The sequence below is a fragment of the Zootoca vivipara genome, chromosome 8, assembly GCF_965207765.1.
Source record: "Zootoca vivipara chromosome 8, rZooViv2.hap1.1, whole genome shotgun sequence".
Taxonomy (NCBI): Eukaryota; Metazoa; Chordata; class Lepidosauria; order Squamata; family Lacertidae; genus Zootoca; species Zootoca vivipara.
Window position 1 is genome coordinate 39,310,600 of NC_142591.1, and position 539,424 is coordinate 39,850,023.

Consider the following 539,424-nt stretch of genomic DNA (forward strand, 5'->3'; position numbering starts at 1 on the left):
TAAGGGTGCTGATACAAATGTGGAAGCTTGATTTGCAACCTGATCACTTGAAAAATCCTTGTATAGCATCGACGCCTCTCAGTTTAGAGTGAGTCCTGGCCCAAGTTCTGTCACAACAGCAACTAACCAGGCTGCTAGGCCAGCTTGGTAACCCATTCCAGGCAGAAGTCTGTTGGTCATTATTCATTGGTCCTGCAGCCAAGATTGGTGGTAGATTATAGTCTTTGTGACTAATAGCCATCAATAGCCTTCTGTACAACTGGAATGTCCAATGGACATATTGAGTCATGCTTGGAAGCTCAAACTGGAGATTAATATTTCCAACTAGGGTTCTTAGGTAGCTAATTTCAGGAGTGTGGTTCCAATAAAAGCACCAAATATCATAAGATTCATGACAGAACCTTCCTTAAAATTGTAGTAGTTTTCACTGACAAACATGTTGGGAGCATTAAAAAATAAATAAATAAATAAATAAATAAATAATTTGTACATGAACTGTTGAGGAAGACTTTTTAAAATCTAAAAACCCAAATTCAATATCTCAACAGACTTTTCATGATTAAATTAGTAACGTACAAGAGGCTAAGACAGACTATGATTCATTGAGGTATATTCTAATTAACTTACAGAAATTCAAGTTAACTTGCACTGCCTTTTCTTAACCAGAATTTTTTAAGCTAGCCAACAAATTATTTGATTTCCTCCTTGTGTAAAAATGCCTGCAGCTTCCTTTTGAACTGATTAATTGTGTGTGCGTCTACACATTTATTCAATTATGTGTAAAGCGATCCCACTTATTTCTGATATTTGAATCGGCTTACACAGCTTTTTCTGGTAGTATGGTGAGATGCAATGGGCCACTGATATAATCATATCTGAGTGCCCTTTCAATGCTGCAGAGATCAAGCTGCACCTGACCTGCAGGCAATGAAACAGATATAGGATTTCTTGTGAAGGTGACCATACGCTAGAGCACATAATCATGCCTAGTGTATGATGGTGAAGACAGGTTTTCAGCCTCACAAGTAGCCATCCAACAGAGTTTTTTGGGGCAGTCCAGAAATTGTTGACATAATTTCAGCACATGATACTGTACAACCCACAGAGGCCTGCTGTGACAAAATTGCATTGTATTATGGGGTGAGTCAGGTGACTATATATTACACCCAGTGCTATTTTACATCAATATGAAGTCATTGGGTTACAGTCTTTAGGGGATTTGGAGCAGTGTATCCTTAATGTGCTGATGTTGCCCAGCTCTTTTCCCAGTTATGTCTGAATCAGATGAGCCTGTATAGACCATGAACCAGTGTCTGGATGCAATAACGGGCTAGATGAAGGCCAATCAACTGAAATTGAATCCTGGCAAGACAGAGGTGTTTCCAAAGTCTGGGAGCTGAGTTGCATGCCTGTCTTGAATGGTGTTGCAGTCCCAAGGAACAGACACACTGTATGGGAGTGCTCCTTGATTTGTCTTTGTTCCTGGAAGTCCCAATACCTAGGATCACCTTTTGCCAGCTTTGGCTTGCACACCACTTATACCCATACCTGGAGTGGAAAAGCCTGGCCATGGGATCCACACACTGGTAACTTCTAGAATGGACTACTGTGAGGCTTCCCTGAAGGGTGAACTGGAAGCTGCAGCTGGTACAGCATGCTACAGTGATTTTGCTTAGTGGAGTGTCCCATCAGACATTGCACCTCTCTAAAGAAACTACACTGTCTGTCAGTATGCTACCAGGAAAATTAAAGTTGTTGGTTTTAACCTATGAATTTCCCACACAACTTAGTACCAGGATACCTGCAGGAGTGCCTTTCTCCCTGCTGCCCTGCCTGAGCTGTAGAGGCCCTCTTGGTTGTGCTGCAATATTTGTTTGTGGAAACCAGGGAGAGGGCCTTCTCTGTGGGTGGCCCCCTTCCTATTGAATCACATCTCCTAGGAGCTCCAGCAAGTGCCAAAGCTGATGACATTTCAGTACTTGTTTAAACCTCAAGCATTTTCTTTTATGGTTATCAGTTGCATTTTATTTCCTTTCTTGTAATTTTACTCTTTTATTGTTTTATCATCTTAATTTGTGACATATTATATAATAGGTGCTATACAAATAAAAACAGAAAATAAAGACAACAGTTATTTTGCTGTAATTTCTTTTCTTCAAAATATGACTATACGGTTTACTATGTCTCTACCTACTTGCACATGCTGGCTACTACTGTTCAGGGAGGCTTTTAATGTTTAATAGATTATTGTGTTGTATTTTTCTGTTGGAAGCCGCCCAGAGTGGCTGGGGAGACCCGGCCAGATGGGCGGGGTATAAATAATAAATTATTATTATTATTATTATTATTATTATTATTATTATTATTATTATTACTTGATATCGGAACTGAGCTCTATGTATTGTCTCTCAGCTTTCTGGGATGAGGTATTCAAAACCTAATGTGTCCATTATTCTCTTTCACTTAACATAATGGGGTTGTGGTTTTGCTACACGTTTCTACATCTATGGAGCATCATTATGTGACCATGGATGAGAGAGAGAAATATTCAAAATTATGCCTCAAGACTCTCAGCAGAAGTACTGCAATTCTCAAAATGGGACGGGCTGGATTAAGAAATAGTAACCATTTCAATAAGGATGCAGGTGGTGCTGTGGTGTAAACCATTGAGCCTTAGGATTGCCGATCGGAAGGTCAGCGCTTCAAATCCCCACGACAGGGTGAAGTCCCATTGCTCGGTCCCAGCTCCTGCCAACCTAGCAGTTCGAAAGCACGTCAAAGTTCAAGTAGATAAATAGGTACTGCTCTGATGGGAAGGTAAACGGCGTTTCCGCGTGATGCTCTGGTTCGCCAGAAGCGATTTAGTCATGCTGGCCACATGACCCGGACAAACTGTCTGCGGACAAACATCGGCTCCCTTGGTCAGTAAAGCGAGATGAGCGCCGCAACCCGAGAGTCGTTCGCTACTGGACTTAACTGTCAGGGGTCCTTTACCTTTACCTTTAACCATTTCAATAAAGTCAACAATTGCACCCTGATCTGACTTCTCCCTCATACAAAAATGGCATTCAAATATAGAGAAGGCTCGACTACTACCTTAACTCTAACATAGTAACGTAAGGTGTACTAGCAGATGCATGTGCCATCTTCCTTTTGTCTCAGATAGCAAAATGTCCTGAGCTGTTCATGTCCAGAATTGGCATGCAAACTTTTCCAATAACCCATTCTAAATGTCAGGCTAGCACATGAAGTAGATGCTACGGGAATGCGGCTTCCTGTGCCCTCCAAAAAGATGCTCTAGATTAGAGGTAGGAAGAACCATAAGGTCCACCAACTTGAGCAAAGTAATATCAGACTTGGGGCCCTTCCTGGTTTTGGGTGGGATTCAATCACATACAAGCAAATTCAGGCTGCACATTTAAAGTTGATTTCTAGCTCTTGTGGGCAAGCCTCCTTCCCCAAAAGACTGAAGTTTTTGCAATAAAGAAGCATGAGAGAAAAGTGCACCGGGAAGTGTGGGAAAACACTTGCTTGATCCAATATCACCTAATCTCTCCATAAACAAATCAGGATGAATATTCAATAAACAGCCAATTTAATCTAATCTCTTCATAAATGAATCAGGATATTTTTTTTAAACATACTTTTTATTAATTTTACAAACAGCAAAAAAAAGGAAACGGTAGATACATAAACACCTTTTCCACCTCCTTCCCACCCACCCACATGGATCCTCCCCTGCCACAGAAGTATCTCATGTAGGTGAACAGTCAGAGAAGGTCCATTTTATGCTTGGATTTCTGTCCTCCTCCCCCTCCCCTGACCCCAAAGCCCCCCCCTGCCACCAGGGAGCTCCAGCAAACCAGGGCAGTACGCAGGAGGACATCCATCCAACCATCTATTGTCATACCAAAAAAAGAAAAAAATTAAAATAGGAAAAAAGAGAAAAAAGAAAGAGCAAAAAAAGAGAAAAAGAACAGTACAAAACAGAAAAAAAATTTCTTACATTCATAATTGTAAAACCATATTTTGTGGGCTTCCCCTCCCCCCCTCCCCGGTTTTCATCCCTTTTTTATCATCTTTAACAGTTTCTTACTTTATAAAAATACACCTTTATATCTTATACAACTTATAAATCAATTATTATCATTTTCACCTAATATTCAAATCACTGAAAAATCAAACTCCCATTTTATCTTCCCGTGCCTAATTTTTACTCCCTCTATAAGCCTCCATATTTTCACATTTTTCCAAAATCCATTCACTTTTAAAACTATAACTATTCTCAATTTAACCTTACATCCCCGATTACCGGCTCCACCCCCCCAATCCAGCAAATTCCATAATCAGCAGACCAGTTATAAACCTGTTAATCCATCCTTATAATCACAACATCACTTTCCCTTCACCCCACTCCCTGTTTATAGTCTTTTGCCATCCAGGCCACCATACAAGACCCCTGAATTTCTTCTCTTCTCTGCATATTTTTTCCTTCTTCCCTGTGGGTGTTCTGGAGTTCCAGTAATACCAATCGTGCCCCCCTCAAATGCAGGGCACTCCATCCAACTTTTTGTAGAGTAAAGTCATCATTTTTTTCGTGGTGTGCTTCATTTTGTGTTGAATCATCACAGTCCTCATCTTCATCTTTTTCTTCCAAATCACAGTCACCATCATTGTCATTCTCACATTCATCTTTTTCAGTTTCAAAAGCTTCATCTTCTAGAAAATCATATTCTGCCATCACCATCTGAAATTGTTGCTGTAACTCTTGCCGTTTTGTCTCCTCTTGACATAGTTCTATTCTTGTTTCCCACATTAAGGTCAAAACAGACCGCTGGAACTCAGGGGAACACTTTTTTGTTGACATAGTTCAATCCTGCCAAGGTCAAAACTTGTCACGTGGGGTGGAATATGATCACAGTTTATTTTCTCGACTCCATTTTAACAAGCTGGCTGCATTCTTCAAGTCTTATTGACAATAAAGTTCGAACTCACATTTCACAAACATTTAAACCAAAAAAGAATTTCCACAAAGTTCAGAAATACAGTGAAATAAAAATTGACTTATAAATCCTGATCAACTCACTGGGTTGTCTGGGCTGCCGGCTCCCGAGGAAAAGAAAGGTTTTTCTTAGTCTTTACCTCTTGCTGCAGGGCACTCACAACCACAGTCTCTCTCCCCTTTCACCCTGCATTTAGGGGAGATTCTCTTTGATGCCTTTGAGGGATCCTTTTAAGTTAAGATCTTCTGTTTACGGCTTCGGGTTTCTGTTTACTGTCTCTTATGTTACCGTGGGGGGGGTGGCTTCCTCTTTCCCCCCTCTCTCCCAAATCCAAATTGCCTTAATTTAAATTCCAAACAATCCAAATTACTCACAGTCTATTCATTTGCTAATTATTCTTGGAAGAATTGGCCGCCTCCACTTCCCAGACTCGCAGCTTCGCGCTCTCAGAGCAGCAGTGTCAGCCTGTCCGCCGCGGTTCACCTCCTCGCTCTCGGGGGCTTAAACAAAGCCGATCCGGGGAGGAGAGAGCTTGCTTTTGGCGCCGCCAGGCAAAATCCGTCCCCAAAAAGCTCGATTTGGGGCTTTTAAGGAGGTTTTGCTTCGCTGGAGCAATTCCCTCCACCTCTGAAGCGCCGAGGTCCGATTCGCTGATCGGACCCCCGTCTGAGCAAAGATGGCGCGGTCAACCGGAAGCCTCCATAAATGAATCAGGATAAATGCTTATTAAATACAGGTAGGTCATTTGGAGCTGACCTTGGACTTGCACCTTTGAAATTAAAGAACAAAGTTCTTATGAGCACAGGCTTAGCACAGTAAATTGTTTTCAGTGCCGAAATGAAGCTCCATTTAAAAATCCACTACTGGTTTCCTCCCCAAGTTTTATTTGTTTAGCACCCTAAACTTTGTTGTTGTTGTTGCTATTATTATTATTATTATTATTTAAAAGAAGTCACAAACTTGTCTTTTGGCAATCAACACCAAATCATCAAAGTAGATCCTGAAAAAAGTAGATTCACTGAAGAAGAAGAAAGACATGAAAAACTCTATATCAACCCAAAATTAATCACAGAATTGGCAAAGGAGGTTTGAATGGTATTATAACTTTTTCTCAGAGCAACAAAATTATCTTCCTGTTTCCCTGGAAGCCTCTCTAATATGTGTGTATGCTACAATTTTTAGCTGTTTCTAAACAAAAAAGAAGACATAAATTGTAATTTTATCTTCAAATACTTTGATATGATAATCTCCCTAAACCGATTAAATTGGTTATATATACACTCACTCTGATTGCAACCTCATCATAACATCTATTACAAAGTCTACATTGCTTTTATTTTTGTTGGTGGTTCACATATTGAATTATAAAGCAATCATGAAACCAGGCAGAAACACAATCAGCTTTATTTCCTCTGTCTAATATGATATAATGTTCTTCTAGGTAACTTAAACTGCCAATTACACCTTCTCTTTGGACTTTGTGGTATTTTTATTTTTCTATATTATTTGCAGTTCATAATCTTTCCTCTAAGCTGACCAGATACCCATTTGACTCAGGTTTAAATTCTGGAAACATCCATACCATTAAGTTATAGCCACATAACAATACTTCATATACCTCTTTCCCTTTTTAAAAGTGGATAATAGGTCCCCTACCAGACTGTCTACTCAAAACTATATGCTTGAATCTTCTCACATCCCAGTCCACAGTTTTGGATTATAATGACTAGCATTACATACACTTTGCATTTGTGGCCACTCATAGATAGATGAACAAAGTTATTCAAATATGGTTACATGTAAAATTATTTTACCTAAATCCATAATAAAGACCACCCTCCCACACCCTTTTGCAGATATTTTTTGGATTTCTGAAAGAGCAACTGCTGAATTTATCAGCTATCTATGTGGCACTTAAATTGAGTTGTTGGCAAATAAAATCACTTCCACATCTTCCTCAAAGGATCTCTCTCTTAGTTCAGGACCTGATAATGTTCTTTTCAGTCCTTTTGATAAAGTTGCTGTGAATATTTTTATAGAACAATTTATTTTTCTTTCTCTGCCAACACTTGAGCAAAGACAATGAATGAAAATCAGGAGCAGCTTTCATTTCTCTCCCCGTTCCCCCAAATGCATGTACTTCTTAGAGCTGTGAACATGGAACAGGATCTTCAGAGGAGAGCCATTTCAGCTTCTACAACCAGCCACAAATTATTCTGGGCAAACTGGCATATGGCTGGCTTTGATCTTGAATGGGAAATTTGTCCTCTTCTCTCTCAGAGTGAGCCAAATTCAAAATCAAACAATACTGCTAATACCAATACTACTTATCACCATCATTATCCCACATTTTATGGTAATGTGGTTTAACAATGGACATATTTAAACAATTTCTATAAGTAAAACAACTTGGAACCACAAAAGCAAATGTGTACAATTCACACCAAGATACAACAGAAAAATGCAACATATTGAAATATGAAAAACTGGTTAATATTACAAAAAGAAACACATAATATAAACAACAAAATCATTCACATTCACATTATACTATAAAAAACCAGTCTAAACACACCATTCCGACATACCAAATCACTCAACAATCACTCTCCATATACCCACAACATCATGCCATCCACTCAATTTTCACTTCAATAAAACACAAAGAAGGGAATGCCTTGAACGCTCGATCAGGGATGGGGAACCTCTAGACTAGATTACAGCTCCACTTATATTTGACCAATGGCTATGCTGGCTGGCATTGATGAAATTAGACTCCCAAGAACATATGGACAGCCAAAGCTTTCCCACCCTTGACTTTTGTTTTAAGGACTGTCTGTCTGGTGAAGCAGCAGGTATACTTTTGGTATCAACAGCAGTAAAGATACTTTCATGTGTTCACTATATCTCAATTTATTTAATACAAGTTCAATCTTGCATCATGAATATATTTCAGATATTACTGTTCTGTGCTGAGGTGTCCTTCTCTTGGAAAGGATTACTAACTGCATGCAAGAGTCACCTAAATTAATCTGTTTGGCGAAAATAAGATTTGAGCTGAAATCAATTATTTCACAGTAGGACACACAACAATGGCAATAGTAGATGCTTAATGAGGGACAGTATTAAGCTAATGACCAAGGAACTTACTTGGTGACCCAATGCTTCAGTACTAATGAGTCTTAGAGCATCATAGGTTCCTAAGTGCTCCCCATCAAAACGGAGAGATAGCAATTTTACACACAGCATATTTTTATGAGCTTTGTACACTATGTTCCATTGGGCAGAAGGCAACCTCAGCCTTATGATAACTGTAATGAAATAGATAAAGGTAAAGGGACCCCTGACCATTAGGTCCAGTCGTGACCGACTCTGGGGTTGTGGCGCTTATCTCGTGTTATTGGCCAAGGGAGCCAGCGTACAGCTTCCAGGTCATGTGGCCAGCATGACAAAGTCGCTTCTGGAGAACCAGAGCAGCACACGGAAACACCGTTTACCTTTCCGCTGTAGCAGTACTATTTATCTACTTGCACTTTGACGTGCTTTCGAACTGCTAGGTTGGCAGGAGCAGGGACCGAGCAATGGGAGCACACCCCGTCGCGGGAATTCGAACCGCCCACCTTCTGATCAGCAAGCCCTAGGCTCTGTGGTTTAACCCACAGCGCTACCCGCATCCTAATGAAATACTTCTTTGCAAATGCACTTAACCATCAGCTGCCTTCTCTGCATGTACACAACTTAGCTTAGTCCTTCCTTTGCATCCCTGTGTGCTGTTTACCTACCTTCCCTATAACTGGGTATTTTATCAAGTCATTATTGCCTGAATGTTCTCCTTTTCAGCATCAGAAATTTAAGGGATTCAATGGCTGCTGAATCTGAAGAGGCAAAACCTGGATGGTTTTATTCAGCTTTTATTTATAAAGTGTGTAAAATCTTTTAAAAAGCAGAGACTCGACACTTAATTTTTATTGCCCCTTGTCTCCAACCTCTGCCAGTTTTTTCATCACCATACAGAGAGTTCTTTGTAGCCTAATGAGGTTGAAAAACACCCCAGTATATAACTAAATCTATTTATACATTCATTTAAATGTACATTATAACCAATGTTAATTAACCCCAAAGCCCACACCCTCCTATTTCTGATAAGATATAACATTACCATTTCGTGAAACTTAGATTCCACTGTCCTTTTCTCAAGAATGTGCATGTTACTTTGCTGCACTGGTAATTTTCTAGTTAGGTAACTAGTTTTGTTAGCCTTGTTTTGCTTGCCTAAAAATTTCCATTTTATACATGAGCAACAACAACAAAAACCTATGTCGAAGAGGATCAGGTTCTGTAGCAACAGAGAAAGCATACTGTCTGTTTGCAGGCTCACTACTTGTCTGCTTTTAAAAAACTGGATAAGGATGAAAGCCTTCTTTCGTTTATGTCAGCTGACAGGCTGGAGAAGTGGTGGAAACTTCACTATGGAGGAGCCTATCAATTTCAACTTCTCATTGTTTCAATCTTAAGTTCAGTGCACTGCATTTCTGCATCATTATACAATTACAAAAAAAGTCCTCACAAATATTTGTCAGAATTTTAGTGTGCATTTCTAATAACAGACACATTTTAAAATGCCATGGTGCCTAATGCACACCTTTTTATAGGCATTTTCCCACCAATAAAATGCATTTTTGTAAGTTATTTTCACTAATAATCACATTTTTATGCACACTTTACCCTAATGCACACATTTCTTTGTGGGGGTACTGCATCACAAAATTTGGAGATGTGCATATTGTGAAGAGTAGCTGAGTATTGGTTTGCTTATTGCTTCACAAAGTGTAAATCAGCTTGGCTCACATTAAAACCCAAACCAAACTGAGTGTCTCTCCATCCCTACTTGCTATACTAGCAGAATGTCAGATATGCCACCATGGCAAATACAAATTTGCTGCTGGTGGCACCATTGCACTGGCAAAGATATGGCATTGGAACAGCAGAAGCAAAGCACTGAGGAAGTGGGTGGCACAGGGAAACACTTACTGTGTATCCAGTATCCCTTTATTCTACAGCCACACACTTGTCAATGGTGCAGTGATGGCTGTTCATAATCATGTGGCCTTGGCACATAACGGCACTTATATCCATTATATCAACTCAGGAGACATTTGATCCATATCTGCTCCCAAAAAGTAAGCATCTTTGCCGAGGTAAATGCCACATGGCGTCATGGCCTAACATGCCTTATTGCTTTCTTTTTGCTCTCTTTTTACAGAATGTAAGTTAAACTCACATTAGCTGCTGGTTAAAGTGTTAGTGACATTCACATTCCCCTGAACATTGGGAGAGATTTTGAAAAGCATTTGGTCCAGGGTTCATGCAGTGCATTCTCAGCATAGTATTCCAACTAACATCTGTTTGAAATCAGTGGGAGTACTTGCTTTTGGAAGAAGCAGCAGAGAGGATTTGTTTAAACCAAGACTTGAAAAGGTTGATATATACTTTTTGATATATATCAACAAAAGGCTGATATACACTTCTACCAGATAAAAACATGTGCATCCCTTCTTAAGATTCCTTTAAACCCACATAACTAAAAATATGTGGCCCAGGTGTTTGTAGAGAGAAAAAATACAACTATGCAATGTGTCAACAAGGGGATGGAGGAAACCTAGCAAATGGGCTCAGGGGAAGAAAAACCCAGTTCTAGTCCTCCACCTATCTTAGATTTCAATCTTATACAAAGTCACCAGGGAGTAGGTCCCATTCAATGTATGTTTGAGTAGACATGTAAAATTGCACTGTTATGTTTCTATGCATTTTGCACCTTAAAACAGAGACAAAAATACTTGAGATCATCATGTGTACGGAAACTTTATCCCACCAAATGTTGCTGAACTACAATTCCCATAATCCCTGGCCATTGGCCATGCTTGTTGGGCCTGATGGGAGTTGTTGTTCAACAACATCTGGACGGTCAAAGGTTTCTCATACCTGCTTTATGTCAAAAGACATTATTGCTCCAATCCAGTGGTGGAGCCATCCATGAGTGGAAACAGTCCCATCCCCCCAAATGTATCTCATCTATGGTTTGTGTAGAGACTATGATCTATGTCATTGACTCCACAATCTCAGTCTTGTAATGAAATCTGTCACAGGGACATCAAATTGCTCCCAAAGGTTGAGAGTTCATTCCCTTCATCTTTCCCAACAGCGACAAGTTGTTGGGTTTTCATTGGTGTTTCTTTCTTTTTTCCTTTGCTATTAATGTTTGCATACTTTGCAGTACTGCCCAACCGCCAGTGTTTTTCCATCTGCATACCATATTTCGCCTTCAGAATTTATAGTCATGCCCTGAAAGAGACAGCAAAAATCTTTAAATGATTCAAACTTCATAGAAACGGGCAACACAAACAATAACACTCCGAAAGATTTTGATCACATAAGTAATTTACATCTTTTAAGCATTTCATATTCAAAGCACCCCAGGGACCAGATTCAAAGTATATCAAAGTAAAGGATTCCGTAACTTCATTTGGCCTGCACTGAACCTACATTTCATATAAGCATTTCTTGCAGGTAGAAAAAAAAACAGACAGGCGGATAGTTTATGTTTTTACTTCTACAACTTTTGCCAACTCAGGAAAGTAATTTCTACATGGGAGCAATGGGCATGATGCTGATATTATTCCACCAAAAGCCTTTCAAAGGAGAAATCCATCCAGTCCCAACATATAGTGTAGTATGCTGAAGGGAAATCAGGGTACTCAAACATTACTTTGTTTTTCTACAACAGCTTCTGCAATTGAAGCTTCTCAATAATTTCCTTACAAAAGTGAGAATGGAAATGAAAATCATGAGTATCTAATCTTGCATGGCGAGAATGTGTTAAGAATGAATGAATGAGTTTGTTTGTTTGTTTGTTTGTTTGAAAGGTTCATACTCAGAATTTCAGTCAAGTGATTCTCAAGGTTGCTTATAGGAATCAGAACATAGAACAAAAAACTCAGCAAACCAAAGTCACACATAGGCATACATGCATAACCCACCACCCCTTAGTGCTCTGGGTGATGAATGGAGCCAGAGCATGCTTCCCTTCAGATCCGCAGTCCTAGGGCAACTAGCAGTTGGATGGAAGTGTTATTTCTTGTAGAGAGTGGGGAAAGCAAATGCCTTCTCTGGATGGTGGGCTGAACTGGGCTAATCTTCTTGCAATGATGTCCTTCCTGGGAGGGAGGCTGTGTGGCCCCATTGATCCAGCGACAGAGGCCAGAGTGTACTTCCATTCTGCTCTCCAGTTCTAGCACAACTCATTACTCATTGTTGCATTATACCCCTCTTTTCCATAAAACAAAACAAAACAATAAACAAGTTCTATTTTGGGGGTAGGGGAATGCCTTTTCTTGCAATTCTGTTTGTTTGTATCAGATGCATCTGAAGCCCACGGCTTCCTGCTTTCTTGTGGTTGTATTTTATCCTATTGTGAATGTGGGAAGCAATTTCCATTTTCTCTCCACTACCACCCATGATCCTGTGTCTCACACATTTTTTCCGGTTGTTGACTATATTTACAAGCGGCCATGTGTCCTTACTGAGAGATAGTGCATTTGATATATGAAGCAGTGCATGTCCTAAGAGATTTAGCAAACTTCTTTTCCTTCTCCTTAAAGAGTAATATGCGAATAAATTGTTAACAGGACTGTTTGCTATTTTGTCAATTAATCCAGGCTGTCTGTTCTGAAAGCACATCGTTGATCTTGCTTGTGCAATCTCATTATTGCAGAAATGCTTCTTCTGCTATCCCCCAGGACACAAGCCAATGAGGGGTAAAGATACTCATATTCTCATGGAGGATAACCTTTCTTGGCATGTCATTCTAACCTCCCTTGGTTCTCAGCAATGACTACAAGATCTTTTCGTTACACCACAGAGGTTTTAATTATGCAGTCAGACAAAGCATGTCCACCAGCTTTCTGATCCCCACTGGTTCTCCTCTTATTTCCTTATGTCATCTGTTGCCAGGAGCCTAACATGATTTTTAATTCATCCTAAGCATCTTCTTTAAAAGGCATTTAAGATCTGGTCCTGATAGTTTATTTATGTGTTTGCTTGTTCCAGAATTTCTAAACTGCTCTACATTTACATGATATACAGAAATAAAATATAACACAAATAAGAAAACAATATTAAAAACATTGTGTGTATTTGTAAATAAAAAGTGAACAAAATATAGTAATAGGCTGTGCTATTTTTCTAGGAAAAGAGGTGCCAGAGCTCACTACGAACACCTCCCTTGTTCTCTTATAATGGCAGTGGTGCCTACCTGAGAGGTGCCGGAACTGAGCTTCAGTGAGTTCTGGCTGAAAACCCCCTGCTGGTAATGGGTTCCTCTCCATGCACCCCAAGCATGTACAGTGGTACCTCGGTTTAAGTACACAATTGGTTCCGGAAGTCTGTACTTAACCTGAAGCATACTTAACCTGAAGTGAACTTTCCAATTGAAAGTAATGGAAAGTGGATTAATCCGTTCCAGACGGTCCGTGGAGTACTCAACCTGAAGCGTACTTAACCCGAAGTATGAGTATAATTGGTTCTGGAAGTCTGTACTTAACCTGAAGCGAACTTTCCCATTGAAAGTAATGGAAAGTGGATTAATCCATTCCAGACGGGTCCGCGGAGTACTTAAACTGAAAGTACTCAAACCGAAGCATACTTAAACCGAGGTATGACTGTATTTTAGTCTTTGGTCTACCTACAACAAGTGTTGTGATCCTGGGGCCTTCCAGATGTTGATAGACTACCATTCTCACGTCACTGGCAAGGCATGTTGGAGTTGATGGGAGTAGGAGTACAATATCTGAGAGCCACCAAAAACAAAAAAAGTAGAAGAAGGTTGGGGAGGGGAGCAGTCTGAAACATGTCTAGGCTAGGCAAAAGGCCTGACCTAATATGAACTACCGTACCTATTAACCAATTATATGATCAAAAAGGAAGGGAAATACATTGCATCCCAAAGTATTACATTTTCTTCTAATAATCACACAATGGCTGTATTCACACTTAATGAGAAGCCATGGTTTGTACAACCATGTTTTCCAGCTTTCCTTGCCTCGTGTCTCAGTAGTGTGGGGAGCATGTGGGATAGAATGGGGTAGTTAAGGGAGACTGTTGAGTTTGGATATATCACCAAACCATGGTTTTAAAAAGCCATAGTTCATACAGCAAAAACAAACCATGGCTTCACATTGCAGTATTTTAACAGAAAACAAAGCATGGTTAGTCTCTTGGGCTGGGTACCAATATTCAGAAAACCACTTTTGGTTAAACAAACCATGGTTTAGGGTTTCTGTGTGAACCAGGCCAATTTATAACACTTGAACAAAGGTCTATAGATTAAAGCTCCTATGCACACTTACCTGTGAGTCAAGTCCATTAAATACAGTTTATTTTATTTTAAATATTCTTTAAACCATGGCAATTTTACAAAAATAAAGTAAAAGAAAATAAAAGAAATTGTCTCAAATCAAATACATATAAATCATATAAATCATATATATACAGCATATAAAAAAGAAACAACAACAACAACAACAACAACAACATAAAAAGAAAAGCACAAAAAGAAGAAAGAAAGAAAGAAAGAAAGAAAGAAAGAAAGAAAGAAAGAAAGAAAGAAAGAAAGATTATTTTCAAGTAAACAGGCATGGGATCAGTTACTTTTGTGTGAATCATGAATTTGCCAGAAAGATCATCCAGATAATTCTTTATTCATGATTTAAAGGATATTATTATTTCTCCACTGATGGGTCTCAGCTTTATAGATCGGGTGGTGATACTTTTTCAGCCCATACTTTCCAGAAGCTGTACTCTTGATGAGTAATAACTCACTCTACTTTATTGCCAGAGTAATAAAACTAGAGCTCACTTCCCTCTTTTACAAACAAAATTAGACAACAGTTTTCCCAGGCTACTAAAAATAAACCATTAGTATTAAGCAGCAGCGTCAGGGACCCAGGTGGCGCTGTGGTTAAACCACTGAGCCTAGGGCTTGCCGATCAGAAGGTCGGCGGTTCGAATCCCTGTGACGGGGTGAGCTCCCGTTGCTTGGTCCCAGCTCCTGCCAACCTAGCAGTTCGAAAGCATGTCAAAATGCAAGTAGATAAATAGGAACCGCTACAGCGGGAAGGTAAACGGCGTTTCCATGTGCTGCTCTGGTTTGCCAGAAGCGGCTTTGTCATGCTGGCCACATGACCTGGAAGCTATACGCCGGCTCCCTCGGCCAATAATGCGAGATGAGCGCGCAACCCCAGAGTCGGTCACGACTGGACCTAATGGTCAGGGGTCCCTTTACCTTTACCTTTATTAAGCAGCAGCACTATGCTAGCTGTGCAGACAAAAGAGGAATGCCTTTTGATTAGTGCTGTTTGAAATCACTAACTAGAAAACTTTGTTAAGACTGGTTCCTCTGAAAACAGTAGAATGACAAGCTCTGAGGGCTGTGTTCTGCTGCTGCACTCAGTGTTTCTTGTAATACGGTAACTGGCTGCACCTTGTGACAACAAGGGAGCAAGTGTGTGGGTGGTAGGTGGGAGGATGTTGTCATGGTCTTCATTCTCAAGATGCTTCTTCAGTATTGCAGGACCTCTTAAATATTACTGTGTAGAAGATGTGCATTTTAGTCTTAAACTTGTTCAAGTGGCATGGATCCTAGTCAAGAGTACAGTATTTCTGGGGCTGAGAATCTTGAACAATAAGTTGTTCTCACCATCAAATTCCCAGGATTTGTGGGAGAATATTATTGCACCTAAACATAGTCACGTGACTTCTATTATTTCAATGAAATGAAAGAGATGCACTACATAAAATTTTATTAAGGACAGTGTAAGTGTCAGACACAGAATCTCAGCAAAGGGTATTAAAACTTACAATTTTGTTAGCAGCAAATCACTTTCAAAGCCATTTTCAAAGAAAGAAGTTTGCTGAAGTGTAGCGCAGTGGCAGTCCTTACCACCAGTTATTGCTAGGCCAAAAGATGACAAGATATGGTAGTCGAGGTATCCCTTAACTGGCAGCTTGTGCTTCAGACACATGTTTTCAGATGATAGTGCGTAACTGAGCAACAAGTAGAGAGTACACAATGCATTTTCAGTGGATTAATATTAATGAGGATTCTGAGAATGTCCAAACAATACTATTTAATGTTGTGTTCTTATTACTGATGTACCCAGAATGAGTTGCGCATTCCTCACTTGGTACTCATCAGCCTTCTATTTTTGGCTTTGGCCTAAAGGAAGTGCTACTGTAATAATGGAGAATGTCTGTTATTCAGGTACCAGTTAGCCAAAGGCTTTTGAACATAAATCTCTTCTAACGTAAGAGAAAGATGAGAGGTTCAGGAAATATGGGTACAGACAGAGACATATCTCTCCAGCCCCAACCCCATAATAGAGAGCTTTTTATGGTCCTTTAAAAAAGTTAAGAACTGGTGTGTTTCAGAAGACAGTCTTTGCATTCTTTATTTTTTTATATATATTTCAAAATGTATGTACTTCTGCTTAAATCACTGTGGAAGACAATGAAATATAACTGAATTAGCTTTCTCATTGGCTCTTCCACACATGACACCAAAGTTCCTGCATATTCATGGCAAGGTATTTTCAGTGGTGGTTACCTGTTTGTGAAATGTCTTCCCTAGTGAGGTACTTCAGTCTCCCTCATCACTGACTTTTTGGAGGAGGAAGGAAGAAACATTACTGTTTAACTAGCCTTTGATAGTTGAAAGACATTGTTCCTAGCAACTCTAAAATCACTGGCTGAATGTTATTTAAAAAATAAATAAAGCTAAACTGTTATTATGGTTTGAAAATCATAGAATCATAGAGTTGGAAGGCACCCAAGGGTCATCAAGTCCAACCCTCTGCAATGCAAGAACCTAAGTTAAAGCATGCACAACAAATTGTTTTATATATGTTTGCTACCCGGACTTCCTCAGGTGAAATGGTAGACTATAACTGTAATAAGTGAGAAATAAATAAATAAAGTGTAAGTTGAAGAAGGAATGTTGAAAATGGAGATAGGCTTGGTGACAATTAACCAACACTGAAGTGAAGGAGTCAAGATTTGATTCACAGGCTAGTGGAAAGGTATTTTATTTTTCACTTTGACATACTTCATTCATATACACAAGTAAAATTGATTACACACTGGAAGCCTTAGTAATAAATGAAATCCAAATAGAATTATCCATAGTACAAAGTGGTGGGGTTTTTTTGGGGGGGGGTTAGGTTAGGAAGAAAAGGGGGAAAGAGCGGGAGGGGGGAATGACTTTCTAACTCCATTTGTCTCTGGGTTTTGAATTTTCTGTCAGACCTCTCCTAGAGGGTTAGAGTAGGGTAATATATGTCCACAGCCCTTAGCCTTAAAACCGGCTCCCCACAGGGTTGTGTGTTGAGTCTCCTGCTCTATACCCTCTACACGTATGACTGTACAGCTATCCACTCTAGCAACAAAATCATCAAGTTTGCTGATGACACCACAGTGGTGGGGCTCATTTCTGGGGGGGATGAGTCCGCCTATCGGGACGAGGTGGAGCGGCTCTATGGTTGGTGTGGAGATAATAATCTGGTCCTTAATACTGGCAAGACCAAGGAACTGGTGGTGGACTACAGGAAGAAGAAGGCGTACATTCAGCCCGTGTATATTGGCGGGGACCAGGTGGAGAGGGTGACTGTATTTAAGTTCTTGGGTGTTACCATCGAGCAGAGTATGACCTGGAGCACGAATACCACTGCTCTGGTGAAGAAGGCCCAGCAGAGAATATATTTCCTCAGACTTTTTAAAAAGAACAAGCTGAGTGAGAGACTACTGGTGTCCTTCTACCGAGGCTCCATAGAGAGCATTCTTACATACTGTGTCTGTGCTTGGTTTTCCAGCTGCACAGTCATGGATAGGAAAGTGCTCCAGAAGGTCATAACCACAGCCCGAAAGATTATCGGTCATCCTCTCCCATCTCTGGAAGAACTATACAACTCCCGTTGCCTTAAAAAAGCAAATAATATTTTACAGGATCCATCTCATCCTGGGTATAGTCTTTTTGCACCGTTGCGTTTCTATCTAAGAGCTATAACCATCTTAAATGCTGTAACTAAATAATATGCTCCCGGGGAGTTGGAATGGGTGTGTATGTATGTGTGTGTGGGGGGGGCTGTAATTGTGTTTTTATTTTGTTTTTTATGGGATGGCATTCAATTTCGTTGTACTATGTAAAGTATCTATTCTATTCTATTCTATTCTGTTCTATTCTGAGTGGGGTGGGGTTGGGTGGCAATGCTTCTATTCTTCTACTTAGTGTATGTGTGGGGTTTTGTGTCATGGAAAGGTATTTTATTTAAACAAAATGGTATTAAGAACTGGCTAGGCAAGATTGGTAGCAAATCACCAGGGCAATGAGGACAAGTAGAAAGCTTTGGTAGAGGAATATTTGGGCTGGAAACTATGGATAATCCAAGTCATACCTTTAGGGATTCCAGCAGTGTAAAGCATTTTTGCAATAAACACTTAAATTGGGAATTGGGAATGGTACTCGCTCCCTGCAGCACTGGTTGATGATCAATAAAAGCACTTGTACACTCTTGGGTCATTCTGATAGGCTTTGATATAATTGATCATAAAGTGTATGTGATATAACTGGGTGCTTGCAAGAGCTCACAAAATTTCTCTTAAGTGCCTCTAGTCACTCCTGAAATGAAAACTATGAGAGAGAGATTTCCGAAGTCATCAAGGCTTGCTACAGAGGTTCATTCTGCCACATCCAGTTAAGTCTACACATGTAGGCATTAAGCAAAGCAATGCAGAAAATTGCACCTCTTGCTTTTCACCTGACCTAGCTCCTGCAGATGCTGAGCTGGTTTACACATGGGTCTCTTTGTTTGCTTTTAAGCAATTCTAGCCCACCTTTTTTATCAAGATACTCAAATTGGCTAAAGAGGGTACACGGATAAGGGAGTGTGTATAATAGGACTGTGTAATTAAGAACATTGGCTTCTTAATGATAATTCATCCTGATTTGTTTGTGGGGAAGCTAGATTACATTGTGTCAAAGCACATCTCCCACACTTTCTACTGTGTTTCCCCAATGCTTTCCTTATTGCAAAAAGCCCAATCTTTGGGGAAAGTAGGTTTGTTGTGCAAGAGCTCTGTCAGCTTTAATTGTTCAACCTGAATTTACCAGTATATTATTGAATCTTCCCCCTCCCAAAGAACAAACCCCAGCACATAGCAACAGTCTGGAAGCACCCACTGATATGCTGAGGATATGGAGAAATGCAATAAACACAAAGTTTACACATTCCAAAGGGCACTTAGTTGAGTTAGACTGACAACTGAAGCTCCATTTTAATTATTCATGACACTTCATTTACTGAAACGTTCTGTGGCATATTTTGTAAATATAATGAAGTCTTTATAATTCACAATCTTACCACAAACACAGCTACCATTTCTTTCCTAAAAGGATTAGAGGCATAATAAATTGCGCACATCAGCAGTTCAACTTCAATAGTTTCTCAGTGAAACCTCAAAATGATCTGCTAGATCTATGATACATAGAAGGGGAGAGTCCAAGGTTTTCATGTTGTCTTGTGTGATGTCAGGGTTGAGCCGGACGAGGAGGAGTGGTGGCAAGCCCCCCCTGGGGAGGATGCCCCCACGGGAGAATCTGGGGAAATGGAGGAATTCATACCTTGAGAAGACTGGTGCTGGCATTCCTCAGAAGAGGAATAATAAGATAGGGAAGAGGGAAGACCAGAACAGAAGGAGGAAGGAGTTGAGTCCCAACTTTGGCTGGGGAGGACGGGATACAAATAAAATATTATTATTAGGTTTTTATATATGTTGGAAGCTGCCCAGAGTGGCTGAGGCAACCCAGTAAGATGTGTGGGGTATAAATAGTAAAATTATCATTATGGAATGGGACATCCCTGTTTTCATTGGATAAATGTTGGAGCGTATGGGAGGATGGAGGCACATGCATAAAGCCCCACACATACGGGGGAGCCTCTCCTGGGGAGAGTGCAGGAGACCCATACAACCCTATAACTCTGTGAAGACTAAGGTGATCGGGAACCATGTTATCACCTTTGTATCCCCACCCTGTAACCCCTCACTTCTCAGCTAACCCCAGTACTGTTTTCCTGAAAATAAGACATACCCATAAAATAAGCAGTAGCAGGATTTCTAAGCATTTGCACGATATACGGTAAGCCATACCCCCAAAATAAGACATAGTGATAGGCGCAGTTCTGGAGGGCGCCAAGGAAGAGGCGAGGCTGGACGCGTAATAAAAAATAAGACATCCCCTGAAAATAAGCCATAGTGTGTCTTCTTGAGAAAAAATAAATATAAGACAGTGTCTTATTTTCGGGGAAACACGGTATTAGTACCATCCAAATGGTGCCATTTGGAAATCCAGGAAAGCAGAATACTGTACAGTGGTACCTCGGTTTACGAACTTAATCCATTCCGGAAGTCCTTTCTTAAACCAAAACCGTTCTTAAACCAAAACCGTTATTAAACCGAGGCCTCCTGCCACTGGTGTCCTTCCACCGTTTGGATTCCATTCTTAGACCAAGGTAAAGTTCTCAAACCGGGACTCTATTTCTGGTTTTGCGGAGTTTGTAAACCAAATCGTTCTTAAACCGGACTGTTCTTAAACCGAGGTACCACTGTATTGGTAATACTAGGTTTAACTGCAGGAATTATTTCTCTCTCTCTCTCATATCCTGTTCTTCTAAAAACAAGAAGAAATCAAAGCTTGCAGAGCAGTTTACAAATGTCAGTGATGAAACAATCCCTGCCCTCAGGCTTAAAATCCAAAGCCATGACTCATGACACAAAAGGAAACTCGGGAGCTGCTTCTTAGTGACCAGCTGGGATCAAAAGACTGAAAGATGGGACACATACAAGCAGAACCTGAACACATGAGCACCTCCCTCCATGGTTTCCAGCAAGTGGTATTCAGAAGCATTGCTGCTCCTGACCATGGACCTGAGCCCCATTTGAGCCCCATTGGTAGAATGATAAGATACAAATGTAACAAATAAATATAGTTGTCTCTTTGGACATTCCTGTCCCTACCCCCTCAGGTCTCTTTGTTCCATTCTGAAATTGGAAATGGTGCCTTATTCCCATAGTCAGTAGTGAAGCACCCTAGCTACATGTGGCCCAAACTGCCAACCTCCTATAACTCCAACCTCCAGCTTTTTTAAAAAAAATATATGATGAGTTTTCAACATATTGTTTTAATTTATTTATATGTGAATAGTGATAACATAATCTACATTCCTTGGTAGCATATGGCACTAGTATCTAACAGTACATGGCTTTAAGATTGGTGTCACTGTACTGTATTTAAAGCAAATTTGGTAAGATCTTGATGTTCGCTACAGCAGAGGGTTTTTTTTAGAAATGTACTTGGATGACTGGATGACAAAGACTTCAGACCATGACCACTTTCATGCATCTACTCAGACATGAACAGACTGGTCTAAAAAGCTTAGTTAATCCCAAATACTTGGCTTTAGTCCACTAGCTTCATTGGGATCAACGGATTTAAAAGAAAGTGCCTCATAGAGGTGCTGAATGGTCTGCTTGTGAGTTTTCAAGACAAGGCCAAATCTCATAGGTCATCATAGCCAAACCACTTAAAACATTCTGTGTGTATATGTGATGGGCAAAGGGTGCGTCCTTAATGCTTGAATTCTAAACATTAATAGACTTACATAGCATATGTACCATGTGTATTGATAATTGTATATAAACAACAACATGATTTCAGCCAAGAAAAAATGATTATTTTTTTCCAAGCTATTGATTTCCACTTTCCCAAGGCTCACTACAAGGCTGTGTTAAAGGAATGAGGTTTTTTTAAAAAAGGGAAAGACAGAAAATATGACAGTCCATCAATGCTTGCCTTACTGAAAGTGCTTGAGTTGTATCCTGTTTATTCTTCCTTTCAGTAATTCTAAGCCATTGGGTTGACCTTTGCTTATAATTGCAAGCACTGATCTTAATGCCAAGTGAAAGAAATAATTCCTGGTTAACATCTTAGCAAGAATTTGCGGTCAACTGGTTTGAATGTGTTTTTCGAAGATCTGCAGTGGAGCTCACGTGGCTTTGTTTTAGGCAGGTGGAATGCTAAGCAAGGCTGCCTCTGCTTTGTGGCAGGTGCAGTGCAGAGATAGAAGAAGGTAGCAAGAGCATATTGGTCACCACCCTGGGGTACCACTGTGGTGAAGCGAGGAATGCTTAGAGCCTTAGACCAATATTTGAAGTGGACTGGTCAAAAAGGTGGCCCTGTGTCCTACTTTAAAGAGCCAGTCCACTAACTCAGAGGGCTGTCAGAGGGCAGTCCTCTATTGAAAGGTGTTCTCTGTTTGGAGGGCTGTCCAGTCCAAGTCTCTTTTAAAGATAAGAAAGAAGGAAGGTGACCTTGAAGAAGGTAGAGTGGGAGCCTTGAACAGCACTAGAAAGCAGACTGAGTTGGAACACAAGTCACCTGGTCAGTCACAGTCTGGCCACAGTCTGGCCACCCTCCTTCCCTGTGGCTTCTTCCCACATTGCTCTGTTTGGATGCAGGAGTCATGGGCACAAAGCAATGGCTCAGTGGTTCTGTTAGGGCAGGACTTTCAGGCAGAAGTCCAGGGGACGACACAGTGGAATGAGCAGGAGGCTTCCCAAATACAGCTGGGCTTGTTTCCAACATTTATGAAATAAGCAAAGTAATACATGTAAAGTATGCCATTTGGGGCATTTCACTTCATAAGGAAGTTGAAGAGCCTAAGAAAGGGTTCTGGGTGTCAAGGCATAAAAGTTTCATTCTAGGCCCAGATGCTGTTGGAGCAAGTTGCCCACTAGATTCTCTCATCCTTGCTCTGCTGCCCTGTGGACTCTTTCCTTAGGACTGGACCATGACATGAAAGCTGGCTCTGAAGAGCAGGGATTTTTAAAATGCTTGACTTTGTGTGTGTGCTGAGTGTACCTAACAATGATGGTGAAAGGACGTACCTATTCTTGTTATCATATAAAAAAACAATACCCATACTGGGAGAGTGAAAGATCCTGGAGGAGCACTTAATCCCCACTGCAGATCACTTTCAATGACCTGTCACCCTAGTTCAGTCTATTTGCAATTGGGCATCAGGACAAAGTGTTTCTGACTATTAAAAACAAGGAGCAGCAATGAAGATTGTTGTAATCAGCTCAGTTGGTGCTTCCAGTGAGCATAGCCTAGGTCAGGCATCCCCAAACTTCGGCCCTCCAGATGTTTTCGACTACAATTCCCAGCTTCCCTGACCACTGGTCCTGTTATCTAGGAATCATGGGAGTTGTAGGCCAAAACATCTGGAGGGCCGAAGTTTGGGGATGCCTGGCCTAGGTACTACCGGTAAGGGCTTAGGCAGGAGCAAGCTGTTGGAAGAGTCCTATGTTAGAAATAGAAAGGCCTCTGCTTGATGTTAATTGCCTAGCCATGGTGCACAGTCATTGCAACAGTTTGCTTACTGCTGCGGTGACACAGAAAGGGAACAGAGGCTTATGTTTGGCTCCCATGAGAAGCTGTTCCCCAACTTGCTGTCTGTGTACATCTCTTATAAACAAGACTACAACCCACATTTCTAAACTGTGAGGAAGATGTTCAAACCTTTCACATGTATGTAATTTCTTCCTCACAGCTGAATGCAAGTCAATGTTTTTAAAAATGCCAGGATATGTTTGAAATGCTTGGCTGTCATAACATTTTAGTTGGCGGCCATGTAGTATTTCATTTGGCTTTGACTCACAGCTCTCCAGAACCAGTAAATGCATCTCAGATAAAATGGGGGGGAGGGCATGGAGAGGGAATAAGTTCCTTCTTTAGGGTGCAATATATAAGAGAGGGATTTTTTAGCCTGGCATTAATAATTTTGAAAAAAACCCATAATTTAATGTACGCATTCTCAGACCATCTTGAATGGGACAAGTGTGAAAGTTATTGCTGGAACTAGTATTGCTTGCAAATTTTGTATGCTGGATCAAGGAGATAACAGAACAGTTGGGTTAGATCCCAACTAGCTGTTGGGAGGTGTTATTCAAATCATGAGGAGGGCACAAGATTGTGTGAAGGCTGCCCAATCCCATTCCATCCTTTATAGTGAGATATGGTCAGTCCATATTTGCACCTGCCTCCATGGCTTTTATGTGTTTCTAGCAAACACAAAATGAAGGACCACCCAGACAGTGCAAAGAAATGTGATAGACAATTAGTTGACAATATAGTGGATGATTCCAATGCACCTAAAAGAAAATATGCAGGGAAATTGTATAGCAGTTAAAAGAACACAGCATCATATTTCCTTCATTTGTGGAGTGGTTTCTCCAGTGGTTTTGTTTCTCAAATGGGTTTTATCTGACAGTTCTTGAAACAGCTGAAGCTTCACCTAACAGGATGGAATTCTATAACTGTGAAGCAATCACCAGTATATCACTTCTATGTACTATGACTATATGAATATGGAATGGGAAGCAAGGCATTCAAGAGTCTAGACCAGGCATGTCCAAAGTCCAGCCTGTGGCCTGCCCTGACACAGGACCACCTGTGAATCATCCATGCTGTTGATTATCATAAAACAAAACAAAGACTCCAGAAGCTCAAACTCCCGCTGCACCAATTGGTCACACAGATATTTCATCTGTGTGGGGTGTCCAAAGTCTGACCCAGGGGCTACTTGCGGCCCACAGGCTGGTTTCAAATGCCCCTCCCGCCAATTTCGAAAAAACAATCTCTTGCGGCCCCCAGGCGCCTGCCCACCAAAGCCATTTCCTTTTGCAGGCTCATCAGGAGCTCTCTGTGTGTGGGGGGGGGCATAGTTAGCCCCCGCGCCATTAGAGAATCTCTGGCTGCGTCACTCCTTGGGTCGACCCTGCCATGCAGATAATGGAGAAAGCTCATAAATTGTATCCCTTCTGGCACTGTTGCACTGTTGATTGAAACCCCCCTGCTGTGCAGATAATGGAGAAATTGTACCCCTTCTAGCATCCTGGCCAACTCTATTGCGCTGGTTACAGGTAGGTAGCCGTGTTGGTCTGAGTCGAAGCAAAATAAAAAAATTCCTTCAGTAGCACCTTAAAGACCAACTAAGTTTATATTTTGGTATGAGCTTTCGTGTGCATGCACACTTCTTCAGATTCTATTGCGCTGGTGTAAACCCTGGTGCAACAGAAGCCCAGAATAGCAGCAAATAAAATCCGCTCATATGTCAGCGACTGATAAGACTTGTCAACCAGTTCTTCCAAAGTCTTACTAAATTATAAAGCTCCAAAATACAGGCCAAAATAGAGCAGGTCTGGGAAGAGTGAGGCATACAATGGGCACCACCAGTGAAAAGGCCCTGCTCTGTGTAGCTCCTGCCCTGTCATTTGATAGGGTGCCCACTTGCCCTCCTTCTTGACATGGAATGCTCTCTATTGGAGTCTCCAGGTCCAGTACAAAGACCATAAGAAGGGAGAGCAGGGAGCTTGAAGTTCTCAACAGTTGTTAATCAAGCAAGCAAGCAAGCAAGCAAGCAAGCAAGCACACAAGTCATCTTTGTTACAGTCAGGATGCCTATGTCCTGGCCAGGTCTGCACCCAATCTTGTCTTTGTACAATTCTTGTTTGTCCTCAGTAACCAAAATTAGACTATCAACATATATAAGCAGAAAAGCTTTTTTCCTTCATTTGCAAGGAATCGTACAAAACAAAGTGGCACCAATAAAGAAAAGTTTCAGGGTGGCAACAGAAGCAAACCAAAAATGCTTTTGTAGTTCATCAAAACTATCCAGCAATATCAAGTTATAGGGAAACTGGTGCTATTAACAGTAATCCTTCTAGCTGGTTAATTGGTTTGGTAACTTCCATGCACATGACGTGTGATGCTAATCCCTCCCCCCAAGAGTTAACTGATAACTAATCAGAGGCAGCTACAGTTGCAAATGGCAACAAAATTTCTGTGAAAGGAAGAGGAGCAGGTTTGCTCAAGTGTGTTGCAGGTAGAAATAATGTTTGTAAGGTGGCTGTCTCTCAATTATGCAGGAACTCCGAACATACATTACTTACCTAAGCCTAGACCAGCACCTTGAGTTATGCCTGAAAGTGTCAGTAAAGACTCTGGAACAGCTGGTGGAGTAAGTACAAAGCTGTTTAGCGCCATCCAGTTTCATCAGGAACACTGCTGCTTTGTTAGCGAATGCATGTGGAACTACAAAAGAGGGTTAAGATAGCAGTAAGGGAGAAAAACTTAAAGACTCACAGGGAAGGCTCAGATTAAGGGAACAGCTACCAGGAAGTGTCTCAGGACAAACAGTATACAGTTGGTACCTCGGTTTGCGAACGCAATCCATTCCGCGGAGGCATTCACTCGCCGAGGCATTCATTTGCTGAAGGCATGCTTCTGCGCGTGCGCAAAGTGCCGATAAAGCGCTCCTTGTGCATGCGCGTGCTGTGCAGATCGCGTCTGCGCATCTGACGCCGCAGAACCCGGATGCAAATACTTCCGGGTCCGCAGCGTTTGTAAACGGAAGTGTCCATAAACGGAGGTAGTCGTAAACCAAGGTTCCACTGTAGAGTGAACAGGAGGGTCAGAGGGAATTGAATACAAGCTTGTTTAAATGAAGTTCTTTGTTTTATAATACTCTTGCTTGATTATTAATATCTGCTTTTAAGGTTTTTTGTACACTTTATGGTGTATTTTATGGTATCATTTTTAAAATTGTTATGACCCACTCTTGGATCTCTTGGCAATGAAGGACTGGATATAAATTTCAGAAATAAATACAGTGGCCAGCTCTTCACAGCATTTTCACCAGGTGGAAGTGACAGTAGTGTCTGCCCTTTTCTAACCTAGGTAAGTTCCGGACAAACTGGTGGCTCCAAGACCATCTTGAACAACAAAATCTCTGTGACTATATTAGGTGAACTGTGTCATTGATGTGCTCTTTTTTCTGTCTGCCTCTGCAGATTATTATTACTTCAGTCTTGTGTGGGCTGAGCCCTACATCATAGCTAGACACAGAGGAAGCTCTGAGATTGCACAACCCAAGGCAGATTAATAGGGAAGGTTATGGCAATGCCCCCTCTCCCTGAGCAAAATAGGTAGCAGATTCACCATGGAAAGCGTAGGAGGATGGCTCAGTTCTCCGGAAGAGACAAAGCAGACTTAGCAAGTCTGGTTGCACTAAGCACAAGCTGAATAGGCTGCCTAAAGTGTTAAGAGCATAAATGCAAAACTTACTTAGGACATTTGAGTGTGGAGTGCCAAACTCTGATTTCTGTTCATGATTAATCATTCAGATGAGCCAGTGGTCTTCTTCTTGTTGTTGTTTAGTCGTTTAGTCATGTCCGACTCTTCGTGACCCCATGGACCATAGCACGCCAGTGGTCTTCTACATGCATGATATAATCCAGGCTGGAAAACAAACCAACTAGTTGCCAATAGATTGCCCATGCGAAACAGCCTTTATCCACCATCACAAATTCAGATTTAAGGATTCCAATGTTACATATAATCTTGTTTAAGGCTGTTGGATTTGTATAAAGAAGAAGAAAAATACAAAATGTAGTGGGGTTTTTTTTTTAAGTCTAGGCATTTGTCTGTATGTTAAATGCTGCTTTAGACAGTGCTCCCAAGTGGTTTCTAATAAAACATTTTCACAGTTTATTTTAAACCTTTGAATAGCTGGAACCCATGCAATAAGAGCAATGTGAATAATTTATACAAGAGGCTTTAAGTCTCACTGTGTGTGAATGAAAGAGTGGGATGGGGAGACTTATTGGTCAGCTTTATGCCAGTGTTTAAACCTAGATTAGGGCTGCTTCCAGACTGAGACTATTTTCTGGGTGGAATTCAATTGCATACTGGGAAATCCAGGTTGTACAGTCAACTGAGTGTAGGCTGAGGTGTGGCAAGCCAATATTTTATTGCCATTTGCAACTGGGAAAGGCTTAGCAGTGAGTCATTGGTATTTCAATATTGCTAATGTATTTATAGTCACCATTATAGCTGAAACATGTTTGTTCTGGGGTATAGATCCTTGTTTGTCACATGTTGATCAGGCATCACGATGCAGAAGTGATTAGTGTTTACATTTATTTCTTGATTTCACTTGACTTGCAGCACAATGCAACAGCAGCCCTGTCAGCCGACAAGTATATGGTAGAAAAATTTTGGTTGCCCTAAAGCTTGTTTGAGTTGAAGGCGGGTCCCAGGTTTGAAAAGGCTGAAGACTACCGCATTAGAATACTGAAAATAGAACAAGAAGTACCGGTAATATGCTTCAGTGTCCTCTTGGACATTTTACCACATCACAGAATCAAAGGGTTTGGCAAAAGATTACGATGTCTAGTTATGAAAGAGTCTGGAGCAAAGCGTCCAGGCTTAACTGATCAGAGGGAAGGTTACATATGTACACAGATTACTTATGTCTGCAAAAAAGGGTTAGACTCTGGTGTAGTCCTGCATTTCTTTATGCTAAACTCAACCACAGATTAGAACAAGAACCCAACAACAACAAATCATCTTGAATGTATTACTCTACTGCACTGAGCAGAAGTTGAATCAAATGAACTTGGCATTAAGCTTTCCCTAACAATGCAACAATATCAACAAAATACATAATGACAACACTTTTGATCATTCTTGCCCACTAAATATTTACAACAGAATCCTTCTGTTCAAAGGGAGACATCAAGTAGTTCAAGGATATTGGCAACATCTCGACAATCCATTGCATGGCTGTTTGTTTATTCTAAAGATGTAGATCGGGTTAGGCTGAGCCAGGGACCTCTGAACGAAAAACAGGTAAATGTGTGTTTTATTTCTTTTTATTGGCACATGGGATGGTATCGTGTAAATAACATTGATTTTCAAGAAACATTTGCATGAATTGATGCACATCAATTCACCTTCGCAACCTTTTTGGGGAAAGAGAATATTCTCAACCCCAAATGTGTGTTTTTTGTAATGCATGATTTTGCAAGGCCTTTGACAAGGTGCCCCATGATATTCTTGTAAAGAAGCTGGTAAAATGCGGGCTAGACAATGCTACCATTCAGTGGATTTGTAACTGGCTTACTGACCGAACCCAAAGGGTGCTCATCAATGGCTCCTCCTCATCCTGGAGAGTAGTGACTAGTGGGGTGCCACAGGGTTCTGTCTTGGGCCCAGTCTTATTCAACATCTTTATCAATGACTTGGATGATGGGTTTGAGGGCATCCTGAGCAAGTTTGCAGACAACACCAAATTGGGAGGGGTGGCTAACACCCCAGAGGACAGGATCACACTTCAAAATGACCTTGACAGATTAGACAACTGGGCCAAAGCAAACAAGATGAATTTTAACAAGGAGAAATGTAAAGTACTACACTTGGGCAAAAAAAAAGGCACAAACACAGGATGGGAGACACCTGGCTTGAGAGCAGTACATGTGAAAAGGATCTAGGAGTCTTGGTGGACCACAAACTTGACATGAGTCAACAGTGTGATGCAGTAGCTAAAAAAGCCAATGCAATTCTGGGCTGCATCAATAGGAGTATAGCATCTAGATCTAGGGAAGTAATAGTACCACTGTATTCTGCTCTGGTCAGACCTCACCTGGAGTACTGTGTCCAGTTCTGGGCACCACAGTTCAAGAAGGATACTGACAAGCTGGAACGTGTCCAGAAGAGGGCAACCAAAATGGTCAAAGGCCTGGAAACGATGCCTTATGAGGAATGGCTTAGGGAGCTGGGTATGTTTAGCCTGGAGAAGAGAAGGTTAAGGGGTGATATGATAGCCATGTTCAAATATATAAAAGGATGTCATATAGAGGAGGGAGAAAGGTTGTTTTCTGCTGCTCCAGAGAAGCGGACACGGAGCAATGGATTCAAACTACAAGAAAGAAGATTCCACCTAAACATTAGGAAGAACTTCCTGACTGTAAGAGCTGTTCAACAGTGGAATTTGCTGCCAAGAAGTGTGGTGGAGTCTCCTTCTTTGGAGGTCTTTAAGCAGAGGCTTGACAGCCATCTGTCAGGAATGCTTTGATAGTGTTTCCTGCTTGGCAGGGAGTTGGACTGGATGGCCCTTGTGGTCTCTTCCAACTCTATGATTCTATGAGGCATCCACAATGATAAAAGTGGGCAGTCCATGGCTACAAGCTGCATGCGGCCCTTGGAAGCCTTCAATTGAAGCCCCTGCAGATGCCCAAACCACTCCTGCTGCTGAACTATATTGGGAAAGATGGCAAATTGGGAGGGTCATCCCTGAGTATCTTCCTGCACAGGTAAAATCACATTATCTATTGTCTGCCAAACTGATGTTTGCAGGCTGGAGGAGGGGACATGATTGTGTTGGTTCTGTGTGTGTGTGTGTGTGTGTGTGTGTGAACAAGTATGCTTGTGAATGTGAATGTCTGTGTGGAAATGACTGACTTTTGGGGGGGAGATAAAAAAAAGAAACTTCCAATATTGTGATGCCTTTTAACAGTGTGGAAAATGTTAGACAGTTCTGGTTGCCATATTTTGAAAAGGATTTTGTAGAGCTGGAAAAAGGAGCAAAAAGGGAACAAAAATAAAGGACAAACTTCCTAAGAGGAAATATGACAATGTTTGGAGCTTTCTAGTTTATAAGAAAGGGAAGTAAGGGGGAGTATAATAGAGAAGTATAATTGCACATGGAGCAAAGAGAGTTTCTGTCCCACTCCCACTGTACTAGTGAAGCTGAATGTTGGGAGATTCAGGACAAAGAAGAATAAGTGCATAGATGTGGTGGCGGCCACCAAATTAGACAGCTTTAGAAAGTGATCAGACTTCGGTGGGGAGAAAAAACTATCAACATCTCCTTGTCATGATGGCTTTTTTTGTGCCTCCAGGATCAGAGGTAGCTGACTGAACACTTTTAAGAACCTCTGCTTTCATTTAAAAAATAAAATGTACCTCAAAGAATGAAAAGTTAAGTTTGGGAGCATATAAGCAATACCTGGTGAGCGTGGCTATTGCCTGGTGAAACCTAAGAAGCTTCGGGCTGGGGGGTGATGAAGCACTTAGTAGGCTTTCCAGCACTTAGTGAGTATGAGCATAGCTTCATTGCCCTAAATAGCTCTTTACTGCTGCCCATGACCAGCATGAGCAAAATCAATAATTCAAACTAGAAAGCCCCATGCAAATTTGTTGGATTTTCATAATTTATAAGGTTGCAAAACTCTCATTTTGTTAAGGTGGCCCTGCTTATGGATCAGTGTGGAACATGGAATATATGAGTCAATCACTTAAGCTGTTGCTCAGGGGGCTGTCATGCAAAGCATAGCTGTTACTTTACAGCCTCATCTATCCATGCTTCGTGGCAGCTCAGTGTATTCTGGGGGGGGGGAACCCTAATAACACAATCCTGTGCATGTCTGCATAGAAGTCTCCCTGAGATCAGAGAGGCTTACTCCCAGGTAAACACATGCATGAGGGAGAAATCTGGCTTGGTTTGTATTTAATGTTCCTACCAAATTTGCAGTTCCTGAAATAATAGGTGAACTGAAATACAGCTATTTTTTGAAATTTGCAGTGCTCTGAATTTTGTGACACAAAAAATGGTGCATTTAAAAATCACATATTTGTGAAAATAGCATCAAACAGGAACAACATTAGGGAGAAATACTTGCAAAATGTGTATAAGGAGAAACACATGGAAATAATGGTGAGTTTTAGTGAGGACTTTTTTTTAAAAAAAATGCAAACTGCTGTGTGTGGTGAACTGATTTTAATATAAGAAAAATGATAAACAGAGAAGTCAGAATAGATATATCTGCCCATGTCTAGGTAGTTGTGCAGGACTGTACCTTTAAAGTTTTAGGACTCTTGTATTGCCTATATACTTCCCTCTCTTTCTGCCTGCTCCCCAGAACATCATAAGCTTATGTGAAACATGATAGGTATTGCCAGATACCAGAATCAAAAGTGGTGCGGCATAAAGAATATAAGGCATGCACTGTTTAACACACAATGGGAAACTGTTATTATAACAACACTAGATTTATTTTGCACAGATATAGGAATTCAGTTCCTTCTCATTAAATTTTTATGATTTCCCAGGGTAAAAAGGAACAGCTTTCACATTTCATTATTCCTTTGTAAGTATATTCAACATTGCAACCCACTTCATCACTTAACAATAACTGTGGGGGAACAGCCTATTTTCAGATGAACAATGTAAATCTATGCTTCAGTCAGTGCTTTGGTCCATTTTAGTTTATGTTGTTGTTTGGTCTAATGAAGAGAGAATAAACCCACAAAAAGTCAGCGTGGCTAAAGAAGACAGATTGTCAACTGTTGGCACAAGAGCAACACACTCAGCTTGGTTACTACCCTCCCTTGCCCAGGTAAGCAGCAGCGATGCTGATGCTGGGAGGTTGGCTCCATGCTGTTGCCCTGCAGGCTACTCCTGCCTCTCACGACAAACCAGTTCCCAAAATATGCATTACGAGGAGAGAAATCTTCTTGGAAACTTCAACCTCAACAAATTGTAAGGAGGGGGGGAAGCCGTCAAAATGCTGAACTCACTTGTAAATGGTTTAACTCATTCAATATAAGCCATTTTAAAAAATCTATTCTACCCCAGATTCAACCTGGACCATTCCCTCCTACACTGCCAAGTTTATTGAGCAGTAAATCAAGCTGTTGAGCTATTTTACAACTATAAGCCATAAAGCCTACTCTCTCACCTTGTTATACAGTATTGGCAGAATGTGTTCACCACATAGGGCCACAACTGTGAACCACTAATTCACTACCCATGAGCACCAGATGTGGCAATGTCCACCAACTTGACTAACTTGAGAAGGTAATTGGATAAACCCATGGTGGATAGTTTGTTTTTTTTTAAGTGGCTATAATTCTATTATTCTGTGTACCCTCCAGGTTCAGAGGCCAGATAAAGAATGAACAGATTCATTGCTTCATCTCAAAATGGACATGACAACTTCTAATTGTTTTTTATTTGTTTTTGTTTCTGCACTGCCTTACTGCTTTCTGCATAGAGGCAACACTTTTAGTAATGCCCCTTCACTTTCTAGTTCCTATGTCTAGACTGAAATTATCCATAAAGCAGTATCAATATTGCATATTCTGCTTATTAAGAGCTCTTCTTTGGCATCCAAGAACTCTGAACATTTTAATGACTACATCAGTGGCATTGTTATGTTGTACGTGCTTACTGTAAACCCAAAACATGCTGGCTGATGAAAATCTCTCTATTTTCACTTAATTTCTGCCAGATAAACAAAATCTTCCTCAGATAATAGAGCTATTAGACTGTAACATTATTGAGATAGAGATGTTATACATTCTCAAAACATTTGTTTGCAGACTTTGCAGAGTCCTAGCATATATATATATTTTAAAAAATGGCTAGCTTCTTTTACTGAGCAAAAGCAATATATTTTTATATATTGGCTTTTGTGAACTGTAATCTATATGTACTGTGTATCACAGTGACCTTTACAACTGCAACGTGAACATAAAACTGGGTTTGTACTTTGCGGTTATCTTTTGCTTTCTAATAAGACTTCAGGAAAGCAATTCTATACTCCCTTTATGCTGGGTATAGAGATATGCTGCTGCTGTGCTGGTGGAACGGCGACTGTATTCAATCCATGCTCCGTCTAGGAGAGGGAGAGGGAAATGCACAAAACAGAAAATACAAAAATACACAGTATATATTCCAACTCACAAAAAACGATACATAAAAATTATCAATTTACTGCATTTATACCCCACCTTTTCCTCCAAGGAGCTCAAGCTGGTGTACATGGTTCTTCTCATTTAATTCCTGTAAAAACCCTGTGATGTATGTGATGTATGTTAGGCTGAGAGGAAATGTGCCCTGGGGGCAGGGGGACTGGAGTCTGACTCCGGAGAGGGGAGCAGTAGTTTGTAGAGACCTGTACCAGCCAGGAGGCAATAATCAGAGGCAGGGGAACCTTCAGAGCTGGCAGGTGGGGCAGGGCCGGCTCTAAGGAAAGGCTGGGTGGCGCAGGGAGCCAGGCAGGTGCTGTGTGGCGCTGCCCGCTGCAGTGGTGCTGCGTGCTGCGCCCACCAGACAGCTGCGGTGGGAAACGGGGTGGGGGGGGCGCCGGAGCGATCTTTGCACCGTGGCGCCCGGGCGCCCGATATGCTTAAGACGGCCCTGAAGTGGAGCACAGGATGTGTCAGAAGAAGAGGAAGAGGCAGGTCATGCAAGGGAAGGGCCATGTGCTTCCTATCCTTTCCTGCACCACTGTCTCCCAGAACCAGGGGGGGAATTGAAAAGGGAGGAGTAGAAGACGTTTTAGGCAGGTGCAGTCTCTGACTGTGTGCACACAGTTCATTGGGGGAAGGTACAGACTCTGGTAGAGGAGGAGCGGTCCCCTGTTGCTGCAACTGCTCCATAGAGCACAGACCTGGGAATAGCTGCCTAGCCATTAGATTGGTGTGCAGAGATACCTAGAGCTGTAAAAGCAACTGTAAGTGTTATCTTTGACCATAAATACCCAAGTGTCTGCCATGTGCATTCCTTGTCTGGGAAGCGCCCTTTACACAAACATAACCTCAGCATCTCTGGCGGGGTCAACTTCGTGGAGTATTTGCTGAGAGACTACATCCCAATAACGTCTCACTTCCAAGAGTGACCTGCTTCTCCTCTTTTCATCACTGCAACCTCCTTGGTCAGCTACCTCTTGTTGTCAGCCCAAACAGTAGTGGTGGTGAGAAGGAGTAGCAGTAGATTACACTGTCTGCTTCCTTCTTGGTTCTCTGCCTGGCAAGCTAGCAGGTGCCAGCAATGATGAGGGAGATGAGGGGCAGTGGGAGAAGGTAATGGTAGTGAGGAGGTAGACTTACTGAGGGGTTATGTGGAGGCTGTCTCACCCAAGGGCCCTCAAAAACCTTTAGTCAGCCCTGGGTCTTTGAAAGACAGTATCATAACACTTGGGACGTGGGTGGTGCTGTGGGTTAAACCACAGAGCCTAGGGCTTGCTGATCAGAAGGTTGGAGGTTTGAATCCCTGCGACGGGGTGAGCTTCCGTTGTTCGGTTCCAGCTCCTGCCAACCTAGCAGTTCGGAAGCACGTCAAAGTGCAAGTAGATAAATAGGTACTATTCAAAGCGGGGAGGTAAACGGCATTTCCATGTGCTGCTCTGGTTCACCAGAAGTGGCTTTGTCATACTGGCCACATGACCTGGAAGCTGTACTCCGGCTCCCTCGGCCAATAACGCGAGATGAGCGCCGCAACCCCAGAGTCGGTCACGACTGGACCTAATGGTCAGGGGTGCCTTTACCTTTACCATAACACTTCCCAGGCCATCAGGCTCAGCGGCACAACTACCAGTGGTCCTGCTACTGGCAGTCCCCAACCATACCTGCTAACAGGGGTCTAAATACTTATAACTCAACTGTTTTTGAAGTACAACATAAAAAGGAGATGAAGGAGAAGGCACACTGCATGGTACCCATATGGGGTGCCTGAAGAGACTCTTGTGGAGTGCCTGAGGAGAACCCCTGGAAAGTGGGTTCAAGGTCCACCTGGGCAGGGGAAAAACTCTTCTGCAGAATGGCCAAGAGGAGAGGACAGAACATGAAACAGGGCCAGCCACCATATAGCAACAACCTCTAGTGGCTTACTGCATAGGGTTGAGTAGCAGGAGATGGGGGTTTGATCCCCATCAGTGGAAGCAGTGAAGATGTCGATTCACCATTAGCATGCCTCAAAAAATGTTTTGTACAGGGTAGGAGAGAGGCCATTTCTGGAATTAAAATCAACATAGCTGTTTCCTAACCACTCAGTCATAGCAGCAGGTGCATTGTGGGGCAACAATGTGGAAGAGAGAGTGCTTCCTCTGCAGTGTCAGAAGAGTTTTTCTCAGGACTGCTGTGAGACAGGAAAGGGTTAAATCTACCCTCCATGCATGCTGAATACAATTTCACACATGCATACATGCATGCACACACGTACATGCACACACACAAAAAACACACCATACAGATAGGTAAAAAGGTAAAGGGACCCCTGACCTTTAGGTCCAGTCACGGATGACTCTGGGGTTGCGGCGCTCATTACGCTTTATTGGCTGAGGGAGCCAGCGTACAGCTTCTGGGTCATGTGGCCAACATGACTAAGCCGCTTCTGGCAAACCAGAGCAGAACACTGAAACAACGTTTACCTTCCCGCCAGATTCCCTATTTATCTACTTGCACTTTGACATGCTTTCAAACTGCTAGGTTGGCAGGAGCAGGGACCGAGCAATGGGAACTTCTGATCAGCAAGCCTTAGGCTCAGTGGTTTAGACCACAGTGCCACCCGTGTCCTGGTATACAGATAGGTAGGTATAGATAAAAATATGGATGATGTATAATTTCTCCCTAAGTCCCTGACAGAACTGGTACGGTGACTTAGGAGCAGCCTATTGACACATGCACTCTGTTTCTATAACCTGCTGATGGGTCCTTTCTCTCCATCTGAAAATGACTAGCACTGCAGCTTTGAACATTTTGCAGTAGTTACCGTTATATTGAAGGTAATGGGCATATTTCTACTGCTGTATTTCTATTGATTTACTTTCATGATGCTGCATTCATCACCATGTTATCTGAGTTCTTTGCAATGTTTTCTCTTGGCTCCTAATTCTGCAAATGATTTTGTCTGTGCATCACTTCCTAAATGCTGAGTTAACTGTTTGTATATTAAGCCCACAAGTGCTGTGGAAGTGGCTTCGAGCATTATGGTCCTGACTGTGTGATTTGTCACCAGGCCAGTACCAGGGATGATCCATTGGCTCAATGGAGACTACTGAATCAGTAGCAGACCTTGGAGTCTCAAATTTCAGCAGCTCCCTGTGCAAGGCCAAAATTGGTCACCCCCACCTCTCGCCTTCCATTTTACATCATAGTTGCAGCACTCCTGAAGTGCCCCCGAGGCTCCACATCCAGTGTGACTGAACCAGTTTTGCTCCCTTAAATCTGCTTCTGACTGAAGTGAGGTATGAATCAAATTTGATAGCACAGGACATGCCACTGTAGATACCGTGTTAGTTCTCGCATTGAGAGAAATTTGTGACATAACTGCTGCACTTGCTGCTTCCGTGCAATTTGCAGATTTAAAATGACTATTATGTACTGGTAGTGTATCTCAAGTGCTTCTTTACCATGAGCTCTGTGGACACAGATTGTTATACCTTTATACAGTAAAAATGCAAACATGATAAAGATCACAAATGACTTTGAGAATTAAAAGTTGGGCTATTTATGGATCAAAATTGTGAAAAGATGTTTAGTTTGTAGTACAAAAATGCAGTTTTGCTCAATCTGGAATTATTCATGCTCTTTGTCAACATTTCAATTCAAAGTGATTCCTGGTCCTGCCATCCACAACGGTGGCTGTAGTTACTTGATAGGTTTTTGAAAGCCCTCCTCTTGATTAGGTTATTCATGCCTTTTGCTCCCTGCAGATAACCCAATAGAGTAAAGAAGGAAGTGGTGATTACAATCTTGGTATATATGAAGCCAAGGATGATGATGGGTATTTAAAATTCTTCAGTTCACAATTTCTCCTTTAAAGAACATAAGATATGATTGTTAAATACCATGGTGATTTTAAAAAATGCATGACATTAACATTGAAAATTTTTTGCAATAACTGAGCCTTGTAAACCTTTTGTGGCCAGCAGGTATATAACAGGGCAGGCCGCAGGCCAGGTTTTCCTGTTATATACCTGCTGGGATTGACAAGGCATCTGACCATCACCTGAATCTCATAGCTCTCCTGATGAGTGCTTTGGTCTGCCCACCAGATACCAGGCACTCTACTATTCAATTTAGGCCCCAGTGTTTTTGTTACAATCCCCTTCTCAATTAAGTAATCAATTTTAATCTAGAATTTAAATTCTCAAAACTTTCTTATTTGTTAATTCGTGCAAGTAAACTACTACTCTCACTTCATTACAAACAGTATTTCTACCTGCAACACACTTGAGCAAATCTGCTCCTCTTCCTTTCACAGAAATTTTGTTGCCATTTGCAACTGTAGCTGCCTCTGATTAGTTATCAGTTAACTCTTGGGGGAAATAATTAGCATCACACGTCCTGTGCATGGAAGTTGCCGAACCAATTAACCAGCTAGAAGGATTACTGTTAACAGCACCAGTTTTCCTACAACTTGATATTGCTGGATAGTTTTGATGAACTGCGAAGGCATTTTTAGTTTTGATGAGCTGCAAACCAATTAAATATGTTTTTTAACTGAATACACTATGAGGTGATGCCGGATCAATCTGCAATTAGCTTTTATTTTCAGAATGAAACCAGTGCTCAAGAAGTGCTTTTCAGGGGCAAAAATAAAAATAAAAAACCATATATATATAAATGTAGAAGGTCCATGTTTGTTAATGCCCACTTTTCTCCAAAACCGCTTTCCCGATCGCGTTCCAATTTAGCCACAATGTCATATGCGAATATGCGAGTGTTTGCATGCATTTAGATTGGACAGAGGTCAGACCTATGGCAGGTAAAGTAGGTAAAACCCACTATTCCCGAACACAAAACTCAGACAGCCGGGGAAGCTGGGAGCACATGAGAGGTTGCAACACAGTGCCCTCTAGTGACGGCTACACTAGTACTGCAGCCAGGAAAGCTTCTCTCTCCACAGCATCTCGCCTTGGCTTTGCAGACTGGGCCGAGTGCAGGTTGGGGCTCACCTGGGTAGGGGATGGGGGGGGAGGGAGTGGGGTAGGTCATGAGTCGGGACAGGGTGGGGCCAATCACAGGGATGAGCCAGGGGTGGGGGGAGGAGAGGGCAGGATAAGTCATGGGTCGGGACAGGGTATGGGTAGACATAGGGATAAGCCAGGGGGTGGGGGGAGGCGGCGGCTTAGCTCATAGGTTGGGACAAACACAGGGATGAGCTGGGGGTGGGGGGAGGAGGGAGTGGGATAGCTCATGGGTCGGGTCAGGGTGGGCGGAGTCACAGGGATGAGCCTGTGTAAACAGAACATGTGTAAAACATTTCAAAAAAAATGAATGGGGACTCTGAAGGTGTCTGAAGGGGGACTCTGAGGGTCCATTTAACAGACTGAGCCACAGCAACGCATGGCCAGGCCAGCTAGTATGTAATAGATTTAGATTGTGTGTGTACTGCAATGTAGAAAAACTAGTACTGGTACTCAGTTTCCATTGATTCAAGATCAATAATAAAATGCCATGTGTATGTAACCACTATTCAGAAGTAACATCACCGAGTTCAATAGGAGTTAATTTGAGGTGTGTATAGAACTGCAGTTGTAAAATCATGCAAATAAAATATGTGTAGTTATAAATATTAATTTTATGCAAATTGAACATACCTAAGAGGAATCCTAGATCTGGTGTGTATATGTGTGTTTGAATATTTCTCATCAGTATGCACTTATATCTTACTAAACCATAATGAGTATGAGAAGTTTGTTTTGTATTATACAAATGCCAGTTATTTTTTTCCTAAGTTTGAGCATGGCATTCTTAAGGCATCTGCTAAATTAAAAGCAAATTGAACTGCATTTAATTTTTATTACAATGCCACCACTCATTTCTCCTCCTCCTCCTAATATAAATTTCATTTCCCTTCCTCTTAAAAGCAGTTTTTTAGTAGGCTGCATTCTGTAAATTTGTTGCCTCTCCAAGATGTGGCTAAAAGTAGAAAACAGCTTTGTGTGTATAATAATAAACTAAAAGTTTGCTACAGTAGTGTTCAACGATTTATTCCAGGCAATTAATGTGCACATTGCATTACAACAGTAATTGCTTTACAAACCAGTATATTTGGCTGCTGAGAAACACAGCTTTTACCTAGCTCCAAGTATTTATGACATTTTAAATTTTAAAAGGGTCACATTTAACAGCAGCACACAAGAAACACATTAAAAAATGAAATGTTTGAAGGATGTTATATGATTTTATTAAATGTGCATAATTCCAGAGAAATACAAGAATTAAATTATTTCATGACAGAAATGTCCCAGCTTAAAATATGGTTGGCCATATGATATTCATATTTCATATTTCATAATTCATAAAACCAGATCTGAAATCGCAGCTCTTCATGAGCACTGAGCATACAGGCTTGTCTTTGGTTAGTCAAGTGTCTGTGGAATTGTTCACAAATGCATGTTCATCATCTCATGAGCTGTATATGAAAGAACTATCACAGATCAAACACCACAGTTAGAATACTCCAATTGCCCAGGGGCACATCATGTGCAATATGCACATTCAACTGCTAGAAATTGGGATGAAAAAGTATGGGCTTGTTTCCCAAGGTAATGCAAACTGAAAGTCTCACACAGTTGGGAATTTTGGCCTGTCATTCCTCACTATAGTTTCTCTGAAAGTGTCTCCTGGGATCCAAGGAATCTTCAAGAAAGGTCTGGTATAGGGACAAGTGGCAGAGGAGAGGGGTGGTGGTGCAATGGAATAGAAGCATTGGAGGAGGATGGTCACATGAGCTTGAGTTGCACTGACAAAATGTTCCTCCACTTGATTGTTGGCAATCCTGCCCTCCCAGTGCAGTTCTCCCAGACTGGAAAAGACTTCTTTCTATTCCGAAAACAGCTGGCTGCAGAGAGGGATAATTCGGTCATTTTAGCACTATAGATTTTTTTTTGTTTGTTCTAATTTGCTCTTTGGTTGCTTCAGTTTAATCAATTTTTGTCTTCTTGTATTTTGTTACATTTATATTTGGGCTTAAATTGTATTTCTGGGTTGTGTGTGAATTAGTTTTTATTCACACTTTTGTACACAGTCCTAGAATTTTTCGATGAAGGCTGGTTAATAGTAACAAAAAATTATAACTGTACATTATGGAGAGAAAGTCTAATGCTTTGCACCTATACAGTGACACTGGTCCATGTCCCTTCCAACCTACTATTAGCTGAGGTGGGGATTTCTGTTCTCATCCTGAAGCAAAGTTCTTAACCCGAGGTACTATTTCTGGGTTAGCAGAGTTTGTAATCTGAAGCGTCTGTAACCTGAAGCGTCTGTAACCCGAGGCGCGCGCACACACACACGTAGATTTATGTTAGCTCCTGAGAGTTAAGGCAGTTCTTCCCAGTTTGCAAATGTGTGTGTATTTTTGTGCATGGAGGGGGGGGTAGCAGAGAAGGCTGTGCATCTTTTCCAGTCCAATCCAAGCATTCCCCCAAATAGACCCTGGCAGACCTCCTTTTTGGCCTTATATTGGAGCTCCAACGTCAGCAGGACCTCAGGCATTGCCACAGTGGTAGAAAGGAGAAGCCATCATTGGATCCGCCTCCTCCAGTGTTGGAGTGGGAGATCAGATATACCTGATCTGAGATCTTCTGAGACACCCTCCCAGGGACCATAGGTTTGCTAGCATGATAGCGGAGAAGTGGGAATATGACAACAGATCTCCCCTCCTAATGTCTGGAAAAGGGTTCTGATGTATGCCGATCCCCCTGGCATGTCCTCTCAGAGGGCATAATTCCCACATGACTCATAGCAGCTTAGTGTTGGGGTGTGTACTAGGTCACAACACTGGGGGCAAGAAGATAGTGTCCCATTCCCTAATGCTGTGTTCTGATCCCACTAACACCTTGTGTCTGTTAGTTGTTATAAAAAAAAGATGTGTGGGGCTCCAACCACAGAATGTATGTGCTGTGTGTAGTTTGACCCTCAATTAATGCTAGAGTAGAAAACAAGAACTATCATCAGCACTCATTCAAAGGTGGTAACATGGTATCCGAATCTATGTCCTGATTTTGTAGCAAGTAACACTGATTAAATGTGCACTGCTCATGTTTTAGTTCAGCTTTGGTGCCCAGTACATGCAATTGCAGACAATGCCAAAGTTCTGTTACAGCAAACTAGCTACATAAGAGAGTTTATTTTGGGAAATATCCATGCTTTTCTTTTTCAGCGTTATAGTTCAGATAAGTCTGGGAACCACTTCTTGCTCCGAGGATTATGTAATTTCATGCAATATTGGATAGAATAATATTTACTTCATTTACTTTATTTCCTAAGAATCTGAAAAACAAACTCACACTGAAGTCAGTGGGTGTTAAATATATTATGTATGCTATTTCTTGGGAAGCAGCCCTCAGATCTGAAAGGTATTTTTAAAAGGAAAGAGAAACAAAAAGTTGCTTAAACATGGTCCATCAGAAAATGAACTGAAAATGGGTTTGTTAAAGGGAGAGGAAAAGGTCATTTACAACCATTTTTAAAAAATTACATTTATATCCCACCTCTCTTTCAACTGCCAACCTAGCCAAAGTGCAAGTAGATAAATAGGTACCGCTCCGGCGGCAAGGGAAACGGCGTTTGTGTGCTCTGCTCTGGTTTGCTAGAAGCGGCTTAGTCATGCTGGCCACATGACCTGGAAGCTGTACGCCGGCTCCCTCGGCCAATAAAGCGAGATGAGCACCGCAACCCCAGAGTCGTCCGCGACTGGACCTAAAGGTCAGTGGCCCCTTTACCTTTACCTTTCAAGGAACTCAAGGGGCCAGACATGGCTCTCCTCTTTCTCACTTTATCCTCGCAACAACCCTATTAGGTATGTTAGCCTGAGAGACAGTGACTGACCCATAGTCACCCGGTGAACTTTATCGCTGAGTGGGAATTTGAAAACAGGTCTCTCAGGTCCTAGCCCAACACTCTGACAAAGGCTTTTCAGTCATGGCATCTAAACTGTGAAATTTCATACATGAGAGGCCCATCCAGCCTCACCACTGTTTGTTTTTGGTGAGCAGATTTGACCATTTCAGCATCCATTTGGGCTGCCTGTTAATTGATTGGGGATTCTGCTGCTCCTTCATGATTTTAAAACATGTGCTTTGGGTTATGAAAGGGCAGCAAATTGTTAATTTTAAAATGTTTTAATACTGTGGAGGTTTTCTGCTGGGACTCTGAGGTGAGATACCCACTCAGTGGAATTTGCCACCTGTTCCAACCACCACACAGAGGCACCTTAAGCTCCAAATAGTTAACTGTTGCAGAAGAAAAGGCTTCAGTAAAACAGTTCCAGATGGAGATGCATACATATCGGCCTTTGTAGATACAGATACTTACAAGTACAAAGTATCTCAGTTGCTCCAGCAACTGCTTCAGTAACTCCAGGACAGACTGACATGGCTTAATCACTTATATAGTCAGCACTGGGCTGTTGCCATAGCAACTGGTTTGGCTGACCATGTGCCTGTTGGCTTAGAACTATCCATGGGATTATTTATCCTCACGAGCGAAATTAATGTCTAGTTGCTGCAACATTTTCTAGCCATTTTCTAGCCCTAGATACCAATATAATCTGGCAACCTTGGGTACTAAATACATTGATTTTGGGGAGGCACCACTTGCTCTTCAACCTGAAAACGTATTGGGCAGCCTCTGGCCTCATCTTACAAACCAGGACTCTGGTTGAAATCAAAACAGACATTGCATTCAACTGAGTAGGCAGGTAGCATTTTGAGCTCATTAATTTCTTCAGTATTTCACGTGTATTTTTAAGGCTTATTTTCAACCTATAGTGACTTTTTTCATTCATGCCCTGTGAGGATAACTAGAAATGAAAAGCAACAACAACAACAACAACAAAAACCCCTAAATGGATTCCAGGTGTCATTCAATAATGAAACTGGAAATGAGGGGTATCTGGAGGATGGTTTTCTGAGACGGTAAGAACTGAGATAGAAACTGTGACTGATGCTGATCAGTTTAACAAGTTTGTGGAACAGAATCACAACTCCAATTTCCTCAGGAATCTATTCTCCCAGACACTGGAACAAATCAAACCAGATTTCGCCAACCTAGTGCCCTCCAGGTGTTTTGGACTACAACTCCCACCAACTGCTAGCTAGCACAACTGCCTGCAGGCTGGTTGCAGTTGTTGTCCAAAACATTTGGAAGGAACCAGGTTGGCAATGCATACATTGAACTATGGGATTAGTGGGAAATCACTATGCAACAATGTCTTTGCTTCTCAGGAAAGTGGTTCAGCTGGAAATTTATTGCCAAGAGCACCTTTCCTCACTGTCTAAGGAAATATATCTGTCTCCCCACTCCTCTCTTTGTCACCCCATCCTTGGTTGGAATACCCTTTTTCTTTTAAGTGTTTTGCTGTTCTTCCATTAGTTCCCTTTAGCTTTTTGTCCTCTTTCCCACAGAGTTTTTAATAACGCTTGTTTGACTATAGATTTCAATGCTATTTATTTCATTGTATAACTGGAATGATGGGAGCATATAAAAGCTATATTATGAGGGCAGCTTGTAGATGTGCTTCTGGCTGCAGATTGCTTCTGCCCTGAATTGTCTTCCATTCCTATACAGATTTGTGGAGTACATGCCACAGCAGCCTGTGAGAAGATTACTTCTCTACCATGAAAACAGCTGGCTTTTATTTCATGTGGGAGGAAAAGGTATTTGCACTGGACTCGGGAGCATGATCAGGGCCTCTGCACTAATTATATTTTTCTCCTCTTTGTTGTGCTTTGTAAGGGCAAGGATGACATGAGGATCAGAGCTGTGGGAAAGAGGAGGAGGCTTATCCTCGCGACATCCTGTACGTCACCACAATATGTGATCATTTGTTCCTTCACTTATTAGAAATAGAAAACTACATGCAGGACACAGGACCTTCCCTGGGTCTCTTTCCCCTAATTTGTGACTTGAGAATGAATTCTGAAGTTGCAGCACTAGCACTGTTTATTTTCATGCCTTTATCACTGTTGATACAAAACTTATCAGATTAGTTATATCCATTACAGTATTCTCATTCTGGTCAAATACATATGCAAACCCCTGAATGGCTGTGTTGGAGGTGTCCCTCTGCCTAGTCTTGCTGGCCTCTGCAAGCCTCTACTGTCAGGCGAGCTCTACTGTTGATGGAAAAACTTTGCCATTGGTAGGCGATCTCACTGACAAGAACCAATCCAATATGCTCACCCAAATGACAAGTGGAAGCTACCAGCAGCTGCAGCCTACAGAAAGCTCTCAAACGGTGTTTTGGGGGTGGGCAGGGCAGGGCAGGGCACATCATTGCATTCTGGAAGCAAAAGCACCAGTAAAGAATTATGGCATCCCTATTTGCCATAGTCCATTGGCCTGCTACATATCATACAAATTACATCTCACATGTAATGTGCTTATGGCTTTCCAATGCATAATACATTAGATCCTTGATAAGTTTTAGGGCCAAATAGATCCAGAATGAATAAGACACACAACTATGGATAAAAGTCACATTAACAACTCCATCTGAAAAGTCATTTTTTACTTCCTTTGGTGGGAAAAGGTCCAATAAATGTAATCTATGCAAGTCTTTTTGTATAGCATTTAAAAATAAGATGGTGAGGTATGCAATTCAAGAAATGCTGATAAAGTCACAAGGATGAAAACTGTGGGTGCTGGGTGTGTGTGGAAAGAGCAGGGAGTTGTTATCATTGTGATTGTGTGATATGCTGTAGGTCAGGGTTGAGGAACCCTTTTCAACCCAAAGGTTATATTCCCATGTCAGTGGTGGGCAGGGCCAGAGGCAAAAGTGGGTGGAGCAACAGATTTAAAATCCACCTTGGTACAATTGTATTTTAATATTTTGTTGGAAGCCGCCCAGAGTGGCTGGGGAAACCCAGTCAGATGGGCGGGGTATAAATAAGTTGTTGTTGTTGTTGTTGTTGTTGTTGTTGTTGTTGTTGTTACACACACTGCTCTCTGTCCATCTAGGCAAGCAAGGGCATTACTGGAGTTCTACCCAGGTAAAATATTTGGGGGCATGAAGCAGGACCAGTGAACGGTGTGGCCTGGGGAGAACTCTTAGAGCCTGACAGGGAGGTCTGGGATGCTATATTCAGTCTCTGGGTCTGAGGTTGTAGATAAATGCTCAGATGTAATCACACACAGAATAATAATAAATGGAGAAAAGCTACTCCTCTTCTGTAGGTAAGACCCATTACATTTATATACCTTGTACAGATATCTAGTAGCACATAGATTTCTTATAGCACAGAGACTTATTCTATCGTTGTTTATTTGAATTAATACCCTACATCTAGAGTGCCTCGAGGCATGAGTGATTAATTGAAAATAGCCATAGCTGTACAAGTACCACATGTATTGGAGGTACTTCAACTTTGCTGAATTTGGGGAAGGAAATGCCATTTCTGTCTCCACTCAGAATTTGATGTATGTGAACTTAATTCACTTTATTATGGTTTCATATGATGAAAATATGTTTGCGTTGTACTATGTCAAAGAACCAATGTCTTGTTTGCATCAGAGTTTCTTTCTGATTCATAAAACCAGATATGTTTGGTGGGTTGCAGCTGCAATCCTACACATCCTTAAATGGGAGTAAGTCCTGCTGAACTCAGTGGGACTTACTTCAGAGTAGACACTTCCAGGATTGCAGTGCTACGTTATAAACTGAAACACACTGGGCTGTAAACTCCCTTGAATACATTGGGACTTGCTTATGAAAAAAAAACTATTCATTTATTCATTTATTGGTAATAGCTTCCAACCACACTGCCCATCCCTAATCCTCACTCCTGGATTCTTACTTTAAGCCACCAGGGACTTGAACAGGTCACTTCCCTCTCTTTTCCTGCCCTCCAGTTTCCCCTTTTTTTCAGAGACAGAAGAGGGACAGCTGTTTTCAGCTGACACATGAATATTCTGCGTCTCCTACTGCTCCCAACTGTTTATTTAACAGTCTGTCCCTATAGATGTTGTTGGACTCCAGCTTCAATAAGTCCCTAGCCATCATGACCAATGTTAGGAATAATGACACCATTGCTTTAGGAAACCTCCCCTCCCTGTGTCGCCAGTCTGTGCATTCAACAGCCATCAACCTTCTGTAAATTCACTGGTTCTTGTAAAGCAGTTCTTGCCATTAACCCCCCCCCCAATTTTCTTTTAAATTACGCACTTTGTACCATGGATAGGAAATCTTTGGCCCTCCAGGTGTTGCTGATCTCCAACTCCCACCAGCCCAAGCGTGCAAGGTCAATGGTCAGGGATGACAGGAATTGTTCAGAAACATCCAGATGGACAAAGGTTCCCCATACATTCTTTATATTTTGACATGTTCAATGAGTCCCCAGGTATGTAGAAACCATTTCCTTGTTTTTTGGTGTGGACTCCTCACTTCCAAATGGATCAGCAACACTTAATTACTCAAGTTTGCTGCTAGACAGAGTGAGGATCTGTGAACCTACATGAAAGTATTCCTGTCAGTAAATAAATATTGTATTTAAAAATCATTGTAAATACACTAATGATCTATTCTCAATAAAGAAAGAAAATGAAGTTAAGGAGGCAGTGTGCAGTGTTTGCATAGATTTCTTAGCTTTACTAGGGCTGTGTTAGTCATCAGTACCTTTGCATACAAGCTGTAAAAATTAGAAGCAGAGTCCTCCACCCCTTTTGAACTATGTGGTCATTTTAGAAAAATTAATATGAAGCTATGTACTGTAATTAAAACCTTTTATTGACCTCCTGTTCTGCTAAAGTATGCCCAAAGGAGGAGGATAGGAATGTAAAATGATAACACAGACTGGAGAAAGAAAGTGTCTCTGAAAGAGGACAGAGGAAATATTAAGGTCTGTTGTTAGCCTGTGTGTGTGTGTGTGTGTGTGTGTGTGTGTGTGTGTGTGTGTGTGTTTCTTAAAAGTAAGTCTGTAATACTGTGGCATTATTCTACCTGAACTCATATTCTGGTGAGAAGTTGTCATCACTATTAATCATTTTGCATGCTTGGTTTCTGAACACCAGCAAATTCCCAGTTTGAACAATGTGCCTTTGGTGTTTTTATCCTAGGCCAAGTTTAAAGTCAAATAATATATAAGCTGTTCCAAATCTACAGAACTAATGTCATGGGTGGTTGGTACCAATATACAAAATGTTTAATTAACTGAGTCGGATGAGAATTGTTTGTGTGTGCTTTTGCTCATAACTTTAACAACTATTATAGTCAGCCTCTTATTTAACCCCTTTGTTTCAGAAACAAACTGGTGAAATATGATGTCTGCAGTAGATCATGTCAATTATGTGTTCAGTCAGACCCTAACTAATAACAACAAATGATAAGTCCAGATGATGGCACTAATTTGGATGCATTTGTATTTATACAGTGCTCCTTTATGCAACATTTTGCAAGTTATAAAGGTCAGTCACCTTTAGGGCAATCACAGATCTGAATGCTCCCAGGTGTTCAAACCCCCAGTTCCTGAAAACAAAAATATCAGCGTGAAAATCTAGTTTGCCTTTCTTCTTGACATGTTGACTTTTTATGTGCAGATTTTTTTGGCATGTGTTTTAGCACCTTCTTTCCATTTATTCTTGCGACCCCGCCGAAACCAGGCCCCCTGGTTTACTGAGGAGCTTCGGAAAATGAAGCGGGATCTCAGACAGCTAGAGCAAGTATGGTGGCGTGCCTGCGACAGAGCCTCAAGAACATCTTATAGGATGCTTATGAAAGCCTATGAGATGGCAGTGAAAGCTTCTCAGCTTCCATTGCATCCGCTAGCTCTCACCCGGCGCAACTTTTTAGAATAATTAGGTCTCTAACAACCGTAGAGGAACAGCCAAATTTAAACACGAATTTGACCCATAGCTGTGAGGCATATGCAAGCTTTTTTGCAGAGAAAGTCTTGCTGCTCCGCCGCGACCTCCCTGCCAATTTGGATACAATAACATAACTAGAGGCCCTTCGACCGTCTTTGAGTCCAGTATTGGACCACTTCAATTGGATACTCCCTGCTGATGTAGACAGATTCCTCCGAGCTGGAAGGCCCACCACTTGCTCCCTTGACCCGTGCCCATCATGGCTGATTAGTGTGTGTCCAGACGAGGTATGGGCACCCCTGGGTGAGATCATTAACTTGTCCCTTGGCACGGGGACTTTCCCAAGGGAGTTGAAGGAAGCAGTGGTGCATCCACTCTTAAAGAAAACATCTTTAGATGCTTTAGATCTATCCAATTACTGCCCGGTTTTGAATCTTCCATACCTGGGTAAGGTATTTGAGAGAGCAGTTGCCAAACAGCAGGGTAGGTTTCTGGATGAAACATTGGCTCTGATCCATTTCAGTCTGGCTTTCGCCCTGGTTATGGGACTGAGACGGCTCTGGTCACCCTAACAGATGATCTCTGTAGACAGCTGGATCAAGGCGGGTCAGGACTGCTGATTCTTTTAGATCTGTCAGCAGCCTTCGACATGGCCAATCACGAACTTTTAGACCACCGCCTTGCCGACGTGGGGATTCAGGGCACAGTCTGACAATGGCTGCGCTCCTTTATCTCAGGTCGGGGACAGAGGGTGGCGCTAGGGAAGGAGTTGTCGCCACGGCACTCCTTGGTGTGTGGAGTCCTGCAGGGCGCAATCCTTTCCCCAATGCTTTTTAATATCTTTATGCGTCCCCTTGACCAGATTGTCTGGAATTTTGGGCTGGGTTGTCATCAATATGCTGATGACACCCAGATTTATCTGCTGATGGACGGCCGCCCTGCCTCGGCCCCGGACACACTGACCAGGTGCATGGAAGCTGTGGCTGGATGGTTACGTGGGAGCCGGTTGAAGTTAAGTCCTTCAAAGACAGAGGTCCTCTGGCTGGGTTGGGACGACATGGGGTTGGGGGGGCCAACTCCCATCTCTTGCGGGGGCTCAATTAGTGCCAGCGCCTTCTGTCAAGAGTTTGGGTGTAACTTTCGACACCTCCCTTTCCATGGAGGCGCAGGTGGCAGCCACAGCTAAGGTGGCATTTTTCCATCTCCGCCGTATTAAGCAGTTGGTCCCTTACCTTTCTCGCCCTGATCTGGCCACAGTGATCCATGTGACGGTCACCTCCAGGCTTGATTATTGTAACTCGCTTTACGCAGGGCTGCCCTTGAAGCTGACCCAGAAACTCCAGCGGGTGCAGAATGCCACGGCGAGGCTCCTTACGGGATCTCTGCTGTGGGACCACATTCATCCAGTGCTTCACCAGCTGCACTGGCTCCCGGTGGAGTACAGGATCAGATTTAAGGTGCTGATTTTGACCTTTAAAGCCCTATGTGGCTTAGGACCCTCGTACCTACGGGACTGCCTCTCCGCCTCCCGCAGAGGACCTTAAGGTCCACAAATAACAACATTTTGCAGATCCCGAGCCATAAGGTGGTTAGACTGGTCTCAACTAGGGCCAGGGCCTTTTCAGTATTGGCTCCAACTTGGGGGAACACTCTCTCACAGGAGACCAGGGCCCTGCGGGATTTGACATCTTTCCGCAGGGCCTGCAAGACGGAGCTGTTCTGCCTGGCCTTTGGCCTGGACTCTGACCCCTATGCTCTCCTCCCTTATGGTTATGATTTGGGCCATTTTAAAATGAGGCTGCATTTTAAAAAATTTAAAATTTTAAAATTAAATTTTATTTTAACCTGTATTTTAACTGTTTTTCTTTTTTACGTTTTGTTGTGGTTTTGTTGGTGTCAGCCGCCCTGAGCCCGGTTTTGACTGGGGAGGGCGGGGTATAAATAAAAATTTATTATTTTTATTATTATTTTGATAGTATAGGTTGGCTCTTTTATGTGCTTGTGCTTATCAAGTCTTCTCACTTGGCCTCTGTCTGTCAAAATAGTTTTCATAAGAAATAATAACAAAATGGCAATTTAATAGTAGTTAAATTGTGAAGGCTACCCCCAGAAAAAGAGGGAGAGAGGATAAAGACAGAATTTGCTGACCACAGAGGGCTGCAGCTTCTGGGGCAGGGCTGAGATGGATGATAAGCTGCATTAGAAATTGAAAGAGTGGGTTTTATGGGGGACAGCAGTGGGACAAAGGCAAAACTGCTTGGACCCATGCTTTCTAGGCATGGGACATGTGGAAGTGTGAATGAGCCTGAAGAGAGTTATTTCTTTATATATATATTTTTGGACTGCAGGGTAGTGGATGCAGGGTATCTTTAGCACTAGGAAGAATCTAAAAAGGGTTATTTTCACCCATGCTGACTGTACTATTAGATTGTTAAGGGCACCTACTGCTGGTGGCACAACATTTAACCAAATAATACAATATTCCTGGCTTGCTGTTATCAATGCTTTCGGCTGTCATCAGATGAAGCAGCCTTGTAATTGCCAGATGATGCATGCCATGGACTGTATACCATTCTACACAAAGCCAAATTGGTTTTTCTGGTTCTCTGCCAAGGGATTGGTCTCCCATGCACCCTTAGATATATATGCAGAATTCTAACATGTTTCCTTACAGGAGACCAAAGGAAACTCTGGTTACAAGCTGGCCATCAGGAGAAAATGTGAACAAAAACCAGTTTGACTGAGTAAATGAGACATAAAATAGAAATGCCAAAAACCTGAAAGCAGAAAGGAGGCAGTAGGTCTCTAGAGAATTGTTCTCTATATTTTTTATGGAAGAAAAATGTTTTCTAGCTTACAATGAGCACTGGAGTCAAGGCTACATTGTTCCATTCTTACTCATGTTTCTTAAGTGTAAGGAATAATCCAGTCTCATAAACAATGTCTTTCAGTTTTTTCATGGAATGAACATGACTGGACAGCAAATACTGTATTGCATTTGCTGCTTATGTGACTTAGAGAAAATTATTTTAGTTTTTTTGTCTACATTCATTGATTTACCTGAAAACTGAACTCTGTTAGAAGCATGCTATCGTTTTAGCCTAGATGTTGGTGGACTCCAACTCCCATCAGCCCCTGGCAGGATGGCCAATGGTCAGGGATGATACAAGTTGTAGTCCAATAACATTTGGAGACCACAAATTCCCATTGTATTTACCAGCATCTGGAGAGTAGCACTCTGAACTGCTCCTTAAGTTTATATTCAAAAGATATGTCACTCTCCCCCAAACCACCCCTCCTTTCCCCCAGCTGGGGACATTTCTCATATCAGAGCTTTGGTACTGGCTGAGATGAAACTCCTCTGAGCCATGGGATGGAGGCAGGAGAAGGAAGAGAATGTCCATTTTGTTTTAAAAATCATATCTCCTTCCAAGAGTCACTTAACATGAGGATGACCAAATACAGTGATGCTACCAATCATTATTCTGAATAGATCTGGAATGCATGTGCTTTGACCATGCATACAAAATTATGACCTCCTATTCCTTCTTACAATTCCCACAATGTAGTCTGTGGGAAATGGTACACTCCCCAGTGGTTTTGAATGAGCATTGTGATTTGGATACTCATCTGCAGAAACAAAAAGTGGATCATTCAACCAACTCCTTTCAGATTTCATAGATCTTGGGCTGGATTCCTAGAAAAATCTGTAACTTCTTTGGTTGCCTAGAATTACTTGAAGATGATGATGATGATGATTTTGCAAAAACAATATTGTGTGTAGTGTTGTGTGTCACTTGGGTAATAATCCATTATGCTAGAGTTCTTTTAGGTTTTTTTGGGGGGGATGTGTTCTGCATGCCCATTTTGTTTTTGGCTGCTATTGTCAACAAATGTGAATACATGTTTCTCTTCTGATGATATTCTTTTGTCCTTTAACATGAAAGGGTAATCCTTATATGGCTCTTCAGAGTCTTCAAAGTCACAACAGAAGCACTCTGCCTTTATTCATCATAGCTTGGCTTATGAACTGCATTTGTGCTTGATTTTCATGGCATTAGAAATGTTTTGGGGCAACTTTATTTTTTACATTGTAGCTATGGTATCATGTGATTAGCTAGCACCATGCCAATAATCCCACTTAAAACATAGTGCAGCAGTAATGATGTATCCAATTTTCGTTGCTGTTTCAGAATATGATTATTTACATGGGTACTATTCAATCGATGAAATGCTGATAATGTCACAATAATTCATGCTTATTGTATTTTTAAATATAAATCGATTTCTATGCCATTTTTTTGTCTTGTTTCTGAAAGGGACAACTTATCACCATTTCTGCCACAAAGACCTTCTAAGGTTCCTTTGGAAATTTGAAATCCAAAATGTGGAAATGTGATACTACCTCTTTCTCCCAAAAAGGTGAAAAGGTTGGACTAAAACTAAAATTCAGAATCCCAAATCTTCATTCTGACATTGGCCATAGTTCTTCGTAAGAGAATTCAGGCCTCATCATGGGACTGAAACTGCCTTGGTCGCACTGGTTGATGATCTCTGGCGGGCTAGGGACAAAGGTGAGAGCTGTTTCCTAGTTCTGCTGGATCTCTCAGCGGCTTTTGACACCATCGACCATAACATCCTTCTGGACGGCCTAGAGGGATTGGGAGCTGGGGGCACTGTCATACAGTGGTTCCACTCCTTCCTCCTGGGCCATGTTCAGAAAGTGGTGGTGGGGGATGAGTGCTCAGACCCCAGGGCTCTCACTTGAGGGGTGCCTCAGGGTTCTGTCCTCTCCCCCATGCTTTTTAACATCTATATGCAGCCATTGGGAGAGATCATCAGGGGGTTTGGGCTGGGTGTTCATCAGTATGCGGATGATACCCAGCTCTACCTCTCTTTCAAATCAGAATCAGTTAAGGCGGTGAAGTGGTTGGAGGTTGGATGGCAGCTAACAGATTGAGGTTGAATCCTGACAAGACAGAAGTATTGTTTGTGGGGGACAGGAGGTGGGCAGGTGTGGGGGACTCCCTGGTCCTGAATGGGGTAACTGTACCCCTGAAGGACCAGGTACGCAGCCTGGGAGTCATTTTGGACTCACAGCTGTCCATGGAGGTGCAGGTTAATTCTGTATCCAGGGCAGCTGTTTATCAGTTCCATCTGGTACGCAGGCTGAGACCCTACCTGCCCGTGGACTGTCTTGCCAGAGTGCTGCATGCTCTAGTCATCTCTCACTTGGACTACTGCAATGCGCACCTTTGAAGGTGGCCCAGAAACTACAATTAATCCAGAATGTGGCAGCTAGACTGGTGACTGGGAGCAGCCGCTGAGACCACATAACACCGGTCTTGAAAGACCTGCATTAGCTCCCAGTACGTTTCTGAGCACAATTCAAAGTGTTGGTGCTGACCTTTAAAGCCCTAAACGGCCTCGGTCAAGTATACCTGAAGGAGCATCTTCACCTCCATCGCTCTGCCCGGACACTGAGGTCCAGTGCCGAGGGCCTTCTGGCGGTTCCCTCACTGCGAGAAGCCAAGTTACAGGGAACCAGGCAGAGGGCGTTCTCGGTAGTGGCACCCGCCCTGTGGAATGCCCTCCCACCAGATGTCAAAAAGAAAAACAACTAACAGACTCTTAGAGGACATCTGAAGGCAGCCCTGTTTAGGGAGGCTTTTAATGTTTAATTGATTATTTTATTTTTCTGTTGGAAGCCGCCCAGAGTGGCTGGGGAAACCCAGCAAGATGGGCGGGGTATAAATAATAAATTATTATAATAATATTATTGTTATTATAAGAGAAATTTAGCCATGTCCTCGTTCAGCATGGACCATTTCATTTGTAGTTGTTGTTGTTGTTTTAAGAGGATTCTTCCAGATTGAACTGAAGCGTCTCTTGCCCCATAATTTGTCGTGACTATTTTCTAGTGAAGTTGCACACCACACAAACTGGGTGCTGGTATGCTTTTTTCAAAAATTCAGGTTGAATGAAGGGGACCTGTGGTCCACTACAACTCCCATCATCCCCAACCACTGTTCATTTTAGCTGGGGCTGATGGGAGTAACATTTGGAGTCCTCTGGTAACATTTGGGGTCCTGTGGCTTCCATACTGCTGGTTTAATATAAGCATTTCTGCTGTCACATGCAAATGATCAGGAAGGAGCTAGACATAGCACCCCCTAAAGGCAGCCATATTTAACCACTTGCTTCTGTATTCTGACTCATGCCAAGTAAGTAGTTTGAAGACTGCAATTTAAATGGGTGTAGGATTATTGCCTAAGGGACTGACCTGCAGTGATGTAGTTTACATTCCAACACAATCAAATTAAAATTAGTATGTTTGTTACCTGTTCTTGGAAGGTAAACCTCAAGAAGCCATAGTCATTAAGTTCATAGGTCTCCGACATTTTGAAATGCTTTCACATTTCAGGTGGGTTTTTAAAAAAACAACCAGTATGAATTTGATTAATCTGCTGTTGGGCAGAGATTAAATAAAGCCTCCTGCCTGTGAATGTATGAGATCAAGGCACCATTCTACAGCAGGGCAAAGAAAAGCTTGTCAGATTCAACAGCAAGGAAAACAAAGTTCATCAAAGGTGATCACACTGGAACCAACAAAACCAGAATGGAGAACAATAGCTTGCAGTGTAAATATAGCCTATATCTGAATATGAAATTATGTGTTTCTCAATTTTAAAATTAATTCATCTGATTGTGAAACATGGAATTAGATAATAAGGTTGCAGCATAATAATTAAATGACTTGTTTCTCCTGCTGCACTTTGAGGGTGGGGTTCACCTAACCAGCCCTGCTACCATAAGCCCTGTGTAAGGACTTCTGCTTGCCCAATGGGACTTCTCATCATCTCCCTGAAATTGGTGTGTGTGTGTGTGTGTGTGTGTGTTAGAAGAACCCCCAGAACAGTGCATAAAGGGAGGAGAAAGAGTATTGTTCCACCTGCAAGCTGGAATCCTTGTGCAGATGGAACAATTGGAAGAGTGCAATGTTGATTTTTTAAAAAAATGTATCTAATGCTAGTTCTACTCAGAGTAGGCCCACTGAAGTTAATGAACATGACTAACTTGGATCCACTGATTTCAGTGGGTCTACTCAGAGTAAAATGTAGTTGAATACAACCCATATTTAGATACATTCCTCATTTCTATTTTATAGGTAGGTAGCACTACTAATTCCAACATGTATCATAATTTTTACTCCACATGAATTCACTTATAAATACATCGTGTTCTCTCCTTTGGATATGAATAATGGAGTACCTTTCTTCTTGTCATAAATAGGGCTTGAAAAGTTAATTTAAACTAAAAAAATGCAATTAGGTAATTTAATTAGAAGAAAACTCGGGTAGGTACCAGACTTTTCTAATAACTCATTTTGGTTATAATTTAAGAAACAGTGCATATCAAGTCCATATGATTGGCAGTTCTCCACAGAATTAAACGAAACCATCTCATTTCAAAGCAGATCTCTCTGTTGTTTCCAGTAGGGAGTTTGGCGTAAGAGTCTATAGAATGTTTACGCTCAAAGATCTCAACATTTAAAATGGCAAAGTTCATCTGCTCATAGAAATTAAACAGAGGCTAGAATCAGAAAAGAAAACAGCTGCTGTTAAAATAAATGCTCTGTCATTTGTTTTTTTTTAATAAAAATGTATAGCTAAAGCATATTAATGTCTAAATGCTAGCACCTTCCAAACATAGTTGCATAGATGGCCTGTTTAGGGAGGTGCCTTTATATATATATATAAAGTATTGTAATCCTTGAATGAGGTGAATAGAGATTAGAGACTAAGAATGCCCAGTCCTTATTAGCTTCTTGTTAGGCTTTTATTAAAATGAGAAGGCTGGGAAATTTTTTACACAAGCCCCAGGTCAGCTTCTGAGCCAGTAAACATATACATGTGTGTACAATGAAATCATTAAGGGCCCATATTGTATACTAAATATATTGCTTAGTTTTAAGGAGTCTTGTCAAAATTACCAAGGTTAAGCTAGGGCAACAACATGTTTACTGACTGGTTTGGTCCGTTTAGGATGGCATAATTGTTTAGGCAGTTGAGTGTGAGCAGAATATTATGTGGGTGGGAATAAGATGGTCAGGCTGATTTCTAAACCACCTTTTGGTGTTTCCCTCCCTCCTCTTTCCTTAGAACAATAGAATAACCTGAGTGAGTCAGAGCAAAGGCAGTGACATGTATCTGACAGCAGCAAGAGCTAAGTGCTACAGGAAGTAAGTATAGTACAGGAAGGATTCTATGTAGCTCGTCTCAAGCTTTGATTGTTTAAAGATGTGTGGATTTCTTATACATAACAAAACTTTGACCTGGAGATGTTCCCATCAACATCTTTCACAGATTTGTCTCTTTCTTTCTTTTTATTGTTGATCTACTTAGCTCTGCTGGTCATCATAATTTCTTATAGCAGTGTGTTCCAAAGGTGGATCTGTGCTTTTGTATTTTCTTTCTCTTTTTAAAAAAATTCTGCATGGTTAACTTAATTAGCCATCCACTGGTCTTGGGTCTATCTGCTAGGAAAAATGTTTGCCAATACTGAGAGTGTTGCATGTGCGTAACAGTGTATAGAATTGTATACAGTACTGCAACATGACAGAGTCAAAGGTTAAAGCCTTCGAGCTCACAGGCTTATGCATTTTAAAAGTGAATTATTATTCATTTGCTTTTCAAATCCATCTTGCTTAGCTTCCTTATCGGAGATAGCCATTATACCTTTCAGTATTTCAGAAGTTCTGAGAGCCTAGCAGAATAAATTAAGGAGGAGCAGAGAATCCAACACTGTCAGACCCTTATGTCATCCCAGAGCTTTGCAAAGAGATCTATATCCACCCATCTTCTTTTCATGTGAACATAACTGGGTCTAGCTTCCTTTCCCCACTCTTGCTTTGAAGCTTTCTTCCCATGTGCTTGAGTACTATCCCACTTCTTCATTCCATCTCCATAGCGGCGATGTACTGTATCTCCAGCCCTGGTATAATTCCAGGATAGGATGTTCTGTTTGTTTAGAGGAGGAAGCTAAATGTCCCTGTTTTGGTTTGTTGGATTTGTATGGTCCTTTTTGGCCTCTGCATTTCCTGTTGGTTTATAGTCTTCATTTTTGGCTTTCTTTAAGTTTGAAACATATCATTATTTCTGGCAGTAGATCTGAAAGGGAACTGTGGGAACGGAGTATTTATTGAAGTTGTGTTTGGGGGAAATGCTCTTATGGCCCCCAACCCCAAACACTGTCCTACAGGTGTTCCATTAGCCCATGAAATGTTAAGATAAACAGGTTTTCCTTAAATTCTGCTATAAAAACGTTACCTTAGTTAAAAAGATGATTTGGCCAAAAGATGGCACTGCAACAACATTCCTTCTGCTTTAGGTGTAAGTAAGCTGATTCCATTCTTGCACTCCCATTCTTTTCCTACTCTTTCAGTTACTGGGTAGTTGTAAGTGAGGATCATATGCACTGCATGTAAACTTTCATGTCTGAAGCAGCTGCACACATCTGCTCCACTGCGTGATAGGGATCCATGTTTGGCTGCAGTTTCCAACATATTTTTACAGTAAAATTGTGTGTGTGTGCTTTATTAAATATGGTCCTGTATGCATGCTTATATGCACAGCACACAATCTTAATTCATAGTGTATGAAGTCTTGTAACTGGAAATTAAAGTAGTTTATAATTTCTAAAATATTGTAAAAGTAACTATGCAGGCATAAACACTTCAAAAACATTTCAGAAATGGAGAGAGGGGTCATCAAAGCAAATAAGTGGTATTGTCTGCCTGCCAAAATGTACATATGTTAATAGGAGATGCTGACAGCATTTTTTTTTTTGCTCCTGAATGGTTTGTTTAAAGCAATCTCGAAACTGAATTTCCTTGATATGAGGGGGGGGGGGGTTGTTGTAGGGTCTGGCCTTGCAACATTGAAAGAATACCGGTAAGTGATCTGACTTTCAAAAGTGCTTAGCATAAGCAGCTACTAGAGAAGTTAATGGAAGTCTCAGATGTTGAAAACCTCTGAAAATCTCAAATCATAGCAGTTTTTGATATTGATTTTAGTGGAAGCTGGATTGAGGCTTAGCTGCTTCAATAACCTTATGTAATGGAATTGCTTCTAAACCATTGTGGAAGAGGTTTGATAATTTCCTTCTTTATCTGTGCTAGCGAAAAGCAAACCTTCCAAATCAAAATGACACATTTGATCATTTTTTACTAAAATACCCTACCAGATGGAGCTGCTAGTAATTCACTTCTAATTAGAAAATGTGAAGTTGCACAAAGTGTATTTTAGTATGAAATATCTATTGATCACTATGCAACAGAGAATAGATTGCTAGTAGCATAATCTATGTCAGTGATCTATGTCTTCCACAAGTATCTTCCACATTCATTTGAGCCACAAACAGATCCACAGATTCACTTTTACAAAGTGCGCTATCATGTTCTTTCACCACTTACGTGCATCTACCCAACTAGCTTTTATATATCCGGCAGGGGATTAATCCCCACAGATGTAGAGTGCTTCCTACCTACATCTCCCAGAAGGCTACATTTTTACTGGGATGTGACCACAGAGATGAATCAGTCCTCCATAATAGTGGGAAATACTAGGCCTTCCAGATATTGCTGGACTCCAACTCCCACCATCCCTGATCATTAGTCATGCTGGCTGGGGCTGATGGGAACTGGAGTTAACAACATCTGAAGGACCCCATGTTTCCCACCCCTGATCTACAGACTGCATATTCAACAAATTACAATGGAAGGAGCAATTTTTTTTGTTTCCTACATTTGCATGACAATGCTATACAAGACTACTAACAAGAAAATCCCTCTGAGTTAATTAGGACTTACCCCCTGGTGTGTGTATAGGATTGCAGCCTTCGGTACTACATTTCTAACACACTTCGCCCAAGTATATCAGAATGTCAACCCTGTGAAGAAGATGACCCCAAGCCCACACTCACATAGCTCAATCAGGATTTTAACTTCGCTTCCCTGCACCTAAAACCAAGAAATTGGTTTTTAGGTAAATTAGTAGCTACTTCTTATACCAGCCTTCACCAACCAGGTGCCCTCCAGATATGTTGGACTACAATTCCCACCATAGCCGTGCTGGATGGGACTGATGGGAGTTGTAGTACAAACCATCTGAAGGGCACCAGATTGGTGAAGTCCACCTTGTAATATTTTGTTTACTAGGGTGCACATGTCCAGGTACAAAATGTACTTAGCCCTTGGGAGGAAATGGTGGGATAAAATGTAATAAGCAAATAATTGATTTAAAAATATGAATGGTGCATTAACATATTATTTTCAGCTTTCCTCTCCCGAGTCCATCTGAATTTCAGGTTTGTTGGGGGTGGGGTGGGTTGATGATTGCGCTCACAAGCAACCATTTGAAAAGAAATGGTGACTAATATAAATGTAAAGGTAAGGTAAAGGGACCCCTGACCATTAGGTCCAGTCGTGACCGACTCTGGGGTTGCGCGCTCATCTCGCATTATTGGCCAAGGGAGCCGGCGTATAGCTTCCAGGTCATGTGGCCAGCATGACAAAGCCGCTTCTGGCAAACCAGAGCAGCACATGGAAACACCGTTTACCTTCCCGCTGTAGCGGTTCCTATTTATCTACTTGCATTTTGACGTGCTTTCGAACTGCTAGGTTGGCAGGAGCTGGGACCAAGCAACGGGAGCTCACCCCGTCACAGGGATTCGAACCGCCGACCTTCATATTTGCTACACTTTGTACTCATGTTAGCTATGCACAAAAAGTAGCATGGTAAGTGATTGAGTATCTGTTAGCATGAGTCCCTTGCTATGCTTCTCAAGGTAGATAGTGATTTTCCTTAAAGTATAAGTGAATGGGAAGCACAAAGTATTCCTTGATTCAGTTTTGGCATTTATCTAGACCTAGCTCCAGCATGCCAACCTTTCCCTTGCAGTTACTGATATAAAAATAAGTGTATACACAGCCCTGGATTAGTGGTAGCCTCCAGATGGTGCTAGACTACAATTCCCATAATTCCTCACCACCGGCCATGCTGGCTGGAGCTGATGGGAGTTGGAGTTCAACAACATCTGAAGGGTGGCAGGTTGATGAAGGCTACCCTAGATGATCCAACCACCTTTTCCTAGGAGCAGTTTTTTGGTTCCAGGTAGGACAGAATAACTCAATTGTTTCCTGTTCTTCCCAGTAGGGATTGGCTTACAACATGTGTCCACAGCATGGGAATACCTGATGCTAGGTAAAGGTAAAGGACCCTTGGACGGTTAAGTCCAGTCAAAGGTGACTATGGGGCACAGCGCTCATCTTACTTTCAGGCCAAGAGAGCTGGCGTTTGTCCACAGATAGCTATCTGGGTCATGTGGCCAGCATGACTAAACTGCCTCTGGTGCAACAGAGCACCGTGACAGAAGCCAGAGCGCACAGAAATGCTGTTTACCTTCCCACTGCAGTGGTACCTATTTATATACTTGCACTGGTATGCTTTCGAACTGCCAGGTTGGCAGAAACTGGGACAGAGCAACGGGGCGCTCATCCTGTCACGCGGATTCGAACTGCCAACCTTCCAATCAGCAAGCCCAAGATGCTCATTGGTTTAGACCTCAGCGCCACCGCGTCCCATGTATACCTGTGTATAACCAGAGCAAAGCAGAGTTTTTCAGTGTAGTCAGAATGCTGGATCCCAACAGAGTTTCTCAAAAACACAAATTCTATTCTGTGCTTTTAGTTCCTACCAGCTTGTTTTTAGGAATTAAAAAACCTACAGCAAACACCTTTTTCATTGAGCACAAACAACTGCCAAACTTTGTCTAGTTACAGAGGATAGCTTAAGTGAAGTCTATTGCCAATGTATTATTTCAGCTTCCAGTTTTGGCCAGCCAGACATGTGAATTCTTCATACTTTAAAAAAAAATAAAAAAAAAAATAGTATCTAAATAGTTAAAAAAAACTAAGCACATATTACATATTATACCAACACTCACTTTAAAATTATATTTTACAATGCTTCTCTAAAGACCACAATTCAACTGTGCAATCCTAGGTACATTTACTTGGGAGTAAGAATGAGCCGGCCGTGCCCTGCAGGAGCGGCTGCCGCCGCCTGGCCACTTGCACACCTGCCCTCTCCAGCTGCGAGGACGGAAGCGCGGGCAGAGGCTGAAGCTCCCTCGGCAACGCGGCGGCAGGGCGCGAGCTACACTCCACTAGGAGAGAAAGCGCGCGCAATTCGCGGCCTCAGCCCACTCGCGGGCTCCTTTCTCTAGCGGCGGCCAGGCGCGGAGGAATGCGCGGGCGACGACAGGAGACAATACACCCGCTCTCCTGACCGGGAGCAAGCCGCTCTCTCTGGACAACACCTGGCTCGTAATTAGTCCCGTCAGGGAATCTCCTGCGAGCGTTCTGGGCGAAGGCGGAGCTGCTGGAGAAGGCGGGCTTGCCGCCTCCTCAGCCGCCTGAAACTCCGGCCTTCCTCGGCGTCTTTTCCGCGATTGGTTCGGGGCCGCTCCATCCCGCCCCGTCTGGCCCGCCCCGCCGAGGGGGCTGGGTCACTCCAAGTTTCATTGAGGTGGTGTAGGCAAAGCCCCGGGCTGTGGCGGCTGGACGGGAGCTTCGCGGCTGAGAAGACGCGGTGTTCTCGCCTGAGACCAAGCGAGCGCACAAGGGAGAGCTGGCCGCTGGGCAGCTTTCGACGCTCCCGCGATGCCTCCCGCCTAGACGCTCGGGACAGTTTGGTGGCGCCTCGCTCGGAGCGCCCGAAGTTCTGCTGGTCCCCGACGGGGCGGCTCTTGTTATGTCTGGGAATCTCGCGCGTGAACTGTGAGGATCCGGGACAGACTCAGCCATGCGCGAAAGAGACGGCTCGGTTTGAGCTAATCTAAGGCAGCGCTCAAGGCGATAACCCCCACCCCCACCCCCACCTCACGTCCGCCCCGATGAGGGCTGGAGCAAAATGTTCTCAAGTGAACAAACTAAAGACTTTCCTCTGCAAGAGAAACGGTGCGCCTTGAGTTGGAAGCCTTAAGAAGCTGATCTTGCTAGCCTCACTTCGGAGTTGTTGGGCTTTTTGTTGCTTTTTGGACGGGCTGCTCCGGAGATGTCGAAGGGCTCTTGAGAAGAAGCCTGCAGGACTCGCAGAGAGAATGCTCGTTTGCTCCAGCCCCGGACAAGGGTGGCCCTCGAAGATAGGAGCTGGCGCCTGGTGACATTGCAAGTGATCCTGTCCTCCTTTGTTTCGCCAAGACTCGAATTGGTCCCATCTCCCAGCGATGGCAACAGAAGTGGTGTGTGGATTGATCTTCAGACTACTACTTCCCATCTGTCTAGTCACTGGTATGCGGAGTTTTTTCTTGCTGGGACAGAGGGGGTGATAGTGGGGTGCGGGTAATGTAAGACCGTTATTCTGGAAGTAGGTGGTCTTAAAGTCTCTTTCTTGAATGTAATACACATATTGGATATTTTTTTCCTCTAAAACTGAGGCACCTTTTGTTTTACAGGGATGAATACTATATCACTTACGCCATACATATTATTTAAGAATAGCCTTATTTTAATGCAGTGGCCTCTGCCTTTTCTCTTCAAACTTTTCAGTTTTACTCCACCTGATCTGAAAGAAGCATTGCACCCAATGTATGTCAAATTAAATAGAAACTTACGCACTTTCAAAACTGATTTGTAGTGCAACCCTTTCCATGTCTACTCAGAAGTAAGTCTCCTTGAATTTAGTTGGATTTACTCCCAGGTTAGTATGTAAAGAATTGTAGCATTAGTATTTAAATAGTTGGCAGGGTGAAAAGATCTGTTCAACTTAATAAAATCCTACACATGCACAGACAGGAGTAAGTCCCATTCAGTATAATGGGACATTCGCCAGTGTATAAGGCTGCAGCCTAAACCTGTACAGAATTTAACCCGATTTGCTGCATACTCTCCTACAGCTTAAAGCACAGTTGCATATTAAGAAGTGAAAAAATACATTTTTTTGCATTTTCTGGGAAGTATGCATGCACCATTGATTCCTAAAGATCATAGTTCTGTTTTAAGGCCACACCTTAAAAAATGGCCTTTACATGAAAAGCATATTTTACATATGTTTGGGTTTTTTCTTACCTGAAAACAAAATCTAGTTTAAAAAAAACCCAAAAAACCCCAAGTTGGTTATGTTTCAAGCAGAGGAAAAGTTGGTTCTAGTTCCCTTGTATGACCAAAGGGAAATTATTTTAGACTGTCACCAGCAATTAATATTAATCTACGTCCACCTTATTGACAAAACAAGAATCTGAATAAATAAATGTTCATCTTTTAGGTTGAAGTCCCTAGCACACTTACTGTGGAGTAAGACCCATTGAACTCAGTGAGTTGAGTTTAGGATCACACTTCATATATTACAGGACAGAAATACTGCATGCAAGAGAATGAATCAAATAACAGCTGGTGAATGAACTTTGCCTAAAATTGAAATACCACCAGGATTATTGTGGTCTGTTAGTACAATGCAGAAAAAGAATTAAGAATTGTGTCCAGGATTTAAGATCATGCCTAGTCTAAATATTCAGATGGAGAGTAACACATGGAGCACTGATATTTGTTACAGATTAAGCTTTTGGTAACTCTTGGTTCCTTATTTACTGTTTATGGACCTGGTAATGCCTGTGACTTAAAGTCTGTGGGAGCACATTCCATTCACCTGGCACTCTGTAATTATAAATCCAGTTTAGATACTCCGTTCTGTTTCAAAGTATTGGTGTCTCAAACACATTGCCCACATAATTAGGTGGTGCCACTGATTTCCCTGTTGGTTGGGAAATCTGCAAAGGGATGCATCTATGCTGAGTAACTTCTAACTTTCTGGATAACCTCCTCCAAGAGTTGAGTCCTTTGAGGCATGTAGAAGCTGCCCCCTCACACCCAGTCATCAGATGCTGCTTCACCTTTCTAAACTATTTTGTTTTGACACATAGGAAGAGAGCATGAAAAATTATGTGCCCTCACTGAATTTCACAGTAGTTCCAGTAAATGGGCAAATATTCTTCAATGGATGATACTAAAACCAGCTAAATGTCACATCTTTAATAGAAAAAACACCCCAGTGCCCCAAAATCTTGTGGTTTCCATGAGCTGGATCACAAAGTTGAGGCCAAGCTGCCTGCAAAACTAAAGCATTCTATAACGGTGTAGCTGGTCAAGGCACAATTAAAATCATGAAAGTTTTGGGGTGGGTTTGTTTTCCCCCGGCTTTTAAACATTTGCTTTCGTATCTCTGTGGCGCAGAGGGGTGGGGACCAGAGTGTATGTGCTGTGCTGATAAGCTCTCAATCCTCTCCTTTAGAAAATGGTGCTCCCAGTGTCTTCAGAACAAGTGTAGATGAATAGATACTATTAACCCAGGAATCCGTTTTTCTAGTTAAATAATCAACCGTATTCATTAACAGGCTAAAAACTACTGTGATATGCCTGCTGTTATTATCATCTGGACTCACTTGCAACTTAACACCAGTGTCCTGAACTGCCAATCTTTTCTTTTTTTTACAGATTGTGTGAATTGCTATCTAGCGAGGTTAGCATCTGAATATTGCCTAGTTTAGAACCCTGTTAAAGGCCATTGTAATATTAAGGAGGGTGGATCAGACTAGTTTAGCAGCATAGTTTCATGGCACTAGCATGGAGAGTTGGCTCTAATAAAATGAGCCAAACACTTCTCAGGAGTGACTTGGCGAAATGCACCCTTGAGGTGGAGCTCCTGCCACAAGAGCCATGTTTCCTGTGCCTGAAGTGGGAAGTGCAACCTTGCCTTCCTCTGACCACGGGATTGCAAATCCTGATGATCTGGATCTCATTAAAACGCCTTCCTAATTATTTCTGTTCACTTGTGGAAACCATCCCAAATATTACAGGCTTTCAGCAGCTGAAGCAGCTGGATGAGGTTGTCAAGGCTGTTGCCCAGGTTTCAGTGCTTTTATTCTCCCCAAGTACCTTCTAAATCAAGTCTCCAGGATTCCCCATAACTCATACATAAACCTTGGAGGCTACCCAAAGCTGCTTGCTATTAGCCTTGGACTTAATTGTAATTGTTGTTTTATTCATTTGTTATCTGGGAAATGCCATTGCCTGAAGTACTCCTGAAGAAATCATTCATCTCCAAAAGGCACTTTGTCTTGCATTTGCTTCCTTTATAGAAAAATGATTTGTAACATCTACACAGACACATTCCTCCATTTGATCCCTTTTGCCTTTTCCATTTCTGTATGAAACACACCAATTGTTTTCATGTCTGTTCTGATTTCTGAGCCAGGCAATCTTTTACATCTCAGTTCTGTCATCTCCAAAATGCATAATATTTCAATTTCCCCCATCTACCTTTCAGGTGTGAAATGTGAACTTTATGTAAACACACATGACCACCTATGAAGTTAGGGTAGCTGATGTGGTTCCATAGTCTTCTGACAGTTATCTCCCAGTGAAAGAGACCACATTCACACAATACATTTAAAGCATTATTTCCTAGCTCTGTATTCTTTCCTAGCTCTGTTTCCTTGCAGTTATCTCAGTCTTGCAGTAGACCATTTATCTGGACATGAGCAACAACTGCTTCCATTTCCACCACCGTTTTGAGTAATACCCCTCTCACTATATATAAGGGTCTGGTGACTTCTGTTTCAGTGTATCTGAAGAAGTGTGCATGCACACGAAAGCTCACACTAATGACAAACTTAGTTGGTCTCTATGGTGCTACTGGAAGGAATCTTTTTATTTTGCTTCCAGGTAAGTAGCTTGCCAGGTCCATCATTTGAGCTATGTTGTGCTACATTTGTGCTTTTTCTTGAGGACTAATTTACTTGTGATTACCTGATCACAATAGTAGTTAACATAAGCACCTGCCTTTGTTAGTTGCTCTGGGGGGCATAGAAGTTCGAGGTGCTTATGTCTCATTGGAATGAATGCAAGAAAGCATGTTCAGATCAGCTTCTCGAGAGATGTACAGTGGCAAAGCTGTTCTGCATAAACTGGCTCCTTGTGAGCCTGTAAATAAGTTCTCTTAAGGACCCTTCTGATCCCAATTGCTCTTTCTTTGTGTCTGTAATTCCTTTTTCACGTGATATTGCACATTTGGATTTTATCCGAATGCAATGGGGATGGGCCCCATTTCTATATAGAAATTGGTAATGAGAGGCAGCTGGCTACTCTGTGGAATAATGTATGTATCCAAGAGATTTAAACTGCATTTTTTGTTTATGCAGTAGGCCTGTAAACAATTCTCAGCTTGTGAAAGCAAACTCCAAGTTGATGGCAGTCCAATGTACAACCCAGTTAAAGCCAAACTCTTTGGACTGGCACCAGTTTAGTCCCACTATTATAATGGAGACTGATAGGCTTTAAGACTTGCTGTACAAGAATAAAAGCAGGTAACATGTGGCATATAATTTAGAACTGGCCTTCTAAAGTGTGCACACTGTCTGGTCCCATGTTTTGGGTGCTGCCATCCTCCCCCACCCCCAGAAAATGAAGCTCTTTGTTTTACCAAGAGCCTGAAAGGAAGCTGCAGGAGGCATGGACAAACATAAAAGTAGAGACTGATTTATGGACAGAAGCCTCGGCCCTGGGTCCTAGATGCTGAAGATATGCTGTGGTGCAGATCAATGATTTATTAGTTCAATTTATTGTTAATGGTTTATTTAGTTAACAGTTGCCTTATAAAATAGCTTGCTTTTTTCCTTCCAGGATACAGGGTTTGCATTTTCTTTGGTTGTTTTAGGAGGGAGTATAGCTTAGTAAAACAGGTACTTGATTTGACGAACATCTGGTCTTTCATTAAATGTATTAGAGTTGCTGTCAATTTTTGTGGCAATATTGGAGGTTCATGCTCAGTCAAAACACTTGAGAAATTTAGAAGTAAAAGAAGTGTTGTTGAAAAGAGAAAAAATATAATGGGATTACTGCACACCTGATCTTACTATAGTGCTGAAGATAGCCCTCAGCTGAGCCACTGATTTCCAGGCTATGTGTTTTAAATGTTGTGAATAAAGGCCAATTTTGGGTGTGTCTTCCCTATGTGGACATACAGGAATGTTGGAGGTGGGAAGGGTGCATTGAGTGGGTGGTATGCACAGGTGTGCTCTCATTCCAGTTCCCGTTTGGGGCTGGGTTGACCTGATGACGTTGTCTGCACCTGCTCAAGCTGTTTTGTTGGTATCATTATCTGCCTCTCATTAGCACTGGATTGCCTCTACACATTTGGATCTCATCAATAAATTCCATATGCAGTGGTAGTTATTAATACATGGGAACTAAGTTTTACCTAAAGTTTGGAGTGACTATTAAAGTTTCTACATCAGAGAGGTATCCAAGGAATTTTGAGAGAAGTAAAACAATTTGATAAGACCAGCAACACTTCTCATCATGGAGGTAAATATTTCTATTTAATCCCTTCTTTTTACATTCAGTTCATCCCTTTGGGAGAGTCTTAATTAGTCTTCTTTCTGACATCCCAGTCTTCTTTTTGTTCTAATATGTAACCCACCTATCTGCATTCCGCAGCAGTGATGTCTTGCTGTAAGAGCGGTTTCATATGATGGGTCTGAACGTGCATCTAGGACAGGCTTCCTCAAACTCGGGCCTCCAGATGTTTTTGGCCTACAACTCCCATGATCCCTAGCTAGCAGGACCAGTGGTCAGGGATGATGGGAATTGTAGACTCAAAACATCTGGAGGGCCGAGTTTGTGGAAGCCTGACCTAGGATATTAGCTAATTTGGTTAGGTGCCATTTTCTTTGTGAACTAGACAGTGAGATTGATCATCATTGACTAGCAATTAGCAGTGAATCCTGCAGTTAGTATGGGATTTAAATCAGTGTTTTAAAGTGCTTTACTTGACTATTGACCTATCATGTCTATTTTTATCTAGGATAGACTAATTTGAAGTCCGTCCCCCCTAATGAGAGAACAATCCAAATTAAATTTTCTTGGTTTAATGCATATACTTCCCAAACAAGGATGCATATTATTTAGTTGCTATAAAACAGCTAAAACTAATGGTAAACAGAACATTTCTGCTGTTTTCATCAGGCCGTTTGTCCCCTCTGTAAAGGGCTATTCTTCAATAAGTTTCAGGGAAGGTGAAATTTCTGTGAATTTTGAGCTTGAGTTTCACTTTCATTTAAGATGAGGTGGGCATGGCTTGGTGGTTCTTCCCTACACATCCATTTTTTACACTTAAAAACCCCCATTAATATTGCTTTTGGTTGTTGCTGTTGAGACTCTCAAGTTTTTCCACCATGTTCCTTTTCCCTGTTTATCCCTGTGGATCTGACACAGGCAGGAAAGGGAGAGGCAGCAGGGAAACCTGGAAAAGTCTCAGTCTTGGACTGGCAGCCAAAGATGGCTTTTCTGAAAGCATAAAAACCAGGGGTGGGTAGAAACCAAATCTCAGCCATCTCGATGGTTCTAGGTAACTTACACCCTCACATTTCCAGGTTGGGCTTGGAGAGATCCCTCTGTGAAACTCTGGAAAGCTGCTGCCCGTCAGACTTGTAAACCATCCCACCAAGTGAGATTTTAAAAAGAGCAGGGATGACAGTCATCCCAGGTGAGCCCTGGAGCATACTATGCTTGAGGAAACTCATTGAGCTGCTGGAGTGTATATTCTGAAGATGGATTGCCGAGCTGTTGAGTTGAGTATTGTTCAGAGAGCATTTTCCCCCTGGATGTAATGGCATATGGGAAGGTGGAGTGGGTTTGTGCTGTCCCTATGACCGTGGAGAGGAATCAGTGACAGAACTGGGAGATCCTGCTTTTAATTGAATGTGGAATCTTCCCAGGCTTTGTGAGGCAATAAAACATACTTTGTGTAATAGTTAAGAAGGCCCAATGTAGAATATGTTTTGGGTGAGAGCCAAGGAATGGGATAAGTTGTTAATTTGATCTGTGCTTTGGGAGGAAATGATGGGGGCTAATAAGGGTTGTGGGATGATCTACATGTTCTTTAAGGATCTAGGGATGGTAATTCTATATGGGGAATAGGCTGAGAAACATTAACTCAACTATCATTATGTAGCACGAGTTATATTAGGAAGGAAAAAAATGGCAGGTGAGAGCAGAGAGAGGAAGGTTAAATGCCCCCAGATGTTCAGAGAAGTGGCTTTTTCATTAATACTCTAAACCTCACTCTTGGGCTTTTCTTCTAATAGCTATAAAAGGTATTATTGTCTTTTGTACCAAGCCATTTTTAAGAGGAAATAGACATGAAACTCATTTGCTATTTAAAAATGTTTACCTAGCTGAACTCCCCTTTTGATAATAGGCTGAAGGCGTGCATTATTCTTAATATCATTATTATGATGATTAATTATTTACCACCCTTCGCCCTAAGGTCCCAGGATGGATGATAACAATTAAAACACATTGGCACATTATTGACAAAATATAAACTCCAGAATGTGAGATAGCAAGTCCGAACTAGAAGTAAGTTTTGCATTTTAGATGTCCGTAATAGTATAAATGCCACTGAAATGAGATGAAGCTATTTGTTCTCATTTGTGTTCATGGAAATGAAGCTCTGGTGTGCATACACATACCTCACTACCTGAGTTTTCCTGCTCTGTGTACCTGCCCAGTCTCTTGAATTTGAATAACTGTTCCAAATACTGTAGTGAAGCAGGAAATCTGTTATCAGACTCATTAGAAGAGATTACTGTATGTATCATTTCTTTGATGGATGAATTGGGCACATAAGCCAATGTTGCATCTGTCGGAGTGATACACAAGACTTCAAAGCTTATTGCTCAGGAAAGAAGGTGGCCATAGAAAAACAGCTTGGAGCAAAAGCCCCTGCTGTCTAAAAAAACTCCCCAAAACATTGAAGGTAAAGGTACCCCTGACTGTTAGGTCCAGTTGCAGACGACTCTGGGGTTGCGGCGCTCATCTCGCTCTATAGGCTGAGGGAGCCAGTGTTTGTCCGCAGACAGCTTCCGGGTCATGTGGCCAGCATGACTAAGGCGCTTCTGGCGAACCAGAGCAGCGCATAGAAATGCCGTTTACCTTCCCGCCAGAGCGGTACCTACAGTGGTACCTCAGTTTAAGTACACAATTGGTTCCGGAAGTCTGTACTTAACCTGAAGCGTACTTGACCTGAAGTGAACTTTCCATTGAAAGTAATGGAAAGTGGATTAATCCGTTCCAGACGGGTCCGCGGAGTACTTAAACTGAAAGTACTCAAACCGAGGCGTACTGAGGCATGACTGTATTTATCTACTTGCACTTTGACGTGCTTTCAAACTGCTAGGTGGGCAGGAGCTGGGACCGAGCAACGGGAGCTCACCCTGTTGCGGGGATTCGAACCGCCGCCCTTCTGATCGGCAAGCCCTAGGCTCTGTGGTTTAGACCACAGTGCCACCCCCGTCCTCCACAGCGCTACCAGAGACGGGAACAAAAGGATTCAGAAAAGCTGAAAATAAAAGACTTCACACAGTTCTTCCTGCCTGGAAATAGAAGGCTCACTTCAACATGGACACTAATGTAGGCCACAAGCTAGATGGCACCCCTCTCGAATGAGGTCCTTTCTTGTTGGAAAAAGAAAATTGTAACAATATCTTAAGAAAAGAATTTGTAGCACAAGCATACATAAAGGAGCTTGGTAAAAACAACAACTTGGAAATAACTAATGCTTCCAATGAAACATGAGGCTTGACTCTTTAACATAAACAATACAGCAACAAAAGAAGTACAGTATGCTGTATCCATGACAAAAAGAGCAAAAATTACAAAAAAGAAAATTTAGATATACACAACAAGTTTGAAGATGCAGGAAATCGAAATAGGAGAAATAATTTAGGTTTTCTTTTCTTTTCTGTTCTTTTTTGGAGGCAATGGAATAGAATGTTCCTGTGCAATTTATTGCCTTGTGGCTTAAATCACTGTTTCCAGACCTGATAATCTCTGCTGATGATTTTGAATGGGCATACAGAGTACTTGGACCCAAACTGGGGGAGGGAACTCTTTCCCTCAGCCCCAGTAATATAATTGTCTGCTTTGCCCATTGGGGGAAGGAGGAAATGTGGAACAAACTGAGGAACCTAATTAATAATAATAATAATAATAATAATAATAATAATAATTTATTTATACCCCGCCCTCCCCAGTCAAAACGGGCTCAGGGCGGCTCACACCAATAAAATTACAATAAAACATAAAAAGCAATTGATTAAAATACAGATTAAAATACAGTATTGAATTTTAAAATGCAGCCTCATTTTAAGTAGTCCATAAATCCAAGCCATGAGGGAGGAAAAAAACAGGGGTCAGACTAAGTTCAACCCAAAGGCCATATGGAACAGCTCTGTCTTGCAGGCCCTGCGGAAAGATGAAAAATCCCACAGGGCCCTGGTCTCCTGTGAAAGAGCGTTTCACCAAGTTGGGGCCAATACTGAAAAGGCCCTGGCCCTAATAGAGGCCAATCTAGCCACCTTATGGCTCGGGATCTCCAGAATATTGTTGTTTGTGGACCTTAAGGTCCTCCACGGGGCATACCAGGAGAGGCGGTCCCGTAGGTACAAGGGTCCCAAAACAAAATAAGAAAATTCCTTCCAGTAGCACCTTAGAGACCAACTAAGTTTGTCATTGGTATGAGCTTTTGTGTGCATGCACACTTATATCCATAACATATAAAAACAGCCCTGTTATGGTGATCTTGGTTTTGAAACACACACACACACACACACACACACACACACACACACACACACACACACAAACAATATGTGCTTGTACAATTAAATGGCAAGTAGCAGGAATTAAATATTATTGGGGCTTCCCCTTCCATCTTATCTTCATGAGAGGATTAACATAGCTCATACCGTAGCAACAAATGGCATGAGAAGACGTGGTCTATTTATTTGTATCATTTATTGTTCCTTTGATCCTTGTTTATAAAATAGTTATTAAAAAAAGATTGTCATAATCTTTAGAAGGCTCTTTAGCTGGGTTTAAGCATTTCTGTCTTGTTTGATTATACACTGTTGTCATGTTCCATTGAAGCATAGGAGCCAGCTCCTAGGGCCAAGGGGGCTTTGCCCTCCCCAATAAAATATTTGAGGGAGCTGGTACCCCCAAAGTTGATGAGCTTTGCCATTCAGATGGTGTTTATGTGTGCAGAATCATGTGATCAATTATGTGGGATGGGGTGGGGCTTACATGGGCTCTGACAATAGTTTATTCAAGTTGGCACCCCTGCATTGAAGCAGCAATAATGTTACCAATTTTTAACTGAAGTGGCTTGCATTTGTACACCTGAGTGCAGATGTTTGGTGTCATGTATCAATAATTTGCATGTGTGAAACCAGCCTCATAGATCAGTCATCAGTTGCTGTCTCTTACCATACTGTCCAATTACCTAACAATGGCAAGCAAATTGGTAGGTGATAAAGCTATTGTGTTTGTATTCAGGCTCAATGCCAGAAATGCTATCATGTTAAGTGGAAGCAATCTCTCTGCATGTTTTGGTTAAAACTAAATGAGCAGAGATGCGGTGGGACAACTGATACTTCTGTTGCTGCTGTTTCTTCTGCTTTTCTTCTGCTTGGTATAAATGAGTGGAAAACCTGATGATTACTTAAGTAGTCAGCTTCTATGGAAAAGTGAAGGTAGGTATGGTAGAATTTAAAACTACCATGTGTCCTAATGGTAGCATTTCTTATACCCATTTGATTTACTTTAATTTATTTACAGTATTATATTTTTTATACCGGCCTTTATCAGTAGATCTTGGCAGTTCACAACATAAAAGACAACATAAAAACACAAAATACATGATAAAAACGAGAACAAAAAAACACAAACCTCCTCTCCTCCCCCAAACACATTTTTAAAAGGGTATTGGATGTTAATCAGCCCAAGGCCTGGTTGAACATTTTCACCTGGCACTTAAAGATGAGTAATGAAGGGGCCACCTGAACCTCCCTGGGGAGAGCATTCCACAAGCCACTGCAGAAAAAGCCTGTTCTCTTGTTGCTTCTCTCTGGACCTCGGGGAGGGGGGCACATGAAGAAGGGCCCCAGATGATGATCTCAGAGGCTTGTGTGTATGTGTTACTACGTTCTGTAGCCCTCTTAAGGCATTACGCCTGGATATGCCATAGGTAGGGACATTTTTGAGCCCAAAGGCCCTATTTTTGCACAGGTTGCTGCATCCATCTGTGAGGTGCATCCATGTAGTGGGCAGGGTCAAAAGCAAAAGCGGGCAAAGTAATCTGGCCTTTGTACAGTAGGCTACATTCCAGCCATACAAAAGTCAGAGGTTTCTAGTCACACACACACACACACACACACACACACACACACACACACACACACACCCTCTTCATCCTCTATCCAGACAAGGAAGAAGCACAATCCATCTGGGTGAAAGCACTTGGGGTGGGTGCAGAGAAGCCTGGAGGCCACATTATTTCTCCAGGCCTGAGGTACTCCGCTTCTGGTGTAAAGGGAGGAGCTGCTCGTGTTGGCCTAACCTGGAGTGTCTCTGAGGTTGCCTACTCCACCTCAACTTTTGTGTGTTTAACAACCATAATTTGCTAAAAACTTTTATTTGTCCAACAAGCAGGAACACACAGTTTAGGGAAATGCTGCAACAGTAGACCAAAACCCCTATGGAATAGTTCTGTGTAGTTGCTGAATAATGCAGGGGACAAGATGGAATCCTGCAGATCCCCAGAGACCAGATCTCATGGGGCTGAGCTATAGTTACCCCTTCTACAATTGTAAAACAGTATCTCTAGCCCCGTCCTGCTTAGCTGAGGTGGAGGTGTGGGAAGGAAAGTGTGAGTGCTGAAAAAGAAAAGGAGCAGGTTGTGTTGTATGTGAAAGAGGTGCTAGCAAAGGAGTAGGATGGATTGCACCTCTTGTGGCTTTTAGCCCTTGAGTGTTTGGTTTTTAGGGCCATGATGTATTGATGATATGCGGAAGCAGATTATGAAGGTCTGTGAGCTTTTGCTGTTGTACACTGCTCTTCTGTCAGCTTTTTGCCTTTGTGCAATGTTGCCAATTGATTTTCTAGATGCATGTAAGTGCATCTGCTGACATGCTCACTTTTGACATCCTCTTTTATGCCTTCCGTATCCTTCTCTTTGACATTTACAACTAGAATTTCTTACACCTCCCACACTGATATGTAGTTCAATGTACCTTTTGTTCTGATGAGAGCAGATGAATAATTCATGACTTAAACCCATCCTGCCTGCTTTCTCGGAGACCACATGTGAGATGTAGTCTGGTCTATGGATTAAAGTGCATAAGCAATCCGTCTCTAGAGAGCAATACACTTTTAACCATAGCAGGCGACTTACAATACTGTTTGTAAACTGCTTATATAGCACATAAGGCAGTGTGTGCCACTTTGGAGGCCTGTCTATTTTATAACTATAAATAAAAGTTTGTTTTCATATAATAGATAGAACATGTTTTCACTACTGCCAATGTGTGTTTGTTTAAAAGTTGAAGCACTTTCAGACAGTTGCATGATTTTGAAGCTTCTGTTAGAGAAACAAGGTAGGCTGCATGCAGACTACCAAATAAGTCTATCACTGACTAAAGCTTTTGAATAATCTGAAGGTAGTTTCTCCCATCCTCTTCTTCCCAATTTCTTTCAAATATTTCGTTTGAAGTTCCTGAGAAATTGAAATGGCAAGGAGAAATTGAAATGGCAAGGTTTCTTCTTTTGTTGTTGTTAATTGCAGTCCTGCTGTGCTTTGCTATTTGATTAAATTAATAATTAGTAGCTGATATGTGAGGGTGCAATCCACATTGAAGCCCGTTTTTGTCTGCAAGGCATCACTGTACTAATATTTTTCACGAATGTAGTTGCTGCTCATGGGAAACCCTGTAAGGATTGCCTTTGTTCATAATGCGATTCCCTGCTACATATTGCTGTGAAGGATACTGTGACATTTTTCTTTATCTTGCAATGTGGGAAGTAGGTGGCACTTGAAAGGTCACTTTTTTAAAATCGCATACATGAATGCATAGACAGTTAATGCTAGTTAATGGAGACTGTGATCTCTGCATCGTCCTACATAGGGAGAGGTTGGATCTGCAGATATGGCTGTATGTACAGTGGTACCTTGGGTTACAGACGCTTCAGGTTTGACTCCACTAACCCAGATATAGTACCTCAGGTTAAGAACTTGGCTTCAGGATGAGAACAGAAATCACGTGGCGGCGGCAGTGGGAGGCCATCATTAGCTAAAGTGTTACCTCAGGTTTAGAACAGTTTCAGGTTAAGAACGGACCTCCGGAACGAATTAAGTTCTTAAGCAGAGGTACCACTGTATATGGATGGGCAGCTCCTTCCCCCGCCATGCAATTACTTTGCTGAGGGGGTGGGATGTTTGTGGAGACTCATACTATCCTACCTCTGAAGTTAAAAATGAAGTGGGGAGGAAGGTGGGTAAAAGGCTACTGAACTAGTACAGTACTGAACGACCCATCATCTTACCTTCCAAGTTCCGGACTGCAGAATCCGGGACCGGCAGCCATTTTACACCGGAAGTTGCGTCAACGAAACTTCCGGTGTCGCTTCGCCCATCTATGGGCACCAAAATGGCCGTCGCCAACACCGGAGGTCACGTCTGTGCACTTCCGGACATGCGTAGATGTGACTTTTGAAGCTGGCGGCAGCCATTTTTGGTGCCCATAGTAGGGCAAATCGGAAAGAAAAAAATGGCCGCCAGCAGGAGAAAATAATGGAGAAAAACGGGAGACGAAGTGATACGGGGGACCACCGGGAAAAGGTAAGAAAAAACGGGTTTTCCCGGTGAAAACGGGAGACTTGGCATCTATGCCCATCATCACTACTACTACTATTACGTACTAATAGCAGCATGTGTGTGGTTCACATGGAAATTGACAGAGAAAGATTGGGGCATGCAGTGCGAGCCTAATATAAAAGCAAGAAACAGCAATACTGCGAAAAAGTGTTCATGTGGGTTGGTCCAAAGTCTTCACAAATTGTTAGGGTTAGACAAAGAGGAGGAAATCCTTTTCAGTCCTCACACTTTATAACTCAGTCCAACAAAGGAGATTTGTGTGGAGAAGTGGTGTTACACAAACCTGCAGGAATTGCAGGCCGAATTTGGATAGGCCTTCCAATGAGTCCATGCTGCACAAACTATTGGAGAACAATGCAGTATCCTGGGTTGAAATAAAAATCAGGTATAGGGGCTCTGCTGCTCCTTTTTTAAAAACAACAACAACAAATAATTTATTCAAAAGTCACAATATAATATATTTTCAATAAATATACCCCCTCCACAGACACCTCTGTGATGATGGTGGCAATAAAATGCCCTGTTCTTCTTCAATAAAAGAGAAAAAGGGAGACCAGATCGTGTCAAAGGTATCTTTTTTGGAGATGCCTTTGATTAGTCGCCCGTGGTATGTAAGGCATTCCGATAGAGCAGTGCTCCAGATGTTATTAACCCAAGCCTCTGTTGGTATATTAGAAGTTTCCTTCCATCATTGGGCAATAACTAATCTAGCTGCTGTGAACAGGAAAGAAATTAATTATTTATATTTAAGGGTAGAATTTGGGGTCAGATCTAATAATAAGGCAAGTGCCAAATTAGGAGGGATAGATTATTTTGTGATTTTGGAGGTCAGTTTTAAAACTTTTCCCCCAAAGGCATGGACCTAACTAAACTACCAGTCCTTAGTTGGGGAGTTTAGAAGGTGCTGGATTTATTTATGTATGCATTTTAATAATTTATATTCTGCCTTTCTACATAGCCACCTTGATCACTATTCTGATAACTTTTTTATTTAAAAAAACCTAATTAAAAGTTTAAAAGTATTAATATTTAAACAATTAAGAAAATTGGAAATTAAAGAAAAGAAATCATCTTGAAGGTAATTAAAACACCCAAATTTACCCTAAGAAAAGCAATAAAAATCTCACTTGAACAAAATTATGTGGATCAGGCAGATCATCACTGGGAAGCAACCACATCACAACATCCTTCTTTGGGTCAGCAAGACATACTTCCTATGATCTGCGCATCCCACATGATTCCTTTGGAGAATTGTTACAAAGACAGTATGGGCTCCACTCTTTAAAAAGCAACTGTCTTACTGTGCCAGGAAACTATGAATTGCACTTTGCTTGAGTCAGCAAAGTTGCAGTTAGTCCTCATTGTTGGAGGGAAACAACTTAATCACCTACTAAACACTGTTCCTAGCACGATCTAATTTTTAATCATATTGCATGTGTCATAAAATGGCCCAGCTGGCAAAGTAAAAAAAACTGAAATAGCTCAATATTTAGCAGGACAGTAGGTGCTGTTAAAGTTCTTGCCACTGGTTGTGGTTCTCATAGGAAGAGATTCTCTAGCTGGCTTCTCTTTCCTTTTTTCTGTTCAGCACTCATACAGGATGCTGCCCACTTTCTCCATCTCACTGATTATTTGGCATGACTATGATGCTAACCCATGTTAATCGCATATCAGTGCAACAATTACATTGGTTGAATTAAACATTGTGTTAAGTGGAGTAAGTGCAAGCACAACAAGATCTGATAACAACAACAACAACAACAACAACACTTTATTATTTATACCCTGCCCATCTGGCTGGGTTTCCCCAGCCACTCTGGGCGGCTTCCAACCAAATATTAAAAACAATACAGCATCAAACATTAAAAACTTCCCTAAACAGGGCCGCCTTCAGTTGTCTTTTAAAAGTAAAATACTGTAGTGGCTTATTACCTTGACATCTGCTGGAAGGGTGTTCCACAGGGCAGGCGCCACTCCCGAGAAGGCCCTCTGTCTGGTTCCCTGTAACCTCACTTCTCGCAGCGAGGGAACTGCCAGAAGGCCCTCAGCGCTGGATCTCAGTGTTCGGGCTGAACAATGGGGGTGGAGATGCTCCTTCAGGTATACAGGACCGAGGCCGTTTGAGCAATGAGCCCTTCCTTCCTTCCTTCCTTCCTTCCTTCCTTCCTTCCTTCCTTCCTTCCTTCCTTCACCCATTCTCTTTATAAATTCTGCAGATCAGAAGTGCTGCTGATACTTTAGTTGTGGACAACAATCCAAATGATGGAAGTTATGTACCATTTTGTGTTTGTTAAATCAGACATGTGCTGATTTTAGCATATACACTTTGCAAAGCTATGTGGAGTATTTGGAGGTGATTTCCTGTCTGTATATAGTTGTTTTATCTTTGCTTAATTAAAAAACCTTAACACACAGCATAACAATACATCATAAATATAAAATAATAAAATAATCATATTCCCCCACATTTAACAAGCCATGGGTTATTTAACGGCCAAAAGCCTGGATAAAGAGGAATGTATTCATCTGATGCCTAAAGATATGTAATGATGCTTCCAGGCGAGCCTCTCTCTCTATTTACTACTTGATCAGAAGACACAGTGCCCAGCAAACTTTTTGGGGTGGGAAGCATAACATGATAGCGCAGAAGAGCCTTTCAGGGAGGCTTCAGCTGACTATGACAGTCAGCACAAAATAAACAGGTTTTAAAGGTTTCATTTATGTGACCTTTGTGTGGGTTGACTGACCAAGTCATGTCCTTTGTTTAAGTAGTAAGTAAATGCTTATGGGTGGGAGTTAACATCATATAACTGTTTTGTAACCTTGCTTGTGTCACCTCATTTATCATATAACTGTCACTGCGGCTGCATTTTGCATGGATGGCTGATCTGTTTGCTTAGCATCTAGGAAGAAACAAATGTATGTAGTAAATCTGTCCTGGATATATAATGATTGCATTGGATTGGGGCTTATCAAAAAGTTGAATGCATATTTGTTTTTTTGTTTTTTGTTTTTAAAAACCAAGATACAATTGGATGATAACACTATCATGGCTTATTAAGCTGGTTACAAAAATAAAATAAAAAGCCTCTATTGGTCATTGAAATTATTAGTGTATAAAGCACCTCTGAGAGATAAAATCAGGAGAAAGGGCCCCTTTCAGCAATTGTTTTCACTTACTGCAGATTTGCTAGGGAAAATACATGAGTGCTATGACACTGTAGAAACTGGCTGGTTTATTCTGACAGGAGCTTTCAGAGACCAATCTCTAAATAGAATTACCAGTTTGGAAGTTCAGGGGCAGTTCATTCAACTATCATGAAATTAGATTTTCCACTCTTGGGCAAGTAGAAAGCAACAACTAAGTTTTCTTCTGGATAGGCCTAACCTAGACATGAACATCTTAATATTAGGCAGGCAACTTCATTTAACTGTTTTTTATGTCAGTAAAAGTTTTTTGGGGGCAAGCCTACCCAGACATGTAATTTTGTCGTGTATATTTGTTCTTAAAAACTGTTGATTTTATCTCTATTTTGATCTATTTTATTATGTCTGCTTTTTAAAAAGCCTGCTTTTAAAAAAAAGATGAATATTTTATACCATTTTATGTAAACCTCTTGGAGATTTATTTTGATTAAGGGATATGTAAATCTTGCTAAATAAAATAAACAGAACAAAAGCAAAACATTGATGACAAAGAAATATCATCAACACAACTTAACCTCTCTCTACGATCTTGGCAGTCTTACACTACCATTAAATTATTTTTATTTATTTATAATATAATATAATATAATATAATATAATATAATATAATATAATATAATATAATATAATATAATAAATAAATAAATAAAACTGGTGATTTTCTGAATAGTTGGCATTGACATCTACTATTGACTTTGTTACAAAATAAATAATGTATGTGGAATGACACCCCCCCCCCCAAATGAGCTAGCTGGCCACTAAATTCTTTCTTTTAAAAAAAAACCAGCTCAATTTAAGCAAACATTTAATTAGATGGCAGGATTCACAAAACAGATGACTGAGATGGCAGGCTGCTGAAACAATTTGCGTTAATTAAAGACCAAAAAAGATAGAGATGGCTTTGAAATGTATAGTTTCTCCCCACCATGTATAGTTTCTCCCCACCCTCCTAGTTCTGCAGAGTACTTGCTTCTTGCAAAAATCATGACTAGCATAACTGAAAGGTTTCCTCTGCATTTGCAGGAACTAATGGCCAAATACCAAATACATGCAAAGAGCATAGTTCACAAATGGAGCAGAAGTTTATAAATTACAGGGTTTCCAGCAAAGTGCAACATGTGGCCTCCTACATGTTCATTTTCCCAGAGAAAGCGTCGGTGTATGTATAAATGCATGCACCATTTATGTTCACACTGTGCATATTTTGTGCTCGGGAATAGCTTCCAAGAGTAAAATAAATAACCCAACTGATTTGGTATTAGTCTCTTAAAATAGACTCCCAGAGATACAGCTTTAAAGCAGCATACACATGTCCTGTCAGATTCCTCTGGAAGAATTTCTGATTAGGAATGCAGGAAGATTGTGAAAAAAGATTGTACAAAGTTATTGGAAAGTCATAGGTTATCGAGAGAGGGGTCTAGGGAGGGAAATTCCTTTGTTTTGTTCATATCTGCATTACCTTTAGACTTACTTTAAATAAGTAAAACCAATTTCCTGCACTTATTGAAGCGTTGAAGTGTTGTTGTTGTTTTTTTAAAGTAAAGCTTCTGTGTCCTACAACAAACACTGCAACTCAAAGGAAATTCGCAATGCTGTGTTTGAAGAAAATGGTGAAAAATACTGCAGGGAACATACAGTCTCCCCAAGAACATCTAAGAGTGCAGTCCTATACTGAACAGCAGTAGAGCTTCTGCTTTACAGAAGGTCCCAGGTTCCGTTTCCAGCATCACCAAGTAAGACAGGGAGAGATCCCAGTCTGAAACACTGGAGAGCCATTGCCAGTCTCTGAGCTGCATACTTCCAAGGAAGGCTTGAATTGATTTGTTTCATTAGCACTATAATGTTATTGGGTTTGTGTGAAATAATTGATTTTTAAGACCAAACTAAAGAGAACCTTTGTAACGTAGGTATTGTTGTAAGTGCAGCTTCCACGCATATTTCGGGAGAGCATTCGGGGAAGCCACACTTGGTTATGATTGTATAGGCAGAGTTCCACAGGATGCCTCTTAGTGTAGCTATGTGCTTAGAGTATCAGGGGAGTACAAAAGTAAACTCCAGTTTGGGCTGTAGTTAAATATATCTGTTTAGTTTGTTGTATTGCACTTCGGGGGGGGGGAGCTTTCATTGCTGCCTGATCCCATGCATGTTTTTTTATTATCATCAAGAAGTAGATTCTACTGAGTTCAGAGGGATTTACTCTGATGTAATAATAATAATAATAATAATAATAATAATAATAATAATAATAATAAATAATTTTATTTATACCCCGCCCTTCCCAGTCAAGACCGGGCTCAGGGCAGCTAACAACGAAAATATAAACACAAGTATAGAAAAAAACAATTCAGTTAAAATGCAGATTAATACAATGTTAAAATTCAATTTTAAAATTAAAAATCTACAAATAAGATAAAACCATTATGAGATAAAACCTTAGGGGAGGGTAATCCCGGGGTCAGACTGCGTCAGTCCAAAGGCCAAACGGAACAGCTCTGTCTTGCAGGCCCTACGAAAAGATGACAAATCCCGCAGGGCCCTAGTCTCCTGAGACAGAGCGTTCCACCAGGTCGGGGCCAGTACTGAGAAGGCCCTGGTCCTGGTCGAGGCCAGCCTAACCACCTTATGACTCGGGATCTCCAGTATGTTGTTATTTGTGGACCTTAATGGCCTCTGCAGGTCATACTGGGAGAGGCGGTCCCGTAAGTGTGTATAGACTAGCATCCTTGGTCTTGCTGGTGTTTAGTTAGAGCTTGTGTAAAGTCTTCTGCCCGTGTAACATTATTTGGTCAGTTTGCTAGCTTTCTGAGACATTTTGGTAATAGAATATATATAAAGAGATATTGCCTCTGCCCATTCACATATGAATGGTATAATGCTGGTGAGATTTGAAACAACTTCTCTTTTATTCAAAACCACAGGGTATTTTTGGGTGTGTGTGTGTGTGTGTGTTTTGGTAACAATACCATTACATTCATGCCCTCAATATTATAAATTTTGCAGCAATTTTGTTACCTTGGGCTCATTAATTTTCAAACCATCTCATTTCCCAAATGTCACAGTTTGCTGACTAGCTGGTCATGAGTGTTGACCCAAACCTGCTATTCTGGTATTGTAGTGAGCAGAATGTTGGAGTCCAGTTCTTGGAAATATCTGACAAGTACCCTATGCAATCTGTGATCCCAAGAAGCTTACCCTAAAGCTAGGGAGCAGTCCTGATGTCTTCCAACTGCAGTTGCTTCTGGTCTGCCCCAGAGGGCCTCCAAATTACAGGAGAATCATTTTGGTGGCATAAGAAGCCTGTGATAGCCTCAGAGGGACTTGGATGTCTGTGGAAGTTTCCCCCAAAGTCCTTTTGGATTTTGGCCTTGGCAAAGGCTGCAGACATATTTTTTTTCACTTCTTAATAGGGTGTAACAGCAATTTGTGTTGTGAGCTAAACAGAGACATGTTTATGCATTAATAAGCTTTTCATGTTTTTCAGGAAGTTTGCTTGTTTTTGACAACATTTTATTTAACCAATCTAGTTTTTCTGTAGTAATGACATTTTTATGTTAATGCAGAAGTTATTTTCCTATAACTTACTTAGGAGTGGAAAATTATCTTCTTTATGTAACTTTATATTCCTTTAGCAAACATTGCGTTTCATATTGTATAAAAGTCAGATATGGGTATGGAAGAAAAACAGTTCTATAACACTGAAATTTGATATCTCTATAATTTTATTTTAGAGTGTTTGAATATGGAAACAAAGTGATATTTTTATTGTTTAATAAATCTAGATAAATAAAAACTGTGTGATTCATATCCAAGGTTTGTATCAAAACTAAGTCGTACTCAGAGCAGACTGAAATTAGTGGACATTGCTAATTTAGGTCCATTAATTTCAGTGGGTCTACCCTGATTAAAATTTAGTTGGCTTAAATCACCTCCTTTTGGAGGTGAGGAGACTAGAACCCTACACAGTGTTCCAAATGTGGTTGTACCACAGATTTGTATAACAGTCTTATATTTTTAATTTTAATGCCTTTCCTAATGATCCCTGGCATGGAATTTGCCTTTTTCACATCTGCTGCACACTGAGTCAACATCTCTATTGAGCTGTCCACTATAAGCCCAAGCCAGGGCTCCGCAAGGTTCATCTTGCCTGGGCCAGATCAGTCCCGCAGAGATTCCTCTGTGGGCCGGATCACGTGTGCGATTTTCGGCATCTGCGTAGACGCGATTTTCGGCGCTGCGGAAGCGAGTCCCCGCACCATGCTGGTTTAGCGCAGCTCACGAGTGGGCTGCTCTGTTTGGGGGTGGCTCGTGGGCCAGTCAAACAACCTCTGCGGGCCGTTTCTGGCCCATGGCTCTTAGGTTGCTGACCCCTGGCCTAAGCTCTCCTTTCTAGTCCATACAGACCCCATAAGCGGATATGTGAAATTGATATTTTTTTGCCCCAACATGCATCACTTTATACTTTTTCTTGATAGGTCTCTGCATTTTAGAGGTGCCTTGGTTTATCATAGAAACACTTTGATTTCTGGGGCAGCAGTTACATAAAAGCTTTATTACTTCATTTCAGACAGATTGTCTGATTCTCCCCCCCACCCCGCAAAAGTTGACACGACTATCATTATTTTTGTATTTCAACTATAGTAACACACCCTGGTATGGTATAATGCTAAATAATGCCATTTAGTTGTATTTAAAATTAAAGAATCCAAATGTTGTTTAGTATTTACAACTAAGTGCATCACTTTTTGCAAGCTCTCAGAGGAACAAATATATATTAACAAACAGCCATGAAAAATGAATGAAGTGCCAGGAACCACTGCAAGCAGAGTATGTGATAACATTCTGCAATAAGAACAAGGATTTAGATTGTCTTTTAGAGTCTTATAATTTCTTTTATTCACTAAAAAGAGGCTTTTTCTTTGCACACCTGAGTGGCAGTTATAACTGAATGTCTACACACAAACATCTTGTAAACATAGGAAGAAAGATTGGTCAGAAAAAAGTGTCCTATTTTTTAAATCTTCCAATGGCATACACCTTTCAGGATATTCAAGCAACTCCCTCCAAATGTACATTCACTGTGTGCGGATGAATTCTAACCTTACATTGTACCCACCCACCATGTTGTTAAGTTGAATGCAAGTTGTATGATGAACATGATCAGAAGCATCTCTGTGCTCTTTCTTTGTCTTTCTGTCTTTCTTTCGCTGTTCCCTGATTGAATCTGGGTACTGAAACCAGTTGCTGCAGCTGAGTGTAAATGTAAGCCCTGATCAGCCATGCCAGGGCAGGGATTTTTTTCCTACCTATCTGGAACCTTTTCACATATTAGTTGTCCCTGCAATGCACTTTCTTTTAAGGACAAGGACAAAATGGGCAAGCTCAGCAACAGCTATGATTTCATATCTGTCTATGTATTACCTTTTTGGGTTGATTCTGTTTTTGTTTTGAAAGCTGAGAGATTGTTGTATTGATGGAGTAAAAAAGTGAGTGCATTAAAGTGCATCCAAGTGATCCCCCCCCATAGTTGCTTGCTATGCCGTGGCTAATTCAGTCCTGTCTCATCTTTTTAGGCAGAGAAACTTTTTAAAATAAATAAATAAATACTATGCTTAAATTATTGGGTTGGCAGTATAAATACTAATACAGTTCATTGCTGCATATCTGCTGAGTAACAGTAACAGTCATCAGAGCTGTCATTATCTTTCATTATGTAGCATATGTATTTTGCTGTCATAGCTAATTGACAACATTGCTTGGGTACCAGCTTCTTTGTAAAAAAAAAAAAAGCAAACAGTAACGCTATAGCACTTGTACAAGCTGGTGTGCCAACAGTTTGCTGAAAATACTAGAGGTGTAAGCAGCTATAAAGCCCCTTCAACTGGGACACAAATTAATGGTGAAATACTGGAACACATAGTATTATACAGAGGAGCCCGCAAGCTTCCTCAGTATCTCCTGTTTTATTTCAAATATATTTTGAAAATCTGTCCATCATAAGTAAGGAAAATAAATAAATTGTAGCTGAAGAAGTGTGCATGCACACGAAAGCTCATACCTATGACAAACTTAGTTGGTCTCTAAGGTGCTACTGGAAGCAATTTTTTTATTTTTCCCCCCGACTACGTCAGACCAACACGGCTACCTACCTGTAAGGAAAATAAAGTTATTCATGATGTTCTGGTTATAAAGAAAATTTAAAGATTACACAATAAGCTGCTTCTATTGGCCCCCACAGTCACTTATGGACTCATTGTTAAAAGCGTGTTTATGGAAGACAATCTTACTCAGCTACAAGTGATTGCTAAAAAAGAATAAGAATAAGAATTGCATTACTGTTAATTGAACTTCTTATGGTCACTAAGAATGGTTACACTGCATATTATAGGTAGGTAGGAAACTGGTTCTTCAGATGTCATTGGACTCCCAACTTCTGATTGTCATTGGTTATGCTGGCTGAGGATGAGACTGATGGGAATTGGTACCCAACAACATAATAGAGGACCACAGGTTCCCACCTACAACATAAACTGGGTGGGTGGGTGGGTGCCCCTGTGTGCATGTACTCACATGTGCACAGATGCAACATATATTTATACATGCAGTATGAATGACAACAATAAATTATGGCAATTTGTGCATAAAAGAAATAACCAATTGACTGCTATGTAGTGGGCATTGAGTGTTGCATGGAAAATCCAAACAATTATGGAACTTGGAGATTTTAACAATATTTTTGAACATAATGTTTTTCAAGGGATGCCATGTTTTCTTTTCAATTTGTCGTTGATAAAATGGAATGGTAGAAAACATCTGCCTCCCATTACTTCAAATCAGCCATTTTATAAAAGTTTTAAGTCATCTTTCCACAGGGCCTGCAGGACAGATCTGTTCCGCCTGGCCTTTGGGTTGGATTCAGTCTGACCCCTGTGTTTTCCTCCCTCATGGTTTGGATTTATGGACTACTTAAAATGAGGCTGCATTTTAAATTTTAATATTGTATTTTAATCTGTATTATCTGTATAGAAGTGTATTATCAAAAATGAACAGCATTATTTGTGTAACCAGACCCAAAGTATACAGTACATACACATATACTTATAAATACCTTATATACATATAAATACCTTAGGTATTTAATTTAAATATCCAAATGTTACAGGATTTTTGGATTTATTTACAAAAGAGGGCTTGTCTCGTCAATCAACCTATTTGGTTTTTTTTATTTTTTGAACTGCTTAGGAGCCTATTTTGGCATTAAGTGGTACATAAATCAATAAGTTTATTAATGAGTACCAGATCATATTATGCAAATGCAGTAAGAAATAAGAAGCTCAGGAGAATGTTAGAAATTACATGTACCAGCTGCTAAAATTTCTTATTTATTTGTTGTGATTAGTTTATCCACTGGTGATTTATTAGCTGTCCTAAGCATGACAATGGAGAGTCAGTCAATCAATGTTAGGTTTTAGATACGGAATTTCCCCCAAGGTGTATGGGATATTTTTCCTTCTGATGTATTGTCTCAGCAAGTTACTGGAAATTGTTCTCTCTTAAATATTGTTCTGTTTGGTTTATAGAGGTGCTGCATTTGTAGGTAACCTAATCACCTTTCTGAACATGTTCACACATGGGTGCATAGCTCTCTAAGGCTATAAGAATGTTATTTCTACTGTATGACATTAACAAATGTTTGCTTAGAAAGAAATGTGTTGACAAACTGCATTTTGACACTTCTGTCTAAGTGTGAATGGAGCATGTAGGACAGCTTCGTGTGGTTGTAATAGTTTCTGATAGGGTTGCCAAACATCTGGACTTTCCTGGACACAGCTGGGATTCGGCCATTGGAAACAGTGTCCGGGCAGAAATCACTGAAATGTCCGTGAAAATCTATATGTGGAAGTGTAGATTTTGGTGAATTTCCTTAAAACAGCTCAACTTTGGCAACCCTAGTTTCTTAACATTGTATAGTTCTCCAAGAGATTTCGGACTGAAGCAGGCCTTCATAATTGTTGAAAGAAAAGTGTATTTTATCTCCAGATTGTGTATATTGAACGGACTAGGAGACAGAGTGCTGAAAATGTGCTACCTGTTCCTCCTCACTCAGATAGTACATAACTTGAAGTGTGTGTGTGGTTGTATGAGAAAGGAGACATGCACACCTCAGTGGTAGAGCTGGGTGCTCCAGTACCCGGAGCGGCACACATGCTGTGTGGGCAATCTGCCCACAGGCCGATCGGCACAAGTGTGCAATCCTCCCTGGGAACCGATCTCGATGCTGGGGGCACTGAATGTCACCCTCCTTAAGGCTGAAGGGGGGGTGACATTCAGCATGCCCCCCACGACTCCCAAGCCTACAGCGAGCTGGGGGAAGGGGGAGAGCCACAGCAGCTGCTTTGCCCGCTCGCTGGGCTTGGGGGAGTCACGGGCGGGGCGCGCACACTGAATGTCACCCCCTTCAGGATATTACACCCATGGCAGCCCTGCAGCCCCCTTTCTACACCCCTGGCACTCCTTGCAAAAACAAAGATTTTGTGCCTATAGGCTAACATGTACTGCTGCCAGACCTCGTGCCTGTTTTCCTTCCTTCCCATGGAAGAAACCTTTCCTTTCTTTCCTTTTTACCTGCCCCAAGGCAAGGGAAACTGCCTGTCTTGGCTTTGTTTAAGTTAAAACAACCACAACAACTAAAGCAGGTGTGTGTTTGATTTAGTGAAACATGCCATGGTGAAGTTGGAGAGCCTGTATGATCAAGTCTTTTTGATTGCCATTGTTACTGGTATTAGGAGCTAGGAAAGGCTTGCACAGCATGGCATTCCTGTGTTCCTGTGGCATGCCTGGCTTGTATTGTGGCCTGTTGTGTGCTTGATAAACAAAACAGACCAGTGTACTTTCTAAGCAATAATACATGGTTATTGAGCTGCATGTGGTTTGGGGTGGGGGTGGGGGGTGGCACGAGCTGTATGAGATTGAAATGGGTCTCAAACATGTACTTAAAAAGGCACATAGACTTCAAAAATCTGGAGAAATCCACCTTTCTTTAAAGCATTAAGAAAGACTAATTGCTTAGTGAGATTGCCTTGAACCTCACCTGCTTAATGTAAGTAGAGGTTTATACTTGGAGTTCCATATCCAAATCAACACTCTATCCAGTTTTCAGTAATGATGTCATTTTTTTAGAGGGTGTGTGTAACGATTGCTCTTAATTTCATGTTAAAACTCTCTTGCATTTTGCTCTTGTATGAATTCTGTTTTATTTTAAAACTGTTACTGAGTAGTTAAGTGGCTTTCTGCAATTCTTTAGTAATCTCTCTCTCATTCTCTAGTGTATGTGAATTATATGACCCAGTTTATTCTTGGTTGTGGGTCATACAATTATGGTGTAAAGTGAAAATAGAGTAAAACATACAACATTAACAGAGAATAGTTGCTGTAGCCCTAAAGGTTCCTTGTTTAGTCCATGTCACATTAATAGCAAGGACATATCTAAGTCTTGGTAATTAGACTAAAGTTGTTGAGAATATGCAATGACGGTATTTCTAGGTATATGCTGAGAGAAATCCATATTGTCTCTTGAAGCAGCATGCAAGCTTATCAGACAGAACTTTTACACTTGTTTACACATCATTCTACAAGGCTGAGATATGACATATACTTCTGAACATGAGTCACACGTTTTCCTGGCTTGTTAATTTTGATGTAACGAGCTATATTATGGGCCTAAATTAGAAAGTGATGACAAAGTAATGTTTTTTAATCAAAGTTTACCCTATAGCTTAGGTTTTTTAAAAAAATGCTTTCTGTCAGTTGGTGTTGTTCAGCAAATTAACAGTTACTGATGTAATATTCTTCAAGCTTCAGTTGAATATCTAAGTTAAATACTCAGAGCTTCTCAATATATTTTTGCATAGAGATGTGATTGTGATGACTTGTATGCTTATCTGATTCAATATTAGTTTTCCGATTTTATAGGCTAGGTGGCATCATTAATGCAAAATCCAATTAACATATATGCAGAAAGCTATGGTTGTTGTTGTTGTTTTGCATTAAAAAGTGCTGTGGAACCTTAGATATTGATGTATCATTTGGTACATTGATACACTATTATACACTATTATTTATTGACATATATGCATGAGCAGAAGTGATCTGCAGACTTTCGTGGTAACAAGGGTGAGATAAGAAGCATCTGCTTCTATCTGAACTGGGAGAACCCTGGCTATGATTTGAGCAAACAAGTCTAGCATGTTGGCACAACACATAGTTTAAACTAGCCATAGTTCCCCGTGTTTGTAATTAAACTATGGTGTAACATTCTTTGAGAAACTGCCACAAGCTTTTCTGACCATCTTTGTCATTTGTACAAAATGGATTGATAAAGATATTAATTGGGAGAGCTGAAGAGACTACACACCAATATAGGATTGCCAGAGCACTAAACATAACATGTATTCAATATGTAGCTGATAATGTGGCTACAATATGTAGCTGAGGCAATTACTTTTGTAGTGAAAACCATATTTTACATAAAGTCTATAAATTTTAATATTTGTAATCAATGGGCTCTCTCACAGGTGTCTATTAGTTTTTAACATATGATTTATGTATGCTTATTATTATATATTTGTACCAGTACACTTGCTAATTTACGTTAGACCACAGTTTAGGTTGGGATTATGTGTGAACCAAGACAATGTACCAATTGGATCTAATCCTATTTTTGTAACTGCACCAGGCTGTGTTGTCCTTGTGTCTTTCTTCCTTGTCATGCCTATCTTTGAAATCCCACTCGCATATGCCTGAAATGTGTTGCTTTCACAGTTCCTCTATATGCTGTAACCTGTTTAAATTCCATTAGAAGTAGGCTTTTCCTTTTGATGTAGATTAGGGCAGATCTACTAAACCAATGTTAAATTATTTAGAGCGTATGATTTCTAAATGTTTAGTAGTTTGCCACTGAGACTTTATTGACTGACAGAATCTGCCACATCAATCATGCTGACATACTGATGTTTCTGTCTAGGAATCCATGAAATAGCATAATTTTCCTTTTAGAGCTTATTGTAGATTTAGCAGTCAAAAAATAGGCAAAACCAATCCGATAATCCAATATGTCTTTGCTGCTGATGCAAGCCTTTTTAATTCCCCTACAGTACATTTTCTGGTGCTGTGTCTTGTCTAGTTATAAAAGCCTCAGGGAATATGACTTCCACCGAGCTGCCAGGATGTTGTTAGTAATAATCAATCTCTATTTTGTGTCTCTCCTTTTTATACCTCAGGCCGTACCTCTACTCTCTCTCTCTCTCTCCCTCTCTCCCTCTCTCCCTCTCTCTCTCTCTCTCTCTCTATATATATATATATGTGAGTATTTTGGGCTCTTGCTGAATATACTTATTTTTGAACCAGTTCTGCCCTTCTTTATAAACCAACAGATGAGCTACTGGTACTTCTTTTGGTTTCAGTCCACTAAGCTTAGTCATTTATGTTTTTTAAAGAAGTATTGAAGGTGGTATGTTGTACTATGCAGAAGTATCTGGTTGTCCACATGGAAATTAAACTGCCACTGTTTATCCAGCTTAAAATTTCATGGGGACAAACAATGGAAAATACATAGCAGTCACAGTGGATTATTACAGTGAACAATGGTGGACAGTGAACAGAGGTGGTTTAGTTAGTATTGAAATAGATTAAACAATTGCATGTTTGTTTTTCATTGTTTAGCACTTTGAAGAAGCATGTAAGCTTAGTCAATAAAGTATAGTGTGTGTGTATGCCTGTGCCTGCTGCAATTTTCATTGTGATATTGTAAAGTTAGTGTTGTGTATTAAAGTAATAGCACAGCCAAGTATGTATTGTAATATAATATATAGAGTTTATTGTATTGTATTGCAGAGTTTATTTGAATGCATAAGTTCCAGCGGGAACGTATATCATTTGCTGGTTCAGAGTGCAGGATTTGGATCCGCTGCTGGATTGGTTTACGCTGGAGGGAATCCTTCCCATTGGTTCCCAACAAAATGTATCTTTCCCCTGCTAGTTCTGTTACTATATAAGTACCAGTTTTCCCCATTCCCTGTGTTCTGGCTCTTACTTGTTCTTTGAAGTAAAGAGATGTTGTACCAGATCCTCGCTTCCTGTTCTTATTTGCACTGAGCTGAAATCACTGAAGACCCACTACACAACAGTTAGCAACACTTCATTAGACAGCCTTCCTTCCACAGCACAAAGATGTTTCACATGTTTTTACACAACATGGTTTTTATTTCTACTTGACAGAAGTTCAGTATTCCTTTCCTTGTGTTGTATTATTGAGATTTAGTGCTGCTCCAAATGTTTAGGGGGCTGTGGACAAAGTGGTGGGCCATCTCTTCTGCTGTTGGATGCATGCAAGCTTTCCTGGTGGTGGTGCAGAATCTCGGGATCTTTTCAGTTTGCAACAGTACCTTTGACAATGCTACATTGAGAGCATTGTGAAAATCCAATACAGTACTGCTTGGTGTGGCAGGCCATCCGGTCTTATTGATGAGCAGTGCTGGGGCTCTGACATCTGTCTACGGATGCCTAGTGCTGATACTGGCCTTGATAAAACCAATTAGGACAGTTTGCTCTTCAGTGTTATGATTGCACTTTCTTTCTTGTTGTGCTTTAGCACATTATTCAGCTAGAAAGCAAACATGATACAGTATTGGAATGCTTACATACACATTCACAAAATTAAAATTCGATCTATTACAGTATTTACAACATTATCTTAGATATATGCACTCGGAAGTAAATTCAAAGGGACAGATTTGCCTTAGTCTCATTTACTATTGTTTTCAAAATACTAATCCATAACTTACCTTGACTTTAGAAATAAGGATAGTTCTTCCAGCACATTCCAGGAATAATTTAAGTGCTGAGATTGATTTTGCCTATTTATAAACTTGATGATGTGCCTTTTTCACATTTTAAAAAAACCACCACTTAAAAAAAGAGCACATGGTTTTGTTTTCATTCTCCTGCATAAACAAGATACTGCATATACTTGTGTGAAGGTTCAGAAAATTGTCTGAGTGAAAAAGCAGTGCTCTCTGTCTATTGACCCCCACATCTATATAGTCACCATGATATATTCATGTAAGCATCACAGCTGACTCGTCAGAGATTAGGTATGTGTTTCATGAAGCCATAGTCTGGATGGAGCCTTTGGTTGTGTTTCTTTTCATGCATGGATCCTTTTGAGTAGATGTGCAGTAGACACTTGGATATAAATGACAGAGGATAAAAATAGAGCTCTAGAAGCTGCTATTTTCTGACCTTCCTGTCAATATTCTTTGCCTAACTATTGGAAGTGAGAGATGGTTGGATCTCAGGAGCATGCTCTTGGTATCTTTTTAAATAGGGGAAATTTTGTGTGTGTCAGTTTTCCACAATTCCCATGTTCTACAACATCTCCATGATGAGGTGTGAATTGCAGTGTGGTATCTCACGACCCCCCACCCCCACCCCCCAGTTTGCTCTTAAAACAGTTCCTTAATTTTGTGACAAATTATTATTTTTGCTCTTACAATTTTTGGACTCAATTCTATCCTGAGTAGGAATGACTAAGAGAACTGAAAAACCATAAATTGACCTTGCAAGATTCTGTTTAAGGTTGTTTGTTATTTCTCTGTTTGTTATGTCCCTTTCCTGTGAGAAAGGCATATACTGTAGAGGGTAGAAAACTAATGTTTTGTGTATTATTCTAATACCTTATCATATACCTCCCTCATCATTACCACAAGCAGCATCAAGGATCAATAGTATTCCCCAGATTTACAACAAAGAAAAAAGAAAACCCTGTATGGATCTGAATTGGGTGAACATATTGTCCCTGTTGAAATCTTCCTTGTTACTAAGCAAGACTGTGTTTTTTCATCATACCTATGCAGTACTCTGGAAAGTTTGCTAATCCTGCTTTTGGGGTCATCGAGACCCAATTGCATCTGCAAATGTTTGCAACCAACCCGCTGGCATCAGCAATTGGCCACACTTAATGGCTACTTTAAGTAAATGATACTTTGCTGACATTTTTCTTTGTTCATTGAAATCTGCAAAATGTGTTGGGGCACAGTGTCACAGGCCTTGTTCAAAATAATCAGGTCCTCATTTTGTCACCCTTTGCGAGTGGATTAGCGGTTTATATTGAGCCAACTTAAACTGAAGCGTGTATTCACTAATTATATAAAATACAGCATCTCTTGCTATTAGGCCTTGGAGAACAACAACTATATAGTACTATTGATGTGAAGATTTGGATGTATCTGCAAAGTATTGTATCAACATCACTTAACCACGAAATAACGAACACCACTGAATTCTACATGTTGATCATAGACCAGTAAGCAAAACACACCTGCTGTATAAAAACCATAGCATTTCAATTAGCAGCATTGGGTTAAAGTCTATGCATTTCTAAAATAGTGGGATAAAAAGTTATTTTTCATGGGTTTCACAGCAGTATCATGTCCAAACTATGACTTTGCTTATATTAGGCTGGAATGTTTTCCCTCTGAATGTTTCCTCAAAGCCATTGGAACTGGGGGCCTTAATTCCACAATTTTTGTTGTCTAGCAAAACAGATGCGTGTCATTGCCTACGTGCTCATGCTGGAAAGCAGCCAGGAGAGCCATGGGTCTGGCAGCTTGGCTGCTATTGCTTGTGGCTGTCACACTGTGCACAGTGAAATTTAAAACCTCAAGTGCTCCTGGGAAACTAGTGTCTGCTTCCAGGACTATCATACAGAAAACAAAAAGGCATTGCCTATGAGCCCAGAGGGGTCAGCCATTTTTTCACATGCAGTCCCCCTGGCAATGGGAATGATGAATTTTCAGGGGCATTTGAGGTGTCAATTCAGAGGATGATGTGGTAGCAGGCTGGCAGTGACAGATGAGCTGATGGCTTGCTTTCAAAAGCTTTTTTAAAAAGACTCATCTCTCTTCCCTATATCTATCATCTGCTGGTTTCTAGGTAGTTTGTGGACATATGAACTAGGGGCTCTGGGTTTGGGCCCCAAACTCAAGTCCAATTGGAGTTACTGCCTCAGAGCAATTTTGTATCTTGGCTCCCCCATGAGTGGACATGGACTGCCTATGTTGTTGGCCCCGAACTTAAAAATTGAAAGCGTAATGCTGGTGGTCAACAGACCCTGATGTTGGGAAAGATGGAGGGCACAAGGAGAAGGGGACGACAGAGGACGAGATGGCTGAACAGTGTTCTTGAAGCTACAAACATGAGTTTGACTGCGGGAGGCAGTGGAAGACAGGAGTGCCTGGCGTGCTATGGTCCATGGGGTCACGAAGAGTCGGACACGACTAAACGACTAAACAACAACAGCCGCTCTGAGCCCGGCTCTGGCCGGGGAGGGCGGGGTACAAATATAAAATTAAAAATAAAATTCCCCCCTCCATATCATTAAAAGTTGTATGACTGGCAGAAGTGCATCAGATGCATCTTTCCCCATCACTGCATCTCTGTGTTGGGAAAAGATGCACCTGTTACTTTCCAAATAAACCTTTGTATTCAACCTCAAACTTGCTAGTCAGTTATAAGAAAGAATGCATTGCTGTGTTCTTGTTCATCTTATAAATCTCTAGCGTCTTTCAGGTTTGCCGCTGATTAGATGTCCACAACCTTTTTTTTATTATTTAAAAAGTCAGGTATTGTTTGGTATAATGCACTCCTTCTGTAGGTTGTATTCCTGTTAACAACCCATCCCTTTCTCAGTGTTTGAAACTCCCATTCTAGGTTCATTTTGCGACAGGGAATTTCATTAGGGCGAGCAGTTTCTGAGCTCTGGGCGCCTAAGATTTCAGAGTAGAACAGCAGAGTGGAAGGAAAGGAGAACCTTTTTCTGCCTCCCCACTTCCAGCTACCCTCTGAAGACTGGAGAAGAGACCCTCTTAAGAATATTAGGGGGGTGGGCAGGGGAAGGACTAGACCATGTGAAAAATGAACATAATATTTTAGCTGTAGTTATTGTATTCTTATAAAAATATGTGCCTAGACATTCTGTTGTTGCACCCATAACCTAGGTTTAATATCTCCTAGCTTTAATATCTCAGTTTCTAACACTGCCCTTTCTTTACACTGAGCAGGAAAGGGTCATGAGTTTAAAAACTTATGCCCATATCAATTTATCTCTAGTGGTTTTGGAATCATAACAGAGTTGTTCTTATGCATTTTAGGTGAGCTGCACAAGTATTTGGCAAGAAAATTCTTTGACGTCTTTCTCCTTTTCTGACTTGACTGAAATAGCAAATACAACAAGAGAGAAGGTGGAAATGACTATTGTGTGAAGAATTAATTAATCCAGAGCTCTTCTGGTTTGTGTATACCATAGTTCACTTTAAAGTCCAAACTAGCTGATCTTACTAATTAGTAGGCTGATTGCATGTTGAGTTATCATCTTTGCTCAAGTCATGACCACCTGTTTCCTAAACTGATGGACCCATGTTAGGATTTGTGCTGCTTAGAAAGGAGTACACCATTTTAATGACAAATGCAAACCTACATTTGAGTTTACATAAGGAATACCTTGGCAGATCATTGTGAAAAAGTAATGTGGTTTTATTTTTTTTGATAAACTATATACCACAAAACTTAACACTGACAAACATTTGGGGAAACGTTCATATAAAATGTAAGGCTGTCATTGTGCAACCCCTGTTGGAAGATTCGTAGTGCCTCATAACAATCATGGATTTACATGAAGTCAGAGTGGTGTCATGTATTGGGTAGCAAACAAAGAAGGCAGGTTGCAAACACCAGTGACCATGGCATGGGAGTGAGAAGAGAGGAATATTGATGGGAAAAGTGGAGGTTTAAACAGCAAAAGTTTTAGTAAATCAGGGAGGAGGGACACAGAGGAAAATGGCAGTTTTAAACAACAGCAGAGGTTGGAGTAAATCAGGGATGGAGTAAAACTGAGAGGAAAAAAGTGACGATTTTAAAATTTTGAGTAGAGGCAGTATGGGGTGATGCTGAGGAGGTGGAATAAGTGTTTTTGGATATAAATAATATTCTATTCAGATTCAGCTTATTGCCAGTTACTTAAAAAACAGCCATAAAAAAATTATTGCTTCATTTCTGAATCGTGCAAGGGCTGAACTGAGTGCATCAGAACTTAAACTCTATGGAACATTTCTGAGTGAACCTTTCATACTGAATTAAATAATTAGCAAAGTATGACATCTTGAAGAAAGCAGTCTCCTCCCTGTTTCTTGTTAAATGCAGATATTGGGATTGTGATGATAGCATGTTACTGAAGCTCTTCATTGTGGTAGTACTCTTTGAAGCACAGTAAGTGGGTTTAGTTAAAGATCTACAGAGTCAGCTGGTATACATGAGCATGTTTGTCTTGGCACCTGTGGAGTCTGATTTACAGTTGCTGCCAGTGCCATGAGGCTACTTTTAATTTATACCAGCTGGTTATCCAGCATTCTGAACTCAAAACGAGTAATGGCCATTTCAGTAAAAAGGTCAGAATTTATGCATGGACGAAATCTGTGTAAAGGTATAGTTGCCCCCACTGAGATTACTTGGTGGCATTTTTTCACTAATCTCATTTTTCAAAAGTGTTAAATATGTTACCACATAGAATAATATATTGCTTTAATATTAAAGGACATTTTTTTTGCAAGGAGATGATGAAAAATTTGCAGTGATTCTTTTGTTTTTAAGGGCATGGGGGTTTATTTTTTGTTTTTTAAAATGATCATGGGCGCTCCCTTGTGAGAGCTGCGAGCTCTGTGGGTGGGCTGTGTGTAATTTTGCCCTACTTTTTGATGTGAGCTTCAGTTGGGGAGATAGAAGCAGCATTCTCCTCTCTGCTACCTGTAAATACATGCTTGTATATTTGGTGGGTAGGGTACTGATCCTGGAAATAGCACATAGTTATTGGAACTAGTAGCCATTGATAGCATTATTCTCCATGAATTTGCCCAACCCTTGCTTTAAAGTTATATGAATTGATGGCCACCACCATATATTGTGGAAGAATTCCATAATTTAACTCTGTGCTAGGTGAAAAAGCGAAATTTCCTAAAACAGCAAGTGATTAATGTTAATCTTTTCTTTTTATTGTTTCTCAGCCCTCTTAATGGGATATATCAGTTAGATCAGGGGTTGTCAGCCTGGTCCTGACCACCCACTAGTGGGCGTTTCAGGATTTCAAGGTGGGCGGTAGGGAGTTTCACAATCTCAGAAAATTAGAATATTAAATGGAATCAATAAAACAAGGATTGCAAATAGAACAATATTGGACCTCTGAAAAGTAGAAGCATGCATATGTACTCAGTACTTGGTTTGGGCCCCTTTTGCAGCAATTACTGCCTCAATGTGGTGTGGCATGGATGCTATCAGCCTGTGGCACTGCTGAGGTGTTATGGAATACCAGGATGCTTCAATAGCGGCCTTCAGCTCTTCTGCATTGCTCGGTCTCATGTCTTTCATCTTTCTCTTGGCAATGCCCCATAGATTCTCAGTAGGCTTCAGGTCAGGCGAGTTCGCTAGCCAATCAAGCACAGTAATCCCATGGGCACTGAATCAGGTTTTGGTACTTTTGGCAGTGTGGGCAGGTGCCAAATCCTGCTGGAAAATGAAGTCAGCATCCCCATAAAGCTCGTCTGCAGAAGGAAGCATGAAGTGCTCCAAAATCTCCTGGTAGACGGCTGCGTTGACCCTGGCATCAATGAAGCACAGTGGACCAACACCAGCAGATGACATGGCTCCCCAAATCAACACAGACTGTGGGAACTTAACACTGGACTTCAAGCATCTGGCATTGTATGCCTCTGCATTCTTCCTGCAGACTCTGGGTCCTCGGTTTCCATATGAGATGCAAAAGTTGCTCTCATCAGAAAAGAGGACTTGGGACCCCTGAACAACAGAGCAGTTCTTTTTTTCCCTTTAGCCCAGGTAAGACACTTCTGACGTTGTTTCTTGTTCAGGAGCGGCTTGACAAGAGGAATACGGCATTTGAAGCCCATCTCCAGGATCTGTCTGTGTGTGGTGGCTCTTGATGCATTAACTCCAGCCTCAGTCCACTCCTTGTGGAAGTCCCCAACACGTTTGAATGCTATTTTCCTGACAATCCTCTGCAGGCTGCGGTCATCCCTGCTGCTTGTGCACCTTTTTCTTCCACACTTTTCCCTTCCACATAACTTTCCATTAATGTGCTTTGATACAGCACTTTGGGAACATCCAACTTCTTTTGCAATTACCTTTTGAGGCTTTCCCTCCTTATGAAGGGTCTCAATGATGGCTTTCTGCACAACTGTCAGGTCAGCAGCCTTTCCCATGATTGTGATTCCTACTGAAGCAGACTGAGAGACCATTTAAAGGCTCAGGAACTCTTTGCAGGTGTTACGAATTGAGTAGTTAAACACTATTCTAATTTTCTGAGATTGTGAATTTGGGGTTTTCTTCACCTGTACGCCACAATAATCACAATTACAACAAATAAAGGCTTGACATATCTCGCTTTGCATGTCAAGAGTCTATCTCCTAGATTGGTTTCACCTTTTAAGTTGCATTACTGAAATAAATGAACTTTTCGACAATATTCTAATTTTTTGAGTTTCACCTGTACTTACATAATTCTATGTGGGTTAAGCTGTGTGTGGTGTGTTTTGATTAAATGAATGTTGCTTCCCAGCATGTAGATTTTTTTGTTGATAAAGCCTGATTTGTGTTCATATGTTTGCATGATTTTGTGAGTATTTGCACAACTTTTGACTACAGCTAACACTTTGGCCTCAATCCCAAGACCTCCTCGCATGTGCAGAGGATGTTTGCAAATGAAAGAAGCTTGTTTTGGATTTCTTCATTCCAGTTGTAACCCCATCACACACACTTGATGAAAAGTTTCTACAGAGAGCTGTGTAGCAGCACTGAGCACTGCAGTCGGTAGAGAGATAAAAGGATGATCCTGTTGTGCATACGGCCTTTAGATTAAAAGCTTTGAGTATTAATAATGTGTTAAATGCATTTTGAGCACAAATCACTTTAGGAAAAAGCTTTATTTAATTATCTTGGTGGGTGATTCAGTTTTCCAAATTCTAATAAGCCAAAGGGCTTAATAACAACTCTTCTGAATTCATACAATAAATTCATGATATAGCTCACTGTGAAGTCATAGCATATTTTCTCCAAATCATAATGCCATCCTTACGTATGGTTTGGTCGCTTCTGTTCTTTGGACTACAACCTAGCATTGATTATTGACCTGCTAGGCATTGAGCATAATTGAATGTTCCTAGACATAGAAGAGTATCTTCAATGGTTAGTGTAAATTTTTCGTCATTAGAAATTATGGAAGGTCTGTTTACAGGGCTGCTCTGACACTTGAAAATTTGTCCTTGCAAAAACGGCTCAATCAAAATGTTATCTTCCCAGTACTTTGTTTACACTTCACTTGGTGAACTCAGATGAATTTTCTTATAGCAAATCTTAATAGCAAATTCCAACCCTACGATTACAGAAAATACAGTCAGCTTCTTGCTCTAGCCCAGGGGCCAGCAAACTTATTCAGCAGGGGGCCGGTCCACTGTCCCTCAGACCTTGTGGGGGGCTAGACTGGTATATTTTGAAGGGAAAAAATGAACAAATTCCTATGCCCCACAAATAACCCAGAGATGCATTTTAAATAAAAGCACGCATTCTACTCATGTAAAAACACGCTGATTCCCGGACCGTCTGTGGGCTGGATTTAGAAGGTGATTGGGTCGGATCTGGCCCCCAGGCCTTAGTTTGCCTACCCATGCTCTAGCCATTAATTATTAAATGCGAGATGAGTTCCGAGTCAATATTACCTGTGTTTTTAACTGGTTGTTTGTGGATTTTGTTATATTCTCATTTTAAAAGGCATAATCTGTGTGCAGGTATATTGGCTTTTTCTTTTGCTGCAGTCACCTTGATAACCCTGCAGTGTGGATGATGATGATGATAAATCAGTTTATTAATTACTTCTATATTAAGAATGTCTAATAAATTTACAAAATGTAAGAGCATAAGTATAAAAGAAAAGAAAAATACATTTCAATGTACCATATTTTCCGGCATTTAAGACGACTTTTTAACCCAGGAAAATCTTCTCAAAAGTCGGGAGTCATCTTATATGCTGGGTATAACCAGACTGGAGAATCTGCAGTCGCCGCATACGGTGGGGGGAGCTCAAAAACGGCCGCAGTCGCATCCCCGTGTTATGTGGCGACCATGTGAAAGCAGCAAGGGTGGCGCTGTACAAGTACGGTAAATCCACTCACCAGGAGCAGCGCTGTGCCTACAGAGGCTGTTTATTCGGCCACAAGCCGCCAGTCACCGAGCTGCCCGCTTGGCAAGTCCCCGCGCTGTGCCGCGCTAAACCGGCGCGGCACAGCACGGGGACTCACCGAGTGGTTCTGAAAATGGCATCTGCGCATGCGCAGAAGCGATTTCCAGCTTCTGGGCATGCCCAGATGCCATAAATCGCTTCTGTGCATATCCGAGCAGAAGCGATTTCTCGCCCCCAGAAATGGGCAGTGCAGCACCGGGAATCGTTTCTGCATAGTCTTATACGGCGAGTATATCCCAAACCCTATATTTTAACTGGAAAAGTGGGGGGTCGCCTTATATGCCCAGTCGTCTTGTACGCCGGAACATACGGTGTATGTGTGTGTGTGTGTATGGTCTGTAGACCAAATTAATGTAATGAAAATGCAACATATGTCAATACACTGGTCAGCTGAATGTGCAAATCATTTCCCTGAAATATTAGCATTAATCCACTTTTCTTCTGCATTTCTCTCTTCCTCTGTACAGCATGTGCATTCCGCTACAATGGACTCTCATTTGTCTACCTCATCTACCTGCTACTCATTCCTCTTTTTTCGGAACCTACAAAAACAACAATGCAAGGTAAGCCTGTTTCTGGCTTTTAAAAAAGGTACAGATAGATGCAACTGATGTGAAAAATTAAGTTGCTACAGAAACCCTTTTTTAAAATAGTGGGCTATATATTGGAGAGAGAAATGAAATTATGGACAAACCAAACACTTCAGTAAGTAATTAGTGTGACTAATCCAGTTTCTTTGGATGGTATTCAATTAAGTGTTACTCATAGTATATCTATTGAAATGAATGAACAAGACTTATTTAAATGGCACTTTTTGTCTTTAATTTCTGTTGAATAAGCAAAATATTCATGTATTTTTGAACTAAAGGGCAGGATTCACCGGAGAAGACTTATCAGCAGAAGTCCTGAGTAATGACTTCTGTTCGTGCAATGAAATTTCCCCCTCTCCTCCTTCCACACCCCTGAAATTGGCTTGTGGTGGGAGGCTGGGAGAACCCTCAGAACTGTGCAGGGAGGGGGAGGACAGTTCTGTCTGGCAAGCTGAAATACATGGCATTGAATTATACCCACAGTTTCATTTTCCGCAGTTTATGTTGTGTGTGCTGCCTTTCACTAAGAATCAAGATACAAATGCTGTTTCTAAAACTTAATTTGTTTAGTTCTTGTACTTTTTAAACCCCCCATTGGCTTAACTCTGCATGTTCATGTATAAGGTAGAAAATAATAATTGTCTGTCAGCATAACACTGGATTAAACAAATAAACAAAACTTATTAAGGTCTTTGTTTAAATCACATGCACTCTTTGAGAAAGTATTGGAAGCTGACAGGCATTGCATACTGTATGTGTTTGCATACAGTCTACTATAGTAGTGAAGATTTGCTCAATTTCTTTTAATAACCTGTGTGAGACAGGTCCTGTCCTACAACATTCCCCACACTGCCAAACTCGGAAGCAGCAGCAAGAGAATTCAGCCTTGAGAGATACGGGATAGGATCATGCAGTCCACCCATGATATTTCATTTATGGTGGAAACCTTTACTTTTACTTTTTTGACAATACAGTGGCACCTCTGGTTAAGAACTTCATTCATTCCGGAGGTCTGTTCTTAACCTGAAACTGTTCTTAACCTGAAGCACCACTTTAGCTAATGGGGCCTCCTGCTGCCGCCGCGCTGCCGAAGCACGATTTCTGTTCTCATCCTGAAGCAAAGTTCTTAACCTGAGGTACTATTTCTGGGTTAGCGGAGTCTTTAACCTGAAGCGTTTGTAACCAGAGGTACCGCTGTACATTTAAGAAGACCGATGTGAAGGGGGAAACAGTGTGTTATTCTTTGTGTGCTCTGAAAAGTTCCTATTATAAATGTGTGGACTTAGTTCCTGGTGAGCTTTTGCAACAAAATACAGAAGCGAAAAATGAAAGCTTCTATGTGTTAGAAATTCACAATGTTGCTAAATCTGTCAGGCACTTTTTATTACAAAAAAATTATAAGAACGGAGCAAAAAACAAAACAAAAACCCAACAGTAAATGTCTAGATGTGGGCTAAAGTGTCTCTTAAAATGGTAAATATGACAGATGAGTGGCTAGATTGAGCACCTTAAGGGGAATATGGGTGCAGTTTTCTGATTCATAATCTTTTTATGATCTTCATTTTATGTGATTTCTTTTCTTGCCCTTTCTGTGCAGGAAGGATGATTGACATCCTAAACACCGCAGTTCTCTGTAAGCAAAACACTACTAATGTTTGACAGCCATCCTTAATCTTTTAGCTCAGAATTTTAATACAGTACTATTTTCTTTTAATGTTTTATACTGGCTAACTTTACTTTCAGATAATCCATCTGGGCAATGCTCATCAGTGTTGAGGGACAGCTTTCATTTCTCTAGAAAGCTGTGGGCCAGATATCACTCATTAGTTACCCTAGTAACTTGGCGTCCACTCTTAACAGGAAGTTGGTTGCAGCACCAATTTTAGTTTTTGCCATAGAAGGAATATGCGCCACCCAAGCTTTCTGGTTCCTAATACCCCTTCAAGGGGAAGGTATTCAAAATCCAGTTTCAGCCCGTTGTACCAAATTGTCTAGTGAAAACTACTAGATCTGGACTTTTGTGCAACTGACTTGGCTATTTTCAGTGTCTTCTGTAGTGCCACATTTTGGGTGGGAAATAAGCATTCTTACTACTGTATATTCAAAGTAGCTCTGGAGTCTAGCCAGAGGTGAATTGTACCCAATTACCTGCCCAATCCTAGGCAAGCCCATGCAGAGCTGGTCTGAGGTTCAGGGTGGGAGTCTAGTTAGAATAAAGTTATAAACTGAAACAAAAAAAGCAGCTGGTTCCTGGCGGGGGCCCCTGACCACCGTAATCCTCAGAGGCAAGAATATCCTACTCCCCCCCCCCCCCTGCACATGCCTGTTCCTAGATACACGGCCAGTGTTTTCACATACTGTACTTTCTTTGCAGAAGCTCAAAGCTATTTTAACCTAATAACAATCCTGTGGATAGGATTACACTGGAAGTTAGTGACTTGCCTAAGGTAACCTAGTAAACTTTTTAGCTAAGGTTTCAACCTGAGTTTATTGCATCCAAATTAATACTACAGTCACTATTATCTCACTCCTTGTGTGATGAACTGTGATATGTTCCTGGTTTTATTCTGCAGACTGTGTCAGAGATACCCGTGTGAAATCTGTTATTGTGAAGTCTTCCTATACATGTGTGTGCATTTATAAACACATGAGCACACACATTCTGTCTGTCTCAAAGGGAACAGGAAGTGGGGTTATTTGTTGTTATTTCTGAAGTTGCCATACCTCAGTGGTGAATCACAGTCAAATGTTCACAAAGCACACTTGCTATAAAATAAATGAGGGAGGAAACACTGCTTTCTACCTTCCTGTCTTTCTGTGCTTTTCTGCATGCTTCTGTTTAGCCTTTGCACTATTTTTATTCCCATCACTCACTAGTTTATTCGGGTAACTAGGCTTTATACAGTTCACTTAATTTAATTCTTCCTTAAGTTATTTCTTTTCCCCCCAGTCTTATGTAGATTTTGGAAGGCGATGATTTTCCTGGTCTACATAATGTTAAAACTGTACTGTACTTCGTTGATCTTCACTTTTTCTCTTCCTTCCTGTGCCATTTTGTTCTTCTACAAACAGCTGTTTCTCCTCTTATTTTCCATTGCACCTGGATTTCTCATTTGCGTGCATGAATTTCCCTGTCTTCCTATTTACTTGCAACACTTCTCACATATGAAAACTACAGATCTGGCTAATTTAAAGAGTTTAAATACTCTGAGTTCTGTATTTTAATAGTAGTATTTGAAACTGCTATTTCACTAATATTATAAAGGTAATAAGCAGTAAAACATACTGTTATTAATCTCAATATGATCAAAGGAAAGTATCCCTTCCTGTAAAACGTTGTTCCTAAAAGTCCCCTAGGCTGAGTTTTTGTGAATATGTTCTAGTGAAGGGCTCTTTGTATTTCATTTATCTAAAAAAGCAAATAAAAGGAAGACTATCACTTGCATTTCAGTTAATTAGTTAATTGTGCTGTGTTGGAGGGAGTCTGGATTGTGTGCAGGGGATGGTAGCATACTCAAGGGTGAGCAAAGGGGGAAGTTAATGTGGCTTGTTGACATTTTTAGATATTGAAAAATAAAATGGTAGCAGACACAGAGCTACATACATCTGTTTTTCATTAGAACACTTTGTTGGGCCTCCCCTTTAAATAGTACTATAGTTTAAACAATTGTGTTTTATTATGTCATCATAAAAAGCGGGGAGGGTGATCCACTACATCATTAGGTATATATTTTTGCTATTACGGTATGCTCAACATAAAGGCAAGATGCATTCCACTGTAAACTTTGCCAGGTTTTTAGTTCTTTCAAAAAAGTAGTTGCAGCCGTTTCCCATTATCTGGCTGTTGATGCAACCTTGCTGAAGAATATGCAGGAGAGTCTGGATTGACCATGTAGACAGTACTGCAGCTAGCCAGGAACATGTCTGAAGGAGCTCTTTAAGAGGGCTCAGTACACTATTGGCAAGCAAGCTGTACTGTGACAATGCCACCATTTGTTGTCGCACTGCTTTCAGTGCCATAAATCTCTTCACTGTTAGAAGACTGTCTAGTTGGTGCTAGCTGAAATTTGTCTGCTGTGGTAAAACTTCCTTCCTCTTAAATAAATAAATAGACTATATTTATTCACAGCTTATTTCTCTCGCTTGAAGGCTCACCTCTCCCATACTTTGTTGCAAACAACATTGATCTTGTTCTACATCTGAAGTGGGCAATGAAGAAAATGGCTGTGGTCACACCTTTATATTTCTCAGATGAGAAACTGCTCCTCTCACTCTCTGAAATGGTTCAGACATTATACCCTAGTGAAAATTCCTAACCAGTATTTAGTTTTTGCCGTGAACCTCTCCTAGTTAGTTCAGAAGGGAACAATAATGAATGAAAGCTGCACTTTATATATTTCTTGGTGCCACACTAGGCATTTGATTTTAAGCACTCCCCTCCATTTCCCCCGGGTAGCTAGGGAGATACAGCATTTAGATGAAATTTGGATATTCTAGTTAATTTGCTTCTTTTCAATCACACTGAGGAGGAAAACTAAGGCTGGATTGAAAGTTGTCTGCAGAATAGAATGCCCCCTAACCCTATTTAAAACCCCAAATTGTTACATGCTCAAGGCTAAAATAAATAAATAATAGGTTTTGTTGTATTCAACTAAATTTCACTCAGAGTAGACCCACTGAAATTAATGGTTTGAAGTGAGTGATGGCTATTAATATCAATGGGTCTACTCTGAGTAAAAGTTCATTTAATACAGCCTAAAGTTTGGATGTTGAAGTGCATGCTTGCATTTTGTGAACTGGGCCCACCAGCCATGTATTGTGTTCTGCTATGTGCTTAGTGATCACCCTGTTCTTAAGTGTACCAGGGAAGCAAGAAAATTGAGAAGTTTAATGAGACCTTTTGATTGGCTGCCATACACAGCTGGTGGGCTGCATTCTGCTTGGTGAGTTGCAGGTTGTACAGGCTTGACTTGATGCGGAACAATTTCCCTGTTTTTAAGATATAGATATATAAAACCAAAAAACGTAGGCTACAATCCTAAATGCACTTTGAAGTACTGGTAGCACTGATCATATAAATGGTGTGTATGTGCATTTCACACACATACCGTATTTGATACAAGAGGCATATGCTGTATTGCATCATGTTTAATTTCCATGGATCTGCTCTGGAATTCACCATTTATATCCCACTTCTAATTATGAAGATGCTTTTAAAATTGTCGTGTTCATCCACCTGCCAACTCTGTGAGATAGATCACTATTATTCCTGTCTCATAGAAACTCTCTAGAATGTTTGGAATCCTGAATACAAGTGTAACAATTTTCAGCAGTTTAGTTTCTGTTGAAGTTGTATAACTTGCAATAAGTTTGGGGAAATCTGGTGATCTTTGAAGTTCGAATAAGAGTCCTCTTGAAAGTCATCTGAGAACAGAAGTTGCTTACATGCTGCAAAATACTTTTGAAGGTTGAGATTGGCTTCCTCAGAGGTGGTAGCTGTCCAATTCCAAGGCTGTAGTGGAGAATGGCATTTAAGGCTGTGGTCCTTTCTTCTTCAGCCTAGCATGACTTCTGCTTCCTTCAGTGCTATGTGGAAATTGCATTGATCACAGAGACGGGTGTTGTGCCCTGAAGCACCAGAGGACAGAGACTTCTTGTGTGGGCTGTTCTGATTTCAAACATATCTATTTAGAGTCAGACCTAAGTTGGACCAAATCTCAGTACATACACACAGTATGTGTGCAATTTTTTGACTCTTCAACAAGTCTCCTTTATAAGGCTGAATATAAATTTAATATAAATAAATAAATCAGAGTGCTTATGTTTTGCACTGTTAAAGTATAAAAACAAAGCAAAAAATAAACAAAACCAGAACTTGTTATTAAGAGTTTTTGTAATGGTGCAGATCCATTAATCAATTCTGGGTAATAGTTACTAAAACAGTAATTGTTCTTCACAATCTGGATCTTCCAGAAATGTTTGAATTAATTGTCCTTGCCTTCATTGCTAAACTGATTGTTAAATGGTACATTTTCCGCAGCTTTTCTGATTTTGGTGAGAGTTTCTTGAACTTTTAGCAAAACCAAGAATCGTCTAATCTAGAAGTTGTCAGAGCATAGATGATAGCAGCTGTGTCTGTCTTCCAGCCCTGAGTGCAGCTGACAACCCAGCAGAAATTGGTTAAAGGCATTCTAGGTCACAGCTGCCTTGTAGCATTGCTGGAGACATGAATAGTCCCATACTGCAGACCTGACCCTTCAGGGTGAATGTGTCCATACCAAAGGCCAACTGACTGTTTTATCAAACCCCCTCTGCACCAATCACTGTATTGTTTAGATTAAACTTTGTTCAAACTTATCCAGTCTGATCTTAATAAACAGCCTACTGAAGCCTCACAGAATTTCTGCTGGATGGCTGAGACTGCTCCTTCTATCACTGCTGTTACCAGATCCCTTTCCACTTACTTCCTTTTCAGACCAATCTGGCAATTGCACTCCCCCCTGGGCGCAGTGGATTGGCAGCAGCACTTGCTACAGATCCGCCTCTCTGCCTGGCTTCCATTGCCATCCTATTGGGCTCAAGAGAGTGAGTGGGCAAATGAGCAAATGATAGTGCCTGTTCATCATCCAGAAGAGAAGCAAGTGGAGAGCACTGGTAATAGTAGTGGTATGGAACTGAAACTGCCACAGGTCTTGTGTTTGTACATGTGTGCGTGTGTGACAAAATTGAGCTACTGCCAGCCCAACTTTCCTCATTTCCATAAACGTATTTTGGGATGAAGACACTGAAAGTCTCTTGCTCAGGTGTCTGAAACACCTAATTAGTCTTGGGTGAGATGGAATAGTGTTTCCTTTAAGTCACAGCAGTGGTGTGAATTTATGGTTGGGAATGGAATCTATAGTTAGAAATCCAATTGATTAAAAGCAACGTGAGAATAGGATCAAATTATTGTGTGTGTGTGTGTGTGTGTGTGTGTGTGTGTGTGTGTGTGTAACTCTGGTGGTTATGCAATTTTATGGCAAAGTACTAGTAGTTCTTGAGAAGTGAGAACATGCTAAGAGTTCAGTAGGCTGGCTTATCTTGTTTGTGCATGAGAGAGCATTGGGAAGATGGTTAAAGGTGCTGATTTATGTCTTTTCATTTGAATGGTGGTAAATGATCTGTCATCAGCTCGGATGTTGTCCATAAAATATCAAGCATGTAGTCCATCCAGAAGGCTTTTAGTGGTCATGCATGCACTGACAATTAAGCAAGCAGACAAGATTGAGTAGTATTCCCCCCCCCAAAAAAAATACTTGTTTGAGACCCTAATAGATTTTATTGCTGTTATATTGACAAAGTATTTCTACCATGCTGGAGCAGGATGGTAAAGTTCTTTTTTTTATAATTAATAACTGCATCAGAGAGCAAAGGCTCTTCTCAGTGGTGCTGTTGCAATACCCTTAAGGTGAAGTGCAAACAAGCCAATTTTAACAATATTACATGGAAGCATTGTTTGCTAGATTACATTAATCAATTAGTATTCTGTTTATTTAACAAATGTGTCCTTTGATCTTTGTATTACACCAGCAGACAGATGAACCATCCAAGCACACATTAAGAAACAGCTAAACATATCACATGAATGAAAGACAGAGAATATTAATAGGCTATAATCTGCAGTCATTCTAGAATTGTTTCTGCCCCTTCTTCAGTGTCCTATATGTAAAAAGTGGGTGGCATGAGATTAAGAGGACTGTTTTCGCTCTGCAAAGGATAGATAAACTAAGTACAGTTCCACACACCTCTAAACCTGTACCATATAGTGTAACACTTGCAACATAGGTTCAGTACCCACACATGGAGGATTCCCACAGGGCTTGATATGGCACTGTTTTCACTTCACTGTACCTTGTTGTTGGCATCTGTCTGTCTTGAGAGACAGTGGAGTGTGTCTCTGGCAGTGAAGGCAAACACCTGCATTAGCAGCACCACAGTGACCCTCTCCTGGGGTGCAAGCCTGAGCAATGTGTATGGAGTTCCTGGGCTGCCAAGACGACAAGGCCCACTTTTTGGCCTTGCTGATGTGGTCCAAAGGGTAGCAAAGCAATACGTTTGGCATCAGTCTGGCTGCAGGAGTTGCATGAAGGAAGCGTACAAGGTGCCACCCAACCGTCTTAGGGACACTACTCTGAATTTGTGTAGGGTTTACTCCTTAGCCTCATCCCACAAGATGTCCCATAAGACAGCAGAAATTTAGAATCAGAGTTGTCCTTCTCCTAGATGGGTTATCTTCCAAGGTTGACTAACCCATCTGCCCCTCACTTTCCTCTACAGCACGTGTAGAAATCACCTTCTTGACTTTTGGATACGCTATTGGTTTCATCTGCTCAATTTTTAGACAGGAGCCTGTCTGAAACCACTGTGAATTGGTGTAGCAAATCCTGAAACAGATTGTATGACTGAAAGACAAAACAAACAAAACAAAACAAAAACCAACTCTAGACAATATTTTGTGCCAGAAGAGTATAAACGTTATTTGAATGTTGGTGTTTTTTAGGGCAAGGGGTAAAATTCTGATGTTACTGTGCTTAATTGTAAATTCATAATTTGTGATAAACTTCTCTCGTCTTGTACTTCACCGGGAAGTCTTAAGAACCATGGGCTATGTTTGCCCCACAGGATGATCTTGAGTTGGTAAAGTGAAGTCACTCTGGTCCTGAAAGTTTTGTCGGTAGGAGATGACATGGGCTTTGTATGTAAGCCCCTTTTGACTCTTTGAGGAAGGGAGGGTATAAGTGCCGTAAATAAATACAGATCTGGCATACAAAATTGTACTCCATTTCCCAGCTAGCAGTAGCCCAAATTGTTATACCTTGTGCTAACTCACTGCAGAAAGTACTCACATCCGTGTATAAAATCAGTAAACAGTAGCAAACAATATACAGTGGTCCCTCTGGTTAAGAACTTAATTCATTCCGGAGGTCCGTTCTTAACCTGAAACTGTTCTTAACCTGAGACACCACTTTGGCTAATGGGGCTCCTGCTGTCGCCGCACTGCCACAGCACGATTTCTGTTCTCATCCTGAAGCAAAGTTCTTAATCCGAGGTACTATTTCTGAGTTAGTGGAGTCTGTAACCTGAAGCATTTGTAACCTGAAGCGTTTGTAACCCGAGGTACCACTGTATTCTCAGAGTCCAATAGCTCACTTAAAAACCTTAGTTGCTACTCAGAATTACAAGCCTGGTAGATGAAGGGAACGCTGTAGATGTAGCCTATCTTGATTTCAGCAAGGCCTTTGACAAGGTGCCCCATGATATTCTTGTAAAGAAGCTGGTAAAATGCGGGCTAGACAATGCTACCATTCAGTGGATTTGTAACTGGCTTACTGACTGAACCCAAAGGGTGCTCATCAATGGCTCATCCTCATCCTGGAGAGTAGTGACTAGTGGGGTGCCACAGGGTTCTGTCTTGGGCCCAGTCTTATTCAACATCTTTATCAATGACTTGGATGATGGGCTTGAGGGCATCCTGAGCAAGTTTGCAGACGACACCTGTGAGGGACAGGGGATATCGCGAAGTCCCTCCCCTCCTGAGTTCAAGCCAATCCCCGAGCACAGGGGAAAGCAGAGAGAGTTCCGATTCCAGTGGGGAAGCAGGAAGTCGTGTCCGAGGCTCAGGCAAGGTAGAGGAGCCAGGGTCCCAGGTGGGACAGGAAGGGGCGAATAAGGGGGGGAGACCCATCCCCCCAACTCCGGAATTACGCAGAAAGAGGAGGGGAAAGAGGATGGGTCTGCCAAAGCTTTTGTGTTGGAGAAAGACGCGCCAAAAGCCATTAGGAGGTTCTGAAACCGACTGACCACATCACTCCGTGTAAATAGCAATGACTTCAGCACTGTAAATACGCAGCACCAATAAAAGAATAAAATGCAGAGCTGCGTAGCGTCGTTACTCTGAAGTAGTCCACTCCGGCCACTGTGACAACACCAAATTGGGAGGGGTGGCTAATACCCCAGAGGACAGGATCACATTTCAAAATGACCTTAACAGATTAGACAACTGGGCCAAAGCAAACAAGATGAATTTTAACAAGGAAAATGAAAGGCACAAATACAGGATGGGTGACACCTGGCTTGAGAGCAGTACATGTGAAAAGGATCTAGGAGTCTTGGTAGACCACAAACTTGACATGAGTCAACAGTGTGATGCAGCAGCTAAAAAAGCCAATGCAATTCTGGGCTGCATCAATAGGAGTATAGCATCTAGACCAAGGGAAGTAATAGTACCACTGTATTCTGCTCTGGTCAGACCTCACTTGGAGTACTGTGTCCAGTTCTGGGCACCACAGTTCAAGAAGGATACTGACAAGCTGGAACGTGTCCAGAAGAGGGCAACCAAGATGGTCAAAGGCCTGGAAACGATGCCTTATGAGGAACGTCTTAGGGAGCTGGGTATGTTTAGCCTGGAGAAGAGAAGGTTAGGGGGTGATATGATAGCCATGTTCAAATATATAAAAGGATGTCATATAGAGGAGGGAGAAAGATTGTTTTCTGCTGCTCCAGAGAAGCAGACACTGATTCAAACTACAAGAAAGAAGATTCCACCTAAACATTAGGAAGAACTTCCTGACAGTAAGAGCTGTTTGGCAATGGAATTTGCTACCAAGGAGTGTGGTGGAGTCTCCTCCTCTGGAGGTCTTTAAGCAGAGGCTCAAGAATGCTTTGATGGTGTTTCCTGCTTGGCAGGGGGTTGGACTGGATGGCCCTTGTGGTCTCTTCCAACTCTATGATTCTGTGAAATGAATCTTGCCTTTATCATTAAAAATCCTTTCTTTGTTCATTCATAAAATTCTCTGGTGAACTTACTGAGATCATTGTTTTGCCCCATGCTACACAGGGCTTTAACAAATTCTGAGGCTGTTTTTTAATTGATCTTTTTGGGTGCACTGTGATTAAATTCTAGGAAATTGCTAAGCTGTGACTCACATCATAAAATCCAATTAGTGGTTGGTTGACAGTTTGTCTCCCAGTTCAAGCGTCCAAGTTTCTTTTAATACCACATCAGTATATAGGTTATTGCTGGCAAAAGTCTTGAGTTTATTTTGTAAAAGAATGTTACGCATAGTCAAAAGTTTACTTTGGACACTGCTAAAACTAAGGCATTTTTGTTTTAGCAAAGCATGCTTTGGTTTTTGTCACTTTTGGCTTCGTTTTATGGGTTCAAGTGCATATTTAAGTGTTGGGGTGAAAAGGTTTTCTGTAACAAATAAATAAATAAATAAATGTGTCTTAAAAAATGAACTGTTGTTAAAAATGTTAGCCCCCAAAGAACCCAGGGCAGCAAACAGATACGCAATTTAAAAATAAAACAAAACAAACACATTCTAAAACAGTCAAAACATTTTATAAACAAATACAATTAAAACATCTAAAAGCAGTTACATTAAATACCCATTGCTATTATAAAGATTCATAAAATATGGGTGGGGAGGGGCGTTCAGTCATGAATTGCCAAAGCAGATATTGTATAGCCCAGGGGTTGGGAACCTAAGGCCCATGGGTCACGAGTGGCCCACGGGGGTTGTTTAACCGGCCCATGAGCTGCCCCTGAACCAAGCCGCCTGCTCGGTGAGTCCCTGCGTGCTGCACTAAACCGGCACAACGCGGCACAGGGACTTGCTTCCGTGGTGCTGAAAATAATGTATGTGCAGATGCTGGAGATCACACACGCGCACGATCTGGCCCACGGAGGGATCTCTGCTGGAGTGAACCAGCCCAGGCGAGGTAAACCTTGCCAACCCCTGGTATAGCCCAAGAGGCTGATTTTTCAGGGAACACAGTTACATGTTCCCATTTTTCATTGCTAAAGTATAGACAATCATACTCAGGTGTGTTTCCCCAACCTCTTTGGGTGAAAAAAGTACACAATAATGTTTGGGGGTGTTTCCCCATCATATTTGGACAAGTACTTAAAGTTAACGTACCCAATATCTCATCACTTTGACTTTGTTTTTAGTGTGGCTGTCGGTGAGAACTACAAGTTATAATCAACCTCAGAAAAGTAGATGTGTGTGTGCCTTCATTTTTTATTATTCTTTATTGCCTGGGAAGAGAATATCCTGAAGTAGTGTCCCCAAAAAGTCAAATTTAGTCTACTCCAAATCTCTATATTCCTTTTTACTTTGGACCATGTACAGTGGTACCTCAACTTACGAAGGCGATCCGTTCTGCGGTGCTCTTCGGAAGTCGACTCCTTCGTAAGCCGAAGCGTCCATTTTGTGCATGCAACAAAGCGCAATTTTGCGCTTTGCGCATGTACAGACCGTGCACGCCACGAAAATACTTCCGGGTTTGCGGACTTCGGAAGTCGAAACCTTCGTAAGTCGAGGCATTCATAAGTCGAGGTACCACTGTATTAATATAATTGTCTTGATAAAATCAAAATCCAGAAAGATTTTCAGACTACTTTATGTTTGTGCATAAATCTTTCAAACAATCAAACACAAGATGTAAAACATTCCATTCTTCTGACATACATTAGGAACAATATTGTTATATTGGCATATTCTTGATCATCTATACTGCAGCCCCCTTCAGCCCTTGTTGTGTTCAGCAAGGCTGGGAGTGGAGTGAGTCAATGCACATGCTGGCATTACAACAAATTCCAAATGCCTGAAGAGGGATTAAGTCTATCAATATTATTTGTTTCCCTTCTAGTGAGGGATGAATTTGAATTGATGGTAAAGGCAGTTGGAATAAAGGAAACCATGAAGAAAGAGCTGAAGAGGAGAACATTATTTGAGACTTGAGAATGAAACATTTAATGCAAGATACAGCTGTCACAAAAATAGCAAAACAGTAATCCAAAAACGAATGCTTTGGATTGAAAGTTGTCAAACTGAAGCTACTGTGAATATTGTAGAATGCTGCCTTTGGATTATGCTATCTGCCAATGGTCCACAAATAATGAAGATAATAGTAACCCATGTCCTTAGCACTATTTTCTCAAATCAGGCTCCTCTGTGGATTAGACAACAGCGCCACCCGTGTCCCAGGTGGGGATGTAGTCTTTTACAAATATTCTGTGTACCTTGTTCTGTACTTCAGTGTATAATTTGAAAATGGCAGCTTAGTTCCAGTGAATTATGTTTATTTTGACATTTGGATTGATAGAAGCAAAGTAATACAAACACCAAAGGTAGTGATTATGACTCAGTGTCTTGCTGCAGACTTCTGCTGGTAAATTTGCAGCTTTTACAGTTCAAAATACTGTTTCACAGTTTGTTCAAAATTGTACTGCCAAGTACATATTGAACAAGGAAGGTATATTACAGACTCGTAAATTATCTCCTTGATATTTCTTTTGCCCTTTTTGTGACAAGGCAAACAGAACCATAAACAGTATTCCACAACATAGGTTTATAGAATGCCATTATGATATCGGTGGTTTTATTTTGCAATTCCAGGTAACCACAAATGTTCAGTGTATATATGAAACCAACATGCCTTTCACACAGGAAGGACTCAACAAGCAACTCTTCCTTTCCCGGCTCTTATTCAGTGAAGATCTATAGTAATGCAACAAAGAGAGTGCCCTCATTGCTTTCCCAAGGGCCCCTGCTAGAAGTGCCCCACCACCCATTAAAGAACCTCTTTTTTCTGTGACTAAAACATCCAGTGCCTTCCCAAGGAAGCACCCAGAAATGGCTCATGGTTCAGGAAATCAAGCCAGAAAGGGTGCCATTTCAAAATGAATAGCAATATCTCATTTCTTACTCCTATGCTACCCTGGTTTCTTACATAATGACAAGTACCGAATTAGCAGCAAGGGAGAAGTCTTTCTGTTGATATTATTCAATATAATTTGATAGGTGCACAAAGAAATTATAAAACATGGTAATTATGTAAAGTAGTGCTGTGCTGGCATCCTTAGTGGAATATGGAATTACATTTTAGGAAATCACAGTTTGAAAGTCTAGAGATTCATTTCACCCTAGCTATGTCGTGCTTCCCCCAGGCATCAGGTAGATATGAAATAAGAGCAATGTGTGGTCTAAACCACTGAGCCTAGGGCTTGCCATCAGAAGGTTGGCGGTTCGAATCCCTGCAGCGGGGTGAGCTCCTGTTGCTCGGTCCCAGCTCCTGCCAACCTAGCAGTTCGAAAGCACGTCAAAGTGCAAGTAGATAAATAGGTACCGCTCCAGCGGGAAGGTAAATGGCATTTCTGTGCGCCGCTCTAGTTTCGCCAGAAGCGGCTTAATCATGCTGGCCACATGACCCATAAAAACTGTCTGTGGACAAACGTCGGCTCCCTCGGCCAGTAAAGCGAAATGAGCGCCGCAACCCCAGAGTCGTTTGCGACTGGACTTAACTGTCAGGAGTCCCTTTACCTTTACCTTTTAAAGTTGAAATGAAACCAGTTTTGGTGTGTGTCATGCCATTATGAAAGTGTGCTCAGAATCATGGAACTTCATTGTGTGTGTGTGTGTGTGTGTGTGTGTGTGTGTGTGTGTGTGTGTATGTTTGTAGGTATTAGTATCAGATGGCTTTTAAATATGTTAATTCTGGAAAGATAGCTAATAAATATCTGTCTGAAACAAATCAATGTGTAATGCCCAAATGAGCTTTAAATGCAATTTGCGGCACAATCCTGTGCATGTCTCCTCATAATTAAATTTCACTGAGCCCTGTGGGGCATCCTCCTAAGTAGGTAGGTATAGGATTGCAACCTTAATCTACTTTTCCTGCAGATATTTAATAAAATGCTAAGTAAATAAAATGCTAAGTAAATACAAAGATAAATGGATAAGATGTAAACTTAAAAAACCTCTTATTCATTTTTATGTAGCTGCGGATAAAACACTGAAATAAAAATTGTGGTCAGCTATTTATTTTTGCCACACTTGATCTCATGTGTTTATTCAGGCCTGTGCCATTGCAGTACTGGTATTTTTCTTCTACTGGATATTTGTTTTTGGATTAATAGTGAAGTAAGCTTTACTTTATTAACAATATTGTTAACTTGGTATGTTGTTTTAGGACCAATGTAGTGCTGCATCCCAAAAATTCTCTTTTCCATTGAGCTGTGGGACTTTGCATATTTTATGACCTGTTCCTCATATCCTGTTAAATGGGAAATGGATGTTATTTCAAAGGTGAGCTTGTGCTAACCACCCTTGTTGTTCAGAGACTGAGACAACCAAGCTGTCAGTCATAAGAATACATAAGAATGTACAGTACACTGAATTTTGGATTTGTGGTGAATATGTGTATGTAATGATATTGCATTCCTCTCCTTATCATGAGTTGCAATGTGGGATTTTCTCATTGAGCTTTAGAGCATCTTATACTTGTTTTAGGTGTAAGATGCCTAAACTTTTAGAAATCTATCTACCAATTGTCATGTGCTTATATGAATATGTTCATTGGTACTTCTTCAGTCCAAGCTATTATAGCCTGGCCATATGATCTAAGATGGACCCAAAGCATGACTTCCAAAAAGCAGGAAAGCATGCACCTAACCCAAATAAATTGACAGATAGTTGCATGTTTTGGGAACATAAACTAATTTCAAATATTCTCTTCATATGGTATGATATTTCCTCTGTGTACCAGTCTTCTCTTTGTATTGTATACTTCAGTAATCCCTTTGAAATTTGCTGTTCTTTAAGAGCACAATCCATCATTCTTCGTTTGTCTATCCATGCTGGCCACATGACCTGGAAGCTATACACCGGCTCCCTCGGCCAATAACGCGAGATGAGCGCCGCAACCCCAGAGTCGGTCACGACTGGACCTAATGGTCAGGGGTCCCTTTACCTTTATCGTATACCTTGCTTTTTCCTGTAGGACTAATTGCAGTCGTTAACAGTCGTCAACAGGGTTACCATACCCATTGAGTCAATCACCTATCTCCTACTACCCTTCTGAGAAAAACCCCACCCCACTTTCCCACTATATATAAGGGTCTAGTGACTTCTATTTCAGTGTATCTGAAGAAGTGTGCATGCACATGAAAGCTTATACCCAGAATAAACTTAGTTGGTCTCTAAGGTGCTACTGGACTATTTTTTTATTTATTGCTTCAGCAGCTTATCAAAATGTGGCTCTTGAGGAACAACTTTAAAGTTGATTGAAGGTTTTTATTTTTAAATTTAATTTTATCTTAAACTTTTTAGGGCTGGTTTTAAGTGCATTTATTTTTTTGATTTTTAGAAATGATATTAATGTTTGTTGATGTGGCCTTTATTGTGTTATGTGATGTGATGTGCTGTGCTGTGCATCACTTGAGTGCTCTTTTGATGGCAGAGAATCAGTATAGAAATGCTAAACAAATATTTTTCCGGAGAAAAAGCAGGTAGTGAAAGTAATTGCAGGGAGTAGGGAGGAGCCCACTAACCTTTCTAAAACATGGCTGTCGATTAATTTATCCCTTGACTTATCAGGAACTCTGCCACTTTGTAAAAAGATGTAATAATTTGAAAATATTGTTTTTTAAAATGCTAGGCATTGTCTTAAAAATAAAAGTGAAAGAAGCTTTGCCCATACACTTGAAATTTAATCAAATAATAATATTGTTCAAATATTATTCTATGGTGCTAGGTTACCGTAGTCAAAGGACTAAAACAATGTAATCAAAAATCTTTTCTAACGAAGGTTTGGGATTGTCACAATAGGGAGAAATGTTAGAATGTCTATTTATATAAATATTTTAAACCACTTTCCAGTTCAAATGCCTCTTGAACTGGTATACAACAAAAATCAATAGTAAAACATTTGGCCACCAACTTAGATAGCTTAAAAAGAGGATTAGGCAAATTAATGGAAGAGACTGATGGCTACTAACCATGATGGCTATGGTCTGTCTCCACAGTCAATGGCTCCTGAATACCAGTTGCTGGGAGTACTCTTGTGCTTGAGTCCTGCTTGGAGGCCTCCCACAGGCATCTGGGTGGCTACTGTGAGGACAGGATGCTGGACTGGATGGGCCTTTGGCTGGGTCCCACAGGCTCTGTATTTTTTCAAATACAGATTTTCATGATGTGGACAGGCAGGCGGGGTGGGTGGGGGATCAGTGGGCAGGAAAACAATTTTTTAGGGTAAATATATCCAAGTAGGACAGGGAATGACTCCAGTCTGAAACCCTGGGGAGGCAAGACTAAGCTACATATGGGCCAATGTAATACAGGACGGCTTTCTGTGTTCCTAATAAGATGACTCCTTGATCACAGCAGTCACAAAATTAAAAGACGCCTGCTTCTTGGGAGAAAAGCTATGACAAACCTAGACAACATCTTAAAAAGCAGAGACACCACCTTGCCAACAAAGGTCCATATAGTTAAAGCTATGGTTTGCCCAGTAGTGATGTATGGAAGTGAGAGCTGGACCATAAAGAAGGCTGATCGCTTTTGAATTATGGTGCTGGAGGAGACTCTTGAGAGTCCCATGGACTGCAAGAACACCAAACTTATCCATTCTGAAGGAAATCAGCCCTGAGCGCTCACTGGAAGGACAGATCCTGAAGCTGAGGCTATAATACTTTGGCCACCTCATGAGAAGAGAAGACACCCTGGAAAAGACCCTGATGTTGGGAAAGATGGAGGGCATAAGGAGAAGGGGATGACAGAGGACGAGATGGCTGGTCAGTGTTCTTGAAGCTACAAACATGAGTTTGACCAAACTGTGGGAGGCAATGGAAGACAGGAGTCCCTGGTGTGCTATGATCCATAGGGTCACGAAGAGTCGGACACGACTAAACAACAACAACAATAAGATGGCAATATGCTGCTTATTTTACATGCTATAAAGCAACACAATTTGATATGCAGGCAGAAAGAATATTCAAACCAACAGTGGCTCTTGATGTAACCTCTAAATCCACCAAGCCACTGCTAACTCACTGACATGCATTTTCCAGTCAATAGCCAGTATGCATGCTAGTTCAGGAAATAAAATCAGAGGGGTTGATATTGAATCAATGGTTCCAAATCAGCCTGTTTTTCTTGGGTAATTTAACACATTTATTTAAATCACCCGGATGTCAGATCAATCCACTCTCAACCGTATTAAGTGTAGGACCAAAATAGAAATTGGTACAACATTGGATATGTAATCTAATACTTGAGTAAATATTGGAACATGTGTTGCTGGCATGGTAGAAGCAGTGGTATTGTAATTCTTCATACCAGAATAAAGAACAAATGTATAGAAACCACAGAATATTAGCTTGGCTTCCCAAATTGCTTTGACATGCTTACTTCTTCCAAAATAAGTATGGCACAGCTCAATTCAAGATTTAGATTTTTGTCTTTTTCAGTAGCTGCCTGGACCTACTCCTAACTTGTAGCCGTTTTTGTTGGAGTCAAAAGATCAGGTGCCATGACTGAGGCCTTGGTGCTTGTAGGTTTGATAATAGTGTCATAGTACAATATATATTATCAGGGCTTTATACCAAACTTTCAGTAACACATTTCATATTAAATATTCTTAATAAAGTATGTTACCTCCAGAGGAAAATCACCAGGCCAAAATTGGATTATTCAGACACATTCAAACAACAGTGAATGAAGCAGACATCAGAGTTTCTGTAAGAAGGAAAGCTGGTGTAGCATCAGAATATTATTCAAATAGTATTCATTTGTAGCTGATGTAGTCCATTTGAGGGATAGCAAGAAGCCTAGGGTCAAATATTTTTATTTATTTATTTGAATTTCTTGAATTCCTGTTTTGTCTTGTCTTTGCTTTTATTCTGTTTTACTGGCTTTATGTTGTATTTTTTATTATATTGTTCATTGCTCTTGTGCTGTACATTGATTAGATGTTTTTAAAAAATTCATTTATAAGTGGTTTTTAATAAATATATATTGCATGAAGGCTTTTTCTCGAGTTCCCAGCATAGCCCTTGATGCCAAGATGCCCTCCCACAAACACACCATTATACATTTTCAGCTCCTTTCTCTCAGCTAAGATTTAGGCTGTGTACACATTACTGTTTACCCTGGCTGCAGTGCACTCCCACTGCTGGACTTTGAATCCTTGTACACATGTTGCCTATGAATGCAGAGCTATCCTGTGATTTCTTGAGAAATACTGGTGTTTGGTGCACTTTCTCTCAAACCAGCTGCAATCTGAAAGGAAAACGTAAACCACATTCAATTTGCAGTAGAAGCAGCAACATCATCATAACAGAGGTAGCAGTGAAGTTAATCTGCATTTGTCAGAGGCCAGTCAGGATGGCAGAAGTCAGATTATCTTGTGTTTCAGGAGAACTCTGCTCTCTGCAGAGTCCAGCCAGCAACCACATATGGTCTGAAGTGGTCTTTTCCAATCTGATGCCTTCTGTAATCTCTGATTAAATAGGAATACCAACCATGACCTATTGCCTCCACAGGAATCTTATTGGGAACCATTGGATCTTGTAGTTTTAACCCAAATTTTCAATAGCTTTGCTTGTAAGGTAGATAAGAAGTTCCTGTGTAGACAAGACAATATCTCCTTGAATTTTTCATTGTGGTATTCCAGCTATGTTGGAGCCATGAAGTCAGTAGTCTCAGTAAACATTAACATTCATTGGGTTTATGTGACTCCCTCCTATCCTCTCTTCTGGTGTTGCCATAAGAAAATAGGTTTTGTTTCAATTTTTGATTAATCACAGTTTATCATTATCATTATTGTTTTTCTAAGTCATAGTTACATATAAACCTAAACTTAGGTTAATACAAAGCTTGTGATCTGTTTGCAGCTGTGTCTAGAGTTGCGTCAGAAACAGAGTGTCAATTTTGTTATAGAACCCTCCTAATTGTTTTCAGGTGGCCAAATACATTACTGGCCCTTTACCAATGACTGGAGAATAGTTGGCTGGTGGTGGATACTGTGCTCACACTTCAAGTCTGACTACCTGTGATATGTGAACAGGCTTTTTGTTTCCACTCTATATTGCACACCAAGAGCTGCAAAAGGGTAATGATAGACTTCATTTGAAATCTGAATGACTTATCATTGCTATATAGGTGAAACTTGGAAAATTAGACTATCTTCGAAAAGTCCATTTATTTCAGTAATACAACTTAAAAGGTGAAACCAATATATGAGATAGATGCATGACATGCAAAGCAAGATAGGCCAAGCCTTTATTTGTTGTAGTTATTTGTCATTAGGCGGGTCAATTATAAATGGAATGTAATTAATGAAATGTAATTGTTGTTTAGTCGTTTAGTCGTGTCCGACTCTTCGTGACCCCATGGACCATAGCACGCCAGGCACTCCTGTCTTCCACTGCCTCCCGCAGTTTGGTCAAACTCATTTTCGTAGCTTCGAGAACACTGTCCAACCATCTCGTCCTCTGTCGTCCCCTTCTCCTAGTGCCCTCCATCTTTCCCAACATCAAGGTCTTTTCCAAGGATTCTTCTCTTCTCATGAGGTGGCCAAAGTATTGGAGCCTCAGCTTCACGATCTGTCCTTCCAGTGAGCACTCAGGGCTGATTTCCTTAAGAATGGATAGGTTTGATCTTCTTGCAGTCCATGGGACTCTCAAGAGTCTCCTCCAGCACCATAATTCAAAAGCATCAATTCTTCGGCGATCAGCCTTCTTTATGGTCCAGCTCTCACTTCCATACATCACTACTGGGAAAACCATAGCTTTAACTATACTTTGTCGGCAAGGTGATGTCTCTGCTTTTTAAGATGCTGTCTAGGTTTGTCATTGCTTTTCTCCCAAGAAGCAGGCGTCTTTTAATTTCGTGACTGCTGTCACCATCTGCAGTGATCAAGGAGCCCAAGAAAGTAAAATCTCTCACTGCCTCCATTTCTTCCCCTTCTATTTGCCAGGAGGTGATGGGACCAGTGGCCATGATCTTGGTTTTTTTGATGTTGAGCTTCAGACCATATTTTGCGCTCTCCTCTTTCACCCTCATTAAAAGGTTCTTTAATTCCTCCTCACTTTCTGCCATCAAGGTTGTGTCATCTGCATATCTGAGGTTGTTGATATTTCTTCCGGCAATCTTAATTCCGTCTTGGGATTCATCTAGTCCAGCCTTTTGCATGATGAATTCTGCATATAAGTTAAAAAAGCAGGGAGACAATATACAACCTTGTCATACTCCTTTCCCAATTTTGAACCAATCAGTTGTTCCATATCCAGTTCTAACTGTAGCTTCTTGTCCCACATAGAGATTTCTCAGGAGACAGATGAGGTGATCAGGCACTCCCATTTCTTTAAGAACTTGCCATAGTTTGCTGTGGTCGACACAGTCAAAGGCTTTTGCATAGTCAATGAAGCAGAAGTAGACGTTTTTGTGGAACTCTCTAGCTTTCTCCATAATCCAGCGCATGTTTGCTATTTGGTCTCTGGTTCCTCTGCCCCTTCGAAATCCAGCTTGCACTTCTGGGAGTTCTCGGTCCACATACTGCCTAAGCCTGCCTTGTAGAATTTTAAGCATAACCTTGCTAGCGTGTGAAATGAGCGCAATTGTGCGGTAGTTGGAGCATTCTTTGGCACTGCCCTTCTTTGGAATTGGGATGTAGACTGATCTTCTCCAATCCTCTGGCCATTGCTGAGTTTTCCAAACTTGCTGGCATATTGGGTGTAGCACCTTAACAGCATCATCTTTTAAAATTTTAAATAGTTCAGCTGGAATATCATCACTTCCACTGGCCTTGTTATTAGCAATGCTTTCTAAGGCCCATTTGACTTCACTCTCCAAGATGTCTGGTTCAAGGTCAGCAATCACACTACCTGAGGTGTACGAGACCTCCATATCTTTCTGGTATAATTCCTCTGTGTATTCTTGCCACCTCTTCTTGATGTCTTCTGCTTCTGTTAGGTCCTTACCACTTTTGTCCTTTATTATGGTAATCTTTGTACGAAATGTTCCTTTCATATCTCCAATTTTCTTGAACAGATCTCTGGTTTTCCCCATTCTATTGTTTTCCTCTATTTCTTTGCATTGCTCATTTAAGAAGACCCTCTTGTCTCTCCTTGCTATTTTTTGAAAATCTGCATTCAGTTTCCTATATCCTTCCCTATCTCCCTTGCATTTTGCTTGCCTCCTCTCCTCCGCTATTTGTAAGGCCTCGTTGGACAGCCATTTTGCTTTCTTGCATTTCCTTTTCCTTGGGATGGTTTTCGTTGCTGCCTCCTGTATAATGTTACGAGCCTCCATCCATAGTTCTTCAGGCATTCTGTCCACCAAATCTAAATCCTTAAACCTGTTCCTCACTTCCACTGTGTATTCATAAGGGATTTGATTTAGATTGTATTTTACTGGCCCAGTAGTTTTTCCTACTTTCTTCAGTTTAAGCTGGAATTTTGCTATAAGAAGCTGATGATCTGAGTTACAGTCAGCTCCAGGTCTTGTTTTTGCTGACTGTATAGAGCTTCTCCATCTTTGGCTGCAGAGAATATAATCAATCTGATTTAATGAAATGTAATAGCGATGCTTAATTTTTGTTTATTTTTTGTATTTTTGTAATTATTTGTTTTATTACTGTGGAATTTCCAAAAGAAAGCATTTGTAAAAATTAAAAGAAGAATAAAAAATAATAAGTTGCATTACTGAAATAAATGCACTTTTCGATGATCTTCTAATTTTCGAGTTTCACCTGTAGTTTTCTTACAACTTCAGTCATTAGAGAACATGATAAAATGAGATAAAACAGCAGAGCCTTGCACTGTGGCATTTAAAGACCTAACACATATACTGTTGCACAAGCTTTCCTGGGCCAAAACCCAATGAATAACACGCACGATGATATGTATTGTATTAATTGTGATTATACACCTTTGGGAAAATATCTAAATACTGTATGTGGATCCTCCTCATTCCATAATTGATAAGTAAGGTGTTCTCAGATGTTCATAGGAATGGGTTTTATTTGTTATGGAAAGAGTCTGGGATTTTATTGGTGTATGTGACAGGGAAGCTTAAATCTTTACAGCAATTCTTGGAAGTTGGAAAATGGGAACCACAGTAAAAATTCCTTTTATTTTTGTCATCCTTTCCACAGATCTCTTAAGTTAAATTACTTTCTCTTTCAGTTTTTATATATGTGCTTGATGATATTTTTCCTGTTGTCTTTTTTTTTTTGCTTTGAATTTGAGTAATACTAAAGCAGTTAATTATGGTCCAGAGAACTGATTTCTTTTTTAATACACTTAGTCATGGGCAACTAATGGCCTGACCTGTGGACTCTTGTACAAGTCAGTAATGTGTGTCGCTGTGGTTAGACTCAATGAGGAAAGGACTCTAAAGAACCATGAACATTGTATTTACATATCAAGATGCTCTGTGCATTTAGCATCATGCATATCCTGTTACACAGTTTGATTAATATTATACATTGGCAGTATATCACAAGGAAATCAGCATATCATAAAGAACTTGATAACCCATTTTATGGTCAGGCTTTGTATATGGTAAAACCATCAGACTAGGTACAGTAACTGCACTGTTAGTGCAATTATTACTGGTTTTTGGCTTCATAGTTAGAATTTTACTCCAAATTCTGACTTCGTAGTTTGAAAAAATGAGTAGAGTTTGTATTACTGGTATTTAGCAAACTATCATTTTAGAAGTGTATGTGGTTAGCACAGATTTAAAAGCCCTCTTTTCTACCAACATATATTTACTTAACAGTAGCACTTACTTTTATACTTTTCTTTGGGGGGGGGGGAAATCCCTTTCTTTTTCTGTAGTGTCTTCTCTTTTTAGATTGTTAAACCCTTTTTTAGATTGTTAAAGCTCTTCCTTTCAGCTCAATTGTTTTATAAAACCTGTTCTTTGGAGGTGCTTTATAGATAACAAATATTATTTAGAATGATTTAATTTTTAAACTGGAGATATAGAAAATATGAATGGATTGGTATGTAGCATATGGAAAGATAGATTAGATGCTGCTATTTCTGCCCAAGAAACACCATCTTTATTGTCTGTGGCTGCATTGTTGGGGGAAACTGGAGGCGCTTCCTGTTGGCCAAAAATTGTTGTTTTTTGTTTAAAGTGTATTTCTGCTGATACTCTAATCAACATTTTTTAGTCTTATCCATGCTGCTCTGGAATATTTGGCTGGTATGAGAGTAGGAATATTCTGCTGCAGTACTTTTGTCCTTTATGGTAGGACATTCCAGAAGGTGGCACTGGGAGACTATAGTTTCAACCCTGCAGGGTTCTGCTCTTTCCCTCATGGCACTTAACATCTACATGAAACTCCTGGGTCATCTAGTGTTCTGGAATGCTATGTCAGTAATATACTAATGGCACCCAACTCTGTTTCTTTTTTTCCAACTAATGCCAATAAATCTGTCCTTAATCAGTGTCTGGATGCAGTGATGGATTGGATGTGAGGTAACAAACTAAGACGTAATTCAGAAAGGACAGAAGTACTGATGACCAGTTCTGTGGGTTCTCCTCAGTCCCAACCCTCTGGAGCAGATTTGGGGAGGGTGTGAGAAACACATGGGGAGAGAAGAAATCTTGTGCAGCTGTAATAAGTTAATTGGATAACATCCTATATTATTAAGGTAATTTAAAATACTAAATAGAAAATAAATGGTTGGAGAAAGCAGGAGCAAATGTAGCATATTTATTTATTCAAATCCTCTTCTCAAACAAAATATGGCTAATGTTTGACATCCTGGAAGGCAAAAAAAAAAAATCTTATTGAGTTATGTCCATCCTCTGTTTCTTGACTACCTGTCAACTATTCCCTCAGTGATTCTGCTTGTTAAAATGCAGAGAGCTCCTGAAAACTTACTTCATGTCTGAAACTCTTCTGTAGGTTGCCCATGTCATTGTTCTTCTGGTCCTTCACGTTAATGTAAAGCAGGGGTCAGCAACCTTTTTCAGCCGTGGGCCAGTCCACCGTCCCTCAGAGCATGTGGTGGGCCGGACTATATTTTTGTGGGGGGGAATAAGATTATAGGGTCATAAAATACTGAACAAATGACCAGCACTGACTCAAGTGAAGGTTGAAGCAAAATTTAAAAAATCCTTCCAGTAGCACCTTAGACACCAACTAAGTTTGTCATTAGCTTTCGTATGCATGCACACTTCTTTGGATACCTTCTTCAGATATGCACACTTCTTCAGATACCTTCTTCAGGTATCTGAAGAAGTGTGCATGCACACAAAAGTTCATACCAAAGACAAACTTAGTTGGTCTCTAAGGTGCTACTGGAAGGATTTTTAAAATTTTGTTTCGACTATGGCAGACCAACATGGCTACCTACCTGTAACTAGAACTCTTTTTTTATAATCTATTTTTATTAATTTTCCAATTAAAAAACAACTATATCACATTCATTATTCCAAATTATACAAATCCATATCAATTAAACCGAATATTATGCCAAATCATATTAAATTTTGGAGTTCCCATGCTTCAAAAATTGGGGTTTTCTCGCAACTGTCTACTGCCGTCTTTGTTCTAAAGTCCAAATAGTCACTCAAAATCCATGATAATCCTGATCTTCCCCTGCAGTCACTAAAATATTTTCTTCTTTCATCCAATTTTTCCACCGCTGCTGAAATAAGCATCAAACGAGATTTCCCATATATTCATTCTCCTGTGTGAGTTTTAGTCAGTCCGGCCTCCCCATAAATCCCCATGAATCCTCTTTGTCTGGAGTGCTTTCCTCTTGCGTCAGTCTTTCAACACCAAACAGCGCCATCTTAAAAAGCTCAGATCACTTTCGTTTTCTTCTCAACGTTTTTTTTACAAACGATCATAGTAAAATTTACAGCTTTTCCAGGCATAGGCACAGCTGTCACATTATGTACAGACTCTTAATAAATTTATAGTTCTCCTTGCCCTATAGCTGAACTTAACTTCAGATCGCTGTTCAAATTCCAAGTGCGTCACACCTCATAAATCCAAACGCTTCCAGCCGCACTCCGATTGTCCAGTTGGAGGGGGGGCCCTCTCTTCAACAATTTTACAGCTTCTGACCATATAATATCAATAGTTTTATAAAGTCCAACTCACACAGTTAGGTTCCATTTCTCATTTGTTCCAAACAAACAGGACATCACGTCCGGGAAGGTATGAAATAACTCGTAGAGTGTATGGAAAAAATAAAAAAGACTCACTTCCCTTCTTGTGGCGTCCCAATCAATCTTTCTTGCCGATGATATACTCCCTCACTCCTCACGCTCAGCAGCGAAAATTCCTTGGCAATAAACAGAGCTTCTGCCCTTCCTTTTTGAAGCGAGTCCATGAATTTAAGCCCAATTATCTTCTTTAATCATGGAGATCCCGCTACACAGGTAGGCGTCCGGGAAGTTCCGCTCCTCCATAAGTGCTTTCAGCCCTGCCCCCCCCTTGAACATTCGGGGTGGGTTTAGGGGCATCTGCGGGCCTGCGGCCCCTCTCCGTAACCCCCGGAGAGGTGGGGAGGTTGCCATTTACTCCCCTAGCAACCGCCAAGTTCCTCATGAAGGTCGGAGGGATGGAAAAAGGGTCAGCCATTCCTGCGAGCGGAAGCGGAACTCTCACCTGTAACTAGAACTCAAGTGAAGGTTGTAGTTCATCACCAAAATCTTGTGTGATTGACTAGTGCATGAGCCGGATTGTAACTTGTTGTGTCTGGCTCCATACAAGGGTAAGATGCCATAGATTAGTTATTCTGGGAGAACTGATCACACACAGATGGTAAATTATTGACCAAAGTATTCAGGTTAATTTGTGGTCTTTGTTTCCTTGCATTGGTAGGTTTAGAGAATATTCTGCATTGTCTCAATACACCACGCTGTGTTTAGCATGCACAGGGCCTGAATAGGTATAATTAATTATTGTTGGGAAAACATGTCTTGCATATTTTGCATCTGCTGCCCTGCTGGGCCTTTCATGAACTGGTGTTTCCTGCTCTATTAGAAACCTTCTCCTGATTATGAGTTCAAAGAAGTTAATGTGCATTGTGTATTGAATATATTCTCTCTTTGACCCATTTAAAAGATTCTGGGTCCCTTGCTTCCTGATACAGACACATCTTGGTGATGCCAAATATCCTGAAATCTGATGGCATTTGATCCAGATCCCATGGTCGTATGTTCTGGCATATGCAATTATTCTGTTTGCTGTCTTGGTCATATTCTTTTGTGAGTGTTGTGTTGTTGGGTGGGAGTAGTGTATGTGCTTAATCACTGCTGTTCTCTAAGCATTATGTCCAGAAATTCAGTTTGGCTGTACAGCTATCTCCATTAGAATCTGAAGATCCCCTGGGGACAGGATATAGCACCACCCACTTCTGTGTCTGCTGGGAAGCAAGCTGTCTACAAGGCATTGATTCTTTACTCATTGTAGTAAAACCCAGTGAAGCAGGCCATCGAGATAGAAATGTGGCAGTGCCAGGATTTCCCAGAATGCCCATGGGATACTTTTTATTAGCAGAAAAAGTTTTCTTGCCAATTCATTTGTGTCTGCGGAGGCAACCAGCAGGAATACTTAATAGTGCTTTTACCACATTGAGTTCTTCTGCTTCATCTGTTCCTTTGAAATAGAAAGCATAATGCCAGTCTTGTTTGCTCTTCTTACCTCCAGCCATCTCACTGCTTTCCTTAATTTAGCATTTAATGTCTATGTTCAGAGTTGAATGCCAAGCAATAGTATGACCATACTGTGGTAACTGGTTATTTTATAATTAAAGCAGGAGACAACAAGGTCATCAAGCCCAGTAACTTCCAAGAGATTTATGTCTTTGTGCATCTATCCCATGAAGCCTATTCTATATAATTCAAATTTTAAATTCAAACATGTAAGTCATTCGTTCTTCTCCTTTTTGCCATTCTGTACACCAGTTTTTCTTTTCCATCTGAAAACTATGGATCCAGAAGTTCATTGACCTTTTTTCCTGAGATTTTGATTTGTTGTCTTGTGTGAGTTTTTAAAACAAAATATTTTGTACTTCTGTGTAACACAATAGTTTTCCTGAATATGTTGATAGGCACCTTTTGTTTCTTAGTGGCCCTGTTTTGACTCGAATCCTGTCAGCACTCAACCTCCTGAGTTTGCTGTTAGAGGGAACATGTGGTATCTCCACCAAAATGTTGGTGGGGGAGGAGTTGTTTCCAAGAGGGGGATCTTATTATCCCAGGACCTCCATAGACACTGCTCAGGCTTGTGTTCCAGAGAAGTCACTCTGCTGCTGCAAAAGTAGTGGTTTGACTTCACTCCCGGAGGCACACTCGATTGTCTCTCAGAACAGACGGATGCCAACAATTCTAGCAGTGCTTTTGTTTTTATGTGTCAAGGTTCTGACACGTGTTTAGAATTACCGCGAGCTTTTATTCTGTCAAACATTGTTATGTTTATCTTTAAGTGTTGAAAGTATGAATACTTTGTGAATATAGAATGCCAATGTAGCAGCTCCTCAACAGACTGATGAATTAACAACAATAATGAATAAAGACATAATTAGCAAGGGTGGGAGTTTTATGTTGACACTGTTCTGCTTATATGTAGGCCCCACTTATTTTCTTCATATGATCATCTATGCATCTAAATAATGGCACAGTAAAAAACCACAGAATTTACAGAGGCAGTTGGCACCCATTCATATGATCATATCTGCAGTTTCTCCAGCTGCTACAATCATGATCATAATTGCTTTATCCCAGGTAAGGGGCTTTATCTCAGGCAAGAGTTCATAGGATTGCAAGCCACATTATGTAAGTATATATATCATTTCCCGTCTTACATTATGTAGAATAAAGTATGATATCCTTTGTGAGTGCCAGTAAGAGCCTGTCTATTGTTGTTCGAAACATAGCATCAGTGAAGAATATGGCACCGTCTGCTGAACTTTTACTTCCTGTTTATAATGTTAACTAATATTTGAACTGAAAACGTTGGTTGTCATCTGTAGCAATGTCATGTACTTCCATGTTGACTTTACACACATTTCTGGAGTTTGTCTGCTTGGTTCGGCCCAGGGTGGATAAAAATCAATGATTTTTTTAAAAAAATCAAAAAAATCGGATTTTTTTGATTTAAATCGGATTTTTTTTGATTTAAATCGGATTTTTTTGATTTAAATCGATTTTTTTGATTTAAATTGGATTTTTTTTAAATAAAATGCTTTTTGAGGAAAACATATTACCATCCAAAGGTTATTCCATCATGAAATAAAGATTAGTTTTTTTAATTATGTAGTATAAGGTTGTACTGTATATGTTTAATTTTGGGGGTAAATAAATTCCATTAATCCATTCACCTCTTCCAGAGGTTTTTGTAAGATTATTGGGCAGTTTCTCTGCCTACAAGATATTATCACAGGTGCTTGGTTTACTTTTGCAGTTCTCAAAACTGAATTTGACTCAACAGAGATCACATGCCTCTTCTTCACAGCAAAAATGTTAAAACATGAACAGAGTTGAGAAAAAGACCTTAATCCTATTGTTCTACAAACCTATGAATACAGAAACAACCCCTTCAGTGCTAAGTTTCAAGAAGTTCAGTGAATAGAATAGAAACAATATTTTTCTGATTGTTTGGACAGTATTTAAGTTTTTCATGTGTAGACTGGGCTGACAGTCTAAGTTTCTTAAAATATATATATATTGTTTTTGTTTAGCCAAATTAGTTAACAAACATGGATGTTTGTTTAAGCAAATAACATTTGCTGAAATGTTATTGTTTCAGTTGAATAAATCTATTTAACTTGTTATTATTAAGGTAATGATTATTTTTCTCCTTCCTAAGTACAACAGTAAAGTTGTCCAAATATGAATGATTAACCTATTAAACTGGGGATAAAAAAACTAATATGAAAAGTTGTTATTCTAAAAATCTTCATCTACTTGCATAATAATGTTATACCAGCAAGAATTAGTCTTTATGATTTAAATCAACTATGATTTAAATCAAGCCTTACTGACTAGTGATTTAAATCGTGATTTAAATCGTGATTTAAATCAGTTTGATTTAAATCAAATCCACCCTGGTTCGGCCTGAAGAAGAGAGGCAAATCTGCTATCATTGAAGGCATAGAGAATAATCTATAAGGAAGCTAAACAACTATTGTCTCTCTACAACGAAAGCAGAACAGTAACTGGATACCCCTGATTCTGCACAGATGCAATTTAGCCCATTGTTACCTTTGTGACTAAGCGATATAATGACACTACACACCCAGTGACTATATCGGACATCATCAAGGGTTAGGTTTAAGAATACCATATTGGATCTAACAGCAATGCTTCTTTATTCTAAAATTTCCTCGTCAGTCTTTGCTAGGTGGTAGCAGGATTCCAGGGATTCCAGGCACTCACCCAGGGTCATGTTTCCATTGTGAATTCAGGGCACAGCAGAGGTTGTAGCTTTTTAAAATATATGATTTATTTTACATCTCTATACACTTGGAATTACATGGAGAGGAATAGATTTCACAGAATTACATCTCCAGGGTGTCTTTCCTTGCTTCTCTCACAGCTTCTGCCAACTTGTGTCAAGAGCAGTCAGCCATGCTGCCCAGTCTCTAGGTTGCAGCCTCTCCAGTCAGCAGCACCAAACCACAGAGCATGGGCCTAGAGTAAAGTTCTCTGTGTTATCCACCATATTTTGTTTCTGGCCTGTACCTGCCTGCCTCCACCTGCTCTGGTGGAGGTAGAAAGGCTTTGGGGGCCCTAAATGATTGAGACATAGGGCTGTGAGGTTTGCAGGAAAACCAATTTTGCAGTTCACATACTAATGGGTTCATGCTATGATGTCATCCAGTGATAATCATGCATTATACAGTGGTACCTCGACTTACGAAGATGATCCGTTCCGCGGCCATTTTCATAAGTCGAAGTCTTTGGATGTTGAAGTGCTGCTTCTGCGCATGCGCCAACAGCACGCGCCGCTTGGCGCAGAACGCATGTGCGGGGGAAAGACTTCTGGGGTTGTCGACTTCGGAAGTCAAAACCTTTGGAAGGCGAATCGTTCGGATGTCGAGGTATGACTGTACAGTGGTTCCTCTGGTTAAGGACTTAATTCATTCTGGAGGTCCGTTCTTAACCTGAAACTGTTCTTAACCTGTGGTACCACTTTAGCTAATGGAGCCTCCTGCCGCCGTCGTGGTGTGGTGCCGTGATTTCTGTTCTCATCCTGAGGTAAAGTTCTTAACCCGAGGTACTGCTTACAGGTTAGCGGAGTCTGTAACCCGAGGTGTCTGTAACCCAAGGTACCACTGTATTACCCCTAGATTTTATTTCATTCATGTGCCTTACTTGATTAGAAGTAGATACATGACAAGTTTGCTGTTTTTATGTTTTGAATTTTGAAAACAGTCCTCTGGAAATAATGAGAATGGTTATGCTGCAAGTCCTGTCTGACATAATATTTTGTTAACAAAATGGGTAATTTGCTTAGGCCAACTTATGAGTTAGAGAGTGTAACTGGCTTGAAGGGTGGAATTGTCTATTGATGCAGAGGATGCAGCTTCTAATACTATTCTGGGCACGAAAAGCTCTAAAAAAACAGGAAGTCCTGCAAAAGGTTTAGAGTGAATAGGCTTTTTCCTCTTATTTAGCTCCTGTTCTGTTTGGATTTCTGAATCTAGTTGTTTTTTTAAATCGTGCGTTTTTTGCTACAAATTTTATCCGAGCTTCCTTCTCAAGAAAGAAAGAAGATACCTCTTAGATTCATATTAATTATTCTTTTTTGAATCAGTACATTATCATAAGGAATGGGAAAAGGCAGGCTTAAAGATTTGTTATCATGTATTATCTGCAGAAAGGAAAAATAAATGTATGTGTAATCACATTTTTATTAACATATAGAAACAAATGTGTGTTTTGTGTATCATCAAAATAAATGTTTTACTCAATATTTAATTGAATTTGAAGAAGGCATGATACTCATATAGCCTAAATTTATCCCATTATATATATATATATATATATATATATATATATATATATATATATATAATGTTTAACTTTGGTGGAACAGGGTGCTAGAACTGTGAAGACCACACTGATTGGAACGTTGTTGGAAGTATTTCTTGTTTGTGCTTTTTTTTTTGCTTCATCCACTTTTACAATACATTTTATATGCATAAATATTTTAGCACTTCTTGCAGTTTTATGTATGCCAATGTTTTTTGTCACATTAACTAGTGTTGAATTGTGTTTTGTGTCTTTTAGGGCATACAGGCCGGTTACTAAAATCCTTGTGCTTCATGAGTCTAACATTTCTGCTTCTGCACATCATATTTCAAATCACAATAAACAGCCTTGAAGCTGGTAAAAGTATTAAACCTGATTATAACTGTGAGTATCCTTTTTATTTTTCCAATGTTCTTCACAGCTCTTTATGTAGGAAGGATATTGTGACTATTAGCAATAGTGGTTTTGTTGTCATGGTTGCTAGGATTTGTCGTAATTCTGCTTCAGGAAAGTGCTTTCTTTAGGATTACGGCTATGTAATTTGTAAACAAAATTAAGTTTTTCAAAGCTCTCAAGATGCATTTCTTTCACTTCCTTGTTTTATTTTGTTTTCTACTATGTGTAGAAAATAGCTATGTGTAGTTGGAGACTTCTTCTACAGAACCTGTTGAAACTGAGCATAACTGCTTTCCTTTTGGTAGACAGGGGCCACACTTCTGCAGTAAGTTCCATGACAACATGTTCTAGGGGGACAGTCATTTAGGGTGCCTATAATATTTGCCTCTTTGTCATGACTAGAATATGCATTTATCCAGTGTATGGTTATTGGAAGTTACCTGCTATTAAAGCATAATTACCTTTGATATTCCTCTGATTCCTTTCTCCATAGAAAGATCACCTGATAGTGTATTCTCCATATGAAATTTTACATAGCTGCCAAGTCTCCCGTTTCCCCTGGGAAAACCCCTTTTTTACTTACCTTTTCCCGGTGGTCCCCCGTATCACTTCGTCTCCCGTTTTTCTCCGTTATTTTCTCCTGCCGGTGGCCATTTTTTTCCTTTCCGATTTCTATGGGCACCAAAAATGGCCGCTGCCAGCTTCAAAAGTCGCATCTACGCATGTCCGGAAGTGCATAGACGTGACTTCCGGTGTTGGCGGCGGCCATTTTGGTGCCCATAGATGGGTGGAGTGACACCGGAAGTTGCGTCGGCGGACTTCCTGACATGCGTACAAGCGACTTTCGGAGCCGGCGGCGGCCATTTTGGGTGCCCATAGAAGGGCAAAGCGACACCGGAAGTTACATTGACGCAACATCCGGTGTCAAATGGCTGCCGGTCCCGGATTCTGCAGTCCGGAACATGGAAGGTAAGAATTTTAGGGTCTGTTGTTGCCACTTACAACAATTGTTTTGAGATTTCCAGTTTGTTTGACTCCATGCCTTCACTGTATGTTCGTCCCTGCTGTTTCTGTAGAGTTTATGTCAAGACATAATCATATGTTTGGCTTGCAGTTTTCTACCATTGTCAGATAAACACCAGCACATGGTATTTCTTCCCAAAAGTCTCTAGGTTGTGCATGGTGCCCTTTGGCCTCTTCTACAAGTTGCCTTGCCCTATTTTACATTTGTTGCCTAGTTCCTGTCTTCGCTGCTTTGTGCCCTCCGGTTTTTTAAAAATTTATCCCAGTGTTAAGACATGATGATAACTGTAGTCCAAAACATATGGAAGATGACATGCTGGGGAAGGCTGACCGAGTGTTACCCCATCGCCATTTGGATGATCAGATACAATTTCACTCTTGTTCTAGAGGAATGATTAATTCTGAAACAGATGTTTCCCAGCTCCTGTTGACATTGACCCTCAAAAAGTTGTTTTGTAACCTTTTGGATATTAAGGTACATTGTAGACTGCATGGTCTCTTAGCTAATAGAATGGAAGATGGAAGTGCAGAAAGAATGGGAAACATGCTGTCTAGTTACCACTGAAATTTTAAATCTGTTTTTAAAAAGGTAAATGTAAACATAAATAGAGCTTGACTGCATTCAGTTTTAACATTTGGTTAACTAGCAAGGAAAACATGAACTATTGGTGCCCTACTCTTCTGACAGTTGAGTAAACTCAGTCCAGCTATTTAGAAATATAGATTCCTTTGAAGGAAATCTTGTTTTCTTTTAAACCATTAAGGATTATCCATCAACAGAAAAAAAGTAATGTGTCTCAAAATGCTTAGATTTGTAACACATCTCTGGCTTTCTAAATTATATATTGTTTGGATTTAATATTAAGCATCATTCTTATAAACTAAGTGGATTGAAAACTTTATAGGTAAGTACAGAATAATGAATCATACAAAATCTTTCAAAGCTGCAGTCTATTTCAAAAATTTTCTTAGAAGAAAAGAAAGCTGTCCAATCTAAAATTAGCCTGATTTTGTTTTGACAGTTAAATAGACCTATATAAAACTTGTTATATTATTTTTTAAAATATACTAAAAGGATGTAACCATTAAAATCGTTTTTCAGTTTATAAACAGTCAACCAGCAAATTCCTAAATAAATGACCCGTCACTATATATATTTTTATGCAAACACATTTTTTAAAAAGATTATCAATATGTACTATGAATGGCTTCTATGTATACTTATTTATCTTACAAATAAGAAAATGAACATAATTTTCCTTTCTTTACATCATTGCTGTTATAGGGATATCATTTCAATCACATTATAAGAAATAATTTGGAGATAAGCTTTTCCTTTTGTCAAGTGTTAATATAATGGGTGATGTGTCCAACTAAGTGATACTCTGAGTAGACCCTTGAAATCAATGGACAGGTCCATTTCTTTTAGTGGATCTCCTCTGACAAACATGAAATATCACCCAATGTAAATGTCAGTCAAAGTTTATTTAGGGGTAAGATGCATGTGTGTGTGTGTGTGTGTGTGTGTGTGTGTGTGTGTGTGTGTACATTTGCCAGTATACTGTATTCCATTTGCATGTCAGTCTTGCAAAGGAATGAATAATAATTGCAACACTTGGATTCCTTGGTTAATATATAGTTTTAAGGATAGTGTGTGAACTACAGAAAGGAGAGAATATTGAAAGCAGAGGAAAATTAAAGGGTTACATGTTGAATGACAAATCAGGGAAATGGATAAAATGAGTGGTGAACAAAAGCATGAAAGTTGTGTGGAAAGAGATAATCGGAAAAAGAGATACTGAACAGTTCTGCTAGTGCAAGGAGTTTTTGCTGTGCAATAGAACTTCCTCACCTTCTCCTCTGTCCATGTGCACTGTAAATCTGCTCTGGAGGGTTAGGAGAATCCCCAGAAGTGATAAGAGGAGGAGGAGGAGGAGGAGGAGGAGGAGGAGGAGGAGGAGAAGGAGGAGGAGGAGGAGGAGGAGGAGGAGGAGGAGGAGGAGGAGGAGTTTGGATATGATATCGCGCTTTATCACTACCCTAAGGAATCTCAAAGCGGCTAACATTCTCCTTTCCCTTCCTCCCCCACAACAAACACTCTGTGAGGTGAGTGAGGCTGAGAGACTTCAAAGAAGTGTGACTAGCCCAAGGTCACCCAGCAGCTGCATGTGGAGAAGCAGAGAAGTGAACCCGGTTCACCAGATTACTATGAGGCTTATTCTGTCCTAAAATCTATGTTTAGTATTCAATTTAAAGTGTAAAATAATATTTTAGGACTGAGTGGGTAGACAACACAGCGGTTCTTCAAGAAGCTCTTTATTCGGAAGCCAGAACAGAACTGAACTGCATTGCCGAGCCAGCCTGCTTTTATAGAGGCTGGCTCAAACAATGTATCAAACATAATTCAAAGTTCCCTCCTAAAGTTCCCTCCTAAAACAACTGTCAAGGACCTGAGGACCTGAGGGAAAACTATATACATTAATACATAACACCCCTCCCCACCGAGAAAAGGTATTAGTTACATTCGTAATGGTTTCAATTAGGTACAAGAGCATAACAGTTTCAAGGTACATAGCTTCTATTTACAATGCAACGTTTCAAGTGCAGTTACTGACATAGTCCCGTAAGTAGAATGGCCGCTTGGTGACCCTGGTGGAACGCCGAGGGCCAGTACCAGTGTCCAGGGGGTTGGCCGATTCCTGCTGAGCCTGTGGCACCACCGATGTTGGTGGTGAGTCCAAGTTTCCTGTCTACGTGACTGCCGAAGGAACCACCATGTGCGGACTCGGTGTATGGTCAGGCACAGCAGTGGCTCTAGTCTCTGGGGGGCCCTGCTGAACCTCTGATGTGGCTTGGCTAGGATCCATTTCTGCCGCTTGTGAGGGAGGAGTAGATTGAGCCTTGCCTTCTGTTAGAGCTGGCTTCTTAGTGGAGTGTGGGCTGCTGGCCTTGTGGATCTCCTGGGCGGAGAGTTCAGCAGCTTCTGTGGCTGCGGCCTCCTCCATGGCCTTCTGTAGCGTGAGGTCTGGCTTGGCGAGGAGGCGCTGCTACAGACGGATGTTCCGGATTCCGCAGACGACTCGATCCATCAGGGCGTTGGCAAGGTCCCGGAACTCACAATGTAGAGCGGCCTTCCTGTGAGCAGCGATGTAATTGCTGATGGACTCCCCCTCGGCCTGGTTCCTGTGGTAGAAGGCATGGTGGGCAGCATTTTTAGACGGCTTGGGTGCGTAGTGGGTACGGAGCTTCTCTTGGAGCATGTCCCGTGATTCAGAGGCTGGTGCGAACAGCGGTAGAGGCACAAATGAAGCCATGATTCCGATGCTGACGTGGAGGGCGATGGATGGAACACAGTGCTCTAAGCCGGAACGGTCAGCTCTGAATTGGTTCTGCTCAGTGATTCAGCTCAGTGATTTAGCTCAGTGATCAGCTCATTGCATGTCCGATTCTGTCTGTGCTCTGCTGTCCTTCAATCCCATCCTCGTCGCCAGTGTTAAATAGTGGGTAGACAACACAGCGGTTCTTCAAGAAGCTCTTTATTCGGAAGCCAGAACAGAACTGAACTGCATTGCCGAGCTGGCCTGCTTTTATAGAGGCTGGCTCAAACAATGTATCAAACATAATTCAAAGTTCCCTCCTAAAGTTCCCTCCTAAAACAACTGTCAAGGACCTGAGGACCTGAGGGAAAACTATATACACTAATACATAACATTCTCCTTTCCCTTCCTCCCCCACAACAAACACTCTGTGAGGTGAGTGAGGCTGAGAGACTTCAAAGAAGTGTGACTAGCCCAAGGTCACCCAGCAGCTGCATGTGGAGAAGCAGAGAAGTGAACCCGGTTTACCAGATTACTATGAGGCTTATTCTGTCCTAAAATCTATGTTTAGTATTCAATTTAAAGTGTAAAATAATATTTTAGGACTGAGATGCTATTGCAAAATCAGGAAGTACATAATCCGACTGATAGATCCTCAGAGCAAGTTGAGGAATGCCTAATTAGGCTGGTCTGGTGCAAAAAAAATAACAAATTTCTTTTCCATTATTACACTTTGCTCAGAACCAACAATCAGAACACCCAAAAAACTATCTGAAAGAAAGCTGCTTTAAACTGCCAACTGTCTAAAACAAGGAGCAGTGGATGTTTCCTGCATAAAAGGAAGGAGGAGTATCTTCTTGTAACGCATTTCTGTTGCCACTGGAATGTAACCAGATACTATAAGGTCTGCTCTGTTGCTTATAGAAATGTTTATTCCCTTTGGGGGATTTCTTGCAGACTGTTTTTATATAAGTGTTGTATTACAACTGTTAACAGGAAGTGTGGTTTTACCTGCTCTTGATCCTATATTTGTGTGCTCCGTGGTTGCTGGTGAGGACTAATTTCATCGAAGTGTGCTTTCCCCAAAACCTCCTGTTTAGAGATAAAGAATGCGTGCTTCCACACTCTGCTTTAGTATAAGAAACCATTACTGAAACAATATGATATCTTCTATAAGGAGTGATATGTCTTGTACTGGGAAACAAGCACAGATATTTATCCTTGCCACACTGTTAGAGAATATTAAACCATACGGAAATTTTATACTTTTGGATTTGTACATTAACCAAATTTCTGTTTATATGTGATGCCAATAAAAGGTTTGATAATGATGCTGATTAACCAAATATCATGAATTTTAATTAAAGGGCAGAAACTCCAAAAGTTCAAACATTTAAAAAACAATATTTGAAACTCCTGGAGGGGTGGGAAGAGTTCCATATAAGAATTTGTAACTGGATTTTTCAAACATTCCTTTCAAGGGTAGCCTCACGTACATTATGGTAGTAGTCCAATATAGTGGTCTCTAATACAGAGCTCAAAATACTTTTACTACTGTCTCATTACTCTTTGGCAGAGAGTCCTCGTCAAATTCTGCAACTACAACAGCATTATTGACTCTCTTCTCAGAAGACAACTCAGAGAAATTGTAAACACTTATTGCCTCATAGGCAGCAATTATTATTATTTAATTGATTTCTGCTGGCTTAGTGAGTTACTCAGAAACAAGTGCATTTGTTGTTAGTCAAACTGCTGTGTTAGCAGCAACTAATTGACCTCCCTGGGGTGGAAGCCTAGACAGTGTGTATGGAGGTCCTGGGCCGCCCAGATAACAAGACCTCGCCCCCCCTCGGCATCACTGATGTGGTCCAAAGGCAAGCAGAGCAATATGTTTGGCACCAGCTTGGATGTAGGAGTTCCCAGAAGAATAACGTATCAAACTATTGTAATTCATCTGGCAGCAGAAAAAGTGTCTCGTTAGGGTTTAAGGGGAAAAATTAATACAGTGGTACTTTGACTTCCGAATGCCTCAACTTCCGAAGGTTTTGACTTCTGAAGTCGGCAAACCCGGAAGTATTTTTGCCCCGCGCGCGTTCTGCGCCGAAGCGGCACGCGTGGTCTGCGCATGCGCAAAGCGCAAAATGGGCGCTTCGACATCCAAAGGTTTCGACTTATGAAGAGCGCTGCGGAACGGATCGCCTTCGTAAGTCGAGGTACCACTGTACTAGCAAAACTCAAGGGCCGTTATTTTGACATGTAATGAATAGCTCACTATTTGCAGACTGTGTTTGCTTCTGCTTGTTCAGTAGCGACAATACTAATATTGATGGTACAATACAACTGTGGTGTCGGTATCCATCTGTCTCAGGAGACTATGGAAGAATGTGCCTTCAGGGGTAAAGTCAAACTGTTGGAGAGTTATAGCGCCTGTTATATAGCACCTGCTATAAAGACTGATGCAGGAGATACATGTTTTATTGCAGGTGGGGCAGACGAAGGTATATAAGTTTGCATCATGGCATTTCTTCTCTCTGCAGTCCTCCCAGAGGTCATTCCTCCTCTGGTCACTGCTGTAGATATACAACCTGACCTTCTCCAGGCACTCTAGGCACTGTTGCTATCCTTCATGTCACATTTGCAGACATCTTTGTAATATAGAGTTGGTCTGCCAACAGGCCTAGTGCCTGAAACCAGCTCCCCATAGACCATGTCCTTGGGGGTCCTACCTTCTTCCATTCTGTGCACATGACCAAGCCAGTGTAGATGTCACAGAGCCAGAAGTATGAACTTGCTGGGAGTATGGGCTTGGGAATGTGATGTATGCCTTTTAAATAAATGCTAATAGTCTAGCAGTTGAGGCTGTTTGTACTCAGTGCAGATAATAAACTTACCTAGGGACCCAGGTGACGCTGTGGGTTAAACTACAGAGTCTAGGGCTTGCTGATCAGAAGGTCGGCGGTTCGAATCCCTGCAACAGGGTGAGCTCCCGTTGCTCGGTCCCAGCTCCTGCCCACCTAGCAGTTCGAAAGCACATCAAAGTGCAAGTAGATAAATAGGGACCGCTCCGGCGGGAAGGTAAACGGCGTTTCCGTGCGCTGCTCTGGTTCGGCAGAAGCAGCTTTGTCATGCTGGCCACATGACCCGGAAGCTGTCTGCGGACAAACGCTGGCTCCCTCGGCCTATAGAGCGAGATGAGCGCCGCAACCCTAGAGTCAGACACGACTGGACCTGATGGTCAGGGGCCCCTTTACCTTTACCTTTAAGCCCATTGCGGGCATTCCCCTTATGCAATTGCAGTCGCATCCAGGGAAAAAACACTGCTGCCAGGCGACAACAGGTTGTGGTACTATCAGCTAGGCCTCATCTAATTATCTTAGCCCTCCATTGGGCCTATATGAGGAAAGCCAATCCTTTAGCACCCCAGGCATCCTGATAAATATACTGCATATCCCAGGACTCCTTGGGCATGCATGCTACAGCAATGCTGATTGCACCATAGAGAGAGGCCTCACTCTGAAACCTCTAGTGAAAATGTCATGCCAGAACTGACCCACCGCCAGGAAAGCTTGGAGGAAGAAAAGCAGAGTGGGTTAGGGTTTAGGAGGTCGCAGTGAGATTGCTTGGATTTGCAGGGGATGGTAGCAGGTGTTCAGACCCTACCATCATCACCATGATTGGGATATGCTGTAAGTACAAGATATGTAAACATGACAAATGTAAGAGGTGAGGCTGGTGGAAAGAATATCTAAACACATCCCCTAAATGCTTGAAAACTCAGCTAAGTCTCTCATCTTGTTTGTCATGTTTACCTTGTGGAAGATGTAAACAGTATACAGCAGATGTTTCAGAACATGTTGTTGTGCCTGACCACTGGCTAGCTGTTGTTGTTTTGGGTGCTATTTGTATGCCTTTCGTTAACCAAATACACAAGGTTTTTCAAGAAGAGAGTGAATGCTCTTTAAAAAGTCATTTTACTACTAGGACTACCTATGCATCCTCCAGATTCCATTTGTGTGTCGAGGCTTCCCAGAAAATTACCTTAAATAACTCACAACTGACAACAGAATTATGGTTTGGTTTTTGGCAAATAATTTAGGGCCACAACTTTATTAAATACACAATTTTAATCCGAGTGTTGGCTTAGGCTTTTGGTTATTCACTCGTCCTTCCTAAAGAAGGACTATCCCCATCTGTCCATCCAGGACAGGACTCAATCAGCTGTCCCCTTAGGACAGGACTCACCTCATCTGCCCCACGTGGCAGGACTCACATCAGCTGTCACCATTGGACAGGACTCACCTCATCTGCCCACGTGGCAGGACTCACATCAGCTGTCACCATAGGACAGGACTCACCACTGTCCGCTTGGACAGTTCCTGCTCCGACTTCCGCATGGAAGTCAAGTAAACATACCTGGGAGTGAGGAGGTGGCTGCGCCCAGTCATTCCCTCCTCACCTTCACCAAGAATGTTCCTCAAGGCTCTTGCTCTTAAAATTGGGCCCACCATTCCCACCAATGGCGGGATGGTAAGGACAAGAGTGTAAGCCCCGAGATTCCTTTAACGGAATACTTCTATATGGAGCAAACGGAGGTGAGGGTAGGCATCCGTGTGCCACCCCCTCTACCAACCGATTAACCAACCAAAAGCCTAACCGCCAACCTAACAAGTTGTGACAATTTGCTAGCGCAGTAGGCGAAAACCAAGAGGCACAGCCAATCAGCCAATTGGAAAAATTCCTACTGACCCCTGAATACAGGCGGCCCCGAAGGCAATAGCAATGTCGTGCTAACCTGCAAGAAAGAAAGGGCGGGTGGGAGGGGTTCAAACGCCAGGCAAAAATGTGACCAGAAAATGGTGGACGCAGCTTTAAGAGGGGCCCCAACGACCAATCAGATCCAAGGAATTTGCATACACACGCCCCCCATAACTCAGCATGAGCTGTGGCCTTACACAAACCAAACCCTAAGCTAAATTTCTTAACAGCCCTACCACAATCCGCTTTATATTATATGATATAAAGCGCTTTGTGTGTCGAGGCTTCCCAGAAAATTACCTTAAATAACTCACAACTGACAACAGAATTATGGTTTGGTTTTTGGCAAATAATTTAGGGCCACAACTTTATTAAATACACAATTTTAATCCGAGTGTTGGCTTAGGCTTTTGGTTATTCACTCGTCCTTCCTAAAGAAGGACTATCCCCATCTGTCCATCCAGGACAGGACTCAATCAGCTGTCCCCTTAGGACAGGACTCACCTCATCTGCCCCACGTGGCAGGACTCACATCAGCTGTCACCATTGGACAGGACTCACCTCATCTGCCCACGTGGCAGGACTCACATCAGCTGTCACCATAGGACAGGACTCACCACTGTCCGCTTGGACAGTTCCTGCTCCGACTTCCGCATGGAAGTCAAGTAAACATACCTGGGAGTGAGGAGGTGGCTGCGCCCAGTCATTCCCTCCTCACCTTCACCAAGAATGTTCCTCAAGGCTCTTGCTCTTAAAATTGGGCCCACCATTCCCACCAATGGCGGGATGGTAAGGACAAGAGTGTAAGCCCCGAGATTCCTTTAACGGAATACTTCTATATGGAGCAAACGGAGGTGAGGGTAGGCATCCGTGTGCCACCCCCTCTACCAACCGATTAACCAACCAAAAGCCTAACCGCCAATCAAGCCAGCCCTGGCTTGCCGCCAACACTCAGAGACCTAACCAACTTTTTAAACCCTCAGACACATCACGCAGCCAAATGTCATACCCATCAGGGGATAAGTGAACCCCATCATCCCGATATAAAAGCGGGGCTCTAACATTAATTTCGGGATGACGAATCAAACTCCCCCCGATTTCGTACACCCGTTTGGATGCTGCGCTGTTAACCCTCTTCCTAGCTCTTTCCCCAGCCAGAGGAGGAATATCACCCCGCCATTGCATCCTCTGCAACATTTGGGACCAAAAAACGACGGTATCAGGGAACCAAGTCCTTATCTCCAACAAATCTCGTAGGATAGCCAGGCGAAGAGATAACGGGTCCACAGCGGGGATGTCATTTTCTCCCAGCTGGATCACCAGGGCGGACGGGCACCCGAGCAAGAGGGCTTTGCGCCGCAGCAAAGGGAGAAGCTCCCCCCAGCGCATGCCCCTCTTGCCCATCCAGGTCACTTGGATGTTGGATGGAAGGCCAAGTCGAGGACCCAATGGCGTTTGGCCAGCGCGAAGGCCTGCCCAATGGACTATGGAATGTCCCACCATCCATATGTGCACGTCCGCGAGCCCTGGAAAAACATTGGAAAACAAACGACAAAGTTAGGAGCGCTTCCGAACATAAGATCTATACGCTGCAGATTTCCACCTGCCCAAATCCTTAATAGCATCAACCGAAAGACCCCAGTGGGCCGCCGTAGTGGCGGCCCCAATGCGAAAGGAATGAGGAGCGTAATTAGCGGCCACGCAACCGCATGCCGCTATCACCTTCCTCATAACTCTAGTAAATTGCAGCCTAGTCATCGGGTTACCATCCTGATGCACAAACAAGGGGCCCTCCCCAGCTGGCCTTTCCGCCAAGAATTTGGCTACGTCCTTAACCGGGCAGGGGCCCGTCTGCCCCGTAGCAGGCAGTCGCATTACTGCTCCTTTACCAGCCTGGTCGGTCTTGGAACTCCGAATCGTGATTAACAATTCCGTTGGTGACAGACGTATGTCCTGGAGTAGCAAACCCCCTGGCACCCCCTGACGCATCTGACCCCCTACAATTTCACCAATTCTCAAAGCGCCAAAAAAGGCCACTGAGAAGGCGGCCGAAAACAAACGGGCCTCATATTTAGACCAACACACCACCCTAAGCTTCAATCTCATTTTAGTGAGAAGGTCAAAAGAAATCGGGTTCCTGGTAGGGGAACGGGGAGGACAAAGCCTGCCCCATCCCTCCATGGCCTTACGCACCACAAATTTGGCGCAAGGGTCCCTATTAAAAAACAATTTCGAGAAAAATGAAATGGCCGCAGACTGGAGCTTTATGGTCCTGGCAGCCCTTCCCAGGTGAAACAGGTGTGCCAAATATTGAAGCACCTGGGAAGAAGAGGGGCGGGCCGCTCCCTCCACCGCGAGCGACTGACTGCGAAAAGTTAAAAAGTCAGTCCAAGCTTTTTGATAAGCCCGCAGGGTAGAGGGGGAAACAGAAGCAGCTACTCCCTGCAAGACTAGCAGCTGCCAAGGTTCCAAAGACGATCTGGGAAAATCTCCGGCTGATGTTGTGCGTCTGGAACCAGGGACCTGAAGCGCTCCATCTGAAATCGTGACAAAGCGTCAGCTATATCGTTGGCCACGCCCGGGACAAAACGCGCAGAGAAAATAATGTTAAAACGCAGGCACTGCAGCACGAATGCCCGCAGCAGAGCCGATACCCGAGTTGACTTAGAAGATTGTTTCGCAAGGACAGTCACCACAGCCTGGTTATCTGACCAAAAGCATACGCGGCGGTCCTTGAAGTCGTCAACCCAAATATGGACTGCAACTGCTATAGGAAAGAACTCAAGAAAAGTTAAATCCCGCGTGATTTCAGTGTCCCGCCAAGCAGGGGGCCATCTTTGAGCGCACCACCTGCCATTCCAAAACAAACCAAATCCCAGGGAACCCGCCGCATCGGAGTGCACTTGGAAATCGTTGTGCAGGTTTAAAACATCCTGCCACAAGGATACCCCATTGTATTCCTCCAGGAATACCAGCCACATCCTCATGTCAGCCTTCTCACCCTGCGATAAGCGCACCCGGTGATGAGGCCGACGCAGGCCAACGGTGCGTTTGTTCAAACGCGCACAAAAGGGGCGACCGGGTGACACAACTTTACAGGCAAAATTAAAGTGACCCAGCAACGATTGCAGCTGGCGAAGCGTCACTTTTTCCGGCACCAGCATTTCCTCTATCACCCGTCGAAGCGTGGTGATCTTCTCCATAGGTAAGCTGGAAGTCTGGTTAACGGTATCCAGAAGGATACCCAGGTACGTGAGCCTGGTAGCTGGGCCTTCAGTCTTATCCGCTGCGAGGGGCACGCCCAGCTCATTGGTAAGGTCGTTAAAGGCCTGTAGCAGGGTGACGCAGTCACCCGTATCGGCCGCAGAAACCATTAAAAAATCATCCAAATAATGAGTGACCCCTGTTAATCCGGTCTTCGTGCGAAGGGCCCATTCCAAAAACGTACTAAAGCACTCGAAGGCCGCACAGGCTACGGAGCAGCCCATTGGCATGGCCTTATCAAAATAATAGGCGCCTTCAAACTGAAAGCCCAGCAACCAAAAATCATGTGGATGAATTGGTAATAATCGGAAAGCCGATTCGATATCACATTTTGCCAACAAGGCCCCCGGCCCAAACTTTCTGATCATTTTAATTGCCTGGTCGAGAGAAGCGTATTTGACCGTACAAAGCTCCGGAGGGATCACGTCGTTCACGGACGTGTCCCTAGGGTGAGACAAATTATGAATGAGCCGAAACTCACCCGGAGCCTTCTTGGGGACGATTCCCAAGGGAGAGAGATGCAGATTGGGAAAAGGCGGAGACGCAAAAGGACCAGCCATGCGCTGGAGGGCTATTTCTTTATTAACCTTCCGCCTTGCGACCTCGTGCATCTCTCTCACCGACTTCTGGTTCCTAGGATTCCTAGCCAGGGGAACCGAACCTATCGGAATCCGGAACCCGAAGGAGAAACCATCCCGAAGATATGCAGCCGCCTCAATATTGGGATAGGAGGCTAACCAGTGTTTAAGGGCCGGTAACTTAATGGGAGAAAAAGCTAACCGAAGCAATTCACTTTGATGTGGAAGCTGCGGGGGGAGCGGGGAGGGCAGGGGCGGAACCCCTTGGTGCCTGCCTGAATCCTCCCCGACCCCCACGAAAGGGCCGCCGGCCCGCATAGCAGTTAACAGCCGGGTGGCTACCGCCACACCGGTCACAAGTGTGCGCATAAATACACCGCGGGCGCTGACACAGTCCTTTATTGAAATCCCAGCAGCGCAATTTAGGTGCCGCCTTAAAAGGCTGGGTCTTAGCCTTTTGCTGCTCGGCGGGTTTTCGTGGTCCAAAGGTCCAAGTCTTTCCTGTCAAAGCGGGCGGTGTCAATGTTTGACGCCCGCCTACGAAATCGTTCATCATAAGCAATTGCGGCTGCTTCCCCTGCCATGTTATAAGCTGACCTTACGATGGACTGGTACACGATAAGGTGTAGAGCCCTGCGGGGATATGCCGCTACGACCACCCCGGAAAAAACTTGATAACAATCGAGCCAACGCTCGAAAGTCCGCTCCACCTTTCTCTCCCTGCCTTTCTTCTTAGTGCTAACGAGGGCCTTTTCCTGTTCAGGGACCACTTCCTCTGGTGGAGCTAAATCAAAAATGTCTACATATTTACCATCCAATATCCTAGACCTCAATTTAGAGGTCAGGTGACCTCTAATTCAAACGCCAGGCAAAAATGTGACCAGAAAATGGTGGACGCAGCTTTAAGAGGGGCCCCAACGACCAATCAGATCCAAGGAATTTGCATACACACGCCCCCCATTACTCAGCATGAGCTGTGGCCTTACACAAACCAAACCCTAAGCTAAATTTCTTAACAGCCCTACCACAATCCGCTTTATATTATATGATATAAAGCGCTTTAATGCTAAGAAATTCAGTCTTCAGTCTGCAGAGGTACTTCACATTCTTTCTCTCCCAACCTTCTTTTTTCTTCAAGGCAACCATTCTCCAGCTATTTCCAAAGCTTAATAGCTGCATGGTGGTGGTAGGAAACTCCATCAGAATTGTGGAAGAGCGAGGGAAGCTTTACAAGAGAACCCTGAGCACATATAGTTTACTTGGATCACTGCCTAAGAATCTCCTTGAACAAACCTTTCAGAGCTGCCATTTCCCTTGTACTTGCTCAACCATAGCAGTTCGGGTATGGCTAAGTATGTCTGCCAATATGGCTGGATTCCTTCTGTGATGTTTGAAAACCATACAAATGAGACTCAGCACATTTGGGACATCCATAGCTTGCATGCTTGTAAATATACGGGAAAGCTAAACCATGTGGGCAGTCTATCAGTGTACCTGGGCTGGTATGGGAGCTAGGGGCCATATTTCCCTTAAGTGACACTGATCACCAGCACTTGAGTGTTTCATTTCCGCATTTTTCTCTGAACATTCCCACTCAGCTAAATGTAAAATTGTTTATAGCATAAAAGTAATGCAAGGCATGGAAACTGTGACCCAGATCTAGTTTTAGTTCATTAACAATAAGTTTTATACAGAAAATACATGTTTCTGCTATACAGTGTATATTTCTTTGCATTTTTAAGACTTGCTTAAATTCTCTTCCCCACCCCACTTATTTTTGCCTCTCAGAAAGTTGTACAAACATTAGTATGACAGGAGTAGAGGGAAGTTGTGAAAAGGATGTATGATGTCATTCGTATTGTTATCTGGAATGACACAAAATACATGTGCCGACACATCTTTGACATTTGCCAGAAGGTGGGGGAACTAATTTGGCATTCTAGCTTTGTTTTATGCAGCTGTATATCTGATTAACTTCCTTTCTTAGGTATCTTTCACAGATGAGAGGTTTCAGCCAACATTTCAGACAGCACACCATGATTAATAAAAACATGTTTGAAAGCTCTCATCATAGTGCTTTTTAGGAAGATGATATGAGATAGCAGAATGGGCAGGTGTGGCACTAGGCAATATGCTAACAGGAAGGTAGATTTCTTTTACTATTGAAAAGTGATTGAGAAGTTTTGTTCTGATAGAACAAATCTTTGAATGCCCAATGCTTTTTTAGTAGAAATATTTAGAGACAGTGGGAAGTGACATCCTTTTTTAAACAGAGATTTTATTTTACTTACTAAAATATTTATATACCATTCTTAATCTAGGCAAGGTCACACAGGGCTTTACATAGCCATAGCCATTAAAACAAATTTCAAAAAGTGATTAAAATATAACTTGCCATCAAAATATTATCACTTTTAGATAAATCTCTCAGAGAGGTCTCTTGTAAAGAATGTTTTAGTCTGAAGTTTCATGTACAAGAATTTCACATGCATCTTACATTTGGAACTGTCTTGGCTGCTTAAGCATTGTGTTTATATTAATATTGGTTTGTGGTCATGATTTTTTTTTTTTTAAAAAAAACTAGCATCTGCTTTGTACACATTTACTTTAACAAAATGTGTCCCCATATTTATATCTGTGGAGAGTTGCAACAGAAGGGCAATTTTCTCAACTTGACACAACAAGTGAAAGCCCCTACCTTAGTTTTTCTTTTTTAATTAAATATTTTCTTTAGTTATTAGTACTAATTGGGTAATCGGATCTGCTTCAAACTGGAAATGGGGTGTAGGCTGGTGTTCAAAGAAGCAGTGAAATAATGTGAAAAAGTTCGTTTTGTAATGAATGAAGGCATTCATCAACTGCTGAGGCATATTTTTGATACAGCTTTAGAAGATATTCTTGGCCACTCAGTATGTCACCTTGAAGTTGATTATTAAACTGAATTATTTCAGATGTTGATGAGTACAAAATGCTCATATTCATGCCTTATGCAACTACATGAGTAATTGCAAAATAAATATAAATCACCCAAATGATTCTTCTTAAAAAAACCACGCAGTAGATTAAAACAAACCCTATCAGGGTACCTCCAAGTACAAATATTTGCTCCTGTTCTCTTACTTGTACACACATAGGGATACCATTGCAACATTGGAGAGCCCTTTTTTCCACATTGGGTTGTATAAAATCTACTTTGACACACACATATATATATTAAAAAACTCCTTTATATAAACACTGAGGCAAAGAAGCCCAGACATGGAAATAAAATGTATAATAGTATGTCTTGTGGAAATGTAAGTTTTATGTCACAGCTGTGTGTAGTTAAACACTAGACCACCACGCCCTACAGGTGGAAATAAGAAATTGAAAGGCTATTAAAAACCAACTTTGACTCATTAACTGTAGTCTATGTTTTAAAGAATGATGGCAGGTCACTTTACTCTTTGACTGAATCTCTTATTCGTGAAATTTGAGTCTCTGCACTAGTGAAAGGATCATGGTTGTGTGTTATGAAACTTTAGATTTGTCTTAAACCACCACCAACCTGTGGGGTCTTGAAAAGCAGGAATATTAATCCGGGAGTTCTGTAACCTGTGTCTGTCTTTTTCTAACAGTAGCTTTGCCCAACAAACCCCAAATATGCATTCCATGGTAACAAGACCATGTGAGTGCATGAAGAAAATATAATGATTTTATATCCATATGTTACTTGCTGCATACTTGAGCAGGCATTTTCCACTCTAGCATGATTAAGTGATTGATCGTTAGTGCAAAATAAAAGAAACTAGAAAGGTGTGTCCATGTTTTATGGAGTTTAATAACCTGTTATAAAGAATAAAATGATGATTCAGGTTAACACATCTGTGTTTGTAACGGAGAACTTTCCTGAACCTATATTGGGTCATTTGGACCGCCCAAATCAGCAATGAACTATAAAAATATTAACTTGTACATATTAATAATTGATGGGGACTATAATGATTTTTTGTTGATTCTCATGGGGTCTCACATTTTCTCATTTATAGTAGGTTGCTAAGCACCTGGTCTAAACCACTGAGCCTCTTGCGCTTGCCAATCGTAAGGTCGGCAGTTCGAATCCATGTGATGGGATGAGCCCCTGTTGCTCTGTCCCAGCTCCTGCCAACCCAGCAGTTTGAAAGCATACCAGCATGAGTACTGAGTAATAGATACTGCTGTGGCGGAAAGGTAAATAGCCTTTCCATGTGCTCTGGCACTCATCAGAGTGTTCCATGCACCAGAAGCGGTTCAGTCATGCTGCCCACATGACCCATAAAAGGTGTCTGCAGACAAACACTACTCCCTTGGCCTGAAAGCGCCACACCCCATAGTCAAATTTGACTGTCCAGGAGTCTGCTACCTTTACCTTACCTATGTTAAAAAGTGCATTGAGCATAGTCTCATCAGCCCTCTTGGGTTGAAACACCACAGTTAATATACTATGAAGTGGTACAGGACAAGGGGACAAAACTTTACATTTTTAACCCCCTTTGGGGTTAGTTATGACATCTGTGTGTATAGGAACTTGCACGCAAACAGTCAGGAAGAGCGGCTGTTTTATTTTGTACCTTGCAATCACTGTCACATTGAAATCACTGCCTGCAATCTTATCCTAAATGCTGGAGGGGGGGTGCACTTCTGAATTTCCAGGGGAATTATTTTAATTGCCCCTCATAGTCAACTGCTTCACTCAATCATTTTTGAGGAGTTGAAATGGGCTTCAGTTAGTGAAATGCTCTGCATGTGAAGTATTACAACCTGAACAGCTAATGCTCAGTTATTCATTGTCTGAACCACTGCCTGGAACTATGATGCAGCTGCTCACTATTACTCAATTGCTTTCACTTTGAAAAATATATCGCTAGTAGCAGTTTTTCAGAAACCTTTGGCAACTGAAAATGAAGTTCAGCCACTGGTCACATTCAACATGCAGCATATTTTATTCCTTTTGTTTTCAGAGTATTGAATTGATGAAACACACTTCAGTGTTTAAAACAGCATTTGATTTGGTGGTGTTGAAAACTTCGTTTTGCTTTAGATGACTGCAGTTCCTTTGAATAAGCATTTAGAAACAACAACATATTATTATATTAGTGCAAAAGGCCAGATTAAAGATATAGAAGCCGCTTTTGTTGTTTAGTCATTTAGTCGTGTCCGACTCTTCGTGATCCCATGGACCATAGCACGCCAGGCACTCCTGTCTTGCACTGCCTCCCGCAGTTTGGTCAAACTCATGTTCGTAGCTTCGAGAACACTGTCCAACCATCTTGTCCTCTGTCGTCCCATTCTCCTAGTGCCCTCAATCTTTCCCAACATCAGGGTCTTTTCCAAGGATTCTTCTCTTCTCATGAGGTGGCCAAAGTATTGGAGCCTCAGCTTCACGATCTGTCCTTCCAGGGAGCACTCAGGGCTGATTTCCTTAAGAATGGATAGGTTTGATCTTCTTGCAGTCCATGGGACTCTCAAGAGTCTCCTCCAGCACCATAATTCAAAAGCATCAATTCTTCGGCGATCAGCCTTCTTGATGGTCCAGCTCTCACTTCCATACATCACTACTGGGAAAACCATAGCTTTAACTATACGGACCTTTGTCGGCAAGGTGATGTCTCTGCTTTTTAAGATGCTGTCTAGGTTTGTCATTGCTTTTCTCCCAAGAAGCAGGCGTCTTTTAATTTCGTGACTGCTGTCACCATCTGCAGTGATCAAGGAGCCCAAGAAAGTAAAATCTCTCACTGCCTCCATTTCTTCCCCTTCTATTTGCCAGGAGGTGATGGGACCAGTGGCCATGATCTTGGTTTTTTTGATGTTGAGCTTCAGACCATATTTTGCGCTCTCCTCTTTCACCCTAGAAGCCGCTAGGTTGACGCAATATCTTAAAAGCAAAGGCAGCCAATGTGGTTTCACCCATGTGTTGTTGGACTCCAGCTACCACCATCCCTTACCATTAGTCATGCTGGCTGGGGCTGATGGGAATTGTAGCCCAGCAACCTCTGGAAAGCACTATCTTGGCTACCCCTGTCTTAAAGCTTCAGCCCCGAACAGCAAGTCATAAAATTCTCATTTGAGAAGTCTTTACTGAGGAATTGCAAAGATTATATTGCTTCATTTTCATAGTCCAGACCTGAATATTCTAAACATTCTTTTAACTTGAAAACACAGGCAGATATTGCATGTTCTTGAATCCAGCCACTTATGCTTAGGATATAAAGTTCAGAATTGTTTTGCTGCTTTAGTCAAAGACTTTTCCAATGCAGCATATTGTTTCCAATAAATGCACCTGATTCACAAGCAGTGTGATAGTGGTGGTGGTACTGTTTGTTGGCTTGCTATAATAAGTGTCTATTCCCTCTGAACATATAGATCCCATGTGTGCAGTGTAGATATTAATGAACTTGTGCCATCAACTGTGCTCTGAACTGCAGAGAATAACTAATGGTGAGAGCATTATGATGCAGATTTGAGCTAGAAAAATAAACCCTTAAGAGGTTCTCTGTGGAATTGTTGCCACACCCTGTGTAATCAAGCCCTGAAAAGATAGCTCCTTGTGTGACAGTTTTTAGAGCCTCTGCCTTTTTCTCTGCTTCTAAAATACTGTATTTAAAGAGAAATACTAAAGCTTGTTTATAAAAACATTTTTTTAAAAAAATATCAGTACAGTTTCTTCCTCTTTTCCTGAAGTTCATGATGCTACATTCTGGAGTATTAATATTAAAATTGAAATTTGCTGCATTGTCTATGTTAAAGGGGCAAGCATAAGTTAAAAAACTCATATCCTGCTTTAGTATTGATTTAGACTTTTAAACATCTGGCAGGAACTAAAAATCTTGGGATTTTTTTCTATTTGGTTATTTTTCTCAATTGGAAGCCAAGTTCTTAAGTGTGCAGTACATTTCCTGGAATAAATTCATTTGAACCCGATATAAAACCACCTTCCTTCCTAGCTGACTTGATTTACCTCTGTAGTTATTATTACATAGATAATGATAATTTTTTCATTATTAGCAATAAAATATAAGGAAATACGGTGCACAGTGCAGTTGAAGTTCATATTTATTTAAATAGTTGCAAGTGGGATACAAAAGTAGAGCATAAAACGCCCAATATCAATTTAAAAACAGAGATACAACATAAAAACCAGTAGAACAATATCATAAAAACAAATCAAAGTAGGAATTTGGGGATCACTGTTTTGATGTTCTGTAGGATGTAGTACCACAAGTAAATTTCCCCCAATGATCTTAATTCTTACAGGTTTATACAGGGAAAAAGTAGGCTTTCAGGTACCTTAGTCCTGAGTTACTGTCTTAGTAACAAGATAATTGAACATGACCCAGTAGTTCATCTCAGGTCAGCGCAGTTCCATCATCACAACTGGTGTGTGTGTGTGTCCAGATACTCCTCTCGACAATCTGGCTGCAGCATTCTGCACCTCCTCAAATTTCAAACACGTTCAGATATTGACTGGGATAAAAATCTCTACTTAGAAGGCTTGTTGAAAGACAAATTTATTTAACAGGCACTGGAAAGACAATAAGGATAGAACTTACCTAATATTTAATGGGCGGGGGTTCCAAAGACTAGATGCCACCACACTAAAGACCTGGTTCCAATACCATGCAGAATGGACCTACTGATAAGATAATTTCTGTAGGCTGCCCTCTGCTGCAGATTGCAGGGATTGCTCAGGTATATAAAGGATGAGATAATATTTGAGGTATTTTTATCCCAAACTCAAGGACGTGGGTGGCGCTGTGGGTTAAACCACTGAGCCTAGGGCTTGCCGACAGAAGGTCAGCAGTTCGAATCCCCACGACGGGGTGAGCTCCCATTGCTCGGTCCCAGCTCCTACCATAGCCGTTTGAAAGCACGTCAAAGTGCAAGTAGATAAATAGGTACCGCTACAGCGGGAAGGTAAACGGCATTTCTGTGTGCTGCTCTGGTCTGCCAGAAGCAGCTTTGTCATGCTGGCCACATGACCTGGAAGCTGTACGCCGGCTCCCTCGGCCAATAACGCGAGATGAGCGCCGCAACCCCAGAGTCGGTCACGACTGGACCTAATGGTCAGGGGTCCCTTTACCTTAACCTTTAATCCCAAACTCTATCGGGATTTGTACACCAGTGAGTACCTTGAATTTAGCCCAGTAGCTAATTGGCAGCCAGAAAAACTCTTTGAACAGTGACTTAATATTCAGACTGATGCATGCTTCGTACATGGGTTTGATAGGGCCCCGACTTTTCTTCCTTCTGCCATCAGTGAGCAGTCAAGCTGCTGCATTTTACAGCTTCATGTAGATGTTAAATAACATTGGAGACAAGATAGTCTTTGTGGGACTCCACAGCACAGCTGCAAGAGGACCAAGAGATTTAACACTGATTAACCACCCCTAGCAGGCCGGCTCTAGGTAGAGTCCCGGTGGCACAGGGCGCCAGGGAGCCGGGCTGGTAGGTGGGGTGCTGCGCGGCAAAGCCGCGCGGAAGCCATGCTGCGCCCTGCAAGGGCGGGGGCGCCGGAGCGATCTTCGCCCCTCAGCGCCAGGGCACCCCACCTGCTCGAGACTGCCCTGACCCCTAGAGACAGAATCAGAATCACTGTAAAACATTGGCCTCAATGCTCATCTCACAAGCGGCAATAGCACCAAAAGCCACTGTGCAGCTTGGCAGCTGAGCTGAAAAGTTAGCATTTTTCAATAAGATTGTGGGGAAAGGGATCTGTCACCAGACAGCAGAAAGAGAGACATTGTGTGAAAGCATCAGTGGGAGACTCTTGGAAGTGAGTCTCGATTATTTCAATGGAGGTTATTTGCAAGTATCTGTTATCTGGATCACAGAGAGGGGATATGAAACAACTGTAGTTCTGCTTGCAGATTTCCATGATTTAAGTGTAGTTACAACCTAAAACAATGGAAACTGAGAAAAAAAGTACTATTTTTATCCTTCAGTGTAGTTTCCTGTATTGGTTTTGTTGCATTTTGCAGTGATGGCTTATATAGAAGTAACTGTATTCATCATTGGTTTTTATTTGTCCAATTACTCAACTTGCTTCTATGACCCAAAAATCAGCCACTGTGGTAAAGATTCTCTTTCACTGGACTGCAGTAGCTTACAAAATGCTAGAGCGTCTGCAGCAGAAATGTGACTTATTTTCTGCTCCCACAAGTGTGTTTTTCACACATCTATTAAATATTTCCTTGGAAAAACAGTGGGCCACCCTTGTGCTTTTTGTTGATCCCTGATTGATAATGTCTGTATTGGGTCTCAAATGTATTGTCTTTCATATGAGACTGGCTTCTGTAGGTTCATAGGACTTTTTCTTTCCATTAAAAATATTACTAAAATCATCCCAGGAGAACAGGATGCAGTAGACATTCCAAAGAGAGCCCCTCTGTTATAAATCTACCAATAGTTTATGAGCTGTAAAGTTTGCATTATGAAAAGGGAATTGGTGCTCTTGCAATTTCCAACTCCTGATGCAAAATCCATCTATATGTAAAGAAATAAACCTGCCAAAAGGACTTCAGCCTATAAAACAGCAGTTCCCCAAGTGTTTTAATAAATAGTCCAGCAATTTGAAAGTTCTCCTTTTCTTTTACCCTGATAGCTTCCTCCTCCCTCCCTTTCTTCTTCTTCCTTACGATGACCATGGTCCTAGTAACTTCTGAATTACAAATGCTTAATCTGCATGTATTCCAGGCTTTGCCAGTGCATTCTAATTCAGTATTTGCAAGTCATGGGGTCTAACTAGATGTGACATTAATTGTGCTATATAAATGTCATCTGGGGTGATGCCTGAGCAGCTACCAGCGCATGGGGGTGGGAAAGTTTATTTGGTTTGTTTCTGACCCCAGTGAGAGGAATGTCATGGAGGTATGACATTTTAAAAAGAACATTTGGTCCAGAGTTATGTATCTCTTTGACCCAATGCAGCCATTAACATCCATATCTTGTAAGATGGGAGTAGAGGGGCTGAGGTGAAGAGTTAAATGGGCAGGTGTCTTATCTTTGCCGTGTGCTCTTTTGGAAGGAAGGGCAGTATATATGGTAAACTTAATAAACAAAAACTGACAACCTGTCAAGTTTCCATGGAAGAATAACTTTATGATTTCAAGCAGTGTACTGTCACTTTCTCTTGAATGCTTGTGGAAAGGCACGGCAATGCACAGCTTACTGAAGTTTTGATAATGATAAAGGTCACACTGCCTTTAAGTCTTCCTGTTTTGAGCCTTGCTTTGTATTCTCTTTACTAAATGGGAAGAATGGCAGTGTACTTGAAGCATGAGGGTGGATGGCATTTGTTAGTGTGTTTATAGACATTTTGAGGGACTTTAGAGAAAAGTTAATGTTTCTCTTTTGCTAATGTTCATTTGGAGAAATGTGGAAGTGTTGCCTAAATTAGAAAAGGGGCATAGGATTGTATATCCAGTGCATGAGTTGTTTGGGTTATTTCAGGGATATTTCACAAACATATGGACAGTACAGACTAGCCACCCCTAACCTGATGCCCCCCCAGGTGCTTTGGACTAAAACTCCCAGCAGCAGCAGCCAACATGGCAAATCTTCAGTGGTGATGGGAGTTGTAGTCCAGTAACTTTAAGGGAGCACCCACTTGGGAATGACTAAATATGCAGAAACTATTGGGCTACGTCTGACCAATGGATTGACTCTGTGCTGGCTGGGGTTTGTGGGAGTTGTTGTTGTTGTTGTTTAGTCGTTTAGTCGTGTCCGACTCTTCGTGACCCCATGGACCATAGCACGCCAGGCACTCCTGTCTTGCACTGCCTCCCGTAGTTTGGTCAAACTCATGTTCGTAGCTTCGAGAACACTGTCCAACCATCTTGTCCTCTGTCGTCCCCTTCTCCTAGTGCCCTCCATCTTTCCCAACATCAGGGTCTTTTCCAAGGATTCTTCTCTTCTCATGAGGTGGCCAAAGTATTGGAGCCTCAGCTTCACGATCTGTCCTTCCAGGGAGCACTCAGGGCTGATTTCCTTAAGAATTGATAGGTTTGATCTTCTTGCAGTCCATGGGACTCTCAAGAGTCTCTTCCAGCACCATAATTCAAAAGCATCCATTCTTCGGCGATCAGCCTTCTTTATGGTCCAGCTCTCACTTCCATACATCACTACTGGGAAAACCATAGCTTTAACTATACGGACCTTTGTCGGCAAGGTGATGTCTCTGCTTTTTAAGATGCTGTCTAGGTTTGTCATTGCTTTTCTCCCAAGAAGCAGGCGTCTTTTAATTTCGTGACTGCTGTCACCATCTGCAGTGATCAAGGAGCCCAAGAAAGTAAAATCTCTCACTGCCTCCATTTCTTCCCCTTCTATTTGCCAGGAGGTGATGGGACCAGTGGCCATGATCTTGGTTTTTTTGATGTTGAGCTTCAGACCATATTTTGCGCTCTCCTCTTTCACCCTCATTAAAAGGTTCTTTAATTCCTCCTCACTTTCTGCCATCAAGGTTGTGTCATCTGCATATCTGAGGTTGTTGATATTTCTTCCGGCAATCTTAATTCCTGCTTGGGATTCATCTAGTCCAGCCTTTCGCATGATGAATTCTGCATATAAGTTAAATAAGCAGGGAGACAATATACAACCTTGTCGTACTCCTTTCCCAATTTTGAACCAATCAGTTGTTCCATATCCAGTTCTAACTGTAGCTTCTTGTCCCACATAGAGATTTCTCAGGAGACAGATGAGGTGATCAGGCACTCCCATTTCTTTAAGAACTTGCCATAGTTTGCTGTGGTCGACACAGTCAAAGGCTTTTGCATAGTCAATGAAGCAGAAGTAGACGTTTTTCTGGAACTCTCTAGCTTTCTCCATAATCCAGCGCATGTTTGCTATTTGGTCTCTGGTTCCTCTGCCCTTTCGAAATCCAGCTTGCACTTCTGGGAGTTCTTGGTCCACATACTGCCTAAGCCTGCCTTGTAGAATTTTAAGCATAACCTTGCTAGCGTGTGAAATGAGCGCAATTGTGCGGTAGTTGGAGCATTCTTTGGCACTGCCCTTCTTTGGAATTGGGATGTAGACTGATCTTCTCCAATCCTCTGGCCATTGCTGAGTTTTCCAAACTTGCTGGCATATTGGGTGTAGCACCTTAACAGCAGCATCTTTTAAAATTTTAAATAGTTCAGCTGGAATATCATCACTTCCACTGGCTTTGTTATTAGCAGTGCTTTCTAAGGCCCATTTGACTTCACTCTCCAAGATGTCTGGCTCAAGGTCAGCAACCACACTACCTGGGGTGTACGAGACCTCCATATCTTTCTGGTATAATTCCTCTGTGTATTCTTGCCACCTCTTCTTGATGTCTTCTGCTTCTGTTAGGTCCTTACCACTTTTGTCCTTGATTGTGGGAGTTAAGGCTGATTAAAGACTGTCACATCAATGTAGGCCAGGACTCAGGTGGAATACCATTATAACAGGAAATACTTTTACGATGAGGTTTTAGGGGTGACTAAGACAGGACAGTTTTGCTTCTCTTACCGTATCTGGGTCAGCTTGCTGCTTTACCTGTTAGTGTATGTCTACACTAGTCGTGTAGCAAATAAGGCAGGAAAAGGGTTATATGACCCATTGCTTTACAGATACCGATTTGCTTAAAATATATCCTTTTAAAAGTTTATGCCTCTGATTTTCCCAGTGCATGCTGAAACACTGTCATTTAGAGATATATAGTCAATATTTTAAACAATATGAAATACATTTTAATGGGTTGTAGCTGGCATTAGCTAGAACCTGAGAAGTTGTACCGTATGCATTTCAGGAGGTATTGCCAAATTTTAGGCAGAGAGTACAATGGAAATAGTGTTCAAAAACCTAATATGAAGAGAGAATATTTGATATACAAAACTATTCCCCATAAGCTCTGCATACTTTCTTCACACAGATCTTGTGGAACCAAATAATTTGGGGTTCCTTTCTCTTGCCTTTTGTAAATTGTTTTTGTTTAGTGTTTCTAATTTGAAATAAACCAGGACTGGGATCATGTATGTAGTTAACTATTCATTATCCATGCTTTTCTTCACTACCGAATGCATTTATTATTTATTGTTCTAATTGTTACTGTCAGGGTTTGTTGTGACTACTCTTGAGTAACGACCGTCCACATGCTTGTCTTTCAGACATTTTTATTGGTGCACATTATTTACAGTGTAACGGATTGCTCATTTCATGTCTACCCGCTCGAGTCAGATTCCTGCACTAAATCCTTCTGCGTTCTCGACCAGCATAAAAGCCTCGGAACTGAGAAGCGCCTCCCTTTCCTCCTTTTTCTCAGTTCCGGCGTCGGAGGGACGGGTCTTCTGTCTGCCCTATTCCTGTCCACTCTTTCCGCCTCCCTCTCTTCCTGCCTATGGAGCAGGGGCTCTTTAGTGTTGCCAGAGCCCTGGCACTCCCTCTTCGTTTCCTGACTCACCCCTTCAGACCCCTCGCTCTCATGACTACTTGGAGACGGGCTGCTTCTGATGGGGGGGGGGGTTCCTCTGTAATCCTTCCCCCTTACAGTTACCATGACAGTTCTCATGATCTTCATGCTCGCAGTCAAGAGAGCTGCCTATTCTTAAAGTAGCCAACCTGATGACCTAGTAGTTTATAAGAAAAGGAAGTCATCCCACTGTGGTTATGCACAGCCATGTAGACAATGGTATATTAACCCTGTAGTACACTGACTGTTTTGAAAATGGAATAGTTATACTTGTTCTACATCAGCTGACATTTTATTAAGTTGGCAGATTAATTTTAGTTACAGAAAATGGTGTCATCCCCTCTTCATTTTGGCTAGGCTCTTCACTAATTTCAGTTCCTTTCTGAAGAGTGTAAATTGAAGTGTTTGCAGTTTCTCATTGGTATTCCGATTCTTATTGGTATCTGTCTGTTTTCTTATGTTCTAGAAGTTAGTTTTAAAACTTCTTATATGTCTGCTTCTGGCAATCTAGTTCCTATACTAGTTCAAATAAGGCTATGCTTTTCTTTTCTTTTTCTTTTCTTTCCCCCCCTTTCCTTTACCATTCTTTTCTTTTATACAAGACCTCCCCCTTTTATTTCAAGCTAGTGGTATCTTTATCTTTCTTGCATCTTTTTGTGCAGAAGTCTGATGATCAAACAGGCTCTGTGTAAGAGATCAGATGCATTTCCTGGATTTCATCTGTTACCCATACCAGCAGTATTTTTCCTCTCTACCGGTTGAGTTCTGTGTAGCATTTCAAAATGTACTGAGGTATACACCATTCCCAGATGCATAGGCAGATATGATCTTTTCAAAATCAGGAGTGGAGAACGTGTTATCTTCCAGATGTTGCTGAACCATTGGCTATGCTGGCGGTGGCTGATGGGATTTGGAAGTCCAACAACATCTGAAAGCTTAGAGGTTCTTTATCCCCAGAAAGGATTAGTATCATACTAGAAGGTTGGATTAGGGACCCAGGTGCCGCTGTGGTTAAACCACTGAGCCTAGGGCTTGCTGATCAGAAGGTCGACGGTTCGCATCCCTGTGACGGGGTGAGCTCCTGTTGCTTGGTCCCAGCTCCTGCCAACCTAGCAGTTCAAAAGCACGTCAAAATGCAAGTAGATAAATAGGAACCGCTACAGCGGGAAGGTAAACGGCGTTTCCATGTGCTGCTCTGGTTTGCCAGAAGCAGCTTTGTCATGCTGGCCACATGACCTGGAAGCTATATGCCGGCTCCCTCGGCCAATAATGCGAGATGAGCGCACAACCCCAGAGTCGGTCACGACTGGACCTAATGGTCTGGGGTCCCTTTACCTTTACCTAGAAGGTTGGGTTAGGTTGGGTTGTTAGGAGATGGATCTGTTTAAAGGCTTTTGCTATTTAATTTTTCTTCAAGTCTCATGAAATGTGGAAGACACTTGAAATTATTCTTTTCCTGGCTGTTAAGGGCATGCAAGATGAGATTCCTAGATAATTTTAGATATGCCTGTTAATTTATCTCCAGATATTCTACTGATATAACAGCAATAAAACTTTTCCCCCTGACAAGCGCATACAGGATGAGATTCCTAGGCAGTTTAATGTGCTTGGCTGCGGTTAAATGTTGTTTGTTGTATACTAGTAGAAGTTATGATCCATTCTGATCTTAATATTTAATCATTTTATCAAGACATTTTTGTTCTGGCAAACATTTAGCTTGTTGGCTAAAATACTTTAAATAGGCTGATCCCTTGTTATTTTTCTTATCATTAGCTGCTCCTGTCTTTGTTGTTTAAGGTTTTATGGTATCATTAACTACTGTTTTTCCTGGGTGTTTTTAAAATTTTCACTGTGGCTACTACAATGGAAGACTGTCATGTGCAGGGTCTGGAGTTACCATCTATGGTCTGTTTTGGCTGCCAATGTGGTAAATACATATTAGCAAAAAAGTGCTGCGCCGGATATATTTTGGAAAGTAGGCATAATATCAAGTGCTATTATTCAATTGTTGCTATATATACTAAGTATAAACTGAGATATACTAAATACTGTAAATCTAGTAAATACTGAAATCTTATGTGATTTAGCCTCTCTTTGTCAATATATGTGCCCAACTTAATGCAAAACAGAGCATGGAAAACAGATGGGAATTATTTAGGAGCTAAACAGTCTGCAGCAAGTTTCTGAAACAAAACTTTAATCATAGGAACCTTATATTTTAAGTACAGCAACCAAACAATTGATGATATCATGCTTCTATATGAGGAGCTTGAAGTGAAAAGTTAAACCAATGCCCACCAAAATACAGACTCTAAACGTCTATAGAGAAAATGGCAAGGGTTAAAGCAGAGATGTTGACTGGAGGAGGCCCAAAATGATTTGTTATTTGAAAAGTATACAGGCAGGTTTAACTAATGCAGTTTGCTTCAGGATTTTTAAAAATCAATGTTCTGCAGCTTGTTAGCAACATTCTCCCAATGTTATTCCTTTAATTTGGAGCTGGGAATGGATTATAACTGGAGAAGAGGGAGATATACTCCTCGAGGGTAGGGAACCTTTGGCCATCCAGATGGTGCTGGACTTCCAGCTTCCATCAGCCCTGACCATTGGTCATGCTAGCTGTGGCTGATGGGAGTTCAGTAAAACCTGGAAGGCCATAAGTTTCCCACCCCTGCTTTAAGGAATAGTTTTCCAAAGCAGATTTCTGCAGATACCTTGTCTGCATTGGACATACACATGCAGTGTTATGTGCATCAGTCCCCTGAATGCAAGCCTGCTAAATCAGGTTGTGCAGTATGTGCAGTGGTACAAACCTTGACAATTTTTCCAGGTTGATTGATAGCCTGGCTGGGGTATCAACTCCATGTGTCCACCCCCACCCCCCAAATAGGTGAGGCTGTTGTCATATCCAACATCATTGGTCAGGATTGACCTAGCCATTAAGCAGAGTGAGGCAGCTGCTTCAGGCAGTAAATGGTGGTGAGCAGCAAGAAGGTATTGGGCAACAGAGCTGTGTGTGCCACATGCGCTATACTATGTCGCCTTTTACGCTTGCCTGCTGCTCCCAGGTGTGGTGGAGGGTGCTGCCCCATCATCAGTGTTAAATTAAGATTCAGTTGCTAGTACAGTGCAGTGTGTGGAATTGGGGGCGGGGTGGAGGGCATGGCATCTTAACCTTCACCTCATGCAACCCACCGTTTTGGATCAACCTCAGATTAGTCATCAGTTGGGCAGATTCATGCATGCAGAGTTTTAGATTAAATGTAATTGAGGAAATGAAGAGAAAGGAGACCCCGAGGGTCCACTGTAAAATGATAAATTGTGGAAACATATTTAAACTATTCAAAGGATAACTAAAGCACCCTGCTCTTCAGAGAAACTATGTTGGGTCTAATCATTTTCATTTGAGGTTTCATATTTTTTCATTTATAATTGCACATGCTGTAGAATATTATGAACACCAATTTGCACATAATGCAGAAAACTACGAGCACCAACACTCTCATTATACATGAGGCATGTTTATTTTCTAGCTTTAACTGAAACCAGGGTATCTGCTTGTGATATGATTATCCTTGCTGCACTCACTTTCGATTACTGATTATTTAAAGTATTTTCTTATTAATATAGACAAATATGTCTATTAGTCATAATAGCATTATAGTTTATATTCCAACGTTGTATTCCTTTTCTCAACCATCGGCGTCAGCTATCTAATTTTGTCCCTGCAATAGATCCAGGGTGGATTTGATTTAAATCAAACTGATTTAAATCACGATTTAAATCACGATTTAAATCACTAGTCAGTAAGGCTTGATTTAAATCATAGTTGATTTAAATCATAAAGACTAATTCTTGCTGGTATAACTTTAATATGCAAGTAGATGAAGATTTTTAGAATAACAACTTTTCATATTAGTTTTTTTATCCCCAGTTTAATAGGTTAATCATTCATATTTGGACAACTTTACTGTTGTACTTAGGAAGGAGAAAAATAATCATTACCTTAATAATAACAATTTAAATAGATTTATTCAACTGAAACAATAACATTTCAGCAAATGTTATTTGCTTAAACAAACATCCATGTTTGTTAACTAATTTGGCTAAACAAAAACAAAATATATATATTTTAAGAAACTTAGACTGTCAGCCCAGCCTACACATGAAAAACTTAAATATTGTCCACTCCAAACAATCAGAAAAATATTGTTTCTATTCTATTCACTGAACTTCTTGAAACTTAGCACTGAAGGGGTTGATTCTGTATTCATAGGTTTGTAGAACAATAGGATTAAGGTCTTTTTCTCAACTCTGTTCATGTTATAACATTTTTGCTGTGAAGAAGAGGCATGTGATCTCTGCTGAGTCAAATTCAGTTTTGAGAACTGCAAAAGTAAACCAAGCATCTGTGATAATATCTTGTAGGCAGAGAAACTGCCCAATAATCTTACAAAAACCTCTGGAAGAGCATGACATTGTGAATGGATTAATGGAATTTATTTACCCCCAAAATTAAACATATACAACCTTATACTACAAAATTAAAAAACTAATCTTTATTTCATGATGGAATAACCTTTGGATGGTAATATGTTTTCCTCAAAAAGCATTTTATTAAAAAAAATCCAATTTAAATCAAAAAAATCGATTTAAATCAAAAAAATCCGATTTAAATCAAAAAAATCCGATTTTTTTGATTTTTTTAAAAAAATCATTGATTTTTATCCACCCTGAATAGATCTTATCTGTTGACTGTATCTAATATTTAAATTAGATATCCCTTAAGAAAGACTGCAGATTTACAATGTCTTGCATGTGCAAGTTTTCGCAGTCAAGTACAAGGCCAGCAATTATCCTCCACATAATTAATTAAGACTAGGGTTCCCCAGACTATGGCCTGGGGACCACATACGGCCCCCAATGCTCTTTTATGCGGCCCCTGGGGACCCCCGCCGCCCACTCTTACCAGCGCGGTGCAGCACAGCTGCCGACCTCCGACCCAGGAAAGCGCTGGAAATAGCTTGTGCGCACGCGCAAGCGTCATTTTCGGTGTACTTCTGGGTCGGAGGAGCCTTCTGCACATGCCCACAAGCTATTTCCAGCGCTTTCCAGGTCAGGAGTGTGCCAGAAATAGCATATGTGCATGGGTGCGCATAGCCGCGCGCTCACGCGCGCCCCCCCCACTCCCACACCCTCCGACCCAAAGCCGGGTAAGTTTGGGGACCCCTGATTAAGACTGTCAGAGGAACCATTCTAAAGTTAACCCCAGTTGCTTGATAAACAACAGTTTGAAACAGTAAATTTGAGCAGGATTGAATGAATGTTTATTATTACGGCCTAACAGCCAGCATACTTCAAGCAGGATTTTGTACTCACTGAAACGGCATCATTCTGCTAAGCAATTCTATAACTTGATTCTATCTCTGACAAAAATACTGCTTTTTTAAAAAAAAAATTGGCTTGAGTAACATACCTGTGATATATCATTTTGTAATGGACTTCCTGTATGCTATAACGAATTGAGAACATTGTAATGGAACAAATGCAGTAAAATGGTAATTCCTAAAAAAAACCTCCCCCCCCTTATATTTTAGTTTGTTTAACATTAAAGGAGTGCTCATTTTCCTATTATTATTTTTAGACTCCTATGCAAAGTTTAGTTCCAGTGTAGTTAGTACAAAATATTTTACCTGAAATCTTTTGAATCTGGGGGTGAGAGGGAGGAGAAGCAGTCATCCGCTCATGCTTTTATTTCTTCATGGGTAAGAAAATCTGTGAATGTAACATTTCTATTTTCCCAATCAGAAAAATAACCTATAATCTAAAAAATATATTCAAATTAAACATGGAGGGCGGGAAAGTTACATCTGTTCTTACTAGATTACTAGTAAAATATATGGTTTTTTTCTTCAGTTTTGTTGTCTCAGGACTTGTTCCACAGTTATCCTAACTTTGGACTTAACCCATTTGTTTTAATATTACCAAAGCAAAATTTGGTTTATGAACCACATCTATCCATATACCCAGCTCCGGGACTGTATAAGGCTATAATCCTAAACAGTTACAGAGCAGGAGTATAGCTAACCTGCCAGCCAGTGGTGAGTGTGGCCATTCCACCCTCTTGCACACAGTCACATCCCCGTCCTCAGCATCTCTGTGCATATCACCCGCTTCTGGCTTGTTGAATGTTTGGTCTGATGATTTGGAGAAGGGGTGAGTTGCATCCCCATCAGGGTGCTGGGCTATGTGTCTGCCTTATTTCTTCTTTTTTTCTTTTTGCTGCTTCCACCAAAATCAGGGGGGTTGGGGACGTCTGGGAAATATTGTTTGGAAGCTGGATCAGGCTTCCAGATTTGGGGTGGGGTGGGGGTTAGCCACTCCTGTGCTAGGGAATAATCCTTGTGTGGCGATACCCAGATCCCTCCCGGAGTAAATAAAGACACAGGACACGTTGAATAAGGTTAATGGGCATAAAAGGCCACAACTTTATTGGTTAAAGATGTAGAGAGGTATTGGCTTAGGCATTGGATCTAACCGACTATATCCGACTCCAGCCCGATGTGCTGGCAGTCTGGGAAGGGTTAACCACCGTTGGGTGAGCCCTGCGATGCAGATCAACTAGGGACTCACCCTGGGGCCACTGATAAGGGGCATGCCTTAGGTGCTCAAATTCCACGGCTTCGGACATGGCAATGCCCCCGGACTCCTTAAGGGAGTGCCCCTCAGCATTTTGGGGGAGGTGATGGCAGCAACCTCCCCCCCCCCCAGCTGTACCCTTTCAGAGATAATCCAATGCCTAACCACCAGAACCAAAGTTGTGACGAGTTGCTACGAGGTAGGCGAAAACCACCAGGCCAGAGCCAATTTGCCAAGTGGGAAAATTCCTACCAGGCCCCTCAACGGTGACTGTCCGAGGTCCATAGCAATGTCAAAAGGAAAGCCCTGCCTAAAGGGAGGCTGGGGGCAGGAACCAAAGAGACTGAGCCCCGGCCGCACGCTCACTTAAGTCCGTGAGCCACGCCCCCCGGGACGTCCGGGTTGGACGCGCCAGGGAGCGCTGCGCCCGGGGCATGGCCAATGGTGCCCGCAACCTTCCCTCCTGCTAAGATTTCACTGTAATAAACTGCTAGTAAGTTGGTATGAATGTAAGAGAGCTGCTATTAGGAAAACAAGTAGAAGCCGGGGGTGTTAAATGAAAAATGGATGAATTCAGAATGCAAGGGTACTCATTTGTGTTTGAGCAGTGACGCCACACCTTGTTAAATAACAATTGGTGGAATGGTATCCTCCTGCTGTGCTGTTGGGTTACCATATTGTAAACTGGTGTATTGAAAAGCCATGTAATTTGGGCTGTTTACCACAGAACCCCGTGTTGCTGCTTCTACAGTGTTATGGGTGTTGCTCCTGTACCACATGGATAAAATGAGAAGCCCAGGATCAAGCAAGAGAAGCCCATGCTGTGGCTCTTTCCTATGCCTATGGTAATACTGATTAAACTGGATTAACACTGGCATGGTCATGGGCCCATCACTGAATGGGCCTTGGCTTTTCCAGTTACCAAGCCACTTGAGGACTAGTACTGTACACTCTCCATTCTAGCAACTGTGGCATAAGTATCAGGCTAAAGGTGCAGCTGCCAAATAATAGTAATAAATGAATGGAAAACAATTAAATGAAAAATGAAAAAGAATGTTAATGAATCCCCTTCCTTTATGTTTTTCTATAGGCTTGACCTGGGAAAAAACACTCCGGCAAATTGGATTTGAAAGGTAAGCATTGGGTGTTGATTTTCTTCTGTACACACAACCAAATTTTGAAACTGAGAGAAAGAATAAATAGAAAAATTAGCAAATGCTCATGTTCAGCAACTGAGATTTACTCTTGACACTATTTGTAATATTTGAATATTTAATTATATTCACACACATTGGGAGCCAGTGTGGTATAGTGATTAGTGTGTCAGATTTGGACTTTGGAAACCAAGGTGCAAATCCCCGCTCAGCCACGGAGCTCACTGGGTGATCTTGAGCCAGTCTTTGCATCTCAGCCTAATCTACATCACAGAGTTATTGTGAGGCTCACCATTTTGTAATTAGATAATTCATTCTTATTTTGGACACTATTGTTGTTATTTCTAACCCTGGAGAATAGTAACACTGGCCATTTTGATTTTCTATTTCACATGAGATAATCTTACAAAATGTTGTAGCTTGAGCAAAGTAGTTTAATATTCAGGAAATGTCTTGGGTAAAGAGCATTTTAGTTAAATGGAAGGTACCTATGTTTCATAGATTTAAATGGAGGTTGTATATGTATTGATTTTTGAGACAGTAAAAGATGACTGTAACATGATGTACTGTAATAGGAATCACTCTTAACAGAATCTCTTACATGAATTTTCTTGGTGCCAGTAGAGCACATGCCCCCTATGCCTGGCACCTAATTTTAAAATAAAAAAACAGAATTTGCTAATCACTCTTTTAAATTTACATCTGGTTGGCCCTGAGTGCACTCCTGAAATGCGTTGACAATCCAATTCAACATAAATATTGCTTCAGACTAGCTTATGGCATGCAAGTATGTACCTAAAATTGTGAATGTTTGACTTCTCTTTCTCCCGCTTCTGAAGTTAGATATAAATTTTAAGAGCCCCAAGCATATGTCACTGTATGACCTAAAATTAAAAATGTATGTGTGAAAATGATATGCAGACTGTTGTGTCTGTATCTGCTAAGAGTTTGAAGATGGGGTGTGGGGGGAGTTAGCAGGTATTCAAATGAGACTCTGCCAGATTCTCTGCAAGTTTCTGGTTGCCACAAGACTTATTGGGAAGGTGGAATAATCCATTGCTTGTCTCCCATCTCTAGAAGCACAACAATTCTAGATTTTGTGCGAGTCTAGGTTTTGGAGGGGCCCACAGTGCTACTTTTTGTTTGATTGCCAAGCAGCAAGCCAATGAACAAGCAGGCAACGGCATCTACCAATACTTTTAGTTTATTGCTTCACCATTGTCAGGACCAGAATGAAAGGCAGCAAACTAGTAGGTTGCAATGGTGAAAGAGGAATTGCAGGTCTGGGGGCTGTGGTCAGTGTGTGGCATGGATGTGAGCCCTCAGCAGATGCCTGCCCAGATCCTTGATGCTGGCCCTGATCTTAAGATGGTACAGTCAAACCTCGGTTTACGACTACCTCGGGGAACAACCGCTTCGGCGAGTGACCGCCGTGGCCCGGAAGTGTTTACATCCGGGTTCCGCGGTGTCGGATACACAGACACGATCAGCGCAGCTCGCACATGCGCAGATGCAATCTGCGCAGCTCACGCGTGCAGGGAAGCGCTCTATCGACGCTTCGCGCATGCGCAGAAGCATGCCTTCGGGGAACGACCACTTCGGCGAGCGACCGCCTCCACGGAACGGATTGCGGTCGCAAACTGAGGTACCACTGTACTTAACCTGGGCAGACTGGCTCTTCTACTGGGAGTGGTAATTGAACATCCCACGAAGCTCTGGCCGTTTTATACCTGATCATGGGATGGTGGGGCCTGAGGCTGCTGAGGTGTTGTTGGGGAGGGAGTTGTTGCTCTTGTTGCTGTTGAAGGGTTTTCTCTTTTTTGTATCTTTTGCTGTGATTTATGTGGAAATTGTTCAGTTTGGTTTTGTATTTTCTATTTTGTATTTACTATTGATGGCTACTTTTGTTATGTTGTAGTTACGTAATTTTTCATAATGTAAGGTGCATTGAGCATGGCTTGAACTGTTGAAAGGCGGCATACAAATAAAATTATTTAATGTATGTTAAGGGATGCTGGATTGCTACATCTAGTCTAAATTTACCATCTATGATGAAGAGCTCTGTAGAACTCAAAAGCTTAGAGTATTATATTTCACCATATTTTCTGCATATCGTTTTGTATGAAACATATACAATCTAAGCCAGGCATCCCCAAACTTTGGCCCTCCAGATGTTTTGGACTACAATTCCCATCATCCCTGACCACTGGTCCTGTTAGCTAGGGATCATGGGAGTTGTAGGCCAAAACATCTGAAGGGCCGCAGTTTGGGGGTGCCTGATCTAACCTAAAACGCCTGTGGCTTTTAGCATAATAAAATAATGAATCCGGTTATTTTTGTATGGCAAGTAAAGCACAACAGCATCACAGGACACCACATATTTAGAGTGTATGGGTTGCTGAAAGTAGTACACAGACCCCAGTGCATCTTCACACTTGTTTGTTTAGGATAATAGCTGGTGACGTGTACACTGACTTTCCTTGTTTAAATGAAGATGTTTCTAAACTGATTTAGTGATGTTCTGGCAAGTTTATACACAGATGAGTCATAAGACTATTCACTGTTAGAGATGCTGCATAATCATAGGATAATTAAAAGGGACATGTGAAGCACTCATACAGACAAATATGTGTGTGTGTGTTGGCAATCAACAACTTCTGCATGCAATATAATGTTTATATCAAGTGGGATTATAGGAATATAAACAGGAAGGTCATCAGAACTCCTCTACAATTCTCATCTAGAAAAGTCTTTTCCCCCAATTTAGATTTTGCAGAATGTGTTGCTCTGCCTACAGGCCTCTCTTTTCTCTACACTCCTGCAAAAATGCTGCAAAATATTGCAGTATTGTTTCTGTGAAAGGACAGGACAGAGTGAAGCACAGGGGTTTGTTTGTACACCTGTGATTTGTGAACCAGTTCACACTGACAGCAAGTAAAGGTGCAACTTATTTGTACACACATTCCTTCTTTGAGACTCCTATGCACCTGCCCTAGGCCAACCCCAACCTTTCTCACCACCAAAGGAAAGCGAATAGCAAAGAGAACCTGCACAAGCAACGCTGACACAAAACCCCCCACATATATTAAGTAAAATAGAGACATCGCCACCCAACCCCACTCCCACTCACTATTCCCCCTCCACCTCTTTCCCCCTTTTCTTCCTAATGTAACACTAATGTCGCAACAAATGAACTGATCTGTAGAAAATGTAACTTGAAAAAAGAGACATTGCACATACTTTTGTAAATCAAGAAATCTTTAATAAAAAACACATTTAATAAATAAATAAATATAAAAAACACCGCAATACTGCATTTCATCCTCATAAAGCCAATAGTTTAGCAGTAGTGTATGTGTGAATGCATGCTTGTTATATCTGTGGCCCAGGGGAGTAGGGAGAGAAGCAACTAGGCAACAAAAAGATGCATCTGAAAATTTTATATTTGCATAATAAGGATATCATTCTGGACAATTCAGTGAATTTTCTGTGTTCTTCCACTAAAGTAAGTTTTTTGTGATTAGCATTTTAAACACAACTGATAAGTTGCCAAGTGAAACATAAGTAATAGCTCTTGAGAAACTCTGATTTAACAGCCCAGATTCATGATGCATCGTTTTAGATGACATAAAGAAACACTTTTGCCAAGAGAGCTGCAGCATGTCTCATAACAAAAAATAATAATTCTTGGCATTTAACATGTGTCACTTGTGTTGTGCATGTCACTGTGGTTGTAGATGTTGCAAAACAGCTCATAACCTTTTTCTCTGACAGCCAAACTCTTGTTACAATACGCTGTATTTTGTGGGATCAGATCTATGAAGACCATTTTTACCCCCTTACGGGGGGAAACTCAATTCTTTAATTGTGGGAGCTTACCCTTTATTGAAATATATTGATATTGACTTGATATTGTTTGTGCATGAAGCTCATACTGTATTTGTGGAGGTGCAGCAGTGGAGTTGAGTATAACAGTCAATGCCCCAGAGGAAACCATTCACTTGTTTGCTATGGGTTTTTGCTAAACTGGGTTAATAATACACTGTCTTTAATTACTTAAATCTGTCAGCTGCATCTTATGATATATGCACTAAATGTTTGTGGTGGAACTACCGATTCACTTTTACTTCACTAATGCTGGTCACATTATGGTCTTGCTATTTTACTAAGTATCACTTTGGTGCCTTGTCACACCAGGGCTGGCTCTGGTAAACTGAAAAGGGCAAGTCACCTGCCTCAGAAGCATTGTGGCAGATGATAGGATTTGGTGGGGAAGGCTTTCACATTGCTTTTTAATTACTGACCTAACTTAACAGGTTTACAGCTGACACTCTGCATCCACTGTAGCTACATTTATTTTTAAGCTAATTTATACCTCCACCAGGACGACTGGTGATCCCAGCACTAAAAGCTTTTGTTGGAAAAGTGATTCCCCAGATGCTATATGGGATAGAACTCTGGGGGTGGAATCAGAAGCTGCTACAACGGTTTGAAATCTTCCAAAAAAATTATCCCAGAAGAATTCTAGGCCTCCCTCAGCAGGGTACTCCGGCAGCTTTCCTACCGTGTTTCTCATATTTTAAGACACGTCTTATATTAATTTTAACTCAAGAAAATAAGCCTATGGCTTATTTTCGGGGGTGTCTTATTTTTTGCCGAGCCCCGACTGAGCGGGAACCAGCAAAGGCAGCAGCCCGCTGGGCTGGGGTTTGCCTTCCTTGTGAGTCTGTTCTTTTACCTCTTGGCGTCGCTATCACTCACTCACGTCAGTCTCTCTTTCTCCTCCTCTCTCTCCTCCCGCTTTGCGTCGGAGATCTAGGGTTCAGGGGCTTCTCCTCCAGCCGCGCTGCAGGCTATTGTTTCGCCCTGGTTCACCCCAGGGCTTTTAGGGGGTCACTTAGCCTCGCGTTGCCCCTAGACCCCTTAGGCAGCAGCTTTGTGCACGGAGCTTTTCTCGGAGCTCCCGCAGAGCGCGTCCGATGCGAGTGCGAGGAAACCGGAAGTCGGCTCCCGCGCGCTTTGCCGAGCTCCAACAGAGCGGGAACCAGCGAAGGCAGCAGGCCGCCGCCGGCTTGGAGCTCGGCAAAGCGCGCGCTGCTGCCTTTGCCGGCTCGAGCTCCAAGCCGGCGGCGGGCTGCTGCCTTTGCTGGTTCCCACTCAGTCCCGCTCAGTCGGGGCTCGGCAAAGGCAGCAGCACGCGCTTTGCTGAGCCCCGACTTAGCGGGAACCAGCAAAAGCACAGCCCGCCGCCGGCTTGGAGCTCGGCAAAGCGCGCACTGCTGCCCTTGCCGGGTCCAGCATGTCTTATTTTGGGGGGATGCCTTATATTTTTTAGGCTTCAGAAAATCGTGCCATGGCTTATTTTATAGGCACGTCTTAAAATATGAGAAACACAGTAAGAGTGGAAGTAAGATTACCTTCTGTGTCTGCCAGGGCCCACTTAAGATTTCTGCGTTTTTTCACCAACCTCGCAGATGTCTCGAACACCTTATTGGCTAAACAAGCCTTTGTATCTTTACAACATAATACTACTTGGTGTCAAAACCTATTAGATATTCTATCCAGGTACAATCTACCCGAGTTTAATACTCTCAAACTGTGGAGCCCTGATAAAGTTCGGGAATGGGTCTTTGAAAAAGACGCCTTTTTGGACACCATGAAGATAAAAAATTCTGGGTTTTCCTACTGGTTTCCCCGAGTAAAAGCAGTCAAAACCTGTGCCAACTACTTGGTGGAGATCACTGATCCCACCCTTTAGAGAGCTTTCACTATGGCCCGGTTTCAAACATTGCCAACTGCATATCTGACCGGTAGATTCACAAAAACCCCAGTAGAACATCGTTTATGCCCTTGCTTTATGAAAATTAAAGAGGATCTTATACATTACCTCCTCTATTGCCCCATTTACTCGGGCTTTAGAGATGCGATGCTGCAAATTATACCCAACTCTATAATCAATCCTGAAGATAGAGTAAAATTTTTGTTAGTTGATGCTAACCCACGAATTACCCATGTGGTAGCGGTGATGAAGGCCATGAAAGCCAGTGAAACATTTATGGATGATAAAGTAAAGACCCCTTCATCGTCTGTTTAACTCGTCGCTTGTTTCCCTTCTCTTCCTGTTTTGTGGGATGAAGGTTTTGTTGGGATAGTATGCAATGAATTTTAATATTTTTAATTATTGTTGTGTTGATATTTGTGTACAGGCATGGTCCTCACAATAAACGGATTTCTAGTGTATACCTCCACCACTTTTTTTTTTAAAAAAATGCTCTTTTCTGCCACCATCTCAGTCACCCATGGCTCTGTCCAAATCCATTTGTCCAAATCCATTTGCCAACATTTTGCCGTTTTCTCTGATGCTAAACTTCTACTTTAAGCAATGTGTGAGACAGATTGTGTGTATATATATATCACATCAGAGCAGCCAAACAATGTGGAAGCTGAAACATTTTGTTATAAGAATTCATTATCTTAGGTTTTGTTAGTCACAGAAATAAACATACAGCTTTAATGATTGCCTTCATCCTACCAGAATCCAGAGTAAACGTGTCTGAAGTGCTGTTTGATGCTTTACAAACAATCTCTCTCTGTGTCTCTGTGTGTAGAATTTACCCACAGAGAGATACAGCTGTGTAACACAAGCCCCTGCACCAAATGGCAGCAACAAAAATGCTACATCATATGAGGCTCTTGCTTGTCATCCACTGAGGTATATATATATGCCATGCTTCATTCATAGATCTCAGGGCGGTTCACAACATAAATACTCAATCTAAATTATTTTGGAAGTCAATTATGCAAGCTTTGCTAGTAACGAAAATCATTTTAAGTACAAAAGTTAAATGCTTTCATGACCTACACATTTTCTAACCTTATTATGAGTTTCTAAGGAACTTAAAAACCATTAGATGATTGTTTCTGCCAGATGCCTCAGTACAAAGAAGTTCTACTACGAAACATTTGCCCATCTTCATTTGCTTGTAGAGCATTTGGCAAAATATTTGCATATGATTTCTTAAGTGATTCTGGTCCTGCTGTTACTTGTGCTTATTTTCCTTTCAGCTATATTAATTTCTGGAGGGGTGGGGGGTGGGTTCTGCCGTTTAATTCAGGTCTTGGACAGAATCAAGTATCTGATACATGCTACTTTATTGCTGGTGTTGTTTTGACCAGTGAATTGTTTGACTGTTGCCAATGTTTTTCTTGGCATCACCTAACCTCCTGTGGACACCAATAGCTAGGGAATGTATAGTGATTAACCACCAGCAGCATATGAACTGGTCTTTGTTGGAATCTGGAGAGCAATTTGGCGTTAGAGTTTGTCCAAAGAGCTACAGCTTGCATGCTATAATAATTTGCCTTTGTCTTTTTAATTTTGTTCTTTATCTTTTGTTCATGAATAAATAATAAAAAGACTTCAAAGAAAAACTGGAGCACAAACGAGCAATGATGATCATGTCTATTGGTATACTGTGGTTACATAATATGTCCAGGGTTTCTGAAAAACGACACTGCTCCATGTATTTATATATGTCTGTGGTATAAGTTATTATTGCAAATGATTCATATTTCATTTATGCCTCAACAATATAAACTTGCTTGGCCCTCTCCAGCAACACATCAGTCTCCCAAACTCCTATGCTTGCTTCCCCAGAAAAGTTGCTTTTAGCACACCCATGCCTGCTGTTAATTTCTCTAGAAGCTGAGAGTTCTCTGTCAGAGATTAGTGATCCAGCAACATAGATCAGTGATGCCTGAGGAAGCTGATGTTTATGAACTCTTATATGAACTTACCTCATCTGCATTTCCCAGAGTAATGTGTGAATCAGAACTTAATTACAAGCTAGCTTTTACAGCTCAATAGAGTTTTCAGCTAAAACAAAACAAAAAAAAATCACTAAAATGCATACCTGTATTTCACTGCATCCTGTCACCAGCGTGCAATACTGGCAAAAAGGGATGCAGGTGGCACTGTGGGTTAAACCACTGAGCCTAGGGCTTGCCGATCAGAAGGTCGGAGGTTCGAATCCCTGCAACGGGGTGAGCTCCCGTTTCTCGGTCCCAGCTCCTGCCCACCTAGCAGTTCGAAAGCACGTCAAAGTGCAAGTAGATAAATAGGTACCGCTACAGCGGGAAGGTAAACAGCATTTCCATTTTCTGCTCTGGTTCGCCAGAAGCAACTAAGTCATGCTGGCCACATGACCTGGAAGCTGTACACCGGCTCCCTCGGCCAATAGAGCGAGATGAGTGCCGCAACCCCAGAGTCGGTCACAACTGGACCTAATGGTCAGGGGTCCTTTTACCTTTACCTATTTCACTGCATCCTGTCACCAGCGTGCGATACTGGCACCCCCTTTTTCGTACCCCAAAAGTGGTCCCAGAGCATTCCCTGCTAGGGGGCTCTGCTGAGGCTCCGCTAGGCCTCAGGCTCATTCCTTTCCTCCTCCAGCCCCTGCCACCCCTGCTCCCCTCACACCTCGCCATCTTGGCCATGAGCTCCTAGGCTGAGCGCAGTGGGGGGGGGAATATATCTCCTCATCCTCCAGCTGCTGCTTTTTAATTGCTGTTTCAGCTGGAACTGATGCCAGGGACAGCTTGGCCATGTAGGCTAAGGGGAGATGCAGCGGGCATCGGCAAGGTGCAGGTGCTGCTGTCAGTGCTTGTTTACTGTTCCCACGGCATTCATTGCTGGAACTTCAGTCCAAATTTGAATGGCTGTTCTGCTCTTGCAATGCAAAGTATAGATCAGTTTCGTTCACCATAGAGATTCTGATAAATGAGTGGTGCCACTGCATGTAAGTAGACTGGACAAGAGATCATATTTACAAGGGAGGCTTCATTTTTACAGAAAGGTATGCGAGTGTCTTTCCATTTTATCTCACTATGGTCCCAGTAACAACAATTACTTGTCTCTGGCTTGCGCTCTCCCAGCTCCTCTGATCCACTTGTTGTTGTCCCCACTTTCCCCCCTTGCATAATGGTTGCACTTTCATATTTACCCGCATAATAGTTGCATCCCCCCCCTTTTGGAAAGGGAAAAATGGACACAAAAATATGACCATTATGTAGTGAAATACAGTATTTTCAGCAAACATGGGACAGATATCGAAATATATTATAAAATGTCTTTTATGCAGCCTTTTAGGCAACCTTTCTGCAGGGCCGGCTCTAAGGCAAGCCCGGGTGGTGCCAGCCCGCCACCGCGGTGAGAAACGGGGCAGGGGCGTCGGAGCAATCATCGCACCGCGGCGCCCGGGCGCTCGATATGCTTAAGACGGCCCTGCCTTTCTGCTAACCATAACTGTATGTTTATTGGTTATGAGAGTAGAGTGATCCAGAACCTTTGCAGGCATAATAAATGAATGTACATTAATACCAGTGGCTGAATTGCTTGGTAAAATGGGAGAAAGAAGCCATTTGTGATCTCACTATTGCTGGTTAAATAGTTTCTGGTCTAAAAATTCAAAGCATGGAAATGCTGATGAAATATTGATTTTGTTGTGTGTAGGTTAATTAGCCAAGGATTAGTTATTAATTACAGGAGAGGAAAGTAAAGTAAACCAATTGAAAATGGAGGAAGATGCTAGGTGTAAAAATTTCAGATGATCAGTAGAAATGCATTTTTTGTTGATGGTTCAAACATCTCCCATATCCATCTCTACAGCCACAGCAGGTGCTGCAACCTTCCAACAGCTTGACCTCAGCCCCCAAAGGCTCACTCCTCAATTGTCTCTCGAGACAGATGCCAACAACAAGTGGTATTCAGTGATAGTCCTATTCAGAGAAGAATTACAACAAATAACTGAGGTCCATTAATTTCATTGGGTCTACTCTGAGTAAAAGTTAGTTGAATACAATGTACACCTTGGGTGAAGAGATACTTTTGTGGTAGACTTTGCCTCAGGACTTCCCAGAAACCACCAGCAACTACCACATGGTCCAGCCTAGGTCCTTGAATTCACAAATTTAAAATTGCTGCCAATATTTCAAAGACCAGGCATGCTTATCGGCAGATAAAAGAGTTTGATTCCACATTAGTAGAATCTGAACAAATGTCTCCTTGTCAACCAAGTCCAAGTCTTTAAATGCTTCTGTCATAAATAGCTTCCCATGTTGGCTTGCTCTTGCCGTAAATTTGTAAGAACTGGCATACAGTAGACCATAAATCTCAGTAGGAATGCACTTCTCACTCTTTCTGTTTGTTAGTACTCTCCAAGATTTGAATGTTCTTTCCTCCGACATGACCATACCCTTTGCCCTTTCCAGCTGGAGGTTTGGGCTCTTCTTAGAGTGATGGTGGCAATGGTGGCTTGTTCATACCAAGTGTTAGTGCTTGTCATTTTTATCTCCTTCCTACTCCTTCATCTTGGAACTGCTTTTCAAGTTACAGCAGTCCCCCTCAATATAAGTTTCCAAATTTATTGTTAAAACTATTGCTCCTTCTTTTCCATAGCTCCTTCCCCCCAAGGTTACTCAGGAACTTTTGCTGTAATGATAAATGTGTTCATCGGACTCTGCCAGTTTCAGTTTCTCTGTCTACCCTCTCTTTTGTATATCGTGGATCCCCCCACTTTTTGGGCAGGTTTTATTTGCAATTTTGCATTTTTACCACTCCAGGTGCACTGCTGGTACATGAAGAATAAATAGGTATAGAAACAAATGCACAGCTGCAGGTGTTGCACAGAATATAGTATTGGCATTGAATTATCCAGGATTGTGATGGTCAGGAAATCAATGCTCAGCATGAGATCTACCATTAAAAAAATAATCTGGGCAGTGCAATGAACACCTAATTTGGCTTGTATGGGGAAACAGATGAGGCATAAGAAATAGCATGGAGGGGAGTGTCCGAATTTACATTTGGCACAAGTCTGCTTTTTGTATGCAGCACAGTCCTATAAATGTTGCATGCTTTATGTCAGTAATGAGGCTGCCAACCTTGGCACGTGCATTCAAGTTGTTAAATAGCATAATGATGTTTGGAAAGCAAACATTTGGCAAATGTTTGGTTGATATGTGGGTGAACACTTTTGCCAAACAGCCCCCCCCCAACCCCATTTCACAATATAGCTGTCTAGAGAGAGTGAGATGTGCATTTGGTTTGAAAATATATGAGTAATTATTAAGGCTTTGCATATTTCTCAAGAAACTTGGAAGTTTTATGCTTGCTAAAGTCTGCGCCAATTTTTTTTTTTAATGTTATGCATTTTATACTTCTCTGATTTCTCCCTATATTTTACTTCAGAACACAAAACTTTTTCTATATTAAAATATCAGGAGTTAAAATATATTGCTATGATGCATCAAAAAGTTTTTGTCACTGTCCCAGTACTATATTATGTGTGATGGTGGTATGGCTTTTTTTTTTTGCAAGGGAGAGGGGGGAGCATTTGCTTATTCTTGTGTTCATGTTTTGGGACTGTCTTGCAGACAAATGCAGAGCACAATGTAGTTAGGTGGCGGATCCTTACTTTCTTATTTCACCCAATTAATTGTGTTCAAAATGTAACACAACAAGAACAACAACAACAACAACAACAAGGTTGTAGGACAACATGGGGTACGCATGGGGAGAGGATGAGCCAAATCCTTTTGTGTTAGGGTTAATCCTTGTGCTAGCAGAACCAGAATAGCACGCAAGAGTTCTGTTGTCCTACATCTGCTTCCCCTGCATATCACTCTGCAATAGCTGATGCCAGAGTGTCATTGCACTGGCAACACATTTTTTTTCTGCTGATGAAGCACTGTGCTTCATTGGCACAGGAAATGTAACTTGAGCACAAGATTACAAATGGCTGTAACTCTGGAAAGATATGTGCATGAACCTTGAGTGCAGCTTGAGGCATCTTTGAAGATTCTGCTGAACCCATTCATATGGCTGAAGGGGAATGCAGCCTGCCAATTCAGCAGTATGACTGTAGCATGAAGTCCAGACGGATCTCCAGCTACATGTACAATTCTACCCTGTGTGCATGCACTGGAATTGCAAATGAATTAGAAGAAGAGTAATTACAGCTGAAGACAAAGGAGTCTTTCTCTCACTCCTTTGTAGATCTGAATATGTCTAGCTCAACAATCTTAGGAATACGTTAATGGTGTTAACTGAACCCAAGTGAACAAATAGCTTTATACTATATGGTGAACAGTTATAGTATCCAGTTCTTAATACAATTATTAAAATATCCACATTGCCTAGAACAGTGTTTCTTAAACAGTAAACTGGGATCTGCTAGTGCGCCTTGGATCCTTTTCAGTGCCACAGCCTGCCCAGTGCTTCCTTACTTGCCTGTCCCTCTCTACCCTAGCCAGGCCACAGCACTTTAGTCGGACCACTTACCAGCAACAGCAGCGCCTTGCATGCCGAGTGAAGGTGGCTGAGAGAAAGAAAACTTCACAAATGGGGGAACGAAGGAAAGTGGGTCTCGTTTGGGGAAAGAGATGTTGAAAAATAAGATAGATTACTATTTATTTGTGTATTTATTATATATAAACTAGGAATAAAAATGAGGGGGAAAGGATATCCTTGTTTTGCCCTGCTTTGTTCAAGAAGCTTGCTCACTCCCCAAGCAGTGAAGTGTGCAGGATGGCAGCGGAAGCAGCCTGATCAGTTGGCAGGGGGGAGATGAACAGCGAGTGGCGAGCCTGGCATTTTGTCATGTTATTTTAGTTTCAAGATGGCATTAGTGTCTGGGTTGGCCACTAAGGTGGTGAGTTCCCCACCATTTTTCTTAGCAAAAAAAAGCACTGAGGAAAGGTATAGGATTAAGAAGGGAATGTAAATGGAAGAGAGATGAAAGAAACTGGCAGTTGGGGGGAGGGAGATAAAGTACAAGTTAAGTATGAAAGGTGTATGGAACTTTAAGAGAACTCTGAGGCAAAGAATTTAGAAATTTCCAAAGATAAAGATAAAGATAAATTAGATATCAGTACAAAATGAACTGATTTTGATTTGTAGCTCAAAGGGCCAGGGGTGTATGGATTTTTGCCTAAATCAGTCTAAAACAACCTGTGGGCCAATCTCCCCCTCCAGATGTCCCACGAGGCCCACTTGTCAATCAGCTGATATCCCATATGACATCAGCCAATGGAAAGAAGTACAGGGTGCAAGGAACTTTCATACATCCCACCTCTTCTGTTTGAGCCTCAAAAAGGAGCATTGGGGGATGCTTGAAAGCCATTTCAAGAAGGTACCCATTGCAAAAATTGGCTACTTGCATCCAGGCAATGTTTTCAAAATACAACTCTCTTTTCTTTTTCTCCCGTTCCGACTGGGGAGTGGAGGGGTGGGGTGCATGCTGGATGTCTCCCTTTTGTGCAGAGTTTTCAGACATCCCCTTGACAAATTAGGCTCCTAGGGGAAGGGAAATAAGGTTCTGGCCTGCCATCCAGAAAAGATTCCCCACCCTTGCTCTGAAATCCACTTTGTAATAAATGATTTGAAACTAAGAGCTAATCTAAAAAGGCCATAGAACAGATGGTGTGTGTGTGTGTGTGTGTGTGTCACACACTCTCTCTCACACACACGAGCACTTGGATGCACATGCATAAAACTGATTTCTACAATAATTTTACAGATTGTGTGAACTGACCCTTACCTTAAAGGTTCTATTCTGTCTAACTGTAGTCATTGACAGTAAATCAAACCACATATGTCAGCTGCTGCAAGAGCAAAATTTATGCTCTGTTACTTATTAAATAAAGTGTAAGGCATCACCCAAGATCATAAAGATATGAATTGCAAAGAATACCACAGTATATTGCAATAAATTTCCCAAGCCCTCCAGGTAGTTTGGGATGAGATTTGTACCTAGTCAGTATTTAACTATTAATTGCTACAGAAGTTATACACAGAAGGTGTATAACAAACTATGATTTGTATGATTTGTATGAAGGTGTATGACAAACACGGAGCCTTGGTATGAAACTGGTTTTCACACTTAGGGTTGGATCCAGACTAAGCTAGTCACACTTGCTCCCATTTAAATCAGTGGGGACCAAAGTGTAACTAACTTGCTCTTCATCACCCTCGTGGTTTCTGTAAACCATGGCTTGGTGTGACATCTGAGTTGACAAACAGCGGTATTCCCAATGCAAGGCAAATAACAACTTGGAGGGAAGTTGGAGTGGTATTCACACAGTGCCTGACAATACGGCCCTCTCCTACATAAATCCCCATGTTCATCCTTTCTCCCCAGCCTGTCACCCCACCCCACCCTTCCACTCCCTCCGCAACATGTTTCTGTTGTGGCAGAGCTCTAATCTCCCTTTAGGTGGTTTTCCTTCTCTTTAGAAGGTGTGGGGTTTTTGTTTTTTGTTTTTTGCTGCAGCTCTTAAAAGCATAGTGGTGGGGAACCTCCATCCCATGGGCCAATCTTACTTCTAGCATCAGTAGCACACCTCTTATTCCACTGGTTTCTGGCTGCCATGCCGGTTTCTTCATAATGTGCCAGTCTCAGTGGAGAGGAAAACAAGTTAGGCAGTTGGAAGCCTGTATAATGAAAGTTGCTGCCGTTTCACAGCAGCAAAAAAACTTTTTAAAATAAAGGTTCCTGGTGATAGTTAAGAACTCTGCTGCCCCCTTATGAGGTAGTGAGGGCAGGTAGCATCAGGCATCAGTGGTGGCGCTGAAAGTAGTGATAGCTCCAACCACCTGGCTCTTTTCTCAGCTTTACCCAGGCAATGAGAGGGTAAACCAGGTGACCAGAGTTGCCACCATATAAATTTCCCAACAACGCTGCTTGACCCTGACATAGACTCACCCTACAATGCCATTGTTATTGCCCAGCCCAGAGGCATTCTGGGGGAATTAAGATGATGGTGACTCCTCTTATTTCCATCAATGTGGCACGTTAAAATAAATAAATTGAAGAAATGCCAGGGTCAGCTATGGTTGGCTGTCTCGGGTATTTGGAACTTTTTATTTGCCCTACATATACTGGTTCTGTGCCTGATCAAATAAAAGCATGGCAAAGTGGTTTGGTAATATTATCCAGGATTTGTGGAGGGAGGGGTGAGGAGAGTGGACAATGGTTTTCAGGTTTGTTTGGAACACATTTTATTTCATTTCTAAGTGAAGATTATTGAAAACAATGGTGGCTCATTTCTGATTCTTGTGATTCTTGGTACCATTTCTGGTTTCTTTTTTATGTGGCTTCTAAATTGTGAAATCATGGTTAGGACTAATGGCGAAATCATGGTTTTCAGACTCTCTTCAAACTGTGGTTTCAATTACAGTTTGGAAAAATGAAATGTGGCCTCTGCACTAGTGAACCAGGTGACCATAGGTATTGTGACAGCATTTGTCACAATAAATTATTATTATTATTATTGTAGGACCTCAAAGGCTGGAAATTATCTCTGAAGTTAGACATTGCTGCAAGCCAGTATCACTTGTGTTACACTTTGATCACATTACTGTGCACTCAGAAGTGGTGGGGTGCACCTGTGAGAGTAAGCCAGGTAGTATGTGCACCACAGCCTTCTCCACTACATACTGTATTCCACTGGAAGAAACAAAGCCCCGCTAGTTCAGGTACAAAATCATGAAGATTAATGCAAAAAACGTATCAAGATTTTCCTTTTAATAAAATGTCAAGCTAGGTTTGAGTAATGGAATAAGAACTAACATGCATTTTCCCCCTCTTTTAATTCTATACAGTGTCAAAGGGGCAGATGCTGGCAATGGGATCCGAATTTTTGTTCCTGATATTGGCATGTTCATTGCCAGCCTTACCATATGGCTTGTCTGCAGAAACATTGTTCAAAAAGCAGCGCAAGAGGATGCAGGACAGTATAACACACAGTTTGAAAATGAAGACATGGTATGTTTGTATATGCTCTATCCTATATTTTTAAATACCTCTTTTTCTTGGAGTGCAATTAAATTACAATTAAATGAAAGTTTTTCAAACTTTGATTCTCCAAGAAAACCCAAGGGACAAAATATATACAGTGGTACCTCTACTTACGAATGGAGCTCCGTCCACCATCTTGGATGCGGTTTAGATAGGATTTTTTCTACTTGCGAATCTTTAGATAGGGTTGCTTCTACTTACATTTTTTTTCTCCCAATGCATTCCTATGGGATTCGACTTACAGTACACATTTTTTCGACTTATGAATGTGCGTTTGGAACGCATTAAATTCGTAAGTAGAGGTACCACTGTAGTGTATTGGTAGAGGACTTCCTAGCATCACCGAAGGATCAGGTTGCCATGATGTGAAAGATCTAACCTAAAGAGTTGCTTTGGTCAATTTAGACTTACTCAGCTAGATAGTCCAGTGATCTGACTCTGTATCATTCAGCTTCTCATATTCCAGTGGTTCACATTGCCTGGCAATCATACTTCTCCACATGGTGCAAGGGTGGAGAAGGAACATATGAAGAGCAGGAGAGTATGCTATGTAGTCAATGACGCTCTTAGTTGAGGGTGTAATACTTTATCCCTAAGGTTTTTGAAGAGATGGATGATGAGACCAGCTCCCAACCTAATCATTGGGAGCCTTTAAAGTTTGAAAAGGCCAAAAATGACAGTTGTGGTGTGCAATGTACGTTAAGTATAATTAATTGGAAAATACTGCCTAAAGTAGGAGAGATTGTGGTTTTAAGGGGGATCTTTTATTTCTAAAGTAGCTCAAAGCAATCTGCAGTGCAACTGGCTGTACCAGGATTCATGTGGTTTTACATGAGGTGGTTCATATATAAATGCCTTAAGAATTTATTAAAATGGCAGGATATTGTTTAATGGAATCATTGCATTTTGACTTAGAATAAAGTTTACCTTTAAAATACTTTTTTGTGTCACAGTGGAGTTTAATTCAGTTTTACATATCCATTTTTAATAGGTGATTTAGGCAGTATTTCAATTTATGGAACTCTGTTCTACTATAGTGTGGCATTTCAGTGAATGTGGGGAAAGCAGTTGTGTAAATAGAAAGATCTTCACATACTTCCATAAAACTCCTCAGTGTAAGTATTTTTAAACAGGATTACATAAGCATGTTTCCTGGCTCCTGGGCAAACAAATAGCCCATAAAATGGAGCTTAAGGGGGCAGTCGCTAGCCTCATCCCTTCTGTGTGTGCTGCAGCTGTGCTCCCTATGAGAAGCTCTTATGCAGTTGAGGAAATGGCATGAGCTGGTCATGTGGAATGCAGGGTAGCTGCCTTATGCCTGGTCCAACAACCTGTTATCTCATGACAGAAACTCAGCTGGACTCTTAAAACATATGCAGTTATAATTCAGGCACAGGAAACCTTCCAGCTATGGTCCAATTAGCCCTGCTGGAGGTCTATGTTTTTCTCCACAATAGCCACCTGCCCCACAAGCTGAATTTAAGGTGGAATGTAGTATGCTTAACCCTTTATATCTCTGTGGGAAGAGAGTATCATAGGAAGGAGAATCATAATAGGTGAAGGAGGAAATGGCCCACAAGATTGTCACAGGTAGCAGATAGGAGAGCTGGGGAAAGACAATAGGGAAGTCAAGAAGGAAGAGGAAGCATAGTGCAAAAGTAGGCCTAGTGCTTTGTATCCACTAAGCCTACCTTAGCAAAGCCCTTTCATTCAATTTTATGAAAACCTATGTATGCTATATTAAACATTTAATTTTAAAAAACCCCAGCATTTTTACCCCTGTGTGTGTGTGTGTGTGTGTGTGTGTGTGTGTGTGTGTGTGTTTGGAATTGCAGCCACTGTGACTGATTTAGCACAGCTTGAAAGCTATAAAACCATCAACACAAACACAGTATAATCAGTGAAGTAATTAGGCACATTTACACTTTGTTTTAAAGCAATTGTCCAGTATATATAGCATATCACTACAGTTCCCACATTATAATACTGTACTTGTTTTAGCTTTAAGGAGGGAAGAGAGTACGGATAAGAGGAAAGAGTGAGACTGGAGTGGTGGGAAGGAAACAAAGGTGTGTGTTGTTAAAGGGGTGAGGGGTGGTGCCAAAGGAAGGCACTGTATCTCTGTTGTCCAAGGGTTATTGTCCATCATTGGCTTCTTCAGGTGCCTCAGAAAGAGATTTGGGTTTTGGCAAGGCTTTGGGTGAAAAGGCTCTTCACTTATAGACAGCTATCAATAACCCCTTAGTAGATCTCATAACATAGCTGACAAGACACGATGGTGCTAGTCCCAAGCTCTCTGGTGAATGTTCAGTGGGAATATGTAGGTTTTCATCCCTAGTGCTTCATTGTAACCACAAGGAAAACATAGAACATATATGAGCTGGACTAATGGGAGTGGGGAAATTAGTGGACAGATGAAATGCAGGCCTGCAATGAGCCAAGGGTGTGTTTTTAATTAGTATTGAATTATAAAGTTTTAAAATTCTACATGATCCTAGGCTGCTATCCAGTTCATTACCACTCTTAAATGGTTGCACATTTAGAGCAAGCTTGTCTGCAGGCCCTTTTTATTAGGGCTTAGACAATTTAAAGCAGGTGAATTCAGCTGGAGAAATGCCCAGACTGCAGGCTCTGTGAAGTACAATGCGATTCAAAAGGTGAAAAAGGTGAAAAAAGCAAGAGAGAGAACATTTAACTTCACAGCTGCAAGCAAGAATTAAGATACTGATTTGGTGCAGATGTAGTATTAACTGTTGAAGGGGTTTTGGAACAAAATTAGCTTTCTTTTACAGCCATATGGATAAATAGCCCAAATTAGTAAGAACCTTGAAATGAAGACAATCGGAAAAGATTTCATATCTTTAACTTTCTGTTGATCTTAACCAGTGCTTTGTTTTGTATTGTGCAGTTTTGCTCATTATTATTTAGTCTTCTTAAGCTTACTCCTTAAAAGTTCCACTCAGGGCAAAGTAGATATTTTAGCAGCACAACACATTATCGGAATATGAATCTTGCATATTTCCTTTAAAGTTAAAGCACAACATGGATAGGTGGGAGAAGGCAGTGAATCATTCCTTTGCTTGCATGCTTCATCCCACTTCTTTTTCTGTTGAGAGTTTCAGTCTTGCCAAGGGAGACTAGGGGAGCAGACTTATTCATCAGCTGTGCTGAGAGACAAACTCTTCAACTTTTCCTCAACAGTCCCCTAGCAGCAGCAAATCTACCAAGCAGTCCAAACTATTTCCATCTTAGCTGGTCTTACTATGAACTGTATAGTGACCCTGGCCTATTGCAGGCCATGTATATAGGTGTGTTCTTTCCTTATGCTCCTAGATTTTTTTTATTCGGCACCTAATTTGGGCTGCATTCCTGAATCCTTGCTGTTATCATTGTGATTAGCATAGTTGCCTCACAGGTTCCTGGTTTCCTCTTGGTCTGTATACTATTTATTTCATTTCGGAGTGGGCTACGTACTCCTCTTTGGTATTGAAACCATCAGTACAGCTCCACTGAATTCCATACATACCATTACAGCTTGAAAGCAGTAGAGTGGGCAGTTACCCAGTTCTGAAATACACAGTTGTGTTATCATCATGTCTAGACTGCTTCTTAGAAAGAGAGCAATCTGTGAACAGGTCCAGATGTCATCTCAGTTTCACATCTTGGTGTAATTGTCACATACAATATTCCAAATCCATTGCACTTTCTTTTTTCCCTAAGGTTTTTCCTCCTGTTGCTGCAAGTGGCAACAGCAGCAACTGTGCTGGCAGATCAGCTGCCATTTTGCATCCTTCATGCCTGGGCTGTAGTGTAATTGCAGCGTGGTGGCTGGTTAGGAAGGGAATAACGAAGGCCTCACACACATAAAAATGTGTTAAGATTATACAAAGTGGCTGCCTTCTCCCAGGAAGCTAACTAATTGAAAAATCTCAGAAATTTCCCCCCAAAAGTATATTCCAAGAAATTTCAACTCAGCTATACATACTCTTGTGCAGATAAGATGGTGAGGAAGTTCATATAATGCTCTTCACCACACACAATAATTTAGGTCAATAATATTTCAAAAAACAAAGATTTAAAAATTGTAGATAGGCACCAATCAAACTTTGCTGTAAGGAAAGAAATAAAATACTGAAATACTTTAATATTGAAATTCTATTTTCCGCCCCCCCCCTGCAATATATTAATGAGTTTCAAAAGAGTGTAGTTTTGTTTTGTTTTTTGTTTTCACTTTGCCCTTCAGAAGCTGTTCGACTGAGTAAGGATGTGGAACTGATAAATATTGCATTTAGGTTTGGCATTGATGTATGCCCAGCATCCTATGGTTGCCCTTAATTGATTTGGGTTCTGAAATGAACATGCATTAGAGGCTCCTAATGCAGCATGCTGTTTGGGAGACTGCTCCTTCATTTGTGATTTACAACATTGCTGCTAAATTTGGGAGGAGAGGCGGGAATCAGCAAACAAAGCTGCGCATGGAGCTAGTATAAAAGGGCCTTTATGCTGGTTTAGAAATATCATATTCACTTCCATTCCTTATTATTTCAGTACAGTCAAAAAGTGATGTGGGGAGAAACACTGCCATGCTTGTGTCAAGCTTCTTTGGGAGTTATTTGGAGAGAGCCAAAGATTCTTTAAATATTCTTCCTTTTTCAAGAGGGAGCTGATTATTCTCCTGCACTCGAAGGGCAGTGCTCGTCTGAGTCTGACAGTTTAGAATTTAAAAAGAGCTGTGGATGGAAAAAGAGCAATCTTAATCTCTTTTTATTTAAATGGATGGTTAACCAAAGACAATAGCACACTGCTTTTTAAAGCATTTTCATTTACTGACTTTTCTGAAAATGTGAACCATTCGTCTTGATGCCCAGAGCTGTTAAACTGTCTGCTGTTCAAGGCACTGCGCATCCTGTTGAAACACTTGCATGTCAGTCATCACCGTCCTGCAGAATTCTACACCATGCATACAATTTTCTGTTGAATTCTGCCGCTTTGTAAAACATTGTTATTATATAACAATTTAATAGAAAACGTTGCTTTCTATTAAAACAGTGTATCAATCTGGTGATTTGTTTAAAGCCATTTGTTTCAAATGCATTTTTATATAGAATTCTTAAATGCATTTTAAAACCACCAGTTCAGCTGTCCAACCATAGGTGGACAGTAAGTACAAACTGTGCCTGAATTATTCTTTGGTCTTGTGGCTATTTTTTAAAAATTTATAAACAGAAAAACAGAAACCTAAAACCCATTATCAAGGGTCGAGAATAATTTGCAAAGATTCAATGCTCAACTTGTATCTGGAAGGAAATGCAATATCTTCAAAGAAGGCAATTTGTCTAACATGAATAAAGCAGATATCTTAAGGAAGCACCTGTATCCCTGAGAGAGCCTGTTGTGTAAGCTTACCAGTCCAGCTGTGAAAGCTCATGGAGTTAAAACAATTAGTATACTATGTTAAACTTTTTTGTTTGATTGATTCATTGCAGACTGTAGTGGTTCAACTGATTCCAACAATAGCATTGTTGACTCATTAAAATGTTAATGTTGATAACAACATATTTCTATTTCTTCCAGACAATCCAAGTTTTATTGTATGGTATGTTTATGGATGTCCTACTCATAGCACTCAGTACAACACAAGAATGGATTGCATGAATGGATTTTAATTCTCACCAGGGCAGCTTGCTTGTGCATGTGTCAATGAGATCTGAGAGGCTATCTCAGCACATCAATGTTTATACTGTATCAGAGGAAACATTAAAAGCTGGATGTTAATAAAGCAGCCTCAAACATAACTAATGGACATTCTGGCTCTGAGCACAGTAGTAGCAGTCACAGCTGCTATAGAAGTAGTGCTGCTTCCTGTCTGTATTTTATCTGCATTTGACAGGTTTTTTATTTATTTATTAATGTTGAGTTTCTAGGCTTACCCCAATGATTGAAGAACCAAATAATACATTTAATGTTCTTTTTGCCATCTTGTACCCCAGTGCTGTGTAGAAATACATATTTTTACCATTTTAATTCAAAGAGCAACACTTCTACATATAGGCGAAATGAATCCATGTTGTTATAATATCACTTAATAACTCTATAAAACAAGTGAAGGGTTTTGTTAATACTGTATCAAACAATGTTTCTGATCTACTTCATGGGAGGCTTGGGACTTAGCTGCACAATAGAATTTTGAGTCACCCAGAAAGATCCTTCTTTGCGGCATTGTTCACAGCCAGATGCACTTGCCTTATACCCCTCTTTTTTATTTCTATGCGCTCTAGATAATGTGGCCTAAGGTAGTAGTATCCATATGGCATGGACTACATAACAGCTCAGTATATTAGGCTCAGAATTAAGAGGTTCTTCCTACTGTAAGAGAAACTGTGGGACATCTAATAGGTGAAAGGAGAGGCAAAGAGAAGAAGGATTTGGGTAGGAGACAGACATGTAAGATGGGTTTAGAAAGTGTCCCAAACAGAAGTGGGAAATAGATGCCTATTACACACACATATGCATACATACACACTGAATCAATTTCACATTTATGTTTTGTGTTTTTGTGGGTATACATTTACCATTTACATGTCTTTGTACAATTTTGAGGAGTGATATATAGAATGATTAATTATGTGTTTCCCTGCTGGGCAACCCCTGAGTAGCTATTTGGGGCAGCACTAATGAGAGAGGTTTCTGCAGCCCTGGGTGTTGCAAGGGTCAAAGCATGGACGGAGGAAGGCTGTTGCGTTCTAAAGGCGCCTCAAAGAAAAAACTAACTGAGCATCTCAATAGCAGAACATACTAGCAAGTACCAGTAGTGATGATGCCATGATACTTGGATGGTGGAATTGCAACAAACTTGGGTTTTTTGACAAACATGAAATTTGGTAGGCCAGCCTGGAACCCCAGCAGCAGACTAGGAGAATGAGACAGAATGGTGAAATGAAACAGAATGGATTTTTAGGAGTGAGGATATCTCCTGGATTCAGTTGAATTTGAAATGAATCCTTATACAAACCTGCTGAAGCTCCAGTCCTTGGAGTCTGACAGCAGTAGTACAATTTCTTTAGGTTGCTATGATTTAAGTGACTTTAAAATACAATATTGCACATGCTCAGAGCTTTCATTTTTAAATCTGGGTTCGTAAACTGTATTTAGTTTGTCTTTTCCTCTAACATATCAAATGTAGAAGCATTTATGAAACAACGTGTGGCAGTTACAGGATGGGAACAAAGAAACAAAACAACTTTATTTTGTGCTGAAATAATAATAATAATAATAATAATAATAATAATAATATCTCTCTCTCTCTCTCTCTCTCTCTCTCTCTCTCTCTCTCTGTGTGTGTGTGTGTGTGTGTGTGTGTGTGTTTGTAGCATTAAACCATTAAGTCCAGGGTCCAGGGTCTACAATTACCTTGCACCACTGGAGTGCTCCTGGCATGTTGGTGACTTTAGCTGTCTGGGTAGTACATAGAAAGGACTAAAGCTGCAAGCCAGTGTTGAGATTTGAAAACAGGAAGTATAGCAAAAGAACATCTTTCCTCATTTGTAATATTCTCTTATTTCCAGAATGAAGGGGAGAGACTAGAGGCAGATGATGCATTAATATATGAAGACTTAGATGATGCAGAACATGGGGAAGAAGAATCTGAAGAAACCACAAAAATAAAACTGCTGCGTAGAATTGCCTCAATAGCTTCAAAAGTGAAGGAGATTATTGGCAACATTATAACCACAGCTGGAAAAGTTGTTATTACAATTTTACTTGGTACAACAGGTGGGTTTTCCTCTTTTGAACAATTTCTCAAATCCCACAGGGATTTTAGCCCTTCCATAGTTAAGGTTGATTTTATTTACTGGTACATGAAAAAAAAAGTTGCTTAATTTGTTACATTACATACAGTTGTAGAGCCATTACTTCTAGCATTTTTTAAGAACCTATTATAGACAGATTAAGTATTTAAGAAGTGAAATGTCATTAGATGCTGCGGTTTTTTTATTTAACTTGGTGTTCACCTCATAGAGTGTATGTCTTTAAAAACAAAGGATACCCATTAGAATATTTAATTTAAAAACGAAAGATACCCATTAGAATATTTAATCTTTAAACTCAAGTGGTAGTGACAGAACTGAATGCATATGTGCAGATATTCAAACCCCCGACCCCCAATTTTCCTTTCTGAAAACTCCCCAGAAATGCAAGCTAGGTATGGTTGACACATATAAATCATCCATATAAATGCATTGGGGATTTTGTGGTGATGGGGGGGGGGAACCTATTGATATCAGTCCACAATCATGTTCTTTAGATGATTAGATAATCAGTTCACATTTTGAGATGCAATGAAATGTACTTACCATGAATAATTTTATCCAGCTACTTGCAGGGCTCCCAAAAACTTCAATTAAAGTGGAAAAATGTATTTGATTTTAGTTAAAGTGACCTTAGGGATTTTTTTAAACAACTGAATTTTCAAAGAAGTTGATTTTTAGTCATCTTGTTTAGCTTTCACATTGTAGACATATCATGAGTACAAAAGAGAATAATTGCCCTCCATTCATTTTTTTCTGTAGGAATGATGTTGCCATCACTGACTTCAGCTGTGTATTTCTTTTTATTCTTGGGTTTGTGTACATGGTGGTCCTGTTGCCGAGTGTTTGATCCGCTGATATTCAGCTGTCTCTGTGTGTTAATGGCTATATTCAGTGCAGGCCACTTAATTGGACTTTACCTGTACCAGTTACAGTTTTTCCAGGAAATTATTCCACCAGATGACTTTTATGCCAGGTAGGATATTATTATTATTGTTATTATTATTATTATTTATTTGCATCTTTCAGTAAATGGGACTGTGACAGAAAAGCCGCAAAAAGATTGAGTCACATTGTGTGAGATATGCAAAATGTATAAATGAAGCAGTACTGTATACAGTGAAATATTTGAAATTTATATGTCAAATGCTGGGGTAAAGAGACATACCGTACTTGGTTGTATCCAGTGGTTGTGTGAACGAGAGGCAGCTCCTGCAACTGATCTTCCCCTTCTTTCCCTGCAGCTGCCTGGACCCTCCTGAAAAGCATCTTTAGAGGGTCAGGGGTGCCTATGAAGCATTGTGGGCTGTGCTTTACAGGACTGCAGTGGGAGGGGGGAATTGCCTGAAAGTGAGGAGCAAGGTTTATTACAGGAATTAGAAAATGTGTCTCTCATAGGAAAGGATGGTGTCACCTGGACAGATTCTTTGTGTTCAGCTACTGTTGAATTCTTCCTTACTTTCTTTGATTTTTCATGTTTTACATTTGTTGACACTTATCTGTCAAATTTGCTGTTTCTGTACTGTGGAAGTTGGCATTCTCAGCAGCAAGAAAGTGCTTTCATCTGTGAATTTGAGAAGGTGTGTGAAGATATAAGTGCTTTTCTGCCATCTACAGGCCAGAAATATATATATATATTTATAAACACCCATTGAAAATAGCACATATTTTAAAGTTGATTATTGTTCAATGGTCATTTATATTTCACTTTTCAAAAAACAGCAGAAATCAATATGCAGAGAATATATCCTACTCTTTCAATGAGGTTTTTAAAAAGTACTTAATTTGTTTATATAAGAATGCATGGTGCAGTTTGTTCAATAATCTACATCTAGCATAAATGCCATTTAAAGCAACAGTAATGCTGCTAGTCTGCCTGTGTGTGTGCTTTAGCTAGTATTTCGTAGGAAAAAGTAAGGTTTACTTTAATAACAAGGAAGAGACAAAGAGATTTGCCAACTTCAATCCACAAACCAATGTCATAAGTACATTATAGTATAATGAAAATATAGAAGTCATTTTTGCTCTGATAGTACTATTGAAATTTATATATTTTATTTAACAAAATGTATTTGATTTAATGAAAAAATGTGCAGCAGTGTTGCTAGAAGGTCATGGTATCCAGGAAGCAGGAAGGCACCAGCAATGGTGTCTCACAAGTGGGAGAAGAGGCACCTTTGCAAGGTGAGCTGATGGCTCAAAGAAGATTAGAAGTCCCAGATTTTGGCAGAGGGCAGGCGAGCTGCTCCAAGTGGTGTCACAGGCCAGATGTATGTAGCTTGTGAGTTCACCACTGGTTTCATTTATCTGAATATGCCAAAACCATGGGATTAGGATTCTGCTTTGTGGCTGGCATATGTCAGTCCATTAGCTCTGGCTTAGTCGCCCTTAAAATCAACAAGATACTGTAATTCCCTAATAAGTTGATGGTGACTTTTCCATCTCTATTTTTAAATAGTGTAATCCATCTGGGACGTGACTTTTGAAATTATGTTTGGAATAAATAATAAAGCTTTGAATCTGTACAAAGTGAAATTAGTTTACCTTGCCTACCTGAAGAAATTGTCAATCCCCGTGCTTTGTGGAGTTGCTGAAAAAAAATAGTTTTTTTAGTAATGCACTCCAGAGTATGAAACTACTTACAATAATCCTAGTTTGCTGTGTAGGGTAAGACTGCTGTCTTCTTAATTGGCTCAGCTACTGAGAACCTGTAACAAAACATCTTGAAAGAATCCCACCTTTCAGAACAGCACATGCCTGAGGCCATTGAATATTTTTTTGAAAATAAAAGCAAAAAGTAAAGGCAAGAGATTAACATAATAGTGAGGATAAATGCTTTCTTTTGTTAACAAAGGGATAAACTTACATTTCCAACTACCAGTACACTGTCTTAACCAGTTTCCAAAAATTTAGCTGTACAAATCTCCTAGGCACCCTTAACATATATATAGAAATGCTGGTCACCATTTTTTAATATAATGATATAAGTGAGTTTCAAACAGATTTTCAAGATCCTAGTATTCTTACAGATTAGTTCAGCAAACATGAAATATACTGCCATTAAGTCCAGCAAATGACTGCACACTTCTGAGAAGACACAATATTTTACTGCTTGGCTCTGAATACATATTCCATAAGCTGCAGAATAGGTTTCCATCATTGTGCCTGCAATATTTTCTGCTGTTCTGACTTGTACTTTAAATACTAGTGTCTGAGTTTAATACAAATTACTTAAGTTATTGGATGAAATTATATTTGCATAATTTATTTTATATTTGATGAACTTGCAGAATTTGGCTTTCGGTGTTATGGAATATTTGTTTAACTATTGACAGAGCAGAAGCAGCACTGCCAACCTAATGAGAAGCTGGTGGAAAGTATGCAAGGAAAGAAAGGTTGTTGGAAATTTGGAACTGATGCTGAAACGTTTAAACTTGACTGATGGAAAGCAATCCTCTTCATTTTGTCAAACTATAATGAAAAGAGGAAAACAATATGCATTTAATTATTTGTATAACTAGATGTCTTGTATGAAGACCAACACTTCTTGGCTGAAGCACTGAATGAAATTTCATTATAAAAATGCTATTGCAAGATTAGGATGATCTTGTTCACCTATACTAACTTTTTTTAAAAAAAAGAAAGGTATTTTTTATTTTTGAGAATATAGATATAAAAGGTCAGAAATAAATGAAGATAAAATAAAAAACCTGTGAGTGAACTACAGAGGGTCTTTACATCATCTTCAATATTAAGAAATAAATATGGAGAGATGATTTTACATCAGAATGAAATCAGATCAGAAACAGAATATTGTTGGCTATTGACAATCATACACACAATTTTATTTACTTTTTTTAAAAAAATAAAAATAAGCTGCTTTTGCAGCAATATAAACATTAAATTAGAGTAATATAAAAATATATTACTATACAGTGGTACCTCAGGTTAAGAACTTAATTCATTCTGGAGGTCCGTTCTTAACCTAAAATTGTTCTTAACCTGAGGTACCACTTTAACCAGGGCCGTCTCAACCATGTCGGGCGCCGGGGCGCCATGGTGCGGAGATCGCTCCGCCGCCCCCGCTCCGCCCCGTTTCTTATTGCGGCTGGTGGGCGGGCGCAGGGCACAGCATGGCTTCCGTGTGGCTCTGTCGCGCGATGCCCCCCTGCCGGGCTGGCGCCCTGGCGCCCTGCGCCACCCAGCCTACCCCTAGAGCCGGCCCTGACTTTAACTAATGGGGCCTCCAGAGCATGATTTCTGTTCTCATCCTGAAGCAAAGTTCTTAACCCGAGGTACTATTTCTGGGATAGCAGAGTCTGTAACCTGAAGCGTCTGTAACCTGAGGTACCACTGTATTAAAATTTTGAAAATACAAGGTGGGGAACAAAAGTCACCACAGTTACTCAAATCAGAATCTACTGCCAGGGGAGGGAGGTTCAGTCTAGCTGTTACAGGTTTTTTCATTAGAAAAACTGCAGGTTTTTTCATTAGAAAAACTGCAGGTTTGGAAACTGCTGAAAACTGCAGGTTTGGAAAGAGACTGAGGATGCCTTCAATAGGTTGTCAGCACTCAGCTCCCTAGCAACTGCTCAATAACTGCAACTATTCAATTGGAGTATCTCTTCACCTTTTTTGATAGCTCTATCCTCATCTGACCAGTCCCAAAATCCTGTCCAACACTTAAACTGAGCATTGTAGATGAGAAAAAAGAACCCTGTGCAGATGTTTATCTCTGGCACTTGTTGAAGGCAATGAGCAAACGTAAAGAAAGCAAGTGGGAATTCTTATATTAACAAAACTGGAAATTAATGATAAATGATGCAATAGGTATGGAACTAGTAAAAGCCAAGTTAGGTAGTATCAGCTAATGACTGAAAGGCTTTCCTTGCCCCCAGTCTCTTGCTCATGTTTCCCAGGATTATTTCAGAACTAGAATAGTCCCACATAGTCTCAGACTACATCATGAAGATCCACAGTTGACCCTGTCTAGTTGAACCTCAATTTGTGATGCTAAAGTATTTGAACTAAACACATATTTCTCTTGACTGTTGTAGAAACTTTTTAAGTCACTTCCCTGAGATGTACCAGAAATCGGGATATTTTGCTCTGAAATAGATTGGAATTAGATAAATGTTCTGTGGTATGTAGCCACCTGCCCTAATAAAGGAAAAATACCACTCACATTTGCAGATGCCTCAGAGCTTCAACCTATTTGACTTGTTTGTACAATTAATAGCAAAGCGGACAAACCCTCCCGTGTGCCATGTACTGGTGTACCTTTTCTTCTAAAACAAATTGGCTATAGATCATGGACATTATTTTGCAATGTACAAAGAACACTGACCCAATGAGATTAATGTCTGTAGCTGAAGAGTTTAATTTGCTATGCAGCCTTGAAATTTGATGCCTCTAGCTCCAGTTTCTTTTGGTTGACAGTTGCTAGGCTCTTCAGTTGATTTTGATTCATTATTCTAGGACACACCAGGATGTACCTCTTAATTCCAAAATACACCTCCTAATATAGCTTCCCTGCACTCTTCATTTGTGTTCTTTCTCATAGTCTCTCCTGTGTTTGAGGTTTATTGTAGGAACTGCCTGTTCATCATTTTGTAGAGCAGAAATAATGCTCTTTGACACTTCTCAAACATCTCAAAATAGTATTTTACACCAGCTTAGTGGGCTTTCTGAGTTAACCATGTAAGGCTCTGAACTACTTTTCCTAAAGGCACATAATTTGCACCGTTTTTTAATTTGCCCACAACCTGATGCTGCAGACAGGTTTCTAGAGATGTATTGAGTCATACTTGGAAGTAATTCAAAGAAGAAGAAAAAAGCTCTTTCAACTCGCCACTTTTTTGTAGCAACCTTTTGGCTCTTAAAAGAATATGTGCCTTCAATCAGTTTCTGCTGATACAACAGATGTGGCCATTACTGGGTGGGGATAGCTTACCCACAATAGTCCATGCATTGGTAACTTCAAGACTGGATTGCTGCAGTACATTGTATCTGGGGCCTTTCTTGTAATTGATCCATGAACTGCAGTTAGCATAATTGCTGATGGGAAGTATATTTTTCATGATCCTGAACCAGATCTAATCTGGGTTTTTTTTTTAAGATTGTCCTGAATGTTAAGCGGTATTGAAGCAGCCATTATACTGAGGCTGCTCATAGTTGCCACCTCTGCCCCTCCACTGCCTTTTCCTCTCACCTCCTCCAGCTAGAATGTTTGTTTGCTACAATTGCAACAAAATGGTGCAGACACAGCCAGCTGAGCCACATTGCCTTCCTTCCTCAGTATGCAACATTAATGGGTGAGAATGGTACTGCATTGGAGGTGGTGATAAAGAGGTGTAGCAGTAGTGAGGCAACAGCAGGGAGGAGGAGGGAGGCAAAGGCATCCCAACCACAATGTCTCTATCTATCTACAACACTTACATAGCATAAATTAGGCTGGCATGAGGCAAGACACCTAAGATACAGTGCTTGACTGCTGCCTATCAATTAATTTGGAAAAGCAAATAGCTCCGAATTGGGCTAGCACTGTACGGTGAAACCGTGTCTCCTGCAGCAGTACCCTTGGAGTCTTGTTAAGCAAGATTTTTTTCTGATGTGTGTTGGGTGCTTCTAAACCAGGAGTGAGAAACCACACTCAGAGACCAATACAGCCTTCTACTTTTCTCCATCTGGCACTTGAGACCCGAGGCCAAGCCACATCTCCTCCTCAGGTGACATCTCTTGCTGACTTTCCTCTTAATAGTAAAAATCATATCTCATCCAACCCATTCTGATGAGTATATTTATAGAAGCTGAAAGATTAAGACCAGCTTGCACATAGTTCTGTTAGCTCTTCCTTTTTCTTTCTCTTTGTGTAGGCTTTAAAAAATAAATAAATAAAATAAAATAAATGTGGAGCCCGCTGCTTACAAGAATCATCAACACATTTCTGATCAAAAAGAAAGTGGATGAAAACATGAATAATAGTAGAAACTATTCCCATTATCCTAAAATCTGTTGAAGTTTGAAAGCCAGATTTTCATTGTTATTATTTTTTATAGAACATCTGGAAGGTGCTTTCAAGTCATTGTAATGGTATAGCCCCTCGTCGATCACTTTATTCATCACTTCCTCACTAAGTTAAAATAGCTTTGTAGAACAAATTTTGAAAATATTAAAAATTCTAGATTGGTTCTTATTACCACTTTTCGGAGTTTTACTTAAGAGCCTCAGGGAACGTAAGATGGCATTTCCCTAATGGCATGATTTGATATAAAATATATTTTGTGTTGTTAGTGCCTATGCATCTAGGTAGCAATAAAATGCTAGTAATGTCTTAAGATAGCCCTTTGCAATCTATATAGATCCTTGTGGTTGCATGTTTTAATCTGGGTGGTCTTCTCTCTAGATGATAGCAGGGAATATTGTTCCTTGTGCTTAATATTTCCTGCAGGATATAGCAATAGTGGGAGCACCTCCCATCACTATGTCTACTCAGAGCCAGAACTGGAGGCCAGTGTGCATAGCTGCAGGAGATACGGTAACTTGCTGTGCTTCTGGGTCAGAAGCAGGTGGTGACACAACCTGGTTTGGCTAAGCAGGAAGGAAATAGGGTATGCAATGTGCTTACATTGCAACAAAACTACTTAGGATTATTTGACAGTATAGATCTTTAGTAGGTGTCAGAATCTAAGAAGAGAACTTTTTTGTTGTTGTTGGCAGATTAATACTGCTTGAATGAAATGCGACAGCCAGAAAGTTAATTCAAGAAATATGCTGTTTTGATATCCTGCATCTACACAGCCAAAAAACCCTATTATCTTTTTAAAAAGTTGAATATTGAAATCTTGTTCTAAGCATAGCAGGTTTGATGGCAAATAAAGGTTCATGGTTGATTCTAGGTCATATTAAATAAATAAGCCTTGTGTGTTATTGTTGCCTGCCACCAAGTTTGTTAAAAACATGTCATAAAAAGTTAACAATGAATAAATGCATAAAGCAGCACTACCCTCTATAGAAAACATACAAAGAAAACAAACTGATAAGTAACACTAGATAAGTTTGTGACTGAGCAACACTTGGTTTGGTTAATGTTTATGTTTTGCGGCATTTTCAGGATGTAACAGCTTTTCTTTTGCAGTTATCTCTGAAATAATGGTTCATAATTTTTTCCACTTAACTTCAAAACATTACACAACTACATAACTAACTACTTGCAATGCCCCCCGCACCCTGCTAACTTCAAATTTCAAAAACAAATGTCCTGTAGAAAATGAAAAGCACAAAACTTGAAACTGCTAAAAAATTAAATTGTAATAATAAGTAATACAGCAATATTTGATTCAAATACAAAAGAAAAATTAATAAAGATGTGCCCGTCAAAGGTCAATACAAGGGATGGCGCTGTGGTCTAAACCACTTACACTCTTGGGCTTGCTGATCAGAAGGTCGGTGGTTTGAATCCCCGTGATGAGTTGAGCTCCCATTGTTCTGTCCCAGCTTCTGCCAACTTAGCAGTTCGAAAGCATGCCAGTGCAAGTAGATAAATAGATGCCGCTGTGGCGGGAAGGTAAACAATGTTACCATGCACTCTGGCACTCGTCACGGTCCTCTGTACGCCAGTAGCAGTTTAGCCATGCTGGCCACATGACCCAGAAAGCTAGCTGTGGACAAACGCAGGCTCCCTCGGCCTGAAAGCAAGATGAGTGCTGCACCCCATAATCGCCTTTGACTGGTCTTAATCATCCAGGGCTCCTTTCCCTTTACCCTTACTGTGGTGCCCCTCTGGGGTCTGCGCCCTAGGCGGCTGCCTAGTTGGCCTAATGATAGCATTCGCCCTGATTACACGGTTGACATTTACCCACAGGCTTAAAATTATTCAGAGTTTTATGTTCAGCCCCTCTGCATTTCAGATTAGTTCTGTATAATAGAAAAAGTGTTGCCAGAAGGAATGTTATAATAGTGCTGGTTTTGCCATTGCCAGAAAAACTTTGATTCAGTTAAAGCAATGGAAACTAGGACTCAGTAGAAAAGAGGTATAGAGGAATCTGGGAATGAGCAATAAAAAACATGATATTAAATCAAAAGAGTGTGTGTGTGTGTGCGCGCGCGCACGCGCACACACGCACACACTGTATTTTCTTGACTGTAACAGTGTATTTGTATAGTGTAACTATTTACACTGTAGCAGGCACCCCCAAACTCAGCCCTCCTGATGCTTTGGGACTACAACTCCCATCATCCCTAGCTAACAGGACCAGTGGTCAGGGATGATGGGAATTGTAGTCCCAAAACATCTGGAGGGCCGAGTTTGGGGATGCCTGTACTATAGTTACAAGAGGGATAGGACTTTTGATTTTTAAAGTACAAGCACTGTCACAGCGACCTTCTTTGGAGGTCTTTAAGCAGAGGTTTGACAGCCATATGTCAAGAATGCTTTGATGGTGTTTCCTGCTTGGCAGGGGGTTGGACTGGATGGCCCTTGTGGTCTCTTCCAACTCTATGATTCTATGAGCAAGAGCTCTTTAGTTACAGCAGTGATTTCACAAGTGAGTGAATAAAACCTTTGTACACACCCCAACATAGGGGTTTTTGTAACCTGTGGGTATGCTTTGCTTAGTATGTAATGTAGACGAAAGTCAATAGAGGTTTCTGGATTGCTGCTGTTTAATTATGGTTTCCAGCTTTTGTGGACGAATGCAGTCATGATGTTGCATATGTTTTATAACAAAATGCATTTTTTTATCATAGATAAACATTGTATCCATACAATGTCATGGAGATTTAGAGTTTGTGGCTTTTTATTAGTGTAAAGTGGTGATACTTGTCAGAGCATAATGGTTAACAACATTGGATGACCTCAGTCATTAAGTAATAATGTACTCAAGTGACTTGTGATGGATGTTTGTGTATGGAGACAGTCATTCTGTTTTGTGAAGATAAATTCTGATGAAAGAAATGTATCAGTAGTTAATAAGAGAATTATACTGACATTGCCTTACAGGATTGTTCTGTATATATTGACGTAATAACCTATGTATGTGTGTGAAATCTTTTGCATACTTACATTACAAATATATTTATATACAGTACCTGAAACATACGATGTCATTTAGAAAGCATGCAATCCAGGTGTCAGAAATGCTTGCACAAATTTAGAAAACTGAAAATTGAATGCATCTTCTTGAAGTAAAGCTGTGCTGCTTTTCATGCATTAGAACAGTTAATAATTTCTTCAGTGTCACCATTTCTTATTAAAATGTTTATAATTATTGCATTTGAGTATTTGACATAGAGGATACATAGCAGGTGTTATATGGGAAGAAATAAGGCAGTGCTAACTAGATTATTCTCGACCAGGATTTGCAAATCTTCAACCTCTTGGTTAAGATATAAAGTATGGTTAGCATTGATACGTGTGATCCCAAAGCTGGTTCCCCCCAATCTGCAAATGATAGTTGTTGTCTGAAGCTTTTAAAGTAAGATTTCTATGTGAACCTTTAATCAAAATTAAAATTCTAGGCTGTACAATCAAACAGTAATTATACACTACAAGAATAAGACAGCAGAAGCAGCATAGATAAATAAATAAATAAATAAATAAATAAATAAATAAATGGTGTGTGGGGTTGGTACAGGTGGGCACCTGGTGAAATCCACATTCCTGTAGACGGCCCTCTGCCAATAAGCCACAGCAAACGTGAGACCCACAAATGCATATTGTGTGTGGGAGCAAGCCTTCTTTTCTGTCTGTTATCCCCCGCCACCTCTTCTCTCCCCAGTTTAAGACTTTTTGGGGGATGGAACCTGCAGGGAGACATGAATATTAGCAAAAGTAGTGTGCATGCCTCCATTTTCAGATGAACTCATCATAAAGTAGTCTGGTATTTGTGATGATAGCTATATCCACAGTTGGCTACTCTGCCATAGATGGAAGTAGAAGAAAAACGTTTTTCCTGTTTTGTTTTTTTAGAGAACAGCAATATTTCCACGCTTACATCATTATGCACTTTAATGTTAAGTCAGTATCTTGCATTTATCAAGGTCATAGGCTGTGAATGTGTCAGGAAGAGCAGATCACAGCACATATACACCAGAGACATGATTGCATTAATTCAGTAAGCTTTTGCTGGGGAAATGAATTGACAGAGCAAAAATGTGTCAGCCATCTGTTTTTTTTGTTTTGTCTTTACTATTTTCCAGTTTGATGTTTGTTTAATGTTCCTCAGAACAGTAATAAAGTTATTCATGGCTTGTATAACCTGAAATACTGCTCATGTTATGGCCGCTCTGTAGATTGGTTATGAATATTCATTTACCATTGGAAAACACGAACTTTTCTTTTTCTGCAAACATATAGAGATAATTGCACAAGCAGACTAATTGGGGAAGGGCAGGAGGTCTTTGCTCAGCCAGCTCCCTTAATTGGGTCCTGCAAGCAGCCATCTTATTGAGAAATGCACAACTCTTTCAAAAGTTTAATGCAGCTGCATGAACATACATAGGGGATGCCAACACTGAAGTGACTGCAGAAGCCAACTGGTTATATGGTGGCTTTGCATCGTCATTGAATCTCTCATAGGCATGAACCTATTGGATCAGAGTGCAGCTGGTAAGAACTTATGCCCACGACTGAGGGCAGAGGCTCACCATACAGTTAAAGCATATCCAACACGTTTAAAGCACATAACTTCCCCAAAGAATCCTGGCAATTACAGCTTGTTAATACTGCTGGGAATTGTGGCTCTGTAAGAGGGAAGACTACTGTTTAGAGCAGGCTTCCTCAACCTACGCCCTCCAGATGTTTTGAGACTATAATTCCCATCATCCCTGACCCACTGGTCCTGCTAGCTAGGGATCATGGAAGTTGTAGGCCAAAAACATCTGGAGGGCCGAGGTTGAGGAAGCCTGGTTTAGTGGGTTCTTTGTTGGAAGTCATGGGTTTAAAATCTGCATTGGATTTGCTTTAAATGTAAGGTGTGGACGAGCTGTTATATGCAGCAGCTTTGCAGCACTACATACCCATCAAAACGGCTTGCACATAGGCACCAGTGATTTAAATCTAATTGAGACTAGAATTGGTAAAATTACTCAGAGGCATCTCTTTGTAGATTGGCAAACTCTCGTTTCTTTAGTACACCAAATAAAACAAAGTTTTAGACAAAGAAACTAAAGAGAAATGTTTCCCAAGAAAAGAAGACAAAGCAGATAATATCTTCATGCTTAATTATATTCACACACAAAAATATAGAAGTTGAATGAGGTCTCAGTTACCAAAGGCAATAGCCAGAATGATTTGATAATCCGAATTCCTTATACAAATGTAGGGACTTTCTGCTGACTGAATAAGAAGCCATGAATTCAGACAGTCAAAATGTCTTGATAATGATAATCTGTATTGTTTATGTAATGTCTCCTGTTTTATCATTTCAACAGATTATTTGGTGTCACTTCAGTTATTCAGACCAACTGTTCAAGCACTTGGAAAATTATAACTAACCAAAATCTGTCTTGGTATCATCATACTAGCCCCATCTTGGTGCTGCTATTATACTATACCCTAGCAACTCTCATTCGACTTTGGCTCCATGAACCTATTGTGCAGGTAAAACGACTCTCTTCTTCCTATATAGTAATGAGAAAATTTTCAGGAAAAGAGTGTAGACATCATTTCAGGATGTGGCAATATTTGTGCACAAAATTTAACAAATGTGCATTGTGAATTACTAAAAAGAGATGACCTGTTGTATGTAATTCAGGGCAGAACTACATGTTAGTAGAAAAGTTATTAACCCAGTAATTTCCTTATAATGTAAATGCCAGGGGTGGGCGCTTCAGGGAAGACAGAGTAGGCTAGAGAGAGTGCTTTGCACAATGGAGGGCTTGCTCAGATGCTCACTAGCTCAGTAATAGCTTACCGTATATGTGAAACAATTTTTAAAAAATTGTCCAGTAGCACCTTAAAGACCAACTAAATTTGTTCTGGGTATAAGCTTTCGTGTGCATGCACACTTCTTCAGATACCTTATATGTGGTGTGACATAACATGGCATTTATGAGTGCATGCTCTACTTAATCATTATTGTGATGTGTGCTCTGGATAAATACTCTTACACACTCATGTGTCATTTGTCTGACCCTTGTAACCTCCCTATTTTCTCCATGCCCAGGGGTGAAAGGGAAGTAAACATGTAGTATATTGTGCTGAGCTGGTCTGCCCATGAGGCAAGCAGCCTCAGGCAGCAGGATCCACAGGGGCGGCAGGTCCAGGCTCCAAGGAGCTCATTGTCCACCACTTCTGGCCCTGATAATGTGTACCGTATATATTTTCAGGCTTCTTCGGCCTCTACGTTGTTTCCTCTGCACAGTGACTAGTGAATCTGCAAGCCATGTCATAACGCTTGCAGGATTTTAGTGGTCCAATCTGAATCTAAACTAGCCTAATTAGCCTTTTTCAATATGCTGCTGAAAAATTGTTTGAAATGAGCAGATAAATTAGCACAAATGGATCTTTCCATTTGTACACAATTCACATATGAAAAATGCCTCAACTTGCACACGGTACTGCTTAAAGGCAAGTTTTATCTTGTAATGGATTTATAAATAAGTCCCCTCCAGTAGTTTCTTTGCCTGTTCATATAGTTCAGGGATTTAGTTCATGCCATAGTCACAGAAACATGAATTGTGGGATTTGATTACTAATTCACTATCTGTGGAGCTGGCATAATAAGTAGACATGGCCCTCTTGGTTGCCTTAGTGTTACAACATTGTTTTTATATTGTACATAATGAACACGTCTTAGAGATTGTAAAAGTCTTAAGCAGTTTAGGTATGCTTTTAAATAAAATGAAAACTTACATGAGCCCAGCCACTTCTGAAGATAGGTACATTTGTAACATGAGGACAGCAGTTCATGCATCTAGACTGGAAGAATACCTGTGAAACTCCTGTTTGCTTCATGGGTCTCTTGCCTGCACTGATTGCATGAATTATTCTTGCATAAATGGATGTGGCTTCCATTTTAAAGATATGGAGTGAAATCCAACCGTGTCTAGATATTAGCAAAATCCTGCCTTGGATGAAAGGTGGTATATAATATCCTATTTATCTTGGCAAGAAAATATCCCCCCCCCATTTTTAAAGTGAAAATTAGCAGCTAAATAACTGATTATTCTGGAGTTAACATAGCCATTTGTTCTTTAGCATATACCTGATGATGATGATGATGATAAATCTGGTAACAGGGAAGAGGAAACAGACTGCACCCATGTCCAAATGACTGCAGAGAGAAGGCGCAGTTTGTGGTATACAAGCCGCTACACAACTGATGAAAGAAAAGTAAGGTCAAATATAAAGTAGTCGGATTATAATTACCCAGTTAATGATCAGGAGTGCCATGTTTCATGTTTCTGACTTTGTACGGTGATACAATTTGTACAATTTTAAGCACAACATAGGAGTGAATGTTGTTACAACCACTAAAAACACAAATATTGCAGTATAAATGTACCACTTAGCATCTCCTAATTTTAACTAGTCTCTTGGTTTTCAAACATTTGACATAAAAGCTGCATAAAAGAGTTGTTTTAGGTGGACTTGCATGCATCTAGTGGGAATTTTTACTGCTTTTCTTTTTAACGATAGCCGCCTATGATGGTATGTAGCATTGCAGGATTTATCAAAAGTAGTTAGCATCATAATTGTGTTTCAACTCATTTGAACCTTCAACTAGAAACGATGTTGTAGCCTGGAAAATAGATGTTAATAATAATAATAATAATAATAATAATAATAATAATAATAATAATGGTAAGTGGCAGTGGCGGTGGCAGAATAGTAGTAGAAGAGATGCATGCAGTGATTAACACATTCCTCAAAGCAAATGGTCCATTCGGAACCAAAGCCTAAAGCTATTAAGAATATTTAACGCTTCAGCTATAATTCTTAACTAATAAGCTATTCTTGCCTTGCTTCTGCAGCTTCTGTCAATGACTCAAGATGATCACAAGCCATCTGAAGTTAGTACATTGTCTCATTTTTGGAGTTAATTTGCACTGTGAATTTTGATTATATTGTTTAGAGATAAGCCTTGTTCACACATTACTCACACAAAGGGACAGAGGTACAGTCCAAAGGGACTGTGGGGCCATGCAGTTCACCCCATCCCCAAGGCCATGCTCCTCCCAGTCCTCATCTGTTGAGCAGCAACATCTAAAGCGAGGAGACTTTTATATCCTTTTAGTCCCCCAGCACATCTTCTAAACACCTGCTGGGGAAAAATAGCTTCCATTTGGCTTATGAGGCTTAATAACATGCTGCTGCTGCTGTTTGCTGTTGTATCACTATGTATTGTACTACTCAATTATTCTTATGATATTGTGATTATATTACTGATTTTTATTTTGTATTTTATTAACAGTTGTTTGCTTCCCTGAGACGTTTTGTTAATGGGAAGGCTACAAATTCTGAGTTGTATCCAATACTGCTCCAGCAGAGTTTCACTAGCACAAAAGGAGTTCAGTTTCCTTTCCTCCCCCTGCACATCCCCAAATCTGGCCCTAATGGTCTCCCAAACAGTACAGGGGTTAGAGGAAACAGGAAGTCCCATTGTGTGCATTGAAGTATGTTGTACCAGCAGAGCTGCAGTGTTGGATACAGCCCATAATTAATAATAACAGGCGCAACAACAGCACCATCTGGCTCTATAGAAGATCCTAGCCTTTCAAGTTATCTGCCTGTAAACAGCATAGAAGCAGAAGTAGGTGTGTGACTTCCTGCCAGACTTTGAGATATTTTGAAATACCTGGGTGCCCACAACCACTCTTTCTATTATTTACAGATCATGGGCAGCATCCAAATAAACAGTGCAAAGGCTTTTGACTATGCAACAGAACTGCCTCTCTCTCTCCTATCTCTGTATTTATCTCCTAAATTTATTCTGGGGGTTACTGCAACCCTCTGGAGAAGATATGGGGACAAGAGGGGGTCATCTACCTTTACCTTTAGGGCAGTAGTGTTAGACCAATTTGGATGTTGAATTTTGTCATGTGTTAGAATTCTTTGGAGTTCTGATTGGCTGTTAATAATGTAATAGTTGATATTTAATGTGTATGGCAACTGTGGATAGATTACTATGCATCATTGATATTTTTGACAATAAACGTGATAAAAATGTCTAGCATAGTGTTTATTTTAAAAGGATTCATGTTCTCTAACTTTCATTCAACAGGTCCTTCTAGTGACAGTGAATGGTACACCTGTAGACTATCAGAGCATACACCCCTTGTGTCCCATGGAGAATGGGCCTGCGAGGGTAGATATGTATTCAAGACCGCAGTACAAATGGGACCCAACAGTTGATGACTTAGGTAGTAGTGAAAATTGTTTGGGAATAAACACTTGTTCTTTTTGTGTCCATTTTGTTCTGTCCCACATGCATAACAGGAATACATTATTATTAAGAAGTGTGGTTGGCTTGGCTATGAGCAATGAATACATGATTGTGGTGGGCAGAAGAAGGTCCTGTTGTGTGATTCAGTGATGATCCAAACATATGACAGTTAGCACCTGCTTGAATTAATTCTGGGATCTACTGGGAATAAATGAATACCCACCAGCAAGCATACCCTGCTAACACTAAAGTGCCCTTTCTGATTTCCTGAGAAGTCCAAGCCCGTCCCCTTTTCAGCAAGGGGAAGAACACATTGCTAATAGATTATGTAGAGAATATCAAGAGTGTTCCTTTTGGACATTTCCTGAGAACTTCCAAGCTCACTCACTTTAGGATTGGCAAAAGTGCCTTGCTGAAAGCAGAAACACCCCAATAGCTGTTTGTTCACCATGTGACATGACAGTTCATTAACTCCGTATGCCCTAGAAACTCCCCATCCATGTCTTTTGTTATGAAATTGTCCCCCATGTCCTTGTGAAAGGGCCTCTTTCACATTTAGAGTGAGACAGTAAGATAAGTTATATACACAGTACTACAAATTTACATATCCAATTTAAATTACCAATCACCTGAATATTCTATACTATGATGGCCACTTCTACTATTATCCTTATGAGAAAATGATGATTAGGAGCCTCATGGTCATACCATGAATAGATCCAAAAGTTCTCTTCAATGAGCTTCAGTTAACAGAAATCTAACATAAATAGAAATCTTCTATGAATGAGACAATGCCCAAATGTTGAGTTTTGCAACTCATGCAGTTCTTTTTGTCCCCTCAGAAAAGAAAGAGGAAGAAGAAGAGGAAGAAGAGGATGAGGAAGAAAATGTCGAGGAAGAAGTGAATCCCAAAGTTCATGCAATGGTCACAGTTTTCCATTTTATCATGAAGCAAAGTTATGTTTGTGCTCTGATTGCCATGATGGTAGGTTTTATGACATCTTTGTTTCAGCTCTGATAACAAATGTCCATTTGGTACCTGGACAGTGTTACCAAAATGTCCATTTTGTCCATTTTGGTAACAAGACTATTTTGTGGTCAAAGTCCTACAATTGATCATTATAATTGTTATTCCTTTTAAATTTGTAATTCTTCACTCAGCAATAGAAACAAACATGCTTAATCTAATGAAATATTTCCCTCATGTTACTGCTCTGATTCTTCAACCTTTTGTATATTGTCCCTTGGAACCCTTAATCTGCTGTAATGTAGAAATATTACTTTTATTACAACTTCCATTTGGTTCTTAGGTAGTAAAGAGCAGGAGTTTAAATTTGTTGTTAAATATGTTGTAGTCCTAAACAATCCAAATAAAAGTTACCATGATTCATGCTTAGCGTTGTGCTCAATTATGTCTTTGTACAAACCAAGAAACATGGTTTAAAGCAAACACTGATTATAATTCATGGTTTTAAGTTATCTTATTTTGAAATTGTTAAACCTTGATCTCTAGATAGTATGGCACAGCAATCTGTGATTCTGTAAGAATAGGATGCTGAAGTAACAGGGCTCTTCTTCTAAAAATGAAACTAAATGATGCAGAAGTTCTCCTGGCCCTGTGGAAGAAGGATGGTGGGGAGCTCACGAGCCTGAGGCTTCCTGATTATGTAAAACTCATAACTCAAACTAGGTCATCTTTTTTTAGCAATTGATCAATTTTAAGCTAACAGTAAATCATGGTGGTTTTTTTAAAATAAAAAGCCATATAAATTCCAGTTATTAGCTATTTATGCCATTGTCTATATTAATATGAAAACACATGTACATTGTTCATCTTTGCTGGATGACTTCAGATGACTGGAGTGTTTCTGCTGTTGCAATATAAAGACATAAAATAAAGGAGAAAAGTGCCTCAGTGTTAACTGTAATTCTCCTAGAAAAACTTCTCAGTTGTGAAAGTTTATGTCAGCTTTACAAACAGCAGGTTCCCAGTTCTCGATAACTAATGGGAATAGGATACAACTCTGACTTAGAAACTTAGCACTGTTAAGAAAACCATATGCTTTCATGTTTTCCTTATAATGGACATAATGCTTCCATTTCTTTTTCTTTTCTCTTAAGGCCTGGAGTATTACTTACCATAGCTGGTTGACATTTGTGATGCTGATCTGGTCCTGCATACTTTGGATGCTGCGTGACCGAAGGAAATATGCTATGATCAGTTCACCTTTTATGGTGGTATATGGAAACTTGTTATTAACATTCCAGTACATATGGAGTATTGATCTGAATGAGAATGAACTGCCAACGGTTTCAGGATTTCTAGAACGGAAAGCTCCTACAGAATTAGCATCAAAGGTAAATAATGTTTTAAAATGGAATCAATATGAAGTCAATGAGATCCTCAGTTTATGCAGGATTTTACATTAGAAGTAAAAGAAGTGAAATGATTGTTGTTGTTGTTGTTGAAAAAATACAATGTGCAAGTTATGAGCAGGATCTAAAACTCCTGTTTGTGTATACCTAAAGCTCCTCTTTATGGGTATACCTGGGGTGCATTCAGATGTGGGGAATATTGCATTCGTTTCCTTGATTTTAATGCTGCTGTTTCTGTCCCATCTTCTAAAATTCCTTTCACATTATTGTACCCGTTGCGTTATGGAACTGTGACTTCTTGACCGATATAACGGCATGTCACACTAAATTTAATTTACACTAGTGGGAGTAGAATGGCAGAAGAATGGCACCATCATTGGACAATGTCACTATAGCCCCACTCTTTCCGCACATACATGCTTCTGTTCTCCCATTATTTATCTATGAAAACAGCAGGAAATAAATTTATACTAGTATACCACCCAAATTTCATAACTTTACTCCTACAATGTTTTGGCTTAACCCATGTCATTAATTAACATGGGAACGAATGCTAAACTTTCACTGTATTATACTAGATTTCAAAAAGTGGCTTTTATGTTGTGTGAAAGCTCAAATATAATATCACATTTAATAGTCTTTTTTTCTGAAGCAAAGTAGGTACAAAATGTTTCATGAATCCCACCAATAAAATGTGTATTGCATTTCATTACTCCTTTGTCTCACTAGCCTAAGCACCTTCATTATGATGCACTAGATTCTCTCTCAAAGTGAATTCTGTGCTACTTATTCCCTGCTGGCTACTCCTTAATTTATAATGAATGTGAAAATGAGCAAACACTATATTATCTTCTCTCAAAGGCAGCATTAGTGCTCTTAAAACAGATTAAATGGTCCAGAGGTTCTGTTGGATATGTTGTACACTTTCTCTCATTGATGCTATAAATTTCTCTCAAGAGATTTAACTGCTTTAATATGTTGCCAGCAACTTTGCCATAAACTTTGATTGGCTGCTTTGTAAAATGTCTTATCTAAAAGTAGTGGCTATCAGAAAAATGAAATTATGGTATCAACAAAAAAGATAAATTTATACACCATAGTAAGTGAGGGACATACCCTATATATATTTCACTGAATAAAAGACACTCTGTGGGTTTAGACATAAATTTAATTTTGCTTTCAATAGAAAATGACAGATAAATAGACCATAATGCTCTCCGTTTCGTTTTTCAAAGTATGTGCTCTTAAATAGAAAATGAGTTGCTTTGTAGAAGAGACTGCTCTCCAGAGAGATTTTGAAAATGGAAGCACAGTGAATATTCTGTGTAGGCATTTGTACGTGTTAGAAAATGCAAAAGAGAAAAAGGAGGAACCATGAGATATAGAACCTAGTCAGTCGCAGAGTAAATGTGCTTATCGCTGTCTTCAAGAAAGGAGAATAAAGTGCTGTTTCACTTACTCTTTATACATGAAGGCACCACCTAAGCCTCTGAAGATAAGGTTGTACAATGCTCTATTCTATTCTATTCTATTTTTATTTTATTTTATTGTTTATATACTGCTTTGTTATTGTTGTTGTTGTCGTTTAGTCGTGTCCGACTCTTCGTGACCCCATGGACCAGAGCACGCCAGGCACTCCTGTCAACAACAACAACAACAATTTTTTAAAAACAAATTCAACAATAACAAACTGGCACTCCTGTCTTCCACTGCCTCCTGCAGTTTGGTCAAACTCATGTTTGTAGCTTCAAGAACACTGTCCAGCCATCTCGTCCTCTGCTGTCCCCTTCTCCTTGTGCCCTCCATCTTTCCCAACATCAGGGTCTTTTCCAGGGAGTCTTCTCCTCTCATGAGGTGGCCAAAGTATTGGAGCCTCAGCTTCAGGATCTGTCCTTCTAGTGAGCACTCGGGGCTGATTTCCTTCAGAATGGATAGGTTTGATCTTCTTGCAGCCCATGGGACTCTCAAGAGTCTCCTCCAGCACCATAATTCAAAAGCATCAATTCTTCGGCGATCAGCCTTCTTTATGGTCCAGCTCTCACTTCCATACATCACTACTGGGAAAACCATAGCTTTAATTATACAGACCTTTGTCGGCAAGGTGATGTCTCTGCTTTTTAAGATGTTGTCTAGGTTTGTCATTGCTTTTCTCCCAAGAAGCAGGCGTCTTTTAATTAACTGCCTCCATTTCTTCCCCTTCTATTTGCCAGGAGGTGATGGGACCAGTGCCCATGATCTTAGTTTTTTTGATGTTAAGCTTCAGACCATATTTTGCGCTCTCCTCTTTCACCCTCATCAAAAGGTTCTTTAATTCCTCCTCACTTTCTGCCATTAAGGTTGTGTCATCTGCATAACTGCTTAACTACATTAATTTCTAAATGTTGTAACCACCTTAAAAGTACATAATCCTACATTTTTAAATAAAAAAAACTGTTGGCAATCAGTGATGAATTAAGATAATGCATTCTAAAGGCAAAGTTGTGTAGGAATTTGGCATGGGTGGTATGGTTCTCACTGTCTATGCAAGGCACAAAACAACCAGGGAATGACAATATTTTTAAAACACTGCCTTTTTCCTAAGTAGGTGAGAGTGCTGCTGGCTCAACAATCCAGGGAATTAAGGGGAACTGACTACAAATCAATTCTCAAAGGACAGGACACAACATAACATGAGGGAGAGTGCAGGCAGTGGATAGATGTGTAGTCTGTTATCAAAACCATAAGTAGAACCTGCAAATCACTGAAAATAAAGATTGTGTTTTCATATGAAGTACATCAAGGATATAAAAGTATCTCAACATAACTGGAAGAAGATGAGGACCTATTTTGCACCCATCAGCAAGCACAATCCTGCCCCCTTTGTCTCAGTCTCTCTGCCTCTCTTTCTGTCTCTCATAAAGAAAAGGAAACTAAATTAGAAGCAAAGTAGAGGACTGGAGAGTTATCTACATTTCTCTTCTTCCACCAGAGGCAGCCATGCCCAGTTGTCTGGCAAACTGAAGCTAAAAGGCACAAACAGCACTGAATAAGGAGTTGTTCACTGAGAGTCATTTGTGTCCATTGGTCATGTCTTGTCACTGGAGCTGAGCTGAAATTTCTTGTGGAAAAAAGGGTAATTTTGCAAAATTTTCTCTAAATTTAGTGACCATCACAAAAAAATAGTGGGGAATACTTAGAGAAAATTCTGTAAAATTAAACTAGATCTAGAGCTTTGTGCGTAATGGTGGCCAGGCCACCAACATAGTCGTTGCAACATCAAAACAACAACAAATCAAATCCTTTTAAAATGACAAAGCAGCTGTGCTATTGCTACTACTAATGGTTCTAGCAAATTCTTTGCCCACAAATCAGGTGGAGAGTTCTTGGAATGAAAGTTATATAGTTTTACCATTCACTCCCAAATAAAAGCAGTCTTAGCATCAAGATGGCTCTAGAGACATTTGGGGGCCAGATTATGTTGGCAAATATCTGGAAGATGTTCAGCAATATCATCCAGTTCTCACAAATTATTAACAGCAGGAATGGAAACCTGTGGCTCTCCATATATTCATAAACTCTAAGTGCCATCATCCTCAAGCAGCATAGAATAGCATGCTGGGAGCTGTAATCAAACATCTATAGAGGCACTGTTGCCCCATCCTTGAATTACAGTGTCAACCAGAGTGTGTCCATCTCTAAGTACAATGTCGTAGGTAACTCTATTAGATAATGAATATTAAACATAATAGGTGTTCTAACTTTCCCCCTCTGTCCTCCTCCTCCCCATCTCTCCTTGCAGATTCTTTTTGCAATTACATTTTGGCTACTGCTCAGACAACATCTCACTGAGCGGAAAGCTTTTCAGTTAAAAGAAGCTGTTTTATCAGAGGTAAAAGTTGAAGAAGAAGAGAGTGAAGAAAAAGGTAAATACATATTTCATTTAAAAGATATCTGAGTGCTTAATGCAGATTATACTGTGCATTCTGAACGCAATCTGTGAGCCCAAAAAGGACAAATGTGAGAAAGTGTGACAGAGAGGGAAGTGAGACAAAGAGGAAAGTGAAGCGGTAGTAGAAGGCACAAAGGGCAAAGTGACTTTGTGTGTGGAAATGACATTGTGTGGGGAGTTCGGCTGATAGGAAAGTGCAACAGGGCAAATGAGGAAAAGACAGTGTGACATAACAAGGTGGGACATACAGGCAACAACTGTTTTGCACGGGGGTTACGTTCAGTGTTCGAAACTCCCATTGTTCTAGGCTCATTTTGTGGCAGAATTTCATTAGCGTGAGCAGTTTCTAAGCTCTGGGTGCAGTACTATGCCTAAGATTTCAGATTAAAACTGCAGAGTTGAAGGAAAGGATGAGCTTTTTCTGGCTCCCCACTTCCAGGTACTCTCTGAAGACTGGAGAAGAGACCCTGTTAAGAATATTAGGAGGGTGGGCAGGGGAAGGACTAGACCATGTGAAAAATGAACATAATATTTTAGCTGCAGTTCACTCATTTTCAGCTTTGTATTCTTGTTATAAAAAAGTGCACCTAGACATTCTGTTGTTAGGCCTATAACCTAGGTTTAAGGTGCCATTTAGCTCTTAGCTTTCATATCTCAGTTTCTAACACTGGTTACGTTCCTGGATCCTACGCGTGTCGGCAGAGTGTGCATAAGTCTGCTCTGCCCTGTTATGTCCCTTCTCTCCACCTCTTTCCTGGCCACTTCCAGGTTGTGGTGATGCACACGTGTGTGGTCGCGCACATATTGGACAAGCATAAAACGGCTATTGCCTTACTAAGTGAGGAATGTAACTGAAATTTAGCAGGGAGAATTAGAGAAATTCTCGGTCATTTTGCATGGCGTGCTTCTGTTTCTTTTCTCAAGTGTAAAATGCCATTTTGAAGAACTTTTGCCAAATACAGTAATGAAATTTTACCAGATGATATTTAAAATGATATAGAACATATTAGCTATATATGAAAATGAAAAATAAGTCTACAGGTTCGTGTTTTCATTGAATCACCCAACTCATATGTAGATCGGATGATTCAAGTGAGGCAGGCTATAGAGGTCAAATCCCATATACATGCATCTTATAGTAAAAGTCATCAGAATCTAGAAAACAATGACTCAGTTTCAGTTGATTAGCACTGAAGCTAAGACAAAGTTGGTGAATGTTTCCATGGCATAAAATGCAAATATAGGGAATTCAAACATCATGTGAATCAGATCCCGATAATGCAAGCCTTCCATTCTATATCATTGTTGCGGTGTCCCCTGCAGTGCTCAGTCTGGGCGAACCAGTTGCGCTCCCCTAAACTACCCCTGGTAACTTCCAAGCTGCTACTCATCCTCTCCTTTACCATGGGATGAGAAGGAGGCTGGCAGGTACTGGCCTAGCATTAGCTCACCTCACATGAGTAGTTTAACAGCCAAGTCTACCTTTCTTCCTCAAAAGGAACTCTTCTCTCTCTGCTCCCTTTCCTGCTTTAGCTTTTCTTGTGCTATGTGTCCTGCCCATGTAATATGAACTAAGCAAACATAAAGTTCATTTAACATTTTGTATTTACAGAAGAGGAATCCCAAAAAGATGAAGAAGAATCCCAAAAGGATGAAGTGGAGCAATTGGAGGGAGAGGAGGAAAGAGGGGAGGAGGAGGTGGAGGAGGAAGAGGAGGAAGAAGAAGATGTAATGAAGGTCCTGGGAAACCTGGTGATGGCTATGTTCATTAAATACTGGATTTATGTCTGTGGAGGAATGTTCTTTTTTGTCAGCTTTGAAGGGAAAATTGTCATGTACAAAATCATCTATATGATGCTCTTCTTGTTCTGTGTAGTCCTATATCAGGTAAGTTAAACAAAATGTAGGGTTTTTTCAGCTTGTTACTTTTCAATTAATGTAACCAGGATATATGTTTAATTACCCTTACTATATTTTTAAAACAGCAATTGTTTGTTCTAAGCAATAGAAACAATTTAATAATTTAGTTTAGTGTGGATTACTCTTTAGTGTGGATTTAACCATCTATTCAGTGTTCTTGTGATTCTAAGAGTAAGGGTACCGCACAAGACAATGGCAAGCACACATTTCCTAACCACCAAGGGCCTATCGGGTCTGGAGTTTGCTGGCCATTAGGGTGAACGTTGCCTCATACATTCTCCTGGCACCTGTACATTCTCCTGGGCATTGCGGCAATGAGAAACTTCTTTTTATACTTCCCCCCCTGCACACATGTGACCCTCTATTAGCTGCCCCTTTTAATTATTTTACATCAAAGCCAGTTTTTACAGAGGGTTGCCACTCCCCATGTTTTCCTGCAATAGTGAGGTTATGTAGCAATGTCAGCAAAACAATACAGAATTCAGTAGAAAAACTGTGAGTCCTAGGACCCTCGTACCTTCGGGACTGCCTCTCTTGGTATGCCCCACGGAGGACCTTAAGGCCCACAAATAACATTTTGGAGATCCCGAGCTATAAGGGCTTTTTCAGCACTGGCCCCGACTTGGTGGAATGCTCTCTCACAGGAGACCAGGGCCCTGTGGGATTTGACATCTTTCTGCAGGGCCTGCAAGATGGAGCTCTTCCGCCTGGCCTTTGGGCTGGACTCAGTCTGACCCCTATGTTTTCCTCCCTTATGGTTTAGATTTGGGCTACTTTAAAATGAGGCTGCATTTTAAAATTTAAAATTTAAATTGTATTTTAACCCGTATTTTGATTAATTGTTTTTCTTTCTTTTACATCTTATTGTAATTTTACTGGTGTCAGCCACCCTGAGCCCGGTTTTGACTGCAGAGGGCGGGGTATAAATAAAATTTTATTATTATTATTATTAATCAACGGGGATTATAAAGGTTCAGCAACATGTCCTTTGCCGACAATCTGTTTAGCTCTCAGGCAATGTCTTATGCCGAATCTCCCCTATTAGCAATGCTTAGCTCCAGTTCCTCTTTTATGAATTTTGGTCTCCATGCCCCTTCTTACCTAGACCATGTCTACTTGACAATGTCCTTGGCAGTTAACATAAACTGGGTGGCATCACCTACTGAAGATGATGTCTGAAGACCTGACCTATTGACAAAGTCAATGAAGTTTTGTTTACCAAACTCTATGTAAAGAACTTTTGGCAGACTGTAGCTATGCACCCACTTACATATTCTAGTATAGGCTCAGCCTTCAATGGAATAGAGACAGATTTCTTAGATTACTGCTGTAGTTTTTCAGTAACCTCATAGTGTTGTAACTGAAAAATAGTAATGGTTCTTCATATCTCCCCCCCCCCCCCGGATATAAAAATTTAATAAACTTCCTAGTTACTTATCTACTAAAAGAAGGTAATAGATCAAAGTAAAGATAAAATTTTAAAATTCTGTGAATATATATAAAAAATAAAATTGATGGTGGCAACACCAACCATAGCCAAGAAAAGCTCTTACATTGGTGGTTAGAAAGAACAGGAAGTAGTTTGACGGACCTTTGGGGGCAGATAGTTCTGAGTGCCCCCATGGAAATAATCTTCTCCAAATGCTAACCAATTTCATGTCAAGCAAAGGGAACTGTAATCAAGAAGTTTTTATCCTCTCCCTCTCCCCCCCCCTCCTCTTTCTACTCACCTATGCAGCAATTAAAATGGTGCATAGTGGAGTTCAGGAGGGTTACTGCATGCAGGGAGAATTAACTATGCTACTTTAAAGACCAGACAAATTGCAACTTGTGTTCACAGTCTTGGCAATTTTCATTTAGTGCAGGAAAAGTTAATTATGAACCTTCAGAATTTGGGCTACAACTTCCATTACCTCTGAGCACTGGCCATGCTGACTAGGGCTGATGAGAATTGCAGTCCAACTAAACTGTGTATTCCCTATCCCTAGTTTAGTGTCATATTTATCACTGCAGTTAATAATTACTCTAACAGGCCTTCATATGCCAGGCAAACAAGAGGCAGACCACATCCCTTCAAACAATATTATCGACCTCCTCAGTAAACAAGAAATCCAACCACAATCCATTGAAATTGTCATGTCCAAATTGAGTTGAATATAAGCAATTCTATTTATAAAAAGCTAACAATTTGCTTTACAACATGAATTTCTGGTTCCCAGGTGCACTATGAATGGTGGCGGCGAATTCTGAAATATTTTTGGATGTCAGTGGTTGTTTACACGATGCTAGTACTTGTTTTCATCTACACGTATCAGTTTAAATCATTTCCTGGGTTGTGGAAAAACATGACAGGGATGAATGAGAAACAGTGAGTATTTTCTGTTAACTTAGTCTCACCTTCTATTAACAAATGCATTGTGGATTTGGGTGTTGCCAGTCCTGCACAGAAGCCCCACTGATATGAATGCAGGTTAAACTGGATGGTGATGGATTTTTCTTATTCATGTATATGTTCAACCACACATATGAGATGTCTGCAAACCAATATTTATTTTATATTTTATTTTAGTTTAAAGCATTTCTGAACTGCTTTTTATTTTAAAGATCTCTTAAGCAGTGTCCACTATATACAATGTGAAAACAAAAATATGTCTATCATTCTAATCCTAGCCCTAAAGTGGGGAAGTCCCATGTTATGCACGTGAGTCAAAGTTGGGAAGAACAGTGTTTCCTCTGTGAAATTGGTTGCTTGTTTTCTTCTCAGCCATATTTATTTAATTTTTATATTTATCTCCCCTTTCTTTTTCTCACCATCCATTAGCTACAGTTTCGTTCATTTTTCTGCATCATAAACAATGCTGTTTCACTGTTACCTAATTTTGAGCGGCTGATCATTTTAAAAGTGCTGCAGTTGTGAGGCTAAGTTTCCTGGCTGGTTGTATTTTATTCATTACACTGTATTGTATTTCAAGACAAGCTTTCTTTGCACATGATGGTAATACACAAACAATAGCTTCCCATGCACAATAGACTTCATATCTGCTAGCACTGGGAGGAAACAAGCCATGATCCCTGGCTTAACTTAGGGATAGTGATGAACCAAGGTTAGTTATTAGCTTACCAGCTGTGGTTTGTTTAAGCAAACTTCACATCCTGGCTGGGTGGGTGCACTTCACTCAGACACAGTAAGCCATGGTTTAATCTTATCATGATCTGAACTACCCCTCTGCCCCAAAGAGAGGTGCCTCTTCACACTGCCCCACAGGGGCCTGGGAAGAGGATGTCCCCAGTGTTAGTGGCCCAAAGGAGGCTGGCCGAAGGTGAACATGAGGCCAGCATCTTACCTTGGTGGCAGCAACAGGCACTGCCAGAACTGCATGGTGGAAAGGCTCCCCTTCAGTGCCAGGCACTCAGCAGTGCCTCCCAGGCAGGCCTTGCACACAGTAAGTGCAAGAAAGGCCAGCGTGGTGCCTGCCTGCCTGCCCACTTGTCTGTTCCCAACAGAAAGGGCTGGCGGGCTGGCTGGCTGGGCCCTCTCATGTGCTTGCCTGCTTACTCCAAGGCTGCCTCAGCTCCTGGCACCCAGCACCTCCTGGCCAGCCGAAGAGGCATAATTCACCTGCAGAGCTCAGAGCCAGGGCTGCTGCAACAAACAGCTGTGCAAGCCTCTGAAGGGGAGGCAAAGACGCGAGAGGGCATCAGAGGAGGGAGGGAAGGAAAGAGGGACCTGCAGCACCCTGACCATCATTCAAGGCACCCCAGGGTGCCATGGCACACTGGTTGAAAACCACTGGCATAATGCATTTTAAGAACAAGAAAGAAGAAAGAAGACTACTTATAAAAGTTCTTTTTGCAAGCCTCTTGTAGCTATAATTGATATGAATGAATGAATGAATGAATGAATGAATGAATGAATGAATGAATTATTCTGGCCATAGACCAATACAGTGGATATGTATATTATTAGTTTTCTGTTGTATGTGGAACATGATTCCCAAAACTGCACCAAATAGTCTTTATAGCTGCTCTGTTTTACAACCAGTTAAGAATGTGCTTTCTGACAAATAATAAACATTGTCAAATTCATTCTGACCATTAACTTAGCTGTATCATGTACTGCTTTATATTTCAGACTAGAAGATCTTGGCTTAAAGCAGTTTTCTGTAGCAGAGTTGTTTACCCGCATCTTTATTCCAACCTCCTTTTTGTTAGTGTGCATCTTACACCTACATTATTTCCATGACCGTTTCCTTGAACTCACGGATTTGAAAGCCATAATCAGCAAACAGGATAGTGCCATTTACAGGTAAAGCAAGCAGAGAAATGTTATTTCTTTCATTGTCACCAGGTTCTTAGCTTCTACTTCCCCAACCACCATATGGTTGGTTATATAGCTCTGATGTCAAAGCATGAACCTTATGTTGAAAGCTAAACTGGCTTGCAGTCACCAAGGAATTGGGGATTAATATTATTGGATCATTATACTGATGCTGATGCTGCTTATTTTTATGCTATTCTGCTTCTGCTTTAGTCTTTGCTGTCCTCTTTATTAATCTGCACTACATCACTTTAAAGGGGGAAATGGCCTATTACAAAATATTTAAAAACTACCTGCCTGCCACATAAGTAAGCACAGAAATAATAGTTGTCCTTTTCAGTCTCTTTCTGCACATATGAAATACTCAAGAGCATTAGTATTTGGGGCTTGGATTTAAGTGAAATTCAAGTCTTTCCAGATGAGTTGAACTCCCATGTTTAGGTACTATCTTAAATGAAGATCTTCACTATAAATCAGTGGTTTCAGCCAACTTGCTTGGTGCTATTTGGTTGCTCCAGAATAATATTTCACAATGACATTTGCAGAACTCGAAACAGTTAAAGTAACATATCCTTTATAAGCTTAAACGATCCTGTATGAATTTTACTTGGAAGTAAGTCATTCATTTTAATGAAAGAGCATGGCTTGTTCTCTCATGATGTATTTCACTCTCTGGCCCTTTTAATCCAAGTAGCTGGAAGTCTAGTGGTACAATGGGAACCTATATGCTGACAAGTGTTTGTTACTGAATGTTTTATAATAATCCTTCAATAATCTTACTATTTCATTGTGACTGTTGGCAATATGTTCTTCCTCTGGTAAGACAGCTATGTACCTTCATTCCTGTTTAACACTATTCTTTTCTCTCTCTTTCTCTAACTAATTTTCCTGCTGCCATCCCATGCATTCTTGTGCTTTCATCTTTCTCACCAAAGCCATGCCAAAGTCAATGGTCGTGTTTATCTAATAATAAATAGGTGGGTATTCCAATCTTTCCTTTCCTAACAAAATGTTTCTTTTACTTGCTTGCTTACATTTTCACTCGGAAGTGATGGTGGGGGCGGGGGCAGAGAGGAATATCAGGCTATATATTAACCTCAAATAAAACAATCCTAGTGCTCAATTTTTCCAGTGAACAAAGAGCTTATTGGTCAACACAATGGAGTTCTAGGTCTGAGAGTTCTCCTGTTTTTAAAAGCTGTGAGTACAATGATTGACTTTAAATGTTATCCAAGTTGAAAAAATTCAAATAAATTTTATTTGCATCTAGACATGTAAAACACAATTGTCCGAGTAAACTAGTTCATTAGCACACAGTAGTGTCTGTGCACACTTTTGCTCATCTCAGTTGGCGCCAGACTTCAGTAAGCCCTTAGAACAGTGCTGTTGATGGGTTCCTGGCCAATGTAAACCTGGCTCCCCATGTTTCTATCCCTGCATCCCCCTCAGCATTGTTGCAACAGGTGCTACTGCCACCCACCATTCACCTCCACTTGTCCACACACGAAAGAGGTGGACAAGTAAAGAGGTGGACAAGTAGATTTGAAAGCTACAGCAGCAGTAAATGATAGCAAGACATTAAATGAGACACTCATCTTTTATCAAAGACTACAATTTCCAGAGTACTTTAACCATCCTTCTTCCCAGCCAGCTCTGGAAATTGTAGCTCTGGGAGAAGAATAAAGGTAAAGGGACCCCTGACCATTAGGTCCAGTTGTGACCGACTCTGGGGTTGCGCGCTCATCTCGCATTATTGGCCGAGGGAGCCGGCGTATAGCTTCCAGGTCATGTGGCCAGTATGACAAAGCCGCTTCTGGCAAACCAGAGCAGCACATGGAAACGCCGTTTACCTTCCCGCTGTAGCGGTCCCTATTTATCTACTTGCACTTTGACGTGCTTTCGAACTGCTAGGTTGGCAGGAGCTGGGACCAAGCAACGGGAGCTCACCCCGTCACAGGGATTCGAACCGCCGACCTTCTGATCAGCAAGCCCTAGGCTCAGTGGCTCATCTTTTATCAAAGACTACAATTTCCAGAGTAGTTTAACAATCCTTCTTCCCAGCCAGCTCTGGAAATTGTAGCTCTGGGAGAAGAATAGAGGCAACCTAATAACTCTCAGCATCCTTAACAAACTACAGCTCTTATAATTCTTTGGGGGGATCCATAACTGTTAAAAGTAATAGCATAGTGCTTTAAGTTGTCCTAATACACTGTGAAGAAGCAATGAGAAGTATCAGGTTTGGTATGGGCATCTAGGAATTTGTTTAACGCTGAATGGTTCCTGTTTGGGGTAATTCGGGAAATGGACCTTGAGGTGTTATATGACTGCCCATGTCCATTGGCCAGTGATCCAGCAGGTGCATTATGCACAAGCTGTAATCTCCAGTCACCCCCCTCTAGCTAACGTTTGGAAGCAACAGTAGGCAAGGTTCTAAAAAACAGATAGTTGGTTGCATTCCTGCATGTGTCTTCTCCACACCTCGAAGCCCCAATGATAATAATGGATCCCAAACAATATGACATGATGGTGTGCTAGACATCTCATCAGACAACTGAGGTTTAAAGATTGGAGCAAAAGCGAGTGACTTTATCTTCAAAGTGCCTTGTAAATTTGTCACAGCAGGCCTGTGTGGGTATGAGAGTTAGGAAGTGGTGTTCCTTTGTATACAGTGGCATCTCAGGAACCTGAAAAAACCTGCTGGTTATGGATGCAAGTCTCTTCTAAATAAAAGTGACATTGGTTCTGATGTTGGCATGTATATCAGTATAACAATAGAGCACAATATGATGGGCTGATGCTCATATTGGAATAAAATACTTTTAATATCCATGTCATAATCAGACATGAATTGAAAAACCTGAAAATAGTTGAACATATGTTGACAGCTACTTTAGGACAGCATTTTTTATTGCTAATGATTTTGGCTCATATATAGAACAGATGGAGGTTTTTTTCCCTTCTGTAATTTGCATAGTAATTGTACAGATTTGCTGAAACTTATTTGTCTGCCAATTACCTTGCTTAGTTATATGCCTCCTTCCCATTGCAATACCTCTAATCCATGGCCCCCCCTCCCACTGCCCTGAATGTTAGCAGTAGCGGAGGAAGAGGAGTGCGGGGGGAGCGCACCACCCCCGGCAGCACGATCCTGGTGGAGTGCCATCGCAGGTGCTACCCCACCCTTGCTGGGTGCAACGCCCCCACAGGCGGTGTGCCACACCTCCAGGACGCATGCCAGCCCCTCCTCTGCCTGCTCTCCGCCCCCCAATGCAAGAGTATGAAGCTCCACCACTGAATATTAGGGACCCTCCAAAGTGGAATTCAACATGACTGAAAAGTTAGCAAACCTCCTCCCCTTTAGAGGAGAAGCATTTGGGGGGGCATTTTTTACTCTTTATCAGCCTGTATGCTTAACATCTCTCGTCATGATCATTGGTCAGAGATAGAAGAAAGAGAAGCTTGGACTTCTAAGGGAAAGACATATAATTGTGAATTATTAATACTTCAGAACTCTGTTACAACTCATATATATAAAATTACAAATGCAAGGATAGAAAACCAAATAGGAGTTCTTTAAACATCTGCTTTCTTAAACCATCTTTACTCTCCCTCAAATATTTTATGTGTTGCATTCAAGAGAAAATGATGTTATATCTTGGCTACAAGAGTGCATCAAAGCAACACCATTATGATAAGCTTACCCTAGGAATACTGAAGAATTGTGGAAGGGGACAGTTATCATGAAATATCAAGTGTAAAATCTCTTATGAACTGAACCTGACTTCCTCTGAATTTGTACTTGGTACCAGCATTTTCATATGCCAGTTTCTCCTTTCCCCCATTCCCATATGTGTATGTTCACACACACACACACACACACACACACACACACACACACACACACACACTGAACCAAAGGCAGCATCTTTTAAACAGTTCCTCACTCTACATGGTGTGTACTTACATCTAAGCATGCTTGAGTCTGGTTTGCTGACTCTGGGAAATATAATACTTTATAAGTCTCCTGGCTTATTTTCTGTGATTAAGAAACTGCAGTTCACAGACTTCCTGTCGACAGTGGAGGGGGTCAAGGATTTCCAGAATCATTTATTGTAGGAGGGAAGATTCCTTGTTTTGGTTTGGTTTTTGGAAATACAGCTGCTGTCTCTTCTCTACCACCCCACCCCACAACTTTTGACTTTAGGAAAAGGGGTAGGAGGGAAACTAGTAAATGAGTGGCAGTGAAGAAGATTTTCCAGGTTGGGTTTTCCAAACTTTGGGGAGATTTTTTTGGGGGGGGGGGAATCCAGGATTTTATTAAGAATTCTTGAGAAAGATTTGGAAAGACCTAGTTCATTTTGAATTAAGATGGGTGGACTTCACCTAATGCAGTACTGAAAATTTCTCCAGTAGTTGTTTTTTTTAAAAAAACTGTCCACCATCAATTAATGAGAAAATAAATGGCATTTAAAAATTATGTAGCTAGGGCAAGAGAGGAGAGAGGTTTGGTGAAATGCTCACGGGTTGGTTCTGGGTTTTTGCTTACCTTAATTTTGAGATGGCCAAGGGATTATGAGAGTGTCCTTTCTTTCTACAATGCATCTCCCTGGCAGGTTGCAGCTTTTCCAAGTGCCTGTGTTTCCTTTAAAAACGCCATGATGTCCTCAACAGGGCTTTCCTGTAAGTGTGGGAAGCTGAGCGGGCTGTTGACAGTGCTCCTAACAGTTGTTTATTGCTGATTTTTAAATGGCATGTGTGTTTGCTTGATGTAGTTTTTTGTTTAATCGTCAAAATGACATCTCTTAAAAACAAAGGCAGTGAGCACACCAATCCAGGGGCACTTGGTAGCCAACCTTCCCGGCTTCCCGCACTTTAGTTTAAGCTCAGGGGAAGGTGTTGTAAGGTAACTCCTCCCACGGTGCCTTTTCAGATCAGGAAACGCAGGCAGCCAGGGATGCTCCAGAGAACTGGAGAAGTGTTTAATGGAAAGGAAATTACACACACCACTCTCGGATACCTCACAAGGATAAGGTAAGCTCAATCCCACAGCCAACAAAATTATAAAGACATTTTAAAGGACTCTGAGAATGAGACAGGGTAAGAAAGGTTTTGAGAAGGTGGGGGATAGGTAGTGGCGCAGCACTAGTCTCTCCTAACAAGCTCCAAAAGAAAATAGTGCATTCCACACTTTAGACAGTAAGCAAGTTACATAAAACAGTCCCTTAAATTATTTGTATTTCACTAAATTTACTTAGGTCTACCTCCTTGTTGGATACTGTTAATGTGGTGGAAGTTTTGCCTTGGAGCCTAGCACTCTGTTGTTTCTCAATCATTTCATACAAAGCAAACTGCCAGTGGTGGTGGTGGATGGGACATATGAGGTCTTTAGGGGCAAGGATGCTGCTTCATCAGTGTGCTGCAATCTCTGAAGTTCCTAGCTCAGGAGATTTGGTGTGTCTCTGATTCTGTTGTTCCTTGGTTGCTGGGCTCTAGCTCAGTGTTGGGGCCCAGATCTGGCGATTCTGTGAGTGGTCCTACTGACTCAGCAAACCCCTTATCTTCCTGGGTCAGTGTCCAAGCCACTATTGGTAGTCTGGGCAACAGTGCTCTCTATAAATCCAGGTCACTAGCACTTGTGTTTTACATCTTGCTAGATCAGTGCAACAGCTTTTGCTCAGTAATTACAACCCTTTCTTGTGTGTGTGCAGGGTAGTCTTAAGCGGGTCAGGCGCCCGGGCGCCGTGGTGCGCGGATCGCTCCGGTGCCCCCGCCCCGCCCCCTTTCTTCCTGCGGCTGGTGGGCGGGCGCAGCGTGGTTTCCACGCGGCTTTGCCGTGCAGCGCCCCCCTGCCGACCCGGCGCCCTGCGCCACCCAGCCTACCCCTAGAGCCGGCCCTGTGTGTGTGTGTGTGTTCCTGTTGCCCTGAAATTAAGATATTTACATAATATTTGCTTAAGTAGGCAGTGTAGTTAGCATGCTGTTCTCTAGGATCCTGAGCACATGTGGCAGTAAGTGGCACAGAAATCATTCAATTGCTTTTGTGTAACATGCTTAAGATCAAAGTGTGACCTTTAGAATATTGACAGTGCCAACTTTTGGAATTAGGAGAATTGGGGAAAGAAGTCACCAAGCCATTATGAGCTACTCATGACATTCTGGCCCAGCTCATAATAGGCTTTCTATGGCACCCCATTCTCTGCCTTCAGACAGTCTTTTCATTACTGGCCCTACCATTCTTACAGAGAAGGGAGGTCCAATGGGAGGAAAGGCAGGCAGCAGCAACAAATGGCTCAACATTAAGAACTGAAGACTCATGCACAGTTTTGTCTATGGGAAACCTGAGCAATGGTGTTTTCAGTACCTTTCTGGCCCATCCTTTGAGCCAGGAACCCTTGGGAGTCGTTCCCAAGGTCTCTGGGGCACATTGAATAATATTTAGCAGGGTTTTTTTTTAATCTCTTGAAAATAGTTGTCATAGAAAATTACTTTTATGAGAATGATTACTAAAATTCTGAATACATTGTATGATCTTATGTACCTTGACAAGCTGAATAAATAGAGATTAATTTAATGTCTTGATTCATTCAATTGGTGTTTCCTGTTTTCGACTCTTTATATTGATTTTTAACCATAGAATTATTGAAAGTGTAGCTGAGACGATATGAAGAGCTGGTTCAAGATTATATGCTACCTGAATTTTGAACTGAATAAACAGACTTGCTTACTTGCAAATAGAAGATTTTGCCATGTGAATCTTAACACATTAGCTTTTGTTTTTTACAAATATGTAAATATATTTCGAGTCGGACTAGTGTAACTTATGTGAAAGAATTCGCTTGCATAATGTAAGAATGGTTAATGAAAAGGTTCTTTGAAAATGTAGTAAGCGCTTTCCATCTTGTTAGAAGCACTCTTTTAATGCCAGGATGGCATGCTCCTGGCATCTGAAGGCTGACACAGATGGATTAAGAGAATGCTAGTGAGTTATATAGCATGATATCTTTATCTCTGACCTTCTTCTGTAACTCCTGTGTTCTCATTTCCTTTTTTCTTTCTGTTTCAATTACTTTGAGCAGCATCAAGAAAAAATTACCAATCCGCCAAAATGAGTAAGTCCCCATGTGAAGTCATGAAATGCTTGCTGTTAAAACATGTCATTTCATGCTTCTACATCTTAAACTTTGACCATTTTTTCCTCTGCGGGGGAAATGTCAAGTTTAGGTGGCAATATCACTAATTACTAAAGCAAATAATTAGCATCAAAGTGACAGATAATTGCTTCTATGGTATGATACCATGTGGAGTTTCCTAAGCAGTGTTTGACCCATTTATTCGTGCGCTCCTTGTTTGTTTTGCTGTATGAAATCAGAAGATTGTTTCTTGTATTGCAACTGCTTGGTTTGTTGACATGCCTACTTTATCTACCAATAGGCTGGTTCATCAAGATGGAAGCCTTCCTGATATCACAATGATGAATTTAAATGCCAATTTTGGAAAGGAACAGGAGAACATTTTACGAGAGCAGGAAAATGTGTTACAAGAGCAGGGGAAAAATGAGCAGGAAAATGTTTTACAAGGGCAAGAAAACATTTTACAAGGGCCGGAAAAAATGTTCCAAGAGCAGGAAAACATGTTCCAAGAACCGGAACAACGCATAATGGAAAGGAGGGAGAAAAGAGATGAGGAAGAAGGGCATGAAAAAGAAGAGGAGGAGGAGGAAGAAGAAGAAGATGATGATGAATCGGAGACAGAAGATATATCAGGTAGTCTGTGGAGAGAGTCTCACCTTGGTCTATTTTGTTTTACTATTGATTGAAGGTGATTCATCTGGGATACATGTACTGTAAATCATTCCCTCTATTTCTATACAAATGGGGAGAGGGGGGGAATAAGCAGACTTGGGTTCACCCTGACGTTTACATGTGCTCAAAAAGTCTTTTTAAAAACCTTGAGACGGAGACAAAACAACATTAGAGACCCGTAAGGACTCAAAGGTTATCCCAACATGATTAAGTTGAAACTTGGCTCAATATACTTTGGTTGCTAGTGCCTTTTTCATTGCAGGAGTGAATGGCAACTCTTCAAACCTACTTCTTGTCTTATGCTCTGGAATTCTGTTTCTGAGGAATGTCAATTGCATTCTGTAATACAGGGGTGGCCAACTACCAAGAGACTGCGATCTACTTTCAAAATTAAAATCTGGCAGTGATCTACCCCTGTTTTTTAGGGGTTCAGGCCAAAGTTGTTGACCGTGGGGAAATGACCGTTTTTTTAGGGGTTGAGGCCAAAGTTGTTGACCTTTTTTTAGGGAGGGGGAGGAACAGAAGCAGCCACTAACCTTACGATCGCTGGCCATATAACAGCCTCCGTTTCTAAGCTCCTGCTTCCCTTCTGCAACAATAGACGCCAACACAGGGAGAGGGCTGGAAGGGGGGCAGCGATTGTCCACAATCTACAAAAACATTGCAGGTATCGACCAGTAGATCGTGATCGACATGTTGGACATCCCTGCTGAAATACAATTAGGAATAAACACATTTGGCAGGAAAAATTGACACTTTGGGGATCTATGAATGATTTCAAATGAATCACAATCACATTTTCTCTTAATTAAGAATTATAGCTGGTTTTAATATTGTTTTATTCTGGGGAAGAAAAGTTATATTTAGAGGGGAAAATTGCCTCCCCCTTCATATTTCAAACAGAAGATAAAAGTAGCCCTGTTCACAAATCCAAAAATAAGTTTCATCATTATGTTTGACTTGTCTTTGCAGATTTAAGAAACAAATGGCATTTGGTAATTGATCGCCTCACCGTACTTTTCTTGAAATTTCTCGAATGCTTTCATAAACTGCAAGTTTTTGTGTGGTGGCTTTTGGAACTGCACATTATCAAAATTGTCTCATCATATATTATCTGGGTCACAGTCAAAGAGGCAAGTAAATAATGGATGTGTCATCAGTTTCTCTTTCAGTATCAACTGAATTCAAAAACAAGGATGTTTTTGAATTTCTGAAATGTTGGCTTGGTTGGTTTATTAAATGTGTATTCCTCCTGTCCACTAAGTGATATAAAACACTAGGCTTGTCCCTAAAAGGTACACATGAAACATTCAAACTTCAAAATGTAAACTTCTAAACTATATTTGATATTTTGAAGTTTTGCATGCAATTGAAATTCAGTTTGTTCCAGCTCTATCAGATTCAGTAAACCAAGCTACCCAAATTGCTTAACTACTTTAATATACTATTGCAGAAATCCACCCCTTCTCCTAATCATCTTGGTCTTGTGCTCTTGCCATAGCCACCCTTTGACTACTGCACCTTTTCCCTTGCTTTCCTTTCTTGCATCTTAGCAACGTTCAGCTTTCCCCCCCAAATTCCACTGATCACATAGAATATTCCCTTCAACATCTAGCACAAGTAGCTTGTCCTTACTTCAGAAAGCTCTCCACACCCTTTCTCATCATTATCTTTATGCTATTGTTTCACATTAAGCCCCAGCCTATAATTCTTCATTCTTCCAAGACTACTCCTGCTATCTTGAATGTTTCAATGCTCTCTCTTTTGCTGCTTCCTTATGCTTTGAATTCCTTCTCACAATGTTCCTTCTCAGAGTAATAAAACCTTTCAAAATGTTGTCAAGTAATTAATATATTTTCTCATTTTGTGCTTACAGGTTTCCCTCCTTAACTATGTGTTTGTGATTGCCTGGGCTTTTGCTTTGCCATATTCTCAGTTCCGCCCACTGGCATCCAGTGTCTGCACTGTTTGGACCTGTGTAATTATCATCTGCAAAATGTTGTATCAGCTTGGAACTATTAACCCTGAAATGTTTTCTGTCAACTGTACAATGGCAAGTAGTAGCTATCTAATATTTTAAAAAGTAAAATAGAGTTGTTTTAAATAAATAATTTAGCAATTTGTGGATATTGTGGATCAACAAGAATGGAGACAGGCCCTCTCTCACGTGAGAAATTAGTCAAGTTATCCCTGCCCCCCATCAGGAAATATCTCAGTGAATTTCTGAATCACATGTCCTGCCAAGTATTCAATTTGTTCGCTGTATGTATATTTGATGACACTGGTGCTTCCTGTAGCATGGAGAGGCCCCAGTTGAACCTCTCCTAGCACTGATGGAGCCACTTCATTGTCTGCTTCTTTTCAGTTTCAGCTATTAGTGGTAGGTGCCTTAATGGGGCTTTATAAAGTCTATGATGAAGCCTTTCTCAGGTGCCTGTGTTGTTCAGCCCTGTTCAGTGGCAAACTTACATTTTGGGGGCCATTCACAGCCAGCAAAGAGGTCTGGATAACCACTGTTACCTTCCTCAGTGGAGTCGTTCCATGACATATCACTACAATTTTATTTTTAAAAAATTAACTACTACATCTCATATTTTGAATAAAATTGCTGCCCTGGATTATCACTGGTTTGAATAAAAAAATTCCTATGCCTTATAGTTTTCAAGTTATTGAGAAGGAGATGAAAATTATGGGAATGTTATATACATGCATGCTGCATCATAGAATGATTTGTGTCATGTGACTCAAGTTGGGTCTACTAGATCTGAACCTTTTCAGCAATGTGGACAGGGCCGTCTTAAGCATGCCCGGCGCCCTGGCGCCGTGGTGCACCGGATCCCTCTGGCGTCCCCCCCACCCCATTTGCCAGCGAGGCAGGCGGGCGCCGCGGACAGGGGGGTGGGCACAGCTGCACTGCGTCACCCAGCCTGCCGTAGGGCCAGCCCTGGGTCAGGGGGCGCTGCCCGCCCCCTGTTGCGATGCCCCTGCGTGTGCCAGAGGCGGCCCCAGGCCCGCACACCTCCGGAGAGCCGCCTGAAGTCGCTGAACAGCGGAGGCGTGCCTGCGGCAGCCTCAGCCACGCCTCTTAGCGGGCGCAGCGGCACCCCTGGTGGCCTGGCGCCCTGCGCCACCGGGAGGGGCCTAGAGCCGGCCCTGAATGTGGACTAAAGTTGCTTCTGGGGCTCCTTTTGGATTAGGGCCCTGAAACTAAAGCTTCATAGTAGTTTCATAGTAGATCTGACCCTGGCTCTGTTCAATCAAAGCATCCACCTTGAAAAAGTCAAACTAAAATTTATCTCTCTTTTTTCATTTTAGCCTAATACAACTAAGCCTCTAGAAGACATAAATGAATCACTACTTTACAGAAAGCCCATTGATCCAACTGAGTGGGTTGGATTGAGAAAGTCTTATCCACTTCTTGTATATTTGAGGGTAATTATTATTACTTGTTCTCTGTTGAATTTATTTTCACTCTCAATAAATTATTTTCAGACAGTACAGTCACTGAGATGTCAATATTTTTAGGGAGCATATTGCAAGTTGCAGTATGCTTGCTTTCAAAATAATATTGGCTGATTCTTTGTAGCTCATATGGTTTCCTTCTCTTGCAGAATAACCTGCTGATGTTGGCAATTCTGGCCTTTGAAGTAACCATTTACCGGCATCAGGAATACTACAGATGTCGAAACAATCTCACAGCTCCTGAGACGAAAACAATTTTTCATGATATTACCAGATTACATTTAGATGATGGAGTACTTAGCTGTCTTAAGTACTTTGTCAACTACTTCTTCTATAAGTTTGGTTTAGAGGTAAATTTAGTGCCAGCATGTTTAAAACAAGATTTCCTATGGTGATTCCAACTTGATATTATTTATTACTTATTTATCTGTTTTAGGGAATTATATATTTAAGGATTACTTGTTTCTCTATTTGGGGATTAATGCCCTACTCTACAAAATAATATCTTTGTATTTTAAAGGTCTATACAGTTAAAGGCCTATACAATTCTACAACCCCCATCATCCTTGAACATTGGTCCTAGTAGCTGGGAATGATGGAAGCTGTAGTTCAACAACATCTGAGGACCCAAGGCTGAGAAAGGCTGCTACAGAGTGTAGACTCCAAACATTTATCAGTGACACTATGATAACTTCTTTTTGCAAGAAGAGGAACTTTTATCCAATTATATATTAGAATCATAGAATCATAATTAGAAGGGACCCTGAGGATCATCAACTCCCTTCAATGCAAGAATATGCAGCTGTCCCTTACGGGGATCAAAACTGTGACTGTGGCGTTATCAGCGCCACACTCTAACCAACTGAGCTATCAAAGTAATCCAGAGATGGCCAATGTGGTGCCCTCGGATGTTGTTGGATTGCATCTCCCATTAGTTCTAACCAGCCTGGCCAATGGTCAGGCATGATGAGCAACATCCGAACGGCACCACATTGGCTACTCGGAAGTACTCACTACTGGTAAGCTAAGTATGAAATACTGATTGAGAGAGAACCTGTTATATGCCAGTAAGCAAAGTGTTACATTGATTTTCAGCCATGGAGGACGTTGCAGACAGCTGGGTTGGCGCCTCTTACACAAACGTTGAAGCAGAGCCTAGAACTTTCAACTGGAGGAGCAGCTGTCCCCTGACTCAGAGTTGAGGCTTGTTTTGTCATCCAGATTTATATGTCTACTAGACTGGTCTGGGAGTCAGGGACATAGCTGTCAAGTTCTCCCTTTTTTTAAGGGAAATTCCCTTATGCTGAATAGGCTTCCTCGCAAGAAAAAGGAAAACTTGACAGCTATGGTATGGTCAGGGAGCAGCTATTCCTGCTGTTGAATGTTCATGGGGCACCTCTGACTGTTTCTGTAGGAGGTGTCAACCAAATAGTCTGCCCTGCCCTCCAGGATCCCTAGTGAACAGAAGCTCACAAAGTAAGAGACTTCAATTTTCTAAGAGTGAAGCAATATATCTGTTAGTCATGGGCTATCTAAGAGGATGTAAATTCTGATTTTCTTTTCCTTGTCATAGAGCTGTTTCCTCTTGTCAGTAAATGTCATTGGTCAACGAATGGATTTCTATGCTATGGTTCATGCCTTTGCGTTAATTGCTGTGTTATATCGACGCAGAAGAAAAGCCATTGCAGAGATCTGGCCAAAGTACTGCTGTTTTCTATCATGCATCATTACATTCCAGTACTTTATTTGTATTGGCATCCCACCTTCTCCTTGTATAGGTAAGGGTACTTCTTGCTTTCCGCTGATTGCAATTATCTTTTATTTTCACAGTAACCATTGAAAAATAGCCATGGTGATATTAATTACTTCCTGTAATTGTTCTTCCTTCTACCTTCATAGATTATCCATGGAGACATCCTAATGCCAACTTCAACTCTAATATCATCAAATGGCTATACTTTCCAGATTTTATTAAGGAACCCAATCCAGTCTTTCTTGTCTGTAAGTATTCTAGTGCATTCCTAATAGTAGCTTGTCCTCTAGTCTCATTTCTTGTAGCACATGTTGAAATTAACGTTCTGAAGCACAATGGCGCATACAAATGGATAACAGTATCTTATTGCTAAACTTGGTCGTTCTGCATTTTCCAAGTCTCTCAGATTGGCTTTGAATCTGAACCAGTTTTGAGTCTTTGAGAAGCACACCTGCTCATTTCCAGATTAGTCCACGGCTTATGGTGTTCACCCACCTCTAAAATTCAGGCACTGGACCCTGAAGTATAGCCTGGCCTCTCCCACGACCACTCACCACCTCCTAAACCCTTAGATAGGAAAAACCCTTTCCTGGGAACCCTGCTAAAGAGTTGGAGGGGGGGGGATCCATTGAATTAACAACACCTGTGTGGAACCTGAATTCAGTAGTCGAAAGTTGGAGAGCATGCACCCCACATAGGTCTACATGGCTCGTATTTTAATGGTTTCCCTACCTGTGTGTGTTTATGTGCATGTGTGTGCTGCTGCCCTATTTAATTAGTTGTTTGTAGTCCTTATCTTTGTTATCATAGGTTTTTTAAAAATTGATAAGGGTATGTCTAACCAAAGTTATTGGCTTGCATTTTAATTTGAGTGTCTAATTCCTGCCAGATGATTTCATGTTGCTGCTATGTGCATCCTTACAAAGGCAAACATTTGAAGATGAGAACAAGGCTGCTGTACGTATCATGGCTGGAGACAATGTGGAAATTTGCATGAACCTTGAGGCAGCATCATTTAGCCAACACAACCCTGTCCCTGATTTCATCCATTGTCGGTAAGGACTGGATCTTAAATATTTCTAAAGGTCATACAACTTTCTAAAGATCTGGTTCATTTGTCCTCTTCCCAGACATTTAGACAACAGGTGCTCTTTTCTTTTTATGGCTACTGAATTATGCTGTTCAAAATTGCAGAGCAACACTGATGGAATCAGACATGTAATATGTTTTCTCATATCATTATTACCCAAGATAAAAAGTTGGTGTACATTGCAACAGCCATGTAGATCAGCATAAGCAGTGGAAAATTTGCACCGTACATTAGCTGGTGCTGTTGCAATCGAGGAATAGAAGCAGGTCACACAGTGTTGCATTATATCTCGAAGGAGAAATGAATATATTAAGTTTATAGGTCGTTGGAGAGAAGCACACACAAACACATTATGTATGAATGACAAGCCTATTGTATGGGATTGTTTGCATTTTGATTTTGTTGCTTTCTAAACAAAACTAGATAGTGTATAGTACACATGATCTTCTCATAGAGGAAGAAACCAGAGGAAATGACAAGAGCCAGAGTTCCTGCATTAGTGTCACTGAGTCATCAGTTTATTGATAAATTATACTATGCCATTTGGGAACTCGTATAAGGTATATGTTTATTCTGTTGCCACTTGGCTGCAAAATAAAAGCTGTGCAGAAACACATTGATTAGAATGATGCTCATGGAAAGACTTACCATTTTTTACTAATAAGCTTTAATAAGTTATGATAAAAGGAAAAGAGTTGTGTTTTCCATGGAAAGCTTTAAAAGGGCTATAGCTCAGTAGTAGAGTATGCAGAAGGTCCCAGATTCTGTTCCCAAGCATCTCTAAGTAGGGCTGGGAATACCGTCCATTTGCAACCCTAGAGAGCTTCAGCCTGTCAATGTAGACAACACTGAGTTAAGTGAACCAATTAATCTGCCTCAGTATAAGGCAGCTTCCTATGTTTCCGTAAAGAAGACAGTGACTTGAGTACTTTTGAGGTTTTATTGCAGTCAAGCAGTATATAGATCTTGTGAAATAAATACTTTGTTGTCCTTCCACAAATAGGAGGGCTCCTTTTGCTTGGAGAAAGGACTCTGATCTAGGGGAGGCTTCAGCTGGTGAAAGAAAGTGAGGCAGGCAATTTTCATTGATTTCCCTTCCTTCTGCAGTCTAGCACCACCTCCCATGCTGTTCCTGATTTTTAGGGAGGATGGGGCTGCAGTGGCAAAAAAACAAAAAAACAAAACCTCTCCTTGTCCCCGCACTTTCCTCCAGTGGGAGCATCCTGTGAGCAGACTTTGGGCAATGGGCAGTTAGGATCCAAGCCAATCAAGATTTGCCACCATAGTATGATGCCTAATTTCTCACACAGGTAGTCATTTAAGCAAAATGAAAGGCATGCCAAATAGTTGACAACAACAACTCTCTCTCTCTCTCTCTCTCTCTCTCACACACACACACACACACACACACACACACACACACACAAACCCTATGAGCGGAACAAATAGATGCTTAACATTTTCCACTCCTGTATTCTCTTGTTGCAGATCTTACCTAGATATGGGTAAAGTGATAACATTCAGTTACCTCTTCTGGTTTGTCCTAACCATCATCTTCATAACAGGAACCACTCGGATCAGTATATTTTGTATGGGCTACTTGGTAGCTTGTTTCTATTTCCTGCTCTTTGGAGGAGATTTGCTACTCAAGCCTATCAGAAGCATTCTTCGGTATTGGGATTGGCTGATAGCATATAATGTCTTTGTGATTACAATGAAAAACATATTGTCGGTAAGTGTCTCATTATTAAGTCCAAAGCCTATTAATATTTACCTCTGGATTGGAGGCACTGTTTTTCTAGCCCTTTGTGGTTTCAGCGGGAGAAATGTAAAAAAATAAAATAAAAATCAAATCAAAGAAATGTATTCAGTATTTAGATATTGTTTTAAATGCTGCTGTAAACACTGTTCTTATTTGCCACAGCCAGAACAGAAGAGCTCTTATTAGGGGCTGTTAATGCACTGCAGCATTTTGTTGCAAGGATCCCACTTGCTCCCAGATATTTACCATACAAGATAGTAGAGGTCAGCTATGCATTGTATGTGCCTTCGATGGGCACTATTTCATGCACAAGAGAGAAGGGAAAGCTTGTAGAATGGACCATGGAATGAGGTTTGATTATTATTATTTTTAATCTTGTTTTATCTTTTATATCAGAGAAAAAAGAAGTGGTAAACTATTGCAGTGGAAAACGCTAGTAAGGCAGTTATAGCAGAATGCATTGCATAGTGCTTATACTTTTCAAGGAAGACCATCCCTGGGGAAATGTCATTCAATCTCCTTTTCAGCGGGGTGGAGTGGGATGTGGTGGGGTGGTGCGGAGGCACTTTCTTTAACTTTACATTGATCAATCTAGCAGTGGGCTAGACCAATGGACTTTCACTTTAATTGTAACATTGTTTTTGTTTTGTCATCCTGAGATTTAATATATCCATCTATGTATTGCAGATAGGCGCATGTGGCTACATCGAGTCATTAATTCAGAACAGTTGTTGGGTGATTCAGACATTTAGCCTGGCCTGTACAGTTAAGGGTTACAAAATTCGTAAGTACAGACATCTAAATTCCTTTGCAATAATTTTAAAAACTTACTGAAACTTAAATAGCTTTTAAATAGCTATTGTTTCAAAAGCAATGGCCATTTATTTTGTTTTTCCTTTGTTGCTTTGATGCTGAGAAATGAATATCTGAATACATTAATTAAGCATAGATATAATTCAACTTAAATTAAAATAGATAGAATTGGAGTTTTTTGAAAACTATAATGAGAAACATTTGATGGGAAATGACTTTTTTCTTAAAAGATAGCACAATGGTAATAGTGATCTCTAATTACAATAAGATGGCTATACTGTAGTTCATTGTATTTTTGATAGTAGTACTCATGAAGCAGAAGATGGTACCAAAGCCAATATGTGTTGGTGATGTTTGCTAGGGTCAGATCTCTGGGTTCCCTACCTGTTTCACCAACTGTCTGTATTCCCCATTATTCCTGTGGCATCTTAGGTGGCATTCTATATGTCATTCTTTTTTTTCTGCATCTTGTTTTGATTGCTGCATAACACTTTTAGTTTTGCATGTTGTTCCTTTCACAAAATACTGATCAGTTCAGTACAACTAGAGTTGTTAGTCTTACAGCCACCATAGGCTGCTGGCCTCATAAATATCAGTGTATACATGAACTGGTGAGGAATAAAGCAGAAAAATAAGTGTTTTAGCCACAAATGCTTTGAAACCTAAAGGGTTTAAAATGTAGGGGCACACTAAGAAGAAAATTCCCTTCTTCCTACACACCTCTGTGAAGTATACTTACTCGGTAGCATATAAATTTTGCAACACGTAATAAATGATAAAGTTTTCTAGGTGGTTTACAATATTAATAAAACAATAAAATATTAAACAGGTAACAACATCACTATAACTGCTACTCAGTTACTCCAAGAAATAAATTCCACAAATTTTAGAATGAAAAGATTAAGTGTTGTATATCCAACTAAGTTCTACTCAAAGTAGTAGATACATTGAAATAATGAAGCTAAATTAGTCATATTCCTTAACGTCAATGCGTCTACTCTGATTAGGACTATCATTGAATGCAGCCCTAAGAGTTTAAAAGACCTGGGACATTTTTTAATAAAGTAATTACTTAGTTCTGAAAACTGAGTGAGTGCCAGGCTAGCCTCTCTGGAGCGAGCATTCTATAGCCTAAAATACTTTTTACCCAATGACCATCTGCCACACCTCACTTGGGGAAACCTGGAGAAGGGAAGAAATCGAGCCCAACTTTTCATTAACCATTTTGCACCCTTTACCCTTTTCAGACAATTATTGCAGAATATAAATACAATACTGCTTACTATTCAGGAATTTTGTTTACTCTCATCAGCTTTAGATAAAAATCCAGACTGCAAACTACCCAGTGGGGAGGCAGGAATAATTTGGGATAGCATTTGCTTTGCCTTTCTCTTGCTGCAAAGAAGAGTCTTCATGAGTTACTACTTCCTTCATGTGGTTGCAGATATTAAAGCTTCACAGATTCTGGCATCCAGGTAAACTGAAGCATTTTGTTTAAATCTTTACACAGATCCATATAATATAGCAACTCTAGCTACATTCTGGGGCAAGCTGTCTGGCCTGCATCTTACTAGAAAGCAGTGAAAAGCATTGTGCATGCATAACTGGAACTCAGACATTTTGGCTCCCGAACGCCGCAAACCCAGAAGTGATTGTTCTGGTTTGTGAACGTTCTTTTGGAACCCAAACGTCTGAGAGGGCTTCCGCGGCTTCTGGTTGGCTGCAGGAGCCTCCTGCAGCCAACCAGAAGCCGTGATTTGGTTTCTGAATCTTTCAGACGTTTAATGGACTTCTGGAACAGATTCTGTTTGATTTCCAAGGTACAGCTGTACTTGAGTGCTCCCCACCCCTTGCTCTTCTCCCTTGTAGCCAAGAGAAGGAGCTCAGAAGCTTTTGCTTCTATTTTAAGTCGACTTGTTGTGTGGATCCAGAATTGTAGTTAACAATAACTATGATTAGGTTTTGTTGTCATTGGTTGTTGTTGTTGTTGTTGTTGTTGTTGTTGTTGTTGTTTTAAAAAACACTTTCAGAAACCATTGATTTTTCAAAATTAATTCCAGTTCACTTGGCTATAAGAAGTTGGCTTTTGTAAAAAAGTTAACTATAGTTAGTTAACCTCTGATTGCTACTTCAGACACATGATAAACTGAAGTTAGCCAAAAGCAAAAAGCTTCTAAACACTTCCTCCCAGCTGCGTGCAAGGAAAAGGAAAGGGGAAGGGATGGCTGTGAGGCTCCCTACAGCTCATGCACGACATGCTGAACTATGACAAGTGAACATACATGTTTTGTGTTGCATTGTTTTGACCCACATTTGGGGAATTGGTGGATTGTTTTCTTTTTTACAGAGGTGCTGAACTTTTCCAGGCCACAATTGTGAAAGCTGTAAAGGCAAGAATTGAGGAAGAGAAAAAATCAATGGATCAGCTCAAGAGACAGTACGCCTTTCTTTCTTCTTAGAATCTTAGAGTTGGAAAGGACAAGGCCCAAGGGTCATCTAGTCCAACCCCCTGCAATGCCATTTCACTTTTATGAGGGATTAACTATTAACTCTAGTGAATTTGCTACTAGATTAGTTGGTTAGAGTATAGTACCACTTCATTAATCTTATAAAATGTACTTTAAATTTACACGGTAGGCATTTATGTCCTTTGTATGTGGTTTAAACTGCTAGTTAGTAAACTAACTCACAGTTCTCCATTTCAAGAACTAAGCACATTTAGCCGGTAGACAAAGGAAGAATGCAAGGAAGGAAGTTGATAAGCTCAATGCTCATTCCTGGCTTGCTAATCTGTGATTTGGAAACTGGGAATGTTGCATCTGACTTGGGACAGTATCTTTAACATTTTAGGGCCAACTTATGTTGTGTAAATGCATGGTTTGAACATACTTCATCTCTTTTCTTTTTCTTTAATGTAGGAGTAATGGGGGAAACCCAATCACTATTCAGATCACAGTAGGTCTTTATGTCCTGGTCCTGATAAGATTCCCTGTTCCCCTAAAACTGTTATTGACTTCAGGAAAGAAACTACTGTATTTTACATCACATATAGGTGCACAGATGTATATTTATGGAGTTCCCTCTGTGGTAACAGAATCCTGGTCATGATTCCAATCCTCGTGGAGAGAGCCCTGTATAATTACATCTATACTAACATACAGACTAATGTTGAAGTGTTGGGTGTGGTCAGTGCACATATCCATGTCTAGGGGGCATAACTAGCCCACTTCATCTTGCTAACCCCGTCATGGATTCAGCATTTACTGGTATCCAAAGCCTGAATATGGCTATAGTTTAGCCCTTAAAGATGTTTTTATGTGCTCATTACTTTACTTACCCCAACTGATGCACAACACTTCACCCCTTCCAGCTGATGTACATGGTGGGAGACAGCTAGAGTGGAAGGGGGAGGCCTTGCATGATCCATGGAATTGGTCTCTCCTCCAGGATTGATTCCACATTGCTCCCATGACAAGACAAAGGGCCTGGTCAACTTGATCTGCATTGCCTCACCCATCTCTAACGAGCATAAACAAGAGGCACTATGCCTTTTGCGTATGTGATGCAAATGTGTGTGTTTGCTGCAATTAAAAATCCATTTTGCTGTCCAGAGTAAATTACATAAGCTGAGAAAATTATACAAGATAAGGAAAGAAACATAATTCCAAGGACTTGATTTTCAAAGAATTTTGGAAGATTAGTTTTGGTTTTGCTCTTGCTCTGGAAATGTGGGTGGCACAGGAGAAGTGGATCAGAAGAGGGAAACAGTGTGTAGGGGGATTGTTTAAGATAAGTAACAAGAACAAATGAATTAGTTAATGAAAAATTAATTGTGTATTGTTGCAATGAATATATAGCGTCTAGGGAACATACGAGCATAAGGTATTTTTGTTCTGCTTATCATTTAGGGAGACCAACCCCACTCTTCTTTTCGTAATAAAATTTAGTGTAGTGTTGATATGCAGATTATCAATATAAAGAACTGGGAGGTGGCATGGTTTAAAGAACAGTTCTGGCATACACAACCCCATTGTATACACTTATACATAGCCTCTCTATATAACTAGCCTTTGTGACAAGGAGTGGGGTGGGGAATAATGCAGTAAGAATACATTGTGATGGTTTTGAAAGCATTTGCACTGCATTTGCACAAAGATTGTTCTGTGACTCTGACAATGTAAAATTTGCTGTTTCAGAATGGATCGTATCAAGGCCAGGCAACAAAAATATAAAAAGGGTAAAGAAAGGGTGTTGAGCATGAACCAAGAAACCTCAGATGGGCAAGCAATTGAAAAGGCTGCTGCTGAAGAAGAAGATGATGATGGTACTATTCCTTCAATATATCCAGTGTTGGTATTAAGTGCTTGGACCTTGGCAATATCAACAAGAATGTGTATAGGGAACTATTATATGCAATCCAACCATTCAAAGAAGGGGCCTGATCACAGCCCGATCTTATGCATACTTACACAGAAGTAAATCTCACTGTGTTCAATGGGACTTATTCCAAAATTATGCATACGATTGATGTCTTAGGGCACATATGCTGCTCACTAACCCTTCCCATTTACTTTAGTGGAAGAACAACCTGAGATCTGCAGTCACATGATTGTCCCTTTCAGTGAAGTAAATGTGAGACAATCCAGGATTTTGGATTAGAGTACAGTGGTACCTCGGGTTACAAACGCTTCAGGTTACAAACTCTGCTAACCCAGAAATAGTACGTCAGGTTAAGAACTTTGCTTCAGGGTGAGAACAGAAATTGTGCTCCGGCGGCAGCAGGAGGCCCCATTAGCTAAAGTGGTGCTTCAGGTTAAGCACAGTTTCAGTTTAAGAACAGACCTCCAGAACGAATTAAGTTCTTTTTTTATATAATATTTTTATTGGTTTTCCAAAAAAGATTGACAAAACATTTAAAACAATAAGAAAAAAGCAAAATAGCAAAAGAAATACAAATACAAAAAGAAAACAAGAAACAAAAACATATAAAGCATTATGTCTTATCTCCCTCACAATGTAAATTGGGACCTCCTCGGGTTCCCGTCCCTGTGGTTCTTATATACATTTCCAAATAGCAAATTCTATATCAAAGTGATCACGTTTTAAAAACCTCTTTTCCCCCCCTCTAAATAACATCTTCACATATTCCACAGTTTTATTTACAACTTAATTTCTAATCTAGAATATTACTTTAGCATACTTTTTAAAATAGAATTTAAAATCTTTCCATTCTTCTTCCATCGCTTCTTCTCCCTGGTTGCGGATTCGTCCGGTCATCTCAGCCAGTTCCATAAATTCCATCATCTGGAACAAATTAAGTTCTTAACCAGAGGTACCACTGTACTAAAGTACAGTATAGAAACAAATTCAAAATGAATGAATTATATTTTTGGAATTCAGAAAAAAATGGTTGCTACTGTTTTCAATCACCCTTATATTTCAGTTTATATGCAATAAAATTTAATTCATTGCAGGTTTATATTTGAATTCATATTTGCTATTAAGTAACTATCAAATAGTGATTGTTTTTTTTAAAAAAAACACCCTAAATTTACTCCCCACAACCACAGATGACACAATTTCTCTCCAATAAATTGGGTTACATCCAATTTAGTTGTACTCATTGTCCAACCAATGACATCAATGCGCCTGACTAATTTAGGTCCATTAATTTATAAACGGCTCTACTCTGAATAGAACTTACTTAGATACAACCCATTGTCAGTGTGTGTGTTTTTCTCTTTGCCCAGAGTTCACACAGTGATACTGCACAGTGTCTCCTCAAAGCCTTTACGGGATCCACACACACACACACACACACACACACACACACACACCCTGCAGAAAGTCTTAAATCTGTGGAATCTATTCAAGTATCTTATATCAGTATATATATTTTTAGCGGGGGGTTCACTGCACAACAAAGTACTGTGTCTCTTATTTTAAAAAACAAAAAAGGCAGCCATGTTTCTGAATGTGGCATGTGAAAAGCCTCTGTAGGGAGGAAAAAAGTTAGTATTCCCGGAATTTCTTCTAATTTCCACGAATTTCTTGAAGTAAAATTCTAGTTTAACAGCATATAAAAATGACCATAGAATCATAGAGTTGGAAGAGACCACAAGGGCCATCCAGTCCAACCCCCTGCAGAGCAGGAAACACCATCAAAGCATTCTTGACATATGCCTGTCAAGCCTCTGCTTAAAGACCTCCAAAGAAGGAGACTCCACCACACTCCTTGTAAGCAAATTCCACTGTCGAACAGCTCTTACTGTCAGGAAGTTCTTCCTAATGTTTAGGTGGAATCTTTTTTCTTGTAGTTTGAATCCACGTTGACCATGTGGTATTGATCAGCTAATTAACAACAATAAATAAATGCCTGATTTGTGGTGGTGTTTTTCTTGAGTTTATTAGAATTGGATCAATTCTTACAAAGTGTGCAGCTACTAGAAAGAGAAAATATAAGTAGTAATGTGTTTCTCACTTTCTAAAATTAATTTTTGGACATATTTCATTTTAGGAGAAGCAGACAAAGAGAAAGCCAAGGGCAAAAAAAAGCAGTGGTGGCGGCCTTGGGTTGATCATGCTTCTAGTAGGTTTTTCAATAATTTTTAAAATACACGAATTTAACCCTTATATCCTTGACCAGAATGAAGGCATTCCCAAGACCTGTTTGTTTTATGCATGGTTTTATAATTGTGACTTGATAGTTATATGAATGCTATGGCACACAAGATAAGTAGTTTTGAGTGTTGCTAAATGCTATATGTTTTAATGGAATTGGTTGAAGTGCAAAGTTAAAATGTCCAAAACATATATATGGTTTTCTGTCTTTCAACCCAGCTTTAAAATACATTTTGCCCTTCCAGCCGTATATGTACTGGTAGTTTCTATGCATGCATATCTATGCATCTGTGTATCTGTAGAATCTGTTTGTGTATCTATGCTTATGTGTATCTATCTATCCAACTATCCAGCATTTTGAATATTGATTTCTGTCAAGTCACAAGTAAACTGTGCCTATAGATATACAGTTAAATATTTCTTTTTACAAAGGGCAGGATGAAAATGTAGAGACCTATGCTTTTTTCAAAAGTTTCTGAAGAGAAATTAATTATTACTGAAGACAAATTACTTTTGTCTTCAGAGGAAATCATTGCAAATAATGTGTTTTAAGGGTATAGCTTTTCAGAATGGATATGGTCTGTTAATTCTAATTAGTTTTGATGCTACAGAATAATTGTTGAAATTAACGTGATGAGAATGACTCGGAGACTAGCAGGCTCCCAGGTTATCTTCTGCAGTGGATCAGTTGAGGCAGAAAATAGAGAATAGCACAATTCCACTGTTTTCTGCTATAATCCACTGTGTGAGACAGACCTATATCCATGCAACTTTTGTTAAATTATTCCAATTCTAATTCAGTATTTCCTACACATTTTACTCTCATTATATGTTTTAGGAAATAAATGCACAGTACCTATTATTGCAATAATGCACACACTTGTTGTGAACAGCACCATACAGCCAAGCCCTGAAAATGATTGCTACCCGCTAGCTCTATCCTTCTAAAATAATTGTTCCGTTTCAGGACAGTAGCTTGTGTAGTTGAATGAGTCATGTATTTTTTTATAGCTCAATGTTGTAATATACTATCCAAAGTTTCCTGTACTGTCACATTGACATCTAAAATGTATTTTATCTACATCGCTATCTTTTACTTCTGTGCCTCCATGGAATTCTCAGGGCTTCACTTCTTCCAAGGAAGGCATGGGGCTAGAAACATGCTTTCTCACACAGTTGTCTCTACCTGATAGTTTATAAAATAACATCAAAAATCAGTGTGGTGAGAAGAAAATAATATTGTGCTTTCCTCCTCATTGTGCTTCCACCATTCTGATTAATCTGTTAAACTGATGTGAAGAACTGTTAACTTTCTTCTGGAGGAAGTGTGGGCTGTGGGTGGAGAGGTCTGATCCTCTTGAAAAAAGGGCTACTGTTTTCAATTGGTTCATTACTTCACCCCCATCCTAATTCATACCTGCAAGGGTGCATTATTGCAGTTTAATCATGCCACATGCCTTCATATCTCAGCAATTAAATGTTAATATAGGGTTCACTAGTGGTAATGCCAGGGCCTGCTGTTTTGAAAACAAACACCCAAGAAAAAGCATTGATCTGCATTGCTTTCCCCTAGTATAAAGTAACTGTCCTGGGAGACACTATTCTGTGGCAGATTATATTAAATAATAAAATTTTTATGTTGTGAATTGTCCTGAGATCTACGGATGAAGGGCAGTTTACTACTACTACTACTACTACTACTAATAATAATAATAATAATAATAATAATAAAGTATTCTATTTTATTTTTTGCTGTTAGTGCTTATACCAGAGCAAGTGGAGAGTGTCACTATTAGCTTTAAAACTTATTTTTATCATCATTATTTATACTCCGCCTTTTCCTCTAACGGGAAAGTTGGTGCCTGTGGCTCAGAACTAGGGCAAGTCATCATCTCAAATAGTGGCAAGTAACATGACCTTCCACACTGTAACTTTTCTCCAGTGTAGGTAAGATAGGGGAGAATTCATAACTCTCACTTTACTCCTGCCTTAAGATAAAGTGCTAATATGAAAATGGCTTCAGTATATATTTGAGATAAAACAGAGGGTCAGGTATGATTGAACAAGAATGTTATATAATGAGGGTAAAATGTATTGCTGAATGTAATTCTATCTATTGCTAGGTAAGTGTATTATTATAACTATACTAAGGGCTTTTAATTTACTTACAGATATTATGTTAATAGCCTCCTCTGGCAAATGTAATGCTGGCTTTTATTTTATCTTGCTTATTATTTTTCTTTTCATGTCCTTTGTTTCCCTTGTTTGATCAAGTTAGGCCTGTTAGCTTATTTGAAGTTTTTAAAAACTGTGCTTCTGTTCAAGGATATAAGGCCCAGTTCATTCACAGCACATCTTGAACATATGGAGGCCTCGGAACTGTTTTAAATCTACAGGGGAAAATCAATGTGTAGTTATGATCATTCATACACACTGTTTCTATTTTCTCTGTTTAAACTTGAAGAATATGGTAAAAGAAAAGCTAATGTGATGAGATGCCTCAACACTTCTAACAGCATTATATTTTGATTTTGATTTTCCTTCACTGATACAATTTTAAATTTAGCTTACTCCCTGGATACCCAATAGAATTAGAATTTCTCAAACTGGCAAAATGGAAACTTTTTTATAAAAAAAATAAAGAAAGAATAATACTGCACATTTTTAGTAATACCTTGCCAACTCTTTTTGCATTCTATCTGTCCAGTTTCTTCTTACAGTATTTTTTTTATATTTTCCCTGCGAAAAATGTACACTTTTTCGTGCCTCCAAACACCAAATGATTTTCCTGCCACAAATTCTCTTTATCTCTTGCTTTCTCTCCACTTCTACCTGTCCTTCATTGAGTCCCACAATCACAGAATGCATCTCTGTATTTTTGTGGTGGCTCAGGATAGAGCTAATGAGGGATCTCCCGGCCTCCTGCAAGAAATAAAAAAACAAATATTTTATTTTGCTTAGTGGTCAGAAGTGGAGATTATTATTTGTTTGAGACGGACAGTGAAGAAGAGGAAGATGAAGAAAAAGAAGAAGAGGAAGCAGCTCCAAAAAGATCTGCATTCCAGGTACTGTGTTTTTGCATATGCTGTGCCTCCTACAAAAGTATGATAACAAGCTAATTTTGTTGCTTGCTTATACTGTTGTCACATTTATGCAATGCAAGAGTGATACTGGAGATGGATTTTCATTCACTTGCACCTGTAGCATGTTTTTTAAAAAAATAAAGTTTCATATCCTGAACTCTATTTTTCTGATGTTGCATTGGAGACAAGTGAATAAAACATCTTTCCACTGGCATTGCTTGATATTGCTTAGAAGCTTTTCTGTTTTGTAAATCAACAATCTGTTTATTGTAATAAAAACTGTGTTTTATATATGGTGTTGTCCCAACAAGTAGTTTTTTATTCAGTGTAATAGTCAAAGGGGGGGGGTCATGAGGTAATCAAAAGAAATTTATTATCATAGGTAGTGAAAGGTAAGTATTTAGCTGCACCAGCATCCGGCAACTTGATTCATGCATGCATATCCTGATTCAGAGTGAAGCATCTTGGTCTTCCTTTAGTTCCTCTGGATTAAGGCAATAGAAGTGAATCTGATTTAATGTTATATTCTTGTGGGTTTCCTTTTTTCGGAGTGCTGCTACAAACATGTACATATAGAAAAACAATGTCACAATTATTAAGTTCTTTCACAACGATGCAACTATCTGTCAATAATAATAGCCATGAGCTATATCAGATTTTTCATCTAGACTCACATAGTATATTGAGCTGTCTAAATCCCTCTGCCATACAATGTGGTATTTACATGCATGGTGTCGCAATCCAAGATTGCAACTTCATTCTTTACGAGGCTTGTGCATAAATGAGCAGAAACATTCTTTTCAAAAGCACACCACCTCAAGTAGCTCCCGTGCAATGCTGTCATATATAGAAAGTACAGGTTTTACCAAAGTGTTATGTTGAATCATATTCATTTGTTTATATTCACGAGATCTAGATGCAAAAATAGGTTTCCACATGAACTTCAGAGACTAGATAGTGGCTGGTCTATATGTCATGGGAAACCAAACTGTAGCTTACCAGGCGTATGTGAACATGCTGGCTCCCAGAGAGGAGCTTGCACCCACTTTCCTCTTCCCCAGTCCTTTCAGCTCGGCACAGAAATGTTTGACTTACTGTGTCATCAGGATTGTATCTCCTTCACCATGCTTGTAGCACCAAAAAACTTTTAACCTAGCTGTCATGCTACACCAAACTAAAAAGACAGAGAGGTTTGCACTGAAACCTAGTTTGGCTCAGTGTCATTTGTGAACAGGGTCAATGTATTTTTTTGTTCTACCATAGATGTCAATTTGGTTGTTTATGTGTTGCAAATAAGTTCTGTATTTGGAATCTAAAAAATTGTGTCAATATTTTCTGTTTATGTTGATCTTCCCTGGTGTCTTCTGTTCAGGGGTCGTCAATTTTAGTCCTTGCATCAGTGTTTTGTAGCATATACATTTCTGGTAAAAGACATCAATTGAAAATCCAAGCAGCAAAACTATTATAAAAATGTTTTTGGTGGCATAAGTATTATTTGTTCATAAGAACAGTAATAGGGGTAGGGATGGGAATCTGTAATTACTACTGTCTGTCATGTACTAAAAATTAACTTTCACTTAGCATGTGTTCTTCTAATAAATATTACTAATTAGTATGTTTACATGTGTAGTTAATAACCATTATACTATTATGTTATCACTAGTCCACTATTAAGTTGATTATTAACAGTTCACATTTATGAGCCCATGGTAAATTAATGTTTCTAATAGTGTCATGCAATATATTTCTTACAACAATAACAGTTATGTTTTCACTAATTTGTCTTGCTTTGTCCTTCTTTATAGAGAGCTATTGCGAAATTTGCTTCTGCCATTTTAGCCTTGCCAAAGTCTATTATTAAACTGCCCAAAACTATTCTTCAGTATTTAATCAGAGCTGCAAAGGTATTTGATGTTCCATACAATGTAGAATGTGATCTCATCCCATACTATTCTGGCATAGGGTATCCCTTTTCTGCATTTTCACTCTTAATAGGAACTTTGTGAGGACTTAATGAGAGTCAAGGATTTGGTATGTGTAAGATTAAAAAAAACTAAATCATACAAGGAAATATAATTCATTTTAACGGTGATCCCAGAGAGAAAATGCAGACACATCTTGGCATAATCTTGGCATTTCTGCCTAAGCTGTGTTGAGAGGATTCCATGGGTTGCATGCATTTATAGGTAGTGGGTCAAATGCTGACCCTGTTTAAATTGCTGAATTGTAAAAGAGAGAGAGAGAGAGAGAGAGAGAGAGAGAGAGAGAGAGAGAGAGAGAGCAGGATTTCCTGTGGCATGGTAATCTTTCTCAGAAAGCTGGCAAAACCTTAAAATATTGCAGCTAAGGATGCTTACCCTTCACACTTCCTGTCCATGTGCATCATCATTCTGGTATCAGTAATCCATTAGCCTGTCTTGGGACTTCCTTTAGTAGTATTTGTGATGCTATGCATAATGTATACAGTATGTCACTTATGTGCAAGAAGCACTAAAAACATTTTGGATTAACTATAACAGTTCAAATCCAATGAGCTTGCTTGTAGACTTTAGTGCTGAAATACAGATCAGGAAGAAGTTAATGTACCTTAATGTTTAAATTTAACTGTTGACAGATAAAAGTAGCATTTTTTTCAACATTTTCATTACTAGTTGCAACTAGTCTTCCTTAAAACTATCTACAGTAACAAAATCTCAGAATCAATTGAACAAATGCTTGGAATTTCTGTAGCAACTGCTGACTATATAACAGCTGTTGAACTGCACCAGATGCAATGAATATTGATATTCAAAATTATATTTCTCCATATTTGTTTTCACTAGAGCAATGTTTGGCAAAATTTATGAATTTTATTTATTATCGGCTTTTTTCCTGCTCTCACAGGAACTCAGTGAATCTCAAACTTTAGCTATTGGTTTGGATCCAAAGAATCATGAGCAGCAAAACAGCCCATTCTGATCTGTTCATGGAATGGTGTTTTCCTGCCTGATCTGCCTCAGTACAGCCCCTAGCAGTCCCCAAAAGTCAATTATGAAGATCAGGGAACCCACAGGAATGGTGTGGGTGATACCACAAAGGTTGCAGATAGGGCAAGAAATCGTCTGGCATCATGAATCTGACTTACATGAGCAGGTTTTCCTGATTGCAAAAGACATCTATGGATTTAGGAATTAATATATTTTAGTACAGCAATAACAGCTGTATTACGCATTACTAATTACCATAAACCAAGTTAGTGCCTCAAACAGATAGGAGACAGGCACTCTCTCTACCATCTGTTAGTAACCTTCCATATTCACTGATAAAAAGCAGGAGGCTTAATGTTTTACAGACAAATATCTTAATAAAGTACCAAGGTGATTTCTGTACTTCAGAACTGTGAGAAACAGATGAAATAAAAGCTTTTCCAATAATGGCCCATTCCAGCTTCCCTGAGACAGTTTGTGCATGCTTGTGTTGGTAGTAGTATCTCTTTGAATCTATCTGTTTCTCTCTCCCCTACCCTTTGCATGTGTATGTTTGCTTGTTCCTTGGCTGTAGCTATTCTTTAATGAATGAAATGCTTCAATGATGCAGTGCCAGCAAAACATGGTTTTCATTTTGTGATGAAAATCATACAGACAAAATCACAACATCTTTTGTCTCAAACTGCTATCATACAGTAAAAATTTTTGTTCTTTTCAGCCATATCTTTGGGTGTTGGGGGGAAATGCATAATATGTGATGGTATAGCATTATGAATTCTCATTGTGTTCCTACTTTAAAAGATGCCATCAACCAATTTGCTAAGAGAGAGTGAAACATTTTACAATGTTTAACAATGGATAAAGTCTAATGTTCTTATTGTATTGGAATACTGATAATTATATTAGGCTAGTTGCAGGAAATGGTTCATATGTAAATTATATTTGCATTACCAGAGTTCAGAACATAGCTTTTGTGTATTCCTATGAAACTCGCATGAATCCATCGTTCTGTTCAAATGTTTTAGTTTGTTTAGCAAACAAAAATAGCACAAAAAATCTCAAACTTCCATTGAAATGTTTGGATAGCAATTAAGAATGTTTGCTTAAACTCACAAACCTACATTTTTTTCATCAAATATATATTGCATTCCTATTTACTTACTGAGGAGCTTGGAATAAATTGGTTTTTCCCTCCAGTTCGTTTATCAGGCCTGGATTACTGATCCTAAAACTGCCCTCCGACAGAGGCGCAAAGAGAAAAAAAAGTTTGGGAAAGAAAGGAGACAAAGGCGGAAAGGATCTGGGGAAGGTACGTATGCTTCTGTAATTTTGTCAGTTACCGTATTTTCTGGCGTATAAGACGACTTTTTAACCCAGGAAACTTCTCAAAAGTCAAGGGTCGTCTTATACGCCGGGTGTCTTCTTATACTCCAGGACTTGCCGAGTGGCGCCAGAAATCGCGTCTGCGCAGCCACAGAAGCGATTTCTGGCGCTGCAGACATTTTGGAAATGGGCAGCACGGTGCCGGAAATCGCTTCTGCGCATGTCCAGACGCGATTTTCAGCTTCCGGACATGTGCAGAAGCGATTTCTGGCACTGCAGACATTTGGGATATAGGCAGCACGGCGCCGGAAATCACTTCTGTGCATGTCCAGACGCGATTTTTGGCTTCCAGACATGTGCAGAAGCGATTTCTGGTGCTGCGGACATTTTGGGGAAGGGCAAGCTGGTGAAGAGCAAGCTGCAGGCATCTGGGATGCCCGGGGTAGGAAGAGGGGTAGTCTTATATGACGAGTATATCCCAAACTATATTTTAAATGGAAAAGTTGGGGGTTGTCTTATACGCCCAGTCGTCTTGTATGCCAGGACATACTTATTTCTTGTAAACACAAATCTTTCCTCTGTTTATTGGGTGAAGACACCACAGCTCAGTGATTCAGCTACATGCCTTGCATGTGGAAGGTCCCAGGTAAATTCCATAACATCTGCAGTCACAAAAGAACCAGATAGTGGGTAATGAAAAAGACCTCTACCTGAGTAGCCATATTAACACAACAATTACCCTTTCATGTGTGGCAGGAGAAAGGAAACAGTGATTTATTTTTACCTAGTTCCTCCTTGCTGGCTTACTACTATAGGCAGATATAATAGACAAAACATTGGTCCAGTTCAGACGCAACCATTTCAGTTCATCAAACCATGTTTTCTTGGACCAGGAACAAGGTGTTTGCTTGCATACTCTCTCCTCCCTTAACTCAGTACCTCCTAATTTGTTGAACCATAGTTTCAGCTGAAGTCCAAACGAAAAATCTGTTATTCGAGTTACTGCTAAAAACCAGGACATCAAACTGGAGATATTAGGGATGAGGTGCACCTCACATGACCCTTCAGTGTGAGCCATGCATGAGGGTTTCCATTTCCACAAAGGGCTTCTCCCCCTGCACTCATGGGGTCTTAAAGGTGCTTGATGACCATTTCTAAAGACCACAGAGACTGTTGCTAATGCCAGCCTCATAAGTGGCCCCAGTCAAATACTCCCACAACAGCTACTATGGGCAATCTGCCCTCTGAACTCCGAAGCTGCTCTGGTTGCACTTATGGCTGCTTGGACAGTTTAGTCAACTTTAAAAACTTGCTTGTGTCACTTTCTTCTGGTAAGACCTTTACACAGGGCAGCCTCTCCTACTAACTCAATCACCATCTCACTTTCTCTGCTCTTCACCAGGCAAGTATGAGTAAGGCTGGTTGGCACAGACATATAAAGGCTATAAAATGAGAATTCCCTGGATGTCAATATCCAGATTTGGGGCAAGTACTCATTTGTGAGAGAGCCCCAGCAGAAATTTAAAATCACAAAATATTCAGCAAGGTAAAGCATGGAAATATAGGCTGTTAGACCTTTAAAATTTGCCCTTCTAGGTGCCTTCCAAACTTCCCATCTTCCCTTAGCATAGAAAAAGACCACACATTTGGTAAGCAAGAAATTGTTTACTTACAAACTCTCCAAAGGTCAGATTCATATGCTTTTCCATACAACAATTAGAAAACACAGGCAGTGAAACTTGACTTAGTTACAGTGGTGAAAGTTCCTAAATTATTGATATAGGAACACAAGAAATGCATGCTAGAAACATGCGGCTCAGCTGCAGCAACTAGCTTAGCCAGTTTAGCCTTTTCACATGCTGAGCTTCTTAGGTAAACTGAGGTACAACAATGGGCTAGATCAGTGTTTCCCAACCTTGTGCCTCCAGCTGTTTTCGGACTACAATTCCCATCCCTGACCACTGGTCTTGCTAGCTAGGGATGATGGGAGTTGTAGTCCCAAAACATCTGGAGGCACAAGGTTGGGAAACACTGGGCTAGATTACCTTTCTTCCAAAGTAAGGGGGAGTGACATAGCTAAGCCTGGCAGGGCAGCTTACTCTATGGCATCAACTCCTTCATGCATTAATTAATCTTAAGCATATTGGTTATATGAGTTTGGTTATCCCACAAATAACAAAGTATTAATATTCAGACCTCAGCTTTCCACTCATTCCCCCCCCCCCGTCTTGTCCTCATTCTTCCTTCATCCATTATCTTATCAACTTCACAACCGACCATTTTCAACTCTCTTCCTGACAGTTAACTCCCCAATGACAAAAACCTCCATGCAGAGTCTGCTGTCCCACACAAATCATAATGAATTAACCTGATCCAGGTCCCACCTAATAAATTCTGGAAGTTATACAGTGGTACCTCAGTTTACAAACACAATTGGTTCCGGAAGTCTGTACTTAAACTGAAGCGTACTTAACCTGAAGCGAACTTTCCCATTGAAAGTAATAGAAAGTGGATTAATCCGTTCTAGAAGGGTCCGCGGAGTACTTAAACTGAAAATACTCAAACCGAGGCGTACTTAAACCGAGGTATGACTGTAATCTCTCTCCTTCACAGTCCCCAAACAGCTACTGCTAAAAGGGCTTGCAACATAGTAACAGGACAAGGCTTCAAACCTTGACAGTTACAAAGAAATCACAAAATATTTTTCCCCTTCAAACACACATTACTGTTGTAGGGAAAGATACAGTGGAGGGTGACAGGAAAATGGGTTACTATATTTTTAATTTGAGAAGGAGAGAGGTGGTAAATAATAAACCCAAATGCTAGTTGGCCAAGCAATATTAAGGTCCACATCATTGTCTCAATTAAAGCAGAATATAATCACTCAGGGGCTATATCTCCAGTTAATTTGAATATAATTATTAGAGAACACTGTAAAATTTGAGGTTACTAAGCTGCAGCTCACTATATATTTCCATCATTTTTGGCTGAATAATTCAGATCTGTGAAAAGCTTTTGCTCATTTCTTTAATATTGATTTGCCAGTTGGTATAGATGTGGAGTGTGAAGAAAGAGAGGAACCTGTCAAAAAGAAGTCCTCAGATGGACCCGGTAAGCAAAGACGCAAGAAAGGTATTCTTTTATTTTCTGGTTAGACGGTGCAACAGTGTGTTAAATAAAGGCAAGCCAACAAATTCTGTATAATTTATTTACAATTATATATCAACATTCACCACTCTACTAGCACAAGTGATACTATTAAAGCCAGAAGGACGCAGAGGTCAGCAAACAATTACACTGACTGGTAATGAAGCAGAATAATTCTGGTTCAAATGATCAGCCAATAATTTGGCACCTTAAACTAGAAATGCCAGGAAAGTGCTATCTTTTATAAGTCTACTCAAAAGAAAGTTGTATGAAGGTCAGCGGATATTACTTTCAGGTAATTGAATAGAGGTAGCAGTCAGAGAGTAACAATGATTCCTAAGGGGCTAGATTTTCTTGATTCATTCAAAATAATTTGTTACTGTGGTGGTTGCTTATGTACTAAATCTCTCTTTTTTTCTTGTTTCCTGCCCCCAGATAACATTATCAAAAGAATATATAATATTTTGAAGTTTACCTGGGTTCTGTTTCTGGCAACAATAGACAGCTTTACAGCTTGGCTCAATTCGATTTCAAGAGAACACATTGATATTTCCACTGTGCTAAGAATCGAGAGGTGCATGCTTACTAGAGAAATCAAAAAGGTAATAGGACATGCTCATATTATGTAGTTGATGCCATTAGTAAGGCTTCAAATTCGGGCCCACCCTTGGCCAAAACTATTGTTCTAGATACTTGTCAGGAGCTGGAGTCAGGTGTAGATCAGCAATTTAAAAACCCCTGGTGTCAGTGAAGTTCACTCTTTATTTAAGAAACCAAAACAGCACAGGACTAGCGATCCCAGCCACTCTTCCAAGTAGGTCTTGCCCCAATGAAGCAGTTGTGAGGACTGAAGGTTCCCACCTTCCCACAGCTGCCTAAGTCCTCTGTTCTCCAAGGTTTCCCCCCCCCCCAAGCAATCAGATACTGCATCTGCACACAACCCATCTCTCCTCTGCTCTTTTCATTTCTCTGTGTGTTCTGGGAGACGGGGGGGGAGGGGAGCTGGTCGCAGCAGGAGGGAGAGACTCCCTGGATTCTTCAACAGCCTGTCTCATCTGTCTCCCACCCCACTCCTCTCCTCCTCTGAATTAGGACTGCTCTCTGCCACAGCCTCATCCTGCTCACCTAAACCCTGTTGCCTCTTCAGCTACTGACACCTCCTCCTCCTCCCAGTCTGCTCCCTCTTCTCCCTCTGACCACTCATCATCATTATCATCCCACCCCCAGTCCCCTGGCTCAGCCTCCTTCCTCTGGGGGTTCCATGAGGGGTTCCCCAGCTGGTGCCTCCCACCATTCCGCTGCATCCAGCCAGTCCTTGAAAATATTTGTAGGAGCAGGTTTAGATTTTAGCAACTGTGGTTTTTCCTTAATTTTAAATGTTTTGGACACATGATGTATATTAACAAAGACCTGCTAATTTTAGCTTATTGTTATAATTGAGGATGGAAGAAACCTTATGAATAGCATGGTAAGGGAGAAAGAATGAAACACCTCTATGGTATAGTTCTGAGACTCCTCAATTTTTGATATGCTGCACAATTCTCACTAGTTTGCACCAGATAATCGCCAGATCTCAGAGATTATTGGCAGGCCCTACTTAGACTTCTAAATTCTATCCCTTCCTTTTTAGGGGAATGTTCCAACTCGAGAGAGTATCCATATGTATTATCAGAACCATATAATGAAACTTTCTAGGGAATCAGGATTGGATGAAATTTATGAACCTGGACAGGCTGAAAGGACAGAAAGTCTAGAATCGGCAGTCTCTCGTGACAGCGAATCCAGGTATTTTGTTTAAATTCAATCAATGCATATAGGATGATATCCAACATTATTCAAGTGGAGGGCCAATGGATTTCCTATTCTTCTGTGCCTCCCACCCCATTCCCAAGTCTGTGCCAGATGGTCCGGCCAGATTTTGGAGGTGCACAGAGATGGCATAGTGGGTAGAGAGGAGAGAAAGAAGCCCTGCTTTTCTAAAAGTAGTCTGACCTAGTAGCTATCTTCTATGGGTGATAATATGTGACAAGGGTAGTATAAGCAGCACCTCTGTTTGAGCTATTCGTTTTCCTTATGTTAAAGATTTATGAAAGCAGAAAAACAGTTGCACATCATCAACATTTTTTTAACAGTAGACCCATTGAAATTAAGGGACCTAACTTTGTCATGTTTATTAATTTCACTGGGTCTACTCTGAGTAAAACATAGTTTACTGCCACTCCAGGGCTTTTCCAGATATCATACATATAGTAAGAAGCTGCACATTGGTTTACATATTTTGAAAATAAGAAAACTTTCCTTTTAAGTAAAAGTAAAAAGGCTTGCATTTTGTTTAATGAATAAAATAAACATTTGTGTTCTAACCTATACAGTCTGGATTTCTCTGAAAGCAGATTGATTGATTAATAAATAACAGGTCTTGTAGATCTTGTGGGAAGAAGTTTGCCTCTTAGTTATATTAACAAAAAAGTTCCAAACAGTTCCAAAACAGCCATCTTCAACCAAATGGAAACTGTCTAGTCTGTCAGACAAAAGGGAGACCTTTCCTAAAGTTACAACAACTAATACCCATTGTATCCAAGAAGCATTTGAGAGTCTGACAGTGCAATCCTAAGTAGGTTTACTCACGAGTACACTTGAGTACTCACTTGAGTTAGTGATCAGATTGTCTGAAAACATTGATATTGAGCTTATGCATATTGATTTTTTCTAATTCCCATCTCACACGTTGAATCTTGACAAGAAGCATGCTCTGCTAAAGATAAGAACAATCCCCATATGTGCTGGAACATATAAATATGCATATATACTCCAGGTTTCCTGAAGTGACCATTACATTAACAGTTATATACAACAATGCATATAACTGCATAAAAATATTTATACAATTACTTTGCAGAAATGCTGCACTGCATTGGGCTGTTATACATATTATATATGTATTTATTCCAGACAATTTTCATATAATTAGCCGAGCTTCTTTAAAAATAATAATACACAAGCCAGTTAGACGCAAGAAATTCCAGCAAAGCTTGGTAGGGTTGGAACCCTAAAATTCTGGGTATAAATCTGTTTTTCAAACTCAGTTGTTCATCTGAGTTACTCCCTAGCAAATGAATTTAGGATTGCAACCTGAGCCACTCTATGTGCTTTTGCAGGCTGTAACCTGTAACTGTGTGCCAAAATGGCTGAAAGCCCTATGCCTTCACACCATGGTTGCCCATTTAACTACTATTGATTTTGTGTGATTATCAAAACATCTTTTTGAATAAGAACCAGTGCATACTGGTAGCCCAGTATCGCCACTCAAAACCTTGTCTATGTGTCTCTGTATAGTGCATGGCTAGCCTGCATGGTTACTATTGAACCACTTCAGGATGCTGTTGGTATATAACACTGTTTTTGTAACTGTTTGCACTGCTAGCTGCTGCACTGAAGCAACCACACTGTTGTTGTCAAGGCAGTCAACCCTTGATGATTTAGATGGACCAGACCCTATTCCTAAAACAAGTGAGCGTGCGCGTCCTAGGCTTCGTAAAATGTACAGCATGGATATGTCCTCCTCATCTGCTGACAGTGGCAGTATGGTGTCAAGGTGCTTAACCCATGCATGCTTTGTTCATTCATTTACCCTGACCATTGTAAATTATGGCACTGTGGATTTTGCCAGCGCAGGTGTGTTTTGTGTGTGTTTTGTATGTATGTAGGTGTGCATGAGTACTTAATAGAAGCATATTTGTCTTGTTTAGGCTCATACCAATATCTCTAATTTTGGGCGGGGCTTTCTGTCTTTTTAGTAGCCCCCGTTTGATCCTTATACATTTGGTCTCAAGTTTCTAAATTAGATACCTATTTATTGATCCGTTCATTTTAGCTGAGAGCTTAGAGTGCTGCCTTCAGCTCCTGGTTCAGATAAAATCCTGATTAGCCTTAGCCACAGCAGCTAATATCATTGCTGGCCAAACACACGCACACACGCACACACACACTAAAAACCATAGGTAAGGCAGAAAGAGGCAATTCATTCTTAAGAGGAAAAAAGATGGGGAGGATATGACACATAACGCCATGGCCTGTTCCCAGTCTTTTAACTGTGATTGAGTTTGTCTTCACTGGCTCAACATTAAAATTTAGCAATAGAACATACCTTGAACACATCAGTGTTTCATTTGTGAAATAAGAAATTGACAAAATAATATTGTTCCCCCTGTTCTTGACAGTGAGGCTACCCAAATCACCATGCTGTATTCTCGTCAGGGGACAGCAGAAACTATTGAAGAAGTTGAAGGGGAGGAGCACGAAGGAGGAGGAGGAGGAGGAGAAGAAGAAGAGGGGGTAGATACTGCATCGAGGCAGGAGCATGACATGGAAGTTTATTGCATAGATTCTGAAGGAGCTGCATATACTTCTGATACAGATATACCATCCTATTCTGGTTTGGATGGCATTGCTGAACCCCCTCCTTCCTACAGCAAAGCTGTGAGCTTGGAGCTTTTCCCCTTAGATTGTTCCCAAGATGGTTCCTCTGTCAAAAACCATATGATGGTGAGCCCAGATGAAAATCAGTCTGACAAACCAGAAGATTCTATACTTCCTCCTTTGACGCATGAGCTTACTGCAAGTGAACTACTTCTGAACAAGTAAGAATCATAAAATAATTTCCCCACAGGCATGTAAAATAATGCAAATTCATTATGTTACAAAACATCATATTTTAATGGTGCTCAAGTTATTTAAATGAATTGCAGTAAATTCACTGATGTCCAGATCATTATGATTACATTAGTTTTGTGCTGCTTCATGTGATGAATTCAGTTTACGGCACTTGTACCCTGGTCTCCCTTTCAGCAGATTACAATAGCAGGCATGTGGTACTCAGTAGTCTCTCACTGGGGCACTGGCCATACCTTCAAAAATAGAACTATGTCATGTGCTTTCAGATGAAGAAACTTTTGATAAGATTTCCTTTACTTTTCACAAATGTAAGACAGAATTAGACTGATTTGCAATGGGATGCAATGATTTTGCATGCCATGAACATTGAGCAAGAACTTTATTAGAATTATTTACTGGGGGGGGGTCATTTGCACATCGCAAAATTGTTACATGAAAGGTACAGTGATGGCCACACATGTGTTTCACCATATGTGCCCATAGTGTATACCTGATGGGAAACTGCGGCTAATTATGACATTTTATGACAAGTACACACCCCAAGAAACACAGTAGAAATAAATAAATTGTCCAGTACTGTATCACCTTAGAGACCAACTAAGTTTGTTCTGGGTATAAGCTTGGACATTTTTTTATTTATTTTGACTGTGTCAAACCAACACGGCTACTTACCTGACCCAAGAAAAACAGATTGCATTTTAAAGGAAAAAAATGATTTGTAACTCTTTACGTATATGCAAATATTCTAACTTTGGAAAAGGCCTGGATGCTGAACTTCATTTCTCAAAAATGGGTGAGATTCTGAAACTTACTTTACATGTGCCCAAGGCTTTCTGCACCAGGCGATATTTTGTTTCTTTTGAAACACCCCACCCCACTGAGAAATACGGTAACACATTCTTTTGAAATAAATGTGTGGTTAATGAAACGCTATGCCTGACTTTTGATAGCCTGCACTTCAGTTGCAAAGCAGGGCTTGTGAAGTGTCTGGCCTTATGAGATTTCTGAGAGCCAAGTACAGAGGCTCCATTGGAGGGCTACATTCAGCCACCCAGTCCTGAAATGCTTCACCTCTCTAGTGTGGCTGGTAAAGAAACACATCTAAAACTGGGTATTGGAAACTTGTTTACATGGTTCTTTGTTAAGTAGAAATATATTATTTGTTGTTACTTACAGATTATTCTGCAGTAGTTAAAATATTGGAACATCAAGTTATGTGATCTAACTTTGTCCCCACAGAATGTTTCAAGATGAGGAGCTGGATGAGTCAGAAAAATTCTACTCTACTCAGCCTCGTTTTTTGCTGCTAATTTATGCTTTGTATAATACCCTTGTGGCCCGTTCAGAAATGGTGTGTTTTTTTGTAATTATTCTTAATCACATGATCTCTGCCTCCATGATTACCCTTGTGCTTCCTATTCTTATATTCCTTTGGGCCATGCTTTCTGTCCCGAGGCCTAGCAAACGTTTTTGGATGACAGCTATAGTCTACACTGAGGTATGTTGATATTTTAATGATAATTTCTCATTTTTATGGAATGTTACCAAATTTTCAGTGATTAACATGAAGCTAATTTTCATCTTTCTCTTTTCTCTCTCTCTCTCTTTTTGCACAGGTAACAATTGTTATAAAATATTTTTTCCAGTTTGGCTTCTTCCCTTGGAATAAGCAACTAGAACTAAACAAGGACAAGCCTTACCATCCTCCCAATATTATTGGTGTTGAGAAGAAAGAGGGTTATGTTCACTATGACCTTGTTCAACTACTTGCTTTGTTTTTTCATCGATCCATTTTAAAGGTATTTTGGAATTTAAAAATGTATTTTATTGTTTTTAAACTTAGATTTTTGTATATAATGATGTGGTTGGCAGCATGCTGACTTCCCATCATATCTGAATTGCTGTTTCCAAATTATAAATATTAAGAGTCATGGAGACACTTAATTAGACTAAATGAAATGTTTTCACTAAAAAATCATATCTGAATATGATTAGTTAGCTGTCTTAATTTCTTAAAGTTATAGCATGGATTGCTTATAACCTTTTGTGAGCAAACAGATCCACAGGAACATCTGTTTGTGCCCTTAAACCAACTTGAAAGAACCAAGACTTTAAAACTGATCTTTGTCAACCAGGGTTTGGCCCTAAAACTTGTTTACAATGCTGTTGCATGCCTTTTCAACCATAACTAGCTCCACAAATCTTGATTAAGGCTGTGGTATTGGAAGAATGCCTGAATTTTAGAAGTTAAGTAATGAACCAGCACACAAAGTTAAAATGAAGTATTTCAGTAGCTTTATTCTTTAAATATGGTGCACAAGAGGTTAGGTGACTTGAAGATAAGAATACCATTAGCATGTGTATTTTATAAAGAGAATGAATCCCAACAATAGCCAATTTAAAAATATAACATAATTTTAAATATAATTACTTAACTTTATTTTTCAGTGTCATGGATTGTGGGATGAAGATGATGGAGTAGAAAACTGCACCAGTAAAGACGACTCTGATGATGAGTCAGTTGAGTCGGACAGGAGAGGTTCTGCTGGCTCTTTGACATCAGTCAATTTGGCAGCATCTGTTGAATCCATACATGTTCATTTCCCAGAGCAGCAGACTGCCATCCGTAGGAAAAGTTCAAGTAGTGGCTCACAGCTTTCTCACAGATCCAGCTTCTCCTCACACCGTTCAAAAAGAGGTATGCATTTGGTCCACAACTAAGACTCTAAAACAGAATGTGGCATTACACATTGTACTTGCTTAGTCATTGATTTCTTGCCAATGGCAGGAAACACATTCTACTCTGCTTCCACCCTCCACTGAAGCAGCCACAGGGGAGACAGGAGAAGGAGACAGGGGCAAGGCAAGCAGAGAAGGCAAGTGAGGATTCTTTAAATTAAAGGCTAGAACAAGTGAGAGAGGCTACAGTGGGCGGAAAGCACAGTGAGGCAAGAGACAAGCGGAGAGAGATGAGGAGGTTGGTCAGAAGGGGAAATGGAAGGACTGCCAAGCTGCACAAGAGGGAGGGGGAAATGGGGAAGCTGGAAGACTCACAGAGGAAAAGAAAACTCACAAATACTGGAGGGAAAGATATATGAACTGGCCCAAGGATAAGAAATAATGGGAGCTTAAGAAATACATGACTGTTTGGATGGAGGCAGGAGTGAACTGAACTATGGGAGCTAAGATAGAGATGTTACCCAACCTGATGACTTCTACAGGCAATGGAAAACTACCTTTCAGATAAGTATCAATGGAACTTTGTAGATCCTGCCTGTTCTTGCCCACCATTGTTTCAGCATGCCACAGTCTTCAAAGTTAAGACATCACAAGGAACTGTGGTTTATTTAAAATCAGAATTTGATCTCCTCTTTACCAGGTACAAAGGAGGAGAGGGATTATATTTGAACCATGCCAAAACTCTGTGAATTGCATGTACTTACCATAATCCAGGGTAAATGGAGGTTTAAGATTGATGTATCAGTTTGTAATTTCTCCTCCCTACTGTATTCTCAGGAAGTACCAGCACACGGAACAGCAGTCAAAAAGGAAGCAGTGTGCTGAGCATAAAACAAAAATCAAGAAAAGAACTTCTCATGGACAAGCTGCGGGAACAACTTATCATAGCTAAGGCATTTACCATTAAAAAGTGAGCAATTAAAGTTTGTATCAGTTTAAATGAAATGAGGAATTGATTCTGCAATGCTCTGGGTAGGATTTTTAGAAGATTGCAATTCCATAAAAGCAGGGCTGTCCTTTCCATTTGGCTTAGTGGCGCGGTGCGCCAGGGCGCCTCCCCATCAGGGGCGCTGGGCTGGGTGCCCAGCAGCCCCGCGCGCTGCTCATGTTCGGGGCGGCGGGAGCAGAGCCCAAAAGGGCTCCTTTCGGTGCACTGTTCCCACCACGTCTCCTCCAACAGCAGGCTTGCTAGCCGCTGTTCCAATGGTGCCTAGCAAGCCCGCCTAGGTGAGGGGGTCGGCAGGAGCAGTGCCCGAAAGGACTCCTTTCGGTATGCTGTTCCGCCAATCCCCCTCGCAACAGCAGGCTTGCTAGCCGCCGTTCCAATGGCGCCTAGCAAGTGGGGGTGCTGGAGGGATTTTGCACCACGGCGCTGGATACCCTTAAGATGACCCTGCATAAAAGGCTAATCTGAAGGTTTAGTAACAGAGCACTATGCAGTCTTGAGGCTCTAAGTACTTTTACCAGTGCACTGATTCTCTCATTGTTCATCTTCATATTCTCCCACATTGTGTCTTGTGTGCTTTTTCACTTGTCCTAAATGTTCTAGAGCAGGAGAGGGGAACCTTTTTCAGCTTGAGGGCCACAGTCCCTTCTGAGCAACCTTCCAAAGGGCCACATGTCAGCGGTGGGAAAGACCAGAAACAATATTTGGCAGAGCAAAACAATGGGCTTTCTACACACACATACACTCTGTTCTCCATCTGAACAATCAAATTGCATTATAAAAGTTCAAGGACACACCCAAGTCAATCGAAAACACTCAATGAGGGTGTGAAGTACAATGGCTGAGGGGTGTGGCCTGGGGAGAATACCAAGGACCAGAGAGAGAGAGGCCTGAGTCGTTATCAGCATTCTCTACACCTAGGAATGGGCAAGAGCGCAATGCAAGCCAGACCTTCGGCTCACTTGCTTTTCTCCTTCATATGGGACTGAAGGGCCATCATGGGTCCCATGTCTGACTTCATGCATTTTGTAGTTATCCCTAACCAAATGTATACATTCTTGGGAGTAGTAAATTTTAAACTGCATAGTTCTTTACATAAAGTTATTTGTAAGACTGTATTTTCTGTTATTTCAGGACCCTTCAGGTATATGTGCCCATCAAACAGTTTTTCTACAATCTTATCCACCCAGATTACAGTGCTGTGACTGATGTTTATGTCCTGATGTTCCTTGCTGATACTGTCGACTTCATTATCATTGTGTTTGGATTCTGGGCTTTTGGGGTATGTTATAATGAATTTGCTGTACTTGGATTTTTGTGTGTGTGTGTGTCATAAATGACTATCTTTTATGACAAATTCTCCCTGTACCTTATTGCTCCTGTTTTTCTTTGCAGAAACACTCTGCAGCAGCAGATATCACCTCTTCGTTATCAGAGGACCAGGTGCCAAGTGCATTCTTAGTGATGGTGCTAATTCAATTTGGAACCATGGTAGTAGATCGGGCGCTGTATCTAAGAAAGACTGTCATGGGAAAAGTCATCTTCCAGGTCATACTTGTTTTTGGTATACACTTTTGGATGTTCTTTATCTTGCCTGGAGTGACAGAAAGGTACATGTTTGGTTTTTTTTAATTAAAAAATATTAATATTATGCTTTTCTAATTTTAATATTCTAATATTTCTGTTGGAAGCCGCCCAGAGTGGCTGGGGAAAACCAGCCAGATGGGTGGGGTATTAATAATAATAAATTATTATTATTATTATTATTATTATTATTATTATTTTAATTTAATTTAGCAGTGATTTAGTCTACTCCCTTAAAAATGTGATCAAAGTATGTGTGTTTATCTATATTAATTTTCTCCCATCTATTTTATGTCGCAGGAAATTTAGCCAAAATATTGTTGCACAACTTTGGTATTTTGTGAAATGTGTTTATTTTGGCTTATCGGCATATCAGATACGTTGTGGCTACCCAACTCGTGTACTTGGCAATTTCCTCACAAAAAGTTACAATTATGTAAACCTCTTCTTATTTCAGGGGTGAGTATGGATATTTCTTTTCAGTCACACATTTATTTAGCTATAGTGACATTCATAGGCTGCCTTTACACCCCCCAAAAAAATAGGGTCTTCAAGAGTAGCAAGGGGGGGCGGTCCGACCGGGTTCCACTCTGGGGGGGGGTGACAGTTGGCGCCCCACCCCGCGACTCCCAAGCCGAGCCCCTCCAGCCTCCCGGTAAAAAGCCTGCTCTGCGTGGCGCGCTGTGCCGAGCGGGCTTTTTACCTGGAGGCTCAGGAGTTGGGGGCGCCGACTGACACCCCCCTCCAGCTCGAGGGTGGCACCTGCCCACTGCGCCGAGCGTGGCTTTCTACCTGGAGGCTCCGTTTAGGCTCCGTTTTGAAGTCACAGGGGGATGTGACCCCCCTCTACGTTGTACACATGTGCAGCATCCCGCTGCACATGCGTGCTTCGTGGAGGGGATCACACCCCCTGCAACTTCAAAATGGAGCCTAAACGGAGCGTCCAGCCTCCAGGTAGAAAGCCCGCTGGCGGAGCAGGCGCGCTGCACCGAGCAACACTTTCTACCAGGAGGCTGGAGGCTCCATTTTGAAGTTGCGGAGGGGGGCAATCCCCCTCTACGTTGTATGCATGCGCAGCTTCGTTGCGTAACGATGCATGTGTCATTACATAGCGACGCATGCGTCATTAGGTAGCGACGCCCTGCTCCCCCCCCCAGGCACGGCAATTTGCCGCCCCGGGTGACACAGTGACTTCCTCCGCCACTGGAGTTATTCAGTATGATTTGATAATCATCAGTGGCCACAGAGCTGCTGCATGATAGAAAAATTTTAATCTCCTTTGTGCAGTCAAAGCAACTAGTCATTTTGGGTTAGAACCCATGAATGATCAGAAACATAACTAATCTTTTAGAACTCCCAAAAGTTAACGAAAACAATTAAAAATCAGCACATAAATCACCTGAAATCTTAAATGCTACAACATACTGGATTTAATATTTTTCAGTTAAAACAGAACCTTCACCTGTGATTATTTCTCTTTGTCTAGATTCCGCTTGGTACCATTCTTAACTGAGCTGAGGGCAGTAATGGACTGGGTGTGGACAGATACCACATTAAGTCTCTCTAGCTGGATCTGTGTTGAAGATATTTATGCTCATATATTCATCCTAAAGTGCTGGCGAGAGTCTGAAAAAGTAAGATTTTTTTTTTAAAAAAAAACATTTATTTTCATTGAATGTTTTATGAGGGCATAGATCATAGTGTAAGATCTTGAAGAAGCACAAGATAGAAAATTCATATCTGAAAATCATGCCTTTATACAAATCTATGATGGTATTGCTCTGCACAGTTATATTCACCACATCTCACGAGAGAGATTGTGTAAGGTGGAAAAGATTCAGAAAACGGCAATCAAAAATGATTACAGGACTGGAGCAACTTCCTTATGAAAAGTTATAATAAGAACCTAAGAACTTTGGGTTCTTAGATTCTTATTATATGAAGAGCCTGCTGGATTAGGCCAATGACCCATGTAGTCCACCATACTGTTATCACAGTGGCCAGCCAGATGTCTGGGGGAAACCCAAAAGCAGGATCCAAGCACAAGAGCACTCTCCCTTCCTGGGGTATTCAGAAGCATAAAGGCTCCAATCATGCAAGCAGAGCATAGCTATCTTGGCTAGTAGCCATTGATAGCCATGGATTTATTATTAGCCACTGATAGCAATTTTTGGAGTTTTTTGCTTTGAAAAGAGGCAGGTAAAGACCGACAAGATGAAAGTGTAAAAACATGTATGGTGCAGAGAAAGTGAATAGGGAGAAATGCTTTCTCTCTCTCTCATAATATTAGATCCTGGGGTCATCTAGTGAAGCTGCGTGTTGGGATTTTAGAAGATTCAAGATAGATAAAAAGTACTGTACTTCTTCACCCAGCACATAGCTAAGCTATGGAATTCACTACCACAAGATGTAGTGACGACTACCAACCATGTCCTGCTGTAAAAGGGATTAGATTAGATAAGGTTGTCAATGGTTACTAGTCATGATGGCTAGAGAAAGCCTCTGGGGGTCACAAATGGGAAGTTCTGTTGCATTCCTGTCCTTCTGGTGGACTTTCCATAGGCATCTGGTTGGTTACTGCGAGAACAAGATGTTGGACTAGATGGGCCTTTGGCTTGATCCAATAGGGGTCTTTTCTTTAAGAAAATTAAAATTACTTGCTTTTCTGTTTTATCATATCATCAATGCATACTGTGTTGCAAGTCATACACAAATATATTAATATCAATGGTAACATAATTTATTTCTCTAATTTGTTTCTCTATTATAAACCTTAACCTTTACTCCCCTTCCATTCTTTCCCTGGTTTCCTATCTGCTATCTTTTCAGTTGTGTTTTCATTACCTTACTTACACTATCCCACGTTATAACCTCTACTGCTGAGTATTTTTTGTCAGCCTGTTACAATTATTTTCTTATTGCAATATCTTTACATATAATCTATATACAATGTCCAAACCTCTTTTAAATCCTTATCATCTTTATATCTCAATCTGTTTGTCATGCTGGCAAATTCTATATATTCTAATATTTTAATGTGTCATTCTTCTCGTGATCGCACCAGTACGATCCAATAGGAATCTCATGTTCTTACACTGATGGTGTTTCAAGTAGTTTTGTGCTCATCTAATTTTCTTTCAGGTACCTTCACATATAAATAGACAATTGTGTCTGCAAATGTAAACCTCGAATTGTATACACATATTCCAGAGGTGGTTTAAAAGCCTGAGAAGAATTAAAACTGAAGGGTCCCAGAAAACGTTATTTCAGCTCTTCTTTTCAGAAGTCTTAAATTTAACAGTAGTTTAAAAAAAACAGCTAAGAATTTAGGACCAGGGCATAAAAAGTTATAACAGCTGAACCTGGTTCAAATGCAATGGTCCAAAAAGTTCCTTATTTACTTACCTGAAACAGGAACTCTTAACCAAAAGCAGAACTGTTCAACATAAATTCATGTGAACTGCAGGAAATAGCTTCTAAATGGACCACTGCAACATTTCAACTATGGGTGCACTCCAGATCCATTAAAAGCATTTGAAATGTTGCCACTGACTTCAGTAGGAATTAGTTTGCAACTCTAATTTATTATTTTTGGCATGCCATCAGTATTTTGCATGCATTGTTAGCTTTTTTGAGCCAGTATAGGCCAATACTGTAAATTCCTGTATGTCCAGTTATTTCCTTTTCGCTTTCTTTCATTTTAAAGATTACAGTAACCCCACCATCACCTTTTTATGAGTTATGGTGTCTAATTTAATAACTCCTCTTCCTCAACTGATAGACCCAGGGACTGTCTAAAGGCCTATTCTCACAACTGCTTCTGGGCTTGATGCCCAAAAAACAGCCTGTGTTGAATATCATCTGAGATCGGTGCATGCTGAAGTAGTAATATACTACCATTGCCCTGTACTACCTTAGACTTTAGTATGCCACTGCAAACTCCAACATGTGGGTGGAATGCCAAAAGCTGAATTCACTGCATGACAGAATATATTCAAGATGCACAAATGGTTGTTTCCTGTGGCTGCCATATGCTGAAGTGATTCTGAAAATAAGACCCAAAGCAATCACTGAAGGAAGAGCCCTAAAAACCTGGCTAGAAATCTACTCAGATAGATTAAGACAAGGTATACTGCAAAGGGCTTTTTACATCAAACTAATTGCTATCCTATGCAAAACAAGTTGTGGTTTATGATGCCTCATGTTATTATACTAGGTTTAAGATGTTTCCAGCTCACTGTCCACCCCCGTCCTTGGATGATAATGGTTTTCTTAAGGGTGACCAACCTATCCTGCAAGTTGCAGCCTTCTAATAACAGTTAAATGATTAACTGTGGATGGCAAGACAGGGGCTTATGGCTCCTTGAAATAAGTATACACTAAATTTTGGAAGATGCTTGTAACATATAGCACATTTTTTAAAAAAAATGCTGAAATAAGGTTCTGAGTTTAGAAGAGTGCTCATAAAATCCAAAAGTAAAATAATGTTTAAAAACTCTAGAAAAGCGCAATATAGTCTCCTAATGTTTTATATTGCTAATTACAGAGATATCCACAGCCAAGGGGCCAGAAGAAGAAGAAGGTTGTGAAATACGGAATGGGTGGCATGATTATCGTCTTGCTGATTTGCATCGTTTGGTTCCCTCTGCTCTTCATGTCTCTAATTAAATCTGTTGCAGGCGTCACAAATAAACCTCTTGATGTATCCATCACAATAACTTTAGGAGGTTATCAGGTATGAACAAGAAACTAAAATGTCATCTTTCTCTTCATCGGTTTCTTTTAAATACTAAACATTCCTTATATAAATGTATGTCAGGAGTTGCCAGCCCAGTACCCATGGCTATGAAGGCTCTTACTTCTGCCCCTGGGCAGGTGCCCCAGACTCAAAGTTTTCATTTTAAAAAACAAACACCCAAGGCAAGATACGTGATTTCTGTGAAATAGGAGTGAGTGTGGAGTGCCTACCTTGTATATTTTTCCTGGCACTGAGGAATTCTCCCAGTTGCTTCAGTGTGTGTAAAATCAATGTTCTGTGAGCTCCACAATCTGGACCAGCAAGGACATAGCTGGTCCAGAGAAGGTTGGCTGCCTTGATAAATGCCTTGAATTCTGATTTTTAAAAAATAAATAAATCCTAATTCTGTTATTAAACTTTGTGTTCTTACTCTCCAGCCTATTTTTACTATGAGTGCTCAGCAGAGTCAACTAAAAAATATGACATCAGCAGAATATAGAAGTTTCCTAAACAGTTTTCGCTCTAATACGGTAAGTAATTTTATTTCTTTTAAGTGCCTGTTGAACTTTTAAGGTATCAAGTAATTTAGAAGTGCTTTGAAACAAACAATAGTGAAGGCTGTAGTTCACAGCAACTGTGTTTTAGTTGTAGTTTTAAAGCGCCAAGAGCTGAGACATTCTTTGTGAGCGTTCTGTGAGGTAAATTCTCCATTTCATATTTCCAACTGATTTTATTATTAATAGAATTTTCATACTTTGTAATGGCAAAAGCACTGGCATCAACTGTAGAGTTATTTCCATCTGTCTTTAATGCCATAATCTTTGTCATGGCATAAAACCTGCAAAGTTTTAGGATGCTGCACTGACAAAAATGTATTGCAATTGTTTGCTTTGCCGATTCAGCACTTCCCCCTGCATTCAGCTATGGCCCTAGTCATAGTACATAATATTTTCTCCAAACTGCCTCTCCCTCCATCTTTCTGTAGGCTACTAAATAATGACACCAGCAACAAGTACCAAAAAGAATTTGAAGGCAAAGGGATAAAAGCTTCATCTTCCTCCTTTTCTTTTTTAGGCTGCTCTACAGTTTCTAGAAAACTATGGTAATGAAGATATAACAGTTGCACAGCTAGAAGGCAATTCAAATTCATTATGGACCATCAGCCCTCCCAGCAGGAAAAAAATGATTGATGAGCTCAATGCAGAGAATGCTGAATTTTCTGTAGTTATTTCATGGAGTATTCAAAGGTATGGCCTCATTGCTAATATTGCTAGTGTTATTGCTGTTTGTCTAGTGACTGACACAATCCCTACATATCATTGTTTAGGGATCACTTTGTCTAAGGTTCCCTGGCACTAGGAGCCAGCTATAAGCCCCCTGCCAAATCCATGAGCTCCCTGCAGAACACATACATTCTGGTACAATTGTGGTAAATCTGGATCACTTGTTTGTCATCTCTTAGAAAATGGAAAGAAGCAAGGACAAAAGTCTCCCACCATGACATTCTAGGTGCAGCAAAATTATTAGCATCAAATAAAAAGACAGTTGGGTTTTCTGATAGTACTTGGATGTAGATGTTGCTTCAACAGGGGGCAGAGCAATTATTTTTGAAACATTGCAGTTATGGGTCCTGTGTACGTGAAGGAGCGTCTCCACCCCCATTGTCCAGCCCGGACACTGAGGTCCAGTGCCAAGGGCCTTCTGGCGGTTCCCTCACTGTGAGAAGTGAGGTTACAGGGAACCAGGCAGAGGGCCTTCTTGGTAGTGGCGCCTCCCATCAGATGTCAAGGCAATAAGCAATTAACTTACAGTACTTTTAAAAGACATCTGAAGGCAGCCCTGTTCAGGGAAGTTTTTAATGTTTAATGCTGTATTGTGTTTTTAATATTCAGTTGGGTGCCACCCAGAGTGGCTGGGGAAACCCAGTCAAGACATAAATAATAATCCTATAATAATAATAAAATAATAATAATTTATTGAGTTGTCTATGGTAATGAAGCGGTAATTTGCCCAAGAGCAAATCTAATGCAGATTCACCCAATCTGAACTATCCTGACCAATGTGCGGATTGGATTTGGTTCTGCTCTTGAATCTGCACATTGCTGGATCCTCCACTCATACCTCATACAGCTCTCATATGTTAAAAGGAGGTGCAGATGCCTTGTGGCTATTTGGCCAGCATTCGGGGCTCCTGCAATTCCCTACATTGAAAAGAAAGCAAGTCCCCTAGGAGTGAAGGGTCTTGATTACATTCTGTCCCTCTCGGGGGCGGGGGAGGCATTCCCAATGGATTCCCACCCCATCATATTCCTGTCTGTTGCAGAACTGGGATCTGCCAGAATTGGGTCTTGGCCTTCATTCCTAGTTCTCAATGAAATATAACATAGTCAATCGCCCAGTGAGAATGGCATTTTGAATACATTTTCTTATAGAAACCTCTCCCTTGGAGCAAAAGCAGAAATAGCATCCGATAAACAGAGTCACAACCTACAAAAGAAAGCAAGAAAAAGTATTGCTGAAATGATGGACGACCAAAAGCAAGTTGCTACTGTGTAAGTCATTTTCTATGCTTATTATATGTTGATTTTTCTTATAAGCAGAGCTACAAATTACTGACTTGGGGAAAGAAAATTGCAATATTGCAACTCCTGTAAAATGTGTTGAAACTGTTGACTTATTTCCAAAACTGCATTTTGTAGTTCTTTCAATTTTCAGTAAGATCACCTCATTTAACTCTATTTATCCTTCTGCACTTTCTTGTAATGAAGTTCAGGGAGGCTTTTAATGTTTAATAGTTTAATAGATTACTGTGTTTTATTTTTCTGTTGGAAGCCGCCCAGAGTGGCTGGGGTAACCCAGCCAGATGGGCAGGGTATAAATAATAATAATAATATATTATTATTATTATTAAGTGGGGGGGAGTCGTATCTACCATCTGCTGTGTGCAACCAAACGAAGATGTTGACGTTGTCAGCTTTGGCAATTAGCTATTGGAAAAAGGCTGAATTGTTGCAGGCCAGAGGCACCTGATGAGGTGCTGAAGGGAAAAGTAGAAATGCATACAATAAGATTGGGCAACCTGAAGCTCTCATGTGGCCCTCATTCTACCCTAAGTGGAGAATATTTAGTGGAGGCAGGGCTAGCTACTGACAGAAAAATACTGTAAATTCCATTAAAACAGAGCTTTCTAAACTGTGTCACGACACACTAGTTTGTTTGCGTGTCATGTGAACACTTCTCCTGGGGCTGGAAAGGGGTTAGTTTAACCTCCGGTTTGCTAGTAAAGCTGAATTACTGTGTTGTGAATTTATTTTTCTTCTGCAGAATACTGCATGAAGTGTATCCACGCTATATCAAGGCACCTAGTGATTCTGTTGCAAAACCCATAAAGCAGCTATTGACAGGTATGGAGTGATCCACTGCTCGTTTCTAACAAGAACATATTTCATAATGCACCCTTGATTCAGACACTTCATTGTCTAGATTGCATGTATATGGTGGTTATAGGAGCTGAGGCAAAATTCCTCAGATAACAGCTGAAATTAAGATAATTTGCACATAAGCCAAGAGGCATTGACAAAATGGTTTGTTTGGTTTTTGCAGATGGAAAAAATGAAGACATCACTGTTTCACTGTCCAGGCATAATGAAACTGAGTGGTGGGTTCTAAACCAGACTAAAAAAACTCTGGGAACAGGAAATACAAGTCTGGAACTTATTGTGTTCAGTGACAAAGTTAGCCCTCCTAGCCTCGGATTCTTGGCAGGCTATGGGTAAGCAACCATCTTCTACAAATATCATGTGGGGGGTTTTGCAGAGAAGCAGTTTAAAGAAGCCAGCTTGCACATGGTGACCTCTATCTCCTGGGAGGAAGAGGTGGCTTGGGCTGCCCTTGCCTTATGAGGAGCTCTCTCCCCTCCCAAAGATGGGCTCTAGGGTGGGTCTTCTGAGGGTGGTGCTTTCGGGCACTTTTTGGTGTAGAAAAAAAGCACTGGGTAGCAATATATTGGCCAAAATGGGGGGCAGACCATGCTGATGACTTCACTTGGTGGCATATTGTGTGCGAAAGTGCCACTGAGTCCCTCTGCCTCTAGCACGCCAAGGGACAAACAAGGTGCATCTGAGTGAAACTGCAATACAGCTTGTTCCTCCCTTCACTTCCTTTAAAGCAGCCTGGCTGAGGAGCGTGCAGCTTTCCTTGCCTCAGCCAAGCAGTTTTATGGAGCCCCTGAGCCAGCAGGGGGGTGAGGGCTCTGTTAAAGTGCTCCCGCTCACCAGCTGAGGGAGCCCTGATCCTTCTCCTGCTTGCTTGCCGGGGAGCAGGAGGCTTCACACTACCCAGATGAAGTCTAACATCGCCTCTGGCTTGCGCAAGCTGGAGATTGGGGGGGGGGTCCGTTAGACTTCTCCCACCTGTGCCAAGACGGCAGAGCAGGCCTAGTGGGCTACCTCTTTTCCTTGGAGAAAGAGGCAGCCTCTCCATGTGCTTGTGTGCCTTCGCCTGGGAGGGTGGGCTGCATCTTTCCTCCCGGGGTGAACAAGGAAAGTGGCACTGCACCCACACAAGTAAAGGCAGCTACCACCGCCTAGTCCACCTTCAGGGGGCAAGCGGGCTGCCTCTTTCTCGCCCACTCCCTGCACTAGCAAAGGCAGAGAAAGCACTGCAAACAGAGCTGTCCAGCTCAGTCAGCAGTGCCTCCTCCATCTTTGGGCAGTGAGGGGTGGGCGAGCTGCCTCTTGCCTGGGAGAAAGAAGTAGCTCGCCTGCCTCAATGCAGCAAAGACAACTCCCTCAAGTGTAACAGAGCCCCCCACCTCGCCTCATGAGAACTGGAGGCACCTTTAAACTTCTCCATTGAGCTTCCGGTTTTGACCGCGGATCGTGATCGGGCTAAAAACGGGAGCTCTGCGGCCCCGAATCTTTCGCTGGGGGAACGGGGCGCTTGCAAGGCTAGGCAGCACCCCAAAAAAGGACTGGAAGGTGATTCCTGTCTGAGGCGTCGGTGGTTCCCTAAAGTTTCTCCCGGAAACCTTCGCAGACTGCAGAAGGAGGGGGAGAAGCTGGGCACTGCGACAGCGTGAGAACAGAGACCATAACCAGCAAGAGCCGCAACCCGACGCGATCGTGCACGGTAAAATTCCTTTTAATTAAACCCTTTTAACAAGACACCCCCGGGGCGTGAAAGAGAGACAATACGGTGATTTAAAGAAATCTGAGAAGAATCCCCCCCACCGAATCGGACTCAAAAACCGGAGAAGCTAAAGAGGAAAGTGGGGTGTGGGAAGGACTGCGTTAAGACGTAGAGCGCTAAGCAGAAGACGCCGCCGGGGCTTTAATTCATAATCGCCAAACTGGGGACAAACTAAATTATAAAGAAGCAAGGAACCGGCTGAACTCTGACTTGATTTGGAGTACATACATTACAGATAGAACGTGTGTTTTTTTTATTGTAAGAACGGAGTTTGGAGGGGGTGAAAGAAAGACTTGTTTTGATTCTCCTATGAGTGGTGGCTCTCTGGGAATTTTTTTATAAGCTACCTTTTAGAAGCAGTTGCAACCCCCTATATTAAAGAAACTTGAAATAAAATGGCGACGATCCTCTAAACAAACTCATGACTAAGCAGACAAGGATACAAAGAAACCAGAAGTGATGCAATCTGAGTGAGAAGAATTTAAAGCACACGCCGATTCACGGAAAATCTATAAGAGACTATACTATAGTGACCCCTAGTGGCGACATAAATTTTTGACAAAGTACTCACTCAAAAGAGATATTGAAGCAAAGGGCAACCGTGTGGATAAGAGAAATATAGCAGGGCAATATATCAAAATGGAAAACCTAGTAGGACAACATAATAAATTGGATAAGCCATCATGTAAGTCACCTAAATTGGATAAGCAAAAGAGAATAAACATAGGAAGCTCTAACCAGAGAAGGACTTCAACAGCAGAGTATGAGCTGGATCTCAAAGAACTGATTCTAAGTCTTAAAAATGATATAGGAGAAATTAAACAGGACTTTAAAAACGATATAGGAAAGATTAGACAAGATTTAACAGAGATCAAAAAGGAAATGGGTGAAAGGATCAAGAACATGGAAGACAAAATGGAAAATTTGGAAGGAAAATGGAGATTAATGAAAAGGATAAACAAGAAATTAAAGAACAAATAAATAGGACAGAAGAAAATACTAAGAAAGCAATGGAATTGATCCAGGAGACACAAGACAAGAATCAAACACTGGAATCATTATTGAAAAATATATCAAAAGAAAGGAGAGAGGGGAAGAAAGAGTTTGAAAAATTAAAAAAAGACATGGAAGATCAGAAAGCAGCATTGGAAGCGTCACAAGATGCCCTTGCGATGATGCAGATGAAAATCAAGGAGAAGACTCTCAGATTTAGAAATATCCCAGAAACACCTAATGAAGAAATTGAAAAACGACTTGTAAGCGCACTAGCAAAATGGTTAGACCTTGAAGAATTGGATGTCGAAACGCGAATAGAGGAAGCCTTTAGAGTTAATTCAAAAAAGGCGAAAGAAAATAACTGGCCAGGAGACTGTCTTGTGACATTTACAAATATGTGGCTGAGAAATAAAATCTTGAAAATGAAAGGAAAAAAGAAACTAATTATGAATGAAACTGAGATATACATTATGAAAGAAATTCCACCACGGCTGGTCCACAAGAGGAAGAAATACCAGTTCCTAGCCAAGCCTCTAAAAGCAAAAAAAATACCCTTTAAATGGGAATATCCAGAAGGAATAGCTTTTTCCTTCAAAGGAAGGTGGAGAAGATTCGACACACAAGAAGCAGCGGACAGATTTTTAAGAACTTATTCTCAGGAACTGGGAGGAGATAAAGCAAGGACAATTAAAGATAAGACCCCTTTAAATGAAGAAAACTTGGAAGATTCCAGCGCTGATGAACTTGATGGTGAAATAGAAGAGGGAGAGGTAGACGAAGAAAGAGAAGAAAATTAATTGGAAGTTTGATTGACATCGGTAAATAAAATTTGATCTAGACTGCTAATGTTGTAAACTATAACTGAGTGCCTGACCAGACAAGTCACTTCAAGAGAAATATTGATAAATGAATTTCCTTGAGCCTGCTTAGTCTAAACATTTGGTTGTTTTTCCTTTTTTTTTCTTTCTTTTTTCTTCTTTTGCCTTCCTTTTTTTCTCCCTTTTTTATTCTTTCTCCCCTTTCCTTTTTTTCTCTCTCTCCTTCCCTTTTTCCCCCTTTTTCCCCCTCCCTCCCGTCCCTCCCCCCTCCTTTTTTTTTTCTCTTTCTTCTCTTTTTTTTTTCTTTTCTAAATTGATCTATAATATCTAATAAATAAACATGAATTTAAGAACAATTTCATGGAATGTAAATGGCCTGAATAATAAAAGGAAACGGAATAGGGTGGGACATATATTAAGAAAACAGAATTGGGATGTGGTTTGTCTCCAAGAGACGCACATTAACAAAAAACATGTGAGAATTTTGAAAAACGAGAAATTAGGATCAGAATTTGTGGCGGCAGATACAAAAAAGAAGAGAGGAGTCGTGATGTATATTAAAAATAAATGGAATCCGGAATTAATCTGGACAGACAGAGAGGGAAGGAGTGTTATAGTCAAAACTACGATTGAAGGAGAACAATGGTTTTGGGTGGGAATTTATGCCCCCAATGGGAGTAAAACGACCTTTTTGGAAAATTTGGAGACCCAGCTAATGGACTATATGAGTGAAAAAGTAATTGTAATGGGAGATATGAATGGAGTCGTTGATGTAGAATTAGATAAAAATGGAGGCCACAAAGGAAATAAGACAAAATTACCAAAAAAGTTTATGGATATTATGGAGAATTTAAACCTACTAGACGCATGGAGATATAAAAATCCCATCAAAAAAGAATATACACATATTTCGGCGCGCCACCAAACAGCCAGCAGATTAGATATTATATGGATTCCCAAAGAATTGGCACTAAGAATACATAAAATAGAAATAAGACCCCAGACCCTCTCGGATCATAATCCAGTGACCCTCTCATTAAAAAACGAACAAACACAAAAAAACTGGAGGCTTAACGTCTTCATGTTAAACAATAATAAGAATATTCAGGGGGCCAAGAAAGTCCTAAAAGAATATTTTGAGTTAAACCATAAGGATGAGGTGGATCCCCTAACGGTATGGGACGCGGGCAAAGCTGTGGTACGTGGTTATTTTATTTCATTAAATTCAAAAGTAAGGAAAGATAGAGAACAAAGGAAAGAAAAACTCCTACAGGAGATAAAATATAAAGAGAAAATATTTTATAAAAACCATAACAAGTCAGTGGAACAAGACCTTAAAATATTGAGATTGGAATTCGAAAAATTAATTGATAAAGAAATGGAACAACAGATACAATTTTGGAGATATAAAAATTTCGAATGGGCTAATAAACCTAGTAAACTGCTGACTTGGCAAATTAAAAAAAGGAAAAATGAAAAAATGATTAATAGAATACGATCGGAAGGGAAATATTATTATAAAACGGAGGAAATTATGAAAATCTTCCAAAAGTTCTATGAAAAATTATATCAAAAGGAAGAAATACCCACAGAACAGATTGACGAATTCTTAGCAAAACACCACCTACCAAAGATACCAACGGAAAAACTAAAAATATTAAACAAAGAAATAACGCCCCTGGAAATTTTAGATACAATTAAAAATATGAAGAAAGGGAAGGCCCCGGGCCCTGATGGGTTACCAATAGAGTTTTATAGAGAATTACAGGACGTACTCTTAGCCCCCCTCACTGACCTAATGAATATAATTTTGAAAAAGGGAAGGACACCCCAAACCTGGAATGAAGCCCAGATGATATTAATTTCTAAATCACAAGCAGATGCAGACAATCCAGGCAATTACAGGCCAATTTCGCTATTAAATAGCGACTACAAAATTTTTGCAAAAATCCTGGCTAAAAGACTAAGTAACATCTTAGAGGATATAATACATAGAGACCAGGCGGGATTCATAAAAGGAAGATATGCAAAGGACAATATAAGGACCATTGTAAACATTCTGGAATGCCTCGAGAATCGAAGAGACAAGCGAGCAGCTCTTCTCTCTATCGATGCCGAGAAGGCCTTCGACAGGGTCTCCTGGCCCTTTATGATAAAAACATTGGAAAATTTAAATTTAGGGGAGACATTGGTGAATGCAATCAAAGCAATTTATAATATCCAAGAAGCAAAAATTCTAATAAATGGGAAAGTATCAAGCAAATTAGATATTACGAGAGGCACCAGACAGGGGTGCCCTCTATCTCCCATACTTTTTATAATCACGCTAGAAATTTTGTTAAAAAATATTAGGGAAGAAGAAAATATTAAAGGAATATTAATTGGCAATAAAAAAATCAAAATTAAAGCATTCGCTGATGATATAATAATAATGACAGAGGACCCTGTCGAAGGCATTCCAGTTGCAATTGAAAAGATAAAAGAGTATGGACATCTAGCTGGTTTGAAAATTAACTATGAGAAGACCAATATGCTAGTTAAAAATTTAGAGATAGATGAGAGAACAGCTCTCCAGGAAAATACAGGCTTGAAAATTGTCAAAAAAATCAAATACCTGGGCATCCAAACCACTATAAAGGGGATTGATTTAATACAAGAAAATTATAAGACAACTTGGAAAAAAATTAAAAAAGATTTAGAAACGTGGGATAAATTAAAATTATCAATATTGGGGAGAATTTCTTTAGTGAAAATGTGCGTACTCTCGAGGATGAACTACCTATTTCAAAACCTCCCGTTATTAGGGCAAGAAAAAATCTTTAAAGAATGGAAAAAAGATCTTACCAAATTCATATGGAATGGGAAGCGCCCCAGAGTTAAATATAAGGTTATGATAGATCAGAGACAAAGGGGAGGATTTGGGATGCCAGATCTTGAAGCGTACCATGATGCGGCAGCGCTCTGGTGGATAAAGGAATGGATGGCTTTGAAAGACACTGATTTATTAGATTTAGAGGGATATGGGATGGCATTTGGGTGGCACCACTACCTGATGAAGGAGAAAATAGAAAAAAGGAGCACCTTTTTGTTAAATACTATTCGGAAATCTCTATATGCAGTTTGGCAAAAATATAAAAGATATTTTGAGCCTAAAATCCCTTGGTGGATCTCCCCTCTAGAGATAGTTGCGGTTAAAAGGAAAAATATGGAAGCAAATTGGCCAACATATAAACATTTATTAGAAAATAAAAATGGAATTTGGCAATTAAAAGAATATATGGCAGTAAAAGGATATTTTAATACATGGCTTGAATATTTTCAAGTGAATCAGAGATTTCAAATCGATAAAAAAATTGGCTTTGATAAAGAAGTATCTAAATTAGAGGAGATACTGTTGGTAAATAAAGATAAATATATAAAAAATTTATATCAAATTATATTACAATGGAAAACCGAAGAAGAATTAACAAAAGATTATATGATTAAATGGAGTCAGGATTTAGGCAAACCTATCTCAATGAAAGAATGGGGAAATCTGTGGAGGAGAGATTCAAATTTTACGCCAAACTATGATATAAAAGAAAATATAATGAAAATGCAAAATAGATGGCACTTAACACCAGCTAAATTGGCCAAAATTTACCCAGAATCGAGCAACATCTGTTGGAGATGTAATCAGGAAATTGGAACCCACATACATATGTGGTGGAGTTGCAAACAAATAAAGGTTTTCTGGGAAATAATTTATAACGAATTAAAGAAAATTCTGAGATACCCAATTAAGAAGTGCCCCAAAATGCTCCTGTTAGGAATGGTGCCCGATGATGTCAAACCCAGAGATAGATGCTGCATAAGTTATGCCGTAACTGCCGCAAGAGTGTTAATTGCAAAAAATTGGAAAACTGCCTCTGTCCCAACAAAAGAAGATTGGCAAAAAAAACTCTATAATTATTACATTCTGGCCACAAAATATGAAGAAGTCAAAGGAATGAAAGAGGATGATTCAAAATCTAATTGGAAAGCATTTATAGATTATATGCAAACTAAGGTAGATAATTTAAGCCTTACCTCCAATGTTTAAAGGTTCTATCTTTTTCTTTCTCTCTTTAGAAATATAATGGGTTAATTGTAGTAGGATAAGAGAGATCGAGCTAGGAAATTTGATAGATGAGAAAAATGATATGAACTTATTGTAAATATTGAAATAAGGTATGTATATTAAGAATAAAAAGGAAGATAAAGGGGATTAGTTCAGGCCAGGTTGTGAAGTCGCTGGGGAAGGGGGTGGAAGGGGGGGAGGGTGGGTGGGAAAACAAGACATTTGCAACATTGTTATGGTTGTAAATTGTTTTTATTTTATTGTTGATTGTCATTGATTGTGTTTGTTGTGATATAAAATAAAGTTTGTTTTTTAAAAAAAAAAAAAACTTCTCCATTGAGGGGCACGCAGCTGCCTGTCCCTCAATGGAGACATTGGGGCTTGCTCAGCTGGAGGGTGGGAGCTTTTCTGCCCCCCAGCTGAGTGGCAGGCCGGTAGCAGGTGCCTTGGCCCTGGCCTGCGAGGCACTGGGGTAAAAGCTCCTCAGCTTCCACAGTGAGAGCTGAGGCAGTTTCACCCCACACCTTGCCAGCCCGCAATGTTTAGATGGTGATACACCGTGAGGTTGAAATCCTAATCAAGGGTGTAGCAAGGGGGACATAGGGGCGATCCGCCCCTGGTGGCACCCTGGAGGTGGGTGACATTCAGTGCCCCCCCCCGTGAGCGAGCAGCCAGCCGCCACCCAGTAAAAAGCCTTGCTCGGTGGCTGGCTGCTGACGCCCCCGCCCTGGAACAAGCAAAGCGCGCACTGAGCAGGTGAATGAGCGAGCTACAGAGCGAGGCTTTTTACAGGGCGGCAGGGCAATGGCGCCTCCCAAGCCGCCCGGTAAAAAACCTCAATCCGCGGTTTGGCGGCTGCGCTCGAGCGCTGGAATCCTCAGCCGCAAGCAGAGGATCACGGCGCTCGAGCGCCAGCAACACGCTCTGTACGGCACATGCACAGTGTCGCTCCATACGGAGCAACGCTGGCATGCACCGTATGGAGTGGGTTGCCGCTCCGGGTGCCCAAGCGGCTAGCTACACCGCTGATCCTAATATCGCCCAGCCCTACTCCTAATCATTCAGCTTGCTAAGCCTTCATTTGATGAAACCATGTTGATACAGGCAGGCTAACACAATCCCAGATCTTAATGACTTTGTAAACATCTGGCTCCTTACCTTTACAGAAACTACATTCTAGCATGTGTCACAGTACTTGCATATTCTTCCCCTGTTACTTGTGCCCTATCTTCCCTCCTCTTTCCTATGTCTTTCTTTATGTTGTATACTTCACTCAGGACAGGGCCATTTCTTTTTTGTGAGGTAGGAAAGAAAAGTAATTTGGAGGAATTAATCTATTAAATATACACCCAATTTATAATTCACTTTAATTTTATGTTTTAATTTCTTCTCAGTATCCACATTTCATAATTTTGCGATTACGTTTTAAATCTTTTCACATTTTTAAATATTATTACCTTTTTTCCCCTTGTTTTGCAGCATCATGGGATTATATGCTTCAGTCGTCCTGGTAATAGGAAAATTTGTCCGTGAGTTCTTCAGTGGGATTTCCCACTCCATAATGTTTGAAGAGCTTCCCAATGTAGATCGCATCCTCAAATTGTGCACTGACATCTTCTTAGTGCGGGAGACTGGTGAACTGGAATTGGAAGAAGATTTATATGCCAAATTAATATTCCTGTACCGCTCCCCAGAGACTATGATCAAATGGACTAGAGAAAAAACAAATTGATCTTTTCAGGATTTGCATTGAAATTCAAGATGACTTCAACTGGTTGTCATTTTTTAAAAAAACGAAACAAAGCACAAAATTCTCTTAAGAGGGAAGCCTTTTATAATTAGGTAGCAATGAATTTTCTGTTTGTGGAGTCCATTTAGCTCCATAGAAATATATGCTGCCTTTCAAATCAAAGATGAAGAAAGCTAGCCTTTGTTTTCAAATACTACAACTCTAACATCAGAGAAATCTGCTTTTCATTTTCATGAACAAAATATTCTGCATCCATGTCTGACTTGGGCTTCAGCTCTCATTCTCAAGGGGGAAAGAAGGATATCACAGCTGAATTAATCAGATCCTCAGTTATTCTGGAGTGATGTGCAATATGCTGCTTTGCATCACTTTCAAGGGGGAGCAGCGATCTGAGTTGTTCTAGAAAATCCAAGACAATGGATTACAGTGGGTGCTGAAAGCAACTTTGTTATGTGCATTTCTAGAAAACCAGATCTGCAGATGTACTTCTGGAAGGAAAAAAAAACTTCACTGACATTATCTTTAACTGCCTTATTTTATTTGAACAATTAACAGGAGGCATTGAAAACATCAGTGACTTTACTCAGGAAAATAAAAACTGTCAAAAGTTTAACTAGCGAATAATGATTATGGTGAAACGTTGTAATATTTTGCTGGGCCAATTGCTCCTAAGTAGGCAGGTATTTTTTAAAATAAGCCAATTGAACTTTATGATGCCTTTGGCTTGTTCAGATATAATACGTTTGGCAAAACAAATTATGATTTGTTTTAATATCTGAACTCAAGCCTCTCCAAAAACAATGGTTCGTTGGAAGCTGACAAACTAGCACCTGAAACCACAGTTTAGAGCTGGTTTACAAACCACAGTGTGTGCCGACTGTGGTTTGCTGTTATGTCTGAATTCACAGACCATTGACAAACCACAGTTAGGGGCCATTGCTCTGCTTTAAGAGGCTGCTGCACCATGGAAATTAGAGTGAATTTAAGAAGCTGAGTCTTGGCCAGCTGGGAAAGGACAAGAAGCTTTAAACTGTTGTATTACTGTTGTACTTTGGAAAGGTCAAAACCATGGTGTGGTGTTTTTTTTAAAATGATGAATAACATTAATCATGGTTTTGCATTTCATTTGAACCCAGCCTTTGATTTCTTGGAAACATTTAAAGACAAAATAGGGGAAAGCATGTTGTAGGAAGAAAAAGAAAAAGATCACCCTATATTGATGTTTAAATGTAAACCATCTGACTTCTACCTAGTATTTCCTCCCAGTGTTTCAGGTATACAAAAATATTAACATATGCAAATTCTCATTTTTATGTCCAAGATGTGTTTTTAAAGTTCCTAATTATGATAAAACATATATATAATGAGCTTGAAAAAGGGGCTTTTCTTAAATTATTACTATTGGTGAACAGCGGCTATTTAGCAGAGGACAGTGTAGCATGAACATTTATGTGTTGCAATGTAATTTGCATTACGTGGTTTAGAAAATGCAATTTCTCAACAATAGAAAAATCACTGAATGGATAAGGTATGCTAAGGGGGTTTTACTGTGCAGTTTTCACTCCATACTGACAAATAAAGCACATGCTGCAAAGTCATTTCAGAAGTATTTTTTCATATGCTTGTTTACATTGAATGAATTTTTTTTATAAACTAAAAGTGTCTACGTAGTGAGACTGTCAGTAATCATTGAAATATCATAACTATTTGTTGTATTTGATAATGTTACAAGTCACTAGAAGGTAGATGAACTGAACAGGAAGCTGTAAAATTACTTGCACATTTTAGTTTAGGGTGTATGTTAGCTACAAGAAGATTGTGACATGACATGCCCACACAGTTGATCTGTTTCCATCAAAAACATTGCTGGTATATTTCAATACTGTGAAAATTAACATATTGACACTAGGAAGTGCACACCAAAATAAACCACTTTGGGATATTGCACCAATAAAACGCATGGTGACTCAACACATATTCAAATGTTATTATAATTTCCTAACAAAGCATAGTTAGATCCAAGAGATTATTCATTTATGATGAGAGATTTATTACTAAAAGTCTAGCTCTACTTTTAAAAATGCCATTGACGGAAGCAACATAAACAACCAAGTCCTTTAAAGACTTACATGAAGTGTTTACAAAAATATGCAGACCCTAAACTTACACAAGATGAAAACTGGTATACATTAGGCTCCACTTAGAAATCAGATGTTTCAAGGCCCTTTACTCCCATTTTTTACACATGTTTATCCCTTTACCTATTTAGTTAAATGTGCCTACTTCTTAAGGAGAACTCTTCATGTATCTGACAACGGCTGCAGTCCATAAAAGCTTGTGCCAGAAAGCTAACAAAAAAATCATTTTACTGTTTTACTGCAAGAGATTTAGAATCATAGAATCATAGTTGGAAGAGACCACAAGGGCCATCCAGTCCAACCCCCTGCCAAGCAGGAAACACAATCAAAGCATTCCTGACAGATGGCTGTCAAGCCTCTGCTTAAAGACCTCCAAAGGAAGAGACTCCACCACACTCCTTGGCAGCAAATTCCACTGGCTCCCCTATGGCATTTGAATCAAATTAGTAAGAGAGAGCCAATAGAGAAGCTGGCTGGTATAGAATGGCCCTGCTAGATTTAGACAAAAGTCAGGCATCCCGTTTCCCCATTGCAGCCTACCTCATGTTTCCAGGAATCTTGCAAGTAGGCCATGGAGGGAGCAGTTTGTCCCTGTTTTTTGCCCATCAGCAGCTAGTACCCAGGAGCACCTTGCTTCAGAATTGGGCAGTTACGTTTAGCTATCAAGAATTTGTCTAAATACTCCATTTTAAAGTTATCCAGAATCAGTGGCCATCACCTCATATTGGGGCAGCAAATTCTATGTGTTAATTATGTGTTATATATGGCTGTCCTATTTCCATTCAATTTCATTGAATGGCTTCATGTTCTAGTACTAGGAAAGAGACGAAAACTTCTCTGTCTACTTTCTGCACACTATGCATGACTTTATAAGCCTCTCAAAACTTTCCCACATTAGACATCTTTTTTCTAAAGTATAATGCCCCAGACATATTAGCCCTTAGTGCTGCAGTTCCTGCTGACTTTGTAATTGTTAATATGTCTCTGCCTTCTTGACCTCTGCTAGTTATTTATTACTCCTCCATTCTCAAGCCATACTTGTCACTTTGGGCCAGTAATCATCATTTTAAAGGAAATGCTTCCCACTGAAATTGTAACAATACATGAGGATTTGTACAGTCCTCAAATGCTATCTGCTAGGAAATAAAAGTCCTTTGTACATGTCCCGTGTCCTCAGGGTGCTGTGGACTTCAGTACAGGACTGGACATAGGAAACAGCAGATTATTTGAATCTTCCAAAACTCTACTGCCTTTTTCTGATCAAAGCTATATAGGGCTCTAAGTAGCATGGTTGAGCTCTACACAACCACCAAAGCAGATTAAAGTCTTTAATCACATTTAAATCCTTACTGAAGGAAAACTGTGTGTCTGATTATCTCTCCTGTACATGCATGTTATTTATAAAGCATAACTTTTTTCAAAGAATTAATTGTATGTATCTTCTCATTTTTTTAGAACAACGTTGTGATACATTACACCTAGGGATCGACCTTGGTTTGTACCAGGACCATGTCCTGGAACATGTGAAATAATAAAGTACCTCCAGTTTTGTGCAGAATGCTTTTCTCTTGCCACTGAGTAACTTAACTGCAGTCTTTCCCATCACATTAGGATTAAAACTCTAATGACCAGGCAAATGGCATAGCACCCAAGTATGCCTGAGCCCTGGTGACTATTTCTTGAAGATAAGCACTATCCAATAATGGCAGTGTTTTTCTGTTAGAGCAAGAAGTTCTAGAAAGATGGCCCCAAGAATGGCTTAAGCTCATTTCCATGGTAAGGTTAAACACCATGAATGTCTTTGGGGGGGGGTCATTGCAAATCAGTCAGCAACAGTGATGAAGTGTGCTTTCTATCTGATACTATGAACCTTGGGGTGGAAGTATAGCTATCAATCTAATGTACCTCTAGGCCCCAGCCTCTCGTTTAAACAAAAATCATGTACAGGGGAATTCCCACATGCACAGGGTGAGCACAAGTGGGGATTCCCCTGTTCCGCCCCCTTTGGTGATGAAAAAGGTGCACGCAAATGGCACACATGCAAGTGAGGAGGTGTCTGTACTTGAGCTGTGTAGGCACACCAAATAAGGCTAAGTGGAAAAGAGAATGTTGCACAGAATAGATTTTTAAGAAAGCGGGAATGCCATGGTGTCTCAATTCTGGTTATTGATCCATCCCACTTTCAACATCTTTCCTTGCAGCTAAAACTGTAAATACATGTAAAAAGCTATGAATGCACTATGTCAAGCTATGGTTTAGTGTTTGATTTTGTTGGCTGAGATGCAGTGTGAAAAAACAGTGGCAATGTGACTAGCAAAAAAAGATGTTAAAATACTAAAACCCTTTGTATAATGTAATTATGATATGAAAAGGCCTTTTTCTTGATTAAAGTTTCTTTTAACAATAATACTTCTCTGTTGCCATTTTTCAATCACTGATGTGATCAGCGGAGCAACCAAAATTTATGAGCACCAAAATTTGTTTTTCCCATGATCCCACCACTATGTCCAGACAGTGTCTCCTGTCATTATGCTGAGCTTGAGACCCAAAATAGGTGTGTTAAGTGAGGTCCTTCCCTCCTCAAAAGCTCAGAAAAGGGATATGAACTTATACCCAATGCACTAAGGGTACTTATAGATGGCTGATACGGTAGTTTTGGGTGGAATTCAATAAGATATTCAGCAGATTTAGGACATGCAACTAAAGTTGATTTAGAGGTCTTGTGCAACAAATGTGCTTCCTCAAAAGATTGTACTTTTTATCTATTTCATTAAATTTATATATTGCTTAACTGTAGTAAAAAACAAACAAACCTCCTAGTGCAACCTAAGGCCCGTGGGCCGAATGCGGCCCAATCGCCTTCTCAATCCTGCGCACAGACAGTCCGGCAATCTGTGTTTTTACATGAGTAGAATGTGTGTTTTTATTTAAAACTAGTGGAATTCAGCCCGTTTAAAAACGGGCGCTAGAACGCTGCTCTGTGCAGCGCCGGCATGGGACGGAGCTTCGGAGGTCTCCGAAGCCCCGTCTCATGCTGGCGCTGCGTGCTGAGGCGGCGGGGGGGAGGAGCGCTTTTCCCCCCCACCGCCTCGCCGTGCACCTCCCGCATGAGACGGGGCTTCGGAGAAGGTCTCCGAAGCCCCGTCCCATGTCGGCGCTGCGTGCCGAGGCGGCGCGGGGGAGGAGCGCTTCTCCCCCCCCCCGCCTCGTCGCGCACCTCCCGCATGAGACGGGGCTTTGGAGAAGGTCTCCGAAGTCCCGTCCCATGTCGGCGCTGCGTGGTGAGGCGGCGGGGGGGAGGAGCGCTTCTCCTCCCCCCCCCCGCCGCCTCGCCGCACCTCCCGCATGAGACGGGGCTTCGGAGAAGGTTTCCGAAGCCCCGTCCCATGTCAGCGCTGCGTGGTGCGGCAGGGGGGGAGGAGCACTTCTACCCCCCCCGCCGCGCACGCCAAGCCAGTCCCCGAGCCGAAGTGCGGCACAGCGGGTGCTTTTCGCCGTTTGCCTCCCCCTTCGCTCCGGGAAGGCAAATGGCGAAAAGCCCCCGCCGCGCCGCACTTCGGCTCGGGGACTGGCTTAGTGGCGGCGGGAAAAAGGGGAGGAAAAAGCCCGCTTCCCTCTGCGCCCGCTGCCGCTTCGGCTTCCTCGGGGAAGGCAAGCAGGCGGGCTGTCTGCCTGCTTGTGTTCGCCGAGGAAGCGCAGTCCCATGCCGGCGGTGCGCGGCAAGGCTGCCGGGGGGAGCGCTTCTTTCCCCCGCCGCCTCACCGCGCACCTCCAGCATGAGACTGGGCTTCGGAGTGGCGGTTGGCAGAGCGGCGGTTGGCCGTTGTCCCTCCGTCCAATCCCTGTGTCTCTGGGGGACATGCGCAGTGACCCAGGGACACACGGGACAGCTTGGACGCAGGGACAACTTGCATATTATTATATAGGATGCACCTCTGGGTTATTTGTGGGGCATAGGAATTTGTTCATTATTTTATTTCAAAATATAGTCCAGCCCACCACATGGTCCAGCCCACGGCTGAAAAAGGTTGCTGACCCCTGTCCTAGTGGTTTAGTTTTTGTGGTAAGGGAAGTATGGCATAACACGTAATTTGTTGCTTCTTCCTTTTCAACCAGGGAGTCCCTGACTCTCCACCTTCATTCACCTTGTCCTTGCTCTCGCCAAAGATTTTCCAAGCTCCCAGCACTTTTGCAACTATAGAACATATAGGCAAGCGGAGGCAGGGATCAAGTGAGGGAATGGGTGGCCAAGGAAGTAGTAGGAGGTGGGCAAGGTGGAAGAGGAAGCTATTGCCCCACTGCTGCTTTACAAATTGGCAGTGGCAGGGCAGCAGCTTGCTGCTCTCCAGGCAGCTTTGAATAGGTTTGGTGCTCTCATACATAGTATATGAAAGCAGCATGCCTATTCACCTATTCTGCATTTTTTAAAAAAAATCAGCGAACAAAGAATGACAATTCAAAAGTGGCTAGCAGATCAATCAAAACCATGGCTACTCAGAAGTAAGTTTCACTGAGTTCAATGGGGCTTACTCCAAGGTGACTGGTTGCAGCATAGAAATGGTTGGGATATGCTGTCGGTGACGTAAGTAGCTCGCGTGGAAGCACCTGCAGTCACTGTTGCTTGGTTATCAACAAATGCAGACCTTCCATTGTTTTGTTTAATTTATCCCACAATACACGTGGAAGCCTAAATTATACTTGCTGGAGTGGGGCATATGTTCCAAAAAGATGCCCTTGTAGCAGTTTACTGTGCTGCATCTGTGGAAATTTCAGGAAGTGAAAGCCAAACCTATCAGCAGAAAAAATTGGACATACCTCGCTTAAACCAAACCTAGGGAGTTATCTGTTGGCCTAATGGACTGAAAAGAATGATGACATTGCTGTGCACAATTGTGGGACACAATCAAGACCTGCTTCATTTGCTTCGAGACTATTAAGAATATACTCTTTTTGGTAAAAGTGATCACTGTAAGATATTCAAGGCAGCAGGCAATCGATGCAGCAAAAGTCAGACATTCACAGGTTAAGGGAGTCTTAGAAGTGAATTGAATACCACATGCATTGTATGTTAATATGGCCAGTATGCCCACTGGTGATGGTTGTGAGAACTGTAGACTATGGGAGTACTATTCAGCACATTCCTCAGAGAGGAGCAGCCCAGCTTTCTTTTCATAAAGTACATATTTCTGGAATGTTGGGCTTTTGATTTCCTTTTATCAGAAACTAAAATGTGAGGGATGTTGGCAGAAAAAGAGCTATGTCAATGCCCCACCCCAGTCAGCCAAATGATTGTTGAATTTCTGGCTCCCTGAGGTATGAGTGCTGCTTTCTGCACTGTGCAGTGTTAGTGTATAACTAAAGGGAGAGGGGAAAGTTATCTACCACCTCACTTGCAGAATTAGATAATGAAGGAATGCTTCTGAGAGGTCATCTGGAAACTTCCCATAGAACTTTGCCTGGCTCCATCTTTGTGGTCTTTTTGGTGCCAGATGAAGACCTTTTTATTCACCATTTAAATAACTCAGTAATATCATGGAATTGTAGAGTTGGAAGGGACCCTGAGGATCATCTAGTCCAACCCCCTGGAATGCAGGAATATGCAGCTGTCCCATGAGGATCAAACCTGCAACCTTGGCATTATCAGCACCATGCTCTAACCAACTGGGCTCCAGCTGGTGGGTACAATTCCCTGAGTGTGACTTAACAGTCAATCCCTTTTCCCAGTATACTTTGGAATTGTAGGTCTGGGAGGGGGATAGGGATCTCCTAACAACTCCCAGCATCCGTAACAGACAACAGCGTAGCTATGATTGTACAAATGGTATAATAATGCTTTAAATGTCTGGTGCAAATGTGACCTTAGTTATAAATAACAATTGTACTTCACTTGTTGGGAGTTTAGAACAAGGGCAAGTGAAAAAGTGCATTTTTAAGAAGTCGGCTGTGTCAAACTGATGTTAGGAATGCTTGCTGCTGCTAAAATAGAAAAGCTATTGAAGTGAAACACCTGGGGTGCTGTTTTCCTGTGTCCTGACCAGAATGGGCTTTCTGCTCTCAGCTCAATTAATTTAGACACTGCTATAAACCACTCAAAGGATCTGGTGAGCCTCCAGACGCCAATGAAAGACTGAAAGCTGTTAACATTTTGTCCATTACAGTTAAAATCCAGCTTTACTCCTTCAAGTGAGAACAGAACCCCAAATTCCTCCTGCTTCCTGACAATTTATAATGTTGTGGATGCATTTCCTTCTTCTGTTAACATTTGAAATCATGGGAAACTACTCAACTGTTGTCATTTACTGCAAGAAATCTTAACTGCTCTGATGAAATGTTAACATGGCTGTTGGCATACAGTGGTACCTCGGGTTACAAACGCTTCAGGTTACAGACTCCGCTAACCCAGAAATAGTACCTCAGGTTAAGAACGTTGCTTCAGGATGAGAACAGAAATTGTGTTCCAGCGGCGCAGCGGCAGCAGGAGGCCCCATTAGCTAAAGTAGTGCTTCAGGTTAAGAACAGTTTCAGCTTAAGAACGGACCTCCGGAATGAATTAAGTTCTTAACCACTGTATGTGGATGTGGATCCGAGTGAAGCAGGGGCTGTTGATTTTTCCCTAAGAAAAAAGTAGCTACTTGTGCTTGAAAGGTTGGGGACAAGAAAATGAGAAAAAAATCATGTTCATTAAGGGAGATTCTCGCCATCCCTTTCTTTTCTAATGTTCAGCCTTTGCTTATGTAGCCAAAATAGCAATAGCCATGCAAAAGAGGGAGGCACCACCAGACTCTGGGACCCCAACGCTTGCATAAACACAAAAGAAAGCAACACAACACCCTAATGAATGAGTGATCCCAAAAAATCAGCCCAATGACCACACTCAGTGGCCACAGGCTGACTGTCAGGAGAGGGAAACTGAATGGTGTAGCTCACCATGGCTGGCTGGAACAGTGCAAACTTTTTTGTTGCAGGTCCTACTTGCCTCTTATTAATAACTGTAACCAAATCAATATATCAGACAGCATTAATGGGCCCTCTGGAGATTACAGAACTATTTAAAAACTTCAGCCAGGACTTGTTCTCTCACAACAGTATGATGTCTGCTCTGAGAACAGAGCTTCAGTATGCAGGCATATATCAGCCAAAACAGCAGATGACCCTGAGCATCTACATTTGCCATCTCCATTGCTCTATAAAAAGGAGTGGACAGAAAAGCATAAATTGGCTAGAGGCACAATTGTAAAGCAGCCAAGCCAGACAGACTGCAGGTGCTAGGCATATGAATTGAATTTACTCATCAGTGAGTGTGGTATGCATAATTATTTCATTATATATTTTCAAGGCAACGTTCATAGCTCACGTTTGACTTGCACTGTCTTCAGGACCACGTCTCCTTTAAGAAAAGGGAAATACAGTGGTACCTCGGTTTACGAACACAATTGGTTCCGGAAGTCTGTTCATAAACTGAAGCGTTCATAAACTGAAGTGAACTTTCCCATTGAAAGTAATCGAAAGTGAATTAATCCGTTCCAGATGGGTCTGTGGCGTTCGTAAACCGAAAATTCGTAAACCGAGGTGTTCATAAACCGAGGTTCCACTGTATCTGTGATAGGGTGGTGTCACTGCCACCATCACTCGAGGAAAGAAACCATAGCCCCCAGATCATATATAGGAGTTGCAAGCGTAGATCTGTGTGAGATAACCATAGATATGGTTGCAAAATGTAACCAGTGCCTGGTCCAAAGGCAACACCAGATTCAAGGAGTAGATGTCTGTCTGAAACAGGACCAGCTTCAGACTAGTGAGGGGCAGGTCAAGTAACCCCCATTGGCATACTCTTCAACCCCCCCCCCGGCAAGTCTACCAGTGGTAAACAGGAACACCATGATCTAAGTCAAGCCACCTGCCATTCTCACATTCCTACAGTGACTCAACAGAGCATTGTGGGAACAACCCTATGGCAGTTCACTCATCTTCTGCTGCCGTTCCATAAATCCATGCCAGGGAAGATGGATTGACAGGAGAGCCTGATTCATGTAGCAGCATGTCTGCCCCAACTCCTGCCCCCACGGAGGACCCTGCTTAACAGCCAATCTGAGGTTACATTGTCACTTCCCTAGTTTTATATTACAAAGCATCAGATATGTAAAACCAGAAATTTTTAAAAATACTACTGTGATTAAATTATATTGAGGACTTCCTTTAAGGCAGGCATAGGCAAACTCCAGCCCTCCAGATGTTTGGGACTACAATTCCCATCAACCCTAGCTAATAGGACCAGTGGTAAGGCATGATGGGAATTGTAGTCCCAAACATCTGGAGGGCCGGAGTGTGCCTATGCCTGATTTAAGGGAATAGTCAATCCTTCTAAGGCAAGGATGGTGACTCTGTGGCCCTCCAAATATCTCAGATGGTAACTCTCAGCTGACTGAACTCTCAAGCAGCATGACCAGACATCAGGAATGAGAGGACTTGTAGACCAGCCACATCTGGAGAGCCACAGGTACCTCTTTGCCTTCTCCCATTGTTAAAATCTCACATCATGGCAACAAGGCTTGTAACTATGGCCCAATCTGATCAATGATTTCTTAATGTTCTTAAATAGTTTTAGGCTTTTATGCCTAAATGTACACTGCTATGGGTCTCCATCATATCTGACTTCAATAATCTTATCAGCAATCATACCCACAAGCCCCCTAATTCCTTACAGAATGAAGTGTGACTAACTGTGCATCACAGCATCCAGACTACTGTCTACAAGAGAGTATTGTGGGGCCTTAACAACTATCAGACTTGTTTATAGCTTAACCTTTTGTGGACAAGAGCTCACTTGTACTATAAATGAAGCCAACCCTATTCCCTGGACGCTGATGCCACAATAAATTGGTTAACTTAGACTAATTTTGCATAGGATTGGCTGCTACTTTGAAATCAGTGGGCCCTACTTTCAAGTAAAGCTTCACAGGGTTGGGTTCTTACTCTGCAATACCGTTCTGCCCTTTCCCACTGGTTCTTAACATAGCCTCTTGAAGAAAATATCAACTGCCAGGATTGTTGAATGGTAAAATTAAAATTTGCTTGCTATGAAAATCAACATCTTTTCACTCTGCACAGCAGCACAGGAAAGAAAGCTACTATGTCTTCTTTTCAAGAAAGAAGAATGTGTACATGGGGGGAGGAAGAAGAATCTACTATCCCTGAGCAGCCAAAATTTAGAAGGCCCATAGACAATAAGTAGTCAGCACCTTGATGAGTTAAGGTATATTGCATAGCAACAAAACAGAAAAATTGGAAATGGTTAGACACCCACTGTGGTGCTCCTCCTGACCCAAGGATGAATAGCGATTCCAAGCAGTTAAAAAATATTTATGAAAGAACAAAAGCCAGCAAAAGGCTAAACCCATGAGCTTTGACTCCTAGACCTTTGTTCTAATGGATCTAGTAATCTACTCCTGGTTGCTTTTTTTGCCAATATCTTACTAAAGTTTTGGCAGCGTTTACAAACTTCTCTATACAATTTGATGAGTCTGAGAATCCAACATGAAACTTGGTGTATTGTTCTGGCTCAAAATGCATCTGTCTCCGATTCTGTGTGTGTACATTACATGTGAACCTGAACAGAGATTAGAGTACTTACAGAATTGGAGGTGAGTGAATGCAAGTTTGTCCAGATTGCCTGGCAGTAAATTCAGCTCTTGGCTTAAAGAAAGCAATCCTTCTTTGCAGGAGATGTTACAGTTAGTTGAATAGTTCAAGATAAATGTACTGTCTGTATTTAGTTGGGGGAGAGATTCACAATGTGTCTCATATAAGAATCACAATACAAACCACAAAGGGGGGGGTGCCATAATGCCTGTAACTCCCTAAGGAAGTGTCCACTTTCCTACTGTTCTTGATCTAGGTAGCATTCTATCAACAGCCCTCTCTTTCTAGTTTTTAGGAACAGGCCTCAGACTATCATAAAAGTATAGACCAATGGTAGGCTTCCCTCTGCCCAGTCAATAAATAGGCGACACAAAAATCAAACACAGGTTCACATCTTCTAGTTTGTAGTAAATGTGTATCCCATGAAGTGTGTCTATTCAGGCAAACTGGTAATCCATGGTTTAGATACCATTAGCAAGTCCCGATGCTGGTTTAGCAGCAAACCACTGTCTGCAAACCCTTCTAGCCAAAACCACAAACTATAGTTTGTGCAAACCAAAGTTTGTCCACAAACCAGGCTCAAATAACAGTCTGCAATCCTGGTTTGCCACGAACTCAGAATCATAAGTTTCTACTTATCATGCACAGGGCACAGGGAAGGGAAGGGAGGAGTATACAATGGAACTCCCTCCCCCTGGAGGCACAGAGAGCGTCTACAAATTCTACCACGGGGGATGGGGGGGGACAAGCTTACCTAGCTTGTGCATAAATCAGGCACTAACTAATCTTGTTTACTTGGTGCAAATCCCAAACTAAAACAAATTTTGATTAGCCCAGACTTTTTTGCTTGACCAAAACTTCCAGTTTCCTTTATTGTGAGCCTTTCAGCAAAGAAGACAAGAAATTGTTGACTTTAGGTCAGAAGGGTGCCTAGAGGTTACAGGCCATGAATATCCAATATAACTATTTGGTAAAGGGATATAAATACATTCTTCTGGAGCATGGTCACACTTTTCCAGTATTGAAGGCCAAGCCAGAAAGGCAACAAAAGAGTTATAAAAACCCAAATGTTTGCTAACAATTAATCTACTCCCAAAGGTAGTAGCTATGCTATTGCAGGAAACCCCTGTGAATTTTATTTTTATATTTTAAAGTTATTTAATTTTAAAGTTAAACAACTGTTCTCTGTAGCATGAGGACAGCAGCCAAAGTAGTGTACAACACAATAAAAAGAGTGTTAGGAAAAACACATCTCAACAATAAAAAACACTTGACCAAAATACATTAAAACATTAAAACTTGACAACCAGCGTGGAAGACAGTTGTTTCACCAAATAAAAGGGCTTTTTTGGATTCAATGGCAATCACAACACAAATGGAAGTTTAGTGCTTCTATTAAACAGTATAAAAAGCTGTGAAAACAGTACAGTATTTAAGCAAAATCACACAGCACGAGGAAGATAATAAGAACAAGATAATGTACCTCACCGTTCAGTTATTGGGAGCACCAGGAATCAACCGAGAGACTCCAGCTAGCCAGTAGAGTCAGGCCCCACACTGAAGCTCAGAGGTCAGGCCCCATCTGAGAGATGCATATGCTCCAGCCCCCTGCTGGCCTCTTGCTGGCTGACCTATTATGTCAATCCCTCCCACCTGGTAATCTACTGGTCAATCTACTGAGGCAGCATAATTAATTAGTCCTGCAGCTGCATTGCTGCCTGCAGGCACTCAGCCTACAGCTGGCCCACAAGTGAATCTTCCACCAATCTGCTGCCCACACAGTAAATCCCTGGAGCCCACACAGTAAATAAAACCAAAAAACCTTGCCAAGGTACCAATAAGGGAGGAAGAATCGTTCAAACCGGTTTCTTCAGGATACAAAAGTCTTCTTGCATAGGTTTTATCTGCAACAGTGAACCAAGTTCCACATAAGCCCTTGCCAAAGATTTAATCTTTCTGTCTTGCATCCACAATAGCCTACAAAGAGCCAACCTAGTACTACTAGGAGCAGAGTTAACAAGCGGTCATGACTCTGCTATCCATAATTCATGAGCCAATGATCCCTCACAAATTGCACGACTGGAAAGCATTGAATTTGGCCTTCTTGTCCGTTTGAAATTACAGAACTTTTAATAGCTGCAGGCATCAAACTTCCATGTTTTAGTCCTTGACAAGCCAACATTTCTCACAGCCGCTTGACTCCTAACAAGCCCTTTTTACTGCAGTGCCAAGCCAAGTCAAGGTTAGTGAGGAATGGAGAGAGCTTAAGCATGAACCTGTGTTAGGATGACACACTAAGATTGGCTTAGCTCAGGGCAGTGAGGCAACAAAAAGGACAAGGGAGGGGCAAAATGGCCATGAATTCCTCTCTAGGTAAGCCATAGTTTGGGCTTACCATGAAATACAAACCAGGCCACAGTCTTGCTACATATTAGAGTTTAGGTTTCCAAGTTTCATATTCTGAAGTCATCAATCCCCAATCACAAATTGCTTGGAGATGCAATTAGTCATCTTACACTCTGTCCTCTACAAACACATTGTTCATTTTACTACTGCTTCTCTTCTGCTCCCCAGCAGAGCAACACAATTCTTCATATCTATTTTTGTTTAGTCTCTGATTTCATACATCTCCTTCCTATACTGGCCTATACTGAAGGCAGCTGACTATGATAAAAAAATACAGTAAGGATAAAACAAAACAAATCAGAAGCAGTAGCAGGGTAGAACAGACTTCAAAATGTACACTGAAACAAAATAGGATTGTGGCTTATATATGGCTCATTCAAATACACACCCCTAGCCCTTAGGGTAGGAACATATCTTGCTATAACACCATCTGCTTATGCCCAAACACACACAAGCCACTATTTTTTTATGTGATGGTGCAAGTCTCTTTGTAATACCAATATAGGATGGCATGTATTCTCTATGTCCCACTTAGAAACCTCAAATCAGCAGAATGGGATTCTTTCAATGAAGGAAGGTAAGTGTTCTCGTGGTAAAGGCTTGACATCAAACACACCGAGAGGGCTCTGCAAGGAACGGGTTTGGTGGGCTCCTACCCAATTTGCAATTTCAAAACAGATGCAACAGAGAAAGCAGAGGGAGGAAAGAGGGGAGGCAGGGGTAGAATATGCAATTATTTCAATTAATCATACTTGAACTTACATTATAGTAGGATATTTGGACTAGGGGGCCATTCCCAAAGTTTCACAGAGAAACCCCTCTAACAGGGAGGTTTAATATATTTACTATCAAAGGTTTATAAATATGCTGTTCTGCTCTTGCACACAGGCTTGAGGAATTCACAATCAAAGGGCATGTGGAGGTTAACCGCTCTCGCGTGACCTCTAATAAAATGTGTCGTGCGCTCCAGCACAGTGTGCAAGTCACCATAATTCTTTCTTCGGAGCTGTTCCATTTGGAAGCACAGTTACTTGGAGAGGACCGGGGGGGGGGGACTGGAGTCAGTAAACTGTTAAGGCACTTGGCATATCCATGAGCTGTGAAGCTCTGTAGGTGTTTTAAGCTGAAGAATTTTCTCATACAGTACTCCTAAGGGTCAATGTACGTTTTAAGCACTCATACTTCATTTATGGCCAAAATACATGTGATGTGGAAGATCTGTGATTGGGATCTTTCATGAAATGAAAGGTTAAACAGGCACCATAAGGAAAGACCAGGATCCCCTGCAACGTTTTCCCAGTTTGAAGCTCCCCCTAAGCTGTTTGCACAAGCAAAAGTAAAAACTAAAAGTATCCTTATGGATAACTGTTTTTGTTCCATGTTTCACCCTGTGTGGGGTTCGAGGCGATTTTAAAGTGTGCCTACCTTTGGCCACCCATAATTGTCATCCCTCTGAGCAAAGAAGTCAACCTTGTCTCTCAAAAAACATGTAGTGCAGTGTGCCCAATATTTCTTCATGCTACGTACCTAAATCTGTGAGGTGCAGGTCATTGGCCAAGGTGTTGAATATCTTATTCATGTCACATCTGATGGTCACCGTCAATGCTGAGCTTTCCTTTGAAGACGTTGACAGGCAATTCATGTACTTCCACTTTCAAGAGCCCCCAAGTTGCAAATGTTCTTGTTTTCTCCTGCTCCAGAGGGTATGATCTAAACCAATGGCTTCAAAATACAAGGAGATTCCGACTAATTCAGGAAGAACTTTATGATGATAAGAATTGTTTGACAGTAGAACCTTGGAAGGTAGTGGACTCTCCTTCCTTGGAGGTTTTTGAGCAGAGGTTGAATCTGTCACGGATGCTTTAGTGGAGATTCCTGCACTGCAGAGGGTCGCACTTAGATGATTCTGTGATTCTATGAAATTGGACTATGACTTGTATCTAGGGACTCATACCTAGCTACTTCAAGAATCTCAATATTGACTCAGTTTCAGGTCACTTTGAAATTAAGGAAACACACTTGATTGTAACCATTTTGGCAATTCAAGCCACATAGCTATTTTATTCTCTGATGTGATGTTGGTGCTGTATAATACACACATTTCTTTGGAGTTTGAATGGAGACTGATCTTCTGCTAATTGAAGTGCAATGCAACATCCCAGTGGGAGATCTCCATGGCAACATGTGTTTATATACATGCCATCATGTAACCTATGAACATATATAGGATAAGTTGCAGATGGAGGGGTAGTTCTTCATTACTGCAATCTGTTAGAAGCAGATATTGAGGATCTTTTGATCCAAAGACAAGGTATAAATCTTGATTTAAGATAGTTTTTCATGTTCATTGCATTCACAGAGAAGGGGAGAGTAAAAACAACACTTTTGTCTAAACCACAGCACCATCTTGTGGCAATAATTATACTACACTGCAAATCTAAATCCAGACTGCCAAACAGAAGCCCCAAACGTTTTCTTCTAAAAGCACCACGGGTCAACTCAGTTATTAGAACAAACAAACACACACCAAAGCATTCTTAAAGTCAATTGGTCATACCCAAGAACCAGTACAATTTTGTGTAGCCTATTACAAAGTGTTCATTCTAGGCCATTCAGTTTATAGTTTGTATGTGACCTTCCAGATACAGAAACAACAAACTTCTCATTATTTACAAGACCCCTTAAAAGAGAAACAGTTGAGAAATGCCTGATCTAGCTAGTGACTGCCAATATTCAAATTACTTCTCACTTGGAAGATTTAAAGATTACACCGTAAACGCATTTGAGAAATTCTAGTGACAGGATAACAGATACTGTACTGTATTGTAAACAGCCTAAGTAACTTCTGTTCATTGAGGAACACTAGTTTTTCACCTCAACCACTGAGGTTTGATGCTTTAAGTTCCATTAACATTTCGGCACCCCAATGGATCAAACTGATCACATTCATCATAAAAGCACACACAGAAACTTATTGTTTTTAAGGTTTTTTTACAGCTGAATTACAGAGGAGGCTGGATCTTGTAGAGAATGTACATTTTTCATACTCTACTGCATCCCACGGAAAGGCCAGGCAGAATTACAATTAAAGTACAGGTTTCACATTGCATAAAACACAGTTTACACAACATCTGGGTGTACAAATGAGCAGTTTTCAATAATTTATAGTTATTTACTTTCATAGTATTGGACTACATTTTAGCATCTTCATGCAAACTAACACATGCTTTGGCTCTTGAAAAGTTGGCATTATTCCCCAAAACCTTCCTTCTTGCTGCATTTTCCTTCTTAATCAAAGGAAGTGTGTACAGTGCTTTGGGAAACAAACACTAAAACATGTATTATCAGAAAGTGCTGATTACTGTTTAACATTTAATAAAGATACTAGGGTTTCCATTACATTTTTGCCAGCTAAAATAAAGGTCAGTAGGTCAAAAAATATAGACATTACGCATTTTAAGTTACACTCAACTTCACAAATTTCAATTCTGAAAGTGTCATTGCAATCCTTTGTAAAAATAATGTTTCATTGCACACAAATTCATTTTATATCCCTGAAGATTTCCATGCACCATGAAAATAGGAAGTGGGCCTAGTTCAAAACTGTTATACTCACTGGGTTACAAACATCTCTCCATAAACGTCTGAATGTGTGATTTAAGAATTTACTGTCTCTTCCCCCCCTCCTTACACCTCAGAAAACAGCAGTGTTTTACAGCCATGTTCCTTTCCTCACACAATATGTAATAGTGCAAGTCTACACTTGACAAAAACAGCAGTATTTGAATTACCCATGAAAGTAAACATTACCCTATGGCAAGGGATGCAATTAACAGGGAATTGTGTTCATGATGTTGAATCAACACAACTGAAAGCTACTAGGAATGTTATTGAACACATTTCAAGATCCTTCTCCTGTGGCAAGTTCTCCCTGGAAAATCTGCAAGTTCATAATGTTATGAACCACACCAAACAGGTTAAAGAACAGTTTCTACCCATGGGCCGTGAGGCTGCTGAATGGAAGATAGCAACATTGCAGCTGACGTTCGGGGTTGGTGGTCGTACAACAGCACACACGAGTATAACAAGGACTGAGAGATTGTGGGGGGGGGCTCATACAATCTCACTGTAAACAAGTGGTACAGTAACAATAAAGTATTTCTATTCTATTTCTATTTCTAGATATTCTCTGAATATGGAAAGCATATCATTTGCATACCAATGAGTGTGGGGTCCTATTTTGCCCAGAAATGCTGAAGATTCCATAGCTAAAGTATGTGATATCCAAAAGAAAACAAGGTTTGTTTCCAATTTATCTATAGAGGTGTTGTGTTACTCAGAAAACTAGTTTTCACTATTTCCGCTTCTAAAGAACTGATTATGCCTTCTCGACACTGGCCCATAAACCTTCTATATATATTATGCATACATTATGTTTCAGAAAATATTAGGGTCATATGGGAAAAGGGATAGCCAACATAGTTTAAGGTGTTCCACACTGTTTAGTGAGTGTTGTTCAAAAAAATGCTTAACACTCCTTGGCCTGAACTCCAACCTTGCCCAGGAATATCAGAGCATGAAGCAATAGGCCCTGAAACTAGACATCTAGAGAGAATTATCTGAAGGTAAATGCCATCATCCAAACCCACTTCCCCTTTTGAAGGGAAGACTGTAATACTCAAAATTCTTTATTAAAGCAGATGCACTGCAAAGATGTAGGACTGTAACTCAAGAAGACTTCGAGATGTACAACCATGCTTTCTGTACAAGTTTCTCAGAAGCAGACAAATTGTTATATTTCCAATTTACTGATTACAATGAAGTGATGGCAATTCGGCAGCTTCCAGAATTGCTCATTGCCAGAAACAGCTATGTTGATATTTAAGAGTAGAGTTGTAGTGGAGTTACAGCAGTCCACTTGCATAATCGTCATCTTCCTCATTTCCACGGGAAGCTGCTTCACCTGGTTCACCCACTTTGTCCTGTGGAGTAACTGGGGATTTCTTCTTCACACCTCCTCCTGGGACAGCCAATGAGAGGCCAAGCTTGGCATACTGGCAGAGAGCAAGAACAAGATGTTGAGCACACACCCTGTTTAACTTACTCTGCTGCAGTCAATGTGAGTATTTACATAAAGTAACAGAATGGTTAATTAGAAAATGCCAGCACCCCACTCTAAGGGAAAGTAACAGAATACAAACCAGTGGACACATTCATCTGTGTCCCAGGTCATGGTGATTATTTCTCACTATTTTATCTCTATTTTTTTAATCTACAAAGCCGTTAACAATTGCAATAATATAATCATAAGACACAAGTCATTAAAAACACAAGCAAGGTAAAGGAAGGCCCATCTCTGCAATCTGAAATCAGGATTTACAAACCTATGTTACAGCCAATCTTTCTAGAAGGAAAAGGCTCTCTGGAAAATAAGTTGTATGACAAGATACTACCCACAGCCCATTTGGACTTTAGCTTTGGCAGTGACTTGAATACTCATGTATCACAGGAAATGCCACATTCATGCATAGCATTGCAACTTAGTATTTGTCAGCACAAAACACTCCGTGGATCAAAATAACCAGTTAATATATTCTGCTTAAGAAAATAAACCGAGACACCAACTTACATCATTGTCCATGTATTTAAAGAGTGGTGAATTGCACACATCTGATACTTGGTCCTGGTCTTGCTGATCGTACCCCTCTAGGAGCTGCTCCAATGCGGCACAGTCTTCACTTTCACTGAAGCCTGGTATGCTGAAGCAATTGCAGTATTATTTAAATTACTCCAAAGAACTCCAAAGTAAAGAAACTAAATTTCCATATAAGGTACAAACAAGAAAACAAGATGCGAGAATCAGGACCTGAGAAGTACCTAAACGACCACTTCCTACAATATGACTCTGCCTAGATTCTGCGTTCTTAATCAGAAGCCCTACCCTGGTTTCCCTCACCATCTGAAGTTAGATGGGAAGTGACCAGGAAGACAGCCTTTTAGGTGGTGGCACCCTATCTTTGAGATGTTCTCCCTAAGGAGATTTGATTAGTGCCAACTGTACCATTTGTAGACCCAGATATACCAGCATGCACTGACTGGTTTTAACACTGCTTTTATCTGTTCTGTCAAATTTTTACTCCCCCCCCCCTTGATCAATCTTTGCAAGTTTTAATTATGATTAAACCACTGGGATCTTGGGAATTAGAGCATAGTGTCATCTGTATGGTGCACACAGGTTTATCTCTCCATTCCCATCTGATTCCGGAGAGGCTATGGAGGTACATTGACGCAGAGAAGGCGTGAATGGGGGCTAATAAACTGAGGCTCAATTCTAGTAAGAAGGAAATGCTGTAGGTGGACAGGTTCCCATTATCTAAGAACTAGGTGTTCCACCTGTAATGGAAGGAGTTGATCTCAAGTGGTTCCTGTGGCTAGGAGTGCTTAGGCCTCGTGTAGGCAAGTTTGCCAGCTGTGGCTGTTCCTGTAACAGAATGGCTTGGCCCCACTTAGACTAACGTAATAGATTCTATTACCCCCCCCAGACAGAGGGCCTTCTCGGTGGTGGCGCCTGCCCTGTGGAACACCCTCCCATCAGATGTCAAAGAGAAAAACAGCTACCAGATTTTTAGAAGACATCTGAAGGCAGCCCTGTTTAGGGAGGCTTTTAATGTTTAATTATTTTATTTCATTTTTCTGTTGTAAGCTGGCCCAGAGTGGCTGGGGGAACCCAGCCAGATGGGCAGGGTATAAATAAATAAATAAATAAATAAATAAATAAATAAATAAATAATAATTCTTGAAGTGGTCCAGCTAATGCAGAATGAAGCTGCTAATTTAGTAAGTGGGGCAAACCCAATGGAATCATGCATCGCCTGGTTCTGAAAGCTCTGCTCTGGCTACCAGGCAATGTGTTAGTACTATCATATAAAGCCTTAAATTGTTTGGGACCCAAATGCCTAAGAGAGTATCAAATGAATGAATGAATAAGCAGCTTACTTTCTAAACCAACAAATGAGTTTTATAGATGTAACAATTTGATATTAAAACAAGGAACAAATTGATTGTCACTCTTTTATAAGTAAGGAGCATTTCTCAAAAAGATGGCGTGCCAATGAACCCTGCATTCAGCACTTATGCCAGTAACAGAAATAGAGTGGCTCCATTTCTACATAAGATAATGAAGAACACAACTATGCTTTTAAAAATTAAAAACAAATCAGGCAAACAGATGACTTACCTACAACTTTCCCTGACACATTTTTCTGCAGCAACATAGTCATTTCTGTGAAGATGAACTAGGACCTGAGCAATAGTTTTCTAAAAGGAAAAAAAATTGACTGATTCACTCTCTAATAACAAAGCATTATTAATTTCTCAGTTTAACAGATTCAATAGGAAAAAATATAAATGTCAGCATCTCAAAAAAAGAAAAACAGAGGTACTTCGAAGAATCAAGGGTGATTTTTTTCTTTCTGAAAAATGACCAGATCTTTGGCAACAGATCTTTGGCCTGCCATTTTTTTTAGCCAAAATTTAGAGGTTTAGCATTAAATAACTCTCCACAACTGTTTCAATTATACAAAGACATAAAATAAATACACCTTTTGCTATTTAAGAGGACTTGGATCATTACAGATTATGTACTTTGGCCATTAGGCTACTTTGCCTCTTCTTCACCAAACTAAGGATGTAATTTTTAAGATGCTCCTCATACATTTAGCAGCCAGCATTGAACACAATGATCACATCAGTACACGAAAGATGCTTGTAGCTGAAAATACACAGGGTCTCATGAAAGCTGAACCTGAAACCCTGATAGCACCCAACAACAGACTCTTCTAGTCACACCCAAGTGAATTAAATAACCAAAGGCATGGCACAAAAGATATGCAGGATAAAATAGGACTTACTCCACCAAATCCACAGATATTCGGGATTTTCAAAGCTGTGTCAGATTTTACAATTATAACACTACATAAAATATGGAGCAGGCCAATTTTTTTATTTTTAAATCACCTTCCAAGTTTGATTTTTTTTAAAGTACCTTAAAACATGAACCCTTTTTAACATTTCCAACTGTTTTAAGACTAGATATTAGTACATGTATGATTTCTAGTGAGGAATAATACATCCAACACTGTTCAATTAGATGTGAGCTTACAAATTAGAGTAATTCAAAAGAGAGCACTTTTTCAGAAATAGATAGACCACCTAGCTTTATACCTTGTAACAAGTTGGATAGTTTTCAATATCTTTATAAAGACTCTTTTCCTTCTGAATAGATACTGCAGCCTCATCTAGTCTGAAAGACAATGAGAAAGATTGGCACATTTAAAGAAAGGAGCAGCAGGAATCAGGAGAGAAAATCACTCCTTAAGTGTCCATTTTCCAAAAAGGCAGCTCAACACCCAAGCAAAACATGGACAGTGAGCCCATACTGAACGTAAAGCTGAAGAAACCACTTCCTTACAAAACACATGCTGGAGTGTAAGGAAATGGTGAAAAGCCAGGACAGATTTATACTACCTGCAATGCATTTGGACGACTGTGTCTAATACAGCCACATGAGCACTGGGACATGGGATGTGTGGCTGAAACCATTACAGATGTACAGGAAGAAATGGTTATGATCTGCATGTTTTAGTTGTGCTAGCCCCAATTGAGTGCCAGTAACAATGAGAATGACCTTTATCCCCCAAACCAGGACTAGTTTTGCTGCTGGGGAGATGGGATTCAATGGTCATATATAGCTCTAAAGAAAAGGTAGTAGAATCTTAGAATTGTAGAGTTGGAAGGGACGAGGAGTCCAAACTCCTGCAACGCAGGGATCTTTTTGCCCAACATGGGACTCAAACCCTCAATCTTAAGATTAAGAGTCTCATGTTCTAGCAACTGAGCTAAATGAAACATTACTGAGATAGGGATAACTTTGCCCATTTTCAATGTTCGTTGTATTTTTTGAAAGAATGGTAAGTGGACACGAAAGGAATGAGTTTGTCTCCTTTGGCTTCAGTGACTTCGCAGTTACCAGCCAATAGATGCCCACAACTTTTTAATTCTTAAATGAAATATCCGTTTCATTTGAAAAACAGTTATAGTAGATGCCATTCTACAGGAAGAATCTATTTCCCAAGAAGACAATTTAAAAGTTTGCAAGCTAGGAAACTGTAATCCCCCCCCTCAAAAAATGGGGCTTTCTAAATGAATGTCATCTAGATATCATACAAGAATTTAATGATGAACTGTGAATTTATGCAAAAGCTACATCAGCTGGCAGTACCATAAAAATGATATCATTTTTAAAAAGGAATACAAAAATTAGGGTGCCCACCTGCGACCTCTGACTAAAAGCCTTGAAGCTTTTCCATACATTTCAACTGCTTGTCGTAAACGTTCTTCATTCTAGATAAGAAACCAAAATCATATGAGAACATTAATGATTTAATTGCCAGGTAACATTCTCTCCAATTTTACTTGCCTTTAAGGTTCTCCCCCAGTTTAATACACAGCTCTATCAGCTGGGTAACCCAAACCTCTTTTGAGTAAGCTTAACTGGAACATGAAATTCCAGGAAAGTTGCAGCATTTAATGGAATAAATGCAGGCAATGCAAGGTAAACATTGTGTTTTAAAAACTGTTTGTCATGAGTTGAGAAGGTGAAGACAGATAGCTTGCCTGTTTACCTGCTTGCCAAGCTTGGCCCCAAATTTCTAGCCCCCATTTATGCTTTGCTATCTACTCTTATGGCATATATACTATACAAAGCAAATGGCATTTGCTGATGAAAGTAGTAAGACTCATGTAAAAAAGAATTCAGCAACACCAGTTAGTCTACTCAGTAGTGCTGTCAGAAAGACCAGAGACAAGAAGACATTTAATAAGCACATCTGAAGTTTCACCCTTTTGCAATAGGACTTGACTGCTGTTCACATTTTAAATTTTATTCTCTGCTATTCTCAACACATTTCCTGGGGAACATACTATATTGGTTTCAGGTGACTTACTTCAAACACTGCTGCTGTCTGCTGATAAAGTTGTATAGCCTTGTCTGGACTGATATTTTCTATTACTCTGAAATAAAAAGTCAACATTATTATTTAGCTTGATGGCTAACTAGATAAATCAAACTTCTTTTCCAGAAAAGAAACCAATGCTTTGAGTTTGCAGTCTTACTTCCCAGCCCGATCCAGGGCTATAGCTGCTGTGTCAGGTGTTCCATTCTCCAGGTACATCATGCTGGCTCTCTGAATCATTTCCACTGCATCATGATGTTGTTTCATCTCCTAAAGGAGAAAGAAAGACATTCACGTTTGTCAGGAAAAATGGCAAATCAAGGTCTACCTAATACTTTCATTTAGTTTTATCACATCATTGCATATTTGAAACTATTAAAAGTTTTGTTAAACCCTTTGATCAAAATCAGTACAACAATCTTTAGTAGATGGAAACATTAAAAAGGCAAAGGAATTCCTGCAAGAACCGTATCGTTTGCAAAGAGTAAATCACTGGGGCAACTGCAAACACGCATTTATACAATTTTATTTCATCACTTTATGATTTAAATCTAAATGTATGAATTTCACTAAGATGCACTGTATTTGAGGCTATATGAAAACTTCCTATGTTGTTGATCTGCGATGGTTCAAGCGTTGGCTATGCGTGTGAGAATCACCTGGAAAAGGTTATTTAATGGGTTAGCTAAATGTCCTTCCCCAACTTCTATCCTAACCAAACAGTGTACATTTCTTCATGCTGAAAAGATACAGCTTTTAAATACAGATTAGCTGACTTCCATGTCAACAAAGGTTGAAATTCCTTACCAGGAACCACCTTCCTATTAAAATTACTTTGAAATAAACAGGGCAATTGTTAAGATGTTAGGAGTCCTTGAATTTAAGTCATACCTCGGGTATGAATTTAAGTCATACCTCAGGTCATACCTCAGGTTGTGAACGTGATCCGTGCGGGAGGTAGGTTCACAACCCGCAGCGCCTCGTCTGCGCACGTGCGGGACATGATTCGGCACTTCTGTGCATGACATCATTTTGTGTTTTTGCACATGCGCGAGTGCCAAAACCCGGAAGTAACCCATTCTGGTACTTCCAGGTTCGACGCAGAGCGCAACCTGAAAACACGTAACCTACAGGATTAGCATTGCACAGGACAAACACCCAATAATTAGTTGTAACCAAATCAAATATAGATAGTTTGACTGGAAATGGCCATACCTTTAACATCATGCCGACTTGTTCATAAGCTCTGAAAAGCAAAGCAAAATTAAATCAGTGCTGAAAGTGAATGAATTTAAAGTGTATCATACCAAAAAATATAGGACAGACAATCGTAAGATGCAGGCATCTTGGAGCCTATTCACTCCACTGCAATATGCAGCACAGAACCAGACATCCATATTACATGTGCTTTGATTTTTGCTCCATGACTTGGCTTGAAATGGGAATTCACAGCTCTCTCCCATGAGGAGATGTGTGGGGAGCTCACTGGCTGTCCAGGGGGGGGGGGAGTAAGTCCCTTTTTTTAAAGAGTAAAATAAAAAGCAGATGCCTAACTGTACATCTCTTTTTTACTACCTAATTTTGTAATACTGTATGTGCGAAAACTCACAAGTAAGGTAATTAGTATTTGGGGGGGGGGAGTATTAAAAACAACCCTGTGCTTTTTTATTATTTGTATTGTAACTGCTCTAGAAACAGGTTTTGCCTTTAAATCTTAATTTATTTTGTTTGCCCAGGCTTAGGCAGAGCAACCACCTCACTGCTGAATGGGCTTTGGCTCTGGTGCAACTTTACACTGGCTTAACTTCCATCAGCTTGCTTTGTGCCAGCTTCCTGTGCACTGGATTGCTGAATTATATTTTGATGAGTGTCAACCTCAATTACATTTTCCATATACATACTGAAGAGCGCTCAACAAATTAAAACTGCATTCATACTTACTTTGCAGCATGGAAGAGCCTGGAAGTAAATCATTTTGAGTCAAGGATACAAATTATACCATGTCTTCCTGAAATAAATACTATATTCAATCTTGACTTGAACTGTTTTTAAAGAGGGTATATACTTGAATGCTAGCGGTACAAGTTAACATTCATATATGGACCAAATAATTACACAAAGATAAGACAATCCAGATCATTTCAAAACTACTACTTTTGGTTGTGGAGCAACAGACCCTTCTGCATCGTGACAAGCAGCTTTTCTAGCTCAAACTTTTTGATTGAAAAAGGCGAAAGATCCAATGGAGATGCGAAAGCTAGTGTCTCAAGAAGCACTTCTCAAGAGTCATGGTCACGAGTCATGTGGTAAATAGAGTATCAGTCCAATAGTCATGTTTTCAAACCGTTAAGCAAAGCAAGAATTAATGAAAGGATACGCTTTATTGTTTTCCTGGCAGAGAGCTTCTTTATAATAGGCTTCTTTTGCCTGATCAAATTGTTTAGCATTTTTAAAAGCAACAGCTGAAAAGAAATAGAAAAGAAACCATTAAAAATATATTACTGTATGTTCTGTGTTTGCATGTACATAGTATTATCCATTTACTGCACCTCGGAAAGAATATTTAGAAGGGAACTTTTAAGAGACGATTTGGATTTTTACTTCAGCAAAGTGGTTTCCCCCAGATCCCATCAAGTTTATTATCACATTCCTAAATCGAATAATGCCATACAATTCTTGCAATTTTTAAGAAATGTGAATTACTTTTTATTATTTGTAATAATCCTGAATAATGATATGAATCTTAAAGAAAATCACATTTTACCATCAAAGGCTTTCACAATGTTAATGGCTTCAATCTTTATGCACACATACTTGAAATTAAGCTTCCTTTAACACAGCAGAGCTTACTTCCAAGTAAATAGGCACAGCATTAGGCTGCAAGAGACATACTTTGGCCTAAGAAGATTAGACAACACGCCAACCTCTAGCCACTAGGAAATACTGTGCAACCTGGCATCCATCAATAGTCTAAGGCAGGCATCCCCAAACTTCGGCCCTCCAGATGTTTTGGACTACAATTCCCATCTTCCCCGACCACCGGTCCTGTTAGCTAGGGATCATGGGAGTTGTAGGCCAAAACATCTGGAGGGCTGCAGTTTGGAGATGCTTGGTCTAAGGTAACATCTGGTTTTCTTAATATGAGTGCTGGGGTTCCCCCCCCCCAGAAATGATGACTCCCATGAATGTAGAAATATAATTTTCCTAGATATTCTGAAGTGTTTTGCTCCTGAAAAGCCTTTATGAATTAAACCAATCTATCATTTCAAACAAACCCCCGAATATATCACCTGTCTATTTTTACCCTATGTATTTATTCAGAAATGCAGCACAATGGCATGTAGTCAGTTAGCTACTGCTGCAAGAATACAACACTGTGGGTTAGTTAGAGGATTTTCAACAAGTTAATCCACAAACTGCTTTAACTGCCAATAGAACTTAGCTTTCCAGGGGACATATGAAACATATTTAAGGTTGCAAAAATGAACTGCCAATGTTTTACAGAACATACCTGCTTTTGAATATTCAGTTGCTGCACTATCATAGTCTGGCTTCCATTTCAATAATCCAGTTTTCAAACTGAAATGTAGAATAAGCCAAGAAAATAATAACAATTTATTTTATATTTAAAAATATACTTCTTTATTGTAAACTGCTTACTTTTCTTACAAATAGTAATACTGTAACACCAGTGATATGCTACATCCTTAAGGAATTTGATGCAGGAACTGTCATACCAGTGATTGCCTATTGCCTAATAATTTCACTAGATGTGTCAAAAGGGTGACCAGGTATCAGGTCTTACAGTCAAACCTTTTTAATTCTACAAAGAAAAAAAGATTTATCTGGTTCAAACATAGCTGGGTTAGGGTGAGCATGTATGATATTTGCAGCTTACTGGTGCCAGAGCACAGGCCTCTAGTTTCAATCTCTGACGTAGTAGCATAACAGGATCTAGGAACAGTGGTGATGACCTCTACCTAGTAAGTACTGCAACCAGTATCGGTCGGGTGGCCCAGTGGCGCGACTTTGTATTAAGGTAGAGTCCATACACCGTAGGTTTGGGGGGGCGGGAGAGAAAGAAAGGAAGTACGCAACACTTCAGGGCTGGAACAGTCTGGGTCAAGCAAGCCTCATACATAAGGGGACGACGCACTGATGACGAGGGTATGCCTGAGGGATGCAAAGTGCTGTCTGCGCATAAGTGCAAAATCCAAAACAAGAAACCGCCCCCCTCTTTTCTGACAGGGGAGTTCAAGGCAGAGGCGCCTGGAGTTGCTCTCAAGAGACAAGCGCGGGCCCGAGGGGGGCTCCCTCCCCCCACAGCCACACCGTTCCTCCCCGGGGGAAACCCTGGGCGTCCAGGCGGCTGTTTGGGCTAAAAGGCGGCCCGTCTCCGGGACTGCTCCATGGGGAGCTGGAGCTGCGTAGTCAGCCACAGCCCCCGGGTAGAGCCTCCCCACTCGCCACACTGGCCCGCCTGTTCCCCAAGGACTGGCAAGCCAGCTTCCCTTGTCCCTCGCCGGCTTCCTTCGCCCTCCCTCCCGCCCCCGCCCCCTTTTGCTCACTATTTCTCCGCTTTAGCGATGTGCTCCAAGCCTTCGTTGATCTTCTGGGCAGCCATGTCGCCCTGCAGTACCCGCAGGGATTCAAGGCCGTGACGTTAGCGGAGGGAAGGACCGCCGCTGCACCCAAACAACTGCGAAGGGCGGAGTCTCCGCGAACTGCGCTTGCGCGAAGAGAGGGTGTTCTGCCCAGGGGCGGATCTGATTCCGTTGCTTTGCACTCCTGCGAAGTCAATGCGGATTCTGCCAGCGTTCCACAAATGAATCTCTTGAACAACAGCTTCAATAAAAATAAGATTAAAAATACATGAAAAAGGCACTCAATTTTTCAATAAAATGGTTGTGACGTTGCCTTTCTTCCCATACCCTGACAATGCTAGGTAATTTTATCATTTGATCTGCTTCCCAAACCTTTGATATCCAATCCTCCGGCTCCAGTGATAGTGCATTAGTTTCCCCAGTTATATTAGATTGCCATGCTTACTGCTGTTATAGAGGTATAGCCATTTTTCTGTCTTCTTATAATACATTAATCTTTAACATTACAAAAGATTATAACAGATCTTTATCTACCATCTACCAAATGTAGGTGACCTACATTTTGGGGGCGTGTCTGCTCTTGTCATCTATTGCTAACAGAATGGAAATATAATTTGATTTGTGTTTATATGACTGAACTGGTCAAATGAAGTGGAGCATTCTTTTACTTAATATGCACCATAGCAGGTTATCTTGCAAGCACTTTATATTTTCCTAGTGACAAGCAAACTGTAGGAACAAACCAGTACTTTATATGCACTACTGTATGTACTTACATACTTGAAACAGAATCACAAAAGGTCATGCTAGAAGAATTGGTAAATAGACTTATTTGGTAACATGGGTTGTGGAGAGATACAATGGGTCATGGTTCAGTTCCTACCTTAGTTGATAATCATTGTTTTGAGCATGGGCACCACCAGGATTTATGTTGGGGGGCAGGCTTCATGTTGGGGGAGCAGACTTCATGTTAGCTTAGATTTCTGGCTACAAATGGGTATAGTACAATCAGAAGTCTTGCACAAATACTAGGAAATTAGTATTGTAAGAATCATCAAGGGGTTTGATTATTGAAAGTGGGATATAAACTCTTGCACAAGTTTGTGATTGAGATGTATTGACAGTGAAAACCTTTAAGAATTGACTGTGTTACAAAGGATGGAAGAGACTGTGGCCTGGAACCTTTAGGATGAAACAACAAAAATTATCTAAAACAGAAACAGGTGCAAAAATACCGGTATATGGATACCGCTTTCTAGCCCAACAGTGTTAAAAAATAATACAGTATATATCCTGTGATTTCTGCATTAGCACTACACTAAAACTTCTCTTATGTAGAGATCAAGTATCAGAATACTTTTGCTCAATGCTCTACTACTTTATACTTGTACACACATACCCAGATATTTGGGACAAATTACAGGTCCTGGGATAACAAGGGTTCTATTGTAAAGGTTTTTAAAATAGAATTCTGGTTTAACTTACATCGTAACAAATGCTGTCCAGCAGAGGGCTGTATATGAACATATATTGAGCAGTTCCTAGGTGTCATTAAACAAGATGGCTCTCAAAACTGAATTTATTTACAGAGTAATTCACTGCATCCTGTTTCTTTCTCTTTATATTTATTGTTTTTATACTAGACAATCTATGGAATCAAGCAATGTCCTACAAAAGGTACAAGATTTTGCTTTTGTGTGTGTGTGCTATTGCAGTGTAAACATATGCTTGTTTACTAGGGCTGTGCATTCAGGATGCACAATTTATGTCTAGGAATCCTCCAATTCCAAAAGTCTGCCCTGGGTCACCTGGCAGTAGTTCCACATCACATCCTGATCCTTCTCTGCTTGGGATAGGAATGGGACAACTCAAGAAAACTGCAATGAGAGGTGAGGGCTGGGGAAGGTGATCATTAGTTTACTGTATATTCCTGTGTATAAGACTACTTTTTAACCCAGGAAAATCTTCTCAAAAGTCAGGGGTCATCTTATACACCAGGTCGTATTTCTTATACGGCGAGTATATCCCAAACTCTATATTTTAACTGGAAAAGTTGGGGGTCGTCATATGCCCAGTCATCTTATACGCCAGAATATACGGTATCTTGTTCCCTCCCAGTGGCGTTAATGGGAAGGGAATTACTTATGTCTTGCCCTGGCATAGATTTCTATTATGTTTGTGGGTGTGTCTGCAGTTGGAAGCAGTGTCCAGGTGGAAATCTGGACTTATGGCAACTCATGTTGGGTTTGTCAAAAGCGTCAGTTTTGGGCAAAACTAAAAAAAGCTTTGCCAACAAAAGCTCAACAACTTTTGTGTCCAGATTTTCACATTTTAAAATATGGCTAAGATATGGCTAAGATTTTAGCTCATTGTTTCACTGCTCTCAACAGGAATTTAGTTATAGTTTCTGTAACAATGTCATTTATGTCAGACGAAGAAAAACATAATATGCAGATGATTTTTCAGTGTAGGTATGTTCCTACTGGTGCTTCTCACATCATCTACCACAACCCCTCCCTATTTTGGAGAATTTGGGCAGAACTTCACTAGTGGAGTAGCTTGGCCCATTTAACCTTTTCACAGCAGATGAAGCGTTTCTTCAGGCATATTTGAGGTGGAGGTGGTGGTAGACGTACATCAGAAGACTTCTGATCCGTCCTAGCAGTCTTCAGTGATGAACTGTGTGTTTAGGAACACACGTAAGCCATAAATCTTTAAGGAATTATACAGTGATACCTCTGGTTGCGAACGGGATCCGTTCCGGAGGCCCGTTTGCAAAATGAAAAGGCTGCATCCGGAAGCACCGCATTTGCGTACGCGTGCGATGCAATTCAGCACTTCTGCACATGCGCAAAGCGCGATTTAGCACTTCTGAGCATGTGTGCGCGCCGAACCCGGAAGTAACCTGTTCCGGGATTTCTGGGTTCGGCGCGTCCGCAACCTGAAAGGACGTAATCCGCAGCGGACATAACATGACGTATGGCTGTATTGTATTAGCATACATTATATAGCAACTCAGTCAGCTTTTAAACAAATAAGAATAAATTTTATCCCATTTGCATTCCCATGGAAACATTTTTTCTCTCTTTTCCACAGACATAGAATTTGGGAGGGTTCACTCATTTCTCCAGGTTTTTAATAGCAGCTATGATTCCATTATCTGTCTGAAGTCTCACAATATTGGGTATTCAGCAGTGCAGGGAAGAACAGTGTCTTTGATGTAGAGAAGAAGATAAAAATATAGTCATCGTTTTGCAAAGAATTATAGGATCTATCACATGGGAACAACTACCTGAACCAACGGCATTCATTTTTTACAGCAAACTGAAATAAATGAGTTGTTTATATTAGATACATGATATAAAACCAATGCAATATGTTAGAAGAGAGTTATCTCATTATAAAACCTGCTGCATGAAAATGCCTGGGGAACTTCATTTGACCTCCACTGGTTTATTAGGTCCCCAAGATATGCAAGATAATTTTGTTTGATATTTATTTAATGACCAGCTTTGATATGCAACATTCGCTTGGCCAATGGGTTATAAATTGCTTTTGGAACACTTGTGGGAATTTACTTTTGTTAAGAGGCATACACAATTGAAGATAATATATTCATTACTAGAAACTCAAGATCATAAAGCTACAGAGAGATAGAAAGCAACATTTTCATCTCAAGGCCTTTGGGGAAGAAAAAAAATAACAAGGAAATGTCTTTGTCACTATTGCAGACTATTGTTTCACCATCCTTTAAAGGGAACTGCAGTCAATTACTCCACTCAAGCTCTTTCTCAATCTCCTCCTATAACTTCATGAACTGAGAGGAAGACATCAGAATGCTGCTGGAAGGAGATAAAAAAGTTCTCATTCAGGTCAAAGCTGCAAGATGCAGTGAAAGAGCAAGAGAAATTAATGTGTTATGCCACCTTACAAGTGATGCTTGTCTGGAGGGTTATGATTAATTTATAATCATTTGCCATGATAAAAACACATGTCACATGTAAATGCATAGAAAGATAATAACAAGGCTGCAGTTCTTTAATCATAAATACTGTGATCTGGATTATTTTCTAATATCCACAGTGAAAGTGGTAGAAAGGAGGAAGAGGGGCAGATCTTGGATTACAATTAAAGATCTTTAGGAGTGGTGCATGCTAAGCTTTTTCTTTTTAGCTTCCCAGACTAATGTACCTCAAACCATGTGTTATAACAAGATAACAGAGTGCATCTGTTTACAGTAATCAATTTGCACAAGTTATTCTGAATGTGGTATTTGGTCTTCTGCAGAATTCTGAATAGTATGTTAAGGACTGGAAGGAGGGATAAACCACAGGGAGAGGGTACAATTGGTAGACAAAGCATCTAGGATATGGATGCAGGATTTCAAACATACCAATACAATTTGTACAATTTGGTTGGCACCGTCTGCTTCTCAGGGCTTCAAGCTAGACGAGCTCAAACAAAGCTGTTGGGCAGGACTAGTGAGGATTAGAGGGTATGCTTGAAATCCTGCTTTTGTATCCTTAAATTGCCTTGCCTACCAACAGTGCTTTGTATGTGTCTCAACTGTATAAGATCTTCTTCATTTAGTCAATTATATTGCCTCTTTCCCTCCACATGATTGTCTTAGGCACATGTGAACCTACAACTGTGTAAAGAAAGCACCATAGGAAAGCACCAGAAGTAAGAGCCAAAGTAGATGTGAAATAAAATACATCATTGCATTTAATGCACAAGATTTTGTTTTGTTTTTTTAAAGGAAAAAAAGGAGCAGGTGTGTATGGAGAGGGAATGTAATACTTTCTTCCCTGCTGTCCTGCCAAAAATCCCTCCAATGATGCTGGCATTTGCCTTGGGAGGAAATCCCCCTGCTGGCACCCCCCACCTAGTTAATATAATTTAAATATTAGATTACTGCAATGTGTTTTGCGTGTTTAGACCTTTAAACCTCCCCCTATAGATAAATTCAGACAAGACTCAAATTTTGGTTTGTTTTTGGCAGAATTTAGGCCAAAACTTTATTGATTGCATCAGGTGAGTGGTTGCATAGGCTCTGGCTTTTCTAGCTCCTGCACCATTGCAGGTAGCGCTGACCCAGGGCACCAGCCGTGTTTCCCACATTTTAAGACACCGTCTTATATTTATTTTACCCAAGAAAATAAGCCTATGGCTTATTTTCGGGGGGGGGTCTTTTTAATTTTTTTTAAACTGTAATTACGGCAGCCAGCGTTGCTGCTGCTGGGTTCCGGAGGCAGCCTGCAGGGTCGGTGCCCAGCTGCGCCGGTGCTGGACACTGGAGAGAGCAGGAGACTGAGCAGCCACTGCGGCATCGCGCTGCCAGAGGAGGCGGTGCTTCGTGCGGAGCTGCTGGATTGAGGAGGCGGTGCTTCGTGCGGAGCTGCTGGGCGCCGACCCGGCAGGCCGCTTCCTCGATCCGGCGGCCTCCCGGGTTGGCGCCCAGCAGCGCCGCGCGGAGCACCGCCTCCTCAATCCAGCGCCGCGCTGCTGGGCGCTGACTCTGCAGACCGGCTCCTCGATCCGGCACTCTGCAGGACAGCTTTCTTTTGGGCAAGGAGTTTGCAAAGAGTTTAACAGCGCAGCCCTGTCCCTGCGCATTCGGAAGCAAGCCCTGGACCGCTCGGGGGGCCTTACTCCACTTCGGGCGAGGAGTGGGGGGCCCTAAGCATTGCCGTTTTCGGCGGCACGTGGGATCCGTGGGCGGGGGGTGCCTCAGCTCTGGCGTCTCTCCCCCGGGCTGTTTCCTTGGCAATGGGGAATAGAAGCCACGTCTCCCCCGGGAGCAGGAGAAAGGGCGGCAAGGCGAGAGCCGCCTGCAAGCCCCGGCGCCGCAAGCTCCTCAGTGGCTGCGAGTCTCTGGCAGCGCAATGCCACAGTGGCTGCTCAGTCTCCTCTCTCCCATGCCCAGCGCTGCTGGGCGCCGACCCTGCAGGCATGGCTTATTTTCGGGGTATGTCTTATATTTTACAAAGGCTTTAAAATCCTGCCATGGCTTATATTATGACTCCGTCTTAAAAAGGGGGAAACACGGTAGGTCAGCCTAGGGTGAACACCTGGAATGGCAGAAAGCTGGGGACATGCTATGTCCACCACCCAGATGTCCCCCTGGACTCAGGAATGGGCACAACCCCTCTCAGGGTTGACCAAACCATTGAGTCCCTGGATTCCTTTAACGGAATACCCTTCACATATGGATGGTGAGAGCGTTCCCCCATCCCTATCACCTGAACCAGAGCCTATCTGCAACCTTACAAGTTATGAAGATATGCTACGCGGCAGGCGAAACCCAAGTGGCACCAGCCAATCAGCCAAGTGGGGAAATTTCCTGCTGTGCCCCTGTCCCAACAACAGATGACAAACGAAGGCGTAGCAAGATCAAGCACGCAAGCCCTAAAAGTAGGGAGAGGTGGGTGGGTGTTCCAATGCACTGACCAAAAGAGGAAGCTCTGAGTCATGTGCATGGGCATATATAGATTGGCTAGCATCCCATTGGCCTGATTCAACCCAGCATCAAGGGACCTACCAATAGGGTGTTGTGGCTATCCAATTGTACCCACTCACAACACAGGGTTCGGTTGCCAGGTCGCACCGCAACACGTGCCCTCTTTAAGGGAGGACACAATATACATGGGGCTGCCACTGAAGAAGGTTCGGAAACTTCAGTTGGTGCATAATTCAGTGGCCAGGTTGTTCACTGGGACAAGATGATTTGAGCATATAACACCAACCCTGGCAAACTGCACTGACTGCCAATTAGTTTCTGAGCCCAATTCAAAGTGCTGGTTTTGATCTATAAAGCCTTAAATGGCTCAGGATCGCAGTACCTCAAGGACAGCCTCTCCCCACATGAACCAACCCAGACCCTGTAACCATCACCTGAGGCCCATCTTTGTGTGCCTTCTCTACATGAGGTCCAGAGGGTGGCAACATGAGAGTGGGCTTTTTCTGCAGTGGCTCCCTGTTTGTGTAACACTCTCCCCAGGGGAGGCTCACTTGGCACCATTATTTTTTATCGAGGTGCCAGGCAGAAACTTTCCTTTACGAGCAGGCCTGTGGCCTTTAACTATCTGTGGCCTTTTAGAAGTGGATGGGCTGCATTCAGTGCATTTTCCCTCACTTGGTTTTAATGTATCTGTGTGGATCTTTGTTTGTTTGTTTGCTTGCTTGCTTGCTTGATTGTAAGATACTCTGGGTTGCCTTGGACAAGATAAAGCAACTAATAAATTTAATAAATAATATTTTTAAAACAAACAGTAGGTTAAATGCAAAGATGCATTTAATATCATATCTAGTTTAGCTCTAAGTAGCCATTTGCACAGCAGTATGCTTTGAAACGGCTGTTCAGGGAAAGACTGGCCGAAATAACTAGTTCAGATGATATGCCCCTTCAAATGATTTATTTCTGGATATTATTCTTGTGAGTAGCACAAACTGGAACAAATTGTTAAAGACTGTGTCTGTACTTGTGATAGATTCACTAATTTACCAGTACAGCTTGTGGTGTAGCGCTGAGATTGTCAATGGGGAACTAACTATTTCTCACCCTTCTTCAGAGGGTTACTCTAAAATGAGGCAGATCCATGTATGATTCTGAGTACTCTTTAGCAAAGATGGGATGAGATTGATGCTAGCATGTTGGTAATAATACTATTGTGCTGCAGTCTGATACATAAGCACCAGTGTTTGGAACCATGACATAAATCTCCAAGGATACATTGCCAATAAATACCCATTTATCCACTCAAATGAGGACTAGAAACAGTTTTGTGAAAGGAAGGAAAGAAGAAAACAGAAAAGCTTGGGAGACCCCAAGATTTGTGCTGTAGGCCAGGCACATGCAGAAAGCTGGCATTGCTTTCAACTCAAAAGTGTCTGGCAACAGTGAAGAGAAAATGGGCACATCATTTCAACACTGCTGTAGATCTGCTAATTAAAAAGAAGTGTACAACTGATGACAATACAGCTGCCCAAAGTTAATCCATTTTAACAACATAGAGATTGTTTTGACACTCAACCTTTTGCAGCATGTCAGCTGAATGGATCAGAACTTGGCAGGCACTGCTAGAACCTAATTTGCTGCAATGATTAATGTTTTCTTCTACTTTGCTCTTTCATATTTGGTGTATACCTGTGAACGTATCATAAGTCAGAGCTTACCTGTCATAAACCAGAGCTTAGCAGTCTTCATTCTTCAAAAATCCAGTAATCACAGGAATTGGCAGCCCAATCCTCTCACTCATTAGCTGTAATTAGGCAAATAGCAGTGTTTTAGCTGACTCACTTCTTCCAGATATATAAAAAATTTGCACAGATGGCAAAACCCTACATAATACATTGTGGTTGTGCAGCCATATTTCCTTGCAGTTTAGGAACTGCAACTGGACAATAAAATATTGCAATTGAACAATAAAATATGGTCCATGCAATCCAGAAAATGCCACCCACCAATGTAAGTCAGTAAGTCAGTAAGTAAGTAAATACCTGAGACCTCAGCAGTTAATTGTGCACTTAAATCATACTGGTTGTATCAACAGGTGTTGCTCAGCTGGTGGTGTAGCTTCCATTAGCAAAATGGGGAAGAAAGTCATTTTCAGCTATTTCCTCACCCACCCACCCAGAGCAGCTTTAGGGTGGTACATGGGCTGCAGTGGGGAGAATTAATTGCCAAAAATGGTTTACCATCATGTTCTGTTGACAGAAGTCTTACCACCAGACAAGCAACACTATTGAACACGCCCCTATCCTATATCTGCCTAAAATCTTTATCTTTACTCACAGGTACCCATTATGTTTGGGTACTTTGATTTAAGAAAGGTTGTCTTTTCTTTATTTCATTGCAATGTTATTCTTTGTCTTTTGAGGGATGCCTGAGAACTCATTTGAAACAAAAGGCAAATTATAAATCTTCAAATAAATAGGAATGGATATTTTCATCTTGCTTTGTATCAGAGAATTTCAGAATGACTGTTTTGCTAACAATTACTAAGCTTCTGAAGCTTTGTACACTACACTTTTTCTAGGGCAAAAAACCATGACGCTTTATTGATGTCATCCTTATAATCTCACCTTTCCTTGGTCCTGGTTCAAACAAAGTTCTACAAACTGTTACGGCCTATTTCACAGGTAAACATGATTATTCAAATTCTTGTGGGCTTGATTTTCTCAAGGGTTTTTCAAGAATCCACATGGAACACTTGAAGACCCCATTATTACCGTATGTTTCCGTCTATAAGATGCCCCCTATTTTGGGGGACCCAGATTTAAGAAAATGGGGGGAGGTGTATCCGTGTATAAGCCACCCCCTAATTTTTGACATAATATTTAAGGGAGGGGACCTAGTCTTATACATGGAAAAATACGGTACTTTTTTTTATTGGAAGCCACTTTTCAGTCTTTATGAAGAAAAGTGGGCTAACAGCTTCTCAAGTAGATGAATAAATAGACCAGTGCATAAATGAGGAATCTATGACTGAATAACTGCTGCCATTCTCCTGAGTTGCCTTTGCTGCCAAGACTTGGAAAACAAGTTTTTCTACAACACATTGCGTTTCATTGTCAAGCACAGATGAGTAGAATATTCAATAGCAGGGTAGCATATGTTAGAGGACTATATTGCTACAAGAAAAATGCCTTTGAGCAGAGAAATAATTTCTAAAAGTTTTTTTTGGGGGGGGGAGAAAAATTGTTCTGGATATGCAATGTTGCTGGCACAGAATAAAAAGCATCTCCACCTGGTTACTGTAATGGAAAATGAGAGATAATGCCAAAGCATGACAAGATGTGTTTTTCTCTGACATGTGCCTGGGAGGAAAAGGATAAAATTGCATGCTATAAATAATGTCTCTGAAGTGAGTGCAAAGTAGTTAATCCTGCTTATATTTCATCTTTAACTGACCTTGGAATAGTCTATGCAAACTAATTAATCCGAGCAGTTTAGAAAAGCTAAATCTTGAAGGCATGTGATGCCCCAGTAAAATACTATTGGATTCTGCTATTGTTGTACAGAATGAATGGTGCTTCCTAATTTGGCTATTGCTTAATTCAATGAGCTGTTGATAGAATATGACATTCTTTTTTTATTCAATTGTTTATGACAAATTTCTGTGTCGCTCTTGGCAGAAAACAACCTTACTGACATACCTTCCCTGAAGACTTTCAATCTGTAGGCCTGACTTGACCTTGAGGTCAAGAAGCCTTTGATATTTTTGCCCACACTTGTAAGTCTTATTGCCAAATGCCAATAGGGACACTATCAATGGAGAGGACTGTAACTGAAGCATGAAGTCTAGAAGAATGTTTGAGCGATTGCAGTCAACTTGCCCAACTTAAGGAGCATTTGAGCATATATATTTTAGCCCTGGCCTGGCCATTTGTTCATGCCATGCACTCTTATACCAAAGTTCCCATTTGTGTGCTCTAAATTCATTAAACCTGGGGAGGGACCATGTCACTGCAGAGTGTACACCTGGCTGGGTCTATTTTACATCTAGTGGTGTGGTGTGGTTATCTGCAGTTACTCAGAATTCCATCCTCCATTGTAGGTATGGATATAATGGAGGTGGGGAAGTCATTTTTATGTCTATTGACATTTATGTCTAAAGGAGTTTTTAAATTTACTCCACCTCTTCTGAAGGCAAATGGTGAGATTCACCTAATGAGCCCTGTCAGCATAATTCCTGCACATGGACTTCTGCTTGTGCAATGGAGCTTTCCTCCTCTCCTCCCTCTGCATGCCCCCCCCCCTTTGGCTTGGCATGGGGGGGAGTGTTGCGATAACTCTCCAAACAGCACATGGAGGGAGGAGAAGGAGAAGAGTTTTCCATCTGGCACCCTGAAATGCTTGCCAGAATTTTACGCAATTCAAACTGAAAATTGGAAATTTTAAAGAATTCAAACTGCAATACAATAACATACAATATAAGAAATAAAAGAAGCAACTAAAATACAAAAAAATCATACAGCATCTAGCACAGTTGCTACAACAGAAAGAAAAAAAATGTGAAAAGCAGCTGTAAAAAGATGCAAAACCACACACATAAATGAGAAAGATAGTGTTGCTCATCATTCTTAGCAGCTGTCCTCATTTTCATAAGGAGCCAAAAAGAAACCCACAACAGTGAGTCATCTTGCATTTGCATCCTTAGCAGTGAAGGATGATAATTTATAGAATTACCATTTTGTATTTTGCATATTGAATATGGAACAACTTCCAGTCACTAGTTCTAGTCCTTCTTCTGTTCTCACATATTAAAGTGGATTAGAATCTCCACTATATGTGTAAACATGTGTTCAAAGGATAACTGAAATCCACTTTTTCTTATCCTTTAAGTTAAATTTTACAAAGAGAATAGCTGAATCACATTAAAGGGAAATTAACTGTGATTAACATCCATCAGGTAATATTGTAGTAAGCACGCCTACAACTTGATCGTATGCATGCTTAGTGAGGAAGACATAGGTCAGATTCTACCTTCAATAGTGCTTACCCTCAAGTGTTCATAGGATTGAAGCTCTAGTGCAGGCGTCCCCAAACTGCGGACCTCCAGATGTTTTGGCCTACAACTCTCATGATCCCTAGCTAACAGGAGCAGTGGTCGGGGAAGATGGGAATTGTAGTCCAAAACATCTGGAGGACCAAAGTTTGGGGATGCCTGCTTTAGTGGGTAAAACAGATCTATGGAAAAAGTAATCATTTGACTATTAAGAAATTTGTAGTTCTATACCCTATCCAGTGACAGGAAGGACCCATGACATACAATGGGAGATACAAGGTGCTAAAAAAAATTATGTGCTTACTTTTGAGACAATGCGCATACACTAGAAACATGAAGTCTTTACTCCTCAGTTGGGCGGGGTATAAATAATATGTTGTTGTTGTTGTTGTTGTTGTTGTTGTTGTTGTTGTTGTTGTTGTTGTTGTTGTTGTTATTTGTATGAACTTATCTGATTATCTGTTTGATGAATGGGCATTAATGTTGTACATTTTCCCATGGATTAAAAAGGAAAGAATAACTCAGATTTCTTCATGAAGGTCAGTGTTGCCAGCTTTACAAGTGAAGATGTACTGTTTGTACTATTTGTTTCAGCTGTTGAATGGTTAGCCAACTAGATAGTCTATGACAAGTGCCACTTTGAGTTTGGTGCCCCAGGCATCTGCATGGTTCATCTAATCTTAAATCTGGCCCTGAACATCCTGTCTTGCTCATGCTGACAGGGGACAATTATCCCCACAATATCTGAACATCGTGAGGAAAACTCCTGGAGTAGTTATGGAAAAGATGACACTTCTTTAATGAAAGTCTGACTCACTCCGTAGGTAAATTCAGAAGCAGAAGGAGACCATTCACACAAAGTTGTACATGGCACCAGCTATTATTGGCATATCCCAGGACAAACAGCTGATGCAGCCACATCCTTAGAAGATACTAACAATAGAAAATCAGCAACTGGGTGAGTTTCATGGCATTCTACATAATAGCCAATGCAACTGAATGTCGTGTTTTTGCTGAAAACAACTCTTTGTATTATATCTCTCAACAAAGTATGTTTTAATAAAGCTTAATATTCTTGTCTGCGTGCTTTTGGCTATGCTCCTAATGCATGGAACTTGTTTACGAAAAATCAAATGCATTTTGAGGTAAAGTGAGCGTTTTTGCCAACATTTCCATGGCTTTTTGGCTGTTGTTCTGATGTGGGAAGACCTCTTGGCTGCGGGCATAATCTCCTACTTTACATACAGCTGGCAAGTGAAAACAATATCAGAGCATCTCCGTGACACATGCGGCTTTTATACGGCAACCCTTTATACTTTCCTGCAGTTTCCTTTGAAAATGCTTAGAACAACTGTGTCTGTTTCCTTTCATTAAGATTCTGTGTTTGAGCCAAAAGAACAGGACAAAGCCCATTAATTCTGTTCAAAATTGCTCTGCCCTCCACACACATTGTTTGGCTGGAAACCTCTGCCTCTAAAATGAGTTTTATCCACTAGAAACCTGTAACAGCTATTAATTGGAATGTTCCTTGGAGATAGAGAAGTTGTTGATAATAGATTGGCCCAACATCACATACATTTTTTTAAAAAAATCACATTGTCAGTTGCTATTAGATAGGTCAGATAGGTTGGATTTATTAATATTATGTATGGATCTATCTCCCTTCATTTACCCAGAAGAGATAGCTTCCATAATTATGGTACTTCAGATTAATTAAATTTATTTCAGCTAGTCTTGTCTCATCACCAGAGACACCTATGAGAATAATCACTTCATACACTTCTGTATTTTGATAAATATTTTCTACAGTTTCAGCGATGGTTAATTTCTAAGATAAGAGCTATGCCAGGCTCCAAGCCAGCATGGAAGCCATGCCCTCTGATGGCAAAACCATGATGGATGCCTTATTCTAAACTGGCACTCCATTCTCATCTTCCTGCTCAGTACTTCAGTTTTTGTATTAGACTCATCCATAAAGGTAATAATTATCATTCAGGTAATAAAGAAGTTTCATGAAGAGTTATATTTGTGTACAATATAATAATTGATTTGCTTCTTATTTAATTGTTAAGAACACAATGCAAACCCTGTTAGATCAGACCAAAGGCCCATCTAGTCCAGCATCCTGCTTTCACAGTGGCCAATGAGATGCCTATGGGAAGCCCTCAAGGATGTCCTGAGGGCAACATCACTTGCCCCACTTGTGAGCCTTGTCATACTGCCTCTGGCAGAAGTACTAGAACATATCTATCATGGCTATTAGTCATTGACAGCCATATCTGTTACGAATTTGCTAAACCACATTTAAAGCCAGCAAAGTTGTTGTCCATTACATCTTGTGGAAGTCAATTCCATAGGTCAACTATGTGCTATGTGAAGAAGTACTTCCTAAATTTCCAACATTCAACTTCTACTACTATGAGGGAATCTGCAAGGTTGTGGCTCTGGACACTTGTGAAAACTTAAACTGTTGCTTAAAATAAGGAAAACTTAAACTGTTGCTTAAAATAAGGAAAATGCAAGAAAGACATGAAAAACCAGGTGGATTGCTCACAGTAAGGGCAAAATCAGACACTACTTTAACTGCCTCATTAGCTCCCAGGCCTGGATGCTTTAGCTAAGTGGACAATTTTTATCAGGGCCACAGTGCACAGTGTGGGGAGGGAGGCTGAATCTTTCACTCCTAACCTGTAGTTTCAATCACACACACACTGAAAGTAATAGCCATTTTTAAAAGCTCCCAAGGAAGCCAGGCATGGTTGCTAACCACCCAATTAAAGAAAAATACTGTTTGTCCCATCCTGCCTCCCCTCACACATTTTTTTTTCTGAAATAGAAGAAGTTATAGAACAGCCCAATCTCTCATACTTAACAGAAGTGTGTTTATGCATGGGTTGCTATGTTTGGAAATAAAAAGACATACAGGTTTCAGTAGATTGGATCTTCCATCAAGTGGGGCAGAATAATATATTTTAGTATTGCCACCTGTGAGTTAAACCAATTCTCTATAACTGAAGGTCTGGGAAATGTTACTGAATGTTCTGTATCTCTCTCTCTCTATGTTAATGAATATGTGTTTTATAGTCTTTTCTCCCTCACCTTCTCAGGCTCTGCCATTCCTTTAGCTTGTAATAATGCTAGTAACTTCACCACCAAGGTCTGGCCCTCTGTTTTTCTCCAAATAATTTGTGTTGATAAAACTCCAGTTCCACTTGACAATTTACCACTGGAAGAGAAAAAGAGAGAGGCTCAGCCTTTCTGAATGACTAGCATGAAAGCAGCACATGAAAGCGATGTATGTCATCAATGAAAGTGGGCCGCCCTGGCATTTTATTTCCTTCTGGCATCAATACAAGTTTCTAAAGAGTTAAATATACTTTATTATATGCTGCAGGCAATGATTGGTACATAAAGATCAGACCACATGGTAAACCCCCACCCCCAAGAAAAACCCTCCTTCGGGGCTGCACATTTGTTTCTAATTTGGTGGTTAGCAAAAATGCTTCTATTTATGCTTCTCATTAAGGACCATAGTGCTTCAGATCCAGGAAGATGAGGGCTCCTTCCTTCCATTACATTTTTAAGAAAAGCAGTATGGTCTCAGAAATGCATCTCCTTTCTTCCTCTTGCTCTCCCCACCCCACATCTTAGCACACTTATTTTCAAAACAGCCATCAGTAGCCAAGCTATTACTGAGGCTGTGAGAAGTGAGTCCTGTTATTCCATTGGTCCTCTAAGCAACAACTAACAAGATGGGATAACAGCCCTTGACAATAGTTTTCCAAACATTATCTTTTACACTATGAACTCATGGCCCAGTTATATACTCCAAGGTACACTACCAGTGACATATAAGAGGTAGCTAAGGACCCCACCACCCCTTTCCCACCAGGAGCTGGTAGTAAAGGCTGTGCCATTTTGATCCAGTATTAGGACTTGGCTCTGTGTCCATCATGGGAACCATGTTCCTTTCAAGCTGCAGGTAGCTAAACTGTACTAACCATGGGGTTTCTAAACATTTTTCACACCACGTTTGACCTCAGACATTGGGGGAAGGATGGAAGAGGAGGCAGGCCCACTGACAAATTATTACACATAGGATTGTATCCAGTGTTAGTTTTACACAGAGTAGACCCATTGAAATTAATAGACATGCCTAGTTTTCATAGATTATTTTCAATGGTCTACTCTGTGTAGAATTTCATTTGATACAACCCAATATCTAACAGGTTTTCATAGCAGCTTTCTATATCAGTAAGTGCTCCCGACAGAAAACTGTTGTAAGTGGAAGTAACAATATTGTTTAGGTGGTGCAATGGTACTAAGCATGCACTTGGCTCTGCCTCACTTGTCTAATGTAGAACGCCATGTTAGCCTCTGTCTAACGGGTGTAATGTGTGGCAAGATTGGTGGCTTCATTGGACATCTAAGACTAGTAGATACAATTACTCCAGAAGAAATTGTATGAATAATGCTAGATTAAAAGTATTCTTTGTCCATGGAGTTTTCTTGGCAGGGATACTGGAGTGCCTCGCCAGTTCATGGTTGGACAGTGTTCTCGAAGCTACCAACATGAGTCTGACCAAACTGCGGGAGGCAGTGCAAGACAGGAGTGCCTGGCGTGCTCTGGTCCATGGGGTCACGAAGAGTTGGACACGACTAAACGACTAAACAACAACAACAAAAATATTAAATGTACTGCATGCACGTATGTTTTCAAACCCTTATTAATAATAGTAGCCTTACATGCATTTGCTTTTCTCTGAGTAGTTATTATTATACTTAAGATTATCTGCATTTTTGTGACTGCTTCATGAGAAAAATTAAGGCAGGGAATGTCAGATTATCTGTAAACGGAGGAGTTTCTTGTTCTGGAAGGATGCCAGGGATGAAGGAGAGCACACTTGGATCAGATAATCAACATACAGAGAGTGGGAGGTAAGCAACGACCAGATACACTTGGCAAAAAGTTTTACAAAATTTTATCCTCTGACAACTCTTTCTTGCTATTTGGATCTTCAGTTGCTCTACAGTATGGTTTTCTGCTTTCTAAAATCAATTGCATTGTGCGGTTCTAGGGTGGAGATTGGGAGATGGCATATACTTCTCTCTTTCTCTCTCAACTTAGGGATCAGTTGACAGTGGTTTGTAAAAAGAGTTGGTGCTCGCAAGAGGCATGGAAAAGAATAAAGAGAGACAACACCCAGCACTGGAATGGAAATGATCCAGTCTACTCACCTGTAAAGGTGACCTAAGTCCCAAACCCATTCACTCCAGCTATGCCTATTTTTCCACCATGCTGCTGTGGCCTCGTGTTCTAATATTTCTAATATAGATATGGGCCTAGGCTCTCAGAGAATGAGACAAGCCTTCTTAGGAAGGCACAACCATTGCTAGAGAAGGTACACTAGATTTGTGCGTGTGTTTTGCCTAGTTTTGTGTGTTTAATCTGTATGGGCCCTGATGCAGAGTATTTATATTTTTATTTATAGAATTATTTATAGGTTGCCTCAAGACAGCTTACACGGTATTTAAAAACCACATAGAAAAAGAAACTTACTATAGCTGTGATATTAACAATCCTTTAAAACAGAGGCCAGCTAAAACAAATAAAACAATAAATATTCCTGCAGGCATAGAAAAGCCATCCATCTTAATAAAGCTCTCTAATAATGAAGGCTTTATTTAAGAGAGGGTGATCCAAAATAAATGAGCTTTTAAAGCCTGCTGAAAAGTTCACAGCACGGGGCCCAAATGAATTTCTGGACAAACCTGCCCTTCTAAAGACCAATCCATAGATCACAGTCTGCTGTCTCCATTGATGGTGCTGAGAACCAATCACACTTCTCCCTGACTGCAGGTGTTTTGGGGTTCAGCGGGATCTCCTACTTGGGTATCATGATGATTGTGTTATAGCATCTTCCCTTTTTGGTTCATGCATGAGGTAGGAGACAAATGAATTGACTTTGTACTACCTTCCCTATAATTTCTGACATAGCTTCTGAGCTGGGGAATTGAGTGTGTTACAGGAATCTCCATTTTGTCCCTGGAAAGATGGGAAGCTGGAAATATTTAGCTGAAGCAGCTGTGTGTGAGACAAGGAAGCATTTCATATTTGAACAATTCATATTGATCAAAAGCTGAATTCATGCCAATCAGCAATTATAGATCACCTACTTTGTATACTAAAATGGCAGTTTTGTTGGTGCACAGAAGTCTTTACACATCTAGACATTTTGGTAACAACAGATATTTCTTAAATTGTTAAATTGAATCTGAATACATTGATTCAGGGGATTTCCAGAAATTTGGAAAATGGGTATCACTTAAATTTAGTACTGGGGTAAAGTTAATATACTTAAGAATAATATTCTGCCATGAATAATACATACTAAATGGTATTTCATTATATATTCATTATATATGTTTTCAAAAGGTTAATGGGACATTTAGGAAATTTATTTGGGGTATTTCTCTGCCTTGTATTTCACTTAAGAGAATGCTGCCTCCAGTATCAGAAGTCTGCTTTAGTTTTCCAGGTCTTAATTTCTATCAAAAGGCATATTTGTTAGTATGTACAGAAGGTTTCCAAATTTCTCTTGTGAATTACCCAGCTTGAGTTATTTTAGAGATGTCTTATTTAACACCTTTATTTGTATGACAGGGTCTGTGAATAATAAAAAGACAGGATCTATAACACTTCAATATAACACAATTTTTGCAGCTAGAGAGATATTGCATAGACTGGTGCTCATCACTTTCAATTTGACCCATATGCTCACATTAAATTAATGTAATCCAGATTTGAAGATAAAACAGGTTGAAGATAGATTATGCTTGTTGTTTTGTTTTGATTATACCATAGGTATTATTCACATACTGCTTTTTCTTTCTTTTGTTGTTTTTACAGCATTATTCTCTCTTTTTCTTCTTTTTTCCTTGTTAAATTTGCAAATAAATAAATATATTTTAAAAACAACATGTAGGGTGAATAAAACTGCAATAATTTGATGTAGCTTTCCTCACTCACAGCCATGTATTTCCCCTCCTTTTGCTTTCCCCTCTCCGAGCTTCACTACATTTTCTTGTTTTCCAGCTTTGTTCCAAAGCAACTGTGCAGACATTTAGCTGCTAAAACAGATTGTATCTATGAAAAAATCCAGTGCTAATAAAATCAACATCCTGTTTCTTTATGACTATAGTGAAAAGGGTGGTGATGGCATTCAGAGAGAGGTGGAGGGATGGTTCTTTGCTTTCTCCTGCTCATTCTGAGTTATTTCAGGTTACTTGACAAGATTCTGAGCATTCAAAACTACACCAGCAGACAATAAAGTCTAGTTAATATCCTGCTACAGGATATTACAAAGGCAAACAGCTTTGTAAGATTAAAAATAGGATTAGATATGTAGGAGGGTACAGGAATAGTATCTGCAAGTACACCAGGCTAGAGAGAAAAACAAAGAGGCAACAATCCTTATTGCTGGATTTAGGAAATAATTTCCTCTTGCACTGATAAAATAATACCCAATTGTCAGGTGCATTATGGAGTTGGGTTGAAACATCTATCAGATGATGCCAAGCTTTTGGACACATTCCAGAAGACCAGCATCCCATTTTGGTATACTGTACAAATATTTACAGGTTACGGCGATTAGTGGTGCAGCAGTAAAGTCAAGTTGGCAAACACTAGTCAGGTGTGACACGTTCCTGGAGGTGGGACAGACAGGTAAAAACTAGGAAGCGTGAAATATACTCTGAGTTCTGTAGTAACTTCATGCTCTTTCTTGCAGCTTGTAAAACAGTGAATGAAATGCCCCCCAAACCTTAGGCTTTTATATACATTATTTACACAATGAGTCCCGTCTGATTGGCTAATTCTGTTTTCCTCCTGGGACCTGATTGGTCGTTTTCCTGCAGGCCAATCAGTTGTTGCATTCTACGATCCTCACACTTTGATATATCAACAAAATCATTACTGAATAAGATCAGAGCCATACAGAAGGTAATAGAAGACTTCCATTAGGAGGATAAATATCAAACCTGAACTCTGAAAATCTGAACTCAATGGGAGTTACTTCAGGCATGTATAGGATTGATCCGTGCTAGGGCCGGGCTATAGATGAGTTAGGAGCAGCCATGAAACAAGACAGTGATCAGAACTGATGAGTAATCAGCACCAGAAAGCAAACCTGAAGGGAAGACCTGTAGAACAAGCCAGGAATTACACCATTTTAAAAAAGCAAGGCCAGAAACACAGGTAGGAAGCTCAGGTAGGTCTTCTCAATCAAACAAGAATCTACTGAAAAAGGAAGTCCTTTATACTCCTTTCTGTCACGAAAGTTTCAGTTCTTCACCACAGGGGGCAGCGACACAGAGATGACAGCAGCTTCTGATATACTGGCAGTTGTACATAGCACCATACATTTAAAGCACCCGACTTCCCCCAAAGAATTCTGGGAACTGTAGTTTATATATATATATATATGTGTGTGTGTGTGTGTGTGTTCCCACTGCGTGTGCGGATGTCACACCTTTCCTCTGTAACCGCTGAACCGAATTGCATCAAATTAGGACAAAGCGTACCTTGCCCATCAGGGAGGGATCTGGTATAATTTTTTCCCCCAAAAAGCACACCTTTCATACCTAAAATAATGATTAAACACAAAAAAGTGGCGCACAAATTATACCTCACTAGCAGAAGCTCTGAAGACTCCAGCAGCACCCAATAGAAAGGCAGATCGCATGCTGTCACCAGCTGAAGCTCTGAAGGGCGGCGCCAAATAATGATGTCATCAACTGAGCAACTGAAACCACCAAGGCGGCCATTACCAGAGAACCCACAGAGTCAGGCTGGGGTCAAGGAATGGAGATACAGGGCGGAGGCCTTGGCTCGCATTTAAATACTAGCCCAAGCCAAGGCTGACAGACTAGGCCTCGCCTCTACTTTAAAGCCTACAAACTAGGGCTCTGCTCTACTTTACAAACTAGGCCTCGGCTCTACTTTACAGCCCACAAACTAGACCTCAGCTCTAATTTACAGTCTACAGACTAGGCCTTGACTCTACTTTACAGCCTAAAGACTAGGCCTCGGCTCCACTTTACAGACTAGGCCTCAGCCCTTTAAATACTACAGCCCTTTAAATACTATCCCAAATGGAGCCCTGGGTGGGTGGGGGGAGGAGCCCAAATAGGTCATGGGCTGACGTAGGATGGGGCTTAGCCACAGGGTGGGGGGAGGGGAGGACGGGATACCTCATGGGTCACTACAGGATGGGAGTAAGCACAGGGATGAGACACAACCACGGGGGGGGGGGACACATAGTCCAGGGGGAAACAGACACATCCTCCCCCTTTCCTGGGAAACATTGACCCCCTGAGTCAGGCACAGCAATGCGTAATGGATTGTCACAGGGTGGGGGCAGCCACAGGGATAGCCCACAGCAACGCGTGGGAGGGTCAACTAGTCTATAATAGAACTAAAATTCCCAGCTTCAACAAACTACAGTTCCCAGGATATTTGGGGGAGAGAAATGTGTTTTAAATGTGCTTTATAGTATGAATGCAAACACAAAAAATAGTAGCAGCACTGGAAGGATGCTCTTGAAAGCAGAATACACAGTGAATGGCTTTTTTAAAGGAAAAAGACAGTAAAAATTAATACTGTTTGCCAAACGGAAAACTGGATTACAGACATATATAGAAAGTATTACAGATAAAATTACTTCCCACAATAAAGTCTTAATCTGTAGTTCATATACACTGTACAGAGAACACCAACAGTTCGAACAATAGGTTTAATTTCTGTTGTAGGAGACATAAATTCACAGGATAAAAGCAGAAAGAAGAGCAAATGTGAGCAGAGAGAAAGAGATTTCTTTATTTTTGGTTCAGAAATCTGAGTGATTATTGTTTGTTTGTTATCGGACATCCTCAATGACCCTTGTAGAGATGTATTGTATTACAAAGTTGTCAGTTTCCCACGTATTGCTTAAACTTCTCAAAGTCTGCTGTCTCTCAATGGGTAAGGGACATTAAGAGAAGAAAATTGTCAAATGGACTGTTCATTTAGCCAAGTCTTTTTTAATGGTTCCACTTGAGGGCAGAGTTTCACTGCCAGGCCTTGGCCTGTCCAGAATTTCACCAAGTCAATATTTCAAATATATTAAATTGCACAGGAAGTATAAGTAGAGATGAAAATGCTAGAAATAGGCAAAAATCAAGCTGATGGATTCAGCAGATAAATCTGTTCACCCCAAACTGGGGATGAATTGCCATGTGCCTCTGGTGGGTACTATTTACTTAACTTCATTTTGTATTTTGTAAATAGCCTTCCTACACTACTCTACCCAAAGTGGTTTTCACCCCATAAAAATGATATATTGTAGCAATGTACTTTATACATACTAAGTTCATGAACAATTACCGTAGTTGTTTCCATAGTTCAGTAAGTACGTTAAGCCCACAACTTGCGCTCGCTTTACTTATCCCATCACAATCTTATGTGGGTTGGTGTGGAATAAATAAATAAATGGAGAGCCAGGGAAACCCACTGCTGTCTCTGCTCTCCATTTATTTATTCCCCCCCCACACACACACACCTGTGCACCCAGCAGGGTTTTTGTTTTGTTTTGTTTTTTTGCTTACTGAGCTTTAAGAAGGGGGAGGGGGCTCTGATAGCATCCCTGAGCCCTTGGATGCTGCCTCCCCTGGGGCTTTGGGAAGGAGGTACAAGGGCTCTGGAGGCGTCCCAGAGCCCCCACACCTCTTTCCCAGATCCCAGTCTAGGGTTGCCAGGTGTCTTCTTTTTCTAGGACGCACCCTCTTTTTCATGAGTATGTAAAATGAGAGTCGTCATAGTGATCCATAGTTAAAAGTAGAAGCTGGCAAATGTGTCCTCTTTTTTTGCTCTTCAAAATATGGCAACCCTAAAAGCAGTCTTCCACCTCGCAGGGAAACAGTTCCAGGCGGTTCTTGACTTTGCAGAATTTTGCCTTTGCATGCGGACCGAACCCTTACACAAGTGGCAGGTCCACTATACCTTCAGATCTTGCTAGGCTCTTCAACCTTGGGGTCTCAAATGTGGCTGGGCTCCAACACTTATCTTCCCTGGTAATTTAATCCAATAGTCCAAAAACATCTGCATACCCAAGAACATTGGTCTAGATACCTTTTGGTTCTTGCATATATACTATGTCAACTAGAGGCCAGTGCCAATAGACTTCTTCTGGGCAGGCTGTAGTTTATATCACAGACTGCGCATTCCCTGCAACCAGCACCACTTGTGAAGACATCAAAAAGGGGCGGCAGAAAAGCTGCAAAATTCCGGAATGTTCATGGGGATAGCAAAGGTCCTGGAAGCATTCAGAGTCATGTCAGTCTAGGAACAAAAGTTCTTATGATACTATGGGACAGTGTGGATGTGTGGGAGTGTTGCAGAACACTTACTGTCCTCCATGTGACTGAGCACACAAAAATGGTGTGTGTGTGTGCTAAGTGAGCAGTCCAAGCTATGTAGGCTGTAGCTTGGCAGAAACCCATAGGCATCAATATGTGCCGATGATAAAAGCAGCATGCACTGCTGAGAGCCACAGGGTTTTGCTGGCCCAGCAACCAAGACAAAACATGCGGCCAGGGGCAATGTCCTGTTCCCTTCCCCAGTTCCAACTGGGGAAGGGAACAGGACATTGCCCCTGGCCGCATGTTTTGTCTTGGTTGCTGGGCCAGCAAGTCTGGAGCTGGAAAGGGTGGGAAGGGCTTTTGAGTTTGGTCCTGCTAAGGTACTTGGAGCTGTAGAGAAAGCAAAGACTGCCACGTAAAGATGGAGAAAGCTTGCTCCCTTCTGCTGTTGGGAAGTAGGCTGGGGCTTCTCAAGCTTGCCCAAGGGTGAGAGGAAGTGCTTTGTGTCCATTCTGGGGCTGATGGAAAGTTACACTGTTGATGGAGAAATGATTGCTGTGAAGTTGCACCATATATGGCAGTGAACTGAAGGAGTATAGAATATGGTCTGCTTCCTCTCACAAACAGACACACCATGTGTTGCCCATGACATAACCATGATTCTCCCTATATTATCACCAGTGTATCTGAGCAGTTCTGCTGGTGTATCTGTCATGGTGGCAGCATATCTGGCTTTCCCTTGGCACTGCAGGGCTTTTGTTGAAACCTATGGCTGTACAGCTGGCTATAAGATTGTGTTTTAAATATGACTTATTACGGTACTTTAAATAATGACAGATTTGCCATAGTAAATATTAATTCCCTTTTATCCTCAAACAACATATGGCAATGATCTACATTTCTAAATGCATTAAATTAAATGAAGTTAAGTTGCCTCTAGCAGGCAAATGTAATTTATTTATTTTATTTCATGTAAGCAAATGTGTACACCACTTAATTGTAAATCCAACCTCTAAGCAGTTTATAAATAATATAAAATGAACATTAAAATTGTCAATAAAATTTGATGTTTTGAAAAATCAGAATAAAATCAACAGTTAAAATGACACTAAAATTACAGATTAAAAAACATGTCAGGTTTACGCATCTGGTTAGGCATGCCTAAACAAGATTTTTTTTTTTTTTGGTATCAAAAAGAGCACACAGAAAGAGTACAGTAATGTGGAGGAATTATTATTGTTACTTTTGCCTACACACTTTTGTGCAGAAAATTCAAAGTGGATATAACCAAATAAATGTTACTGAAATTCTTGTATTTTTATCTGAAAGGATGTGAACCAAGTAGTGCAAAGTTCTGTTTCTAGCTGCACCCGTTTGTGATCTGCTTAGCAAATTGTAGACTTGAGTGAGGGAAGGAATTCATACAATACATTTATATTAATCATATGTACATGGTGTATGTGTATATCACAGACAATCAGGGATGGCTATTTAAGGTGAAAAAGTGAATTTTTTTTAAAGGTAAAATTAACTATTGTCAAAAAGAACCTGCGATTGCCTGCTGTCTTCATACCTATTACGTAGCCAGCACTAGTTACTGAAGAGGTGAAGGATACTCTTTGAAGAAAGACTCACAAATTCTCAGACACTTCAATATTTCAATATGGCAACCAGCCAGCTACCATGTTTTTTAAAATAATAATAATAATACTGTTTTCCACCAGAGATTTGACAGGTGGCCTTTGCAAATTTTACACATGAGTGAAAGCCATTGTTAGGCTGCTTAGGGTTTTGCCTTTTAAGTTGCTTTTTCCTAGAACCAGGCAAGGGATGTATTTGCTTAACACAGCTGATAAAATCTCATCTGAATATGTTTGGATTTTATCTGTTCTCTATATTACTATAATGGATTTTATGGCTGGCATCCAACTAAGGCATACTCAGATCCATTAAAACCAGTGGACTTAAGTTAGTAATGATTACCTTTTGTCCATTTGTTTGAATGGGTCTACTTGGAGTATAGTTTAGTCAGCTACAATCCTATATGTGCTCTCACTTTGCCATACCACACACATACATTTGACACAGATATGCTATGCTCTGGGAGGATTACAAGGCTGTATTCTTCTCCCACCCTCTGGCCAATGATCACGGTACTTCTTTGTCTCTCCTTAACACCTATTGGAGACCAAAAGTCAATGGTCGAGAACCCAGACTCAGCTACCCCCAGCAACATTATGTGTTGTGTTCAAGTTGCTCAGAGGCAGTTTGTAAACCATATGAAAAAAGATAGAGCATGTGTGTAAATAGGTCCCTAAGCCTTAGCTTGGAAAGTCAGCAGATGCAAGGGATATGTAGCTGGAAAAAATCACTACTGTAGAGGTCATTCGTTCCTGACATTTGGCTCTATTTATTGAATAAATTTACTGCTCTTAACTAAATCATTGCAAATACATACTATGTAAATGGGGAATTGCAGGATTGGAAGACCACATTGGAATACACAGGAATTTGTATGATTTAAGCACATTTAAGTTCTAATAATCTCAGTGAGCTGCTAAATATATGCTTAACTCTTTCCTGTTGAAATCCATGGAACTTTAAACTGAGTTGAATATAGAATTTCAGTTTCCTCTTTGTCTGCAAAGCTTCTTTTGAGTGCAGGATCACATCTGGTGCTAAGTTAGTTGTTGCTTATTGCACTTGCCATTCCTTTGCACCAATATTTGCAGCATAAATGATTAAAACTGCATTATGATTTTAAAAAATCAAACTCAACAAATAAGTGAACTCAGTCTGTCCCACTCCTCCCTTCACCCCACATTTATATTTTGGAAAGAATTTTAATTAAGAAACGCACAGCAAGAGGCTTTGAAATGATCTTTTCTCCTATATCATCTTTAAACACCAGCAAGTAATTCAAAGCTTCACTGCTCCTGCAAATCTGACCTTTTTTAAAGCTTGCAACACAACAGGAGGCAATGTTTTGCTCAGATTTGGTGACTTGAAGTAAAGAAGAGTAAACAATAAAACAATACCAAAATAGGAGCCAGGCGGGTAATTATACATTTAGAGAGGGGACTGCAAAACCAACAGGGATTTATAAAAACTCAAAAGATCAGCCAAAGTTCTCCCCTGTCAATTTCTCAAGAGTGAAATGATTAACATAGCTAATGCTAGCAATAACTTGCAAGTCGCAAGCCCAGATCCCAACAGCTCTCATGCTTGAGGCTTTTAAAAATCTGACAATACTTTGCCAAATTGGACTTGTTAGTTTCATTTTTCTTGAAGTTAATAAAAACATCAGTCTTATTCTGAAATGTGTTAGATGGTAAGAGACTTTAGGGTTGCCTCAATGCTAATTGTAAACCACCATAACCAGTATTTTTATTACTCAGTTGGGTTTCTTAGTTCTACTAAGTAAAATGCCAGTTTATTATAGGCAAACATAGAATTTTGCCTCCCCACCGACACAGGACTGCATTGAAACCAGTGGCTTCCCAAATGAAAACAAAAGTGGCTTCAGTTGTGTGGGAGGTCCATACCATCTCAGCAATGAAGCATTGGGAATTTATCCTAAGCTGACATTAAGATCACACTGATGAATATATATTAGCAAAGTTGATAACAATCCTGCGTTTGAGAGGACAAATACTCCATAACTGTGATGTCTAAAGTTCATGATCTAATTTTAATATTACACACCCACCCTACTGTTGGCAAACCTCATAGCATTCCCATATTTGAAAAAAACAAATAAACGTCTTCAAAGTTGCCATTTTTTAGGTTCTTGGTCTATTTGAATATTTGATGATACACTCTACTGAAACAATTTGAGAGTCTCCCTCCCTTTAAGGGATTGCTGTTAAGTGATCACGACAGTGGGTCAAGTTAGTATGGCACTGCAATGATATACATAGAGCATGACATTGTTCTAGTCCAGTGATGGGCAACCTTTTGAGCTTGGTGTGTCAAAATTCGCCCAAAAAACCGAGCATAACTCGGATGGTGTGTCACTTCGAGAAAAAACCTCATAATTTTACGATATTTGTAGTTTAAATAACAAAAATGTATAATTGTTTCCCCTTTTTAAAAAAATGAAAAAGGGGAGGGCCGCGTGTCACCGAAAATGGCTACGTGTGTCAGTGCTGACACGCGTGTCATAGGTTCGCCATCACTGTTCTAGTCTTATAGCAGCTGCTGTGCACCAGATCCTTAACATTTACTTAGCTAGTATAGCAGGTAATAGGATCGGGCCTTTAGAATGTACTAAGAAAACCATAGGGCTTGGGTTTGAATACGCCGGCTATTTTGGCAAGCCAGTTGTTCTCATGATACCCAAGGGATACATAAATTTAGTGGAATCAGACTTTTAAGCTGTGGAGTCTCATTACTTGGCTGTTATTTGGTACATTGGGGTCTATGAAATGCAAGCTGTTTACCCCACACATCCATGCAAGGTTCTCACATTAAGGAAAGACCAATGCTGAAAATCTGGCCCAAGACTCTGCTTTGCATATGCTTGAGCACAGGAGAGCCAAGGCAGGGAGCCTATTCTGGCATTCTCATCTGGCAGTCACAGTGACCTCATATATCAATGATGTATTTTCTTTTGAGCACTCATATGCACTTAGTCAGCTTCACTGACCTGACTCAAATTGTTGGCTTGCTCTGCTATGGTTTGGCTCCACCATCAAACTGTCTGGCTTGCTCAGTTCTAGAATCACTCAAGTTATAAAAGGGCTATGGTTTCTTAACTGAACAACTACAATATATGTTGGAAGAACCTATGTTTCCCTTTAAATAAGCCACTGCTTGACAGAGTTTTTCTTCTGACAATCAGTATGTGGATTTTTAAAACAAAAAACAAATACACTGTAGATGGAGAGCCTGTCTTTAAAAAAAAGAATTGTAGAAATCATAGAACTGTAGAGTTGGAAGGGACCTTGCGGATTGCCTAGTCCAAACCCCTGCAATGCAGGAATATGCAACTGTCCCATCCAGGGATCAAAACTACAACCTTGGCATTATCAGCACCATGCACTAACCATCTGAGCTATCCAGGCTTGGGTAGTTTACAGTACCCAAAGAGGCATCTACTCCAAACTTGTTCCCCAAATGCACATATTTACCTACTCTCCAAGGCACATATTAAAACTAACTCTTCCTTAAATAGTGGAAGTTTAATAATAGGGAGGCAGTGGTCAGTTGACCTTCCCCTTTCAGACACGTTGGAATGCTGAATGGATAAATGAATGAATGTTGCTAATGATGAGTCAATGGTTGTTTCTACTTACAAACATTACTGACATGAGCTATGTTGGTAATTACTGTACATCATAAATGTATCAAAAGAGGGTTGCAGCAAGAGTTACCTGCAGTTCAACTAGTGAATGATTGTGTAACATGTATTTTGTCCCTTCCAATTCTATGTTAATGTCAAATATATATGACAAAAAAACCAACCACTGCAGTTCTTAAAAGAAAAAAAGAATTGTAGATTTACAGGCCAATCCTTCCCACACACCTCACTGAGCTTCTCAGGGAACAACTGGAAACCCAATGCAACATTGTATGAGCATAAAATAGGCTACTTTGTAGTGTACAATGCCAGCATAATTGTGTTGCTACAGCTGCATGTCACAGTGCACAAAGTGGATGCAGAAATCAGGAGGGGAGGGGAACACCAACCAGACATCATTAGTTGAAAAGTTAAAACACCACAGGTGGTCTTCAACTAACTTGTACTCAGAGTAGACCTACTGAAATTAATGGACCTAACTTAATTATGCTCATTAATTTCAGTGTGTCTATTCTGAGTAAAAAAATAGTTGAGTGCTATTCCTTGCATCAGCTAAGTGCGTATAAAATAAAGCTGTAACTCAAAATCCATCCATTATCCCCAATAAAAAGTCTCAAACATCAACCATTGATAAAAACGCAAGAGCAGCTGCTGGATCAGACTGTCTAGTCTTACATCCTGTTCTCACAGTGGCCAACCAGAAACTTATGGAAACCCTGCAGGGAGGACCTGAATATAACAGGAGTGTCCATACCTGTGATTCTCAGAAACTAGTATACAGAAGCTTACAGTCTTTGATAGTGGAATTAGAGCGCAGTCATCATAACTAGCAGCCATTGGCAGTTGTATCCTCATGGTCAGGGCCGTCTCTAGCAGGTCGGGCGCCCTGGCGCTGAGGCGTGGAGATCGCTCCGGCGCCCCGCCCTCACAGCGCACAGCACGGCTTCCGCATGGCTTTGACGCGCAGCGCCCCCCCCCCTGCTGGCCCGGCGCCCTGGTGCCCCACGCCACCGGGACTACACCTAGAGCCAGGCCTGCTCAAATTCACGTTTAAAACCATTGAAATTGGTGGCCACCAGTACATCTTGGGAGAACAAATTCAGCAGTTTTAACTATTTATATTATTTATAGTTTTAACTATGTGCTTCGTGGAAAAGAAGTGGGGGGGGTAGGGGGTAGGAAATAAACCAATTTAATATATTAGTTTCAAGTCTATTTCTTAATCTATAGGCCACTTTGGACATCATGGTAGACAGTTTATCATCCACCCAACTTGTGAAAAGAATAGCAAATCAGTTTTAAGTTATCCATGTATATATGTCATAGCATGCCCATGCAAACAATGTTGAAATGTGGTTGCTTAAGACTGAAATAGCTGACTGAGGATGGTTGAAAAGAATGGTATTATTCCCTAACCACAAGCTACATTTCTTGCTTTGTATGCAAAATTTCTACTGAGAAAAACAACAACCCAGAATTGGGCGATAGGATATGCTAGGCAAGTGTTGACAACTGGGAAAATAGAACAATCCAGGCTTTAGACCACCAGCATCTCTTTGATCATTGCTAAACTTTGGTCGAATGCTGTAGCTAGAGGGGAAAGAGCCTTCTCTTAACTCCATGTTTAAATTTAAAAAAGACAATTCTGTAATTTAACGTGCAAAAGATTGAGAATGGGGAAATGGGTTCAGAAACTATTTCTTGCAAACAGATCCAATTGGCCATGTTAATACTTAGTCTTGAAAAATACAGGCTTCAAAAACAGCTGGCAAAGAAACTAACCAAGAGTGTTTGTATGAGGAAAACAGACTGATTTGATATCATCATCATCATCACCACCACCATCATCACAACCATTCATCAAATTATGCTCAAAGGACAGGTTCTAAAACAGCTGAATAAAAAAGTACACATTTTGCAGCTAGTGAATTTTTGTGAATATGTTGTTTTATGAAGTATATGATTTTTAATGGAGTATCAGACAATATCACTCCAGTCTTATGGAACAGGGGTACAAGAATGTGTTGAGTGATCCTAACCCCTTAGCCTTCAAGCAATGTGCTACCTGTACCGATAAAGCCTTGGTATGTACAACTTAATACATGAAGCCATCACAAAGACACGAAAAGGTATAGAGATGTGGGTGAAATTGGTTCAATTCATATATTAATGCAAACCTACCTAATTTGCACTCCTTGAAATGATTCTTGAATTGAAGCTATCTTTGAAATTCACACTTTCACAATGCAGTTCTGCAGCCCAAAATAATGTGTACAGAAAGGCATACATTATAAAAGGGTGCATTAAAATACACGTGATAGTGAAAACGGCAACCTAAAATGCATTCTATTATTGGAAATTGCTTGCAAAAATGTGCATACTAGGCAAAACTGCATGCAAAAGTGGTGTGGATTAGGAGAAATGCACACTAAAATACTAGTGAATTTTAACGAAGACTTAAAAAATAAATAAATAATGAACTCCTCCAGCACAACCAATAATGAGACATCAGAAGTAAAGGTGAGAGGTGACTTTTTTGGTTGCTTGACTGGAAACAAGCTCCTTTCATTATTTCATTACCCATGTATGAATATATGGATCTTGTAATCACTTCTAACTCACTTAATATGTTTACCGGCACTTGCAAGTGCAACCTATGACCCCAAAAGTGGATGGTGATGATCATTATTATCAAACCATCCTGATCCAACATCTCTCCATCACTCATTTTTTTGTGGGGTAGGAAGTTATAGTAATGATTGCTATAGCTAAATAAGAGATATACTAACCGTGAGGTGATTCAGTTTTGTTGGACATTGAGCTAAAAGTGTGGCAGTCGAGAAGGATGGCAGAAGGCTTAATCCTGATCTCCCCTTTTCACATACTCATTGGTCTGGAAAGGATGCTAATTCTAGCATTTTTTATTTTTTTAAAAAAACAACAACATAGAAGCATGAACATGAAATTTATTATGGTCAGAGACCAGCTTGTGAAACACAAATGGAACTACAATCCCAAAAGCAAAACAAACATTTAAAACAATATACAACAATGGATTTTAAGTTTAAAAATGCGGAAGGCATATAAACACTTAAAACTTTAAGATAACTACCATAGAGAAATGACCCAGAGTCGCCCGTAGATCCGAGTTTCAAGCTAGATTGAAACGGGGGGTGGTCTGCGCCTACAGATCTCTGCGCAGAATCTGGCGACTATCCGGATCGTCTTGTGATCTTTGCCTAACGGGAGAAGATCGATTTTTTTGCTTTACCAGGAGGTCAGCAAGCCTCACCAGCAGGGGGGTCAATGGTTTCTCTACGTGCCTCATCGTAAAAGGGACATCTAAAAAATATGTGTTTGGGGCTTCCTATTTCCCCCAATGGACAGATGCAAATTATCTGGTCATATGGCACTTTTTTAAAGGGTCCTTCCAAGACTGGCGAGGGCAGAGCCAAGTGTAAAAGCCCTTCTTGCATTTTTGGATACCAGAAAAAAGAGATATGCTGCCGGTCCAGCTATGTATCTCTTGATTTCTGCAATTTTGTAGTCGGGGCACCTTAAGCAGTCCTGTTGTCTCTCAGTGTCTAGAAATCTTTGCCTAACCATAGCTTTTGCTTGGCCCAAGCCCAGACTTAGAAGGGCTTGAGGGGCAAAACCCAGTTTCTGAAGAGTGTTCAGGACTGATGTCTGCCAGCCTGACTGGAACTGGTCGCAAAGGATCAGTGGAGCTCTACTACAGGGGAGCAGTTTCAGTGACAGCCATTTATAGATTGATGTTGGGCTGATGTGAGCCTCAACTCTCATCATCCCCGTTTCTAGTCTGATCCATGCATTTGATACGCATCTGGGGACTTGTAGGAGGGCTCTAAGGAGTTTGGATTGCACTCTCTCCAGAGGGGAGAAAGCAGAGGATGGCAGGCCCAGAAAGGATCCATAAAGGAGCTGTGCCAACGTTTTGGTCTTGTATAATTTTAGGGCCGCGGCGACGAAAATGCTCCCTTGGGTTCTAAAAAATTTGACGATGCAATTTGCTCAATATAGAGCTCAACATAGGAGCATATTACTATGCTTTGGTAAAAGCTGAAGCTTTGCTTTCTGTCTATGCCATAATTAGAGTCTTTAAAGGGTACTGGACACACGGTATAGGCCACCAATGTGTTTCATCTGTATACTTGGGGCATCTTGGGCACAACAGACAGACACACTGTTATTGTGTGTAACCTCTCGCTACTATATTGCTGCTACAAGAAATGTATGACTTCAGGCAGGATGCAGCTAATCACAAATAAATGATGTTTTATTGCCTCCAGAAGGCCAACGGGCTATGCAGCTTCAAAGCCACCACAGCAAAACAGCTGGATCAGATGTTATCTTGATGATTGTGCATACAGCAGCAGCTGTGTGATTATAGCTGGAATTTTGATAAACGTGTACCTGTAGAATCTACATGTTCTTATATACTGTACATATATATATATGCTGCAGGTCAACAACCAGCCTGGGGCAGGAATCCAAATGGATGTATATGACACAGGAATATATAAGCTGGTGGTCAGGTTAGGCCAGCAACCAAAGAAAGGAAGCAGTAATTGGTAGGAAACTGATGCCCGGTGTAGATAGGCAAATGGTCATGGGAAGTGACAGAATGGCTGTTGTTAAGGAAGAGTTCATCCATACTGTTTTTTAATGTGAATAGTATGCTTCCTATATATCAGTTAATTATCTGTGGTCCATATTACATTCTGGTCCAACAACATTAGGAGGACCACAGGTTTTGGCTGCCCTGCACCAGACCATAGCTTATTGAACTAAAAGACAGTACTGAACTCCCACAGATTTCAAAAGGAATTCACACTGTACTCCAAATCCATAATTATTATGATTTGTATACCATCCTTCCTCCGAAGATCCCATGGCACCCCACAACAGAAAAATACAAAATAAGAGTACAAAATACAAAATAAAACAAAAACAAGCCAGTAACCTCCCTCCCAAAAACACATTTAAAAAGCCATAGAAAGTTAATCAGCTGAACGCCTGGTTGAAGAGAAACGTTTTCACCTGGCGCCTAAATATATGTAATGAAGGTGCCAGACGAGCATCCCTGGGGAGAGCATTCTACAAACAGGGAGCCACCACAGAAAAGGCCCATTCTCATGTTGCCCCCCTCCAGACCTCTTGTAGAGGAGGCACACAAAGAAGGGCCTCAGATTATGATTGCAGGTTCCAGGTCAGTTCATATGGGGAGAGGCGGGAATAGGGTGTTTCTCTGTGACAACCGTAGGCATTGCACACAAAAACTATATATGCAGTGTACTAGCACTGGATGCCCAAATGTGCAATTAGTAAAATAAATAAAATATATTAGCATCTCAAAGTTTTCTATTCCTATTTTAAGGCTTTCTTTTCAGACTTTCTGGCTAAATCTCAGTTTTCTGTCTAGTTGCTTAACTAGTGCCCAGATACACTTCTTTTGGTAAAGTTCCATGTGGCCCAATTTTGAACTATACCTTTCCTAAAAGAGATTTTTGACATATTTCAGATGAATATTGTGTATGCCAATTCTTCAAAATAACTTTGTGTTAAACAATCCAACATTAATCTGGGCTCCCATATGGCCCTGATAAGGGAAGAATGCACATTTTGCTGAAGAAAAATAAAACGTATTTTTGGCTAAGTAATATTAGAAAATAGTGGGTAAGTAATAAAACATGTTGTAAGCAAATAAGAAGAAACTACTCATGCAACATACCTCAGTATCTTAACCTTCTGAGCTAACTTCTCAGGGCAGACATTAAGGCAGACATCTTATCAAATTGCATTTTACATAGCTATTTTTTACAGCCATGTGAAATAGAATCTTAACACACCTACACCCAAAAAATGATGAATAACTGGACTCTGAAAAGAGGCTACAGATAATCATACCATATGGCTTTGGAGGCTACAAGAGGTTTGTGAGACATGTATTGCCTACCTACATACTTTTGTAAGTACTGTACAGATTCCAATCTCAGGTGATTGTCACAATTTGGGGATGACAGAAATTGAATCTCAGAATCTGAACAATATAGTTCATTTTCCCCATCCCACTCTGTGCCAACTGCCTCCCCATGAATCTGTCATGTGGTACTTAACCATAAAGCTTTGCTAACTTGGTATGACAATTGTTTTTGAACCTGGAGATCTGCATTTGATCCCCATAGATCCTACCTACTGGCCTTGTAATCGGTATTTATTTGGTTTCTATCCTGCCCTTTATTACAAGTGATCTCGAGGAGCAGGGTTCATATTGAAATAAAAACAATACGAAACAATACAGTAAAATCAAACAATAAAATATAATAAAACCACCTCACGCCTGAGCAGTTTTATCAGAATAGCTTATTTGGAACAATCTGATTGGCTTAACTAGAATAACTTAATTATGTAAACACTGGTGAAAATCTAAACTTCTTCATGACTCAGTGTCCCTTTTTTACTTTATTGCCTCCCTTACCACATTCCCTCAATGTACCTCAATATACCACTGCCCTCACCCCACTGCTTCAATGTACCTTTTATACAGTACTTTATTGTCTCCCACTCCCCTTGGCCCAAGTTACTTACTCTTCTTCATACTTACTTACAGAATTTGCTTTTCCAAAAGTACATCCCCTTTTGCACCCTTGCTCATAAGTAATAGTGGTCCAGATATATCATCCTCTTCTCACAAGACAAGCTTATCATGCCTAGAATCATAGAGTTGGAAGATACCACAAGGGCCATCCAGTCCAACCCTTTGCCAAGCAGGAAACACCATCAAAGCATTCTTGACATATGCCTGTCAAGCCTCTGCTTAAAGACCTCCAAAGAAGGAGACTCCACCACACTTCCTGGCAGCAAATTCCACTGTCGAACAGCTCTTACTGTCAGGAAGTTCTTCCTAATGTTTAGGTGGAATCTTCTTTCTTGTAGTTTGAATCCATTGCTCCGTGTCCGCTTCTCTGGAGCAGTAGAAAACAATCTTTCACCCTCCTCTATATGACATCCTTTTATATATTTGAACATGGCTATCATATCACCCCTTAACCTTCTCTTCTCCAGGCTAAGCATACCCAGCTTCCTAAGCCGTTCCTCATAAGGCATTGTTTCCAAGCCTTTGACCATTTTGGTTGCCCTCTTCTGGACACGTTCCAGCTTGTCAGTATCTTTCTTGAACTGTGGTGCCCAGAACTGGACACAGTACTCCAGGTGAGGTCTGACCAGAGCAGAATACAGTGGTACTATTACTTCCCTTGATCTAATGCTATACTCCTATTGATGCAGCCCATAATTGCATTGGCTTTTTTAGCTGCTGCATCACACTGTTGACTCATGTCAAGTTTGTGGTCTACCAGGACTCCTAGATCCTTTTCACATGTACTGCTCTCAAGCCAGGTGTCTCCCATCCGGTATTTGTGCCTTTCAATTTTTTTTGCCCAAGTGTAGTACTTTACATTTCTCCTTGTTAAAATTCATCTTGTTCGCTTTGGCCCAGTTGTCTAATCTGTTAAGGTCATTCTGAAGTGTGATTCTGTCCTCTGGGGTATTAGCCACCCCTCCCAATTTGGAGTCATCTGCAAACTTGATCAGGATGCCCTCAAGCCCGTCATCCAAGTCATTGATAAGGATGTTGAATAAGACTGGGCCCAAGACAGAACCCTGTGGCACCCCACTACTCACTTCTCTCCAGGATGAAGAGGAGCCATTGATGAGCACCCTTTGGGTTCGGTCAGTCAGCCAGTTACAAATCCACTGAATGGTAGCATTGTCTAGCCTGTATTTTACCAGCTTCTTTACAACAATATCATGGGGCACCTTGTCAAAGGCCTTGCTGAAATCAAGATAGGCTATATCCACAGCATTCCCTTCATCTACCAGGCTTGTAATTCTGTCAAAAAATGAGAGCAGATTAGTCTGACATGACTTATTTTTCAGAAACCCATGCTGACTTTTAGTGATCACAGCGTTCCTTTCTAGGTGCTCACAGACCGGTTGCTTAATGATCTGCTCTAGAATCTTTCCTGGTATTGATGTCAGGCTGACTGGGCGGTAATTGTTTGGGTCCTCCCTTTTCCCCTTTTTGAAAATAGGGACAACATTTTCCCTCCTCCAGTCTGCTGGGACTTCGCCTGTTCTCCAGGAATTCTCAAAGATTATTGCCAGTGGTTCTGAAATCACCTCTGCCAGTTCTTTTAATACTCTTGGATGTAGTTCATCTGGCCCTGGAGACTTGAATACATCTAAATTAGCCAAGTATTCTTGTATTACCTCCTTACTTATTCTGGGCTGTGTTTCCCCTGCTGAATCATCTGCTCCATATTCTTCAGGTTGGGCATTGTTTTCTTTTTTAGAGAAGACTGAGGCAAAGAAGGTATTGAGGAGTTCTGCCCTTTCTCTGTCCCCTGTTCGCATTTCACCATCTTCTCCTCTAAGTGACCCCACTGTTTCCTTGTTCTTCCTTTTGCTACGGACATACCCATGAAAGCCCTTTTTGTTGCTTTTAACCTCTCTAGCAAGCCTGAGTTCATTCTGTGCTTTAGCTTTTCTGACTTTGTCTCTACACGTGCTGGCTATTTGTTTGAATTCCTCTCTGGTGATTTCCCCCTTTTTCCATTTTTGGTACATATCCCTTTTAAATCTTAACTCAGTTAAAAGTTCTTTAGATAGCCACCCTGGCTTCTTTAGGCACCTTCCATGTTTCCGTCTCATTGGTATTGCCTGAAGTTGTGCTTTTAGTATCTCCCTTTTAACAAACTCCCAACCATCATGAACTCCCTTCCCTTTAGTATTTCTGTCCATGGGATCTCACCCAGCGTTTCCCTAAGTTTTCTGAAGTCGGCTTTCTTAAAGTCTAGGATTTGAGTCTTAGTATGCTTGGTTGCTCCTTTCCGCTGTATAATGAACTCCAGAAGAGCATGGTCACTACTACCTAATGATCCTGCCACTTCTACCCCACTAACCAGGTCATCACTATTGGTTAGGACCAGATCTAAAATGGCTGATCCTCTTGTTGCTTCTCCCACTTTCTGGACAATGAAATTGTCTGCAAGGCCAGTGAGAAATCTGTTCGACCTTATGCTCTTGGCTGAGTTTGACATCCAACAAATATCAGGATAGTTGAAATCCCCCATTACTACTATCTCACTTCCTTTTGAATGCTTGGCCATCAGTTCCAGGAAGGCATAATCTGTGTCCTCAGTTTGGCTTGGGGATCTATAGTAAACTCCCACAATGAGATCACTGTTATTTTTCTCTCCCTTAATTTTGACCCAGATACACTCAACTTGGATTTGAAGTTTTAAATCCTGGATCTCTTCACAGGTATACACATCCCTGACATATAATGCTACTCCTCCTCCTTTCCTGTTTGGTCTATTTCTCTGAAATACATTGTATCCCTCTATTACTACATTCCAATCATGAGACTCATCCCACCAGGTTTCAGTGATGCCTATTATGTCGTATTTAGTTTGCTGTACCAAGAGCTCAAGTTCATCTTGTTTATTTCCCATGCTCTGGGCATTAGTATACAGACATTGAAGACCATAGATCATTTCCCCATGTCTCTTATTTAAGGAAATTTTCCTCCCACCACTAGGTCTGCGTGCTGTTTGCTCCATTTGGTCCTTGACATTTGACTGATCATCTTCAGCACTTGAAAGACTCCTACCTTCAGGACCACTGTCTCCCTCCACCACATAAGTCAGTTTAAGGCCCTCCTGATGAGGTTTTTGAGTTTCATGGCAAAAACATTCCTTCCAACCCTTGTGAGGTGCAGCCCATCACTTGCCAGAAGTCCATCTTCAAGAAACTGCAGACCGTGATCTAAGAATCCAAACCGTTCCTGTTTACACCATTTGCGAAGCCAGTTGTTCACTTCCCCTATTTTCCCCTCTCTCCCTGGGCCATGTCGTTCAACTGGGAGGACAGATGAGATGACAATTTGTGCATTTAATTGCTTCAACTTTCTGCCCAGGGCCTCATAATCACTTTTGATCTTCTGGAGGCTATGGCTTGCAGTGTCATTGGTTCCCACGTGGACCAAAAGGAAGGGGTATTTATCAATGGGTTTTCTGATTCCTTGCAGCCGTTCTGTTACATCTTTGATCTTGGCCCCGGGGAGACAGCACACTTCTCAAGACATCTTGTCAGGCCCACAGATCACTGCTTCTGTACCCCTCAGTGGGGAATCCCCTATCACCACTACACGCCTCTTCATAGGCTTGGTTGGGATTCTTCCATGTGCTGTCTCTTCCAAGGTTACCTGCATATTCCCGGAGGACTGACTTTGCTGCTCGTCTTCATATTCCTGATCAACTGTGATGAGGGAGAGATCTTCAAATGGAGATCTACTATCATTCCAGCTGTTTATATAGGTGTGGAATCACCTGCTGGTTTAATGGTGGTCTACATAGTGTATCTTGATTTCAGTAAAGCTTTTGACAAAGTCCCCCATGATATTCTTGTGGAGAAACTAGTAAAATGTGGGCTGGATGTGGTAACTATGACCAAACCCAAGGAATGCTCACTAATGGTTCCTCATTATCCTGGAAAAAGTGACAAGTGAAGGTCCCACAGGGTTCTGTCCTGGGCCTGTTGTTGTTTAACGTCTTTATAAATGACTTGGATGAATGGATTGAGGGGATACTCATCAAATTTGCAGGTGACAGCAAACTGGGAGGGGTAGCCAATTCCACAGAAGACATTGGGATTCAAGATCACCATAACAGATTGAAGAACTGGGCAAAAACTAACAATATGAATTTCAACAAAGACAAATGTAATGTTCTACACTTAGGCTGGAAGAACCAGCTTCACAAATATAAGATAGGGGACACCCACCCTGCTAGCAGTACATGTTAAAAGGATCAAGGGCCTTATTAGATCACAAGTTTAACATGAGTCAACAATGTGATTCAGAAGCCAAAAAATTAAAAAAACAAAACAATTAATGTTATTATAGGATGCACCAAGAGAAGTATTGACCAAGGGAAGCCATAGTACCACTCTATTCTGCCTTGGTCAGATTATGCCTGGAGTACAGTGCCCATTTATGGGCACCACAATTTAAGTTGGAACATATGTAGAGGAGGTTGACCTTGATGATCAAGGGTCTGGAAACCAAACCTTATGAAGAACAGTTGAGGGAGTTGGGTATGTTTAGCCTGGGAAAGAGGAAATGGAGAGGAGACATGGTAGTCATCTCCAAATATCTCAAGGGCTGTCACATGGAAGATGGAGCCAGCTTGTTTTCTCCTGCTCCTGAGACTAGGACTCGAACCAATGGCTTCAAGTTCCAAGAAAAGAGATTTCAACCAAACATCTGGAATAACTTTTGACAGTAAGAGCTGTACAAAAGTGGAACAGTCTCTTTGATGAGGCGGTAGAATCTCCTTCCTTGGAGGTTTTTAAGCAGAGTTTGGATGCCCATCTGTTATATAAGTTTTAGTTGAGATTCCTGCATGGAAAAAGGTTTGACTAGATGACCCTCAGGGTCCGTTCCAACTCTACAATTCTATGTTTCTATGATTCAGCACCCATAAGTACTCTGGTACAACTCATCTCAAAGTCCCAGTGCATCAAATTAAAAATAACATGCTCCTTTAGTGTGACCTACCTGCTTAAACTATTAATTCGTTTACTTTCAGATTAATATCTCCTGAAAAATTAGCCAGGAAAGAGGTTTGAAGAAGGAGGGGAGAGAAAGGGGTTACAGAGAAGAGCTACAAGTTAACAACCAATTTCTTTGCAATGGGAGGATGTAAAATCCAAAGGCAGAGATAATATTACCTCCCCAGGGCATTAGACGCTTGGTGGTTTAGAGCACATGCCTTTGATAATCAGCATCAGTATCTCTTTCATGTCACTGAACAAAAAGTGGGCCTCTTCAAAGAGCCTAATTCAGAAAAGGAATTGTTAAACAGGCCTGACTGGGTTGAGCAGTGCTGGAAATGAAGAACCCTGAAGGGCAGGATTAGATAGGAGGTCAGCACTCTCAGGCCACGCAAAGGAATAAATTAATAGGCGTCTGTGTTGCGTCTGAGGTTTTGGAAGGCTGTCATAAAATACTCACAGAATTTCTCTTCCCCCACCCCCACCTCTCTCCCTGCCTTCCTCTCTCTTCTTGTGTTTTCATAATTATTAAGAATTGTACCTTCTTGTCAGAAAATGGCATGAATTAGTTGGTGGCCAGGAGCTTATTGGCCTTAGCCTTTGAAGTGTTGCTACAGAGCTTCAGTTATATAACCTTATTGATTTTTCTTTAATCTGGATTTTTTCCTAATGTTAATCCTTAATTAAGATATTTGTCCTTTTTGTAAGACACTAGGCCATTTCAAAGAAGAGCAATATTTAGTTTGACATAAGCAATAGCACTAGATGGAGAATATAATAAGACCCCCCCCCCTGCTGTTGCTCCCACACCCACTGGCAGAGGCGCCAGGTTGCCCCCAAGATTGAGGGGTCTCAGCGCACATTGCACACGTGACACATTGTCTAGAGGAGCCAGCCACTGGAACTGCGATATGCTACGCCCGTAACGGCACATGCCAGGCCCCTCAACACTGAGGGGGCCAGACCCCTTTCCAACAAATATTAAGGGGGCCAAAGACACCTCAGACCCCTAGAGTTGGCACGCCTGCCCACTGGCAACTCATATTCTGCAGCGAACTACTTATAGGACATGGAAATTTCACAGGCTTGATAATCCGAAATACCAGCTGGGGAACCATGGGGCAGAACAGAGCTACAGAACCAGAACTGCCTCCCAAGCCCCGGGGCTTGTGTTGCTGAGGAAATGGGGAGGGAGCTTTTTTTGTTTTGTTCCAACAGCTGGCACATTCCCCAGACCCCAAGGATTGGGTCTCTTAAGAGAATCCACACTTTGGATCTAGCAGGTCCCTAGCCTCAAACACCCCATTTCAGGGCTTTCTTGCAGGCTACTACTAAGCCTTAGAATTGCACTATTAGTCATCATGCTTAATGATGATATACCTATCCTCTATGAATTTCAGTAATTCCCTTCTAAGCTATCTAAGTTAGCAGCTATAATTTCAATGCTGTTCTAGAAATAAATAAACCTTTGGTAGGTCCAAAGGCAAGTTATAAACAAACATTCCTTCAGATGAATTTAGAGGCAGAGGGATTAATAGAAATTTGGTGTTACAACCTATTGAGAAGTTTTGCATATTTTATTTCTATTTACAAAATTACTAGGCTAGAATAGATTACTTTTTGCTGCAATAGAGAAAGAGATTTGTGCATGGCTAATGATTTCCTTCTGATCATGTTTTTGTGGGAGTAGTTCCTGCATCAGGGAATAAATATAAATCTAGTATCTGGAGAGTGTATACTATGTTGTTGGGAGACAGGCAGGTTGTGGCTAAGAGAGATTACGAAGTTATGTTACTGAGATCTAACATAACTAGAATGTGAGTCACAATACGCACTGGGAACTGGGAAATATTGCAAACCATAGTGAGCGGGCAATTTATTTCTGTAAAGCTCATAAGAAAACGCTTAGAGGAGATGATATTTTTCAAAAGGGTATTAATTTATGACAAATGGAGGAAATTAGTGTGTTGTAGGAAACAACAGAGCATGTTGTGCAAGTTATTCCAGCTCTTAATATTGACATTTAATAGTTCATTAAAAATGGAAAAGAATATTTTGATTTGGGATACTTGGGGAAAGGTTATGGGTAAACAACAAAGGAACTGAGCAGCCGGTCTGCTCTGGGAAATTCAGAGATTTCTATATCCAGAAGAAATCACTTACTTGAACTGAGTATAATAAAGCATTTTGTGGGTGAGCCTATAAAATAGTTAAATCTTCTCAAACCATTTAACTCCAACTTGTTGTTTTTTAGTCGTTTAGTCGTGTTCGACTTTGTGACCCCATGGACCAGAGCACCCCAGGCACTCCTGTCTTCCAATGCCTCCCGACTAGAAAGATGCAAAAACGAGAGCAGTTGCTTATTCTCACTTTTAAAAAGATAATCCGCAGGTGCTGCTTAAACATGTTTTTAAAAAATCCCTACACAGACGGCACTTGCATATAGCTAAAAATGTACATTACACATGTTCAGAATCTTATAATGATGACTGCATACATGAGCCTTTTCTTTGGGGGGTACATCCTCTGAGAAGTGATCACCAGCCACAGCTTTCTCGGCATATGTACAATGACTGGAAATATCACCATAACCCTAGACATGGGACTGGCAGACATGCTAAACTACACATGGGCTGCATCCTCCATATCAATCAATCATCTTACTTGTGTTCCACCTTTCCAAAATTAAAACCATGCTCAAGGTGGCATACAGCATGAAAAAATACACAATTACAAACATAATAAAAGTAGTCATAAACAAATAAAACATCAAAAAGTACACAACCAAACAGAACCATTGCCACATAAATCATAAAATATAAAAAGATACAAAAAAATAATATCAATAACACCCCCCAACAAAACCCCATAAACAATGCCCCAGCCCAAGAGTCTGTTCGGCAGCCTCAGCTTTTTGTAGCTAGAGTCACTCAGGGCCCCACCCTCCCAGGCCCACATCCCTCAAGCATCCTGAAAACCTGGGCCATCCCTTTATTTTGTGTGTGAGTACAGTGCCCATTTGGCATTGATCTTGAGCTGCTATCTTGCCCTGAAGGGAAAAAAACCTCCCCCCCCCCCAAGACACAATCTCACATGGGTCATGTGACATGGAAGGTGCACGCCCCAGGTTTTTTCACCTCAGTGGGTTTGAGGATACATAGGACAGGTGAGAAAAGGCCCGCAAGGCAGGGAGCAGTTCCAGGATTCAAAGCCAAGATGGTTTGTGGAAATGCCTTCTTTGCTATATTGCACTGTGCAAAGTGAGTTCAAGAAAATATTTAGAATCTGGGGACTACTTTCAGAACTTTTGCAGCTGTATGGAACAATGGGAGGTGGTGTCCAAGAAAAAAGAAAAAGCTTGTAAGATACTGAATGGGTCTAACTATCTTAGAAGACATTGTTGGCTCTCCTATCTATGTGCTTGTTCTCCCTGTCTTATCCTCCACATACCCTAGATCTGTGTTTAGTGTGAGTATTCTGCACAGAAAGAGTGTGATTCTTAAAGGGTCATCTATCCAGATCTGTCCTGACTTTACAACCTTGTTTAGCAACCCTGGTGCATTGCAAGCAGTGATGTTTTGCAAGCATAACTTGGTTCCTAAACCTTATTATTCTTTACATGCCATTGCCTTTACAAGAAGGATGAGCTGCAGCTCAAGGGGTGCTGGCCTTGTAATGCACTGGGAATATTAATATTTTCCAGATTTAAACTGATTCATCTGTGGAACTTTATGTCTGGAAATTAATTTTTCGTGTGTATATTGTGAGTTCCTAATTTTGTTTAATTTAAAACTCTTTTTTGCCATCTGTTCCAAGTGGGCTGTTTCTTGGCATTTCTCATCAGAGCTGTTGCGTGCAGATTAGTCCTTGAAGTCTGTGGCACCATCCTTACCAAATGAAAGGGAGGAATTTCACCCCCTAGACAGAGGGTTCTTTTTCTACAGCAAGAAAAGCAAAACTTTGGCAAGCAGCAACTTAAAAGGAAGAGGCTTTTATGTTGTTGTTAGGTTTTTGTTTTGTTTTGGGGGGAGGGGAAAGGATACTCAGCTGAATTACAGGGTGTTGTGTGTTATTTTCAGTGCATCTTCTCCCAACTTTATTTAGTTCAGTGACTCATGTTTCCTTACCAAGGTTAACCAGTGTGGGGAGAGGTATGTGTGTTATCTTAGCTTTTCCTCTACACCTTCCCATCCTAACCCAAAGTATCAGATAGCTACTGAGATACATCCACTGGCTTTTCTCATTATCATGGGGGTCCTGGTTTACATTTCTGCTGTCATGATTTACTATTAATTTTGATTAAACCTTAACACTTTTCAGTTGCTTATACAACTCATATCCTCACAGCTTTGCATCTCTCTCTCTCTCTCTCTCTCTCTCTCTCTCTCTCTCTCTCTCTCTCTCTCTCTCACACACACACACACACACACACAGCTGTCAAGTTCTCCCTTTTTAAAGAGAAATTCCCTTATGCTGAATAGGCTTCCTCGCAAGAAAAGGGAAAATTTGACAGCTATGCTCGCTCTCCCTCCCCCCTCCCTCCCTCTCCCTCCCCTTTTTCCTCATGTACCTTTTTACTCCTCATCTTTGCAGGTTTCCCATTCCTTAAAACTGGCTATGTCCTTTTGCATTTGTTAATAGCCATTCACTACAGCAAGAATATTTTCCAGTATCTATCCCTTTGGTTTCCCTATGTATATATTGGTTTCTGCTTTAAATTCTTTCTTAATGCCTATCTCTAACATCTAGCTTTGCTTTACCGTATCTGTCACTGGCAAATCACATACACACTGTCTCTGGAAGCGAAAACACTTTTGTTTACTCTGTATCCAGTGTGGTGCTACCACTGGTTTGGGAAGCAGTGAACACATGATGTTAGCCATAATCAATCCATACTTATGCTGTATCTATCCTGGGTGTGTTTTTTTAATATGAAATACTGTATTTTGGTGCATCTTTTTCCTAAACCACCTTAGATCTGAGTTGAGAATAAGAACGAATGGCTGTCTCTCTCTCTCTGCCTCTAGCCTCTTCCTGAAGGAAGCCCTCCTGGGAAGCCCTTGCTTTGATCTCTTCTCTCTCTCCAGCCTTCCCTCTAGGGAAGACAGGTGATAAAGCAGAATGAGAAATGCTTCAGTTTGTCAAGGCAAAAAAAATTGCTATGCTCAAAGCAACAGGCAATTGAGACATGGATTGTCACACATGGTGTTTGTGCATAGTATATTGCATGTGCACCTTGGAAAAATTAAAGCTGTCAGAGGCTTTCCACTCTCAGTGACATTGGCTGCTCACTCTCCACCTTAGAACAAATCTATACCACCAGGTGCCATACAAAAGCACAAGACATATCAAGAGATCCAACGCACCCTGGTCACTGTTTCTTCGAGCTCCTGCCATTGGGACGGAGATATAGAACAATGCAGGCAAGAACGAGCCGTCTCAGGAACAGTTTCTTCTCTAGAGTTATTTTGATCTTAAATGGAAAGTTTGGACTTTGAAGTCATCTTATTTTACTTGTTATATTGTATTGTATTGTATTGTACTGTTTTAATTAGGGTTTTGTAGTAATTTTGGATTATGTGGAATGCTTTATCTGAGTGGATGTGGTAACCGAGTAATTTCGTTCTTCCCGCAAGGGGACAATGACAATAAAGATATCTATCTATCTGCATATAAACACTACCATTCTCTGAGATCTTTTGAGATAAATGAATAAAAATCTTTTTAAATAAATGAATAAAAATTGAATGCTCAAATGTAAAATTGAGACGCACAATTGGACCAGAAAATACAATTCAAAATTTTAAGAAGATACAATTCCACCATTAAGTTATTGGGACTTTAGCTTTTTGCTTAAATCCACTTATTTCAAGAGATCATCCAGGTGTGTGTATCTCTAAATTGCGCTGATTCATATTTTGTAAGTTGTACTGTGACATTGCTATTCCATTTTATTATGGCTTTATTATTTTTAAAGAGCTTTTGCATCTTATTTATGTTGTTGGGTGAAGCTTGCCCTAACAGCATTTTGGTTGATGGAAGTCTCTAAACCAAATACTTGTCAGTTGCTGTTTATGATGGCATTGCCAGAGTTGAGCTGTGCAAGATGCTGCTGCTTAATATGCCACTGTTAGCACATCAGCAGAAGACTTTTCTTCTTCTTTTTAGATGAGCCTCTGATATGTTTTACCTCATATGTTTTTACAAAGATGTTGTATTATGATGTTTTTCTGTTGCTTATTTTGTGGTTAGATATGTTTTCCACTTTGTGGTGAGTTATATTCTTTTAATGAACTGCCTTGAGCTTGATTTCATCATAGAACAGTGGGATAGTAACATCCAAGTAAATAAACAAGCTTGGGACAACAGCTTTCAAGGATAAGTGAGATGTTGAGTAAGAATTGAGAAATTCATTAGTTTGATGTCCAGTCACAACATACCTGGCTGATACAATCAGATCAAAATTCTAGGGCTAATAGAAAAAAGTTACAATATATTAGAAAAGTATTATTGTTTAAAGTAAAAAAGGACTTTTTATAAAAAGGGGGGGGAATAGTTTTGTGATATACCGGTATGTATCTGAGCAACTTGATTTTAACATGAATGAACACTTTTCTTTGAGGCTAAAAGGCTGTGCCTTTAATGTTTTCCATAAAGATTGCTATTCCTTATTTTTATCACTTGCTGGCATGCCATAAAGGCATTTTAGCACCTCTTGCTAAAGATTAATGCAGAAGATTACTTTAAACAACAGCTGATTAATATAAACTCACCCTCTTTTTTTTATAAAGAACATTTTAAAACACATTTGCATTATTTTCAGCTCAGTATTTTCCGAACAATTAAACTCATCAGAGGCAGCATAGACAGAATATAGTTTACTTGATGATTTTCACTTATGAGTGGTGTCTGGCTAAGTCAGACCCATGCATGTCCAAACAAGACCACAAAGCTGGATGGGATCCAAAAGGCCATGCCATACAACTCCACATGGTGAGGCAGGAGAGCTATCCACCAGGATACAACAGATAAAACAAACTATTTATTAGATAATATTAGATAATGTATTTTTATGTTGTAAACTGACTAAGATCTATGGATGAAAGGCGGTATATTAATTAATGATCGCTTACCCACAGAGCCTAGGGCTTGCCGATCAGAAGGTTGGCGGTTTGAATCCCCGCGACGGGGTGAGCTCCCGTTGCTCAGTCCCTGCTCCTGCTAACCTAGCAGTTTGAAAACATGTCAAAGTGCAAGTAGATAAATAGGTACCGCTCCAGTAGGAAGGTAAATGGCGTTTCCATGAGCTGCTCTGGTTTCGCCAGAAGCGGCTTAGTCATGCTGGCCACATGACCCGGAAGCTGTACGCCGGCTCCCTCGGCCAGTAAAGTGAGGTGAGTGCTGCAACCCAAGAGTTGTCCGCGACTGGACCTAACAGTCAGGGGTCCCTTTACTGTTACCTTTTACCCATTTCTGGTTGGTAAGCAGTTATGGTCCCTCGCTGGTCAGCGACCATCCCTGGCAGACAGGATTTCAATGCCCAGACTGCAAAATTTAAATAGGTCAATCAGAGGCCCACTAGTGTGCAGAAGCGTCCCTGGCAGACTGAGAGCCAGATGACTCCACTCCAGTCTGCCAGTGATGCTTAAAAGCCATTTGTGCCAGGGTAGTATATAAATTTAATAAATAATAATAATAAGGATACCTTTCAGCCGCGTGATAATACAATTCTACTACTATCCCCCATTTCTTGCAGTTTAGTAACTTAAATAGGAGTCAGACCACTGGTCCATCTAGCTTAGTACTCTTCACATCACAGAAGGGGATATTTTTTCATCTCTAACCCTAGTAGCAGTTGTCCACACATGAATCTTTCTGAGCTCTACCTAAAGATACCAGAGATTGTATGCAAAGCATGTATGCTATCACTAAGCTATGCCTCTTCCCCCACGGATATGATCTAACACTGTTCTCACTATCAAGAGTTGTTTAGGGAAAGTGCTTGATTGATGGCACCACCAACTGTATCCAGGAAGCCTATTTTATTCAACTTCCATTCCCAGAAAACCAGACTATCAGTGATCTAAGGTCAGCTCATTCATCAGATCATAAGTTGCTTGTCAGGTTCACATTTATAACCATACTAGTAACTCTATTAGGATGGAGGCTTTGCTCAGCACCAACCAAGACTTTCAATGCTTTCAGCCAATTTATAGATTATGCCTCTGGTGGAGAAGGACACACTACGTGGCAGGAAACCACAGTTCATGAATGAATTCATAGGGATTTAACTGTTGAAGGATCGGTGAAAGTGATAGATGTCCCCATATACACAGAGCCAGTTATTCAAATTGCCAGTATAGTCACATCATACATAGTTGATAACAATGAAAAAAGTAGTTTAGCAGTAGTAGTAGTAGCAGCTGCAATTCAGGCAAACATTTTTTGAGTGGTGGGGGGAAACAATGTTCATTACAAACCACCCATACAAGCTGTTAAACCTATTACAAAGTGACTGGCACATTCATGATACACAGTGGAAATGAAGTCTAAAATAAAAGAAAAATGTTGTGGAGATCACTTTAATAGCATGCAGATGAATATGATGGTCTGCATTCAGACCATTCCAAAACAAAGGTGAAACAACAAATTACAAAATATGCTACAAGAAAAATCATTGAGCTTGTAATGCTCACCTATAATCAAGTGATACATGTGAAAAGGATCTAGGAGTCTTGGTAGACCACAAACTTGACATGAGTCAACAGTGTGATGCAGCAGCTAAAAAGGCCAATGCAATTCTGGGCTGCATCAATAGGAGTATAGCATTAGATCAAGGGAAGTAATAGTACCACTGTATTCTGCTCTGGTCAGACCTCACCTGGAGTACTGTGTCCAGTTCTGGGCACCACAGTTCAAGAAGGATACTGACAAGCTGGAACATGTCCAGAAGAGGGCAACCAAAATGGTCAAAGGCTTGGAAACAATGCCTTATGAGGAACGGCTTAGGGAGCTGGGTATGCTTAGCCTGGAGAAGAGAAGGTTAAGGGGTGATATGATAGCCATGTTCAAATATATAAAAGGATGTCCTATAGAGGAGGGAGAAAGATTGTTTTCTGCTGCTCCAGAGCAGCGGACACGGAGCAATGGATTCAAACTACAAGAAAGAAGATTCCACCTAAACATTAGGAAGAACTTCCTGACAGTAAGAGCTGTTCGACAGTGGAATTTGCTGCCAAGGAGTGTGGTGGAGTCTCCTTCTTTGGAGGTCTTTAAGCAGAGGCTTGACAGGCATATGTCAAGAATGCTTTGATGGTGTTTCCTGCTTGGCAGGGGGTTGGACTGGATGGCCCTTGTGGTCTCTTCCAACTCTTATGATTCTATGATTCTAAGTGCCATTTCTCCAAGAAGCTCTTCTCTAAATCAGAATGCATGAACAGTCAGCATTCTATAGGCTAGTACCCTCGAAGCCACATGCTTTTTGGGTAGTGTGTATTGATATTCGTAACATTAGCTAACACATAACTTTCAATAAAACTCATGACCCAGACCAGTTAACCATTATTAATATTTGTAAGCTCCTCTGGGAACTTTTTTAAAACTGAAGAGCAGGCTACAAATGCTTTAAATAATATTTGGGTCATTTCTTTTGCTTGTTTCTTGCAGAGAGAGAGAGAGAGAGAGAGAGAGAGAGAGAGAGAGAGAGAGAGAGAGAGAGATGGTACCGAGCCAGCTCTAAAGCACTTTATTTTGGAAGTGTATTTGTCTAGAGGTAGGGTGACTTAGCTTCCAGGTAGCTCCTTGTTATGTCAAATGAGTGGGATGAGTGCAAGGCAAATGAAACCAAGGGAGCAATATGCCTGTGTGCAATTCCGCATGTATGGGCCAACGTTACACACTGAGAAAGAACTACGTCATTTCTGAATGCTAACAAAAAAAAACCCTTATAAACACCAAATCAATACTGAATCAAGCGGAGGAGAGTTCACCCATCACTAGGCAAAAATGTGCAAGCTGATGCTTAACAGCTTTTAAATCAGCTCTCAAACACTTTTAAACAAGCACTAGGAATGGACAACAAATGAGCCAAATGCAGCCAGAGAGGTACTTTCTCTACAGCCTGCAGGGTCTGTCATTTCAAAATACGGTAATGCAAGCTTCTGCAAGCCAGAAGAGCAGAAATGTGTTTGAAAACAATATGATTACAAAAATACCTGAAATATTAGAAACAAGAAGTTGAATGAAAATGAAACCAAACTCGTGGTTTTCAATTCTCATGTGCTGTTAAATTTAATTCTTTAAGACTGAACAAAATGCTTGTTTAACCTGGAGATAGGCTTTCTAAATTATATATTGCTTTGTAACGGTTTATTGGGTCTCTGGACCGGAATAAAGATTGATCAGTGTTAAATTTAATTATCTATTGTCTTTAAGGGTAGGCTTAAAGTAAAACATAATAATTACTTGCAATTCTAATCTAGAACATAATAGTAGCAGTAAAGTTTTAGCATTACAGAAGCTGAATTGGAATAACGGCCAAAATATAGCAAATTAATGTTGATTAACACTATGACAAACAAATCACTTCTCTCTCTCTTGTTCACTCTGAGATCCAGATGGATACTAGTTATTAAACTTTATTTGACAAAAGTCATATTTTATAACTGTGTTTTACTTTGGCTTGGTTAAAGTAGCTGTGACTTTTTCTTAGGGAAAATAGGAGCCATAAGGTCTGCTATAGTCGCCAGCAGACAGCATATAAAAGAGTACTAGAGATTATACCGAGTTCAACATTAACAGTATGTAAATGTAAATTGTTAATAGTGCTGTAAGAGGTAGAGTGGAATCATTTTGTACTGCAAACATGTCTTCCAGAGAAAATGTTCCAACGTTAAGAAAAAAAGATAGCTTTCAGCTGTTATTAAATAAGAAGCTAATGTTCCATTTCTTCTGGGAAATTGGTACTTTCTCTTCAATGGGAATGAAAAATAAAAAGAAAGCAGAATGTAAGTATATGCATGGGTAAGTATATGCATAACAAACCCTACAAGACCATTTCTTAGGTTTAGCATCCTTTTGGCTACCCACAACCACCATAATTGAGTACTGCCTAAAGTAGCCGTCATTAGTACACAAGGTCACTCAAAGGTCTGCCCCAAAAACATGATTCACATGTGAGACAAACCTGTTTTAAAAAATAATTCCTGCCTCAAACTAACTAATGAAAGACAAGAGCAAGGAATGTCATTTTCCCACTGGAATTCAGCATTGTGCTGAGGTAAGAGACAGACGAGCCATTGAAGATCTGAGATAGCTCTTCTCTTCTTGGATTAACACAGGTATGATCCAAGTATTTTCCCTCTCTCCCCCCAAATCAGGAATAGCTCAGAAGGATGAGCCTTCAATAGTGTGCTATTGCTTCTCACCCCTAGCTTTACCACAGGCAGGACATTATAGCCATAATAGCCATCTTAACAAAGCAGTGGAAAAAACATCTGCCAACACCTGTATTTTACTGTTAAAATAACTATTGAACTGGGAAAGCTGACGAGCTATAGAAGATAAATCCTTAGAGCTTAAAAATGGTGCTGCTGGGTCAGGCCGAAGGCCCATCTAATCAAACCAGGACATGGACGCAACAACACTCTCCACACTTGGAATTTCCAGCAACATTGTGGCTAGTAGCCATTGATAATGTGTATCTGAAGAAGTGTGTATCTGAACTGAATTGATAATGTGTTGGTCTCTAAGCGCTTCTGGAAGGAATATTTTATTTTATTTTATTTTATTGATAACCTTATCATCCATTCATTCATTCATCCAATCCTCTTTAAAGCCATTGAACTTGGAGGTGATTATATTTGTTGTATTTAGGAACAATAGGAAAATCTTACATACAAAAATTGATGGTAATGTGACTAAAGGTAAATAAGCTTAACTGCTATTTTGAAAACAATTCTGGCTCTACTGTGAAATATGGGCATCTTCCTGAAGACATATCACAAATACTTCACTATTCAACAGACATGCTTTTTTATATATAACTCTTCGCTTATAGTTCTGAACAGCTGAACCAAGTTTCTTTTTTCAATCTCCAGAATCTGTTTGATGGAAAATCCTGCACAAGGGAAAGGCGGGGGGGGGGGGGAGTACAAACAGAATGTTCAAGTCCTATTGAAGTATCTTTTAAAAAATAATCAAGTTGAGAAGTTCAGCTTTTTTAAGAGGCCACATTTAACAGTCAGTGTAATCAAACACAATCTTCCTTCTGTGTTTTGTGTTCATAAAGCTCCATGTGGAGGCTCTGAAATGATGCCAAGGGAGAAAATGTTAGTCCTAACTGCACTTTAAAGTTGACCATTTATACTGCTAAATCTGCACTTATGTGGAAGTTTTTATAAGTATCATGGCTTTATGTGACTGAACTGCATTTTCTCTTTAAAAAGGAAGGGGGGAGAGCTTTCCCACATGTTAAATGTTTTGGATCAGATATCCTATTATCTTAGTTCTCTTTAAAATATCCTCAGGTTGCTCCATATTGAAAAGCTTTTGGAATATGTGGATGTCAGATAATATAAACAGCAATGTCTACTCATGATGCAAACTTTCAATAAAGTTTCTGATCTGATTTCTAAAATGTGACTGTACATATGTGTTGAATATCCAAAAAGTTGCATAAAAGTCTTGCCCATGTAGTTGCCAGCTGGCAAGGTGCTGCTCCTGTTATTAAATTTATCAGTCAATCCTCATGGAACTCTGGACAATTGAATGTTCAAGATCAAACTCTTCAAGCTTCTAAATATAGTCATTGAAAAGGGTCTGGGTCCAATAATACAGCGTCATTCCTGGATCACTTCTCAGTGGAATCCATTTTTACAGCAGGATCAATATGTTAATTTTTCCTGGACTGTGTCCTCAAGGAAAACAATGTGTGTTTGAATGTTGACTCACAAAGAAGAAGAAAAAGAAGTCCTTTGGCACAGTTATTTCTACCTGCAAGGAGTTCGTTATAGGGAAGCAATCCAATCTATGTAGCACAGTTCAGGACAAAGCTTTAACATTTGGTTGTGCTGGTTCTGTAAACCAACTCAGGGCTTATTCACATTTCCTACTGTCCTGCTGTTTCTCTCCCCAGGGAAAAGCACATTTTAGCTCTCAGTTGGAGCAAACAGCAATGTGAGTTTTCCCCAGATTGCCATTTGTTCTGCTCTATCACTAAAGAACGGATTTTCCCTTGGAAGGGAGTGGCAAGGGGAAAACCTCTCTGACCTGTGCAGCACAAGCTAAAGTGTGGGTGAGCCCCTACAATGGATGCTTCCAGACAGGAGGCTTAGAATCACAGAATTGTAAATTGGAAGGGACCCCGAGGGTCATCTCTTCCAACTGTCTGCAATGAGTAATCTTAAAATGTGGTTTCCCCATCCAATTTGAAACCATACCAGACGTTCCCTACTTAGCTTTCCAAATGTGCTGCAGGTAAAGCAGTGTCTAGGCCTTGTTCCCTGCCAGGTAAAATCCCCTAGAGTAATTTATTTGCCCCTCATAGTCCTTCTGCCTGGATTGGATTATGCCCAAGGTTCCTCATCTTCCATAAATTCAACCAAATGTTACATCCTCACACATGTATCAATAGATCTACTACTGCATGGCTAAAGGAAGATAAACCAGCAAAAAGGCAGCATGATGGGCCCATGGTGGGGCATGCATGGGATTACAGCACAGACCAGGAGTCATAGCTATAATCTAACACAGTGGCAGGCATAATCTCAGAGGCCAAATAGAGAGGCCTAGAAAGTCACATTTGCTCTATGAGTCTGAGATTCCCCATCCTTGAGGGTCCCCATCCCTGCTCTAACATAAGGTTCCTTAAGACAAATCCTATGTGTGAGTGTATGTGCATTGGATCAAACTATTAGCCTGAAAGAGAGCAATAGTTCACCCATAATTTAAATCTCACATGGAGGATTCCATTAGTATTTTGTTTCTATTTTATCTTAATATCTTGCAGCATTCCATATAAGCCACCTGTCCAGGCTAGAATAGATACAACATTAGATGTCCTTTGTATATTGTCCCTGGGTTTCCTAGAATTCTTATCATCTCTTGGAACTGCTATTCAAACTGCTTCAAAGGTTATTGCTAATATCATTTGTTTTGTTTTACGCTGTGTATAGTTGTCACACCATGCCTAGAAACTCATCTATCTTGCAGTCCATTTGTTTTTAATGGCTTAAAAAACAAAAACAACCTATGCCTATGCTTCTTCTGTGTGCAGTCTCTCATGGCAAGTACGACGACAAGCTTCCAATCTTAATAGGTTATAGAGCAAAAATCCTCCAAACACTACTTCTCCAAAAATACTGGGTCCCAATCTGATTGAGAGAAAAAAGAAGATCCATCAGATGGTTTGTCTCAGGGGTTCCCAAACTTATTTGGCCTACTGCCCCTTTTCATTTAAAAAAAAAAAGGTATTCAGCGCCCCCTGGAAATCTACCTTCTTTAAGCTGCGATCCACTTCCTGATGAAGCCGAAAGGGGTTCACTCAACTCCAGGAAAACCCCTCGCCTCCAACTCAACCACAAGAGCCAAGGGAGGCTTTGTCACCGTCCTGCAGTGGCACCCAACCTGGCGATAAGCGTCATCACACAACAGATGAAACATGTATAAATGGTTTTTCAAAATTTTATTCTCCTCACTTATTTCTTTATGCTTCCACTGTCCCCTTATTTTTATTCAATGCCCCCCAATTGCACCCGAGACCACTACGCCCCCCCCTGGATTGTTCCAGCACCCCTAGCAGATGGTATCTCCTTCCTTCCTTCCTTCCTTCCTTCCTTCCTTCCTTCCTTCCTTCCTTCCTTCCTTCCTTCCTTCCAGGAGCTCAAGGTGGCATACATGGTTTTTACCCGGCCCCTGGTATAATACTCACAACAACCCTGTGATGGGGGTTTGTCCGAGAAAGAGTCACTGGCCAAAGATCACTCATTGAGATTCAATAGAATCTGGGTCTCCCCAGCCCTAGTTTGGCACCTTAACCACTAACATATATTGGCAACATTCAGATCCTAGACTGGGGTTTGTTAGGGGTTTGTACTTGAAAAATATAGTGGAAATCTGAAGGGAAAGATGAGGAAGCTGATCAGTTGGGAAGACCCATTAGTCAGACACAGTCTGATGGCCTATAGACATCATCAAGACAGCCAACTTGCTCTTACAACAGCCAGAGCCAAACTGAGCTCCTAGGTACTGGAGTAAGCCCTGGTATCTCTGAATCAAGCGCTTCAATATTCCTTAAAGGCACAATTATCTAATCAAGAGCTTAGGACTCCTTTGGAACTCCATGGTTTCCTCATGGGCCATTTGCCATCTCATTCAAGGAGACCTGGGTGAATGCGAAATCCAGGGGAAAGAATTAGGCATGACACTGATTTGTTATTTTTTCAGTGCACTCCCATATGTAGGATGTTGATATACATATGGGAAGATTGGTTTCTACAATTTATTGCTGTGCAGGACCCTCAACAGTTTGCAAGATTGATGTTGATGGGCAGTTCACAGTAGGTCTTTCAATAATGATGTTTATTTATGGGTAAGGATTATATTAGTACAAAAGTTAAAGATACTGCACTGCAGTCTTGTATATAACTACTATTAAACACCATTATATATATTATTCCCCTATGTTATGAAAGAGAATATTAGAACTTTAAAGCAATATGCTAAAAAAAACACTCTATAGCACAGTCTCCTTTAAAAACAAGCTGAGATATGCATGGCATCCATTGTTATCAGAGTTCTTGGCATACAGATTTAACAAATATTACACATGCCTAAAGTGTAGGCTTAACCACCTGGTCCTTATCCTAATCTGACCCCAATAACTGGGTGTGACTATTAAAAAACCTTTTCCACGCAAGAAATTGTTTCTAGGATATTTATGAAGCAAGTATGCCATATTTGCTAATCCAAGAAAAGAAAAGAATGAGACATTTCTAAAGTACCGTAAGCAGAGAATGCAAGACTTTGACTATACATGAGTAAATTTCCATGGTAGGCTTGTGTAGTAAAATATACCTATGGAAACTTTCTACCTTGAACTTTTAAGTAACTGAAAAGATTACATGACAGAGAGATGACTATCTTTTAAGAAGACATTCAGTAGCTAATTAAAATCAGGTCCAGTGCATGTTGCATAGGCATAGAAAGTAAAAAGATGATTGGAATGTCTTGGCTTCATTTTACCTTCTTGCACAGTAAGAAATTATATATTTATCATATTTGAAATATCACCTGTGATCCTTGAATGAAAGCAAGGCAATTATCCAGTTATGAATCAAACAAATATAAATCAGTGGCAGTGTAATATTAATGTTGCTGATCACATTTCATATTTAAAATTGTTACATTTATTTAAATATTCCCTTTACCTGTATTTGGAAAGTGAAGAGTTATAAAATTACAGTTATAAATGCCTAAGTGCTTAACAGTGCAATCCTATGAATGTCTATTTAGAAGTAAATCCCATTGAGTCCAATGGGGCATAGCCCCAGGTAAGTACAGGACTGCAGTTGAGAGAGAGAGAGAGAGAGAGAGAGAGAGAGAGAGAGAGATTCTCTACATACAAGTGTCTGGTGTTTAAAAAATTAATGAAATTCTATAGTTGGAAGGGACCCCAAGTGTCATGAAGAAGAAGAGGAGGAGGAGGAGGAGGAGGAGGAGGAGGAGGAGGAGGAGGAGGAGGAGGAGGAGGAGGAGGAGGAGTTTGGATTTGATATCCCACTTTATCACTACCATAAGGAGTCTCAAAGCAACTAACATTCTCCTTTCCCTTTCTCCCCCACAACCAATACTCTGTGAGGTGAGTGGGGCTGAGAGACTTCAAAGAAGCCCAAGGTCACCCAGCAGCTGCATGTGGAGGAGCGGAGACGCAAACCCGGTTCACCAGATTAAGAGACTACAGCTCTTAACCACTGCACCACACTGACTCCCTAGTCCAAACCCCTGCAATTGCTGTGAAATAATCCTTGACTGATGGCTATCCAACCTCTGTTTAAAAACCTTCAGTGATGGAGAGTCCACCACCTGTCATAAAGTTCTTCCTAAAGATGCATCACACTGTTGACTCATGTTAAGCTTGTGGTCTACTAAGACCCCTAGATCCTTTTCAAACGTACTGCTGTCAAACCAGATGTTCCCCATCCTATATTTGTGCATCTGATTATTCCTGCCTAAGTACAGAACCTGGCATTTGTCCCTATTGAAATCCATTTTGCTAGTTTAGGCTGTTTCCCAATCTGTTCAGGTCATCTTGAAACTCATGCTATAAAGCAATAGAACAGTGGTAAGAGTTCAACACATTCTACAAGCAATTGTATCCAATGTTAGTTTTACTTAGTAGTCCCAATGAAATTAATACACATTGCTGACTTACATTCATGGATTTCATTGAGTGAGTAGAACTTAGTTGGCTACAACTCAAGGCATTTTACATATATAATTGAACTTGCTCATTACTGTTCATGTTAAAATATGTAACAGTGTAAGCTTATGCATGTCTACTCAGAAGCAAGTTTAAGTCTGCATAGAATTGCAGCCTACACATCCATTCTATTGTTTGGTATAAGACTGTATTATAAGTGGAACAGGGACACGGGTGGCGCTGTGGTCTAAACCACTGAGCCTCTTGGGCTTGCTGATCGGATGGTCAGCGGTTCGGATCCCTGCGATGGAGTGAGCTCCCGTTGCTCTGTCTCAGCTCCTGAAAACCTAGCAGTTTGAAAGCATGGCAGTGCAAGTAACTAAATAGGTACCACTGTGGCGGGAAGGTAAACAAGTGTTTCCGTGTGCTCTGGCTTCCATCACGGTGTTCCGTTGTGGAAGCAGTTTAGTCATGCTGGCCACATGATCCCAAAAACTGTCTGTGGACAAATGCTGGCTCCCTCGGCCTGAAAGCAAGATGAGTGCTGCAACCCCATAGTCACCTTTGATTGGACATAACTGTCCAGGGGTCCTTTAGCTTTACCTTTTACCTATAAGTGGAACATATGATGATAAAAATTCTGCACATTATGAATGTGCAGGACAACTGACAAGAGCATTTCACAGTATCTGCTTACTTTGGAAGCCATTGAGAGCACTGACAGGCAATGGCATGAGATTGTGAGCTCAGGTACCGTGATCCCAGGTTCACCGGGACAGGCAGTGTAAGAGTGCCAGTAAAGGCAGGACAACAGCTTAGATTAAAATGGCCACAACTTTTATTGATCACAGGTGTAAATAGGCTTTGACTTCGGCATTGGGTATGTATCCTGAATCAGCCTAGCCCAATTGCTGGCTAATTGCCCCTTTAGGGCCAATCCTGTGTTAAAGGATCCCCCCATGACACACATCAAATGGAGCAGCCCCATCAGGCTGCCACATGGGATGTTTTATGGCACATTAGCGCCCATCTGGGCCTTCAGACAAAACTTTTCCCATGGACCCCTTTAGCGGAGTACACTACACAGTTGGTTCTAGTTTTGACTAAGGATCCCGTCAAAAGCTGTGACTGTTAATATGACCTCCAGACATGACCCATTTGCCTGCAAGCAAAGTCCTCCCTGGCCCTGAATATGGCGACCAATTAATTCCACAGCAAGGTTGTGCTACAGAACTGTCTGCCTACTTTCAGGCACAGCCAAGAGATACCGGGGGAGGGGGGGATCCAATTCCAACTGCTCTGCCTGAGAGAAGACTAGCTCCCCCAGTTCAGTCTCCCTAAACCATGCCCACTGAACCAGCCACAATTGGCCAATCTGAAGTTCAATTTTTGGCAAGTTGACCCAGAGGACCCCCAACTGGCCAATGCTGTTAGTGCCCCTGGCAGTCGTATAGGTAAGGACCCTTGCCCTCCCCAATTCCCCTGCAGCCATGTGAAAAACAGTAAGCCATCTGTATCAAGGAATCTTGTTCAGTAATTAGTGTGGTTCTAGTGCATCTATCTTTAAAAATAAATAACTCTCTAGATGTGGGATTTAGGGGAACATTTAGAGAAATCCAATTACTGCCCCAGTGAAGTTCATAACGGATTCTTCTAAAAAGCAGGAATTGGAAGTCACTGAGCATACCAGAATGAGTTTGCACTATGTTTACCCCCTGTTCCCTGGAAGGTAGAGAGCAATCAGATGAATCAATATTTATAAAAACAAGGAAAAAAAATCCTCAGGCTTTTCAAGTTTCTTGGTTGTTGTTTTTTCTGGGTAAAAGAGCATGGAAGGGACTCCTTTATTCTTTCCTTTGTAATGTAATTTAATGTGGCAGATGCTTTTACCCAGTGTTGGAGCCACAGCTGGGAATGGTCATGTATGCTTTCTGGACTATATAATGCAAGCCAGTAATCTGTGTCTATCAGTCATCAGTCACCTTCTTCAAAATCAGTTTCATATGACCTATGGGGGACCTACATGGGGGAGCTTCGACTGTTCCAGTTTCACAAAACTTTCCTGAATTCAAGGGAAGCAAATTTTGTGCCCTGTGGGTTGGTGGTGCATTTTACTGGCTTCTAAAGCAGTCAATCCACAACGTGTGACCCAGCAAACCAAAAATTATCACATATGATGGCCTAGTTAGTAAATGTTTCAGTTGCCTTCTAGTAATGGTGGGACAGTGAAATTGCCACATATGACTGCATGGCTCCATATGCCTTAGTGGGTCAGACATTATGCAGGCATGTTCTAAATGCTACAGAAATGTGATTACCCTTTTTTTTGGAAGGAGTTATAAAAGAATATTTGAATCAAAAGGTTTGGGATATAGCCTTGGTTGAAAAATTGACAAATAAAATTGGCTTGGGAGACTAAAAGGGGGATCAGAATAGTTTGAATTTGTACTGCATGTTAGTAAGTAAATGAATGTTGTAATGCCACCATCTAATTATACTACTCTGTAGAACTCATAGCTGTTTGTTTTTTGATGTCGTGACATTTCTGCGGTACTTTGCAGAGAGTAATTCTTGTGTGATTCTTGCCGTGCCCTGTTAGTCTCTGACAGAGTTTAATTTATGTTTTAGGTTCAAATTTTATTTATGCCTTAAGGTATGGTTTTTTTGCCTCTGTTTGGCCCTCAGGACTACCTCTCCCTCTGTGTTGTCTTCTAGTGACTTTACCTTGCTGTAATGTATCATTGAACTGTGACAATACCTCTTGCTAGGTATAGCTAGGTAGAGGATACAGTCCACAGTATATGGCTCACGGAAGGTTGTCTATGATGGAATGTGGCCTTCAGGCTGAAATAGGTTCCCTGCTCCAATATAAATCTGTTGCATGACAAAGACGTAAGCAATTCTTGTCCTCAATTTATAATGCATTGCAGAAATCCTCATTTATTATATGAGAGTAAATTCCTTTCACTTCATCCCGGTAGACCAGAACTCTTGCTTTCAGTGTCAAGCACAAATAATGACGTCTCTATTCTCAGCGCTCTCATACACCTCATCTCGCAGAAGGAAGGGAACTAACATACGTTATACAGAACTGAATGCATTGTACTGTATCAAGAAAAAGAAGCGAGATTTCTTTACAACTTCAAAACATGGCTGGCCAGTTCAAGCAGTCTGTATTTCATGTGATGAAACACACAGCGTGCGCTTTAAAATTTAAACAACCAATCCACATTCTGTTTGATGCTGGCAGCAACCATATGAAAACTTTTAACTAACAGCCTTAGAAAAATACTTTGGGGAAGGGTTGCATTTTGTCATTTTGAGTCTTTTGCTCAAACGTGTTTGTTTCCTGTAGAGCTCTAGAAGCACTAAGCAGATGGCCTCTTAGCTGTTCACCACAAATATAGTAATACTTAAATGTTCCCCTTATGGAGGAAAATGGCTGATCATCGTGTTTCTAAGCAGATGTCCTTAAAAATAGTGTGCACATTAATACAGGATATTCGTGCAGTTTAAAACTCAGGATCAAAGGGGAAAACACTTCAAAGAAGCCACTAGATATATCCTTGCAGATACTGGGAGAACAACCTTTCCTAGGCTGATGGCTCACTCACAGTCCAGGATGATCACTTAATGCTTCCTTAATTATAAGTAACCAATGGCAGCTTTCTCCTGATAACTAGGCATCTCTGTCTAGCTGCTGGTATATGATTAACATCAGAGTTTGAAGAACATGACATCCCTCTAGCTAAGAAGAAGGCAAAGAAATAATATGGAGCCAGATTTCAGTTTCCATTTGGAGAAGAGAGAGCTGTGATTTTCTTGTGGAGGGGCAGTTCTGGGGATATGATGCAAAATCAGCAGATGTGCTGCTGCTGTATATTTGTAACTAAAACAAATGTTATGAAGACACTATAGGTACTTCCTATAGTGTACTTTCACGCGAGGTTCAATCACACATTGACAAATTCAGGTTGTGCAACTGTAGTTCATTTGGTACTCCAGCAAAAGAAATCTGCTTCCCCAAAAGATTAGGCATTTTGAAATTTTTTTAAAAAAAGTTATGAGGGAAGTGTGGGGTAACACTTGCTTTGACACAACATCATCTAACGTCCCTGCAAACAAATGAGAATGAACACTCATTAAATAGCCAACGACATCTAATTTCCCTGGAAACGTATCAGGATGAATCCTCAATAAACGGTCATCTGGAGGTGCCTTCCAGTCCACTTTCCAACCCCAAGAAAACAATGACTATATACACATTACCAGCTTAAAGCACAGCAAGATCTTGGGGGAGGGGTGCATTTCAAGACACATTTGCATATTGTTATAAACATTGGTAAGGTGTAATGTGTTTCTAGGTCATCCACTGTCTGTCCATGCCAATGGGTGGAAAGCAGGCAGGGATGCAACACTCCCTGGAACTCCTATTCATTGTCATTTGTGCATGTGCAAGCACTGTGCCTTGTTTTTAGTTCTGATTAAAGCTGATTTGAGGGATAATGCATCAAACGGCAATATTTCTCCAGAAACAACAGGATAGATATAGATTGTGGCTAACATGATGTTTGTACATGGCTTCAAAAACCAGTGTTAGGAATGCACTGGATGCAGAGTAAATGGTAAGGACAAAAGCCAGTCATTCTCCATTAGAAATCCTAACTGTTCTTAAGCAGGGAAACACACATCAATATAGATCATAGAATCATAGAGTTGAAAGGGATCCTGTGGACCATCTAGTCCAACCCCTTGCAATGCAGGAATATGCACCCCTGGGGGATCAAACCCATGACCTTGGCGTTATCAGTACCACGCTCTAACCAAGCGAGCTATGCAAATATAAACAGTTATCCAAACTCTTGGTGAGAATGGAAGAATCTAATGCCATTAACACTGATTACCCCATTATACTACCTCAAAACACCCCCCTAATTTACAGCAACTGTGATACTTATTGATGGCCTACTAAGTTTTGTTGCTTCTGCTTATACTGTAAGTCTTCCGGTATGCTTAGGTGATCCCTTTCAAAATAAATAAGAAATTGGTTCAGTTCAAAATGTGGGACACTGACACATACTGAGTGGGTACAGAGGCCAGGCGAACAAATCCAAACACCTTTTATCTTATTCTGTGGTAAGCTGGGGTAGTTTTATCTCATTTTAGCCAAGACAAATATTTCTATCCCTAGAGGATCTGAGTTTCATCAGTGGAGCAATGTAACATGACAAGCCATGCCTTTCTGGAAATTTGCTTCTTTGCCTAGGGTGCTTTGTGAGGCACACAGCCAAGAAAGACTTCAGCTACTCCAGGACTGCACTAATGTATCCAAATGTGCCTGGAGAGTTTTCAAACTCTCATGTAATAGATGTTCAAAACAAAAAAACACCCCACCCCACCCCCAAAAATGAGATGGGGGTTTGGTAGAGGTAGGCTAGGCACAGGGAAGTGATCCGTGTGCCTTGTTTGTACCCAAGAAACACCCATTGGGCATAGTGGGGGTGGAATAGGGCAAAACAGGGGTGGGGCAGAACAAGGTAGGGCGGTCTTATACACACTCTGCCAGGAAAGCGACCCCCACACAAATCAGGGGTTCTCTCTGTGTGTGTGTTGGGGTGTGTGTGTAACATAATGACCATTGGTAACTCAAAGGTGCAGTAGCAGGGTACCACATACAAAGTAAGGTAAGAAAGAAGCTAAAAATAATAAGAGGAAGACATGGTAACACACAAATATAAATCAAAACACCCATATTTCCTGAGTTGGTGTAGATGGTGAATGTTGGGCAGCTAAGTCTGAAGCATAATAAATAAAATCCCACCAGATAACGTAAAAGTACTCTGGGTTTTCCATCCTCTTGGAGACACAATTTATGTGCCTTTTTTCCCTGTAATAGCCAAAATCCATAAATTCTTATACCACAAAAGACAAATGTAGATTTTTCAAGGTTTTCCATTGCTGGGTGGTTGAAATCCTGGTTGCAGCTAACCTTCATGTGAAAAGTTCTTTAGAGTGATAGGCAATCATTGTTATAAGTCCACATATTCAGTAATGACAGCTGTTGGTAAAACAATTTTTATACCATGCACAGGATGACAGAAACACTGCAGGAGTGGAGAGTACTTTAGAACTCCCTGAAAAGTTGTAGCAGTGCTCAGTTTGCATGGCAAGTGGGCCATGCTGGAAGCAGCATGAGAGCCCAAAGATCTACACATATTTCTACTAGATAAGGGGTGTCTCTTTAACTGTGCTGGTTTAACTAGCTACCTAGTCTACTGGTATAGTAGAGTCAACCTAGCTTGTAAAGCATATCTTTGGCAAAATTGATGAGATATAGGGTCCATCTTGGGACTCAGCAGTTCACCGTGACAAATCAGATATAGAAGTTCTACTTATCACACCATCACTTTAACTGTAAGGGCACATGGCAGCTGTTGAAAATGACTTCATTGTAACAACTGAAGAAGAGCCCTGCTGGATCAAACCAAAGGTCCATCCTCTTTCCCATAGTGGCCAGCTAGATGTCTCTGGGAAACTCACAAGCAGCACATGAGAGCAATAGCCTGCTCCCACTGCTACTCTCCAGCAACTGGGACTGAGGGACATCCTGACTTGAACATTTCCATACAGCCATCATGACTAGGAGTCAGTGATAGACTTTATCCTGTTATTGATTTATCTAATCCAGTTTTAAAGCCACCGAAGCAACTAGTCATCATCACATTTTGTGGCAGCAAATTCCTTTAAGCTAACCATCTGTTGTGTGAAGATTGTCCTGAATCTATGGCCAAGTAATTTCATTGGAAGAATCTGAGCTCTAGTAGGATGACAGATAGAAAAACTTCTCTGTCCACTTTCTTCACTCCATGCATAATGTTATAAACCTCAGGAACATCCTTTCTCATGCTATGCTTCTCAGTGCCCAGACTTTAAGGATGAGGTCAAGAAAACATCTCCTGTCTCCATAAAGCCCACCTTGCCACCAGTCTTGCCACACCTCACAAGAATAAAGCCATTTAGGAACCAACAGGAAAGGTTGTCTAGCAGCAGAGAACCCATTTATCAGCCAGATCAGAGGTGTGTGGGTGTGTATTGGGGCTCATCTAATAAAGGAGCATAGATTTCTGAACTGAGGGAGACCACATTCTAAATCTCTGTTTTCAAAATTCACCACCATCTCTAGCATTAAGGGACAACTGTTAAATGTTATTGAACTAAATAATAATAATATTGTATGCAAATACGTGTATCAAATTAGATGGCCTTTTTATCTTAAGAAAAAAAGTGACTTTTTCAGGCAGGGGTGCAGAGAAGCAACTTTATTGTTTCCCCCGCCTGCTGTTACTCTGCTCTAAATGTCTCAATCTTTTCTTTAAACAAAAATGCAAACAAAAGAAAACAGCTCTTTTCGTGTGTGTTTTCTGTCCTTATTTGTATGTCACATGGAGCGGGGCCCTTAGGAGCTCACATGGCTGCAGATTTTTAGTTAGTTAGTTGTTTGGGTGGAAAGCTTGCCCTTCTGTTGTTACACAATACTCATGGCGGCAGAGATTTTAGATAGATTCCTATATGTTGTTGTTTAAAGCCCTTCTACTATGATTTGCTTTCTTTCCCTCTTTCCAGCAGATATTAATGACAATTTAATGTCAATTTCCAGAAGGGTAACAGTGTCAGGTTCTCTGTCTTTTGGAACTCAGAGAAGATGTTGACATAGCTATGGCAAAACACAGTTTGAAGGTTCAAAGCAGATTCTGCAAAACAAAATCTGATGTCGCCAAATGCCACAAGAAGGAATTATTTTAGCACCTTTTTCTTTTTGTTGCTGTTGGCTTTGGGGGAACATTATTGTACTGAGAGACATGGCATGTTACAGTTTGCCTGTAAGCTCTTCTCAAGTAAGGAATAAGAACTGAACATACAAGTTCCAAACTAAACATAGATTGCTTTCAACATCCATTCTAATGAGTCCTCTTACTTAAAAGCAGACAGTTGATCACAAACAATTTAGACACCGCAAGCCTGATTGCTTTTTAGATACGAGGGGGAAGACAACAGGATTCTCTTCCTTACTGTTATCAAGAAATCAGCATAAGTCAGTCAACAGAGTTTACAGGGTTTACAGTACATAAAGGATGTGGCTTTGATGATGGCTGAGTGTGCATTCTCAACATGTTAAAAGAGAAGAAAGATCAGGTCCCAGAACTGTAATCGGGAAGAAATTTTCCTGGAAAATAAGATCTGTAAATCATTGGGGTGGTTTTTTTGTGCTCACCTTTCGGTGAACAACAACATGGGATGGAGTTGTCTCAGCAGATGTAACAATTATTGTGGATTATATATATATATTCCACAATATATATAAATGAATTATATTTAAATGAATTATATATAAATGAATTATATAAATATATTACATTTATTTATTTCCCATCTTTCTCTAAGGCGTTCAGGGTAGCTTATGTAGTCTCCCTATTGATTCTCACAACAACCATATGAGCTGGGTTAGGTGCATAGGAAGCTGCCTTATCAGACCATTAGTCCACCTAGCTCAATATTGTCCACAATGACTGGCAGATTCTGTGCAAGGCTATGCTGAATTGGCCAGAGAGACCCTATTGGCTGCTTCTCCCCCAATTAGACTGTGCTTCCAAATGGCATGACCTACTTAGCCCAACCCATTTAGCTGACACCTGGTGTCTTCAGGAGAAAAATCAAACTGTCCGTTTTCACAGATCTTGTGATTCGAGAGTTCCCGGCATACTCCAAAAGGCCATGTCCGGGAGGAAGAGGGCAGAGACAGAGCCTGACCATAGAACCTGCTAAAACCTGCTTTCTGAGAAACTAGGCCCTCGAGTCTAACTGAAGAGTGACTGCAAGAGTCTTTTTCCCCTTTGAGGCCTATGTCTATGCTTAATGTTAATTAGTAATGGAGTAGTACATGCTTGTGTGTAACCAATAGTAATTGTGATCACACATTTTTCACATGTATTAGAACCATATAAATATTTGCTGTGCACTTCAAGGTGCTGCCCAGATTCTTTGGGTGTCAATCTACTCTATGCCATCTGCTATAGCTGAATAAACTGTTTAAGCTTTCCTCCCCGCTGTGTTCATTGGCTACATTCACCCCACTCAACTGAACACTTGTCCACTACAGTACTCTTGGAGCTGCTGTACGTGGAGAAATAAAGGAAATCCACACTGGAATCAGATGCACGATAATGTGAAGAACACAAGATAGTCACATGTACTGGGCCTCAGAATAATTAAAAGAGGCTGAAACTTCAGACCTTTCCCATGCTCCTTCAAATTCTATGATTCTAAGATTCTAAATTGTGTCCTGAAACAACAATTGACAAACAATACCAATTACAAACACATGTCCTGGGACAGACCAAGCAAAAAGAAATCTGGGGAAGACATTTGTTGAGTAATGAACACTGTCACTAATGAAAGGCTTGCTGTATCTCCTGTTTTATGCTAATATATTTTCTAAGCAGAAGAAGCCAATTTTCTCATAGAAGTGGCAAATGGAACCTATTAGGCTCAATAACAGCAAGGAACATTGTGGAACCAAAAGACAGGACAGCTAGCGTGAGAACAATTTTTGGACCAAACAGATCAAGGCTTTCAAATGCATGCATAGAAAGTGCCTTACACAACAGGGTTTTCTTTCCAACGCAGCACTGCCTTAGGAGTGTACTAATTAATGCATGTCAGTTCAGAAAACAAGTCCCAATAATTTTTGAGATCTAGAAACGATTTAAGTATGCATTGAGAAATGCTTTGTCTAAGTTGCCAAAAACTGAATTAGGACAAATTAATGTTGATCACAGGCATTTAGACTTACAAGCTGTAGAACTGTCTAGTGAAGATTGTGAGGGAGTTTCTGTACCTAACATAGCAGGGAATAGCTCAAGAGCCAGGGCCAGACCTCTGTGATTTGTTTTTTCAACAAAAAACAAAACCCTGTTCTATTTCAGAGAGGTAGCAGTGTTAGTTTGTTACAGTAAACCCAGCAGAAGAGACTGGGGTGCCTTAATATTATCAGATTTATTGTGCAATAAGCTTTTGGAGGCTGGAGCCTTGAAAAAGTAGACCTAGCAAAGCAGTCTCCAGTCTCTGAAGGCTTATGGCAACAATGAATCTGTTGGCTTTTACGGTACCCCAAGCCACTTTTGCTCTGTGTTTTCTGTTCTATACAGTTCTTTAGGATACAAGAGTAATTTCAACCTGACAACCATTAACAGCTTAGGTACTGCTCCGATGGGAAGGTAAACGGCGTTTCCGTGCGCTGCTATGGTTTCACCAGAAGCGGCTTAGTCATGCTGGCCATATGACCCGGAAAAACTGTCTGCGGACAAATGCTTCCTTGGCCAGTAAAGCGAGATGAGCCGTTCGCGACTGGAGTTAACTGTCAGGGGTCCTTTACCTTTACCTTTGCTGATTTGGTATGCCATGAAGGGAGAAGTTTCACTTGTTGGAGCATTTTCTATCTTGCACCTGTTAAAAGGCAGGCAACTCCCTTAAGGAGGGAGGGAGTCTCACAGGAAGAGATGTATTGTGGTCACTGCAGCCTGTGCACATGCACATCAGTCTTTTGGCATGAATGTTCTTGCTTTGGGCTGATAGTTTGTAATAAAGCTATATAATACACACAAATAATGCATTAGAGTTCCACAAACCATAAATCTTCAAAGGAAGTAATCCGGGGGTAAAAGTCTGCCTGCCTCCTCTAAGATGCCTTTTGGCTGCTCAGAGACTATTTACATTCCATTCTCTGTGTCTGTATTTACTTTCCCATATTTTCAGTTCTCTTTCTGCATCTTAGCTGAGAGCACTGACAATCCCACACTGCGCACACACCCCTGATAAAAGGCAAATACTGTTGATTTCTATTCCTCAAAAGAACAGCCGGTGTATGCTAAATCTGAAGTCTTCATTCTTGTTTGCATTCTTGTTTACTTTCCTTTTAGTGAGAAAGATCCCTCCCCACCACCACCACAAAAAAAGAAAGACTGTAAAGGTCAACGAGTTCTTTGCATTTCAAGAACAATGTCATCATGCCAGGTGTGGTTGTCTATATTAGAAATGTGTTTGTGTGCTCACACACAGTGTGTGTGTGTGGTTCACATACACACTCTGTAATTGAAAAATTGGCCTTCTTCGGACATTTCCCATATACCGTGTTTCCCCTTTTTTAAGACGTAGTCAGAAAGTAAGCCATGGCAGCATTTTTTAGCATTAGTGAAATCTAAGACACCCCCCGAAAATAAGACATACCTCCATGCGAGACCGCCGAGCGCCCCAGCCAGCCAAAGGGGCCTGGAACCGGCTGCTGTTGCTGCAGTGAACGCATGGAGCGCCCTGCAGCACCTGGCCTCTTCTTTTCTTTTTTTTGGGCTGCCCGAGGCCTGCCGCCCCGCCACCGGAACCGGCGGCTGCAGAGCGGAGCGCTCCGAAGCAGCGAGCGCTCGGAGCGCCCTGCAGCACCTGGCTTCTTCTTTTGCGGGGGGGGGGAGCTGCATGAGGCCTGCCGCCCCGCCGCTGTAACCGGCGGCTGCAGAGCGGAGCGCTCCGAAGCGCCGAGCGCTCGGAGCGCCCTGCAGCGCCTGGCCTCTTCTTTTTTTGGGGGGAGGAGCTGCCCGAGGCCTGCCGCCCCGCCGCCGGAACCGGCGGCTGCAGAGCGGAGCACTCCGAAGCGCCGAGCGCTCGGAGCGCCCTGCAGCGCCTGGCCTCTTCTCTTTTTGTTTGGCTGCCCGAGGCCGGCGGCTGCAGAGCGGAGCGCTCCGAAGCGCCGAGCGCTCGGAGCGCCCTGCAGCGCCTGGCCTCTTCTTTGGGGGGGAGAGCTGCCCGAGGCCTGCCCCCCGCCGTCGGAAGCGGCGGCTGCATAGCGGAGCGCTCCGAAGCGCCAAGCGCTCGGAGCGCCTTGCAGCGCCTGGCCTCTTCTTTTGGGGGGAGAGCTGCCCGAGGCCTGCCCCCCGCCGCCGGAACCGCCAGTCTGCAGCGCCGAGCGCCTGGAGCGCCCAGCAGCGCTGGGCAGAGCGCCGAGCCAGCAGCCTGCCACCTCGGTGCCGCGCAGAGCGCCCAGCAGCACCCCGAGCCAGTGGCCTGGCCCTTCCGAGGAGGCCTTAAGGTACAAGGCATCCCCTGAAAATAAGACACCGTCTGTTTTTTTGAGTAAAAAAAGTTATAAGACGGTGTCTTAAAAAGGGGGAAACACGGTATATCCAGTCCAGAACAGCTGCTTGTGCTCCTCTCCTAGCCCATCACATTGGACCCATTCACACAGTCATAAAGTCAACACTTCTCAATAGATGAGACCAGGCTCATTTAATGCATGTCTCAGATTACAACTCATCACATTCTTGCAGGGAGGGTAAAACTTTGCAAAGTATGCTGAATCCAGGCTATACATTTATAATCTGAGCACATCTTTCTGAACTTACATTACACACAAAGTAGGAGTAGCTGAGGGTAAGGAGTGCAGTAATAGCTATCACTTTTTCATACAGTGCAGTGGACAAAATGTTAAAACTAAGTTCAAGGGAACACAGATTAAAGTCCTCTAGTAAGCCCATTTTAGCCATAGTTCTATGTTTTAAAATGTGATCATAATATATATGTGAAGTGGACTCCACACATAAGAAATGGACATGGGCCCATATTGTGACCCCTGTTGCTGTCCTGGGAAGAAATTCAGTGTTGTGTATTTCTGTTGGCCAGACAGAATGATCCTCACTCTCCTCACCCTCATGCACTATTATAGGGGTCTACCCTACAGAGTAGACTTGGGGGAGGTATTGTTATAGGAAAATTCCAGGCTCACTTGGATTTGCCAAACAAAGACACCAGCCAAGAGCATTGGAGCAAAACAGCAGCCTGTAGGAACTGTTGCAACAGGACTTCCAACTACCACATGGAAGAAGCAGAAAGAAGCCCTGAACAAAGGATGGCTCATTTTTTATATAAGTTTCCCTTTTTACCCACAACACCCTTAGTGAAACATCATACATACATCATATATACATCACAGCTATGTCATAATATGGGAGGGGTCTTCTAGCAAAAACCTGAGTATCAAGTTTGTCTCCATTCCTCCCTTGACCTCCACCTCACACACATTAAGCAGAACAAAGGCAAGTATGTACATGTTCCTGTTCTCCCGGTCAAGTTAAGCACATCCCTTTTTCTTGACCAAGATCCTGTGGTTGGGTTTACTATTGTTTCTGGAATGGCTACCTGTCTGGCACTCAGGGGCTTGGATGCCAGCGATTATCACCTAGGCAAGGAGGCTGCTAAGTATGTGGTCTCAGGCTTGGGGGATGATGGCTGCCCCTGCCCACATCCCAGGCTCCCCCCTTGGTAGCCATTCCTTTCCTGAACAGAACAAAGTTGGAATGGCACAAATCCGATACTGGAGCGATTTTATATGACTTTCTAAAGTTTTCCCTGATGTTGGGAAAGAATGAGGGCACAAGGAGAAGGGGACGACAGAGGACAAGATGGTTGGACAGTGTTCTTGAAGCTACTAACATGAGTTTGACAAAACTGCGGGAAGCAGTGGAAGAGAGGAGTGCCTAGCATGCTCTGGTCCATGGGGCCACAAAGAGTTGGACACGAGTAAACGACTAAACAACAACAAAGTTTTCCCATAGAGCCAGCATATAGATTCACTTATCAGTGAACTGTTACATTTGGTAATGTGCAGCAAAGGCCCTTTGAATAGAGATAGGAAAAAACTGTGTGATGAAGTGTTTTGTGGGGACATTTGCAGGAGTGATTGTGCTGATTTTGGTAATAGGGGGTATGATGTCTGCTGGAGGGGCAAACCTCCCCCCCCCACCTTTCCATAAATTCTGGTAACAGTATATGGGAGGAGCCCTGTTGCACTAGTTGGAGCCCTTGTGCACCAGGTTAGTTGAATCCAAGCCTATGTAATGAGTGTGGATGGTTGAGGAAGGAAAACCTACACATGCACAGAGCTCTACATGCATAGGCTATGATCTGGAATACCTGAGTGACTGGGGTTCCTGAGGACCTGAAAGGTTATATGCATGACAGCTTTCCTTCTCAGAATTCCAGATTCAGCATGTGGGCATCAGAGGGTGGGAACAGGGAGATATGAATGGCTCCCTCTGCAGGCATACAACATGCAGCTCCTTCTATGAGTGTAAATCTGTCAACAACAACAACAAAACCGTTTATTGTGAGGACCATGCCTGTACACAAATATCAACACAACAATAATTAAAAATGTTAAAATTCATTACATACTATCCCAACAAAACCTTCACCCCACAAAACAGAAAGAGAAGGAAAACAAGCAACAAGTTAAACGGACGATGAAGGGGTCTTTATTTTATCATCCATAAATGTTTCCCTGGCTTTCATGGCCTTCATCACAAAGACCGCTACCACATGGGTAATTCGTGGGTTAGCATCAACTAACAACATTTTTACTCTATCTTCAGGATTGATTATAGAGTTGGGTATAGTTTGCAGCATCGCGTCTCTAAAGCCCGAGTGAATGGGGCAATAGAGGAGGTAATGTATAAGATCCTCATTAATTTTCATGAAGCAAGGGCATAAATGGTGTTCTGCTGGGATTTTTGTAAATCTACCGGTCAGGTATGCAGTTGGCAATGTTTGAAACTGGGCCATTGTGAAAGCTCTCCGAAGGGTGGGATCAGTGATATCCACCAGGTAGTTGGCACAGATTTTGACTGCCTTTACTCGGGGGAACCAGTAGGAAAACCCATATTTTTTTATCTTCATGGTGTCTAAAAAGGCATCTTTTTCAAAGATCCATTCCCGAACTTTTATCAGGGCTCCACAGTTTGAGAGTATTAAACTCGGGTAGATTGTATCTGGATACAATATCTAATAGGTTTTGACGCCAAGTAGTATTATGTTGTAAAGATACAAAGGCTTGTTTAGCCAATAAGGTGTTCGAGGCATCTGCGAGGTTGATGAACTTAAGTGGGCCCTGGCAGACACAGAAGGTAATCCTACTTCCACTCTTAAGAAGGCTGCCGGAGTACCCTGAGGGAGGCCTAGAATTCTTCTGAGATAAATTTTTTGGAAGATTTCAAGCTGTTCTAGCAGCTTCTGATTCCATCCCCAAAGTTCTACCCCATATAGCATCTGGGGAATCACTTTTCCAACAAAAGCTTTTAGTTCCGGGATCACCAGTTGCCCTCCCCTCGTATAAAAAAGGCTGAGCAGAGCACCAATTGTCCTACGTGTTAGAAGGGTTACAGCCTTGAAGTGGGCAAGCCAGCTAGATGTAGCTTGGAAAGTGATACCAAGATATTTTAAAAAAGGACACTGTTCAATTATGTGTTCATCTAAAGTCCATCTAAATGTGTGGCGAGCTCTAGTAAACACCACAATTTTGGTTTTGCCATAATTTATCTTTAAAGAGTTTTGGGAACAATAAGCTGCAAGCCCTTCCAGCATGCTGTGTAGACCCCTTCGAGTAAGTGCCATGACAGCCATGTCATCAGCATCAGGTGTTTGCCTTCCAGGGCAGGAGCTGATGACTTGTACTTCGCCATATGTTGAGCAATGTCATTTATATAAAAATTAAAGAGGAACGGCGCTAACAAGCAACCCTGTTTAACCCCTTTCCCCAGTGGCATTGGGTTAGTATGGCTGCCTGACATCCCACTTCTGATTTTAACTGTGGTGTCTGTATGCAACTCTCTAAGTATTTTGAGAAGTCGTCTCCTTCTATGAATGGAACCCTCTGCAGGCATACAACACATGTAGGATGTCTTGATGGTCTTATTTATATTTTGATTATGTAAACCTTTTCTCTAATGTTTGCAATTTATCAATACGTATGAGTATTTTAGATTGTGCTTTGTAAACTGTTTAGAAGTTTTCTGTTGAGTAACTAGCATACAAATGCTGTTAAATTAAGACAAGTTAATACTGAAATTCCTGTAACGTGGCAGTCCCTCTCTATAGCACTATCAATACTTCTGAGGATGACTATGGATATACAGTAATGAGAAATACTGTGTTACTTTGTTACATCAAAAACTTTTCAGGAGATATCTAGGCAAAGCCTGGATGGAGTTGTGTTGTTGTCAGGAATAATAAGTGGTCCCTATATATCAGGGTACGCAGCGACCTAAATCCCTTTTACTATATCAGAATAGTGCCATAGTCTGGCCACAGCTTGTAATCATAATGGGAAAATCCTTCAGCTTTGGTTAGTTATGCCCCAGTCCTCTGATTCATTAGTTGTTTACAGCAGATTGTTAACAGCCCTAAGGATTGGCTTTAATCCCCAGCCAGAGTGTTTAAATACAATACATCATCAACAGGTAATCATTCACTTTGAAGTCTTTTGCTCCTCTCCCTCCTCCTCCCTCCTTGAGGTGAAACCCAGGACTTTAAAGCACTGCAACAGATTATTTCCATCAAAGCATAAAAATTAATAACGCAAATGTCAAGAAGTTAATTTGCTTCCCTTAAACACAAAAGATGGCAAAGCCTTTTTCTTCCTTTTGATTTCCACTGCAGCCTTTTAAAGTTTCTGATGTTGTTTGTAGTGACAGTGTGGGTGTTTCCTCCCCTCCCCCTTTCTTACTCAAGATGCATGTGTTGAAATTCAGCAATACCTTATGGCACTCATCCCAAGTTTTTTACTTCATGGAACCATCAATTATATTGTCTTTGATCAGATCTCACCTTTTTATTCCAACACTCAGACTATGATGTCCCTTTTTATCTCATGAGCTATTTATACCATAGTACTGGTTCTACCATAATCTTTTTTTTAAAAAGTGATGGTTCAATCATTGAAGAACAAAACATATTTGGTTTTTAAAAGTTGGGTTTTCTTTTTACTCTGTTACAGATATATCAGATTTCATTAAAATTAGTTATATTAATCACAGGCAGAAATAGTACAATACAGTACTTTAAATAACTAGAGAATGTAATATAACTGAAAGTATATGTTTAATAAAGCAAATCAAAAGTTAAAATCCTATACATTCTTCCCTTGGGAGTAAGCTGTATTGACTCATTGGACTAATTTCTGAGTAATTGTGCATAGGGTTGTGAAACAAGTAACAGAAACTACTATAAATACATAATGAAACTCCAAATTACATTTCTTTTCAGGTTTATGTAAGTAAATGGTGTAGAACTGATTGTTTTTTGCAGTGTGTATATGGGGTGGGGGAATATCTTCAGTGCATTAGGATGAAATGGATAATTTCCTCCAAAAGTAAGAATCGTTTTTTCTCTCGTTAGCCCAATATAAAATTCATGAAAATGTAGAATATCCTCAACATGATCCATATTTTCAGGGACAAAAACAGTATTCCAAAATATGTAAGATTTTTTTCTCAGAACTAGGTTTCCTTTGAAAACAGTTGGTTTGTTACTGTGGCATACCCCATAACTTCTAGACCTGAGTAGTTAACCAGAGCAACTCAAGCTTCACCACTAAATCCGCCATAAAATGCACTGGCATGAATCTAGTGATCTACTTTAGGTGGGTTCAACGGCCTGGGCATGTACAGTGGGACTTTCCACCCACCCACTTTGAACAATAAACGCAATTCCATTTGCTGCTGTTTCCTGGGGCTTACTTTGAACTGTGGTTTTGAGTTGTTTTTTAATTAGCTTTTGTTGTATCTATTGTATGTGTTTTTATACTGCACAATTTCTTTGCTGCTTTGAAGACTTCAGTAGAGAAATGGCTAATAAATACCAAAAACTGTTTTTGAAAATCCCATCCATTGCAGAAATTTGTCATGTGGTATAAGGAGCTGCTTGGGCATGCAAACCTAGGGCATGTTCACAGTACAGCTTGTTCCACATTCAGCATGCTCCCCCTGCTAATTGTTGAAGCCTCATCACCATAGCTGCCAAGTTATCCCTTTTTACAGGGATTTTCCCTTATGCTGAATAGGCTTCCTCGCGAGAAAAGGGAAAACTTGGCAGCTATGCTCATCACACAACATTAGTCACAATCCTTACGGATCCTGTATTTTCTCGACAAATATTGCTGTCTTTTCTCAAACCAGTTTCAATTCAGTGAGAAAACTGAATGAGTGGAATAAGTGGTTATGTGAATGTGAGCATACCCTAACATTCATCACGCATGCACAGATGAGCACAGATGACAACTTAGCAAATAGAAGTTCCTGGGAGGACGGGTTGCAGACGCAGGAAACTGAAAAGGTCATGCACATAGGGGGAAGACATCCCCATACACACTCTGATGTTAATAACAATGTGGCTTGAAACACAGTTGGGGTGGGTGGGTGGGTGGGAGGAATGACCTCATTGCATTTCAATAGTTCACTATAAACTGCTAACTGCAACAACCAATTGGGCTACGTATTTACCTCAGAGCAACAGGTTTCTGAAATCACCAGTCAGACACAATTACTTCTGACTACAGACCAGTTCACTAAATTCTGCCAAAAACTAAACCTAAAATGTGAGTCTTGTCTGAATTTATTTGGGAAGGTTAAAGGATCTACACACGCAAAAGTAAATAACAAGTACAAATTCAGCTGGTGTGCATTGGAAAGAGTATCTATCACCTGCTGTTAAAGAAACAGGAATGCAGCCAGAAGTTAAAAGTTGCAACTCTCAAGCACATCTTTATGCTAATTTGAAAAGATGGAAACTATTTTAAAAAAATACAAAATAAAGTGAAGAAAATAATTTGTATATTCTTAAACTCACACTTGAGTTAGGGCTCATTCTGGGCTTCCTGTTTCCAATCAATACAGTGGTACCTCAGGTTACAGACGCTTCAGGTTACAGACTCCGCTAACCCAGAAATAGTACCTCGGGTTAAGAACTTTGCTTCAGGATGAGAACAGAAAACGTGTGGCAGCGGGAGGCCCCATTAGCTAAAGTGGTACCTCAGGTTAAGAACAGTTTCAGGTTAAGAACGGACCTCCAGAACGAATTAAGTTCTTAGCCAGAGGTACCACTGTACTTTCCTTTTGGGCCACTCTTGCCCCCATCCACTTCCTTTTCCCCTTTGTGCCCTTTGCTATGGCCCAGATTATCTGAATGCTTTGAGCTGAAATTCCATCCCTGCTCCATTTCCCCCACAGGGTTACTCTGGTGTTGCTCTTTGAACTTGGCATATGAACTTAGTTCCAACTGTATCCCTTACTTTGTTTATGGGTGATATATCCAAGTAAATCACACAATAGGTCTGTTGAAATCAATGGATTGAGAATGGATTAGCTCGAATCCATTGATTTCAGTGGGTCTGAGTGAGTGAGCATGACTTTATTGGATACAATATCATGTCTGAATTTGACTACACTTTACAGCCACCTACACAACTGACAGGGATACCTCTCTCTGACCTCACTGCAGCCCTGCTCTGCCCTAGTGTTGTCCAAATAAGATAAAGGAACAAAAGTGTCAGGAGGGCAACTCCATAGGGCAGGGGTCAGCAACATTTTTCAGCAGGGGGCCGGTCCACCGTCCCCCAGACCATGTGGTGGGCTGGACTATATTTTTTTGGGCGGTGAACAAATTCTTATGCCCCACAAATAACCCAGAGATGCATTCTAAATAAAAGTGCACATTCTACTCATGTAAAAACACTAGACAGGCCCCAAAAATAACCCAGAGATGCATTTTAAATAAAAGGACACATTCTACTCATGTAAAAACAGGCTGATTCCCAGACTGTCCGCGAGCTGGATTTAGAAGGCGATTGGGACGCATCTAGCCCATGGGCCTTAGGTTGCCTACCCCTGCCATAGGGCTAGCCCACCACACTAGCTACTGCATAAGACTATGCTACGAGTGTGCAGTAATTTCACCATTTTTATTTCATGGAATTTCTTCCATGGTAACACAGAGATTTTAGCAGCCAAAAATCCACACCAGCACAAACTTCTCAGAAGTTCCAGAAGCAAAGAAAATGGCTTTATTAAAAGATTTAGGACAGAGCCTTTTAATAAAGTAATTGCCACGATTTTATTAAGAAGGAAAGAGGCAAAAGGGGAAGACAGGAGTGGAGACCAGAATGAGAAGATTGAACATGCCCTCTTGCTGGGAAGATCTACACATCTTTAATAAATGAAAAGCCCTTTACTAGAATCTTTATCTTTGGAAGCAATTATTTTTCAAAGTCATGGGCTTCAGACGCTGCAAAGATGCTGCCTTTTGCTCTCCACCTCTGCAAGTGCTTTAAGATTTAAGAAACCTGTTGGCTTGAGTTCTAATAAATCCAAATAAATGCTTTGATTTTTTTAATTAAATTTTTACTGCTATCTGCATTTGATATCTCAGCCAAATTGTATCCACTGCAAGAGCAACAAAAAAGTCACATCAAAGGGGAGCTGCACCTCATGACTTGTAATTATAGGATTTATTGCTCCATGACATAAGATGCACCTGCTGTCTGATAGTCTCTACTATATGACCCACGGCTGAAACAAAGGTACTTTTCTGAAGTGGGGTGAGCCGGTACATTTTAAGCAGGCCTTTTCATCCCAAGAAAGTAGCTACATCTGGGAGTCATCTACCAAAAACATTGCTTGTGCTGAGCTAGAAAAACCTGTGAAAATGAAGTTGAGATTTGGTAACAAGAATGAAGTCATGTATAACAGAATAGTGAATGTTTCAGGTTATGTAAACACTACTGGCTCACAACACAGCTACCGGTAGGTTGTTTTTTCCTCCCATTTGGATCAAACCTAGTTGGTGGGGGGGATGCATCAAAATGCAATATTTCATGAGAAATTACAGGATGGATACAGGACAGATATGGATTGTGGCTACTATTATGTATACAATACTAACCAAACCAGCAGTAGATGGCACATTGGATGTAGAGTAAATGGGAGTGTGTACACAGCCTCAATGTTCTGTCTTTTCAGTACTACTACTACTTCAGTACTACTACTACTACTACTACTACTACTACTACTACTACTGGACCCAGGTGGCGCTGTGGGTTAAACCACTGAGCCTAGGGCTTGCTGATCAGAAGGTCAGCGGTTCGAATCCCTGTGACGGGGTGAGCTCCCGTTGCTCGGTCCCAGCTCCTGCCAACCTAGCAGTTCAAAAGCACATCAAAATGCAAGTAGATAAATAGGAACTGCTACAGCGGAAAGGTAAACGGCGTTTCCGTGTGCTGCTCTGGTTTGCCAGAAGTGGCTTTGTCATGCTGGCCACATGACCTGGAAGCTATACGCCGGCTCCCTCGGCCAATAATGCGAGATGAGCGCGCAACTCCAGAGTCGGTCACGACTGGACCTAATGGTCAGGGGTCCCTTTACCTTTACTAGTATAGTACTACTACTGCTATTGGCTTAAATAAACTCATTTGTCAGTCTGAATGGCATAAATTTGATAAGCTCCATGACCTTTATATAGGCCTCTCACTTGAACTGCCCAAGTCACAGATTTTATTTATTTATTTAAAGTGTTGGCAGCCTGTCTAGTAATAGCAGTGGTAGCCTTGATAAAGGAACAGTGATACAGTGGTACCTTGGGTTACAAACACTTCGGGTTACAAGCACTTCAGGTTACAGACTCTGCTAACCCAGAAGTAGTACCTCGGGTTAAGAACTTTACTTCAGGATGAGAACGGACCTCCGGAACGAATTAAGTACTTAACCAGAGGTACCACTGTAGTTACTTTGAACAAAATAGTTTTCTCTTAATTGATATTGTTGACGTTACAGCACAGCTTAACAGCTACCATTATAGATATAAATACATTAGCAAGGGCAGCTACTACCATTTGTGTAGTGCAAAAGTTGAAATACTTGTGCACAGCCATTGCAAATACAGGCCCCATTCACATCAAACAATGTGTTCTACACATTGTGGGGAATGCTGAACCAGGTTGGGGGTTGTGCCCTGCCACGAGCAGAATCTAGACATAGGGTCCTTGTGTGAACAGGTCCCACGATGCCAACATGAATAAGCAGCTGAGATTCTATTTGCAAGGCCTGTGGACATTTTACTCAAAAATAAACTGTTGCTATTAAAAGAGCCACTTGGCAAATGTACCGTACTTTGTTTCTTATCAGTTTGCTCTCTCTCTACAACAAAGACTAGGAAAATATTGGCAGGAATCATTGCTCTTGTAAGATGATGCACAAACCTTCCAATCAGGATAGTCAACAGCCATATTAAGTGTGGCGATAGTGTGGGCAGTGCAATCTGTGACTGATCTACCAACAATAATCTATAATACTCATTCACTCTCTTTCTCTTTCTGTTTCTCTCCCCCCCCCTCTTTTTTTAATGGGGTGACTTAAATGTTCTAATAAAATGAAGCAGTGGAATGTTTCCAGATGTCCACAACACTAGCAGGAAGAAAGTGCTCTAATCCTAATGTTCTACCAACCCAGCATCCTTTCCTTATTAAATCATTCTTCCACTTCAACTTATGGGGCAGGAGGTTGAAAAGAAGGAAAAGAGAAAAAGCTCACAAAAGTGTTTTGACAAATCCTTTCAAAACACACCAGGAAAACAGTGACAGCAAAAGTCTGCTGTCCAAGTTATTTAACTATTAGTCTCATTCAGCCCGTTAAGAAAACGGGCGCTAGAGGTGCAACGGGGCCACGGCCTTCCCTCCCTTTCTGCGCTCGGCCGCGGGGCGTGCCAGGAACGCAATTAAACAAAGCGCTCTCTCGTCGTGTCCCACGGCCAAGCGCAGAGAGGGAGGGAAGGCCGCGGCCCCGCCGCGCCTCCCACGGGCCAGGTAGGGTTGTCAGGAGGAGGAGGCGGTGGCCCAAGATGGCGGCATCGGGCTCCGAGGCCGCGGCCCGTGGCGGCGGTGGCCCCGGAGCCCGATTCTGCCATCTTGGTCCACCACCACAGGGGAACGGGAGGCAGAGGGTTGAGGGGGGGGGAGAGAGAGCGTGTGTGAGCACGTCCCGCCTCTTCGTCCAGTCCCTGTGTTCGTGGGGCACATGCGCAGTAGCGCGGACACAGGGACACAGGGAATCTGGACGCAGAGACACTTGCACTTTATTATATATATATAGGATGTGTTTACACCCCATTTATTTCAATGGGGTTTCTTAGTGCCAAGACTTCTGAGGATGGCAGTTGTTTCACCTAGCAAGGGGGGAATTGCTGCACATGCAGGTTGCCCCATTTGTTTTAATAAAGGAGCAGCTATACATGCAAAGGCTATGTATGCATGGAGCCTCTCTCTCAGCTGAAGTGAACAACAGTCTATGTGGGTAGGAGTATATCACAAGCACCTCAAAATTCCCACACCACCATGACATAAGTGGATGAGAGCAGCTTTCTTCAATTGTCTTGCCTTGGAGAAGGCAGAACCAACAGTCAGAGAGGCAGGAAGGGCCGTGGGTCAGTGGAACAGTATCTGCTTTGGATTTAGATAGTCCCAGGTTCAATCCCCGGCTGGGACAGACCAGCGGGGGGGGGGGGGTACTGCCAGTCAGTGTAGACAATGCTGAGCTATATGGACCTAATGTTCTGACTCAGCATTAGACAGCTTTCTATATTCCTATGATGTTCACTTAGCAAGTGATAAGTTAGAATCAGAATTGATGAGGCAGGGAATCCTGGCTGCCATATGTTCTTGGGAGTTCTTGGGAGTTGTCTGCACCTCTGCAGGCAATACTACAGTCCTGGGTCACAGAAGCTCTTCACCATCTGCATTTGAGCCCTGCCTGCTGCTTAAGACTGTGATTAGGCCATTGTTGTTTTGAAATATTTTTATGTGCATCTCTACTGCACATGCAGAGCATTTCCCAAAGTTCAAGGTGTTGGGTTTCTGGAATAATCAAAGTTGCTTTTGAGCCGGTCTAATGTCAATACTGTCTGTTTAAGAAAAACAGGTGCCGATAATTTCTCTTTAATTGCTCACAGGTATGGGCTCTACTCCATGTATATAAGGCTCTGTTGGAAAGCATTTTGTGTGGTAGTTGTGTGGGAGTATGTTGGGAGGTTTGAAGGGTTGGAATGTGGGTATGAAAAGTTGCTGGGAGAGAGAGCATTTATCTTTAGTTTAAAGTCTCTTCCGAGTCAGTTTGTTTTTCTGTTAAAGAAAGCCAACCTTTTGTTTTTCATCTGTATACTTTAAACAGGTATGCAGCTAGTCAGGGGTTTCATGCTAGGTTGGTCTTTAAACTCTTGGTGGTGTATTTTAGCCAAGTCAACTTCTGTTTGCGTATTTTGTTTTTCTATAAACTCTGCGTGAAGTGTACTTTGAAGGGCCACTGGGAAACTGGGGTGTATGATTTATGTTAGCACTCTTAATACCCAGTGTTCCTCAATATTATTTCCTAATACAAGGTACCCTGGAAGTCATCCTTCCACCTGTACATCTCAGTTACTCACTAAAAAGCTATGTTCAGTAGTATATTGGGTCTCTTTTTCTCATATTAAAAGCTATTAGGCCTATGCCTGATTTTTTCCATCACTATATACAGCACTGTCCACATCATGGAGTATATTGAAACAACTTATCACAGCTTGAAAGGCAAGAGCAAATGTCAAATTGACATCAAAAGATATTTTGCACTAATTGCTGCCTAAATAAAAAACCTGGGTTTCTGGACACCAATGCATCACAACTATAATGGATGATTGAAACTGTCTTGCTAGCTTAAGATCCGTTCAGTATAAACATACAATTTGTCATTGCTTTATTCTCTGGAGAAAAGCATTTCAAATAAATCTTAGAGAGGTAAAGTCACCTTGATGCTTGACTCCAGCCTGTGCAAACAGCCCCTGCAGCTCTTTTAAAAGAAAATTGGGGGAGGGGGGGATGAGGCTCACTTAACTCTCTCAATTCTATAATTAGTTCTGCTGGCATTTGCTTTTCACATGAAGCAAGGACCAGGTTATATAGGTTAAAGATTAACTAGATATTGACCAAGGCGTCTCTGATAGAGGTAAAAGTAAAGCTCTAATGTCCAAGATTAGACATATGTAGGAATGAATGTCTATATTGACCTTTGAAATGCTTCAGTTCAGAAGCAAAAGTGTTCAAAGAAGAGATGGATGAACGATGGAGGCCTCATGGGTTAAAATAACTAACAGGGAAGGTACATTTCTTTAAGGGCTACTTTGTTGTCACTGAATAATTTGCAAATGCATATGCAACACATTTATTTCAGAAACAGTAAAAATCTGTTTCAGATTGGACTAATTTCAGATTGGGCTAATTTAGGTTATTTTCCATGATGGATTTGAACTAATAAAAATTCTGTCCCATATTTGATTCATTAAAGATATCTTACAAGTTTAAGTACGGTAGTTTTATTATTTTTCAGAACCATGATATCCTTTTAAGAAAGATCTATTCAGAGCAAACATCCCAAGAGGGTTCTCTTTGGAGAAAAAAAGAACATCATGGTTTTTCCACCTCAATACACTCTGAGATTCTTGTGATTTTACTAAGAATAAACATTCCAATTCAGTATAAGCTGTAGACTTGCCATTTTTGCTGCTGCTTACCCCAGTTTGTAAACATTTGGAATGATTTTCAAAATGCTGTTAATTGTGGAACCTTAAACACTTAACAAATTTATTATGGCATAAATGTTTGTGGGCTACAATCTACTTCATCAGATACACAAAAGCTTGTGCCATAATACGTTTGTTAGTATTTGAGGTGCTGTAAGACTCTTTATTAAAGATTTCAGAAACTTCACATCTGGGTAATACTCTCACCCAGGGGAAAGATTTAAAATGGTACCTATTCCGGCGTATAAGACGACCCCCAACTTTTCCAGTTAAAATACAGAGTTTAGGATATACTCGCCGTATAAGAAATATGGCCCAGCGTATAAGATGACCCCTGACTTTTGAGAAGATTTTCCTGGGTTAAAAAGTAGTCTTATACGCAGGAATATACAGTAATTAAAATATGGTGTGCTTTTGAGTTAAATGCATCTTTGTTGCCCAGGTACAATAAGAATAAGATAGGGCAAAATGGGGAAATGAACTATATGTTTAGAGCAAAACTTTCATTGCCTGGTCTCTTCTGTCCAGAGGAAACTGGGTCAAAAAAGCAAAAACAACTGAATGTTGAAAGCTATACAGGAAAGCCAAACATTGATCAGTTTAGTATTTTGCTTAAAAATATATATATTAATTCAGAGAACCTGTTTGACTAGTTTCCTCTTTTTCAATATGTAAAATAAATTGTAAGGGAAGCACAATGAGTCTATTACAGCCTTTCTAATATAACAGTTTATAAAACCCTGTTCATGATTCTGCAGTTGGCTCCTGTATAAAATGCAAATTTGCTATCTGTCAAATTACAAGTGCTGCTGTTTGAAGGAGTGAGAAAACTTATATTTGGTCATTGAGATTTCTTTTCCCCCCCTTATACCAGGGGCAGGATATAAGAATCACAGAATCATAGAATTGTGGAGTTGGAAAGGACCCTGAGAATCAACTCGTCCAACCCCCTGCAGTGCAGGAATATGCAGCTGTCCCTCAAGGGGATCAAACCTGCAACCTTGGCATTATCAGCACCATGCTCCAACCAACTGAGCGATCCGTTGAAGAACTCTGTCAAGCAGAAACTCCATGGATTTGGTTGTGAACATTACTGCATTCTCTTCTTAGTGGAAATCTGAAATTCCATTTCTCACATACTGTCATTCAGCTGGGGTTTAAGAAAATAGGCTCACGGGTGTTCTATGATATAAGAGAGATCTGTGTGGATGAGAGGCAGGCAGAGACTAAAGAAAACAGAAGAAAAATTAGGAGTGAAGGCATAGATACCAAACTTTTAGAATACTTAATGATAATAATTACATTATTTATTTTACTTGTTGGTTAATGTGAAGAGACAAAAAGAGTGCAAAGAAAGAAAGAGCTTCATATAGAAGCAATCTGAATTTTCAGGAAATAAAAACAAGTAACATATTTATGTCAAGCATGATGCAGTGCATCATACTGTATTTAATTATAACAGGGATGGTCTGGTAGATTATTAGGGAAGTTGCAAGTTTCTGACTTTGGCTGTTTAGATAGATGCTTGTTTCCAAAGCTGCAGGCACAGTGTAAATCGCATCAATGAGAGATATCCTCCAATTTGGTATTTATATTTTTTCAGATTATAACATTTACCACATCCATTATTCTTTTAAGTCACTCTTTAGGCTAAAAGATTACTTATAATCTGCATCAATATAGAGCAATGAGTACCAAATCATTAAAATGTATATTCTTTTCCACTTAATCCTTTTTCTAAATTCTTGTGTGCAATGCAATAAACCCAGTGTAATAATCCTGGTAGGAAATAAAATTAAAAAATTCCTTCCAGCACTTAGTTGGTCTCTAAGGTGCTGCTGGAAGGATTTTTTTATTTTTATTTTACTACGTCAGACCAACACGGCTACCTACCTGTAACTAGAACTATGGTAGGGAATAGTTTATCACAGTGTTTCTCAACCTTTTTTGGGCCACGGCACACTTGTTCCGTGAAAAAAATCACGAGGCACACCACCATTTAAAATTAAAAAAATTAACTCTGTGCCGCCCTATATTATAATTATGACTGTAAGAAACACTTGCCAAATATTGCTTTCCGGCGGGTCAGTGTTGTGTATTGGCGGCCGCCAGGCTCGTTTGCACTGAGCTTTTGGGAAAGAGGAGGAGAAATATTGCTTTCCGGCGGGTCAGTGCTGATTATTGGCGGCCGCCAGGCACGTGACAATGCAAATCGCCCTTCTCGTTGCCGCACGTCGCGGCACACCAGCCAGCGTCTCACGGCACACTAGTGTGCCGCGGAACAGCGGTTGAGAAACGCTGGTTTATCAGATGGGCACACAGGAAAGACAAGCACAGGGATTTGCTGGTTTCCTTGCAACATACTAGCCAAAAACTTGTTACAATTTCATGAGGTTTTTCAGGGCTTCATGTCTTCTTTGATAGGAAGTGTCCATTTGTTGGTTTGCTACTTATTATTCAGAAAAGACTGAAACATCAGGAATACTGAACAGGGACATATGTGGATATATCACGAGTCAGTCACATTTCTTATCCTCTTTGTCTTGCACTTCCAGCGACACAGTTTGTGTGGAGCATCTACAAAAGAGCAGTGTGGATCAGCTTGGGGGGGGGGGTCCCAAAAACTTCTGGCAAAAAAGGGTGGAATCTATTTGATGGGGACAACTGACCTGCAGCCAGTTATGGGATTTTTTTTACAGTAAACCTTGAGATGAGTTTAAGAACAATTTCAGAAAAGTCCAAGCTAAACTTAAGTATCATTGCATACAAAGAAACACAGGTGATTAGTTTTCATGGGGCTAAAGCAAAAGACCAATGATGTTTCCACCAGTCCAACATTATTTTAGTAAGTGGGTCACTTGCAAGGGATGGTTGATGGCCAAATGAAGAAAGGTTGTAGTTCAGTGGCAGAGCATCTACTTTGTATGCAGAAGGTCCCTGGCAAATCTCTGGAATCTCCAGGCTTGGAGAGAAACTTGTCTGAAGTCCTGGAGAGCCACTGCCAATCAGTGCAGAAAATGTAGATGGGCCAATGGTCTGATTCAGTATAAGGCAGCTTCCTGTGTTCCTAAGTTATAGGTGTTGCTTGCATTGACTGTGGTGTTGAGTTCCAAGGAATGTAATTAAGCAGATGCAACCAATTGCCATTTTGTTGTCACATACTGGGATCAAAGTTGGTTGCAACAAAAGGGGCTCCTTCTCTGCTTACCACAATGATGCAACCATTACTCAGAGCAAATTCACATGTGCAGACCTGAGACATGTACTAAGTTCCACCTGAAGCAAGCTGTTGGGTAACACCTCCTGTGAGTTTAAATATAAGAACCTTAATGGTTTCTGCCATCATTAAGAAACCACTTAATCCAGTAGCATGACATGTGGCTAAACCTTAAGGGCTTTAAAATGTTAGTTTTATCTAATAATGCTCTGCAGCTCACCTATGTAACAAGCTCAGGGCAAAATATATATTGCTGTGAATGGCACTAGAAAAGAATTCACAAGGCAATCACAGATAGTAAAGATGTAGTCATTTTGCCAGGAAGTGATCTCACATCCCAAGAAAAGCAGAGGTTGTAATGCAAATGCAGACAAATCTTTGAAATGAATAGAAGAGTTGACTGCCAAGCGAAAATGAAGTTCAAAGCTAGAAAATGGGATTGTCTTATCCTCCATAAGTTACTGCCAGAAAACAGAAAAGATACAGTAATTGCCTTCAAGAGAATGAAACACACCTGTTGCTTATGAAAATGCAGCCCATATGTCGGCCACAATTTTTATTTCTGTCTTGACTTACAAACAGCAATCAACCAAGCTTTCTTTAATCCTTGCAGTAACGTTGCTGCATTAAAGTTGCTTCTGTATATTTCACTTGCCAGTTGCTTATTTCAAGCAGAAGCAATAGGAGTGGGAACGAAGTCACAATCCAGAGAACGTTAAAGCACAACTAAGGGCTTAACCACACTTACCTTTCGTCCCACTCTTTGCAGGCAGAGGTCTGCACCTTAACACTTCATGTCTGTGTTTTGTTTTGTTGGGTTTTTTGCCTCAAGCTTACTCTGTGAACACTCGCTCTTTAAAGCTGAATTGGAGCAAACATCAATTCGGGTTTTCTGCATATTGATGTTTGCTCCGATTGAACTCTAAAGAGTAGGTTTTCAGATGGAAAGCTCTGGAGCAGGGGTAGGAAAGCTCAGGCCCATGGGCCAAATGCGGCCCAATCGCCTTCTCAATCTGGCCCACGGACGGTCCAGGAATCAGCGTGTTTTTAGATGAGTAGAATGTGTTCTTTTATTTAAAATGTATCTCTGGGTTATTTGTGGGGCCTGCCTGGTATTTTTACATGAGTAGAATGTGCGCTTTTATTTAGAATGCATCTCTGGGTTATTTGCGGGGCATAAGAATTTGTTCATCCCCCCCCCCAAAAAAAAATAGTCCGGCCCACCACATGGTCTGGGGGAAGGTGGACCGGCCCCCTGCTGAAAAAGGTTGCTGACCCCTGCTCTGGAGCAAAAGGTGGGGGGTGCTTGGACATGGAGGTTTAAACTGTGGACCATGCCTGGAAAGAGCAGTGGAAAGATAAGTGTGGATAAGCCCTAAATCCCACTGAAGTCAATGGAACCCAATAATTGCATTGATGACAATGGTATTACTGCCTAACATTCTCTGGGGCACTCTCCACATAATTTCAGTGTTGTATTTTCTTCCCAAAACATTTTTTAAATTAAAACATGAGAATGTTGATGGCTTTGCTATTTATATATAGCAGATTTATAGCTAGATGAAGCAATATTTTTTCCTATAGAATATGACAGAATTCCTTTAAAGCTTGTCAACACACATTGTGCCAGCTATTTTGGTTTAGACGATTTTCCAGCACAATGTTTGGATAGCCTTCAGAGATAAAAGTGAACTGTGGTTGTTTTTAGTTTAAAGAGATGGGTGGGGAAATCCTGAGCAAGACTGGTTTCCTGTGGCATATAGTGAGACACCTGAAAGACAGCACATGAAACTGAATTGTCTATCAAACAAAGAAGTGCTGGCAAAGTCAACCCAAATTAAATCCTAAAAACCTCTTTTGCTTTTCATTTCTGATAGATTTTGAATGTAAACTTTATTTCCTTAAGGAGTGGGGAATGTTGGTGGCACGGCTGAACATCAAAATAAAATGATATTTATTCATTATTTTGCAACATTTATATACTGCTTTTAATCACTGGTTTCAATGATATATTGCATCTGACAGTGGTGCATGCCTCTCCCTTAAAAAGTAGTGGCAACCAGAGCTAAGCTGTCTTCATTTGCCACCCCCAGCATATTCCCATTGCATCCTCTATTATCGACACATAGGCTATAACTAGACTGGAGCAACTGCCTGGAAAACTTTTGATATATAGTCATACCTTGGGTTAAGTACGCTTCAGGTTGAGTACTTTCAATGGGAAAGTTCACTTCAGGTTAAGTACGCTTCAGGTTAAGTACAGACTTCCAGAACCAATAAAGTACTTAACCTGAGGTACCACTGTACATTGATTATTGCCTTCATTTTATGGATCAATGGTCTCATTAGACAGTAAAACTCATGTTAAATTGCTGTTTTAGGGGGTGTTTTTCATCGTCTGGAACAGATTAATCCACTTTCCATTGCTTTCAATGGGAAAGTTCACTTCAGGTTAAGTATGGACTTCCAATTAAGTACTTAACCCGAGGTACCACTGTATAAGAGATCAAACCCATGGTAGATTAAAAAGGAGACTCAGGAAATAACAGTGTGGTGAGGTCTCATAAAGAACACTGTAGCCCATTCAATTCAAGAAACATGTTGACAAATAGACAATGATTCAGAAGAAAATGACAAAGATACTAAAGACAAAGGAGACAATAATTTTTTTTTCATTTAATATGAAAGAAGAAAATCAAGGGGACAGTATGCTGACAGTACTAACGATGAGCAGCAGCCATTGTGTCACTCAAGCACCAGGTTTGGTTTATGTAATCCCAATCTTTCCCTTTGGTGGGAATTTACGTGTGGGCATGCAAGCCCAGAGAATACCTCTGTTAGGGAGAAGCTCTGCAGAGGCTAGGCTGCATCTCCATCTTCAGGAGTCATGCCCATTGCTGATTGGGTTCTCGGCAATGAAAGACTGAAGGGGTGTAAGATCATGACAATTCTTTGTAGCTTTCTTTGGGCTATTTAATAAAACCTTTAGCCTTTAACCTTCACCCCATTCGGGTGTTCATTGTGTTCTGGATGTAAGAAAAACCACTGCACCTTTAACAATACAATTATCATTATAATTAACTGTAGGTTGGGTTGCCCATTCTCTAGATCAGGCCTGCCCAACTCCCAAAAGACTGTGAACTACTCCCAGTATTACAAAAAACTGGCAGTGATCTACCAATTGTCATTGAGGATTGATCAGAGTTGGTGAGCTTTTTTGGGGGAGGACTGAGCTTCTTTGAAGGGGGAATGACATGATTCGCTCACCTAAAACTCCGCTGCTAAAAAATGCACACAGCGCTAAAGCCAATCACCACATTCCCAATCGCCAACAGAAAACGCCAAACACTGCCCACTTGATGCGACAGAGGGACAGAGAGAGGGGGGCGGAGACATTCATTCCCCAGTTCTTTACATTCTGCAATCAACCACGATCACCACAGGATTTACCTGTCAATCATGGTTGACCAGTTTAACATGTCTGCTCTAGATGAATGGACAGACCATGATTGCAGACAGACCAGTTTGTTCTGCCCTCAGAGTTGGAGAGCTCTATGGTTCCTATCTTGTCAATTGTTTAATATTAGAGATGTACATATCTGCCCATTTCGGTTTCATTGATTGCCTTTCCACATCGGTTTATGCTGGGTTGTTTTTTTTAAATAACCTGCATTAAAATTTGTATGCATTTTCATGCATACTTCTCCTATGCATCTTATATGCAGCTTGGCGCATGATCCATTTTTTCCAAACAATATTATTAATATAATGTATTTTGCTCATTAATTTCACAAATATACATATTTTTGCATGCATTTTTCCTGAACACACAAATTATTGTATGCAATTTTTGTTGGGGAACTGCAACACAAAACTCAGATTGCATTTTGGTTTGCATATTGGGTGTGAATTAGGTTCGTTTGCATTAAAATGAAAAACACATGAATTTCTCCCAATTCCTATTTAATACTGGCGACAACAATGGTAGTTTTGCTTCTCAGAATGGAATGGAATCAACGTCTCGTTGAAATTAATGGCAGATTTCCCACTAATTTTAATGGTTATGGATCACACCCAGGTTTTATTTATTTGCTTGTCCATTTAAGCTCAGCATCCTTGTTAAACCCTTGAATTTTTGTTCTCCCTTTCATGGATTAGGTGGCAACCCCATGTAGATTCTTTCTCACGCTGACTGGGGAGCAAAGCACTTTTCTGTATAAAGATTGTAAAGTGGCCCTCATTTCTGTTAAGAACCTTGCATATGACATACAAAGTAGCCTCTCTGTGATGAAAATAATTGTTCTTGGATAAACAAGGAGATTCTCAGAAAGTCCCAAGGCTATTGGCAGAAGATGTGTTGGCAGCTGTAATAGAACAATTTTATTGTGGTGCAAGGAACTGTAAGAGGAAATGAATCTGGGATTCTCTAAGTCCCAAATGTTATAAGCTTATGCTATATAAAATTGAGGTAAACATTATTTATTGCCATGGCTATGTTATTACAAATCTCATTTGTTTGCATAGGGAGATATGCTGTATTTATTATTTATGTCCTCTGTTTCTTACCATGCCTTTTCAAACAGGACATACAAGGGGATCCCCCCTCCCCAAAAAAGATGGAAGACAGAAATGTTTCACTAATTCTATGTGGGGTACACAATAAACAGCTCTTCCCACAAAAGATAATCTAATTCTCATTCTCAAAGAATACAGTCTTGAACACCCGGTTAAAGATGTGCTGACTTGGTTTTTTCAGTTCAATTTTACTGCTATTACTACAGATTGGGGTGGGGTAAAGGTAAAGTGACCCCTGACCATTAGGTCCAGTCGTGACCGACTCTGGGGTTGCAGCGCTCATATTGCATTATTGGCCGAGGGAGCCGGCATACAGCTTCCAGGTCATGTGGCCAGCATGACAAAGCCGCTTCTGGTGAACCAAAGCAGGACACAGAAACAGTGTTTGCCTTGCCGCTGTAGTGGTACCTATTTATCTACTTGCACTTTGACGTGTTTTCAAACTGCTAGGTTTGCAGGAGCTGGGACTGAGCAACGGGAGCTCACCCTGTTGCGGGGATTCGAACCGCCGATCTTCTGATCAGCAAGCCCTAGGCTCAGTGGTTTAACAAAGGCTGTGCATTGATTGTATACAGAGAAATGAAACTACAGAATCTTATTAATATATCCCTAAACACCATACATTATTAAACAGTTGAAAAGAGCACATAAGACCTTTTGTTAGCTTAGTCACCATGCCATTATGCCACCAATAAAATCAATAAAAATAGGCTGGTGGGGAAGCTTTCCAAAGAACAAAATATTCTGTGGGTTAAAAATAGTTTGGGGGCTGCTTCCCCTAAAATGCTTCTGTCTTATAAGGCCATATTGCTATGTAAATGTGACTTTTAAGATTAAATCAAGTGTATTCTGCAGCTGAATCACTCTGCTTCATTCCATTTTAAGGAGGCTTCTCATGGCAGTAGCGTAATATTAATCAGTCCACAAATGCTAACACTTGATATTTTGAAATGTGTACCCAATTTATTATGTACAAGCATGGGCTCCTTTCAGTTTTTGAGACTCCTAGCCATAATAAAAATGTAAAATGATGACAGTAACAAAAAGAAAATAGGGCACACACAAATCTTGCGCCACCAGAACCAACAATTTTTAATGAATATTTATTATTTTGCTATTATTTGGGGTAAAACTTCCCAAAGAAGCTTACATCAAAAAAGAAAATTAAATCAATATTACAATATTCCCAAACACACACTCTCTCAATCAGAACCTCAAGAATACATCCAACATTAAAGCATTAAAACAGTAGCAGTGAAAACAATGCAAAGTACCACACACACAAAATAAAAACAGCCTGAAATAAAAAGGTATTTAAAGAATTGTCTGAAATCTCCCACTCTTGCTTACCTCTGGTGCCACCCAAGACTGTTGAGTGACCATAAAAATGTGCAATTTGCTAAACAACCTGTGAAAAATAACACTAACATCTATGTTTTAAGGAAATACCGGTACTACGTACCTTTAGTTCAAGCTCAGGCTTGTCTGATGAAACTTCTCCAGCATGAAGTCATCAGACTATGGAAATATAGTGTCTGCAACCTGAAATAAATGAGAATGAGAGGTGAGTACCTAACTGCTATCAATTATAGCAGCTAATAAAAATTAACCCAGTGAATTCCATTCCAAAGAGTATTTGGACACATAAAGCAGTAGTTGACATTTTTTAAAAATGTATATTTATATTCAGGATCACCGATGGAAAAATATGATGCACATATGGTGACTTTGATTTCTACATCTTGCTTTCTTTGGTATTCCTCAGAGTTGTGCTAGACTCATAGAAGGAATTGCCTCAATAAGTCCTATTTTCCCCAACCCCAAGCAAAGAATAAATTGGCCAATTTAAACCTTGACCTATTCCATTTCTATTCTCATCACTCCCTGCTTCTCAGTTATAAAGTACCCAATGGCTTTATAATCAATCTAATATATGTGATGACAATGATATTGATAATTTGTATACCATCCTTTGTCTGACGATCCCAGGGTGGTTCATAGGTAACAGAAAAATACAAAATCTGAATACAAAATACACATAAAACAAACAAACAAACAACCCCTCCCACAAACACATTTAAAAAGTCATATAATGTTAATCAGCCAATTATGATGGTGATTTCTGACTCGGGCAGTGATTTGTAATGAAATGCTACTTCCTAAAATAAGTAGATTTGGAGATTTGGTGTTGGGTGTCTAGCTGTCCATAGTCACCCAGGACTTCTGCCAATTAAGCTCACATCCAATAAGAGAAAAGCAACTGAAGGCCTGACTGTGGAGAAGTAAGCCATGAACAAAAGGTTTGGCATCCTCTGTCTCTACACTCCTTTTGCTGTTAAAAATCATACTCCATCCTCTTTTTTATGTGATTGGAGCAGATCCAAGTTTAAACACATACATCTGCCATTATCACATCTAGTTTGGCTCTCAACATTCCATGAATTGCACATTTTGACTTGATCTAACTCGTTACAAAAAGGATGCTAAGACTTATCAGATCCTCTTTGGCCTCTCCCAAGATGTGCACATCATTTGGGCACAAATGATGCTTTAAAAAAAGACAACACGCGCACGCACACACACACACACACACACACACACAAACTCCTGCACAGCTCTAGCACTCACTTGATGGCACCTTGTACTTTTGGAGGAATGCAGAAATACAAAGTGTAATTGAAGGGGCATTTGGATATTTCCATGGTCCTCCTCATTTGCATTTATGGCTCTACTGTAATATCCATCAGCTTGTCATGGGTTTGGGTCTGACAAACATGTAGTTGGCTTAAGTCTCTTTGTATGAGATTTGCCTTTCAAGTATGCCCAAATATGTGTTTGAGTAAAACCGAAAGATTTCTCAGTTCTAAGGGAGGAAAGAAAACTAAAAAGAACCAGACATATGCCATTTATTTATTTAGGAAAACTCTAGCTGACTCAATCCTGGGATGAGGGACAGTGTAATACAGGCATCCCCAAACTTCGGCCCTCCAGATGTTTTGGACTACAATTCCCATCTTCCCCAACCACTGGTCCTGTTAGCTAGGGATCATGGGAGCTGTAGGCCAAAACATTTGGAGGGCTGCAGTTTGGGGGTGCCTGGTGTAATAACATAGGTAAAGGGATCCCTGACCATTAGGTCCAGTTGTCACCAACTCTGGGGTTATGGCGCTCATCTCTCATGATTGGCCCAGGGAGCCGGTGTACAGCTTCCAGGTCATGTGGCCAGCATGACAAAGCCGCTTCTGGCGAACCAGAGCAGCATACGGTAACGTCGTTTACCTTCCCACTGTAGTGGTACCTATTTATCTACTTGCACTTTGGCATGTTTTCAAACTGCTAGGTTGGCAGGAGCTGGGACCGAGCAACGGGAGCTCACCTCGTCGCAGAGATTCAAACCGCCGACCTTCTGATCGGCAAGCCCTAGGCTCTGTGGTTTAACCCACAGCGCCACCCGCGTCCCAGTAATAACACAATACACAATAAAATCAAATTTATATAAAACCGGTATCACCTTAAAACAATAACAACAAACAGGTCTGGCAAGGGCAAGGGTGCTTAATGCCACAAATGGACAGTTAACTAAAGGCCTGGATGAATAAATAGTCCCAAAAACCCATCAAGGCCAGCACTTGTTGAAACTTGCAGGTTATTACATATGTTTCTCACATGTTGCCACATAGTACAGTACATGTTTGGCAGATGCAGCACAGTTAATTATGAACCCAGTGCTTAAATGCAGTTGGGTTTTCCTTAATTTTATTTATTTATCTGTTCATATAATTAACACCCTTTTCAGCCCTAAAAGCAGCTTTTTACCTAGTCACTTAATAGGATCTGATTACATCAAAAGTCATACTATAAGATCCAATGGTGGTGGTGGTGTTTTACTATTTTAGTCTATGGTTTAGTCATGCAGCTATCACACTACTAACTAGCATTTCTATTCCAGGTAATCATCCTAACCTCCAGAGGGTAGGACTGGAACAAAAGTTGCAAGAAAGGAGATTCTGACTAAACATTAGGAAGAACTTTCTGATGGTAACAGTTGTTCAACGGTAGAACAGCCTCCTTAGGAAGGTGATGGACTTTCCTTCCTTAGATGTTTTTAAGCGCAGGTTGGATGGCCATCTGTCATGGATGTTGTAGCTGAGATTTCTGCATTGCTGAGGGTTGGACTAGATGACTCTTGTGGTCTCTTCCAACTCTATGATTCCATCATTCTAAGATTCTAAGTTCTCCATTTGAACACTATGCCTGAAAAGGAACATGTGCAAGGTTCTTAAAACATCTACTTTTCAATGTTTTTTGTAACATGTAAACCTATCAGGAATTTGTACAGGGTAGGCATAAATTGCTCACTGGAAGGACAGATCGTGAAGCTGAGGCTCCAATACTTTGGCCACCTCATGAGAAGAGAAGAATCCTTGGAAAAGACCCTGATGTTGGGAAAGATTGAGGGCACTAGGAGAAGGGGACGACAGAGGACGAGATGGTTGGACAGTGTTCTCGAAGCTACGAACATGAGTTTGACCAAACTGCGGGAGGCAGTGCAAGACAGGAGTGCCTGGCGTGCTCTGGTCCATGGGGTCACGAAGAGTCGGACACGACTAAACGACTAAACAACAACAAAGGCATAAATTAGCTTTTCTCTCCTCCATCCCCTGTCAGTAGTGATCCAATATCATGCCATGCTGAATTAGGAAAAGGGATACTTATGTTGAAGTCCTCAGATTCAAGCCACAAAACACATTTACTTGTCTTGGGATGCTAAGGAAGAGCAAGAGAAGGGAACCATGTAAGCTGCCCTGAGCTTCTCAGACAGAGGGTGGGATTAAAATGTATTAAACAGATAAACAGAATTTCTCCAGATTAGCTACTATTCATCTGTCATGTTTCCTCTTCACACAATCATAATTCATGCATCTTGAGATGGGCAGTAACTTCCTACTATTTCTACCGTTATTGTTCCTTAAGAATGATGATGAGGCTAAGGAGGAATCATTTGACTTTGCAATACTCCATGGTTTAGGGGAGTTTATCAGAACAATAAACATAGAAGCTAGCCATGTTGCAAATTTGGCATCACTCAGAAATGGACATTTTATATTTAGATTTCAGCAGCTTCATGTATAGAACTAATGCATAGGGCAGAGATGAGTGCATCACATGCAGTTTGAATCACAGGAGGGGTGGCCAGATGCCCACCTCTGCCCTCAGGGGCGTACCCAGGATCAAAACTAGGGGGGCAAGGGGCGGGGCCAAGGCACGGGAGGGGAGGGGCCACAAAGTGGGAATGTGGGCGGGGCTACAGAGCCCAGGTGAAATCAAAATAAACAGTAAAAACTACAGCAAACTGATCACATATTTTAGGAAGGGGTCCCCAGAGTTGTTGACCTTTGGGAACTGACACCACACTTGCGTATTATACCCCAGAGGACAGGATCACACTTCAAAATGACCTTAACAGATTAGACAACTGGGCCAAAGCAAACAAGATGAATTTTAAAAAGGAGAAAAGTAAAGTACTACACTTGGGCAAAAAAAAATGAAAGGCGCAAATACAGGATGGGGGACACCTGGCTTGAGAGTAGTACATGTGAAAAGGATCTAGGAGTCCTGGTGGACCACAAACTTGACATGAGTCAACAGTGTGATGCAGCAGCTAATAAAGCCAATGCAATTCTGGGCTGTATCAATAGGAGTATAGCGTCTAGATCAAGGGAAGTAATAGTACCACTGTATTCTGCTCTGGTCAGACCTCACCTGGAGTACTGTGTCCAGTTTTGGGCACCACAGTTCAAGAAGGATACTGACAAGCTGGAACGTGTCCAGAAGAGGGCAACCAAAATGGTCAAAGGCTTGGAAACAATGCCTTATGAGGAACGGCTTAGGGAGCTGGGTATGTTTAGCCTGGAGAAGAGAAGGTTAAGGGGTGATATGATAGCCATGTTCAAATATATAAAAGGATATCATATAGAGGAGGGTGAAAGGTTGTTTTCTGTTGCTCCAGAGAAGCGGACACGGAGCAATGGATTAAAACTACAAGAAAGAGGATTCCACCTAAACATTAGGAAGAACTTCCTGACAGTAAGAGCTGTTCGGCAGTGGAATTTGCTGCCAAGGAGTGTGGTGGAGTCTCCTTCTTTGGATGTTTTTAAGCAGAGGCTTGACAGCCATATGTCAAGAATGCTTTGATGGTGTGGGGGGGGGGGAGGCGGACGTGAACCTGAAGCTACGGCGGCGAAGGGGAGAAAACCAGCGGCCGCCTAGAGGAGAAGAGGGAAGTCTGGGGGTGGGCGGGGGGGGGAGAGAAGGGAACCAGGCTTGGATCGGGGCCTCCGCGGAGGTCTGGAGCAAAGCCCCGGCCTCCGCGAAGCCTTCCGAGGCTCCGTTGCGCATGCGCCCTGCACGGCGGCCGCCGGAGTCCACAGCCGCGCTGTGCGCATGCGCCCCGCTTTGCGCATGCGCAAAGGTCTCCCGAACGTCGGGAGCGTCAGCCCTTGCCCCCTCCCACACAGCGCGGCTGTGTGGACTCCGCACGGCTCGGGCGCAAGAGACTGCTGCGGGCGCCGAACTCGCGCTCCGCTGGGCTGTCCTCCGCCTCTGCCCACCAGCCCCGCCGGCAGCGCCACTCTTGCCCGCAGCTGCCCGACCGGCCCTGCCTCTAGAGTAGGGCAGCGGCCCCTCCCTGCCCCGCGGTGGGTACGCCCTTGTCTGCCCTCCCAAAATGGAATGTCTGAATTTTCAATCTAAGACAAATAATCCATCTGGACATCATAAAGGGAAAGAAGGTGTATCCTAACTGCTCTTCTCCAGCAAGTTGAAATTAACACTGAAATTGGATAGCTTTAAAGTCACCCAAATTATAAGGGGGAATGTTGAAAGGAATCAGAAAATGCCTTCAAAACTATTTTTTCCTCTCTTGAACGTGGGTCTCAGTTGAGTATGTGAACCTTTCTTTATGCTGAGCTGACACTGGCTCCTCATGACCTCAGATCACAGTAGGTGTTAAGGAGCAGAGGTTTCTCCGGGAAGTTCAGGGGTGGTAGAAATGTTTTGATTCTGCAGCTGAAGAAAGGCTGCCAGGATCTTGCAAGCAAGCAGCGGAATATTGTATTTGTTTTTATAGTGTGGTCATTATTTTTCTCACAATGTGGTTCCTGCAATCTGTGAAGTCTTTTGACTCCTTTAGTCTCTGGATAATGGCTGACATGGCTTGTTTGCTTATTCATGATGCTGTCTCTTTCAGGAGAGGTTTTTTTTTTTCTTCTGCTGCTGCTGGTGCTATATCCTGTTTTATACAATTCTTAGCCACAGCTAGCAAATAACAGCCAGGAAGCCATAAAACACTATTGAAGATCTTCCTTTCAGTTTCTGTAACTCAGTGATGGAAACCATCTGTGATAATTAAATAGAAGTGGACAAGGTTTGGAAGGTTTCTTGTGATTCGTTTCTGAGGGTCAATCCATACTGAATGTTTTTCCTTCACAGAGATAGCACCATAAAGGCAGGGAGGGGGATATATGTATACTGTACTGCCACTTACGAATTATTATTGCATGAGTCTTCAGTTTACTATGAGTTTACAACCTGAATGTTGCAATCACTGGGGAAAGCCTGAGGAGAACTAACTCAACAGTGGGCCTTCTCAGTTATGGGCTGCATTCTCCTCAGAAATCCACTTGGCACCAACTTTTTGCTTACTTTTAGCGAACTGAATACATGTATTTTATCATCAAGCTTTTGATGAATAATATTTCTGGACCTTAAAATGTAGTTAATAGATGGTTTTTAACTGATTTAAATTCATTATTCTTTGTATTTATTATTGCAACCTTCACCTGAGGTCAATGGAGAAAGGGTGAGATATAAATTATACAAATACAATAAATACAACTCAGAAAAAAACCTTTTTGCAGCATTCATCAGCATCTCTGGTATCTAGTTATGGAAAACATAAACTTTTCAAACTACAGTACATTTCTCTAGAGAGCTATTATTTTATTGTTTTCATGCAGGGTTGGCTTAAGAAGACTTGGCATCTCAACACAACATCATTGAAACAAAGAAAATGAAAGCTGCCAAGATGGAGCAAATTCTGTGGGGACCTAGAATGGCCCATTGCCTGGTGTGCCCTCAATTCCTGGATCTATGTCCAATTTCTCTTCACTTGTGGCAACAGTCACAAAATTCAGTATACAATTATCCTATTGATTGCCAGCCCCTGAACTAAAGTCCTTAAGCAAAAACATCTTTAACAAATGTCTTAATAAAGCTAAAAGCATCTTTAATGATGCAAACCAACAGTTCCTGAAAAAAATCCCTAACATTACCCAGATTCAAGGATTAAGCATCAAACAAACAGAAACAGTTGCTGTGTTGCTATTGTCTTTAATCCTTCTTGAAATGATGGTGTTCGTTTTTCAGATGTTACATTATGACAATATTGCCTTCTTAGCAATAAATTACAAAGAAAATCATTAATTCAATATGACTAATATAAGTCACCCCCCCCACCAGTGGGTTTTAAAAGCTTGTAATTCATGTTAAAATTTCATCTCAGCATGTGTAGACCACACAATGAGTCAATGTTTGTTCTTTACATAAAATAAGGACCACCAGGGGATTTTAAATTGTGCACTAGTTGGAGAAAAATTACTTCTGCAGCAAATGTGAGGCAGACAGACAAACAGACAGAGATTATTGGCTGATCCAGTAGTCCATGGACAGGGACATCACTTAGGCTGCCAGAAAATGAATCTGCTAACTCAATTTTTGTTCTTCTAATCTTTCTATGTCTCTCAATATATTTCCCCCTGCTGCATTGATTTTCCCACTCATTTTCATCCATAATAGGCAGGCTGATCACTAATACATATATTCTGCTTCCAGACAAACCTAGAGACCCAAACAACTGTCAGGCAATGAATAAAAACATCTTAAATACATTGTTTGGTTTAGCTCCAGAAAATGCACACCATGATGTAACATAATAGATGAAGGAGTTTTGGGACCAATTTAACATTATTTCCCCACCACCACCACTTCCCAATATGAAGGCTGCCAAAAGGCACTCACTCATGTCAGCATTTCATGTGATGGGTTAAAACCTAAAAACTTCTTAAGCCATGTGTCACCCACGTGCGTGCATTGTCAGCATGCCAGTGTGGTTGCTGACACCACTGGAAACATACAGTATCGGTGCAAGGACACTGCATACTATAAGTAATCATATGATATGAGAGCTTTCAAAGTTTTATGCCCACTACATAGAGCCAACATGGATTGGTGCTTTTTGACAGCCTCTACAAACCTCTACCCACAAAACTCTTTATTCTTGTCTTAATCATGGTTAAAAGAAAAGAGGACATAAGACAACAGCATCCTTTGGGAGCAAAAGCACTTTATAATATGAAGAGGATCATCTGGGGTTTCTATTGTACTGTGTTTTTGCTCCCAATGCATCTTTTTACAAACATTAAAAGAATAATGGAAAGTTTTGTAGAATGACTGTAGTAGTGGAACTCTATGTTGAAATCTTGGTAACAGTGGCTTCACATACAGGTTTTGTGCTCATCTAAATGGGCTCAACTTGTAGCTGATTTGGACAGTCATCAAATTATCTTATTGCTAAACTTGCTGGCCCTCTTTAACTATAATAATGATTTATTCAGCACATCTCCAAACTTATCACAACCATAAGGATGTGCTGAGCAAGAAAATAAAGAATTATGTGTTGGAAATACAATTTTGCTACCAGCTTGCAATTCAAGTTCGACTTCTCCTGATTTACAGAGGGACAATCCTAGAAAAATATTGTGGAGTGGGCTCCCACAACTACCACTGATGACCACATAGGTCACAAAGGTATAAACACACGTATGACCCTCATTCTAATGGGCACTGACTAATCCAGCTTATTTTCTCCAAGACCAGCTCTGATCTCATCATTCACTTAAATAGGAATTGCAAATTAGGCAACATTTATATGCAACTTTCTTCCCCTGTCACTCAGTAAACAATCTTGTACTTGTATACAAATTAAAGAATGCATCCTCTGCCATGCAATGTGAATGAGCAAGAAAATCCAGTAGCATACCAAAATCATAGAAGAAAAATAATAAGCACTTGTATTTTTGCTCTATTTCCTCTCTACCACCATTGCTCTGATAGAATGACACATAGCCATTGCCCCCTGAAGTCCTTAGGGTTTCTATTTCTTATATAAGCCTGATTCTTGATTGGCAGATGTGTTTGCATAAATTACACAAACACACAAACACATGTGCTCACTTAATGTGAAGCATGGAGTTCATAGCACTGGCCTTGTAGTCTGTTATTTTTTCCTCCGGAGACTGCACACATCACTCCTCAAACATATGTAATGCCTTGTGGCATAGATATCTCTATACATTTTTGTGGGTGAAAAAAACAGCAACTCATCCTACTTTTACTAACATAAGCCCAATGGATGTCCTTGGCTGCCTCCCACAAATATCTAGTTCAAGTACCTAGTTCTGCAACAACACAACAGTTCTGGCTGCAGTCTCAGAAAGATTATTTGGAGGAGGGACAGAATCCAGTTGAGGGAGATATAGTGAGAAAAAGACAGTAAAAGTCAGATAAGCTTCTAGCAGTATTCAGGGCCAAGGTTATGTCCTAAGATGTGCGCTCTAACTCAGTATTTGCCAGTCCCATGCCTTCCAGATGTTGTGGAAGGGCATTGGGTTGGTGAAGGCTGCCCTAACCCATTCCATCTTAAGCAGCAGCTATCACAAAGGAATTCAGACACAGATGGATAGCTAAGTGCACCCCACACATTTACATGGCGGCTACTGAGTGGGATATAATTTATGGTGATTAGTGCAAACTGCGAATGGGAATTGTTCTAAGAAAAAATACTTGCTCTTCTCGTGGGACTCTAGCCACTTACATCAGTGTGGAAAAGATAACATTAACCTGCAACATTTTACTACATACTTTTGCACTTTTTTGCACTTTAAGATTATGTATTTATTCCCAGAGGGGATCTGGGAAACAACTGCAAATTAAAAGGATCACTTCTGAATGATTCAATTGGACTTCAAAATCATCTTTCTCTCCTGCTGCCAAACTTTGGATAGCATGTGGGTTGGGCTGTGAGTTGTTTTTGTGTTTAATGCAATGCCATTATCCACCCTTAGGCCCTGGAAACAAAAGTGGGATATGTAGGGTAGGAAGTAAATATATATTTAGTCCACGACATAAAAGAATTGTCAAAGACATAACACGGATAGCATCTGGATAGTATCTGCGGGTGGGGAGGAACCCAAAATTTTTACAGCTTTTTATACTTTTAGCTACAGATTGCATTTTGGGGATAGATTTTATTACATCAAAAGTTGCTTTTCTCTTGTCATGGCTGTGTGCACACCCTTCCAAGAAATTAAATGTTACTTTTACTGCAGCTCTGTGGAGCCTGATGAGAAACACTTCCTTGTGGCAGCAGCTCCATAACTAGTTTTCATCTAAGCAACCCGCTTGCCATGTGGCTTGTTTGACATTATCTAATGGACAGTCACCAGGCCAGCACTGCACATTCCGGCAGGAGGAATCCACATACAACCTTGTGCGAATTAATTGAAACAAACAATGAACTTAGTAGTTTATTGTACAAAATTCACATGTACATAGAGAAATCTCTATGTGGGACAAGAAGCTACAGTTAGAACTGGATATGGAACAACTGATTGGTTCAAAATTGGGAAAGGAGTACGACAAGGTTGTATATTGTCTCCCTGCTTATTTAACTTATATGCAGAATTCATCATGCGAAAGGCTGGACTAGATGAATCCCAAGCCGGAATTAAGATTGCCGGAAGAAATATCAACAACCTCAGATATGCAGATGACACAACCTTGATGGCAGAAAGTGAGGAGGAATTAAAGAACCTTTTAATGAGGGTGAAAGAGGAGAGCGCAAAATATGGTCTGAAGCTCAACATCAAAAAAACCAAGATCATGGCCACTGGTCCCATCACCTCCTGGCAAATAGAAGGGGAAGAAATGGAGGCAGTGAGAGATTTTACTTTCTTGGGCTCCTTGATCACTGCAGATGGTGACAGCAGTCACGAAATTAAAAGATGCCTGCTTCTTGGGAGAAAAGCAATGACAAACCTAGACAGCATCTTAAAAAGCAGAGACATCACCTTGCCGACAAAGGTCCGTATAGTTAAAGCTATGGTTTTCCCAGTAGTGATGTATGGAAGTGAGAGCTGGACCATAAAGAAGGCTGATCGCCGAAGAATTGATGCTTTTGAATTATGGTGCTGGAGGAGACTGTTGAGAGTCCCATGGACTGCAAGAAGATCAAACCTATCCATTCTGAAGGAAATCAGCCCTGAGTCCTCACTGGAAGGACAGATCCTGAAGCTGAGGCTCCAATACTTTGGCCACCTCATGAGAAGAGAAGACTCCCTGGAAAAGACCCTGATGTTGGGAAAGAATGAGGGCACAAGGAGAAGGGGACGACAGAGGATGAGATGGTTGGACAGTGTTCTCGAAGCTACGAACATGAGTTTGACCAAACTGCGGGAGGCAGTGGAAGACAGGAGTGCCTGGCGTTCTATGGTCCATGGGGTCACGAAGAGTCGGACACGACTAAACGACTAAACAACAACAACAACACATGTACAAAACTCACATACAGTATTTCCATCACCTGTTCCCATGAGAAGGCTGTGGAAACCCTGACCCAATGTCTGGAGGTACTGGTAGTTCTGGTATAGATGAAAGCAAAGAAGCTGAAGCTTTATCCAGACAAGACAGAATTGTTGTTGGTTGGAAGTTTTGCTGATCTGGATGAGGTGTGCAACCTGTTTTGGATTATGCTGCCCTCTGAAGAATCAATTACTGTACATCGGGTGGTATTCAACTAAATTTTACTAAGAGTAGATCCACTGAAATTTATGAAGATGGCTAAATTAAGACCCTTACTTTCAATAGGGCTACTCAGATTAAACTTGTGCTAGCGCTTACTGAGCACAACACCCTCACCTTCCCAATACTCACAGACTGATTGCTTGAAGATCTGTTCTAGAACCTTTCAATATATTAATGTCAAGCTATCCAGTCAGTAGTTGGCTGGATTCTCTCCCCACCTCCACTCAATTTTTCCCATTTCCATCACTCCTCCTCAGGGACTCTTGCCATTAAGAACTGAGGGTCCATTGCCATGACAGGACCTGACATAAAATAAAATAAAAATTCCTTCAGTAGCACCTTAAAGACCAACTAAGTTTTTATTTTGGTATGAACACGAAAGCTGCTTGCAGAAAAACTGAAGGGATAGAAAGGGTGATTTACATATTTTAAATTTGGCCAAGATTGATTTTTTAAATAGCTAACAGTTATTAATCTTTTAGGAAATGGAAGTAGGTCTACACCACACGTATTACAAAGAAGTCCTTGCTGCACAAACCGATCTCAGTTGTATATGCTCACTGCCCCTTGCGGCACAGCAAACTTACTGTTTAAATGAGATGCATCCTGCTGCTGGTTTCAGAGCTTTGCACCAATTTTCAGCTGTTTGTTATACCAATCCCAGAGAGAAGTATCACAAATCCACAGTAATTTAGGCTACTACATGTGCAGTATGGACATAGTGAAGCAAGTAGAAGCGAGAAACAAAAACGTATAGAAAAATATATCCTCTGCCACAGGTATTGTGAGAAGCACGAAAATCATATTACGTTTGGGTGTGAGGAATCAACAGGAAGGAGAATGTGCCACCTTGCCATGAGTTTTTCTTTTAAAACAAAACTATGACTGAGTTGAGAGGGTTTTGTTCCTCCTGCTTATTAGAAGTAACCTACACTATGAGCAGAAAATCCACAACATGGGGTGGAGGAAGATCCTGTCTGAGCTGGGAAGAAATGAATAAGAAATATGCATTGCCAAGCCATTTAAAATAAAACTTCTAGAGCCTCTTTAAATTGTAACATCTTGAGTAAAGAAAAGTGCTGAATTATGTAAAAGCAGGCAGAGTGCCAACATCTGGCAACAGTAAAATTGTTTTGGAGGCGAGCAGTTTCCATCCAGCATGGAGACCTGGGTCCACGCAGCACAGGATAACGGATATATGAAGATGTACATGAGCTCTGGTTGCCAGAAGGATACCCTGGGCTTTGAGTGAAAATTTTTCTGTCATTTGATCTCCTAACACAGCCAGCTGAGATGAGTTATGCTTCCCCCCACCAGGAACCTCGAAAGAATTGTTCAAACCATATACTCATTCCTGCTGAATTGGAAACAAATGCCACAGCCGCACTGTTGGGCTTTGAAATCAAATTCACCCCAGCTCTTCCTAAACTTCTGTGAAGGAAACAAAGCTCTTTCCTGTGTCTGCCACTTTAGTCTCCACGGACCAGCCTCCTTTCTGCTGTGCCCCTCATCTCCTCCGCCACCACTAGCAGATTGCAATCTTTCATTCCAAAAGGCCACATCACAGGCTTGCCCCATGTGTTAACTATACTCTGTTTGCCGCCATTAGGTCATGCCATTGGGAATGGAGTCTCCTAATTAAGCCCAGAGTATGGGGAACAAATAGACTACTCAAGATTGCACTGATCATGCTGCTGCTTCTTATTCCACTGCTTCTCTCCCCTGCAGGAAAGTAAACCTGATTTACTAGCTGCAGTGTTCATGTCAGGGGACTCATACACTCACTGAGCTGCACCTAAGCATTGGGTACATGAACCATATATGCAGTAGCTATGGGTAATAGCAATGCACCCTGCTCTGAGAGCTTGACTGCTAGAAACCACTGGGTTTCCCAGTATCCATGCAAATGGCGGCTGCTCCATTAGGATGAATGGGACATTGCCCCAAAAGCCTCAGCCTTCCCCTGCCTGCCTGCCTGCCTGCCTGCCTGCCTGCCTGCCTTCTTACAGCCAGTCTATGGAATGTGGTGGGAGTTTCCTCCTTCTTAGTCTCTGTTGTCCTTGTAGAACTCAGCAGGGAGAAGGAGAAAATGTTAAAATTGGTTTGCTTTCCCTGTCACTGGCTCTGGCTCCACCTGCTTTGGGGCTCCCCGCCTTCTTCCCCAGCAGTCCCATTGGGCACTAAGCCACCAATGAACCACACCAGCACTTGGCAATAGGCTGTCTACAATAATCTTTTATGTAGTGGAACCCCAATTTTGGAACACCCTTCCCAAAGAGACACGGTGTTGCCGCTGCATGTTCTTATTTGTCCAGCCATTTAGGTGCTTTTTAATCTAGCCTGCTTTTTGTTTATTCCACCCTCTAGTAAGGGATAAAGGATGGCTAAGAAATATTTGAAACACATAAAGCAATCTCTGTCCCAACAAGGGCCAGTCTTACCATTAAGTAGGGAAAAAAGCACCTCAGGAAGTGATGGTACCAGTAAGTTGTTGGGGGGGGGGGGTCAGAGCTGTACATCCCACACACCCTGTCCTGGAACTCCTATGCTAGCCTGGTGCCCCGAAAGGCAGTGGAGGGTGCTGCCCTGTCAGCAGCACTGAAGTAAGATTCAACTGCCATTACATCTGTGGAGTGGTGAGATAGACATCATCTTGTCTACCTCGGGTAGAACAATATCTTGCACCAGCTAAGGGCTATCCCAAGAGTTTGCAAGCTTAATGCAATAGAGAAGCAACCTTTGATAGTGTTGCATGTCAGCCCACTATCTGAGAGGTGCAAGATTCCAGGGGTTCCAGGCATTTACCCAGGGTTCAGGTTTCCTTTTGGAAATGAGACACAGCCAATACTGGTGTCTTTATGATAATACATTGGTACCTCTGGATACGAACAGGATCCATTCCAGAGCTCTGTACGCATCCAGAGGAGTACTTACCCTGAAGCGCCAAATCTGTGCATGCTCCCCGCACAATTCGGCGCTTCTGTGCATGCACATGCGTCTGTGCATGCGCGGATCACCAAACCTGGAAGTAACCCGTTCCGTTACTTCCAGGTTCGGCGCATACGTAACCCATGTTGTACGCAACCCGCATTTGTATCTAGATGTATGACTGTAATGGTTTATTTACACAAATATACAGCCTGAGCCTATGATGGAGGGGTTTGCAGCATTAACACCCCAAAGGGGTCTTGTTTCTTCCATAGCCGCAGATTTAGATTAAAGCAGAAATCAAACATTTATCTCAAATGTTACTCTGACTCTCTCCAGCTTGTTGCTTTACTTCTAGATCACATCATTGCAACTCAACTATAAACTCTGGCTTCATTCTTCTAATACTGGGGGAGGGGCCATAACCATTTGCCATTTCACACAGAGCCCATTTCCTTTGTTTTCCTTAATGACCCATCACCTCAACACCATAAACTAGCTTGGCTTATAGTCGAGCACTTGCTGGATCCAGCGGTTAGAAGAATCTCACATTCAGCCAACTTCCTCTCACCCCCCCAACCCCTCCTAACAATACACACACACACACACACGAGAGGGGGGGGGAGAGAAGTTGTCTGTTGTAACCAAAGTTGCAACCAAATTTGCCCTATGGTTCCCGATGTAAAGGAGCAGGTTTTTGTCTATGTTTGACAACTGGATGCCATTGTGAATCAAGATGGTACACTTAACCTTTCAAAGGTGCACTGATTTTAACCACTTTATTTCAAAACTGCACTGATATTTTAATTTTATTTATTAGAATTCTCAAGCAATGCCATGTACAAGGCTGCTTGTGTGTGTGCTGTGCATGATCTGTTGGGCATTATGGAACAATGGGAAGTAATAAACAATAAAATTTCTGTAAGTGAGAATAGGAACATTGTTCCTAGCATGACCATAATACTCATGGTCTCCCATCAACCTAGAGCTGCAGGAGAACAAAGATCTTAGAGGACCTCTTCTCAGAAATCAGTATGGTGTCTGGCATTATTTACAATTTATTCCAGAGTACATTTACAAAAAACACAGTTGGTTCCTGTTAAGTCAATAATGGGATAGCTTCACAGACATTTAAATGTAGAAGAATCCTTGCTGACATCTCTACATGAGTCCTTGACTTTCAGTGCCTTTTGGAAATAAGAAATGGTCAGGAAACATTCAAATGTAGAATATCAAAGCTACTCTATTAAACATCTGCTGAAAAACTGGATTTCTTATTTAACTTTTATTAAGAAAAACACCTAACGTTAGTGAATACATTTGTCAATAGGTCTTCTTTCCCAACTGTGCTCTAAATTGTTAGACAGAATTCCACAGTGAATAGGAAGACACACAAGGCTCAGTCTGTGCAACGACATAAGACTAACCACACAGGTTCTTTCAGAGTTAACAAGCACATAGAATTGCAGATGCTTATCTGAACCATATCCAAACTTTCCAAAGCCCTTAAGACTGGTAAATTGGGCATGAAATCTCATGAGGCTTTCAAGCAAGATTTCATGGACTTCCTGCTTGCAGCCAAAAGTACAACAATAATGAGAATGGGATACATCAGCAATTTGTTTTAATGATCCTAGTTAAAAAGCAAACAGGTGAGCAGCTGTATGTCCTTCTTTGCTTCAAAATGTATTATATTATCCATATTCCTGTACATGTAATGCTGAGTCTGGCACAACTGCACTGGCTACCAATTAGTTCCCAGGCTCAATTCAAAGTGCTGTTTTTGACCTATAAAGCCTTATACAGCTCAGAACCTCAGAAACCACCTCTCCCCACATATATCAACTTGGACCCTGCAGTCATCATCTGAAGCCCTTTTGTGTGTGTTCCCTCCACAGGAGGTTTGGAGGGTGACAACATGAAAACAGGCTTTTTCAATCATGCCCCTCCCTCTGTTTGTGGAATGTTCTCCCCAGGGAGATATGGTTGGTGCCCCTTTCATCTATCCTTGGGCAAGGTTTTTATCATTAGCCAGGCTTTTCACCTTTAATTTGAAGGCTGGTATTGTGGCCTCTTTTAGTGGGACGGAATCTGTTAGCCCCACCTCTGACTTGTAAAAAAGTGTCTCAGTTGTTGGAAAGGCGTTGCTGGCGTGCTTACCCTGACCTGGTAGCTATAAAGAAAGCTAATCATGCAGTTGCGCAAAAGGTGCAACTCTTAAAAGGCCATGTGATACGGCACCCTGCCACCACCTTTGACCAGGAGGCCTTGTTCTGTAGCAACAGGCTACACCTTTCCAATGGTGGCAATGATATCTGGTTGAATGGTATTACAGAGGGCATCAGGGATTGGTTGCAGGTGTGAGGGTGTTGGTGGTAACCTGTTTGGGCTCAAGTGGCAGTTAGGCATTGGGTAAAGCAATTGGGTGTAGATCCTGTCCAATGCCCAGACATGGGCTTGGGCCATGCCACGACCCTAACGGAGACTCCTCGGGGTGCCCCTATTTGATGTAAGTTATAGGGCTCCCCTAGTGGTGGTTTACCCTTAGTTGAACTCAGGGGCGGAGGAAGCCGCTTGGGCACCCGGAGCGGCACCTGGGGGCGTGCGCCTGGGGCGGGGCGTTGCCACGCGGCATGCATGTGTGGCGTCACCACGCAAGATGCATGCACGCTACGCACGTGTGCACTACGCAGCGGCAGCACCGGCAAACTGCTCCAGCCCCACGCGGGGACGGCACCAGGACCCGCCACGAGCAGAGGATCCCAGCACCCTCCACATGGTGCTGAAGCAGCGGCGCTCGGCTTGGGAGTCACAGGGGCTGCGCTGAGTGTCACCCCCCTCCAGGGTGGCACCCGGGGCGTACCACCCCCATCGCGCCCCCTTGCTACGCCAGTGGTTGGACTCCCTGCAGACGGCAGGAGTCGAGATATAGCCTGGCTTCACCCAATGCCTAAGCCAAACCGCTCACATCTGTAACTCATAAAGTTGTGGCCAATTTGATCCCATAAACCTAAATACTTGTGTCCATGCGTTTATTAATCCCTAGGAAACTGCGGGTCACAGGGCCTTGGCACACAAGTCTGCTCACCTTTCTCAGTGGGCGGTGTTGCGCCCAAGCATCCGGGTCCCTGCTGTGATCCGGCTTAGGGGCAATGGCGTGACGCCCCCTTGTGCCAACCCCAGCCATGTCACCGGCACTGGGCGGAGCCATGCCAAGAATGGCTCTGCTGGCTAATCAGTGCCAGCAAGGGGTGTGGCCATGGGAGATTTCACCGTGGTGTGGCCATGGCAGTCTCCTCCCTCGTCCCTTTTTGACAGATCTCCCAACCCACACGCAGATATTCTACTAGCACTTGAGCAAGAGTTCACAAAAATGCAGCACTAAAACAGTTCTCCTTTCCCACATGGTTCTTTGGATCCAAGCCATTATCTTATCACTTGCAAATTGAATAATGATAACATCCAGATAACCATTATCACAAACTTGGCAAATTTGGCATTTATTTGACTGTCATATATAATTTTGATGCCTATTATTTTTCTAACATTAACCCTGATGTCTTCCTTATGTAACTGAATTATTCTGCTTATTCCTATCGTCCTATACCATACATGCCTAAGACAATGTTTGCTTTTTGTGCCTTCTACATTTCCCTTTCATTGTTTCTGCTGTTGCTCTCCTTGGTTCAGTTCCTACTGAAATATGTAATTTTTTTTTTAAAAAAAGAAAAAATATACTATATTAAGGATAATATATTAACCCCAGTATTTGTAGTACATGAATAACCAGAATTTATAAAGATACTTAAGTAATCTGTGAAGACCTCTCAGCAAACACACACATAACTGTATTATTCTCTGCAAATAAAACAGTAAAGGAGCCCTTTTAAAAGCATTCCTTTTGGATTGTGCCCTTTGTTAGGAAGCTTGTTGGAATAATTCTGCAAATTGCTTATAATTTTATATCTAATCTTCCTCTGAAAAACAGCCATGTGCATCTTTAGATTTGTCTATTCATGGTAAAAATTTGTATATGGATCTTCCTTCTTAAAAATTCATGAAGCAGAGAATAAAAACAGAAGCATACCTACCATATCCGTGCATTTTTAGCTTACGCAACAAAATTGATTAAATTGCCTATATTAGGGTCTATATTATGCCCCCACACCTAATCCAGGCTGGCCTAGACAACACCCAACTTGGATACAGCCTCAAATCAATTCGAGTAAACACTGCATCCCTCTCTGAATCCAGTGCACAGTCCTAATATATATGTCATGTCTAATAAATGAGATGTGGGTGTTTACCTTCTGAATTAGTTCAAATACATATTATTCTAATGGCCCAAACTGAACTCCAAAGTAATAAGCAATGCACAGTGCCACTGAGAGAAATTAATTTAATAGTAAAACATCATCATCCAGTCTGAAAAACAAAAGGAAAATGCAGGCTCCTACAATTCAACTTATTTGTTTAGCATTCTTATTTATTTTACTTTTCTGCCAGAAGGAGGCCTTCAAAGTAGCTTACAGACATGAAACCACAATAAAGCATCACAAAAAATGTATTAAAACATACGAAGGGGCAAGTTGTCAATAACTCTATTGCAGCAGTCTTTCTCAACTTGGTGTCCTCCAGACTGCCATGCTGGTTGGGGCGGATGGGAGTTGTCATGTGAGTTCTGAGGGGCATCAAGTTGAGGAAGACTGTAATACAGTGGCAAAACCAATAATGAAGAGCTAAGCAGAAAAAAATCACTCGGGATAAGGGCTCGGCAAAATAATACTGTCTGCACAGTGGAGTGCAAAGTCTGCAATGTGGAAGACATATGAGCCTCTAGGGGTAGGGAGTTCCACAGCCTGAGAGTTGTTGTCTTGAATCGTTGCCAATTGCACCTCTGATGACAGCAGGCACCAAAACAGCTGACAATTTCAACACAGAGACAGGTTAGTATTGGAAAGCATAGTCCTTAAAATATCCTGGACACAGGGCTTTAAAGGTCATAACCAGCACTTTGAATTGAGCTTGAAAGCAAAATTCTCTCCACTAAATTAGATCCCCCCCCCGAAAGCTTGACCTTTTGAAATATGCCTACCTTCATAGCATCTGAGAAACAGCTAAAAGCTGTTTTTAAAAAATAATCAGCAAGGGTGCAGCACTTCTCTACATTAGTCATATAGCAAGGAGCTTGATACAACGGTAGTGTGTTAGAACATTTAGATATCTTTTCTGTTTGGGGGAAATATCTACCAGCAAAAAGCTTAAGACAAGCAGCACTGTATGCTTTCAGGTTTATCTGCTTCATCTACTACTCTTATTTCCCCATATTTTCAGTTCAGTTCAAAGTGTGTGGGAGCTTCAGTGTCATTCTCTAAGATTTCATTTCCATCCAATATAGTTGAGTGAGAAGTGAATGTTACCGTTGTCCTTTTCAGCAAATTATGCTCACAATATTGGAAGGCATGCTGGTTTCTGTCTTGACAAAACTAAACCAAAATCATTAGAAGCAGATGACTTCATTTCAATACTGGGGCACCAGTTATATTAGATGATGCCAAAGGTCTTAACCTTGTGACCTTCAACATAGTGCTGCAAAGCTAACTCAGTTGAACATCTGTGATACATTTCCAAAACCATTCAGTGTTGTTGTTTTTAAAAAAAATATAGCCCCTTGATTAAACAAGTGCCCTTACCAGTACAATGAATTGAAAATAACAACGTCTTTTGAAAAGGAAATATTTACCTTAATTGTCTCAGAAAGTAATATGTCATGTTTGAATTTTTGCAGTAATTTGACATTTATTATCTTAGATTGATCTCACAAAAAAACAATTAATGATATGATAATCAGTTGGTTCTATTTACTAGGGGTTGGTGGGCTATGCTCAGAAGAAATAGAGCAGGCATCCCCAAACTTCGGCCCTCCAGATGTTTTGGCCTACAATTCCCATGATCCCTAGCTAACAGGACCAGTGGTCAGGGATGATGGGAATTGTAGTCCAAAACATCTGGAGGGCCGAAGTTTGGGGATGCCTGAAATAGAGAGTGCATTACCATTAGCTGGACCTATTTCATACAGAAACTGGGAAGGTGAAAGCAAAGCTTTGTTTTGCTTTGCTTTGGGAAGGTGAAAGATTTAATGTGAGCAGGGTGTTTTTACACGTGTGTCACCCAGTGAAGCTGAAGTAATGAAACCCAAGCATAGGTAAACTGCCCATAGGAAAAACAATTAGAAATTTTTTAAATGTTGATAATGGGATTTACAAACCTACATCTCTACCATTTCGAAATCTTAGCTACTATGGCCACTATCGAACAAGCTTTTAATAAATATTCTGGAAGAGTTTGCCTGCAAATTAAGCTCTATTTTATACAGTGTTTTAAGGGAAGTAGTATAAGGCAATAAATGGAACCTGTAATTAAACATTGCAGTGGAACATTATCTCCAGATGTGGTCCTGTTCAGAGCTCTAGCCAATTTCGAGCAGGAGCTTTGTAGAACTTTCCAGAACTCTCTGGAGAAGGGAGAGGTCAGGAGAAGGAAAGAAGAAGAAGACAGACTCCCAAGGCCTTTCCTCCACTGTATTATATTGTGCTAGAGGGCTTGTGCATGTTTGTTGAGACCTCCATGTATGTAGAAAGTGCTAATTTGTTTTTGGATGGCCCCATTTTGTTTCTAAACTGATGAGCACTCAGTCACTGGAGTTTGCTAGTAGAAAGAATTACATATATAAAAATGATTTAAATGGAACCAATAATTATTTGCATTTATGCTTAGCTACTGCATTACTACTATGAAATGTGGTTCACATAAGATTAATGTACAACAGTGTGAAACAATCACTCAACTGACGCAAGAACTATTCAGGTTCTTGCCTCTTTACTTAGCCATGTAATATATCTGTACTACTTAAAATGTGTCAGGGACGTGGCTGAATTGAACACCTGCGAAAAGCCAGACTCTGGAGATGAAGCACAGAGCCAGTACAGAGGGAGACAGAGTCTGACTCTGGAGACGTGCAAGAGTGGGTTAGCCCACCCCCCCTTCATCAGGAGTTCCCAGAAACGGAAAGTTCGCAGACAGAGGGAGGGGAGGAGATAGACGGCATTGAGGGGTTGCTATGCAACCAGGAGAAAGACAGTGTTTAGAGGCTTCTTCTTTTGATAGCAGGGGGGAGGGAGTTCAACCACCTTCCTCTCAAACCAGAAGAGCTAAAAGGGTTAAAATGCAACAGAAGTGTAAGAAATGAAGAACTGGGCTTTGGTGCCCTTTGTGCTGTGACGGGGTGGAGACTCTGAGTGACCAACTTGTAGCTAATGGCAGCAGGCTCGGACCTGCTCTCTGGATGTAAATTGTAAATATACGTACATAAAACTGCCAGAGACTCATTAATCTCTTATTGGAGCTTGCTTGCCTGCCTGAGATCATTACAAAATGGCAGTTTTCTTTCACCCAAATACCATGGACTTTTCTAGTAAGTAAGTAAATAGATATACACACACACCACATTTAGGACTGATATTCAATGGTGTCCCTTGCACAGATGGAAGGGCTTTTGATCCAGTGGAAGCTTCTGTCAGCAGAACAGGGAGGAAGGCCATTTTTGCCCATTTCCTCTCTCTTCACACCACCTCCCAACCCTCTGGAGCAAAATTTGCTTCCCCTCATTTCTACTAATGGAAACCTCTTCTGAATTGAAGAGCCTTCTGTCCACATGAAAGACACCATTGGATACAAATCTTTCTATGGAAAGCCAAAAATATTTCTTGTTGAATCATTTAGCAGCCTCCATAATTTTAAGGTGGAGGTGGATGAGCTAGATGCACTTCTAGAAGCATCTGCATGAAATTTTTGCCCCAGAAGCTCCTGAAGAATGGTATGGTTTGTTGAAATATTTAATTCATTTTTATGGGAGCTGGATGCTTTGAAATTAGAAGCAAAACAGCACCAGCTGTAATAATTTGTGTGGCATGGGCTGTGTCTCAGCCGAACTGATATGTTAAGTATGGATTTTTTGTGGTAGAAAATTTGGCAAGAGAATGAGCAACACTTACTGTGACTCCCTGCTGGTACTCTTAGACCAGACATCCGCAAACTTCGGCTCTCCAGATGTTTTGGGCTACAATTCCCATCATCCCTGACCACTGGTCCTGTTAGCTAGGGATCATGGGAGTTGTAGGCCAAAACATCTGGAGGGCCGCGGTTTGGGGATGCCTGTCTTAGACTGTAACAGTTTATTCCTGTTCTGGGTCACATTCATGAGGGGCAAAAAACTTTTGACACAAACACCCCTCCAGATCACTGTGTTGTACATTGCTTGTCTGTCACTGGCTGAGAAATATTCGCAAGATATACTTAGCCTGTCAAAATTCGAACACCATATATAGGAAAAACAAAATGAAATCGTATTTAATTATAATTAACTCACAACATGCAAACAGTAAATGCTTCTGATTGCTTCGTGCCTTTTTAGTGAAACTGATACATATTAGATCATATCCAAAGGACTGATTTATATTCTACCAATGTATTTTATCCTTCCCTTTCCAAACGGGCAGTCACTTAAACAGTATGCTGGGGATAAATGGATCACAAACTACCTGCACTTGAAGAGGTGCAATCTTGGTTCATGGTAAAGCTGTCAAATGCCCACTTGATCACAGTGTTGGCAAATTTTATAATAAACAATAAACAAAATACCATTCAGCCTAAACCTAGTAAACTGCATTTGGAGAAACTCAAAGGTTTAAATGAGTCATTCCCAAATCAATTTTTAAGGTCATCTTCCCAAACTGTAGGCATCATTCTCCATACCCAACTTTCTTTGGTCAATCTTTATAGAGCACACACAGAGGCACACACCTCTGAATCATGTGGACTATGTAAAGTAAAAAGTTATGAGTAGGAATTTGCATTTGGGTAATCAATCAGCACATTCACTATTCATAGCTTGTAATGCAAATAAAATGTTGGTAAAAAAATGGTCCCGTTGCTTAATTTTAAGAAGCATACAGGTGAGATGAGGCTGGTAAAATGAAAGGGCATATTCTGGCTAACCTGGTTTATATCACTATAAAAAATTACACATTGAGCCAGAGATGAGCCATTTCTTCATGTAAGTCAAAAGACAAGCAACAGCCACTGTGTCAAACTTTACAAAACATACTGATATCCTTTTCTTTAAGATGACAATCCCAATAAATTCTTCTTCTTCTTTGGCAATCACTTGCACTGGAGTAAAATTCTCTTCCATAAACATGGTCCTAACAGTGAGTCCATAAGTGACTGTGGAGGCCCATTCTGGATCCACACGTCCTTCCACAGTGGGGACATTGGTTTCCTGGACGGGGTTGATCATGGTGAAGGTTTGAAATGTGCCTTCCCTTTCATCCTGAGTTTAAGTGTCTTCAAAGTCCATGACACCTTTGGTAGAGGTTGTTCTCCAGCTGGAGCGCTCATAGGTCAATGTTTCTCAGTTGTCAGTGTTTATACTACATTTTATAGATATGCCTTGAGAGACTCTTTACACCTCTTTTGTTGACCATCAGCATTACGCTTTCCATTTTTAAGTTCGGAATAGAGTAGTTGCTTTGGAAGACAATAATCAGGCATCCAGACAACATGACCAGTCCAACGAAGAATCATTGCTTTGACACTGGTGATTTTTGCTTCTTCTAGTACCGTGTTTGGGATGCCCCACTTGTTAATCATTTCATAGAGGCATCACATACAGATCAAGACTTAGTCTTTTTTGTGATATGGGTTTATTCAGGACCTGGTGAATTGGCCCAACAGAGACTAACGCAACAAGAAACCAAGTTCATTTTCCTGTTCAACTCTCTACATCCCAATGGTCTAAATTCTGACATTGACTATAGTTCCTTTTTGTAATTTCTCTCTTTTGTTTATGCAATGCTGTATTAATCTGTTTTATCCACTCATTGTGTTGGCTCATTAAGCCTTTTTCCATGGATTGTCTCTTTAAGAACTTATGATTGTCTCCTTTGATTGATCACACCTGCTGATCCACAGTTAGATCTTTATATTCAGTTTGTGATCCTTTGAGTCACAGAAACATCATTTGGCATTTCACTTGAAAGCTTTGAATTTATGTTAATCTACCTTTGCAAGGTATGTACTTTCCTCTGGGGAAGATCTCTTACTGTAATTATTTTTCTATTGACAGTGCTTTTTTGCTGCACCTGGCACCATTGAATATACTGCTGCCACCTCATGGACTTTGGCTTGCCACGCCCGTTTGCCAATTGGACCCATTAGTGCATGCTCTACACCTGCTGCACACCTTCTCTTGTGGTACTCTTTGACTATCTCATTCATTTTGGACTGAGTCCTTATCAACACTTTAAGTTTGGGGATGTGCCTCCGCTTTTGATATATGTTGTTCTTATTTACATAACAACAAAAATTTTTGAACCTTCTTGTATAAGTTTATTAATTTTCATTATAGCCAGTTACGTTTGTGTATAGCTTAGCTCTTCTAGTACACTGGCATTAGTTCGCTTATCTGCCCAAGTGATATGTAACATTTTTTTAAGACACCATTGATGGAATCTTTCGAGGAGTTGGAGATTTAAAAGTGGTCCATGTTTCACAAGCATACAGTAAGGTTGGTAGCACAATAGCTTTGTAAACAAACATTTTTGGTTTTGTTTCCCTGCAAATGTCCCAAGAAATAATAGATAGTACAAGATCTGCTTTCAAAATCTGTGATTTTAACATTTGTTGGAGTCACTGCATGTCATAATGAAAGAAAATGCATCTGTCTTGTTTCATTGAGATCATAGACTGATTTTTGTTGCACCATGAATAATTTTTAGTCCTTTGTAACTTTTGGATTTCTAATCCCACCATTTGGGCTTCCATGACCCAGAACATACTGCAAGCCTTCTAAGTATCAGGGTGTTAATGAGTTAAATAGAACCCTTGAAGTCTTCAAACATATCAAGGTGGGGTGAAACAGATTTTCCTATATGGATACAACTTTTATTTATACGTTACTTTTCCACACAAGTATTCTCAATGCTGTATGCCGAGGAAACGTTAGGACACAGAAAAATAAAAGGTAAAAACAGATAGTATTCAAGAACAAATAAGGAACAAGAGCAGCAACAATCAGCAGTCAAATGCCCTAGCTTTCAAAGACATGACTTAATAAAAAGCATTTATCTGTTTCTGAAAGGAAACAAGTAAGGGAGACAAGCAGACTTGCCAGGAGAGAGCATTAATTCCCACAGATCCAGGGCCACTACAAAGAAAGCCTTGCTCCTAGAGCTCCTAGATCTGGCACGTTTAGGGGGGATATGACCATATCCAAGAAGAAGGTTTACTTTTCCTTCAGCTTGTCATTCCATTGAGTTCAGGATATCAGTTTTGTCTGGAAAAAGGTTTGTTTCTCTTTCTCTCCTAGTGTCAATCATCCACCAAAACAACAAAGGCAGTTTCTTCACCCAAACCAAAATCCAATCTATGGACCTTTCTTACACTGTCAAACAGGTGAATATACTTCCAAATATTATCAGACCTGGAAATGGATATAGGCTCTTTCTATTCATTTTTCCCTAATAAGCAACCAGTACCTTCAGAGAAAAGATAACCATGCATAACAATGAAAATGCTGCTTCATGCAATAAGTCCTGGATTGGGGCCAGTATGTGATAAACAACTGCGTTTCCTGGCTAAGGAATGGGTCTTCTCTTTCTCCTGCTGAGTAACAGGGCATAAAATATATTCACGTTGCTATGGGCTAACAGACCCACCCTGTGCTGTAGGAATTCCAAAACATACTGTTATCTAACCTCAATATATTAATGTGATTAAAGTTTTCTACATTTGTCTTGTCAAATCCAAGCATAGAAGCAAGAAATATTGGTATGGCTTATGAAGAACAAATCAGACAAATATTAACTGGGGGGGGATCCTCTCCATTTTAACAATTTTTATTAGCTTAACTTCAGCCTTTTCCTCCCTTACACAAGAGATACATGGAGATAAAACAAGCACACCTAAAAAGGCATTTTGGTTCCAGCTAGAACTTCTTCCCTCCTGGAGATTTACTAATGGGATATGCAGTTGAACCAATTTTATAAATTGTTATTGGATTGAGGACTTGATTGAGTGGACTGGAATTTTAGCTACAGGTAGGTAGCCGTGTTGGTCTGAGTCGAAGCAAAATAGAAAAAAAATCCTTCAGTAGCACCTTAAAGACCAACTAAGTTTTTATTTTGGTATGAGCTTTCATGTGCATGCATCTGAAGAAGTGTGCATGCACACGAAAGCTCATACCAAAATAAAAACTTAGTTGGTCTTTAAGGTGCTACTGAAGGATTTTTTTTTGGAATTTTAGCATTTGTGATGTTTTTACTGTTTTAGAGTGTAAAGTGGCCATTTTTATATGCTTTTAATGTACTGCTACATTACACCAAGCCTAGTCTATGTCAAGAGAAGGCTTATAAATTCCACAATACAAATTGTTTCATTTGCACATTCCTCTCCTTCCATTGCAAGAATGGCTTGCAGAAAGCAGTGATTTTGGACAGGCAGGTCTCAGTTTAGTTCAAAGAAAACAGAGAAAAATCTGAAACGAAACATCATTAAAACATGCATGCCATATCCTCCAAGTGTCCCGATTTTCCTGGGACAGTCCCAGAATTACAAAAACCATCCTGGCTTCTTATTTGATCCTGGAATGTCCCTATTTTCCCCATCTCTAAACTTTTCAGCTGCAAGTTTTTGCATGTGTTTAGGCCACCAATTTGTTGAGAGAAAACCCTGGTGCGTGAGAATCTTTTCAAGAGCAAAGCATTCATGATTCCATATCAAGGCATCTGCAGGCATTTTGAAAACATCTGGCAATGAGCTAACTCTTTGAAGGCCATGAGTAGGCTTGATTCTAAAGTGCATGAAAATCAGATCTCTGGTTTCTGATAAATACCAATAAAGATTTTAAAAAGTTGAAAACTATTTATCTGATCATAATTACAAAGGGGGAAAGTATTGTGGTGAGCTCAGGGGTGAGATTAAAAATCAGTCCAAATTACAGTGGTACCTTGGTTTTCGAGCATCTCGGAAGCCGAAAGTTTCGGTTTTCGAAGGGCGAAGACCCAGAAGTACTGGTAATTGCTTCAATTTTCAAATGTGCCTCAGAAGCTAAACAGCTTCCGCTGCATGTTTTTCAATTTTATCAACGGAAATTGCAGACGGCCTTTTGCACCTCGGTTTTCAGACACCTCGGTTTCCAGAAGCCATTTCTGGAAAGGATTTGAAAACAGAGGTACCACTGTATCTGCATATTGTCAGTTGAGAAGTAAATCCTACCGAGTTCAATGGGATTTTATTTTCAAGCAAGAGTTCAGAAAATGGTTTTCTAAATTTGTATGATATACTGATGCATATGAGTCGGGATAGGGATTGTATACCATGCATTTTAAAGCTGTTTTTCCTCTGGTCATCTTTTTTCACTACTTATTTTCTGAAGAACCACTATCATTTATATCAAGAAAGTTGTTTTTATTCAATTTCTGTTCCTTTCTGCAGCATAAGGGGCTAGAAGGTAAATCTACCTAAAGCAGGCATGGCCAAACTCGGCCCTCCAGATGTTTTGGGACTACAACTCCCATCATCCCTAGCTAACAGGACCAATGGTCAGGGATGATGAGAATTATAGGTACTGAACAATTTACTAGTTAAATTGTCATTCAGTGTGTGCTTCGTTTTTAAAATAAAAATAAAAACCAATTCCAGTCAATTTTCTAACCAAGACAAACGTTTACTCTTAAAAGAGTCTGTGTTACAGAGATGCAAGATCGGTTTCATTATAGGCTGTTCATTAATTCTGAACACCTATGTAATCATTGCCATGCATTAAATTCAATGCATACTTTCACTTTAGCTGAAAGCTATTGACAGCGTCACTTTGTTGATTCATATACCACTGCTGAAGAAGTTTCAATAAATCACAACCAAAAAAGAGCCTCTTGTAGGGGGTCACCATAGTCAACTCAGCCATGGGTTAAAGAACAAAGAGGAGTTGTTGTTGTTTCCGCTAATGAAAGTTTCAGAGAACTGCAACTGTGTAGAAAGTCTTCCCAATTAAGTAGATAGAAAAACCACTGCTAGATAAATTTCAAGGTTATACTGACAAGACAAACCCTGAAAAATTGCACTGGTTTTAATTTTTATCATATTTCTAAGCCACCCTATATCAAATGTTCTCAGGACAGGTTACAATCAATAAAATGACAACACAATATGAACCATAAAATCACTACAGAACACATATCTCTAAGAATTCTTAGGCTGGAATTAGTTTTACAAGAGCCACTGGCCTGGCACCAAATGTAGCACTCTCATGGCTTGTTCTCGTCTTTACCTTGCAGTACCTGCAATTTCTGCTGTGACTGCACCTCCCAATTTCACCTCTGATATATCACACGATCACAGTTTATCAGACAGTTCATGACAGAGAGATGGAAGAGCAACAGAGATGGAGGAGCTGCCTTTGACACCAGCCATACAATCCTCATCACGTCTTGTTCCAGACTTCTTACAGTCCTTTCAAAATGACAGAAATTCATGCTGATCCAGTAGTTCCAAAGTGTGTGTGAGCTGAAACAAGTGATGCACACACAAAGACTTGTGCAAGATGAAAGTGACCTTATTCTTTTCAATAGTAGAGGAAGGTTTTGTGACATGTTATCCATACAGTGATACCTCGGGTTAAGAACTTAATTCATTCTGCAGGTCCGTTCTTAACCTGAAACTGTTCTTAACCTTAGGTACCACTTTAGCTAATGGGGCCTCCTCCACCTGCTGCTGCTGCTGCTGCTGCGCGATTTCTGTTCTCATCCTGAAGCAAAGTTCTTAACCCGAGGTACTATTTCTGGGTTGATGGAGTCTGTAACCTGAAGCGTCTGTAACCTGAGGTACCACTGTACACACAAATGGAGGTTTTCCTCAGACAGAGAAAAGTGCACAAGGCCTTGCTTGCATACAGATCCTTGCAGAATTTTGTCTCATGGCATTGTTACAGGGAATACAGGTTTCATTTTATATTCATAAGGGTCTTCCTAATGTAATAGCATTGCATGTAATGTGGTGTGTTTTTCTAAGCAAATTTCAAAATTTTAGGGTAGGGAATGACTGGGGAATCTGTTGTGTCCTTCAGATGTTGTTGGATTACACTTCCAATCTTCAGCCATGCTAGGACTGATGAGAATTGGAATCCAACACCTGGAGGACTACATGTTACCTGTCAAGGGTGCTTCCCCGCCAAAGGAATGCACACGGCAGATAGTTAACTCTTTATTGTCAAAGATAACAACTCTGGATACCTACCCACACCAATCTAGCATCTAGGCAGCTATTCCCAGGTCCGCACTCTATCGAGCAGTTGCAGCAACAGAGGACAACCACCCTTCTACCTATTTATGTACCTTCCATCCTCCCAACGGTCTGCAGGTATGCACCCAAAGACTGTACTGGCATGACAACTTCCTCTGCTCATTCCTTTTCAATCCTGGCTCTTCACTTGTCTGACCTGCTTCTTCATCTTCTTCTGACCCATCCTGTGCTCTACCTCCAGCTCTGAAGCTTTCCTTGCCTCTGACTCTTGCTTCCTGGCCAGTACAGTTTCCCACAAATCAATGACAGACACACCCCAGTCATACTCCATCCTCCCTTTCTCCAGTGCACATTTGTCAGCACCTGCCAGTCCCTGACATCATCCATCTTTGTTTTAGAATGGCACATTAAGCACCGAGCCTGGAAAAAAACGTTATTCAAGCATTTCCCCACAAAATGTGTTATTTTTAAATTCATTTCTCATTACAAACGTCATGGTACTGTACTAGCTTTTATGTAAGTTCTATATATTTAGGCTCATCTCTTGTTTATTTTCTTTCTCATGGTTGGCTAAGTAAAATTCAGGTGTGTATTTACTATGATTATGTCAAGGAAAATATACATACACAAGTGTGACATCTTCTGGATCCCTCTCAAAAATTCCTTTGGCCCTTTGTCATCTTGGCAAAAGCACTTGAGACTGTCCATTTTACAGATGTATGTACAGAACTGAAATCTTTCCATCTGCTTTTCTCTGTGTTGGGCCATATAACTTCAGCCAGTGTTTGGATTTCATCACAGGGGGTGCCAATTCCCTGCAGAGTCAGGAGGGGAAAAGTGTGTGAATCATCCTGAAGGATTCCAGATGTGATGTTCCCATTACCTGTTCGAGTGTATGCATTCATGCGCATTGCTCACTCCAGAAAAAGGGATTGAATCCAACACAGAATTAGGCATACTTAATTCTGTGTTGTTGGATTGTAACCAGCATATGTGTTCTCCCCCGCCCCCACTGTGTGCCTTTTTTTAATGGATTCCATAGTTTCTTCTCATTCTGCTTGCTACTAATTCTTTCCATAGAAACAAAGTATGGGCTCCTCTAGGCAACCTGTGTATTGATCATGATTTGCCTCCATAAATCCTGTGTGTGTCAGTGATGATCTTAGTAGGTGACCCAATCTGTTGGTGTACATGATGAAATCATACCAATGTGTATCAAAATTGTATTGTTTGCCTTTTATGTCCTTTCACCTGTCCATAAGCTTCTCAGGTAAGGCTACTTGTTATGTGTTTGTGTGCTATCTTGGTTAAACCTAGGCCAATTTTCTAATGCCTATTGATTAGGTGACAAGCAGCTCCTGTATAGAATATTTTCAAGGTGCAGCAGAATTCTGGTCATCAAACCACAAAACAGGTTTTCCTCTTTCTTTAGGGGTGATCTTAGGCTAAATCTCATTATAGAAAATGCCTTGCCTTTCAAGCACTCTTTGCTAAGAAGCCAGAATTGCTAATGAAACCTGTTTTGTTTCATTGTGCTGTTTTCAATTAAAAGAAGATTTGTAGCTTGTGAGGTGGTTTTGGAGACATTGTAAGGATTCTTTTCCTCGCTATTGCCTCCCTCCCTCATCTTTTTATTTTCACCCTTTTATCTCTATTCTGTTGTACCCCATCCCATCACGACATGCTGCAACGGTTAAATAAACGCCTAATTCTGCCTTTTGTGAAGCTCTAATCCTTTTATTTCATAAATCTTGTTTAATCCAAAAGGTCTCCTTTCATCTTCTCAATTGTCAGTTGGGTCACTACTGTTGTTTCCTATAAACAGACCCTGAAAATCCTGCATTGACTTGGGAGTTTTAGAGTGTTTCAAGTGTTTCTATATTGTCATTAGATCCTACTCAAACTATCCCAAACCCACTAAATGACATATTGCTGCTCTCTTGGACTGTATCCACATTACCAACCAGGTTGTTCTTTTTCTCAATTCAGATTGAAGCTAAATCAGTATTTCAGAAGAAATTCCAGGATAGATATGGATTGTGGCTAACGTGTGCACACCACGTCCCAGAACAGCAGTTTGGGAACTGGGTGCAGTTAGGCACTGGATGCAGAGTAAATAGGAGTTTGTACATAGCTTCACTCTCATGTTGGCTCTTCAATTACATTCACATTTCATTCCAGCTATGCAAGAATCAGAGATACCTACACCCACACATACACACAACTCTCCATCCAGACAAGCAAGAGGCAATATAACATTTCAAGGCCATGCAAAACTACTTGCAGAGAGTGCAGAGCAGGGCTAGTGAGAGGTTTAGCCTGGGAAGAGTTCTGGGAGCCAGGAAGAACACTGGAGGGACACATTCAACCCCAGAACTGTTGTTTCCCCCATCCTTCCTCTACCATGTGATGTTAATAATACTATGCAGTGTCAACATTACACTGTCTAAAATTACATTCCCAGTCTAGAATATTTTGTTAGTTTTTAATGAATGGGTGATTAAAGGGAGGGGGGTTTTTAAAATGAAAATTGAGTAACCTTATTGCTTCTTATTGTTTTAAATTATTGCTAATATAAAGGAGACTCCTAAAAAAAGATTAGTGAGTTGACTGAAAAAACACCCTTAACAAATCAAACAACCTCTACAGGAGTTTAGAATAATAAATTGCCTAGAGAAAAACATTATGTTGCTTGTTCTGGATTGACTCTGTAATGCAAGATGATCCTTCAATACAATCCTTATTAATCATACTCTTATACGCAATCTCTTGTTTACATTTATAGTTTCTGATTTAATAGTGTTTCAAATTCAAAACCATAACATTGCATTTAATATTTTACTTAATTGCGTAACCAGAAAGAAGGCAGAATTCTACTTCGTTGGCTTGGCTGCCCTTGAGAGTATAGACCTTGGATACGCTATGATAGGATATTTCTGTACTACTCTTGTGGGAATCACTAGATAAGACTTCAAGGGTTGTTCTGACCTGCAAAGAGAGCAGGGCTGATTGGAGCTCAGCATGACATGAGAAACACTAGAGCCTTTATTTCTGGCTTCCCAGGCCACCTGTTTGGCTGAGAAGTCTGTGTTGTGTGAAGCAGCAAATATTTCTAATGGGAAATTACCCCCTCCCCCTAAGGTCTGCACGGGTACCAGTGTCCCCCCAAACACCATGATCTTTTACATTTTGACTACAGATGTTTCAGTACCGACAAATAGAATAATAGGAACACAAGTGTCGCTGATGGGGCTATTTATTATTGTAAATAATAAAGACAGTAGGTTGGTTGGTTGGTTAATTAGTTAGTTACTTAATAACTTTCCCCCTTTGTATTATTCAGTGTGTGTGTCTGCATCTGTGTGTGGTACCTTCCTCATTAATTTGAGTTCCTTTTCGTATCAGAAATAATCCCACCCTGGCTCTATGACAGGAGTGAGGAAGCTGTGGCTCTTCAGATCAGGTCAGTCTGCTGAAAGTTGGAATCCAACAACATATAGAAGACCACAGGTCCTCAGACTTTCTCTAGGAAATTGGAGGGATTCAGAAAAGTTGAAAGAGCATTTTAAAAACTCACAAAGGAAACAATGGCTGCAACCAAATATCAAATGAATTTATGATAAAATATTTATAAGCTTTTTTTTCTGCTTTTCTGAAAAATGACACTTCAGGTATTACTTAATTAACATGGGCACTACCCCTTGGAAGTAGCCTCACTGAATGAAGGAGAGCTATGCAAAAGGTTTTGCTCAGTGAAATAGGCCTTGTCTTGTATAGGAAGACTGCCTATTCTCATTACATTATTAATAAAGAGAATCTCAAAAAGTATGAGCTTAGGCAGGCTTCCTCAACCTCAGCCCTCCAGATGTTTTTGGCCTACAACTCCCATGATCCCTAGCTAGCAGGACCAGTGGTCAGGGATGATGGGTATTGTAGTCTCAAAACATCTGGAGGGCCGAGGCTGAGGAAGCCTGAGCTTAGGCAACAGTAACTCGTCTTTTTTCCATTGTGCAAATTACTGGTTATCTTATAAAACATTTATTTTCACACAGTTTGAGATTCAGCTTAGCACACGCATTGTTTTCCAGCTACCCTGGATGAGAAAAGCTAAAGCACAGAATGAACTCAGGCTTGCTAGAGAGGTTAAAAGCAACAAAAAGGGCTTTTATGGGTATGTCCGTAGCAAAAGGAAGAACAAGGAAACAGTGGGGTCACTTAGAGGAGAAGATGGTGAAATGCGAACAGGGGACAGAGAAAGGGCAGAACTCCTCAATACCTTCTTTGCCTCAGTCTTCTCCAAAAAAGAAAACAATGCCCGACCTGAAGAATATGGAGCCGATCATTCAGCAGGGGAAACACAGCCCAGAATAAGTAAGGAGGTAGTATAGGAATACTTGGCTAGTTTAGATGTATTCAAGTCTCCAGGGCCAGATGAACTACATCCAAGAGTATTAAAAGAGCTGGCAGAGGTGATTTCAGAACCACTGGCAATAATCTTTGAAAATTCCTGGAGAACAGGCGAAGTTCCAGCAGACTGGAGGAGGGCAAATGTTGTCCCTTTTTTCAAAAAGGGGAAAAGAGAGGACCCAAACAATTACCGCCCAGTCAGCCTGACATCAATACCAGGAAAGATTCTAGAGCAGATCATTAAGCAAACGGTCTGTGAGCACCTAGAAAGAAACTCTGTGATCACTAAAAGTCAGCATGGGTTTCTGAAAAATAAGTCATGTCAGACTAATCTGATCTCATTTTTTGACAGAATTACAAGCCTGGTAGATGAAGGGAATGCTGTGGATATAGCCTATCTTGATTTCAGCAAGGCCTTTGACAAGGTGCCCCATGATATTCTTGTAAAGAAGTTGGTAAAATGCGGGCTAGACAATGCTACCATTCAGTGGATTTTTAACTGGCTGACTGACCGAATCCAAAGGGTGCTCATCAATGGCTCCTTCTCCTCCTGGAGAGTAGTGACTAGTGGGGTGCCACAGGGTTCTGTCTTGGGCCCAATCTTATTCAACATCTTTATCAATGACTTGGATGATGGGCTTGAGGGCATCCTGAGCAAGTTTGCAGATGACACCAAATTGGGAGGGGTGCCTAATACCCCAGAGTACAGGATCACACTTCAAAATGACCTTAACAGATTAGACAACTGGGCGAAAGCAAACAAGATGAATTTTAACAAGGAGAAATGTAAAGTACTACACTTGGGCAAAAAAAATGAAAGGCACAAATACAGGATGGGTGACACCTGGCTTGAGAGCAGTACATGTGAAAAGGATCTAGGAGTCTTGGTAGACCACAAACTTGACATGAGTCAGCAGTGTGATGCAGCAGCTAAAAAAGCCAATGCAATTCTGGGCTGCATCAATAGGAGTATAGCATCTAGATCAAGGGAAGTAATAGTACCACTGTATTCTGCTCTGGTCAGACCTCACCTGGAGTACTGTGTCCAGTTCTGGGCACCACAGTTCAAGAAAGATACTGACAAGCTGGAACGTGTCCAGAAGAGGGCAACCAAAATGGTCAAAGGCCTGGAAATGATGCCTTACGAGGAACGGCTTAGGGAGCTGGGTATGTTTAGCCTGGAGAAGAGAAGGTTAAGGGGTGATATGATAGCCATGTTCAAATATATAAAAGGATGTCATATAGAGGAGGGTGAAAGGTTGTTTTCTGCTGCTCCAGAGAAGCGGACAAGGAGCAATGGATTCAAACTACAAGAAAGAAGATTCCACCTAAACATTAGGAAGAACTTCCTGACAGTAAGAGCTGTTCGGCAGTGGAATTTGCTACCAAGGAGTGTGGTGGAGTCTCCTTCTTTGGAGGTCTTTAAGCAGAGGCTTGACAGGCATATGTCAAGAATGCTTTGATGGTGTTTCCTGCTTGGCAGGGGGTTGGACTGGATGGCCCTTGTGGTCTCTTCCAACTCTACGATTCTATGATTCTAAGATACAAAGAAGCACTTGAATATTTAACTTCTCGTCCAAACTAGATCCAAACATATCCCAGTGTTTGCTGTATTGTTACTAATTTACAGATGAAAATTCACTTGGTAAGTCTAAGTACATGCTGGAAGAACACCAAATATGTTTGTTATCTTTATCAAAAGTGAGTCTAAGCGAGTGGATCAACGGGACCATGTGAATTTGATAAAGTTCTACCAGCCTTTCAAAGTTCTGAAAACCCCTTTTTTATATCCTGGCTTGCAGTGGCAAAAAGCTTGAGCACCTCAACCTAACTAAACCTCTTACCTAGACAGGTTTGAACAAAACATGGAGTCAAACATAGAGCCAAACTTTGTTTAAAAGAACTACATGGCACAGTACACCAGTCTCACAATTCCAGAGTGCCCCCACCACACACACACTAATGCAAAATAAAAATAAAATAAAATAAAAATTCATTCCAGTAGCACCTTAGAGACCAACTAAGTTTGTCATTGGTATGAGCTTTCGTGTGCATGTGCACTTCTTCAGGTACACTGAAACAGAAGTCACCAGACCCTTATATAGGGTGAGAGGGTGGGGAGGGGTATTACTCAGAAAGGATGGTGGGAATGGGTGATTGACTGATAGGTGTGGTAAACCTGTTGAAGACTGTTAACGACTGCAATTGGTCTTACAGGAAAAAGCAGGGGGTGAGATGGCTAAAGATAGGTTTATCATGCAAAATGTTTGTTATAAGGGAGCTTTCGATCTTGGAATCTCTCACCTGTATTCTAAATCCCAAGAGGACTGTAACATTTGATTCTCCTGAACATAGAGTTCTCTCAGAATTGAATTTCAATTGAATTGAAAATTTGCAAAATCCATACACTACTCTGGAGCATGTTGGGCTTTTGTCTTTGTTCTCCCCAGACAGCATACCCCACTCTGCATCACAAACTGCATTTTAACTCTCTCTGTCACTGTCTTTCTCTCTGGATCTTGGTCTCTCTCTCTCTCTAACACACACACACACACACACACAGAGAGAGAGAGAGAGAGAGAGAGAGAGAGAGAGAGAGTGTTTCATAATCCAGGCTTTTATTGTAAAGAGATATAATCACAAAGTAAGTCATCAGCACATTGCATGCTTGTTCTAGATACATACTGTGCAAGATATTAAAGGATCCACTCTTTTTAAAAGTCTGTAAGGCAATAAAAATAAAATAAAATGGGTGAAGAGAGGCAGTGGCTCAAACGTAGGTCTACCACAGCAAAAAATAAATTCTTCTCCAGACTACATAAATTGCCAACTAGATGTTTGTCTATACTGTATTTCTTTTGCCCACCACTGCCTGGCACTTGTATATCTGTACTTTTTACTATACTAAATGGTAGAGACAGCCACAGGAGGTTTCTTTGGACATTCTTGGCTGGACTCATCAAAGAAGCCGGATGTAGAGAGAGAATTGCAGGATTTTCTTGTGAACAGAGTACCACTTCACAGCTAACTGTGAAAAGGCTCAGTCACTGCACTGTCTGCTTTGATTCTCTCTCTCTCTCTCTCTCTCTCTCTCTCTCTCTCTCTCTCTCTCTCTCTCTCTCTCTCCTCTCTCTCTCTCCCCGGATGCATCTGGATAGAGCTTCATACAAGAGAAGCTTAGAAGAGAAGTTGGCTGATAGCCCTAATGTGGCGAAAAGAATTTGAAGCAGAGGAGGGAGAGATGACGTTGCTGGGTACGTCCAATGAAAGGGAAAGATGTGGCTAAATAATGTCCTGAATTTGAAGGGAACTGTGTGAGGGTGTATTAATATTACCATCTTGCAATTAATTTTGTTAAAGTTTTTTTCTGAGTCCAGGTTAGGCTAAGTTTAGAACTATATGTGTGGGAAATATGAAGAAACTCCAAAGATATCTCTGGAAATATGTTATCTCTGCTGCTGATTCACACATACCTCCCAAAATTCTCTTTGTACTATGTTTTACTAACTAATGCCTATGTATGTAACTTATGTAACTTAATGCCTATGTATCTGGTGAATCTATCAGTACATTACAAGCACTAGTCATACATGATATCAGTATGACTTTTTGTAAATACATTGTTAATCCCAAAAAGAACTGTATATATTACTTCTGTGTAAAGGTAAAGGGACCCCTGACCATTAGGTCCAGTCGTGACCGACTCTGGGGTTGCGCGCTCATCTCGCATTATTGGCCGAGGGAGCCGGCGTATAGCTTCCAGGTCATGTGGCCAGCATGACAAAGCCACTTCTGGCAAACCAGAGCAGCACATGGAAACGCCGTTTACCTTCCCGCTGTAGCGGTTCCTATTTATCTACTTGCATTTTGATGTGCTTTCGAACTGCTAGGTTGGCAGGAGCTGGGACCAAGCAACAGGAGCTCACCCCGTCACAGGGATTCGAACCGTCGACCTTCTGATCAGCAAGCCCTAGGCTCAGTGGTTTAACCACAGCGCCACCTGCATCCCTACTGAATTAAAAAATGAGAGAGAGTGACTATACCTTCTTCATCGCTTGAGCATTCAGCATGTAACACCAGCATAGAGCCCATTCAAATACTTTATGTTGAATATGCAAAAGGATGACCTGGACAGTAAACATTATAGATCGGGCATAGGCAACCTTGGCCCTCCAGATGTCTTGGGACTACAACTCCCATGATCCCTAGCTAAGAGGACCAGTGGTCAGGGATGATGGGAATTGTGGGTGAAGGTTGCCTATGCCTGTTATAGATCTTCAAGTTTCCCAAGTGTGCAAGTTTGAATTTATAAATATACGCCTCACTTCATTGATCCTAGTTCTGATGAACTAGAAAGATGCCCACAAAATGTCCACGAAAAGCTTCCATCATTGTAAATCAGTTTTCCTCTTTCTTAATATTTGATGCTAAGTTTAGAAACTGACAGGTTTTTCAGGAAGTGTATTTTCACAAAGCATTGTCAAAGTGTAGAATGGGATCACCAGAGAAAGGCAGTTTCAAGAATAGGTCTTTTAACACTCATGACTGTATGGTAGCGTGCAGCGTTTGTTCATATCATTGTATGAAACATTTAGCAGGATTACCTTAAAACATTTTACCAAAAATGTATTTTTTGCTTATTTTGGCAACTTCTCCACATGTAGTAACCACAACCACAAATGATTTCCTTAGTCTTCTGGTACTCTTGGGCCCTGATTTTCTGCCTCTGCATTATTGTTTTTAAAATCTTGTCATCATATTTATTGACGCTTACCTAAAGCCGTGGCAGCACAGTACCTCTCCTGTCTTCAGTGCTGCTGTTGTCATTACCTCTTAACCTCCCGTTGCACCGATTAACCAGTTTGGCATGAAGCCACTCTTTTTAACATGCACAAACCTTTCACTTATGCAATTTACTTCTATAATAAATCCCAAACCACAGAAGCAATGCCATGTTTAGTTGAGCAAACTGTATTAGAGCCAAACAGGAGAATGGAGTGTCTTAATATTTTGGGATCTGAGTGAATGGTTTAGTCAGTTGCTTTAAAGACAGGAGCCCTGCTTCTCCAAAGTTAAAGGAAAGAACAAGTCCACCTGCAAAAAGTTTACAAAGCTAAATTCAGCGGCTTTGCATTATATTAATGGCCGATCAACGCAATCCGGCTCACATTTACCACATTATTCACCACTCACTTTCTGTAGCTTTGTGGTGGCCTGACAAATGTGGGTGTGAGAGAAAAAACCAAATATGGGTGTCGTGGCAAGTTGTGCTCATCCTACATTATTCAATCCACATTATCACAATCACAAAATGCTCCTATGACATCGTCCTGCTGCACTAGAGCAGCTAGCCATCTACCAGAGCCCAATCTTCTTTAAGGTCCTTCAGCCATCAGCAGCTCTGCATAACTCTCAATGTGCATGTGATGTCAGTGGCAGAGCCAGCAATGAGGCTCTGCTCCCCACGTGATGTGTGACCAGGGCTTACACGTACTGTACTGTACTGTACCCTATACTTATCAGGTCCTAAGTATTTTCACAATTTATTTCTGGAAGAAGAAGAAGAAGAAGAAGAAGAAGAAGAAGAAGAAGAAGAAGAAGAAGAAGAAGAAGAAGAAGAAGAAGAAAACTAGCTCACATTCAGTATTTACACAACCTCATGGTATGTGAGACGAGTAGCATAGCAGTGCATCAAGTATGAAAGCATCGTGGGGGAAATGGACATTTATTTCACAAAGAGAAAACTATCATTATTAAATGACTCAATTCAAGGCATTCCTTCGTATGTCTTAACTGCCATAATCAGTTACTTGTGACATGTTAGTGCAAGTGAAATAATCAAAAGTAGTTATTTCAACTGAATCCTGGAAATGAGAGGGCTTTTAAAAATGTGTTTGTAATGATATTTTGGATTCCGCTCAATTTGTTGATCTCAGACCTGGGAATGATATATTGCATTTCCCCCTACTAGAATGGAATGCAGTTTCATTCACAGTATTAAACTAAGAATGTCTTTTGTCTGTAGTTTTATACAATTTCTCTTCCACTTTATGTTTCACAATTTTTGTAAGGCTCCAGTGGTAACAATTCCAAGCCATTATAGCCTTTTAATACTATCCTTAACTTCAAAGGTCTTCTTTGTTTTGTTAGGGATAAAGTCATGTTAAACTTTAGGCTTATGCTATGACCCTAGCTTTTGGAAATCCATAATCATAGGTGAATTCATAAGATCAGCACAATAATCCATAATTTGAAGGCAAAAACATTAATGGTTGTATAGCCATCTTGCATACTTCATGTCAAATAGTTGGAGAAAATGAAGTGATTAGTAAAGTTTTATCATCAGTACAAATCCCAAATATAGTTTCAGATTTAGTGTAATAGAGCCAAAAGTCCATCAACTGCCGGAAAAGTGCCAGATGGGCAGGGTATAAAATTATTATTATTAATTATTATTATTATTACTATTACTATTCCCAGCTCAACCAAGGACATATTGGTGGCTTTTGATAATGTCAAGCATGGCCATAGACAGGATTTTTGTTGGGGGGCAGGACTTTTGTTAGGTGGAGGGAAGAACCAATGAGATTGGTCGGTTAATTAAGAATTTCTATTGTTTTACTTGATGGGGGGCAGGTGCCCCCCATAATGTCGTCATTTCTCCATGGGAATTAAGATCTCTCATATTCTTGAGGCAAGGACTGTTACCCATTTTGAGTTACAAATCTTAGTTAATAAATATAAATGATGGTGAGATTTATGGTGTGTGGTAATAATAAAAATAATAATTTATCTATTTATTTATTTATTTACACCCAGCACATCTGACTGGGTTTCCCCAGCCACTCTGGGCGGCTTCCAACAAAGATTAAAACATCAGTCATTAAAAACTTCCCTAAACAGGGCTGCCTTCAGATGTCTTCTAAACATCAGATAGTTGTTTATCTCTTTGACATCTGGTAGGAGGGCGTTCCACAGGGTGGGCGCCCCTACCGAGAAGGCCCTCTGCCTGGTTCCCTGTAACTTGGCTTCTCACAGTGAGGGAACAGGCAGAAGGTTCTCAGTGCTGGATCTCAGTGTCCGGGCAGAACGATGGCGGTGGAGACACTCCTTCAGGTATACTGGACCGAGGCCGTTTAAGGCTTTAAAGGTCAGCACCAACACTTTGAATTGTGCTTGAAAACGTACTGGGAGCCAATGTAGGTCTTGCAAGACCGGTGTTATGTGGTCTCGGCAGCAGCTCCCAGTCACCAGTCTGGCTGCTACATTCTGGATTAGTTGTAGTTTCCAGGTCACCTTCAAAGTTAGCCCCACATAGAGTGCATTGCAGTAGTCCAAGCGAGAGATAACTAGAGCATGCAACACTCTGGCGAGACAGTCCACGGACAGGTAGGGTCTTAGCCTGCATACCAGATATAATATAATTCTTCAGTAAAGGAGCTATAGTTGTATCAAGACTGAGTTAGCTCACTTTAGTGCCTTTGAGAAACATCCTTCATTACTAAGTGCCATTTATTTCAAATTAGCTACCCTTCTGCCTCTGTGTTGCAACTTGTCTCATCCCGGCTATTGTTTTTGGTACTGAAAGCAAGGGGCAACAGTAAAGCTGAAAATGAGTGCAAAGAAAGAAATAATCTGATGAAAACTTTCATGCTGCACCTAACATTTCCATCCAGAAAAAAGACTGAAGTTGAAACCTGCTGTGTTATTATTGGTTGGCTCACAACTAAACTCTGCAAGCGTCAAAACTCCTATGAGAATTTTTCATACCATTTTCATACCATCATAGAATGCAGTTTTGTTCAGGAACCAGGTGAAATATCAGTAAGCAATCGTGTCCTTTTTAGACTAAAAAGTGATGTGTTGCAGCCTTACCACCTAACCAAATAGGTGGAAACTATTTGAGGGACTCAAATTTAAGAAAATGGTGGGAGATGGCCCAGAGTATAAGGGGGCAGGGGAGAAAATCTCTTTTCCCAGTTTCTCAACACCTGTAATGATTTCTATCCAGAAAGAGCTGAAGCTGACAAATGATCCATAGGTGGAAATAGGCACTCTTGGCCTCCAAAGCTACCAGTGACAATGTTGGATCCAATAGTATTCCCAGGCTACAGACCTGCTCCTTTAAGAGGAATACAACCCTGTCCAGAACAGGCTGTTTCCCCACCTCCCGTACTTGAGAACTTGAAACATGTAACACCTCTACTCTTTTAGGGTTCCGTTTCAAGCTATTTGCCCACCATCAGCCCCTTGTGCTTCCAAGTATTGGTCCAGCACATCAAGCACCTCTCGTGATTCAGATAGAACTCGGAACTGTGACCATAGGGACAGTAGAGAGATTATTACACCAACTTGCAAAAATATTCTCTCTCATAAAGAAGCATAGATTTCTCTTTCTTTTTAAAATTGTCCCAAGTTTCTATGTTTATCTAACCATCAACCCCCAGTAAACAAACTTGCTCTCAGACTTGGGGGGGGGGGTTAAAGCTTTGCTTCTCACAATGACTGAGCATCCTCTAACCCATCCCTTTCCTGTGTGCTGTGTGTTACTGTCATCTACACTGTCGTTCTTGTGGTGAGGTAGGGAGAAGAGTCAACACACTGAGTGACCATTTTGAAGTTGAATGTGTTACATAGTTCTGGCTGGTAAAATTGTTATTGTAAGAGCACATTGGGCTTTGGTGGCTGCCATGGGATTTAGTCTCAGAAATAAAAGGACAAAAGATCTAAAGGATGCCTTTTTAATTTTTTTCATCCTAGAACAATACTTTGTGTCATATTGGCCTAAGTAGATACATATGTCTGAAAACCCACAGGTTTTTACTGAATGCAAAATGTTACCATTTATACAAATAATTGCATATTTTAAATATAAAAAATACCAATGCACTTAAACCCCTTCAGAAGCTGAAAGGAACACTGCTATTTCTTCAAGCTCTGATCAAAAAGAATTAAAATGCTTTGTCTTACAGACTTTTCCCCCCAATGCAAATGATATTTTTTGTTTTTAAAAGGAAGGAAATCAAAAGGTTGTTTTCTAAGTTTTCCATACTTTGCTTTACAAAAAAAATACCAGTCATAGTAGGCCTCCCCAAGTTTCTCTTTGACCAAGTTTTCTGTATCAGATTACCCTTTCATTTTCAATTTAGTTGATTAAATTAACTAATTCATGTGACACAATAAGAGAAACCAGGCCCTCAGCCCAAATTATTACCAGTACTATGAAAGAAACCTGGCTACTTATCAGATGCTCATCCCATGTATGTAATGTTTAGGTTATTATTAGGACTCTCCCACATGAGACAAATTACATCCCTATCACATGATTCCCCCCCCCAATATTCCTGCAAGTCCCTATCTAGTACTAGCAGTGCAATATCCAGTCCCTACTTGATGTACCCTATTCTGTACTAGCTTCCATACACACATCTGCAGTCTGCCTCTGGTTCCACCCTCCTACATAAAACTCTGAGAGGGTTTATCTCCAAAAGATAACATGCCTCTAAAAGAGGTATACCCACACCCATCCCTAAGGCATGGATGGGGATACCCTTCTGGCAGGGTAAGATGATTGCTTTGCTGTTATTTTGAACCATTTTTTAAAAAATGTTGTGTACACTTGTAGCACAGCCCTGAAGAAGCAACTCTCAAATAAATACATACAAGTGCACAGGGTGACAGTAAAAGAAGAGGGCCATAAGACTTGTCATAAAAAGATCAGCAGCAACTTATAGCCTCTTTACAGTTCTGGCACATATAGACATAGTCTGAATCTGGTAAGAAAATGAGGAACCCAGAAAACTAGAACAAAGAAAATGATTTTTAAAAATAGTCATTTGTGCTGGGGGTTGGGGGTAGGGTCTGTTTCTATTATGGTTGCATGATGACTTTGAATACTGTTTTGCTTAGGCTTAGCACAATCCAGGACTGTATTTAGGAGCAGGCAAGTGCCTGGCGTATCAGGCCTGTAGGGTACCAGGCTCGTGGAGGGCTATCTATTCAACTAACCTCTTAACAGCTGAAACAAATAGCACAAACAGTTCACATGCCATTAATAAATGCCATTAATAAATGAAGATTTACATGCAAATGTATCATCTTACACGACAGGGATAAATCATGCACATGTCATGAAATGGGATACAAATGGAAGGAAAAATAGGGTATTCAAAAGTGGAACAAATGGAGGGTACTGCCAAAAAGCACCTTGTTCAGAGTGCAATTTCATCTAGGAAGGCTGAGCCTTAAAAGACAGGTGGATATAGCTCATTTGCCTGAATCAGCAGGCCTACATTTCTACAAGTTTAGCATTGTTCAGTGCCCAGTATGAAAACAAGTTTCATTTTCAGGCAAGAAAATGATAAAAGATTGGTGCAGCTTAAGCTGTTCAAGTGTGAATCAGAGGCAGTCAGGAGCTAAAGACATTAAAGCACCTTCCTAGCAAGCACTTTCTGGGCAAAATACAGAATGAAGCTCCCAAATACATAGTCAGTTACATTTATATCTGGGATTTAATCCTAGATGAGCAGACTGAACATAGACCAGGTTGAAGAAAACAACTGGGTTAACTGTTTCAACTAGTGCTGTGCTTAAATCTGTCCTCCAATTTATTCACCTGCAAAAAGAGGCTTCCATTTTTTCTGTCTCATTTACAGAACACTTAAGCATTTCTTTATAGTTTTGTTGGATGTTTCTTATTTTATTGTTGTGCGGCAGCCATGAATAACATATGTATTTCTTCCCATTAAACCTTTGTTCAACACTCTGCAGCCTAACCAGCTGCCTGTGCTTCCTGATCTGAAAGAGCCCCATGGGGAGTGTTACTTCATGACGCCCCCCCCCCCCAATTGGGGTTTTAATTGCCACGTGGGAAAGGGGATCATGACTACAGAGCACCTAAGACTGGTGCACACAGCAATTTTGGGTTTTGCAGAAATCCTTCCTTTTTGAAAAATCATACCTTGTACTGGTTTATTTAAAAGTAAAAGGAGTTAAGTTCCGAATTATTATTTTTTTGCAATGGAACAGTTGTTATGGACACAGCAGACAGCTTCCTTGACTTCCTGCACCTACAGAAAAGCATAGCCTAGGACAGGCATCCCCAAACTGCGGCCCTCCAGATGTTTTGGCCTACAACTCCCATGATCCCAAGCTAACAGGACCAGTGGTCGGGGAAGATGGGAATTGTAGTCCAAAACATCTGGAGGGCCAAAGTTTGGGGATGCCTGGCCTAGGACATGCTCTCCCTTCTTCAAGGCTGCTGTACTTCTTCTTTTTTGGCTTTTTATCTTTAAAGCAGACTTAGACCAGGCAGCTCTTCAAGAGGACACATTTTCTGTTTTAGATTAGAGGTCTGCCTTCCTTAAAGCAGGACATGTGACAACTGTACAGTCTACAGAGCAAGTTGCTGCACACAGATCTGTGGATGGAATCTCAATGGGCCTTTACATGGTGGCTGCTTCACGAGAAGTGGGCCTAAGTGTGCTTAGGATGACAGACAGGAGGTCAGTAAGCATTTTATCCAAATACCACAAGGATGTTTTTCCAGCAGGTATTTTTAGATGCTGCCTTTGGAAGCAGAGCCGCTGCATAGAATTCAACTTTGGGCTAATACAATTGTTCTGCTTAGCAACAAACAAAAATGCTTGTGCTTATGGAACAATCTCCCATATTCTCCTCCATGTACTGTTAAAGGGGGTTCTCCTGACCCTCCAGTAGATTTGGGGGAGGTGTGAGGGCTATGCAAGGAAGCAGAGGGGGAAGTCACTTGCTAGTGGGAGTCCTTGCTCTGACTTCAGCTGGTGCCCGGCGTCAGCTGAATTTGTCCCATACCTTTCTTCTGTTTCAAATTAAGATTTACTGTACTTTTCAATCTTCAGTCTATTGTTGGGCGGGGTTATGATAATTGTTAGCCACCTTGTTATAGAAGTGAAGATAGGTTTAAAATGCTGTAACTGTTGTAAAAGGTAAAGGTAAAGGGACCCCTGACCATTAGGTCCAGTCGTGACCGACTCTGGGGTTGCGCGCTCATCTCGCATTATTGGCCGAGGGAGCCGGCGTATAGCTTCCAGGTCATGTAGCCAGCATGACAAAGCCGCTTCTGGCAAACCAGAGCAGCACATGGAAACGCCGTTTACCTTCCCGCTGTAGCGGTTCCTATTTATCTACTTGCATTTTGACGTGCTTTCGAACTGCTAGGTTGGCAGGAGCTGGGACCAAGCAACGGGAGCTCACCCCGTCACAGGGATTCGAACCGCCGACCTTCTGATCAGCAAGTCCTAGGCTCAGTGGTTTAACCACAGCGCCACCTGGGTCCCTGTAACTGTAACTGTTGTAAGTAACCAAAAATAAACCTCTAACTCAACCATAAAGCTTTAAAGCACATGTCATCATACACATGCTCTATAGCATGTGTGATACTGTGTGGGACCAGTGGTAGGGGCATGGAGACTCTCAGTATGATGACAATGATCCACATAGGTAGCCCTTTTCAGTGTTACTCATAGTGTACCAATTATTCTTTATAAAGTCTTTTCTTTCGGCATGCCCTCAGAGTAATAATGTGCACACATGGCCATATTTATCACTCAGTGACTGCAACTATTAATATGCTTGTTTCTAAGCACTGACAGAGCAGGTTTTAGGAGAAGACTAAAAAAGTTGTTCCCTGCCACCAAAAGAGACAATCACACAACTGCTGCTGCCACTCAACCTTTCTGTCTCTCCAGGGACCGCCGAAATGTAGTGAAAGCAATCTATTACAGAATGTAAAAACAGGATCTGTAAAACTGATTTATCATCAGGGAAACTCTCTCAAAGTAACTAGCTATGCTTATTGAAGAACTATGAGGTTTGGCTGTGCAAGTATGAATCTCAACGAAGCCTAAAACAAAGAAACAAAAAAGCTGGCTTGGAATGCCCACCTGCTATAAGCCATAATACAAATAAAACACAAACCTATCATTCTAAATGTGATTACAATATTTAAGCAGACAGAAACTATTCAAAGCCAAGCAGGTCAGGATTCTAATCCCAAAATGAACTACCGGTTCATTGTATGGTTTTAGGCTACATACTTGACGTTCTTGGGCCTTAGTCCATACAGCTGGAAAACTGTGTATGAAGCAGGTCTTCATTGAAAACCAGATGCTCCATCTGAGTTCATATGTACCAAAAAACAAAGCAGAAGGAACACGTGTTCCTTTTAAACATGTGGCCTTAAGTCAATAAGAGTGTACTGAGCTGGGAATGCAAAACTAATCTCTCACAGAACATAAATTGTAATTTTTTACTAAAAAGGGAGCATAAAGAAAGCAGGTGAATTAGGGAATAGTTAAGACCAAAGTGAATTTGTTCACCACAAAGATTTGGATTTTGTAGATGTTTGTACATGCAGGTAGAAAACAACAACACCCTATTTTATTTTATTTTATTTATGTTTGAAGTTTCACTGAATCCCACAAGTTTATCCATCAGCATTTGGTTCTGCAGAATCAAGACAGAGGACTCTGTCTGGTGATGAAAGTGGGAGGAACAAATAGGAATTAGGGCATGTACCTAAATATTTCACCCACATTCATCACCACGCATAGATTACTGGAATATTATTGTGGGCGTTCTGGAAAAGCATGCAAGCTGCTCTCATCACCTCTTATTCAAAGCCCCTTAACTCATGGCATATGGATCCACAAGTCCACATAGCTGACAGGTGGTCTTTAGGACCAATGAAGACAATAGGGTGCTGCCTTTGCAGACTACACAACAGGTTTATTCAGGACCACTCCCTTATCCAACTTGTTTGCTAAGGTGCCAAACAGAGTAAAGAGAACTGCTGTGCAAAAAACAGAATTGAAGGAGATGCATCTTACATAACATATAAGAAGAGCCAGCTGAGTCAGTCAGGCCAATGGCCCATCTAGTCTAGGCTTGCCACATTTCAAGAAGTAAAAACTAGGACACCTCAAAAATTGTTGAGCCTTTTTAAAGGAAATCCCCGAATCCCCATCAATAGTCTTCTAAGCACTCCCTTTCCAAAGCACTGGTAAGACTCATCTGCGTTTACTGGTCTTATGTATAAGATACGAGTCAGGACTCACCAACACTATGTTGGTTTTGTACACACACACACTTTATCAATAATAAAATTATGCCAGTGTACTTTGCAGCATGTTTTCAGAGCATTTCCTATTTCCCCCCACTCATTTGCCACTTCTCACAATCGGTCTTCAGGATGTGCCAGCCATACTAAAAATAAAACCACTGATTTCTGTCCATCACAACAGAATGCCCATTTCAAAATGGAAAGCAGGTACTTTTCTTCTCATCATGGTGAGAAAGGGGATGCAAGGATGAAAAGTAATTTAATCCCATGTGATGAAGATAATGCAAACAGTATAGAAGAAAACTGGAATCTTTTGAGAAGGTGGGTGCAAAATCCACCAGATGTGCACAGCAGCTGAGGAAGGCCCTTAATTCAGGATTGTTTGGTGTGCGCCCCCCCCCCACTGCTCCAGAATGGGAAGGCATAACTATATTACTTGGGGCAAGAAAGACATGTCTGAGCAGCTCAAAGTAGAACCAAGAACCAGATGAATAATCAACCAAGCCAAACTGATTTAATTCAGGACTAAATGGTACAGCAGTTAGATGGATCACAGCCAGATCAGCACACTGCTGTGTGAAAGCTCTGATGCTGTAAGGTACAAAAAAAACCCCACACATCAGTTTTCCCAATGCCCTGATTTGAGAAACTAGCCCCATTGTTCCTTGCTCTATTCAGGGGCAGGCTACACTCCCTAGTCTATCTTCCCACCAGACCACCATCATGAGGTGTTGTTGGTAAGAGCCCAACACTCTCCACTAACTATTTTCTCTTTTCTGCCCTCCTCTCCTGCTTACCCACCCAAGACAACCTCTGCCTTCTCTCTTCTGTCTCTTTACCATGCCTCCCTCTGAGCTTTATGAGCTATCAGGCAGTGCCTGGAGACTTGCATCCACTTGTAAGGCCCACCAGCAGCCCATCCTGGCTAATTACTGGTCAGACTACTCATGAGCAAGCAGCCAGTCTACAGTGGTACCTCAGTTTATGAAATTAATACGTTCCGGAAGTCCATTCTTAAATCGAAACCATTCTTAAACTGAGATGAGCTTTCCCTAATGGGGCTTCTCGCCCCCACCCCCCGGTGCCCTTCCACCATTCAGATTCTGTTCTTAGACCGAGGTAAAGTTTGCAAACCGGGACACTACTTCCGGTTTTGTGGAGTTCATAAACCAAAATAAACAGGACTGTTCTTAAACCGAGGTACCACTGTACTAGCTTTTTCCTCACATGCAGTAAAGGCTCAAAGGTTTATTTCACTTCCATAGTTTGAGTCCCCATTGAATAGTTCCATATTAAAATATGCTATAAAATAAATAAACTATTCGATTGAAAACATCTAAATACCTCTTCAGCTAGGGCAAAGATAAATTTGAAAAGTCACTTGGGGATAATTTGGAATGGGGAAAACATGAGGTGGGGCATAAGGGTACTGTGTTCAAGTGTAACATGTCATTAGTCTCTCAGGTTTCTTGAAGTCTGAAGGCTATGTCAGTTGTATTTCCTTCCACTTAATGTTTAAACTTTGGGTTTGGAGTTTCCGCTTGAGAACAATGTACTTGAGGGCTGCTTCAAAGCAAAACTGATAATGGCAAAAAAATGAAGTATTTGATGTCTACAGAGAACCACAATTTCTCAACAACTCCTCCTTTCATATGCCAGAAGTTTGCAAGAATGGCAACTGAATGGCAGGCTATCTCTGAGGTCCTTAATGGTAAAGATTTGGTTTAAGCCAGGCATCCCCAAACTTCGGCCCTCCAGATGTTTTGGACTACAATTCCCATCTTCCCCGACCACTGGTCCTGTTAGCTAGGGATCATGGGAGTTGTAGGCCAAAACATCTGGAGGGCCGCAGTTTGGGGATGCCTGGTTTAAGCAAAGGCTTGCTGATATCTGAATACGTAAAACAGTTTTTATAGAGGCAGTAATTCTATTAGGACATGGTATACATATGTAAATATATTCAAAATAAACTAGATAATAAATGACAATATTATTCCGTAATTATTTAAACACCAAAATTCATGTCTGGTCCTCACATTTCCTCTTCACTCAACAGCAGACTAGGACATTTCAGCTGTTTTGGAATTACATCTTAATAATAAGTCATATATGCATGAATTCTCCTTAAGGCACTCTGCTGATTCATCCAAGAAAGAATCAGTACTCTTTTTTAAAACCAATATCCAGTCATTTCCCTAGGCACTAGAATTTAATACAGAATTCAAAAAACAAAACTACACTGTTATAATATACTCATAACATTGTTTTACATATTCACATCCCCAAAAACTTAGTAGTACGTGGGTCCTATTGGAATCAATGTGAAAAGTTAGCTGTTGATCTTAAGGGGATGTAAGTTCAGCTAAATCATCTTGAATAATTCTTCCTTTTGCATTAAAAATATTGTTGTCTACTCTGATATTATTGTGTACATCAACCCCCTTCATAAAGTTCGGGGGAGGGGTGCTGTAGCTAAGCACAGTATCCACTTTGCATGCAGGAGGAGTCAGGTTCATTTTCTAGCACCTCTGAGAAGGGGCTAGGAGTGATGCCATTCTGAAACCCTGGGGACTTGCAGCTATTCAGTGCATACACTCCTGCACTAATTGGTCTAAGGCAGGCACCCCAAACTTTGGCCCTCCAGATGTTTTGGACTACAATTCCCATCTTCCCCGACCACTGGTCCAGGCAGTTTGAGGATGCCTGGTCTAAGGCAACTTACTATGAACTACATTCTACTGAATGTTTATACAGTGGACAGCAGGCTTGTGTTGCCTTGTGGCCACTGGTCGACTGTGCTTGAAGTGTGGGAGAATCTACAGTACAACCACAGTAACCTTACAACAATCCTTTGATGTGGCTTGAGTAAATTAAATAATTTCCATGGTCTGTGCACTTCAAGTGATGGTTGCATATCAATCTTATTTCTGTGCTATCTGGCAAATATCAAGTGCCATTATCTGTCCTCTTTCAGAGGTATGTACATCCTTAGGTCTTACTGGAAGGGATACAGGACAGGTGGTGATGTTGATTAGTTGTGTGCTGCTAATCGTGTTATATTCTACATCCAATGTTTCAGCTGCTCTTTTCTTCATATCCATTGTAATATTTGAACTATACAGATCTGTTGCAGTCACTAGCACTACAGGTCCAGGCTAAGTGAAAAGCTATTGTAGGGTTGCTATGGAATCCCCCCACACACACACACACCTCGGCCTGTTTAAATAAAGTAGCTCAAGGGAAAGGGCTTATTCCTCATTTGTAGTGTGTTCAAGTGGGACAATAGATCTGTGTGGCAAAGGATTAACAGGAAATGGGGTGGGCCCATTGAGCTAGCATTGTGTTCTTTTAATCTGAAAATTAAAACTATGCATCCAGTGATCCCGTTGTACCACTGTTGCAAGACACTAAGAATGAGGTTTCTTTTTTGAAGGGGAAAAAAGAGATCACATTCAGACTGAACCTCTAATTTTCATTTTAAGCTTCCTCCAGCATCCTTTCAAGCATCATTTTCTCTAAAGGAAATGGCAACATTTTCTCTGAAGTCATACAAAACGTGTAAATCCTATTAGAGAAATTCTATAATGGCTTTTTACAAAACGCACAAACAACCACCCTATATTTTGTTAGTGAAAAGATTGGGGCTTGGAATGCAACATGATATTTTGAGGGCACAATTCTCACACAATAGCTTCCAAAGTAGTTTAATTCAAAGCAAGGTTTGAGAATTGCAGCCAAAGTCAGTAACAAGAATTTAAGAAGCTATATGATGGCCATAGCTTTGTGATGTTAGTATTTGACTGGATAGAAACTAATTTGTATTAGTTTCACATTTTTTCAAAAATGATTTTAATGCCACTTTTTCTTTTAAAAAATTTATGATGGTTCAGGAGATCCAATAAAGGACGGGCCTAACTTTAAATGTGATGCAGGAAATTAAAGAGAAGGTTGAATATCTCTCTTAATGGAAAAATCTTAATAAGCATTTTATTTCTCAGTAGTGGTAACTGAAAACTCCAAATCTCTATGGACTTCAGATTACAAATAGGTGAACATAAAAACCCCTTTGTACATTTTAATCTAGGCATCTCCTCCTTATCTTGCTCGCAAAGGAATGGGAGGTCACTTGCATAATCTTGGATTTGTATTTTAGCAAAAGTCCTTTCATATTCATTTGTAAAGGTGTTGATGTTTTGCAGAGAGCTGTGCTTTGATCTGGCTGCTCACTTTTTTTTGCCTGCCAAGGAAGAAAAAAAGCTGTCTGCCTAGTCTCGTGCTTACTATCATTACAGGTTCTGTGATACTTGTAGAATGTAAGTTGTTTAGTAGAATCACATGCTTAACTAAAAACACCAGGTAGCATTTGATTTAAATTGGCTAAACCATCTTGCTGAAGGAACATCTCATAAAAAGTAATAATGCCACTCATCCTAACTTCCAACTGTTTGTCTTTTGAACCGGATGTAAACAGCCTGATGTATAACTCCAAAATATTATACTATGGACATATAATTTTACTTCAGTTATTTCCTAAATCATGTATTGAATCAACTGAAAACTTTTATTTTCTTCACTGCCTTTATGTGATATTATACTTTTCCCCAGGTAAACTTCTTTCCCACAGTTAAATTAAGGAGAGCAAGAGAATAAATCACAGGGTGATCTACCAGCATATAAATGAAATTTCAGTCAAGCTGCACCTGTCAAAATACCTACTTCAGCTTGCATATAAAGGAACCCTTGACATTTCTGACCTCTGCCATGACGTTTTCTAGTCTTAAAGAAAAGTTATTGGTCATCTCTATTGGTCCTACATATATAAATGAAACTGTTGTTGATCCTTATTTAGAAGCAAGTTCTGCAAACACTACTATCACTGAAAATAAAGTCAGAATCTCAAATACATTTTGTATATTTTGTTGTATCTAAAAATGTATGTATTAGCTTTGACATCAGTTGGTGTAAAAACTCATGGCTGATGTGTAGTGCTAATATCGAATCCAACTTTGTAGTATTCCAATTTGTGTAATATTAATATCGAATCCAACTGTTGTCGTATTTTATAGCTTTGAAATACGCACATTGGAAATTAATGGCTCAGTTTTACCCATGCAACATTTATTATGTACACTGAAAGGGCTTTCCAGATAATTCTATGAAAAATATTAATCTTTATATTTCACTGGAGGATTTAAAGGGTATGTGTAGAATAGAGAGGCTATGGAAGGATAATTAATGTGATCTTACACCAAAAGAAAGATACTTTTATATGTCATTGACCTTTGGAGGTCAAAGGGATTACTGGAGTGTTTGAAGTTCAGGAGGAGTGGAGGGAAGAAACAAGAGTGCTTTCATGGTGCAATGAGATGTGGTTGAGATTTCAAGGGCAGCTAACATATTTTTCTTAACCCTTTTCTCAGGTGAAAAATGTCTCTTAAACAATAATCATTTTTTTAAAAAAAAATCTTCTCCAGTCAACTGAATATGGTTCTTGAAATTTACCAGAATAGGCTGCCCTAATTAGGGAGTGACATAAAAGGAAGCTGTCACCAGAGGGCTAAATGTCCTCCAGGACCAGGCCTGTTCCAAAAGGCTAAATTACAGGATCTTCTAGGGGAGGACTAACACAGGAGGAAGGTGAATGTTACCTACCTGACTGCCTGCTTCCCCCAAAGTAAAGTCAACTTGTTACCGCCTTATTACTTTCAGCATTAATTAAAATGTTATTAAGGCATCTTCTTACATAAAAGGTACAAGAGAAGAAGGGGTCAGCGGAATCATGATTATAGAGATTGTGTATGGCTATTGGCACAGTCTTGCTTCCCTCTTCTCCATGTGTAGCTTCTATATATGAATGCCAGAAGACTTCAGGGTCTGTTACCAAGGCGCTTAGCCTTGCCATCATTCTGAGTATGTCCCTGAGCACCTTGACTCTCAGAACTTCACTCTGTGGGACACTGTGCAAAACAAGGCTGTATGTAAGTACAATAGAGACCTTTCGCTGTCCTCCTCATATCCTAGTTGTTCTATTTATTGGCATTATGCTTACTGTCATTGGCTGTGACAGAGGTTATCAATGTGGTATCTACCGGCACACATGCACCCCAAAGGCCTCCCTGCTGTCCCAAAGAACATGAGACACAGTTTATACAAAAAACAAAAAATCCCAAATGATTTTCCAGCCTTCTTTTGTGCACATGCACTAATTATTGCCTTTTCCAAATCAAGTGTCTCATTTGTTTAAATTTAGAGCCCTAAGTTGAGACAGTATGTAAAAGGACCTGATTTAACAAAACTAAAGGAAGAAATTGTCTGTATTTGAGGCTCCCTTTGAGCTTGAAGCTGCCGGCCAAATAGTCCTTCTGTCCCATCATTGGCCCAGGGAGTTAGCCAGAACTCTTAAGGCGACACATAGCCTTATGTTTGCTGAACAGGATTTATTTACTTAGGTCAATAACCAGTTGAGTTTGCCATTTCAGCCATGGACCTATTTTTCACCCAACTGGAAGGGTGCAAAGTGAGCCCAAGTTGCTTGCTGAGGAAACTGCACCACTCAAGGCTCAAGGGAACCTATTAAACCAGGCATAGGCAAACTTGGCCCTCCGGATGTTTTGGGACTACAACTCCCATCATCCCTGACCACTGGTCCTGTTAGCTAGGGATGATGGGAGTTGTAGCCCCAAAACATCTAGAGGGCCGAGTTTGCCTATGCCTGTATTAAACCTTGCCTTACTGCCTTTTCTCTGGTCGTTTGCTGATATTTGCTGATAACCAGGAATGACTGGCATTGTGGTGCCAGTGTGGAGGACCCTGCAGCCAATCAGCAGGTCTTGGTCACAACATTAGTGAAAAGGTTGATTAAAAAATTGAAGAAAATTTGCATTTCACTCTTTACACTCACACATAAAGAGAACTGAAACCTTGTAACAGATCACCTCACTACTTTCACCCAGATTCAAATGTAAAAATAATGTGAAGACTTGTAAATGCTTAAGCTCCACAGTTTAGGCAATTGTACACATACATGGAACACCTTTGAGGAAAAAGAAATGTTTTCATAAAGGGCTAACATTTGTTATTGACAATCTCGTACTCGTTTTGAGTGCACATTTAACAGGGGTTTGGATTGACTCATTTTATTTAATGACATATGTTATGCGTGTGCTAGCAAATTAGGGTTGCCACAGCAAAAATCCAATCAGAAAAGTTGTTGACCTTTGCCACTTTTGTGATACTTTTATGGAACATTGGCAAAAATGACACTGCTGACATGGGCTGTCATATGTCTGGATTTTCCCGGACATTTTCCCAATTTCTGTCTGGAGACTGCTGCTGACTGCAGTATTCTGGATATGTCTGAGAAATTCCAGACGTATGGCAACCTACCATGCACCTTGCTTGCAACAAAATTAATGTAACCATTCATATATAATTGAATGGTTATAGCTGAAAGGGTAATTGAAATGCAAACAAGTTCTAGACAGAAGTAGAAATACTATTCTTTTAGACCAGTGTTCCAAGATTGTCTCTCTTCCTTTGATGACTTTCAATAACTGGGCTGCTGGGAAAAGAGGGATGAGGAAAGGAGATGGTTACTGTCTTCTTAACTATTTGCCATGTCTAGCAAATGAGAAAATAGCAAGACAGTATCACTTGGTTACTGTGCTGCTCTTTCCAGCTGGTTCAGTTTTCCTTTATGCTGATTGATTTTGAAGATTAACTCTTGCTTACAGAGCACTTCATTCCTGTCGACAACCAGCAGGTTGCTGCGCAGGAGAGACCAGAAAGCAAGCTAAATTAAGATTGCATGAGCAACTGTAAAGCTATCATTTCCTGACTTCGAAGTACTCAATAATCTCTCCTCCTCCTCCTCCTCCTCATATTCTTCTTTTTAAAAAGCTGGCAAGGCAAGCTCCACTGCAGAATAGAGTGCATGAAAGTGCTGGAAAACTCACTCCCCATTTCTGAGGCTTTTTGCCAAATGGTTTCTCGGCACAACCTAGTCAAAATCATGTTAACAGCTTCTCCCTGTCACTGCCAAGCCAAGGAAAATAGACAGCTACAAACAAACATTTCTCCTCCTCCTTTCTCAAAGATCACACTTTTTTATCTGCCTCCAAAAACACAAGTAAGGAAATCAGATGGGAACATATCTGTATCATTTGTATAACAAGGAAGAGCGTGAAGTTCCACAATGAGCATGCAAGTCAGCAATCTATGAAGGCAGAGGATTACTTTGCAAAGGACTCGTGAACAACAGTACAGTATGATATGGTAAAATAGGCTAGCCTGCTTGATTTTATGCATGTTTTACTCAGAAAAAAATCACTTTGTGTTTAATGAGACTTGCTCTTAAGTACTGTAGATGGAAGTACAAATGCTGCATTAGTAGAACAAACAGTAGTTTATTGCCCAGTCTTAAGGTTAGACACCTGAGGGAATGGTGGTTACTTAAAAAATCAAAAGCAGACACTTCTGATCACGAAAGAGGAGGAGAGGGAGGGGATGACGATGCAAGCCCAAGGCTCACAATAGCTCATTTACATAGGGGAAGCCATGGTTTCCAGTTACGTGTAAACTGGGCTAGTTCACTTTGCCTATGTATGCATGTTCCACAAATCACTTCTGTGATTCAGAGTGAAGAACACTGAACTTAATTAAGTCAATAAAAGTAATACTTCATAATCAGTAGCTTTCTGTGATACCATTGTTTCTCCAGCTAACATAAACTGGTGTTTTTAACCATTATAAACAAAGGCTCTTTCCACATCCGTTAGAATGAGTGTTGTGCTAAGGATATCCTGCTTCGCACTTGCCTTTCCTCATGTTCTGGAAAGAATGTTAAAAGCATTTTTATCAGTGGTGGCAGACATATTTACAGATTTGCCTGTTCAGAAAAAATATTTATTATCAAATATATTTTGTATGAATAAATGAATGAATAAAAATGAAGCATAGTCTAGGGCAGGCATCCCCAAACTTTGGCCCTCCAGATGTTTTGGCCTACAACTCCCATGATCCCTAGCTAACAGGACCAGTGGTCGGGGAAGATGGGAATTGTAGTCCAAAACATCTGGAGGGCCAAAGTTTGGGGATGCCTGGTCTAGGGGCCAATTTGTTAAATTATAATAGGAAACAATCAATTGGAAGTTTCACATGGGCATGTCTTGCCAAATGTAAGGTGGTTTTTTTGTTAAGGATTCAGAAGCAATATGAAACATGAGTGCGAAGATTTTATTCCTAAATAGCAAGCAATATATATACATACCAGGACATGCACTTGGAAACCCCAAAGAAGTGGTGAAGTGACACCCCCAGGTAGCCTAGATTGCACAGCCCTGCAGCCGATCAGTCCGTGTAAGAGCTTCTAAATCACCCTCTCAAAACCATTTGATTTTATAGATAACCACCTCCTTTCAATGCCCCACCCTCCAACAACAATTTCCAACATTAAAGAAGGTTCCCAGTACTAATCTCTCAGGCTGATTAAGGCAGCTGTGTGGGGGGCTGCACCTTCTCCCAGCTGATTAGGTAGGACATCAGAGAAGGTTCTCACACCTTCAAAAACTTAACAGCTGCTAGGGAGGAAGAAGGAAGAGAGGCAGGAAGGGTAACCAAGTTAGAATCACTGCTTCCTCGATATACAATTAGTCTTCCCATTGGTTTTCCCATACAGTGCAAGTTTTTGAGGAACGCAGCATAAGAGCCTCATGCTGCTGTGCACATCTTCCATTCCTTTCAGGACCATTCAAACGAGCAAGTTGAAGGCAGAGAGCATTTTTATTTTATTTGATATAATATTTTTATTTTGCTTTTCCAACTACAAATATTGAGCTCAAAGCGGCTCACAATTTTGTGCATCTGCCAAGTGGCTTTGGAATTCATTGCCTCTTGGACTCTGCCAGAGCATAACATCGCAGGCCTTTTGGAAAGATCTGAAGACTCGCCTATTTAAACATGGACTTTCCCCTGAAGGGTTTCCCAAAATTATTACTGGTCTGCTTTTGGAATGCTTTCCTGTTTTGCAAGTTGCTGATCTTTTCGTATTTTAGCTATGAGTGTCTGTGTGTGTGTGTATAATTGTATTGCTCTATTTTAATTAAAAGCTGCCTTGAAAGAGCATACCCTCAAAAGTGGTATATACATATTTTAAATAAATAAGCAAAATCAGGCAAAAACTTTTCTAATCCTTATTATAATAATAACCAGCCTGTCATCAAATTGCTCGCTCGCTCTTCTCTCTCTCTCTCTCTCTCTCTCTCTCTCTCTCTCTCTCTCTCACACACACACACACACACACACACAAACAAACAAACAAACAAACTTTGGCTACTTGTAGCAATCGAGCTGTTCTCTTTCTTGCATTGATTTCAAATGTCCCTCTCAAGACTATGGATAAGGGAGAAATTCAATTTACTTCACATTTTAATATAAATCTACCTACTTCACACTTCCTAAAACAATAGACAAGTGAAATAGTTGTCCTTTGAAATTTGCACAAATTTCCCCAATTTTCTGATGCAATTCTCCAACAACAACAGAAATGCAAAATATGTATAGTGGATTTATGCAAAAAGGCACATATTTGTGAAAATGATGTACAAAAATGCCTCGTGTTAGGCAAAAATGCATGCAAGAAAATTTAGAGGAAATGTGAACTAAATGGCTGAGCAATTTTGTGAGGACTTTTTAAAAAAGCGAACTGAAATAGGAGATCTGATCTTAAGACTAGAAAAAATAGAAACTGGATAATGACAGATTCATTATTGCTAGGCTCAGTTCTTTCCTGTTTGTTTCATTAGGCAGATGAATAGTTCATGCTTCAAAACATTCCATATTCTTCATCGCCTGCAGCAAGAAGTTTGGACTGTTCTTGGGAAATGGGATTTGGGTGAATATTTCTATAGCCTAACACCTTTATTGCTATGTATCTGTGAAAGCATTACAGTACAGACAATTTCTTAAAATTCATACAGGCGTGGTTGTATGTTACATAATCATTTTTCAAGATGTCACACAATAAGATGAATCATCTAGAAAAGAATTATTCATAAATTATGATGAACCAGGGTGTGAGCTCCGAAGGGCGCACCAACGGGCTGGACAGGGGGCTTTGCAAGGGGGAGAGCTGGCCTCCGCCTCCTGTGAGCTCGCCCTGGAACATTCTTCAGCACGGGAGGGTGTGGGTGAGTGCTGGAAGATAACATTATAAAATGTTGAAGGAAGAGGCCAGAATCATCCTTGTCCAGGTGGCACTGAAGTGCCGCCCCCTTATTTCTAAAGAATGTTTGAAGAGTTGCCAGATGTGTCTTTGACCCGTCTACTGAGCAAGAGAAGGTGTTCAGCACCTGTGTTTCTCCCCTTATAATGGGCATCTTGGAGGGTATAATTTTGGCTTAAGTCAGACAGGATCTGGGAAAACATACTCCATGGGAATGGCTTACACAGCTGACAAAGAGAACGATCCCACTGTCTGAATCATCTCTCGGTCAATAAAGCTTCTCTTCCAAGAAATGAAAGAGAGGTCAGAGTGGCAGTCTTCCCTGAAAGTCCCTGATTTGGAGATCTACAACAACAACATCTTAGATCAGGGGTTAGCAACCTTTTTCAGCCGTGGGCCGGTTCACCGTCCCTCAGACCATGTGGTGGGCCGGACTATATGGGGGGGGGGGGTGAATGAACAAATTCCTATGCCCCACAAATATCCCAGAGATGCATTTTAAATAAAAGCACACATTCTACTCATGTAAAAACACCAGGCAGGCCCCACAAATACCCTAAAGATGCATTTTAAATAAAAGGACACATTATACTCATGTAAAAACACACTGATTCCCGGACAGTCCGTGGGCCTGATTGAGAAAGCGATTGGGCCGCATCTGGCCCATGGGCCTTAGGTTGCCTAACCCTGTCTTAGATCTATGGGCACTATTGAAAAGGAAGAAACATTCAATCAGCACCTGTGAAGATCCCAGGGGAGGTATCAAGGTTGTGGGGCTAACCGAGCACGTGGTGATGTCTGCTGAAGAGATTACCCAGTGCCTGGAGTGAGGGAACAACTCCCGAATGGTGGCTGCCATGGCCATGAACACCCAGTCATCACGCTCTCATGCCACCTTCACCATGACCACTGAACAGAAAAGCAAGAGTGATAAGAACACCATTTTGCATTCCAAGCTGCACTTCGTAGACCTTGCTGGTTCAGAAAGGCAAAGCAATACAAAAGCAGAAGGTGTTAGACTGCGGGAAGGGATCAGCATCAACAAAACACTCATCTGCCTGGGGAATGTCATCTGCATTCTTGGGGAGGAAACGAAGAAGGGCAATTTTGTCCCTATAGGGACTGCAAGTTAACACGCCTTTTGCAAGATTCCTTGGGAAGCAATAGCCGCACCTTGAAACATGCATGTGTGAGCCCAGCAGATTCAAACCTCGAAGATACTTTAAATACTCTTTGCTATGTTGATAGGGTCAGAAAAATAAAGAACAAGCTGATAGTGAATATTGACCCTCAGGCAGCAGAGATCACCAGGCTAAAGCAGCAGGTCCAAGCAGCTGCAGGTCTCACTGCTGCAGGCTTGCGGAGAGACCCTTCCAGTGTCTATTGGTGGTGAGCCCTCAGAAAACTTGCAATCTCTGATGGGAAAACCAAGCTGTAGCGTCGCTGAAACAGCCGGCCAGATGACCCAGATGCAAGAAACAATTGTGGAAGAAGATAGGAACACCATAAGAGAGGTTTTGAAGGAGAACCAGGAGCTCTGCAAATAGCTCCAAACCCTCAGGCAGAGATTAACATAAGGTTACCAGATTTTTTTCAATGAATCCGGGGACACTTTTCAATTTCCTATTAAACAGATTGATTTTGTATGGGGACTGATTTGTAAATCTGGGGACTGTCCCCGGGAAACGGGGACGTCTGATAACCTTAGATTAACATCTGTTCAGACTGCCAGCAGCCAGAAGCTCTGCAATGACCGGCGGGCCCCTGCACCAGAAAGCCTGGAGTCCCCCTATGACTCCAATCAATCTAAGACTCACAGGCGAAAGATCACAGATGAGGAAGACTCATTATCTGAGTTGGTGCGGGAGATAATCCTCAGGAAAATCTAGTCGAAGTAAAGTTGGGGAAGAACAAGTAGATCTGAAGGACCCTGAAGATCCTACTTCAATAATCAGAGAAGAGACTTCTTCCAGAACACCACCTACCAGAGAGTCCCAGTCATTGGAGCAAGAGGTCAATACCCACAAGAGCACTTCAATTATACACTTTTAGTCATTGATTGTTTATTTTATATAAATTTTTATTAAAAGTCTTTTTATAAATATTTTATTATTTTTATACCTTGTTGAAATAAAAAATATTATTAAAAAAATATGGTGAACCTTAACTTTTTGGGGCACCCTTGAGTGACTCAAAATCTCTGGACTCATTTTTTCATTTATAAAGTGGAAAGAATGCCAGTTGATGGAAGATATCTACCACTGCACTAAGAAGGTTTGCTCAGTTGCCACATGGGACAACAGTGGTATCAGAAAGTATAGATAACTTCACATATATCTCACGCCATGGGTGTCAACTCTCTAGGGCCCTGGGTGCCCAAGCACCCACATAATTCCCCATGAAGGGGCCAGGCACCCACAAATTTCAATGCCAGGGCCATGTTCGCTGCATGGCACCCACGGCTTTAGGCACCCATAGTCGCAGGGCCAAGCTGGCACTCCTGTCTCACGTCTAATTCTATGCCATTATGATACTGATGGCGGAAACTGATAGTAAAGCATCATGTCACCTCTACTATTAAATCTATTATTCTTGCCGTATGCAAATTCCTACCTGTAGATGCAAAGAGTTCAACAATTCATACACACTTGAACTTATTTAAGCATTGTGTATTTGATATCTTTGTGTCCTGCCCTTTATCTAATGAGCATTGAGGAGGACCTATCTGCATAAGAACCTATAAGGTTCATTTTATGCAAACTGCTTCGAGATGTATTATTTTATAAAGTAATGTATACATCTTGCTAAATAAATATATCAAATGAACTTTATTTGACACTAGCCCTCCCACATCCAATCCGAAACTCTAATCACAATAGCACATTTTTCCATATTCTCTTCGAGGTTTTTTTAGCCTCTATAGGGGTGGGCAGCAGTAAATGCATGCAAGCCAATTAGCTGGTCCTGAATACTCACATGGTGTACAAACCATATGAAACAAACAAACAAACAATGTCTACCCTACCTCCAGTTTTGAAAGTAATGACAATCTGAAGCACTAATGGTGCTTCTTTTCTGCACTCACCCGAATATATAACTGTAAGCATTGCTTACACACCAGCATCTTACCCCCTGCTTCCTCCTAGCACCCCTTTTATGGTGTGATTCCTCCCCTCTCCACTTTCATCTCCCAAGCCCCTTGTTTTATTTGCCAGATGTCAGATGCCACCAAAGGCTGGTAGCAAAACTCAAAATATCTGCTTTCAACAAAGGCTTAAAATGCACACATAAACATGGTCAGCACTACAGTTTATGGTGGGTTTTGTTTTTTATTAAATACAAAGATGTCAGATCTAGGCAGCAAAGTAAAATAAAAATAAGGAATTTGACCAATAAATAAATGCTTTGCCAGAATGAGAGAGCCTGCATAGTAAATATTTAATTCATGGGTATGACATTTTTCTTAACCAAAAAAGGAGTGAAAGATCGAAATACGAACTTCCAGCTATGTGCTTACAATGAGGGTTTCTTCACATGTAAAACATGTTGAGTTTTGAGATACTCTCTCTTTAGGTGAAAATGTGTACACCCGCACCCACACTATTGTGTGAGAAATTGCAAAGGTTTTCAGACAGGCAAAGGCAAACTTGGCCCTCCAGATGTTTTGGGACTACAACTCCCACCATCCCTAGCTAACAGGACCAGTGGTCAGGGATGATGGGAATTGTAGTCCCAAAACATCTGGTGGTTTGAGTTTGCCTATGCCTGTTTTAAGAGGTCAAACAACAGGGGACCCTGGAGTTCTGTTGGACTGGAACTTCCAACTTATTTTTTTATTTTGCAAAAGCAGGTCCCAGTTTGAACTGGGGCTGCAGCCAGGGGGGACCGTTCATCCCTTGCAATGTGTTTCCAATCTAAATCCCTCCCCCTAAAGCTGATACTTGTTGCAATGGGTCAGAGAAACATACTTATGTGTATAGGCCCATAGCTTTTGGCTCTCTCCTAGCTAATAGCAGCTTGGGGCAAAGGGAATTTAAATAGGGGAATCAGCACATAGGCAAAAGGTTAGAACCCCTTGCTCTGCAATATAGCCCTGTAAGGGAGTGGCAGGCAGAGGAAGAAAGCATGGTTGGTATTTTGTGAAAGGAAAAGAATGCCAGAACTCCTGCATCATGTGCAGTTTGACCTTGTTGCCTCAGTTACAGGGGTTAGAAAGTCATAGTACATGGTGGCTTCCAAAAAGGGCATCTTCACGTGTTTTCTACATGTACATTAAGAACAGCGTTTTGTATGAAGCAGCTCTAGTGTAATATAATTTGATAATTTTTGTGAATAACATGAATCTAAAACAGAGTCTTTCAGAAACTCAGCAACTTCCCCCACCCCACCCTGCATCTTTTAATGAATGTGCTTCAAAGAGTGCTGGATCAGGAAATACCAACGCTCATAGGTAGAAGAAACTATGTGGGTGGTTTGGGATTGATGCACCCATGCCTCTGGGGGAACAGATGTTGCCACTGATTCATTTTGCAAGCATGCAAGCTGAAGTCTACATCTGTGACAACTTACACAGAGCCAGTAAGAAACTGAGCAACTGCAAAATAAAAGAGACAAAAGAAAAAGTCTGTCAAAATACAAAAGGCAAGATATAGTTCAAAGCCCGAGAACAAAAACATTTGATGTTCTGGAGTTCAACAAAGAATAAGAGATTGGCAAGAAGGTGTAAAATCATTGCTAATGAAGTCTATAAATCAGAATCTTGGTTATTGTGTCCTCTCTCAAAGAGGGCACGCGTTGCGGTGCGACCTGGCAACCGGACCCTGTGTTGTGGGTGGGTACGATTGGATAGCCACAACACCCTATTGGTGTCCCTTGATGCTGGGTTGAATCAGGCCAATGGGACACTAGCAAAACTGATCAAGGGACCTATATATGCCCTGCACGTGACTCAGAGCTTCCTCTTTTGGTCAGTGCATCAGAACACCTGCACACCTCTCCCTACTTTTAGGGCTTGCACGCTTGACCTTGCTATACCGTCATGTGTCATCTGTTGTTGGGACAGGGGCACGGCAGGAATTTCCCCCACTTGGCTGATAGGCTGGTGCCACTTGGGTTTCACCTGCCACGTAGCAAATCATCACAACTTGTAAGGTTGCAGATAGGCTCTGGTTCAGGTGATAGGGATGGGGGGATGCTCTCGCCATCCCTATGTGAAGGGTATTCCATTAAAGGAATCCGGGGACTCAATGGTTTGGTCAACCCTGAGAGGGGTTGTGCCCGTGCCTGACATAGCATGTCCCCGGCTTTCCACCATTCCAGGTGTTCACCCTAGGCTGACCTATGCTGGTGCCCTGGGTGAGAGCTACCTCAAGGGTGCAGGGAACTAGTCGAACCAGAGCCTATGCAACCACTCACCTGATGTAATCAATAAAGTTGTGGCCTAAATTCTGCCAAAAACCAAACCAAAATTTGTCTGAATTTATTTAAGGGGGGAGGTTTAAAGGTCTAAACACGCAATTAAGAATTTAGCAACTTGCCTTTTCACATATAGTGTGCAGTGGAAAAAGTACCTATCTCACAAGCAGGTTTTCCTTAGCTCTAGCCAGTCACTAAATTGCAAAGGGGGTAGAAGAATGGACTTACCTATATCATGTGCAATGCAAAGAAAATCAAAATATTGTCTTCTGTATATGGTGAATATTTTTTCCCTTAGCAACACCCCCCCCCCCAAAGAAGAAGCCCTACATCCTGGGATAAAACATATCCAAGCACTGAAATAATTGGTCAGAATAGGATGGTTTGTTGTGTTGATAGAAGTGAACACTAAGCAAAATTCAGTCATCAGATTATTCTCAGTATAGCACTGTCATAAGTTTGTGGGGTGCATGGATTCCCCTTCTAATTCTGAAAAAAAACCTTCTAATTCTGGGGTACCAGACATAGTTAAAATGTAAGCCCTTTTTTTTAAGCTAGGCTGGCCTGCTGATGAAGTAATTGCCTGGAGAGAATCATAGAATTATAGAGTTGGAAGGGATTCCGTGGTCATGTAGTCCCACCGCCTTTCAACTAGATCATCCATGAAAGGTGGCCATCCAACCTCTGTTTTAAAACCCACAAGGAAGGAGAGTCCACTACCCAGTGGCGTCGCAAGCCACCCTGGTACTGGGAGCGGCACCCTGCCCCTTGGCGTGCAGCATCCCTCCGCAGTGACGTGCTGCATAGTGATGTAGGGACGCAGCACGTCCCTATGGCACTACGGAGGGACGTTGCGTGCATGTGTGCTATGGAGCGGGTTTGGCTGCAGCGGTGGAGCTCCGCCGCCATCAAACTGCAAGCAAGCCGCGATGCGGAGCTCGTTTTACAGGGCCACCCTATAAAACTCGCTCCGCGCCACCGCTTGCTCGCAGTTTGACGGCGGCGGAGCTCCAGCACCGCTGCCGCCAGCGCCAAACCCGCTCCGTAGCATGCAGCGTCACTCTGTAGTGACGTAGGTATGCATCTGTACGTCACTACGGAGCGATGCTGAGCGCTACGGAGCGGGTTTGGTGCTGGTGGCAGCGGTGTTGGAGCTCCACCGCCACCAAACTGCAAGGAAGCCATGGCGCGGAGCAAGTTTTACAGGGCTGCCCTGTAAAACTTGCTCCGCGCCATGGCATGCTCAGCTCGCGCTTTGATTCTTTCTGATCGGGCGAGCGAGGGGCGGGCCAGAGAGGGCGTCAGCAGCCCTCCCCTCGCCTCGCTCAAGCAGAAAGAATCAAAGCGCGAGCCGAGCAAGCTGCCCTGTCTGCTCCGGCGAGGGGCAGGCGCATGCGGGGACAGTTGGTGGAGGTGGCAAGGGGGCGCCACGCTGCCCCCCGCAGAGGGGAGCCCGGGGCGCCCCGACCCCACCCCCTATTGTGACACCCCTGCCACCACCTCTTGTGGGAGTCTGTTCCACTGTCAAACAGCTCTTACTGTCAGAAATATGGGTCATTAAAAGAGCACAAAGAAATGGGTGTTGACCCATTAAGAAGGCCCTTAACAGACACTTTGGGCCAGACAGCAAATGGGGAAAACCCCTCCCTGAAGTGAGAGAGAGGCAGCAGATACAAAAAACCATCATTTCAGGAGGGAGGCGCAGAACTGCAGTGGGCAATGAGGTAGGTTGAAGGAAAAATAGCTGTGTTTTTGCAAGCAGTTTGGCAAGCAGAAAAGGGAGGGGCAAAGCAGAATGTGATGGCAGTTTTGGGTCCAACCTGGAAGCCATGAAAAGAACGGAGAAAGTCCCACTTCCGGTCTGCCGCGCTGGAAAGAGGACGCAGAGACCTCGAGGTCTCTGGCATCGCGGAGGGGGGGGAATCCGCGGGGCACGCGGATTCCCCATAAGAACCCCGGGAAGAGCATCCCGGGGGCTTAGCAGCCCAGCAGAGCTCCAAAATTTTGCGATTCCTCCGCTGCCCGGGAGACTCAGTAGAGTCAGCCGAGAGCCAGTGGAGTTGAGTCGCAGGAGCCATTTTGGGAACCACCGTCACCTCCAAGAAGCAAAGCCCCGAGTCTTCTACCAGCAAGCGGCAGATTCTTCCAAAGAAACAAAAGATCTAGACAAAGTAAGTGAAATCTCTAATTGGAATTATCAAAATCTAATTGGAATTATAGGAAGAGATTCCAAAAAACGGAAGTCGATCTCTTCCTACTGTGGACTTTAGAGGCGCGAAAATATCCCTAAGCCGAAAGGGAGAATGACTGCTTTTATAACTCCAAAGAAAGAGAGTCTTTTTAACCCCTTCTTGACCCTGGAGCTGGCACCCTACGAGGCTCAGCAAGGTTACTAAGAAATAAATTTGACAGCTGTCAAAAAGGGAAAGAAGGAGAAATTTTCGTTAAGGACGTTATTTGATACTAGAAGATGTTAAAGACTTTGAAAATGGTTAGCCAAGATGGAGGTCACCGTTTTTAAGGAAGGAAATTTCCAGTGTCTACTGTCTTCTAATCTTCATTCTGCTTGTGGTTAAGAAAGAATGTCAACACCCTATTCAGCAGCCTTCCGGCAGACTGTACTAAACTACTTGGAAATTCTAGGAGACATGAGAGATCTCTTAAAGGGACAGGAGCAGTTTAATTCACCGCTGGCGAGTACAGTGGACCATGGACAGGACCAAGAGGCTACTTTTGAAAATGAAAGGGATCTCAAAAATCAAGAAGAGGATGATGTTCAACAAAAGGTGGAAAAAGAAGATGAAGAGAAGAGTACTAACATCAGTAGTTCTGGGAACTCAATTGAGAAGGCAATCTCTGTGGAGAAGCATCACCCCCAATGGAAAATGATTTTTGAAAATGGGGAGACTGGGGAAAATGGAAAAGGGAGAAGTGGGATTGAGGGGGGAAGAAGGCAGAGGGAGGGGAGGACAGAGACCAGAATTTTAAATTGGGATAGATTTGGTATGGGATGAAAAACTGGTAAACGGGTATTTAGGCTGGCTGAAAAACGGCTCTGAAATCTTGGCTTGATGAAGGAAATGCTGGGCCAAATGGGGGAAAGACTCCGGGGGGGGAGGAGAGGGCGTTTAAGAGAATAATGTTAAGATGTTTGGTTAGAGATAATAATAATATGTAACAATTGACATTTCTTATGGGGGGTGGAGGAAGGGCTGGGGAAAGAAATTTTAGATTTGTGGAGCAGTAATGCTATGTTTAGTTAAGTAGTTGTGGGGATAACCACCTATCTTCCTCCCTATCGACCGAAGCCTCTGGTGGCAGGGGGGGGGCTCTGGGGGGGAGGGGTGGAAGGAAACCCAACTACAAAATTAGACCTCCCTTGGATGGCCGCACCACATAGGCGCCTCTTGTGGCAGGAGGGGGCCTGTGTGGAGGCGGCACGAAGGAGGGAAATAATGTTATTTTTTAAGAATAAGAATTGGAATTATGAATGAGAAACCCGCCATAATTATATTAATAACTATGAAAATCAGGAAGAAGGGATCTGAGGAAGTCACAAATACAATGTCTAATAAAGTAAGAAATTGATATATATTTTCATTTTTAAAAATATTTTTAATTGTTTGTTTGTTTGTGTATTATGCTGGAGGATATAAATGATTGGGGGGCTCCTTATCTCAATCTCTCCTTGTGTCTCGGGGCCTCCTGGTGGCAGGGGGGGCAGGAGATAAGGAGAGGGTGGTGAGGACAAACCCAGCTTTAAAATGGGCTACCTTCGACTCGCAACCCCCGCAGGGTCCACTTGTGGCAGAAGGGGACTGGTGGGGGGAGGGAGGGGAGGTGGACAGAAATTTTTTTTATGTCTTGTCTTTTTGTGTTATCATATAAAACTAATAAAATTATTTTAAAAAAATAAAAAAAGAAAAGAACGGGGAAAATGTTGCTGTACCTATGAGAGAAGCAAGAGGCCCTCTTGGAGTGTAATGCTGGGCACTCTCTCTCCCATCTAAACTCAGGTTGTATATATGTGTAAATAATCATATATCATACAATATTCTCCACTGTGCCTCATTGTATTTAAATGTTTTCTTCAACTGCACAGAATTTCTGTTTAATATTAATGAAGTAGCAGAGGAGAATCAATTGTAAGCTGTGGTTCAAGTAGGCCAGGAAATATTAAAAGAAGTCAGATTTAAAGAGATAAGCCACATCAGGGGAGGGGTGTTTCCAACCAGCCCACGCTTTGCCCTTGGAAACCTAAGTTGCTGAGGGGAGAGGAACTGTGAACAACATTATTGACGGGCTGTTGCTAGGACTAAGGTGAAACTCTGAAGCTTCCTTGGTATTTTTGCTATTGGGTGCTGCTTGTTTCTTGTTATATTTATAGATTGAAGTGTGGTTTTTTTGTATTAGAGAGAGAGAGAGAAGATAGATTAGATTAGATATAGTTGCATTATGAATTTCTTTTTGTAGTGTTTGCTTGAAATGAATCCCTGTTTCTTTGTTGTGAGCTGCTTTGAGCATTGATTTGTGTGTGTGGAAAAGTGGCGTACATATTAAGTGAATGGATAAATAAGATTTGTGGCAAACAGAATAGACAAGAAACATGTGATTGTCAGGAGAGGCTGATGCATAAAAAAAGCCAGTCACTTCATCCTGATGGATATGTGATGCAACAGAACATGCAGTGGCTCCCTTAAGTTACTTCAGGGTGCTATTTTGGATAAGTGTAGCCTGTTATGTTTTTTGCCAGCTGTGATACTATTATTACATCGCATTATAGCAGCTGTCCCCAGCCCTGTTCCAATTCAGTCAATCAATCCGTTTATTATTTGTACCCTGCTCATAGAACACTTACAGTAACTTCACAGCAGTGCGTATCAAAAAACAAACACAATGAAAACATTATAAAAATTAAACTAAACGCAGTCATCTCAAACACTGAACCGCACAGCAATAAACTTGAACATTAGGTATTATCTGATGACATTGTATCATCATTGTCACCCCAAAGTTTCCAAAATACCAATAAAGGTTACCAAAAGAATATCATGTAGTGCAAAGAGGCATACCCAGCCAGTTATACCATTTTAGGTGTTATAATTCCTGCACCAGTTTGTTCTTCAGAGTCTGGGCATGGTGTCTCAATAAATGGCAAACCACACTAGTTTGGGCCCAGGGGAGATGGAAGTTTGCTGACCTCCTTTCTTGCCAGGAACACAGGTTCCATTACAGGAGAAGATATGCGTGGGGGAAAAGATTTAGCTGATTTATTGAAGGACATTGTTGATACTACAGTATTGCAACTCACAGCAACACCTCTCTAGCCCTTTGCTTCATGGTGGATAATATCTGCACTTCTCTGTCTCTCACTCCAGTTCTGACCTTTCCTTCTCCCCTCTCTGATTTTGGAACAGCCACCCATGTCTCTGCAGGCCAATCTATTTACATTTTGGTCTCTATCTGAAGCTCAAGTAGGCCTATCAGTCTCCTATCACCTTACCATCTCTTAAGTATCACCAGCCCAGTGTCTCCAAAATACTTGCACATTGCTTCGTCTCTTTCTCATTTGGACATTTTGTCCATGCCAAATCTTCTCTATGGATTCAACGAGGCAATTGCCTATCCCATTTAAACCCTGTTTATATAATCAGACTTTCTATTTATGTGATAAACCTTATAATCCAAGTTCCTAGGGTGCCCAAATTACTGCTGCAATGCACTGCAATTCTTTCTATACAGATGGATAGTAATTGACACATATAGACCAGAGCCCCTAGTTCCACACAGTTTAGGTCCAGATGGCATGTTAACTGCTAAAAGAGAAGAGGAAGCTTCAAATCTCCTCTTTGCAGTTACACTAAAGGAGCATAGGGGAGGAGGAACATAAGACTTGAGACTCACTGCAGCTTGCTCTCATAACACTAAGCCATGTTTCAGCATTACATCTAGACACATCCCCCTGCTAGGTATACTTAAACCACTGAAATTATAAGTCTTAAAAAAATTACTTTTTAAATCACAACCTTCAATCCAAGGAGCTCAAGGTAGTAGACATGGTTTTCACAACCATCCATTTTATCCTCACAATAGCCCCAGGCAATCTAGCTAGGTTTGGACTAAGGTTTTTGTACCCAGTCTTGTCAATTTATTTGCTCTCACAGGAAGCCATGCCCAACCAATCTTATGGGCCAGGCTGGATTACATATGGATCTTGCCCAGAACTGCACAATGATTCCATGGTAAAAAAATATGCTGTTCTTTATAGGCCACAATTGGCTTTTAATAATAAAATAATAGAAATGATAGCAACTTTTAGTTCCCACAAAACAAATAGCTTCTGGACAAATGCAGTCTGAAAATGTTTTTGCACCTTCTCATTTCAATTATTCTTATTTAAATTAATTTCTGCACAGAGAATTATGCTGGTGTATTTGCAGAATAATTGAGCTTCAGTGCTCCTGATTTCTAACCATTTCTTGCTGTTACTGTTCATATGCACTCTTCTTACTTCTTTGTATTGTTCTCTTTTTAAAAAATAAATATACTGAAGTATCACACTGCAATTTCCAGTATTACATCTGGCTTTTCTGAAAACAATTGCACTTTGTTTTATGGTCTCATTCCTCTCTTTTGTTTATTTTCATACTTTACCACTGTCTTTTAAAATGTCAAAATGCAAATATGAGTGAGGAAAAAAGACAGTTAAATTATATCCACATGGACACTAACAAGCTGCTTCTAAAGTCTTAAACAGTTGTTTAACCACAATACAAAACATATGAAAATTAAGCCTAGCTTGCATTCACTTTGATGATTCAGACTTCAGTCCTCAAAGTTCTCTGCCTGGGCAAGTCTCCTTCACTTCAAGAATAATACTGGCAACAATTTTTGACAACTAGGCTTCTCCTTTATTGAGAGGAGATTTTACAGTAGAAAGTTTAGAAAAATATTTGTGCTTTTTATCCATATCCTATTTTTAAATCCCCTAAAATCTCCTTCTACCCTATCTTTAAAAAAATCAGAACAAATCATAGCATGTGTAGATTTGCCCCTAAAAATAGTGTTATCATTTTGTCCCAAAAGTCAAAGGAACAACTTTTTTTTAAAACGGAGGACAGAGTCTGAAGGAGCTGACTGAGCCAGCCTTCCCCAACCTGGAGCCCTCCAGATACTTTGGAATACAACTTCCATAATCTCTGGCCATTTGCCATGCTGTCTGAAGGTGATGAGAGTTGTAGCCCAACAACATCTGGAAAACACCTGGCTAGGGAAGGCGGCAAAGCCTAGCAGGAAGAGCTGCCAGAACTCTCCATTCCGCTGAAATAGTAAATGGAAGTGCAAAGCCATTTTTCATGTGGATATAAATGCAGCTCGATTCTGTGCATATTCTGGGCTTATGTACATAGAATTCAGTTGCATTCATGCCTACCTGAAGGATTTCCATTGAACTTATTTCTAAATTCTGTTGAGTTCATGGAACTTACTCTAATAAGAATGCAAAGGGCTGCAACCCCTATAACTTTCCTGTTAAAAACAAAACACCTTTCTATGCTCGTAAAAAACCTGGTATGACAAATAGATGTTTTATATGAGCAAGGAAGTTATTTTGCTTTTGTTTTTTTTTGCAAGGCAGCATACAACATGATTCCCATATCTAGATGTTGAAGTGGTGCACAGTTCCAAGAGAGCTGAACTATACAATTTGTCTGAATGTGTTGCTATCACCTGAGAGCCAGTGGGGTGTAATGGTTAGTGTCATACTAGGACCTGAGAGACCAGGGGTCATATCCCTGCTTGGCCATGAGGTTTACTGAGTGATCTTGGGCTAGTCACTCAACCTATACTACCTCACAGAGGAGTTGTCAGGATTAGCTGAGGAGGAGAACCACGCACACCAATTTATGCTCCTTAGAGAAAAAGATATAAATGCAATAAATAAATAAAATCAGGGAGATGGGCAAAATCCTTGAAGCTAGAGAACTAACATTTCATAGGAGTGATGGTAAAGCCATAGTTATCCTGCCTTCCAGATGAAGGCTAAGAAGATTGCGACCTGACATCTGGGTACCACTATGCTCCTTATGCTTTCCATCTCCTGTCTGTACTGTAGCAGAGCAGAAAGCAGGAGTTTTTTGGAAACTAAGGTGCAGAGATTCAAGTGGAATAAAATGAGCACTGGCACCCCCAGGGCCCAACATATTGCTCAGAAGATAATGAGACAATAAAAACTAATTACCTTTTGGAGGGATGTAGTAGGCTTCCTTGTGTGTCCATATGAGCACGCACACATGTATGTCCCTGGGTGCCCATGAGCATGCTTAGGCATACACAAAGGCCCACTGATTTCCCCAGAAGTGTCAAAAACCTGTTGCTAAATCTACAAGACGGTGAGCTTAGTATTTATTGTGAAATGTGAATACCTCTACTGAGCCATATGAAGTTATTCTGGAGTGTGGAAAACCACTGCTTCACTCCGAAGGATATTTATGTCTCGGAATGCACATTTTCAACCCTGAGCTAACAGTTGTAGGGCTGTTTGCAGAAAAGGGCACAAGGATTTATTTTATGATAAGGTTGTATGGCTTTTGCTCAACATTTGCAACTTTGCAAGCTTTACCCCCAGGTTTCATTTACAGGATCAAATACCACAGGTGTTAAGGGAATAGTACTGGTATTATTTCAGGAGGGAGGGAAGGTTGCTCAAGCAAGCACTTTCACATCATTATTGCAGGAATTTAATATCTTAAGCTGGGCAGACAGGAGTTAAATAGCACCAAAAGATTAATAATACTAATTGCAACCTATTGGTCAGATAACCAGCAATCTCTTCTGCCATGCACATTGTGTTGCTCACAAACATGGAACAAGGATGTGAGTTGTAGTTTGACAACATCTGGAGAGCCAAAACTTCCCCATGCCTGCTCTTCTGTTCCAGAATACATAGCTAGAAGAGTCCTTCCCTTCTTTTATGCTGAAAAACAGGAAAAGCAGAAGGCTTCCCTGCAACTTGGGGAACACTTTACATAAAGGTCCCTACCAGTATGGTATCTACAGGACAGAGGGTTGTATTCGACATAACACTCAGTGGTACTTTGCATGAGCAGAACAAGTGGACTTCCTCCAATTCTCCCCCCCCCCCATGTGCTGCCTAATCTGTTCTGGTGGTTTTCTCCACGTCTCTGGAGCAGATTTAGGATAACCAGGGGGCACACAGTGAGGGTGAGAGGGGTGGAAAGCCCCATTGAGCAACTGGGAGTCAATCGACTTGTGCATGTATTTAGTTGAATACTACCCAGAAGGTAGGTTGAAGGGAATCCCTAACCACTCAATGCAGGACCAGCCCAAGACATTTTGGCACCTGAGGCAAACCACAAAATGGCATGTGCCCCCCCCCCAACATGGAAGAAGGGGGTCGGTAAAGATCTACATCAGGAACAAGGGGGAGGGAATCAAATCAACCTTACCGAATGGTTGAAGTGAGAATCAAAGGCCGTTGTGGAACCCACTCTGAATCATATTGGACGAGACCCCAGAGGGCACTCCTCACAATTTCCTCCCCTGAAGTAGGAGACCAGAGCCTCCTATTCACGTGAGATCACTATGGAGGCAACATTGCACAGTGGTCTCTTGGCAAATAGAAGGCACTAAATGTCTCCTCCCACCTCTAGGGCATGGGGCGCGGGCTGCTAAGACGGTGGCAGATTCAGCCTCTAAGGAGTGCATTCCTTGGAGACTGGATCTGCTTCCCCTGTGGATCCTACTACCCAAAGCGGTTGCCTCACTTTGCCTCATGGCTGGCCCAGCCGTGCCCCAATGCATGCTACAAAGCCCAATTTCCTCACATGCACACCATACATTTAAAGCGTCCCTTATCATTTTACAAGTCATGGTTCCCCCCACCCCCCCAATCCTGGGAATTGCAGTTTGTTAAGTTTGCTGACCTCACATATCTACAATTCCTAGCACCCTTAATGAACTACAACTCCCAAGATTCTCCATGGCTGTTAATGTGACATAACCAAGTTTCAACTGCATAGTTGTTTATGGTTCAAATCCAATTGCTGAATGGCAAAGCGTGTGTTCACATCAACTATGCACTCTGGTTGATGCATAGGGTACCAACCATCTTGACAATATCTATTATAGCAAATGTGTCATCATATATGTGAGGGTTTATATATGGAACAGTCATTGACATTTCAGTTCCAAACACTTCAGAAATAGACTGAAAATGGGTTTACATAGAAAAGTGTTAGGCAACCTTCATTTTGGCAAGTTAAGACAAGCACTCATTCACGCCACATGCATTTCTTTAATTCTCCATTTTACTAATTCTTATAAGACCATCTTTTGAATTAAAATAATGTCGAGAGACTGCAACTAATGTTCATTAAATCCAGAAAAGTTTCTGAACGGGCCTTTCAAAACAGATGGTTTGTTTTAGTTTCATAAAAACCCTGCTGTCTAATCTTGTGACACAATCTATGGTTTATGCATAAAAGGGATTTGGCTCTTAGACATATGGGGTGAGGGAGGGAAGGAAACAGAAACGGTATATAGTTTAACTGTCTCTTCTCCTAAAACATGCAAAGGAAAATATAATTTAGATGGCACTGTAAATTACACCCAGTTTGTTATTGTTTTTCTCCAGCTGAAACAATTTACCATCTGTCACACATCAGCAGATAAATATTTTTCTGTGCGCATTAGCATAAATCCTGCGGGGGGGGGGGAACCCTTTAATTTTTAACATGTTTCAACAACTGTCCCTTTACTGTATCAAGAAGAAACATCTCTTAACCCTATTTACTTTAAATTTTCTGTTTATTTCTTTTTCATTTGTCTGTTCTACCTAGCAAGTTCAAAATGCTAAATTTAGGCTGCAGTCTTATACAGATTAATTGGAGAATAAGGTAAAGGTAAAGGCACCCCTGACCATTAGGTCCAGTCGTGACCGACTCCGGGGTTGCGCGCTCATCTCGCATTATTGGCCAAGGGAGCCGGCGTACAGCTTCCAGGTCATGTGGCCAGCATGACAAAGCCGCTTCTGGCAAACCAGAGCAGCACATGGAAACGCCGTTTACCTTCCCGCTGTAGCGGTTCCTATTTATCTACTTGCATTTTGACGTGCTTTCAAACTGCTAGGTTGGCAGGAGCTGGGGCCAAGCAACGGGAGCTCACCCCGTCACAGGGATTCAAACCGCCGACCTTCTGATCAGCAAGCCCTAGGCTCAGTGGTTTAACCCACAGCGCCACCTGGGCCCTAATTGGAGAATAAGATCCATTAAATTCATGGTGTTATTCCAACTTAATCCAGAAAATGTTGTGAAAGATGGAGGAACGAGGGACTAGAGTAAAATTTATGTCATGCAGCATAGGAATTCTGTATCCATAGATCAGGGCATGGAAGCCTATAGGCCTCCAGATGTAACTCGACTACAACTCCCATCATCCCTGAACTTTAGCCATGTTGGCTGGGGCTTATGGGAAATGTGAAGAACTGAAACTTTAAAAAAAAAAAGTTTAAACTGTCCTATTATATATGGTTGAGTTTGGGAAGCAAGAATGAGACTTTTAAACAACTGGACAAAACAATTAAGCTATGGTTTTAAGCTATGGTTTTGAACAATTAAGCTATGGTTTTGAATAGGCAGTAATGGATAATAAGATTAAAGTAATGTATATGCATGACTGGGAAGCAATTTAGTTTTAAGTATTTAGTAACTTTCTTCTATATTTTGCTGGATTCAGTAGATAGCCCCAGGAGCCAGTATGGATTTGCAAGGTGTGGCAGCAGTGTTGTTTATTATTATTTATTAAATTTGTATACAACCCTTCACCCAAAGATCCCAGGGTGATTCACAAATATAAGATGACCTCCTGACCTCCTGTCACCAGTGTTGCTGCAGATTACTGGGTGGGAGAAGGTGAAGCAGCAGTGAGGTCAGCACAGTGCAAACTTGTTCACAGGAGGTCTAGATTGGCTCTACTGGTGCATTTGCTTCTTGCAGCTCCCCCCTCCCTCCCAGTAAGCCATAGCAATGCCAGTGACAAAAGATCAGGTAATTGCTGCCCTCCGCCCACTTACTGATGCTACCTATAGCCGTGCCCCTAAGGAGAGTTCATAGCCACATACCCAAAGAGAAACAAAAAATACAGACAGCTGTGTTGATCCATTAAAAGCAAAAATGTACACAACATAGTATCAGCTTCTTAATATCAACATGGCTGCAATCCTATGCATTGTGCCCTGAGCAGTAAGATCCATTAACACTATGCTGTAGCCATTTGTTGAAGCAAAGTTCAACTTCCAGTCCAGTCAGTTGCCAGTACATGGAATTGGGGTCAGGGAATGGCATCTCACGTGTTGCCTCATGCAACAAAAAGGCTTGGGCCAACCTGAAAGAAATATTTCCTTTCATCTGTATGATTCTACTGCAAATCAGTTTTCCTGAGTGGCTCAAAAAGAAAGTCTAGAGATAATTCACCTCCAGTAAGCCTGCAACTTACACAGGGGTTATGTTCTGGGGATTGCACACTTAAAGTCAAAATTGCGAATAATCAAAACACATTGGGTGCAATGGTGGGTGGGATTGCAAGTCGAGGACCCGCCACCCGCATAGAGTTAAATAAGACACAAGGACACATGCATTTTAGGTTAATGGGCAAAATAAGGCCACAACTTTATTGGTTACAGCATGTGAGTGGTATTGGCTTAAACATTGGATAAACAATCTATGTATGACTCCACCCTGCTCAGCGGGGAGTCATTTGAGGGTTAACAACCAGTGAGAGGAGCTTGTTGAAGCAAATACAACTGGAAGCTTCCCCTGGTGTCACCGGGGGCCGTGCCATGGCCCTAGTCACCAGCAGGGCATCAGACAGGATCCACGGCCGCCGGATCCCTTTAACGGAATACCCAAAAGAGGAGGAGGATGGCCACAACCTGCCCTCCAACACACTACACATATTCCAATGCCTAACCGCCAATGCCATAAAGCTGTGACGAATTGCTATGAGGTAGGCGAAAAGCCAAGAGGCTGGTGCCAATTTGCCAAATGGACAAAAACTCCTACCAGGCCCCCTGGGCAACTGACCGAAGTCCACAGCAAGGTCAAAAGCAAAGAAATGACCTAAAAGGAGGGTGGGCCAGAGATCCAATGAATCCAGGAAGCTGAATGGAGACCAGCGCTGCCACGGCCGCTTAAATGCAGCCCAACCCTGCCCACCAGCCAGTCCTATTGGTTAGCTGACAGGGCCTGGCACGACAGCAGAGAAAGGCTGACGCAGGGGGCTGAATACGCCCCCCTGCTGGAGCAGGAAATGGCTCCCGCTCGCAACTTCTCCCCTCGGCAAGGAGGAGAGGTCTTGCCAATGTCTTCTTTCCCTGATGCCCAACCCCTTTCCGCCGCCTTTTTATTTTATTTTGCCAAGCACATAAAGCTGAATGTGCACAAGTTAAATGTGTGTAAAGTCGTAGCCTTACTCTACAAATGCTAACCACTGAAGTCCAGTCAAGAGTGAGCTCCCGTTGCTCGGTCCCAAGCTCCTGCCCACCTAGCAGTTCGAAAGCCATCAAAGTGCAAGTAGATAAATAGGGACCGCTCCAGCGGGAAGGTAAACGGTGTTTCTGTGCGCTGCTCTGTTCGCCAGAAGCAGCTTTGTCATGCTGGCCACATGACCCGGAAGCTGTCTGCGGACAAACAGCGGCTCCCTCGGCCTATAGAGCGAGATGAGCGCCGCAACCCCAGAGTCGGACACGACTGGACCTGATGGTCAGGGGCCCCTTTACCTTTGGGGGTTATTGCAGGGCCTTTCGGTCATACTCTGGGCTGGTTCACATGGCACCGTAAGACAGACTATAGTGTGGTCTCACATATGTGGTGCTTCCTGGATAGATTACGGCCACTTTTCTAGTCCCTGGGCCTTTTTACTGTCACGTCATGCTAATATAAAGTTTGTCTTAGCACAGCTGCAAGGTGTTCTCTTGAAGCGGGTACATTTGGGCAATCTCAGTTTGTCTTACCACATCATGCAGACCAGGTCAGAATCTCATAACTCAGTTGTGTTTGTAGTTTGCTGAGTCTTGGCTTCCACATCAGCAGGGGGGGATTTACATAAATGAAACAAGATTGTGTTTCACACTCCAAGACCTTAAACTACTGCAAGCTTGCTGACCTTAAAATATACTCTCCCATTTCCTTGTTCTCAAATACTTTTTCTTTTGTTTTAGGGTTATAGCTTATTAGAATTTTGTAGGGGGGGGGCTGCCTTTGAAAATGAGCTCACTTTGCAGAGAACTCAATACTCTCATTCTGATTCATTTGCACTGGTTACCTACCTAGCTTCAGACCCAATTTGATGTGCTAAGTACCTGAGAGAACACTTCCTTCTACATCTTTATCCTAATGCACTTATGTCTGTTGGGAAGGCTCAGCTATGTTTCACAGAACATTTGTGAAAGCATAGAAGATGTTCCTGGCAGGCTGATGTAATGATAAAATGATATATTCCAAGCATATTTAGCAATTTCATTTTGCTGCTGGGCTGTGTTTTGTTGTTATGTCAGATGTTTTAATTATGGCTGTTTTATTCGGACTGGTTTATAGAGATGTTTTATTTTGCATGCCACTTTGAGAGCTGCTTGTAGCAGAGATTTCTGCCCTAAAAATGTCACAGTAACAACAACAAAAAAGCACTTTAAAGAACAAGTAAAAATATGGAGAGACACATTGGTCCACTTTAGTATAAAAGAAACAACATGCTAATTTTGCTTTTTGTTTCACATGGAATACTGTAGTTCGATGCCTACTGAATTGTGGGAAATGTTCAATAACAGTACTGTACAATTGGCTGCAGTGGATACTTTTTGTAACATGATAGCATTCTGATCACTCATTTATCTGCTAATAGTAAGCCACACACACAGAACGCTATAATTTTCTCTCCTTTTTAAAAAAAAAAAATATCTGACAGAGAAAATATGCTAACATTCCTTTGAGAGCCTGTATGTGATGTTTGTTCTTGAACTCTTTTCAACTTCAGAATAAAGTGCCTCACATACAAGAAAACCCACACAATGCAGTGCACTGTATTTGCCCTCTAAGGATTGACTGTGGCCAGTTGATTATTCTGTATTGCCGTACATTACAACAACTGAAGCTATTTCTTATACTTTTGACCTTTTGTACAAAGTTAAATGTGTTTTTATCAATATATCCAGGAGAAGAATATATCACAAAAAGCATACTTTACATGCATTTAGACGAGGTCACAAAAGATATTTAAATTTATTATGCGTTTGTGTAGATTCGATGCATTAGGGTTGTAAAGGTAAAGGTAAAGGGACCCCTGACCATTAGGTCCAGTCGTGACCGACTCTGGGGTTGCGCGCTCATCTCGCATTATTGGCCGAGGGAGCCGGCGTATAGCTTCCAGGTCATGTGGCCAGGGATTCGAACCGCCGACCTTCTGATCAGCAAGCCCTAGGCTCAGTGGTTTAACCACAGCGCCACCTGGGTCCCTGCATTAGGGTTGAGATGCCCACAAAAGAGTGTATCAAGAATAGGCAGATGAAATAACAAAGTATTCCTAAAAGTAGCCATATTAGCCCATTAGAAAAAAATCCCCCCAAACCCAGAAGGGTAATACTGTATGCTTATTAGGACCCACTAAAATATCATATAATTTTTATTAAGAATAACATGAAACACTAATGGGTATCAGTTACCAGGTACAAAGCAAAATTCAAATCAGGGCACGTATAGTGAAGGTAATAATAGCAGCAGGTTAAATAACCCAGCCAAGAAGATGTATGAGTCACATGGGGTCTAGGTTCCTCTTCTTGAGATTTAATTAATTAATTTAATTTAATTAATAAATGAAATCAATATAAACCATTTTTTTTCCTTTGCATCTCTCTACATAACTGTTAAGTTTATCAGACAAAGCCAAGTAATATCACAAAGTTTTGAGATGATTCTATTATGCCCAGATTTGTTCCCTTTCCTCTACTTTTTTGTTTAATATCCTGCATGAAGAAGTTATTGGGAACTCAAAAGTTTCTTAACTGCTAAATATTTTATGAAGCAGCCCTCAATCAGGAAGCTTACAATGTTTGATGTTTCATTATATTTTTTATATTCTGTTGAAAGCCATGCAGAGTGGCTGGGGCAACCCAGTCAGATAGGCAGGGTATAACTAGTAATATTATATTATATTATATTACTACATACTACTACAGCTATCATCCTTATTTCCTTATCTGATTTCTTATTAACTAAGGACACGCCACAGATACTTTCCATAACTCCCTTTTATACCTAGGTAAAGGTATAAAACCCCTGACTGTTAAGTCCAGTCGCGGACAACTCTGGGGTTGCGGTGCTCATCTCGCTTTACTGGCCGAAGGAGCTGGCGTTTCTCTGCAGACAGCTTCTGGGTCATGTGGCCACCATGACTAAGCTGCTTCTGGCAAACCAGAGCAGCACACGGAAACGCCATTTACCTTCCCGCCAGAGCAGTACCTATTTATCTACTAGCACTTTGACGTGCTTTTGAACTGCTAGGTTGGCAGGAGTTGGGACCGAACAACGGGAGCTCACCCCGTCGCAAGGATTCAAACTGCCAACCACAAGCCCTAGGCCCTGTGGTTTAGACCACAGCACCACCCACGTCCCTAAACCTAGCTTTTGATATATTTTGCCCCAGTTTAAACTAGAAATTATAGCTGTGATTTTCTCTCCCCACTCCTTATGACCATTGGTGGAAAGTATTCCTAGATTGAAAAGCTAACAGTTAATATCTTGGGAAGTTTGTTGCACTCCCTGCCTCCCCCATTTCTCATAAGAAAGTAATAAGCATAACCAAGAATATGGGACTATCATGTGAAGATTTCAAATCTACTATATATCAGCAAAGTTATATATCCTTAAGATAACCAAAAAAAACCTGAAGAATATAAAAGGCAAGGCATAGTCTGTGTTGGTTTTGGAATGTTATATAAAGTTTAAGCTCATTCATTGGGTTGTGATTGCATTACCACATTTGAAATGGCAATGATAGGAAATCACAAACAGAGCCTCATTTACGCAGCTGGCCACAGCAGTAATAAAGTCATTGTTTTCCTTTCTACACATGACAATACAGTGAGCTATTGGTAATTCCAATTTTGCAGGACATAGTCCCCCAAGAATGAGTGACAGGTATCCGTTAAGCAGTACAGTACTGTAAAGTGAACTACAGTGGAACCTCGGTTTATGAACACCTCAGTTTACGAATTTTTGGTTTACGAACGCTGCGGACCCATCTGGAATGGATTAATTCACTTTCCATTACTTTCAATGGGAAAGTTCGCTTCAGTTTATGAACGCTTCAGTTTATGAACAGACTTCCGGAACCAATTACACCCATGCTTCGGGTTAAGTACGCTTCAGGTTGAGTACTCCGCGGACCCGTCTGGAACGGATTAATCCCCTTTCCATTACTTTCAATGGGAAAGTTCGCTTCAGTTTATGAACGCTTCAGTTTATGAACAGACTTCCGGAACCAATTGTGTTCATAAACAGAGGTACCAATGTACTCAGATTTAAGACAAGAGTCACATTAAAGTTCAGAATATCTGGATTTAAATTAAACCCAACTAAATGCACCAGTTTAGTTCAACTAAATCCAAGTAGTCCAACTTGCTTGTGGACCAGGCTGCTAGTGTCTTTGTGGGATGAAACAGATTTAGGCTGTTGATTTATCTGTTCAGTCTTGTTTTGCACAGTTATGTGTCATTTGGTTTTAATTAAAAAGATTCCTTAGTGAGACTTTTATTAAATTTAATGGTTATTTGTTCCCAAGTCTATACATTAAATTTCCAGACTGAATGTGCTCTTGAACTCTGAGATACAATTCTACGCTGGGTGAAACAAAGAATGCAGTGCTGAGCTTCAAAGTGGTCGGCAGTTTAGACTGGTGGTGGCAGAGGCTTTCACTCACGTTGTGTTCCACTGCTTCCTATTTCTGTCAGAATTTTTCTCTAGACTGTGGAACCTGTTTGTTATCTATTCTACATGGCTAAGTACTGAGGAGATAGATTCAGGTACGTAGCTATGTTGATCTGATGCAGTCGAAATAAATAATAATAAATAATAAATAGTCCAGTAGCACCTTAGAGACCAATTAAGTTTGTTCTGGTTATAAGCTTTTGTGTGCATGCACACTTCTTCAGATACATTGAAACAGAAGTCACCAAACCCTTATATATAGTGGGAGGGTGGGGTGGGGTTTTTCTCAGAAGGGTAGGAGGAGATGGGTGATTGACTCAATGGGTATGGTAAACCTGTTGACAACTGTTAATGACTGCAATTAGTCCTACAGGAAAAAGCAAGGGATAGTATGCAGATGACCAAAAGTAGCGCTAGCATATGTTATCTCACAGACTTCTGTTTCAATGTATCTGAAGAAGTGTGCATGCACACAAAAGCTTATACCCAGAACAAACTTAGTTGGTCTCTAAGGTGCTACTGGACAATGTTTTAATTTATTTCTAATGAGGAGATAGTTATTTTAACACAATTAATTTAAGTTCTGCTTCTTGATTATTTAGCAAAAAGGAATCTTGCCAGATGAGAAAAAAGGTTCCTCAAGATCAGAGGCTCACAAACTTTGTAACACAGAGCTTTCTTAGCAACATACAGTATACCTGACTGGAAAACCGTGTCCCACTTTTAGTTCTGAACTTCAGAAGAACATACCATGTGGTGTAAAACAATTCTGTGCCCAACATTGCAACATGTATCATGTACAGTTATTCTGGTCTCATACCAGAACTATGTATTCTCATGTTGTCTTATTATTAATTTATTTATTTTCTATACCGCCCTATACCCGGAGGTCTCAGGGCGGTTCACAGGGTGGTGTCTTAGAACACCAAGACAATTGGCTGGACTACATTCTTTAGACTTTCTGTTTGTGACACAGGGGTAGTAGAGGAATTATTCCACATAGGCATGCAAGGGAAGAGTTGTTGACTGCATTCTGATGTTTAGTCAGAATCTCCTTTCTTGTAACTTGAATCCATTGGTTTAGGTCCTACACTCAGGAGCCGAAGAAAGCAAGCTTGCTTCATCTTCCATGCGACAGCTTTTAAATAATTGAAGATGACTATAAGATCCTCTCTGTCTCCTCTTTACAAGGATAAACATACCCAACTCCCTCAACCATTCCTAACAAGACCCTTGATCATTTTGGCTGCCCTCCTCTGCAGATGTTCTACATTGTCAATATCATTCTTAAATTGTGGTTCCCAACCACTGAAACCAAATCACATGGGAAGCAGCCTTACTAGAAAAGCTAACCAATAAAATGAAAGTGACATGGGGACAAATAGAAGAGAATGCCTTCACCCCAGTATGGCTCCCCTTTGTCACATACACAGCCCAACAAGACAACAACAAGAACCTGCCAACAGCATACAAATCAATCTGGCTTACATGACCCAACAAGCCCTCCCCACCTCACACATGCTAACAAATCTCCTTACAGACAACCAACCACACCCTGCCCCCCAATCCCTCTCATGACCAAGGAAATGTAGCAAGTGAATAGAAAGAGAACTTACCCAGCTGATGCCAACACAAAATCCCACATGTACACTATGGGAAAAACACACAATTGTGGTGCCCAGAACTGGACACAGCACTCCAGGTGCGGTCTGACCAAGGCAGACTAAAGCAATACTATGACTTCCCTTCATCAGGACACTATACTTCTCTTGATGTAGCCAAGAATAGCTTTAGCTTTTTTTCTGCTGCTGCATCACACTGTTGACTCAGGTTAAGCTTTGATCTACCCTCAATCCTTTTCACATGTACTACTAACAAACCAGGTGTTCCCCATCTTATAATTAGTTCTTCTTGCTTATCTTTAGAACCTTACATTGTTCCTATTGAAATTTAATTTTGTTTGGCCCCAATTTTGTCTTCTGCAGATTAGCTACCTCTCCCAGTTTGGTGTTGTCTGAAAATTTGATGGACATCCCGTCAATCCTTTCATCCAAATCATTTATAAAGACACTGATCAACAATGGGCCCAGCACAGAACCCTGCAGCACCCCACTTGTCACTGTTTTCCAGGATGGCAAGGAAGCACCCTTTGAGTTCAGTCAGTCAACCAGCTACAAATCCACCTAACAGTTACCTTGTCCAACCCACATTTTACCAGCTTCTCTGTAAGAATATCATGGTGGACTTTGTCAAAAGCCTCACTAAAATTAAGATACTTTATGTCTGCAGCATTTACATGTATAAATATTACTTTGGGGGGATTTGAAATTGTCAGATGATGATAATATCCAACACCACATACCAACTATATGTGGTTTGATAGCAGGTCAGCATAATTGGACAGTTCCCGTTCTTACTCCTGCAAAAAGACTGATATTGATACATCAATACCCTGGCCCCTTGAACAATGGATAGACATTATGACTACATACCAATGGATTGCTTTACGTTGTAGATTGTGTATGGACAAATATAATGATATTTAGAGTGCATTTATAAAAAGCATAATGACCTGTTGATAATTTTATACTCCTTAGAATAATTGTGCTACCTATATACCCACATATTGTACTGTACCAGTTTCAAGCACTTTTGTTTTGTTTTGAATTCTCTCCACCTTTTCCTATATACTATATATATGAATTCTCTAAGATTATAGCAAGAAGCTCTGAGATTACACCTGCAAGCTCCTTTACTACCCTTGGGTGCAGGCGCTGGAGATTAGAATTAATTTAAAGTAGCTAGGTGTTCCCTTACTATCTCTTTTCCTACCTTGGGTTGTAGCTCCCGCCTTGAATTGTTTATTCTGCTATCACCAGGTTGGGCACTGCTTCCTTTTGGGTGAAGACAGAGGCAAAGTAGGTGTTGAGCAGTTCCTCCCTCTGTCACCCAATAGCATTTCTGTCTTCTCCACACAGAGGACTTACTACTTGCTTGTCCTCCTCTTGCTTCAAACATTGCTGAAGAAACCTTTTTTCATTGTTACCTCCACACATGCTGCCTCTGTTCCGCTCAGTAGAGAGTCACCTACCACAAACATGTCGCTTCCTCCTCTGGGGAATGGCAGAAATTGTTCTGTACATCGTACACTCCCAAATCAGAGTGTTCTGAGGTTTAGTTTACAACTACTGTCCTTACTCCTCTTGCTCCACCACCCTGCCACATCACTGTTCCAGCACAGCCAACTGCTCTAGCAAGCAATTCCTCATCTTGCGGAGATGTGCTGAGGGGAGCGGGTGGCGCTGTGATCTAAACCACTGACCCTCTTGGGCTTGCTGATCAGAAGGTTGGCGGTTCAAATCCCCTTGACAGGGTGAGCTCCCGTTGCTCTGTCCCAGCTTCTGCCAACCTAGCAGTTTGAAAGCAACACCAGTGCAAGTAGATAAACACTGCGGCTGGAAGGTAAAAGTGTTTCCATGCGCTCTGGCTTCCACCACGGTGTTCAGTCGTGCCAAAAGCAGTTTAGTCAAGCGGTTTAGTCATGCTGGCCACATGACCCAGAAAGCTGCCTGTCGACAAACACTGGCTCCCTCAGCCTGAAGTGAGATGAGCGCAGCAACCCCAAAGTCACCTTTGACTGGACTTAACCATCCAGGGGTCCGTCACTTTTTAAAATTTAACCTCTACTCACCCATGGGCTGCCCTGTCCTTGCCTAATGAGCAGGCCAGCCCTTGCTGCCAGAAACAGATTTTCAGAAATAACCAACTGTTTGGATTCTGAAGCGTATCCAATGTAGCAGGTGGGGATAGCTGGTGTCTTATAGAGTCAAGACTGTGCTGGAATGAACACTGCTTGTATTATACAAATAAAACCAAATAAATCCTTAATTGGTTGTGGTTACCTGTGGTAGGTACTGCATGCATCATTATGAGGGGAGCACACAGAGAGTTTTCCTTGGGTGAAGAGGCCTTAAGGAATAGCCCCTTAAAACCATAAATCATCTCTGCAACCCGACTGAATGGGGAATCTCTAGAACCCAGGGATTGATGTGCGTGGAGCACGGCAGGCTTCTCCACACTTAGGAGCAGCTCCTTCCCTGCCAAAAGAAGCCGACAACAGCGACTGACACAACCGCCGCTCTTTGGGATTTCCCGCTCTTTGATCTGCCCGGGCCGCCTCTGCTGAGGCGCCTGATAAACGAAGCTCTTTGATGAGTCCCGACATTTCCCCCCTCAGCCCAGGCCATCTGACTCGCTTGGTACCCATGACTGAGGGGAAGGGCAGAGGCGGGGACCGCGCCCTGGGCGGGAACGGCGCAATCCTCCCCCTCCGCATATCTCCCAGCCCTTTGTAGTCTCCTTTCAAGTCGAGGGTGTCCGATTTCGGGATCCGGAGGCGAGCAGCGCCCCTCCCCGACCCCTCCTCCTCCTCCTCCTCCTCCTCCTCCTCTGCCCGCTGGAAGGGGAAATATGAAGGGGAGTTTCTGCAGCAGCAGCAGCAGCTCAGTGAGGAGAAGAAAAAGCCGCGGGAGGAAACCCGGAGGAGAAGCCGGCAGGGAAACAGGGACGACCAGAGAGGTTGCAGAAGGCAGGGAAAGTGCCTGAGGATCCCCAGACGCCTCTCTGCGCACGCCCAGAGTCCTTTGGGGCGCCCGGCATGGGGCGCGCCGCCTTGTATTGAAAGCCCTCAGCACAGGAGGGGGAGCGCGTGGAGTTCAGCCTCGGGCAGAAGCCGCCGCCGCCGCGCGAGGAGGCTGGGACTTGGCTGCCTCCTTCTGCTCGTGCCGCTGGCCCCGAAGAGAGAGCGGGGTGTGTGGGGGGGATTCCGCCGCTGTGCTTCTCTGGGATTCTGATTCCGCCAGGTGGGTGCCGAGAAGAGGCTCTCCAGCCCGCCGCCCGCCCTTCATCTTCCCGCAAGGATTTTGTGTGTGGCTGGGGTTGGGGGATTATTGGCATTGCAAAGAGGAGGCACAAAGCTTGTCGGAGAAGAAAGTGTTGAGGGAGAGGAAGAAAGCGCCGGAGGGAGGATAAAAGGAAAAAGGAGGAAGAAAGAGGCGGAAGGGAAAGTGAGAGGCTTGGACGGGGGAAGCCGCTGGAGAGCTGGAAATGTCCTGTCTCTACTGCAGCCTGGTGAGATGCCTGTTCCTAGCCCTGCTCTCGCATGGTGAGTACTGCAGATAAACGCATTTGCAATGTTTCTGTTATATTATGTTTATATCTGCGAGAAATATTTACTGCTTTTCCTCTCTTAGGCAACTTTAAAAACTTGGAAAGTTTTTGACGTTTGACGTTTTATTTTGTTTTTATATTTTGCTGAAAGCTGCCCAGAGTGGCTGGGGGAACCCAGTCAGATGGGTGGGGTATAAATAATAAGTTTATTAGGTATTATTGTTATTTAGGCGGATCTTTCTTCGAAGTGGCAACCTGAATATTTTATCATAGTAATGAACAGCCTCACACATATGCACTTGTGGATAATTATTATTCTTTATGTGTGGTTTTCCCTTTCTCATGTCACTTTAGTCTAAGGGCTATCCACAGTGAAAAGCTGTATTTTACCTGTTTTAGTTTTAGATATAAAAGTTGCCACAAACATACGTGCCTTGAAGCAAGAGCTCTTGGTTCTCTGGAAAAGCTAACTAGTTTGAATAGGCAAAAATTGTGTGGTGTGTTTTCTAGAGTCAGAAAGTGCCCCTTCCACATGTCTTGTATATTACTTGTGGTCGGCTGGGTGATTTTTGATGGTTCTGAAAAGACACAATATATAAGCCGTCTGTAGTGAAAAAGTAGGGTTTTGCCTATAAAGCTTTGAACAGGATGCATTTGATCTTTATTAGCTTGTCCCATTTGGGGGCTGAATGGAGTGATTTTTCCTCTGTCTCGGTTTTCTTAATTGTATCCATGGGCAAAATGTTCAGAGCATAACTTGGATTCTGCATGCTTGATCACGTGGAAAGAGTTTCAGGCCACAGGCCCAAACTCTCTATTTCATTGACTTCAGTTACACTACTCGGACACAAGAGAATTCAGACCAAGGGGCCATCTCATCTAGCATCTTGTTTCCAACAGTAGTCAGCTAGAAAGTCCACAAGAAGGATAGAGAGCAATAACCTCTGCCCAGCAACTGCTTTTCAAGAGTTATTTCTTAACATGCAAGGTCCCCTTAGTCATTTATAGACATACCCTCCCAGAATATGTTTCATTCTCTTAAAGCAGGCTAAGCCAACTGGTCATCATCACATCTTATGGCAATGAGTTCCATAAGTTTATTATGAGGAAGTGTTTTCCTTGGTGTGTACTGAATTTGCTGTGAATTAATTTAATCAGCTTGACCCTGCGTTCTAGTATTGTGAGAGGAAGAAAAAAAAACTTTTTTCTGCTTTCCTCAGTGTCCATTATCTTAAAACTCTGTTATGCTCATTTTTAGTTACCTTGTTATGTAAACTAAAAAGCCCCAGTGCCTCATACAGAAGGTGTCTCAACACCCTTGATTATTTGCTTACTCTTTTATGCACTGGGCCACTTCTGTGTAAATCTGTATTTTTTTATCATATGCAGTACAAGACTAGAATTGTATAATATATTTTAAATGCAACAACATCATACAATTATATAAGGTTGTTATGACACTGGCAGTCTTGCTTTCTGTTCTTTTCTAATAATTCTTAAAACATAATTTGCCTTTTTTCCCACTGATGCGGAATTTGTTTATGCTTTCATTGAACTATCTACCACAACCACATCATATCTTGCATAATCACAGTGTTTCAAATCACATCAGGGTATATACAGGTTGAGGTTAAGTGTGCACCACTCTATACTTACTCTGTTGAAACCTGTTTGCCATTTTGCTGCCCTAATCCAATATGTGGAGAGCTCTCTGAATAATCCTTAGTAATCTACCTTTGCATTTCCACAATCTGAATAATTTGACATCATTTGCAAACTTAGAAAACTTGAAGCGTATTCCTCCCTGATCATGATGAAATAGCCCCAATATAGATCTTTGGCATAGGGGGACTTTTTAGTTCCCTCCATTTTGAAAATTGCTAATTTATTGCTACCCTTTGCTTTTTGTTCTTCAACCAGTTACTGATCTGTAAGAGGATAACCCCCCCCCCCCCATACCAGGACTTCTAACTTTACTCAAGAGATTCTGGTAAAGATTTTGTTGAAAGCTCAACTATATGATATATTCCAGATTACTTGGATCCATGTTTGTTGACAGCCCCCACATCCAATTAATTATAAAACACTGATGAGGCAGGACTTCCCTTTGTAGAAACCATGCTCTTTCCTAGAAAAATGTGTTGTTCCATAGACACAATATTCAAGTTTTAATAATAGCCAGTCCAGAGCTACTATAAAGTATGTGGCATTTCCTTCTAAGTGGTCTTTGAACACTTCAAAAATATTTATTGGGAGACTTACTCTTTACTGCTCGATAACCATCCAGAAGGAGATGAAGTGACCTTTAGGCAGACATGACCCCAGCCCTGAACTCCATTGCTAAATTTTCAAACATATGAGCAATCATCAGTGGCAGCTGTGGAGAGTAAGCATATCTGAAAAGCAAACTGCATTAGATACATTACTATGTTACAGGCCTAATTTTATGCACTATTGATACCTAACATCCCAAATAGTCATTGCTTTAGTTTTTGGAACACAGGAATTACATATTCCCCTTTATTCGGACAATGCAAAGTACATAAATGCCACATAGTAAATAATAAAGATCATGAGCATTCTGTGTATCTTTCGCTTTTATAGACAGGAGACTTGCTCATCAAAGGTTTGTTTTTTTATTCTTCCCCTGCAACTCAAACTACAAAATATATAGACTGTATAACTATGTCTGGTTGAGACAGACCTGCATGGACGCCAAGGTGTACTTTAAAATTCTGTGATCTGGGCGTCTAGAAGTCAAAACGGAAGGTTTGAAGTTAGAGGCTAAGTAAGGAGAGAAGGTATAATTACAGGGTTAGACTCCCAGGCTCATCTGCTTGGAATTACCCAGCTGTTTTAAACTTTGGCTGAAATGTGAAACAAATCAAGGCCAATAGTCAGATCAAACAAGCCGCTGCCAAGAGAAGTTGAAATGGGGAGCCTTGTCTGCATGTGCACACACACACACACTATAGTGTCATCAGATGGGAACATTAAAAAGAAAAAGGAGAGGAGAGAAAATTAACTTGTTCAGGCCATAGTCACTGATTAACAACACAGGGATGGAGAGCTGATATGGAAAACCACATGGATAGACAGTTGGATGCAATACTTGGACTTGTAGCTTTTTTTCAGTGCATCTTAACTCCTAAACATGCTTAATGAAAATGTTCTGTTCTTATCAGGAACTTGTTCATGAATAAGAATCTGTAGGATTCAGCAACGATTATGATTGTGGTGCAGATTTGTGTAATACTTTATATTGGGGTTGTTGTTGTTGTTGTTGTTGTTGTTGTTTTTGACATTTCGACTACTACAAACTTTGTTGGATAGATAGACTATAAATTAAACAAGCATAAGCACAACTTATTTAAATTTCCTGTGTAATTCTAGAACTCATGGCTACCCAGTAAAATTTATTCAGGATAGTGAAGACAAAGTACTTCACATGATGTATAAATTAGCTTTTGGAATTCACTGCCATGGGATGCAGTGATGGCCACTGGCTTAAATGGCTTTCAAGACTATTAGATGAATTCAAAGAAGGTAGGTCTATCAATGGGCGTTAGCCACCTTGCTACATGGAACGTTTGTGCCCAAAGGCAATTCATCTTTGAATAACAGCTGCTTCCAACAAAAACACCAGGAAGAATTACTGCTCTTCTACTCTGCATGTGGGATTTTTGATAGCATTAAGCTGGCTGCTATTAAAAATAAGTTAGTGGCCTAGATAGACAGTTGAGTCTATCTCAGTTCTAAGCATGCACTCCATTCCATTGTCCTTTTATGACTTCTTTTGTATATTTCTTCCTCTGTTCTCTTCTGAATCCTTGATGGCAGGGTAGGAAACCTGAAGCCCTCCAGGTGTTGCTGGATCACATCTCCCACCATACCTGTTTGTTGACCATGCTGGCGGGAGCTTGTGGGATTTGATGTCCAGTAACATCTGGAAGGCCACAGCTTTCCCACTCCTGCTTTACAATTCATCAGCATCCATGAAAACCAGTGCTCAGAAACTGAATAGACTGTCCCAGACAGGTTTAACCTATCACTGATGCATAACGCTAATATTATTTTCCACTGTTTGATATATTGCTTCTGCTAAAACAAGCTGAAATGGAATTGGCCTTTTGGGCCACACTGTTGTGTATTGACACTTACTCAGTTTAACCACACTAACCCCTTAACCACCCCTTAACATTCATCAACAGCTAGCCAAACAATAACTGAAAAGAAATGCTGCCAAAATATCACATAGCTTATCTCAGCCAGCTGGACAGCATCTGGCAATCAGAAATATATTAAATGTGTTTACATAAATAGGCAATAAAATTTTAACACACCTTTTTGAAGTCAAGTTTGGTTGCTTATCAAATGGAAATATAAACGTAAAATGCAATTTAAGACTCAGATTCATGCTAATATTGCATCATAAATGTATCTCAACAACACAGGAATAACCTTTTAAAAAAATCCTCCTTGTGTTCATTAATCAAAATAAAACCTGTTGAATGTCAAAAGAGGTTTGCAGCTGGAACTCTTCCATTATCGTGGTTTGCTCTGCTTATACAAAAAGCCACAAATGTTTCAGATGTCAAATGCTAAAATCATTCTGCTCCAGCAACTCTGATTAACAAGATGAGCAGTAAAGGTGGATTCAAAACAATTCAGCTAATTCAGTTTGAAAATGTTATTTTTCTACCTCGGATATCACAAATTATTTGAAGAGACATGCCAGCCTTGCAGTATTTCTATTTGTTGTTGTTGTTCAGTAAATTCACATTTGCTTATCTTCAGCTTAGTTCTTCAAGGTAGTACTTGTTGCAGCCATATTGAGCTTTTCAAATACATAATGTACAAAATTTGTACATCAAAAATATATTACACCTTATAATTTCTTGTAATGTGTTTGTGTGATAGTATTCCTGTTTTATGATATGATTTTTTAAATATTTAGTTTACAGCATTTATAAGTTGCTCTATCACAAAAAGTTATCTATGTGATTTAATTAGCAACAGGGCTCTACAGTACTCCTTTCCCCAGTAGGTGAAAAATGTAGTCAATATTAAGAATTAGGACTTGGACCAATACCGTTCTGCATTTATCACATGCATTTATTAAACTAGGGATCCCACTTGAACCGTGGTTTGATATTTTTTCTTTCCATCTGTTTACTTTGAAAATGGAAATCTGTGGTAGATTAGATTAAAAGGCATAATTACAGGCTCAAAAACTATTCCTTTTGATGAGTTAAAATTCATTTTCTTTTACGAAATATTCTAATTTCTCCTTGGCAATATAATACTTGAGTTATTATAAACCTGCCTCCTTATTAACAAAACAAATCTAACCCCCTCTTTCAGAATGTACGTTCTCATTAAGTACTGGGAGTGTATGTCTTGCAAAAGTTTTGATACATGCATTTATTTAAAATATTTCCATACACACTGTTTAAATCTTGGGAGGCTATTTTTACTCAATTAAACATTACACCTAATAATTTTAAGAATCTACTTCTGATTGCAAGTTGTTTTAACTGATTTTAATATTATATTTTTATATTATAACTTGCCCTGGGGCCTTTTGGTTAAGGACAGGTAAGAAATCCAATAAATAAAGTTGATTAATTCTCCCCCACCCAATAAATTCTGTCAATTCAATGCTGTTGACCAGCTTGCGTCAGATCCAAAGTTGAGCACATCAAGATGCTGCATATCATTGGCAATGGATTCATAGGCAATAAAAATTGCTTGCAGTGCTTCAAATAATGGGCATGTTCTCACCAGTATAAAAAGACCCAGTGATTTACAGCACTGTTGGGGAATCACATGCAAAAAGCACACATCTGGATGTGCAGTTTGTACCTGATCTTTGCCAACCATGAATTACATGCTGTGTGCCTGGCTGCCAGTCCACCACCAGGAACCAGAAGTGCATACTTGAATGGGAGCCATCTTTCTTTCATAAAAGTGAATGGCTCCTGCTGACTCCAGTAGTAGAAAGAAAAGGAGTGGAGTCAGAGACACAGTTAAAGGGACAAATCCTGCCATCTGATTCCTGGAGACCCCCATTGTTAGGGGAAATGGCAAACTGTGCCCCAAGCTTAATTATCTTCTCTGCCACACTGAGTTTGTAGCAGCGTGCTATAGCACTGCAACCCCCAATGTGATCAATAGACACTGGTTGTATGAGCATATATAATCATTACCTTTTACAGTGCGGTCAGTATTCTGCTGAGGCCTGGACTTTCCTGCTTAATGAATCTGGCAATTTTTCAAGACCTTAATCCTTTTGATGTCCAGAGTGACTAAAGCAGAGCTACTAACAGAAACATCTGCTTGGCAGTGAGAAATAATATTCTTTGACGTAATCCTTTTTTGTTGTTGGTAGTGGAAAGCTTATCTAGCTGTTTCCCACATCAATATATATCTATATAATTGTTTAGTGGAATTGATTAGATAAACAAAGGCTTCGTCTTGAAATAAATTGTGTTTTATTTGCTGGAAACTTTCAAAAGCTGGTAAGTTTCCACTTAAAACATTTGCTGCACAAAATAAATTGTATTTATATTGTAATAGCAGAGTTAATGCTTACAGGTTTCACAAGAACTCAGTTTATTGATCCATTGTACCAAATGGAGCAAGTCTTATTTCACCCTGGTGGAAATATTAACTAACAGTCTTACAGAGGCATCCTATGCATGGTTACTCAGAAGTAAGGTCTAGAGCCCAGTGCAGATGTTCTGGTTTAGTGTGATGTAAACAAGCCACAGCAATCATTGTGCTCATGTGCTCTCTGCTATCCTTCTCTCACACAGCTGGAAGGAGAAGTAAGGAAGTATTTGCTTCTGGCTTTGAACTGATAAGCTGGTTAACATTAACATTGTTTTGAACAAATCATAGTTAATGTTTATTAATGTGAATTTGGACAAAACAGCATATGGTTCCCTGGTGGTGCAGGAGAGGAAAGAACCACGTGAATCCATGGCTCACTGGTGTTATGCTAAGCTACGGTTTAGTAGTGCAATGTCTGAACAGGACCACTGTGTTCAGTGAGGCTTATTCACTAGTGGGTGCATTCAGGATTGCAGCCTCAGTATATTTAATATAGAAATTCACCCATATGCAAATATATCTTTGTCTGATTCTTACATTAAATCAGGCATATTAAATTAGATTTCCAACAATTTTAAGATGGCAGCTCTGCAGCTGTCACAGTGGCCGGAGCAGGCTACTTCAGAGTAACGACGCTACGCAGCTCTGCATTTTATTCTTTTATTGGTGCTGTGTATTTACAGTGCTGAAGTCATTGCTATTTACACGGAACGATGGGGTCATTACGTTGCAGAACCTCCGAATGGCTTTTGGCGCGTCTTTCCCCAACACAAAAGCCTTGGCAGACCCATCCTCTTTCCCCTCCTCTTTCTCCGTAATTCCGGAGTTGGGGGGATGGGTCTCCCCCCCTTATTTGCCCCTTCCTGTCCCACCTGGGACCCTGGCTCCGCTACCTTGCCTGAGCCTCGGACACGACTTCCTGCTTCCTCACTGGAATCGGAGCTCCCTCTGCTTTCCCCTGTGCTCGGGGATGGGCTTGAACTCAGGAGGGGAGGGACTTCGCGATATCCCCTGTCCCTCACATCCACCCCCCTCCCAAGCTCTCCTTCTCCCCTCCCCAAGTCCCCCCCAGGTGTCGGGGACGACTCGAAGCCTAAGAACTCAGTACTTTCCGAGCCCGTCGGTGTGAACACCTCCCCCCAGTCCTGCGAGCCCCCCCCCTTCCGCCTGGGAGGACTGGAATCCCAAAAAGTCCGTGGCGTCGGAGCTGGTGGGGGTAAAAATGTGCTGCCAATCTGCTTCTGCCTCTGACTGGGTGGATCTCGGTGACACCCATACCTCGTCTCCCGGTTCCTCAAACTCCGCTTCCCAGCGCCATGGTGAGCTGCTCTCCCGTGCCTCCTCCTCCTCCCCCTCCCTTTCCATGTGCCAGGGCTTGGGTCTGTGGGGATAGAGGGCGTGAAATTCTTCCACCAAGAATTCCTCCTGTATCTGAGTGGCCGGGACCCATTCATTCTGGGACTGCAGAGCATCCTCCCATGCCATGAGGTACTCCAGGCCCCCCACCCCTCTCCGTGAATCCAGGATGGCCGTGGCCTCATTGAGTTGCTCCCTGCCTTCCCTCTCCCCCCCTCCCTCGGGGGTTTGTTCGCTGTCTCGGAGCCTGCTGCTTTCCCTGTACGGCGACAGCAGCGATCTATGAAACACTGGGTGCACCCTCATGTCCTCTGGCAGTGCCAGTCTGAAGGCCACCGGGTTGACCTGTTGCGTGACCGTGAAGGGGCCCAACCTTCTGGGTGCCAGCTTCTTGCACCTCCCTCTGGTGGGAAGGCCCTCCGAGGACAGCCAAACCTTGTCCCCCACCCTGATGACCTCCCCCTGTCGCCTGTGGCGATCTGCCCCCTTCTTGTATGCTTCCTTGGCTCTCTCCAAGTGTTCTCTGAGCTGCTGGTGCACCGTCTCCAGTTCCTCTGCCCAATCCTCAGCTTGCGGGCCCTCCTCCTCCTCCCCCTCCCTCTCCGGGAAAGATCTGAGGTCGCGCCCGTAGTTGGCCTTAAAGGGCGACACCTCTGTGGAGACGTGCACTGCATTGTTGTAGGCAAATTCTGCCAGTGGCAGGCGATCCACCCAGTCCGTTTGCCTCTGGCTGACGTAGCATCTCAGGTACTGCTGCAGAATGGCGTTGACCCTCTCTGCCTGTCCATTGGTCTGCGGGTGTCTAGCCGTCGACAAGCTGACCTCCACCTGCAGTAGGTTCATGAGCCGCCGCCAGAACCTGGACACAAATTGGCGGCCTCTATCCGAAATAACTCTTAAAGGTAAGCCATGCAGTCTGAATACGTGGTCAACAAACAGTTTGGCTGTCTCTTCTGCAGAGACCGCTCTGGCACACGGTATAAAGTGGCACATTTTGGACATGAGGTCCACCACCACCAACACTGCGGTCTTGCCCCTGGAAGAAGGCAGGTCTGTGATGAAGTCCATGGACACCACTTCCCATGGCCTGTGTGGTGTGGCTAAGGGCTCCAGCAATCCTGCTGGCGCTGCTCTGACCACCTTTGCCCGCTGGCAGGTGTCACAGCCCCTTACATAGTCTCTGACATCCTCCCGCACCCCTGGCCACCAGAAGTGTCTCATGACTAGGTGAGCGGTCTTGTCCCTTCCAAAATGCCCCGCAGTTGGGTTGTCGTGCATCTGCTTGAGGACCTTACGTCTAAGCTGGGTGGTGGGCCGGTACAGTGCACCCTTGTAGAAAAGCAGCCCCCTGCGTTCTGCAAAGTCTTTTGCCTGCTCCCTCCCCCCTCTCAGTTCTCTGAAGATGCGGTTGGCAAACTCATCCGCTGCCGTCAGTGCTGTGAGTTCTGCCTCGCTCACTACTGCTGCTCCGCAGGACCATGCTGAGGGTGGGAAAATGTGCCTGGGTGCTGGTGGCGCCTCCTCCTCCATGTACTCCGGTTTGCGGGAGAGGGCATCCGCCCTGACATTCTGCTCCCCCGGGATGTAGTGGATGGAGAAGTTGAAGTTCGAGAAGAACTCTGCCCACCGTATCTGCCGCTGGTTGAGCACCCTGGCATTTCTCCAGAACTCCAGGTTCTTGTGGTCTGTGCACACCTGGATGGGGTGCTTTGCGCCCACCAGGAAGTGTCTCCAGTGCTGGAACGCAGCGTGGATCGCAAGAAGTTCCCTATCAAACACCGTGTAGTTTCGCTCTGGCTGGGTCAACTTCCTGGAGAAGAAGGCACAGGGTCTCCACTCTCTGTTGGCGTCCAGTTGCAACAAAATGGCGCCCACAGCTTTATCAGAAGCATCTGTCTCAACGCGTAGGGGCGTGTCCTGAACCACGTGGAACAGGTTCTGGTCTGAGGCGAACACCCTCTTGAGGCTTTCGAACGCTGCTTGCGCCTCTGGTGTCCACCTGAACTTCTGCTTGCCTCTCAGGCAGTCAGTGATGGGAGCCGTAACGCGAGAGAAGTTCTTGATGAACTTCCTGTAGAAGTTGGCGAAGCCTAGTAGGCGTTGGGCATCCTTGCGCGTCCTGGGGCTGTGCCAGTCCAGGATGGCCTGCACCTTGTCCTTGTCCATCGCTAACCCCTTGTCTGACAGCTTGTAGCCCAGGAAGTCCACCTCTTTGGTGTGAAACTTGCACTTCTCCAGCTTCACATACAGGTGGTTCTCCTTCAGGCGCTGCAACACCTCCCTGACGTCTTTCACATGCTGCACTGGGTTATCGGAATAGATAAGGATGTCATCTAGGAAGACCAAGCAGTTCTTGAAAAGGAGGGACCCCAGGACGTGGTGCATGAAGGCCTGGAAGCATGCTGAGCCCCCTTGCAACCCGAAGGGCATCACCAGATATTCAAAAGAGCCCAGAGGCGTGAACATCGTGGTTTTCCATTCATCGCCTTCCCGGATCCTGATCAAGTTGTACGCCCCCCTCAGGTCTAGCTTGGTGAAAATCTTGCCCCTGCGTGCCGCTGTCAGGAGATCATCCACTCTGGGCATGGGGAAAGCCACTGGCTCTGTCACTGAATTCAGCCGTCTAAAATCCACCACAAGACGGCGCTGTTGCGTGTCTTTCTTGTCCACCCAGAAGACCGGGCTGCCCCCTGCTGCCTTGCTTTCTCTGATGAACTCCCGCTTGAGGTTCTTGTCGATGAAAGCGTGCAGATCCTCCAGTTCCTGGTCTGACATGGCGTACAGCTTGGCTGGGGGTATAGTTGCCCCTGGCACCAGGTTGATCTGGCAGTCAAAAGGCCTGTGCGGGGGTAGGTGGTCGGACTCCGCTTCGCTGAAGACCTCCTGCAGGTCCCAGTACGGCTTGGGTATCGCCTCATCCCCTTTGACGTGCATGGTGGCCACCGTGGCTATCGGAGGCCCCTCCCCTGGTTGGTGCTGCATGCAATGTTCCAGGCAAAAGTCCGATCCAAAAGTGATGCATCTCTGGTGCCAACTGATGGAGGGGTCGTGGCGCGCCAGCCAGCTCATGCCCAAGACGATGGGGGGGTCTGAGATGGTGGTGACGTTGAATGCCAGTGTCTCTGAGTGCCTTCCCACCGTCATTCTCATGGGGTGTGTGTGATGAGTGATGGCCCCTCCCAGCAACTCTCTGCCGTCAATGGTTGCCACGTGCAGAGGAAAATCCAGCTGCAGAAGCTGGATCTGGTGCTCTTCTGCAAAGTTTCTCGAGAAGAAGTTGGCTGAGGCACCACTGTCAATTAGGGCGAGGACCGTCAATGGATAGCCATTTGGGAGCGTTAGCGTGACTTCTAGAACCACTCCTGCTCTGGGAGGGGTGGGCTGGCTCTGCTCCTCTCTGTGCGGGTGGGCGGGCTGGGGCTGTTGTCTGCTGACTGTGCCTGGCTGCTGCCCCTTGTCTCCTGCAGCCAGGCTTTCCCGTTTCCCTGCTGTGGTGCTGCGTCAGTGGGGGAGGGCACAACCGTTCCCGCCTTTCCTTGCCACTCCCTGCGATGTGGGCAGTCTCTGACGAGATGCTGGGGGGAGTTGCAGAGAAAGCAATTCCCGCCCCTTCCCTCCTTGCGTCTTGGCGCCGCTGGGGTTTGAAAAGCCCGCGCGTGCGCGCTATCAATCTGCATGGGTTCCTGGTCCTGGCTGGCCCCAGGCGTGGCTTGAAAGGGTTGTTGGGGGAGTGGCTTCTCCTGCAACCGTGGGAACCAAGCCCGCTTTGCGCGCGTTGCTTGCTTGTCGCTCCACCGGGATTCCTGTCTCACCCCCACCGCCAGAGCCGCTTTGCTCAGCTGATCCATATTACTGGGCTTTGGACCTCTCGAGAGCTCATCCTTCACCTCCTCATGCAAACCCAAGTAGAACGCCGCTTGCATTGGGGCTGACTCTAGTTCCCACCCCAGTCTGTGCACCAGCATGGTGAATTTTGCCCAATATGCGCGAACTGTCATATTTCCTTGGCGTAAATTATGAAGTTCCTCCTTAGTCTGGTCCATATGACTATCGGACGAATACATCGTTTTCAAACCTTCTAGAAATAGTTTGACATTCTTCATGCAAGGATTCTTTGTTGCGATTAACGGTCTTAGCCACTCCCTGGCTGCCCCGGTAAGGTGCTCCACAATAAACGCTACCCTGTGCTCATCATCAGGGAAGTCATCATGGTGCAGCTCAAGAGCATACACAATCTCAGTCTCAAAGCCATGATATTCCCTCGGGTCTCCATTGAACTTGCTTACTAGGGTCCCGGCTCTCCTTCCTGGCAGCACTTGGACTTGGGGTGCCCCTCCCGCCTTGTTTTTCTCTGCATCCAGCTTGTTTTGGAGGTCTACCGCCACCGCCCTTAATTGCTGCTCTCTTTCCTGGAGCGCTCTCACCTGTTCCGCAAGTTGTAGCCGGTCGTCCTGGACCTTCTTGGTTTCTTCTTTAGCTGCCTTTAATTCCCCCTGCGCCTGCTGCGCCAGCTGCTGCAGGTCTTGCTGGGCTTTCTCCGCGATCTGCCGCCATTTCTCCGCCTCTGACACACTCATCCCGGCAACTCCAAAGTAGCCCAAAAAAAGATTCGGAGGTTGCTGTCACAGTGGCCGGAGCAGGCTACTTCAGAGTAACGACGCTACGCAGCTCTGCATTTTATTCTTTTATTGGTGCTGCGTATTTACAGTGCTGAAGTCATTGCTATTTACACGGAACGATGGGGTCATTACGTTGCAGAACCTCCGAATGGCTTTTGGCGCGTCTTTCCCCAACACAAAAGCCTTGGCAGACCCATCCTCTTTCCCCTCCTCTTTCTCCGTAATTCCGGAGTTGGGGGGATGGGTCTCCCCCCCTTATTTGCCCCTTCCTGTCCCACCTGGGACCCTGGCTCCGCTACCTTGCCTGAGCCTCGGACACGACTTCCTGCTTCCTCACTGGAATCGGAGCTCCCTCTGCTTTCCCCTGTGCTTGGGGATGGGCTTGAACTCAGGAGGGGAGGGACTTCGCGGTATCCCCTGTCCCTCACAGCAGCTTTAAAATGACAGTTCAGATTTGGAAGTTGTTTAATCATTACAGTACATTGGTGACTGAGCTGGAATTTGAATCCAAGTCTCAATCTTAATCTTTATTCACTGAATCACAGTGTCAAACTAGTTGTCCAACGCAACATCGGAATAAAGGTACATGCCAAGAATTATGTTTCTCCACAACTGCTACATGCCTACAGCATCTACGGAAAGTTTCAAGAACTGATGGATTCAATATTATTTTCACTTTTTAACATATCTTTCCATTCCACATAGCAGTCAACATATTGTACAATTTGTCCGAATATACAAGTTATGATGCTGGTAAATAGCTTTTCTACTGCATAATTAAGAGTAGAATCCTAAATATATTTTGTTGTAAGCATTGTTAAGCTTAGTGGGACATACGTCTGAGTAAACTTACTTAGAAATGCACTACATGTTTCCAAGGATGTGTATATTTTCCAAATTTATTTATTTTCTAAAGTGAGCATTGTGTACATGCGCAAATACACATGTGCACAGCTGGTTGATGTTGCCTCAGTCCTCATTTAACAGACTTAGCAGGACTATGGGGCATCAGAATAGCAGCTTATGACATGAGCTGAGGTCCAGTGCTGAGAGCCTTCTGGCGGTTCCCCCGCTGCAAGAAGCCAAGTTACAGGGAACCAGGCAGAGGGCCTTCTCGGTAGTGGCACCCGCCCTTTGGAACGCCCTCCCACCAGATGTCAAAGAGAAAAACAACTACCAGACTTTTAGAGGACATCTGAAGGCAGCCCTGTTTAGGGAAGCTTTTAATGTTTAATAAATTATTGTATTTTAATACTTCTGTTGGAAGCCACCCAGAGTTGCTGGGGAAACCCAGCTAGATGGGCGGGGTATAAATAAATTATTATTATTATTATTATTATTATTATTATTATTATTATTATTATTATTATTATTATTATTTTTATTGGGCCATGTTAACTATTAGAACATGAAACAAATTCCGAAACTAAAGAAATGGTATAGAAAGATGTAGGACCTGGCTGTTTCAGTAAATTAATGGCCCATTGAGAAGTTTGAAGAGGAAGGGGGGGAGTTTGACAGTTTCTGAAATGATAAACAGAATGCTGTTATTGATAATTCTAGTGTGTGTGTGTGGTTGCTTTTTAAAAATATACAACTATTAAAAAAATAAAGTATCTGTGGCAAAAAATAAAGCATTTTCCCTTGCATGAAGTTGACTCTTAGATATGTGGTTGTATATATTCCACTGTGAGTAGGAAGCTATTCTGCATGCTTTCAATTTCCATGTCCATTTTTAAAAATTAAATACCCTGATCCTCCTACTTAAGTGCTTATGCACAGGAACATAATATGGGACTCTACCCTAAATATATCAAATGTACAAAGCCCATTCATGAAAGGAGTCTTTTGCATCTGAACATTACTAGCAAGCAAAGCTATTTACAGTATGTCATTATATGCAAACAGTTTTAGTTCTCCAAATTCACCAGAATTTATTTCATACGCCATCTCTGATTTCTCACAGGGCTGGGAGAAGGTTCTGCACTTCTTCATCCAGACAGCAGGTCACACCCTCGATCATTAGAGAAGAGCGCGTGGAGAACTTTCAAGGAGTCACAGTGTCCTCACATGCTGAAACATCTTCACAATGGAGCCCGAATTACTGTACAAATGCCTCCCACTATTGAGGGACACTGGGTCTCCACCGGGTAAGACTGCTGACAAACAAGATGATGATACTATATAGAAAACATGCTAAAATGATTTGGTGGACATTAATGTCAGGAGGCAAGTACTTTAGATACATAGAAGGGTAGGACACCATACTGTACAGCTTTGCTACTATTTTTTGGTAATCCATAATCCACTTTAACTCACAGCTAGTTTAATGTACACAGTGAGCTTTTGTCTTTTCTTTCTCTTTCAATATAGCAGCTTCCCTAAACTAAAAAATGCTTCTAAACTACTTTACATTGTAGCACAGAGGGTCTTTTATTGAGAGGGAAGCTGAAAACTTCTCCTATGGACACAGAAGCTTTTCTGGCCACAAAAGTGAGCCTTCAGAATTTTGTGGCTATTGTATTGTCTGTATTTCAAACAGTAAGGCGTTTCAATCTTCCTTACTTTGCAAACCACAGTGTTGTTGAAAATTGCCAGCCTATTCATAGGATGTTCATATGTCACCTGCTCACTCAGACCGCTTGCAAGGGCGAGTGAATAAATCCTTGCCTTTATTGCTGTATCATGTGACATGTGTATAAAACAAAGTTCATTAACAAAATGAAATTATGAAGCTTTAGCTGACTAGCCCAAGCATGCACAAGTGCTTATCTGAGATCACAAACATTCAGTTAGGCAGAGGTATTTATTTTGTAGTCTCAGCTTGCAAATATACAGCTGTGTACTTGCAATTATTTTCTTAGGAAGGCTCCTTGGGATATAAGATTCCCTTCAAGCCCAGTCCTGCAGTCTTTATTCAGGCAAAGCCATCACTGAAGTTAATAAAAATAGTGTTTGAGTAAGCAGTAATCCTCATTCAAATCCACCACAGATATCACTGGAAAGTCAGGGAGAAGATGTTGGGCTCCCATCACTTAGGAGGGATCTGTTGTACTTGCAGAAAGCAAGCAAACTAGGAAGAGCTCAGCTTATAAATCTATTCTTTTTTTGCAACTATAAGCCTTACACAAATATTCCAGATGTTCTAGTTTGGGTTTATTTTATAAACACATTAAAGCATGTTTATTACTTTGCTTGCCTGAAGCCAGGCAGGTGTGGCCAGTCCTTTTCCTTGTTGATTTTATCACCATGGAAGTAGAAATATATTAAAAGTGTTGCCTATCTCTTAAGAAACATAACCACATTGTCACACAGAAATAAAACAGGAAGGGGCTCATTGAAAAGCTATTGAGCATATGAGAATATTTATCTTCGGGTCTAGAGGCTTTGACAGAAGCTTATTCATGTTAGGTATACATCTAACATATAGAAGGGAACAAAACATGTTAAGTTGGATCCAGACATGGTCACGCCTAGGGTAGAGTCACTGAAGTCACCTTAAGTTCCATTGATTTCAGTGGGTCTACTCTAAGCATGGTAGGCAAAGCAATTCTAAACCCTGGCCAGGAGCATCACAACAGCTGTCGTATCTGAAGCACTGCCAGCCGGGGGGACGGGTTCCATTATTTTCTGCTGTGCCAGCTCCAGGCTGGTGCATGTGGGGGGCCTGGAACAGCTTGGGGCTCAGCAGCTCCATGGCTAACCCTTCACTGCCTCACACCCATAATGCTCTATTTCAGAGCCTTACTCTGGCCACTGCCAGCAATAGCATTTGATCTACCACTGCCTGCCTGGTGGCAAAAGTGAACAGATAATGGTATTGTAGGGGGGAAATTTTGTCTTCCTTGACAGTGCTTGGAATAGAGTTGCCTACTAAATGTGGAGAAAAGAGGAAGTCAGCAATAAAATGAAAATAAAAATATCAAATGCAGCGTAGAACCTGCACAAGCGACGCTGACAACTCCCCCCCCCCCACATATATTAAGTAAAATAGAAACACCGCCACCTGACCCCCCCATCTCCTTCTATCCCCCTCTTTCTTCCCAATGGCTCAACAAATGAAACTGATTTGTAAACATGTTATTAGAGACATGGCATATATTTCTGTAACTCAAGAAAACCTTTAATTAAAAAAAATGCAGCGTAGAACTAATATACCTTTTAAAATGTCTTTTAAAAACGAAACCCAGAAACTTAATGTTAAATAAAGGAAGATGAAAAAAAATGTGTTAGTTAAATGTGTTATTAGTGCTGTTATCTTCTTAGTGGCTACTTTGATATACTTCATTTCACACCTCACTAAGCTTATGCTTTTTCTCTCTCTCTTTTTGCAATTTGGTTACAGTTGTGAAGTAAGGTCGGGCCCAGAATTCATCACTAGATCCTACAGATTCTACCACAATAATACATTCAAGGCCTATCAGTTTTACTACAGAGGTAACCGATGCACAAACCCAATCTATACCTTAGTTATCCGTGGCAAAATTCGCCTTCGCCAAGCATCCTGGATCATTCGAGGAGGGACTGAAGCAGATTACCAGCTGCACAACATACAGATAATCTGCCATAGTGAGACAGTGACTGAGAGACTAAGTCAGTTGGTGAACCACACATGTCCTGGATTTGTACCAGAGGATAAAGCCTGGGAGCAGAATGTGAGCTACGATTTATGGAGAGAAGAGAATGGCTACGAATGCACCAGAGCACTGAATTTTGCTATGCATGAGCTTCAACTCATCCGTGTAGAGAAACAGTACCTTCACCATAATTTAGATCACTTGGTCGAGGAGCTATTTCTTGGAGACATACACACTGATCCTGCTCACAGGATGTATTATCGTCCATCTAGTTACCAACCCCCTCTTCAAAATGCTAAGGTATGTGAACATTTCGGTTTTCAGTTCCAAGGGATGTGCAAAGAGTATCCCTTTATTGCAGGTAATGCCCCAAATACCTAAGCCAAAAACTCTCATGCAAAGATCTTCATATGCCACAAGCATGAGTCTTATTTCCTCCACAGCTTTTGACCAATGCCCTCTCACATCCCTTCTTACTGCTGCAGGTTTACATGACCCACACCTGACATCATGCAATGTCATGCGAGTGACAGGTGGGCATGGCAAAACTGCCCAGCAGGCTACATTAGCTTGCCTAGGGCTCAAGGGCCAGAGCTTCACAACCCCTGTATTATGTCTTTTGTGTTTCTAAGCTGTACTTCCTCCTTTAACCAAACTAGTTTCGTGTTGTTAACACTTCAATATGTTTCTAAGTATTGTTGTGGCAAACAGATTCTTAAGTAATAAAGTTCCCATCTTTTCCCTTAGCCTGTGCCCTTCCAAGCTTCCATGCCCTTTGAAATGTTCCTGATAATAATAGAATATATTCAATTTTTCTTGAATGTCTGGAAACTAGACCAGCCGACCAGCCAACCAGCCAACCATCTCAGAGGCATAGCTGCCAAGTTATCCCTTTTTTTAAGGGATTTTCCCTTATGCTGAATAGGCTTCCTCGCGAGAAAAGGGAAAACTTGGCAGCTATGCTCAGAGGCTATTTTGCTTTGCTTTTATGTTTTACTAGAAATCTTGTATATCTGCAGGTCAGGTAAAAGTAGCTTAAGGTCACAACACAGTTGTGTGGTCTACAGACGCTCATTAAAATCCTGATAAAAAGAAGCAAATAAAACTTTACCTCATTCATTGCTTTTGAGCACTTGCAGATTCAGTGTACATCCACTAAGATTTTTATACTAATTTATATTCTTCATATTTTATGCTACCAAATTCATAGTGTATTATTTACCTGTTCATTTAAAATCCTGTAAACTGCTTCATTCAGAACTCTGGCAGCTTGTGGACCGTCTTTAAGGATAGCCCCACCTGGAATGCATTACAATAATCAAGAGGTTACCAGGGCATGGATTATTGTGGCCATTTTATTCCAATCTGGGAATGGTTCTAGCTTGCAATCCAGGGGAAGCTGGAAAAAGGCACCCCATGCTACCTGAGCCTCGAATGACAAAATGCTACATACCTTTCCTTCAGAGAGAGTGCAACCCTATCTAGAACACAATTCCTGGACGCAATCACCCACCAACAGAATGTCCATCTTGTTGGGATTCATTCACCCCATTACAACCTTCAGACATCTGTTAAACACCTGCACCGTTTTACCTGATTCAGATGGTAAGGAGAAATAGACCTGGGAATCATCTGCATAGTGATGACACCATGCCCCAAATCCCCCCAATGACCTCACCCATCAGCCTCATATGTTAAAAAGCATGAACCCTGTGAGACCCCACAGCACAGACACATTGATAAGGGCCTGAGTAGGAATGCAGATCTCTCAGAATAACCCTGCAGGTAAGCGTGGAACCACCATACTGTTCAACTCCCAAGCCATAGAGCTGTTCCACGATCAGTGGTATCAAAAGCTTCCAAGAGGTCAAGGAGAAGCAATGGGTTCACATTCGCCTATCTCCCAATAAAGGTCAGCAACCAGGGCAAGGTGTTTTGGTGCAGAGGTGGGCCTGAAGCCAGAATGCATTAGGTCCAGATAATAAAATGAACTAATGAGCAGTAGCTCTTTTTTCCCATGGTTTTTGAGGTTGCAGCCATAGAGTGCATACGGGATCACATACGGGATAAGCCTAACACTAGCACCTGGAACTTCCTTTTGTTATAAAGATGAAAGTGGGTATAACAGAAGGACATAAGAATTGTCTTGGGGGGGGGGGAGAGAGAATTGTCCTTGGAATTGCTGATATGATAGTTGTCCTGGAATGAGAACCATGCCACTTATGTCTAGCCTCCAATTTCCTGATCAAGATTGGAGACAATAAAAATCAAGGAACACAGACTCTGGATAATATTTCTATCCATCCAAGTTTGCAAATACTTCATGGTTTAGATACATCACCTCTCCGCTAGTTGAATTCAAATAAGTCGTTCCCTTTTGTCTTCCCATTGTTCTTTGTTGCCTGAGGTACCTCTGTACCTCTAGAAGTAACAGTTTTGATATGTACCATGATATCTTTTGAAAATTGAAGCCAGAACAAACAAACAAACAAACAAACAAACCCACCCCTCTGACTGGGTTTCCCCAGCCACTCTGGGCAGCTTACAACAGAATATAAAAAACAGAATAAAACTTCAAACATTAAAAACTTCCCTAAACAGAGTTGCCTTCAGATGTCTTCTAAAAGTCAGATACAGTAGTTTGTTTATTTCCTTGACATCTGATGTGAGGGTGTTCCACAGGGCGGGTACCACTACCGAGAAGGCCCTCTGCTTCGTTCCCTGTAACCTCACTTCTTGCAGTGAGGGAACTGCCAGAAGGCCCTCGGAGCTGGACCTCAGTGTCCGGGCTGAACAATGGGGGTGGAGACTTCTACTGAAGAAAGCAAATGTTGCTGAGAAGGTAGGCAAAGAAAACTTTGCTGGGAAATAGAATGGGGGTTATATAGCCACAACAAAAGAGCAGGGATTATAGTTTTTAGGGGAGAAACAAGTCATTAGCAAATCATATGTAAATCTGAGGAATTGAGAGAAAGAGGAATTGAAACAGAGTACAGTACTGCTGTTTTGTAGTGGGGCTGTCTGCACATCTTTTCTGATGGCATCTCAAAGGAATGCCTATAACAATTGGAACCACATTTGAGACTAAAGCAACAACAACTCTCAAAGAAACATTTACACATCTGAACATCATGTGCAGTTTGACCCCTTGTGTAACTTAGCTATAGGTCGTAATCAGGGCCGGCTCTTCGTAGACCCCCGGTGGCGCAGTGCACCATGGCGCGGGCCTGGTAAGCTGGGTGCCGGCCTGGCAAGGAGGGCGCCACGCGGCAAAGCCGCACAGAAACCAATTGCGCCCTGCGAGGGCGGGGCGGGCGGCAGAGCGATCTCCGCCCCTCAGCACCAGGGCGCGCGATCTGCTCAAGACGGCCCTGGTCGTAATGGCTTTCCTAAATATATGAAGGATGAAAGCATAGGATGCATTTTGAGACCACACAAAATATAGAGCTATGAGGTTATAACCTTTCTCCTTTGAACTTCTTTCCTTTTCTAATTGTCAGTCCATAGGGACTCGGCTGAAAATGAGCTTAAATGCTTAATTGAGTTCAAAACCACTAGTCTCAGACTCTTCTGGAAACTGGACACCGTGCATAAACAGAAACATTAAATCAACTTGTTTTTTTAAAGGCTTTTATGGTCACATAGTGTGCTGGGTGAGGAAATCATCTCTGAAGTGAATCAGGTGTATTGTACAGAGTCTGTCTGGCAAGGCTTGTTTCATTTCCTCTTTATTATTATTTTAAAATATAAAAACACAGCTAAAATAATTAAGGCATCTATGAAAAATAAGAGAACCTTGAAGATTTTTAAGTTGATAAAGCTGCAGAATTGGATGTGGAAGCCACATTTATACTATTAATATGGTTGAAATGAGTGGTAATTAAAAGCAAATGATTCCTGGATATGTTAGGAATGCTAAAGCCGAAGAGAATTGATCTTATTCCAAATTCTTTATAGCAGTTTAGCGGCAGGATGATAAATCAAAGACCCAAAGTGAAAACCAGACAGATCTAAGCCAAGCTGCTAATTTGAGCACGTTTCCAAAGACTCAGAAGTTTGTTCAAGCACACAGACTTTCCCTGCTAAAATGTCTTCTTTGTGGTCCTTAAGTAAATAGCATTTATTCAGAGTTAAATATAGACTATCTTTATTCATAAATTCATATAAACAACATACCCTTCAACAATATGATCCCAAATGCATTTGTGGCTGGTGAAACCCAGCCAGATGGGTGCAGTATAAATACAAATTATTATTATACCGTGTAGCTGCATTAGTTAAAGTAGCACTTCCAAGTGGGGTAATAGCAGCTGTTCAGTGCAGCCTTTTGGTTGCTCTCATGCAAAACATTTATTTCCAAATATCAAGTGGTTTTGTGAATAAAAGATATGAGTAAGGTGGGGTAACTGAGTGCAGTACAGGCCACGTGCAGTTGCAGACTAGATCATTTATTTACTTTGGGCATGCCAGGGGTGGGTGGACACACCCCACAAACAGATCAGTGGGCAGCACCTAGTACATTCTGGTTGCTGCAGTCAGGTCCCTTCAGAAGTCTCTAGGGAGATCCAGAGTGGTATGTTTATATAATCAACTGATTTGAGGGCACATTCATCATTTTCTACTCTCGTGCCACCAGAACCAACATATTTTATTATTTATGAATATGTTAAGCTATTAAATATGACAATCTACAGCAATCAACAAAATTATGCCTTTAACAAATCATATATCTTATTTGTTTCAATTTGCATTCTTTGTTGGAATTCACACAAATAACAGTAAATTAGATAGATCCTGGAGTGATTCAACAACAGGACACTTTGCTATTTGTGATTCAATAGCAGGGCAGTTATTCAGACTATGCACTCCTAACACAGTTTAAATGTGAAGAGGTTCTGCGTGTGGTCTGTCTTTTTCTAGATTTCCAATAGCCCATGGTTACAATTACAAAGCATTATTTTACACACACTGGGAAATGCTGCACAATATTCAGTGACCCACAGCTGGCACATACTTTTAGGGATCAAGGACACTGATTTAGACAAATATAATTCAGAGTAGATATTACAGACATGACCGTGTTGACCAGGAAACTCCTATATACTGTATCTGAGAAACAGCTCCATTTTTGGATCACTGTGTGTGTGAACTCTGCTTTTGCATACTGAAAATGTTTTCAAAATCAATTTATCCAGATAGAAGTGACAAAAGAGAGTAGAATTTCACATTATGACAGATGGAGCTGTTGTGTTGAATTCTCCCCTTCTGCAACACGCACACTGCAGCTTGTGGCCAGCTACCTCCTGGAGTGACATCAGCTCCCCAGTTACAGCCATCAAATGGTAGGGAAAGAAATGGATCCTTTCTGTTGGCACTCAGTGGAAAGCCCTGGAATATGATGGCTTCAGGCCCAATCATTCCTGATCCAGGCTTCTGCTGCTGCTGCAGCAGCAGCTGTCTGCCTGCCCCTCACTCTGCACCCTGCATGTGTGGCAGGAGCTGCAGATGTAGCAATGACCCAGCACTTTTATAAAGTTCTGCAGGGCTGGAGTCTTGATTGCTCCTTCTGTTTCTGATCATTTAGAATAGTTCAAAGCAAGTTAAATGGTTGACTTGGAAAAGTGATCAATTAAACAATCCCTTTCAGAACCATAGGAGTAGGTAGGATGCAGTAGTTATCCTTCTCAAGTAGCTGCTCCCAGACTTTGGAATTGCCTCTCTAGAGAAGTTAGGCTGGCTTCTTCATTGTTGTCCTCCTGCCAGCAGGCGGAGACTTCATTGTTCCAGCAGGCTTTTGGGAACCGGCTGTTTTAAATGAAAGGGCTGGTGCCATGCTGTTCTTATTGTAATTATTTGTATGGTTTTAATATATTTTATGTATACAGTTTTAATGCTATCAATTTTTAATTGTTTTTAATTTTCTCCCCCCCCCCCATTTTTAGCTGTTCTTTTTCTTTTTTAAAAAAATCTCTAAGCAGCCTTGAGTCCCTGTCAGGGGAAAGTTTGGGGGTATAAATGAATGAATGAATGAATGAATGAATGAAAACCTCTCAGAAATGTTTGCTGAAAGTAGTGAGAATGTATTCTTTTTATAGGCAAATTAGCATATAATTTTTTAATACTGCCCTGAACTTTTTTTTAAAAAAAAACTCCCTTAAATTGTAAAATTTACTCATGAATGAAAATAGCAAGTACTATGTTGATACAGTACATATATGCAGACACTAAATAGAAATATTTCCCTTTCTTTTTTGGTACCTGGCACTTGTGCTTAACAGAAATTCAGTGCCAGAATCTTGGAAATGTCTGCAGTCTGGGCCAGGAATTTCAAGCAGAGCTGATACGGAAGCTAGTGAAGACCAGGAAGTGTGAAATAGACTGAGGTTGAAACATGAATTCTAGATATCTGGATCATTTCTGGGTTATAACATCAGCTCATTTTTTACGTTCAAATAATTTGAATGTAATTACACAATATGACAAATCCGAATTATAATTTGATCCAAGGAAGGAAGGAGAATATGGAAATAGCTCTCCACCATTGAAAAAGATTAAAAATTAAGAGATAACCTGCTTGAACTATTCAAGGCAGGATAGATGGCTGAAGAGAAAGGTGAGGTTGAACAGCCTCTTAAGAACTGATTCCAGAGAATGAAATGGGAAGCATTCAGTCTAAATAAGATGCCACAGATAGCACCAGAAACAGTTGATGAATCCTATATCCACAGAAATGTGTGTTATACCCCACACACACATTCAAAGCCACTGCCAGTGGATGTTCTCAGATTATTTTAGTGTGATTTTATTTTTATTGTTGAAATAATGCTCCAATTTTGCGACTTGACACATCCAGGCTCAATCCATATGTCAGTATTTTCTATGGGGTGTCAAGTTGCTTTCTTAAAATATGTCAGAACATCCAGAAAATGAATGTCTCACTCCTGTAACTTTACAGCTGACATCAGCCACTGGAAATAAAGTACAATCAAATCATAGCAAATGCACCACATTAAAAAAATATATTTCATAGAGTGCAAAAAAATATAGTTGAGGTACAGATGAGCATTTAACAAAAAAAAAGTCAAGTCCAGTTGACACAAGAATTTCAAAAAAGACCTAGAAGGCAATGGCAGGCAATCCAAGGGCAATTAGCACTTTTATAGCATTTAGAGCTGCTCCTTAAACAAAATATTTTACAGACCAAGTACAAGGTTTGGATCATTCATGAAAGTCTTTCAACTGCACAAAGCAGTCATTCAGAACATGAGAAGGAGACAGGCTTTATCAGAGTGGGATAGGATTGTAGCTATCTTTGGTGTTGATGCCATTTCCTGAAACTGGCATTTTCAGTTTCTATACAGTGACCAGAGAGAAATATATGAACAGTGCACAATTCCACATAACAACTCCCCAGTTTCTCTTACTCTGTGTCTGTCTTGTTATGCCTTCTCCCCTCTCTCTCACACACAAAATACTCAGGGATGCAAATGCGTGTTCAGGGGCCTGGGACTTTTAGAAATAAGAATCTGAACTCAGGCAATGCTAATTAGATAGGGCATGTTTATTTTATAGTTCCTTCCTTGCTTACAATTATGCAGACCAGTGTTCTTCCTTCCAGAATTCCCTTTGCCCCATGTCCTAAGGTAGACTCATGCTTAGCTCAGAGCATTCTGAAATCCTGGTCTCAATCAAGGAATGGATTGGTCATAAACATTACAACCCTCCTTTCCCCCTAACTATAAAACCACAAATATAATTGAAAATACAGAACACTTGAAAACACTTCTACAACTGTGTAACAAAAACTACAACTATAACAATATTATACAACTAAAGCCATAGACCAAAACCAAATTGCTATATGGGTCACAATGGAGCACAATGGTTGGCCCTCGCTGGGTAACTTTGATCACATGGAAAGGAGTTTGAGTTCTGAGCGGTGCTGTGAAGTAGGTTAATGATAGAAACATTTCTTGTTAATTTTGGGGGACTCCTTGTACCATGACCATTGTGCCACTTACTGTGATTTGATAGAAGAGCACTGAGAGTATATCACGTGGCTTGAGATTGTATTGAGAGTATATTGTGTGGACACAAAGTGCATCCCACTTGGAATGGTGTTTCTGTAGCTCTCTTACTCTGCTTCATTGCAAGATATGCCATATCTCATTGGTGCAAATTCTTGTTTTATATTGCTTCCATCTGCGGTACCAATATATAGAACATCTGAATGTCCACATAAACCTCTCAACCTGCCCATGTGCTTGTGGCCAATAAGGTGCAACGTTTCAGTGTCTGAATCCAGTATAGTCTGAAAATTAAGCAAAATGATGGTCCACTTTTTTCCTTTGAGGATATGTTAGCTGCTACTTGTTGGAATGTTTCTGGAACACATGCAGAGTTTCAGTTTCTTTAATGGGGCCCCCTTTCTCAATTTTCTGGGTATGTATTTCTGGCATTTCATTTCCCTGAGCTGTGTCTATAGTGTTTTAGCAAGAGTCATCTGGTATTCTCATAAAATTTGCCTGAACATTATGTTGGGAGTGCATATTCTAAAACAGCTGAATGACAGACTAAATATCAATTGTTATATTGAATTAATAAATGAATTAATTAAATGAGGTAGCTTTCAAAAATTGGTTCTTTAAGAGTTTTTGAATTTTGTGTTTTGGAGGCAAAATAGACTAGTGCTGTTCAACAGTGTGTGTGTGAGAGAGACTTCACATTTGTTAGCTTGGCAAAGATACACTTACTTTGGTATTGTGTTCCCCATACCCATCAACTAATTACAGCCTCTTTAGCATATTGGATAAGCCATTGTCTGAAGAGAACTTATCAGTCAATCACTTTGATATTAAAATGGGGGGGGGGGTTGTGATGGCCTTTCCTTCACATTCTATCCCTGCATCTTCTAAGAATTTGCAAAACTTTCCCCCAAAATATATACATTTGTCATTGCAAATTAGTATTGCTTCAGTAGAATAGATGACAGATGTAGGCATGCATCTGAGAAAGACACTGTTTGAGTCATTTCTCATATTTCACAAAAATGAAAATGTTTAAATTCAAATGAAAATGAGCTATGTTTTGCCTTCAAAGAGTTATAAAATTATATGGAAGCAGACAAGCCAGACAGCTTCAGCATTTTACATTTACTGGTATTGGTACAGAATGGTTTCAAAGGATCACAAAGTGAGATGTAGTTGATTTCTTCCTAGTCTAGATACCTGAACTCTTGGGTGCTTAAAAAATGACTTTCCAGTATCATTCCCTTGTCATTATTTTGCAGTCTTAATAAACTCTGTGGACCATTTGTAAACTTGAGTTATAATTGCATTTTTCACCTCCCACCCCGTGAGTTGCCTTATCCATGTTAGCCTCATCAATGAGGTCATTGAAAGCCTGCTACTTATCATTGTGGAGGAGAGATGCTAGCCATTTGGTAATGTGTTCTCTTGGGATTGAGATATAAGAGTTGTGGAACACTTGTGGGAAATTGTGCTAAATATCTATGAAAGTATTTTTACATGGCATAAGCTCTACAACAACAGAGGGTGAAAAATCCCAGACTTTTCCATTTGTTTCAAGTTATTTTCTGATCCATTTTGGAATCAAACACCTCAAGAGTTTTCCCTTGGGCTCATCATGGGAAATCTTACCCAAAAGACCTAGACACCGATTCAAGAGCCTTTAAAATACTGAGTATAATAATCCTGACCTAACATGCCCTTCTCTGCCATTAGTTGGCTGTGCCTGTAACTCAACAATTTTATAGGCTTAATGGCTTGCTGCTAAGTACATCTTTTAAGGCTAACCAAAGTCAGCTGAATGAAACAGTTCTCTTAGTCGATATGTCTAACAGGCTAAAACTGGTTGTTCTTAACTCTTTGCAATACTCTCAACTTTTAAAACAGTTCTTGGTCTACAAATATCATCTGGTACAAATCAACACAGTTCCTTTAAAGTTTTTGGATCGAAGGTTATTTACACCTGATGAGAATCTGGACATTATAGTTTGAAGTATGTCAGGCTGAAAAGAAAAAGAGGCAACAGGAAGAGAAATCCTGAAATAATTTTTACTTTAAACTTACAAAGTTCATAGAAAAAAATTATGATGCATTAACCAGGAAAAAAGAATGGTCTCAGATAAGTTCAGGGAGAGAACAAAAATGTGTGCAGTGTTTGTATAATGCATCCAAAGCATGCTAAAGTGAAAGCTAAGAAGTATTGGTTCCCAGGCGCCAAGTGAGATATCACCCCAAAATGCAATCGTTCTACATACCATTCGTGGGTTGATTTCTTTTTCTTTGTGGCATCACTAAAAGAGGAAGGAGTAGGATAAGGAAGGCTTCAAGGCCAGGATAAGAAGAATCATTTGCTTTCCTTTTGCTCCCATTATGAAAAGCTCAATTGTTTCTTCTTACTGCCTTTATCATTTGGGAAAGGATACATTTAGCACATTGCAGCTCCAGATAAAGGAGGCATCAAAGGTACATGCAACATGTAAGGAAAAGAGAGGAACACTTTTCTAAACTGTTCTTTATTTCCACACATTAAGATTCAGTTTTTTAATGCTTATTTTCACCTAGGGATTAATATATCACTTTAAAATCTGTACACCTCATTCTTTTTTTGTATTTTTAATATTAAGTTATACGTATTGAATTTGGACAGGAGATTCTGGGAGTTAACATGGTATTTCATTAAAATGCATACAAGGAAAAATAATGTTTGAGCTTTGGGGTTGATTAAACACAAAGAAAAGATCAGTCACCTGAAGTGAGTGTAGCATGAAGAATTTTATTATTTGCATCTGTGGGATGAGAACATGAAAGTGATTAATAAATATGAGGTTCAGTGATTGGAAAGTAATATAGAGTATTCCAAGACATTCAAGATAGTTTGTTGGCTTTCATCCAAGGAAATATATTGCATGTCTCTTTTGCTTAATAGGACTTTATGGCAAGGCAAATTGTCTCATGCATTCCTGGATTCAATCTCTCCTTGCCTGAAGCAAGCCAGTTATATCACCTTAAAACTCAGGGTCTAGAACACACTGGCACTAGCTCTTACTGCCACAAGCTATATTGACTGGGCCACAAACTTCTGTCACTGTTTTAGAGATGGTTTTCCCTTGGACATACAATGAATTTGCAAGTCTTCTCCTGTCTTACAGTGGTGGTAGTGAGGCAGATTGGAGTGTGACCAATAAAAAAACAAAGGAACTATTTCAATTTTACACGCTGTATCTCAATCAGATTTTATTGCAGCATTGCTTAGTAAGGACAATTAACATTATCTTGCAAAAAAAGGTACCGGGGGGCCAATTCATCTTGTTCTTTAAAAGGGCACTATATCTAGGACAAATACCCCAGGGGCGGGTGTCATTTTTCCTTGGTGGAAGTATGCATGTCTCATAAACTTGTCTATTTCCTGTGTTTATTCTGGAGGTAGGGCTGTTTCACTTTTTTTCCCTACACAGAAATTACATTGAAAATCGATATGCAATACAACATGAAACAAATGTATACAGTGTCCATTCTGGGCATAGGAACTACTCTTAAGTACTATCTATAGGCTGGAATCACCAAATTACTTTTTTATTTCTTTACAAATTTCTTCCCATTAAACATCCCAAAGAGATGTAAATATGCTCAAGTGTTTGAATATGCCTAGTGCAATTAAGTGGGGGGGGGGAGCTTCCCCTTCCATTTCATATCACAAAAGGATTATCTTTATTTATATATACCCTGCCCTCCTGCTTTTGAAAGTTTCCAATTTGAAAAATATGTGTCTGCCGGCCCACCCATCTCTTAGGCACTCTAAACTAAGAACTGAACCTATAAGGAAATTTGATTTGCTAGCAACTGACTATGTGTCTTACAAAGTTTCTATCAGTTTTACAAGGTTTCTGTTGGTTTTGTTTCAGAACCATGACCATTCATGTATAGCATGCAGGATCATCTATCGGTCAGATGAACACCACCCACCAATTTTACCTCCGAAGGCTGATTTGACTATTGGATTACATGGGGAATGGGCAAGCCAGCGCTGCGAAGTCCGTCCTGAAGTGCTCTTTCTCACCAGGCACTTCATCTTCCATGACAACAACAATACCTGGGAAGGTCATTACTATCATTATTCTGACCCAATCTGCAAGCACCCCACTTTCACCATCTATGCCAAAGGTCGTTACAGCCGGGGAGTACATTCATCCAGAGTGATGGGAGGAACAGAATTTGTGTTTAAAGGTAAGATCATTAGTTTTGAACCAAAGCTCTTTCCAAAGTACAGCAGAATTTTTATAGCACATAGCAAAACACGTATGTGGAGGGATTAATACCATACCAAATTGCCCAACATGTTATTGGATATCCATCTCACAGTAGACCAGCTCAGTATCTTGTAGCCATGCAACGTTTTATTTAAGCTTCCTGCTACCTTCAAGCAGGACTATATTCCTGTAGTTATCATGATTCCTGCCTTGTGCTACCACACTAAGTTGAATGGCCCAGACTGGCCAGGGAAGGGGAATCATCAAGCATTATCGGGTATTTTGACAGGCAGGAGCCAGACTCTCAGATTTCTGTAATAGACCACCTCTTTCTGTGACGCTTGTATGATGCTTTTGGGTGGTCTTTGGATGAGGGGTTGGGCAATTTCTAAAGCCTTTAAAAGTTGTTACACATCTTTGTTCTGGGTCCTCACCTCCTTGCAGGGGCAGAAGCTCTGTTGCAACCGGAAATAAAGATCTTCCTTTCTTCTAAATTAGGCATCCCCAAACTGCGGCCCTCCAGATGTTTTGGCCTACAACTCCCATGATCCCTAGCTAACAGGACCAGTGGTTGGGGAAGATGGGAATTGTAGTCCAAAACATCTGGAGGGCCGAAGTTTGGGGATGCCTGTTCTAAAGAAATAAAGAAACTTGCTGCAAAGCAGCAAGGTCAAATAGTGTCAAATAAAGGGCAAGTACTTAAAGCTTAGAAGTAGTGTAAGACAGACTTGGAACTACCAAAAAATCAAGTTAAGATACGTGTTATGAAACAATGGAATTAAATTCGAAAGTGTTGTAATCACAGCCAACTGTGCTAAATAAATATAAAACATGTATCAGTCACCTTAAACAGAGCAAACAGTTCTCCTTGGCTTTTATATAGAACCCCAGGGATAGCTGAGCTACAAACAGTTCTTAAAAGAATCAAATGAAAAAGACACATGGCAACTATAAAATGAAATGTGGTTGTGCCTAAAGAGTAGGGCTGCAAGTTCTTTTTCTGAAATGGTGAGAGAACACACCAAACTCCTGCAGAGCTGAAGAACGAAAAGCCTTCACTCCTAACATCCATGACAAACTTGGAGTGCTTGCCCATCACTTTTATAAAGGCATTCCTGGGTTTGTGATCAATTGGTGGGCATTCCAGTCTTAAACATAGACCATCAAAGCTAACCTATGAAGTCAAAGGATGAAGTCGAACATAACAAATCTAAATAGGGCTGCTTCTGTGTTGAAATGACATGCAAGGGGGCCTGGATTTTTGTTTGGATTTGTTGAATTGTTCATATAAATTTATATTAAAATATGCCACCCAAACTTGAAACTGGACCAACTTAAGTTTGTTTGGAATTCCCTTTGTTGAGGCCCTTTCAGTTCAGCTGGAACTCAAAACAAAATTGTTTAAATTACTTTTAAATTAAATCTAGTCAGTCTTTTCAGGATTAGGAGAACTTGGCTGATATAAATCAAGGTTGTTTTTTTAAAGCTCTGAAGTTTATAGATTATCCATTCCTCAAGATGTTGCACACATGAAGCTTTAAAAGTGTGGATAATATATGATGGTAATGGAGCTGACATTTTCTGAAGTTTTTGGTTTCCATTTGGAACTGGTTACTTCATTAGCTTTCTGAGCAAGTATATGTTAAAAGACATAGCTTTATATCCTGGCTACAGAACAATTTTTAAATGAAATTTGAGTGCAGTTTTATAGCGTCCTCTCTCATGAAAACCAACTTGGTTTTATTTGTAGGCTTGCCTGGGGCAGCAGGGTTGTGAAATAGAAACTGTTTAATCTCTTCCCTTTCCTATCTAGACATCAGTCTTTTTTCTTTTCTTTTTTGGTGGAACTTGCTTTTCCCCCTCCTTGAAGAATAATTATGTGAACCAATGTTAGTTCATTTGCTTAGCATGCCCACAACACAAGCTAAAAATGTGTGTGAAGATCGAACAATTAACTGACCCAATTTATTGTCCCCAGCTCATTATATAAATACATTGTGAGTTTTAAACTTTGAAAAATAGGCATATAAAAATGTTTGATGATATTTAGAGGCTTAAAAAGAAATCAAGAGCATCTATCTGGAAAAATGATTTATAATTAATTTCAAATAAATTTGCACCTTATTTTTAAAACTGTATTAATTTTTGTGCTTACTTTAATGAAGCTTTATTGAGCAACTGGATAGCTGGGGGTATATGTGTATGAAAACAAATTTTTACGAATATATGTTTAAAGCTTGGATGGACAGCAAAGTACTGGATCAGCACCCTATGGCTGTTTTCCCTGTAAAATAAGTATCAGAATTAAGCGTACTTTTTAAAATAAAATAAAATAAATGTTAAATGTAGTTTTATGTTATATTTAGATCAGAGCCACTCTAGTAATCACATGATCTAATCCAGGCATCCCCAAACTGTGGCCCTCCAGATGTTTTGGCCTACAACTCCCATGATCCCTAGCTAACAGGACCAGTGGTTGGGGAACATGGGAATTGTAGTCCAAAACATCTGGAGGGCCGAAGTTTGGGGGTGCCTGATCTAATCTAACGAGTAAAGGTATAAAGTAATCGTTATTGTTCCTAAATTGCAGCATGTGAGGACATGACCTTAGATGCTATTTTATCTAGCATGTGGATGAAGAAGTTAGGGCAATAATAGACAACCCTTCAATCCAGAGGCTGCTTACGGGTGCAGGAACTCCATTTTAGCTCAGAACTCCCTTGCTTATAAACATGTGAATGCATAAGCTTTGATTCAAGTCCTCCATTGAAATGAATGTCAAAGAGATATAAACACTAACAAAATTAAATGTTTGCATTGGTCATGCTCATTAAAACAAGAAAAATTGAGGATATGTTCATGCCTTGCTGAAATATTTGTTTATGGCCAAGGGTCAGTGAATCAGTCAAGATTGGCAGTTTGCCATCTTCCTTGATGTAGCTTTTCCACATGCACACACGTGTTACACAGCAGTTGCATGATTTCATATTTTAAGGAAATTTAAGCCTTTTCTTAACATTGTACAATAGCTGTAAAGCAGTCATGTGATAGTCCAGTGACAATGAGAAGTGAAGCGTGCCAGGGAGGAATACATATACAATACAGACCAGCAATGGTTACCATAGAAGAGGAGGTGATGCAACCTGTTTTGTATATCATAAGGTAGAGTAGCGTATTGAATCTAGGTCATGCCCAAGGACTAATTCCTTTGAACATTGTCAAGGCTGAGCTACAAGAAACGACACTTTTTGCAAGTCTTCCAACAGCAACAGAAAGCAAACCTCCACTAGACAATTTTGTTACTCAGGGAGTGAGCAAAAAAGTGTTTGCTCATTGCAAGACAGGGAGAATGGGTCTCTATCTCTGCAGTTCAGGGAGCCATGTCTTCACTCTCAGATCAGCTTTGTTTTCCATGATGTCACTACATTATCCCTGATTCAGTAGGAAGAGAGGAGAAATGAACGGCAACGTACAGGCATACAAAGTGACAATAAAGATAAAATGGGTGACTTGCAAAAACAAAATAGCTACCTTGAGAGCATTTTGGCTCTCGAACGTCACAAACCCGGAATTGAGTGTTCAGGTTTGTGAACGTTCTTTGGAAGCGGGTTCCATGGATTCCGATTGGCTGCAGGACTTACCGCGGCCAATTGGAAGCCGCAACTTGGTTTCTGAACATTTTGGAAGTCAAACAGACTTCCGGAATGGATTCTGTTCAACTTCTGAGGTACAACTGTATCTGATTTACATTTTGCTCACCCTTAAAATTGATTTAGGATTATTTTCATCTAGTCAAAACAGGGAGCACTGCTACAAGAAATTCCCACAATAAGCCAACCATGTACTGTACCTTACTAGTGTTCCACTACTAAATACTAGATCTGAGAGCATATTTATTCAACTCACTAACTTGTGGACATTGCTCTAAGCGCCATTAGCTTAGATAAATTTAAAAGGGGATTGAGACACATTCACAAGATAATATATCTGTTAATAGTGATTAGTTATGATAGCTAAATGGTTTACAGGAAGCTTACCTATGAAAAGCAGTTGCTGTGGGCAAACAACAGGAATGGCTGTTGCTTGTACTTTTCTTAAAGTATCTGGCTGGGCACTGCTGGAACAGGAAGCTGAACTAAGCTGAACTAAAAGGGTCCAGAAACTAATGATCAAGGCTGTTCTTATGACTTGCAACTCTTACTGGTTTTGAACCACTATTTTCTTTCTTTCCATACACTTGAGTTACTCTTCACATTTATAGAGGCCCAGTTCAGAAGCAAATACTGTGTCTTTCAAGGTCAATGGGTTTTAGAAAATTCTACAGAAGAGAATCAAGCTCTTCCTGAAATAGAAATCTGGCTGTTGACAAAATCATATTACCTCAAGGCACAATTAACAGTCCCTTCTTTGTTGTTGTTTTTTGCAGTGAATCATATGAAGGTTACACCCATGGACATAGCTACTGCCTCTCTACTGAATGTCTTCAATGGAAATGAGTGTGGGGCAGAAGGATCATGGCAAGTTGGGGTGCAGCAAGATGTTACTCACACCAACGGATGCATTGCTTTGGGAATTCGTCTGCCGCATACAGAGTATGAGATCTTCAAAATGGAGCAGGATGCCAGAGGGAGATACTTGTTGTATAATGGCCAGAGACCTAGTGATGGATCCAGTCCAGACAGACCAGAAAAGAGAGCCACCTCGTACCAAATGCCCTTAATTCAATGTACTACATCCACACCAAGAGCAGATGAAACTTTAGAAGAAAACAAACTAGGATGGTACAGCAGTGGAGCACCAGCAAAAAATCCCTGTGCTTTTGTTTTGGTTATGATGCTGGCTGTTAGTACTGTGCCAACTTTGGGTATTTACAGCTAGAAGTGCATTTTCAAATGACTCCATATCAGGGCAAGTGTAGGACTTAGGCTACATGGGAAGATGTCATAAAGCATCTTAACTGACAAAAAAAGGACATTTTCTTGATGCCTTAAGAGCTGTTGTTCCTTTTATCCTCCTTGAATCATGAATAGCACCAGTTTGCTTCTGCTTTGAACTTCATCCAATCTGATCCATGGCCTGACATGACTGCACAACAGTAATTGCACTTTAAAACTGCAGTTCTTCTCCCCTCACCCCGTCTTCAGTTTGTTCTTTAGAACAAAATCTTACACAACTTTTCATCTACCAACTGTGCCGTTGCAGTTGCTCCTACTCCCCAAATCAGTTTCATCTTTGAATTTGATTATCTAGAATTATGTTTTTATCGTATTGTGTCAATACTGATAAACTGCATCGTTCTTCTGCTACATTGTATATATGTATATATGAAAAATCCAACTAAGGATGTATCTTAAATACACTTTTATAGAGTTTACATAAAATATTAAATGATCTTTAGGGTCAAGAATGCTGAATGGAAAATCTCAAATTAAACCTGCACAGATAATTTAAATGATTGTGTATATATAGGTGGTGAATTTAAGAATAATCAAAGATTTAGAGTGACATATGGTGCCAATGTTCTTTAATAAGTTGCCCAACTTATCACAGTTCAAAGCAATTTCTGGGGTCCACCAACCGCTTTCCCCCAACTTTGAAAAAGCAAAGACAAAGGGGAAAAAGCAACAAGATTTCTCAAATATAGAAACCAAGGTGAATTACACCATATCTTCATAAGAAATTCAGGATAGTGGACTGTTTGCCAAATGCAATGCACTTAAGTTGACATTCATTTTATTAGACTGGGCAATTCAATAAAGCAAGCAAGGCTTAATCTATATCTTTATATATTTATTTTTGCAATACTTTTTTAAAAAAAGAATTCATAGTAACTTGTGGCAAAGAATGGAGTTTAACTAGGAGCAAGATGGTAGCCAAGTCAGTTTTCTTTTGTTAATGAAGTAGACAAACTGAATATTAAATGATTCTTTTTTTCACTGGGAATGGGACAGGGGGTCATGTAAGCTCCATTGCTTTAAATCAGGGACAGGGAAACCTATCGCTTTCACATTATTGGACAGAACCCCAGGCAGCATGGTCATTGATGATGGGAGTATAGTCCAGCTACATCTGGAGGGACAGATTCCCCACCCCTGCTTTAAATTCACAGTAGCCTCTTTACATAATGCCACAATGACAAGCATTAAATAAGATGATTCCTAAGTATCATCTTATTTAAAACCAGCAGTTTGAAGTCCAAATTATCTCTTCTCTTTCACGCATGTGTATTCACATATAATTTACTGACATGTACAAGTGGGACAAGTTTCAAATCCAGTGGTGAAAAATAGCAATGGGTAAACCAAGCCACGGTGTTGGGTCCCTTAGTATAATAGGAAATGTTCTGTGATAAACCTACAAATTGGAACACATGATAAGGAAAGGAGCGATAAGGAGCTGCAGAGGGAAGGCGGCATAAAGAAAAATTACCTTTCCCCCTTCTGTACATAGAAGTCTCCATAAGATCAGAGTCTTCTATCGACAAAGGGACACAACTATATAGAACCTGTGGTAAGGCACAATAAACAGAAAGTGAGGGATGCAACTGAGTCTACAAAAAAGGGCCAGTCTTACCAGCAGAATTACACTTATAATGTATAAACATCATTCACTGGAAGCTGCTGCCATGGGCTTGCTTTCTCCACTAATTGTTATTTTTCATCATCTGCAGAAGTGAAAGGGGAACTCATTTATGCTGAAGTAACCAAAGATACAATTCAGATCTTGAATTTTTGACAATGACAGTGAAAAGCACAATGTGCAACACCTGTATTTCCACATATGCCATAACTAGATGGGAGATCAGCAAGCCCAAGGCTCAGTGGTTTATACCACAGTGCCACCCCACTGCCATTTAGAATAATAGAATTGTAGAATTTGAAGGGACCCCAAGGGTAATTAGTTCAGGAATATCAACTAAATCATATATGACAGATGGCTGCCCAACTTCTACTTTAAAACCTCCAATATCCTCCTTAAATTGTGGCCCCCAGAACTGGGCACAATATTCCAGATGTGGCCTGACCAAGACAGAATAGAGGAGGACTTTTACTTCCATTGATTTGCTCCTACATAGCACTGTTGTTAAGCTTGGGGTACTTTTCACATGTACTACTGACAAACCAGTGGTGCCCCCCATCTTATAATTGTGCAGTTGTTCCTGCCTAAGTGTAGAACCTTACAATTGTCCTTACTGAAATCCATTTTGCCAGTTTTAGCCCAGTTTTCCAATCTGTTAAGGTTATCTTGAATCCAGATTCTGATGCCCCTTAATACTTTCATCAAGTTGTTTATAAAGATGTTGAACAACAACAGGCCCAGAAAAGACCCCTGTGGCATCCCATTTGTCATTTTTTTCCAGGATGACAAGAAGCCGTTAGTGAGTACTCTTTTTGTTTGGGCAGTCAACCAGCTGCAAATACACCTAACAGTTACCTCTTCCAGTACACATTTTGCCAGCTTCTCTGCAAGAATATCATGCGGGACTTTGTCAAAAGCCTTACTGAAATCAAGATATACCAGTACTATGTCCATAGCATTCCCCTGATCTACCATGCTTGCAACTATTATTTTTTAAAAAAAGACTCGTCTGGTATGACTTTCTTTTGAGATACGCAAGCTGGGTCTTAGTAATCAAAGCATCTTTTAATTATCAGTTCTAGGGCATTTCCTGGTATCAATGTCAAGCTGACTGGTCAATAGTCACCTGGGTCTTCTCTCCACCCTTTTGAAGATGGGGACATTTGCCTGCCTGGAGAACAGGTGAAATACTTCCACCTGCTGCAGACTTCACCTGTTCTCCAGGAATTCTCAAAGATTATGGACACAGGCTCTGATATCATATGTGCAAGCTACTACTCTTGGGTGCAGCTCATCAGGCCCTGGAGATTTGAATTCCGTACCACCTGGTTTACTATCTTGAGCTGCAGCTCCCTCCTTGCATTGTTATGTTTTCATCAGGTTAGGCACTGCTTTCCTTTTGGGTGAAGGCAGAGGAAAATAGGTGTTGATCAGTTCCGCCTTCTGTCACCCAATAGCATTTCTTCATCTTCTCCACGCAAGAGATCTACTACTTGCTTGCTCTTCCTCTTGCTTCAAACACAAGCAAAGAAACTTCTTATTTTAAACCTCACTTGCAAGCCTGGGTTCATTCTGAGCTTTGGCCTGCCTGACCTTCTCCCTGCAACTGTTGGCTACTCATGTATACTCTTCCTTCCTGATTTCTCCTTCCTTCCATTTCTTATACATTCCCTTCTTACACCTCAGATCATCTGTAAGCTCCTTATGCAGCCACTCGTTTAGGTGCCTCCCACTTTTCTTGTTGCGAATTGTCTGCATTTGTGCCTTCAATATTTCGCCTTTAAGAAACCCGTACTGGGCTCCCTTCTGAGTATTTCTGACCACAGTAGTTCCTTAAGATTTTTGAAATCAGCCATCTTAAAGTCCAGAATGCATGACCAGCTACTCTGTGTTTTCTCTTGCCTCTGAGGACATGATCAGTTCCTCCCAAGGTTCCCTGTACTTTCACTTCATTGATCAGTTCCTCCCTGTTTGTGAGTACCAGGTCCCCTTGCCGCTGCTTCCACTTTCTGGGAAGCGAGGGAATTGAGGAATTTGTTGGATGTTACATTATTGGCAGAGTTTGAGTTCCAACAGATACTGAAATAGCTGGAAGTCTCTCATGACTATACCACTCCTTTTCAATAGTTTGGTAAAGTGCTCTAGGAAGGCACCATCCAGGTTTGAAGGCAGGTTTGACTGGGAAGTTGGAACAGAGTAGAGCTGGGGGCAAGTTTGAAATTTTAAGGTGGTTGTAAGGTAAAGGTAAAGGGACCCCTGACCATTAGGTCCAGTCGTGACTGACTCTGGGGTTGCGCGCTCATCTCGCATTATTGGCCGAGGGAGCCAGCGTACAGCTTCCAGGTCATGTGGCCAGCATGACAAAGCTGCTTCTGGCAAACCAGAGCAGCACATGGAAACGCCGTTTACCTTCCCGCCGGAGCGGTACCTATTTATCTACTTGCATTTTGACATGCTTTTGAACTGCTAGGTTGGCAGGAGCTGGGACCAAGCAATGGGAGCTCACCCCGTCACAGGGATTCGAACCGCCGACCTTCTGATCAGCAAGCCCTAGGCTCAGTGGTTTAACCACAGCGCCACCTGGGTGGTTGTATATTTGCATAAAACCAAGGGTGTTGTGTGTTTTTTTTAAAAAAGATATTTTATTTTTGTAACATTAAAAAACTTATTTTTTCTTCCCCGTCTTCTCTATTTTAAAGTGCCAGGAAAGTTTCAGTACTTGTTGAAAATGTTGATTAAATAAAGAGTAAATGAAACCTAAATTCTTGAAGTCTTCTCAGTAGTTTTTCTGTATTTAATAGTTGTATCCACCAAGCTGAAGAATTTTAACTATACAGTCATACCTCTGGTTGCGAACATGATCCGTGTGGGAGGCACGTTTGCAACCCGCAGCGTTCGCAGCCTGAAGCGCCACGTGATTCAGCACTTCTGCGCGTGGTGTCATTTAGTGTTTCTGCACGAGTCCCGAAACCCGGAAGTAACCCGTTCTGGTACTTCCGGGTTCGGCATGGTTGGCAACCCAAAAACGTGCAACCTGCAGCATTCGTAACTCGAGGTATAACTGCAAGCTCTTGCATGTGCACAAAGTTTATATTTTATATTGAGTAACTATTATTTACATATATCAGGCCATATAAAGTTAAATATAAATCTTGTTTGATAGCAAGTAGCAATTTAATCTGAGTTAAATGGTTCATACACCATTAAGCTTATATATCATAAACAGGGCACACTCATATAGCTGGGGGTAAGCATTCAAGCGCTTTTCTTTTTCTGAGAGATTTTTTTTTCAAAATCTCCAAACTGATCTTTAATTTCCCTTGGTGTTAAAAACAACAACACAATCCTGCCATGTAAGCTTTCATCCCTAACTAAATGGAGCCCAATACTTTTAAAAAGCTTCCCTTCAACATCAGTAATCAAAAGTATTCATCACTTGGCTTCTGAAAATCTCAAGCCACATTAGTTATGGACCACACAGTGCAGCAAGTTGTAGACACACAGAGAAAAAGTTTTCCTGCATTTACACCATTCAGCAACTACTGTGCAAACCCCACTGTCCATAGTGGTTTAATGAACATACTGACCCATTATTTAATGTTTACATACTCATTTGCATTTATAAGTTAACCCTTCCCAAGTCATCAGGGCAGATAATATAAGCAAATTTTAGAAATGCAAATATAGTATGCATTTGCCTAAAATAGTTGGGATGTGGGAGACAAGCACAAGTTCCTGTTAAGAATCCAAAACCACTCACAAAAATTAATTCACATTGTAGGTTGCTTAAAGGCCTCCAATAAACATGATGTATAATAAAACATTGCCACCTAGTGGTAACATCTTGTCTCAACTCTGAAGAAGACTTAAAAAGGTAAGAGTTCTTTGCCCACAAACACAAATGGAGAATTATTATTTTAGGGGGGTGGGGTCTTTGTATGAAACTCTGCTCCATGGAAAAAGTCAAGCAGGTTTTATGAGAATAGGGAATTACTATTTCAATATTAAGTCTCTCAAACATATTGTTATAAGCCAGCTAGTTCTAAGATGTTCTGTTTAAAACTGATTGCAAATAGAAAACTCTGCTGCTGTGGGGGGGGGGACGACGACGACATTTTGAAGAAATCAAGTGAATTAGGTATTCTCATGTTCTTTTCAAAACCTCATAATAAAATTACATCTATTGTTTACCTTTGTACATGTTGTCTTGCTCATTAGAACCTTTAATTCAGGAATGCAATGCAACACAAAGTGGGTTAAGCTAAGAATACTATGAACAATTAAATTACATCTGAAAATGTAGAACATACTTTAACGTTTCATGTAATCTACATCTTAGTCAAGCAGTATTAACTTTTTAAACTAGCCATTCTGGTACAGTGTAAAAGAGAATTAAAGTACCGTAACTTCTATCAACTCTTTCAAGCTGGCATACATACATACAAACTTCAGCAATTAGGAAAATTTCCAGGTCTCGGAAAGAATAGCTAATCAACAGCATTTTCTGCTTTCCAACTTTCAATTAAGGGAACCCAAAACAGTTCTTGGCAGTGTAGATGACTAACACAGACATTCTGACGTCTTCTCATCTGCACTGAAACTACACTTTCAAAGCCAACACTTTTAAGTGATTTAAACCAAAACAGAACAGACAATAAAAAGTTAAAGTAATTCAATTGCCTAGCATTAAAATGTAATTCAGCTCTTCAGTGTATCAACAAGTCTTGAAAGCCAGAATTCAGTTTCATAATTGCTCCATTGACTCCCATAAATGCTTTTCATAAGCCACTTTGCTACCAACACTTGAAAGGTTGGGAGCTTAATGTCAAGGACAGCATGTTGATGGTGCCCTGAACTTTCAGACAAATGGTCTGCAAACCAATAGAATGCTTAAATAAAGTACTTTTTCCCATTACAGAGTAGAAACAGTTTGTTATATTCAGAACGTAATTACGGTGATGGAAAGCCAAGTCAAGAAGCAGCTGATAATTTTATTGATAATTTTACTGCTTCGTGTCGGGTGATTCACACAGCCAGATTTATCATATAATCCAACTAATGAAGCTTTTTATGTATCACAAATAAAACTCTTACATTATGAAAAGAACTATTGTTGATAAAGATCCTCCAACAGGGCCTCAATACCATACAGAACTGCCTATATTAGTTCATTTCATTTAATCCAGTGATATTAGTTCATTTCATTTAATCCAGTGAAGCGGAAGCGGAAGGAAAGTCCGATGCTGTAAAGAAAAATATTGCATAGGAACCTGGAATGTAAGAACCATGGATAGAGGTAAGCTGGATGTGGTCAAAAATGAGATGGCAAGAATAAATATTGACATCCTGGGCATCAGTGAACTAAAATGGAAGGGAATGGGTGAATTCAGTTCGGGTGACTATCATATCTACTACTGTGGGCAAGAATCCCGTAAAAGAAATGGAGTGGCCCTCATAGTCAACAAAAGAGTGGCAAAAGCTGTAATGGGATGCAATCTCAAAAATGACAGAATGATCTCGATACGAATCCAAGGCAGACCTTTTAACATCACAGTAATCCAAGTTTATGCACCAACTACCGGTGCTGAAGAAAGTGAAATTGACCAGTTCTATGAAGACTTACAACACCTTCTAGAAATGACACCAAAGAAGGATGTTCTTCTCATTACAGGGGATTGGAATGCTAAAGTAGGGGACCAAGAGATAAAAGGAACAACTGGCAAGTTTGGCCTTGGAGTTCAAAATGAAGCAGGGCAAAGGCTAATAGAGTTCTGTCAAGAGAACAAGCTGGTCATCACAAACACTCTTTTCCAACAACACAAGAGACGACTCTACACATGGATATCACCAAATGGGCAGCATCGAAATCAGATTGATTATATTCTCTGCAGCCAAAGATGGAGAAGCTCTATACGGTCAGCAAAAACAAGACCTGGAGCTGACTGTAACTCAGATCATCAGCTTCTTATAGCAAAATTCCAGCTTAAACTGAAGAAAGTAGGAAAAACCACTGGGCCAGTAAGATACAATCTAAATCAAATCCCTTATGAATACACAGTGGAAGTGAGGAACAGGTTTAAGGATTTAGATTTGGTGGACAGAGTGCCTGAAGAACTATGGATGGAGGCTCGTAACATTATACAGGAGGCAGCAACGAAAACCATCCCAAGGAAAAGGAAATGCAAGAAAGCAAAATGGCTGTCCAACGAGGCCTTACAAATAGCGGAGGAGAGGAGGCAAGCAAAATGCAAGGGAGATAGGGAAAGATACAGGAAACTGAATGCAGATTTCCAAAAAATAGCAAGGAGAGACAAGAGGGTCTTCTTAAATGAGCAATGCAAAGAAATAGAGGAAAACAATAGAATGGGGAAAACCAGAGATCTGTTCAAGAAAATTGGAGATATGAAAGGAACATTTCGTACAAAGATTACCATAATCAAGGACAAAAGTGGTAAGGACCTAACAGAGGCAGAAGACATCAAGAAGAGGTGGCAAGAATACACAGAGGAATTATACCAGAAAGATATGGAGGTCTCGTACACCTCAGGTAGTGTGGTTGCTGACCTTGAGCCAGACATCTTGGAGAGTGAAGTCAAATGGGCCTTAGAAAGCATTGCTAATAACAAGGCCAGTGGAAGTGATGATATTCCAGCTGAACTATTTAAAATTTTAAAAGATGATGCTGTTAAGGTGCTACACCCAATATGCCAGCAAGTTTGGAAAACTCAGCAATGGCCAGAGGATTGGAGAAGATCAGTCTACATCCCAATTCCAAAGAAGGGGAGTGCCAAAGAATGCTCCAACTACCGCACAATTGCGCTCATTTCACACGCTAGCAAGGTTATGCTTAAAATTCTACAAGGCAGGCTTAGGCAGTATGTGGACCAAGAACTCCCAGAAGTGCAATCTGGATTTCGAAGGGGCAGAGGAACCAGAGACCAAATAGCAAACATGCGCTGGATTATGGAGAAAGCTAGAGAGTTCCAGAAAAACGTCTACTTCTGCTTCATTGACTATGCAAAAGCCTTTGACTGTGTCGACCACAGCAAACTATGGCAAGTTCTTAAAGAAATGGGAGTGCCTGATCACCTCATCTGTCTCCTGAGAAATCTCTACGTGGGACAAGAAGCTACAGTTAGAACTGGATATGGAACAACTGATTGGTTCAAAATTGGGAAAGGAGTACGACAAGGTTGTATATTGTCTCCCTGCTTATTTAACTTATATGCAGAATTCATCATGCGAAAGGCTGGACTAGATGAATCCCAAGCCGGAATTAAGATTGCCGGAAGAAATATCAACAACCTCAGATATGCAGATGACACAACCTTGATGGCAGAAAGTGAGGAGGAATTAAAGAACCTTTTAATGAGGGTGAAAGAGGAGAGCGCAAAATATGGTCTGAAGCTCAACATCAAAAAAACCAAGATCATGGCCACTGGTCCCATCACCTCCTGGCAAATAGAAGGGGAAGAAATGGAGGCAGTGAGAGATTTTACTTTCTTGGGCTCCTTGATCACTGCAGATGGTGACAGCAGTCGTGAAATTAAAAGACGCCTGCTTCTTGGGAGAAAAGCAATGACAAACCTAGACAGCATCTTAAAAAGCAGAGACATCACCTTGCCGACAAAGGTCCGTATAGTTAAAGCTATGGTTTTCCCAGTAGTGATGTATGGAAGTGAGAGCTGGACCATCAAGAAGGCTGATCGCCGAAGAATTGATGCTTTTGAATTATGGTGCTGGAGGAGACTCTTGAGAGTCCCATGGACTGCAAGAAGATCAAACCTATCCATTCTTAAGGAAATCAGCCCTGAGTGCTCCCTGGAAGGACAGATCGTGAAGCTGAGGCTCCAATACTTTGGCCACCTCATGAGAAGAGAAGAATCCTTGGAAAAGACCCTGATGTTGGGAAAGATTGAGGGCACTAGGAGAAGAGGACGACAGAGGACGAGATGGTTGGACAGTGTTCTCGAAGCTATGAACATGAGTTTGACCAAACTGCGGGAGGCAGTGCAAGACAGGAGTGCCTGGCGTGCTATGGTCCATGGGGTCACGAAGAGTCGGACACGACTAAACGACTAAACAACAACAACAACAATCCAGTGATCCTAAGAGAGTGCAGTAGAAAGAAGAGCCAATTTCAGCAGCTGTCACGATTGAATATCAAATATAAAAAGCACTTTTCAGTGGAATGTAGTGTTGGCACATTCGTGGCTCTACCACTAAGCTTCTGCATTATCTTGTACAATTTTCTAATTCGAAGCCTTAAATTTTGATACCTTTCCTGTCGTTTTCCCTATGTTCAAGGTGTGTTACAACACTTAGAAGAGATAAAGTTCAAAATAATATGAGCCCATACTTTAAGAGTGAGACTAGCAGATAAATTGTGTGGTCAAGGGAATGTGTGCGCACAATTTGCAGTGTTGAAGTACCCATCAGATAGCACTCCTGGGCAACTAGCAAACAGCAGGCAAAAGGAGTTGAATCTGGGATAACCACATTTCGCTGGCTATTGAAGACTACATTTATTTGAAGTAGAAGTATTACAATTTCCTCCCTCAGCAATTTCATGGGTCAACTTCAAACAACCTACTTAGATAAGGTGCAGTAAAAATCAAAACTATTATGAACAAGGGGCCTAATAATATATAGGGCCATGATGGGATCCAAAATATATTTTAGTTTACACATTGAAAGTCTAAAAATATGCAAATGAATATAAACAGAAAATACGCATTCTTCAGTTTACATTATTTGTGCTTATGGCAAGATTTCAATTTCCAGGCCCAACGAACAGCAGGTGGCAGCAAAACAGACTATTAAGGTGGCAGAAGTGCAAGAGACAAAATCCCAACTCAGGTCTCATCCCAAACTGGAAATCCAAAATATCTATCAAGGCATTTGTGCCTATTAACCCGGTTATCCTAACCTCTCCCTTTCCCCCTCCTTTGTTCCCCCAACTGTAGCAGCTGTCACAAAATATTAAGATTCTTCGGTCTACAGAACCAAATCCACCATGAATATAGATTTCTCATATTACCCAAGACACCTGATATATAGGCACCTGATATATGTAACAATACTTGATGCATCTGAATTCCACCAAGTACAAAGAAATTACTTCCATTGTTTATGAACAAGTAGACATCCATACTTCAGGTAAGCATACTGTTCAGCATCCCAGTTTGACGCTTAAGACAAAATCATCCACTAACCTCCATTTTCTTTCCATGGCTAAGATTTCTGAAGTTCAGAGTTTATGCTAACATAACCTTAAAGGCGAAATATTTTATGAGAATGTTTACTAGTACAAATACTTTTATGTCAGCATTTTGAATTTGTAATCATTATGTCCCTTCTAGAAAAAGTTCCACTGATTTGGGGGTATTAAGGTAACTCAATTGTCTGAAAAGATGCTGTGATAACCATAAACTAAAATATAGTGATCAGGTTTTTCTCCTTTTTGGGGGGGGAATCAATACACTATGATGGACGGCAACTTCCGTCAAAGCCTTTCTTGTGTAAGAAATAAAACTATTAGAAAACAAATGTAGTAAGCTCTGTTCTTTAAAGACACCACCTATTCATCTTAGTGAGGAGGAATTAAAGAACCTTTTAATGAGGGTGAAAGAGGAGAGCGCAAAATATGGTCTGAAGCTCAACATCAAAAAAAACCAAGATCATGGCCACTGGTCCCATCACCTCCTGGCAAATAGAAGGGAAAGAAATGGAGGAAGTGAGAGATTTTACTTTCTTGGGCTCCTTGATCATTGCAGATGGTGACAGCAGTCACGAAATTAAAAGACGCCTGCTTCTTGGGAGAAAAGCAATGACAAACCTAGACAGCATCTTAAAAAGCAGAGACATCACCTTGCCGACAAAGGTCCGTATAGTTAAAGCTATGGATTTCCCAGTAGTGATGTATGGAAGTGAGAGCTGGACCATAAAGAAGGCTGATCGCCGAAGAATTGATGCTTTTGAATTATGGTGCTGGAGGAGACTCTTGAGAGTCCCATGGACTGCAAGAAGATCAAACCTATCCATTCTTAAGGAAATCAGCCCTGAATGCTCACTGGAAGGACAGGTCGTGAAGCTGAGGTTCCAATACTTTGGACACCTCATGAGAAGAGAAGAATCCTTGGAAAAGACCCTGATGTTGGGAAAGATGAGGGCACTAGAAGAAGGGGACGACAGAGGACGAGATGGTTGGACAGTGTTCTCGAAGCTACGAACATGAGTTTGACCGAACTGCGGGAGGCAGTGCAAGACAGGAGTGCCTGGCGTGCTATGGTCCATGGGGTCACGAAGAGTCGGACACAACTAAACGACTAAACAACAACAACATTCATCTTACACACTTACAATATTAGGTACCAACACAGAATTTTTGCAGCAGGGTATCATTTGATAACCACCTGAGAAATTGCTAATACAACCAGGGTCTCTTAATAATAATAATAATAATAATAATAATAATAATAATAATATTTTTATAGTCCTCCCATCTGGCTGGGTTTCCTCAGCCACTCTGGGCAGCTTCCAACAGGATATTAAACAAAATAAAACTTCCCTAAACAGGGCTGCCTTCAGATGTCTTCTAAAAGTCAGATAGTTGTTTATTTCCTTGACATCTGATGGGAGGGCATTCCACAGGGTGGGCGCCACTACCAAGAAGGCCCTCTGCCTGGTTCCCTGTAGCCTCACTTCTCGCAGGGAGGAAACCGCCAGAAGGCCCTCGGCGCTGGACCTCAGTGCAATGGGGGTGGAGACGCTCCTTCAGGTATACAGGACCGAGGCTGTTTAGGGCTTTAAAGGTCAGTAATTCACCCTATAGGCAACGTTGTAGGAACGGTATGCGTGCACATCCTCACCCACCCATTCCAAAATTACTTGAAACTGCCAGCCTTCTCCCAGCATTCTTAGAAACAAAAAAATACATAACACCAAAAGAAAATCTGCAATGATTTCTCCATGCACAAATACAAAAACATGTTTCCAAACTAGATGTATTTGCTGAACATGCTAACAGATTTTAAAGAGTTGGCCTGATTCTTCAGACCATGTATTAATAGTCAGAAGCAGCAACTAGGAAGCTTTATCATAATCCTATTGTGCACAATACCACCCATCTTAAGGCTTAGTTGGAAAGACTTCAACACCTTTCCAAATTTTCAGAATTTTTACGATTAAACTAATAGTACCCACTTAAAGTATTGGGCTGCAGTAATGTATCAGTCTACATGTAGACAGCAAAGATATGTGCATTGGGATGTACATCTCAGAATTTCATTTAATATTATGTTATCAGAGGCTTCCTTTTTAAACTGATTAAACAGAGCTTCAACAATGCTTCTCTACCACTTTATACTTACTGAGCAAAAGAAGGAATACATACCGTATTTTATTCTCTGTTCATTCATCTGCTTCTTTTAGGCTGTCTATATAATTTGAAATACACAATGTTTTCTATCATAATTTGTATTCAGCTGTAATGTACACTAAGACATGTTACAAAGGCTTATGACTATCCAGGCTGCATGATCAAGTAATTCACAACATACATGAAATCTAATATTAAGGGGACAGAAGGTTCTCACACAGTTTTCAGGCGCTTATTAGTAACAGGGACAGATTTTCCTCACATTTATGTACACAAGCAAGCAGGCAAAGTTCTAACCATTTCAGGAACAGACAATTTAATCCATGTTACATAATTTCACTGAATACAGTTGATATCATCCAAAATCACTCCTGAGAGCAAAAAAATAGTTTAGCATTACATTTTATATACAATTATGAAAGGATTATTAGAAACCAGAAGCGCATCCATTTAAGGAGCACCGCACTTTACGTATACTGGACATGACGCCCAAATGCACCTTGACTTGTTCAATAAGAGTTCTCTTTAAAACGTATAATCCAACTACATAGCCCAACAGGCTCTCACTACTTAATTTATCACTTATTCAATATTTATGATAATCAGATGGTAGTCTCTGGATCGTCATTATTTTCTGACATCAGGATACTTCTCAATATCAAGCTTCTAAGTTCAGTTTGTCTTTGATGAATTATTCTCTAATCCCAAACTCTAAAATATGTACCTATTACCACAAACCTTTGTATACACACCTTTAACAGTAAATGTAACTTTTAAATTTTCTCCTTCCATATAGAAATATCCAAATGCATCCAGAAGTTACAACCTGTACATTAGCCCCCCCCCCCCCGTAATCTTCTAATGGTCAAGTTCCTTTAAGGAATAAATTATTTCTTCTGACGTACCATTTATACACCACAGTATGGAGAGTCTTATGGTTTCAGAACTGATGAAATGAGAATCAGACTTGACTTTTTCCAGTCACCATGGTCAGAGAAGACTTGAATGCAGATACCAGAACACATAAAAGGGAAACGTCTGTATTTGCATGCTTTTAAAGTGAAACATCATGCAATGGTTTGTTCATCTTCTTCTTTGCAAATTGCATGGGTTATAAAAGTTTGCCATAGACAGCAGTGACAGTACATGATGTATAATTTCCAATAAAAAAGCACTAGAAATCAAAGGCAACCAAGATATATATTTTTGCTAGAACATTTCTCAGC

The 539,424-nt window shown here is 41.0% G+C and overlaps 3 protein-coding genes, 5 long non-coding RNA genes and 1 pseudogene across 17 annotated transcripts; 4 read left to right on the forward strand and 5 right to left on the reverse strand.

Moving 5' to 3' along the window:
• Positions 1-61,699: 61,699 nt before the first annotated feature.
• On the forward strand, positions 61,700-283,548 carry PIEZO2 (piezo type mechanosensitive ion channel component 2). 10 transcript variants are annotated; one of them, XM_088675321.1, is made up of 54 exons: positions 61,700-62,959; positions 101,466-101,561; positions 133,688-133,813; positions 167,936-167,978; positions 183,661-183,823; positions 191,422-191,629; positions 192,427-192,640; positions 204,097-204,265; positions 205,865-205,999; positions 206,641-206,679; positions 207,891-208,029; positions 208,895-209,037; positions 210,174-210,410; positions 214,207-214,330; positions 215,969-216,243; positions 218,496-218,644; positions 220,409-220,582; positions 228,026-228,357; positions 229,369-229,529; positions 230,273-230,449; positions 231,712-231,828; positions 232,008-232,208; positions 233,432-233,636; positions 233,758-233,859; positions 234,501-234,666; positions 236,190-236,433; positions 237,151-237,247; positions 238,589-238,751; positions 239,624-239,713; positions 241,473-241,600; positions 243,794-243,865; positions 246,859-246,962; positions 248,786-248,884; positions 251,144-251,255; positions 254,315-254,401; positions 254,852-255,018; positions 256,047-256,201; positions 257,841-258,011; positions 258,637-259,056; positions 260,330-260,588; positions 260,707-260,889; positions 261,539-261,788; positions 262,607-262,739; positions 263,910-264,057; positions 264,171-264,385; positions 264,660-264,818; positions 265,846-265,993; positions 268,906-269,094; positions 269,535-269,627; positions 270,172-270,344; positions 271,530-271,649; positions 272,422-272,501; positions 272,701-272,869; positions 281,680-283,548. In XM_088675321.1, exons 1-54 carry the CDS (start codon positions 62,896-62,898, stop codon positions 281,930-281,932), a joined length of 8,640 nt encoding a protein of 2,879 aa, XP_088531447.1. In that variant the 5' UTR covers positions 61,700-62,895; the 3' UTR covers positions 281,933-283,548. The 10 variants fall into 10 exon arrangements, with proteins under 10 accessions (XP_088531447.1, XP_034980819.3, XP_088531451.1 ...); XM_035124928.3 differs by having other exon boundaries at positions 254,315-254,380; XM_088675325.1 differs by lacking the exon at positions 257,841-258,011.
• Positions 242,146-251,237, reverse strand: LOC148684816 (uncharacterized). The gene is made up of 4 exons (XR_015951440.1): positions 251,109-251,237; positions 249,338-249,534; positions 246,572-246,819; positions 242,146-242,580 (listed from the first exon to the last, which is right to left on the reverse strand). It is a non-coding gene; the product is annotated as an uncharacterized LOC148684816 (long non-coding RNA).
• On the reverse strand, positions 265,822-295,336 carry LOC148684817 (uncharacterized). The gene is made up of 3 exons (XR_015951442.1): positions 295,216-295,336; positions 281,658-281,839; positions 265,822-265,985 (listed from the first exon to the last, which is right to left on the reverse strand). It is a non-coding gene; the product is annotated as an uncharacterized LOC148684817 (long non-coding RNA).
• On the forward strand, positions 285,911-286,495 carry LOC148684818 (uncharacterized). Its single transcript, XR_015951441.1, has 2 exons — positions 285,911-286,140; positions 286,178-286,495. It is a non-coding gene; the product is annotated as an uncharacterized LOC148684818 (long non-coding RNA).
• A 3,768-nt stretch (positions 295,337-299,104) lies between the features above and the next one.
• On the reverse strand, positions 299,105-310,798 carry NAPG (NSF attachment protein gamma). Its single transcript, XM_035125820.3, has 12 exons — positions 310,715-310,798; positions 309,658-309,725; positions 308,524-308,608; positions 308,088-308,105; positions 307,362-307,392; positions 306,307-306,416; positions 306,138-306,204; positions 305,465-305,535; positions 304,357-304,435; positions 303,371-303,450; positions 301,763-301,892; positions 299,105-301,187 (listed from the first exon to the last, which is right to left on the reverse strand). Exons 1-12 carry the CDS (start codon positions 310,768-310,770, stop codon positions 301,038-301,040), a joined length of 945 nt encoding a protein of 314 aa, XP_034981711.1. The 5' UTR covers positions 310,771-310,798; the 3' UTR covers positions 299,105-301,037.
• A 2,920-nt stretch (positions 310,799-313,718) lies between these two features.
• LOC148684819 (uncharacterized) lies at positions 313,719-319,014 on the reverse strand. The gene is made up of 2 exons (XR_015951443.1): positions 318,926-319,014; positions 313,719-314,592 (listed from the first exon to the last, which is right to left on the reverse strand). It is a non-coding gene; the product is annotated as an uncharacterized LOC148684819 (long non-coding RNA).
• A 63,017-nt stretch (positions 319,015-382,031) lies between these two features.
• Positions 382,032-489,426, reverse strand: LOC148684820 (uncharacterized). The gene is made up of 3 exons (XR_015951444.1): positions 488,462-489,426; positions 402,743-402,822; positions 382,032-382,194 (listed from the first exon to the last, which is right to left on the reverse strand). It is a non-coding gene; the product is annotated as an uncharacterized LOC148684820 (long non-coding RNA).
• On the forward strand, positions 462,211-463,765 carry LOC118090171 (chromosome-associated kinesin KIF4A-like; annotated as a pseudogene).
• Positions 489,427-489,704: 278 nt separating the features above from the next.
• On the forward strand, positions 489,705-525,691 carry APCDD1 (APC down-regulated 1). The gene is made up of 5 exons (XM_035125234.3): positions 489,705-490,793; positions 505,355-505,538; positions 507,734-508,265; positions 519,895-520,216; positions 524,666-525,691. Exons 1-5 carry the CDS (start codon positions 490,736-490,738, stop codon positions 525,115-525,117), a joined length of 1,548 nt encoding a protein of 515 aa, XP_034981125.3. The 5' UTR covers positions 489,705-490,735; the 3' UTR covers positions 525,118-525,691.
• The last annotated feature ends 13,733 nt before the right edge of the window (positions 525,692-539,424 follow it).

Coding starts and splice junctions, on each gene's coding strand:
- PIEZO2 (XM_088675321.1), top strand. CDS start 62,896: ATGGCAACAGAAGTGGTGTGTGGATTGATCTTCAGACTACTACTTCCC. Junction 220,583..228,025: donor CAGGATAGTGCCATTTACAG/GTAAAGCAAGCA, acceptor ATCTACCAATAG/GCTGGTTCATCAAGATGGAA. Junction 251,256..254,314: donor GCGGAAAGGATCTGGGGAAG/GTACGTATGCTT, acceptor TTGATTTGCCAG/TTGGTATAGATGTGGAGTGT.
- NAPG (XM_035125820.3), bottom strand. CDS start 310,770: ATGGCTGCCCAGAAGATCAACGAAGGCTTGGAGCACATCGCTAAAGCG. Junction 306,205..306,306: donor GCCCTGGATCGGGCTGGGAA/GTAAGACTGCAA, acceptor TTTTTATTTCAG/AGTAATAGAAAATATCAGTC. Junction 303,451..304,356: donor ACTATCCAACTTGTTACAAG/GTATAAAGCTAG, acceptor TTTTCCTTTTAG/AAAACTATTGCTCAGGTCCT.
- APCDD1 (XM_035125234.3), top strand. CDS start 490,736: ATGTCCTGTCTCTACTGCAGCCTGGTGAGATGCCTGTTCCTAGCCCTG. Junction 508,266..519,894: donor CCCCTCTTCAAAATGCTAAG/GTATGTGAACAT, acceptor GTTTTGTTTCAG/AACCATGACCATTCATGTAT. Junction 520,217..524,665: donor AACAGAATTTGTGTTTAAAG/GTAAGATCATTA, acceptor TGTTTTTTGCAG/TGAATCATATGAAGGTTACA.